The following is a 535,604-nucleotide window of genomic DNA, read 5'->3' as shown; positions in this document are numbered from 1 at the left end:
TGGCCAACAAATGCATGAAAAGATGCTCAACATCACTAATCATTAGAGAAATGCAAATCAAAACCACAATGAGGTATCACCTCACACTGGTCAGAATGGCCATCATCAAAAAATATAGAAACAATAAATGCTGGAGAGGGTGTGGAGAAAAGGGGACCCTCCTGTAATGTTGGTGGGAATGTAAATTGATACAGCCGCTATGGAGAACAGTATGGAGATTCCTTAAAAAACTAAAAATAGAACTACCACATGGCCCAGCAATCCCACTACTGGGCATATACCCTGAGAAAACAATAATTCATAAAGATGCATGTACCACAATGTTCATTGCAGCACTATTTACAATAGCCAGGACATGGAAGCAACCTAAGTGTCCATCGAAAGATGATTGGATAAAGAGGATGTAGCACATATATACAGTGGAATATTACTCAGCCATAAAAAGGAATGAAATTGAGTTATTTGTAGTGAGGTGGATGGACCTAGAGTCTGTCATACAGAGTGAAGTAAGTCATAAAGAGAAAAACAAATACCATATGCTAATGCATGTATATGGAATTTTAAAAAGTGGTACTGATGAACCCAGTGGCTGGGCAGGAATAAAGATGCAGACGTAGAGAATGGACTTGAGGGCACAGGGGGGATGGGGAAGCTGGGATGAAGTGAGAGAGTAGCATTGACTTATATACACTACCAAATGTAAAATAGATGGCTAGTGGGAAGCAGCATCATAGCACAGGGAGATCAGCTTGGTGCTTTGTGACGACCTAGAGGGATGGGATAGGGAGGGTGGGAGGGAGGCTTAAGAGGGTGGGGATATGGGGATATATGTATACATGTAGCTGATTCACTTTGTTGTACAGCAGAAACTAACACAACAACAACAGTGTAAAGCATTTATACTCCAATAAAGATGTGAAAAAAAAAGATTCACAGATTACAGATTCTGTAAGAGCCACACAGTTTATCTAAGCCAGTGCATGTAAATCTATTTTTAAAGCAGCAGAACCTTTCATCAAACAAAATTTTATGCTCTAATAAGCATAACAAAGAACTTAGGGTTAGGAAAATGTAAATTAAACCACCTTGACATACCACTACACACTCACCAACAGCTTAACCTGACTGACAGTACCAAATGTTGGCAAGAATGTGAAGCAACTGGAACTCTCGTGCACTCCTGAAGGGAAGGAAAAATGGCGCAGCCACTTTGGAAAACAGTCTGATGGTTTCTTATAAAGTTAAACATACACTTACCATATGTAGTAGGCAGAATTTTAAGATGGTCCCATGACCTTTGCTCCCAGATGTTACTCCTGTGATTAGGTTACATTACATGGCAAAAGGGAGATTGTTTGGATGGGTCCAATCTAATTACACCAGTCCTTTAAAAGCAGAGTTTTCTCTGGCTGGTAGCAGAAGAAGAACCAGAGAGACTGGAAGTGTGAAAAGGACTCAACATGCATTGCTGGTTTGAAGATGCAAGGGGTGTGTGAGAAAGAATGTGGGCAACCTTAAAGATCTGAAAGAGCCCCACCCCGCCCCCCTGCAACGGGAGGAAGAAGTGGATCTTTCCCAGCTCTCCCAAATAAGCACCCAGCCTGACCAATACCTTGACTTCAGCCTTGTGAAACCCTAAGCAAAGAATCTGGTCGAGCCCACCCAGACTTCTGACATAGAGAATTATCAGGTAATAAATGGGTGTTGTGTTAAGGCATCACATTTGTGATATGTAGTTACACAGCAGTAGAAAAGTAATGTCATTTGACCCAGAAATCCCACTCCTAGGTATTTACCCAAGAGAAATAAAAATGAATATTCACACAAAGACTTGTACTTCAGTCTTTATTCATGATAGCCAAAAATCTGGAAGTCCCAAATATCCATCAGTAGGTGAATGGATCAACAAATTGTGGTACAGCCGCATAATGGGCTACTACTCACCAGTAAAAAGAAATGAAGTACTGATGACACACAGCAATATAAATGAATCTCAAAAGCATTAAGCTAAGTGAAAGAAAATAGACACATAAGACCACATACTGTATGATTTCATTTATATGGAATTCTAGAAATGGTAAAACTATAGTGCCAGAAAGTAGATCAGTGTTTGCCAAGGGTCAGGGGTGGAGAGAGGGGACTGACTACACAGGGGCACAAGGGAACTCTTTGTGGTGATGGAAATCTATACCGTGATTGTAGTGGTATTTACAAAACTGTATACGTTTGTCAAAACTCATCTAGCTGTACAGTTAAAATCAGTGAATTTTATTGCATGTAAGTTATATCTCAATAAAACTGATTTTTAAAATGTAAAAAAAAAAAAAGGTCTGTATTAATTCAACAGGTACAATAATCACAGCTGCCATTTATCGTGTGCCTTCATTATCCCATGTTCTCTTCACAACAGCCCTATAAGAGAGGGGGTCCATCTGCTTTTTACAGATGAGGGAACTGAGGTCTAGAGAAGTTCAAATTTGGTCCAGGATATTTATGTTTCCAAAGTCCTTGTCCTTTTTAGTTCCAACTCGTTCATTCAACACATATTGGCTGGGGATCTGTGTGCATAATGTAAGAATAAGACCCTGAGAAATTTAAAAGGTAGGAAGGACAGGTCCCCTTGAAGTTCTGCTTGAGGAGACAGAACACCTATCAAGAATAGCCAGTAAGAACAGGGCTACTACTGGAAAATAACAGAGCCACAAGTCACCGGAATTCCCTTGTTTAAGATCCAGAGACTCCTAGGTCTCTTACTTCTCAACCTAAGTTCAGTTCCTCTAAAACAAAAGGACATATTAAACAATTTGTCCCTACTCTACAATAGTTGACATGGAGTTTTATTTACTTTGAGTGACCCCTGGGATCTTACCTATTGAATCTTAATGAAGAATGATGAAGGAAACAGTATCGTTAGGAATATTCTGTGAGCATCCAAGTGAACCTGGGGATATGCTGAATTCACCTGTCTTTAAAAGAGACAGCAAAGCCCGTCTCCTAGGAGCTGTCCCCACAAGGACAAGTTAGGATGGCTGGGGACACGGCCTCTGTGTGTACTCTAGTCTACACCCTAATGTGTGGTAGATACTTTCCCTCAAGTATTTTTATGCATTTTGTTAACTTCCCCTGCCTTTTGCCATTTTGTCTGTTTTGAGTGAGGGGCTTTGAGAAAACTGAGTGAAAATAAGGGAAGGACCCGCGAGGAACCGGGGCGGAGGAATGGGAAGCCTTTCGCTGAGCCTCAAAGGGCTCTGGGCCCTGTCACCCTACCTGAAGCTAACTTTTCTGATCTCCAAAACAGTGAGTTGAACCAAATGCTTACTCAAATCCTGTCAAACATCAACATTTGGATTCTCTGGAGGCTGAAGGACTAGCTGATGACCAAGGACTACTGACACTCATTTTTAGAGGCACAATTTCTGGAAGTGGCTCAGAGATACCGCTTCTCCTTTTCTGCCCAGGAAACTGAGGCAGTGAGTTAGGGCCAGTCTCTCCTCCTGTATCAACTGCTGCCACGTTCCAATCCATGGTAAGTCAACCACCGTCTGTTCAAAACAACCAGAAAAGCAGTTCTGGCAGCAGGGTAGGAAAACAAGTGTCAGGATGACTAACCACAGCCTCAGAGAAGCAGAAGATGGCTTTTGACAGATAAAACTGAATTATAATTTTGAGATATTAGATGTCTTTTTGTTCATGCCCTGATCCAGAAAGAGATTGCAACCTTTCTCCCCAGCTGTAGAGACATCAGTCAACTTGCACTTAAAAGGAATTTTATTAGCAATTGATATTAGAGGTCAGGAACACATTATGTCCTTATCTAGCAATCAGTCCCAGTTCTGGTACGATATTCTGCCATTAGAGCAAGAAGCCAGCGTTCTCCCATGAAGCGCACCCAGAAGAGCACCGGGGGTGTTACTTAGAATTATTAACTTCCTCTACCTTTTATTGTTTTGTTGCTCTGAAATGGGGGGTTTCAAGAAAATTGGGCAAAAGCATTCTTAGACCATTTTAGCTCTGCTTCCATCCTGAACATTCCTCTGAGACAAGTCTCTGGTTATCTCCCAACGGTGGAGCCCACTTCCTCAAAATGCAATGTCAGGGACTCCCATTTAAGTTACCAGGGTAGGGTTGCCAGATTAAATACAGGACAGTGTTAGTAAGTCTCAAGTGTTGGGATATAAATACAGTATAAGTATATCCTAAGTATTGCAGGGCATACTTATACTAAGAAAGTATTTGTCTGAAATTCAAATTAAACTGTACATCCTGTATTTTATTTGCTAAATCAGTCAACCGCATACATGACGGGTAAGGCAAGTTACACATGAGTGACATGGGACTAAAAGCGAGTGCTGCAGGCTGTGGCACTGGGATACATGTCCCACAGGGCATTTACATACAATTTTTAAAAAACACTTTTGTGCTTTTTGTGAGGCAACAAAACATGCCTGCAGCTTGATTTGACGTGTGGACCACCAATTTCCAATCTTGGCTTGTTGGAGAGCTCTGAATATCAGGAAATGTTCCTTACACCCAGTCAAAATCTGCTCCCTGTAACTAACTGTCAGCCCTCAATCCTAGTTCTGCCTTCCATCTAGTTCTGCCTTCCCAAGATAACCCTTCAGATATTTGAAGATCCCTCCCTGTTTGCCTCCATGCTCTCATTTCTAGGCTGGACAATTCCTAGTCCTTCCATTGTTTCTCTCTGGACATGGTTGGCTCCCAGTCTCCTCACCACACTGGTGCCTCTCCTCTGTGCTGATCGCAGATTGGCTTTTCCCCGCTGTCCTGGCTACAGTCTGATCAGTGCAGACTACAACTGGAGGGTCGTGTTAGTGCTTTCACCCTCCTTTCTCAGATCTATACTGTTCTTGACCAAGCTCAGCTCTCCTTGTGCCCTCCTACCAGCCCTGATATGAGCCTGATCACACTTCCCTAAGAACTGGCATTTCAGCTCAAGGGCTAGAGAGTTCCTTTCCCCACTGAAGAGTTAGAAATGGGTTCAAATCCTGCCACTTTCACATGTTAGAGAAGTCACATAATCTAATATATATAATGTCAATTTCCTTATTTGTAAAATATAACACTTTGTGGGCATTAAATGAGATAATATATGAAAAATACAGAGCATATATTATTTGTAGTAGTTATATTCTATGACTATAGAATCCTATGGGAACCCTGAACAGCAGATACAATACTGAAGTACTTTTTCCTAAAGGAAATATAGGGCTGGGTTCCTGTGAGCCTCTGGTCACAACATTCTTGTCAACTAATCAATACATAACCTTTTGTTGACGTGTATTTCTGTTTAGAGACACCTTATTTAATATACATTGTTGATTCATTAACCTTGAACTCATAGCTAACTCATACCTGAAGGAAGACTATATAACACACATTTTCTCTGTAAGGCACATCGCAGCCTTCTTGTGCTTGGGAACACTGGACAGCACTTTAGCACTGCCTTTGTGGGTTATTTTATACAGTGAAATCATGAACCAAAGGAAAATAATGCAGAAAACATAGCACTAAACACTGCAAAAAGGACACTTGTTTACAGTATGAGAGCTGAAACAAGAAGGCAGAGCGTTTATTCTACCTCAACTGGGAACGTGCACACTGGGCGACAAATTTTTTGCTGCTGTGCTCATGTCCAGGAATGACCTCAAAAGCGCCATGAGCAGTGATGTGGGAATTACAAATAAATTTTAGTGAGTGGGTGAATTCACAAATACAGAATCTGTGAATGACGAAGATCGACTGCACTTCCCACCGTGGCCAACATGCTGGTACCACCTCCTAGACCTTAAGTACCTCTGTTACCAAGTTGCTCTGTTTTCTGGTTTTTGTTATTTTACTTGTTTAGCTTTTTCATACCTCTTTCTAATGCCCCAGTTGTTTTCAGAAAAGCATCGCGGCATTTTTGGCAGATGCTTCATAGTCGGGCAGAAATACATCAGGATCACCCAACCCATCCTGCTGCCTTGAAAAAGAGCCGCTTTCCACGGGAGGCTGGTTTCCCTTAGTTCTCCCATCTGCCTCCCTCCTGGTTCTGGCTCCCACCAGTCCCAGGGCCAGCAGGGTCGCCCCGAGACCTCACGCACACACACACCCTGTTTTCTCACTTCCTCTCAGCCTCTCTTATTTGGGGTCGCTTAGGCAACAGAGGGCAGTGAATCACCAAGCTTTCTTTTCAGCCCTTTGCCTGATTAGCCTTTGGTACATCTGGAGAGAAGGATCCCTTCTATGCAGGGGAAACCACTCTGCCCGCAGGCACCTCCCACCTCTGCCTCTTCACTCAAGCCTCAAACTTCAAAATCAGGGAACTCTATACCTGGAGGGGCTGGGGGCCTTCCCTTACACTGTAACAATGGGGTGAGATGGGCTTACTAACCCCAGTTTACAGACAAGGAACTCGGGCTCAGAGAGGCTGAACAACTTGTCCAAGGTCGCTGGTTCCAAAGTTCTGGTTCTTTCCACTGTACCATGCAGCTTCTGCTTCTCAACCTTCACGACACAGAGTCAGGATACCTTGTCAGTCATAACATGAGCTATTTCTTTTTAAATAGCTTTATTGAGATATAATCCACATACCATACAATTCACCGGTTTAAAATGTACAGCTCAATGGTTTTTAGTATATTCACAGATATGTGCAACCACCTCCACAGTCAGCTTCAGAGCATTTTTGTCACCTCAGAAGGAAACCCTGCATCCTTTAGGGATCACTGCTATTGTCCCTCAGCCCTGAGTGATCCCCAGTCTACTTTCTGTATCTATGTTTTTGCCTATTCTGGACATTTTACGTAAAAGATATCATATAATATGAGGTCTTTTGTGACTGGCTTCTTTCACTTAGCCAAATGTTCTCAAGATTCAGCCATGTTGTAGCACGTACCCATGCTTCATTCCTTTTCATGGCCGAATAATATTCCATCGTGTGAATATTCCACATTTTGTTTATCCATTCACCAGTTGATGAACATTTGAACAGTATTGCTATAAACGTTGGTGTGCAAGTTATTATGTGGACACATAGCTTCATTTCTCTTGAGTACATACCTAGCAGTGCAATTGCTGGGAGCATGAGCTATCTCTTCTCAAATGCTGGAAGCCTGTGGGGACTTGAAGCCACACAGACCTTGGTTCAATTCTAACTCTGTTACTTTGTAGCTGTAGGATTTCAGGCAAACACACCTCTCTCTTAGTCTTAGCCTCCTCATATGTAAGATAGAGATAATTACACCCACTTCCCAGTAGTTTTGCTGGCACTAGATGAGATAGTAAGGGGGAAATTCTTTGTCCAGGGAACGACCCAAAGGAGCAGGTACTCAATGAAGGCAGCTATTCTAAAATCTCTCCAAATATGGAATCCCTGCAGGAGGAGGCTTAAGAGGAGCCACTGATGCTGAAAAGGTTGGGAACAGTGGGCTGGTGGTCTCTTCAGCCCCTCCCCACTTTCATGACCAGTGACTTACGAGTCTGTGAGTGGCTATGAGATGGTGTCTGGGGAGCAGGTGGAGGGGAGGAGGGCGCGGTGGAGCGAGGTGGGGACGGGGCCGCAGGAGAGCAGAGAGCTCCGTGCCTCGGAGGGGGAGAGGAGCAGCTATTTGCACAGAAAGGGGAACGTGATCTCTCTCCCTTCATTTCTGCCAGGCCTTGTGCTGCCCCCTCGGTCTTCTCTTATCTCCGCTAAAGGATCGCATTTCCTTTCACTTGCGCGAAATGGGTTCCTGTTTCCCCGGCGCCCACGTGGCCCTTTGTGAGTCAGCAGCCGCCGGGGCTCAGCACCCTGGTTGAGTGGTTCCGGAATTGATGAGCTCCGAGGGAAAGGCTGCCAGCACTTTGTCCCCTGGGAGCGCTGTGGGCACAGATTTGTTCCCATTGTTCCCGCCCCACCTTCCAGAATAGGCCGCATTAGCCGGCGCGCTGACTGGGGCCGGACAAGGGGGTCCCGGCTGGGGTGCTGACCTCGGCGCTTCTCAGCACACCCGCACGCTATGCCGAGCTCACGGGAAGCCGATGACCCTGGCTTGGCGGGTCCTGCAGGATCCAGCGCTCAGGACAGCGAGAGAAATCTTTAGATTGTGTTCCGGTGAGCGGGGGAGGCGAAGGGGGCTTCCCGCAGGTCGGTTATAAACTAGAAACGAAAGTATCTCGACCACTAACAAGCTCCGGGGGCCTCCTCTAAAGGCCAGGGGTCCTTGCAGCGGGGAGGGAGTCGCTTTTCACACCACGCTGGCTGTGTCACACAGCGGTTCAGCAGCAGCTGCTATAGGCGCTGTGTAGGCAGGTGCTAGTCCAGAGTTTACAGGGCTGTTTCACGTGCAATTCCACACGTGCCCCTAACCACGGGTTATGTGAGAAAAAGAAGACAGTTATTGTTATTCCCATTTTACATGTGAATAAACTGAGTCCCTGAAGGACTGTGGGGATCATTTACAGACTTCTTGGGCTCCCATAGTCAACAGCAGCCCTTTGGTATGACAGGTTCATGCCAAAAGCCTCTCCCATGATATGACAATTTTGAAAAAGTCCTTTCTCTCATTTTTATCACACGTAGAACGCATACTTTCAGAGTAGGTGGCTCCTGTGATTTCATGGAATGTTAGTGAAATCCAAGTGAGCATGGGAGTGCTGGGCTGGGGGGGAATGTGCGAGTGCCTGTGAGTGTGCATCAGAAAGACAAATAGAAGCGCTTTCTGTTTATCCATTGTTTCGTGTTATCTTCTTCCTTTCTGCCCTCCATCTTTCTGGTTTCTAGCTGGGCCCTGCCACAAAAGAACGACACATCTGGCAGGTCTGTCGAGCAAAACGGAGGTGTGATGGCTTCTCCTTCAGGTATACTCCCTTTTAAGCAAATCCAATTCATGAAAAGTTTCAAATGTGCAAAACAAATAAATCAGGAAGAATATCAACTTTAAAGTGACTACCTATGGGAGTCTTTAAAAAATTCACATTTAAAATTTCAGCAAAAATTCAATGCTCACAGAACGCTTACTATCAAAGAATTTGTGAAAGTGAGAATCTATTGGGTGGTAGAAGTTGAGGTACCCAAAGTTATCAAAGGAGATGCTCTCAGCCATGACAGTCTCGTGCTATTCTTACACCCTGGAAAGAGGACCCTTTCCCTGCCTCGGGGCCCGTGCTTAGGAGGACTCTACATATCACAAACTCCAAAATATAGAATGTTTTCTGTCTTTCTGTCTAAATCTGTCTCCCGCTGTCTCTGTCTCTGTCCATCTGTCTTCCTCTGGTTTGATAACCAATTGAATGAAGAGGAATTACAGGAGAGGGTCACTTGGGCTGAAATGGACCCCCTAGACCAAGGAAGAGGGAGAAAACCACAGCCTCTGTCCTGGGAAACCAGAGAAAGCGGGTCGGATTAATTTACTTATTTGGGGGTTAGCTTCATTAAATTCACCCTTTTTAAAAGTATTTGGTTTGATGAGTTTTGACAGATGTATGCAGCTGTGAAACCACCAACACAATCAAGATGTAGAATACTTTCATCACCCAGTCAAATCCCCTTAGGTCCCACTGCAGCTAATCCCCTCTGCCCTTCCTGCTCCGGCAACCCCTGATCTGTCTTCTCTCCCCATAGCTCCTCTTTTCTAGAATGTCATAAAGGTGGAACCGTGCAGTATGCACCCTTCTGTGCCTGGCTTATTCTACTTAACATAAAATGCTTTTGAGATACATCTAAGTTATTGCATATAGTAGTTTTCTTCTTTTAATTACTGAGTGGTGTTCTGTTGTATGGATGTACCACATTTTGTTTTACCGTTTACCAGTTGAAGGAAATTGGGTTGCTTCCAGAAGCCCTGCTTTGTTGACAGTCACTTCAAATCACCCAGAGTAGGTACATAGCCAGAGTCGTTTCCACAAGATAACTATGCGCTTTCCCTTCTCTCTACGCGGGTGATGTAGTTTGGGGAGGTGCTTAGAATTGCCTGGAAATCCTGAGTCGGCAAAATGACACGCAGGGAGGGGAATCTGCTTGCCTCAGCTTCCTGGGAGACCTTGATTGTGTCCATCCGTTTCAGTCCCGAGGGTCTAGTCACCAGTTGGGAGTCCTGGGCCCAGGTCCAGCTTCTACCCCATCCTGGCTCACAGGCTCACAGGTGGCCGGGCTGACCCAGGGAAGAGCTCACCTCCTTTAGCCTCTGGGATGCAAGAGTGGTGCTTGGGAATAGGCTGCGAGGCCCAGCTAGGAAAGCAGGCCCGTTGAGGGGACAGCTTCGCTGAGTTTCTACATGTTTAGCCATCTGGTGTAGGGGGTATATGGGCCTCCGTTTGCACTCTCACTCCAGGCCTGCTCCTGCTGGTAGCTGGGGAGGCCGGCTGGGAGCCTCTTCCCACACTCCCGCAAGCAAATGGCACCGGTGGCCCTCTAGCGGTTCAGACGAATAAATTCTGTGTCTAAAAGCACCTGCTCTGCCCCCAGAGTGTAGCTTGTGTGCTGGGAGGATCTTACCTCATTGTTCCATCTGGTCCCCTGACTGACGGCAGCTGTCGGGCCAGGAGAAAACAACCCGTGCTTGGCAGTCCTCCCCGGCGTCCCCCATCCGCTGCCTCTCCAACCCCCTCACAGTAGCTGTTTCCTCCTTGCCATCCTGAGCCCTACCACACGCCCCAGCCTCTGCAGATACCTCCACCTCCTACTCAGTGGGGAAAAGAAACACCACAGGGCCGGGTTTGCTCGGCCTCCTCCCCGCTCCCTGCACGTTTCTTCCTGTCTCTCCCTCAGGGGCCCCTGACATTTTGTTCTGGATCCTCTTCCCTCTTGACTCTCCGACGGCTTCACCTTCCCCTCTCTCTCCACATAAATGACTCCCACATCTATGTCTGCAGATCCACAGGCCCCAGCCACCGTCGTGTCCTCACCTCCTCCCATCTCCACGCGGTCACAAAATCCTGTCCAGTTTACCTTCTGTGGATTCCTTGAAGCCTCCCTTTCTGCCAGCACCCCCCGCCCCCCGTGCCTCTGCTTGTGTCCTCAGGGTATCCTCCCCCAGGCCTCCAGCCTTCTCTCTCTCCTCAGCAATCCAGAAGCCTTCCTGTGTTCAGAGTGTTCTTTCTAAACCACAGCTGTGATTGTGTCACTTCCTTGATTTAAACCCTTCTAGTTCATTTCTCAGGTTCGGAGTGTTCTGAACAAAATCCAGATTTCCCAGACCATGACACACGTCCCTGCTGAGGCAGCGCGCTGTGCCTCGGGCCTCGGGGTGCAGTTGTGCAGCATGTGCATGGAGCCATGCAGCCAAGGGGGGTGCCCACACGCAGGTAGAGAAGGGGGCATGGGGAGGCCCCAGGCTCACAGAGGGGCTCACAGGCCTCAGCTCCTTCTGCTTCCCCAACTCCCTCACCCTCAACTCTAATCCCCTGCAAATCGCTGATAATTCTTCAAAGGCAGCAGGCTGTTTCCTGCCAGGAGTAATCCTCCTACCTTCTTCCCCCCTGTGAGTCTCCTCCTCATCTTTGCTATCAGCTCAGATGTCCCCTGGGGGGAAGTTGGGGGGAGGAGAGGGTCTCCTCTGACCACATCGCCTCTTCCCATAAGGCTAGACACTCTCTTCCGAGCTCCCGCAACTCTCCATCCTTGCCACTACCCCAGTCCTCAGTATCCTCAGTCGTCATTGCCTCTCCACGTTTCTCTTGCTCTTTAGACCGTGAACTCCTTGAGGTCAAAGGCTGTGTCTTGTCCAGCGCAGATGTTTGTGGTTACATGGACGTTTATTGTGCACCTACTAAGCCCGTTCCATCACTGCAGCACTCCTGAGCCAGAAATGCTAAATGAGAAGTTATAGGTCAGGAAGCTAAAGCTCAGAGGGATGAAGTAACTGGCCCAGTATCACAGAGACACGAGCGACAGAGCGCAGATTCAAACCTGGGCTGCCCACTCTCTTTCTGCTCCACCCACTTTCTTACCAGGCAAGATACCATAACTTCCAGTTTTGAGCCACAGACAGGGGTCATGAACCTCCACCTGTGCTGATGCCAGCTGCTACTTTAACTCAGCACTAACCTGTCACTGCTGCTGGCAATGCCCTCTCGCAAAGGGAAGCCCCAGTCAGGCAGAGCTGGGTTCTTCAAATGTTTTCATCAGCTCTGTGGAGTTGTGGGCTGGCTTTTTCTGGTGGACAGAGTTTTTTTTTTCCTGCCGTTGTATAAACACTGGCGTAGACTTTCGTGTTTCTAAACGAAAAATGGTTGATATTTTAATAAACTTAAATATGATTTTAAATATCATATAAAGCGATGATAGTATGAGAAGAAAAGCCCCCGGGGTGTGATTAGCAATTTGACATTTCCATTTCTGATGGGAATATTAATGGCATTCTAGAAACAGTGTCATTATGATTAAGACATTGCAACTGTAGAAACTTAGAAGTGTGAACTGCAGCATAGGAATAAATGCCAATATCCCACCAGGGCCAGTTGTGTATGTCAGTTTCATTGGCTCCCCCTTCACAACTAAAGTTCTAACCTCATTGCAAGGAGCACCAAGAGGTTTCCTAAGATCAAAGACTATCTGAGCTGCTGGGGATGCTAGAGCATCTAGTCCATTACACTGCCTTGCAGAAGAGGAAACTGTGGTCCAGAGAGCAGGCATGCCTTGCCCAAGGTCACCAAGTTCATCAGGGGCACAGCCAGGAGTAGGATCCAGGTCTTTCTCCCCAGACCAGCACTCTCTGTCTTATACCATGCTGCCCCTATGTGCCCCTCTCTGAGCTGCAGTTTTCCCCTCTGTAAAATGATGCCTTAGTCAGTTTGGGCTGCTGTAACAAATTGCCTTAGACTGGGTAGCCTAAACAGCAAATATTTATTTCTTACAGTTCTGGAGGCTGGGAAGTCCAAGGTCAAGGCATGGGCAGATTTGGTTTCTGGTGAGAGCCTGCTTCCTGGGATACAGACGGCCATCTTTTTGTGTCCTCACAGGCAGAGAGCAGAAAGGAAGTCTCTGTTCCTGTTCCTGAGGGCTCTGCCCTCACAACCTAATTTTCTGTTTTATAGTTTATCCTGACAGATAATTTTATTTTATATTTATTTATTTATCTATGTATTTATTTATATTTATTTTGGCTGCACTGGATCTTAGTTGCGGCACACGGGATCTTCATTGCGGCACGCGGGCTTCTTAGCTGCCGCATGTAAACTCTTAGTTGCGGCGTGCGGGATCTAGTTCCCTGACCAGGGATTGAACCTGGGCCCTCTGCATTGGGAGCACAGAGTCTTACCCACTGGACCACTAGGGAAGTCCCCTGACAGATAATTTTAATAATATCTTAAGCCTTGACCCAATTGAAATCTGAGTAATTTGTATATGCCATAGGTAATTAAACGTTTCTAGGTTTTAACAAGACTTTGTATAACTCTTGGAAAAAGAGCGTGGTGTCTTTGGAGACACACTGATGTGAAACTTTTTCTTTTTTTCAGTTATATATATATTTTCAGATTATTTTCCATTATAGGTTATTACAAGATATTGAATATAGTTCCCTGTGCTATACAGTAAATCCTTATTGCTTCTCTACATTATGGATAGTAGTTTGTATCTGTTAATCCCATACTCCTAATTTATCTCTCCCCGCTTTCTTTTCCCTTTGGTAACCATAAGTTTGTTTTCTATGTCTGTCAGTCTGTTCCTGTTTTGTGTATAGATTCATTTGTATTACTTTTTAGACTCCACATATAAGTGATATCATATAATATATCAACTTACTTCACTAAGTATAGTATTCTCTAGGTTCATCCATGTTGCTGCAAATGGCAATATTTCATTCCTTTTTATGCCAGAGTAATATTCCATTGTATATATGTACCACATCTTCTTTATCCATTCTGTTGATGGACATCTAAGTTGCTTCCGTGTCTTGGCTATTGTAAATAGTGCTACTATGAACATTGGGGTGCATGTATCTTTTCAAATTAGAGTTTCTGTCTTTTCCAGATATAAACCCAAGAGTGGGATTGCTGGATCATATGGTAGTTCTATTTTTAGTTTTTTAAGGAACCTCCATATTATTTTCTATAGTGGCTGCACCAGTTTACATTCCCACCAACAGTGTAAGAGGGTTCCCTTTTCTCCTCACCCTCTCTAGCATCTGTTATTTGTAGGTTTTTTGATGACGGCCATTCTGACCGGTGTGAGGTGATACCTCATTGTCATTTTGATTTGCATTTCTCTAATAATTAGTGATGTTGAGTATCTTTTCATGTTGGCCATCTGTATGCCTTCTTTGGAGAAATGTCTATTTAGGTCTTCTGCCCATTTTTTGATTGGGTTGTTTGTTTTTTTGATATTGAATCTTCATAACCTAATTATGTCCTAAAGGCCCCACCTCCGAATGCCACCACACTGGGGATTAAGCATCAATATATGAATTTGCAGGGGGCACACAAATGTTCAGTCCATAGCAAATGGAAATTTAAAATAATTCTTAGATTTCAGGGTTGTGAGGATTAAATGGGATAGTGTATGTGAGTTGCTTTGTAAATTGCAGGTAACACACAAATGCTGGGAGGCAGTGGAGAGGAAAAGCATGCGTTTTAGAGACCAGCCTGGTTGGAATCCTTGCTTCCCACCTGCTTCTTTAAGCCCCAGTTCCTATAAAATAGGATGATCCCATCTCCTGCATAAAGCTGTTATGAGATTTAAATGAGATATTTCATGTAAATTTATACTTCTCTGTCAAAATATTAACTAGTAAATTCTCTGTCAAAGATAAAGAATATTAATTCTCTGTGTTTCATGTGCTGCCCACCTTTTGAAGGGAGCACTGAAATCAGGCATTTGGGAATATTGCTAGAAATAGAAGAATGTTGGTTTTAACAGGAATTGGCCCAAATTAAACACATAGAGACTTTCCTTATCCAAGAGTGCCTACCATTTCCAAGGTGTCAGTGAAACCAGCTTAGTGGAGAACAGGCAGAAATGACTTCTCATGAGGTTGACAAGATGTCAAGGGCTGGCTGTCAGAAGGAAGGCCTGTTGCTTCAGTGTTCAAAGGACTAGGCTGTGCTATTTACGGGAGTCTTATTTGCTTATGTAAGGAAACCCTCAAGGCTGCCATATTTACAGCCAGAGCAGATTAGCCCCTCAGGGCTGCCCTGTGAAGGGGAAGGGCCTGCTAACTCTCTAGTTAGCTTTTCTCCTCTGCTATAATGGAGGATGGTATCAGTAAGAGATGCTCGACCAGATTTCACATTTTTTCCAACTTGTTTTTAGGCCCTCGGTGTCCTGCTTTCCTTTTCTTACCCCTCCCCCCTTTTTTTTTAACTTTTTAAGGTGGTGCACGTGTACAAAAGCTGCACACAGTACAGAATGGGGTTCCGTCTCCTCTCAGCCCTCCTCTACCCTGACACCCCACCCTCCCCACCAGCGGGCAGCCACCAATGCCCTATTCTCATCTCTCTCTTCAGGGATATGCTTTTCATTCTGTTCTATTTATTCAATTAAGAAATACCCATTGAGGCCTTTTCCCCGGGAGCGTGGCCCACGGCGGCCGCGGGGCGCCACCTTCGGCTGGGCGGCTTCCGGTGGGACCAGCGCTCCGCAGGGTCTGCCTGGCCCCCGACCGAGCGCGCGACCTGCGGCCCGGAGGGGCGGGCGGAGGGGACCGCCGGCGAGGGGCGCCCGAGTCAGGCACCGGAGATCGTACTGGTCCCAAGTTTGACATCAATATGCTGGTTTCACTTCTGAGGCAAGAGACATTTGTGTCCTTGAGGTGCCTCCAGAAATGAAATATACAGATAACTTTGTAATTGGTAGTGGAACTTCCACTGGACACATACATGCCATGGCCTACTACATTGTGAAAATGTACAAACACCTGAAATGTAAAAGTGAGCCTCATGTTAACACCGAAGGGAAGGACGCTGCTGGCTGGCTCTGTGTGGACTTTGGCAGCATGGTGATTCATTCGATGCTTCCGGAAACCAGGGAAACCTATGAATTAGAGAAATTATGGACCCTACATTCTTATGATGACCAGTTAGCTCAGATAGCACCTGAGACCTTACCTGAAGACTTCATCCTTGGAATAGAAGATGACACTTCACCTCTGGCTCCTGTGGAGTTTAAATGGGAATAAAATGACATGAACTGCTCTGGTCAAAAAAAAAGAAAAGAAAAGAAATCCTCATTGAGTGCCTGTTCTAGGTATTGCGGATAGAGCAGTGACTAAAAAAGAAGTCGAAAATTCTGTCCTTAAAGAGCTTACGTTCAGATGGTACTTCCATTTACCTTTGTACGTGCACTCTCTGCTTTTTTTTTTTTTTAATGCGGTACGCGGGCCTCTCACTGTTGTGGCTTCTCCCGTTGCAGAGCACAGGCTCCGGACGCGCAGGCTCAGCGGCCATGGCTCACGGGCCCGGCCGCTCCACGGCATGTGGGATCTTCCCGGACCGGGGCACGAACCCGCGTCCCCTGCATCGGCAGGCGGACTCTCAACCACTGCGCCACCAGGGAAGCCCCGACTCTATGCTTTTATACCATGTCCAGCCCCGCTTCAGTACATCAATCATTGGCTGTTTTACACTTTTCTGTACCTTGCTTTTTTCACTTAATCCTGCTTCTAGGAGGTTAATGATAAAGGCCACGTTTACATCTAGCCCAGAGGCCTTTTTGTTTGGATCAGCCTTGGCCAGAAGAAAGGTAAAGCCCGCAAATGACTCCTGTCCAGACAGGTAGGAAGGAAGGGCTGGCATTGCAGTCTTCTGGGGGACAGCCTTGATAACCAGGTCCAGATTCCCACAGGAGAGTTAATGTTGGATTAATCAGGGCTTTTTATGTTCTCAGTGTCAAAAATCCAACTCAAACTGGCTTAAACAAAAAAGGGGATCTATTGGCTCTCAAAGGTGGTAAGGCCTCAGGGGCAGCTCCCAGAGAAGGAAGAGGACAAAAGAACCAGCTCAAGAGTCCAAGGTTATGTCCAACTTTCCATCTGTCCCCCTTTGCTGCCTGTCTGGTTCAATGCTCATTTTGGTCTCCATCTGTCCTCAGGAAGCAGCCACTTTGCATCTTGGGGGGGGAACAAAAGTGCTACAGGTCAGGCAAGAACACCCATTGGCCAGGACAGGGTCACATGCTTACCTTTTTTCCGGGGGGATGGTGTATGTTACCAGGAGAAGGGGCATGGGAACATTCTCAAAACAGATAGCAACAGTTCCTAAGCCCTGTTTGATGGGCTTTTGCAGTCACTCTTCCTGGCAGCATCCTTGCCAGTCTAATGTTTCTTGGGCCAAATGGCATGCCTAAAACTTAAGTTAGAATGGAAATTTCCAGAGCTATTTTAGAGGGCTTTATACAACTTTTGTTTTGCTGCACTGACAAATCATTCTTTTACTGATTCATTCATTCATCCAACATTAATAAGCACTTAACCATATACCAGGTGCTGTTCTGGGCTTCTGAAGATACCTTGACGCGTGAAAGATACCTGGTCCCTGGTCTGGAAAAAGACTCAGTCCCTGCCCTGAACGCGTGAGGAAAGGAAGTGGGCAAAGGGCTTCTGAGACGGTTGCCCGACACAGGCTGTGTACAGCAGGCTGTGTACAGATGCTGCGGGAAGGGGGGCGCAGCTTACTCTACCCGCGGGGAGACTTCAGAGAAGAGGGGCGCACACAAGCAGAGCCTTTGCGGGGTGAGGGGGTGACTTAAGATATTTATTAGGACACTTTGGGAGACAATAAATAGAAAGCAAATTTAGCTAACTCAACTCCAGTTTAAAAAAAAAAAAGCATCATATGATTATAGCGGTATTCTGGAAGTCCCGGAATCAAGACCTGGAGAACCAAAGGCAACCCAGGCAGCAGTTCTCTCTCTGCATCTCTTGTCTTTACTTCTCTCTGTCTTTATTTGTCTGTCTGCTTGTCTGTCTGTCTCCCAACCACCCCTCCCCACAGGCCCACTTTCCCTCCCCTTAGTCCACATGTGGGAGCGTGGCAGGTGGAGGGAAAGGGTGAAGGCTGTCTGAGTGGGAGAATAGAATGGGGAGGTAGATGAAGGCTAATGGAAAAGCCTAGAGTTCCACGTCGGGACCGGAACCTCATGGAGGCCAGGCACGTGAGCCTTCCCAGGAAGCAGAGGGAGGTCAGCCATGGCAAAGGGAGGGCCAGTTATCCCAAAGGAGCAAGAAGGGAAAATGCCTGACTTCCAAGAGGGATGATTCCTGCCAGAGGGGCCACCTGGCAGAAGAAATGTCCCAGAGAGCTAAGGGAGGAGGACGACCTTACACCAGAAGGATAAAAAAGAGCAGAAGGCCTGCATCCGTCTCCAGAGCATGTACTAGTCACAAGCCAGTGAGTCTTGCCCAGAATGAAGTGCAACAGAAAAAAAGAAGAAAGTCCTTTCAATGTGAGTTTTACACCCACACAGTCTTGCTCTCGCAGAAGCCCCAGGTCCCGTGGGCACTGGAGCCAAAGGTTAACGGGAAGAGTTTCTTCAGTGGTCCCTCAGTGCTGCCATGTGGGAGTGAGCTCACCATCATCACAGTCCCAGCTCCCAGGTGGCTGCAAACCGTGTGCACAGCAATGGTTAGTGACAAAGAAAGAAACTTGCCTCTTCTCTGGATGCAATAAGCCAGTGGCCTGCAGAAGGACATGATGGGAGGGTACACCTCTGAGGCCCCTTCCACAGGGATGTCACCAATCCCTCAATTTGTTTACTTGTGGCCTGGACTCTGAAATCACTAACATCACACACACACTTCAGCCCTTACTAGATGATTTTCTGTATGGGCAGAGCAAACCCACAAGTTCACGAAGTCCAGAATACTCCCAGCAGCCACTGCTGCTATCCATTCCTACTTGAATGTTGGGGCAGGAAAAATGCTTCTCCACCCTCCAGATTATTCCAACCTTAAAGGTCAACTGGGTGTTCATACTATATTTTATTTATATATTAAGTGGTTTTGTTTTTGCTTTGCAAGTGTTCCTCCCATCTCTATTTGACTGGAGCATGGATTGGGTAGCATGGGGCAGAGGGGGTGGGATGTAAGACCACCCATTTCAACAGGCTCTGAAACTATCCCACTCCCCCTTGTGGTGTGTCTCCGGATGGGTGGTCTTATTTTATTTCTTCTAAATGTTCCACTCACTTCCCCCCATCCTACCTCAACACTTTGGCCCAGGGCAACCAAGTTTCTGATAATATAAGAAAGATGGTGCAACTAGAAATAGAAGGCTGTGGGATTGGGGGTCTTTAAAATAAGATACGTTCAGTACACATGTTCAGTTATTCCTTTTTTCAAGGCTGGGCTTTGAAGGGCAACGCTGACACCTGGAGTCCAGCTCTCCAGACTCTGTGGGCAGGGGCAAATCGGACAAATCAGACAAACTCAACACTTACGGAAGGTCATTTCTGAGCACGTGGAAGAGGGATCTGGGTTCAGATCCAGCTAAAAATGATAGTTTGTATTTCCTGAGCCCAGACTATGAGCTAAGCACTTTTCATTGATCATGTCACCTAATCTTTGCACATTGAACCTGATAAATGGGGGTTATTACCCCATGTAATAGAAGAGCAAGCTGATGTTCAGAGCAATTTACAATTCACCCAAAGTCACACACCTTGTAAGTGACAAAGCCAGAATTCAAATCCAAGCAGTGTGAATTCAGAACCAATACTTCACATGGTCTTACCACTTAGCTGTGTGTTTGGGGAAAATAACTTGACCAAGCTTCAATTTCCTTACCTAAAACTATAATAACAGTACCTACATTCAGTGTTATTGAGAACATTCCATGGGATAAGGAGTTTAGAGCAGCCAGCACACAGGGACCAACGAGTGGCAGCAGTCATGTGATGATTTGTAAGGGACAAGCCTCCCAGAGCCACACTGGATAGTTTCCTTGAACCCTGTGCTGGCATCCAGGGCTGTGTTGTCCTCAGCCCTCAGATCTCTCCAGGGGAGGGTGGCTCGGGATGGACCTTGACTCGCAAATCCTCCAACAGTGAGAAGGAGGTCCTCATTGGGTGCAGCATAAAGCCCCTCGTTCAGCCGGGTGACGGGATGTGCCTGCCTCTGGCTCTTCCCAGCCAAGCCCCACTGGGCTCAGAGGGGAACCCCTTCCCAGCACTCAAGAGGACCCTCTTGGGCTGGCCTGTGAGTTGCTGGCAGTGGGTGGTGGGTGGTCTCTCTAGCTAGAATGCTCCTGAGAACAGATGGGGCTCTCCGAGCTGTTTGAAGGTGGCAGCTTGATGTATATTAACTGGCAAACTGCTCATCGTGTAGAGGCGGCCCGGAAGGAGGTCTGCAGTTGTGAGTGGGCGAAGGGGACCACAGAGGGAAGCTGGCAAGCGCAAGGCACAGTGTAGGCGGAGGCAAGGGCAGAACCGTGGGCGTGCGTGCTCAGAAGGTGAGGAGGTGAAACAGCTCGGCTCAGAGCCCGCTTGGCCCTGACTCCTCACCACGAGAAGCATATTGGTTAACATTTGCTTAACTAGTCTCATAGAAACAGCATTGTGGGAGCCTGGAATCAGAGTGTGGTGCTGCAAGAGGCCTTGCAGCTCTCCTGGTGCAATTTGCAGATGGGAGAACGAGGTGGGGGAGACTTGTCTGACTTGCATGCACAGTAACCTGTCTTCACCCTGATCGTTGGCAAAAGGCAGTCTCTTCATAAATAAATCCAAGTATTTAGACTTTATTTTGCTTCTTTTTTTAAATTTTAAAAGTGTGATGATCAATGCAAAAGAAGTTTTGAAAGAAAAAAAATCATCCAATACCCTAATTATGATCATTTTGTGCATTCATTTTGAGGCCTTTAAAACATATTTTTATGCAATTGCAATCATAGAGGAGAGAAAATTCCATCTTCTCATTCAATAGCATAATATTTTCTCATGCTACAGTCTTCAGAATTGTCACCCAAAAAAATACCCCATAGTTGAACAGTAAATTAATGTTCAACGACAGAGTTGAACACATGAAACGTGATTGGTCCGAATTTAGTTATGACTTCTCGATAACAACTTCATGTCTGTCTGGTAACCCTTCTGTTCTATCAGGACAGATCATATTTTACAAAAAGATCGTTTGTACGAAAAAAGTACTTCTGCCTGGATTCCATCCCAGGACAACGAAATCAGAATCTCTGGGCACAGGGTCTAGTCATTAATGTTTTTAAAAATTTCCCCAAGTGATTCTAATGGGTCTCAATCTTGGCTACTCATTACAATGTGTTGCATTGTAATGTTGCATATATTGTTGTGTTGCATATATAAAAAGCTCTCTTCCTAGGCTGCACCCCAGACCTTTTAAATCATGAGTGGTGGGGCTGGACCTCGGGCATCAGTACTTGTTAAAGCTCCCCAGGTGATTCCAGTGTGTGCCATCTGCTACTGTTTCATCTCATCAGGAGGCCCATTTGTTGGTTTTCCCATCCTTAGTGGTCTCACTAAGACCAAACAGTGGGCTCAGGTGGTGATATCCATACTGCTCCGGGGCAGTTCCTGTTGACATACCAATCTGATTGGTTCATCCACTGATGAAAAGATGCTTTTTCTAATTCTGCATTCTGGTCACATTTTCAAGTGCGAATTCTTCTATAAAAAAGAACTTTCTCGGGCTTCCCTGGTGGCGCAGTGGTTGAGAGTCCGCCTGCCGATGCAGGGGACACGGGTTCATGCCCCGGTCTGGGAGGATCCCACATGCCACGGAGCGGTTGGGCCCGTGAGCCATGGCCGCTGAGCCTGCGCGTCCAGAGCCTGTGCTCCGCAACAGGAGAGGCCACACAAAAACAAAACAAACAAAAGAAAAGAGCTTACTCTTATTCATCTGGACTATTTGGTTAACCCTGAAATACAGTCCACCCAGGCAAGGCAAGATAAGTGGTTCATCTTAACCAGGAAAAATCAGCACATCTTTTTCTGAGACCACTTGAGGGAGATGAGGGTTGAAAATGCAAACATTCTAGGAGGTGAAGATCAGAAGAGAGGAAGGGGAGTTCACATTATAACCTGAGGTCAGATCAGCCTCAGCAAGTGAGGGAAGCAGAAAAAGAATGTCTGGCGTCCGTGCAGTTGGGAGTGTGGCAGCAGTTAATTATCGAGGAAAGAAGTGCTGAGAGGCCGAGGGTCCAGCTGGGATTAGAGTGTGAATTTGTGTTGGAACCGGTGCTGGCGAATTTCTCCAGCAACATTCAGCAGCAGGCGAGCCCTGACCCGGTCTGGCCGGGTCTGGTATTGGGCGGGCAGGGTAGGAACTAAAGGAGGTGAGGGCAGGTGAGGGAATCGGGGTGCAGGCAAGCCCATCACTACAGGAGCCTCTCTGCTTATATGTGTGGTTCCCCTGCCTGCACCCCTCATTTCCTGGCCACCTCCTGCTTATCCCTCGGGCCTCACGTATACGCCGCCCCCTGCAGAAGCCATGTGACCTTCCAGCTGAGAAAGCCGGGTCTGACTGAGTTGACCCTTTTCTGGGCCCCCAGAGACCCCGACCACAGCCCTTATCAGCAGCACTGCCATCGTTTGTTTAGTTGTGGTCCTCGATAGACTGTATATTCTGGCTGTGGCCCGTGGAGACACACGGGGGCTGTGTAGGGAGGAAGCTGTGGAGAGAAGGCGGTGGTAACAGAAAGGACTACGTGTAAACACCCAAACGTCATTACTGATCTCGGTAACTGAGGGGACATCACACACAGAAACCCAGGCTCCCACATTGTAAAACATGGGTCGGATTGTGCCAGCCACTGCAGAACTTTCCAAAGCGCTTGGAACGAAACCCGCCTATGGTCTGAGTGTTTGTGTCCCCGCCGCAGAATTCGTAGGTTGAAATCCGAACGCCCAATGGGAGGGATTAGGAGGCGGGGCCTTTGAGAGGTGCTTAGGTGGAGCCCTCATGGTGGGATTACGCTTCTTATAAAAGAGACCCCACAGAGCTCCCTGGCCCCTTCCGCCATGTGAGGAGACAATGAGGAGTCTGCGACCCAGGAGAGGGCTCTCACCCGACCACGCTGGCACCCTGATCCGGACTTCCAGCCTCGGGAACTGTATGCAATAGATTTCTGTTGTTTATAAGCCCCGCAGGCTGTGGTGTTTTGTTACAGCAGCCCTAATCGACTGAGACAAAGCCTCAGTCCTCAGCACAGGGCCGCGGGAATCTGTAGGACATGCCGCCGCTCCCGCCTCACTGGCTCTGCTCCAGCAGCAGTGGCGCTCGGCTGTGTCTCCATCCCTCCACGCACGAGCCCACCGCAGAGCTTGGCACTCGCTCTTCCCTCTGCCTGGAGCCTTCTTCCCGCAGATCTCAGCCTGTCTCCCTCACTCTGTCCATCAGGTCCCTGCTCCGACGTATTCTGAGGGAAGCCTGCCTCACCATCCCAGCTCTCCACCCTCTGCTGCTTCCTTCCTCCTCACAGACTTACTATCACTTGGCACCGCTTTACAGGCTCAGTTGCTATTTGTTTACTGTTTCCCCTGCTAGGAACATAATTGCCATGGGTGTGGGGATGGGTTCTTGTTCACCGCTATGTTCCCACACCTAGAACTGCCCCTGATTTAAGGTAGATGTCCAAAATGTATCCGTTGGATGTATGTGTATACACCTAGTGCCTTGGTAAGGCAAAGAAACATTGAACTAGGAATGGACTGCATGCTCGTCTGTGTCCCCTGCACGCCTAGGCCCCCACGGAATGAAACCCTCAGCCCCAAACAGAGAGGCAAGGCCAGGGCTAGAAGCAGCACCGACCATCCTCAGCACAGAGAACAGGGCCAGGGGCACGTCGTGGATGAACTGGAAAAACAAGAGGCGTGAAGCTGAGTGGCAGCCACGTGAAGTGGCTATTGCCCCAGGAACGTCAACTCGATGCACCCCTTCAGCGAGCGCGCGTGGAGCCCTGCTGTGGTCTAGGCACTGAGCGGAACACAGAGACACCCAGAGGAAGAAGAAGAAGAAGCCCTCACCTCAAGTAGCCCACAGAATGCATGCGCCCAGAGAAATCAGCAAGTACAACAAGAGGTGACTTGTGCTGAAGGCCATAGGTGCAGTGGTTAGGATGAGGGGTTTCGAGCCTGACGGAAGAGACTCAGGTTCTGGCTCCGCCACTAACTAGCACAGCGATCGCACGCGATCACTATGCCTTGGTTTCCCTATCTGTACGATGGAGATAATGCTTATCGTATAGGATTGTGGCGATTGAATGAATGTGCCTATGTGTGTGTATGCGTTTGTATAGGCGCACACACACACACACACACACATATAAAATGTGTGTATATATATTTTTTTCCTAGAACTGTGTCTGGTGCATCACAAATACCCTGTAAGTAGTGTCTGGTTATTATTATTATGAGATGTGTACATGGAGTTGGGGGTGGGCGGGGGCAGAGAGGGCGTGCAGAGCGGGGCCTGGAGGTGAAACATTAGAGGTGAGTAACCTGGCCACCCAGGGGAGAGGGGCCGTGTGAGGGCAGCGGTCACGGGACTTCCAGAGCACTTGCTCGTATGTAGAACGAGAGTTCGGAGGAGACAGGGCTGTGACAAAATGTTACTGGCGGGAGCAGAAGGTCTGGCCAGAAACAGAGGGCAGGACTCAGGGACGGCCTCAGGGAGGCATCCCATTCCTGGGGTCCTGACCACAGCTTCCAGCCTGTCCAGGGAAGTGACCACAGGATGGCTCCATGTCCCCAGAATAAGCCAGGGCCATTTACAAGCTGATCGTGAGTTGTTTAAAGAAAGCGAAGCAGTTTGCCAGAGCTGGAGGAGACATTAATTTTGTTGTGTGGGCCGCTGCATGAGTCATCCAGGAACAAAGCAAGAGATGTAAATGCACTTCACACAGCCCTTGGTGTGTCATTTTGTGCCTGCCCAGGGCTGGTCATTACTTCAGGCAGATCTGAGGATGTCCATTTGTAGGAAGGTCCAGTGCTGGAGAAACTGAAGCTTAGACCTCCTGGATCCCTGCCAAACCTCAGCCTGCTTTGCAAGCCCAAAAGGGGTGGGGAAAAAACACCTGGCTCCTCCCACTCTGTGGTGGGATGTTGTAAACAGCCAATGTCCCTACCTTGGCTGTGCTCCTTCTCATATGACCTTGGGCACGTCCCATGGCTCCTCAGCTTATCAGATTTCTCATCTGAAAATGGGGTGCAGGCTCTCTAATCAGGGATGTGGTGAGGATGAAATGCGACACGCCCAGGACAAATATCTACCGAAGATGTGCTCAGTACATCTTTACATCTTCGTTCTGCCCCTCGATGGGTATGGAATGCGGAGAAACAGCGTCTCTTCTGCGGTCCTTTCTTGGAGCCCTTGGGCCAGACACTTCCCCTCTCTGAACCTCAGTATGGGATCTGTAAGAAGAGGCACTTGAACTCAGTCATTATCTTGCAGCTCTGATAGTGTACGATTCCATGACTGAGGCAGGAACAAACTTGCCTTGAGATAGCGTAAAGGATGTGCTTGCGCTCAGCTAGTTAGAGTCGAATGGCTTATTAATGGTGCATAACTGAGTAATAGCTCCCAGCAGGTGCTAAATCAATCTGGGTTGTTGTTTGCTCCAGCGGGCGGGCAGTACTATTTGGATCGGCAGTGTGGTTATTTATTTAGGATTGAGTCACAGGTGGAGGCTGGAGGAGAGCCTTTCCCCGAGCCTGCCGTGAAGTTCATCAGCCCCTTGTGAGAAGAAGAAGGGAGAACATTAGCTGTGTCTCAGAGCAGGAAGTTTGTACCCATCTAGAAGCAGGGGAGTGGAAGGAATGTCCTACCCCCTACCTCCAGAGCTGCCTAAAATGTCAGCCTGCTTTCAGGCCCAGGTCAAATTCAGCCTTCTCTAGGAGGTAGGCAGCCTGGCCTTCTGGAAGAACACATGCTTTAGACTAGGAATCTTGTCCTGGTTCTACCTTTTACTGGCTACGTAATTTGGGGCATATTATTTCACCTTTTAGAACCTCAGTTTCTTCATCCGTAAAATGGGGGTGGTAATAATCCCATGCCTCACCGATTGTGTAGGTTAAATGAGATAAAGGAAGTACCCGCACATAGTAGGTGCTCAACAAATGGCAACTGTAGTAAGCCTTTCTAGGGCCCCTCTGGTTGGAAAGTCTCTTTCTTCTCTATACTTCACAGCAGTTGCTCTGTGCCGTCATAGAGGCTCAGAGCTGTGCATGGATCTGCCTTCATCTCCTGATGAATTCTAAGTTTCTAGGGAGTGAGGACTGCTTCAAATCCATGTTGGATCTCCAACATGTGCCTGCGCAGAGTAGGTGTTCAATTAAAACATCCCACATTAAGTGGAAGACAAACTCCAAGAGAAGAAATAGCATTTCTCTCCAGCCAGCTAGCCAGGTGCAGGTGAGCATGCATGAGTGAGTAGGCCTGGTCCTTGGGACTGAATATACTGGGGACACAGGTCAGGGGACAAAGCTGGGCAGGGGGAGAGAGGCAGGCCAGCCATAGCATGCCCAGGGGCCCATCTTCTGTCTCTTTAGCAATAAACCTCAATGTGAAACAATCCTGCCCATCAAACCCTATTTAGACCAACGTGGTCATTTTCTTCTCATCTTTCGTAATGGAAGCCTCCAGCAGAACATTCACTGCAAAGAAGAGTGAGTCACACAAAGCAGCCTGAGAGGAGAGAATACCCTTCGTAAAAGGACAAGAAGACCAGCCAGAAGGTGGCTGAAGACCAGCTCTGGTATCGGGAGCCGCCGGGCATTTGTGGGGGAGGGAAGGGAGTCATAATCATACCAACTCTGCCCCCATTGTTTGTCAGGGACCATCTATAGATGATCATTCTCTAAATACCTTTCATTATCACTAATTTTAAAGACACACAAAATGTACACATGATAAGACAGAATCTATACATGTGACTATTTAATCTTTGTGACCATACTGTGGAGTGAGAGATCGTCTCATTGACAGACATGAAAACTGAGACTTGGAGGTTTTGTGGTTTGTCCGAAGTCACAGCATTCGCTGCATGCCATCTGTCACCAAAGCCCATGCTCTGCTCTCAGTACCGTGGTCTAGTCCAGTCTCCCACCCAGGGCAGGGATGGCGTCCAGCATCCCTGACACTCATCTTCCAGCCCAGGTTCCACTGCTTCCAGCAGTGAGGTCTCACAGCCTCGCAATAATACTCCTAATGAATTTCTAGCATGTTATGTGTCAGACACTGTTCAACGTCTATTACAAACTTTGCCTCCTAACCTTCATGATAGCCCCAGGAGGTAGTTACCATTATTTCCTTCACTTTACAGAACAGAGAGGTTAGGGAATTTGCCATGGTCACACAACCGTTCTGTGATAGAGCTGGGACCTGACCAGGTGGCCGCCTCCCCGCACTCTTGTATACTTTCCCGAGAGCCTCCCTCAGGCAGCCCTCTTCGTTGCTGTGCTGCTCTGCTTAAAAGATTTTCCTTATTCTGATCCGAGTCTGCTGCCCCGGAACTTTGACCCACTGGTTTTAGTTTGGAAAAACTCCAGCTCTTCTTAAAATGACAGTGCTTAGCTAGCCACCCACGTCACTCTCCCATCCACCTTCTGTTGCTCTGGTTCTTACTTCCTTCCATCTTCTGATGTTGATGTGCCTCAGTGGAGGGCACGGAGCTGCCCCCAACATCCCAGGCATCATTGAATGAATCTCCAGATTGGATGAGCTCATTGGGGTCCCATGGCTCTGTTGCCTCTTGAGTCACTTAAAGGTGATTTTCTGTTAAACACAGTGAGTCACGTGGTCCCCACCCTGTGCTTATGCATTCAGCTATGAGTCTGGGGCTCCGCATCCCACTGGCCCAGCAACTGCTTCTCCAGAGGGCTCAGTTCAGCTCCTGAGCCTGCGTGCAAGAACTTCTAGACCACCCTTGGAGTCCTTGCCCTTTTTTGAGCTTCCAGTTGGGGCTTCCCAACTGGAAGCTTCCATTACAGGGCATCCTTATAAATGAGGCCAAATGAGGGCAGAACAGTGGTCCACAGCAGGCACCAGGTGCCACCCTAAGGTGGTAGTTGGGCAGCACCAAAAGGGGAGCTCCCCCTACCACAAGGCTGCACAGAGACCACCTTGGGCCCCTTGCAGGAGACGTGACGGTGCCACTCATAGGAAGGGTGAGGCTGGATGGCAAGCTGTTGATCTAGCTCCTCAGCACTTACTTGACTGTGTCCATCGAAGCCGTTCTTCTCTCAGCCCATTCACTAAGCAACATCTCAGAGGGTGAGGGAAGGGGACAGCAGAAAGTACCTTGACTTTTTAATCTCTTGATGACTTGATTCTTCCATCCTATTGTTTACTGTAAAGAAACAAAATAATTCCAGGGAAGGGAGTCATCCTTGGTCTTGGCCAAGTCCTAAAGCATGATCCAAGCCAAAAAGAAAATGTATTGGGAAGTTGTCAGGGAGCTCGCGGAAGTGATGGGATTCTGAAGGCAGCCTGGAAGCAGGATAGGAGCCAGGACAGGATGTACTTGACGGTTGCGGTGTCTCGTCTTTGCGTTACTCTGCTCAATAGCCAAAGCCCCTGGAGAGAGTCTGATTGGTTGGTCTTAGATCACAGACCCACCTCCTCGGCTGTACTGAGGCGACAGAGGAGGAATCTGATGAAGGGAATCTCCTGGAACTCCTTGGCTTCTGTATTTGGAGGCAAAACACACCAATACACCACACACCAATCTGCCCACGATGGGGGAGAGGTGACTCCCCAAAAGGAAACCAGGGCGTTTTCAAGAAAAGAATACTGGATAGCCAAAGTGAACATACAAAACCCCCACAAATGTCTACCCCATCCGTAAAACCAAAGCTCAAATCATTAGTAATTCAAAATAGAAGGAAAGACCAGGATCCCCCTTCTTTGAAGGCACAGAGGGTTGGCATAGAGAACACAGCCATCTTGTCTCCCCTGCCTGGAGGGGTTGGAAGATGTTGCATCCCATCCTGGGGAAATCTAGATGACAACTTCCCGATGCAGCAAAGAAGTCCAAACAAATTGAGCTGCCTTATCAAAACAAATTGGAGAACCATTCTCCGCTATAGTTACTTGATCCAAAGGCCCATGGAATGTATCCCATCTGAAGGCATTCTTGTGAGAGGTAAATTAGATAATGCACAGCTCTGAATGCAGTTAATGTTTGGTTCTCCCTATTAGTTGTGTTTCTAAGGTAGAAACTGCTTTTCTCCCTATGTCTGGTCTGAAACATCATGATACGAGACATCCTTGTTTGGGATTATAGAAAGAGCTGTCTCCAGCCAAGAGACAAGGAAAAGCAATGATATGCAGGGAATGGACAGGAGTAGCCATTTGGACCGTCCCTTTGTGGGATTCCCTCTGTTTATAGCTGATTAGGCCTCCTAGCTGGGGCACTATAAACAGCAGGTATTCAGACAGGCTGGGGGTGGGGTTGGATGAGCAGCTGGACCCACTGGACTGGGGCCGGATGCAAAGAGAAGGCCCCATCAGGAAAGTTTGCCATGGCGGATGACACACCATCCCTACCTTGTGGCAGAGTCTGCCTGTGCCCCCAACGGCGGGAACGTGGTCGCACTCCTGTGATCCAGTAGCTTGTTCCCCAGGCTCGGGGAAGGCCCAGGCAGAGCAGAGCTTCAGATTACCAGGTATTGGCTGCAAACAGACACCTTTGAGCTGAGAGCTGGACCCATTCAGGAGCAGCTCTGAGAGTCCGGAGTTGGTAATGTTCAAGGGGAGGGGTCTGGACTGTACTCCCAGAGATGCTCGTTTGTATATTCTGACCGGGAAGATCACACGCACGTGTTCAGCCATGCTTGTGCACCACTAGCCTGCTCAAAATATCACAGAGGGCTCTCTCTGGGCCTATTGTTGGCTTCATAACTGGTATAATGCCCATCAACATCTCTCACTTGGGGCATCTCTCTTCGAACTTCAAAACAGACCAGGCCTCTAAGGCCTCAGCGCTCCATCGTTAACGGCTCATCGTTAACGGCTCTCTCTGCCCCTCCTACCTTTTGGTGCTGCCCTGAGGTGTCCCTAATTATGGCAAATTCCTCTTCCACAGGTGGACCCCCACTAATGTAAGCCCATGTGCCCCAGGCTTCTTTTCTCCCTGCCAAGCATCCTCAGCTCCCTAAATCTCTCATTGGCCAGTTTTCCAGATCCCCGAGTAGATCCAGGCCACGTTTTCAGGCCTGGGCCCCGGAGGCCTTACTTAACTCTCACTGTGCCAGCAAAGGCAGCCTTTGGGGTGGTGTTACTCCTGCCTCTCTGCCTGGAAGCATTTGGTGGTTGAGGGTCTCCTCCTTCAGTCTTAGTGAGCTGGGGGTTTGGTGTCCTCTCCAGTTGTCCCAAGCTCGTCAGGGCCGTGGTTCAACCAGCCCTGCCCTTGAGGTGCCTGCTGCCCAGAGCCAGCCCTCTAAGCCCTGCAACCCCGCCAGGCTGAGCTCAGGTGGCAAAGCCATGCCTGCCTTCCAGCATTGGGTCCTGCTGCCCTGGTTCTCGGTCCTTCCATACGCCGGCAGCTGCGCCGCAGGGCCTGGTCCAGATGCAGAAAAGGCAGTGCTGTCAGCCTCTGCTCCCACTGTTCGTCCTACGCCTACCACTCAGGAGCCGGTCTCCCTGAGCCCAGAGTCGTGACAGGCTTTGTGCAGCTCTGCGCGGGCGGGCTGTAGTCCTCATCCTCTTAGGGGCCACCAGAGGAATGGGGGAGTGGGGATGTGGGAGAGGGTTGTGTGTGTTGGGCCTGGAGCCACAGAGGAGTCAAGTGCATTCTGGGCCCCCAACTCAGGCACCTCCCACCCTCCTGAGCTGAGAAAGCAGCCCGGAGGCAGAGGAGGCCCCACGGGAGGGACAGGGCTTCAATTTTCAGCTGGGGATGGGTTGCAGCTCCAACGGGCTCCATTGTCCCTGGGAACTGTGGCGGGTTTATCAAAGGCTCTTGTAGGAGCTGTAATTTGCATTTCATTTTATGGATTTATATTTGCTTTGTTCATTTCCCTTTGTTTCCCCAGAGTTTGCTGCTTTGGTGTAAACGTTTCTTTTTAATATTTTTCAATAACACTAAAGAGAGAAGGCGTCCTCCCCCCACTCCTGTTCTATTCCCGGTGACTCCTAAACCGGGGTGGGGGGGCGCGATGAGGCAGAAACAGCTTCCCCCAGCAGAGGCTGGGGGCGAGAGAGAGAGCTGCAGGCGGAGGGGGGGCAGGATTACTGAGCCCCTTTTAAGTGTCAGGCGCTCCATGTGTGTAATCAGATTTCATTCTCACCACAACCCTGCAGGTAAACTTGATTATTCCCACTTGTTTTTCTCAGACGAGGCTCAGAGAAGTTGAGTCATCTGGGTTACCCTCAGCTGGTAAGTGGCAGAGTCGGGACTGGAACTCGGGTCTGACCCTCTCTTGCCTCCACGGTGCCTCTGGGCTCTCTGGTCCATAGATGACTCCCCCAGGACCCCACTTTCCTTTCCCCTTGGAGGATCGTGTCTATGGGCTCATCCCCTCCTACGTGTGTGAGCATTTCAGAAGCAAAGACACATCAGTGGGAGAAAGAGGAGGAAACAAGATGTCTGAGTCTAGAGGACCCGACCCACTTGGACAGATAGGCCCCCTTGGCCTAGCTCTGTTCTCAGGAAGGACACACACATTGGGAAATTGTCAGCAGGCCTGGGATCTTTCGACTGGGCCAGGGACTCATCTTCAGGTCCTTCTGCAGGAGAGAGTACTGTCCAAGGAGTCCCGTGCAGGTGGACTTCAGTGTGGCCGACGCCCCCAAGTCACTCTGCATGTGTCTGCCCCGCCGAGCCAAGGGGTCCGAGCGTGAGGGACTCAGCACATGACCCACCCTAGGATGTCAGAACTGGAGGGTCTACTGGGGTTATCCCACCCAGCCTCCTCATCTCACAACACTCGGGGGAGTGAAGTCACACAGCTGGTTCACCAGCCAGCTCCAGATTCCCAGCTTCCCTGAGACCCACCCAGTCCACTGTCCCCTCCTCAGTGGCTTTCCCCAGCCAGGGTCACCAACCCAGGTTCGATTTGCCCACACATAGCAAGCCAAATGCTGAGACGATGGGGTTTGCAGCAAAGAAAGGGGTTATTCGCAAGATAGCCAAGCAATGAGACAGGAGAACAAGTCGCAAACCCACCTCCCCGAAGGCAAGGGGCGGCGGTATTTATAGGCTTAAATTTATAGGCTTATTTATAGGAATAAAGCATCAGGGTGGACTGAGGCGTGGGGAGCACAGGAAAAGGTGATTGCAAAAAGATGTGGGAATCGAGGTTCGGCGCAGGCGTAACTAGGCTACAGGCCTCTGCACATCCTGAGGGTGGAGTTTTCAACCCTTTGATGTCAAAAGGTCACCAAGCGGACACTCACGCATGCCCAGTTGGAGGGTCGGTGGTCCTATCCCGCTGGTGGTCTTAACCAGCTCAGCTAGAGCTAGACACACATAGCTGACTCTCAGCTCAGCTGAACTAGACATAGCTGACTCCAAGTTCCTGGAAAATAACTCAGGCAAACATCCTATTGTTTAGATTCCATGCCACTTGGAGGACATGCAAGTGTTAAAACGACATGGATTACTGAAAGCAGGTGAGATCTGACTAATTATTACCCATGGTTTCACCCGGGTATCAGCCACATCAGAGGCATCAGTTCTTGTTCAGCATCACAAGGGAGGGTCCAGGAATCCACATTTTAAAACACCCGCCAAGATGATTCTTTTGCACGTTAAAGTGAGCCCTTTGGCTAGATCACACAAGTGAGGTTAAAGAAACTTCAATGATTAGGGTTTTAAACCAGCAGAGCTAAGGGATGGACCTAGCTTGACTTTATCCACTCTCTTCTGGCCCTACCTGCAGAGTTTGTATCTTGGAGGGAGGCTCCTGTCTGGTGGATAAGCAGGCTGGATGAGGTAGGAAAGGCTGAGAAGAAGAGGTTGCCTTTAGAGGGGTTCCCACTCAGTCCACTTCTCTCCTTTATGTCACCTGCCTGGAAACCTCAAGTTTGCCCCTTCGTGGTGGAATGGCAAAGACCTGGCCAAAGAGTTCAAAGAACTGGGCTCTAGGCCCGGCTCTGACAATAACTGTGGAACCCTGGAGAAGTAAGTCATGTCCTCACACTGGGCCTTATTTTCCTCCCCAGCATAAGGAGTGGTTGCACCCGAGGATCTTGGGCCCTTTCTCACTCACATTCTGGAGTCTTGTGACTTATTGATGGTAAACACGTCTTAATCGGCCGGTTTTCACCACACCCATGTAGGACCTGGAACATGGTAGGGGCTTAGTCGAGGTTTATTGTCAGATGAAATTAATTTGGAGGTTTAAGCAGGACTTGTGGGAGTATGTTTTGGTTAGAGATTGACTCAAGGGCTGCTGACATGTAGGAAAGAAAAGATGTTCTCCTGGGAGATCTGTTACATGAGCAACTTATTTAAAGTAGTGTCTCAGAACTTGCTTTATCACGTGTCACAGGGCCCTGTAGGAACATGTGCCGAATTGGCTGACCTAAAACAAGCTGTTGGAGCCGGACCAGGGAGTGTAGGGACACACGCCATGCAGAGGTGTGAGCCGGAAGGGAGGCAACGGTCTTCCCAACACAGACCTGGGTGTAGTGGGCTGGCTTGGAGACACGCACTGGGGCCATTCGGATTTAAAAAGAGCCATTGGCTTTGGGGGTGTATTGTGTGCCACAATATGGAAGGGATTAATTACAGCTGCTTGTGGGTAGGTAGAGGCTGCTTCCTGGAAGGTTATGCTTGACTTAAGGCAATGTTGGAAGGAATTTAGGGATTTATCTGGCTGCTGAGCCAGTTCTGGAGTTTCCTAAGAGAAGGTAATTATTGCCTTCAGGAATGGAGGTTATTGTTGTTCCAGAGCTTAGAGCAGACCCTGGCACATGACGGATGCTACTGGGTGTTCCCAGGCTAACCTAAGTCCAAGGAGTCTGCAGCTGGCTCCACAGGGGAAAGAACTCACGGTGGGTTTCACCTAAGACTGAACCACATCCCAGCACTACTTCCCAGCTCTGAGACTGCCCTGAGATGGATCAGTAAACGGCTCATTGCTGCAACATCCTTTACACCATGCAACATTAATATTTACATTCTTCTTTATTCTTTTGTGTCTTCTCCAAATTCTCTACCTTTTTTTTTTTTTTTTTTTTTTGCGGTACACGGGCCTCTCACTGTTGTGGCCTCTCCCGTTGAGGAGCACAGGCTCCGGACGCGCAGGCTCAGCGGCCATGGCTCACGGGCCCAGCCGCTCCGCGGTATGTGGGATCCTCCCGTACTGGGGCACGAACCCGCCTCCCCTGCATCGGCAAGCGGACTCTCAACCACTGCGCCACCAGGGAAGCCCCAAATTCTCTACCTTGAAAGGTATTTTAGATTCAGAAAATAATCTGAATTTTAAAAACCTGTTTTCAAATGAGAGAGACCCAACTCAGGTACAGTGGTTTACCACTCATCCGATCATGGACAATGTCAAGAATACTACCCTGTTTTCCTCCTTTCACAGATAACCATGCTCCTTACTCCCGCTACTGACTGAAAACTTGACATTGTGGCCGCGATCTCAGTATAGGGGTCCTGTTCTCACTCTGGGTCCAGGCTGGGGGTCAGGCCTCCATGACTGTCAGCAGCACCGTCTGTCTCTAGAAGGCAGGATAAAAACCTCACTGCGTCTAGAAGGCAGGATAAAAACCTCACTGCGCACTGAGGTTGGTGGCTCATGTCCGGAGCACCTGGGACTCAGTGATAGCAAAGTGCAGTCCCCTGGAGCCCATGTGTCTCTGGACCGAAACCCTTGCCAAAGCAGAGCTGCTGGAGATGGCTGTGCAGAGACAGCACAGGCAGACTCTCGGGGCGGTGCCAGCAGTGCCCCACGAAGGAGCCAGTGCTACAGTCTCAGCAAACTAGTAATGACAAGGCCCCAGTGTCCACGATGACTCTTTAATGAATGGTTATTCTGTGAGTTAAAGCCCTTACAGTCACGGGGTCAGCCATGCCAGTGGTCAGCATGCCTCCTTACTGCCAGCACCCGTCAGATGCCCCACGGCCCACTGCCCCAGCTTCCTCGGGACCCCTTCCACAGTCTAGCTGGGGTCCTCCACACCCCAGCTCCTGCGCCAGGGCTAAGGTTCATTCTTGTTGCTGGCATGGATCAGCTTTCCCCAAGTCCTGCTGGGCACCACCTTTGGCTTCCCCCAGTATCTGGAGGACCAATCTGTGCCTCGCTTACACCTGGTCTCAGGGAACCCCGGGTGGGCACCTCATGGGACTTCCTTTGGTAGTCACCAAACTGTTGACCCATGAGCCAGCCTGCTGCAGTTCTTACCCCTGTATCTCTTCTGGCAAAAGTGGACCCAACCAGTTCCTAGTGCCCAGCTGATCCCTGAGGCTGCAGCTCCCCATCACCAGCCAATGTTCCCTGGAGTCCTCCTTAGAGAGCAGCCCATTGTGCAAACTGCAGCCTCCGAGAGACCTGGGCAGAGAAAGGGAGAGTTTTCATTATTACCCTTGTGTGCGTGGGACTTTTGCTAGTACAAGGAATGGAGACCCAGTCACACTAGTTCAAGTAAAGAGGAGTTATTATAAGGCTCCATGTTGAAGATTAAGGGGAGTCTCAAGGAAATCTGACTGGGGTTTTGCCTCCATAATTCTGGAGGTTCTGGATTCAAAGCAACTCTGGTTCCTGAGAAGCAATGGTCTAAGGACCTGCCCTCTAATTTAGGGGTTGCAAGCAGCAATACCCACATGTGCCAGGCAGGTAACATAAGTGTGAGGCTGGCCAGACAGAGCAAAACAGGGTGTGGAGAAGCAGATGGGGAAACACATGGCCTGTGTAAAGAGGCAGCACCTCAGCTCCAGTGGATTGCCACCATGCAGACCCTGTGTTACAGAGCTTCTGACTGGATGTTTTTGTTTTGTTTTGTTTTGTTTTGTGGTACGCGGGCTTCTCACTGTTGTGGCCTCTCCCGTTGCAGTGCACAGGCTTCAGACGTGCAGCCTCAGCAGCCATGGCTCACGGACCCAGCCGCTCCGCATCATGTGGGATCTTCCCGGACCGGGGCACGAACCCGCGTCCCCTGCATCGGCAGGCGGACTCTCAACCACTGCGCCACCAGGGAAGCCGCTGGATGTTTTTTAAATTTTTTTCTGACTGGTTGGATTTTAATGTGATATCTCCCAAATTTTAAAGATTGGTAACAGACTCACAAAAATGCAGACCATTATGTGGTCATATCCCATGAGAGTCTTATTCCACGACTTCCAGTTATGCTCCTTTGCAATTGCTCTACCATCGACCTGACTTGTCCTCTACCAGCTGGCGAATTCTTTCTTTAGTTCCTATTCACGTTCCTAAGACAAGAAAACAAATTGGCCTGGATCTTTCCTTTGGGTCAGATCAGGCAAGGCCGTGACTGGTTGCCTTTAGACCAGGTACCTACTCCTGTCTAGTGCAATCAGCTGTGGCCAGCAGGTGTGAAGGGATGGGGGGCAAAGTGAGCTCTCTCGATCAGCAGGACTGCCATTGGGTGGGCCTTGCAAACATGTCTAGTACCTGTATGCTATCTCAATCCCGAAAACAGCCTGTGTCTGTCAGCGTTCTCCAGAAAAACAGAACATATATAAACAGAATATATACATGCATATGCACACATAACTCGGAGATAATGGGGGTTTCATTCCAAACCACCTCAATGAAGTGAATATGGCAATAAAGAGAGTCACGAGAACTTTTTTGGTTTCCCAGCACATATAAAAGTTATCTTTACTGCTTACCCTATACTGTAGTCTATCAAGTGTGTAATAGCATTATGTACAAAAAAAGTGCCTGTTTTAATTTTAAAACACTTTATTGCTAAGAAATGCTAACCATCATCTGAGCCCCCAGCAAATCGTAATCTTTTTGCAGTAGTAACAGGAAAGGTCACTGACCACAGATCACCATAACAAATAAAACAATAATGAAAAAATTTGAAATATCGCAAGCATTACCAGAACGTGACACAGAGCTATGAAGTGAACAAATGCTGTTGGAAGAATGGCACTCATAGACTTGCCTGACAGGAGGTTGCCACAAACCTTCCATTTGTAAAAAATGCAATATCTGTGAGGTACAATAAAGCCACGTGCCATAAAACAAGGTATGTCTGTATATTCATATTCTATAAGTATATGCATATTCATATTGTATAAATATGTATTCATATTAGACAAGTATATATATGAGTGTACGCACACACACACACACACACACACACACACACACACACAGATTTATTTTAAGGAACTGGCTCATGCAATTGTGGGGACTGGCAAATCCAAAGTCCTAGGGTAGGTCAGCAGATTGAAAGCTGAGGCAGGATGTAATGTTGCCATCGAGTCTGAAATCCATCGAGCAGGCTGACACATCAGGCAGGAGCCAGTGTTCAGCTTGGAGGCAGAATTTCTTCTGCGGGAAACCTCAGGTTTTGCTATTAAGGCTTTCAGCTGATTGGATGAGGCCCACGCACATTACTGAGAATAACCTCTTTGACTTAATGTCAACTGATTATAGACGCTCACTACACCTATGAATTACCTTCACAGAGACCCCAAGGCTGGTGTTTGATTAGATAAATGGGTCCTAGAATCTAGCCAAGTTGGCACAAAAAACTAATCATCACACAGCCCTGTGAGGTAGATATTGCTTCTCTCATTTTACAGATGAAAAAACCAAGACTTAGAGAGATTAAGGTTGGAAGGGTGGTTTACTTAGCTTGAATAACTCCAAAGCCCACGCCTAACTCCTGCATCTCCTGCCTCTCAGTTAGGTCTGAAGTCTGAAAATGTCTGAGCTGGCTTTATGGACTTTCTGCTTTCCAAGAAGGGCTTTGTGAAAAGGGTATCTCAGCTTCCTTCGTGGAAGTGTTTGCTTCTCCTTTTTTTTCTTCTTTTTTTCTTTTTCCTTGATTCCTTGCATTTCTCCTAGCCTCCATACCAGACTGGTAGAGTGGAGTCCTTGCCTGCTAGTAAAGTGATAAAGATGATTTAAACTGCTTTCTTCCTCTCTTGAAAAAGCTTTCTCCCCATCAGTTAGAAGCAGCAGGAAGAACAAAACAAAACAAGTCAGCATTTCTAGCTTCTCAAGCTGCTTTTCAATAAGGAAGGCAGCAACGAAAGCCCCAGAGATAGGCATGAACTGTGCTGAAGAGGTTTCCTCCAGGACAGGGGGCTCATTTAACTATTTGCTCAGCTTGCTGGAGCACCTTCTGCAGGAAGAGCTTTTGAGGTAGAGTGGCCCTGAAGATGGGGGTCTATAGTTTAGTGCTTTCTGTGCTAATAATGAGGTTGGTAACGATGAAGATGCTTCCATATGTGTGCACATTGTGTTTTCTGGTTGAAAAGGCACTGACGCATGCGGTGTGGGCATGCTGCTTCCCCTCTAGTGCTTCTCCTGTCCCAAGGTCCCGTCTGAATCCCCAGCAGGCTTTCCAAGAGGAATCTCAGGTGCCTTTGGGAGCTGGAGGTTGGTACATTCTTGATTCATAAAAATTCCTAGAATGTAGAGCCAGAGGATGCTCCATGCAACACCCTTATTTTACAGACAAGACCCAGAGAGGTGACTTGCCAACGTGTGATGACCGGAAGCGGGACCTCAGGGAAGACTGGTCTGCCTTTTCCTGTAAAACTCGCTCGTCAGAGCTGCTTTGGGCTGACAGAGAGGAACGTGCCCCCAGTCTCCAGGGGACAGGAAGCAAGCTCTATAAAAAGGATGACCTGTGTGTCGATTCTGCCTCCTGTTATCTTTGGCGTGGCTTTGCGGGCCAGTCCTTAGCCCTTTGTGGAGCTCTGGGCAGTGTCTCCACAGAGGATCAGGAAAAGGGCAACACCAGCCCTGGAAGAGCAGGAAATAGGGAAAGTTTCCGAGAGAGTGTACAGAAGGAGGTGAGCTAGAGACCGAGGAGAAGGCCTCAGAGGGAGAACTTGGGGGGGTGAGAAAGCTGTCCTTCAGGGCCCCTCCTGAACCAGCCGAACAGCACTTTTGACAGACTTTCCTTATTTGTCTATGAAGGGGATTTCAGATAATTCAAGATGGACTCATGTGGTTACCAGGGCAACAGTGTTCCAGTCATCACTGCCATGGAAACTCTCTCTGTGGCATAATATAAATATTTTCCTTTAAGAATGAGACGGGGAGTCGAGTGGGTGACAAGCTAGTTTCTAATGCTCACGGGCTGTGGCCAGAGCCTGCGATGCAAGGGAGGAAGGAGAGGACCAAATTAGCTCAGATTCTATATTGTTCACAGAACAGGCTGTTTTTAGTTGTTTGTTTTTAGATATAAGAGCTAAAAAAAAAAAAAAAAAATGGGGGGAAGGGCAAAAATGTCAACGAAAATAGTCCATAGTTCTGAAGTGGAGAGAGGTAAGAATTTACCGTTTTCTCTTGCTTTTCTCAGGGATGGTCTGTAAGACTAGCTCCTCGGACGAAGTGCTAAAAGGCATATTACAGAGGTTCCAAAGCCTCCTCAAACTTTTTCCAGTGGTTCAAGAGAGTACAAGAGTGCCAGAGACTTCTGGGGCAGGGTAGTTCAGGTAGCAACCAAGAAGGAGGGACGTTTTTTGGCCTCACGTACTATTTCCTTCTCACGTTTGCTACCTTGGGCACGTCCCCACAGTCATGAGGTATGGTGGCCACACCTTTGCTGCCCTCAGCTTCCCCAGAATAAACACCTGTCACCTAGGAGGAGAGACAGCACCAGGTGACCTCCGGGTACCTTCCAGTGAGAGATTCTAGATTCCCTGGTTCCTGCTCTCAGGAGTCTGAATCTAAGAATCAACGGTTCTACATCCCAAGATGCCCTGATTTTATTATTCTAAGAGCCTGTTATCTTGAGTGCAAAGTAAGCCTGAGGGCAGCAGCTGTGGGCAGCTGGAGGAACTGGTCACTGCTGCTCTGGTGTCAGTATCATCCTTCCCAGGGCCCAGAGCACTGATGTCAAGGCCTCTGCCTGGCACTCCTCCAGCTGGTCTCTGTTGTGGGAGTTTTGCTGGCTTAAATAACTCGTTTTCAGCAGCTTATGATGAAACAGCCTCATGGAAAGCACAGCCAGGCTGCAGTGGTGATGGGGGTCTGAAATTAGCCAACATCATCACTCTCCAAGTCTTGCTGACTGGCCTAAGTTGAATTTCCATGGCTGGTGGAAGGAGACTAATAGTGGTTCTGTAATCAGAGAGCATCCGTGGAGGGGCCTGGGCCTGCAGCCCGCCCTTGCAGCTCCACTGCAGAGAAGGGCGGAGGGGACAGGGGGCTTTGCGTAGATGCTTATACTGCATCAGGATAAAGTTGGCCTGGGAGACTGAGAAGGTTCAGAATTGTCATTCCAGCTTATCTCTGGCTCCCGAGGGCTGTGTCTGGAGCTCTATCAATTGTGTGATCCTGGGCAGGGGCTTTAATCCTCTCAGGGCTGGTGTCCTGTTCTGCAGTGGGGGAATAGCACAATTGATGGAGCAGACTATAATGAAATCAGAGAAATGATCCCAGGGTTAGAAATGGGGAAAATATACTCATTTAACAATTCTCAAAATGCCAAGGAACCCTCCTCATAGCAAGACAGAGGGAGCGTTCAAATATATAAAAGAAACACCACCTCCTTCATCACATAGTAAAATAAAGCAACGTGTCTGCCCCAGGGCAGGGCTGGTTACGATTTTGTTTTCAAGAAATCATCAGGTAGCTTCATGGATGGTGGATACTTGGCAAATTGTTTTGTTTTGTTTTGTTTTTTCCTCACTGTGAAAACAGCTTCATTGCTGTTTTGGTTTATATAATTAACGCATGCTCTTTGGAATAATTTGAACAATGTGTAAAGTGGAAGAAAGAACTTAAAAAAAAAAATCACTGAAAATCCCACCACCCTGAGATGATCCCATTAACCATTTGTTGACAGTAGTTTGCATACGCATAAATGTTGTATATATGTATGTATCATTTGACATAAATGAGACTTTCGTGCATGCTATTTTTATTGGGGGAGATATTTTTTTAACTGCAGACTTTTGCTCTCTGACCTCCCGGCTCCCCTTCTGTATGTCTCCCCCGGCCCTCCACCACATCAGCCCCCCGCTTCTCATTCCATGCAGCCCACGATAACCACCTTGTGGACCAGGCCCTGGGCCAGACACCAGGGAGGCAGGGGAAAAATATGAAAAAATGCTCTTCTTGTACAGATCTAACTCCTCCTTTTGTTGGTTTAGTCCCTGGTGTCTTGTTTTTTTAATTTGATTTCCTTATGTTTGGATTTTAATTGTGGTTTTGGTTGGCCACTTGGAAAAATTCGTTAAATATATGGTCATTATATCCCCATGGATTCTTGCTTCTATCTCTATCAGATAAATTCCAAGGAGAAAGGACTATTGGACGGAAGAACATGTGGATTTTTTATTTTAAAAGATAAAGCGGAGTTGATCTCCAAAAGGACTACTATTATAGTTCTACTTATAATGAAAGACAGCATTTGGGAGGAGCTCCTCCCAGAACATTCTCATAAGTAGTAGCTGTTTTTCTTTTCTTCAACTTTTTGCCATTCTGGTGGAGCTCCTGAGATACCTTTTTTTTTTTTTTTTTTTGGTGAGGCGGGGATGCAGGGGCCTTTCACTGTTGTGGCCTCTCCCGTTGCGGAGCACAGGCTCCGGACACGCAGGTCCAGCGGCCATGGCTCACGGGCCCAGCCACTCCGCGGCACGTGGGATCTTCCCGGACCGGGGCACAAACCCGTGTCCCCTGCATCGGCAGGCGGACTCTCAACCACTGTGCCACCAGGAAAGCCCCCTCATAATCTTTATTGCATTTCTCTGATTTTTAGGGGTGCTAGGCTTATTTCCCTATGTTTATTGACCATTTTTTATTTCTGTAAATTGTCTATTCCCAGCTTTTGCTTTTTCTTCTCTATAAGGTTGTTTTTTTTTTAACTTTTAATTTGAAATAATTTTACACTTACAGAAGATAGTCACCTGATATCACTGGGAACGTCAGCTTTGATTACTTGGCTAAGGTGGTGTCTACCAGGTTTCTCCACTGCAAGATAAACTATCTTCCCCCAAGTTAAGGGTTTCTCTTGACTTCGGCTGAGCTACAGTGCCCAGTTCTCAAGTCAAATCTAAGTATTGCAGTTGACACGTGAAAAATCCCTGCAAGTTGTAGGCAAAGGCCAGTCATGGACAGGAATGATCTTGCAAAATCTGCTGACTTCTCTACTCACTATTGTAATAATTGCTGACACTTTTTGAGTGCTTACCACATGCCCTAGGGAGCCTATGGTGTCTTGCTGTTGCTGTTGTTCATTGATTTCCAGTAAGTCTGTCTCAATCCTTAGCAGTGGTCTTTTTATCAATATTAATTTTTTAAATCAAAGTAACACATGTTCATGACTTGAAAGTCAAAAGATACTAAAAGGCCCATAGTGAAAATACCAGTCCCTTAACCATTCTTTGCACCCCTCCTATCCTCCAATCCTGCTCTCTAGAGGCAACTACCCACACCTCTTTTGCTAGTTCTTCTACAGTTGACTTCCAATTCTTCTCTAATTCTTAATCTATCAATTTTATTAGCCATTTCCTATCAACTTCCTACCATTGTAGGTAAAGACTTAGCTCTCATATACCAACACTCCTTCCCATTTTTCCTCCCCTTCCTCCCAAACATAGTTACATCACAATATATGGTTAAATTGCTACTCATATTTCGTGATTTTGACTATGCAAATATTTTTCACTGTTGAGCCAAGTAATGAGTTAGATTATGCTTCCAACCTTGCATGGCCCTTGGATTTTCCTGAGGTTTATAATTACTTTGTTTTACATTTACCTATTTTTCTACAATCCATTATTATTTCCCCAAATGTTCCATCATCCCTAACTTATTCCAATCAATTAAATTTTCCATGTGCTTAATCACATCAATTCTATTTATTTATTCTTTGCTAGAGGCTCCCCTGTTCTGTGATTGGTCCTTTCTCATAGCACCATGTTCTTATTTTATGGTGCAATATCATTTCTTATTCTCCCAAGTATTGTCTCTTTTCCTCAATCACCTTTTCTTCTCTGAAGATTTTGTCTCTCTCAGTTGGAAGCATTCCTCAACATGTCATATCTTTGGCTATCTATTCATTTTAAGAGGGAGGCACTGAAAACTACTAGACAGCTCCAGGGTATGTGGATAAAGCCTATCAATGGATTGGCTTTTCTTTAGGATTTTCAAACACTGAGCCACAATTTTCAGAGGCATGGATGCAAATATCAATTTTCTGGCTATGTGGAATGAGGAAGGGATCTGGAATCCCAACACACCATATGCGGACTTTCACACAATGACTCTTGTTTCCAACCAGTCTCATCCTTGTTTCTCAGCAGAGCCTCCAAATCCTTAGCCTCTCAGAAGTCTGTGGTTCTACTTAATGCCAGAGTTTTCTATGACAGACCCTGAAGTTATAATTTGCTCCTCTCTGCTTAAGTCAGTGACCACTATTTCATCTGCTTTCCGTCCTCCAAAAATTCACTTAAATGTCATGTCTGCTGTTGCTCTCCTGTTCTCTACGTTCTTGTGTCCATTTTTACTCCTTTGTTATCATTTTGGCCAAATTTTGGTAAGGCAGAGAAATGAACACCTGTGGCCAATTGGTGTTTGAAGACTGAAAGTCATCACATGAGTTCTGAAAACATTGGGCCTCAAAAACAAAAGCAATTAGGGACTTGATTTCTTTCTCCCAGAAAGCTCCTTGCCACCTACACCAATTTGTCTACTTACTTCTCAGGGAAATAATTTTTCTAGACCAAAAGCTATGAGTGGGTAGACTTTAGCAACTAAAAGACATATCCTGCTATATTGACAAGTGGAGGGGATTGGAAGGGGAGTGGGCGGGGGGAGAAAATGAAATGTTGCAAGGCATTGTAAGGAAGGGAGCCACGGAAGCAATGAGAGACTATATAGACAGGAGGAGATGAGAGGAACAAAGAGTTCAGTGCCACTTTATTCCTGAAATCTCTCCTACTTTCCGTTCTTAACATCACTGTCTTAACTTACACTTATATTGTCTTATACCTGGACCGTTACAGTGGTCTCGCAACAGGTACTCCTCCTTTCACTCTTGGCTCCCATTAGTGCATCGTCCACATGGTTATGTCACTATCTTGTTTAAAATCCTTTATTGGCTCTCATTGTCCTCAGGATGAGGGCCAAGTCACTCCCATGACATACAAGGCCTTCTGTTACTTGGCACCTGTTTGCCTTTCCAGCCTCATCTTTCTCTGCTTCCTGACATGAACTCCCTGTAGTCTTTCCTTATGCAATTCTGCTCATGTTTTCCCTTCAACCTGGGATTCTTCTTGCCTGGTTAATGCCTGGTCTTTCTCTAAGATGCTCAGACATCGTTCACTCCCCACAGGAAGTCCCACCACCACTTCTACAGATGCGTTAGGTGCTCCTCATTGGGCTCTTGTCAAAACCAGTGCCTCTATATCCACACTTGTTGTGTGCATGCATTTAAATTGCTATCTGTTTACTATGTGCTCCCTAATCTGGGGTTCTCAAGGGAAGAAAACTGCATCTTGGTCTCTGAATCTCTATCACTTAACAAAGTATCTTGCCCATAATAGGCACGGTATTGAAAAAATGAATCAATGAATGACTGAGCAAGTGAAAGAATGAATTTAGGGAGGAATTATCTGGATGGGGTATCAAAAAACCTTTCAACTAAGGGGCTGGTCTAGAGGTGGAGTTCAGCCCCAACCTGGGTCAGTGCTTATAGAGTCAGCTCTGAAGGACCTTGCTGAATAAATAAAATAAGATATGATGTCATATCTTAATCCAAAATAAATTTCTGATGGGTCAAAGACTTTAATTTAAAAAGAGAGAAAGAGCCATAAAAGTACTAGAAGAAAGCACGTGAGAATTTTGTATGTTAGAGTGGAGAATGTTTTTTCTAACGATGAAATAATATCTAGAAAACGTAAAGTTCCGAGGTTTCAACTATATATTTTTTGCAACTCCATGAAAAAAATGCCATGAACCAAGTCAAATGACTAGCTGCAAAAACTATTTCTAACATGTATAAGAAAGGGCTATTTTCCTTATTACATGAAAAGAGTCACTACAATGAGAAGACTTAGAATCCAACAGAAAAATGAGCAAAGGCCACAGAGAGTTCACATAAAAGGAAATACAAAGGACATTTAGATGATTTGAAAAGTGCTCAACTTTATTTACAATAAGAAAAATATAGACTAAATATTTGGAGATTCCATCGTCACTTAGATTGTCAAAGATCAAACTGGTTTGGCAAGGGTGGGGTGAAACAGGCATTCTTTTACATTGTTGGTAGGGAAATAAATTAATACATCTTTTTAAAAGGACAATTTGCAGTATCTGTTGAAAGTGAAATCGTGCATGCTTTTGATCTGGCATTTTCACCTCTAGGTGCACCTTATATCTAGGAGTATAAATTTAGATGTACCAGGATACCTATTGCATTGATTAACAAATACTGAGTGCATGTTATGGGACAAGCACTGTCTAAGTGCTAGAGATTATAATGGTGAGCAAAACAGGCAAGGCTTCTGCTCTCAGGAAACTTTCAATCCACTGGGACACAGAGACACCAGATAAATAGTTGTGTTACCTAGGTGAGGGCTATGAGAGTCTCTGAGAATATACCTAAAAGGAAACTGACAGGAATCCTGGGAGGCTTCCTTATATGAGATATTGTGAGCTGCATTCAGAGGGTTCAAGTTTGGGAGAGACAAAGCAAACAACCACAACCAAACTGTCAGTTGTATTGGTTTGACATAACACAAGGGCTTTAAGGAACGCACATTCTTATTGTCTACGCTTTTTGACCTTTTGTACATTGTCAAAAATTAATGTAATTTAAAGAAGGAAGGAGGCACTTAACATTTTTGATCTTTAATTTCATTGTCTGTAAAATGGGAATAATAACACCCTGCAGTGTTATTGTGAGGGTTAAATAAAGTAATGAGTGGGTCCCTACCAAGAAGGAGCAGTGCAAAAAATTGACTTGCTTATGCAAACCATTTGAGGCAAGATAACTAACGAAGAATTAAGAACTCATCCTGCTCGTAGACAAAACCACATTTAAACCATTCCCTACAGGGGAAGACTTTTCATTCTTTTGAGATCTCAAGAAGAAAACACATAACATTTTAAAATAAATCCATCCAGGTTTAAATAGTAAACTAATTCTCAGTGTGTTCAAATAATAGGATTTTAGAGCTAAAAGCCTAGAGCCCAGGGAGCAAATCCAGGGATGTGCTTGGGGTGCACCCATTGGTGAAGGGTGGCCTTCTTTCTCTAGAATCGTCCATCCTCAGAGTTAACTGAGATCCTCTGTGTGAGATTTTTTCCTTTGTTAAGAATATCTAGTCACTGTTCCTGTGACCCTCATACCTAGGCTTTAGTTGGGGCTGGAGGCTAGAAGAAGGTCAATATCATACATGCACCCTGCCATCAAAGGCTTTAAAATTACACACACACACACACACAAACCTATAATGCAAAAGAACCTGAAAAAGAATATCTACATATATAAGTATAACAGAATCACTTTGCTGTATGCCTGAAACTAACACAACATTGTAAACCAGCTATACTTCAATAAAAAATAAAAGTAAAACAGCAAACTTATGGGTACAAGATGCAGACAAGGGGACAATTAGGAGTCAGTTCAGCACAGTGGGTATTAAAGTGCTTTCTTATGTGGCATGGAATATCTTTGAATAAAAGTCACACTTTGGCCTTCTCTACACAGAAAGGCAATGCTTCACTGTAATTTCAGGTGTTACTTGGCTTCTGACATCAAGGTCAGACTATTTCTCTGAAATATCCTGAGATAAATTTCTCAAATATCAGGCCACATCACAGAGGACCTCAGAGCAAGCTCTGGGCTTTTCTTAGGGCAAGATACAGTGTCTAGAACACAGCAAGTTCTTAATCAGTGTTACATGGTTTGTGATTGGATGGATTTGATGCCTTTTAGAATTTGCCTTCCTCAGTAGTAACTGATGTCTATTTTCTATTTATAATAGAAATGTTTCCCAGTCGAAATTACACTGCCTAGCCATGAGGGTCACAGGAACCGTGACCAGATATTCTCAACAAAGGAAAAAATCTCGGGCAGAGGATCTCAGTTAACTCTGAGGATGGCCGATACTGGAGAAAGAAGCCTGCCCTTCACCAATGGGTGCACCCCAAGCACATCCCACAAAGCTTCCAATTCACAACTCTTCCTTGGATGACAGGAGAGGAGGATGGGAAGAAAGTGGGGAGAGCTGCTCTGGGGCTGTAGGTGAGAGTGCCAGGTCCTTGGTGGTCATTTGTCTCCTTGGTTCATGCCTATGGTAGAAAATCCTGCTTCATGTGCACATTGGAATCACCTGGCAAACCTTTGAAAAATATTGATTCCTAGGTCTCCAGGATCAGTTAAACCAAAAAATCTCCTGGTGTAAGGCCCAAGCAACAACATTTTTTAAAGCTCCCAAGTAATTGTAATGCTCAGCCTGGGTTGAGAAACACTGGCCTTGACCTTCACTTTCCATTCACTCATTACAGCAAATATTAATTGAGTGTCTACTACATACCAGGCATTCTTTTGGGGGTGCTGGGGACTGAGCCCTGAACTAAGCAGACAAAAACATCAGCCTTCACGAAACTTCTTTTCATGCTGCACCCACAGGTGCTTGGGGTACATCACAGGCTTTAGAAACAAGTGGATCCCCTTCTAATCCAGGTCCCACCCTAGTATGTGAGGGGAACCCTGGGTGTGTGCCGGCCACTCTGAGTCTCTGGCAGGGTTTCCATATGCAACGTTGGGCTCCCCATACTTGCTTTGCAAGGTAGTGAGAGTGAAGTGAGATGAGGGGACCAGCTGGAGGAGGGAGAGGGGAGAGGGGAGGGGGGCCAGGCACACAGTAGATGTGGAGTATGTTGTGCTTCTTATTACACAAGAGAGGGAAGAAACCCGGGCATAGGGAACCATTCCAGTGGGAAGCTAGTCCATCAAATTTTAAAGAAAATCTCTGAAAAACTGTTCAGGAAGGGAAAAAACTTAAACGAGGCTTTTTGAGCACAGTGCAGGGGAAGGAGGAAAAAACAAATGTAACAACTGCTTCCTTCTTGCCAAAGTTTTGGAAACTTTGCACCTCGAAGTAGGTGGTTTCACACTCTGTGGGGACCCAGCTGGAGCAGCAGGTGAGAACCATGGGGGGAGTAGGTAGAGGAAACAGACACATGGTGCAGATCTTTGATGAGGCTGGAGGAGGCTGGGGGTGGTAAAAAAAAAAAAACCCAGGAGAACTCCTCAGGGATGCTTGAAAAGACATCTGTCTCTTGAAGATCAAAAAACCATGAAACTTGGGAGGGATCTTAGAGCTCATGTCTCCCAAACCTCTGTGACAAGGACACATCGGCCTGGAGGGGCCAGGGGACTTCTCAGGTCTCACAGCCAGCTAGAATGAGGTCCAGGAACAAGGAGTCCCAGGGCTCACTCTTCCTCCTCAGATGGGAAGCAGCAGACCTGGGGAAAATATTCCGGTCACAAAGCAGGCACAGCCCCTGACGTGCCTTCACCTGATCGTATCCGCCTGATTTATTCTGGCCGCTCCTGCTGGGGCTGGAACCTCGAGGGAGGGCCAGGTCTCATTCCAACCACCTGCTGCCCTGGGATCTCCAGATGGGCTGGGTCCCTCCAGCCCAACATGGAAAAATGGAAACGTTTCCCAGATTGTTCAGAGGCGGCCCTTAGCCTGCTGTTAGGAAGCTGCCTCACTTGGGCCCTCTTCTCAGCAAAAAGTCTTCCTCTTTTCCACCTCAAACATGAAGACAACAGCATCTGGGTCCTTCCCATACCTCCAGGAGGTGGTGAGACTGAGAATGCCGCTCCGTAAAGGGGTCTGCGTCACACCTGTCTGCCCGCAGAGCGCCTGTCAGCAAAGTGGGATCCCTCCCTCTGCTCCATTCACTCCATTTCATCCCAGGAGCCTTTGCTGTGACAGGTGCTGGTGGAAGAGAGAAATTAGAGATGGTCCCTGTTCTTGAGAATCATAATTTAACCAGGGGGACATACACACAAGCTTCACAGAGAGTAGTTTTCTCTTCCGTCCTCCAGTCCATCGTCTAGTTCTCCACCTCTCGAACAACAGCCCCTCCCAGTCCTGGGATTCTGTAGGGACCCCAATAATGACATCCTGGTGTACTGCCCTGGGGTCCACGTGGAGGCTGAAGAGGGGTGGGCTTGAGGGTGACCACCAGACCTGCTGTGTTTTGTCCATGTGGGGTTTTATTAGTTTATTTTTAATCCAAGCCAACTTTTGAAAATTCAGAAGTTTCATATAAAAATACTGATCTCAAGTTTCTCTTTAAAAAATAGGGAACTCTGGCAACATTGGGCCTGTACTGAACTGGAGCTGAAAGCAGCTGCCCCTCTTGATGAGTAAATCAGTTCATCCACAAAACCACAGCATTGCCTGTCAGGAGGGCAAGAAAGGAAGTCAGGTTCATCCAGCTGATAGGTCCTTAACATCCGATGGGATGAACTTCGTGGCCCTTTTCAAATCTATTTTGTGATTAGCTGTTTCATGCCCTTGTTAAAGTTTGCTAGCTTTTGATTCTAATGCTCTGCTTGGCTTTTCCAACCTGAGTGTCAGGAGGCCCTCCCTCCCCTGATAATCACCTCCCCGTTGATTCTTGGTGGGGGTCATGATTTGTATTAGTTTATAAAATAAAACCTGTAATTTTGTTATATTAGGGAAATGGGCTATAGTGGCTGTCCAGCTACTGGCTGGTGAATACATCCTCCATCATTTCTGAAATCACATTCTTGATACACAAAAAGGACTCATTTTGAATCTTAAATTCTATGCTACTCTTTTTTGCGGTGCACGGACCTCTCACTGTTGTGGCCTCTCCCGTTGCGGAGCATAGGCTCCGGACGCACAGGCTCAGTGGCCATGGCTCATGGGCCCAGCCGCTCCTCGGCTTGTGGGATCTTCTAGGACCGGGGCATGAACCCGTGTCCCCTGCATCGGCAGGCGGACTCTCAACCACTGCGCCACCAGGGAAGCCCCTATGCTACTCTTTAGACAAGAACTTTTTAGTTTGACACGATCCCTACCAGTATTTATTGCCTTCTCAACACTGGGGTTGACTATTGGTTGCCTTTTATTATCAACCTCCTATTGTCAAAAAATTGTAAATGGTATTTTTTTATGATAGTGAAATATTTTTCTGTACTCATATTCTCATGTCTCCCTAAAGGTGGTAAAAATGAAAGCTAGCCAGAGAAGCCATGTACTTAAAAAGCTAGAAAGTATTTCTTTGTGAAATAAAAACTGTTTTTATATACTTAATATGCTAAGTGGATCTGTTATTTTGTAAATCTTGATTAATTCATTCATTTACATAGTCTGCCTGACCCTTATAGAAGTTTACATTTGCACCGGTAGCTAATAGCATCTTACTGACAAGGCACAGGACGATCTGCAATTTCGTTCTTTCTCTCTGTGAGACAGGGAGGGAGCGGGTAGGACATAACTACTGTTTCACAAAGCTCTGCTGAAGCCAGAGGGTGGGGGGCCGGCGTTCCTGCAGGGAGCCCCGGGAATAGCCCAGGATCGGAGCCCATCTTGCTCAGGATTCAAGGATTTGAATCCTTCCTCCACAAGATTCAAGTGGAGCCTTGAATCCTGGCTCTGTGCCCCTCGAAAGGTCAAGAGCCAATACGGTTGGGTTGGAATCATTACTGGACTCTGTACCAACTACTGCCACTGGTGTCTGCAGGGAAGAGCTGCTCCTGGTGGCTCCCAGGGCAGAGCAGCTGTGTCTTCCTGAGGAACTTGGTGGTCCAGCAACTGGCTGATTTCCCTTCGGAGCTGTGAGGGGCTCTGTGCCCTGCAGTCACCTGAACCCCTGAGTAGCCCAGAGGGGTTCTCCACATCTCACGGGGTCCCTGAGAAAAATGGCTCCTTCAGCTCTGCCTGCAGCGTCCCCCTGCAAAGGGCTCAGTTGGGTGCCTGTCCGCAGGCTGGGCCAGGGTCCAGGAACTGATCCATCTTGTTCTCCCAGCCCCCTCCCTTCTGAGACACAAGCTTCCTTGTGCATTTTACACAAGAAAAAACAAGCAAATCAGCGTGCAGGGCCCACACTACTACTCAGTCATGCATGCCCAGACATGTTTAAGTCCAGCACGAGACCCCCAATCACATGCCTAACCCTCTCCCACAAGCAGTGTGGGCCACCTGTGCAGTCACACAGGGCTCATCCTCACAAGGGACTCTGCACTTGGTTTCATCCTCTGCTGTTGCTGTCATAAATTCTTAATCATTTTATTTTAGAACTCATGCTTTGTAAATGAAGTCTGACGGGACAGTGGAGCAAGTGAGTGTGAACAGAGGAGACGCCCCAGGGTGCAGCAGGATATGGATGGTCCCAAGTCCGCTGCCACAGTGGGCAGCAGGCAGCACATGTGCCCAAAAGTTGGCTGGGCAGCCGGGGCAGGAGCTGGTAGCGATGACAGTGCCTGTAGCAGCAGAAGCATCAGTGGTGGCCGCAGCAGCCAGGCCCTGGGAGAAAGGAGGGACTTTGCATGAGAGCAGCAGCAAGACTGCTGGTGGGAGGCCAGCTTGCCTGTCTGTCCTCGGAACCCATCCCTGAAGCATCTGCACAAATAATAACTCTGAGGCCTGAACGCCAAGATAGGAGCGGCCAAAGCTCAGACAGTAAACAAAATAAAAGCATGCACATGGCCAGAAAGCGTATCAGCGTATCAGGGAGTTACAGCATCCTTCAGAGTTTGGACTCTGGTTTTGAAAACCGATGCAAAATTGCAAGGCAGATATGCACAGCCTTAGAGTAGAAATTAGATTTAGAGATTATTGCATTCCAAGGAAAAAACACTATTTTCATATGAAGCTTTAGATAAACCAAGTTTAAATAAGGAAGACAATTATAAAATTAATTTTCCTTGTAACTGATGGTACAGTGATAGAATGCATAAACAGATGTTCTGAATTATATAAAATCACGAGGCCACTTTCGGTCTCATGAATGAATTTCACAAGTCATAGGAAATGCAGGAGGAAACTTTAAAATGTCATTGTATAAAAGTCCTTTAAAATTAAACTCAGACTACACGAAACTGGTTTGTATTAAGAGTTAAATGTTTTTAGAAAAATTGTTTCACAAGAATCATCAGCGCTAGATGTACTACAATATATATTTCAAAATAATTCATCAGAAGTGTACCCCAGTGTTGCCACAGCCTGTAAAATACTCTTAATAGCCCAGTAATACCTGCATCAGCAGAAAGATTCTTCTCAAAATGAAAAAGATCAGTTGTCAGCTTGCAGTCCTGCATTTGCCAAGAGCCACTCATACTGCCTTTAACTATATTGAAAATTAAATCGCTAAAAGTAAAAGTGAATTTGCAGAAAAATCTTATGATCCGTCAACATATCACATCAATAAAGTATTATTATTTACTGTATTCTATAGAATTATGACACCAAGATGCTGTTCTTCTGCAACTTGTAAATTTATGTTGCTACTCATATATTGCTATTTACCACCCTTATTATGTTTTTGTTTTTTAAAAAATATTTATTTATTTTTGGCTGTGTTGGGTCTTCATTTCTGCGCGTGGGCTTTTCTCTAGTTGCGGAGAGCGGGGACTACTCTTCGTTCGGTGCGCGAGCTTCTCATCGTGGTGGCTTCTCTTATTGTGGAGCCTGGGCTCGAGAGCACAGGCTCAGTAGTTGTGGCGCACGGGTTCAGTTACTCCGTGGCATGTGGGATCTTCCCAGACCAGGGCTCGAACCCGTGTCCCCTGCATTGGCAGGCGGATTCTTAACCACTGCGCCACCAGGGAAGTCCCATCACCCTTATGTTATAAGTAAAAAAAATTTAAGGAAAAAGCTTTATAGTTTAGTACCTTTAATAGCCCCCTTTTCTTGCTTTTTGAACAAATAGTGCTGCAGTTTGGTTTCGCATTGGGCCATGCAAACTATGTAGACCACTCTGCTCCCAGCGTTCTTCCCCCCAGGTCCTTCGGTTTTCTCTTATGAGGTATAGTTTTTAATCCTCCTACCACTTTCATGCTTGCTGTCTTCCTTTTGTGGAAGTCCTTCCAAAAAACTGCTTGCAGACCCCTGGGGTGCTCTAGCCGGCATGGAGAAGATGCAGACTACTAACTCACAACCACAGGGGCAGCACTTCCCTCGAGGCAGCAGAAGCCTGCGGGAAGGTGTTGGCAGCTTTCTCTCCCTGATGGCCCTGGCTAATTTTGCAACCAACCAAAAAAGTCTAGATTTCCACCCTCCGTGCTTGCTGTCAAGCTATGCCTCACCCATTCTATATGTGTCGGGGTGCTTTTTGGACCCTAGTGAAGATCTTTCCATTTATCTGGTCAAATTCCAAATTTTCCCATCTTGCTGAGATGATTTTAGACCCAAATTCCACTCTCTAATGCTTTAGCTTTTCGTTATAGCTCCATGATCACTATGTCTCCTCTGTTCTTATCTTGGCCACTGATAAAACTTGACTTGCTAGAGGGTGCTACCTAATACAGGAGAAGGCAGTACCTACAAGGCTTTAACTTGGCTGGGGCCCTTTGCCTCTCCCTGCTCCTTTCTCTCCCTCTCGCTCCTGCCCCCATTAACCCAAATGTGCATGATGCCTCTCGAAAGCCTTATCTTTCATCATCTTCCCCCTATTAGGCATTCCACTCAGGATGCCTGCACTCACGAATAACTCTGGGTAAAATGGCGAAGTGTGCAGAGCTCTCTCTCTTCCTGCTTCCCGTGTCTTCAACCCTCAAAGTCATAGGGCAGGCAGACGAGGCCACTGCTGTCTGCGGTTCTCATTGTTGGAAGCAGCCTGGGTCTTCTTCAAGCTGACGTATCACTTACCAAATATGCAGCTTTGCAGCAGCAGGAAGAAGAAGGCAAATCAAATGCTGAGGTCCTCGGGATTTAATTTCCCTTCTGGGAGAACTTCCTTCAGTCCAATAATGTTGTGCAGAAGGCCTGGCTTTGAGAAGAGCATCCTATCTGTCTTACCAATCTCTGACAAGTTGGCTATGTACCTCACTCAGGTAACAAGAGTTGCAAAAAGATGAGAGCTTGGGACTATAGATAGACGGGAGGCAGCAGAGAGTAAGATTTAATTTCCTGTTTCTTTGGACACTATTAGCACCCCCTCTTCTAACTATAAACCATTACATGTGAGTCATTGTTTCCAGCCTGGCCTTGGGCTCTACCTTCCAGACAAGTGCTCTCACACCTCTGAGCTCAAGTTCACCTATCCCGCACCTACAGGGTCTGGGGTTCCTTGGCTGGAGCTGAGAACCCCTTCAATGTTCACATTACTTGTAACTCTGGTCTCTGAACCTATGCCTGGCTGAAGCCTCAGAACCCACGAATCCCCTAGTTCTTCGCCGATCTCAGCACCACAGCTTTGTTTTATTCTTTGGTATCCATGGATTCCCCTGGTTCTTAATTGCCTGATTCCTGACCCGTAACCTCTCTCCAGGCTTAAGCCTCATCTCCATTGCAACACAAGCGTTACTTCATTGTCCTGGTTCATTTCCAAATATCCTCCAACATCTTTGATGCTGGTGTGACAAAATAGTTCCTGTTCCTTCCTCATCATTTTACATCCAAGCTACACAACCTCCTCATCTGTACTGGCCATAGTCTTGAATTACTGGGACAACCTGTTAGAAAACAGACTCTCTTGAAAATTCTAGGAAATGTGCTCCTTTGAGTCAACTGGGTGTTGCCCTTGCCGCTGTCATGTGAGCAGTAGATCCTCCTTTCTTTTGTAGCCATACCCAACCATTTTGCTTTTACAAACATTGAGTGTTGTGAACAGATGGGCTTTTTGTAAATCAGACTATATTGTAAGTGATCCAGAAAAACTCTTTATCAAAAGGAATCCTGAGAAAAATCTCGCATAATGAAAAACTTACCTGCACTAATGTAACTGCTTCCCAGAGCTGAATTTTCATGTAGGGGGGTCCTTTAAGTGGCACTTGGGTTCTCTGTCATCTGTCTTCTCCATTGGCTGCTCAGCTAGACTCTTAGCGGTATGTCCATGATTTATGGATCTCATCCAAGCTGCATGCTCTACCTACCTCATCTATGTATTTATGGAAAACCAGTGTTTTCAGATGCTGTGTTTAAAGATTCAAGGCCCTTTCTGAAATATAGTTTTTAAAATGTTCAAATTAACTGTGATTCCTGGTGACGATTTCGCTGTTGCTGCTTAGCACCAGGAAAATGCAAGTTATGAGTTACAGTGAAATCTTCATGGAGAAAATGCAGTGGCTGTTCTACTTTCAGGAACAGCCCTCTTGGGATTGGTACCATGTACTTTTCGAAGAACAAATCTGAGTCTCGAGCAGTCTGGAGGCTGCCCATTTAACAAGTCACCTCTGTGCCCAGGACCATGCTTTGCTGTCTGCGCCCGCAGGACGGTGGCACACACGGAGGAGTGGCCTGGCTCTCACCAAGCTGACCCCATCTGTACAGCCACTGAGCAGCTCTGACAGTCTCAGGCCCTGCCCTGTCTTGGGGCCTCAGACTTAGAAGGGCCCTGGAGGCTGCCCTAAGGTCAAGTTTAGACACCAATGCAGAGTTATACCCTGTGCCTCTGGCTGAAAATGCCGATTTCCCCAGCAACTTTCTACCCGACTCAAATAACACCACCTCTCAGAGGCCAGCCCTTGCCCTTCATTCTCCCTCAACTCAGAGGCTCCCAGGGGAGAATTAATTTGCCCAAGAGACACAGCTTTCAACACACAGATTCCAGTGCTGGTCTTCCTCCTGTGGGTTCATATTTGACATTCAGGGCAAGCAGGGAATTTTGGAACCAGCCTGGGGGTGAAGGGAGCCAGGGAGGCCCCTCATCTGCATAGAATCTCACTGCAGGTGTGCTTATTTAAAGAATCGCAGAGAAGGAGCAGAGGGAGAGCTGAACCTCTAGCTCCTCTTCTTCACCTGCCTGGCTCTGCATTTCCCTCCTATCTGAGGGGCCATCAGTGCCATGGGGGTCAGACTTCCAAAATGAAAACTGAGAGCTTCCATTCCTATAAGATTTTTCAAGAAATCATACCTGTGTCCTCCCATATATCATAATTTTCCAGATGGGATAGCAGACCTCTTTTCTTCCCTTGCCCCCAGCACACACACACAAACACACAGACACACAGACACACACACACACACACACACACACCTCTTTTTTTCCTTCCAGCACAGTGTGACCAGTTGAAGGAGGGGAGGAGGACTGGTCTACACTGGTGTTGGTGCTGTTCTTCCTCTAAGGGGGAAAAGTGAGGTTCTGGAGAAATCTAAGCCAGCAGCTGTTTCCCAATGGGGCAGAGCTGGGCTACACATTCACTAGCTGTGTGATCATGGGCAAGTCACTAACATAAAAGGGGGGAATAATAACAAGAGCTGCCAGGTATTGATGTCTTACTATGAGTTAATACTCTGACTAAACAGCTTTCTGGAATTACCCCTTTAATCCTCACAGTAACCCAGTGAAGAAGATACTGTTTTTATCTCTTACTTTTTAATAGTGGAAAAGCCAAGAAATAAAAATATATTATCAGGGGCAAAATGTATATTGATTGGTGTTTCCAAATATTATCCCATGACACATAAGAGAGAAACACAAATTCTATTCATGGTCGGCCTAGCAGGCCCCCATCCATCCATCCATCCATCCGTCCACCTATCCATTCATCCAACCATCCATTGAGCAACCCATCCATCTAGGACCCCACAAGCCTTGTGCTACTGTTCTGCAACATTCCCTCCACCAGTTAACGCTGTTAAACTCTAGCATTTCAGGTTAATGGACAATATTGAATGATCTAGAGATAAACTTGATGTTTGCCCAATGACCAGGACAATTTATGGCACAGTAGTTCTAGGAGAGGGCCAAGGAGAGGGCCAGAGTAGCCATCACCCCCAGAAATCTCACCTAGTGTCCTGGGGCCATAGGAATTTTCCACAGTTGGGAAAAGTCACCCCTCCTGCCCTCACACACTAGAAGGGCTGCCTGCCAAAGTCCTGGACTCTGAATGTGTGATGAACTGATTTAAAAATTCTTCTCTTCTTCATCTTCATCTTTCCCTAAATCCCTGGTGTGAATAGAATTGTGGTAGGTTTTAGGTAACAGCCTCACAGCCTTAATTTTATTTATCTGACAAGTCTGGCCCTGGAGACAGCAGCTGTAAGCTTATGCAAACCAGCATGGAAATCACTAACTTTCCAGCCAAGGGTTCTGCTACCCTCCTAACAGGACTGCAGGGCTGATTGTAACAAAGCTGTCCTCAGGACTCTCAGAAAAAAAACAAAAAAACTTTGCGCAAGCTCTGCACAAGAGACAGCAAGGGAAAACTGAACTTGAAATCAAACTTCCTGGAGGAGTTTTCTCCCCTGGTTTTGCAGCCCTGTCCGCACTCCCTGAAGCCATCAAGGGTAGTGAGTCAGCTCGGGAGCAAACACCTCTTGCGAGTGTTGGAGGGGCATTTGCTCCGCTGTTTATCAGACTTTCTATTCTCTCCTCTGGGGGTGGGAAGCCTGGAGCAGGAAAAGCAGCAGGAGGCTAAAGAAAGAAAGTAAAATGAAAACTGTAAATAAGAAGAGAGGCACAAAAACAAGCAGAGGTTCCTCTTTCCTGAGCAGGTTGAAGTACCTGGACACAAAGATTAATGAGCCTGTGACCGGATGTTAAAGGAGCTTGGGCTTGAGGTACTCTGATATGGATTGGGAAGGGAAGGTTTAACCACCAAGGGAGGGAAGGTGGGTCAGGCGCTGGGGGGAGGTGGGAGGGGATGAGGGGAAAGCAGTGAGGCTGGTGGCACCAGGGATCCCGAGGATAAGGGGCCTGGCAAGGGAGGGGAGCAGCGAGTTTGAATCCTCAGGAGGACTTGGTAAGAGGTGGTAGGCATCCCAGCAGGTGGAAGAAAGGGTCGAGTCCTGCAATAGGTACTCACAGAGGAGGCAAGGGGACAGGACAGTAGGGGGACAGGAAAGGGAACAGACAAAATCTAGGCAGGTCCAGGGCTAGAGACACCAGGCAGATTCTCAGGACAAGAGAGACTTAGACACAGTATAGAATCCAACAGTGAAGGTGGAATCAGAGCCAGGGCCACAACGGCAGAGTGGGAGCGGCAGCCTAGGTGTGGATGCTGGGCCGCTACAGCTGCCCTAGAGCTCCTCAACCCAGCTTTCCGGACTGAGGTCATTGGCCCCGAGCCTGGGGTCAGGGCTGGATTTGCAGGAGAGGTGGGGCTGGGGCAAGATATCAGGCTGGATTGGGTAGAGGAGCTTCCAGCCTGACATCCTGCATAATCTGAAGAATTTGGGTGCAAAACTAGCACTGTTTAGGGCAGTGCTTCTCAGCCCTCACCACACATTAGAATCACCTGGGAGTTTTAAAATACACTAGTACCAGGGCAAGCCCTCTCCCACATCCCAACCTACCCCACACCAATGAAATGAGACTCTGTGATTCTCCAGGTGCATTCCAGGTCAGCCAAGGTTGAAAACTCAGGACGTACAGGCGAGAGCGGCACTCTAGGTATCCACTAAAGATGTGCTCTGCACCACAGTCCCCACGGTCAACCCGTGGCTAATGAGCATTTGAAATGAGACTAGTTTGAATCGAGATGTGCTATAAACCTAAAACACACACTGGATTTTGAAGACAGCCTGAAAAAAAAAGAATGTAAAATATCTCGTTAATAGTGAGATACTTGTCGAAGAGCTATTTTGGATATCTTAGCTTAAATAACATACAGTATTATTAAAATCAGATTCACCTGTTTGTTCTCACGTGCCCGAATGTGGCTGCTAGGAAATTTATACTCACGTGTGTGGTTTGCATTATATTTCTTTGGAGCAGTGCCTTCGCTCAGTTCCGATTCACAAACCATGAAACCGAAATTGCTTTTCCAATACTGCGGCTGCAGATGGTAATGCGCTGGAAAAAAAAGCACTTATCGCAGTTTGTAACTATATATTTATTTGTGTGTTTACTTATTTAGTGTCTTATTTCCTCAGTGGACCATCCATCTTGTTTACCTCTCTATTTCAGCACCTAGCTGAGTATCTGGGACAAAGTAACAGCTCAATAAATATTTGTTAAGTGAATGGGTGGAGGAATGAATGAAAGAATGAACCAACTGATGAATAAAATAGATCTCTTTCCTATTGCTGCATTCCCTAGACACACAGGTTCATCAGTAAGTCTTCTGCTAAGGCTTGTACTGCAAAAAAGGGACCGTTTTACACAGAAGGGAAGGGCTGTAGCCAAGGTGAAGTGCAAGGGCTTAGGCGGCAGATGGACCTGGGTTCAAATCCAGGCTCAGCCAAGGCAACTCAGCCTCTTGAACTCTGTGATTTCTCTCATCTACAAAACGGAGATAAGATTACCTCACAGGGTTATTGTGTTAGGAGGGCTTAGCAATGCCTAGCACAATGTAAGGCAGTCATCAGTTTAAGAAACAGAATGAACAGAACAGGATTAGTCTCTAGGATGCAATCTGTTCTCCACAGGACATTGCAGCCCTGCTTTACCTCCTGGGGGGCAAACCTGCTGCCCTCACTTGGGCCTTGGGCCCACGAATAAAGTACACTTTATTCTTTAAAGTCTGACTTTCTGTGCCTTTGGGCAGTTTATGACAATGGAAGAACTTGTGGAGGAATTAAAATGTCTAATGTCTTGGTGCTACATAAAAAGATGTTTGCTTTGGCTAATAGCACAGCCTTAGCCATTGACTACTCTCGAACTGCACCTTTTTTCCCACCTTCTCAGCTGAGCACACCTTAGACTGCACTTTGGAATGAGTCTCAGATTCAGATCAGGACCTTTGCAGAGGGGCAGGGGTTTTTACATCCATATCTTGTTTGGCACAATAGGAATTGCTTCCTCCTTATCTTGCTTACAAAGCCCATGACATGACCATGGGAACAAACAGGGGCTGGTAGGAGACATGGGGCTTGACCAGGATGTCCAAAATGTTCTAGTCTGGCCAGACAGTATACTAAGAGCTGTCCTATTTATCAGACTCACAACTGAAGAGGGAAAGTGGGGCAACTGTCAGAAAAAAAAAGAAGGAAAGAAAGCAGCTTATTTTCTCCTTTGGGGGTTATTTGTAATTAATATTCAAGTGAATTTATCCAGATAAAGAAAAAGCTATCCATATGGACATGTTTTAGTAATTTATGGGTCTCTTCAAGATGGGCAGAAGCATATCTGTGTGCCCAGGCTGATGCTGTGATGATCAGCAAAAGATTTTACATATCCTCATCCGTAGGTTTGGAACACTCTACAACCATAGGGACATATGTTTGACAGGTCAGGTCTTACAGTTGTAAAGCCTACAGAATCATTAATGCTGTCAAAGCCCACATTGTCTGCAGTCAACAGAGGGAATGAAATGTCAAAATTAGATTGAAAATAATAAGCTGGCCAAGATTTGTGCAGAAACTGGATGGAAGAGTCCAGATGCACTGCCTATGGCTCTTAGGTTGATTAGGTCTACAACACACAAATTACCAAGAATTTACCCTCATGAAATATTAATGAGTGAAACTCTGGTTTCTTCCTCAGCAGCTAGACCAACAGAACATTCCTGAGCCAGATAACATTGCGTTATATTCCAGGACATTAACAAGGGTGTCAAGGGACCATTCACAGGCTCAAGAAACCCTACCACTCACCTGGATAGACATGGCCATGACATAAAGCCTCGTGCCTGGTCAAGTTTCATCAGCAGAAACCATTGCCTAAGGCTCCTTGGAAAGGGCTTTAACAAGTTCTATAGTGTGTGAATGTACTGTCTAGTGCCAAGGCCTTTGTCTTGGATTCATGCCTCCCACTGAACAAAAACATGGAACACAGCCCTGAATTATTAGTCTTCATTTTTCTCATAGATAACAGGCATCAACTCACTTCCAACTTGAGTCCAGACTCCTCTGAATTACCCACAGAAGCACTTGGCAATGACCTGAAACCACACGGACAGCTGGCCAACCGACTCTAACCATGACCTGCTGACTAGTAATTCATCCCCGTGTTCCAGACTCGTCCAGCAGCTGCTGCAAGCAACTCTAAGTGCATTCCATCCTGCAGCTCTCAGCCAGACTCAGGAAAGGCTCCAGTGAGATGGCACCTAGCCTTTTTGATTCCATTTCTCTCTTTCTAGCTTGATTCTAGTTTGGCACCGATAAGCTCAGACCTGCACCTGCCTCCTAAAGTGAGGTTTGGCCTTGACCACCTCTAATCACCTCTGGGACCAAAATCTATAAAATTTTAAAGGCAGAATTATTGTATTGGTTCTGTATCAACTAGGATGGGTTAGATTGTACTGTGGTAACAAGCAACTGTCAAATCTCAGTGACTTAAAACCACAAATTTGACCTCTTGTTCGCTTGTATGTTCCTATAGGGATAGTGGGAGCTCTGCTTCACGTCATCCTCCCACGTCTACAGTAGCTGGGACCATTTGGTGCAGAGGCAACACTCCTACTCATGTCAAGAGCATGCAGAAAAGTCTGGAGTCTGGAGTCAGGTTCCCTGAGAAACAGACTGTGGTAGACATTTGTGTGCAGGATGACTGTTCCTGGGAACAACCCCCATAAGGGAGTGAGGAAGCAGGAATGAGCTCGAGGAGGAGCTGAATTGTAACATAGTTACGACAGAGGCCTCAGCCAATTCTATGGGGAGTTCTGGTGCTGGGTTAGTCCTTCTGAATTGTTTCAAACTGAGGCAAGAGAGCCCCAGCTTGTTCTTCCTACAGGTCCCTTTAGTGGAGGGCAATTCTTAAAGAGGAGCTCAGATGTGAACAGTCAGTAGCCAACACTCATGGGAACTCAGGGAATGGGAGCCTCGGCCCAAAATGGAAGGATCTGGGCATTCACTACAGTCCACTACAGTCAAACCCACTGGCTTTATTTAGTAAGTTCAATCCATCTGGGAACAACTCTTCTGGGATTCTGGTTGGTCCCCTTTGCCACTTTCCAGAGGAAGATTAGAGGGATGATCTGTAACCCAAGAGGCTGCAGTTGGGTTCCAGGCCACAATGACTCGTTTCATATTCCTCTCTCTGCTGACTTTGCTTGTCAAGGTGTTTAATCTGATGGGATGACCCAAACCATCACCCCTGAGCTGATGGTCAGTATGCCATTCTCTGTTCATGGCTGCTGCACTTGTCAATTTACCATCATTGATTGGTACCATCAATTTACCATCATTCTTTCCTACTTTGACCCCTTGGTTCCTAGACCCCTGTTTTCTACCTACTGGGGATACCAAATCGAACAATAGTCTTTGATTTAGGGTGTTAACTGCATTGTAGAGGATAGCACCCCTCCTTCATAGAGTTTAGCACCTCCTCTACGGTAGATGTTATCTGGTGGACATTAACATGTCATACAAAGGTTTTCACTCAACTTACCCACTCCCATAGGTCCATCTACATGCTCTTCCCCAGGCTCCAGGCCTATAATCTTTCTCCTTTCCGGCGCCCCCCGCTAACCAGCCTAGTCATTTTCCATAGCCATGAGTTGTATATTCCTACCTCAATTCCTACTCCATACAAAGTGAATAACCATGTGTTCTGCCCAATGAGGGGGTTTCCCCTTAACACTGTTTTTCAGGATGGCCCTGAGTGCCACAGCAGTCTATTTTTGGCTAGCATCTCCAAATCAAGCCAACCTATCCTTGAACCAATCTCAGCCTTTTTCTTCCTCTGTCTGCTTGGCCATAATGCATCCTCCATGTGGTCATAAATTTTATGAGGGTGAGACACTGGTACAACAATGGTGGATGACATGGGGATCTGGGCCATCTACTAGTGCAGCTTACATTTGTCTTCTTGCCTTGCTCATGCCCAATCCCAGATGTACCGCTTCCATTATATACAGAGGGCTATTGGGCCTGCCGACTTGATGCCTTGGCAGGCTGGACCCCACCCAGATCACGATGGGCAGCTTTGGCCACATGGTCACTTGGCAGATGCTCCATCTCTATCAGGCCCAGTGACATGCCAGGAGCTATTTTTCAAATGGTGTATAGCTCTCCTCTGCAGATGGCATGGCCTTGCTGCAGGACCCCAGGGGTCTGCATTGTGATTCTCCAATTGGAGCATGCCATTAATTCCACATGATGCTTTATTTCCATCACAGATAACTCTAATATCAGTAGGGTCTGCTCAGTCATTTGACTCAAGCAATATGGTTTTTGCATTGCATCCGAGACTTGCTGTGACTCAAAGCTGACAGCCTTCCATGATACCTGGTAAATGGATCAGAGAAATATCACTAAGTGGCCTCCAGATCCTGAAGAGGTCTACCAGGCATTGGCTTCTACCTTAGTGGCAGGAGGTGTGAGATGCAACAATTTGTCCCTTATTTTCAAGAGATGTCACTGTAAGCCCCAAACCACTGGACCCCTAAAGAGTTCACTGATGTGATAGTGATGTTCTGTTCCTCTCAGACATTGTATCAGGTGATACATGATGTTGATGTGTCTCATGACTGGTGACGTTTACTTTGTATTTTTTTTAACATCTTTATTGGAGTATAATTGCTTTACAATGGTATGTTAGTTTCTGCTTTATAACAAAGTGAATCAGTTATACATATACATATGTTCCCATATCTCTTGCATCTCCCTCCCTCCCACCTTCCCTATCCCACCCCTCTAGGTGGTCACAAAGCACCCAGCTGATCTCCCTGTGCTATGTGGCTGCTTCCCACCAGCTATCTATTTTACGTTGGGTAGTGTACATATGTCCATGCCCCTCTCTCATTTTGTCACAGCTTACCCTTCCCCCTCCCCAAATCCTCAAGTCCATTCTCTAGTAGGTCTGTGTCTTTATTCCCGTCTTACCCCTAGGTTCTTCATGACCTCTTTTTCCCTTAGATTCCATATATATGTGTTAGCATCCAGTATTCCTATTCCTTTTTCTCTTTCTGACTTATTTCACTCTGTATGACAGACTCTAGGTCCATCCACCTCACTACAAAGAACTCAACTTCGTTTCTTTTTATGGCTCAGTAATATTCCATTGTATATATGTGCCACATCTTCTTTATCCATTCATCTATTGATGGACACTTAGGTTCCTTCCATGTCCTGGCTATTGTAAATAGTGCTGCAATGAACATTTTGGTACATGACTCTTTTTGAATTATGGTTTTCTCAGGGTATATGCCCAGTAGTGGGATTGCTAGGTCGTATGGTAGTTCTATTTGTAGTTTTTTAAGGAACCTCCATACTGTTCTCCATAGTGGCCGTATCAATTTACTTCCCACCAACAGTGCAAGAGGGTTCCCTTTTCTCCACACACTCTTCAGCATTTACTGTTTCTAGATTTTTTGATAATGGCCATTCTGACCAGTGTGAGATGATATCTCATGGTAGTTTTGATTTGCATTTCTCTAATGATTTATGATGTTGAGCATTCTTTCATGTGTTTGTTGGCAATCTGTGTATCTTCTTTTGAGAAATGTCTATTTAGGTCTTCTGCCCGTTTTTAGATTGGGTTGTTTGTTTTTTTGATATTGAGCTGCATGAGCTGCTTGTAAATTGTGGAGATTAATCCTTTGTCAGTTGCTTCATTTGCAAATACTTTCTCCCATTCTGAGGGTTGTCTTTTGGTCTTGTTTATGGTTTCCTTTGCTGTGCAAAAGCTTTGAAGTTTCATTAGGTCCCATTTGTTTATTTTTGTTTCCATTTCTCTAGGAGGTGGGTCAGAAAGGATCTTGCTGTGATTTATGTCATAGAGTGTTCTGCCTATGTTTTCCTCTAAGAGTTTGATAGTGTCTGGTCTTACATTTAGGTCTGTAATCCATTTTGAGTTTATTTGTGTGTATGGTGTAAGGGAGTATTCTAATTTCATACTTTTACATGTACTTGTCCAGTTTTCCCAGCACCACTTATTGAAGAGGCTGTCTTTTCTCCACTGTATATTCTTGCCTCCTTTATCAGAGATAAGGTGACCATATGTGCATGGGTTTATCTCTGGGCTTTCTATCCTGTTCCATTGATCTATATTTCTGTTTTTGTGCCAGTACCATACTGTCTTGATTACTGTAGCTTTGTAGTATAGTCTGAAGTCAGGAAGCCTGATTCCTCCAGCTCCATTTTTCATTCTCAAGATTGCTTTGGCTACTCGGGGTCTTTTGTGTTTCCATACAAGTTGTGAAATTTTTTGTTCTAGTTCTGTGAAATATGCCATTGGTAGTTTGATGGGGATTGCATTGAATCTGTAGATTGCTTTGGGTAGTAGAGTCATTTTCACAATGTTGATTCTTCCAATCAAAGAACATGGAATATCTCTCCATCTATTTGTATCATCTTTAATTTCTTTCATCAGTGTCTTATAATTTTCTGCATTCAGGCTTTTTGTCTCCTTAGGTAGGTTTATTTCTAGATATTTTATTCTTTTTGTCGCAATGGCAAATGGGAGTGTCTTCTTAATTTCACTTTCAGATTTTTCATCATTAGTGTATAGGAATGTCAGAGATTTCTGTGCATTAATTTTGTATCTTGCTACTCTAACAAATTCATTGATTAGCTCTAGTAGTTTTCTAGTAGCATCTTTAGGAGTCTCTATGTATAGTATCATGTCATCTGTAAACAGTGACAGCTTTACTTCTTCTTTTCTGATTTGGATTCCCTTTAATTCTTTTTCTTCTCTGATTGCTGTGGCTAAAACTTCCAAAACTATGTTGAATAATAGTGGTGAGAGTGGGCAACCTTGTCTTGTTCCTGATCTTAGAGGAAATGGTTTCAGTTTTTCACCATTGAGGATGATGTTGGCTGTGGGTTTGTCATATATGGCCTTTATTATGTTGAGGAAAGTTCCCTCTGTGTCTACATTCTGCAGGGTTTTTATCATAAATGGGTGTTGAATTTTGTCAAAAGCTTTCTCTGCATCTATTGAGATGATCATATGGTTTTTCTCCTTCAATTTGTTAATATGCTATATCACATTGATTGATTTGCATATATTGAAGAATCCTTGCATTCCTGGAATAAACCCAACTTGATCATGGTGTATGATCCTTTTAATGTGCTGCTGGATTCTGGTTGCTAGTATTTTGTTGAGGATTTTTGCATCTATGTTCATCAGTGATGTTGGCCTGCAGTTTTCTTTTTTTGTGACATCTTTGTCTGATTTTGGTATCAGGGTGATGGTGGCCTCGTAGAATGAGTTTGGGAGTATTCCTCCCTCTGCTATATTTTGGAAGAGTTTGAGAAGGATAGGTGTCAGCTCTTCTCTAAATGTTTGATAGAATTCACCTGTGAAGCCATCTGGTCCTGGGCTTTTGTTTGTTGGAAGATTTTTAATCACAGTCTCAATTTCAGTGCTTGTGATTTGTCTGTTCATATTTTCTATTTCTTCCCGTTCAGTCTCAGCAGGTTGTGCATTTCTAAGAATTTGTCCATTTCTTCCAGGTTGTCCATTTTATTGGCATAGAGTTGCTTGTAGTAATCTCTCATGATCCTTTGTATTTCTGCAGTGTCAGTTGTTACTTCTCCTTTTTCATTTCTAATTCTATTGATTTGAGTCTTCTCCCTTTTTCTCTGTATGAGTCTGGCTAATGGTTTATCAATTTTGTTTATCTTCTCAAAGAACCAGCTTTTAGTTTTATTGATCTTTGCTATCATTTCCTTCATTTCTTTTTTCATTTATTTCTGATCTGATCTTTATGATCTTTCCTTCTGCTAACTTTGGGTTTTTTTTGGTTCTTCTTTCTCTAACTGCTTTCGGTGCAAGGTTAGGTTGTTTATTCGAGATGTTTCCTGTTTCTTAAGGTAGGATTGTATTGCTATAAACTTCCCTCTTAGAACTGCTTTTGCTGCATCCCATAGGTTTTGGGTCATCGTGTCTCCATTGTCATTTGTTTCTAGGTATTTTTTTATTTCCTCTTTGATTTCTTCAGTGATCACTTCGTTATTAAGTAGTGTATTGTTTAGCCTCCTTGTGTTTTTTTTTTTTACAGATCTTTTCCTGTAATTGATATCTAATCTCATAGCATTGTGGTCAGAAAAGATACTTGATATGATTTCAATTTTCTTAAATTTACCGAGGCTTGATTTGTAACCCAAGATATGATCTATCCTGGAGAATGTTCCATGAGCACTTGAGAAGAATGTGTATTCTGTTGTTTTGGGATGGAATGTCCTATAAATATTAATTAAGTCCATCTTGTTTATTGTATCATTTAAAGCTTGTGTTTCCTTATTTATTTTCATTTTGGATGATCTGTCCATTGGTGAAAGTGGGGTATTAAAGTCCCCTACTATGATTGTGTTACTGTCGATTTACCCTTTTATGGCTGTTAGTATTTGCCTTATGTATTGAGGTGCTCCTATGTGGGGCGTATAAATATTTACAATTGTTATATCTTCTTCTTTGATCGATCCCTTGATCCTTATGTAGTGTCCTTCTTTGTCTCTTGTAACAGCCTTTATTTTAAAGTCTATTTTGTCTGATATGAGATTTGCTACTCCAGCTTTCTTTTGATTTCCATTTGCATGGGTATCTTTTTCCATCCCCTCACTTTCAGTCTGTATGTGTCCTTAGGTCTGAAGTGGGTCTCTTGTAGACAGCATATATACGGGTCTTGTTTTTGTATCCATTCAGCGAGTCTGTGTCTTTTGGTGGGAGCATTTAATCCATTTACATTTAAGGTAATTATCAATATGTATGTTCCTATTCCCATTTTCTTAATTGTTTTGGGTTTGTTATTGTAGGTCTTTTCCTTCTCTTGTGTTTCCTGCCTAAAGAAGTTCCTTTAGCATTTGTTGTAAAGCTGGCTTGGTGGTGCTGAGCTCTCAGATTTGGTTGTCTGTAAAGGTTTTAATTTCTCCATCAAATCTGAATGAGATCCTTCCTGGGTAGAGTAATCTTGGTTGTAGGTTTTTCTCCTTCATCACTTTAAATATTTCCTGCCACTCCCTTCTGGCTTGCAGAGTTTCTGCTGAAAGATCAGCTGTTAACCTTATGGGGATTCCCTTGTGTGTTATGTGTTGTTTTTCCTTGCTGCTTTTAATATGTTTTCTTTGTATTTAATTTTTGATAGTTGGATTAATATGTGTCTTCGCGTGTTTCTCCTTGGATTTATCCTGTATGGGACTCTCTGCACTTCCTGGACTTGGTTAACTATTTCCTTTCCCATATTAGGGAAGTTTTCAACTATAATCTCTTCAAATATTTTCTCAGTCCCTTTCTTTTTCTCTTCTTCTGGGATCCCTATAATTCGAATATTGGTGTGTTTAATGTTGTCCCAGAGGTCTCTGAGACTATCCTCAGTTCTTTTCATTCTTTTTTCTTTATTCTGCTCTGCAGTAGTTATTTCCACTATTTTATCTTCCAGGTCACTTCTCTGTTCTTCTGCCTCAGTTATTCTGCTATTGATCCCTTCTAGAGTATTTTTAATTTCATTTATTGTGTTGTTCATCGTTGCTTGTTTCCTCTTTAGTTCTTCTAGGTCCTTGTTAAATGTTTCTTGCATTTTCTCTATTCTATTTCCACGATTTTGGGTCATCTTTACTATCATTATTCTGAATTCTTTTTCAGGTAGACTGCCTATTTCCTCTTCATTTGTTAGGTCTGGTGGGTTTTTACTTTGCTCCTTCATCTTCTGTGTGTTTTTCTGTTGTCTCATTTTGCTTATTTTACTGTGTTTGGGGTCTCCTTTTTGCAGGCTGCAGGTTCGTAGTTTCTGTTGTTTTTGGTGTCTGTCCCCAGTGGCTAAGGTTGGTTCAGTGGGTTGTGTAGGTTTCCTGGTGGAGTGGACTAGTGCCTGTGTTCTGGTGGATGACGCTGGACATTGTCTTTCTGGTGGACAGGTCCACGTATTGTGGTGTGTTTTGGGGTGTTTGTGGCCTTATTATGATTTTAGGCAGCCTCTCTTCTAATGGATGGGTCTGTGTTCCTATCTTGCTAGTTGTTTGGCATAGGGTGTCCAGCAATGTAGCTTGCTGATCGTTGAGTGAAGTTGGGTCTTGGCGTTGAGATGGAGATCTCTGGGAGATTTTCGCCATTTGATATTACGTGGAGCTGGGAGGTCTCTTGTGGACCAGTATCCTAAAGTTGGCTCTCCCACCTCAGAGGCACAGCACTGACTCCTGGCTGCAGCACCAAGAGCCTTTCATCCACATGGCTCAGAATAAAAGGAGAAAAAATAGAAAGAAAGGAAGGAAGGAAGGAAGGAAGGAAGAGGATAAAATAAAATAAAGTTATTAAATTAAAAAATAATGATTAAGAAAAAATTTTAAAAAGTAAAAAAAAAAAAAAAAAAGGACGGACAGAACCTTAGGATAAATGGTGAAAGCAAAGCTATACAGACAAAATCACACAGAGAAGCGTACATATACACACTCACAAAAAGAGAAAAAGGGGAAAAAATAATATATCTTTGCTCCCAAAGTCCACCTCCTCAATTTGGGATGATTTGTTGTGTATTCAGGTATTCCACAGATGCAGGGTACCTCAAGTTGATTGTGGAGATTTAATCCGCTTCTCCTGAGGCTGCTGGGAGAGATTTCCCTTTCTCTTCTTTGTTCGCACAGCTCCCGGGGCTCAGCTTTGGATTTGGCCCCGCCTCTGCGTGTAGGTCGCCTGAGGGCGTCTGTTCTTCGCTCAGACAGGACGGGGTTAAAAGAGCCGCTGATTTGCGAGCCCTGGCTCACTCAGGCGGGGCGGAGGGAGGGGCACGGAGGGCGGGGCGAGCATGCGGCGGCAGAGGCCGGCATGACGTTCCACCAGCCTGAGGCGCGCCGTGCATTCTCGCGGGGCAGTTGTCCCTGGATCCTGGGACCCTGGCAGTGGCGGGCTGCACAGGCTCCCCGGAAGCGGAGGTGTGTGTGGATAGTGACCTGTGCTCGCACACAGGCTTCTTGGTGGCGGCAGCAGCAGTCTTGGCGCCTCATGCCCGTCTCTGGGGTCCGCGCTGTTACCCGCGGCTCGCGCCCGTCTCTGGAGCTCCTTTAAGCAGCACGCTGAATCCCCTGTCCTCGCGCACCAGGAAATAAAGAGGTAAGAAAAAGTCTCTTGCCTCTTCAGCAGGTCCAGACCTTTTCCCGGACTCCCTCCCGTCTAGCCGTGGCGCACTAGCTCCCTTCAGGCCGCGTTCACGCCGCCAACCCCAGTCCTCTCCGTGCGCTCTGACGGAAGCCCGAGCCTCAGCTCGCAGCCCCGCCCGCCCCGGCGGGTGAGCAGACAAGCCTCTCGGGCTGGTGAGTGCCGGTCGGCACCGATCCTCTGTGTGGGAATCTCCCCGCTTTGCCCTCCGCACGCCTGTTGTTGTGCTATTCTCCTCGGCTCCGAAGCTTCCCCCCTCCGCCACCCGCAGTCTCCGCCCGCGAAGGGGCTTCCTAGTGTGTGGAAACTTTTCCTCCTTCATGGCTCCCTCCTACTGGTGCAGGTCCCATCCCTATTCTTTTGTCTCTGTTTTTTCTTTTTCCCTACCCAGGTACGTGGGGAGTTTCTTGCCTTTTGGGAGGTCTGAGGTCTTCTGCCAGCGTTCAGTAGGTGTTCTGTAGGAGTTGTTCCACGTGTAGTTGTATTTCTGATGTATCTGTGGGGAGGAAGGTGATCTCCGCATCTTACTCTTCCGCCATCTTGAAGCTGCCCACTGGTGACGTTAACTTTGACTATTTGGTTAAGGTGCTGCTGCCAGGTTTCTCCTCTGTAAAGTTTGATTTTTTTCCCCCCAAGTAATTAATAAGTATGTGATGAGACACTTTGATACTATGTAAATATCCTATTTATCATCACACTTTCACCCCCTGATTTTACCATCCATTAATGTTTCTTGCCTGCAACAATTAGTACTGTGGTATTTGTCAAATGGTGATTTTGTATTTCTATATTCCCTTCTACTTTTATTAATTGAAAATCTTCTATAAGTAAGAGCTATCTCTTGTCCCTCATTTCCTTATTTAATCAATTATTTTATTTATACCACTATAAACTCATGGATATGAGCTTTTCCTATAGGTTACAATCCATTACTATCATTATTTATTTTGTTGCCCAAGTTATCCCAGATTTAGCCATTGGGATTCTTTCAAATCAAGCACTTCCTTAAAAGTAAACACTTTAAAAAAAAAAAAAGTAAACACTTTTTATTGAAATTGGTGGAGACCATTGTCTTTTTGTACTGCAACTTCTTTTCCATCACGTTCTCCCTCATCCCAGGTAATGCTGTGGTACTGATGGGCATTTTGGATATTTGGCTAAGGGGAAGTTGAGTTGGGGACATATTTAATTTATTCCATTTAATGGGATATAATTATGCGGTTTGAAATCACTATCACTTTCATGTATAGTTGAGTTATTGTTGGCTATCTGGTGTAGGAATGGCTTCCAGGAATATTTCTACTGTGCAAAATGTGCAGGACCAGAGGTTTTATTTCAGTGTGAATGTGTCCTACAGCACACAACACTGGAATTATGTTCATAATGACTGGTCTGCCATTATAAATCTGTTCTAGTCTCGCTACATGGATACAACAACCTTTAAGACTCTGCAATATATTTTTGAAGACTCAGAAGAGAAACTCAAATACAAATAAGTAGCAGGGTGTTTACTTAAAAGTTCATAAAGCTCAATATGTCATTTTAATTCAATTTGGAAAGATTTTGGAACATTTCAATAAAGGAAATATGGTAGAATAGACTCCCAATGTTGGCATATGTGAAGGTGACATTCATTTATCATCTTTTCTTTTGTATTTATTTATTTATTTTGGCTGCACCAGGTCTTAGTTGTGGCACGTGGGATCTTCGTTGTGGCATGCGGACTCTTAGTTGCGGCATGCAGACTTCTTAGTTTTGGCATGCGTGCGGGATCTAGTTCCCCGACCAGGGATGGAACCTGGGCCCCTGCATTGGGACAGCAGAGTCTTACCCGCTGGACCACAGGGAAGTCCCTCATTTATCATCTTTAAATACATTTATTCAAGAACTGAGAGAAATTTCAGGAAAAAAGTCAATGAAAAAAGAAAAGCAATGAAATAAATGGAAATTATTCTGACATCAAGGATAGAACTATAACCAAAAAATGTTTAATCATATCTATAGCAGTAATTCAGTAAGTGGAAGAGATAACTTTTCAATAGAATAATAATGAATAGATTCTTGGATTGTTTAATAATCCAGTTAGTGAAGAGGAGTGACTCATATGAACACGTTGGGGAAAGATTTACATTCCTTGCTGATAAACTGACACCTATGAGGATAACATACAACTCATGATATGCCTCTGTAACGAGGACATGGATGACCAACTGATTAATGAATCAATGAGTAATTCTCAATTCAAGGAGTGTTTAAGATTAGTCACTGCTGAAGAAAACTTGATATGCTCTGAAGTCTAGCAATCATATGGAAAGAAATTTTGTTGGAAGTTTTTCCCAAATTAACAACAATCCTAAACATTTACATGGCATTTCCAATAATGAGTTGTGAAGCTAGAAAAAATTTTTTGAAACAATCGATAAGAATGTTGAACAAATATGCTGGATATAAGACTAACTTGTCTCCTCTCTGCAGATCTGTTATTAAATTGGTGCTATTTGAAGAAGTGATCTAAAGAGTATGTGGTTCAAAAAAGGAAAAAATATTTTAGTCGTATGTCAGGCAGTTAACAAAGTATCATTTTTCTAGATTTTGTGATGTTTATGGTATTGGTCAGCATTTTTAAGCTTTGGATTTTGTTATGATTTCTTTTCTCATTCTAAATAAATCGTGACTTTCAAATCTCACTTTGTATCCATAATTGGGTATTCTTTTTCTTAAAGAGGGCTCCACATGGCAGAAGCTTCAGGCCGCATAAAATCTAAATCTGCCTCTTCTCTCAGATCTCAAAAAGGATGGGTTTAAAAGCATGCCCCATCCCTTGGAGGGGGCTTTCCCTGACCTGGGTACTTGAGTCCTGACTTTGCCCCAGTGCATTTAGGCACTTCACATGCAGAAAGTCGGGAAGGGTCACATGTTGCCCATTGCTGTCAGGTCCAGGGGAGAGAGAATCCAAGCAAAAGCAGCTCTCAGATCTCCTGCCATGCAGTCCGACACCTTCACCTCCCATTCATTAGGTGTGAAATGGTTGCTGTGAGTGTTTGCGTGTGTTTATCCAACAGGTCTGCAAGAAGTGTGAAGCTCTGTTTGCTGCCAGTTTTATTCTCCAAATAGAAACTGGTAGTGGGGGGTGATGACAAGAGATTGTACCAGGTGGAAGGGCTTATTAATATCAACATTTCTCACCATGATAAACGAGTGTCCTGGGGGCTCTGAGGATCTGACAGTTTTCATTTGCTTGCAGATGAAGCCCTCATAGAACCTTAGCTTTTATAGCCTGGCATGGATTTGCTGCAATCACAAATGAAGGTATCCGCAAGACCATAAGTCCTTATCAAATCACCTGGTAGACATGGGATTAGGCTAAAAATACCCCCAGTATATCTCCATCTTTCCATCCCTCATTTTGTCTGCAGGTAGAGCATAGCCTCATTTTCCTCATCTTAGTTCTTGTGCTGCTTCTCCTCCTAGAAGGTTCTTCTCCCATCTCTATTTTCCACAATGGTATCATCCTTCAAAAACTAGCTCAAGGGCTTCCCTGGTGGCGCAGTGGTTGAGAGTCCACCTGCCGATGCAGGGGACACGGGTTCGTGCCCCGGTCCGGGAAGATCCCACATGCCGCGGAGCGGCTGGGCCCGTGAGCCGTGACCTCTGAGCCTGCGCGTCCGGAGCCTGTGCTCTGCAGCGGGAGAGACCACAACAGTGAGAGGCTCGTGTACCGCAAAAAAAAAAAAAAAAAAAAAAACTAGCTCAAATGCTTCCTGCAAAAGAAGTCAACTCGGGTCTCTTCCATACCCCATCTCCCTGTCTGTGTGTCATTGCTCTATCTAGAGCACCTCTTAACTGCCACCTGAAAGTATAGTTATTTATTCATCCAGAAATGAAAAACTCTTGAGAGCAGGACCCAAGCCTGAATTACTGCTATGATCCCATATGGGCCAGGAAAGTGGCAGTGCACAATAAATAAATGTTTAACAAATCATTGACCGTGAGCATTCACTTTTCTTGTGCATGCAGTGCACTCAGCCCAGGTCCTGACACACAGCAGGTGCTTAATAAATGGTAGCTATTATTTTTGTTTCCATACAGATTTCAAAGCAGCTCTGAGATGCGCTAGACCCAGCAGGGAAGGCAGTACTGAGTTGTGATGAGGATACAATGGCTATAAATCCTGTTCTGCCATTTACTAGCTGTGGGACTTGGGCAAGTTATAACCACCATAGTTTCCTCATCTGTGAAAAGGAGCAATAATAATAAGCTGTCATGAGTATTAAATGAATTAGCACATGTAACACACATAGAAGAGAGCCTGCCACACAGTGAGTGCTATGTTAGTACTAATAATTATTATTAGTGTTACTGCTATAGTTATTATCTGGTGGTTTAGGATGGGTGCCACCCACTTCCCAAGGCCTCTCGGAATCCAGTCCCTCTTGGGTTAGTGCATGAAAGGCCGTGGGCTAATTCCAGACAATGGCTCCTCTCCCAGGGCCCTCAAAATGTACTGCTTCCCCTCCTGACTCCTTTGGCCAGTGGAAGAGGACCCAGGGGCAGGCGTAATCACTGCCTTCACATATCTGAAGGGCAGTCACATGGAAAAGGAGAGGATTCACCTTGGCTTCAAAGGGCACACCTTGAACCAGGGATGGAAGTTATAGAGAAGCCAAAACCAGCCCAGTGAGAGCAGCGTTTGGTAGTGCTCAGAGTGGCCACCTGTGCACCGGGCTGCCTGGGAGGAAGCAAGCTCTCTGTCAGTGGGAGTGTTCAAGCCGAGCCCAGATCACCTGTTGTCATGGTTGCTATGGAAAAGATTAAGGACCCTGTATTAGTTATATATTGCTATGTAACAAATACCATACAACTTAGCAGCTTAAACAACACATTTTTATTACCTCGCCATGTTTGTGGTTAAGGGATTTGGAGGCAGCTTAGCTAGGTGGCTCTGAAGGGCAGTTGCCTGGAAGAGGAGAAGATTCAGGGTCTCCCATGGGGCTGCATCCTCCAGGTCAGCTGTGGTTGCAGTCATCTGTTGGCTGGACTGGGACCTGAGGATCTGCTCACTCACACGGCTGTGGGATAGAAGGCTCAGTTCCTCGCTCTGTGACCTTCTCCACAGGGCTGCTTGAGTGTCCTTCTGACATGGCGTCTGGCTTCCTGCAGAGTACATGATCCCAAAGAAACAGCAAAACAGAAGTGCAGTGTCTTTTATGATCTAATCTTGGATGTCATATTCTATCATTTCTGCTACATTCTACTGTTTAAAAGTATGTAGGCCATACTCAAGAGAGGAATTAGGCTGCTCTGAAGGGGGAGATTTAAAGTTTGTGGGCTTACTTTATTTTATTTCTTTATTTTCCTATTTTATTTTTAATTTTTGTAATTTTTATTGGAGTATAGTTGATTTACAATGTTGTGTTACTTTCAGATGCATAGCAAAGTGAATCAGTTATACATATACATATACCCACTCTTTTTTAGATTCCTTTCCCACATAGGCCATTACAGAGCACTGAGTAGAATTCCCTGTGCTATACAGCAGGTCCTTATTAGTTATCTGTTTTATACATAGTAGTGTGTATATGTGTGGACTTATTTTAGAGCCACCACAGCCCCTTAAATGCTGAAGCAGTGTGACTGCTTATGTTATTACTAGGCCAGAGGTTTTTGATTAGCAGTGATGCTAAGCTCCTTTGCTAAAGTTACTCAGAAAACACAGGAAGAGTCACTGCTTTGCTCCATCCCCACTGAGTAACTTAAGCAGGTGTATGTCGTCCAGGACAACACAGCCTCATCAGTCACTCTGTCTCTAGGGGCTGGATATCCCCACTCCAAACCACTTCTTAACTTCATGTTCTCTTATAACATCAGGAGAGTGCATCCTCTTTTGGAGGCCAAGGTAGGTGACGGTGGAAGGATGGAGAAATGGAAACTTACTAGGTGCTCAGAGCCTCTAGCCCCCTGGTACTGGCCTGCCCTACAGTTTCCCTTAAAGAAAAGAACAGATGGAAGGTACTGGGAGGGAGCTGAAGCTTAATGAATGGCATACCTAATGAAAAAATAAACTGTGGACCATCTGAGGTCTTGAGCACACTGACACGATGTCATAGTTATCCATATTCATGAGCATGTTTGTAACATGTTCTCCCTCCTTCGCTGTAGTCCACAAAGCCTTTGAAATATTAGATGGTTTCTAGATTTGTAATGTCAGTGATTAAGCTGTTATTGGATGGAGACCCTGGATTATCGGGGTTGTTTAAAGGTTAATTTTGTTTAATAGTCAAATTCCTGTGGCCCACAGTTCAGAATGGTCCCGGGGAGGACATGTGTGTGCAAGGCAACGGAACCCATTTACCTTACAGTTGTCTTTCTCTATTCAGTGAAAGGGCATATTGCTCTTCTCAGTAGGAGATCAGTAAGTAAAGAAGGAAGAAGTAGTACAGAAAGAGCTTTCTTAAATGACATCAGGGCAGTTTATGTGTGTGTGCACATGTGCGAGTGTTTTGGGGCAGGGGGAATGGTTAATGCATTCTCCAGCAAAAGTGTTAGCAAAAGGTAGTAAAAATGCCGGGTCTTTCTATAGAGTACCTCTAAGATTAACGTTCATAACAACTGTATGAAGTGGCTATTATTATTTTCAATTTACAATGATAAAACTCTGGGGATCAGTTTAAATGAACCTATACTGCAGGCAATTATCAAGTAAATAAGCAGAGGCTGCACCCTGTTTACAAACACCTAACTTATACATCGCCCATCCTGCAGGTAAATTCCTCATTCTTACTGCAATGAGGGTTGTAAACCTCAGAGCTTTCAAAGACCTGGAAGGCGGCAGAGCAATGCAGGCAAAAAAGCAGATCTTGACCAGCCAAGAAGCCTGGAGTTTCCTCCTAGTTCTGTCACTAATGGTGTGATCTAGAGCACGATGATATCCCTCTCTGAGTCCCTGGTTCCTCACCTGTAAAAGGAGGAAGTGTGTGTAAGGTGGGGTGGTGATGCTGGGCAAAGGAGTCACGTGGGGAACTCTACAAACAGGCAAAATGCCCACCCATCTGGGCCTTGCCCTTTGAGTCAGAATCTCTGGCAGGAGGAGCGCCTGTTTTGTTGAGCCAACGCGCCGGGAGTTGTAGTCACACAGCCCTTGGCACAAGCCAGTGTTTGGGAACCACAGACCTGATGATCTCTAAGGTCCCTCTAAGCTCCAGCGTTTAATGCCATTTTAGGAGAGGGAAGAAGGAAGAAGCTCTGAGAAGCTGGAACGGTTTGGGATGCACTGATCCAGTAAAGGCTAGTCTGCTCACCATCACCCTCTGGCACGCTACCTAAACTTTCCACTTCATTTGCTCTTAAGAACTTACTTGTACTATTTGGAGACATATTTGAATGGAAAGTTGACCTCATTTAAAAGTCAAATAATCCAGCCAGCTTGACGCAGTTCTCTTTGGTCAAATCTGAGACAATTTGGGCATCAAAATAAATAACCTATTGAATAAGACAGGCATTCACCAGGCCATAAATAAACATAAATGGAAGAGAAGGAAAAGCTCTCCTTTAGAGTAGAAACCAACTAATAAATATAGAAGATATGATAAAATTAGAATAAATCATCATAGTAATGGTGAATTGAGGCAAGGATCATCAATGGACGCCAGTTTGCATCCAATGGGTGAAAGTTTGCTGAGGAACAGGATAATTATATGGTCTCACAGTATATTCCCACAAAATTGTTACTAATTACTAACAAAACACTTATTAACTTTATGGAGAAACCTGGTAGAACCCATCCTAACTGAATGGTAGAAGTTAACAGCACGATTACTGGGACAAGAGAACACTGTGTGGCCCCTGATAGGATGCACGGAGAACACAGCATCACTTCAGGGGTGTTCCTGACAAAGACGCGGAGAATGAGTCTAATTGTGAGGAAGGAACAGACAAACCCCAGGTGAGGGACAGCCTGCAAAATTTTTTGTGCTCTTCAGAAATATCAAGATTGTGGAAAGCAAGGGAAGATGGGGGAAATGTCCCAGGTTGGAAGAGACCTAAGAGGCATAATGACTGAATGCAGTGCATAATCATGTGTGTTTTCTTGGACCAGAAATGAAAGGGGGGAAAGATATTCTTGTTGTTATTGCTGTTGCTGTGTTTCTAAAAAGGATATTATTGAGGTAATCAGTAAAGCTGAGTCTGTAGATTAGAGGATAGATTGTAACAACGTTAATGTGCTAATTTTGGCCAGTGTATTGTGGCTGTGTTAGGAGAATGTCTGTTCTTAGGAGATGTAAATGGAAGCATTTGGCGATAAGCTTGAACTTTACTCCAGAATGGTTCAGAAAAACAAAACAAATGTGTGTGTGTGTGTGGAGACAGAGAGAATAAAACAGATGTATTTCTAAAGACAGTATATAGAAAATCCTTTATTTTTTCTTGTAACCTGTCTATAAGTGTGAAATTATTGTTTTTTAGGGTTAGAAAAAAATTAAAAATCAAATACCCTTAGGTGGATTATGGGGGTCATCAGTAATTCACATCTTAGTGTGAATTAGTCTAATTGGCTGCTCTCCTCTTAATACCCAGTTGATATCGGCTGCCCTGAGGAAATGGAAGTTTACTGAGTCATGGGAGAAGATAGGCAGTTTGAGAACTTGAAACACTTTGGGGAATAGAATAGTCAGATAAAATAGGGGTACATCCAAGAGGAACTCAAAAGAAATAAAAACACAAAGAACTGAGGGATGAGGACCCAAGGAGGTAGAAGAAAAATTCAGAAAGTAAAGCAAGAAGGGGAAATAGTCCAATTTTGCCTGGAGCTGAGACTTCCCTTCTCACCCTCTCTCCCCTTTCTCTGCGTCATGGTGTTCTCAGCCTGGGTGCACATCAGGGTCACCTGAAGCGCCTAAACCCACCTCTGAATAATTAAATCAGAACCTCTGGGGGGTGAAGCCTGGGCACCAGGTCTCAGAAGCCACCCAGGTGCCTCCAGTGTGCAGCCAGTATGGAGAATCTCTGAGCTGCACTGTCGGGTAAGCAGGGTGCTTGTTGACTTCAGCAGCCTGCCGTGTGGCCATTCCACCTCTAGCCTTGTCTCCCCCGCGTTCTCATTTATGCAGAATCCCACGCCACTCTCTTCTTTAAAGTTAAACATTCGTTATTTTCTTTGGATTGTTTTTAGTGACATGGTGGTGTTCACGGCTCCCCAGAGCCAACGTGTAATGCCTCCTGCCTCTGTACCGCCATTCGCCTTGCTCCCTTCACTGGCCATTCCCTCCTTCTGGCTTCGAATCTTAGACCATTAACATCCTCTCATTCTTCAAGACTCACGTCAAAGACCACTTCCTTCATGAGGTCCCCTGATTGTCCCAGTTGGATTTAGTGTCCTTTCCTGGCACTTTTTGTGCCTCTATCATAGCACATGATTTCAGCCTGCTTTGTTTTATTGCTACTTGTTTACAAGACTGTTTTATCCACTAACTTGTACAGTTACCCAAGGGTGAGGAGAGAGTCTAGAATGATAAAGGCCAGGGCTTTGGAAGACAACAAACCTCAGGATGGGTTTCAAATGTGTCCCTAAATTCTTTGATACTCATTCCTTCAAGAGCTGAAGCTTTATTCTCCTGCCTTTGAGTGTGGGCCGGACTTGGTGACTCGCTTTTTTTTTTTTTTTTTTTTGCGGTACGCGGGCCTCTTACTTTTGTGGCCTCTCTGGTTGCAGAGCACAGGCTCCGGACGCGCAGGCTCAGCGGCCATGGCTCACGGGCCCAGCCGCTCAGCGGCATGTGGGATCTTCCCGGACCGGGTCACGAACCCGTGTCCCCTGCATCGGCAGGCGGACTCTCAACCACTGTGCCACCAGGGAAGCACGTGACTCACTTTTAACAAATAGAATAAGGCAAGAGTAACAGTGTGACTCTGAGACTAGGTCATAAAAAGCATTGGAACTTCCTCCTTGTTCGTCCTCTCTCTCTCTCTCTCTCTCTCTCTCTCCCCCCCCTCCCCCCCCACCTCGGGTGACTGGGACTAGGTGAATCAGCTGCCATGCCATGAGGAGACTCCGGTTGCTTATAGAAAGGCCCCGGGTGGTATGGTCTCTGGCCAACAGCCAGGGAGGAGCTGCCAGCACACTTGAGTGAACTACCTTGCAGTGATCCTTTGGCCTCAGGTTGAGACCCTGTGAACCAGGTGCCAGGCCAGTTTTCCTGAGAAGACTTTATAAGCACTGGCCCCCTAAGTTCCATTAAACGAGCACCATTCTTAAATTTGACATTCCAGGTAAAGCTTTGGTTACATGATTGACCTTCCCAGTTACATTCTGGTTTTTTAAAAAAGGCAGATTTTTACAGAGCCTATATAAAATAACTATATTGCCATGAAAAGTAGACTTAAGAAGAGTTTCTGATTTCAGGGGGGATAAGTGAGAATCAGATATAATTTTTAAATGTTATATTCCAGTATATAACAGCAGATTCTACTAAATTGTCATAGATTACAGAGAATTTAAAAAGGAAAAAAAAAGGTTTGATTTTATATCTGGAAAGTAGAAGTTGAAATATCAACAATATTCTAAACAAATAATCACAATAAAATTTTTCTCATCAGTTCATTCAGTCCTACGTAATTAATTCCTGTTCTACTAGATCTTGAGTTAGCAACCTTATGAGCCTGTATGCTTTTAAATGGAAAGAATTCTGGAAATCTTGACTCAATCCACTGGTATGGCCTGAAAGTTGTCCAAGTGATGCATCAGAAGGCTGTACCCAAGAGTCTACTCTTTGAAGTGTCAGTAGTTTGTAGCACCTGATATAGTCCTTTTCCATGGGGCTCTGAGATTGTCCATTTTTGTTGAAAACTCAGGTCTATAGCTGATAGCAGAGCCTTCAGGCAAGCACCAGAGAAGATAAAAGTTGTCTTAGGGACTTCCCTGGACGTCCAGTGGTTAAGACTTCACCTTCCAATGCAGGGGTTGCATGTTTGATCCCTGGTTGGGGAGCTAAGATCCCACATGTCCTGCAGCCCAAAGACCAAAACATAAAACAGAAGCAATATTATAACAAATTCTATAAAGACTTTAACATTGGTCCACATCAAAAAAAAATCTTAAAAAAAAAACTATCTTAAATTACAGAGAAAATGGCTGTGGTTAATTAACTACTGATAATTTTCAAATGTAAAAGTCTAATGAGGATTCATAATAAGAATAATGTAACTGACAAGGAAATGTGATTGCTTCTGTGGCATGCATAACAAGATGATAAAGCAATTCCAAGACAAGTTTTAGACAATATGTCTCTAAGAATAATGATGAAGCCTATTTTCAGAGAAGTCAGAGAAGATTTGATTTCTAAAAATGAATGAACATAATTTTATAGAGGAAAAGCCTTGAGATACAGCATAATAATCCTGAGACATAATACACAAAATATACCAAGAATATACCAAGCATATTGTAAGAATATACCAGAAATATGAAAAGAATCAGTAAATCTGGCATAGGTCCTAGATGGCTGTATTTTTATAAAACTCTATAGGTAGGGCTTCCCTGGTGACGCAGTGGTTAAGAATCCGTCTGCCAATGCAGGGGACACGGGTTCAAGCCCTGGTCCGGGAAGTTCCCTCATGCCGTGGAGCAACGAAGCCCATGCACCACAACTACCGCAGCCCACGTGCCTAGAGCCCATGCTCCGCAACAAGAAAAGCCACCGCAATGAGAAGCCCGCGCACCGCAACGAAGAGCAGCCCCTGCTCACCACAACTAGAGAAAGCCCGCGCGCAGCAACAAAGACCCAACGCAGCCAAAAATAAATAAATAAATTTTTGAAAAAAGAAAACCTCTATAGGTAAGTCTGACGTGCATCTCCAGTTGAAAACCAGTGTCACAGAAGATACTAGATTCAAATTTAAAGATTGTGACACTACCGGGCTTCCCTGTGGTTGAGAGTCCGCCTGCTGATGCAGGGGACACGGGTTCGTGCCCCGGTCCGGGAGGATCCCACATGCCGCGGAGTGGCTGGGCCCGTGAGCCATGGCCGCTGAGCCTGCACATCCGGAGCCTGTGCTACGCAACGGGAGAGGCCACAACAGTGAGAGGCCCGCGTATAGCAAAAAAAAAAAAAAAAAAAAAAGATTGTGACACTACCAAATGTAAAATAGGTAGCTAGTGGGAAGCAGCCTCATAGCACAGGGAGGTCAGCTCGGTGCTTTGTGACCACCTAGGGGGGGGGGTAGGGAGGGTGGGAGGGAGACACAAGAGGGAGGGTATATGGAGATATATGTATACGTATAGCTGATTCATTTTGTTATACAGCAGAAACTAACATAACATTGTAAAGCAATTATACTCCAAAAACGATGTTAAAAAAAAAAGACTGTGACAAAGTTAGCACTTTAAACAGTAACTGAAATGATGGAAAACACTATACTATTGTTGCTGTGTAACTTTAGGCAAAGCACTACAAGGATTCTGACAAATATAGGAAAACTAGACAGAGTCTACTCAATGTTTCCTCTGAAGTTAAAATATATTATGGAAAGTGAGGACACTAGCAAACATCCAGGGACTTCCCATGAATCATATACTTTCTGAAATCTTTATATTAATAAGGATTTACCTACCCAAATTTAGGGAAGGCTGTGTGTCTCTTCTGATTTGACAATTTTTTCCATGAAACTTTACAAAATAGTAACATATCAAAAAACCCCGAATTATTTCTAGCATCTCTCTTTTTATAAGGTGACAGAACACAAATCTTTGTGATTTTTGGGGGGGCCCTCTGGGAAATCTCAAAATAGATTTCAGTGTAAAAGATACCCTGAAACATTCTCTTTTTTTCTTTCTTTATTTCGGTATTTCTATATTTGGAGGTGATTTGGGGAATGCAAAAATCAAAAAAGTTGTTAGAGGAGATTTGGACATTTGATTAGGATGGGATCACGGGTGCCTGAAAAACGATAGTTAGCTATTTAATCAAAATAGCAATAAAAAAAATTTTATTGAAAAAAATAGAAAGTAAAATGATTATAAAGTACATGTAACTTCTTTTATAACTGAGATTCTTTTTTCCTAAATAATCAAGGATATAACAAAGCTAACATAAAGTATTTTTGCTATGTACGTAGATTATACAGAAAGTGAAGAATAACCCTTCATATTGTTGGCAAAGACATTCATCAGTTAATCAAGGCGGCAAAGCCCATTGAAGTGGATCAAACTTAACCAACATTTTAACACATTCCATAGCTTCTTTTAAGATTCAAGTGTTATAAGCCAAAGCAAGTAAAATTCACTTACCAAATTTGGTCGCTTATCATTCTCCTTCATATTCTGGAACAATCTGACATTTTAGGATGGATCTCAGAGTTCCACCAGGTCAAAAGTAATTTCGTAATAATTATGCTAAGATGTTATTTCTGTTAACCTGCTGTGTGTTCCTCATTGTTATCTTCAAATGAAAAGGAGCATTTCAAAATGTTCTCAGTTTTAAATTCTAATACAATATTAAGAGTTATCACCCCCATAAACAAAAGCTCTGTGGGGGTCCTCAATAATTTTTAAGAGTATAAAGGGGTCCTGAGACTAAAAATTTGAAAGCTGTAAACCAACTGCCATAACATGGTGCTGTGTCCTCAGTAGGTAGAATACACAGGTCCAGAAACCAAGGGGCAGAATTAGGAATCGCCCGCTCACCATCACTCCTAGCCACCCACATGTGAAATTTGGGTTTCCCATCCCCATAACTCTGAGCTTTATGGATTTAAGGGTTCTGTTTTTCAGAGATAAGGGCTTCCAATAGAGGACCCAGCAAGGTTCCCATTAAATTTTTAACTATGGCTGGCAGGGGGTTACTTTTGACTCCTTGTGTCAAGAGAATAGTAAGCAAGGCAAGGAATCACTGGCAGGTAACTGTTAGTTATAAGGAGGCGGTAGGGCTGCTCTTAGCTAACAGGAGCAAGAAGAAAATGTTCAGCATCCAATTCTGATAATAAATAGAAGTGCAGCAGTCATGGCCATAAGGCTCAGACCCTTTAAGGGGAAAAAAAAAAAACTCTGGTCACCACATCAGGTAAGCCACCTAGACCAACAGAGTTGCCAGCTGTGGATGAGGGGTGTCTGGTGTGGTAGTGGAGGAAGGAAACAATGCCTATCACCTGCAACCTCTATATGAGCTGCATTGTTCTTCCATTTCCTTCCTCTTGTAAGTTTCCCCAGGAAAAACGATCAACCAGAATTCTGGAGGAGCTGTTTCCAGAACTTACTGTACAAAGCACATGGATCCAAGTGGCACACAGTGGGCTGTAATGGACACTGCAGTGCTCCCCAGATGCCTTCTTTAGGACGGAGGCACTCAATCTCCCAGCTGTGATGGCCTCTCTAGGAATCAGAGATTCCAGCTGCATCCTTCCCCCATAGTTACTCTCAGTGGAAGAGCGCCACCTAACCCAAGAGCACACCCCCACCACGGACGCAACCTGGTGATGAGGGATATGAATGCCGGCCCCTTCCCTCAAGACAGGACAACTCTGAGGGGCCATCCCAGCTTCAGAGATCCCCTATAATAGTGTGGTGACTACAACCCAGTTCAAGCTCTCCCACTGTCCAGGGCTAGGTCTTAACTCCCCACAAGTGTTGATCCTAGGGACACCACTCTGTAACCTTCCTACACACCAGGGCTCATCTCAAAGTTTGCTTCCTGAGGACCTGATTTAAGGCAAGGCTTACACTCTATCCTATTCCATTTCAGCCTTACACATTTTTCAGAATTATGCAATTGACCTAAAATTTATATAAATCAGTATATCCAAAAATTGGGATCTGGGGAAGCATAACGCAAAATCGAAAGCTTTTATGTGTTCAAGCAAATTTGGGAAATGCTTAGTTAACTAAAATTAAAACAGATTTCTTTACAATGAAACTACTTGGGGTTTTAAATATTGGAGAGTGAATCTCCAAGAGGGGGTCCCTGTAGTAAACAAATTCTTCCCAAAGTTTTTTGACCATGAATTAAAATTTTTTCATTCCCTCCCTTCTTCCTCTTTCCTTCCTTCCTTCCTTCCCTTCCTTTCTTTCCTTCCTCCCTTCCTCTCTCTTTCTTTCTTTCTTCCTTCCTTCCTTCCTTTCTTTCTTTCCTTCCTTCTTTCTGTCTTTCTTCCTTATTTTGCTGTGTACCTATGAATATTTCCTAGAAGCAGTTCCCTACAGGGCACAGTTTGGGAACACAGCAGTCCACATTTCTAGACACTTAATTAGCAATCATTCTGTTGGGCATCTTTAAAAGTTATCATGGCTTTGGGGATGCTTTTCATAAGTCATGTGCAAAAGCTGTCAAGGAAGTTAGAGCTGGAGCCTATGTGTGCTCTCAGTAAACTTCTCAGTGACAGACAGAGAAATGGAAAAATCAACTCACTGAACTACAGACTGCCTCAAAGTTGGAGTCATTATTTTAAAGAGTTAGACTCACCAGGACTTTAGCCGTAAGGGTTTAAAAAAATACCCCCTGAAAATGGTTATACTGAACAGGTTGAGGGGGTTCATTCATGAAGTCTCCACACATGGCTGGCTGATAGGTGCCCTTCAGTAAAAGGAACTTGAACAGGCTCCGTCTGCATCTGTTGTTGTGCTCTTGCCAAGTGAAATGAGTGGCATGATCCTGATGACCTCATCTGAAACAATGGGCCCAGGGACCGACCGGCTATCAGGAAGGCTAAACTATCAGGAAGGCTATGGGGAGGGTTGGCATGAATCACTTCCCAGTAGAGGCACTTCATTTGGATGGTGGCCACCTGGCTCAGTCAAATTCTCTATTTCAGGAAGTATAAATGCCAGGGCAGATCTGTCAAACTAAGGTTGTAACCCAGACAACCCTGAACTTTTGTTCTGGGTCCCCATTAGGTTTGTTGCACTTCTCACTCTTCATAGCACCTGGACCCAGAGTGACTGGGAAGCTAGGAAGATAGCTTCTTGTTGCTCCATTAATCCTACGCATCCTTGTGTAAATTCCTCATACCAAAGAGAATCTTTGTAATCACATAAAAACCTGACTGATACAGAAATTAGTATTAAGAGCAGAGTTGCAGGAGTCCCCTGGCAGAGGGATTAAACAAGACTAAACTGGATTAAAATGCCACTGGGTGGAGGAAAATGAGAATATCCACATCTTTTGGCTCAGAGTAACTTCAGTTGGGAAAGGGGTTGACTCTGGTCCCAGCAGATAAAGAAACTGACCCCATTCAGAAAGTACTGTTTCCTTGTGATTTGTCTTCTTGTAGACAGCTGCAGCATGAGATCAGAATGATTAGATTCAGAACTTAAGTGGAAAATGAATTCCTAGACACAAGTGTCTGTGGTTACTGTTATGGCTCCAACTGGCAAACACAGGAATTGTGAAAACAGAATTGTTTCACATCTGGGAAGTCTTAGATGACCCAAGGATTAGAAGATTCCCAACATAGCTAGAGTTACTTCAGATAACTCCTCACCATGCTTCCCATTGTCATGGGATATAACAGTCCACCACAATATGAGGTGTAACTTGTGACTACGAAGTAAGTATCGATTTGTCCTGGATGCTATGTAAACTCCAGACCAAAAAAGAGAAAAATTAATTAAGAATTCATTGCAGGACTGTCAAGAGAGAAAGCGATCACTAGTTTACAGGGGGGAATATGTGGACCTGAGCATTAAGATCACATGATCAACGTAGAGTGACTGCATAGTAGGAATGAGTTGATTTTAAAGCTCTAATGCTGACAGGTAATCTTGATATTAATGCTTGTTTGGCCAGAGTTTTTGTTTATGTGGATTATATCTATTGATATTTCCCAGAGGAGAAAGTATTGTGAACATAGTTTCAGCTTTGTGGATCCCCATAGGGACACCGAGGGATCCGCAGATCACACTTGGAGAATCATTTATCTAAGTACACTTTGGGGTTTCCTGAGGTACTCCTGAGGATTTATAAATTTTGTTTATTCATACTTATGATAAACTAAAGCATGTGTATCCAAACACACTTTGGGTCTTTAGGAGGACCACCTCACAGTTGGAAAAGAACCACATACTTCAGGGCCCACATTTGCATTGTGTCTGGCTATGTTAGCATCACATTCTGAAGTAGTTCAAATATGTAAGTGTGACTGGAGATTGCATGGAGTACAGGGAGACTGAACTAACAGAAAGCTGGACCATGGCAGTCAGGACCACATTCATGGCAGAGAGGGAATTTACTGCATGGCTTCCAATTTATTAGCACTAAGGATATTTGAAAATAGTCGATGAAAAAAATTTCCATTTCCAAGTGCAGATATGTAATGGAATTAGATGCCCATTTCAGATACCAGCAAGGCTGTAATGTAGCCCTTACCTTCATATTGCCAGATAGCTAATGGAGTTAGCAAGAAGCATCTCATTAAAACTGGTTCTCAGGGGACTTTCCTGGCGGTCCAGTGGTTAAGACTCCGTGCTTCCAATTCAGGGTGCATGGGTTTGATCCCTGGTCAGGGAACTAAGATCCCAGTCACTGCTTGGTGCGGCCAAAAGATAAAAAAAAGAAAAACTAAATAAAATAAAATAGAGGATGGGTGGAATCAGGGAAACCATTAAAAAAAAAAAAACAAACTGGTGCTCAAAGAAGTAAAACTGTCACTATTTGCAGATAACATGATATTATATATAGAAAACCCTAAGAAGTCCATCAAAAAACTGTTAGAACTAATAAACAAATTCAGTTAAGTTGCAGGATACAAAATCAATACACAAAAATCTGTTGTGTTTCTTTACACTAAGAAAATATTAATAGAATAATCCCACTTACCATTGCATCAAAAAGAATAAAATACTTAGGAATAAATTTAACCAAGGAGGGATTTCCCTGGTGGTCCAGTGGGTAAGACTCAACGCTCCCAATGCAGGGGGCCCAGGTGGGATCCCTGGTCAGGGAACTGGATCCTGCATGCATGCCACAACTAAGAGTTTGCGTGCTGCAACTAAGAGTCCGCATGCAGTGATGAAGATCCCACATGCCGCAACTAAGACCTGGCACAGCCAAAATAAATAAATAAATAAATTAATTAATTAAATTTAAAAAAATTAACCAAGGAGGTGAAAGACCTGTATGTTGAAAACTACTAGACATTAATGTAGAAATTGAAGAAGACATAAAAAATGGAAATAAATGGAAAGCTATTTCATGCTTATGGACTGGAAGAATTAATATTGTTAAAATGTCCATACTACCAAAAGCATATACAGATTCAACGCAATCCATATCAAAATACCAATTGCATTCTTCACAGAAACAGAACAAACAACCCTAAAACATGTATGAAACCACAAAAGACCTTGAATAGCTGAAACAATCTTAAGAAAGAACAAAACTGGAGGCATCATGCTCTTGGATTTCAAACTACAAAACTATAGTAAATAAAGCAGTATGGTATTGGCATAAAACAGACATATAGATCAATGGAACAGAATAGAGAGCCCAGAAATAAACCCATGTGTATATGGTAAATTAATTTAGGACAAAGGAGGCAAGAATACACAATGGGGAAAGGACATTCTATTCGATAAATGTTGCTGGGAAAATTGGACAGCCACATGCAAAAGAATGAAATTGGACCACTATTTTACACCATTCACAAAAATTAACTCAAAATGGATTAAAGACTTGAACGTAAAACCTGAAACCATAAAACTCCTAGAATAAAACATAGGCAATAAGCTCTTTGATGAAGGTCTCAGTGATGATTGTTTGTATCTGACACCAAAAGCAAAAGCAACCAAAACAAAAATAAACAAGTGGGACTACATCAAACTAAAAAGCTTTTGCACAGCAGGGGAACTCTCAGCAAAATGAATAGGCAACCTATTAAATGGCAGAAAATAATTATAAATCATATATCTGATAAGGGGCTTATATCCAAAATATATAAAGAACTCACAACTCAATAGCAAAACAACGACAACAATCTGATTAAGAAACAGGCAGAAAATCTGAATAGACATTTTCTCAAAGACATACAGATGACCAACAAGTACATAAAAAGATGCTCAACATCACTAATTATTAGAGAAATGCAAATCAAAACCACAATGAGGTATCACCTCATACTGGTCAGAATGGCCATCACCAAAAAAAATCTACAAACAATAAATGCTGGCGAGGGTGTGGAGAAAAGGAAACTCTCCTATACTGTTGGTGGGAACGTAACTTGGTATAGCTACTATGGAGAACAGTATGGAGGTTCCTTAAAAAACTAAAAATAGAGCTACCATATGATCCAGCAGTCCCACTCCTGGGCATATATCAGGAGAAAACCATAATCCAAAAAGATACATGAACCTCAGTGTTCATTGCAGCACTATTTACAATAGCCAGGACATCAAGCAACCTAAATGTCCATTGACAGAGGAATGGGTAAAGAAGATGTGGTATATATACAATGGAACACTTCTCAGCCATAAAAAAGAATGAAATAATGCCATTTGCAAGCAACATGGATGGACCTAGAGATTGTCATACTGAGTGAACTAAGTCAGACAGAGAAAGACAAATATCATATGATATCACTTATAAGTGAAATCTAAAAAAGGGGCACAAATGAATTTATCTACAAAACAGAAATAGAGTTACAAATGTAGAGAACAAACTTACGGTTACCAGGGGGTAAGGGCAGGGGGAGGGATAAATTGGGAGATTGGGATTGACATATACACACTACTATATATAAAATAGATAACTAATAAGGACCTACTATACAGCACAGGGAACTCTACTCAATACTCTGTAATGGCCTATATGGGAAAAAAATTTTAAAAAGAGTGGATATATGTATAACTACATATACACCTGAAACTAACACAACATTGTAAATCAACTATACTCCAATAAGAATTAAAAAAAAACAACACAATGAGATAACACCTCACACCTGTCAGAATGGCTATTATCAAAAAGCAAATTATGAGTGTTGATGAGGATGTGGAGAAAAGGAAACCAATATGCACTGTTGGGGAAAATGTAAACTGGTGCAGCCACTATGGAAAACAGTATGGAAGTTCCTCAAAAAATTTAAAATAGAACTACCATATGATCCAGCAATTTTACTTTGGGGTATTTATCTGAAGAAAACAGAAACATCAATTTGAAAATATATATGCACCGCTGTATTCATTGCATTATTATTTACAATAGCCAAGATACAGAAACAACCTAAGGGTCCATTGATGGATGAATAAAGAAATTACATACATATGTGTGTATACATATGAATATTATTCAGCCATAAAAAGAGTGAAATCTTGCCTTTTGCAACATGGACAGACCTCAAGGGCATTATGCTTAGTCAGACAGAGAAAGACAAATGCTATAGGATCTCTCTTACATGTGGAATCAACCACTCCCCATCCCCCCCAAAAAAACCCCCCAAAAATCAAGCTCAGAGATATGTACAGAAGAACAGACTGGTGGTTGGGGAACAGGTGGGGTTGAGGAGATAGAAGAAATGGGTAAACTGTTTTTGTTTTTTTCAGTTTAAATAAATTGAATTTTTAAAAAAACCTGGTGCTCTAGGGCAGAGCTTTGACTAAATATGAGTCCTGATTCTCCAAAACTAAGAAATAAAGATTGTTTTAATATGATTTTGCATAGGACATTCTCTGTAATTTGAAATACAGAAACAATAAGGAAAAGAAACTGACACTAAGATATAACTTTTTACTGTTAAACTCAACATTGGCGACTTACTTTCCATAAATTATTATCACATTAAGTTAGTGTTGTTAGTTTTATTTTGATTGATTCTGCAGTTTTGTTTGTATTTAATCCAAACAGCTTATTTGAGCTTTGTAGTGGAATAAGTAATACAGGCATAAGGAGTTTATACTTTTTAACTTGTATATTTATGTGAAATTATAATAAAATAATTTAACTCAACTCTAGGAGTCCATGAAAATTTTTCACCCTCTGATATGAGTGCACACATTACCCAAGTGACGTAGAGGAGAAAATTAAAAGGCTGCTGTTGAAAGGCCTAGTGGCTTGTAGCTATTTTGTGAGTCAGGCTGCTCCCTGACAGCATCCCGAGAGTTATTCTCTGTCACTGAAGGCAAATATTAGGTAGATGGGAAGGGCCCCTGCAGGATCTGAAGTGCAGCTCACAGTCAACAATGGGCTTAGGCGGAGTTGGAGATGGGCAGGTGGGGACTGTGACTAGGAGAAGCCAAGTGGGGTGGTATTCCAGGGGCTGGAGAGCAGTGACCAGTGTGTGGTGCTGCTGCTGTTACAGGTGGACAACGCAAGTCTGGGCAGGCCCCGCCCTAATATTTGTGAGAGCGAGGGCACGAGGTCAAATGGAGGCCTACGTACCATATGCCTACATTGAGAATTTATAAATCACAAATGGTTGACATACTTTCTATCCTCCTTCCTTCATAAATATATCTTCGGGATGATTAAAAAGAAAAACTATGTGGAAGGCTGAAGGTTTCTCATTGACTGAATTTGACAACCTATCAAAGATGACTGGATGTAATTCTTACTGCATGTGCTGGGTCTTCTTTTGGTGGGCCTGTGGTGTTTGGGTGAGTACTAAATAAGACATTCATAATTCATAAATTGTTATTTTTTAATAGAATTTATTTTTTGTCTTTATTCTAGCAAAGTCACTAATTATATAGTTATACTCATGTAATTTGTGTTCTAGGAAAATATGATCTAAGTCCAGTATGTTGGCCACCAGCTAAATGTGGCTATTTAAATTTAAACTGATTGAAATTATATAAAATTAAAAACTAAATTCCTTGTTGCACCAGTCACATTTCAGTTGCTCAGTAGTCAAATGAGATTAGTGGTTACCATATTAAATAGCACAAATATAGAACATTCACATCACTGCATAAAGTTCAATTAGACTGCACTGATTTAAAAGATTAAAACTTAAAATGTAATCATATTGAAATTATTCAAAATTGAGTATATTTAATAAAAATATAACTAAATGTAAAAGATGAAAAACGAAAATTACTCTCCACATATATATTCAATGCTGCTTTTCTTAAAATATTCAAAATTATTTAAAAAGACAAAATACAAATTATAATGAATAGGATATGTGTTTTAAATATTTAAAAATATAGTTTAAATATTTAACAAAACATTTAAATAAACCTGAAACAACTTTAATTTTTAAATTTTAATTAAATATATTAATTATTAGTTTATACAAATAAAACTATTTACAATTCCAATCTTCAATGTCCATTTAATTGTCAATGTAAAGAATCATTATAAAGCTTCATACATGTTATGTGTAGACACACACACACATATTTAATAGTGATATGAAAGGTATAATATTGCAAAATGTTCCTCAGGCATCTTGTGCAATTGTTTTGAATACAGCACTAATTTATGAGAATCTTTGCAACTATGAATTGGAACTCAAAAAGAAAACAGATGCTTAGCACTACGAGAAATAGATCATTCTATTGTATCTATTGAGTTGGCCAAAAAGTTCTTTTGGTTAATGAATACCTTGTTCAGTAAGGTTCTTGGTGAAAATGAAAAGTGTGTCTTCTATGTTTATTCAAAACAGAACAAACTTTTTGGCCAACCCTACAATTTAAGATGCTCCAGAGGAGGATTTCACAAGCTAATCAATGTGCCTTTTCTCTCATTTGAGCATTTCTACCTGTGCAAATGTTTCCCACATCTCAAAGCGATGTCCATCTCAGGAGTAGCAGTGGCACAACCCACGCACACATCCTCCCAGCATTTGAACACTGTGGCCTTTTGTTTCAAGAACATAAGGCAAAAGAAGTAAAGACATGCCTCAGTATGTCAGTCATTGGAGTGGATGTTAGGGTTATGGGTTATGCTGTGCCGGTAACAGAGACAGCCATGTGTTTCTTTATAAGTGTATTTTGTTTGTGTGCTTGTGATATGTGGGGCCCAGTAAAGCGCAAGACCAGGGTAGAAGCCCTCTTGCCCAAGGCCAGTGGCAGTTCTGTGCCAGGGAATTGGGATGGAGGGTTGAGGGCTTTCCTTTCACAGTAGGCTATGACCCACTTTCAATATGTTTTCTTCTGGTCACAGGCCCTGCTTGTCTGGAAAGCTTAGTGCCTAAGGAATGGACACTGGTTGGAATATTTGGAGTTTCAAAATTTATTCATTCAAAATTATTTTTAAAATACTCATATAGGGCTTACTAACAGCCAGGCACTGTACTTTATATGTTTTCATTCACCAAATTCTCATAATAATTCCATGAAGTAGGTACTATTATTTATCCTAATTTTATATGTGAGGAAACTGAGGCATAGAATGATTAAGAAACATGCCCAGCATCAATCAGCTTGTATGTGGAAAAACCAGGATTCAGACACAAGCAGTCCTGCTTCTGAGTTCATAATCTTAACCAGATTATCAATGTGCTTCTCTTTCTACGGGGATTATTTATTTCCTATTTAAAATATTATTTTTAAGTTTTGATAGATAATCTATTCCTATAGTTTTTTTTTAAGCAAACTGATATTAAAAGATATGTATTCAGTGCTGGGACAACTGGATATCCACATGGAAGAGAATGAAGATGGACCCCTTACCTCATGCTATATATAAAAATTAACTCAAAATGGATCAATGAACTAAATATAAGAGCTAAAACTCTTAGAAGAAAATAGGGGGAAATCTTCATGACTTTGGATTTGGCAATGGATTCTTAGATATGACACAAAAAGCATGAGCAAAAAAAGAGAAAAATAGATAAAATGAACTTCATCAAAATTAAAAACTTTTGTACATCAAAAGACATTATCAAGAAAGTGAAAAGAGTTCCAGTTTCTGGTCTAGCATGTAAGAAGCTTGGAAGTGATCACTCCATCCTAACAACAAGTAAAAAGCTGAACAAACTGAAAAATGAACAACTCTTCTTATACTAATAAGAGAAGTGAGGTCACAGGGCAAACTGCTAGCCCCCAAATTGGAGAGACTGACAGCCAAATCCAGAGAATCACAGCTTAGCAGAGCAGAAATCCATGAACAAAAACTTCCATGGGAACCCGTTCAGGGCAAGGAAAACCAGAACTGTACTTGACAAATTGTTGGAGGCTCAATGTGGACAACCCTGAGAGTTAAAAACTTCAGGGGGACCCAGTCATAGTGAGGGTCCCCACACTTCTGTGCATTTTACCTCCAAGAGCTGAACCAAGTCCTCAACAGTGAATATTGGAGGAAAAATCCTCTCTGCTTTCAGCTTGAGTAAGAAAAAAGGAACCATTTTGAAATATATAAGAGCATTCTGTTCTTCACAAGGCCTGCCCTCAGGAGAAACTATTTCACTATCTAACTACGACCAGAGTGTAACCTGCTGGAATTCTATCAGAGCCTAACTGACCTGGAGGAAAGGAAATACCCAACTCCAGCCCACTCTGGCCATCCTGTCCCACCTAAGGGGGAAGGAGGAAACTGAGAAATAGGTGTTAAGTTCCCATCCATTGGTATAGGCTCAGTAAAAGACTGAGACCCAATCATTGCCCTGAAGAATGCTTCCCCTCCACCCACACCTTACCACCACATTACTAAAGGCTTATTTACAGCAGTTCCTTTAACTCTGTACCTTGTATCCAGGTATCTAGAAAAAAATACAAGGCATACTAAGGCAAAAAACACAGTTTGAACAGACAGAGCAGGCATCAAAACCAGACTCAAATATGGCAAGGGTACTGGAATTATCAGACCAGGAATTTAATACATTAGCATGCAAGAACAGATGGGCAATATAAGCAAAGAGATGGAAATTCTAAGAAAGAACCAAAGAGAAATGTTACAGATCAAAACCACTATAATAGAAATGAAGAATGCCTTTGATGGGCTTATAATAAACAGCATGGGGAATTCCCTGACGGTCCAGTGGTTAAGACTCGGTGCTTTCACTGCTGGTAGCTTGGGTTCTATCCCTGGTGGGGGAACTAAAATCCCACAAGCTGCAAGCGGTACTCGGCCAAAGAGTAAATAAATAAAAAGCTTAAAAAAAAACAAAAGAAAACGGCATGTAGCTGAGGAAAGAATTTCTGAACTTGAGGAATTCCCAGTAGAAACTGCCAAAACTGAAAAGAAAGTGAAAAGATGACCTACAGAATGGGAGAACATATTCGCAAGTTACATATCTCATACAGTTCCAGTAGCCAGAATATCTAAAGAGCTCTTACAAGTCAATAACAAAAAGATAAATAACCCAGTTAAAAAATGGACAAAGGACTTAACTAGATATTTTTCCAAATATTATATACAAATGGCCAACAAGCACGTAAAAAGATACTCAGCATCATAAGTCATTAGGGAAATGCAATTCAAAATCACAATGAGACGTCACTTTATACCCACTAGGCTAGCCATTATAAAGAAGATGGAAAATTACAAGTGTTGGTAAGGATATGAAGAAATCAAAACCCTGATACATTGCTGATAAGAATGTAAAATGGTGCAGTGGCTGGGGGAAACAGCTTGGCCGTTTCTCAAAAAAGTTAAACAGAATCATCATACGACCCAGCACTATACTCCTAAATATATATCCGAAATAACAGAAAACAAGTACTCAAACAAATACTTATACATGAATGTTCATAGCAGCACTATTCATAATAGACAAAAAGTAAAAACAGCCCAAATGTTCAATAACTGATGAATGAATAATCAAAATGTGGTATATACATATGATGGAATATTACTCAGCCATAGAAAAGAATGAAGTACTGGTACATACTACACTGTGGGTGGACCTTGAAAATATTATGATAAGTAAAAAAAGCCAGACACAAAAGATCACATGTTATATGACTCCACTCATAAATATCCAGAATAGGTAACTCCAGAGAGACAGAAAGCAGACTGGTGGTTGACAGGGGCCACGGAGAGGGGACACTAGCGAGTGACTGCTTAATAGATACGAGATTTTCCTTTGGGGAGATGAAAATCTTTGGAGCTAGATCGAAATGGTGATTGCACAACACTATGAATAGAATAAATGGCACTGAATTATATCTTAAAAGGTTAATTTTATGTTATGTGAATTTCACTTACATTTTTTAAAAGTGTATAATGAGATGTCATACTCTCACTCCTATCTTTCATCTTTCACCTCCTCCACATTACCTTTTCCCTTTCAAAGGATGGAAACAGCATTCTGTCTTCAGGAAGAAGGGAAGGCCAAACCCCAGAAGGGTGTCCCTCAAAGCTTGGCCAAGCAGGCTGAGATTCAGGACAAGGCTAGGCAGAAGAGGTCTGCTCCTTCAAGTTTCAAAATTCATAGATTATAGAATAGTACTCAAGATGACACTCTGCTAAATATGTAAAATAGAAATAATACCAATTCTACACAGATTCTTTCACAACATTTGAGACAAGTTAGAACCTGGAACCTGGGACCCTTTGCTGCAATGCTTGCATCTGAACAAACATTTCTTTGAGCAACAGAATACAAAGAAACTATAAGGGACTAAAAATAACTGCATGCATGAGCAGATGGGACAGTTATTCACAATAAGATACAAAAAGGCCAGAAACCAACTGCCACTTCTAGGGTGCTGGGAGCAAAATCAGGGTATTGTGCGTGATCCCTGCACATAGCACCACCAAGGGCGTGGGCAGACCACCTAAGCAACCCCTCCAGCCTGACCCGTCTATCTGCCCCTACCCATACCCCATTTAAGGATCCAGCCCACGCTCCTTCCAGATGGAGCAAGGGCACTTGTTACTTGTTTTTGCTCCCTTGTGCTGCAGCATGAGTTCCAATTAAGCCTTGCCTGAATTCCTCCTCTGGCCTCTTATCAATTTCTATTGATTAAAGAGTCCAGGGAAGCTAGTTGGTAACATATTGAAGAAGGGGAAATCCCAAGTCTTTCTAGGAGGCCAGCATTTTCCTGATACCAAAATCAGACAAACACATTTGAAGAAAAGAAAACTACAGACCAATAGCCTTCATGAAAATTGAAGCAAAATTTCAAAACTAAATGTTATCAAAAGGCCAAGAAATAATTGCAACATCCATTCCTGATTTTAAAAAGTAAACTCTTAGAAAACTAGGAATAGAGGGAAAAAAACCTATAACTAAAATCATACTGCATGCTTTTCCCCTAACACTAGAAGCAAGACAATGACACTGGCTCTCCCCACTCCTACTCAACATTGTATTGGGGGTTCTAGCCAGGGCAATCAGGCAGGAAAGAAAAATAAAGATCTCCAGACTGAAAAGGGAAAAGTAAAACTTTTTATTTGTAGACATGATCATCCATGTACAAATGATGGAATCTACAAAAAAAAATACTATAACAAATGAGTTTAGCAATATTGCAGGATACAAGCTTAATATACAAAAACCAAGTTTATTTCTATATTCTAGCAATGAAAATCAGACACTGAAATTTAAAAATACCACTTACAACAGCATCTCAATCTATGAGACACTTAGGAATAAATGTCTGATAAAAGATGTGCAAGACCTTTACACTGAAAACCACAAAATATTGTTGGGAGAAATTAAAGAAAACCTACATAAATAAGAGCACCTCCACAGGGAGGAGAAGCCTGACTCTACCAGTAGTTAGTGTGTCCTGGCCTCCATGAGGCTTACATAAATGGCCAAATATAAACTGAAGTCAGCCTGTCATAAACCAAGGAAAGTAGGCAGACGAAGGCTTGGGAAATGATCTCAGGCTTAGGAAATGATCTTGATATGTCTCTCCCTTTTATATTGCTGATTATGGGGAAAGCTTATGAGCTGATTGTATAGGTTGAGCTACAATGGAAAGAACATGGGCTTTGGAGTTAGGCACACCTAAGTTAAACCCCAATTGCTGCTACCTTAGATGCTTGATCCTTTGTAAGTTATTAACCTCTCTGAGCCTCCATTTGTTGGTAAAGGGGTGACTACAGCAATGTTGACAGAGGCTAGCCAGATGCTCACCAATCTCTTCCTGGCATCAAGGAAGACTCCATTTCCCAGTTTCCCTTGCAGTTAGGTCAGGGCTATATGACTAGTCTGGCCATTATAATTGGGTGGATGTGATGAATACCAATTTCAGACCTGGCCATAAGGGCCCAGTGTGATCATCCATATTCCTTTTCCCCTTGATCACGAGGCTGGAAGAGAAGGCGTCAGAGATGGTAGAGCCACATGCTGGAAGGAGCCTGAATCTGAGTCACCATCTGGTAGACAGCTGCTCAGGAGAGCGTCTTGACTCATAGTGATGTGTGACTTGAGCAAGAGTCATTGAGACTTTCAGTTTATTTGCTCCAGCAGTTAGCATAATGATGAACTTACCACACAGGGCTGCAGTTAGGATGGTTTATGGTGTATCTATCTTGTGCATCATTTTCCCTGCCTTTGAATGTGGTCTAGCACATAATAGGTTCTCTTGTGGTAAGCAATTATTACTTCTACCAGTATCCATGAGAGCTTCCCCTTTCTCCCCAGCCTGCTGCTACCTTCCTGAGATACTGCTAAGTACCAGCATTATAGGTACTTTGACTACTTCAACCTGTTTGACATTTAGGGACATAAAGGCCAAAATAACAGAGTAGAGGTGAGAGGTAAGAGAGAGATGATTTTTACACAGCCTCAAGTGAACAGATAAATGTACAATAATAAGAAGTGGGGGACTGCCTGTAGCCACTTAGAAATTTCTTCTGATAGCCTGTAACCTCTTTCTCCCTATTACAGCAGGTTTTGCTGTAAGTAGCTCAAATACTTTTTCTGTGAAGCATCCAGCCTCGCCACGAATGAAAGCCATTGTCCGAGGCTGTTTTCATGGATATGTCTGATTTTTAAACAGGATGACCATAAAAACCAGTTTTCCTGGGACAGTTCCAATTTATGCCTGTAGTCCCAGAGTCCTGTCCAGTTAGCACCCCTTCTCACTCTCCAAAGTGTCCTGGTTTGAATGATAAGTTATATGGTTATCCTATCTTTTTTTTTTTTCATTGAGGTATAGTTGATGTACATTATTATATAAGTTCCATGTTTACAACCACATACTGATTCACAATTTTTAAAGGTTATATTCTATTTATAGTTATTATAAAATATTGGCTATGTTCCTTGTGTTGTACTAGGTATCCCTGTAGCTTATTTATTTTATATATAATTATAATCCCCTCCCCTACTGTGCCCTTCCCCCCTCCCCCCTCCCCACTGGTAACCACTAGTTTGTTCTCTATGTCTGTGTATTTCTAAATAAGTATGTGTAGTTTCTTATTTTCCTCAAGTTATTTACTTTGCTAATTGACTGTTCTTGACTTACTCTGTGAACAACCTGTCTTACTCTACAGAATGTTTTCTCTTTGACCAAAGAAAGAATCATCCGAGAAGTAGAACTATTAAAGGAGAAGAGACTCAGGGATAAACAGGTCCTGCTGAGAGTAGAGATAAGGAGTATATGACTTCTTATACTTCTAACCACCACCACCCCCAACCACGTATCTTTAGAAACTGCCATCTCTGTATTTATTGGCAGCTCATCCAAACCCAGTGTAAATAAACAGGATGAGGATTCTGTCTTTGTTTTTTTTTTTTTTTTTTTTTTTTGGATTCTGTCTTTGGATGGCTGGCACATGAAAAATATGCTCTTGTGTTCTAAACTGACTGTCAAAAGTGATTTGTGAGGGGAGCCCGGAATCCTTTTTCTGTCTCCATGGAGATACCTGCCAAGTCCTCTCCTAAGTGAGAAGTTGGACTAAGATAAACCTCCTCAGACACGGTCCGAGGAAATATCAGCACTAGGAATAAGGCTGCACAAGAGGAGGGCTAGTGGTAGCCAGGGGTGCACTTCTAGGAGCAAATTCTTTTGCCTTCGTGGGGAAGGAGAGAGGTTCACGAAGGAACAGAGTAAACCCGCAACACAGGGGCTGATGATTTGTCTACCAAACCTTTCATTTTAGGGAAACAATATAATAACTGTTCAACAAGCATTTACTGAGGACCTCCACGTGTTCTTACTAAGTTTTGCGGAAGATAACAAGGTGCTCTCTACCCCTAGGGGGCTTTTGTTATATCAGAAATTGCAAACTCAGAGGCTTACAAGGGCCAGACAGGTAGCATGACTGAATGAAGAAGACCCACTTAAGAAAAATGAGGATGGAAATTGCCATTCAGACTCAGAGTTCCGAGTTGGTAGGGACTGATGGGGACCGTGGGCGCTTGGAAAGATCACATCTCCTTCAAAAGGGGCAGCCACCACCCAGATCCAGCAGGTTACTGCCACAAGGACCCAGTGCTGCCAGATTTTCCGATTTTCCAAGAGAATCCAGAAATACAGATTTTTATGTGCCTATTTTGATATTGGTAAGTAAATTAATTTTAAAAAATTCTATGCCCTTATAACATTGTGAGCCAAACAAACTATCTCTTCAGGCTGGATACAATCCTGGGCCTCCAGCATGTGCCTGGATCCTAAACTTGTAATGCATACTATCTCAAAGATTTCAGCGGCAGAGGGGGTGTGGGCACATCCAAACCATTCAGAAGCAATTATTTACCTCCACACAACTCTTGTCATATCCTAGAGCCAGAAGGAGCCTTAGAGTTCATTGAGTTTAACTCCTCATTTTACAGAGAAGGAGCTGAAGTCTAGGAGCAGAGTCAGCACTAAGACCCTGCCCAAGGTGAGATTTTGTCAGGCTGCTCAGAATCACCATATGTAGTCAGAAAATAGAAGGCAACAAAGGCCACCCTCCTTCCTGTTGCACCTTAGCGAGGCTGTGCCCTGGAATGCAGCGTCTGTGCCTGGGCTGGGCCCTTGCTCATCCCTGAGCCCACTAGGAATGTTTTGCAGGCCACTGTAGAGGCGCTTGGGTTAAATGTGAGGAAGAACATTTTGATTGATGACAATGCCAGACGTTGGGGAGAATTCTGAATAGCTCCCTCTGGAAAGTTTTTGGGCAAGTTAGCATTCAGTAGTGATTTGAACGTAGGATGGAGGAAGGTCATCTAATCTATCCCTCTGCCTCCAAGGAGCCTTGCCTTTGCTTTACATTCTCTGAGAGTTTGTAAGGCAAGAAAAGACCATTTCTGCCACCAGGCTACTGTTCTGCCTTTGTATGGAATTGTCTAAGGGAAGAACACAAAACTTTCTCCTTGATAACATGCATTTTTAGAACTCACGTTAGGATTTATTTTAATGTCCCTTGTAGAAAATACAAAATATTTAAAAAAAGGATACAAAAGAAAAAAATTACTATAATTGAACTATCCAGAAATAATCTGATATCATAATTGTATTTTATATACACATATAATTATGTATGTATATTTAATTACATGTATAATGCGATATATTTATATACATATATCATAATTTTTAAAATTGAGATTTACTTACACTTTAGTAATCTGTTTTTTTACTTTACTGTGAACATTTTTACATGTTTTTAATTATTCTTCTATGAGTTTTTCATGGCTTTACAAGATTCCATGAAATGGAATACCATAATTCATTTTGGTGGCTTCTTTGAGCTTAACAGTGAAGTTTCTCACACAGTTTAATGCAAGGATCTTGAAACTTTTTCTGAAAAAAGAAGTGCTTTTGATTTCTCCCAAAGCCTGGTAATGGTGAAGCAGAGTGTCTTCAGTAGAGAAAGGAGAAATGGAGAAAATTTTAACCGTAGCAGCCTCCTGGGACAGCCACCAAGTAATTTTTCCAAACCAGCCAATCAGTTTATTGGGACACTTGGCCTCGAACCCATTGAATGGGGAAAATGTCCTAATGTTAGGGTGGGGTCTGCCTGGGGGGTCTGGCTGGCATTACCCCACATGGGACACCAGCCCATTTATGTTGACACCAAAAATGGGAATTTCTGGTTCGAAAAGTTGATGAGTGTGTCACTGGCCCTGAGCCCAGCAGAGTCCCAGGTCTCTGCCCCTGCACAGATAGGCCTGCTGTGTCCAAAAGACCCGATTTGCAAAGCCCTCTTTCCTTGCACAGGCAGAAGAGTCATTCTGAACCTGAGCACGGAGTGTTTCTCCTTCCTCTGCAGAGCCTGCCAGTGTCCTCCTGGCTGCTGGTCCAAGGAGTAAACAGGGCCTTCTCCAGAGGCAGCTGGGTCCTTCCCAGAAATAGCACACAGCAGACCCTGGACAGAAAGGCTGTTCTTAAGGCAAGAAGTACAGTAAACACAAGAGACCCTCTACTCCAGATTAAGCCTGGGCAGGATTCATTGCCTGTAGTTTTCCTGCAAAAGGCCACTTATCTTCATTCTTTCCCTGCTCCCCTCTTCCCGGGCTGCACATGCTATTTTTAAATCGCCCTGGCAACGGGAGGACACAGGCTGGGCCTCCTCTGATGCTGCAGTCACCAGAGACTGAACGGGAGGGCGGTGGAGGAGCCTGTTCCTCTCCCCTCCTTCTGGGAGTGATGCCCTTAGAGTACATCAAGACCCAAGTTCCCTGCCCTCCCCCATCTCTGTTCCTGACTCAGCCATCATCAATTTATTCTGAGAAAACTTCTCAGACTTTCGTTCTCAGGACAAATGTGATAGGTGTTCAGAAACTTGAAACAGAACTGCACCCTCTGGTGCAGGGATCTGCTGGGCAGTGGGGTGGCGGTACTAGCTGTGGGAGTGGCCCATCCCAGTACAGTAAATAAAGATATATGTTGTATGCAGAGAATGTAAAATCAATCATGAAAATGACTTAAAGCTAATTTGCTTTTTACTATCATCACAGGCCTGCAATTCTATTGTCAGTGATAAATACTCCTCGATGGTCCCCCTCTCATACTTCCCTTCTGCTGGTGACCCCTTTGCTCATGCCCATGATGACCTAGCTTGCAGTGCCAATGCCTGGGAAACCAAGATATTCCTCTGCTCAAATTCTATCAAGTCCTGCTGTGAACTGAATGTGTCCCCCCCAAACTTCATGTGCTGAAGGCCTAATCCTCAATATGTTAGTACTTGGAAGTGGACACCTTTGGGAGGTAATTATGTTTAGATGAGGTCATGACGATGGGGCCCTCATAATGAGATTAGCGCCCTGATAAGAAGAGGCCAGAGAACTTGATCTCTCTCTCTCCACCATGTGGGGACATAGCAAGAAGGCAGCTATCTGTTCACCAGAAAGAAGGCCATCACCAAGAACCCAACTATGCAGGTGCCCTGATTTTGGACTTCCAGCCTCCAGAACTGTGAGAAGTAAATGTTTGTCATTTAAGCCACCTATCTATGGTATTTTTGTTATAGCAGCCCAAACTGATGAAGGCAAATCTCTTGTGCTGGTACTTGGCTATGAGAAAGAGAGACCTCCTGGCTGTGTGAACAATCATAACCACACTCCTAAAAAATGCCCACTGGCTCAGGGACCCTTCTTGCCAAGTCCAGGAAAAATGAACCACAGTGAGCCAAACACTCAAAAAGCCATCTCCCACCCCTCATGATGGGGCCCAAAAGCCTGCAGGTGGAGATTCACTCCTCTGGTCCTGAGTGGAGTGTGAACTTCCTCATTCCTCTGTGAAAGGGATTACTGCTTATACAAAAAGCACTTGTCCTCAGAAGGTCTGAGGTTGATCACAAGAGAGTACCCAGTGTTGGAGATAGGGATGGATGAAGTGATCACAATGAATAAATCATTTGCTTGAAAGTTTTGCAGGGGCAAAACTACTCCTGCATTTTCCAGTCCTAACTGAGACCAAATTTGTAAACACAATAAATATATGTTGAATAGTGAAATCTTATTGCATGGCCAAATTTTATATCATATTTCAGAGGGCGTACTGTAAGCGCAGTCAGCTATGAGGGCACACATACATGTGCTAAATTGGGGCCTTTGGTGGCATTTACTCTTTAAAGGACTTATATGCTCTTTTTGCATTTTTATACCACCCATCTAAAACTGTTCCCTTAACCTCCCTTATATGTCCCTCGGTTGAGCTAAATTCCCTCTTACTTTGGTAAGAGCACCATTCACATCGAGGTGCATAAGAAGCAGGAGTTCAGGACCTTGGCAGTCTGAAAATACACTTGTGGTTTGGATTAATTTTCTTTTTCTATTTTTAATCCTTTTGCATATTTTACATAGGACTTTCCTCCTCTGGGGTTCCTGTTGCTTGTCAGCTGTGATCTGTTTTTCTTTCCAGCATCTCTTAGAGGCAGTCAATGAGGACTGCTGTACCACTCAGGACTGAGGAGAATCTGTCTTCATGTAGTCTGCCCGAGATCCCTCCGAACTAAGAACCCCTCACTCACCATCCCCAGGCAACCTTGGGGTAGTTTCTCCTTCCATCTCTATCCATCTCACTTGTCATCCTGCACTGGGTTACTTTTTAGCGACTTCCTGGTTGGATAACCAGTGTCACTTAACGACCATTGTCTGAGAATAGACAGGAGAATCGAAATATTCAATAATCAGTAGAGAATGGACACGGCAGTGCTGGAGCAAGCTCCTTCAGAGCCATTCACCCTATAGTTGCTGGAGTGGGCAGGGGTCTGTGGGTCCCAGTGGTGGAGCCAGCACAAATAGGGGAGGTGATGGTGCTCAAGATGGCTCAGGCCACAGTCCGTTTCCAAAGGGTACAGAAATATTTTCAGTGTTTTTAACAGCTGGAACTGCTTTGCCTGCGTGTGTCGGCTGAATATCAGCCCTGCCAAAGAATAAAGCTTGGAATTCTTAGTAGATATCCCCCGAGTGAGAACAAAGGTAATTCGCTCAGTTGGTTTGCTGGATTTATGCAGATTGTGAGCAAATTAAAAGGAATCTTACGTGTTTTCCCTTCCAAGAGAATAACAGCCATTCTATTCTCTGCAGTTGACCCCTAAAGTTATATCCCCTCTCCTTGTGTTTCCTTGAGCCGAGCTCAGGCTGTATCTTCTCCCTGTCTTCCTTCTCTTTTCTGGGAACATAAGTAGCCACCTGAGGCTTGGAGTTAGAATATAACGGTAAGGGCAGACCTGGGTCTGTTGCTTTGTATGTGCTCCCTGCCCTTAGCACAGGCCAGGGATGAAGACAAACTGGAGAAACACGCTTTGCTTTCAGAAACTCCATTTTTAGAGTTATAAATTATCCAGAGACAGTTCTCAGGACAGCTATGTGTTTAGGTGTAGCTTAGCCGAGCCACAGAGATGCGACCCACCTGAGACTGTGTTCTACTTCCTTCTTCGCAGCCACTTCCACCACTGACCAAACACTGCCCACACACCAATCCCTTAGGCCCTTCCAGAACCACCAGGACTTTCTCAAAAGGACTCCAAAGAAAGCTTATTTTGAAAACTTAACTACACCAATCACGATTACCTTGCCTGTGTTCTAAATATGCAATGGGTTATCTTTGTTGTAAGTTTCAAGTTAAACCAAAATGTTTGCATCAGGGTCTTCTGTTGTTCATGTAGCCTTGCCATTCCCTCACAGTGTTTTTTAAAGTGAAATTGCAAATTTTACTGTTATTGTTAGTTGTCTGAAGAATAATATTCTTTTAGATTCTGAGTGAGACTGTAATAAAAATATTACATAAATTACATTTATGTAATAATAAAATGAGCACTTGGGTGCTCATTTTAACTATCTAAATATTTCAGTGGGGTGAAGAGGGTTATTAACACAGAATGTCCAGCTAATGAATAGAACAGTTAGGATTTCCTTTCTCTGCATAGAAAGCCAGAACACCTCTGCAAGGGGAAGGTATCACCTTGGGAGCTGATTGCTCATTTTGTTAGGACCAGCACTGAAGGATTGGCATGGGAAAACTAAATATGCAGAAAGCTGTTTCCACTGAGTATAAATTTTAGACTTGACAAACTAGCTGCTCTGACAGTATGAGATTCCTCAGGACTCAACATAAAAGTTACTACTTTTGGGGGCTTCCCTCGTGGCGCAGTGGTTGAGAGTCCGCCTGCCGATGCAGGAGACACGGGTTCATGCCCCAGTTCGGGAAGATCCCACACGCCACGCAGCGGCTGGGCCCGTGAGCCATGGCCGCTGAGCCTGCGCGTCCGGAGCCTGTGCTCTGCAATGGGAGAGGCCACAACAGTGGGAGGCCCGTGTAACGCAAAAAAAAAAAAAAAAAAAAATTACTACTTTTTACGATCTGGTAGAATGTGAAAGAAAATTTGTTTGGCTAATGGCTTCCTGAGATCAAGATGGCAAACAGCTTTTCCATGACATTATCCTGAAAGCATCTGATTCCTTTAAATCAATGGATGATTGAGCCCAAAAGCTTATTAGCTAATTCTTACATGAAATTGTTATTCTTGATCTCTTCTTGGGTTAATGAGATTCATAGCTTTAGGATTTATTGTGTATGCTCTTTTTTTTTTTTTTTTTTTGTGGTACGCGGGCCTCTCACTGTCGCGGTCCCTCCCGTTGAGGAGCACAGGCTCCACATGAGACATAAAAATGTTAACTAAGGCCAGTCCCTTACTTGGATCCCTGTTCTTTCTAGTTTATCACTCAGAAAAATGTCCTTTTTTTCATACCTTTTACTTCCTGTCTCTTAGGTATGTCCCTGGACATAATGGGGGGAAAACTGAGTTATCACTGATATGGGGAAAATACTGTAATAAACTTTGCACAGAATTGGTTATCAGTAATGTCTAATTCATGAATGCCCTTTACCCCATAAAAATATGGTGTATAAAAATATGGTGTATAAGTGTACCTTAATATTAATTTATGAGAAATATCCTTTTATTCCTTAGCCATGAACACATTTTATATATATATATATATATTTATTTATTTATTTATTTATTTTTGGCGGCGTTGTGTCTTCATTGCTGCGTGCGGGCTTTCTCTAGTTGCTCAGTAGTTGTGACGCACGGGCCCAGTTGCTCCGCGGCATGTGGGATCCTCCCAGACCAGGGCTCGAACCCATGTCCCCTGCATCGGCAGGCAGATTCTTAACCACTGCGCCACCAGGGAAGTCCCGCCATGAACACATTATATTGCAGGGTTCAATAATTACATCTTTCAGTCTAGCATCTATCAACTCACCTGATGTGACTGTAACCTTCAGGTTTAGTACTGTAGCACCAAACTTGCAAATTTTTTGCATTTTCTTTCCCCTGAAAGGAACACATAGAGCACCTGGTTCAAGTTTCTTACTTAATTGACATGAAAACTGAGGCCCAGAATGCTAAAGTGACTTGATTAAAGCTGCAATTTTTTATTTTTATTTTTTTTAGTAAATTTATTTATTTTTGGCTGCATCGGGTCTTCATTGCTGCGCACGGGCTTTCTCTAGTTGTGGCGAGCAGGGGCTACTCTTCCTTGCGGTGCACAGGCTTCTCATTGCAGTGGTTTCTCTTTGTTGCAGAGCACGGGCTCTAGGCGTGCGGGCTTCAGTAGTTGTGGCACATGGGCTTAGTTGCTCCACAGCATGTGGGATCTTCCTGGACCAGGGCTCAAAACTGTGTCCCCTGCATTGGCAGGCGGATTCTTAACCACTGCGCCTCCAGGGAAGTCCCTAAAACTTCAGTTTGTGTTGTCCCCAAGATCAAGGTTCTCACTAGCTCGCCAGCATTTCAGCATGCTCATTTAGACTTTCAGCTCCCTGTGATTTATAAGGAAGCATTCAAACATTCTGACTTGGCATTTCTGCCATGTCCCTCATGGGCCAGCTGTCCCAAGAGATGGGTCAGTTACTAGGGCATCTCCATTCTTAGCCTATCGTAGAGCTTCTTCCTGAATACTCTAGTAGGCACTTGGCATGAATGATAAAACGATTCAGATTTTATGCTTGGGTGGATGATGCGCAACTTGTTTTTCTCTGCATTATGTTATATAGTTCTTATCAACACATGTTTCTCTTATACTAGATGATGAACACCTTAAAGGCAGTGGTCATTCATGGTTAGTGATTAGTATCTTGGATTATAGCAGATACTTGGGAATCACTTGAATAACTAATTAAAGGACTTACCAAGGACACATAGGTAAACACATTGTAATTAACTGTGTACTTAACTGTCCGGTAAGCCTATGTTACAGGTCACTCAAAAGTGGTTTTGGCAATAAGCCAAATGTAAAAAGAACCTTGGTCCATGCCTGGTATCACATATAAAAAAAATAAACACTCAAAATGGATCATAGACCTAAATGTAAAACCTTAAACTATAAAACATCTAGAAGAAAACATAAAGAAAATCTTTGTAGCCTTAGGTTAGATGAAGATTTCTTAGATATAACACCAAAAGCAGAATTCATAAAAGAAAACAATGGTTAAATTGGACCTTATCAAAATCAAAGCATCTGCTCTTCAAAAGATACTATTAAGAGAACAAAAAGACAAGCCATGGAACGGGAGAAAATATTTGTAAAGCACGTATCTGATAAAGTCCTTGATTGTGGAATATATAAAGAACTCTCCAAACAATAGTAAGAAAGCAAACAGCCCAGTTTTTTTTTAATTGGCAAAAGATGTTAGCAGACTGTTCTGCAAAGATATGTAGATAGGAGATAAGTATATGAAAGCATGCTCAACACCCTCAAGTATGAGAGAAATACAAATGAAATGCATTCAAATAACCATGAGCCTGGTGTTATAAGCCTATTAGAAAGGCTAAAAATCTCACCACCAACAAATGGTGGCAAAGATGTTGAGCTATCTGTCATATATTCATGGTGGGAATGCAAAATGGTACAGCCACATTTGAAAACTATCAGACAGCTTTTTAAGTAAAGTTAAACATACTAAACACATGATCCAGCAATCCACTCCTGAGTATCACACACACACACAAAGAAAATGAAAAGAAAGAAAACTTATGTTCACAAAATAACCTGTACTGGAATGTTTATACTAGCTTTATTCATAATTGCCCAAAGCCAGAAGCAATGTTTTTCAAATGTTCTTCAACCAGTGAACGAATAACAAAACCGGGGTACACCCACACAATGCAGTGCCAATCAGCAGTAAAAAAAAGTATTGACACACACAACACAGTGGATGAATCTCAAATAGATGCTGGCCAGTGAAAGCATCCAGACTCAAAAGGCTACGTAGAACTAATATGTGACATTAAGGAAAAGGTAAAACTTAATAGAGAGAACATTGATCAGTGGTTGACAAGGACTGGGGATGGAGGGAGGGGTAGACTACAAAGAGGTACAAAGGTATTTTTTGGGTGATGTAAATGGTCTGCATCTTGACTGTGACAGTAGTTACACAATTGTGTGTGTTTGTTAAAATTCACAGAACTGTACACTAAAAAGGTGAATGTTACTCTCTATATATTGTATTTCAGTAAACTTGACTTTTTAAAAAAATTTATTTTATTTATTTATTTTTGGCTGCGTCAGGTCTTCGATGCTGCGTGCGGGCTTTCTCTAGTTGCGGCAAGCAGAGGTTACTCTTTGTTGTGGTGCGCAGGCTTCTCATTGCGGTGGCTTCTCTTATTGCGGAGCAAGGGCTCTAGGCACGTGGGCTTCAGTAGTTGTGGCACGCAGGCTCAGTAGTTGTAGCTCACAGGCTTTAGAGCACAGGATCAGTAGTTATGGTTCACGGGCTTAGTTGCTCTGTGGCATGTGGGATCTTCCCCGTCCAGGGCTCGAACCCGTGTCCCCTGCATTGGCAGGTGGATTCTTAACCACTGTGCCACCAGGGAAATTCTAAACTTGACTTTCAAGATAGCATTTTTGTTTTTTCCCTTTGTTTCCAGGTTCCTGAATTTTGAGAAGCTCATTTAGGTGTTATTAACATAGGAACACCAGAACTGGCTGGATGCCACTCCACACCCCAGCTGACTATCTTCAGACTTCGGCAAGACTTCATCAGGTTCGTGATTTTTCAAATATCTGTTAAATAATTAATACAGAAATTGTTTATAGTTTGGATAAGGCCAGGTAGCCTAGTCTTTACCAGAAATACATATTTTTTGAAAACATATGTATTTTGGGGGGAAAGACCCTGAAATAATTCACACCACACATCATGCTTAGCTTACAAAGACAAACCTGTTAAAATGGTTATCTGATACTGACTGTGAACAAAAAAACAGCAAAGATACAGAATCCCATATTTGTCTAATAAGATTTTTGAATATAATATGAACTTACATTAGTATGGGGTAGGAAAAATAATATAAGCAATATTAAAAATGTTAATAATATTTATGTCAAAGTGATAGAATTATGAATGATGTTTTTAATTCATAAAAATTTTAAACATGCATAAATGAAGAGAAAATTGTAGAGCGAACTTCCCAACCACAGCAGTTTTTGTTTGGTGCATTTGATTACTTTTAATTTCTAAAAGCATAAATGTTTTTATCTATTTCCAAAAATAATACACATTGGTTGTACAAAATATTTGAAAATACTGAAAAGTACATGTGGGCACACATACACAAATAAATATCACCACTTTCAACATTTGTTGCAAGGTCTGTCCTTTTTCTAAATGCAGAGTATACAAATATTTTCCACATTCTTTTACAAACATGGACTCATCCTACTTTACAACAAGCCCTTTTCCACTTACCGATATTTCATTATCTCAGAGACCCCACTGAAATGGACTGGCTGCAGGAGGCTAATATTACTGATGCAGCCTGATTTGATAAGGGGCCTGCACACTAAGCAGGCTGTCTTCTCCCAGTGAAAGTTTTCTAGGCTAATTCAGGAATGATGTGTAATTGAGATAAATGCCACCCCCCTCCGTGTCTCCCCAGAGTGTCCTTAAACTTCCCTAGAGGCATGCTTGTGTACCTGTGGTGGGGGAAGGACAAAGCTCTTTCCTCCACACAGCCCCTGCATGCACAGGGCTTTGTTTCATGCAGAAACCCAGCCGCTGTAAGGCTTAGGGCATTTGGGAGCCACCTGAATGAAGACGCTCCCTTCATTAAGTGCTCTGAGGGTTGTTCTTGGCTAGACGCAGAGCTCACTTCTGGAGCCCTTAGGCAATGTGTTTGGCTCCAGTGACTGTAGGGCCAAAGGGAATAATTCATAAAGCTGCCACACCCCAAGGCTAACCCAGGCCCTGGGGCGCCTTAGTCCTCAGAGCTGGATTAAGCAGTGACTATGGAAACACCCAGCATCACACACCTGCCTCTCGGGGGTCCTGACCTCTCCCACCTGAGACGTCTGCCCAGCACTGTGGCCCAGGAGAGTAACTGCTTGTGTAGGGGCTAGCTTGAGCAGATACATGATCTGAGCTATGCTTTAAGCTAGCAGCTGCTACCAGGACTCACTGGAGCCAAGAGGGCTTCCAGGAAGGGGCCCCTTTGGCAGCCGCGGGAACGGTCCAGTTATAGGTTTACCCAGTGGAGGACTGAGCGGAAAGGAAGGGGCCTATGGGAGAGACTTCTTTTCCTTTATTGTGTCTGTATTAGTCAAAATGTAATACATGTTCATTGAAGAAAATCTAGAAAATATATAAAAACAAAAATGGAAAAGAAAAATCACTCGTAACTTCACTGCTTAGACATAAGCTTGTTAATAGATGTGGGGTCTTCCGACCTTCTTATGTATGTGGGAAAGCAGATCATGCTGTTCATGCTGGATATATAACCAGGTTATAACCTGCGTTTACTTACTTAATCACAGGGAGAACATCCTTCTCCGTCATTAAATGTTCCAACTCGCTGAGGTTGGACAAAATGGGCAAGTGATGCCTTCGGCTCTTCAAATCTCTCTTCTTCTCTACTCTGTCTGTCTGGCTCCTACTCTCCAGGACTCCCCACTCAGGCAGCTCTCAAAGCATGTCTGATAAAGTGCTACCCTGCCCGGGGCTATTTGCCTTTTACAAGAAACTTAAAAGCAGAATGGTTTCCACATACCCCGAATTAGTCACTAATGACAGAATACCTGGGCAGGGAGCTATTTGCCGTTTCTCAGAACTGTCTACGGTGCCAACTCTCTGGTTGAAAGGAAATCTGAACATAATGGGAACATCTCATGTCTTTTTGAGACGGATGTAGAGATGTCTACATTTCTCCTAGAGCCGAAAGGATGGTGTAAACTAATCCATTGATGTATTAAGATATGCTGGTAACGGAGGAAAAACTCACCCACAGCTTGACATAACAGTAAAAACATGGGTCACACAAGCTAGGGGATAAAATTCTGGCTCTGTAAATTTCTAGCTGTGTGACCCAGTGCAAGTTGTTAGCAACTGGGTGCCCATTTCCTCATCTGTAAAGGGAGATAGCAACACCTCCCTCAAGGGATTGTTATAAGAATTAAAATGGGATAATGTATGTAATGTATTTAGCTGGTACGGAGGACTCAGTGATCGATATTAATTATAAAACAAGAAAAATAACACATAATTTTGGAAAGGATTTAACTAGCAGACAAGTATATAGAAACTCAAGAAAATTTGATATATGAATATCTGAATTTGCATAACAAAGTAAGGCCTGCTTGTTTATACTGTAAAGAATAATTTGCTTTGCAAAGACTCAGTAAGTCAACAAGTATTTATTGGTATGTGCCAGGCACAGTACCAAGTCTTGGGTACATACAGGTGAATAAGTCAGTCCTTGCCCTCAAGCTCCTTTCATGTTGATGGGGAAGACACGATTAACTCATACTTTCATACTTACAACTATATAGATATGGACATAGGCATGGATGTGGTGATAGGTACCATGAAGAAGATGAAATAGGATAATCTGGTAGGGGATAACTGGTGTAGGGATGCTATAGCTAGAATAGTGACCTCTGCAGAAGTGACATTTGAGCTGAGCCAGAAGAGTGGAGGAAGAAGCCATGTGAAGATCTGGCAGGAGGACAAACCAGGCAAGAACTACAAGTGCAAAGATACTACGGCAGGGTCAAGCACGGGCAAGGAAGAGAACATGGGCGAGTGTTACTAGCACGTTGTGAATAAGGCAGGAAATAAAGAGAAACGTGATGGGAGAGGGGGGCAAGAGCCAGGTCATTTAGAGCAGGGAAGACAAATGTTTTTTTAAAAAGGGCCACACAGTGACTATTTTAAGCTTTATGGGCCACACAATCTCTGTGGCAACTCCCCAACTCTGCCCTTGTAGTGGCAAAGCGGCCACAGATAATTCAGAGATGAATGGGTATGGGTGTGTTCCAATAAAATTCTATTGACAAAAACAGGCGGGAGGCAGGGGTGCTTATTTGGCCCAAGGGCAATAGTAAGTCGACTCTTGATTTAGACTCTTGAAGGCCTATATGAGGAACCTGAGCTTATTCTCAGTGTGTTTCAAGCAGAGGACTGATAGGATGTGACTGACACTTTTCACTGGAGGATGGGCGGGGGAGGCAAAGGTGGAAGCAGGGACCTGGGAAAGAGGCTCTTGGGATAGTCCCGGGAGAGATGAGGGTAGCGTAAAGTCAGAGCAGCAGAGGTGTTGAGAAGTGTTCAGATTCTGAGTACATACTGGATTAGAACCAGAACGATTTTGAATTGACTGAATTGGCAAATGAAGGAAAGAGAGGAATCAAGGATGATTTCTGGGTTTTTGGCTTTAGCAACCGGGTCGATGAGGCTACATCTACTGAAATGGGGAACCCTAGGAGAGAAGTGTATTTCCAAGGGAAAAAAGCGGTAGTTCGGTGGAAGCCATTTTGGCCTAAGCCATTTGTGGTCTAAGCCTGGCCACAATGCTTGCCCTTGAACAGGTCTCAATAATCAATGATCTTAAGGGAACAAAGGAATGCAGGAACAGGGAAAAGCCAGCCAAGCAACAGTACAGTGATAAAGCAGAGTCCTAGTTCCTCTTCAAGGGCTATACATAATATCTTTGAGTTCTGCAGGAATTAAGGCCCCCACCCAGGTGGAAGACGGTGTGATGATGTCGACCCCCCTGACTTCAATCAACTAAAACTTGGACTCTGTCAACCTTTGCCCAAATTCTATGCTCATTTCTCTTCTGCTCAAGCCCCTTCATGAATATGCATATACCAAGGCTTAACAATTCCCCAATTTTGTTGTTGGGGGGAAAGCCTGCTTTGGGAAAGATCCCCTGTGTTCTCTTTACTTGCTGCAAGTAATAATAAATCCTTCCTCTTCTCACCCTTTGGCTTGATTGTGTCTTTTGGTTTGACAGCCACAAGAGGCAAACCCAGTTTTGGGGTAACATTTCAAGAAGGAGGCCGTGGACGACTGCATCCAATTCTACCTAGTGATTCAATTAAAAGTTTCTCTAGAGGGTTCACCAGAGGCATCCCATAATTGTTGAACTGTCCAGAATGTTTAAATGTGATTCAACCTACAAAAATTCAATTTACCCACAATTTCTTGGTAACAAATCAACTCAACACGTATTGAGTTACTCCCATGACTCACTTATTTGCTTATAACTGGAACAAAGGCAAATTGGCAAAGTGTCTTAAATTAAGCAGCCCACACTTAGGGAGGGGAAAAGTCAGAAAATAATTTTTCCTTATTGCCAGAAAGGCAGAGGTGAGGTGAGGGGGTGAGGGGAGAAGGCCAGTTTTTGATTATCTATGCCAATCAGAAACAGGGTAGAGATAATAAAACCCATCAGTAAAATCCACAGGTGATTGCTTTTTAGGCAATGGTTTTCATCTCTCCCACCATTTAGATTTTAAATTAGAGATGAGAAGAAAGCCGCCTTAATTTCACTTCTCCTTTTTCCCTTACTGTTTTTTGTTTGTTTGCTTTGTTTGCTTTTGTTTTTTTTTAGGAAGGAGTGATAATAGGAAATAAAATGACCTCAGGGCACAGGGAAAGGAAGAAAAAGCAGGAGGCTTCTAGATGGTCATCAGTCTGGTTCTCAAGAACAGCAGGAGGTGCAGTCTCCCACCATTCCCTGCCAGGCTGGGCAGGTACCTACCAACAGCCACCTGGCCATGCTGAGGCTTTGATTCACATTTCCTGATTTGCATTCAAAAGACTGCTCTTTCTGGCCCAATTTGGCCATAGGCACGGGCTTCACTGCCTGTTGCTTCACTGCCTCTTGCTATGTCTCAACTTCCCTTTCTCATTTTACTCCCCTCCCCTCCCAGACTCTAATGCTCTCCTTCCTGTCCTGCGAAAAGCAATTAGGCCTCCGGAGGCCAGTAGATGTATGGAGAAGGGAGTACCTGCTCTATGAAAAGAATTATAAAGCTTTTTCTAGCTTGTGTCTTAAACCATGAGCCCTGCAAGGCCCCCAGATATCAATGAGCTAAAAATAGCCCAAGGCTTGTAAAAGAACTGGAACTGTTTCTGCTGCTCTCCTAGTCCTTCACAGGCGTGGGGACACGGGGAGCACTGTTTATTTTTCCTGCCATGCCTGGTGGAGGCCAGAGCCCGCGTCCCCTGCTGCTTATGGATTAATGATGGCATTTCCACCCTCTAGTTTCTCAGTCTCCTGTGAAGGTACAGCTTGTCCTGTTCTGGGACGCCACTTGGCATTCCTCCTAGAGGAAGTGGGTTTTGAGTTGCATTTCAAAAGAAATGTAATGCCACACTGATGTGCTCTAAATTAGCCATCTTGCCTGCTGTCAGGATAAGTCCCATTGCCCACAGCTCCAGCTCTTTGCCCTGAGGGCCCTCCTGGCCTGGCATGTGCAGCTAGGAGACAGGGTATCCCTCCTTCTATCTTCTAAAATTTGGGGGATGGCTGCTAGGTGCTATATACTATGCAAAATGCTGCTGGGTACTATGCCAGATGCTCAGAATTCACAAAGGAATAAATGCAATTTATTTGTAATTCCTCATTTGCTCTGGGAGATAATGGAGCAGGGGAAGGGTGTTCTCCCGGTCTTTGTGGACAGCCCAAGGGCAGGCAAGGTCAAGAACACAGTGAGAGGGAGGCAGCCTAGGCCATCTCCAGGGGCTGGGGGTGGGGAGGGTATTTTCCTTGGGGTCCAAAGACCCTAAGGATGGCCTTGGCTGCTTTAGTCTTACGCTCTATTTCCCTAAGGATGGCCTTGGATGCTTTAGTCTTATGCTCTGTTTTGGCACCCAGTATGCACTCAACAAATGGCAAGAGAGTACAGTAAGTCCCCTACATACAAACATTCAAGTTGCGAACTTTCAAAGATGCGAAAGTGCGTTTGCACATCCAGTCACATAAGTTAGTTCATGTGTCTGGTGTACACTGTCACATGCATGCAGCCTCTACAAGTGGTTGTGCTTTTGTGTACTTTACTGTACAGTACTTTATAGAGTACAGCAGTACAGTATCTTTATTTCAAGCCCAGGATGTCATCTATGACAAGAAAAAAAGAACTACTATGCAGACATCACTGGATCATTTTTTTCAAGAGGGTAGATAGAATTGAATCCAGCAAGGAACCAGAACCTGTGCCATCAACCTGCGTGACTGAAAGTGTAGCTTGCCCTCCATCTCCTATTGCTGACGATCCTTCAGCTCTACCATCTCCCACCTCCTCTCCCCCCTCCAGTCAGTAACTCTTCTTGCCTGCTCACTCGATGCCAGCCCCTGTATACCAGCTGTTGTGCTGTACTACTGTACTTTTCAAGTGTACTGTGAGGTTAAAAGTGTTTTTCTTTATTTTTTGTGTTTGTTTTTTATGTATTATTTGTGTGAAAAGTATTATAAACCTATTACTGTACAGTACTATATAGCCAATTGTGTTAGTTGGGTACCTAGGCTAACTTTGTTGGACTTACGAACACGTTCTCAGAACAGAACTCGTTTGTATGTAGGGGACTTACCGTAGCTTCCTTTGAGGCTTTCTTTTACTCAAATGCTTCATAATGGTTGATTTACATAGGATTTCAAAGAAGTTAACTGAGTTAAGTTACCTTGAATACCAAGGGCAGTTCTGAAAGGAAGAAAATTTACAAAAGGCATCCTGCAGGATATATGTGCAAAGAAGAGAAGAGAGTAGAATTTATAGGCGGATCAAATTTGTACACTACAGACACTTGGCTTGTTGATGGCCTAGTGGTCTTTGCCATCTATGGCCTGGCCACACTCCCATACCCACCTCCTGGCTGCTCTGGAGGCTGTCAAGCCACTGAGGCAATGGTCTTCAAATTCTAGGATACATAAAAATTACTCAGGGACTTTGTTATAAAGCAGATTCCTGAGACTCCTCCAATGCGCAGATTCTATCAGGTTGCACATGGAATCTAGACATGATCTTGAGGCAAGGGGCTCACACACAGACCAGACACTTGAATGCTTCTCTGATGCCACCTCTGAGCCCTAGTTCTCAGTCTCCTGCCAACAAACCTGGGGTGGCAATCAGGGCCCACAGACAAGACTCGTGGAGGCAAGGGCCTTAGACTACCATTCAGATTCTGGGCAAGTACTTCGTGGGTGATAAGGCATTCTGCATATTAGTCTGGAATTTAACTACCTTATACTTAAGTGTTTCTATGAGAAAATGAGCTTCAGTTTACTTACAAGCTAACTTTGGAAATAAAACCCACTCTTAAGGAGACACTGCCTATGCTGATGGGCAAGGTGTAGTTGTTGGGACCTGGGAACTAGTGTGAGGCTTTCCTCAAGAACCTGAAATAAAAGGGTCCTCTAAGTGGTCATTCTCAAATCAGCACAGATGATCTGATGGGTGACAGCAAAATCCAAGCTTAAGAGATAGTCCAACACTTGGGTCTGGAAGATGTAATTGGTACCCAACTGAGTGTATTCATTAACTCTTCCCCAAGCTTCCATCCGTGTCTCATCTGCACAGTTCTTGAAATATCTGTCTACTGTCTAATCCATTATTACATAATATTTCCCTTTAAAATGACAATACCCCACACAATTTTTTAAAAATTTAAAATATTGAAGAGGAAACTCCTGTATAAAGGGGAAAATATGAAAACTAGGACAGATCCTGGACCCAGAAAGAAAACGATCCCCCAGAGTGAGGGGGCAGGGGTCATAAGACCAAGAACAGGGAGGACCAGCAGCTGGTGGAGGAGAGAGAGAACAGGGCAGGGAGTGGTAAGGCCTGGAGAGAAAGAAAGGACCCCAGCAGTGGGGGAACACCGCTCGCTGGAAGGTCAGGGAGGAAGACAGGGTAGGGAAGAGACAGGCCAACAAGAATGCAACTGTGGAAAGAACCTGGGGACTGGGAGAAGCATGGGGCTCAGGAGGGGTATTGTGGGACAGCCAAGGCCTCCCAGAGGAGGTACAGAGTGGGAGGCTGAGATTTGGGCAGGCTTGGGGCTTGCAGGGAGAGGAGAAGACGGAGTACTGGGGGCAGTCACGGCCCAGAATGGCACATCAGGGGTATTAAGAAAGGGGATGCAGGGCTTCCCTGGTGGCGCAGTGGTTGAGAGTCCGCCTGCCGATGCAGGGGACACGGGTTCGTGCCCTGGTCCGGGAATATCCCACATGCCGCGGAGCGGCTGGGCCCGTGAGCCATGGCCACTGAGCCTGCGCATCCGGAGCCAGTGCTCCGCAACAGGAGAAGCCACAACAGTGAGAGGTCTGCGTACCGCAAAAAAAAAAAAAAAAAAAAAAAAAAAAAAGGGATGCAGAGATGAGAGAGCTGAGGAGGGGCCAGATCTGGCTGATATGGGAGGTGAAGTGCTGGGGAGCTGGTAGAAGGTGTGCATCCCGCAGCACGGGGCTACAAGTTTTATCTTCCTGGGATTGGACTGGAGCAAGGCGGCACTGCCAGCAGCCAGCAGGACAGATGATGTACTGGCACCTGAATTTCACCCTCAGGGAAATACGGCATTAACATCCCCAAAGGAAATATCTGTGTCTCCAGAAGGAGGGCTGCAGGCACAGCGTCAGCAAGCGTGAGAGGAGCAGGTGCCAGCCCAGTCCATTCCCAGCACCGCTGATGCTGGCAGGGGAGGGCTCGCCTTGCTGAGTCCTAGAAAGTAAGGTCCATGAGGGCAGGAGCCTGTCTTATTTCCTGCCATATCCTCTGTGTCAGAGCAGTGCCAGCACATAATAGGAGCTCAGAAAGCATCTGGGAGTGGACGAGTGTGCGAGCATGTGGGTGACAGGCGGCAGTTATCCATACTGTGAAGACAGCTGAGTCAGACCCGGCCTGATGTCATCAACCTTGGGATTCTGACAAGGAGCACCTGGTCAGCTCACAAGCCCCTTTGAACACACCTAGGGGAGAGAATGCATAGTTGTGCAGAGCAACCCTCCAGTCTACAGGGATGGACAGACATCACCTTGGAAAGTACACACCTGTCTTCTGACTTTAAATAATCAACCTTGGAGATGAATTCATCCTCAGTATTTTGGCAGAACCAGGCTTCTGAGTCTGCCAGCTTTATACTAGGCTCTGGACCATGGACGTTATGAAAATAATAGTAATAAAGTAGCTAAAATTATTAGTGCTTATTCTATACCAGGCTTAACATATATCACCTGAATTAGTCCTGACTGCCCGGTGAGTCAGGTCCATTGATTAGCCCAGCAGAGGGCAAGGTTCTGGCCTAAGTGACAACACTTGAATGCTGACAGTAGGATACAGACTCGCACTTGCAGACTTCAGCCCCCTATCTTCTCACCGTCTGCACTGAATCCCACCCAGTGACACCCCGTCTGCAGCCAGCCTCTCGCTTAAAACTTCTGCAAGTTAGTGAAGGAGCGTGGCCTGGGAGACAGGGACCTGGATTTGACCTTTCTGTCAAAAATTTGCTGACTCTCTAGCTTTAAGCAAAGAATAAACTCAGCTTCTTTGAGCCTGGGTTTATTCAATTGTAAAATTCTCATACTCACGCGGTATTATAATTATACAGCCTCAAGTCTTTGTTGGGATTGTTTTGGTTCCCAGCGAAGAGGACTGCCTCCCTTTTCTGTGCTCTGAGTCCTGACTCAAGGTTGGTTTTCAAAAGAGTGCCCAGGGTAGCGGCCGGGTCTCAGTGAGGACTCTACAAGGGATCCGAGCTAGGCTGCCCCGCAGAGGTCAGGACCGTGGGAGGCCAGGGACAGAGAAGCAAGGAGGATGGTCATCCTCCTTCTGAGGCAGGGGAGGAGGAACGAAAAACCCTCTGAGAGGAGAGAATTCTCTGAGTAGTTGACTGCTCATGGGGGCCTCTCCCTCACCTGACCTTATCTCCAGGTAAACCCACTTCCCTGTGTCAGGACCTCTTTTTTTTTGGCCACACCACACAGCTGTGGGATCCTAGGTCCCTGACCAGGGGATTGAACCCTGGCCCTTGGCAGTGAAAGCATGGAGTCCTAACCACTGGACCACCAGGGAATTCCCAGGACTTTTTCTGCTAGTGTCACGGGCCTTCCTGACTCTGACCTGCTGTAGTTAGTGGCTCAGTCAGAGACCTGGGCTGCTGCTTCCCAGATACTTCAAACTGTCCTTCTGTTTTCTGGAACTCCAGGCTCAGGGCTGGATCTCAGAGCCTGGTACCTTCTCCTGAGCTGGAGGCCTGTGCGGCCTCTGGTCAGCTCCCTTACAGTCCCACAGGGCCAGAGGAGTCTGCGCTGCTCCCTGACAATCCCCAGGCTTTAGCCCTCGTCTTCAGGGATGTAGCCTTCACCCTGGAGTGGACATGGCCGTCACCCCAGGGAGACACCTCGTGTGTTTGGGCAGAAACTTCAGGATTCTTAGAAGCTTAACTTCAGTTCTTGACCTCTCTGTTTTTCTTTTTCCACTTAAAGGGCAAAAAAATCTATTGCCAGGCTATTTTAGGTGAACTCATCGAAGCGGGGGCAGGGGGAAGGAAAGAAGAAAATCAACACTGGGACGTCATAGCTATTTTTAGCTGATTCTTCTCTCCCTTCAGGACTCAGGCTCTATTTGGGAACCTTGTGTCTTGGTGGGCAGCCAACCTTGTGCTTTTTCAGAGTAATCCCCTGGCGTATGGCAAAGGCTCCTGGTCCTTCTCACTGTTTTTATGGAGAGGGGTTGATTGGCGACAGCCTAACCTCTGCTCTGGTTCCTTGCTCACTGGCCCCCGCCTCCACAGCTGCTCAGCATCTTTTATATTTTGCAAAGCACTTTGCAGTCGGGACCACTGTCCTGCCTCTCCGGGCTTCAGACACGTGAGAACAGAACAACTTTTAGCTAATTAATGAATCTATATTTAGGTCCCATTTGTTATGAAGGATCATTCATTATTTGTTAGCCTAAGAATTCATATTAACCTAAGAACCAAAGCCATGTGGAAATGTCATCTCACCCGGGATCCTGGCTCCCAGATACAAATCCAGAAAGTCACATGTACTTTTAATTCAAGTAGAAGAAGCTACTCTGGTTTTGAGATGGGTCACCATGAAAACGGGGGAAAAGACCAAACATAAACTAATGGGAATGAAACCCGGGCCAGGCACCAGACTTAGGAGCGCTGAGACCTGGGTCAGGGAGGTCCCAGCAAATGAGGTTTGGTGTTGGAGGCAACCGGACACAACACGGGGTCCCAACAAAACGGACCATGGAGAGACCCGGTACCTGGTTTCTTATTGCCTAGTCTCACTCCTAGAAAGAGCCATCAAGAATGATGAAGTCCTGGTTCCCAGTTTCTAATTAGGAGTTGATGCAATTTGATATTTCTGAGAATCAGATCTCCCTCATCAAGTATGGGGGGCAACAGATAGAGTACTCAGAAATGCTTAGTGTTTGGCCAGAGGGGACAATATTTCTTGGGATACATAGTTTATTTTTCTTTCCCAAAATGGAAATGGCTTTACGCTCCAAGTATAAAAATAATTTACATGCATTATGAAGAGAGTGAAAGGCATCCCAAACCCCGTCACCCAGAAATAATCACGGTTACCGACCGTTTCAGGGAATAACACCCAGGCCTTCACTTAAATACACATGTATTCAATTGCATCTAAACAGGTGCATGCAGTTCTTGAGGGATGGCCTTATTTTGACAATAGGAGATGCAGTTATCTGCTTTTTTGTTTTTTTAACACCTTTATTGGAGTATAATTGCTTTACAGTGTTATGTTAGTTTCTGCTGTATAACAAAGTGAATCAGCTATATGTATACATATATCCCCATATCCCCTCCTTCTTGGGTCTCCCTCCCACCCTTCCTATCCCACCCCTCTAGGTAGTCACAAAGCACCGAGCTGATCTCCCTGTGCTATGAGGCTGCTTCCCACTAGCTATTTTACATTTGGTAGTGTATATATTGACTGAATAAGATAGGTAGAGGGACCTGTCTTACCAGCAAGCGGCAGAGGAACACATTTTTTTTTTCTGACACTGTCAACCACAGTGTAGTCATGGGGAAACCAACCCATTTATCTGCAAAGGGCCACTTTCCTTTGGAAACGCACTAATTCCAATCAATCCTTCCCTTGGACCTGCTCTTCAGCTGGGTGGGAGGTGGGACTTCTAGCTAACTTTTTCCAGTAGTGGCTAAGAATCCCTCCCTTCCTCAGATGCTACAGCACAAGGTGGATATTTTGCCCCAGGCTGGCCTGAAAGGGGCCAAGTGCTTTAGAGCTGATGAACCTGGGGACGACCACCATCTAAAGGGGCTATTTACTGCTTACTCTACTGGCCCTCATGATGGAGTGGAGCCCTCAGGCTGGCTGCCCTACCAGTGACAGAAATTACGGTTTACACAAGCAAATGCCTCTGGTTGACAAAAGTTTTATTACTGAATATGCTACTGTTCTCCCTCACATTGCCCTGTTTGAACTGTTGGCTACTGGGATGGGAGTCCTGGGGACTGATTTTAGTTCTAGGCTGCTCTTACACATGGACTCCTTCCTCCCATTTACTGACATTTGTAGTAAATAAATGATTTTCTTCTTTGCCTTTAAAATGAGGGTAGCAACTGATTGTAACTTTACATTTTGTTTGAACCAGGATCCAAATGAAGTTCATATACGGCAATTAGTTGATATCACTTCTTAAGTGTCTTTTAATTTATAGATTTTTTTTCTCCCTTACCCTCTTCTTATCTTCTTTCTGTCAACTTATTTGTGGAAGAATCTGGTAGAGTTTCTACAGTCCAGAATTTGCTTGGTCTGCCTGTGGTGTCATGATGCTACATTTTAATCTATTGCAGTCAGTATCCTTACTGATGCCCAAACTGATTTCATCTTTTGTTTGTTTCTTCACTTTCACTCCTGATCCATTTGGTACGACCTCAGTAGTCTTTAACAGCTTATTTTTTTTTCTGTATGATAGGATGTTCTAGGCTTATCCTATATAGTTCCCTCCACAGACCTGTAATCAGTCATTTCTCCAAGGAGTCCTGGTTCCTTTTGTGGGAAACACAATTTAGAGACCACAAAGTAGGCATTAGGGATGCTCATCACTGCTGGTTGGTCATTGTTTCTGGTCCTTTTGAGTGGACTAGGAAACGTGCACCCTTATTGTGATAAAATACATCATGAATTTCTAGCAATACCTCAAATTCAGGACAACAGGGTTTTTATCCGCTATTATCACTCTTATCTCCGTACTTTCTTCCATGTCAAAATTCCCCATTCTCAACAATATCAACATAATTACTTTATCGCACATACAACAATCTCAAGATAACAAAACCATTACTACCACCAACAATATGATTACTGAAAACAGTTTAAGGTGTGTGTGCATGTGTAGTGTGTGTAGGTTTCTTTTTATTGTTACCTGTCTCCCAGTAGGAATGTACCATTAAATAATTGTGTTTTAGTTCTGTGTGGTTATGCCACCAACTTAAAATACATTTATTTCATTTAGCTTTTGATTTGGGGGATAGCTTTTTAAATTTTTATTTTGTTATATAGTTGTATAAAGCATTTTCATAGTTACAAAGTCAAATCTACAAAACAAGCTATGTTCAGAGAAATGTAGATTCTCCCTTCCCTCATACCATAGATAACCTTTATTATTATTGTTATTATTATTTTAATGGCTTATATCATCCATATTTTTAATATGACCAATTATGTATTATATATATTGGGCTGAGTCATATGATATTGCTATTTTTGTTAAGTCAAAAATAGTCCAATATTGGCAATTTCATTTGGTTTTACCTAATACATTCACATCCCTCTTCTCAAATAAACAGTAGTACATGATACATTCTTTTCTCCAACTTGCTTTTGCCCCTTAATATATTCTAGAGATATAATATCAATACCATTTCTTGAGTTAAAACACTCAGTAAATTATGAGTAACTGTATATTTCCCTAATGTGATGAAATACATCTCTTTCAGCCCAAGAGCCAGCTGCATGCAAAACAACAAACATTAGACATTTCCCCTAAAGTTAGGAGGAAGACAAATCCACATTTACTACTAATTTTTAAAATATTGTACTAAACTAAGTAATGAGAAAATAGAAAGAAGTTAAAGCTATAAAGATTGGAAAGGACAAAAAAAATATTACCACTTGGAGATAATAATGAATTTATCCCCAGAAAATCAAGAGAATCAACAGAAAACAAAGAATTCTGTTAAGTAGCAGAGCATAAAAATAACAACCGGTTGGAAAATGTAATGAAAGGGAAAACTTCACATATTAAAAAAACCAAAAAGATAAAACATTTAGGAATAATCTTCATGAGAAATATGCAAGATCTTTATTTTTAAAAAGAAAGCTCCTGAAAGTCATGAAAGAAGATTTGAAAAAATGATAAGATATTTCAAGTTTGGGATAGGAGGTCTCAACAACTTTAAGATGATCACAGTACAAATACCAGTAGCTGGTTTTTGTTTGCTTGTTTTGTTTTTACATAGACAAACTGATTGTAAAGTTAAAATGGAAAAAAAAATTAAATACAGGAAGAATGGCCAGGAGGTAAAAAGCAATGAAAAGGATAGGAATATCCCTATCAAATATCAAAACAAATGATAAGATGTCAATAATTAAAATATTATGAAATTATCCCATAAACCAACAGCAAGGATGTCAAGAAATAGATCCAAATACATATGGAAATTTAGAATATGATAAAAGTAGCCTTTAAATTAGTTGGGAAGGTAGGAACTAGTGAGTTAATGATATTGGGACTACTGATTCTCAGCCTTCTAGAAAATATTAAGTTGGATTCAGGCTATACAGTGTATACCAGAATAAATTCTAAATGGATCATGGATTTCAATCTAAAAATTGAAATCATTCAAATACTAGAGGAAATCTGGAAAAAAATCCTTTAAGAATTTGGAGTGGTGAAGGTCTTTAAAATGATTTAAAACCTAGAAGCTACAAAAGAACAGAATGATACATTAACTGCCGTAAAAAAGTAAAAAATAGGGCTTCCCTGGTGGCGCAGTGGTTGAGAATCTGCCTGCTAATGCAGGGGACACTGGTTTGAGCCCTGGTCTGGGAGGATCCCACATGCCGCGGAGCAACTAGGCCCGTGAGCCACAACTACTGAGCCTGCGCGTCTGGAGCCTGTGCTCCGCAACAAGAGAGGCCACGATAGTGAGAGGCCCGCACACCGCGATGAAGAGTGGCCCCCGCTTGCCACAACTAGAGAAAGCCCTTGCACAGAAACGAAGACCCAACACAGCAAAAATAAATTAATTAATTAATAAACTCCTACCCCCAACATCTAAAAAAAAAAGTAAAAAATAAACCTCTGCATGGTAAATAAAACACCAAAGACTAAAAATGGTAAATTAGAAAAAGTAAATGCAACTAATATCACAGAAAAAGATCTAGTCATCCTAGACAAAGGTCTAATTCTCCTAAAAATCAGTAAAAGGACCAAAAATTCAGTAGAAAAACAAGCACAGTTATCGATGAATAGTTTACATACAAGGAACAAATGAAAATATTTGTTTAGCTTTACTCAAACTAAGAGAAATGCAAATTTAAACTACCCTGAGTCACTTCCATTTTCCCCATAATCAGTTTGATATTACTTTCTGTCAGGAAGGCTGTGGGGAGAGGGATACTCTCATTCATTAATGATAGGAATGGAAGTTGGTATGACCACTATGGAGGACAATTTGGCAGTAATCCCCTAAAATAAAATATTGAAGCCAGCAATTCCACACCTACAAACGCATCTTATAAAGATACTGACACAAGTGTAAAATAACACGTGTACAAGGTTATTCATGACATTGGTGTTTATAACAGCAAATATATGGAAATAACCCATATGTCCATCAGTAGGAGACTAGCTAAGTAAATTATGGTTTAAAGAGAATAATGAACCTTTCTATGATACGGAAAAATATTCAAGACATATTAGGTGTAAACAGCAAAGTCAGAACTGTAAGTATCATTTAACACCTTTTGTGTAAAAATGGCAGGGAGTAGGGGGGAGATAGAATATATATTTGTATTTGCTCATGTATGCTAAGGAAACTCTGGAAAGCCATAAACGAAATTGATGACTGTGGTTACCTGGATGGATGGGAATTGTATGCATAAGGGATAGGGGTGGGTGAGACACTTTTTGCTGTATATATTTATATATTCATATATATTTATTTTATTTATAAATCATGTGAATGTATTACATATTCAAAAATAAGATTAAAAAAAGATAAATTAGAAGTTAAAAAATAGAAGCCCCAGCGCAGCTCAGTTCCTGCAGCCCTGTCATCATTGCCAGTCTCCAGTGGCAACCTAGTGAACGAAACAATGACCCCTACAAACCGTGGGCAATGAGCCATGCCATACACAACTAACAGAAATTCAGTTTGTAGAAAATAACAATGTAATTAAGAATTTGGAGAACCCGAGGCAGGTTTTTGCAAGGGAAAAATCATAAGCTCCTTTATTTTCACAAGTTATTAGAGTGTTAATTAAATATCCTGTTAGTGAAATAAAGTTTATTTTTTGAAAGAAAATTGCCAAGAGGAGAATGGAAATAGTGTTAGGCCACCATTCTTCTTACCGAACATACTCTCTGTGAGAGTTCGTTTCACTCTCTTGGTACCATTCTATATTCTGATGAGCTCTAGGTAAGACTCCAGCCCTTTCTGCATAGCTCCAGACCCACAACAAATAGTCTACTGGACTCCTTCCCTCAGACATCCCACGGGCACCTCAGATCAACCTGTCCAAGGGGAAACCCAACACTCCAAAGCCTGTTCTACATTAGTGTGGGTGGTACTGTCATCTACCCAGTTTCCTAATCAGGAACCCAAGGAGAGAAGTTTATTCCTTTCTCTTCCTTCTCTTCACCAATCATAAAACCCTGAAGATCTTACCTCCTCAGTACTCCTTCATTCCTTGAAAAAAATCCTTCTTCTTTTTACCTTTTGCCACACCATCACCTCCAACCCATCCCCACTCTCTCTTTTGCAATTGCCAGAGCATCCTAAGTGGTCCTCCTCTTCAGCCTGGCATCCCTTCAATCCATCCTCCACTTTGATGCCTGAATAACCCTTAACAATTAAGTCTGGTTTTCCCACCTCCCTCTTAAAACCGTCAATGTCTCCCCACTGTGCATAGACTGAGATTCAAATTCCTCAGGGTAGACTCTAGGTGAGAGTGACTATACATTGCGGTGTCCCCAGGATAGTTCCAGGTTATTCCTGTTGTCTTGAGGTCCCAGCTTGCTAGCGCCCACTCTAACTCTCAAAGTATCCTTTAGGAAATTATTTGGTCTCCCTAACCATAGGACTGTCCCCAGTCCAACTATGGCCTACCTCCTAGCTGCATCTCTTACCATTTTATGTTTCAGCAACACTAAACCGCAGATCACCCACATCATATACGCCACTGTTTCTCATCTTTGGGCTTTTCCTCCCATTGTCTTCTCTGCCAGGAATGTGTCACAACCTTCCCTCTCCTACACACGCCATCTTGTTCACACCTGCTTGTTCTGTAAGACTCGGCTAAGCATCACTCTTCGATAAAGTCTTTCCTGGCAGCTGTCCTCTTACACACACACACACACACACACACACACACACACACACACACACACACACACGGTCAGTTTTACTTCCCTGTATTTCTGTTATGTCTTAGAGATCTCCATTAACGAATTTAGTAGACTGCATTATAATGATCTATCTACGGGTCAGCCTCCCATCACCAGATTGTAGATTTCCCAAGGGCAGGTGCTGTGTCTTACATATCTTTACATTTCCAGAAGTTGCAGAGTTTCTACATTCCAGGCACAGCAGGCCACAAAAGCAAAAGCACATTGGCAGAAACAATCTGGAGGCATTTGAGGAACAGAAAGAAGATGTGTGTGGCTGGAGCACAGTGAGGGGGCGAGTGAAATACAGAATGAGGTCACAGTAGAAGGCAGCAGCCAGACCCTGTATTGGCCTTAGAGCACAGTTAGATGCCTTGACCACCCAGACTATTAAGCAGGGAACATGAGATCCGAGGTCCAACAGACTTGAGCTTGACAACTGGTTTTCCTACTTACCAGCTGGGTTAACATGAATAGTATTTTTAAATGTCTCCAAGCCTCAGTTTCCTTGCCTATAAAATGGACATAGTACAATTGTGGTGAGGAGTGAAGGAGATAAAGTCTGTTAACCACCTAGCACAGTGTGTGGCATGTCAGAGTTGTTCATTAAATGGGAGCTATTATGATTATTTTCCAGCAGAAATTGAAGGAAGGGAGCCAATTTCCACAAGTTCTGAGTGTGGAGTCAATATCTTCAGGGATTAGAGGATTTCTTATATTCTGAGAAGGGTTGAGAGGTGGCAGCAGACGGGAGACCCCAAGGTCAGTAAAGTGTGGCAAGTTCTCCAAGTTCTACAGAAGCAATCCTGTAAACCAACAGCTAGCAGGCTTCAGGCACAGGACTCTTCTCAAGCTCTGCCTGGTCAGAAACGGGTACTTGTCCATCAGCAATGAGCTAACCATTCAAGTGTAATTCTGATTTTTATCATGAGAATCAAAAAGATGATAGGGCTCATTTGAAGAATCTCACGCTGTCCCACTTTTGCAGGCACGCATCTTTTCTTTTCTTTTTTAGACTTTTTTTAAAATTGAAGTATAGTTGATTTACAATGTTGTGTTAATTTCTGCTGTATAGCAAAGTGATTCAGTTATACATATATTGATTATATACATTTTAAAATATTCTTTTCCATTATGGTTCATCATAGGATACTGAATGTAGCTCTCTGTGCTATACAGTAGGGCACATCTTTTCTGAATCGTGGGGAATCCTTGAGCCAATCTTCACCAGCACCCATGGCCCCTCACTCTGGAACACACCTCATCACCTACAAGTTATCTCTGAAAGCAGGATGGTTCTTAAGCCAAAATCCAACTAAGCATCTCAGATATTGGTCAGCATCCAAGAGCCTCCATTCCATGTCATTTATTAGGTCAGGCAGAAGTGATGCCAAAATATATAACAGGTATAGCACAGGCACAGCCAGCCAGTCAGAGTGAACAGTGATCAAAGCACTGGGGTGACCATGGTCCTGAGGCCCCTGAGGCCCTGGCGATAGCCTTTTCGTTGCTGACTTGTAAAGTCCTGGGAGGACTGACCAGCATGGCTGGGATGCTGCAAAGTCACTCAGGTGGCGATTTACCAACCGGTCAGTATTTAAACAGCCAGCTCAGGCTTCCCAGTGTGTATCTGCCACATACCAGTTGGGAACAGGTGAGTTTGTTCATCGGCAGGAACCCTATCCAGCGGTTATCATTGCTTCATTTCCCACACATCCATGCCTTCTCCTTCCAGAGCAGGAAAAATGAGCCCCCAAACAACATGGTGTGGTTGAAAGCTGTCCAGAGGGGCTAGCAGGACATCTGGTGCTAATCTGAGCTTTGCTTCTTACCACCTGTATGACACTGGGAACGTTAACTTCCTCACCTGTAATATGAGATGGTCGTGCTCCCTTAGTTCAGACAGAGTGAAAATCAAATAAATGCATATAAAAGGCCAAACACAAGGCCTGACCCAAAGCAGGTGTTCAGTGCATGGAATCAGCCTCCAAAGAAAAGTGGACACATGGAAGCTGCTCTCAGGGACTTTCATGGGGAAGGTCCATTGCCGTCTACCCTAAAGTCGATGGCTGGGTGGGTGATTCCAAGGAGGGATGATGGGTGAGGACAGCTACTAGGATTTGTCTGCAGCAGCCTCCTGAGTCCAGGGCTCCCAGCCCTGTGGGGAGATGCCCACAAAATCTGGCTTTGCAGTCCATTTTGAAGAGGGATTGGAGAGTAGGGGTGTCAAATGGGTGTGGAAGGAGGGAGAGTGCCGCTGGATGACTCACTGTTCTGGACCACAAGGCACTGGGGAGACAGGGGAGGGCTGGGGGAGCTGGCGCCCACCCTTGCCATCCTGGTTTTCTTTCCCTCCTGCGCACCACTGTTTGGGCAGTTTAATAGGGTTGCCATGGGAACCATCTGCACAGCAGAAAGAACAGAAACCAGCAGTGTGAGGACTTGGGTTTGAATCCTGACTCTGCTGTTTTCCAGCCATATTATCTTGGCCATGGCATTTCATGCCCACCACCTTCCCTCTACAACCTTTGCTTCCTGAAAAATAGGGATCCTGTGCCATCCCTGCCCACCTCCTAGAGTTGCTGTGAGCTTTAGCGAAATACGTACTTGAAAGCAGTTTGTGTGATGTACTCTCCAGACACGATGTTCTGTAATGTGACTGTGCTTGCTTAATGGAACCTGAATTTCACCAGACCTACTAGCTGGTGAGGTGCCATTAGCAGTGACTGTCCATGCTTCACTGGCTGCTACCCTTGTGGTGCAAGCTGGGCCCTGGTGCCAGTAAAGTTCCCCTTAAGGACTTGTCACATTTCCAGGGGACCTCTACCGGGCACCCCACACAATCTGATACCAGAGGCACAGCTCCTGCACCTCACTTTCTCCTGCTCTAGAGCTGGCCTGGAGGCATGATGCCAATGGCCGAGAACCTCCTCTGCCACTCCCACCCCGTGTCACATACTGTCTCTTGGGTGCAACAGAGCCCTGCATAGGAAGAGCTCCAGGAGCCCCTCTCTCCCTGGGGCTTGGACACCAACCGCCCGGGCCAGGCAGGGAACAGATGCCCATTTGCCCTCTTCAGCATTTCTCTCCACGAATCAGGTTTTTCAGCACAAACCTTCCTTCTCATTCAGACAAAACCAAAGGCCTTGGACAAGTTAATGTCACAAAAATTAATTCTTTCAGGGACCCACACGAAATTAACTGGTATGGGCTAATCAGATCACATGTCAACCAGACACGTTTAGAGAAATTTGGATTTCATTTTGGGCTAATGGTGGTATGCTTGCTACAATAATATTTATTATGAATCACCATTTTCATTATTGCAAGTAGCTACAACCCCATTTGTGGTTCTTGAATTTATTATTTTTCAAATTTTAATTAATTAATTAATATTGAAGTATAGTTGATTTACAATGTTGTTTTAGTTTCAGGTATACAGCAAAGTGATTGCTACACACACATATATATCTTTTTTTCAGATTCTTTTCCCTTATAGGTTATTACAAAATATTGAGTATAGTTCCCTGTGCTATACAGTAGGTCCTTGTTGGTTATCTATTTTAAATATAGTAGTGTATATATGTTAATCCTAAACTCCTAATTTAACCCTCCTCCCCATCCCCTTTGGTAACCATAAGTTTGTTTTCTATGTCTGTGGGTCTGTTTCTGTTTTGTATATCAGTTCATTTGTATTTTTTTTTTAATTCCACATATAAGTGGTATCACATGATATTTGTCTCTCTCTGTCTGGTTTACCTCACTTCATATGACAATTTCTAGGTTGTGGTTCTTGAATTTAGTTGGAGTGATCCTCATGGTGGGCTCACCATATCCCATACCCCAGGTGTGACTTAGCAGGCAGCCCTTCTAGATACTTCTGAAGAGAATCCAGGCAGATGAGCTCTGGCTGAAACGATGATGAAGAAGGACATTTGTGTCTGAAAGTTTACACAAGAGATTTAAAGTGATATTTAAAGGGAGTGGGATTAACATTTCAGAGAAGCATCGTTACCAGAATGGTTTCGTGTAGGTCATATTTTCTCAAACTGCATGTCACAACTCATTAGGGTGTCATAAAATCAGTTTAGTGGGTTGTGACCAGCATTTTAAAAGATAAAGTAGGATAGGAAGGGATAAAATAGGAGTTTGGGATTAACAGACACACACTACTGTATATAAGATAGACAGACAACAAGGACCTACTGTATAGCACAAGGAACTATATTCAATGTCTTATAATAACCTATTAAGAAAAAGAATCTATATGTATAACTGAATCACTTTTTTGTACACCTGAAATTAATACAATATCGTACATCAACTATAACTTCAATTTAAAAAAAGATGAAGTAGGATAAAATATAAGTATTACAATGTATTATACATAACAGAGGTAAGTATTATTTCATAATCTTTTTGTTTCTGTTATACCATACATAGAGATTGAACTATATGAAATTACCCTTTTAAGGTCAAAAAGGTCCAATATCTGCAGTTTCATATGGTTCACCTTAACAATATGTGCATATTTAGCATACTAAAATTTTTTTCTGTGCGTCACAGTAAAAAAATTTGAAAAAGACTTGGAGTCAAAATCTGCATTGAGATTCCAGCAGAGCTCTTTACTAGCTGCGCATTCTTGAAGTCTCCTTTATGTTTACAATGGGGATGATCAGCCTAGTCGATGGGACTGATGTTGAGAATTGTGGGAGAGAATGAATGTGCTGGCATTTAGCGTCAGTTAAGTCCAGGGAGAACGGCAGATGCCAAGTGTGTGTTCTTCAGGACTCTTTAGCTGCAAATGTTAAACCCAATGCAAAGCAGGTGAAGCACAAAATGGAAGTCCAGGAGTGGGGTAGCCACAGGCATAGCTGGATGAAGGGACTTGAATGACGTCACCAGATCTGTCCCTCCCTCCACCACTCAGCTCTACTTGCCTTTAAGGATGGGGTTATTTTAGCAGGAGGAGAGGGGATCATTGTTACCCACCATTCAGGTCTAAATCACCCCACTAATGACCTCATAGGTGCTCTCAGGGGAAGATTGATCCAAATTCATACATGTGCTGTCTCGTGAGCTTGTCTCTGTAATAGAAAGATGGGATGAAACTGCCTGGGCGGATTCACCCAGGGGTTGATGAAACTTCCCCTGTGGCCAGAGGATGGGGTGTTGCAACTGATGGTTCCAGCAGAGACATAAGGGGGTTGCAGGAGGGCAGTTTCCAAGGGAAGGGAAGTTCTTATCACTAGAAGCAGGAGGAGGAAAGGAACCCTGGGCAGACCACCACCACAAGATGAGTAAGAGAATCCGAGGTGCCTCCCTGGGATGCCTGAGACAATATTTTCTCATTGCAGATGTCCAAAACGTCTGCGTCTTGAGCAAAGTGAAACAGGTGATCCACGGGGCATCCCATGTGCTCTGGCATGGCTCTCCGGGTCACAGCAATATGGGCCTCAAGGCTGAAATAGGACAACTGAAGGATAGGTGCCATTCATAAAGCACATACCCACCACCAACAGACCAAAGCAGAGACAGAAGTCAAGAAGGTTTAGGCTATCTGGAAATGGACAATGCTCCCGAGAGGAGCACCAGGCAAAGGAGCGAGTGGGCAAGCTCAAGTGGGGGAAAGACACGACAGACCTGGTCAGAGAGAGGCAATGGAGGGTGCGTTTCTGATACAGGTCATAAAACTGGCCCCAGGGAGAATATAGTAAGCTGGGAACTTGTACTATTCAGATCTGTGGAACATCATTTGGCTAAAAGCAGAGCATCTGATACATTCATAATTTGCCTTTCTGACTATTTTATCTCCCAGGGAGTAAAGGCAGTAGCAGATAACTTTTCTAGACCAAATTCCAACCAGTAAGGAAGTTGTGATGGTGATGTGGTCGTGGTGCGGGTGGAAAGGAACTTTGGGAAACAAAACTTCCAAGTAGTCTCACAGTTACTTCACGATGACATGGGAGAAGATAGCTGGACCTCCTTAAAGATCCACCCTGCACCTGGGGCAGGCAGATGTCAGAGCCTCTGCGAAGAATAGGTGCGATCTCATGGCTAAGAGGGTACCTGGAGAGCATCGGCAAGCTCTCAAATCACAGTTCTGATGGTGTAAGTACAAAAGGTCCTTATGAGGAGAAAAAATGTGGGATCTTAAAAAAAAAAAACAGAAATGGTGGAAAATCCACATAAATGACTTGTTTTCTGTTTACAGTGGAACCTAGGTTTTTAAAAAGCATTTTTATCTTCTTGTGAGTTCCCTAAGCATCTGTTGACAGTTTAATCTCTCTCTCTCTCTCTCTCTCTCTCTCTCACACACACACACACACACACACACACACACACACACACAGACTGCTTCCCCAATAACTCAGTTCCCTATTTCTCTAACTTCCTCTTTTCTTTACTACTAATGGGAAACTTGGACAGTCATTAGTTTTGTCATCATCTTAGCGTTGCCGTGCAATATTTGGAACATATTACACTAAAAAAAATATTTATCTGAAATTCAAATTTACCTGGAGATCCTGGATTTTTTGGTTGTTTTGCGGGTGAAGATTGTGCTAAACCTGCAACCCACCGTCATCCCCAGACCCTCACTCTGGGAGACTCGGGTAACAGACAGGACACTTGATGGGTAGAGCAAGGGGCAGGGAACCACCTCCAGCTTCTGCAGAGTCCCCAGGCTCCAAGAGAGGGGGTGGTCCTCAGGGCGGCTCTTCAGCTACACCACTCCCAGTAGAGCGTGCTATTTTCTTGCTCACAAACAAAAGCTTTGAGGAGGCAATGCTTTGGGTCAGCTCACGGCGGGTGGTTGTTGCTTCCGTCTCCACCTTGGCGCTTTCTTCTTGGGGACCTCCTGCATCTTCTGTTGCTTACAGTCTCTCAGGATTTGCAGGTCAGACCCGTCTTTGCCTGGTTGTAAGTGGGAATCACCCCCACCCCGTTTACTTCCTCCAGATGCTTAACACGGAGCCACTGGTCTCTGCTTTCAGGCTTTCCTTATAGCCCTTCGAATGGTTATCGTAATTCCCTTTGAACAAGCTCCAACTGGCTGTGGTTTTCAGAAATGAGCTGTGCACTCCTGGATCCAGCGTTCTAGGCAGGACCCGCCTTATGCGGACAGGTCTTCTGTTGACAGCGACAGGGACCTTCCCAGAAGATAAAAATACCACATCCTGACCCTCCGTTTTAGGCTTCCTCACTCGTCCAATGCCTTCTTTCTACCGAATGGATTTTGTTTAAACTGTCACCGTTCCCTTCTTCCCCCAATAAAACATCCCTTGATTAGATTTTCTGGGAATCTATGGAATTCACATATACACGTTTCATATTTGTATGCACGGTTTTCCTTTTTTTTTTTCCCTTAAAACAAGTTTTTCTTATTCAGACCCAAGTAAGAAAGAGTTGATCCCATGAAAAACAAATTAAGGAGATTTTATTATACACCAGTTTAATGAAATTGAGAAAGTCATTTACTCTTAGGGAAGGCATTTTATGTGTCTGGAAGAAATACACGATGATGATAAATGAGGTCAGTGGGGATGGGGGGATGGATTGGTTATTTTTAAGACCTATTCAATTATCAAATGATTGTCATTAAATTACTTTCTAAATTACTTTTTTAAGACCTATTCAATTATCAAATGATTGTCATTAAATTACTTTCCAGGTGTTCAAAGACCCTTTGTTTTCCTGAGTGCCAGGATGAGTGTAAGTCTGTGAAGCTAGGAGCTCTTAGTAGTTAAAAATATATATAATGGGGGGGGGGGTAGTATGTAGGAAGAAGGAAAGAAGAATTGGGAAACAAAAACAAAAATGAAAAAACTCCTGCTGGTGCTCCGGCCACATAGGGGCTTAATATAAATCAGAAGTGGTTAAGAGATGCATTTAGTAAAGTTGTTTGTTTCAGGATAATGCATTGCAGTATCTTTCTTCTATCTACCCTGTCAAATCTTCAGTACCAGTCTACATTCTTCATTGCTTATTGTTGCTTTGGAATGAACGAATTCTTCTTAGAGAGCTCAAAGTGATGCTGAGTTCTGCAAATGGATTGTACAGGGAACAAAGAATATAGGGCAGGGCTTCCCTGGTGGTGCAGTGGTTGAGAATCTGCCTGCTAATGCAGGGGACACGGGTTCGAGCCCTGGTCTGGGAAGATCCCACATGCCGCGGAGCAACTAGGCCCGTGAGCCACAACTACTGAGCCTGCGCATCTGGAGCCTATGCTCCGCAACAAGAGATGCCGCGATAGTGAGAGGCCTGCGCACCATGATGAAGAGTGGCCCCCGCTTGCCACAACTTGAGAAAGCCCTCGCACAGAAACGAAGACCCAACACAGCCAAAAGTAAACTAAAATAAATAAGTAAATAAAAGAAATGCATTTCCATTTTTAAAAAAAGAATATAGGACAGAGTTGGAGCACTAAGGGAGAGCTGACTGAGGATTACATCTATAAATCATGTTAATATTAGATTGGAAAACATTATGCAGCAACTAATATATATAATACATAATAATTATAGAGCATTTTTATGATATAAATGCTTTATGCTAATTGTTACATTTAGAAAGAAAAATTTAAATTATGTATACTCTATGATCTCAATTATGTAAAAATTATAGAAAAATGACTGGAAGGAAATATACCAGAATGTTAATAGTGATTGACCATAGATGGTAAAATTATGATGACCTTTTTTCTCTTTCTTTTTTTGTTGAAGTATAGTTGACATAAAATATTACATTTGTTTCAGGTGTACAACATAGTGATTCGATATTTCTATATATCACAAAATGATCACCATGATAAGTCTAGTTACTATCTGTCACCATACAAATTTATTATGATATTACTGACTATATCACCCATGCTGTACATTTCATCCCTGTGACTCATTTATTTTGTAACTGGAAGTGTGTACCTCTTAATCTCGCTCACCTGTTTCACTCCTCCCTCACTCCCCTCCCCTCTGGCAACCACCTGTTTGTTCTCTGTATCGGTGAGTCTGTTTTGTTATATTTGTTCATTTGTTTTGTTTTTCAGGTTCCACATATAAGTGAATTCATATAGTACTTGTCTTTCTCTGTCTGGCTTATTTCACTTAGCATAATACCCTCTAGGTCCATGCATGTTGTTGCAAATGGCAACATTTCATTCTCTTTTATGGCTGAGTAATATTCCATTGTATATATTTAATATATACTATATCTTCTTTATCCATTCATCTATCAATAAACACTTGGGTGGCTTTCATATCTTGACAATTGTAAATAATGCTGTAATGAACATAGGTGTACATATATTTCATCAAATTAGTGTTTTTATTTTCTATAGGTGGGTACCCAGAAGTGAAATTGCTGGATTGTATGGTAGTTCTATTTTTAAATTTTTGAGGAACCTCCATACCGTTTTCCAAAGTGGCTGCACCAATTTACATTCCCACCAACAGTGCAAAAAGGTTCCCTTTTCTCTACATCCTCACCAACACTTGTTATATCTTGGCTTTTTGGTAATAGCCATTCTGACAGGTGTGAGGTAATATCTCATTGCGGTTTTGATTTGCATTTCCCTGATGATTAACGATGTTGAGCATCTTTTCATGTGCCTATTGGCCATCTGTGTGTCTTCTTTGGAAAAAATGTCTATTCAGGTCCTCTGTCCATTTTTAACTTGAATTATTTCTTTTTTGGATATTGAAATGTGTGGGTTCTTTTTATATTTTGGATATTAACCCCTTATGAAATATATCATTTGCAAATATTTTTTCCCATTCAGTAGGTTGCCTTTTAATTTTGTTGATAGTTTCCTTCACTGGGCAAATGCCTTTTAGTTTGATGTAGTCCCATTTGTTTATTTTTGCTTTTGTTGCCCTTGCCTGAGGAGACAGATCCAAAAATATATTGCTAAGACTGATGTCAAACAGCACAGTACCTATGTTTTCTTCTAGAAGTTTTATGGTTTCAGGTCTTACACTTAAGTCTTTAAATCCATTTTGAGTTTATTTTTTATGTGGTGTAAGAAAGTGGTCCAGTATTCCCAACACCATTTATTGAAGAGACCGTCTTTTCCCCACTGTATATTCTTGTCTCCTTTGTCATGAATTAACTGACCATATAAGCGTGGGCTTTTGGGGGGGCTCTCTTTTCTGTTCCACTGATCTATGTGTCTGTTTTTGTGCCAGTACCACACAATTTTCATTACTATAGCTTTGTAGTATAGTTTGAAATCAGGGAGCGTAATACTTCCAGCTTTGTTCTTCCCTCAGATTGTTTTGGCTATTCAGGGTCTTTCATGGTTCCATACAAATTATTTCCATACAAATTTAAAATTTCCATACAAATTTTATTTGTTCCATTTCTGTGAAAAATGCCATTGGTATTTTGATAAGGATTACACTGAATCTCTAGATTGCTTTGGGCAGTATGGACATTTTAACAATATTAATTCTTCCAATCCATGAGCACAGAAAATCTTTCCATTTGTTTGTGCCATCTAATGACTCTATCTAATACTTTATGCTTTTATGTACTTTCTGAGCTCTGTACAATGAACATACACTACCGTAACAAGCAATACCAAAAAAAGAAAACCAAGCTTCTCAAAAATTCCATTTGATCTATAGAAATTTTTGGTCCTCATTCTTCTCCTAAGTATGTCTCTAATAGAATCTGGGGAAACCATGCTTGGACCTTAGCAGCCTAGGTAAAAGAGGTAAGATGTGGTGGGATGGAAGTTGGGGGACTCTAATTCTGCTGCTGCTGGTCCTGAGGTGCAGCTGGATGTTCTAACAGAATATGGGACAGAGAGGGTTCTGTCCTCAGACAACAAGGCTGGCTGCTGCTGTACCCCTAGAGTCCAGTGCAGTGGTGGAAACCCAAATGGATGGTGATTACAGGTAACCAGTAAATTCAGGACAGTACCATGGACAGTACTTAATGGTATTGGAAGTGATTCTTTAATGGAGACTTGAAAGAATTTGTTCCAACCAAGCTCAGAACAGAGATCCAGGGAGATAGTGTGAGACAGGAGAACTTAGGTTAAAACCCATAAACATTATGAAGAACCTAGGAGCAGGACAGGAATAAAGATGCAGACATAGAGAATGGACTTGAGGACACGGGGAGGGGGAAGGGTAAGCTGGGACGAAGTGAGAGAGTGGCATGGACTTATATATACTACCAAATGTAAAATAGATAGCTAGTGGGAAGCAGCCGCATAGCACAGGGAGATCAGCTCAGTGCTTTGTGACCACCTAGATGGGTGGGATAGGGAAGGTAGGAGGGAGACACAAGAGAGAGGAGATATGGGGATATATGTATAGCTAATTCACTTTGTTGTAAAGCAGAAACTAACACACCATTGTAAAGCAATTATACTCCAATAAAGATGTTAAAAAAAAAACAAAAACCCATAAACAGGGACTATATTGGAGGATATAAGAAGGTTGTGATATGGAGGTTTTGTGGATATTCAAGGCTCATTTCTTTTCATTCATTCATTCATTCATATATCCATTAATTCCTTCATTCATCCAATAAACATTTATTGGGGCTTCCATGCTAGGTACCGGAGACATAAAGCACATAACACATTGTCAGGAAATTATCAGACTCATGCCAGGTCCTTTCACCTTGGTGATGCTAAGGTCATGAACACATCTAGGATTTTTATGGTCTTGACCAGTCTGTGGACAAAGTACACAGTGACCCCAGTTTAGGCGGGACTGGAAAAGGGTTTACATCCATAAACCCTCCCTAGGATCATTCATACCTTGTGCCACTGCTCCCTGTTCACAGAATCAGAGAAATGCCAGAGCTACCAAGAGCCACAGAAGACTCTCCCAACCTGACTCTTGCATATCACTAGGGATCTGCCCCGGATTGTGCACAGGAAGCAGGATTTCATGAAAAATAATAAGGTACACGGAGCTTTAAAGGTGACAAACCACCTTTAAGTCCATTATATCATGTAGTCCTAACATGACAGCAGTAAGATAGTCAGGGATTACCACTCCCATCTTATGATGATAAAACAGGCTTGGAAAAGCTAAGTCTTCTGCCCACCACAAAAATCAATGAACTGGATCTCCAATTCAGGTCCTCTCCATACCTCCAAGTCCATGGCTTTCTCATTACAGCTTGCCCAGAGAGTCCAGATGCCCCATCATTCCAAGGGACACAGAAAGCCCATGATACACTCAGACTGCAGGGCATGTGTGCAGAATGTGTAGGCATGAGTCAGGGGGCAGGATGACACTGGGTGTATTCATTTTCTACAGCTGCTGTAACAAATTACTGCAAACTTAGTGCCTTAAAAACAACAGAAATATATTCTCTCACAGTGTTGGAGGCCAGAAGTCCAAAATCAGTCTGACTGGACAGAAATCAATGTGTCACAGGGCTGCACACTGTCTGGAGGCTCTAGGGCAGAATCTATTCCTTGCCTCTTCCAGCTTCTGGCATTCCTTGGCTTGCGGCCGTATCACTCGCTCGAATCTTAAAGGCTAGTGTCGTTCAGATGGTCTTCTCCTCTGTCTGCGTCAAACCTCCCCCGCTTCCCATTTAGAAGGATACATGAGATTGCATTTAGGGCGCACCTGGATAACCCAGAATATTACCTCATCTCAAAATTTTAACTTAATCACACCTGCAGAGCCCCTTTTTACAAATGTGGTAACCTCCACCGCTTCCAGGGATTTGGGCCTAATATCCAAGGGACATGATTCTGCCTACTACCCTGTGCTAGGGTCTTGCACCTCGTGACCTCTTCAGTCTGTAAGTAACCGCTCAGTTAAAGCTGAGTCTACGTGGGGAAAGGGAAATATGGTATGACCACAAAAGGATTTTGGGAAAACTACCTGAAGGAGGGTAGGCCTAAGATTGCCTTCCTTAAGTAGCAGCTTATTTATTGATTCTGTTTTAAACCTGCCACTTCTTCACATGGTCCTACAGAGCTGGCTCAAGTCCCCAGACTCTTAGTATCCTCTCTATCCAACCAAAGCCAGGGAAATGGGCTGGCCCTGATGTCCTGGAGTGTCAGAGCTGGAAAGATCACCTGGGCTAATCCTCGCTCCCCTCCTTTACTGACGGAGAGCCTGAGGTCTAGCCTCTTCCTTCAGAAACCAGTACTTCCAATACTTGAGTCTATACTTTTAAGGAGCCAGCACAGTATCCCTCCAAAGAGGCTTCAGGTCTGGGACACAAGGATCAAGGCAGGAGTAGCCAGAATTGACTGAATATGTGAAAACCATCCTTTTTTTGCCCTCTTTGAGCCCTGCTTCTCTCTCTGGATCAGTGGGCCATCTCCTTTTCACCCTCTGTATCTTCTCCCCATATGATTAGGTCTCTGCCTCCACACTCACCCCTCTCTTCCTGTCCCTTAGCCCTAGGTCCTCACAGCCCTGGCAGGACTCCCTCCTCTCCCCTCTCCCTCCCTCCTCCCCTCCCCACTCGCCACTGTTATCCTTCTCTTCTCAGCCTACCACCCACCCTACTCTGGTGTCCTCAGCAGTAGGCTGTTTGTCAATTTCAAGGCAAACATGATGAAACAGAGAAGCATAGTGGCTTCTGGAGGCAAAGAATTCTTTTTTTTTTTTTTGGTCAAGTTTAAGGCCTCTAAAACTGAGAGAGATAATGAGGAAGGAAGTGGGGATATGAGGGAGGGGGGGTCACCTTAGCTTCTCTGTTTGTGGGTTTCACTTGCATGAATTTTCCTGTCACCAGAATGATGAGTAGACATCTGGGCGTCTACTTATGTAAGTGCTAGGCTGAAGCTTACGTGCATGGGCAAAAGAGACCCCCAAAGTTAGGACATCCATTGTTTGGGTGGTCAGACTGAGGGCTCTAATTCTATCAAAGCTCCATGTGACCTTTGGACTTACGTTTCCCCATCTTTGAAAATCACAGGGATAATAGTATCTACTTCACAGGGTTTTTGTGAAGCATAAAAGAGATAATGCCTGTGAAATCCTCTAGCACAGAAACTGGTGCCAGTTAACAGTCAATAAATATTTATTGACCTGATATGTGGGTCACTTCCCCTGTGAAGACGTTCCTGACCCTCCTAATCCCAGGAGAACTGACCCCTCTTTCTTCAGTGTACCCCCTACACCCTATTTATGTCCCTGTGTTAGAACCTATAATTCTTTTTTACCCTCTTGGCCCTCATCTGCCCCACTCCTCACCTCTCTCCAGCTCTAAGCATCTCCAGGACAGTGGCAATCTCACTCATTTTTGTAATCCCATTGCCTAGCATAGTGACTGGTTCATGGGAGATGCCCTGTAAATACTGGGTGAATTGATTGGAAATGGTGAGGGTTTCTGAGCACAAGCCTCCCAGGTCAGGACTGTTTTGAATTTATCGTGCCAGTTGCTGCCTCCTTGTATTTATTAAGATTGATGGCAAAACCCGTTGAAAGGCATCTGGCTCTAGGAGCCCCAGGAGATTCTGTCGGCTCTGGCCCACCACAGGCAGACGGGCCTTATTAAGAGAGATCAAACTGTTTATTATGCTGGCAGTGCCCAGACTTACTTCCCACCAAAGCTGGGGCAGTTCGCCATTCAATGCCATCATATCGTTGAAATGTTGAAGGCTCAACTGAGAGCCATGCACCTCTCCAACACTTCCAAGGAGGCTGCTTCATGGGCTCATTTTCCCTGGGAACAGTCTCCTCTACTTACAATCAGAGTCTTTCAAAGGCTTTGGGGTTGGTCCTGTCTGGATATGATGGGTGGGAGTGCAGCCCAGGGAGTCACCTCTGGACAGGCAGAGTCCTGGGGCCTGGAAATGCCAGAGGCTGTTCTCCAAGAATGTCTGCTGGACATTGCAGGTTGGAGTACCACCAATGCTGTAACTTGGGAAAGAGTAAGTTGTGTGTCCAATGTGAGGGTCATGTGGAAACCCAACAGAAGAATGAGCCGCTAAGACATAGTTGGGAGTTGCTGAAACAGGTCAGGAGGAATTGGGAAACTGGCTGAATGGTTATTAATAACTAAAAATAGGGCTTCCCTGGTGGCGCAGTGGTTGAGAGTCCGCCTGCCGATGCAGGGGACACGGGTTCGTGCCCCGGTCCAGGAAGATCCCACATGCCGCGGAGCGGCTGGGCCTGTGAGCCATGGCCGCTGGGCCTGCGTGTCCGGAGGCTGTGCTCCGCAACGGGAGAGGCCACAACAGTGAGAGGCCCGCGTACCGCAAAAAAAAAAAAAAAAAAAAACTAAAAATAATTACCATGTATTAGGAAACTACTGATGTGCCAGGTACAGTTATATACTTTATCTTCTTAATCATCATGACAACCTGTGTAATAGGCTTGCACACAAAGAAACTGAGGCTCAAAGGACTAAGTGACTTGCTTAAGTTCCCACAACAACAAGCAAGTGACGAAAATGGGGGCAAACCCAGGCAGTGGGCCACAGTCTACTGGTCTACCACGCTCCATTGCCAATATAGTAATGGAGGGTATGTACTATGACATCTCTTTTATATGGTGTTCAGCATGGGCTGTAGAGGCCTGGGCCCGGCTGATTCGGGGGTCCACACTGGTAGAGACCCATGACCCATTCCATAGCTTGTAAAGAAATAATGCTCTTGTCCCCCTTATGACCTATTTCTGGCTCTTGTATCGATGCTCGTGTCATTGCATTATACCGGGATGGAGTTTCCTTCTCATGTATTATTCAACAACATTATTCATTGTATCTGTTGTGGCCTTAAGAAGGACTTCTTAAAGTTGAGACATGTGGCCTTTCTCAAGTCAATCACCACAAGAAAAGGCATGAAATCGAGAAGGTGGGAGAAAGGATTCCCTGTTCCTCTAGGGCTCTTTCCTTTACTCGCATACTAGGCGTCAACGAGCATGGATTTCTAAGGCATGACTTTCGGATGCTGGATGGTGCCCAGCATATAAAGACTGAAACCCAAAGCCATAATCTAAAGACCAAGGAGTATCTTGAGAACCAGATTATCTAGTTGCAAGTTACTCTCTGTGTTTTTTCCTGCTACTATCTCTGAACACGGCATGAAGAATTGTGTAACTATCCCAGCCTACCCTCTGCTCTACAGAGGAGCTGTTAAGAGAAGGATTGTAGTTACGGCATTAAAGAGGAGTAGCGCCCTCTGAGGTCCTCATGAAAGGTGAATCTTTGGAAATGAGAGTTGGGCCGTATTGTTTTTTCTGCCTCTCTCCATGTGGAGAATCTTCCTCCCAACTCAGCCTTGCAGCGAATATCACTTAGGATCATTTTGACTGCAAGGAACAGAATGTGTTGAACCAAACAATAGGGAGATGCATTATCAGACGTAACAGGAGGCTTGGGGTAGAGTAGGCCCCAGGCATGCTGCAATCCACATTTCAATGATGGCATCGAATACGCAGGTTCTTTCTGCGTTCCACTCAGCTGCCCTCAGTGTCAGCTGCTACCCAAAACTGGTTTCCCTTGTGGTTTTAAGATGGCTGCTAATGGTAATCAGGACTACGTCTTGTGCATATCAAGAAGTATGATGCTACCTCAAGCATGGACTATAATTTCTTACACTTCCCACTCCTGGACCAGTAACAGGCGTCAGTGGAATGCCACGCTGGTAATGGGTGGATGTCTGAATAGAATCAGGATTCAGTTGGGAAGTTCAGTTAGCAACCAACAGAATCTGCTGCAGAGAGTCTGGATATTATTTTATTTTACCGTGGAAAGTGGCAATTTCCTTAAAACTGGCCTTTGCTTCTGTGGTTTGCTAGAATTTAGGGGCCCCTCCTTATATGGAGACTGAGAGCCAGGTGGGGTTGCAGGGACACTACTGCCAGCTACACACAGTGCCAAAGCCTCATGCCACGGGTGACTTTTTGTTTATGGCTAATCTCTGAGTCACCGTCCAGAGTTTCAAGGGGCTGTAGCTACCAAGGGCTGACCCTATCCTCATGGAGACAACTGGCATACAAAGGAAACCCTTAAAATTGTGGGTCTGGAGAATTTCTAGGTACCAACATGTACCACTGTCTTATGCAAACCTGTTCAGACAAAGGCTTCATAGCCTGTGGTCCTAGGAAACTGTATTCATGGTCTGGCAGTGCTGAGTTGGGCCCTTTGCTTCCAGGAGGCAGTCGAAGATTTCAGTTGACCTTTTCCCTGCACTGCAGTTAATGTGGCCTTAAAAAAAAACTAGAGATTCCACACCTGGAACCCCAGCCCTCATTCCCTTCACTGAATGTTCATTTTCTAAGTGTCTCCCAAGAACCAGGCACCAAGAAGGAATGACTATTTACATGCTCTTCTACCTTCTTCTATTACTCACCCATGCGAGGAAGTAAGGGATCATATCAAAGGCAGACACTTTAGTGCATTTCTGATTTGGGAGGTACTGCCAGGAGCATGGAGGTGATGGATGGAGGAGTGCTTGGAATATGAGCTGCACATGCTTTTGTGGGTAAGGGGTTCTGTGGAGCATAATAAATGATAGGAGTCATTACGGGTCAAGGCTACCCTAAAACAGCCTTGAAAATAGCTACTCGCCAAGGGAAGCCCATATGTCATACTAGTTAACGTAGATCATGCAGAGTAGAGGTTTCGTCTATCAAGTATCCCATATGTCACTCTTGACAGGTAAGAAGGCTGCTGAAACTCAACAGAAGGCAAGCCTGGTGTTGACTGGGGGACCGTGGAGAGCTGCTGTCAAGGCCACTCTTTGTGACTCTTCATCTGGCATGCTCTCGCTTCAGAGAGGCAAACAACATATTGATTTTCTTCACTAGTGGTGTCTCAGTGACTAAGTCAGCGGCAAAGCTGCCAGCACCATGTAAGCAGCCCGGATCAGGATGGCGGAGGTGGGCATGTGGCACGTTAAGCACATACTCTATTCTGTGTATACTGGTTTTTAAAAACAAATAGCACAAACTTCTGCAGAAACTGTGTGAGTGTAAGTGTGTGTGTGGGGCGGGGGCGTATGTACCTATCAGAGGAAATGTGTTACATTTTGTGGACCTGAGAGTCTTTCTATAAAAATCATTTCTATTGAAGCTTCAAAAATTTTGCGAGGTCTCAGAGTCCTGTGACCTGGGAATGGTGGACACTGGCTGTATCTGGCGGGATTCTGGCCTGGGGGACTTCCAGAGCCAAGCAGCACCCTGGACTGGGCAGGCCGGGAGGGAGCTATGGACTTTTGCTTCTCCTCATGGCAGTGGGCTACCCTGAGACAATCCGGATAGGTGTTTGGTGTTCTAGGAAGGAACTTACCCTCTGCCAACGCTGGCCCTGGAGCCTTCCCCATGTGCACTGGCTCCTCATACTTTGAGAAGTTCAACTTAAGCCTAAATGTTAGAGGGTAAACCACCATTCCCTCTAAGGCCACCACCACACCCTTCCACCTTCATCCCTGCCTCCTCCTCTGGAATCACCTCCCCTCCATCTTTAACCACCATCACTACCATTCCTGCCACCCTGTCACCTCTACTCCTCCCCCACCACCTTCATCTCCAACCACCATCACCACCACTTCCACCATCATTGGCCACCGCCACCACCTCTGCCACCATCAGCACCACTTGCACCTCTTCCACCACCACCAACACCATCACCACCACCTTCATTGTTACCAACAAGCCACCACCTCCATCATCATCCCTACCTCCTCCATCAGGACCACCAGCACTGCCACTGCTATTACCGAAACCAAACCGTCTCCTGACCGCAACCACCACACAATCTGGGTGCTTACCCCGTAAGCCTGTGCATTGTGGGGTCACACCCCACTTGTTACTATTTCTTACAATTCTCCCTTTGTAAAAATTCTTACATTCTATAAATCTCCAAGCACAGACCAGAAAACTGTCTAGTTTAGCTACTAGAAATTTAATGAATCAGGGATTTGGATTAAATGACCGACCAATTCTTTGCCAGCTCCAAGATCCTTTGGTAGGAGTGTGTGTCTGTCTGATTACGTGTGCGTACTCATCCATATCCACATGCACGGAGGCGGCCAGTTCAGTCTGGTAATTGTCTTTCCAGGAGAATTTCTGATAGAGCCTAGATTTAGTGTGTAGAAGGAGACAAGGCACAATGACCGCTGCGCACGTGTAAGCCCTGCCAAGCTCACGCCATTCAGCACTACCTTAAAAACCAGTGACGTGTCCCAGGAACTCTGGTTCACGGCAAAGCTTGGGGGTTGCATGGCATAATGGAAGAGTCATCACGGAGAATTAGAAAAGACTGGTGTTAAAGAGCGTTTAGGACTCCTACTCACTGAATGACCTTAGGTGAATCACTTTTCTCCCTCTTAGCTTCAACTTCCTCTCCCTGTAATGGGAACAATTTTACCCACTTCCTGATATTACTGAGGGGACTAAAAGAAAAAACAACATGTGACAGTACCTGATGCCAGCCCGGAACACAAGGGGTATTGGCTCCTGCCTTTGCTCCCCCACTGCTCCGACTCCCTGAAGCCCTCCGTTGTTTGGGGAGCACCATCCTTGGTCCAGTTCTCTGAGACAGTGGGCTTCCTGTTCTCAGTTCTATCTCAAATGGCTCTGAAGAAAGAACACAGTGATCCTGTAAAATGTCACTGAATCAGAAGTTCTGCAGCTTTGCCAACAATCTGGGGGAGAGGACTTTAGAGCAGCTACAGGGAGAAAGTGAGAGGACACAGTCCTGGGCTTGAGCTCCTGCTGGGGACGGACGCTGGGCCTTCCATCTTTTCTGCCTCTTTAATGTGGGAACACACCACACACACACACACACACACACACACACACACACAGAGGCCCATCCCACTGCTGGGGCAGAGGATAGGGCAAGCAGGGAATGGGATCTGAGTCCCCAGAAGCCCCGAACTGGTGCCCATGGGGTTTGGTTGAGTCACTGCCCACGTCCAAATGACTCTGCCCAGGCAGTGTCTTCCACTGCAGGCCTCACCCCGGAGCATACAGATGAGCAGGCTGACAGCCTCCCTGCCAGGCCCCCTCAGCAGGTTTTTTTGCTCCACTTTTCTCCCTTCTGACTATGTCTCTTGCCAGCCTTTAGCCCAGGTCTCTCTCTCCTTCCCCTTGGCCTCAGCAATGGGGGCTGGCAGGCCAGGAGGCCACAGAAGCGCAGGCTGGGGCTGGGGAGCCATTGAGAGATGACGGCTTGGTGACAATGCCCTCACCTCTGTCCCAGCTGCTAGCACTGTCCTCGAAAGCCCAGGGTCGGCTCCCAGAAGCAGAGCCAGCGAGCCAGTTGGGTCTGCCTCTTCAGCAGTCATGGTGCTTCCTGGAAAGTGCCTTTTTATTTCCTTTTTAGCTCATAAGACTCTTCATGGGAATAAATTCTGACCAAACCTTGGGGTTCACGTGTTGGCGTCTACTGGAGGTGGAGACTTCACTAATACCCCGAGCCCTGGATTTGACCCCTGTTTTATCGCATAAGGCTAGATGACTTTGGACCAGTGACTTATCCTCTTTCTTTATGCCTTTCTATCTTAATCTGTAAAAATAGGAATAATGACATCTGTTAAGAGAGCTGTTGTGAATTTAAATGAGATTATTTAAATGAGAGTTATTTTCTGGCACTTGAAGATTTCCCAGTGTTCTACAAATGTTAGCTAATGCTGCTCCTACTACAACCGCCTCCATCACTATAATTACTGTCACTATCAGCAGAGCTTGTTAGAAGAGTTAACACCAATCTCAAAGTTGAAATCAGCTTTAGTTACCATTTAATTTGCACTTACCATGTGAATACTCTGTTGGGTACCTTCGCTGACATTAACTAGTCTAACCCTCACAATTAGCCTATGCAGTAGGTCATACAATTTTCTACCCGTTTAATGAGAAACTTCAGCGATAACGGTGGAGTCGGGGGGTGGGGGGTAATTTCTTAAGGTCCCAAGGACAATGAGGGTAGGGAAGGGAACTTTGCATATTCTTGATCCAGGCATTTATCGAGTTATTTATGCCTTGCTTCAGTCCAAAGAAGAGTTGAGGTCATGTGTCAGGCAGCAGAGCGCCCTAGAAAGTACAAAAACATCAAAACTGATGAGCTCTGGGTTGGAATCCCAGCTCTGTCACATACTAGTCAAATGACATGGGAATGTTATATAAAACCTCTGTGAGCTTCAGTTTCTACCACCCATTGAATTAGCTATGCAAATTGAAAGATATTCATTATCATCCCCATTTTCCTGATGAGTAACTCAAGAGTCAGAGATGTTGAAACTTTACAAAGTTTGCAAAACTATTAGGTGAGTAAATAACAGAGCCAGATATTGGCCCCAATTTGAAATCTGATCTGATTTCAAATTCCAAATTATTCTGAGCTATCTAAATGGTGCCCTTCCCAAGTGCAAAGCTGGGATTCAAACATAGTACCGTGCTTCCTATCACTGTCGTTTTTCTAGCAGCATTGGACTTAAGGGGAAAACATACCAGACATTCTGACTCCCCCATTTGCACCTGCGGCTCCCGAATGATTAAATGTCTCAAGCCCTTCTTTCAAGAATAATTAAAAACTATACTGCCTTCAAAGTGAAGAGGGAGAAGATGGACTAGTGGAAAGTGAGGCAGCCCAGATTATAGCTTGAGTTACTGGTTTCTTTCTCCTTCATCCGCCATTCCATGTACCATTGCAGTCTGGCATCTGCCCCAACACACCTTGGGAAAATGCTCTCCTAAGGTTATCAGTGATCTCCTGGTGGTCAATCTCACAGGCCTTTAAAATTTTTCCATCATTTAGTGCCAAATATATACAAACAACCTGCTACACAAAGGCACTGTGGGAGATGATTCAACCTTTAAAAGGTGCCAGGCCTCAAACCCAGTACAGTCTGTGGTGGGGAATGACAAGAAGAAGAATAAGCAGAATGCAAGGCAAAGCATGAGACGCAGATGCACAGACAGCACTGGGTGTTATCCTCACCTGTCCTCCCTCCCGCCTCCGGCTCTTCACCCTACCCATCTTCTCTGTGTGATCTTTCCACTCCCACGAATGAAGCTACCCGCCCCCGCTCCACCCCCAACAACCACTCCCCATTCAGCATCTCCCTAATTACACCCTGATCACTCAGTCGCCACTTTGATGGCCTTCAAAACCAACACGTTCAAAGCCGCACTCACCATTCCTGCCGCCAGCAGGCTTTTCCTGCAGAAATGCATCATTGTTCACCCTTAACACCTTTCTCTCCCTCCTCCCCCAAATCTAATCAGTCTCCAAAATCTTTTCAAATCTTCCTCCTGGATAGCCCTTGAACACATCTGCTTTTCTCATCTCTACAAGTCACTTGGTATATTTCAGACCACCCTGTCTTGCCTGGAGTGTTCAGCCTCCCAGCTGATCGCCTTCAGCTCTTTAGCCTGTCTCTCATCAGCTGTCCACACTTTATCAGAATGATCTTTGTAAAGGCAGACATTGATCTTGTACTTTCCATGTTAAAAATCCCCATAGTCTTCACCATAGAAGTCAAAACTCTTATGCCTGGCCCACAAGGCTTTTCCAGGCCTGACCCCACCTTCTCTCTCATCCCTTCCCATCTCCCACTCTACACCCTATTATGGTCCATAATTAAAGTGATTGAATAGTTTTTCATCCAAATCCGAATACTCATGAGAGTGAAATGACGCCCTAGTCATAATTAACCTGAGACCAACTGGGATTCCCCAGGGCAAATTGAGACGTTTGACTGGACAGTTCACAATGGCCATCTCAGACCCCAAATCTAAGTAAATTTTTCTCTCTTCCCCAGAGCTAACCGGCAACTTCTCTGTGTCTCTTGGCTCACGTTTTCAGAGACAGAGAATTCATTTGTCACAGCTCTTATTTTTAATGCAAACCTAAGCTATAGCCCCTGGCCAGCCTCCAGGCTGGTTGGCTGCCCTTAAGTCAGGTGACCAGGATGGGCCATTCAGGGGTGTCTGTGTGGGCTGCCTCAGAGCGTAGTACATGGCCAGGCTCACATATTCATAGTCACTCACTGCAGCAAGGCCTGTGGGTAGGGACTCCCTTAGAAGTGCATGGGGAGGAGGGGAGTGAGGGGCGGGGGAAGGGAGAAAAGGGACCAAGATGTGGTAGCATCTTATCCCTGGTTCCAGCTGCTCATGAAGGCCATCCATTTCCCTATTCTTTCTTCAGTTTGGTGATTTAGACGTTTGGGTTGGTTTTCTATTTCGTAATAGAGTCTTGACTCCATGGGACCACCATGGATAGGTCAGACCCCTCTTCCCCAGGACCCCCCATCAAATGTTGGAAGATAGCTCTTGGGTCCCCTGCCCCTGGGTCATTCCTGCTCAGCAGCTCAGCACAATCCACTGCACTCTGTGCATCCCTAGAGTTCACAAGAGCCTCATCAGAGGCCACCTAGAGCTTTGCCCTTCTTTAATTGTTGGGCTTATCTGTAAGGTTTCCTTTGAACAAAGGATTCTGTAGTTTTAAAATGTTTAAAGACAATTGCCCTGAGTTTTAGAACCAGAGCCCATGTTGGGTTCACTGTTGTATCTTCAGTGTTGACAATAGGCTATGCATACAGTGACATCAGTAAATGTTAGACAAATGAGTGCATTATTGGGATCAAGTTCCTTTACCACCTGCTCTCCTCTGAAGGCACTGGCCTCTGAGTTCCCTGGACTTATCTTCTACACTTTAAAAACCGCTCCCCTTCCTTGGGAACATTTTCCTGGAGGTGACAGGCCTAGAATGGACACCACCAAGCTCCCACCCACCCTGTTCCTCCTCCATACCCCAGCCACCCTGCCCCACCTCTCCCAGTACTGCCAACCCATCAGCTGGGTAACTTGGAGGATGTTTCTCCCCAGCTGAATTTTCTTCTTTCTCCCTTTCAGATCCTGGTGTGTTGTTATTCACTACTGGAAACAGCAGAAATCACTTTAGAGAGGAAGCCATCTGGTTCATTAGTCTGATTAAAGTCAAGCAATGGGATCTGAGCACAGTTCACATGATGAATCGTGTGCCTTCTCTTTGGCCACAGTGAATTTCACAGTGATTATTAATCTTGGGGCTCAGTCACCCCTCACATCTGCAAAATCATGTGGGTCAGAAAGAGAGGACAGGGCTATAGCCATATGATGTCGGGATTTTCTGAGTAGAAGGGGTTCAGTCTCCCCTCTCTCTCTCATTGCAGGCCTGGGAAAATCCACAAAGTATGCCAGGCTCCCCAAGTCTGTCAGAAAGACCTGGTCTTCAGTGACAGTGAGACTTGTCTTTAAAACCAGATTTTGCTGCTTATTAGCTGTGTGATTCCAGGCTCAGATTCTTCACCTGAAAGGAGGTATAAAATGTATTTTTAGAGGAGTCGCAAGGACCAGCAACTACTTAAAGCTCCAAATGGAGTGCTTCAGAATGTCTGGAGTGTAGATGGGAGTGGGCAGAGATGAGACATGAGTCAGAACAAGGTAAGCAGGGACCAAGTCACAAAAGGTCTTATTGGATGGGGAAAGGAATTTACGATTTTACGTTGAAAGTATTGGGGAAATTGTAAAAAGAGAAAATCACGGGACAGTGATATGATCAGATCTGCATTTTGGGACGCATGAGGAATCTGCTCTCTTGCAGCCCATGTGGAAATCAGCAAGGAAGCAAAACAAATCATCACTGCTGAGGGGCTGAAGATGGAAGGGGGCACTGGAGAGGGAAAGTCCAACTGATCCTGAGGCTTCTGGCTTGGGTGGCTTTGCAGAGAGTGGGAGCCAATCTCTACGGAAAGGAGCACAAGTGGAGAAGCAAATTTATGGGACACAAGGAGACAAGTTGATTCTGGGACAGGCTGAGTTGGAGTTAATAGTTCAAATGTTCCATTTAATGCCATAAAATCCGATATGTTGGGGATATAGAGTTAGACCCTGTCTAAAGGGGTCACCTCCCCAGGCCCCATTTCTAGGAAGATGAACAGGCAAGTGAGCCAAGACCAACCTGTTTATCCCTCCAGTCTGAAAGGTTTCCTGGGAGGTCCTTTTGGAGGCTCTAGCAGCCATGGCTGTGTCTAGAAATACTTCTAAGTTTTCTACCAAGAAATCTGACTTGCTGTGTAGAACAGCAAAACCTACCATTTCTTCCTTTGCCCTCATCCTCCAAGTATGCTCCTGTGAATATACCTTTTCTCTGCTGGTTCCAGGGGTGGGAGGGGGAGGGTAGCAGCTTCAATAGGAGGGAAGAACAACTGGTTTGTGCTCCTGCGGAAAGAGGTCAAAGATGACCCCAGAGGATTGCTGCTCTTAGGGGGAAAAGTCACAAGGGTGGGGAGAACGACAGGGATAAGCATAAGGAATAATGATAATCAGGGACAATAAAAACGAACAAAAGATGTCAAACAACCTACATACAAGGGAATCCCCAAACCTGTCTACAATAGGAGAGAAAAAGAAAATGGACCTAGTAGGTGCCTTCAGAAGGTGGGTCCTGTGATGGAAAGAGCACAGGTTTTAGAGCTCCACAGTCTCAGGTTCAAACCCCAGGTGTAAGCATGGCTGTGTGACATTGGCTAAGTCATGGAGGCTCTCTGACACTCAGTTTCTTCACCTGTGAAATGTACTGTAGAATAGTAATACTTTCCTTGCAGGGTTGGGGTAAGAGTTGGCCCAGCAAGGTGAGCAGTGCAGGGAAGCTGATGGATTTGTTTCTGCAGTTGTTACCGCTGTGATCGCCTCCATTGCCCTCCTTCCAGCTGTCCTTGGGCTGGTTCTCTGTGCTTCACAACCACAGGAACAACCCTGCATCCCCGTGGGGACCCAGACCTGAGGGACCCTCTCTGGCCACAGCCCGGGAGGACACTGAATGCAGGACATCTTCACCCAAGGAGCTCCAGAGGCCCCTTTTGGTTTGTGGAAAAATGAGGTTTGGCCTCAGCTTCCCTGGAGTTTGAAGACATCTGGTGATTATGAGGAGAGGCAATGAGGTGGAATGAGGCTGGGCCTCGGTGTCTGACAGAACTGCACTTGCCTCCTGCCCACTGCCACCCCAGCTCTGTGACCTTGGGTGCCTCACCTAACTCTCCTGAGCATCAGGGTCCTTGCCTCCCCCTTGAAGGGCTGCTGTGAGGATGAAATGACACAACCCACAAGAGAGTGCTGGCACATGACACGTATTTTCCTTCTCCCTCTTCCTTTCTTCTCGATATCTTTGAGATTCTTGACAAGAACAGAAATTAAATATAAAACTGCATAGGGCTCAATGATATAAATCAATCTCTTAAATGACTATTAAATGTAATTGTCAGCAGAAGAGAGCAGAAAACCCAGCAACCAGAATGCAACAAAATAAGCTGACTCTGACTTCGTGGATGGATGGAAAACTGGCCAAGTTCCTATTCTTCCCCTTTTCTTTCTTTCTTTCTTTTTTTTTTTTTTTTTGATGCTGCAGAGATGAAGTAACACCAATACCCAGGCTGAGGAAGAAAATCTCCAAATGTGTTTATGTTTTGGGTTTCATACAAGAAGCAGACAGTCACCTAGAACAAAGCAGCCCAATGATGCTTATGCAGTAACTCGGGTTTTGGAGCTCAAATTGGGAACTTTTCTCCATCTCCATTCACCACCCAAAAGCAAAAGGGTAAAGAGCACATTTCTGCTGTTTATTTCTATACTAAACAATCAGGAAAAGATCATGGAGTTGAGGTCCAAATTTCTATCAATTTTAATGACCAAGCATGAGGCAGTAAAGAAATCCAAAGCTCGCAGTATGTGCTTCAAGCTTTGCCTCAAGACCCAAGGAGGAAGACACAAGCTTACCCTGCAGTGACAGTGATATTTCTGGGGGAAACATCTGAGAAGAACTGTGTGGGCAGCAGTCTCTACCTTCTTAGCCTCATCACCCTTAGGAGACCCACCGTCAGAAACCAGCTCCCCGGTTCTCAACACAGTGGCACACCCCATCACTCCTAGAGACTTGGTGGGGCCTCTGTTGAGGGACCCAATGGAGGGCAGCGGTCACTGTGAGGGTCTGAGTGGAGTGTTTACCCAGGAGGCTGGAGAGGTAAGGGTAGGAAGGTGGGCAGACCGTTCACATGGTAGAACTAGAAGCTAAGCTGAGGCCCTTCCTCTTCCCTGTGTTAGTTTCTACCATGCATCAGCTATGAGGTGTTATGGTGGGTACCTGCTACTAAATATTTGACAAACAGCTCTGGTGAGAGTGGGGCAAGGGTGCTGATTTACAGCAGCATTTGCTATAAATCACAGTGGTATAAATACTCTCACTGTGGCTGATTTCAAACTACCAACATGATGTAACTGAGCACAGAATTGGGAAGAGATGCACACCATTGTCTCCAGCACACCACTGGGTAGGGCCCTGGGACCACCCCTGGCAGCAGGTGTCAACGGATCCCATGTGTCACAGGAGGACAGACAGAAGACCCTGGCTAGCTTTGAAGACACAGATAAGGCATCATCACCTACCTCTGAGAAGTCTCATTCCAGCCCCCTCCAGCCACCTACCCCAGCTGGATGCCCTGTGCCTCTCTCTCCCAGATCAATTGTGAGGCCATGGTGTCATCATTTGTCCACACGCCAGTCCTCCCATTAAACACAGGCCCATTCTTCATTTCCATACCTCCAGCACCTAGCAGAGTGCCTGGAAAAAGTAGGCTCGTAAAGAGCGTTTGGTCACTAAATGTGTATCGGATGGACACCAGAATGAATGACGAGTGAATGTTCTGGGGCAAAGAGGAGGAGGAATGCGGAAGCTGCCATCAAGCATCTGCAGAGATGTCCTATAAAAAAGGGATGCATTTTATTCTTACGGATACCAAGGCAAGATCAGGACCAACAAGAGGAAGTGGCAAGAAAACAGGTTTAGAGTCTCTTTGAAAAAATACATAGAGCTCCTAGCCCCTACAAAGCCAAAGAATGCAGGGTCCTCCCTGCCTTCCACCTCTCAATTAGCATCTCCTGCCCCTCACCCACTTGAAAAATGGCCGTGGTCTATTCCCCCTGCCTCCAGCCCTGCCCCCATACCTCAGCACAGGGAGAGGAGTTTTGCTGTTGTCACAAACACCGAGGGAACATCTGCTGGTGTGCATGCCTAGGCCAGCAGAGGTGGGGATCGCTCAAAGCAATGGAATATCTATAAATAAAGAAAAAGAACTCCCGGTGGGTGCTTCGGATCTCTCTCATCCTCCCTCCACCAACTGCTTGATTCTCTTCCCTTTAGACCTTAATCCCACAGCACCCTTCTCACCACCAATTCCTTCCCTGGGTGGTCGGTAATTTTTGCTCCACCTACTAGACTCAGCCTCTCAAGGACAGAGAGCAAGACGCCTGTCTGAATCCCCAGTGCCTACCATAGCATCTGGTACACTGGAGGTGCCCAAGAAGCATCTTTAAACGGAAAAAATTCACAAATGAGAAAAAAAGTCCACTTCCTACACCTGTAGTTCATATATGCCAAACTGGCAAAACTCCCAGAACACCTAGAAACAATTTGCAGGTCAAGAAAGCCACGACGCTAGCTAGAGTTCTGTGAGAAGGAGATTTGGGAAAACTCAGAGTCCCCCAAAGCACATCCTTCTAGGGCTAACTGTAAAAATCTTTTTCTCAGAGATAAATAATGACAAAAACTGTAAAATACAGACAGTTCCTTACTTAGGAACATGTTGTGTTCTGAAAGTCTATTTATGAAATTGTTGTTTGAAATTCTGAATAGACTTTTTCATGGACCCACGTTAAGAAAAGTAACTGACAATGTAGCTCTAACTGGAGATATTTGCAAAGGAAAATAATAAGAAGCAATAAAGCTATACTGTGAAGGGAACTTTTTCTTTTAAACATCATAAAATAGACATATGGAATGTGCCAAACTGTACAATAGCCTTTGGACCAGGGGCAACACTGGGAAGCAATAAAATGAAAATTTAAATGGTTTCTCTTTATTTATTATGGATGCTGATAACTTGAGAAAAAGCCAGTTTCATCTGGAACAGCTGCAGTTGAAAGGGATCCCTGACAGGAGCTTAGCACCGGCTGTGGTACTCAGATTTCAGGGTCCAGGTGAGTCACCTGCGGGATTTGTTTAAAGATGCAAATTTCCAGCCTCTGCCCCCAGGGAGGCAGATTCAATGGGTCTGAGATAGAACCCAGGAATATGCATTTTAACAAGCACTCAGGAGAGTCTGACCCAGGTGATTTGAAGACCACACCCGGAGGACTGCCAGCTGGAGAGGAAGGCACATCACCTCAGCTGAGCTTAAGTCTATCTCCTGAGACTGTGTCTCTTTGGTATAGCGCCCTGCCCCTTTTTCTCCTCCCATTTCCTTCCAGTGGTGGAAGAAGGTGGCCAGTGACTACCTGTCACTTCACGAGATATGTATGGGTTTAGGGTTAAGAGCATATGTCAGAGAGATGAAAGAAACTATTAATCATTCAGTAAAAATTGAGGGCTGAGATTCAGCTGGTATGCTGGTGATTAAAATAACAAAAACATTATACCTGTTGGAAAATAGCTTCCACCCTGAGTATCACATCCCCCCCTCGTACTTCCCTGCCAATAGCAGGCCCCAATTAAACTCTGTAGAATGGGATTAATAACATCTCCTTTGTAGAATTAATGTGTGTGTGTGTGTGTGTGTGTGTGTGTGTAAAGTGCTAGATACGTAAGTATTGAACAAATGGTTATTTATTTCTATTATCATATTGCTCAAAACTACTTGGAGAAGACGTCAAAAAATACAGCCAGGCAGCAATAATCCAGTTTTATATCATACAGTTTGACTTGTTCACGAGTGCTGTAGAATGAAAATGCAAGCGCGCTCAGCGTGGGAGACACTCACTCAGAGGAAGTGGGGAGTGTACTCACCGAGGGTTCTGGTTTCTCTTACCAGCTCCACTGCTTAATGCCTGGGTGATCTTGAGCGATCAGATCTCCAGGGTAAAGTGAGGATGAAGGTGCTCTCAGGAGGGTGAACATAGGAACCCGCCACAGGGCCTGGCACACGGTATGTGCTCAGCGACTGGTAGCTCTTTAGAAGATTTGAAAGTGGGGATCAACCTTCCCTCAGTGGTAGAACCTCAGGGACAACAAGGAGGTCTTCTTTAAATTCAATCCAATATTATTGATCCCCTACGATGCACAATACTCTCTGACAGACAGGAAGATGATTAAGGTGTAGTGTGAGGAACAACTGCTGTCCCAGGGATGGGGCAGGGCAATAGGTGTGAAGCACATGCAAGGGACCATAATAGGAGGCAGCCTGCTGTAAATACTAGGATAAGTGTTAAATAAATCTCAATGGGAGGAGAGGAGAGGGGATAATTAACTTCAGCAGAGAGGTAGCACTATAGAAAGAGTAAGAGAGAGGAAAAAGGCAGCTCTCCCTGCCGTGGGAGGAGCCTGAGTAGGATACAGAGATGGGTGGGTCCAAGGTGTGTGGGGATGATGAAGCCAGTCAACGTGTGGACCGAGTCCTTGAAGGGCTTACAGGAAGTGTAAGTGGATGAGTTACCCGGGCCCACTTCACGGAGGACCTCACATGCCATTTTAGGGAATATCAAGGTTATTCTAAAGCAGTAACAACAATAATTCCATTCACTGAGAACTTACTATGTGACTAACACTGTGCTAACTTTTGTTTGCAGCTACTTTAATTTTTTTAATAGATCTTTATTGGAGTATAACTGCTTCACAATACTGTGTTAGTTTCTGTTGCACAACAAAGTGAATCAGCCATATGCATACACATGTCCCCATATCCCCTCCCTCTTAAGCCTCCCTCCCAACCTCCCTATCCCACCCCTCTAGGTCATCGCAAAGCACCGAGCTGATCTCCCTGTGCTATGCTGTGTGAATTTTTTAATAGATAATTTCTTCTAAACCCCGTAAAAACTTATGCATAGTAAGTATTATCATGTCCATCTTATAGATGAGGAATCTGAGGCCTTGAAGGCTTTTAAGCAGAGGGAGGGCTCTGGGGTGTCTGCCTTCAGAAAGTAATTCTGGCAGCAGGTTGGGAGAAGGGATGAGAGAAGGGCCAGCACTTAGGGGCCCCCTTAATTTCTAACATATTGTGACATTTTGTGCCTCTAAACTGGTTAACAAGAGATAAAGAAGTGACCAGTATTTTTAAAAATGGACTGATTCTCTCAAAAGTTTTGTGAGTTGGACAGGCTTTGAAGCACATGGTCATTTATGGAACTGGAAGCTTTTCCTCCCTGTGGCTCTTCCCAGGGGTCCCCAGAAAAGCTTCCCCTTTAGGGACAGCAGTGAAGAATTCCACAGCAGTGTAGAATTCCACAGCACTGTCTCCTGACCAGACATAGCAGAAAACAGATCCAGAGTGATGTGAGTGAACCAAAATTAGCCTCTTTACAAGCTCATTAAAGCATGAAGTTAGCATCCATTGCCCAAAATACAACAGGAAGGCAACAGGCTTTTCTCTCTCTCTCTGTCCCTACTTCCTCACACTTCCCTTCCCTTCCTCCCACCGGGCCTCTCTCAACAGGCAACAGTCAAAGCAGGATCTTGGATGGGTGGGTGTCTCCTTCCTTTTCAAATAAACCCAATCAAAGTTCCTGAGAAATCCACTGTAACATTGCATAATTCTAGGCAGGGGGCAGATTTGCAGCCTGTTAGTCTAAAGTCCGCCAGCTCCTTTATTAAGTTTTCATGTTAAAATATTGCTATCCTTAGGGGCATGGAGACAGTTACTGACCCAAATTGTTGCTTCCTAGGAAGCAGACCAGTGAGTAAGTAATATAATTGGGCTTTTTTTTTTTTTTTAAAGACAGACTGTCTTGGGGGAACAGACCATCTTTAATAACTATACAGTTTTTGCATAGCAATTCTAAATATACAAAGCATTTTCACATATGCTTCTTCATTTAATCATTACCCTATCCAGTGGTACAGGTATTGCTAGTTCCATTTTACAGAAGAGGAAACTGAGGCTTAGAGACACAGACCCAGGTCTTCCAATTCCATCTAAATGGTGTGTTTATTACTCTTAACCTCATGGCTTCTCTCTTGTGCTTTCCCCCCAAGTTTATCAGTTGTTATTGTGGTTATTTTTCAAGCTAGCTTTGTGGAGGTGGTCCACCCCGGTTATGAGCCAGTACTTAAAAGTTGTTCAGTTGGCAGTACTTAACATAGTAGCAGAGCCAGAAAGGGTTGTAGAGACCGTTTCCAACCTCCTTATTTTACTAATAAGAAACCCGAGGCCCATAGAGGGGGTTGCCCTGCCTACATTCCCAGGGCTGGATTCACTTACCCTGTTCTTGGCAAAACTGTGACCAGTAGCCGAGCCTCCTACTTCTTCCGTCCCCATCCACAGCCTCACAATTTCTTTCAAGCACAACCTTTACAACCAAAGCAAAGAGGAAAGCTAAAGTTAGGACTTTAATATCCGTTCCCATCTTCTACCTATCTGATAAAATGGAAAGACCCTACTAATTATGAAATCATGAAATACTGGGTGGAAGGCAACTTGGAGATAATCTAGTGTAAGTTTTTGGTTTTGCAGGTGAGAAAAGTGAGGCCCAGAAAAATGAAGCAAACTGATCCCCCCAAGCAGGGTCTTGACTGAAGTCAGGTCGCCTGACCCCACCTCTGTGACCTCAGCTATGGGCAGCATCACGCACAGTTCCCCCAGCTTGTCAGAGACGGTCCAACTTAAAGCTTTCCAGACACAGGTACCTGACGCAGCCCCAGCTTTGCCTTGGCAATAGAGATCAGGCATCAGCTGCTGGCTTGGATGATGTGTTCCCAGAGCCACATGGCAAGTGTGAGCTGCCAACACTGAAGTCTCAGGGAATGAAAAGTGTTGAGCCAGTGAACCATCCAAAAATGCCCTGTCTCTCAGAAGCAAGGGCGCCTCATCAGAGTGCTTGGCCACCAGTGGGAACAGCATTAGAGTGGCCACGGAGGCTAAAGCCCACGCTCAGAAGCCTCCAGCCCTTTCCTCGCGTTCTCCTCTCCAACCTGGACCCAACACTGGGAAGCCCAGAACTTCCCCCTCCCTGAAACCCTCCGGGACTCTTCAAGCTCGGAGGAGGTCTCCCTTCTCACACCCTGAGAATCTGCTCTATACAACTCGACACTTAATTTTATACTGTCTTTCATTGCTTCTTAATCGTTTTGAGTGTTTGTTTTATAGCCGCCATGGGTTGCAAATGCTCCGGGGGGAGGAAGTAAGCTTCCTCCTCTGTACCCTGCAATGCATCTCCCAGTGTCACCCAAGAGCAGAGGTGTGCTCAGGTTCACAGCTACTCCTGCTTCAGACTCTTTCCACTTTACCTGTATTTGCACTTACAGCAAATGCTCAGTAAATCCTCACTCGTTTCACTGGGGCTCCAGCCTTTTCAAAGACAGAGTTCAGCAGCCAGGGCTTCTGTCAGTGCATGCCAAGCCTCTGTGCAAACTAGAGAAAAGGCAGGACACTGGCTCTGCCACGCTGCACGGCTGGGCTGGTGGGGCCTGGGCTTCAGCCCCTCACTGGGCACCCTGTTGCAGTGAGCCACCTGCACCCCTGGGCTCTCACGGAGGCAGCAACACGACATCTCTGCCGCCTGACCCTCCTCGGCTCTCCATTCTGACAGGAAGCCCTTACCCGGGAAAGCTGGCATCAGAGGCTTCCCAGCCCCTTCCCTGTCAAAACCAAACAAGAACAACAAAAAGCGCATATCTTCCATAGTTCCTCGATACTCATAGCCTGAAGTCTACACCGCTGGCAGGGCACTTAGGGACCCTCTACAACAGGGTCCCAACTTCCTTTCTTCTACTGTAAGGCCCAGAACTCTCCCTGAGTTGTCCTCCTTCTGTGCTTTCGCTTTCCCTCAGCCTAGGTTTTCCTGTCTTGCTGATCTGTGTGTCAGATCCCTACTCTCCTCTCACATCCCATCCCAAACCTCACCTCCCCCATGAAGTCTCAATCAACATAAATGTTCTCCATGCCTCTCCCTACCTCCAGCCCCCTGCCTTCCGCATTGCTTCAACCTCTTGCACAACCCTTTTCCCACATGTTATTTGCATGTAACCCAGTGGCCAGCTGTCTTTAAGTCCTCTGCCCACACAGGCTTCTCGGTACTCACCCTACATCAACCCAGATGCTGAACTCAACACCACCCTGAGTTCCCCAAAGGAATCCGCTCACAAATTGGGGAACAGATGCCTTTACAAATGCCTTATCTCACAGGAAGGGTAGAGAGCAGGAACCTCGTAGCGAGCCCCCTCTCCCCTAGCAAACTGCTTACTGATCTTTGCAAGCATCCCTGTTCTCCAAATCCTTGCTTGGCAGCCCTGTTCTGGACGTTTCTCTCTCGTTACTCTTCCTCAGCGCACTCCCAGCCAAGTGTCTGCATTCTGTCTCTGCATGTCTTTCCCATTCCTCCCACCCAACTTATTTCCTTCTAGTTCAAATAGGCAGAATAACTCCATGTTGCCCCAACCCCTACCTGCAAGCATGCATCCCCATATCCACCATAATGCCTGGCCAAATACAAGCTCTCTCTCAGTTTCCCCTTCTTTGGAAGGAGGCAGGATTAGACAGAACAAAACTGTTTTCTTGTGACGTGTGGATAAGCGTGTTTCCCTCCACAGAGAATGTGGTTCTGAAGGCGAGGATTTTGTCTTCTACAACCACCCAACCTAGCACAGTGAAAATGCATACAGTAAGCTTGAGACCAGCCTTCTCTTCTATCAGGGACAGGGACAGCTCTAAGCCCATTCTGTCTCTTGCTTCCTCTTTCTTCCCAAGGAAGGCCCAGGACTAGAGTCAGGGGAAAGTGCTGGAAGACACAGGAGGAGCTTAACAGATAGTCAAGAAATGAATGAGTCAGTGAGTGAAAGGAAAACAAGAAAAGATAAAAGAACTTTGAGAGCACCCTCACCAGGATTATTTCAGTCCAGCTGAAGGGAACTTTAAGAACCAAGCCAGGATGATAGATAGATAGATGACAGGTGAATGGTGGGATGAAGTGTGAACGTGAGGTCCTTGGTATTGGCACTGCCTTCACTATGCTCTGGGACCTTTGGGAAATCTCTGAGCCTCAATTTCTCATGGGTCCCTTCATCCTGCCTGCAGATGGCCCAATATGGACACTGACCATCAGGGTCCTCGGGGCTGTTTGACATTCCTGTTTGAGGCTTCTTCCCCAAATGCCCAGACACCCAGGGCCCCCGGCGCCTCTGCATCCGCCGAAAGCTTTTCTTGGCTGCAGTCCTGAGCCGGGGACCTTTACTGCCTGCTGGCGGAAAAGAATTCTCAGTTGTGGAAACTGGTAAACTTTACGTATTTTACAGATGAGAGACCAAACTCCGGATGACTCTAAATGTGGTGTGAAATGGACAGAAGTCACCCTGCTGGTGTGACATGCCTGAGATAGTGTCATCACCACCACTGTCACCCCATACAGACCTGCACGTCATGGAAAGAAAGAATGGTGCCTTGGCCAATGTTGGCCCTCATCACTTACCCCTCACTCCCAGCCCCTTTTCTGTGCTTTTCTACATTTTAAAAGTAAGAAGAGGTCTATTTGCTGTGCAGGAAAACAGCCCATGGTCCCCTAAAAGCAAAGGAGAAAGGGAATTAACCCTCAGTCCTGAGACCTGATCCAGCGATCAGAGCCCAGCTCCGGGGAGCTGCGGCGGTTGCCACTATACCTGCGGAGGGAGAAAGCTTTTCAGATTGAACAGCCACCAATCCCCAGCCTCCAAAAAAGGTCCCTGGGCAGGGGCAGTGATTTGAATGCTAGAGACAGTGCCTAGGGAACGGAGCGAATTTGTTGACTTTTAATTTTTTGATTTTTCTTTGACTTGGTCGAGATAGTGAGGCAGCCTAGGCCCTGGCTGAGATGTGGGTATTTGTCAAACCATTGTCCCTGTCCCCTGAGTCAGCGGGCCTTTGGCCTCTCCCTGCGGAGCCCACCACTGCTGCATCCTCTCCAAACCACTCAGCCTCTAACTCTTCCTCCCAAACCGAAGCCCTACCCGTGAGAAGTGCCCGAACTACCAAAGGGGCGCGGGCTCTCACGGAGCCCACCCGCATTCACGCGTGTGTGTGTGCGCGCGCGCGCGCGCGCGGGGGTGTGGCGCGTGTGCGCGCGCACGCGGTTGTGTGGCGGGGGGCGGGCTCTGCGCCCGCAAGCTGGGTTCAGCTCTGAGCGTGGCATCCTGACTTGCCCGCTGCGAGGGGCAGGGCGCCGCAGTGCCGTAGTAGCGGGCAGCCGAGACGCACCGCTCAGGAGCCGCGGGTACCGGAGCGGGCAGAGACCCCGGCGCTGCCTAACCCCCTCCGGGCCGCCCGAGCTCCAACCCCCTCCCCGGGAGGGCTGCGCGGGCCGCAAGACGCCCAGACGCCAGCCTCGGTCCCCTTTCAGTCTCTCGGTTCATCTTTCCTCCCAAGTAAGGGAATAAGCCCCAAGGAAGGAGCGCTCCGGAGAACCGCGCAACAAAGTGTTGCATGCTGAGGTAAGACCGTGGCCGGCGCGGTGGAGGGGGGCTCGGGCTGGGGGCGCGGATTGCAGCAACTTGGAAAAGGGGAGCAAAGCGGGAGCCGGTCCCGTGGCCAGGGGACGGAGCTGCAGACAAGGCCTCGGCGCGCCCCCCCGCCCCCGACGATGCCACCTGCCACACAGCCCCTGCCGGAGGAGATGCCCCGCTGGCAGGGTGAGGGCACGGGGAGTCGCCCGGGGTGGCGCACCGGCTTCCTCTTCGACTGGGAGGACCTTCCGAACCTTAAAGGTGTGCGGGCGGGAGGCGTCCTGGCTCCACGCAGTTTGCTGAAGCAACTGGTCAGATTTCGCCCCTTCTAGTATTCAGTTCGCGCTCCAGGGTGCACAAGGGCGGCAAAGAGCGGGGACACTTTTTCTAACGTCTGGCCGCCAAAGCGTCTGACCGTCCCGCGGGGTTCCAGGACTTTGGGGGACTCCACAAAGCCCCCGAGCTAGGGGTCGTAAAGGGAAGCTGAAGCGAACGCGGAGACCTTGACAAATAGTAGCTACGGAAGGAGAGGAGGGTCAGGGAGAGAACGTCGGGTTGACCTGTTTAGTCTCGGACTCACAAGATGTGTGTTCCTGTGTGTGCGTGCATCTAGTATCACCTGTGGGGCTTTCGAAAACTCCACCAGTGCACTCATCCTGCACATTCAGTGATTTTCTTCCTCTAGACGAGTAGGCTAGAATTTGGGGAGGGGGCTGTGGAGTTCGAAAAAGCCCTACAGGTGATTCTGATGAGCTGTCCCCATCCGTGCCATCACTGCAGCGGGAAGCACGAGACCGGAGCCAGGAGGCAGCTCCCAGGTGTGAGCGATACAGGTGCGGGACTCAGACCTTCCCGCATCCTCCCTCTTTCCCCGCGGTGAGGCAGGAGGGTCTGCAGCAGCGCGCCGTGATTTGTGGCTGCGCCGCAGTGGCGCGCAGTAGAGCTGCTAACCCGCGGGCACGCTCGCAGGCGGGCGCTGGGCGGCTGTCTCCTCCGGCTTCATTAGCATACGATGACCTCGCTGTCCGGAAGAGGGCCTGGGAGGGCCGTTTGTTCTTCTTTCATTTCGGGACTTGGGGGAACGCACCTTGGTTTGGGAGGTGTGGACCAGGGGGAGTCGCTGATGAGGGGCAGCGGTCAGGACACAGGGCTGGGAACTGCCCCTCGGGTTCGAAAGGGGGAGACGACGTCGCTATTTCGGTGCCTGGGATTTTTTGTTTAAAAAACAGCTCTCAGAGTCGCTTACTGGAGCACAGGGCATCCCTCGTTGTCAGCGAAGGGTATTAGATCATAGGGGGCAAGTGTCATCACTATTTGGACACACACACACACACACACACACACACACACACACATACAATTTACCTTTGTGCTTTATGCCCCTCTCATTCCAGGGCTGTGTCCTAACGTGGGAAGGGACTTAGTCTTCTTAAAAAGGGCTGTAATTGCCTCCTTTCTGAAGGTAAATGATACTCATGAAATACAGCGTCTGCCACTAAGCTAACTTCCCTGCTGTACCTCCCATCCAAGTCTTTTCTTTACGGATCACCCTTAACGTTTGTGAATAGCACTGTAGGCGTTATTACAAGCATTTTTCTGGGAGGGGTGTGGGAGTAGGGAGCAAGTGGATGAGTCTTTGCCACCTTACAATCTCATGTTAGTGTTTGGTTCAGATCAACCCAGACATGGGGAGAAAATGATAAACAATCAGAGCGTCTTGGAACCTAGACTTTCAGAGGTAGGAGAAACTACTGAGGACATCTGTTCCAGCTCCCCCTCAAATCTCGCAGAGCACCTACAGCAGGTAGGGGAGGATCCCGCCAACCTTGCACTCCCAGAGGTCCCAGCTGTGCTCGAGAGGCTCTGCTCAGGAAAGTACCCATAAAGCAGCAGCTCTTCCCTCTACTGCTGATCCCTAGAGGGGAGGCTGCCCCTACCGTTTTTGTTGTGGTAAAACTCTTTTCTTAAAAACAATATCTTATTGTATTGCAACACTATGATATACATTTTCAGTGTAAAGGTAATTCATGTTGAAGGTAGAAAATGTGGGACGTTGAAAAGTGTGCAAAGAATCAAACTACCCACAATTGCACACAAATCAGATTAGTGTGTAAAATATGTAAATGGCATAACATCCCACTTCTCCACACAAATAATTAGAACAGCCCTCCCTCCTAGGAGGGTACATCATTATCAGAGCCAAATTCAGCCAGCCCAGCCAATCAGTAACAGCTTCTTCACATACTGGCCATTTTTGAAGAAGTGTTTGTTTACACCAAGTATTAGAATTCCACTACCAAACCGCAGAGGGAGTTGATACCTTTTCATATGTAACAGAGTTCACCTGCCTCACTTCCCTTCCCCACCCCAGCCGCTCAAGGCTAGTGACTGTGGATCACGCAGTAAAAAATAAAGTGATACGTACCATCCAAAAAAATGTCCTCAGGTGAAAAGAATGTGGCCACAGAAGAGAAACTGAATTAGGCAATACGAAAGGGGACATTCTGTGGTAGAGAATTCTCCAGGTAATGGACTGGGTGCTCTATGTGCGTTTCTCTTTGGATGAACCTTTGTTCTGCTCAGATCGGTTGGTCTCAGAAATGCACCTGAAAGCTGTCTAGAGTTGTGCAATGTATTTCCACATGTGACTGTTAGCATTTTCACTTAATTCATTAAAATTAAATAAAATTAAGATTTCAGTTTCTCAGTCACACTAGTCACATGTCTAGCACTTAAATGCCACATATGGCTTCCGGCTGCCATATTGGAGAAGGCATGTATAGAACATTTCTATCATTGCAGAAAGTTCTACTGGACAGTGCTGGTTAGATTGTAAGCTTGGTGCAGGCAGAGGTGTGAATTTTGTCTTCCACAGTATCCCCTGCAGCCAACACATTGCCTGGCCAGAGGAGGACGAAGGGGAGGAGGAGGGACGGTGGTAGTAAATGTAGGGTAACATTAGCTATACCATTTATTGGGCACCTACTTTGTGCCCCTCACTGTGCTGTATTTTGTGCATGCATTGTCTTACTTCAGACTCAAATCACTACAAGCCTGGTGGTAACCTTATTTCACAGACAAGGAAACAGAGTCTCAGGAAGTTTAAGTAAGTGGTTGTAAAGCTAGTAGTAGAGAGGCTGAGTTTTAACTCAGGCCCTTATGGTTTCAAAGCCTATTTTCCCAGGGCTTTTGCTTTGCCACCTCAGTAAATATCACGTGTAATAATGTGAATTGTCATCATCTTAGCTTCCCAGGAAGTCAGAGAAGGGGTTCTCTTGAAGGCTTCCCAAGGGAAATATTGGTATTATTTGCAATGTTAATAGCATTTCAAGAGTGTAAAATTTTGCTTGGGGGCTCAAGAGGTTTTGTCCTTGGATGGGTGTGACGTCAGGAGAAAGGAACCCACCCATAGTGTGGTCTGACCAGAGGGCCAAAACCTAGGAGAGCGGGCCAGCCAACCACCCCCCCACCCCCACCCCCGTGCTTCTCCACAGGGAGGCTGATCGTCAGCCCGGGAGAGAAGTACTGGCTTGGTTAGGATCTCACCACCAACTATGGACATAACCTGGCTCCTGACTCCCTGGCAAGTGCCCTTCCCACTGCACCATCCTGCCCCATAGGCCACTGGCTCCAGTGTTGTCCTATCATTATCACTGTTGCCCCGTTTTCCCCTAATTTCTTTATTCTTAATGAATAAAACACAGCATTTCAAGGGATGCTTAATCAGCACCAAGTACAGTGAGTTTGTCACTTCCTTTTTTCTACATCTCATGTTTCTCTTAAAACCCTGTCAGGTTGAAGTAGCTGTCTATACAAGTAACATCTGTTGAGTTTAGTATCGGCTGAAAAAACCCAGCTGTCTTTTAAACTTACTCTTGAACTGTATCCCCTGCCTGCCACCCCCTTCCCCTCCCATGCTTGTACAGATGCTACCTGGGACTCAAATACAGAGCCCTTGCATTTATTCCCAGTTTTATCTTGTTTAATTCAGTCTGTCTTGCCAGCTTGCCCAGATATTTCTGGCTTTGATTCTGCTATCCAGCATATATACTGTCCCTTCCAGCTGGCTTCCTGTTGTCCCCAAACCTGATGACCTCTTCAACTAAGTCATCAATAAAAAATGATGAATATTACAGCATTCTGAGACATTGCACTATATGCTCCTGAAAGACAATGTTAATTCAATAAGTAAATAGCACTTTTTAAGAAAATTTATTTAACTTCTTGTACTATCACTAAATCCATAATTCTTCATCTTTTTCAAAAGATTATCAGAGGAATCATATCAAAAGTTTTGATAAAGTCCAGATACTCTTTATCCCTGGTATTTCCCTGATCTCCCTGCCTAATAATGTTGTCAAAGAAGCAATTTTGTTACTTTGACATAAACTACTAGCAGTTAACCCACTTTGATTTCTCAGGATCACAACTTCACTCCTAAAAGCTCATTCCACATCCTGTTCTGCAGTGTTTCCTGGGATTAACATCAACACCTCAAGTTAAGACATTTTTATAAGTTATTTTTCCCATTTTAAAAAAGTAAAATTGTCTTTGCCATGAGGGTGATGGTGATAGTGATGATCGTGATGATGATGATGATGGTGGTGGTAGTGGTGACAGTAGTGGTGGTGGGTGGTGATGGTAGTTCATGATAATGATGATGGTGGTGGTGGTGGTGGTAACAATGGTGATGGTAGTAGTGGCTTTCTTATTCTATGATTCTGAACAGATTAAGGAGAGTGGTTCAGTGATCTCAATTGCATGATGTCTTGGCATCCTGGAATATATTCAGTAAGGCCAAAAGATTGTATGAATTTGAGGCAGATCTAAGAGTCTCTAGCGTCACGGAAAAATGAGATCAGAGAAGGAGCCAAGGAAGCAATGGGTCCCAGGCCTTCCTATTCAAAATGAGGAATCCTGCATCTAAAGGGGAAGGGCCCTGCATGGGCTCACACCTCCAGGACAGACCAAGGTCTCACCATTCTTCCCCAGTGCTTTGTCCAGGGCATACTCCTTCTTTCCATCTCTGATTCTGAAGAAGCCTAATGCTTTGTTTCCTGCAGAAATGTTCTTTTATTCTCTTGGAATTAACCTCTTAATCATTGATGGTTTTCATTGATGTCTCAGTGAAAATTAAAGATTCTTTCCTGGTATCATGATTTAAAAGGAGAAAGGAGAAGCAAGCTTATTTTCCAACTGGGAAATGGGTGGAACTGGGTAGAACAGAGACAGAAACAGATAATCATGCAGCATTACCTTTAGATGAGAGTCAGAGGAGGGTCACCTCCCCAGGCTGGGAAGGTATTGGACCAAGAAAGTCAGGTAATACTCTCTGGAGTAGATGGGCTTCAGCTGAAATCCAAAGGCTGGCTAAAGGTTAAGTGAAGATACGAGTATAGGTAATACATTCTAGTTAGAGGGAACAGTGTAAAGCAAGGCTCAGAGGCAGCTCTTGTCTCCAGTGTTGCTGGAGCAAAAACTGTGCATTGACAGATGATGGGAGATGAGTCTAGAGATGTGGACAGGAGAGTCTTGTCTCCCAAGTTAAAGAGTGTGGATCGTTTCTCATAGACAGTGAGGGGCCACCAAGAAATGTTAGGTGGGAACTGACATCAGATTTTAACATTAGAGCAGCCCCTCTAGCTGCAGTGTTGGGTGGGTAGAAGACAGGAAGCAGGGCTGCCCATTGGGAGGCTTTTTTTGGAAGTTAGGAACTATGAGGCCTGGACAGGCTAGTACGGATGGAGGAAGGGACAGAATCAGGAAAGAACTGGTAATTAGGTGAATATGAAGGTAGTGAGGAGGGCAGAGGAACCTAGCAATTCCCAGGCTTCTACCTTGTGTATCTGGGAGGATAGTGGTTCCATCCACCAAGAGGATCAAGGAGCAGGAGTGAGGTTATTGATGAGTTCAGTTTGGGGCCTGCTAAATTTGCAATGTTGGTGAGAGATGCAGATGGAGAGGTAGTTGATAGATGAGCTATGTGGCTAGAGACCCAACACTGGGGAGGCATGAGTCTAAGTGGTAGGTGAAACCACAGAGCCAACGAGATCATAGGAGAGTCAATTTTCATTTATCTTGATACATGTACTGCCAGTATGTGAAAGATCCGTATCAAGGAGATTCATGCCTTTTTAACAAAGGGAGGAGACTTTTCACAGCATTTAGAGTCTGGGCTTGACAGGCAAGCTGTGCCAATAGCCATCTGCTGACCCAGCTAGACCAGTGCCCACTTCTGTCAGGTGAGTGGTCAAGCATGGGGGTCTTTACAGAAACTCTTGTATTCCTCTTCCATATTAGAGCCTCACAGATTTGTCAACATGGTCCTTTTCTCTAGACCAGTGGTTCTCAATGCTGGTTAAACATTAAAATCATCTGGGGAGCTTTGCAAAAATACCAGTTGTGGGTCCCAATCCAGGAGATGCTAATTTAATTGTTCTGGGGTTAGGGCCTGGGCCTGAATATTTTTTTTTAAAGGGCCCCAAGTGACACCAGTGTTCAGCAGAGTTAAGAACCATTGCTGAACAAGAAGTTCCCTCAGTGATTTATCAAATTACAGGGTTTTTAATTCTTAACCTCCTCTGGAAAATCTCCTATGACTCCGTTACAATTTCTCTAAAAATCACTTTAACATGTCAGAACCTACACTGGACGCTGCACTCCATCCATGGTCTTGGGCATACTGTCCCTGTCTTTGCATTCAACACGTATTTCTCCCTCGTGCCTGCAAGGCTCATGGGAAACTTTGTCAAATATCCTGTGCTTAAAACCTCTGTCTACCACATTCTCTGAGTTACATAACTAATAGACTTGTCAAAAAGACTTAGGAATCACCTGCTATGACTTCTGAGTGAAACTTGGTTAGTTCCGAAGTATCCTTGCTTTCTCTTCTAAGTGCTCACAAGGCAGCACTCAACCCAGCAGTTCTTGAATGAATTTTCATTTACATTCCAATTACCTGGAGACTTTCCCCTCAGAGATTCTGATTTTGAAGTGTGGGGTAGGAGCCCAGAATTTCACTGGGCATTTCTAAGTTAAGGTGGCAGGGACTGCAAAGAGTGGGAGAAGATATTTGCAAATCACATATCTGAAAGGGGATTGATAGTCAGAATATATAGAGAATTCCCCAAACTCAACAACAATAAAACAAACAATCCAATTCAAAAATGGGCAAAGGATTTAAAAAACATTTCTCCAAAGAAGATGTACAAATGGCCGGTAAGCACATGAAAAGATAATCAGTATCACTAATCATTAAGAAAAGGCAAATCAAAGTCATAATGAGATAACACTTCATATCCATTAGCATATCTATTATCAAAAAACCCCACAAAAAACAGAAAATAACAAATGTTACTGAGGCTATAGAGAAATTGAAACCCTTGTGTATTGTTGGTGTGATTGTAAAATGGTGCAACCACTATGGAAAACAGTATCTCAGTTCCTCAAAAAATTAAAAATAGAATATCATATGATCTAGCAATTCCACTTCTGGTTATATACTCAAAAGAATTGAAAGCAAGTATATGAAAAGATACTTGCGTACCCATGATCACAGCAGCATCATTCACAATAGACAAAAGGTGGAAGTAACCCGGGTGTCCATTGATGAATAGACAGATAAACAAAATGTGACATATGCATAAAACGAAATATTATTCAGCCTTAAAACAGAAGGAAGTTCTGACACATGCTACAACATGGATGAACCTTGAAGACATTACGCTAAGTGAAATCAGCCAAGCACAAAAGGACAAATACCGTGATTCCATTCATATGAGGTATTTAGAACAGTCACATTCATAAAGACAGAAAGTAGAATGTTAGTTGCTAGGGGCTGGGGGTGGGAAGGGAAGAATGGGGTGTTATCATTTCGTCGTACAGAGTTTCAGTTTTGCAACATGAAAAACGTTCTGTGGATAGATGGTGGTGATGGTAGCACAACAACGTGAATATACTTAATGCCACTGAACTGTAAACTTAAAAATGGTTAATTTTATGTTATGTATGTTTTACCACCATTTATAAAAGTAAATATATATATATTTTTTAAGTGGCAGGGACTGTAGGAGTGCTAGACAGGTAGGTGATGGAAAACAAATCTCAATCACGTAACTGCCGCCTCGGACAGGTCTTGGCCAGCACACATGGTGATGGGCCGTGGGACTCACTTTCAATCAACACATGGTGGAAGTTTATGAAAACAGTATTTAGTAGTTCAAAAGAAAGGAGATATATAAGAATGCAAAACTAATGTCTCCCTATAAAATAGGCACTAAAATAAAAGAGAGAAACCTTTAAACAAAATCTCCAAGCTGTATATACAGAGATTTAAGAGGATATAGCAGGAACTATCAAAAGGGAGCAATGTGAGATTAGGGAAATTGACCTCTTTTAAAATGAAAAATATTGTGCAGAATTCAAATCATACAATGGGAGCATGAACATTAGAACAATGCAGAAAACCAACGATGAATGTAAATTCTCATAGTACTGATAGAAAATACATAAAGAAATGAAATAATGAGTGAAAAAATGGAGGCTAGAATTCAACACATTAAATATAAAAATGCAGAATTTTTCAGGAGAAAGGGAAATGGAAGATAAGTTATAATAAAAAATATAGAAAAATATTTTCCTGATTTCATTTCAAAATAGTTCATTGTTTACCAGAGAAAATTAAAGCTATATTCTGATGAAAGTTAATTGTTTATATGAATAAAATCTATTGTTATACTATCAGAAAAAAATATTATATTAAAAAAAAACAAGCATGTGCCAGACATTCTGTAACACTAAATGTCAGAAGAAAGTTGATGTATGGCTGTCAGATTTTGTGGTAATAAAATTACGACCCGGAATTCTGTATTCAGTAATTTGTGAAGAAAAAGAAAAGATAATTTCAGACAAAAAAAAAGTACCCAGACAGTAGACCACTAAAATCCTTAACCGAAAAAAAGTATTTACTCCAAATACTCTGATCAACAAGAAAATTAATGAACATTAAAGTTTGAGAATGGAGAAGATGAGATATAGAAGGTATGAGGTGAAAAATGAAACCAGTCAAACACTGACTTAATGTTTAATTGTTGTTAATATGGTTACGAAACAATGCAACTCTCAAAAATCATTCTTAATAAAAAAAATACATAAGAAATTTAATAATAATATCTGGGTCTAAAAACTCAGATTACTGCAGAAAAAAAAAAACCAACCAAAAACCCTTAGAGGGCTAACTTCCTCATTTAGTATCATGGGCAACATGAATATTGTTTCATTGTTGACATAGATGGAAAAATATAAGTTAAAAAAATTTTTTAAATAAGAGAGTAGATGAATATAAACTAGAAGTGCCGTGTTTAACTTCAAAATTAGGAGGAAGATTTGGCACATTAGCACCAAGGTTAAAAATTAATACAGCATATAGCAAGGAAATATTAAAAAAAAGTATAAAATAAGATGATAGAAGTGAGGTCAAATATATTATTACATTAAGTACGAATGGTTTAATCATTTTTATTAAAAGATGAAGAAACATGGATTGGGCAAAAACTGATTCTAAATATATGCTCTTTTAAACAAAATGGGACAGAAAAGAGGAAGAAAAAGAGTATAGATATACCAGGAAAATGTAAACCAAAGAAAGAAGGGAGAGCAGTATTAGACACAGTAGAATTTAATGAAGGAAACATTGAGCAATGCATTAAATGTGGCTAAAAGATATAATCCATTAGAAGACATACCATCTGTGAATATTTTTATCCTGAATAACATAAAAATATCAAAATATATAAAATAAACTGGTCAAAAACACAATCACAGAGGGAGACAACATATTTCTATCCATCTTCAACATGCTGAGTGACAAAAACAAATGAATATGTAAAGAATTTTAAGGATATAAGAAACTTGATGTAATGGACATATACTTCACATTCAAGAATGAACATTATCTATTTAAATGTTTATGCAATATTGGGAAATTTTGGTGACATTGTAAAGAAAATTGTGATACATTCCAAAAAGTAGAACTTGTTCTATCAATAAGAGGAAAATAAAACTAGAGTTACTGTAGGATAATATATTCTGGGAACTTGATGTTGCCTGGGATCTGTGCACATCCACCTGCCACTATTAATTCAACATTCAGGGAGAACAAGACCCAAGACCTGTTATTTGACAAGCACCAAGTCTGTAGAATGCTTCCTTTTTTAAGAAAGAATAAATGTTTTAACAGAGAGGAACTAAGGAAAGTGCAAGACAAGAGAATAGCATACAGAATTAAAATGAATGAGCTCCTCCAGCTGGACCTAAAAGAACATTTTAGGAGACTGGAATCATCTTAAGAGGGCAAGAAGCCATGGCCTTTACAAATCAGAAGAGAACAAGAAAAAGCTGAGGTGATAATGAAGTATGGTATGCAAAGACATGAATGAGGTATGGAAGGATGGCAAGGAAACTAAAACCCAGCTACAGAATTAAAGTCTATTAGGTGGAACTAATGAGCAGAGTTTAATCTATAGAAAATCAAATCAAGTATGCAGAGGAAGTAATGTTATAAACAATAGGCAATCAGTACTGAAGCCAATTTAAAAAGAGATGTCTAAATAATTATTGTAAATCCAGTTTTTAAATTGTATGCAAAAGTAAAATATATTCAAAGAGAAGATATGTATTGCTACACAAAATTTTGAAACAACAAATTTAGATTTAAAACCCCAGATAACATTTTTAAAATCCTGAAAAAGCTGGTGTTTCTCTGGAGAATATAGGACAGGATGGGACAATGTAAATAAAAGGTTCTGAATTCCTTGGTTCAACTGTGAGAGATTCATTTTATTCTTGACATTTAAAATTTAGAAAATAATAGTTATCAGGACTTCCCTGGCAGTCCAGTGACTAAGACTCCACGCTTCCACTGCAAAGGGCGTGGGTTCAATTCCCGGTCGGGGAACTAAGATCCCACATGCTGCGCTGCGTGACACGGACAAAAAAAAAGAAAAAAAAAGAAAGTTATAGAATTCTTTTCCCCACTATTCTATCTTCCAAACCAAGGGGTCTAAGAAAACATACTTCATATGACAAAGGACGAAAAATAAAGGAGATGGCAAGGAAACATTAAAAAGAATTAAAAGGAGCATGAAAATGATGAGATCAAATACTTCATTGATAACAACTAACATAATTTTTAAGAGGTCTTCATATTGGGTCCAAAACTAAAATTCAACCATATATTGTTTACCATAGTCATCCCTAAAACAGAACAGTGTACAAAGATTAAAAGAAAATGCTGACTACCAAATGTAAAATAGCTAGTGAGAAGCAGCTGCATCGCACAGGGAGATCAGTTCTGTGCTTTGTGGCCACCTCGAGGGGTGGGATAAGGAGGATGGGAGGGAGACGCAAGAGGGAGAGGATATGGGGATATATGTATACATATAGCTGATTCACTTTCTTATACAGCAGAAACTAACACAACATTGTAAAGCCATTATACTCCAATAAAGATGTTAAAAAAAAAATGCTGAGAAAAGGTATAGCAAGCAGATGCAACAAACACTAAAGCAAAAGTCATGATATTAATGTAAGACTAAATGCAACTCAAGACAAATACTTTATGTTTTTCAGGATATTTATTTATTTTTAATTGAAGTACAGTTGAATTACAGTGTTGTGTTAATTATTGCCTTACAGCAAAGTAACTTAGTTGTACATATGTGTACATTCTTTTTCATATTCTTTTCCATTATGGTTTATCACAGGATATTGAATATAGTTCCCTGTGTTATACAGTAGGACCTTGTTGTTTATCCATTCTATATATACCAGTTTGTATCTACTAACCCCAAACTCCCAATCCTTCCCTCTCCCATCCCCCTTCCCCCTCGGCAACCACCAGTCTATTCTCTATGTCTGTGATTCTGTTTCTGTTTCATGGATAGGTTCATATTTTCGATTCCACATATAAGTGATATCGTATGGTATTTGTCTTTCTTTTTCTGACTTACTTCACTTAGTATGATAATCTCTAGTTGCATCCATGTTGCTGCAAATGGCATTATTTCATTATTTTTTATGGCTGTGCAGTATTCCATTGTATATATGTACCACAACTTCTTTATCCATTCATCTGTTGATGGACATTTAGGTTGTTTCCGTGTCTTGGCTATTGTGAATAGTGCTGCTATAAACGTAGGGGTGCGTGTATCTTTTTGAATTATAGTTTTGTCTGGATATATGCCCAGGAGTGGGATTGCTGGCTCATATGGTAATTCTATTTTTATTTTTCTGAGGAACCTCCATACTGTTTTCCACAGTGGCTGTGCCAACTTACATTCCCACCAACAGTGTAGGAGGGTTCCCTTTTCTCCACACCCTCTCTAGCAAGGACAAATTCTTTAAGACAATTAGGGTGGTTTTATATAACTGAATAGTCCAATTCACAGTGAAGATACACTGATACATAGAAATATATGCATCAATAAATGTTGATAGATGCAAAATTAATGTTGCATTCAAAGCACAACCATGGTAAAATATTTCAAAATGCCACTCTAGGGCTTTCCTATATCAAGTAAAGAAAAAAAATAGAGGAATTATGTAATATTATGAATATGATTTTTTAAAAATACATGCTGTGTAGTACCCACAATACAGAGAATGAAATTTCTTTTCCAGGGCTCATAGAACATTTACAAAAATAAACTCTGTATTAGGTTACAAATAAAATCTCTGCAAGTTCCTTAAAACAGAAATAATAAAGGTCACAGTCTCTAACCATTAGAAATGAATAATAATAAATAACAACATGGGGGACAAGCAATAAATTATGGTCCGTTTGTATAATAAAGTACTATGTAGCCATGGAAAACAATATGTAGAAGGATGTTTAGTAACACCAAATAATGGTCACCATAAACAAATAAGTGAAAAAAGTCAGAAAGAGGTTAAAAGAGTTTAAAAAAAAAGTGTATGCATACATACATAGGGAAATTCCAGAAATAATTTATGGCAACATGTTAATTGTGGTTATAATTAGTAGTGAGGTTACATGTGATTTTTATTCTAAAATCATTAAAATATGATTTGGACTCTTGGCCAAGATTAATATTATGCTCACACTGTTTATGGTTTGTAGAATCCATATTCTACAATATTGTTTTGATAATGAAGATTAGTTTGCTTGTTTCTAGTCCTTTGGCTTTTTGTTGTTGCTGTTGTTGTTCTCCAAAATTCTTCAAAGATCAAATAACAGTGGTTAAAGAGCCTGGTCATCCTGGTCCCAAGCGGTAGACCAAGCTATCCTTTGCTCTACTTGCTCTAGAATGGAGCAGCCCACTCCTCAAACTTCCCTCAAACATTGTTTGGTCAGTAGTGTTTTGGGTTAGTTAGTTTGTTTCTTTGGTCACTTAATGTTTTCAGATCATTCTGAGCTATTTTTTTCATGATGTACTTCATGTAAGTTTGTACCATCTTCCTGTATATTGCTTGATTGTGTGCCTTCCCTCTTATCTCTAAACGTCCTTTTCAGTTATGAACCTGTGGGTTAGTCCTGCAGGCACTTGTTTTTTTTTTAAAGAACCATTCCTTTTCCCTCTTGTGTCTGCCTAAGTTTAAAGGTCCTGGCTGTTTATTACAGCCTGGCTTCTCCCTGACAATAATGACCTCTGAGCTGGAGTAGCTTCTTTCTCCTAAGATGTCTCTTATGCTGGCTTCACCCTTCTGCAAGCAGGGTCTTTCTGTTGGTCAGAGTAAGGTCCAGAGGAGTTCATCCAGTTAGACTTCTTTACTCCATTTCAACAAGGGAAATAGAAACACTTGTCTGATGCTCTTTTAGCCAAATGAGGCTTTCAGCAAACGTTTAGCCAGCATGAGTTCCCTTTCACTGTTCCAACTTCCTTCATGCCAGAAGAGTAGGGGCTAGGAATGCACCCTTCATTTCCTCCTTGTGGTCAAGAGGCTGGTAGAACATGCTCACGATGATATCATACCGTTCCTCACCCTTTTCTGCTCACTCATAAGATATTTTAGGTGCTCTATCTTTAGGGTCATGAATATCCATCATAAACCAATTTTTGGTCCAAAGCCATGTTGCCATATAGACATGCCAGTCCTTAAATACAGTTTTTAGTACTCTTTGTAATAATGTGTACATGTGTGTATATTTGTGCGTGTCACCAGGCACCTCCCCTCTCCTGTTTGTTTTACCAGCAGTTCTGCACTTTAGACTGATTTGTAGTGTTATTACAGCTCTTTGATCATTTGCTCATCAGTCTCTAGGCTAATACATGCCCCCCCACCCCATGCTCATGAGATGCAAGCATTTCATTACTAGATATGAACTCCCCCTTTCGGCATACGGTGAATCATGACCCAGAAAACTACATCCAGTATTGACACTGTTTGCTTCCGTTTAATCTCAGAATCCCAACTGTCAGCAGGAAGAATGGATGACAACATCATCCCTATTCCCAAGTTTTTCACTGTCTTGCCGAAAACTAGTGGGGCATCAGGTCAGACTAGATGATAAAGGACCTTGAATGCTTGGAAAAGGAATTGGACACAAAGTGATAGTCAGAAGTAATTCTTAGTTCTTGAGAAGGGAAATAATTGAAACTAGTGGTTTTCCTAGAGTAAAGTATTCATATGCAGAGCAGACTGAAATGGAATGAGACAATTCTGAAGACTAGAGGCAGATGCTGGGGCCAGTGAGCAGGCTGTTACTCAGAAATTGGAGGTGCTGTCACAAGGAATGAAATGAAGGGACAGAGCTGATAGATAATACAAAACAAACTTGGTAAGTTGGTTTCTGGTTTGGTATTGAAATTTTGGGAGGAGGAAGGAGGCTGAAAGTAAATAACACCAATTATCAACCCGCTGAATGTGGAGAATGACATTTACATTGAAAAAGATAGGCAAATCTGTGTTATTCAGTTTTTGAGGTGGAGCTGGGAGGAAGATAAGTTTGAGAGTAGATCTATTTATATATTTAAAAGTCACACCTTATAAATGGTTGGAGGACTGTGTAAATGCATGTGATTCCATCAGCAACAGGATGCCTTTCTGACCAAACTAAATTCATTATATGATTTCACACTCCAATCAAAATAGAGTTAGTCAATCAAATCAAATTACTTTTCTCTTTCTACTGTTTCTTCTTTAGTTGGGGCTGCTTTCTGTTGGCCATTTTTGTCTAGTTCAAAGTGATTCACCCAGGGAGGCCCGTCCCTCCAATTGGACTGTAATTTATTAAATACGTTCATCCAAATGACTAACTCTGTGCTCATCTCCCAAACCCTCCAGTGTCCTAATCTAGCTCATGCACCCAGCCACTCCTAACCACTGCAGGCAGATGTTGCCACAGAGTTCCCATGTCATAGTTTTTTTCGATTTATTCGTTAATTTCTTCTGCGGGGGAAAGTGAAAATTTATACCATTTCATCTTTTATAGCTGGTTCTGAAAAGCATCATCGTTCCCTTCCATCCTCTTCCTTAAATTGAGATCTAAGATTTTTCATCCTGAAATTCATATCTTTTCTCATCAAACTCATTTCTCCATTATATGAGGCCATGCAAGGTATCAGGGGATCTTGGCACATTTACTTGTATCTGATAAAAAAGAAGGGAAGGCAGTGGGCATCCATGGAGTCCTATGGCACTGTGCTAAGAAATCTGTATTCATTATGTTCAATGCTGTTCTGCAAGGTGACACCACTATTCCCATTTTCCAGCTGAGGAAACTTGGACTCAGAGAGATGAAGTAAGCATAAGTAATGTGCTCAAGGCCACAAATTTAGGAAATGCAGACCCAGGTTTGTTGAACTCCTGGGTTATACTCTTTTCTATTTTCTGACAGATCTATATTTCTAGGTATAGAATACTGTTGGTATGTTGTTCTCCACATCAGAAACCAGTGGTGCAGAGGAACAGTCCAGAAGTGCTTTACGCCTCACAGGCCCTGGCGTATAGGTCTCCTGACACTCCCAACCCATACACACTCTTGAGTGAACAAGGCTCATGGGTTTGGAAGAGATTTGGGGGAAATGAAATGGCATACTCCTAATTATTTTGAACTAAGGAATCCATTAGCTATAATTTTTACTGAAATTGAAAATACAAGAAATAATCTTATAGCATGAAGAAACTCCTTTAAATTAGACCCAATTGAGGAGTTTTGAGGTTTTGATTTCAGCGGTTCCTCCCTGCAGTGCCAACATGTCAGGTACACTTAGTAAACCCGAGTCTTTTCTCTTCTCTGCCTTTTCACATTAGCCGTGTGAGCACCATTGCGAGCTGAGCTCTCCTGTCTCTGAGCTGCACAGTGCCAGTGCTTTCTCAAAAGTCTTCCCATTTCATCTAGGCTTTCAAAAGGAGTGCTGTAAAGTTGATTATCTTATTCTCCTATCATTTAATAAAACCTCTTGCGTTTATAGTGATGCCCCCATTTTTATTCCTAATATTGGTGGTTCCTCCTCTTCTTCCCCCTCTTCCTCTCTCTCTCTCTCCCAAAGAATTGTCTATTTTATTGATTTTTGTCAACAACAGCAAAAAGAGCTTTTGATTTTACTTACTGTCCAGTTGTTTTGTTTTGTTGTGGGTTCTAGCCTTCATCTTTAGTGCTGCCCTTTTTAGCTTTATTTAGCTTTCTTTTGCTCCTTTTCCAGCTTCCTGAGTTGGAGGCTTGATTTACTTATTTTCATCTCCCTTGTTTTCTAAGAAATTTATTTAAGGCTACAAGCATCCTATAATCAAACTGCACATTTACTAGATTGATAGGTAACTCTTCCATATTTTCACTTTCTTCTTAAACAAGAAGTTACTTAAGACTATATGGGGTTTCTTTAAATTACCATATTGGTGCAGATTGACTTCCCTGGGAAGCAGATTCTGAGATGGAGATTGCAGTGCAGGAGTGTTATTAATTTTAAAGGGAATGCTTTTGGGATCATTACTTGTGGAAGGGATGGGACAGAGCAGGATTGGCAAAGAATTTGGACTGGGATAGCCCTGCTGAGTTGTTTCCCATTGAGTTGAGGGGACCAGACCTTTATGCCCCTTCCCATTTGTATCATTCAGTAATTGTATGTGGGTTGCCCAGGAAGGGGGCATGACCTTGGGCAAGGCAGATCTCTCCAACTAAGACAGTTCCTGAAAAGGGCTGACAGCTGAGAGCTGTCTTCCAGCAGCACTCCCAAGTAGCTGGGGAAGTAAATCCTTTCCAAAAGGGGATCTGGTTGGCACAGTTCAGCACATACTACAAATATTTACAGTTTAATATTTTAACTAACTTTTGGCTGTTGACATTTAATCTGTATAAGACATTTCCCCATAGTATTTAATTAGATACATGTACCAAAATGTATTTAGCAGTCCCATATTGTGAGACATTTAAATTGTTTGGAATTTTTTGCTATTATAAACATACTGCCAAAAATATCCTCAGAGCTGCAATCTTGTAGAAGTACTAACAGTAGTCTTAGAGGTAGTGCTGTTATTTTTGTCCATAGTTACTTTCTTTTTTTAAGATATATATCTATATTTTATTCCTCTTCACCTTTTTGTACTGTATACACTATTCTACAACTTTAACTTCTCTCTTTGTAATAAATTCTGATAAGTTGTCCATAATGGCTCATGAGAAACATCCTCACTTTTTAGTTTTGTTTTTCTTTAAGTTTGAGATATAATTGACATACAACAATGTATAAGTTTAAGGTGGATAGCATAATGAGTTGACTTACATACATCATGAAATGATTATCATTTCATTTCATGATGTATGTAAGCTTATTACAATAAGCTTCATGAATACCCATCATCTCATAGAGATACAAAATTAAAGAAATAGAAAAATTTTTTTTCTTGTGATGAGAACTCTTAGGATTTACTCTCTTAACAGTTTTCATACATAACATAAGCAGTGTTCATTATATTTATCAAGTTGTACATTACAACCCTAGTACTTACTTATCTTATAACTGGAAGTTTCTACCTTTTGACCACCTTCATCCAGTTCCCCTTCCCCCCACCCCCATCTCTGATAGCCACAAATCTGATCTCTTCTTCTGTGAGTTAGTTTGTTTGTTTTTGAAGTATAACGGACCTGCAACACTATGTTATTTCCTGTTATGCAACATAGTGATTTGGTATTTCTATACATTTCAAAATGATCACCACAGTAAGTCTAGTTATGATATGTCACTATATAAAGATATTACAGGGACTTCCCTGGTGGCGCAGTGGTTAAGAATCCGCCTGCCAATACAGGGGATGTGGGTTCGAGCCCTGGTGCAGGAAGATCCCACATGCTGTGGAGCAACTAAGCATCACAACTACTGAGCCTGTGCTCTAGAGCCCAAGAGCCGCAACTACTGAGCCCGTGTGCCACAACTACTAAAGCCCGTGCGCCTAGAGCCCGTGCACCTAAAGCCTGTGGCCTGCAATGAGAAGCCTGCGCACCGCAACAAAGAGTAGGCCCTGCTCACTGCAACCAGAGAAAGCCCGTGCGCAGCAACAAAGACCCAACACAACCAAAAATAAATAAATAAAATAAATTTCTAAAAAAAAAGAAAGATATCACATAGTTATTGACTGTATTCCCCACACTGTACATAGCAATATATATATGATTATTTTGTGTAGCTGATCTCTTAAGTTCAAATGCATTTTAACAAACCTATGTTTTTACTCACTACCGCTGTGTTTACTGTTTTTGACATCATATTTTACGTATTTTTGTTTTGTGTATCACTTAACTACTTATTGCAGATATAGATGACGTTACTACTTTTGTCTTTTAACATTTCTGCTAGCTCTCTACATGGTTGATTTACTGCCTTTACTGTATATTTGCCTTTACTGATGAGTTTTTCTTTTCATAATCTTCATGTTTCTAGTTGTGGCCTTTTCCTTTTCACTTAGAGAAGTCTCTTTAACATTTCTTGTAAAGTTGGTTTAGTGGTGCTGAACTCTTTTAGCTTTTGCTTGTCTGTAAAACTTTAGATCTCCCCATCAATTCTGAATGAGAGCCTTGCCGGGTAGAGTATTCTTGGTTTTAGGTTTTTACCTTTCACCACTTTAAATATATCATACCACTCCCTTCTGCCTGCAGAGTTTCTGCTAAGAAGTCACCTGATAGCCTTATGGAAGTTCTTTTGTATGTAACTCATTGCTTTCTCCTTGTTGCTTTTAATAGTCTGTCTTTAATTTTTGCCATTTTAATTGCCGTGTGTCTTAGCGTGGTCCTCTTTGGGTTGATCCTTTTTGGGACTCTCTGTGCTGCCTGGACTTGGATGTCTGTTTCCCTTCCCAAGTTAAGGAAATTTTCAGCTATTATGCCTTCAGTTATGTTCTCTTCCCCTTTCTGTCTCTCTTCTCCTTCTGGGACCCTTATAATGTGAATGTTAGTACATCTGATATTGTCCAAAATCTCTTAAACTGTCCTCATTTCTTTTTATTCTTCTTTCTATTGAGCTTCAGTGATTTCCACTAACCTGTCTCATCTCATCTAATCTACTGTTGATTACTTCTGTGTATTTTTCATTTCAGTTATTGTGTTCTTCACCTCTGTTTGGTTCTTCTTTATATTTTCTAACTCTTTTTATTAAAAACTTCCCACTCTGTTCATCCATTCTCCCCCCAAATTCTTTGAACATCTTTACGCTCATTACCTTGAACTCTCTATTGGGTAGATTGCCTTTCTCCACTTCACTTAGTTCTTCTTCTGGGGTTTTAACTTGTTCCTTTGTTTTGAACATACTCCTCTGTTGCCTCATTTTGCCTAATTTGCTGTTTCTATTTCTATGAATCTGGTATTTGTTATGTTTCCCGACCTTGGAGAAGTGGCCTTTTGTAGGCGACATCCTGTGTGTCCTAGCAGCTCACTCCCCTCTGGTCACCAGAACTATATGCTCTAGGGGTGCCCCCTATGTGGGCTGCGTGGGTCCTTCCGTTGTGGCAGGCTGACTAATGGGTGGTCTGGTTGGCATGGCCGGCTCCCCATCCAGCTGCTTGCCAGGCCCTACCTTGTGCAGAGGCTGCTGTTCACTGGTGGGTGGGGCCGGGTCATGAGGCTGTTGGCTGGGAGCCCTGGGATTTCCCAGGGCTAGTGCTGGCCTACTGTTGGGTGGAGCTGAGTTCTGGAATAGGTAATTGTGGGTCCCAGATCTAGTGTTGGCCTGCTGGTGGGCAGGGCCAGTTCTTGACATGGCTGACCGTGAGGTCCGAGGTGTCCCAAATCTGGTGTCAACCCACTGGTGGATGGGGCCAGTTCCCCAGGTGGCTGGCTGAGAGACCCAAGGTGTTCCAGAGCTAGTGGTGGCTTACTTTGCCCACTGGTGGGCAGGGCTGGGGCCCAGTGGGCCCAGTGCTGGCCTGCTGATGGGTGGGCTGTGTCCTGGTATGGCAGGCTGCAGGGCTGCAGTGCTCCTGGGGCTGGTGCCTGCCCACTGGTGGGTGAGGCAAGGTCCTTGGGCTAGTGCTGGCCCACTGGTGTTCAGGGCCAGGTCCTGGGCCCTCTAGTGGACAGAGGCAGTCCTGGGACAGCTGTGGGCTCAGGGGATCTTAAGGCAGCACGCCTGCTCATGATTGGGGCTGTATCTCTCCCCAGCTGGTTGCATCTCAGTACTGGGACTGAAAAGCTGATGGGTGGGACTGGGTCCTGGCACTAATAAGATAGAGGGAGGATTCCAAAATGGCCCTTGCCAGCGCCAGTGTCCATGTGGTAGAACAAGCCCCCCAGAATGGCTCCCACCAGTGTCTATGTCCCTAGGGTGAGCTCCAGTTGCCTCCTGCCTCTCCGGGAGGCTCTCCAAGATCAGTAAGTGGGTTTTACCCCAACTTCTTTCAAATTACTGCTTCTGCCCTGGGTTCCAGGGCAGGTGAGATTTTGTGTGCACCCTTTAAGAGTGGAGTCTCTATTTCCCACAGTCCTCTGGATCTCCCAAAAGTAAGCCCCGACACCTTCAAAGCCAAACGTTCTGGGAGCTCATCTTCTCAGTGCAGGACCCCCCAGGCTGGGGACCCTGATATGGGGCTCAGACTACTCGCTCCCTGGGGAGAACCTCTGCGATTGTAATTATCCTCTCGTTTGTGGGTCACACACTGAGGGGTATGAGTCTTGACCATACCGCATCTCTGTCCCTCCTACCTGTCTCATTGTGGTTCCCTCTCCATATATTTATTTGTAGAAGATGTTTTCTGCTAGTCTTCTGGTTTTTCTCATCAATAGTTGCTCTGTAAATAGTTGTAATTTTGGTGTGCCCATGGGAGGAGATGAGTTCAGGGTCTTCCTACTCCACCGTCTTGACCACTACCTCAAAAATCCATAGTTAGTTTCTTAAGATAAACTTACAGAAGTAAACTTACACAGAAATGTACATGTCGAGGCTACTGATATATAGTGTTACTTTGGCTAATTTACTTCAATACCAGCAGTGTAGGAGAGTTTCTATTTCATTGCTTTCTTAGCAACAAGGATGTTCCCTATTTTTAAAGTGTTAACAATTTGATAAGGTGGCAATAATGCCTTATTATTGTTTCTATCCAATGAAGTATGATTTAAATGAGTATAAAAACAAATGACATTTCCCAGCCTAAAATAATGGTACCAGATACTATGTGGCAAGAGCAAAGATTTAGATTTTCTGCTTTTACTCAAATCAGAATATTTTTAAATTATTACAAATATGTTTGTATTTTCTTGACGATTATCTAATGCCAAGTGCTGTCATATGATTTCATTGCCCCTTTTTATCTTTGTGTCACATGGCATAATGGTGAAGAACCACCCCAGAGTCACATTATCTGGATTTGAATCCTGTATTTATCAGTTCATAGCTGCATGACCTAGGACAAGTTACTTAACTCTCTGTTCTTTAGTTTCCTCATCTTTAAAATGGGCATATTTGTATCTACCTCTTAGGGTTGTTAGGAGTAGTTAACCAGATAAGTCATGTACATTGCTTAGGGCAGTCTGGCATGTTGTAAAGGTTAACCATTATTAATAAGGTGTTTTTCAAATTGGGGGCTAGACACCTCTGAGGTGGAGGGGGCCATCCAGGGACATATTGTCAGGGGTCAGAATAAGGTATAGCCATGTCTGAGTGCTGTTGTCCATGGTGCTGAACCATAGTTATGTAATTCCCCAAAGGACATTGCTGCTCTATAGAGTTGGTGGAAGAAGAGGCACATGACTGCCCAGAGTCTTCTATAAACTAAATCCTGAGTTCCTGAAATGAGCCAGAAAATTGATCCTCAGGCAGTCTGTAATCTAGAGATAGTATTAATAATTTTCCCAGGTCTGAAAGCCAGCACAGATGCCGGGGAAAGTATGGGCTTTGCAACAGGCAGACATGGGTTTGAATAATGGCTTAGCTGCCTGCAAGGAGTCTGATCCTAGATACAGTGGCATGATAATTCCTTGAAAAATTATTTTGCGGATTATATTAATGTGGAGAAGGCAGTAGATTCTCAATAAATAGCAGCTATTCTTCAGATTGTTATGGGAATCAGGAAGTGGGGAGAAGGAAAAGGAAAGGAGAATTAGAGAATGGAGATGGAGGGGTAGAAGAGGAGGGAGGGGAGGGAGAACACAAGAGCTTCATCAAGTGGAGAATGCCCAGAGGCCAGCTCACCACAAGCTCCTCCTGGCCCACAGGAACTTTCCAAGCTTAATGCGGCTTCACACACTTCTAAACTTGAGTGTTGTTTCTGTGGTGTGGTTTTGTTGTGGTTATTGTTAACACACACACAAGCACACACCACACCACTGCCACCACAATACCTGATTTTTTTTTTTTTTTTTTTTTTTTTTTTTGCTTTTTTGCAGTACGCGGGCCTCTCACTGTCGTGGCCTCTCCCGTTGCGGAGCACAGGCTCCGGACGCGCAGGCTCAGCAGCCATGGCTCACGGGCCTAGCTGCTCCGCGGCATGAGGGATCTTCCCAGACTGGGGCACGAACCCGTGTCCCCTGCATCGGCAGGCGGACTCTGAACCACCGCGCCACCAGGGAAGCCCAATACCTGATATTTTTATAGTGCTGTCTTTTTCTAGTTGTGCCTGAGCCCCATACTCATATCTTGAGGTGTCTCTTCTGTGACTATTCCATTCCTGACACAGGGATGCTCTGTGGCATGAACAGGGCTGTCATTTTCTCGCCCTCTCAGGCTTTTCTGTTTGTTGGGTTTTGCCTTTCACTTTTTGGTAGGAAACTCCTATTATCTGCTCTGTGCCCTCCTCAAGATTATATATTTGGCACAAAATGTGATAGGAGGAGTATGAAACATAGATCCAGATTGTAAAGAAAGGAAAATTCCCCAGGGAATATAAATCATATCATGAGAATTTTAGGTCTGACAGTCATGGGGCTCTGGCTTCCCAATGATGTTTTCCTGCCTTGGGAAAGTGGAACTGACTTGAGAGATCCAGAATCTGTCTGCTTTAGGGCCCCCTAAGGAGAAGGAATAGCTGCAGGTAGTCCAAGCTTCTCTTCTTCTTTCTGTCCCTTGCATTAATGTAAAGCAGTGCTTATAAACACTGGCATGCATCCGAATCCCCAGGGCTCTATAAAACACAAATTGCTGGACCACCCTGAATTTCTGGAGATCTGGGGTGGGTTCTGAGAATTTGCTTTTCTTACATGGTCCCAGTTGATGCCAATACTGCTGGTGTGAGGACCACACTTTAAGAACCACTGATAGGAAATTTTACTTGCTATGATACTCATAAAACATTAGACAAATAATTCCCATGACAACCCTGTGAAACATGTACTACTACTATTATTATACCCATTTAGAGATGAAGAACGCTGGTTTAATGTCACATACTAGTAAGTGGTAGAGCCAAGATTTGAATTCTGTTCTAATTCCAATGCCAGACCTGTGCTTGGTGCTTTGGGAAGAAGGCTCCCTGACACTGGATGTGAGTCATTTTCCCCAGGCGTTAGTTTTGTGGAGGAGGCCTCCTCTCGTGCTCTTATCCCTACATCAGCCCCTCAGCTCTGGAGTCCAGAATCGGACCTTGGTCCTGATGCTTATAGCCCCATTTCTTTAGCATTTCCACTGTAGCGTGCCCCTAATGGCAGGGCCAAGTGAATACTCTCCCACATTTTTTGAGAGCAAAGGTGGCCCCAGGGCAAGAACTTAATTTTTTTCCAAAGTCTCATGTTTTACCTCAAACTTCCTGAATATTTTGCATTCCATGCCATTCTCTGTTCATGTTTAATATAATGTAGATGTTTTTCCCCTCAAATAATATTGGCTTTCCAGGTGCATGCCATGGTTTTTCCTCTGGCTTCTAATTTACCTTCCAGTTTGAGGATGAGGATTTAGGCTCTCCATAGCTGGTTTATTGATGGTATCAGCACTTAGCACAGGACCTGGCACTTCGGTACTCAATAGGTATTCATCCAGAGGTGTGATGGTAAAAGAAAGACCATGGGCTTTGGAACTAAACAGACTTGAGTTCAAATACCAGTTCTGTCACTTACTGATGGATGAACTTAAGAGAATCACTCTGGGGCTGTTTTTACAGCTGTAAAATGGGCATCAAAATACCTTGCTCTCAGGGGTTGTTGACTATTACAGATGCAGTGTGCAAAGCACCAGATGTGTGATAGTCTATAAATGAAGTTTGCTGCTATGGCTTCTATTTTAATGACTTGTATAACAGATAAACAAATAATGAATGAGCCCACTTGAGCTGTGATGGCCCTGGGATTTAAACACTCCCCAGTCTGACACTGCCTGCCTGTACCAAAGGCAGCCCCTCAAGTAGCAGGTCGCAGCTTCTCCCGGGAGACTGCATGCGTCTCCTGGCTACCAGTCCCCTGCACCTGGGCAGCTCTGTTCAGCCTGACATTTTCACACCTCCGCCAGAGCAGGGCTTCTCATGTTCACTCTGAGACCACTAATGAGATGCAGAACCCTCAAATGCAAGTCCTCTCTGAATTCTTATGGGTAGCACACAAATCCAAGGCTTTTGTTTTTATGTTTGTGTAAGGACTTATATGCTGGTAATTTACTAAATGAGTTATTAGGGATTACTCATAGTTGCTACTCATGAAATCAAATTAGGTCATTACCAAGTTCTCCAGGGGCTGTAATTGGGTTATCTGTGAAGTCAAGCTGCTTCTAAATGTTCAGCAACTACTGGCTCCTCACTCAGCCGGATGGTTCGAGAATCCTGTGACCTGGGGGAAAGTCATGCCGTTATCATTGCAATGTCAGACTTGTTTTGAGTTAGTTGTGGTGTTCAGCTACTGCTATTCTTGCTTTTTAATTAGAAATGGTAGTTCATTTAACTTCATCATTATCCCATTAGTTTGTGGAGGATATTTGGTTAACCCGACAGCATGCAGTGATACACATTTGCCTCAAAGGTATTTTAGGCCTATAATTTTCCAGTTACTAGATTTTAAGACATGAGCAAGCTGCAGTTCAAGCATGAATCATGCATACTGTCTTGCTAAACAGATACATATGTAATCTGAACCCAAACATGCTTCTTTAGTTGTTTCAGTTATTTATGACTGCATAACTAACTATCCTAAAGCGTAGTGGCTCAACCGCTATTTTATTATTCTGCGTGATTCTGTGCATCCAGAACTCGGGCAGGGCTCAGCGGGGACAGCTTATCTCCAACTCCACGTCATGTCTACTAGAGCTGTAAAATGCAAAGTGGCTTCACGTCTGGCATCACAGCCAGGGTGGCGTACGTGACTGCGTGCTGGCTGGCTGGCTTGACTGGGATCTCACCACAGGGGCTTCAGGTGTCATCATCAGTTGGGTTGCTTGGTTCTCCTCCCTTTGTCCACATGGTTTCTCTGTGATCTCTCCAGCAAGGTGGCTGAACTCCTGACATGGCAGTCCAGTGCTTCCAAGAGCGCAAAAGTGGAAGCTGTCAGGCCTTCAGGCTTAGGCCTGACACTGCCACAACATCACTTCTACTGCAAGTTAAAGCAAGTCACAGGCACAGCCCAGACTCAAGGGGTAGAAAATAAAAAGGACGTGAATGTCAGGAGGCATGAACCATCAATGCAATAGACTGTGACAAAAGTGACAGTCCATTGATGAATTCAAGCAAGTTAACCCCTAGCATACTGTAAGTTAAGCCTAATAAAGTGACTATTATAAGTTTATAGATTATAGTTTATAGTTATAAATTTATGGGTAATTACTTTAATATTAAAATATATACACCAATTCATGTTTTTTATAAGTGACACAGAACTAATATTATCAATTTTACGTCAACTAGTGTCTTTTGTTCCTCTCCAGTTCTTTGTTAGCACCCAGTCTTTTTTCTATTGGGAAGTGCAAACAGGTGTGGTAGGACTTCTGCTCCATGCAAATAGTCTCAGTCAAAGAAAGTTGAGAACCACTTTTCTAGTGGTCAAGAAATGAACACTTAGAAGTCCTCTAATAACTAGAGCTACAAAGTGGGCAGAACACTGTTTCCACCCTGAAGGAGCTCGGTCTCGCAGGAAAGGGTGGGCAAGTACACTGCAGTGTGGTGGGTGCCGCAATGGAGAAGAGCCCAAGGAGCTATTGGATAGCAGAGAAGATATGTCCAGCCCTGTCCAGGCAATTAAAGGGAGCTTCTTAGAGTAGGTGATACTTGAACTGAACTCCAGAGGCTGAACAGGAGTTGCAGAGTTGAAGAAGGATCAGCAAGAGCAAAAGCCCAGAGATGGTACAGTTATCAAGATGTGACTTGTCACAAGTCTGGGAAGAGAGAGGGATTTGTATCTTTCTAGTTTTTAGTGATTCTTCCCTTTAAAAAATACGGTCTGTTATAAATCATCAGATGCATATAAACAAGCTCCCCCAATCTGATGCTATATTCATAAATTAATGTCTTTATGAGAGCAAAGAGGAGATGAAGAGGTGTTTGTTCCTGGATAATTGGCAATGGCTGATTCATTGGAATGAATAGAGAGACCTGAGGTGCAATTCAATACCTATTGAATTTGCCATCTTCCTTCTGACTTGTGATTTCCATGCCAGCATCTGTACAGAACAAATAGGATTTGATCCAGTATATGAAATTGCAGAGCTAGGAAATGTGTTCAAAACCATGACTCCCACCCCCTCATTTTTAGACAAGGAAACTGAGGCCAGGGGAGCTGAAGCAAGTGCTAAGAGTGGCATAGCTGTAGGGACGTAAAACACTCTTCTCCCACCCAAGCCTGACAATATCCAATCTGAGTGTTATTTAGAAGATCCTATTACATTTTTTTCTGTCAGCAAAGATGTTCAGGGTGGTAATAAGATTTTGGCACTGCAAAGAGCCTCCAAGAGGGAAGTGATAAGATAGGCTGATGAAAGATAAATGCCAAGAGATGTCAGCTGGAGCAAGCCCTCTTGTGCAGTAGCCATCATCTCTATCAGAGGATGGAAAACCAGAGGGGACTGTCATGTGGGAGCATGGTCAGCAGTTACCATCTGGAGAGTCAGGCAGTGTTTCCTGATGGAAATTAAGTATGGTGCAGTTTCACTAAGCTATTTACAAAAACAAGTGGCAGATCCGATTTGGCCTACAGGCAATAGGCCCCTGGTTTAAATAATAGCCTGGGGGGGATTATAGTATATACTCCAGAACAGCAAAGCAATTTTTTTAAGCCCAAGTTTTCTATATGATGTCAGCCTATAGTTAACAAATAAGAAGACATGCAAAATAATTATCCTTTGGCCTAAGAAGAGGCTTTCTCAACGTACCCATAGGATCTGGTGTCATAGTAATTTGTAGCACTATTTGAAAATCTGCCAGTTTCCTTAAATAACAGAAGTAGGTTTATATAAGTCTTACCTGCATTTAAGTTGCTATAATAGAAAACAAAATACCTGTTATGTGCCTTCCATAAATGCATCCAGTAAATGGAGAAATAAACTGGGATAAAAGCTGTGTTGAGTTATATTTGAAAAGGAAAAAAATTTATATTAATACACTTGTTATTCAATCTTGAATGTGTAAATTTTAAAAAAACAAACCTTATGCCACACCTTCAAGTTATATAAAGGTTTATTAATATATTTCAGACAAACTTCAAAAATATGAATAAAAACACTGAATTATGTTTATTCTAAAAAAAAAAAGAATGGTGCAGTTTCACTAAAAATAGAACTACCATATGATCCAGCAATCCCACTCCTGGGCATATATGTGAAGAAAACCATAATTTGAAAAGACACAGGCACCCCAATGTTCATTGCAGTACTATTTACAATAGCCAGGACATGGAAGCAACCTAGATGGCCATCAACAGAGGAATGGATAAAGAAGATGTGGTACATACAATGGAATATTTCTGAGCCATAAAAAAGAATGCAATAATGCCATTTGCAGCAACATGGATGGACCTAGAGATCATCATACTAACTGAAGTAAGTCAGACAAATAAAGACAAATATCATATGATATCACTTATATGTGGAATCTAAAAAAAAAATGATGCAAATGAACTTATTTACAAAACAGAAACAGACTCACAGACTTAGAAAACAAACTTATGGTTACCAAAGGGGAAACATGGAGGGAGGGATAAATTATAAGTTTGGGATTAACAAATACACACTACTATGAAATAAAAATCAACAATGACCTACTATATAGCACAGGGAACTTTACTCAATAGTCTGTAATAACCTATATGGGAAAAGAATCTGAAGAAGAATGGATATATGTATATGTATAAATGAATCACTTTGCTGTACACCTGAAACTAATACAACATTGTAAATCAATATACTCTAATATAAAATAAAATTCTAAAAAAAGAATGGTGCAGTTTCTTCCACTATGAAGCCAAGCACTAAGCTGCAGTGCAGCCAGCAATGATAATAATTTGTTTAGTTATTGCAACATATACCTCTTTACCTTGGTACTCCTTCTTAACTTCAGGAATCTTTCCACCTGCCCTGTGCCTACTACAGACACAGTAGCTAGGCCCATAGTTCCCTGTATATATCTGTACCACTCCTCTTACCAGCTGTGTGTTAATTATCTGTTCAGGTGTCTGTCTCCCACATGGGACTGTCAGCTCCTACAACAGGAAAATATAGACAATGTATGTGTTCTATGGGAATGCAGCTGGGAGAACAGCTTGGTTTGCTCAAAGAGTTCAAAAAAACTATAGTGACCTTTGTATCTGCAGCCAGACATATGAGTAGTGGTTTGTTTTGGGAAGGAAGGAGCGAAGGGAATTCCAGATAGATTAAAGGCATGGTGTGTTTGTCAGTCCCTTAACTAACATTTATGAGGTCCTACCATGTGCCAAATACTTTGCTAGGTGCTAGGAGTACACAGTAGGTTGACTTGGCTGTAACGTGGGGCATGTGGAGCCGGAGGTCATTCGAGTAAGGACGGGGAGGTGAGCTGTGCCACAGATGAAGGATCTTCTGCAACTGGCCAAAGAATCTGCCTTTAATCCTGGAAGCCAATGGAGGCCTCTGAAAGGTTTTAAGCAGGTAAATGCTGCAGTCAAATTTGGTTCTAAATGAGGAGGATATCTATGAAGATATGGAATGATTCACGGGACATTTTGTTAAGTGAAAAAAACAACGTGCAAAAGACAATCTACAGTGTGCTACCTTTTGTAGGTAAAGAAGGGGAAATAAGAAAATATCCATATATCTGCTCAATGATGTGAAAATAAGCGGGAAGAATAAACTAGAAAACATAAGTATGGGGTGGGGAAAAGATGATGAGGGGGATGGGAACAGAGTAAAGGGAACGGGGGAAAGCAAGGCTTCTCTGAAGAAACCTTTTTATATAGTTCTGACTTTTGAAACCATACTAAAAAAGAATCAGTGGGAATGGAGGAAAACCCTACAGTGAAATACAAACAGGAATGAATGGGAGTGGGAAAGAACTAACCTAAGTAACTTTTGAAAATAGTCCTTTGAGGATATGCAGTTGGATGAAGACAGAGGAACTATAAATAAATCTTGAACTCTATTTTTCACAGAGATGTGGCTAGCACTTCTGAAACTACTTTCTGTATATTTTAGGGTTGAGAAAATAAGCACATTGTAGATAATGGAAACAGAGTTTGTTGGAGAAGGGAGTTTAACAATATGGAACGACAGAGTGTATGAGAATGAACTTGGGGTTTTTAACATGAATGCATGGATGGATGGATGGATGGACAGACAGACGGGAAGATAGATAAATAGCCAGAGATGAGATATGTGTGTACATGTGAATATATTTCCTAGCTCTGTCCCTGACAGGGCCTAGAAGTAGTGACACCCCAGTAGCAATGAGCATACCTAGTACCCAAACCTTGGTTTCAAAAACCATTCCCCACTAGAAAGAATCAGGGATCTTTGGGAAAATGACTGATTTCAGGACAGAACTGAGGAAGAAAAAGATGATCCTGAAATATTTTGTAGTACCAGAAAATAAAGATGTGATCAGAGAATGATAGGAATATGTCTAAAGAACAAGGAATCACCTTGAATGAGCTTGCTGTGGCCAAATCTGGGACAATTTGAAAATCAAAACAAATAACGATGGTAATGGATTATAAGCCATTGAATAAAGTAAGAGTCCATGAATATAAGTAAATATATATTATATGTAAAAGTAATACACATTTATACTTATGTATTATGTATACTTATATAAACATTTTATATATTTATAGTATATATAGTATTTATAGTATAAGGTATAGTATAGTATAAAGAAAGAAGGGAAAACTCTCCCTCACAGTAGAATCCCAACTAATATAGAAGGGAGGATGGAATTAGAAATTCACTATCATAGTAATAATTAATCCAGGAAAGAATCATCAGTGGGTGCTAAAACTAGTGGATAAAAGTTTGATGAGTAATTACAAAATTACAGCAACCTGAAGCAGGATGAAATCAAGTTCATAAATCTATGTTACAGCACAAAGCACCCAAATGCTGTCAGCTGATTGTCATATTGCTAAGTGGTTGTATTTGCAATAGGATGATAACAATAATTATTTATTGAGTGTCCATTGTGTGATAGGCATTATGCTAGGTGGGGTTTGGGGGGTTTTTTGTTTGTTTTTTGCATATATTAACTCACTCAATCCTAATACTAACTCAGATTTTTTTATTAGTTATTCCCATCTTTAAGATGAGGAAACCAAGATTCAAGAAATGAAAAAAATTGTTTAAAGTCAAATAGTTATAAGAGGCAGAGTCAGGACTCAAATCCCCTGCCTTCTGACTTCAAGTTCTGTGGTGTTCTATCACGTTGTGTGTCTCTGGGTCCTCTTAGAGTTCTGAGCTTCTGAAATGTGCAGAATGATAAGATCAGAGAGGCATTTTTTAAACAAAAGCATTGGGGGGTTCCTTCTTTATCCTCACCATATTTACTAAGCATCTTGCCTCATATTTCCTGTCTAAAAATAGGAAAGGCAATGCTTAATTTACATGGTTGTTATGAGGACTAAATTAGATAATATATGTAAAGCATAGAGCACAGTATAAAATGTGTCTGGCAGCAGTGTTAATACCAGTTGCAACGCTGAATTCCCTTGTATGGTGGAAAATGTTCCTAAGGGTCCTGCTTTGGGACTGAATTGATAATCAAAGGCCAGATCATAAAGAGCTTTGTGTATCATGAAAAGATTCCCTTTTATTGTATAGGCAATAGAAACCACTGAAGAATTTTATTACTGGGAAAGATGTGATTTGGTTGGCAATTTAGAGCAGACCAAGGGGAAGAACACAAAACCGAAGGCAGGCAGACCAGCAGGAGGCTGTTGTCAGAGACCAGGCAGATGAGGGTCTGAGTTAACAAGCCACCTGACATCGTGGAGAGAAGGGAACACACAATGGACAGTCACACTCCCAGACTGGTGCCTGGGTTTGGCAGGAGAGAAAGGGTGAGGAGCTTAGGTTCAGCCTCAGGCCTCTGGCCTGAGTATTGGCTCTTCTTGGGCATGACCAGAATACAGAGGAAGGGCAGGTTGGGGGCATGGAAAGGTGCTGATTCAGGGTAGTTTGGGACAGAGTAGGGAGTCACAGTAGACAGTTGGATCTGCAGATCTGGATTGAAGGGAGAGTGCAGGGTTGGAGCAGCATGCCTGGGAGTCATTGAAGCTGTGGAAGTGGATGAGATCCCTGAGGGAAAGGGTGCAATGTTGAGGAGAGGGCTGAGGATAGGATTGTGGAAACACCCAGTATTTAACAATGGCAAAAGAAAAAGTGGAATGAGACTGAGGAGGAACACTTACAAAGATAAAAGAGTTTGGGAGGGGGGGGTTGTTTTCTGCAAAGGCCAAGGCTGCATAGAGAGCAAATAAAGCAAAGAAGGCCTGAAAGGTGCCTGTTGGATTTGACAACTGGGTTACTGGTTTTGACCTTAAAAATAAAACAGCCAGTTATTTTACAGCAAAAATGGGTTTATTTGGGAATAGCAGAGGAATTGCAATTCAGAACAAGCAAGCTATAGCAAATGCCATAGGCAAGTCCAAAAAACAAAGAGGAATGTTATTTTATAGAAAAAAAAGGAGGAAGTTGGGAGGGGATGTTTTGAATAAAAGTCCATTGGACAAAAGTGAGAGCTCAGGGTGATGACAGTTACTCATTGGTTGAATTGCTAGGGTAGTAGATTTCTTCTAGGCATGCAATGTACACCTTTTCCCGTTGGGGCCTGTAATTGATGATTCTTTCCTGTTGATGAGTCTTCTGTTGGGGTCTATAATTGACAGTTCTTCCTGCAATTGACATCAGTATTACTGTGTGAGAGCTTCCCCTTTTGGCCTCCTGCCTCCGTGTTAGGTTTTCCTTTATTAAGTTTCACACTGGAAACCTTGGCAAGAGCAGGTGCTAAGAAGCAGAATCCAGTTGGCCAGTGGATTAAGAAGAGAATGACATTTTTTTCTTTTTTTTTTTTTTCCTGTGGCATGTGGGATCCTATTTCTCCGACCAGAGATTGAACCCTCACCCCCTGCAGTGGAAGCACCAAGTCTTAACTACTGGACTGCCAGGGAAGCCCCGAGAATTAGACCTTTCAAGGAGAGAAACTAGAATTTGGATGTTCCCAAAGATGCAGGCATCTCACTCCCTTGCCATGCATTTCCTCCTACCGTTGGAGAGTGCTGACTGATGGAAGGTCTTCCTTACAGAGGATCTCCTTACAGAAGATCTCCCTCCAGCATTTTCTCTCAGCTCTAGTTCAGCCCTCCAGGTCCACACCAACCAAGTCTATTTGCCACTGCAGCGAACTGTCCAGACCTGCCACCCCTCCACCATTCCTCATATGCTCCAGACTCCCAGACTTGCCTTCAAGTCTGACTCTCTACGATGGATTCTCTTTTATTAAAACTGGGCTTGTTTTTTGGTAACATTGGTCTTTATTCCTTGTCCTATGAGGTTGATGACTTTTCAACATTTTTTTAAGCTCAACCTAGAATAAGAAATACACTTTATATTATGATAGGTGTATACATGTATGTATAACTGAAAGGAGATGCACTCTTATTTTCAATTCCATCTCATTCCGTTGCATTCTATGCTATTGTATTATGTGTTTTTAGAATAGCACACCCCATTAATTTCACAACTCATTAAACTGATTTAATGACTGATGGTAGGACTGATACAGCCACCATGCTAGGAGGGGCTCAAAGGAAAAGATGCTAAGTTTTTGTCTGAATCCACCCCCTCCCTCCCTCAGGCTCTCCACAATGGAGCCAGCAGGCCTTCCCTTTAATCATGTTTTTATGGTTCTAAGAGGAAAGAAAACTGCTTCAGTCACTAGGATGTTAGCCAGCCTTGAGGGGAGTGGTATTTGAATTTCCAGAGTGACTCAATGACTCATAAAAGGAAGGTAAGCAGCTCTAATAGTGGAATTTAGAAATCAGTGGAGGAGAGACTGGCTTACCTTTCAAATCACACCACATGAGCTACTGTCCTGTACTTACTCATGAGACGGACACCTACAGCCTGAGGCATTTTCATGACTAGAGGATGCCCTTAGGTGGCCCTACTACCACCTCTCACTAGACGCATTTTAAGTTTTCCAGAGTTTGGGAGTATGGCTACCTCTTCGTATAGATCACCTAACCCCCACTCCAGCCAGACAGCTGTCTGGACTTGTGCTGCTCTGGTCTGTATGTCCTCTTCCGAATTCCCTCAGGTGGTTCTCCCCAACCTTGAGAACCATTGCCTCCTATAGAGCTTTCAGCAAAGAACATTGGGGTTTTTTTTTTTCCTTTACAAGAAAAGATGACTTATGTATTCTAACATTCTCATTCCCAATGTCTTTTCTACTCCTGCCCAGGAAAAGCAAGGATTTCTGAATTTACCGTGACTACAGATAGAAGGATGTTGCCTTAGGAATAGCAGAGGTCTTCTCTCAGCTACTAAACAGTGCCCGCTGCTGCCATAGACACTTGGGTCCTCGAGAAATCTCCTGAAGGACTTGTCCATTGTGTACTTGCAATGAGCCAGGCCCTAGGCTGGGCCTTGGCTACAGCCTGGTGAGCAAAACTCTCTCCCTAGCCTCAAACGTGCACACCCAGGAAAGATGAGTGAAGAACGGTGGGTCTCCCTCACTCCAGAAGAATTTGGCCAACTCCAGAAATATGCAGAATGTGAGTAAATGGATTGACGCATGTGGGGTGGGATTTCCTCTTGGTTGGGGAGAGCATTATTGGAGAGCAGAGTAGTATAATCATTGCAAAGCACAGAGAATGAGATCAGCTTATACCTCCTTATAAAAATAGAATTTGTGTCTTTAAACATAAAACACAATTATCTTTATACCCTATAAAGGATACGTGCTCACCCTAGAAATTTGGAATATACAGGGAAGGAAAGTAAAAAGTAGGTTAAAAATCACAGCTAAACTCTATGAACATTTTGGATGCATCCTGTGCGTATTGCTGTACGTGGTTGAGCTCCTGAATATACCTTTTTTCTTTTCAGTCTGCATTTTTCACCTAGTGTAATATTGTAAGAATTTTCCCAGGTCATCAAAACCTCTTTATAGCAGAACTTTGGAAGGGCTGCCGGCTGCTTGGTTACAATGTTACTCAGTCATTTGCTTTAATATACTCTTGTGTTTGGACCCAATGCCTTCTTTCAGCAAGATACAGAATTCTGATGGGTGTCTCTTTCTCGACTTTGCTGTGGGAAAACCTGGGCTTTTGCATAGAGCTCTTGGTTTCACTAGTTGCACCCAGGAACAGTTTCAGTGCATCAAGCCACAGCGGTGGCAAGGCCCGCGGCCATGCCCCCCGCAGGCCACTCCTAATCCTGACTGGTGACAGGAGTCTGCCCGGGCTGACCGCTGCACTCTGCACACACACAGTGCCCGTCATGGCTGTGCAATGGCACCGATTTTTGCAGAGCCCTTTGTCTGGCAGAGCCCTCAGCTGCACTGCCAACCCCATCTCATTGTTCTAATCCTCTCCCTTCACGTTGATCGTGCTGGTGCTTTTGTAAGTCACTAGGCCTGTAGCGCATTTGACCTGCCCTACAGAGCGTGCCCAGGTGGTCCTCCGAATGCCCTGTAGGCAGCCTGCCCCCTCCCACAGGGCAGGCAGCCCCTCCACTGGCCTGGGAGCTGGGGGCCGGGCTCATGCCAGCTCTGGCTCTTGCTCTCTGTGATGTGACAGCCCTAATACCCACCCCACCCTTTAGTCCCCCATCCCCACGGCCGCACGCCCAGCCTCTGTGTCCTCTGAAAGGGTTGCACTAGATGATCTCTCCCCGTGATCCCTCCAGGCCTAACACCCCATGACTACACGTGCTCCCCCTGTAGGGCTACTGGTCCGTCTCTCCTTGGTGACCTGGAGCCCGTGGCCTCTTGTCTGACCGCAGTAGGTTTAGGGAAACTGTGCAGTGTATGACAGGGAGCAAGGAATCATCCTCCAAGGTAAACTCCATCTAATTCAGCCTACTCCCTAGGTCAGCAAAGTACCAGGCCCTGTCAGGGATGAAAAAGAAGCAGAGAGATAAGCCTTCACCTGAGGAATCTGAATCTTGTTAGGGAGTCAGATATGCACTTGTGATACAAGCAGAGAACAGGCTTAAGACAGCGGGGAAACACCTCTGGCAGAGATGGCTACACGGAGTGCACAAATGAGAAGGGAATTTAGAGCTGGGGGAAACTGATGTGAGTGGCTTAGAACAACAGAAAGTCTCTCACAGTTCTGGAAGCCAGAAGTCCAAAATCAAGGTATTGGTAAGGTTGGTTCTTTCTGAGGGCTGTGAGGGAAGGATCTGTGCCAGGCCTTTCTCCTTGGCTTACAGATGACTGTCTTCTGTATCTTCCACACGGTACTCTCCCTGTACACGTGTCTCAGTGTCCAAATTTCCGTTTTTATCAATACATGGACACAGTCTTCTTTTTTCTTTTTTTGTCCTTACTTTTTAAATTTATTTTTTTATTGAAGTATAGTTAATTTACAATGTTGTGTTAATTTCTGCTGTACAGAAAAATGACTCAGTTATACACATATATTCATTCTTTTTTGCATTCTTTTCCATTATGGTTTATCCCAGGATGTTGAATGTAGTTCCCTGTGCTATACAGTAGGACCTTGTTATTTATCATTCTATATATAACAGTTTGTATCTACTAACCCCAAACTCCCAGTCCATCCCTCCCCCAACCCCCCTTCTCCTTGGCAACCAGAAGTCTGTTCTTAATGTCTGGACACAGTCATTTTGGATTGGACCCACCCTACTCCAGTAAGACCTCATCTTACCAATAATTAATTACCTCTGAAATGACCCTGTTTCCAAATAAGGTCACACTCTGCGGCGCCGGGGAATTAGGACTTCAACGTATCAATTTGCAGGGGATACAACTTAACTCATAACAGAGGATTTAGCTGGATGAACTCTGTGGAGAAAAGAAGTTTAAAATATGAGTAGTAGATGGTGGGGGTAGGGGTAGTAACTGTGGAAGCAAAGGTAAAGGGGCACAAAGGGCGAAGGTGTCTAGGGGGTGGTAAGGAGAGCTTCTGAGCTAGATGGAGAGAAGTGGCAGGATGGTGGAGAGGAGGACATGGGAGGGATATGGGTAGCCACAGGCCTTGGGCCCCGCATGTCAAGGCATGGCATTGGGACTGAGGTGGCAAGATGTAGAGCCATGAACCTGGTGGCTACGTGCAAGGTGGCCTGGATGAGGAAGCCGCCAGGGCAGGGAGGGCAGGCAGGTCCTTTGAATGGAATCTCGTTTGAACTGAGGCACAGAGCTAAGGTGGGGAATGTGGCAATGAACAAATGCTAACGTGTGGGAAATTGCTGTGGAAGTTCCTCACAACTTGTGGAACGAAAGGAAGCCAGCAAAGGTACTTCAACGCCTGAGAGTCTGTGGAAAGTGAGGACAGAGGGGTCCAAATGTGGCAAAGCAGTCAAGGAGGGAGGGGTGGAAAGAAACCCGAGTATTTGGTAGGAAATGGCTCCTCTGTGGTCTTTTTTTCCAACCGTAAGCTTTGTCCTTCTCGGACCCATCCTCATTTTGTCCGTGTCCCAGGACTGGATGAGGTGCTCCGGCACCATTTCTAACAGGAGAGGAAAAGAAGATACAATTCTTGGAAAATGATTAATCCTCAGAGGAAACCCTGAAAAAGGCACTTCTACCAGCTTTAGACGCATTCTGGCATTCAGTCAGATCGCACTGCCATAGCAACCACTCTTCCATAACCACAAAAACAGTAGCTTTACAGTAGCGAAATAACTGAAGTGTACAGCCTGAGAATTGAGAACTTTCTCCAGTGCAGTTACGGGTGGGAGAGGCCAAGAATTTCAGGACAAGAGGCTTTTTGTATGTCCTGTTTAAATGTCATAAACCCTGCCACTTCTCTGGGGAGAAGCCATGTTCAAATACTCTCAGAGATAAAATATATATTTATTATATATATATAATCAACAGTAAACTTAATGTGAATTAAGACTGTAAAGGGCTTGTCAAAAGGATAATGTGATAATTTAAGAATTTTCTGTTACAAAATAAAAACAAGTGTAAAGTTTTTGAAAAGCGAAAAGATGAAATTAAAGACACTCATGATCCTATCTTCCAGTGAAAACCACAACTAGTATGTTTGTGTATAAATATAAATATCAAACTACACATACACCTACACATATATACATATATATATATTTAAAAAACAAACATGCTAGGCTATTTTGCGTGCTGTTTTCTTCACCCTAACAATATGTTTCAGTTATCTATTGCTATGTCCAAACAACTTCAAAACTTGATAGGTTGAAACAACCATTTTGGGGGCTTCCCTGGTGGTGCAGTGGTTGAGAGTCCACCTGCCGATGCAGGGGACATGGGTTCGTGCCCCGGTCCGGGAAGATCCCACATACCGCGGAGCGGCTGGGCCTGTGAGCCATGGCCGCTGAGCCTGCGCGTCCAGAGCCTGTGCTCCGCAACGGGAGAGGCCACAACAGTGAGAGGCCCGCGTACCACAAAAAAAAAAACAACCATTTTGGTTTTGTTCCCATGGTTCTGTGGCTCGGGCACCCTGGACAGGGCCCAGCAGGATGACTAGTTCCTGCTCCACAGTGTTTGGGGCTGCAGGTGGGATGCCTCACATGACCCAGCATGGCCTATTCACTCACTCGCTGGTACCTCGGCGCTCCTCTCTGCAGCCTGTTCCTCCAAGTGCTTTCTCATCTCCCAGGGTCTCTCTGTGTGGCCTTTCTTGCCAGTAGGGCAACCTGGACTTTGTACACATGGCTCAGGGCTCCAAGAGCATAAAAGCAGCAGCAGGCCTTTTTAACACCTGCTCTTAGAGGTGCTAGAACATAACTCTCTCCACATTCCATTGGTCAAAGCAGTCACAGGCCTGGCCCAGATTTGATGGGGTGGAGGAATGGACTCCACATCTCATGGGACAGTGACTCACACAGCAGGGAGGAAGGTTGGCAGCAGCCATCTCTGGAGACTAGCTAGCACGCAATATGTCACGAGGTGTTCCCAAATCATCCAGTACTTTTCAGAAGCATGGTTTTTAGTGGTTACAGAGATTTCTTTGGAGTACATGTACATTATTTTATTTAACCAAATCATCAATTGTGATCTTAGGATGTATTAATAGACTCATAGTTTCTAGTAAGGCAAACTGATATCCACCTTCTATCCTACCCTGATCAGACCTTTCTAGAGAACTGAATTTATTTCTGGGCACCACAGTTTCCAGTGGATATGGACAAACCAGAACTTGTTTGAGAAGTTCCAGCAGCATGGTGAGGGGCCTCACAGCCTGGATATGAAAAGATGGATGAAAATACTATGCATATTTTCTGCAAAGGGGAAGACTCAGGGAAGGGTGAGAGAGAGCTAGCTGTATTAAAATAGCTACAGTGCTCTTTGGGGGAGAAGGTGTAAAGTTAATTTCTAATGGCTTCAAGAAGTAGCCCTAGGACTAATGGGAGGAAAGCATCAGAAGAAAGACTTTAAAGTAAGGAATACTAATGGTATTAGTATTAGTAATGATTCCTAATGGTCAAACCTGTCCAAGATGGAACAGAATGGACACCAAAGTGACTGAGTTTCCTTTCCTTAGAACTGTCTGGGCAGAGTTGGCTGAGACACTAGAGGGGAGGTTAGACATCAGATGTCTGGTTGATTAAATGACCTTCATTAGCCCTATCAATACTTAGTTTCTATGTTTAAACAGGTTTCTTTTCAACCTCACAGGGTGTGAGCATGTGGGGATGCCTCCTACTGACCGTCCCCTAACAGCTTCAGAGAGATGACTGGCTTATTGTCCTAATCCTGTTATTTGCGGGGAGGGGATTTTTCCAGTTTTTTCCATGATTTATCAAGGACAGAAACTATCATCTTATTCATAAAGGGAAAAAGGGGGGAAAAAACCCCAATAAAACATCCATGTTTACTTTTAATTCTCTAAGAAGTGAAACTAAACATTTCCTACATCAGCTAGTTGTTGCTTGATTTTGTAGACTTTTTAAAGCTAGGAGAGATCTTAGCCATGATCAAGTGCAACTACTATCCATTTTACAGATGAGAACACTAAATTCAGAGGAGCTCAGTGACTTGCCCAAGGTCACACAGAAAGTCAGTGGCAGAATAAGAATTAGAACCAATGTTTTCAACTCCAGGTAAATTCAGTTTGCTTCAATTCAGTTTCAATAAATTAAACAGAAAGTACTCATTGGAGCTCAACCTTCAACCATACATTGGTAAAGAAAAAAATATATATGTTAATTAAATTATAATAGAACAAAAAAATTTTTAATAAACGTGTGCCAAAGATTTTATTTAACTCATTAATTAGTGGAGGAGCCAGTAAGACGTTAAATTTGAGAAGCAAGGTATGGACAGACCCTGGATGGATACAGATCAAGTCCATAAATTCCTAGTTAGGCAATTTTGTAAACAAATGTAAGGATAAGATTGCTTGGTTAGATATAAAACTGGTTACTGTCTTACAGGACAACAAACCCTAATCTTTTGGGTTATCTGTTCCACCAGACAGTTCTATGCATATCTGCTGCAAAAAAATCTGTAAGTTAACATGTAACTTCACTAAATCTGGTACATTTAATACATTTAATCAATAGTAAACAGTGAGTAGAACTAAGTACATGCACCTAGATAGTCCTTGGGTAGCCTTTATTCCATATGACATTGAAAAGACGTGCTGCCCACTTTTTTTCTTATTTCTAAGTTTTAGGTAATTTTAAAAATAATAGCAACATACAAAGAAATAGAGAAAAAACTGGGGTTTGCTTCAGTGCCCTTCTAAGGCTCTGAGATTGGACCCCCTCCCCCTTTATGCTTCTGTTCTCTATTTAGTTCTTCACAGAGGATTCTAAAGTTTGTTTGGCCCAGAGTCCCATCTTCTTCCTTCCATAATCTTTTCATCTTAGTTACCACCAACAATCATTCTCCCCTTGAGGTAGTGGGAAAGGTGTAGATAAGAAGAAAGAGGGCCCAAGGCAGGGTTCCTGGGCAGGAAGGTCTCATTTAACCCCCATGCTGGTTCCCAGGTGTTGAATTCCAGCAGGTAAGCAGGGTCCTCAGTGCGGGGCAGCCCTGATGCTTTTTTCCCTTGCTGACTTTTCGTATCTGGACAAAAATTTTAAATACATTTTAAAGAGAATGAATCAGCAAATTCTGCTATTCAGAAATATATTTCAGTAGAATCAGATCAAGGCAAAGTTTTTGACTTTAAGATGGAGATAATTTATAGCTCGAAATTCAAACTGGTCAGAGAAAATGTTTAGGGCTGATTTGTAGAACAATGTAAGGCTGTAAGTAAGCTTTGTTGAAACTTTGCTATTTATATTGGCCAGTAGAGTGAGATTTAATCACATGCTCATGGATTCCTGGGCCCGTAAAGGGTCATGTCTAGTTGGTTCCATCGTGAAAGGGATAATCACAGCTGTTTCTCACCCACATCTCTTTTGGTGCGACTGGCCTTCTTTTCATTAGTGACGACTGGGACTCCGCGCACAAGCAGCCACAGAATCTACGGATAGGGAGAGACTTCTTTGGAAATGATGGCTCTCAAATTTGAACGTGCACATGAATCTCCTGGATTCTGTTAAAATGCAGATTCTGAATCAGTAGGTCTGTGCTTGTTCTGAGATTCTGTGTTTCTGACAAGCTCCCAGGTGATGCTGACACTGCTGGTCCAGGGACCACATTTTTAGGTGCAAGAAGGTAACTATTCCTCCATTCCTCCACCTATGACTGATGAGGCCAAATTATTTGGAGAAAAAGTAGGAAATCTTGCTGGCGATGCAAATTTTACTTATACAAATAAGCCACACCAGCCATTCAGGTCATCTATAATGAATCAGAAAAACTTAGTATACCAAAGAAGGTTTTCTTTATCAGCCAAAATTCCCTCTGCTTCATCGTAAAGTATTTTTCTCTTATTCTATTTGTAAAGCTGTGGCAGAGCCGTCACTTCCACGGGTTTCCCCGAGAAGTTAGCTTGGCGGGCCCCAGTGGTCCTCAGCCTTGGCTACACACTGGAGATACCTGGAGACTTTGAACAATTGCAGTGTCCTGCCCTCATACTCCCCCACCCCTGGACCATTTAATCATCATCTGTAGGCGTGAGACCCAGGCATCAGGAGTGTTTAAAGCTCCCCAGGTGATTCCAGCAGGCAGCCAATATTGAGAACCATTGGTCTACCTTTTCTCCCTATGCCCCTGGGAATATAGGACATATGGGACAAGCATGACAAGCCCAATCCCTGTTCTAGGCCTCATTTATTCCGTAAATTTTTATTGAACAGCAGTTTTATGACAGACAATGGACTACATGCTGAGGATAAGCAGGGAACAGGAAAAGAAAGCTAACTGAGAGACTGTTTTGGTGCTTATAATGCTGGACTTCTTATACCTGCTTCCCACATTCCACCCCAGGGCCCGACTCCTCCTGGCTGCAAAGGTGGGCCTTCTGAAGCAGTGCTGCAGGCCTGGCAGCTCCGTTCTGACATCATCCTCCATCTTTCTAGGACCCTTGGAAAACCTCATTCTTGCTTTTGTGCATCTCACTGTGTTCTTGACTCCCTGAGTACTTAGAAAACTTATTCATACATCCCAGCCTTCACTGGAAAAAGGAAAGTCTAGGGGTTTTTTCCCTTCATGTGCCAACTTTCCCTTCTCCCTCTCTCTGTGTCTTTCCCTCCCTGGGTTGAGAGTCATTTATGATCTTCCCAATCCGTGGAATATGTTCCTCTAGGCTCAGCATCATGTTCTTTTTCTGTGTCGTGACAGGCAATCCTTACTAGTCAGCCACAGTTACACAGGAACGTTGCTTAAGATCTGCTCATGAAAAGTGAGGTCCATGGACCTACATAATTGGTGTCACCTAAGCTCTTCCTTGAAATGCGGAATCTCAGGTCATGATCCAGACTTACTGAGTTAGAATCTGCGTTTAAACCTTATCCCCAAGCAATCCACATGCATGTTACAGTTTGAGATAATCTTAGGGAAGTTTTTTTTTTTTTACATCATTATTGGAGTACAATTGCTTTACAATGGTGTGTTAGTTTCTGCTTTATAACAAGGTGAATCAGTAATACATATACATATGTTCCCATATCTCTTCCCTCTTGCATCTCCCTCCCTCCCATCCTCCCTATCCCACCCCTCTAGGTGGTCACAAAGCACCAAGCTGATCTCCCTGTGCTACGTGGCTGCTTCCCACTAGCTATCTATTTTATGTTTGGTAGTGTATATATGTCCATGCCACGCTCTCACTTTGTCACAGCTTACCCTTCCCCCTCCCCATATCCTCAAGTCCATTCTCTAGTAAGTCTGTGTCTTTATTCCCGTCTTACCCCAAGGTTCTTCATGACATTTTTTTTTTCTTAGATTCCATATACATGTGTTAGCATACGGTATTTGTCTTTCTCTTTCTGACTTACTTCACTCTGTATGACAGACTCTACGTCCATCCACCTCACTACACATAACTCAATTTCGTTTCTTTTTATGGCATGGGCAGAAGACCTAAATAGACATTTCTCCAAAGAAGATATACAGATTGCCAACAAACACATGAAAGAATGCTCAACATCATTAATCATTAGAGAAATGCAAATCAAAACTACAATGAGATATCATCTCACACCAGTCAGAATGGCCATCATCAAAAAATCTAGAAACAATAAATGCTGGAGAGGGTGTGGAGAAAAGGGAACACTTTTGCATTGCTGGTGGGAATGTGAATTGGTACAGCCACTATGGAGAACAGTATGGAGGTTCCTTAAAAACTACAAACAGAACTACCATACGACCCAGCAATCCCACTACTGGGCATATACCCTGAGAAAACCATAATTCAAATAGAGTCATGTACCAAAATGTTCATTGCAGCTCTATTTACAATAGCCAGGACATGGAAGCAACCTAAGTGTCCATCATCGGATGAATGGATAAAGAAAATGTGGCACATATATACAATGGAATATTACTCAGTCTTAGGGAAGTTTGAGATGATATTAGGGAACTTGGAGGTATAGAAAGTTATCATGCACCTTAGAATTTCACTCTCATCTATGGGTTTTCAGATTCACTTTTTAAACTGTTGATTTTTAGTTATTTCCAAGTTTAATGGTCTGACTAGTGCCAAATACTCAGGGCTCCTAACTAGAAGGCAGTCCATAAACTTTGGGTCCTGGGTCAGGCAGCACAGCTGACATTCTGCTGTAAACACTGAAGCTCCTGATGTGTCTGTTTGTTCCGAGGACATCCCTGTCCCACACAAACGTGGAAGCAAAGATGCCTGTGAGGGAGATCAACTCAATGCTTTGTGACCACTTAGAGGGGTGGGATAAGAAGGGTGGGAGGGAGGGAGTCTCAAGAGGGAGGGGATATGGGGATATATGTATACATATAGCTGATTCACTTTGTTGTACAGCAGAAACTAACAATATTGTAAAGCAATTATGCACCAATAAAGATATATATATATATATATATATATATATATATATATATATATATATATATATATAAGATGCCTGTGAGTAGGGCCAACTTTTCTCCTTCAAAAGGCTTTGGATTTGCTCAAACACTAGGAAGAAGTGATTGGCTAAGGTCCCAGAATTCTTGGCATCAAGAAACTTTAGACCAAAACTTCTTAAGGCAGTTGTTATCACTAGCAACCTTGATCACAGAAAAGAGCCTTCTAAACCTCTAATTTAGGGTAAAACTGTGTGCTGATGGTCCCATCATGGTGGGTTAATGCAAAATGTGTCCCTGCGTTGCCAAGCAGCTGAATAAGTTGACCTGTTGGGGGGAGTCCTTTAGTGCTGTCCACTTAAACTGTGGGGAATGTTAGCCAAGGACAGCAATTTTAGATTTAGCACAGTTATAACCTTTTTTTCCCTTTTGCAATGATTATCCAACAAGGTCAGCAGTATCCTAATTTATTATTATTTCTAATAATAAAATCACATTATAGAACAGCAGTTCTCAACCTTGACTATACAGTTTGAACCCCCAGAAAGTTTTAAAATATACTGATTCCTGAGTTCCCCAAGAGATGCTGACTTAATTGGTCTGGGGTGAGGCCTAGGTTTCAATGTGTTTAGGGGTCCTCAGGTGATATTAACATGCAGTCAGATTTGACAGCCATTGTCATAGAAGGAGGGCCTTATCTTCTGATTTACTAGTATTCGTGTATCCAATGACTCTAATTAGATATGTTAAAAGTAAGAGTGACCCACTCACTAGTTCTTTGCCGTTGAAAGAATCACTTAATTTCCATAAGCTTCAGTTTCTCCTTCTCTAAATTAGGGGTAACTATTATATTAGGGGTTAGCTGTGGAGGTTTAAATAAAATACATAAAGTGACTAGGACGGAGCTTAGCACCTAGCAGGTATTCAAAATAGGAGTTGCTGCAAAAAACTGTGGTCATGTCTCTGCTTTGCACGCTTAGAAATGGAACTCCATCTCCTGTGAGTCTGGAGGTGGTGTTACAGCACAGACTTGGACAGGGTGGTCTCCACCGAGGCTGTGTGCTCTTGGGCCCACACGTGGTGCCTGAAGTAAGATCAGGGAATGCTCTGAAGAAGCCCCTCATTGTTCTTAACTAGCATCAGACAAACAGGATGGAGCAGTGCCCACTTATTCCTCAGGGAAAGAGCAACCCAGCCCAGAAATCTGTTGAGAAGAAAGCTGTGGTAAAGTTTCAAAGGACCTCCAAGGAGAAAGTAATGGGTCTCAAATTTGAGAATTAGATTGTTTCTCTTTTTTGAAAGGGAAAGGTGTTGATGCTATGAGCTCATAAAAGCCCATAAAACAGATTGATGTAAATGTATGGTGAGGAATACCCCTCATGGAAATCTAGGAGCCAGCAATCTCTTAGGTTGCTTTTTTCCTATTTAATTTTAGGCCAGTGGTCAAAGATTTTCAAATGAATGCCTCTGCTGTTTTTTCTTTTTAAAACCTGTTTACTTGAATGTGTACCTATGATGAATATATGAGTGTATGTGTTTATATGTAAAACAAATATATATACCTATATGTATATAAATATACATATCATATATTTAAATGTAAAGCAAGATTAGCTCAATAGCACTTGAGAACCAAAGGATTTCTGCTAGGATGAACGGTGGAATCTCTAAAATGTGACAATAACATCAAAAATTCAAGTGACAAACAACCCAATCCAAAAATGGGCAGAAGACCTAAATAGACATTTCTCCAAAGACGATATATAGATGGCCAACAAACACATGAAAGAATGCTCAACATCACTAATCATTAGAGAAATGCAAATTAAAACTACAATGAGGTATCACCTCACACTGGTCAGAATGGCCATCATCAAAAAATCTAGAAACAATAAATGCTGGAGAGGGTGTGGAGAAAAGGGAACCCTCTTGCACTGTTGGTGGGAATGTAAATTGATACAGCCACTATGGAGAACAGTATGGAGGTTCCTTAAAAAACTAAAAATAGAACTACCATACAACCTAGCAATCCCACTACTGGGCATATACCCTGAGAAAACCATAATTCAAAAAGAGTCACGTACCACAATGTTCATTGCAGCACTGTTTACAATAGTCAGGACATGGAAGCAACCTAAGTGTCCATTGACAGCTGAATGGATAAAGAAGATGTGGCACATATATACAATGGAATATTACTCAGTCATAAAAAGAAACGAAATTGACTTATTTGTAGTGACATGGATGGACCTAGAGTCTGTCATACAGAGGGGAGTAAGTCAGAAAGAGAAAAACAAATACCATATGCTAACACATATATATGGAATCTAAAAAAAAAATGGTTCTGGATAACCTAGGGGCAGGACAGGAATAAAGATGCAGAGGTAGAGAATGGACGTGAGGACACGGGGAGGGGGAAGGGTAAGCTGGGATGAAATGAGAGACTGGCATGGACATATATATACTACCAAATGTAAAATAGATAGCTAGTGGGAAGCAGCCACATAGCACAGGGAGATCAGCTCAGTGCTTTGTGACCACCTAGAGGGGTAGGATAGGGAGGGTGGGAGGGAGATGCAAGAGGGAGGAGGTATGGGAATATATGAATAGCTGATTCATTTTGTTATAAAGCAGAAACTAACACACCATTGTAAAGCAATTATACTCCAATAAAGATGTTAAAAGATAATAATAAGTTTAAAAAAATAAAGCTAAGGAAGTAAAATATATAGAGTATTAAATGGTGGTAAGAGCTATGGAGAAAAATTAAGCAGGAACGAAAGATGGGGAAAACAGAACAAAACAAAATTCAAGTGAAATCACTTTCTTGGTTCTCAGTCAGAATGCTGGCTCTGTACTACTTTTGCAGAAGCCGCACCAGGAAGACCCATGCTCCAAATTTTTCATTTTTTAAAAAATTTGGCCATTCTGGCTGAGCTGAAAATCTCCCATTGAAATAGATTCTAAAATATAGTGTTTTTTCCTAAATATTTAAGCTACTCATAGAATAATTTGAATATAATTTATGTGTGACCTTAACTGAAATCTGACCTACTTCTAACCTCTCTTCCATTCTGTTGCCTGAGTGACTTTTAAAAAATAGACCTGGTTATGTTACTGTACTACTCAAAAAGTCTTCAACAATTTGAAATCAATGTCCTTAACTCGGCATTCAGTACTCCCACAAATCTGGCCCCAGACTACTCTCTGGTTCTAACCTTGCCTAAAGGTTCCGTGGTGCCCATCTTCATATCTTTGTTCACCCTGTCTCTTCTGAGAATGCCCTGTCCACTTCATGTCTGCCTTTCGAAACCTAACTTCATTTTTACACCCCAGCTCAAATGCTACCTCCTTCATGGGGCATCCCCAGTCCCCACCTTAACCCCTCTCTCATCCTAGTTTTACTTATTCCCTGTTATTTTACTTCTTCCCCACTCTGTGCTTCCAAGAACTTCATATCATTGCCACAGCATTAATTACGCCTTTCCTTGTGTTAGCAAATGTTTGGGAAGTAATAGTGAATAATGCCTAAGGAAAAGGAATACAGACTTTTGAGCCAGACTAGACCTGAGTCAAAACCCTGACTCTTAGGCAAGTCATTTAACTTTTCTGACTTTCAGTTTCCTCATCTGTGAACAGAAGAAAATATTACCAAATCTGCATGGACTGGTAGGGGAGAGCATATGAGAATATGCAGTAAAGGTCTTTAATAAGAGGTAGCTATTATTACCACAGTTATTCATATCCTGTCCCCAACTAGTTCATCAGCAGTACCTAGCAACATCTTACTCTCCATAGTGTTTTCTGAATTGACTGGAAGCAACCCAAATTGATGGCATCTGCTGCCTGGATCTCACTGAGCTATTAGTTTTCCAACATCTGTTTTGAATTTCAGAAAGAAATGTCCATTTTTAGGCAACAGCAGTGTTTTCCTGTGGCATTTCAATATGTCTTAATCCTGAAATGATTATAACTTGTGCTTGATTGAATCCAAGTCAGCAAAGTCATGGAGAACAGCCCAGCCCACAAGCACATCCACTTTACGTAGGCCTAAGAAAGCACAGCCCTCTGTACAAAGAGCCCAAACACCAAGGAACACTATATCAGCTTTTAGTGACATTGCCCTTTGTTCAGATGTTTAAAGTATGACAATAATAGAGCTTGAGAAGCTCTTATTTATCCACAATACTGTGAGACAGAGAGAGTGTAGAAATCCTGGTTTTCTTTGATGTCTAGAGTACTGGTAACTACTCAAGATGTTATAATGACAATTATTGACTCCCTTCTCTTGACTCCCAATTCCCTTATAAACTAAAAAAAGAAAAGAAAAGAAAAGAAAATAAACGCCGCAATTTTCTCCAGTAGTTTCTAAATTATTTCCTCTGGAAAGCAGAATTTTCTAAACTACCATGCTTTATGAATCCTGTCTCTGTTTCAGCACCAAGGACAGAACCCCGCCAGGCTTGATGCCCACCCATCCCATTTAATTAACAAAATTTTAAATGTTTTAAAATTTCTGCTCAGATGTTTATTCGATCATCTAATATATTGGTTTTCTGAACACTGGTTATATGTCAGGCCTTGATATGGTATACAAAGGCTTACGACTCTCAAGGTTGAACTGAGGCAGGAGATGAGCAAGAAAGGCAAGTTAATAAATATAACACCATATGACAGGTGCTGTTATGTAGTTACGTACAAGCCATGTGGGAGCCAGGGAGGGAGTGATTAACTCTGACTAGTAAAGGAAGGCTTTTCAAAGGAGTTGACATTTGAGCTGGGTACTGAGAATTGAGTGAAGTTTGTAATGCAGAGAAGAGACTCCATGAAAAAGTACAGAGCATATTAAGAAATTTCTAGAAATGTGGTTTGATGTGGCTGAAAAATTGAGTGAGTGAAAGTTTAAGGGAAGAGATAAGGAATAGGCTAGGTCAGATCACCAAGTACTTGTATACCAAGCTAAGGGTTTAGACTTTATCCTGGGAAAGTTAAGAGCTGTGTAAGGGTTTTGAGCGGAGGCATGATCTAATCAGATTTGTGGGTTAGAAAGATACTTCATACAGAAAGAGAGAAAATATACTAAAAAATAAATAAATGAGAGGGCAGAAGGGCAGATGACGGTGACATTCCTCCACGTGGTTCTGGAATGAGGGCTCACTCCATCATAATCAGGATTAGACACGGAGATATTACTTGGCCCAGCTCCCATTCACTGTTCACCATGTTTCACATATGGATTATGTCTCTCCAGATTCTTCCAAGAAGATAAATGATGTCTTGGCTGAATTTAATGAGGGTGGGAGCCTCAAACAATATGACCCACATGAGGTAAGAACATTTTCATTTCAAGCCTTTAAAAACCCCACGTTCTAACCTTCCCATAATTTGTTCCTCTCTTAGAAGTTTAGCTCACTTTGAAGAACATGCTTCTCAACATATTTTCTCCCAAGTTTCAAGTGAGCCACTGGTGCTACCTGGAATCATAAGTTCCTCAAGTCCATTCACCTTCTCACTATCCTAGAAGGCCACATCATACCTTCTCTTCTCTCCTCAAATCTCTCACTCCTCCTCCCTTTCTCAATTCCCAGTTATCAACTGTGTTTTCTACATCACTGAGAAAATAGAAACAGTCAGAAGCAATCTTCCCCCAAATCCTCACCTTATGTGCCCACCTAGCTGTACCTTTTCTCCTGTAATTAGGGACAAGCTTTCTATGCTCTGATCTCAGTCTAACCCCTCCACTTGTGTACTCAGTCCCGTCCTCTTTGGTCTATTGACAGGCATTGCTTCAACAACGTATTCCTCTCTCACTCTCACTCCATCTCCTTCCCATCAGCTTTCTCTATGTATTAGATCTTCCTCATCAACAAATAAACATACTGCTCTTTCTCCTACATTAAAAAACCTTTTTCTGGCTCCACTTCTCCCTCCAGCTACCACCTCATTTCTCTCCTGTCCTTTATAACAAGTAAGCTGTGCAAAAGATGTGTCTATACTCATTGCCTCCAATTTCTCCTCTTCCCGCTTTTCTGAAAGCTCTTCAAGCAGCATGTAACCCCCACGCCTACACTAAAATCACTAGTCAAAATAGCCAAGGACCTGCATGTGGCTAAAACTCAAGTCATTTTACTCAACAGCATTGCACCTGATTGGTCAAATCTTCCTTCACTTGGTTTTCAGGACACTATACGCTTCTGATTTTCCTCTTACCCCTTTACTTGACATTTCCACTTAAAAATCAAATAGGTATCTCAAACTTAACATAAGCTAAACTGAGCTCCTTGATCTTTCTCTATAAAACCTGTTTTTCCAGCAGTCTTTCCCATTTCAGTAAATGACAAGTCCAGTCTTCAAGTTATTCAGCCTAAAACTATGGAGTCATCATTGACTTTTCTCTTTTTCTCACATCCCACATCTAATTCATCAGCCGCCTCCATCATTTTTACCTTCAAAATACATCCAAAATCCAGACACATCTCACTACCTGCTCTGCTATCACCCTGACCTGAGGCACCACCATATTTCGCCCAGATTATTGCAATAGTCTCCTCTTAGGCTCCCTGTTTTTGCTCTTGACCTTGAAAGTCTATTCTTTACACACGTCCTGAGCAGTCTGTTAAAACTGAAGTCAGATCATGTCACTGCTGTGTTCCACAATCTTTTATGGTCTGCCCACCTGGTACTCAGAGTCAAAATCAAGGTCATTACAATCTGCATCTCCCCTACTATCGGACCTCGTATCTTGCTATTCTTCTTCCCATTTTTTCCCAGCCATATTAGCCTCCTTGATGCCTTCATACAAGCCAGGGCTGCTCTAACGTTAGCACCTGTGCCCATGCTCTGGCCTCTTCCTGCAATGTTCCTCCCCGAGATATCCATATCATTCATTCCTTCACCTCCTGCAAGTGTTTGCTCAAATCACCTTCTCAGTGAATGTCACATTCTCTATCTAAAATGTTAAACCCTCTTTCCGGACGCTTTCTATCTTCCTGCTCTGCCTTATTTTCCTCCTTAGTGCTTCTCACCATCTGTCACACTGTATAACTTACTTATTTAATTGTCTGTCTCCCCGACTAGAATAGTTTTGTTCACTGCTATGTCCCCAGTGCCCAGAAGAGTATCTGGCTTATAGCAGGCACTCCACAAACATTTGCTGAATGAATAAGTGCATGCAAGACCTCCCCTACTTTCAGATTCAGCTCATCTAATGTTTCTTGAACATCCAGGCACTGTGCTGGATGCCGTAGAAGATATGAAGATGAGGAAGCATAGTTCCTCCCCTCCAGAACTTACTTCCTACTGGCAGGGCCAAGTTTAAGAGCCATGACCCTGGAGGTTATGCTGTTAGGTTAGACTCGTAGCTTTGCTGCGAACCAGCAATGTGGCCTTGAATATTTCATCTCTCTGGGCCTCAGTCTCCTCTTCTGTGAACTGAATATATAAAACAACCAAAAAGAAAGACCTTGAAGCTTGCAGATGAGTGAATTAAATAAGATGCTTTTTGCAAAATGTCTAACACTTTAAGGACACTTAAAAATAGTGCCCATTATTATTACCCTTCTGTTACCTTTCGCCAAAATGTTTTAAACTCAACTCCCTTTTCCCCGGTCCTGGGTCCTTTTATGAGGGCTAATAGCAGAAAAGCAACTGATCAGCAGGACAGACTTGGAAGGAGGCTGGCCGCTTATTTATTCATATTGTCATCCTTTCAACAAACCTTGAGTCAACTCCTTCCCTTCTGGGCCCTGGAAGTGAATCAACAGAGCCCACACCCTCGAGGTACACCTGAGAGGTGCTTTGAATAAAATGCACTGATCACCTGAGAATGAAGCAGGAGGAAGGGTGCCAGAACAGGAGCCAGATTGAGAATGCACCCTTTCAAAGAACATTCCTGAGGAGGAGCCATGTGGAAATGATGCCAAAGCCAGCAAAGAATGTGCAGCCCCCCAGTCCCCACCCCCACCTCCAAAAACACAGGAACAAAGACTGGCGGGGGCTGCTCCTCCGCTTGTCCGCCCTGAAGCTGACGAGAGTGGGAGGGGAACAGTTTGGTCAGGGCTGCCGAGGGTGTGAAGGCCGTAGGAGCTTTCGGAAGCAGGCCCCTGCCTCCATCAGGCTGGCCCCCGCTCTGCCATGTCCTAGGGGAGCTCCGTCACTCTGATTTCATTCTCTCTCACAGTGTGGCTGGCTTCAAGTAGGTATAATGTCCCAGCACGGGGTTCAGAAACAGCAAGGGTTTAAATTCTCTTGAGTTTGATGGCTTACTGCTGCTAAAATGTCTCAACAAGAAATGAGTTAGCTGTGGGAAGGGGCAGGTTGCTAGGAAAGGGTGCCTGGGAATAAAAGTTTACAGAGTGGCAGGGCTCCATCTGGCCATGACAAGCGTGCCCTTGCCCATCGGCACCGAGTGATTCTCTGGAGAAGAGAGCACAGCTGAAGATGGCCAGAAAGCAGACGGAAACAGTGCAACCAAAAAGGTAGGGGGGCCTGGTATCACCATGATCTTAGACTCAGACACACCTTAGCACAAAGCACAGCTCTGCCACTTGCTTTACGACTTGAGCAAGTCATTTATGTTCTCAAAATTTTTTTCATCCACAAAAGGGCAGTAATAGTACCACGTCACACTGTTGTTTTGAGACTTAAGTAAGATCACGTATGTACAATGCTCAATAAACTCTCCATCTAGTTCTCCTTCCTTCTTTGACCTGTGGAAGAATTAACAATTGCTTAGCTAGTTTCCACATGAAAGTTGCAGTTTCTGGGGAAAAAGAAAAAATGTCTGAACAATGGCAGTGTCTAAGATGTTACTCAGGGCTCTGAGAGTTGTCAGCGTGCTACATAGTGGTTGTTTATCTGGTTTGGGCAGAGTATGGGCCACTCCCTACCCATCACACATGTACCAAGCACCTACCCTGAGCCTGGGCTGTGCTCATAAAGAACTTACTCTTTTGCAATCCAGATATCACTTTGAGAGTGGCCCTCAGTCACATTTCCTTGCCTACTGAGCTTGGGGTGCTTAGAGGGAATGGCAGGGAACACGATGTCAGCACCAGAGCCTGGGACAGATCAGATACTAGAGCAGGAGCATTGGACTAGGTGTCAGACGATCAGGCTTCTGGTTTCGCTTTGATGCTAGCTGGCTGGGGCAAATCAGTAAAATTCCAGAGTCTCAGTGATGTAAGGAGATCTAGTCTCCTCTGAGCTCTTCTGACATGAATGCTCTGTGTTTCTGGGCTTATTTTATGCCATTTTGTTCCCCAGGATAGGGCCATAAATGGTTGGACATGTGTTCAATCATCATTGTTTTCTAAGTTCTCATAATAATTTGTCAGTTCTTCTGCTGTGACACTCACCACTGTTGACCCTGTGTTAGAATTATTTCAATACCTTTCCCACTGAGTCTCTTAAAGGTATGGACTCACGCCTAATTCACTGGTGTGTTCTCCAGTGGTGCCCAGCACTGTGTCTTGTACTTGGGAGACTCAGTACATATATGTTGACTGAACAGAACCCACAATGATTGATGACAGCCAAGTGTACCAACTAGAAACCCAACGTCCATTAAAATACCTATTAGGAAATACCGTGGTGTGGAGGATACAAAGAAGAAATAAGACATTTCCCTACCTTCCAGGAGCTCTAGATCTAGTCGAGGAACTAAGGTGTGTATGTCATGAACAACTATATATTGCGAGGGCAGCAGATATGGGTGTCCCAAGTCAGGAACCAACGTGGAAATGTATAGCAATTCAGGCACAAGAGATCATACCAGGCTTCCTGGAAGGGGTGGCATCTGAGTTGGACCATAAAGGATAGCTGGAATTTTAACAGGTAGAGAAGAAAACAGTTCATTTAAGTACATGGAAGCTTGGCCAGGAAAGAACACAGAGATCAGTGTGGGCAGAATGTGAAGGTACACACAGAGAATTATAGGAGAAAAGACCAGAATGGTCTCCGAACTTGAAGTAGCTACAAATCTAGGTTGGAGTGGGATTGTGGTAGGGCTGTGAACCCCAGAGGATTCAGGGAGTGCACAGGATGATCCACTGGACTGTAGGAATCCTGCATATTAGACTTTCTATTTACATTGATTTTTATCTCATCTAATTTCTATTTTCTAATTTCTTTGTGTGTCTTTTATAATGTATAGTAGCGGAGCACAGTAGTACATATATGTAATGTATAAGTAAAGATAAATGACAATGTGTGCTTGAAAATCTTACAGAAGGGCGCATGATTTTAAAAGTTTGGAGACAAGTGATGTCAACTCTCCCATGGGCAATTAGAAGCCATGGAAAGTTTTTTAGTTGGGAAGCAGTCTGATCAGAGCTGTGCTTTGGGAAGATCACCTTGGCAAGGATGGAAAAGATGAGAGGACTAACAGATGGAGGTGGAGGCAAGGAAGCCTTTGAGGGGTGTTGCAGTTGTCCAGATAGGACACATAGAACAGGAGTAGAAAACCAGGAGCATGGGGGACTTCAACAGCCGCCTTGTCAGGGTGGGGCCGACGGGCAATGGATACAGAAAAGACCTGGATATGACAGACGTTGCAAAAGAACAGTGGAAAGAAGGAAGGGACAAGAATTGATCTCAGACAACTGGGAGTTCAAGCTGAGGCTGGAATATTTGGAGGATAATGCTGCCATTGACATGAATAGAAACTGTAGGGTCAGGAAGAGGAACTGGTTTAAGGAAGAACCCAAGAGAAGTTTAGAGCTTGAGATCTTCTGGTCCAGCATTCACAGTTTGCTAAAGAAAAACCTGAGGTTCAAAAAAGGAGGAAAATGTGGTGGACCTCAGACCAGCCACGAGGTCTCCTGAATCTCACACTGATCTTGTTTGAAGATCTTTCAGCTTTGGTTTTTTAAGAGCATCATGTAAGACTTTGTTTAACTGAATTTCCTTTTTTATTAAATCATTTAGTATACGCTGTTTTCCAGAAATATGCTGATAGTTTTCAATTTGAGGCCAACCAGAAAAAAAATTAACAACATTTTGGAACTCAAAACTATATTGTAAAACAGTACTTGTCGATTAAAATAGTGCAAAGGAAAGGACGATGCAAAAAGAGCCTTTTAAAATAAATTAATAATAAAGATGAGAAGATCTAAAACAAAGACCATTGAATTTGTGACCTTCAAGAGAGCAGATTCAGAGGTGATGAGCTAGAATCCAAATCGAATGGATTAAGGAGGTGAGGAGAAGTGTGAAGGGGAAGGGAAGAAGCACAGGCTAGTAGCTCGAGCAGACAGCAGTTTCTTTGGAAGAGTGACCCGAACGTGCTTGCAGGTAGACAAGCAGGTGCTGGGAGATGCCATCAGAGGCAGGGAGGGTGGAATTGCAGGTCATTATGGGTTCCGCTGGGAAAGTGGGAGGAAAAGACTTTGCTGATGTGTACTGGGAAAAAGAGGATGTGTGTGGAAGGGACATTCTGAGGTGTTGAGGCAGTGGAGGCAGAGAGGGACAGAAAGAGTACAAGAGAGAGCCACAGAGATTCTGGGGCAGGAAAGGCAGAGAAATAGAGATTGATGCCTGTCACAAGAAATGTAAGTCCACCATTTGCTTAGAGATGCCTTCATCTGGTAATGAGCCTTCATTATCCTCTGTCCAACTGAATCAGGCTTCCTTCACTCTGCTAAAGAGATGTTTAAATAGCCCAGCCTGGGGCTAAGGAGAAACTGCCTCGCAAGCTCCCTCCCAGTGGGGTCCAGAGGGCATTGCTTGTTTTAAGGACCAGGACTTTGTATCCAAAACCTGATCGTGCACGTGCCAGCCAACTCTGGTTCTGCGAAGGCTCCCAGATCTCCCAGAAGAGACAAGGGGTTAAATGCTACCAACATTTTCAGAGAGAGCCAAGTAGGCTCCCAAAAAGGGATTTTATCGCTATTATTCACAAAAGCCTGCACAGCAGATCTTGGAGGAGTGCTTCCTCAGATGATTTCCAGGAGCATCTGCTGATTTGATGAAGAATCTGATGCCATCAAAGCACAAGCCAGTGATGACTCACTGCGCACTGTTGTTGCCGAGTGTTTGCTGAGTGCAGCAGCCCTTTCTGGCACAGTTCTCCCAACCTGGGACCAGAAGCCAGGCAGCACTGGGCGACATACAGCAGGGAGAGGTTTTGGCATGTTTCTTGGTTTTACCTTCCGTCCTTGGCTTCCTGCTCTTCTCTCCTGGTGCCTGAAACCTTCACAAGGACATGTTTTGAGAGCAGTCGAGCCAGACACATTCCCTCCCCTGGTATCTTGAGGGTTGTCCAAAGAGGGTCAATTATGAAAGTAATGAAAGACGGAGCCTGTTCTTTTTTATTTTCTGAGACCTGAATCCTCAGGAATCACATCCCTCACGGCATAAGCAGAAAATTGACATACCGCAGAAGAGCGATTTCTTCTCCTTGTGTTTTCAACTACATCCTTCTTCATCCTTTTTTTTTTTTTTTTGCGATACAGTTCATTTATGATATTATATTGGTTTGAGGTATACAGCATAGTGATTCAATATTTTTATAGATTACACTCCATTTAAAGTTATGACAGAGTGATGGCTATATTTCCCTGTGCCGTACAATATATCCTTGTTGCTTTTTATTTTATACATAGTAGTTTGTATCTCTTAATCCCATACCCCTGTCTTGTCCTCCCTGCCTCCCTCTCCCTACCATTCTTCTTCATCTTACCTAGGATTCCAGGGCACTGACCTAGTCCTGCCCATTAGAGACAAGACCCCCATGTGGTCCCCGACTCAGGCAGAGCCCTCACTCCCAGTGCTCAGTCTTCAGCACCCGCTTTTCTTCCTAAACTTAGACATGCCTTGTCACGAAAGCCTCCCATGGTTCCATGGCCCACCAAGCCCCAACACACAACCAACAGCGTCTTCTCTTCCTCACGTCCTACCCCCACTGCCTATGCTTTTCACCCTCTATCGACTCCCAGGCCTTTTCATTCCTGCCCCCACCAATCACTCCACTCCCTTCTGCTTCCCTTTCCATTGCCAGCTCCCCCATTCCTTCTTCTCCTCTCCCACCCTCTGTCTCTTCACTTCTGTCCACTGACTCTTCCCTCTTTATCCCTTCTCAGCCTATTAGCTATGACATCTTCAAGCTGTTCATGAGGGCGTACCTGGAGGTGGACCTTCCACAGCCACTGAGCACACACCTCTTCCTGGCCTTCAGCCAGAAGCCCAGACAGGAGACCCCGTCCCACCCAAAGGAGGGGGCCAGCAACAGCGAAGCCAGTGGCCCAGGTACATGGACCAGCATTCCCCAGGATGGAAGGGAGATTTTGCAGCGCTAACCCACTTGCCACAGGTTCAGCCTGCACTCCTAGATGGTCCTCTGTGCCTGGTAACTTCCCTATGGGGAAGAGGGGGAAACAGAGACCAGGGGACCAAGACTCCTACCCTTTCAGGAAGCCCTGTCTGATGGATCTCTCAGTAAGAGAAATAAAAAGGGCATAATTCCTGCCACTCAGGATCAGAGGAGAGGATGGGGAGAAGAGGAGGCACAAACTAATGTATGGCAGGGGCGGGTGGGCCTTCCACAAAAGCTGCCAGTCCCTGGAGAGCACATTCAGCTCTTGTGCCCAGGCTGGGACTAGCCTGGGAGAGTCACAGGAGGGGAAGGGTGTGGTTACTGTCTTTCTGGAGTTTGGGCTATAATGGGGGAGATACTACCAACCCCAATAAGTGAGCATGAACCCAGCTGACACCAGAGACATGGGCATAACCCAAGAGATCCAGACTTTGTGGGAAAGTCTCCTACCTGCCTCTCTCAAAACCTAGAGGGCATGGGCTGGTCACTACATCTTCTTTTTATTCCCCAGATTCCAACATACAGAATGCAGATAATGCTGCCAAAGCAGACGAGGCTTGTGCCCCTGACGTGGGTAAGTCTTCGGGGGAGGAGTGGGCAGTACCCCATCCTTGGGGAAGGGGGAGAATCTAACCAGCAGTTTTGTCTCCATGTAATTGTATGCCTTTGAGCAGATCTTGTCTGCCTCCACCTCTGGGGCCCCTGACGCTCAAATGTGTTGGGATTCTGGGGCTGGATGAAGGTTCTTGCTTCATTTGTCCCAAAACAGGGCAGGCCAGGACTTCGGTCAGCTCATTAGATGTTTACCTCTGACGGGTCTGCCTAGCCAAAGAGGGGAAAAGGAGAAAGTGTACGGTGAGGGGAGGGGTGGGCAGAGGAAAAGAGAGCGACAGAGTGTATGGGAAGAAGTGGCCATAGGGCTGAGGTGGAGATGACGCTACCAGTGAATGGCTGAAGGGGGTTACGGAAAGAGGGTAAGAGTGTGCTCTGGTTGATTTCCCACAATATTTACATGCACTTGTTTGAACAAGTTGAGAGGAGCAAGAGGAAGCCAGCTAATGTTGTTTTGAAGATCTATTTGCCAGGCACCTGCTTTATTGCATGTTTCACCTTAGCCTTTGTAATCATGCCACGCCACACACTGAGGAGCTGAGGCTGTAAGAGATTACATACCACTGTGCGAGCTGAGGAGCTAGGGATTCAATCCAGAATTGTCCATCCTCCAAGCTGCTGCTCTTTCCTGCACCAAGATAGGAAGCAATGGTCTCTCTTGAGGTGCCTGGACTAAGGTTTGTCTCCACGTAAAGGCACCAATTTGGTTAGGTCCTAGTGGAATGATCAAGGCTGCATTCCCAGTGGAGCCACCATCATGATGCCTGGCTGTCCATGCACCGTCTCTTGGGTCGTGACTGATGTGGAACCTTCCCTGGCACATTGATCAATGGGAGGCCATTCCTCTGTTGAGAGGCTGTTGACAGGCACAGTCCCAAGTGCAGAAGCTCCTAGTAAAACTGGAAAGAGCAAAGATTATCCTCCTTGACCTCTGTTCTAAGATGTAGCACAAATTTCCTGGACACTATCAGCCTAAGCTGGGTCAGGTAATAAGCATATTGGTTAAGAATCTGGACTTCAGAGACTTCCTGGGTTTGACACCCAGCTCTGACACACCTAGCTCTGAAACCTTCGGTATGTTTGAACAATGTCTCTGTGCCTCAGTTTCCCCATCTGTAACATGAGATGACAGTAAGTGTTGATATGAAGGTTAAGTGAGTTATGTGTGTAAAATGCTTAGTATAGTGCCTGGAACAGAGTAAATGTTCAGTAAATATTAGCAGTTATTATTCAGGCCACCCTCCAGAAGTATACTCTATTCTCAACTCATCATGTCTGCCAAGATCTCCTTCAGTCTGCACCCTCAGTCTCCAATTGTGTCAGATGGGCATCCTCTTCTCATGGAAGGACTCTCAGGGACTGTCTCCCTCCCAGGTTGCTCTTGGAGCTTCACATACAAAGACTCAGAGAGACAGACCTTATTTCCTTTGCATTATTGTTTGGAAAAGATTGATGCACATTGGTGAATTCCAGCTCTTGGGATGTGCCCAGGGGATAAAGATGCAGTTTTCTTGTATCTTTCAATATATATTATATACATACATACACACATGGCAGAATAGGTAAGAGATAATACAACTGAATGAGAACTAATTGTAACAGAGACTTAGGATGAGAGAATTTCTTCGAGTGGGTGCTAGATGTAGTTCTCATCTTTTTTCCAGTCATTGCCGAAAGGGCAACTAGAGGATTATAGAGTTTTCAGTGTGTAACTGAAAGACTGATGAGATCAAAAATTCACTCTGAATGGAAAGCAGAACATGGTTGGGAAAGGAGAATTGCCTCAGGACCATAAGCTCAGCAAAATTTAGACTTCTCATAGAGCTCCAGGAAGCAAGGATTAAGAGTATTGGTGCCTTCCTGAGGCCTTCAGGGACAGCAGCAGGGCAAGGCTGTGCAAAGTATAGGTTCACCCACCCCTCTGCCCAGCATCTCACCCACGCATGCTAGGTCTAGGGCCCTTTGGTCAAATGGATTAAAGTCATAAATAAGTCTTAAATCTTATTGGGAATAGAGAGGGCATTTTATGACATAAATCATTCTCATGGTAGAAAGAAAAGTTTCAAACTGGAAGCTTTGAGATTATTCTAAACTCTCAGCAAAAAAATCAAAGAAAAGCATCTTTTTCTTTACCCAGATTCTTTACCAGAGATGTTCTTAGTCCAAGTATCTGGAACTTCAAGAGGAACCTGAGAGAAGTTACACTTCATTCCCTGAGGTTCCAAATTGCCTGGGCAGAGTTTGTTTCAGTGGCTGAAGTTTCCAAGGTACCAGACAAGGACTTAGTGGGGATCCCGTCATTATGTGATATTTGAGAAAAGATAATGAATGATGATAATAGACCTTGGCTGGCTTATTTGACCACCATGTTTATTTGCAATATCTGTATCATTTGGGGTCTCAGAACAACTTCCAGAGACTTGCTCCTGGAGAAGTGATTTGTCATGCACTGTTTTCCCTTGCATGCAGCATATCAGTCTCCTGTGGTCCAGTCATGAAAGGGCAGTTATCTGACTGCTGGCCCAGGGAGATGTACAGCATTTTTTCACCCTCTTTTGTAACTTGTGATGTTAAGTAGCAAATCCTTTTCCTGTTGGGCCACCTTCCATGAATGTCTTAATTAGATGCCCCTATTCACCAAAAACAAGAATGTAGGGACAGGTGGACACCACAGAGCAGGGCCTCTGCCAACAAGGAAGAGCCAAGTTCTGGAATCACCTTAGATCAGGCCATCTGTTGAAAATTCCACGCTTTTCCTGTTGCCCAAGAAGAAGAAACTCTATTCTCATTTGATATGGCTGTTTGTGCCTATCAGATCAAGCTCCAAGCTCAGATCTAGAACAACCCACTTTAAGTTATTCATTCCCAGAGCCAGGTGGGGGCATGGTTGGGTCCATAAGCACAGCAGACAGGGGTTTCACTGAGTCCAGAGGTCAGCTCAGAGCCTTGAGCAACATGTCATTGTCAGGATGTCAGCTCAGGAAGGGCTGAAATCACTCTTCCCTGAATGCCCATGAACTTCATTCAATGTGAACTTCATTCTCCTGGTTTTTATTTAGTTCCTCAGGCTATTGAGATGGTTCAGCAGCTTGGACTGTTGGAGTCTCAAGGAAAGTCCCTCCATTTTTTTTTAATATATTTTTCCAGTTTTAAAAGTAACACATTGTATCAATAAAAAATTTTCTGAAGAGTACAGAAAAACTAAAGAAACAACAAAATCACCTAAATCTACCAATGTGATCACACACACACACACACACACACACACATATACACATGCACACACACACACACCCCTATACGTATGTATCCTTGTAGGGTTTTTTCCATAAATTTTTTACAGAACTGGAATCAGACTATATATATAATTTTGGATCCAGCTTTGTTTTTCACTTAGCATTATATTCACAAACATTATTCATGTCATTCAAAACTTTTGGTAAACATCAATTTTAATGCAAGTCTGTCTTTTAACAGATGAAAAAACTGAGGTTGGGTGTGGGGAATAAGCCTTCTTGTGCAAGATCACACACCATTTAGCACAAACCCAGTTTTCTGCCTCTAGCTTGGCGCTCTTTCCACACAGCCCAACTGAAAGGTAAGAAGTAATACAGAGACTAAGAGAGAAGGTGGAACAAGTCATCTCTGCCCAAGAACCCTCATTTAGAAGGGTATGTAATGTGGCACCTGGGCAAAACCTCTGTGCTCTGGAAGAGGGTAGTCCCAGAGGGATGTGCTTGGATGGGTGTGGGTTAGGGTTATTTCATGTAAGGCAGCATGAGCAGGTAGGACACCAGTGGGACTGTGTGTCACTCAGTCCCTCTGGGCCCCAGCATTTCCACTGCTGGACTGAACAGTAGACCTCAGTGAGGACTAGAACAATGGCTCAAGATCCAGTCAAAGCTCTGGTAACCAAAGGATCTTTGGGAAAGGCTGTAATAATGTTTTTTTAATTGAAGTATAGTGGATTTATAATATTGTATTAGGGACTTCCCTGGTGGTGCAGTGGTTAAGACTCTGCACTCCCAATTCAGGGGGCCCAGGTTCGATCCCTGGTCAGGGATCTAGATCCCACATGCATGCTGCCACTAAGAGTTCGCATGCCACAACTAAGACCCGTGCAACCAAATAAATAAATGTTAAATATATATATATATATATAATATTGTGTCAGTTTCAGGTATACAGCAAAGTCATTCAGGTATATATTTTTTCAGATTATTTTCCATCATAGGTTATTACAAGATACTGGATATAGTTTCCTGTGCTATACAGTAAATCATTGTTGCTTATCTATTTTATATATGGTAGTATGTATGTGTTCATCCCATACTCCTAATTTACTCCTCCCCCCACTCCCTTTCCCCTTTGGTAACCATCAGTTTGTTTTCTATGTCTGTGAGTCTGGTTCTGTTTTATAAATAAATTCATTTGTATTATATTTTAGATTCCACAAATGAGTGATATCATGTAATATTTGTCTTTCTCTGTTGACTTACTTCACTTAGTATGATACTCTCTAGGTCCACCCACGTTGCTGCAAATAGTATTATTTCATTCTTTTTAATGGCTGAATAATAGTCCCTTGTATATATATACACCACATCTTCTTTATCCATTCATCTGTCAATGGACACATAGGTTGCTTCCACGTCTTGGCTATTGTACATAGTGTTGCTATGAACATTGAGGTGCATGTATCTTTTCAAATTAGAGTTTTCTTCTCTGCCCAGAAGTGGGATTGCTGTATCATATGGTAGCTCTAGTTTTAGTTTTTTAAGGAACCTCCATACTGTTTTCCATAGTGGCTGCACCAATTTCCATTCCCACCAGCAGTGTAGGAGGGTTCCCTTTTCTCCCCACACTCTCTAGCATTTATTATTTGTAGACTTTTCAATGATGACTATTCTGACTGGTGTGAGGTGATACCTCATTGTGATTTTGATTTGCATTTCTCTAATAATTAGTGATGTTGAGCTTCTTTTCATGTGCCTGTTGGCCATCTATATGTCTTCTTTGGAGAAATGTCTATTTAAGTCTTCTGTCCATTTTTTGATTGGGTTTTTTTACATTCAGTTTTATGAGCTATTTGTATATTTTGGATATTAACCCCTTGTCAATTGCATCATCTGCAAATATTTTCTCCCATTCTGTAGGTCATCTTTTCATTTTGTTGATGGTTTCCTTTGCTGTGCAGAAGCTTTTAAGTTTGATTAAGTACCATTTGTTTATTTTTGCTTTTATTTCTTTTGCCTTGGAAAAATGATCTAAGAAAATATTGCTATGATTTATGTCAGATAATGTTTTGCCTATGTTCTCTTCTAGGAGTTTTATGGTGTCATATCTTATATTTAGATCTTTAAACCATTTTGAGTTTACTTTTGTGTATGGCGTGAGGGTGTGTTCTACCTTTATTGATTTACATGTGGCTGTCAGCTTTCCCAACACCACTTGCTGAAGAGACTATCGTATCTCCACTGTATATTCTCCATTGTCAAAGATTAATTAACCTCAAGTGTATGGGTTTATTTCTGGGCTCTCTATTCTGTTCCATTGATCTATATGTCTGTTTTTGTGCAAATACCATGCTGTTTTGATTACTGTAGCTTTGTAGTATTATCTGAGGTCCGGGAGGGTTATGCCTCCAGCTTTGCTCTTTTTCGTCAGGATTGCTTTGGCAATTCTGGATCTTTTGTGGTTCTGTATAAATTTTAGGATTATTTGTTCTAGTTCTGTGAAAAATGTCATGGGTAATTGGATAAGGATCACATTAAATCTATAGATTGCTTTGGGTAGTATGACCATTTTAACAATATTAATTCTTCCAATCCAAGAGCATAGGGTATCATTCCATTTCTTTGAATCATTTTCAACTTCCTTTATCAATGTTTTATAGTTCTCACCTCCTTGGTTAGGTTTAATTCCTAGGATTTTTGTGGGGGTTTTTTGATGCAATTTTAAACAGGATTTTTAAATTTTTTCTGATATTTCATTGCTAGTATAAAGAAATGCAACAGATTTCTGTATATTAATTTTGTATCCTGCTACCTTGCTGAATTCATTTATTCTAACAGTTTTTGCATGAAGTCTTTAGGGTACTCTATGTAGAGTATTATGTTATCTGCACATAACGACAATTTTGTTTTTTGGTTTTTTTGACAATTTTGTTTTAAAACAAAATACAATTTGGCATAAAATAAATTGTACATGTTTAAAATGTACAATTAATAAGTTTTTATGTCTGTATACACCAATAAAATCAGCACCATATCAATATAATGAAGATATTCATCAGCCTCAAAAGTTTCCTTTATCACCCCTTCCTCCCACCCTCCCTACCCACCCATCTCCATCTCCATACAGCCACTGATCTGCTTGTTGTCACTATAAGCCAGATTGCATTTTCTAGATTTTATATGAATAGATTGATACAGTATGTACTCTTTTCCATGTGGCTTCTTTCACTCAGCATAATAATTTAAAAATTCATCCATGTTGTTGTGTGTATCAGTAATTAACATATTTTTATTGCTGATTAGTATTTCAGTATACAGGTAGATATTCCACAATTTGTTTATCCATTCATGTGCTGATGGACATTTGGGTTGTTTCCAGTTTTTGGCTATTAAAAATAAAATATGAACATTCGTATACAAATTTTGGACAGACACCTTTCATTCCTTTTGGGTAAAGAACTAGAGGTAGAAATGTTTAGGACTATTATGTTTTCTTAATGACTTGCCGTCTTTACCATTATGAAATGACTCTCTTTATCCCTAGTAATATTCTTTGCTTTGAAATTTATGTTATTATAATTATATTCATAACTAATATAGCCACTCTGGTTAACTAGTGTTGCCATGGTATATCTTTTTTCATTGTTTTACTTTTAATGTATTTGTGTCTGTATATTTAAATTGACTTTCTTATAAGAAGCGTGTTGTTGGGTTTTATTTTTTAATCCAATCTGACAATATCTGCCTTTTAGTTAGAGTTTTACAACATTTACATTTACTGTGATAATTGTTATAGTTAGGTTTAAAACCACCATCTTGCTATTTGTTTTCTTTTTTCTATCTGTTCTTCTTTTCCCTTTTTCTCTTTTTCTGCCTTCTTTTAAGTTAATTGAATTTTTTTATGATTTCACTTTATCTCCTTTCTTACCTTAGTTGTTTTAACTATCACAGTCTACCTTCAAGTAGCAGAACTTCATTTTGCATATACTATAAGAAATTTACAACAACATACCTCCATTTCTCTTATCCAGGTCTTTGTACTTTGTACTTCTACATTTTACTTCTACATGTTATAAACCACACAATATGTTATTATTGTCATAGTTAACTATCTTTTTAAAAGATTTAATTAATAAAAAAATATTCTTTATATTTATCTATTTGTATTTATCAGTGCTTATCATTCTTGTGTATAAATCCAGGTTTCCATATAGTGTAATTCTAGTGAAAGGATTTCCTTTACCATTTCTTGTAACGCAGCTCTATATGGTTTGTACATTTGAAAAATTCTTTATTTAGCCTTTTAATTCTAAAGATATTTCACTGAGTAAAGAATTCTAGAGTCTGTCATACAGAGTGAAGTAAGTCAGAAAGAGAAAAACAAATACCGTATGCTAACACATATATATGGAATCTAAGAGAAAAAAAAAAGATCATGAAGAACCTAGGGGTAAGATGGGAATAAAGCCACAGACCTACTAGAGAATGGACTTGAGGATATGGGGAGGGGGAAAGGTAAGCTGTGACAAAGTGAGAGAGTGGCATGGACATATATACACTACCAAACGTAAAATAGATAGCTAGTGGGAAGCAGTCACATAGCACAGGGAGATCAGCTTGGTGCTTTGTGACCACCTAGAGGGGTGGGATAGGGAGGGTGGGAGGGAGGGAGATGCAAGAGGGAAGAGATGTGGGAACATATGTATATGTATAACTGGTTCACTTTGTTATAAAGCAGAAGCTAACACACCATTGTAAAGCAATTATACTTCAATGAAGATGTTAAAAAAAAATTCTAATTTGACAGGTTTTTTTTTCTTTTAGTTCTTTAAAGATGTTGTTCCACTGGCTACTAGCATACTTTGTTTCCAGTAAGAAAACTGTAGTCATTCTTATCTGTGTTTCTCTCTATATCAGGTGTCTTTTTTTCTCTGGCCTCTTTTATGATTTTTATCACTGGTTGTAATCAATTTGATTTTGGTGTTCCTTGGTATAGTTTTATATATATTTCTTATGCTTGGGGTTCATTGAGCATCTTGTAGCTGAGGTTCCATAGTTTTTATCAAATATCAACAAATTTGGGAAAATGTCAGCCATTATTTCTTTAATTTTTTTTCTGCTCCTGACTCTCCTCTTCTTCAGGTATTCCAATTACATGTTTATTTGACTACTTGAAGTTGTCCAACAGCTCACCGGTATGATACTCTTTTTTTTTCTTTTTTTGTAGTCTTTTTGGATAGTTTCTGTAGTGATGCTTCAAATTCACTAATCTTTTCTTCTGCAATATCTAATCTGCTATTAATTCCACTCAGTATATTTGTAGTTTTCATTTAGCATATCATATCTAGACACTTGATGTGGGCATTTTTAAATATCTTTCATGTCTCTACTTAACATGTTCAGTCTTTCTTCCAGCTTCTTAGATATATGGAATACAGTTATAATAACTATTTTAAATGTTTTGTCTATTATATCATCTCTGTCATTTCTGGATCCATTTCAGTTGATTTTTCTCATTATTGTTCACATTTTCTTCTTTGCATACCTAGCAATAATTTATTGAATGCCAAACTTTGAAAATTTTACATTGTTTGTACTAGATATTTTTGTATTCCTATATATATTCCTGAGCTTTGTTTTGGGATACACTTAGGTTTCCTTGGAAACAGTTTGACCTTTTTTTTTTTTTAACATCTTTACTGGAGTATAATTGCTTTACATTGTTGTGTTTGTTGCTGCTGTATAACAGAATGAATCAGCTATACGTATACATATATCCCCATATCCCCTCCCTATTGCGTCTCCCTCCCACCAGCCCTGTCCCACCCCTCTAGGTGTTCACAAAGCACCGAGCTGATCTCCCTGTGCTATGCGGCTGCTTCCCACCAGCTATCTATTTTACATTTGGTAGTGTATATATGTCCATGCGAGTCTCTCACTTCATCCCAGATTACCCTTCCCCCATCCTGTGTCCTCAAGTCCATTCTCTACTTCTTCGTCTTTATTCCAGTTCTGCCCCTAGGTTCTTCAGAACCTTTTTTTTTTTTTAACTTCAAACGTGGGTCATTTTATTTTTCTTTACTTTTTTATTTTTTAATTTTTAATATCTTTATTGGAGTATAATTGCTTTACAATGGTGTGTTAGCTTCTGCTTTATAACAAAGTGAATCAGTTATACATATGTCCCCATATCTCTTCCCTCTTGCGTCTCCCTCCCTCCCACCCTCCCTATCCCACCCCTCTAGGTGGTCACAAAGCACCGAGCTGATCTCTCTGTGCTGTGCAGCTGCTTCCACTAGCTATCTATTTTACATTTGGTAGTGTATATATGTCCATGCCACTCTCTCACTTTGTCACAGCTTACCCTTCCCCCTCCCCATATCCTCAAGTCCATTCTCTAGTAGGTCTGCATCTTTATTCCTGTCTTGCCCCTAGGTTCTTCATGACCTTTTTTTTTTAGATTCCATATATATGTGTTAACATATGTTATTTGTTTTTCTCTTTCTGACTTACTCCACTCTGTATGACAGACTCTAGGTCCATCCACCTCACTACAAATAACTCAATTTCATTTCTTTTTATGGCTGAGTAATATTCCATTGTATATATGCACTGCATCTTCTTTATCCATTCATCTGTCAATGGACACTTAGGTTGCTTCCATGTCCTGACTATTGTAAACAGTGCTGCAATGAACATTGTGGTACGTGACTCTTTTTGAATTATGGTTTTCTCAGGATATATGCCCAGTAGTGAGATCGTTGGGTCATATGGTAGTTCTATTTTTAGTTTTTTAAGGAACCTCCATACTGTTCTCCATAGTGGCTGTATCAATTTACATTCCCACCAACAGTGCAAGAGGGTCCCCTCTCCTCCACACCCTCCCCAGCATTTATTGTTTGTAGATTTTTTTGATGATGGCTCTTCTGACCAGTGTGAGGTGCTACCCCATTGTAGTTTTGATTTGCATTTCTCTAATGATTAATGATGTTGAGCATCCTTTCATGTGTTTGTTGGCAATCTGTATATCTTCTTTGAAGAAATGTCTATTTAGATCTTCTGCCCATTTTTGGATTGGGTTGTTTGTTTTTTTCATATTGAGCTACATGAGCTGCTTGTATATTTTGGAGATTAATCCTTTGTCAATTGCTTCATTTGCAAATATTTTCTCCCATTCTAAGGGTTGTCTTTTCATCTTGTTTATGTTTTCCTTTGCTGTGCAAAACCTTTAAGTTTCATTAGGTCCCATTTCTTTATTTTTGTTTTTATTTCCATTTCTCTAGAAGGTGGGTCAAAAAGGATCTTGCTGTGATTTATGTCATAGAGTGTTCTTCCTGTGTTTTCCTCTAAGAGTTTTATAGTGTCTGGCCTTACATTTAGGTCTTTAATCCATTTTGAGTTTATTTTTGTGTATGGTGTTAGGGAGTGTTCTGATTTCATTCTTTTAAATGTAGTTGTCCAGTTTTCCTGTCACCACTTATTGAAGAGGCTGTCTTTTCTCCATTGTATATTCTTGTCTCCTTTATCAACGATAAGGTGACCATATGTGTGTGAGTTTATCTCTGGGCTTTCTATCCTGTTCCATTGATCTATATTTCTGTTTTTGTGCCAGTACCATACTGTCTTGATTACTGCAGCTCTGTAGTATAGTCTGAAGTCAGGGAGCCTGATTCCTCCAGCTCCATTTTTCTTTCTCAAGATTGCTTTGGCTATTCGGGGTCTTTTGTGTTTCCGTACAAATTGTGAAACTTTTTGTTCTAGTTCTGTGAAAAATGCCATTGGTACTTTGATAGGGATTACATTGAATCTGTAGATTGCTTTGGGTAATATAGTCATTTTCACAATGTTGGTTCTTCCAATCCAACAACATGGTATATGTCTCTCCATCTGTTTGTATCATTTTTAATTTCTTTCTTCAGTGTCTTATAGTTTTCTGCATACAGGTCTTTTGTCTCCTCAGGTAGGTTTATTCCTAGGTATTTTATTCTTTTTGTTGCAGTGGTAAATGGGAGTGTTTCCTTAATTTCTTTTTCAGATTTTTCATCATTAGTGTCTAGGAATGCAAGAGATTTCTGTGCATTAATTTTGTATCCTGCTACTTTACCAAATTCATTGATTAGCTCTAGTAGTTTTCTGGTAGCGTCTTTAGGATTCTCTATGTATAGTATCATGTCATCTGCAAACAGTGACAGCTTTACTTCTTCTTTTCTGATTTGGATTCCTTTTATTTCCTTTCTTCTCTGATTGCCATGGCTAGGACTTCCAAAACAATGTTGAATAATAGTGGTGGGAGTGGGCAGCCTTATCTTGTTCCTGATCTTAGTGGAAATGGTTTCAGTTTTTCACCATTGAGGATGATGTTGGCTGTGGGTTTGTCATATATGGCCTTTATTTTGTTGAGGGAAGATCCCTCTATGCCTGCTTTCTAGAGAGTTTTTATCATAAATTGGTGTTGAATTTTGTCGAAAGATTTTTCTGCATCTATTGAGATGATCGTATGGTTTTTATTCTTTAATTTGTTAATATGGTGTATCACATTGATTGATTTGTGTATACTGAAGAATCCTTGCATTCCTGGGATCAACCCCACTTGATCATGGTGTATGATCCTTTTAATGTGCTGTTGGATTCTGTTTGCTAGTATTTTGTTGAGGATTTTTGCATCTATGTTCATCAGTGATATTGGCCTGTAGAGTTCTTTCTTTGTGACATCCTTGTCTGGTTTTGGTATCAGGGTGATGGTGGCCTCGTAGAATGAGTTTGGGAGTGTTCCTCCCTCTGCTATATTTTGGAAGAGTTTGAGAAGGATAGGTGTTAGCTCTTCTTTCTAAATGTTTGATAGAATTTGCCTGTGAAGCCATCTGGTCCTGGGCTTTTGTTTGTTGGAAGGTTTTTAATCACAGTTTCAATTTCAGTGCTTGTCATTGGTCTGTTTATATTTTCTATTTCTTCCTGGTTCAGTTTCTGAAGGTTGTGCTTTTCTAAGAATTTGTCTATTTCTTCCAGGTTGTCCATTTTATTGGCATAGAGTTGCTTGTAGTAATCTCTCATGATCCTTTGTATTTCTGCAGTGTCAGTTGTTACTTCTCCTTTTTCATTTCAAATTCTGTTGATTTGAGTCTTCTCCCTTTTATTCTTGATAAGTCTGGCTAATGGTTTATCAATTTGTTTATCTTCTCAAAGAACCTCCTTTTAGTTTTATTGATCTTTGCTATTGTTTCCTTCATTTCTTTTTCATTTATTTCTGATCTGATCTTTATGATTTATTTCCTTCTGCTAACTTTGGGGTTTTTCTGTTCTTCTTTCTCTGATTGCTTTAGGTGTAAGGTTAGGTTGTTTACTTGAGATTTTTCTTGTTTCTTGAGGTAGGGTTGTATTGCTATGAACTTCCCTCTTAGAACTGCTTTTGCTGCACCCCATACGTTTTGGGCCATCGTGTTTTCATTGTCATTTGTTTCGAGGTATTTTTTGATTTCCTCTTTGATTTCTTCAGTGATCTCTTGGTTACTTAGTAGCATATTGTTTAACCTCCATGTGTTTGTAATTTTTACAGTTTTTTTTTACTGTAATTGATATCTAGTCTCATAGCGTTGTGGTCGGAAAAGATACTTGATACAATTTCAATTTTCTTAAATTTACCAAGGCTTGATTTGTGACCCAAGATATGATCTATCCTGGAGAATGTTCCATAAGCACTTGAGAAGAAAGTGTGTTCTGTTGTTTTTGGTTGGAATGTCCTATAAATATCAATTAAGTCCATCTTGTTTAATGTATCATTTAAAGCTGTGTTTCCTTATTTATTTTCATCTTGGTTGATCTGTCCATTGGTAAAAGTGGTTTGTTAAAGTCCCCTAATATGATTGTGTTACTGTCGATTTCCCCTTTTATGGCTGTTAGCATTTGCCTTATATATTGAGGTGCTCCTATGTTGGGTTCATAAATATTTACAATTGTTATATCTTCTTCTTGGATTGATCCCTTGATCGTTATGTAGTGTCCTTTTTGTCTCTTGTAATAGGCTTTATTTTAAAGTCTATTCTCTCTGATATGAGAATTGCTACTCCAGCTTTCTTTTGATTTCCATTTGCATGGAATATCTTTTTCCATCCCCTCACTTTCAGTCTATATGTGTCCCTAGGTCTGAAGTGGGTCTCTTGTAGACAGCATATATACGGGTCTTGCTTTTGTATCCATTCAGCCAGTCTATGTCTTTTGGTTGGAGCATTTAATCCATTTTCATTTAAGGTAATTATCAATATGTATGTTCCTATTACCATTTTCTTAATTGTTTTGGGTTTGTTATTGTAGGTCTTTTCCTTCTCTTCTGTTTCCTGCCTAGAGGAGTTCCTTTAGCATTTGTTGTAAAGCTGGTTTGGTGGTAAGTTGACATTTTTGGGTCAAGCTTTTGTTAGCATCAGGAAGGCATTTTTTTCTAGAGATAATTTTGCCCAGTTAGCAAGGCAAAACTCTCTAAGTACTCTACTCAGTGATTCATGAATTATGGGAGTTTTCTACTCTGATTGCTGGAAATAGACACTATGCTTAGTTCTCTATGCCTTTCAGGGATTGTTCCCTCTCATCCTGATTCCTTCCCCAGCCTCAGGTAGTTTCCTCACACATCTGTGCTAATCACTACTCAGATGAATAATTGAGGCAACTCTCTGCTGATTACTCAAAGGGACCTTCTGCAGAGACAGCAGGAGTTCCCTCTGTGCAACTCCCTCCTCTTCAGTGCTCTGCTCTGTGAACTCCAGTCACTTTGGACTCCCAGGATTCCCAGCTCCATCTCTGCAACTCAGAGAGACTTCCAGGATCTGCCTGGGTTTCCCCTCCCTGTGCCACAGCCTAGAAACTCTTTCCAGTCAGTAAGATGTGGCATTTGTAGGGATCACCTCATTTATTTCCCATCTCTTGGGATTGCCCTTTGGTGTTGGCCATATGCAATATCCTATGGACCATTGTTTCATATCTTTTGTCCAGTTTTTTTAGTTGCATCAGTAGGAGCGTAAATCTGGTCCCTCTCATTCCAGTTTAGTTGGCATAGAAGTCATTCTAATAGTGTTTTAATGGATGAATAATTTGAGGATATAACATAACTTGGGGCATAATGGGCTACCCTATACAAAGAATTTTTCACCTTTGTCTTATACATTATTAAGTTACGTTTTTCCATAACTTTTCCTCCAGTGATGATTTTAATACTTCTGTTGCCTACGTAATTTCATGGCAGTTTTCCCCTACCTCACTATCCTTGTTATCTCATCCTATTGTGTTTTCATCTCAACTTGCTCACCCCTGAGGCTTTCTGCTCCTGTTTAATAGAAGTTACACCTTCTTGCAACCTACTGAGGGTCTTGTCCGGTAGGAAATTATTTCCAGAGATCTTGTCCTCTGAGACTTCATGATGAAGCTTCCTTTCCTTGTTTTGCAACTCTGTTTTGTGGGTCCCATGTTGGTCTCTTCACAGGACCCTTTGTAACATACAGAGTATGTCAGTGGCCTCTGGTCTCACCCACTGTCCATCTGGGTGATGGCTAACTCCCTTCTCAAACAACAACCTAACCCCTAGGACCTGGTAGGCTTTCATCTAGCGCAGCTGTGTTGGCCTGAGCTGAACTGTTTGCCATTGCTTGGGACCTTGGTTCTCTGAATAAAGAGTGTACTGGTGGCATTGCTTTCCCCAGCAGGCAGTAATATCAAGGCTATCTCTCCCTCTACCTGTGCCTTCAACACTCTGTTATTTGGTGGTACAACACTTGGGTTAGATTTTCCACTGACAGTCTTCCTTTTACTGTTTCCTGTGTTTTCTCTGAGTTGCATCCTCTTATTTGATATTGAGATCATGGATATAAAGAGGCTGGGGAAAAAGAGATAGCCCTTAAAATGCCTCAAAAGAGTATGATTCACACGTAAAATATCGGTGCCTGGTTTTCTGGTTAGTAATAACATCATATTTCTTAACCAGAGGACAAAGAGACAGTCTTCCTACCTGTGAGAAGGAAAATTTCAGAGGGAAAACTCACTCTATTCCTGTGGTATGATAAGCCACTTTCTATACTTTCCTTATGCAACTGATTAGGCTTTCAGTAAGTCATAATTCTTCCTGGTTTCTGGAAATTAGTTGTCAATCCCAGTTTTCTCTTTCGAACTTTCATCTTTTTATTTATCTTTCAAGGCATTTGAGAAGAAAATTGTAAAACAGTATGTTGGTAAAAATAACCAATAGTCTGGATTTTTGGAATCCCAGACAAAATTATCTCTACAAATTGGGTGTGTTCCCCCCCAAAATTAGGCTAAATGACATTTACCTGTTGGCTATTGATATTACTAAAAATCATCTTTTCTTAAAATTCACAGAGCATAGGTGAATTTCTTATAAGGCTATAGACTCTTAAAGGGGTCAGTATGGGGTTCATTCAGAAAGTATGAACTCTACAATCTGGATTTCTAGGGCCACTGATTTGATCATATCTATGTAATCCATGCTTTTGAAGACACTCATAAAATTCTTGTCTCTACCGTGAAAAGAATGGAGCAACAAAGGGTTTCATGTTTACTAAACATTGTGTCCTTGGATGATTTCCTCTTGCCTGTCACAGAATCTAAGATCACCAAGAAGCAAGTGCCAACTAAAGACCAAGTGTCTGCGACCCCCGTGGGAAACCATGATGCTCAGTCTCCAGGCTCAGAATCCCCCACAGTGTACCTGAAGGATGTCATGTGTTACCTGTCCTTGCTGGAAACGGGGAGACCTCAGGATAAGCTAGAGTGTAAGTATGCACCCTGTCAAGGGGCTTCGACTTTTCCCTAGAGGAAGAGCTAGTGTCCTGTTTATGGTTCTAAACAGGCTGGAGGTTGATCTGGGATCCTGGGGATGGGTCCTGCCTCCTTGGGGGAGCTTTTCTGCCCTGTCACCAGCAGTGACATGAATATTTCCTAGAATCTTCCCTGGAACACAGTACCAGTTGTATAGCGTGGAAGGTGCATTGGAGACCTTGGTATTGAGAACCAAGATCTGGAAAGGTAAGGGGTCTCTGCAAAGGGTGAAGACTCCCTTCCTTTGCTGGCAGGATTTCCTGAAAGCCTCCAATCAGAAAGCGGCTGCCTCCTCTTAGAAGATTTTTCAAGGGAAGATTTTCAACATCTGTCTTCCTTCCCCTATTCCATGCCCAAGCAACTCTTTAACTATGAAGAACTCTTGTTTTTCTTGAAATCTAATCAACCTCTATCTTGTTAAAGCCTATTTCCATGTCTTCACCCACCCCCACCCCAAGTGTTTTGGCCTCTTGAGAAAGAGGGCTAGTTAATTAAGGGAGTTGAGCTTGGTTTCAAAAACATGTCTTCAGAAGGAGAATAATAGCTGGGGACAGAAAGGAAAGCCCACAGTGGCTGAAGCAGCCTGCAGTCTTGCAGATGACTCACTCTGGGGACGGTCTCGCTGACTTTTGCGAGCCTACAGGCAAACTTTGAAACAGATGACAGGTAGGACCTTGTTAAAAATATATATTGTTTTGGCATCTCTTGGGATCTTAGTAGACACTGAGGGAAAAGCATACACATTATAGCAAAAGTCAAAATTCCAGCTAATAATCGGACTAGTCAGTGAAACTTAAGCATTAGGAAAAGTCTGGCAAAGGTTAACCCTTGCCCAAAACAAAATGAAACAGTTTGCTCTCTTAGCCAGCTTAAAACCTCCCCCCTAGGTTTGCAGTGTTAACAATTACAAGTCTTAAATGCTAATTTGGAAGCAAATGTACCAGATTTCTGTTTCTTCTGACTAATGTTAAAAGGGAAATGTCAAATTATTTCCCACATTCAGTTGGATTTTGAGTTTCAGGCATTATATTTGTTCATAACTACCAGAGAGGAGCAAATGTGGCAAATTCCTCGTATTAGTGCCTCTCAGACTGAGTCCTGTAATGGTAATGAAAAGAAACTGTATTTCTAAAAGCTTTTTATTACAGAAAATTTCAAACACAGATAAAAGTAGAGAATACAAAGAACTTCCGTGTGCCCATCAGCCACCTTCAACAATTACCAGCTTGTGGTCACTCGTGTTTTATTTATACCTCCCACTCATTTCTTCTGCCCCAGATTATTTTGAAGCAAATTCCAGACATCATATAATTTCATCTGTAAATATCTCAGTATGTACCTCTAAAATAATATAACTTTTTCTTAAATATAACCACAACACCACAATCACATCTAAAGAAAACGATTCCTTACTATTATCAAATATTCAGTCAGTATTCATTATTTTCCCTTACTTGGGGAACAATTCAAGCACTGTTTGTTTGAATCGGGATCCAAGTAAGGTCCATACATTGCCATTTGTTACTACGTCTCTTTAGTCTCTCTTCATCTTTTGCTTATTTTTTTCCCTACAGTTTTTTGTTGCAGAAACTTGGTCATTTGTCCTATAAAGTTTTCTTTTTTTAATCAAATTAAATTAATTCAAATCATCTCTGATTTTAGTGATTGAAACCAAGTTGTTTTTTTTCTAGATAACCAAGCATTTATTTTTTTTTTTGGAAATGATAGCCTGAAATCCCACCCATCATCAATATAATAACAATAATAGTTCATCACTGAACACCTTATTTTTGCTAAGCACTTTAAATGCATTTTCTCATTTTAACCTGACAGTAACCCTAGATAGTTGACATGATTGTTCTCATTTTATATGTAAGAAAGCATGGAAAAGTTAAATGACTTGCCCAAGGCCATGCTGCTAAAAAGTAGGATGCTTGCTCACACTTCCTCATTCTACTCCTCATGCACAGTGGGACCAAAGAGGGCTCCATGTTAGAGCCACCTGGGCCCAGAGTGTCTCTGACCAGGACATTTGGAGGAGTCACAAAGAATCGGAAGCCCATGACTTTTAAATAACTTAAAGTCCAACCAGAGACACCACTGAATAAATACAAGGTCCAGAGACATAAAACATGTAGAAGGAAGTGACAACACAAGGGCAAATTAACAGGAGTGCTGTGACCCTGTGGGTACATCCCAAGTGGTCCAGAGCAGTTACACAAGGGAAGGGTCAGCCACAGAGAACACAGGCATGATGAAGGGTTTTAAAGGATGAGAGGGAAATGAAGATGTATTCAGCTCTGCTCCCCACCCTGCTTACTTCTGAGACCACAGACAGGATCTCTACCTTTTAGATGAATGAAATGGCAAGTTTCCAAATCCCATAAATGAACATTTAGTCCTTTGCCCAAAATTCACTCCTAAATCTTTCTTATCTTCCATCACCTCTCTACAGCTAGAACATGGTAGAGGATGTTTCTGAATTGCATGTAGACATTTTTAGAAAAAGAAATATAATAGCTTCTATAATAATAACTACTTCGTACCATTATTGAGGATTAAATAAGTAATCATGATAAGGTGCATAGGATGGTACGTTGTACATATTAAATGCCATATATAAATATTTATTAATGAAAGAAAATAAAAATAAATAACATCTGTTGGGTACTCTCTACATTCCAAGATTTAGCATATCACTGACATATTAATCTTCATTTGAAAAAAACTTAGGATAAAGAAACTATTATAATCTCCATCACACAGATGAAGAAATTGAGCCTAAAGAAGATAAGTGACTTATGTGATGCCCTAGAGGTGGTAGGACAGGGCCAAGATCTGAACCTGCCTAACTCCACACCCTTTCTGTGTGCAGTAGAAGCAGTGTCCCGTCTGTAACTGTGGTGCCTCTGCCCCACCACCAGCGGGGCATCTGCTTTGAGTTGTGTTCCTGTGATGCTGAGAGGTGTGAGTGCTCCACAGGGAATCACGCTCGTGACCCAGATCTCATCAGCGGCAGAGTTATTGCTTAGACAGTCCCAGAAGCCAGGTGGCTTGGTTCTCCTCCCTCTTCCCACTGTAAGGAAGGTCAGACTCTGTGCCTTGGAGGGTGGGTGAACTGGCTGCAACGGACTTCATCTAAAAACTGGCAGCAGCAAAGTCTCAGCCCATCCCTGGTACCCGGAGGACATCTCAAGCCTCACCTCTGTGTTTCTTGCAGTCATGTTTCGTCTCTATGATTCGGATGAGAATGGTCTCCTGGACCAAGCGGTAAGCTCTCCAAATATCCCTCCAAGATCCAATAAAGGCTGGGGGAGAGGGGAACAGGTGAAGGGAGAGTCCAAACACTCTCAGCTCCATCTTCATAGGAATAGCAGTGTCTCAATATGAGCTGCAGAGATGACTAGAACCCCCCGCCTTCTACTTCCAAAGAGCCTGCCCAGAGGAGCGTGAACTCCAACTTGCTTTTTCATTCCAGAAGCTCAGATCGCAAAATCTCAGGTTGAGGAGATGCTTTAGTATCTCATCTAGTTTAACTTCCCAGCTGGTTCAGAAATTCCCCCTGTAATTTCCTGCTGAAGCCCAGGGGTGGAGGAGAGGAGGTGGGAGAGGCAGAGAGACCAGGGCAAGAAGACAGGAGAAGGCAGGTAGCTGCTGGCGTGCTTTGCCGTTACCCTTGCCTTCCTCTCATACCCCAGGGCACCAGCTCTAGGAGTCTGGCTCTGTCTGCTCCGAGCACGTGATCCCGTCCCACCACACCTGGGGAAGCCTGAGTCTCATCCCCACCTCCCCTCAGAAAGAGGCTGGGACAGGTCAGGGGTCATGGAATGAGAAGAAGGATGGAAAAGGAAGAAGGTAGAGAAGAGAAAAGGCAAAGAGAATCAGACAGGTCCTGTCCTCATGACTGGCAGTGTCAGAGATGGGACTCATTAACAGAAAGGCTCTGAGGTTGAAGTGCACGGGGCTGAGTCAGACCAAAGGGAGGAAGACAGGGAACCAGTCCCTAGACCAACTGCATCGTCCCGGTTCCCACTCAACCCCAGAGTGTCTTCATGGGATCCCTGCAGCCACATTGCACTTCCGTGAGCTGGGTCATGCGAGGGAACCACCAAGAGAATCTCAAGCATTTGATCAACACATATTGATTATCTCATATATGTCGGCTACTGTTCTAAGCACTGGGGGCGTGTATCAGTGAGCCAACAGACAAAGATCCAGGCCCTCATGATGCTTTCATTCTAGTGCAAACACACACACTGCAAAGCATAGTCAAGTATGTGTTAGATAGAGCTTGTGTGCTAGAGGGAAAATAAAGGAGGGAAAGGAAGTAGTGGAGGGAGCTGCAGTTTTAGCTGGAGGAACCAAAGAAGGTCTCCCTGAGAAGGGGACATCTGAACAGACACTTGAAGGAGGTGAAGGGAGTGAGTCATGGGGAAGCACCTTCCAGGCAGAGGGAACAGCAAGTGCAAAGGTCCTGAGGGATGCCCGGAATGTTAGCAGATTAACTAGGAGGCCAGAGTGAGTGGAACAGGATGACTGAACAGATGAGGTTGGAGTGAGTAATAGGAGATGAGATCAGAGAAGTAATGAGAAGGGACGGGGCGTTTGCAAAGCATTATCAAGCCTTACAGGTGATTGAAAGGGTTTTCTCTTTTACTCTGGAGAGGTAGAGAACCATTGGAGATTCTGAGCAGAGGAGTGACATGATTGACTTAGGTCCTAACAGGATCGCTCTAGCTGCTGCGTTGTCTAGACTGTGGGGATGCAAGCAGGAATACCAGTTAGGAGGCTATTAAAATAAGCAAGACAAGAAATGATGGTAACTTGCACCAGGGTAGCAGCATTGCAGGTGGTAAGAAGTGGTTAAATTTTGGATCTATTTGGAAGGTAACACTGGTGGACTGAAGTGAGTCTCAAAATAGTTCTCTCTCTTTCAACTTCCCACCAAGACCCCCTGGCAGTTGGATGCCCAGCCTCTTTGTGAACACTCCCAGTAATGGAGAGTTCACCCAGTACCTTAAAACAGCCGCTCCACCACTGGGGATGACTGTTAGAGAAGGCATCCCTCCCGCACACAAGGCATCTCTAGTCTGCCAGGGAAATTTTCAATACAAAACCTGATTCTGCTCTTCTCTCCCCTCCCCCAACCCAGTGGTGAGGTCAAAATAGGCCAACCCTCAACTCTTCCCTCCCTCCATCCCTCAGCTTACTTCTGCCCTCTATAGCTGACCGGGGCAGCTGACCAGTGGAGTACCAGTTGTACACAGTAGGCCTTCAGGTATTTGAAGGTACTATCACATCTTCCCAAAAATCTTCCCCAAGCTCATATTTCCTAATTTCTACACTGTTGCTCATAAGGAAGTTTTAAATCTCCATTCTGGTCAAGCTCTAGTTTGTCAATGCCGTTCTTACAATATGGCATAGAACTGAACCCACCCCTCCAGGACTCTTTAAGTATTCACATCAGGGAACTAGTTCCTCCTGAAATCTGCCCGCTCTGCTCCCTGAAAATGCCCACCTATTTACACAGCCCAAGATTGAGTCTAATTCTCCATTCCTGAATCACATCGTTTGCTCACATTGAATCTTGGACCCAACTAGTTTCACGAGCTCTTTTCCATTGGAACTTCTGCTGAGCCCTGTTCCCACCATTCTGCCCACTTCCTTATCCTCATCTACCACTTCATCTGCAGTTTTGCAATGGGTTATTTTCTACTTTAAACGAAATACAATTTTTAAAATCCCTGTTGGGTTTTAGCTTGCTTATTTTGACCCAACATTCTACCTGGTGAAAGTAACACCTTTAAACCTTGCTTCAGTTCTCCAGCCTGTGTCCCCAAATCAACCTTACTATGAACATCTTAGATGGTGCCCAAGACATGCAAATGCTTTCTCAGTCCAGTGTGTTTCAGTGGGACTCTCAGGGCACTGATTCATTAGCATCCAACAATTCTGTGAGGTTTTAGATGGAGCCTGGCCTTGGTACCAAACAAAAGGCTCACTCATTAGGCAAACATACCCTTCATGAATTTCCTGTTCCAAGAGTCCTGGACCCAGGACTTGATACAAAGGAAACAAAGGAGATGCCAAAAGGAATCTGAATCATAGTGCCTGAGAAAGGACCAACACAGTGGCTCTATATCCAACTGAAACTGACCCCCAAGGGGTATAGATGAATCCCAAGTTGCTAAAGCTGTGGGAATGAGGTGTGGGAAAAGAGGGAAGAAGTAAGTGCCTTGGTTTGTAAGTATTTGTAGGATCACAAAGAAGGAGGAAACAGGAGTGCTTTCTATGCTAAGTCAAAGCACAGAATAGGGGAAGGAAGGTGGGTCTAGGAGGAGGTCAGTGTTCAGTGAGCTTTCTGCATACCTCTGGCTTATCCACGGTCTGTGTTTCTTGTGAGCTTTGTGGTCAAGGCAGAAATAAAGAGCAAAAACAAATAGTGAGTGCTTGATGAAATGCCAGTATATTGTACCAGCTGCTTCTCACACTCTGCCCTGCCCATCTTCCCACGGGGTTGGATTTTGAGTCTTGCTTGTAAAAGCACATCTTCAGTTGGCTTCTCTCCTTGATGTTTTCTAGGAGATGGATCGTATTGTCAACCAGATGCTACACATTGCCCAGTATCTCGAGTGGGATCCCATGGAGCTAAGGCCTGTGAGTTTCCAAAAGCAAGGGGTGACTTTCCAGTGAGCTTCCAAGATGAGAGTGGGACTTGGAAACACATGTTTACGGTGCAGGCTGTCCCAGATCATCTTCTTAGAGGTGACTTCTCTGGGTCCTACACCTTGATCTCCCACTTCCCTGATAGGAAAGATTAGAGGCGGCAAGGGAAAGTATAGACTAATTCAAATAATAATACCTAATAATACCCCCTAACGCTTTCACCAAAGCTAAATTTTTATAACAGGAGCTCAGAGATCAGAGAATTTAGAGCTAGAAAGACTTTTAAAGATTTTTCTCAATCATTAGATAATATTAATAATAATAATTACATTGGGGGCTCCTCTGAGTCCGATGTAATATTTAGCGTTTTATATACATTTTCTCTAATCTTCACTACCATGCTGCAAACATAGCAATACTAGTTCCAGTTTACAGACGAGAAAAGCAGAATCCAGAGAGTTGGGGTGGCTTGTTGAAGGCCACACAGGTCAGGGCAGAGCCAGGCCTGGACCCCTGTTCTCCTCACCCCCATTTGCTCCCTCAATGCTCTTACTCACTCCGAATCAGAGGGGAAAGGGGTAAAACACAAGCCAGAAAACATAGAGCAGAAGAGAAAGAAAAGGGCAGGGTGGGCGGGGCAGGGGTGGGGCAGAGAAGTCGAAGAGGAAAGTGGACAGTGGTTGCTCTATGGATTCCACAGATATTGAAGGAGATGTTACAAGGGATGGACTACGACCGGGATGGCTTTGTGTCTCTCCAGGAGTGGGTCCACGGAGGGATGACCACCATCCCATTGCTCGTCCTCCTGGGCATGGACGACTCTGTAAGTTGCAAGCTTGAGGTCAAAGACCTCTCACCTTTCAGAAACATCAGGTTCCATGTGGAAGTTAATATCCTTGGCTTCTGCCGCAGACTTCCCAATGGACAGCCCGTATGCTCTAGGCCAGCCCAAAAGTCCTCTCTTTTTACCTATTAGTGCCTGAAATATTATTCATTCATTTGACAGACGTTTACTAAATTATTACTAAATAAAGATACTGTTCTAAGGGCTACACAGATACAATATTCACCCACCGGAAACTTATGCTCAACCAGGCAAAGGCAAAAAATATTCAGGGAAGAATTCCATCTTTTTCACAAATCAGGTTTAAAAATACTAAGAGAGTTGGGGAAGGAAGGAAGGAAAGGAAGAAAGAAAGGAAAAAATACTGATTTGTTGTGAGGCAGAGGGCGTTCAATAATAATATCTTTTTTTTTTTTTTTTTTTTGGTACGCGGGCCTCTCACTGTTGTGGCCTCTCCTGTTGCGGAGCACAGGCTCCGGACGCACAGGCTCAGCGGCCATGGCTCACGGGCCTAGCCGCTCCGCAGCATGTGGGATCTTCCCGGACCGGGGCACAAACCCGTGTCCCCTGCATCGGCAGGCAGACTCGCAACCACTGTGCCACCAGGGAAGCCCATAATAATATCTTATTTAACAATCAGAACAACCAGATAAGGTAGATTTTTTTTTACCCATTTAAACAGATGGAAAACTGAGATTCTGAGTCCGAAGAGGAAAAAGAATAGCCAGCATTTATTTGTACTTGACTCCAAAGAACCTGCACTTTCGAACATCTCACACTTAGGAGTGAGACCCGTGGAAGAAACTTTGGAGGGTGTTTGCCCTGGCTCTGAAGGATGTGTGGGATTTTGATATCCCATTCTTGAGATAAAGATAAAGACCTAGGATATTTGATCTGGCTCTCGAGGATGGGTATGATTTGGCTGGTAGAAGAGAGAGTTCATAGCTTGAGCAAAGACCCACATGAAAGAAAATTCAGGGTGTTTTAGAGAAACCTCCCAGTTTTGATCAGAGTAGGGAATACATGTAGAGGCTTAATGTGAAATCACTGGCATCTGACCTGGTCTGCTTGTTTACCATGAAAGTAGCTTCCATACATGAGGTAGGGAAGATTAGAACTAAAAGTACAAATGGTGACATTAGCGTTTACCGGTACAGTCACACGGGTTGTAAGACAATACCTCTTCAAGATTACTGAAATGTCAAAGATAGGGACAGAACAGCAGGTTCATTTGCGTTAGCCTCTAGCTGATGTTGTTGCCTGTGCTGTGTCCATCTGACAGTTCTGCAATTCAGGACTAAAGCTGAGCCCTCATCTCCAACCCTCAAGGACTAAGAATCCTGCAATTATCTCATAGCGTGTCCAGCTCTTTCCAAGTGCTAAATAGAAATCAATGAACCAGGATCTCCTTTTTCCTTATAACCCTAGAAGGTCAGAGCTGGAAGAGAACTTGGTGCTCCCTGGTCTGTCCCCTTCCTTTTTCATACCAAGGACCAGAGAGGTAAAGGCACTTGCCCATGGACACACACCTAGTTAGTACCAGAAGCCGTCTTCCATATTCAGTGACAGCAGACTTCTCATGCAGTGATTTCTTACCAAGAACCTACTGTGTGCACGAACCCACGTGCGCTAGGACCTGGGGGTGCTCAGATAGGTTAGGTATACTTTCTGCTATCAAGGCTCAAGATTATAGCTGAATCAAAGTGAAAGTTCTGCTTGAGTGCTGTTCTAATGCACCTGTTTTTTCTCTGAAACATGGAAATAGAGATGGGACATTTTAATCACAAGGAACCAATTTCTAGTTCTGTTTCCTATTTTGGACTTGTTGAGTCCAAAGTGCCACCAACTCTTTGCTTGGAGGGGATCCACTGTTTTATGGCTGAAAGAGGGAGAGACATTATTTCTTCAGCATTCTCCCCAGTGTCTCCCCCTGATGCCAAATCAGCCTTGTATTAAAACCATACTTTACCTCAGGAATAATGCAAACAAAAAACAAATGTGCATTTGGTTTTTATTAATTGAAATTTTATGCATTTATTTGAAAATAGGCACTAAATTGTATGTTTTCACATTAATAGTTGGGGTTCTAGGGAAAGCGTTCCTCAATGTCTTAAAAGCCACCTTGCTTGTTTGGCTTTTTTCAAAACCCACATGTGGCCACTGAAAAGTCTGGGGATCTCTGAATGGCATGTATGAGAAACAGTCTGCCTCCCAAGGGAACTGCAGTCTCAACCCAAAACCTGGCGTGCGTAAGGAACGTTACTCCTACACCCTGCAGCCGCCAACGTGCAGAAATGAAGGAGCCACATGATGGTGCTATAACCCAAGCAGAAATGTTACTTTATCCCAAGTCAGGGTCCCTTTGCTTCTTACCCTGTATCTATGAAAATAGCTGACTCTCCCTTGCTCAGATACTAATTGATTTTGCCAATAAAGGTACTTCAGGCCAAATGACCATCCCTTGGGCTGGATGAAGAAGGAGCTGGGTCTGCTAAGAGTGCTGTAATTTCCCTTCTGTCCATGAAGGAAAACCCTGGTCTGTGGAGGTACAGGAGAGGCATGGAAGGAGCATGGGCTCTGAGGCCAGCAAGAGCCCCCAGTGTGACTACGGGCTCAGCTTGGTCACTTATTATTTGTGTGGTCTTGGGCTATTTATATAACTTCTATGAGTCTTTGCTTCTTCATTTCTAGAACGGGTCTAAATCTACCTCCTTACACGCAGGAAAGCACTCTACTTATTTTTGTGTCCCCTACTGCCTGGCACGGAGTAGGAACTTAATAAATGTTTTCATTTTCAATGTGTCGGCCACTGGATTAGGATCCTCACTTATAGTATTTCACTTAATTTTTACAAAAATCCCTTGAGGTCAGTGTTTGTCAAAGGAATGAATGAATAGATATTTAAGTGGATCATTTAATCAGTTAGTGAACCCATTTACTAAAGTAGAAGCCGTTAGATAAAAAGGCTTTAATTCTGTAAGACTCAGGTTTTGGAAGAAGCAGGGTTTTGAGGTGGTAAGAAGAAAATAACGTATCCTGGCCCCAGGAGGAGACCAGCATTTGAAAAAGCATGTGGCCTCCTCTAGAGACCGTTAGCAGAAGAGTTGAGCACAGGAATGGGTCTGGCCACTATGACCAACCCAAACCAGAGGGACACAGAAGTAAGAAGTGGGTTTCAATCCAGCACTTTGGACTCCATGTACCTGACTCTCAATCCTTACCACCTTACAGTACTTTTTACTACCCTTAACAACAGCCCAAGAGTGTTACTCTTTTTTTTTTTTTTGAGTGTTACTCTTTTGATGGAGCCTATGACAAAAGGTCAAGGACACCATACCTGGAGGGATGCTCCTGAAGCCACAGTCTCCAGCAAGCCTATGCTCCCAGGGGCTAGAAGGTGGGAGCTTTGGTGTCCAAGGAAGGTGTGTGATTATGTGAGGCTTGGCTTATCTGGTAGATAGAATGAATTTGCTCCCAAGCCCAGTCAGGGGGAAATGGCTTAACCCTCTTTCTGTCTCTGTCCCTTTGCTGTTTTATCTGTGCACAGAAAGGTAATGAGAGGAGTACATTGTTTTTACTAAGCTAATTTTTTCTGATTGTAAAACTAGTACCTCCTCACTGTAGAAAACTTGGAAAATACGGAAGAAAGTAGAAATTAGAGAATAAAATAAATCCATAGTGCTGCTAGCTATAGCTAACCTCTGTTAACAGTTTGGTGACGTTTTTTCCCGTACAACATATCATTGTATAAAACTGAGATCATAATATATCATCAAATTTGCATTGTTTTTTTCCCTTAGAACTTAGTATCATGAGCACATTCCCAAACCATTCAATGTTCTTATAAATATGTTTTTGATGGCCACTTAACATTAAATCATACAGATGTACCACAAACCTTTTGGTCATTTTGAGGCCTGTAGGATATTTTCAGTTATTTTAAATAATGCTGGGTTAAACATCGGACAGAGCACAAAAATGCTCATCTATCTTTCAAAAATGATTTCTTTAGGATAGAATCCAAGAAAGGAAGTTTATAAGTTGAAGGTTGTAAACATTTAAAGGATAGATAGATGGGTGATAGATAGATGATAGATCGTTATAGATAATAGATGATTGATAGGTAATAGATGATTAATAGATGATTGAAAGAAAGAAAGAAAGAAAGATTGTTCTGATTTCCACTCCCCCACCACATACTCTACTCAGATGGCCCTAATTTTTAATATTTGCTTATTTTAGAAAATACACACAAAGAATTTTGTTTTGATTTGCATTTCTATTAAAATAATCTTTACAACAGTAAAATAAGTGAATAACAAAATAAATTTGTAAATACGTGAATAACAAAATAAATTTGTTTTCCAAATATGAGAAGAGACTCTTTTTAGAAAGAGTGGGGCTGCCTGCATCTCATTCCCTTGCTGTCCCCGCAGGGCTCCAAAGGGGACGGGAGGCACGCCTGGACCATGAAGCATTTCAAGAAACCAACCTACTGCAACTTCTGCCATGTCATGCTGATGGGTGCTCGGAAGCAAGGCCTGTGCTGCATTTGTGAGTAAACTTCCTTCAAACCCCTTTTCCCAGGAACTGTCTTGCTCTATACATGATTGAGCCATTCCCAGAAAAGTTTAGGCATCTCTGCTTCCTAGCTTGAGGGATTTGCCATATTATTCCAACAGCAGAAAATAAAGCAAAACTTCCATGTCCTATTTTTGTTCTACCCAAGTCAAAGGGACAAATATTATCCTATTAGAGTCTCATCATAGGCCACTGACTGCCTAGAAAAAGTTATTAAGGTTCAAATGTAGTTAAAAAGCATCTCATGATAATTTCAATTGAGTTTTGCTAGTGAATGTTTTGGTTGGTCAGAAGAACCTGTTTTTTTTTTTTTTTAATTAATAAGCAACTATATTCATATATACAATGGAATTAAAATTATCCATTTGTTTGACTTTATAATCTATTTAGTAAAGTCAGATTGGAGAGGAGAAAAAACACACATGGAAAAGGAAGGAGGGAGACTGGAAAGGAGGACAGAAGAAAGAGATGGAGGAGAAGGAAGAAAGAAGGGGTCATGTAGGAAAAGGGGTGGGTTTGCAGAGCAGGAAGAGAAGGGAGGGGCTGCAGCAAGAAGGCTTTGTAGGGCCCAGGCTGCGTGGGTGCAGAATCCTGCCCCCCACCTCAGGATGCAGACAGCAAGCACTCAGCCTGAACCCTCCAGGGACTGGGGAGCTGCTGCGGCAGCGAGGGCCGTCGGGTACGGGGCGGGTCACCAAAATGTTTTATCTGCCATGCACACAGGAGCCAGGCAGCAGGCAACCTCAGCCACAAAAGTCATCGTAGCAGAGCTGGGCCCAGTATCTACCAAGAGCAAGCATCAGCAGGCAAAAGTAGGGGCCCACCTGTCTTTCCAGCACCTATATCAAATCCAGCTCTCACCCACTTTTCATAGGCCCAGCCTCATTCCTAGTACGTTCTAGGCCTGTTGGCACAGTAGTAAACAGTAACAACAGCAGTCATTTGTGGAATAGCTGTTCTGACCCGCACACGTGGTGCTTTATACAAATTATGTAATGCTGCAAAGAGAAAGCAATCTTCTTCCCATTTTGTAGAAAACCCTGAATTTCAGAGCGGTGAAGGAACTTACCCTAGATTGTGTGGGTAGTTACAAAGGGCAGAGCCAGAGTTCAGGCTCAGGCCTTCCTGTCTCCAGAGTTAGGAAGACCCCGGCCTTGCTCTCCATGCCCCAACATCCTGACATTCAGTACTGTGGCATTGGCATAGCCAGGATGACTCCTCACTCCCCTTAAGCGGAAAGCACCTTTCTGGGGATGTCTTCCTGCTGTGTTCACCACCCGTGGTGGAAGGCAGTGTGGCAGGGGGGAGGGTGCAGGAGCATGTCTGGGAGATAGTCATGGACTCTTCTCAGTGAACAACGGGAGACTTGAATTGCCATTAGGCAAGGCCAGCTCCATATGTCCCCTGCCCCTGACTGGCCACGCAGAGGGAGGCACGGGCCTCAGCTGGGGTGGGGGGCAGGGGGATGGCTGACCTTCCCTACGTGGTCACTCACAGTCACTTTTCTTATTTTTATTTTCAGACTGTAAATACACCGTCCATGAACGCTGTGTATCCAAAAACATTCCTGGGTGTATCAAAACGAACTCAAAAACCAAAAGGGGAGGAGAGGTTGGTGATACCTATTGCCTTCTTCTCCTGCATGCTGTGTCCCAGGCAACATGTCCATCTCCACAGATTCCTGGGCAGGAAGGGGCTTTGGGAGCTTTATACAGTCCCTTCTCTGCCTTGAGGACCACCCTTAAACCATCTTGTCCATCCATCAATCCATTTAGCATCTCCCTGGTGCCCACCGTGTGCCCGATCCTGTGCCGGGGGGTATGCAGGTTAAAAGGTGGTCCTCAGCCTGGAGGACTGTGCAGTCTAGTGGGAGGAGACAGGCATGTAAGCGAAACGCAAAGTAGCGAGCTGTGCAGTAGCGATAGGGCTGTGTGGGACATACAGTTGAGGCACCAAGGGTGGCGGACAGGGAAGGTTTCACCAGAAAGATGGCATTTGAGTTGTGTCTTGAACCCAAATCAGCGGGATTTCATAAGGAATCAAGGAGGACAAGGCACCCCAGGCTGGAGAAGCCTCAAGTGTGAAGGCGTGGAGACGCGGCTTATTATTGGATCTGTACTTGGTTCCGTGTGACTGGGATAGAGGACGCTTAGAAGGAAGCGGCGGGAGATGTGCTGCAGAACTGATGAGATCCAGGTCTTGTGAGGCCAGCTGAGGACTTGGGAAGGGGTTTCATTTGTAGCTAAGGGGCCATTGAAGAGCTTTGAGTACATGAGGAGGTGTTTGGGTTTGCAGATTAGGTTAATTGCTCTGACCATGGTGCCAGAGAGAGATCAGATCAGAGGGGATGAAAAAAACTTTTCCAACAGTTCAGGCAAGAGTTAATGCTGCCCTAGGGCCTGACTGGGGTGGGGTCTGCACTCACCCACTATGCTCTGCTATGTCTGCAGTAGCACAGTGATGGCTGTGTCTGTGCTGAGTGAGTGTCCCCCAGCCGTGCCGGTTGTTGTTTTGGCTGTCCCACTGGCTAAGGTGGAAGACATAAAGGGAGAGTCTGAGAGATAATTTGGAAGGTCCTACCACAAGGACCTGGTGACAATCGTGTAGGGGATGAGAGAGGGAGAGAGGCTGGAAATGGCTACCAGGTTTCTAAGGTGGCCATTGGCTGGTACCATTCACTGAGTCTGGAAATAGACTCTTCTTCAAATTAGCAGCGGGGGAAAGGCACTCCGAGTTCCTGCAGAGGGAAAACCCCATTGAGGAATCTGAGTCAGGATATGGTTAGCAGGTGGGAGTGGTATCCAGCCCTCCCCCAGTAGGACTCCGAGAGAGAAGGGCACCTCCAGGGACACGCGTGCATGCCTGTGAGACACCACGTGGCCTCTTGTCTACTCCTTCCGTACCACGCCCATACACACACCGTTCCATGTCCATGCCTTTCACCAGGACATACGGTGCACCTCCTGGGCTCAGGCCCTAAGCCTGCACTCCTGCCATTGCCACACTTGGAACAGAGGGAGACCTCTGAGGGACCAGCAGGGCACATTCATGACCTTCTGAGTCTCCAGAGGCAACCTAAGTCTTTAACCGTCTCTTCTGACCCTGGAAGAGGATGGAGAAGGTAACGTGGTGTTGGGAGACTACCGTGGACTTGGAGTCAGAAGACCTGGCCATGAGTCCCTGCTTGGCCACTTACCAGCCGTGGAACCTAGGACCAGTTACTTAACCTCTCTGCAGCCTCATATTTTTTCTCTGTAAAGTAAAAATAATAATAATCTCAGAACAAATTCATTGTGACCATGTAGATGACAAATTGATTAGCAAACTGAGTTCTTTATACCCTCAGGGGTGAATGGCAGAAGGAGAAACTACAAAGTACATGTGACACATCTTCTAGAGCAACAGTTTTACCAAAAATCTTTTGGAAGGAGGACACAGTAACTTAACTGATAAGTAATTTAAAACTTTTACCTAATACAGACATGGATGGTGTCATGCAGATATTCCATGTGTTTTTAATATTGTGCTTGCAGTTGGCACTTCAGGCTATGTCCCCACGTTCCCCCAGAGTCCATATCCACCCCTTCCGCTATTCAGGATACCCTGGTGAAAAATTTTTTGAGGAGTTCTATAGAATTCCCGGGGGACTTAACTGAGGGCTCAGACCCCCAGAATTTGGTGTCATGGGTCGCTTTGCATTTATAGTCACACACGTACACATGCATTCACACCTGCTTCCCAAGTTCCTGGGCTGCTTCAGGGGCATGTCCTGGCCGAGAGGCAGGTACAACACGCTCTCCAGGAAACAGATGTGAAAGCTGCTGGCTGGTGACCCACACTAATCCCTTTGGGCTTTCTCTCTAACTTCCTTCCTGAGAGCTTCTCAACCTTGGCTGCATGTGATAATCACTCAGTGTGCTCTGAAACATACTAATGATGGGTCTCATCCCCAGAGACTCTAATTTATTTTGTCTGGAGTGAGGGCTGGGCATTAGGACTTCTAGATGCCGGCCAGGTGGTCCTGAGGGGCTGCTAAGGCTGAGAGGCACCGGCCCATAGAAGACAGAGGGGGAAGGGATTCCCCATCAGGGGCACCCCCCAAGGGCCAGGACTGTGCCAGGAAGGCCCTTCCAAATGTGCTGTCTCGTTGAATCCTCCCAGAAAACCCAGAGGTGGGGCATTTGATGCCAATTTCTGCAGATGAAGGACCTGAGACTCAGAGAGGTCCAGGAACTGGCCAAAGGTCACCCCGCTGCAAAGTGGAAGATCAATGACTCCAACCAGTTTTGTCTGTAGCCCAAGCCCTGCTGCGTTTCCCTGCACCCCGCTGCCTTCCAGAAAAGGGCACACACAAATACATCCCTTTGCAAAGAGTTCCGGTGACACACAGATGAACTACAAGACGAGATGCTCAGAGGCTTGACTGCCAGAGGGGGTGAACTGTTCAAAGAGCAGGCAAAGTGGCTTTCCATCCACCTCGATTAGCATGATGGAGGTTAGGTAGGGAGTGACCACACTGGTGCAATTCAGCAAAGCAGCCTGGCATCCAGAAGTGCACCCACTAAACAGGAACCAACCCTCTCTGGCCTCCCCGCTCCCTGCGCTCCTCCCAGACCCTTCTCTGCAGGCCCAGCGCCCAGGGCCCTGGGATGTGGTTCTGCAGCCTTCCCTGGTATCCTTCGCTTCCCTCCTGCAGGGGATGCAGCACACCTGGGTGGAAGGGAATTCCTCCGTCAAGTGTGACTGGTGCCACAAAAGTATCAACTGCTACCAGAGTGTCACCGCGCGGCACTGCCTGTGGTGCTGGATGACGGTGGGTTGGCGCCCAGGGCAGTCCTGCTGCTTTTCAGCGTGGTTTTTTGCTCAAGCATCCTGCCAGAGGGCATGAGCAGAGCTACGTGGGCAAGACTAGAGAGGGAGCCTAGAGCCCCTGTTCAGTGCCCTAAGTCTAGCTGCCTCCAGTAAATCACCAAGATGCCCAGAGGGAGGGCACCCCCCAGGGCTGCTTAAGAAGAAGCTGACCAGTCTGCTCTCTTTGTGGCCAGGCAGCTGTGAACAGCAGGCCGGACCATTAACTTCCTTCGCCTGGGTGTTGTCTGGGCCGAGGGCACTGACAGAGTGGGAGAGGAATTAGATACTCAGTCACCTGCATCAGAGGAAGGCATACTCCTGACAGCAACCCCACTGCCTGGACAAGAGGCCTGTGCCCACTGCCATCATCCATGACAAATGTCCACTTCCTCCTTGGACACCTGGAGCTGCCTGACCTGCCTTCCAAAGCAGACTCAGTGCCGTGTCTTGTCCCCTTGACTGGGTATCAGCCTCAGAAAGGACGTGTCAGACTGCAGAACTCTTAAAATGCAGAGGTCGAGTCATGGGGTTCACCTCCAGCCTCTCATGAGTTTGTTCAACAAGATCTCCTTCCTTCCAGTGTCTCAGAGCCTAGGGAGCAAATATCCCATGGGGGCTCTGGAATCCACGTGGGGGTGCTATACGGACAGGCCACAGGCCTGCTCGGGACCGTTTTGCTCCAGCTGCCATGGGCAGCACTTGGTCTCCTTTCTCTGCCCACAGCAGACTTGGCACCCATAACCAAGCACAGACACCGGTACACACTACACACCACAGACACCGGTACACACTACACACCACACACACACACTCTCTCTCTCTCTCTCTCTCTCTCTGCTATACTGTGAAAGCCAGCAGTGCATCAGGATTTAGAGGAGCACTAGGCAACCTGCCTCCCTAGTAAATTTCTGAACCCTCATACTTGACATTTCCTTGATCACTTTCACTTAACTCTCATCTTCATTTTTTCCCCCAGTTTCACCGCAAATGTGAATTGTCAACTTTGTGTGACGGTGGGGAGCTCAGAGACCATATTTTGCTGCCCACGTCAATATGCCCCATCACCCGGGTAAGTGCTGTCACCCCGATGGGGCTCTGGCTCCCCTGCAACCCCAGCTCATGTTTCAGATGCAGGCAGCATTCAGACAGTCACACCCCTCCGAGGGCTCCCTCAGCAACTCTTAGGATTTGTGTTTTCAGCCCAAGTTTAAAAGAGGTCAGTGCTGCACAGTCAGATTGTCCGGGAAAACTTCCCTGACTAAAATGATTCCAACCGCTGGCCACCCAGAATGCTCTGAAATGGCCCAGCAAGGAAAGCGCATTCATTCTAAGCACCTCGCAGGCAGATCACATATATGGAACCTCAGTGAACACCTGTGCACAGCTAGGCTTCCCAGGCCTCCCTTGTCCCTGTCACCCTGTCTCCTGTGTCCAAACATGGACCTCCCTCTGCCTTGAAGATTTCCACTTGGGTGTCACAGCCCTTCTTGGAAATGAAAGATGCAAACTTAAACTCTGTTTATCCCCATCTGAAACTTTCTCTGTCTCCTGTGTTGAAGACCCCTCTTTCAAGCCAAGCACCAAACACGTTACCTGTCCTCTTTCCATGTTAAAGATGCTGCTGAGTTCCACTGATTCCTCACATCTCACCCTGGACTTGACCATCTTCTTTCTTATTAAAAACTAAAGAAAAAAACCCACCACTTTAAAAACTATTTGGCAGTATCTACTAAGTTGGAAATACACAAACTCTATGACTCAATAATTGCCCTCCCGTGAGAAATACGAGCCTTTATTCCACCAGAAGACATGTCCGGGAATGTTCCTATCAACTTCATTCATAACAATCAGGCACTGGAAGCAAGCTAAATGACCATTGACAAGAGAATAGGTAAATAAGTTGAGGCAGATTAGTATAATGGAATACTGCATTGCAATGGAAAACAACCATGCTTAGATGCAAAAATATGGATAATCCCAAAAATATAATGCTGAACAAAAGAACCTAGACTCAGAAAAGATATGGTCTCTGATTCCATTGATATGAAATTCAAAAGCCAGGCAAAACCAATAAGGTGTCAGGAGTCACAACAGAATTATGCCGGAAGAGGCAGTAGTTACAAGGGCATATACGTATGCAGAAATTCACAGAACTGTAGATTTAAATTTGAGCATTTTACTATATGTGGCATTAAACCTCAATGAAATGAATAATAAACATTGAAAAAACAAATAAACAAAATAGGACATATGACTTAGGATTACATCATTTAGGTAGTGCTTAACAGAGAAACCAGATCTGAGACCTTGCTTCTCAAAGCTCAGGCTTCTAAATCAACAAAGTAGATTTCTGCCCATTTCAGTGTTTCCTCTGAAACACTGTGTCCCTTCCAGTGTCTCGAAGTTAAAGTCAGGGCAAGTGATGACAACTGCCTGGAGAGTCCTTGAGAAACCCAAAGGGAACATTTCTTTTTTTACGTCCGAAGTCCCACTTTGAAAAACTCCTCCCTACACTATATTGGTTTTCTATTCTCTTCCTTTATATTAACCATTTGTTTTTCTTCTGATTTCCTTTTTTGTAGTAGGCTTTTTTTTTTTCAAAAGATGCTTGTCTTTCCTCTCTTTTATAGGACAGGCAAGATGGGAAGTCTGATGGTAGCGTGTCAGCCAAGGACGAACTTGTAACGCAGGTACCTCGGCGAGCCCCAAATCTACTCACTCGTTCTAAGCTGGTCCAAGGCTGTGGAGGGGAGAACAGGATTTGGCTTCTAGAGAAACACATCTCAACATCTGCTTTCTTATCTGATTGATTATATCACACAGGACACTGTATTTCCAGCCTCTGGGGTTACCTTTGACAACCACACTGTAGGCAGGTGGTGCGAAGGGAGGTTGGTTGATCCCGTGGCTGGCCGAACTGGCTTTATCACCTTTTTAGGAACACAATGCATAGAACTTCATTATGCATACTCCCTGAATAATAACAAGAACGTGGCTTAAAGATAGACAATTAGGTTTTCCAGGACTGCCAAGCTGTCTGCAGAACGTGATCTGCCAGAACAGAGTTAACTAGATCCAAAAGTTCTTCTTCATCCTTAAACGTATATTTCAGAACTCATTTTTTTAGCTGGATCCACCAAAGAACTTCTCTTTGTGCCTTTCACAAAGTTCCAGGGAATGCAGGAAAGGCAGCCTGGTGAGGTAGAACAAGTACCAGAAAAGGAAATAGCACACTGGGGCCTTCTCCTCTGCCTCTGAACCTTAAGTTTCCTTGTTTGAAAGGGGGCATAGCAATCCCTGCACTGCCCACCTCCCATAGATGCCCCAAGATTCAATGAGAACATGTAGATGAGTGTGAAACATAAGCAATGGTGCTTAATGTGGGAAAGCTCTAGACACCTTGAAAGGGAGAAAGTCAGATGGAGCACGCACACACACACACACACACACACACACACACACACACACGGCGCAGGTATGTCAGTTGTTTACAGCTGGCATCTATCTGGTTATCCTGCATCTGTTCTGATTGGGCAGTGCCCATGCTGTACAGGTTGTTAAACATTTTGGATATCACCCCCAGAGATAAAGAATTACTCCTTAAGCTCCAAGATGCTTCTGGGTTTCACACAAATAATCACCCTTGGCAGATGAGAAAATTCCTAAAATTTATAAAGGATGCTGCTGTCCGTTTCAAACAATATGGCCCTGTGTTTGGTGAATTTTTAGCGTGCAATCTGGAAAAGTAGGCATTAGATAGTGAATATGGAGCAAAGCTGCATCTCTACCGGTGTGTCCTTCTGCTGAAGATACAGGTATTTATTGAGTACCCACTCTTGTATCTGGGGCAGTGGGGCCCTTGGTAGAAAGGTTATACACACACACGTCCTGCTCCTGAGGCATTAAAATCCATTTGATGTTTGTGATATTTACCTGAGAAAATAAAAAATAAAGACATGTACAAATAAATGATAACAAAAGAAACCCAGAAGATATTATTGGGTTGGCCAAAAAGTTGGTTCTGGTTTTTCATAAGACCTTATGGAAAATCCCGAACGAACTTTTTGGCCAAACCAATATATGCTTCAAGTGCAATAGCTTTCGTTGCAATGATCAAGGAAAACTTCATAGAGGAAGTAGCTCTTGAATCGGGCCCTGAGAATGAGGAGTTCTTTTTTAAGAGGTTGCAAAGAAGGAAGTGGGCATTTCAGGAGGAGAAGAAACCAGTTTGAGCAGCCCCAAAGGGTGGGAATTAACTCCCTAGAAGGTACGAGCCAGGCTTGGCTGGAACTGCAGTGAAGGTTAGAGTAATTAAGAGAGAACAGTAGATTGGGGCTGCACTTAAATGCCTTGCATGCCAGCTTAGGAGATCTGGATTTTATCCTCTGGGTAACGAGACGTCTTTAAAGGTTTCTGAGCAGGAGTGGTATGACTAGTGATGTCCTGGGAAGGAACTGCATGGGGGCAGCATACGGGACTTCCCCTGAGGTGGGCAAGGCCCGAGCAGTGTGGGCACTGTGGCAGCTGCTGGAGATAAAGAGACATTCCAGGGAACGAATTGGCAGGACAGGGTCTTCCCTGTATGCCTGGATGAATAATAACCGTAGCCAGGAGAGAGGGCCAGTTTTGTGGGGAAAGAAGATAGGTCAGGTTTGGAGCGTGTTCTGGTGAGACATCTGGCTGAACGTACCCCCTGGACAGTGAGAAATGTGGAACCAGAGCTCAGGAGGAAAATGGGGGCTGGGAATGTGGATATGGAAGGTACTGGGGTGGACGTATAGTTAACTCCATGGCTGTTACTTTATTTAGGTGTAGGCCGGATGGCCCTGACTTTTAAGATCGTAATCAGTTGTATCCCTCACAAAATCTAATCTTGTGCTGTGGGCACAATGCCACACCATTGTGAATAATTTGAAGTTGTAATGCCATTGCCCCATCTCTGATCCCAACTTCAAACGCTTGTCACCATTAACACTACTTAAAGGCCATTAGGCTGGAGACACTTAGCTGTTTCATCCCTCAGAAAACTCAGCCAGTGGACCAGCACCTTAGTGCCTCCTGACCTCCTCTCCTCCGTGCCTGGAACTGCTTCTCTCCCAGGAGCTGCCTTAGCATCCACTCTCATCGCATTCTTCCTATTGGCTGAAACAGAGCTAATTTCTTTTTCTTTTGCCTTTTAAGTATAAGATCATCCCCACCCCGGGTACCCACCCTCTGCTGGTTTTGGTGAACCCCAAGAGTGGAGGGAGACAAGGAGAAAGGTATGTTCTCTTCTTTTTCGAGATGGAGAGGCTAGGCCAACTGTAACCAAGGGGGCTGTGGACATGGCAGACCTGTGGTCCAATCCCAACCCTACCACAGACCGCTTGATGACCTGGTCCAAGGGACTTAATGTCCTTATGCCTTGGTTTCCTCCTCTGTAAAACGGAGGTAATAATCGTTTCTCCTCCCACAGGGGTTTCGTGAACATTAAAATAGACACAGTGCTAGCCTAGGGCCTGTCACGTGGGCCATTATTATGGCTCCCAGAATCAGACCAAGTTCTGAGACGTCCGTTAACTTCTCAGCCTTGCAAGTCTTTTCTTGATTTAAGAGACGTGGCAGAGGCACCTGGTTGAGACCTCCTGGCCTATCCCACCCTTGAGAAAGCAGGGCACCGTCTCATCAGTGAAGGAAACGCCCAGTCAGTGGGAAGCCCCAAGAGAAGGGGAGGGGAGGGGTGGCAAGGGGCAGAGCAGCTCTGCCTCCCAGTGTTCAGCTCTGGGGCAGGGTGATCTGGAATCCAGGTTTTAAAAAATAATAAGCAGGGTTTAAGCAAGAATTATGAGAGTCCCCACCCCAGTCCTAGGGGCGGAGCACCCCTCCTGAACTGACCTGATTAGCCTCAAGCTGGAGCCTTGAAACCAAGCCTAGATGTGGTCACTGCCCCCAGCCCTCCTCTGCCCCAACCCCACGTCCTGCGTGTCCTCCTGATCCCAGGATTTGGGGGACCTTTCCATAGAGGGTCCCTTGGTGCCTTTGTCTAGCCCACAAAGAGCAGAATCATCCTACCTAGAACATACGGAACATTTGGGAGAAGGTCTCCATGAAGGAGAAGGCTTTAGGAGAATGGAAATTCTGTTCTCCGGGTTGCTCTGTCCTGTCCTCTGTGCAAGGGGTGCTACTCCTGGGGTTGGAGACTGGAGTGCTGGATGGTGGGGAAGACCTTGAAATGCGGTGAGGGCATGGGTGAGGCCAGCCAGACCTGGGACTTCAGGGTCTGCAGGGCCTGCATGCACTCTTCTCCCCTCTTGGGTATAAATGCACCCACGTTCCCACCATCAATGGGCTGCAGAGGTACTTGCCCTCCTGTGACTTCTCACAATGACATTCCCCTTCTCTGTCTTGGTCTCTCTCTCTCTCTCTTTCTTTTTTTTCCCATAGAATTCTTCGGAAATTCCACTATCTGCTCAACCCCAAACAAGTTTTCAACCTGGACAATGGGGGGCCTACTCCAGGGTATGGAGATATGATCTTTACTTCTTATTTCTCCCCCGCACCCTTAGATCTCTAAAGAAGATAGCTTTTGGGGTCACGTTTTTTTTTTGTCTCTTTCATCGGTGGACTTGTCCTTCCTGCCATTTCACTCCTTTTCTCTTCTTTTCCTCATATCTACTCTTACTTCCTCCTGGAGATACTCAGGACCACCCGTTATGGCTAACTCTGGGAAGTAGCCTCCTGTACTTTATCCCAGAAAAAGTTGTTGATTTTGTAAGAGGGAGAAATTGCATATGTCATTTGTTGGCTTGACAAGAAGGGCGGGCTGGTAGATTACTTTAACTTATTTGCAAGGCCATATTAGCTGGTATCTTCATACTGAATTATCAGGGAGAAGGAAAGAGTTTTCTTACCACTGTCTGTGTGTGTTTCAGAAATCTGTACAGCTGACTTAGAGTTCCACTGCATGTTCTGTTGTGGGGGCCTTTAAGGATCAAGACGATTGGTTGTTCAATGAAATCACTTTTTTCCTGAATCATCCAAGTTAGACGTTGTTAAGCTCCCCCTGGCCCTTCTCCTCCTGTCATTTGCCTATTGGCCATTTCCCTGCTCATCAGCAAAGTGTCAAGGAGACGGGGAACAATGAGAGGAGACAAGGCAGCCCCTCTGCAGCGCAACGCAAGGTCTACGGGAGGAGCCGGTCCTTGTGCTGGTGGCGGACATGATGAGCCCTAATCAGAGGCCCCTCCAGCATTAGGGCTGGAAGGTACCCAAAGACTGGTACCTTCTTACCAGCCAGAGACAGTGCACTAGAGACATCTGCCAGCCAGCCCAAAGCTATCTCAGTGCCAGGTCCTCAGACTTGCACCTGCTAGGCTGGGCTTTCCAACACACAGCTGCTTTGCCCAACATCTGAACCTGCATTTCTACTCTGGGCTCAGCAAGACCTTAATAGGGGCTGGAGTAAGGACTCTAAAAAGGAACTCTGTCCCTGTCTTTGGTTTGACACAAAGCTATTATTAAGGCAGCGTTGGTGCAAGACCCACTAAAGGGGAAAGAAACACGAATGTAGATTCAGCACCTCTGCCGTGACTTACCTGTAAAACTAACTTCAAAATAGAGCCCACCCGTACGGCTGCGCGTACCATCACGGTCACCATGGTTGCCAGTTACTGCTCCATTGTGACTTGTGACTGAGCAGCAGCCCACAAATACCTTTACCAGCCGGCTCTCTTTTAGGGCATTTTAATACTTGAATACAGACAGTACTCACTTAACTGCATCTATTCTCAATTGGTTTTGCCCAGGATGACAAGCCTGGTGGCTACTTCTAGAGCCACTGTGCCCTGAGTATCTCTCCGTGCTGTACATGTCAGCCTGTAATCAGACAGGCTGTCTAGCTGAAGGGAGCCTCCATTCAGAACCCACTTCATACAGGAGAGCAGAATTCTGCAAGAGAAAGAGAGGGAAGGGGATGTTCATTTGCCCACGCATACACTGGTGACTCAGAAGGGATCTTCTCAGATCACCGTGCAGGGCAAAGAGGAAATACTGAGCTTCAGCTTCTCAAGCCCACCTCAAGGCCTCCACAGGTCATGTCTGTGCTAAAGCAGAGGTTCTTCACCCTTTTTGCACCAGGAACCTATCTGGCAGTCTGATGAAGTCTACGGACCACTTCTTAATATTAAGATAATATTTTTTAATGTATAAAATGAAATATGTAGGAGTAACAGGGAAACTCATTATATGGAAAAGAACAGTTATCAAAAGGTTTAAAAACAAATTTGTGATAGGAGAATATATGTGATTTACTAAGACATTATATACCAAGTTCCAGAGACAGGTCTAATAGCTATTGTAAATTAAAAGCAGCGATGAGCAAAAGTGATATAAAATGTCTGCTACAGCTGTAGTAAAACATCGAAATACCTGTGATTTTGGCCGCTTAACAGAGTCACAGGTATTGTTAATACCTCTGTGATTTGTGGCCTACGTACATAATTGAAGGAAATGCTAAATTTCACTTAGAGCTTTAGGGAAGTTAAGAGTGTAACATTTTCTCCCAGTTCGTGGCCCTCTGGCTTCTACTCCCAGACCCCTTAGATACGCATTTCAGGTTAAGGGCCCTGCTCTAAAGGGGTAAGACCCCCAAGGGGAGATGGTGCTCCCTCCACTTAGGTCTAGGTGGGATGAGGATGCAGCCAGCTCAGTGCATCTGACTTAAAGGGGAGGTCGTGAGGACAGAGCAGGTGAGAGAGCCGGAGAGGAGTCAGAATGCTGGGGGTTAGTTGTATCAGTGTCAAAATAAGCAAACTATGGACTCCTCTGCCTAAATCGTAGAGAATTTCTAGAAAACCATTTTCTGTGTTGAATGTCGAGTCAGCATCTCCTTATACAAAGACGGCTCCATGGGATTCATACTCAATGGCATTGCTTAGTTAAGTTCTGGTTTCATAACATTAAGTGACCCTTTCAACCCCCAAAGGAATCAAGGTCATAACATACTCCCAGGGAAGGGAGCGGGCGGGGGACTGTGACTCAAGGAATGTCAAAGGTCAGCCTGTAAACAAAACCGTTTTGGCCTTTCTACTTCCAGACTCAACTTTTTCCGTGATACTCCAGACTTCCGTGTCTTGGCCTGCGGAGGAGATGGGACAGTTGGCTGGATTTTGGATTGCATTGGTAAGAATGGGCTGGAAGGGCCTTTGCAGTTGACTTATCCTAAATACATTTAAAGTCAGAGGAAGGCAATCAACAAGAAAGAGAAACGGAGCCATGTTTTGTTCATCCTTGTTTCTACTCTTGGACCAGTGCTTGCCTAAATATCTACTTTGGGTGGAAAAAAGAATAAAAGAAGATAATGGAAGGATTCCCACTGGTACAGATGTAACAGCTTAGTTTCAGGCCTTGCTTCATAAATAGCTGTCATGGCCGGGGTTTAGGCAGTTGCAGGACAGGCCAGATGGGGGGTTGCGGGGAAAAGGAGCAGGGCTGGGACTCCAGGCAGGTCCAGGGTGCTGGATAAAGGCCAAGGAACTAAGCATTGATGCATAGCCCGGGGCAAGACACATTGAGATGAACACCTGCAGCTGGAGCCCAGAAAGCACACCTAGAAAGCACAGATGAATGCAAGCAAAGAAGCGCCACGGTGGGCTGCGTCCAATAGGCCGAGATCCAAAAGGCTGTAGGGAGGGTAGGGAGGGCACAGGCTGGGTATCAGGAGGCCTGGGTCTAGTCCAGCTCTGCCTGGATCTGTGGGTCCTTGGACACAGCACCACCGGTAAATGATGGAGAATGATTCTGAAATTCTCGGACAAGGGGTATATTCAAGATCTAACCCTGGAGCACCCAGATGCACACTGGGACATGGGACATAAGCCTAGGAAAGCAGCCAGGGGTATTGCTGGGGAGGGCGGTCATCAAAGTCCGAGATGACCCAGAGCGACAAGCCCTGCGCCGCTTTGGTCTTTTCGTCCTTCATTCCCCAAATCCTAGCTGTGCACCTCCAGATGCCCAGCGCCCCTCAAGGCACTGGTGAGGCAGCAGTGAACAGAGGACAAATACCCTACCCTCACGGAGTTTCCTTTCTAGAGGGAAGAGGCGGGCAATAAACAAAGAAATAAGTGAAACATACAGTGTGTTGGAAGGTGATTAAAAAAACAGCAGAAAAGGGGGAAAGGGAGCTCGGCAGAGGGAGTGGGGTTGCAATCTAAGACCAGGTGGTTCCGAAGGCCTTGAGGAGCAGTTGACATTTGCATGGAGACCTGGAGGAGGGTGAGCCTTGCGGATACCTGAGGGTGGAAGGAACAGCAAATACAAAGGCCCTGAGGTAGGAGCAGGCCAGGCTGCCAAAGGCAGTGGGAAGGCTGCAGAGCGTGCCTGGGGTGTAGTGCGTGAGGGTAGAGTGGCAGGGGATAAAGCAGAGATAATGCAGGGCCAAGTCACTAGGACATGTAGGACATTATACGGAATGTGGCTTTCGTACTGGGAAGGTCCCAAGATGCTGGATGGTTTTAAGCAAAGCAGGGACACAACGGATTACAGAAACAGAAAAGGGTGGAAGCTGGCAGACCAGTTAGGAGGCTCCTGCAGTTATCCAAGGAGGGGGACTGTGCCATGGACCACAGTAGTGACAGAGGAGGTGGTGAGAAGGAGTCAGATATCTTTTAAAGGTGGAGCCTGCAAGATTTGCTGACAGACTTCATGTGGGAGATGAGGGAAAGGAAGGAGTCAAGGATGGGCCAGGATAGACCCTGAACAGGGTGGAGAAGCCTGGGCCCCCAGGGGTCGTAAGCAGACCACCTGGAGGAGGGGGACCGGCACCCCGCACACCTGCCACATCTACTCCCCCACAGGCACTTTGGTTTCCATGGACACAGCCCTGCCAAGCAGCCACCCACGCTCTCCTGTCACCTCGGGCTCTGGAGTTGTTTGTGGGAGGAGGGAGGCGTCCTCTGGGAGCCGAGGAAGGAGAAGCTGATCAGCAGGGGGTGGATGGCTGCAGTACCTGGAGCTGCTCGCACGGGTCCCTCTCCATCCGGAAGGAGAAAGTAGGCTTTGCTGATAAGTTTTATAAAATTCAGCTGCAGAGGACACAGGTGATATACGCTGCCCAGAACAGAAAGGTCATGTGAGGTGATTTGCTTTTTCACGGGTTAGTGGCCCAAAGATTAAAAAACAAGGGTAAAAGGAGTAACTGCACAGTTTTCATTCATTCAAGAGAGAGAGGCTGAAGTCCTTGTTCTGTGCTCTCCGCCGCCCCATTTCGGTCCCCTCTCTGATGTGCTGTCCTGCCAGAGTGGTCATTCCTGAATGTCAGTGGGGTTGTGATGTGTGCAGAGCACATCAGTGGCTTCCCAGGATTCTTAGATAAAGATAAAAGCTCCTCAGATGCTCCACAGGCCCTATGTGGTCTAGCAGCTGCCCACCCAGCCTCATTTCCTACCGTCATCCTCTCCCTCTAGACCCAGACACCCAGTCCCTCTCTCAGACCCTTGAAGGCACCAGTGTCCCTTCTACCACAGGGCCTGTGTGTTCTGCTCCCCTGGCCTTTGCTTGGTCCGCTTCTACTTCAGATTTCAGCCAAAGTGTGGCTTCCTCAGGGAAGCCTTCCCTGATAACTCATTGCAGGACCACACTCCTTTCCTTCCCAGTATGAATCTGAAATTATGCATCATTTCTATGAAGACCTTGTTAATAGCTGTCTCTCCCTCTCAACTGTAGGTACCATGAGAGCCGGAGCCATGGCTTTTTTGCCTGCTATTAGAGCCAGAACACCTAACACGGCACCTTGGCCTTCAGTAAATATGTGTGGAGATACTATGATGAATGAGATATAGTTCCCCCAGGGAGGTTACAGGACATTTGGGGAACACCCCCCAGGGAGGTTACAGGGCATTTGGGGAACAAACAAGTAGTCAGTTACAAGACAGTGTGATGAGATCGCCCCTGGTACTAAAGAAACACTCTGGAGAGGCACCAGGTCCAGACTAGGGCAACCAGGGAGGGCTCTGTGCTGAGCAGCAGAGAGCTTGTGGTTTAAGGCCCTGAAAGCACTTCAGCAAGGTTGACGTGTCGAGTGGGAGGCAGGACATGAGAAGGATGAGGCTAGAGAGAAATGCAGAGCCAGGAAGGGCTTCGCTGCGTGCTAAGGGGTGGTGGGAGCCATGGCAGAAGGGAAAGCAGTGGACTAGTGTGATCAGGCTCATGGTTCAAGGATTTCCTGCCGGGGTAGAAGTGTGGAGAACACACTGGAGGCTGAGAAGGCAGAGAGGAAGCTGCTGCAGCAATAGCAGTGGGAAGGAATCATACCGTACGAGAACTCAGCCGTCACCACGGGATGGAGAGGAGAGATTGCTTGGAGAGCTATTAAGGGGATAGCATATAGAAATTGATGTGTAAATGGATGTGGGACAGCGTATAGAAATAGGTGTGTGAAGGGAAAATCTAGAATGACATCCATGTTTCTAGCCTCAGCACCGTGAGGATGGTTGATCTGCTGGGATGGGAACCACAGAAGAAGGGGCAGACCTAAGCAAACAAGGGCCTTCCAGGCAAAGGGAAGAGCACATGCAAAGGCAGGGAGGCATGAATGTGGACTGTGTGTTCTGAGAAAATGAGAGAGTCCAGTGATTTACTCCATCTCAACCCTCTTGGTGGTAGTCTCAACCCTGAGTCTTGCCTAAGCTCAGCCACTTCCGGCCTGAGTCCGATTACCTGGGGCATCTATGAACACCTGTTCTGCTGGGGCAGCCCTAGCATGAGCTTCACGCAGGATGCTGATTCTTGCATCACTCCCCACTCAACCCCCAGCCATGCTTCCCAGTCACATCCCTCACATCCTCCCCCGGCACCTGGTGCACTGAGGTTTATGTAAGTGGTGTCCTCCGGAGCCCAGTGGGTGTCTGGCTTCCTTCAGCTTTTCCAGCTCAGCCAACATGCTGCTGTAGACCTACAGCCAGATTAAAACATACATGTTCTGATGTGCTTTCTCTAACCGTTCAGTCTGATGCTCCTTTACAACCATCATAGGAGACAGGATTAGGAATCGGTGTGTTTGCAGGTCTGGGAGGTGGTGGAAGTGGCAAACTGGTACCCGGGTGCCAAATAACACCTGGGGGTTTTGCTTCTTAGACACAGTGTTATTTTTAAGCTTCTGAGCCTGAATGACTTGAGGCGAGGCATCTTCAGTTTTCCAAGTGCCCCACCATTTTCTGATATCTCAGACCCACCTGTTTTACTATTTATGCACCTGCCTGGCCTCTGAAGAAAGGAGGAGCATGGACTTGGAGTCACAGAGATCTGGGTTTGGATCCTGGCTGTGGAATGACTTTCCCTCTGTGAACCTCCATTCCTTCATCCATGAGAATGATAATACCTTGCAGGGTCTGTCTGAGGGATAAATGGGGTAAATGCTACTTATCATTAAAGATTAAAACTGTGCAAACTAATGTTTTTGAGCTATATGCTTTCACCCCAAAGGAAAGAATTAGGATGAAATGAGGATAAACAGGTGAAAGTTACAGGGAGACAGATTTAACTCAATTTGAAAGATTCCTTTGCAGTGGTTAACACACTGCAGATGGAAAAGATGGCTTTAGGAAGTAGTGAGTTCCCCATCAGGAGAAGAATTCAAACAATGCTATGGAGGGCTTCAAGCATTAGATCAGGGATAACTAGACAACTTGAGCCTTCTATAATCACATGGCATATGGTTCTCTCTTCCTCTTCATGGGTTGCAGATAAGGCCAACTTCGCAAAGCATCCACCCGTGGCTGTCCTGCCTCTTGGAACGGGAAATGACCTGGCCCGCTGTCTCCGCTGGGGAGGGGGTGAGTCTGCATGGGAGAGGCCTTACCCTGGAGACGAGTGCTCCAATCTACAGGGAGGCTCTGCAGAGCTAGGCTGAACTTCCCTCTTAGGGATCACATTCCACGGAGTAATACTCAACTCTGGGATCATCCCTACTCCACACTTTTTCTTTAACCTCCATTCCATGCCAACGCCTGTGTCTACCCCTCACTAGATTTACTGTCAGCCTGAAACTCAGCTTCGAGTCTGCCTCCCCCAGTAGAACAAGTCAACTTCAGGGTAGAATCTCCTTTGTCTCCCCTCCAGGGTTCATCCCAGTAGGGCTCACTTAGGGATTTTTCTGCATGAAATTCCCCCTCTCCAAATTATTGATCTTCTGAATTAGGATTCAGAATGCAGACCGAAAAGCCACTTCGCCAGCTACTAGGGGCGTCCAGATCATCTTAGGGCCCCATGGCCAGGGGCCCTCATTTTGAAATTCACCGAAGGGGGGAACTCAGAATGGTAGCCAGCTTACAGTGCAATGGGCAGGAGCTAAGGAGAACCTTGCAAACTGCAACAGCCCCTGTGGAGCTGGGCGTGCTCCAGAGAGTGGAGAGGTTCCGGTCAGCACATGGAACAGACAGATCAGCCTGGCAGGCAGAATTGGGGTGAGACTCCACGTGGCGGATCAATTCCGAGCGTGATCCAAGACCAGGCCGGCAGCGGTCAGTGTGCGTGCGTGGAGGGCAGGGGCAGAGCAAGCAGGAGCCAGCCCTAGAAGGAAGCTGGCAGGCGTAGGCAGAGCTCCCAGGGTCCTCAACCACACACTGGGCTAGGGAAGGACCCTCTTTTCAAGAGGGGACAGGCAAACTTGTAGCCCCACGCTCTGGGCATCTAGGCAGCATAGTGAGGCACACATTTCACACAGCCTTGTGCTCCCAGATAGCATCAAGGCCCTCAGCTACCTTGGTACTGCTGTCTTGTGAGGCATCCCCTAAGGAGCGGACAAGAGCCCTGACAACTTGAAAATACTCTTCAGGGTTGTCCCAAAGGTAAGCAGGAACATGGAAGTGTTATTTGAAAGAAAAGATTGTCTCTCCCACTAACTTCTCACTTACAGTTCACTTGCTACATTAATTTTCTATTGCTACTATGTAATAGTAACAAATGATTATAAACATAGAGGCTTAAAACATCCATTTATCAGCTCACAGTCCTGTAGGTCAGAAGTCCTGGAACAGCGTGACTGGGTCTTCTGCTCAGGGCCTCACAGGGTAGAATCAGGGCACTGAACAGGCTGCGCTCCTCTCTGAAGACTCGGGGGGAAGAATTTGTTTCTAAATTCATTCAGGTTGTTGGCCAAATTCAGTTCTTTGTGGTTGTAGAACTGAGGTCCCTGTCTCCGTGCTGGTTGTCAGCGGGGACCACTCTTAGGTCCTAGAGGCCTCCCGTGTTCCTTGCCCGATGGATCCCTCCATCTTCAAAGCTGGCAGAAGAGAATCCCCCTTAATTCCAATCCCTCTCAAGTTTCAAATCTATTTCTTAAGGGAAAGCCCAGTCTTTCTGAGGACGCACCCGATTAGGTCAGATCCACTCAGGGTAATTTCACTTTCTTGAAGTCAGCTGTGCCATGTAATATACCAAATCATGACCGTGACTACCCCATCTTATCCACAGGTCCTGGGGGTTTGCTGGGTATATATACCCCGGGGGCAGGAAATGTGGGGACCGTCTTAAAATTCTGCCTACGGTGCTGTCCATCTCCATCATGACACAGTCCTGGAACAGATCCTTAGTTCTCCCATGTGCAGCTTCCCAACCATCCAGCCCACCAATTCCCCAGGGCTCACTTCAGCTACACAGGCCTGCCCATCTCTGGCCAGCACCCAGCCCTACCCCTGTTACTCTGGCTTCCAGATCACCCCAGCTTCTTTCTAATACTCCATATTGTCCTCTCCTTCTCTGTGGCCCAGGGAACCCGAGTGGCTCTGGCCCACAGACACACTGGGGAGTCTCCTGGCCCCAGATGCCCAAGGGGTTCCTTGCCCTGACTGTTGCATCAGCAACAACTTAGCCTTTCTGCTCTGGGGGTAAATGCAGTGCTGTGCTCCACAGGTTATGAAGGGGGCAGCCTGACAAAAATCCTGAAGGACATTGAGCAGAGCCCCTTGGTGATGCTGGACCGCTGGCATCTGGAAGTCATCCCCAGAGAGGAGGTGGAGAATGGGGACCAGGTCCCGTACAACATCATGAACAACTACTTCTCCATCGGCGTGGTGAGTTGGCCAGGGATGGCTTTTCTGAACGGGAGACAAGTGCCCGGGTGGGCAGGAAGGGTTCTAGTCTTCCACTGTCCCCTCTGGGCCCCTATTCTTTACCTATCCCGGCTGCCCCCAGCCTCGACTCAGGTCCAGGCATCCTTGCATCTGGCCTGGGCATGGACATCCTTATCGTACCAAGCCCCGCCCATGATTATGGAGGAAGCTCCTGCCCCTGTCATTCAAAGGACAGCACATTTTTCAAAAGACCTATTTACCCTTTGGATAATTTGAAGTAGTTAAAGAAAAGCGACACCAAGAAATAACCAAGGGCTGAGGTCAGAAGGAGACTCTCAGGTGAGCTTCCGGAGTTGGAAATTCTGATCCTCCAGGGAAGACGTTGTCTCAAGCTGGCTCTACTGGCTTAGCTCTCAGAATTCCATCTCTCCTGTTCTCTCCCCTCATCCCAGCCCCACTCCCCACAGTCCAAGTGCTCATAAGCCTCTGGGGCATCTCCTCCTGGCTGACCCCTCAGGCTGAGCTCTGTGTTCCCCCTGGTGCTCCCACAGCCCTCTGTGCTCACCTCTGCCTTAGATTGAAGGGGTTGTTTTATTGTGCCTGTCTCAGCCCTCCTGAAACACACACACATGCACGTACACACGCACGCACCCATACACATACACACGCAGACACACAGACGGTAGAAGGACAGCACCACGTTCCTCTTTCTCCCCCTAGCTCCCATCACATGTAGCACAGCTCAGTTGGTTTGTTTTGTTGAACTCAGCTTCTGGTCCAAAGTGCATGGGGTGGACACTGCTGCCCAAACTGTTGGGGACAGCACTGGGGAGAAAAGTTATCGATCATTTCCATAAATAGAACTGGGGTTTGGGAGGAAGGTGAAACAAAGATACTAGCATTTATTGAGCACCTACTGTGTGCTCTCCATGGTGCTAGACTTTAGTCCTCACAGCAATCCTGCAGGTATTATTGTCCCCACCATCCGCATGTTACAGACGAAGCCTCAGGACACCGGGCGAGGAAGTGCACACACACTGTACCTTGCTCCGAAGCCAGGTTCCTTCCTCTCTGCTTCCCTGTCTTGGGAATTATGCTGCCCAGTTTCATATGCACATAAACCCCTCCAGACCAAGACTGTGTGATCATCTCAATCATAACCTGTGACTCTTTTGCAAATGTTGGTGGTTTAAAAAAAGGAAAGAAAAAGAGAAATGATAGGTAGCTTGAGGGAAGAGCAGGGTTAAGGAAAGGGTTTTGTTTTTTAATAAGAAAACTAAAAGGAGAACCGTTAAAGAGAAAAGGAATAATAATAATACCTTATATTTATGGGATTTAAAATTTACCATATTCACAGATATTTTGATTCTTATGATTACACTGGAGGGCAGTACTACCTCCGCTCTGTAAGTGAGGAAATAGAGGATTAGACTAAGGGATTTGCCTTCATTTTCTGACTCCGAATGCCGCCCTCTTTTTCTATTACTAAAACAGAAGAGAGAGGCATTGCTGGACCCGTGATCAGGCTCTGAGAGGATGGGGGCGCTGCACGAGAAACATATTCAGGAGTCTCTGCTGTTCTGATATGGTTTATCTCCCCAGCTCCCCTGCCCTCATGGGGGAAGACGTCTTTCCCTAGCACCCTCCAGCTCCTCCCCCAGTGACCTAGGCAGACCTCTCCCTCCTTTTCTTGGCTCAAAAGCCCCTCTCCTTTGGGACCACCTGCTCAGGGTCCACTTCACGCAGTCTTCAGCTTCTGCAAATCAGACTTGACTGACAGGTCTGGTGTTCGGGGGGTCAGAGGACTTCTGGAGCACGGGCTTCCCATCTTTACAGTGTGACAGAAACTCGTGTCCTTTTTCCTAAACCAGAGGATAACTTGCTGACGTGTACTGAGTACCTAATGCACACCAGGCACAGTGTCCCTATTGGTGGGTACAGCCCTTGCCCTTTTACATTTTGTAAGAAGGATCTGTAGCTTAGAAAGATAGAGACCAGTCCAAGCTGGTGAGTGATAGAGCCGGGAATCACTAGAGTCGAGTTCCAGTGCCCACCTAGCTATGGACCCTGAGCCATGCAGCCTCTGCACAGCCCTCCATCTCCATGCTGCCGAGTGCAGCAGCATTGGGTGGGGAGGCGGGCCTTAAAATCTAGTGCGTCATGGCTCGCCTATACCCCACCTGTACCCTTTGTCAGAAATGCAGATTCCAGCCCCGTGACAGATCCTGATTCATATTGATTCAGTTGGTCCGGGCAAGGTCTGGGAATTTGCATTTTTAACAAGCCCCTGAGATAATTCTGATGCAGACAGTCCCAATCAGGTCCTCAGTGAGTGAAGACAACCCGTTAGAACAGAGAAGGATGGTCAAAGGAAGTGGTTCTTCACAGGAGCAGAACCCAGATCTGAAGTAGGTGACAGAGAGAAAAGATAGAAAGGAGGGGAAAGCAGCACCTGTAAGCCACGGGCCAGAAGTGAAAGCTGAGCCGCAAGACTGGGTGATCTGCCTGGGAGCTTCCAGATGGCAGGTTACACCCACGGCTGCCTTCAGAGTCCTCAGCTGCAAGTCTTTCTTAACATGCCCAGCTCTGGCTGCCAGAAAAAACAGGATTCCTAAGGCCTTCCCGTCCATCTGTGCCAAGCGCCATATGCAAAAAATGACATTCACTTGGTATTGCTGACCAAATGGATGACCATGCCGAAAAGGAAGATACAGCTTCCCCTCAACTAGATAACCAAGCCCTAACCCCAAAAGCCAAAACTGAGCGTGGTTTTAATTCATTCTTACAAATAAGACGGAAGTGGGTGGGGGGATGGGAGGGAGGGAGGGAGGAAAAAAAGGAAAGAATGCAGACTAATTGTCCCCCAAGGAAATGCATAGAGGGACTTCCCTGGCAGTCCAGTGATTAAGACTCCACGCTTCCACTTCAGGGGTCTCGGGTTCTATCCCTGGTCGGGGAACTAAGATATCCCGCATGCTGCGTGGTTCGGCAAAAAGAAAAAAAAAAAGGAAATGCATAGGAACAGATTCTCCATTTCTTTCAGCGGTCAAGATATTTATTTGCCCTGGGCTGACCTATAATAATCCAATCGGTTCATCTTTCAAATTATGAAGAACTTCACACAATCTTTCTGTTTTTTTTCATATACCTTTAGCTTGTGCGTGTTTAATATTTTATTGCAAAGCAGTGAAGAACCAGGATTGTTTTTATCTCACTGGTGTACCCTTAGCCTTGTCTCAATAAAATGCTTGCAGGGTTTGTGTGCTCACTCTTTCAAAGCTGGAAAGGGAAATTCTTGAGAAAACAAGTAGCCAACATGTAACCCTAAGAGAATCTGGGGCTGACATTTGCAGAAGCTCTTGCTCCCTATTTGACTTCCCAAACTTTGTAAGAGGAGAAGTAGTATGTAAACCAACCCCCAGTTTTACTTCCTTAAGATGATTAGAGTCGGACTCCTTTGGCAAAGAGAGCTGCAGTCTTCGCCTCTTTTGGAGGACCTGGAATATCTTACTGATATCAAATGTCTGCTGCCCTGCACTTGTAAAGGTGGTGACAATGACCGCTGCCGTGGTGTCCCTAGGTGGTAAAGAATTCACCCTGATGAGTTCACTCACTCCTCTTGGTGCCAATAGAACCCATTTAATAGATGGAGGGATAAGCAGGGCAGACTCCTACCCTAATGAGAGAGTGACAGGGGCCTCACTGTCACCACATTCCCATCACCCACAAGACACGCCAGCTCCCCACCAACGAAGAGCTGAGATTGTTGGCCTTCTCAGCCGTGAGACCTGATAACACCCACTGGCAGGAGATTTTAAACACAGTCATTCAGGACGCTACTTCCTCTGACTTCTCTGGCCTCCTCATCCCTGCTCTTTATTTTTGGATTTGCAGAAATGTCAGGATGGCCAGGTATCAGTGACAGGAAGTTTGGGACTGCAGAATAATTCCTGTGTTATGTGTAATTCTGAACACCTCAAAGGCTCTGCTTTCACTGAGCCTTAACGGGAGGAGTAAACAGCTAATCCCTTGAGTCAATGAAATCTATTTCTGATGCTAGGGGAACCCAGGGGCCAAGGAGAGGCCAGAGTCATTACACTAACCCACACATCATCTTCTACCTGACATTCTGTACTTATTAGACTTTAAGTTTCCACAATGGTAGACCATTAGGGAATTTGTCAGAAAGTCATCATTTCCCTGCAGCTTTTAAATTCCTTCAGCCTCAGGTTCTTGTCTGTCACCTATGAGAGCCAGGAAGGTACTTGAACAATGGGCCGGGCCCCACTGAGAGGTGTGTTGGACAAGGGGTCTACACTCTTTTTCATTCCCCAATCTGCTGTCATTTTTCAGAACAAGCCAAATTCCAAATAATGTGTCTTATTGTCTCCTTTCTGTTTTTTTTTTTTATCTCCATAGATTGCCAAAGTGACTTAGACCTACATTGTCCAATATGGTAGCCATTAGCCACATGTGGCTATTGTGTACCTGACATGGGGTTACTCTAAGTTGAGAGATGCTATAAGTATAAAGTACACATCAAATTTCAAAAATGTAGTCTGAATGAATATTAAATATCTCAGTGATTTTTAGATTAACTACATGTTGTAGTGATAATATTTGTGAATTGAAATGTATTATTAAAATTAATTCCATCTGTTTCTTTTCACTTTTTTTTTTTTTTTTTTGCGGTACGTGGGCCTCTCACTGCTGTGGCCTCTCCCGTTGCGGAGCACAGGCTCCGGATGCGCAGGCTCAGCGGCCATGGCTCACGGGCCCAGCCGCTCCGCGGCATGTGGGATCCTCCCAGACTGGGGCACGAACCCGTGTCCCCTGCATCGGCAGGTGCACTCCCAACCATTGCGCCACCAGGGAAGCCCTCTTTTCACTTTTTTAATGTGGCTACTAAAATTTTTTAAATTTATTTCTATTGGACAGGACTGGCCTAGACATCCAAATAGCTCAGAGTCCAAATGACTACTGCTTATATTTGGAAGGGGCACAGGAATCTTTTGTCCAACTCTACACTTGGGAATTTTAGTTCAGGAAAGAGTAGCCATGTGTCCATACTGCTTTTATCTCCTTTTCACCCCACACCTCATAGAAAGGACCCTGGAGAATGAGGCCATCAGAAATGGGGGTGCAATTCCCACCTCCACCCCCACCATCCGAACAGAAGTCTCATTTTGCTGGAATTATTACAAGAAAGGGTTGGAACCATGGTAGCACTGGTTTCTAAAATTTAAATGAAGTCACTACTGAATGTACGTACAGCCAGCTCAGGGCCTGGCACAGAGAAGCCCAGAAGAGAAGGGAGGTGAATCTTGCCTCTCTTTTTCAGCCCCAGGTAGAGAACCGTGGTCAGAGTCTTTACCAGCATTGCCTTTTCAAAACCGAACAGCAAAGGACCTGCTCAACTCCCTCTGACCACTTTGTGTGTTTGCCACGGGATTACATTGTCAAATTAGGAACCACATGCTTAACTAGTAATATTGTAAAGGCTGGTCTTTGTGAAAAGAAGCTTTGTAAAACCTAGTTATGAAAAAGAAAAAAAAAACAAGGATAATCGGAACTACACAGAGGACAGGGGCCTGTGCACATATCCCAGGGAATTAAAAAACCAGGAGCCAGTCATAACAGCGTTGGGGGCCGGGGATAGTGAAGTACAGATCGTGCCAGGCAACATGTGATTGCTTTCTTCTTTTCTTTCTTCTTTCTTTTTTCCTGACAGAAGAAAATTAGTGCTTCAAAAGAACACAAGTAGATGGAATGTTTTCTTGAATTCTAAAGAAGCATTTGACAGATGTCAGATGAATCTTATTCAGAGTGTTCACGAAACTTGCTCAGAGGAGGGAACTGGGGGCATGAAGTGCTCCTGCCTGGAGAAGCTGTGCAGGCTGGATAGGCCCAGAGGACAGAGGCCCCCCCCAGGGTGTTGCATCTCTCCCACCGTTGTCCACAGGGGTGCCTAAACTTCAACTCTTGATGTGTCTTAAAAAACTAACAAAGAAATCAATAACTAGAGTTTAAATGTTAAATTCCCAATACATTGTTTCAGCAAAGAGTGTTTGCCAACCATAAAATAAGCCCACATCCTTGACTTGCCCTGTCCGCCTTTCAACAGGGCCTGCTAGCTGGGTTTACTTCTCTGCCAAGTGCAAATATTACAAAAGCTCCTCTTTGCCCCCAACTTGCTTCTGGATTTTCTGTCCCCACCCTTAGCCTGTATTTTACTCCCCACACACAGCACATGCTCAAAATAAGCTTCTGCACTGAGCTACACCTCCTGATGTTAAAAAAAAATTATTTTTTCAGAAATTTTCTTTTGTCGGATTTCCATATCAAGAAAAGAAATTAATATGCACTAGCTGAAAATTCACTGTGTGGAATTTGAGTTTTCTTTTAGCTACACAGTCCAGTAAATGAGTTCCTGTATCTTTTTTTCCCTGCACGAATCTGAATCAGCTCCCTTGTTCTGTCGCCACTCCCCCCACCCCCTCCCCTCCCACCCTCCCCCACACCCTCCCATCCCCTCACCCCCTCTCCTCCCACCCTCCCCCACCACCCCCCACCATTCCTAGTTCAATTAGCCTGTTTATTTCTAAAACCCACCACCTGCGCCCCCCCAGATGTGCTGGGGGGAGGCCTGAGCAGCGAAGGCGGGGCGTAGCACATTCTTTTGCTGGAAAAGGAGACCATTAACAAGGGCAGAGAACCAAATTTGAGGAAGAAAGATGAGTTCAGTTTTAGGACTGAAATTCAGGTTTGGTTCTAGAGTGATACACTGTGGAGACATCAGCAGCTACATGCTAGTAACAACTATGAGAACTCAAGATGGCCCGTGGCATGGAGTGTAGGCTGCAGAACGGGCTCAGGGCTGTGAAGTTCTGCTCCGAGCATGGAGAGCCCGGAAGCATGGTGACATGAGAACTATCCTGAGTTCTGAGGAGCAGGTGGCCAAAGTGCAGCAAAGGAATGTGCTAATAGGAGGACAGCAAAGTGTCCGTAGAATGTGATAATGAGACTCTTAACTGACCTTGGGGAGAGTTGTTTCCATGGAGTGATCAAGAGGCAGAAGTCAGAAGTTTAAATATATTTTTAATTATCTGCTAAGCCTGTTATCCAATGCTACCAATTCTGTCTACTGATAGGGATGATTAAGAGTTAATATATAACAGCATCTACCAACATCAGTTTTCTGGTTTAGAGAGTTATGTAAGATGTTATCCCTGGGGGGAGCTGGGTGAAAGGGACACAGGGACTCTCGGTACTATTTTTGCAGCTTCTTATGAATATTCCAGAATACAAAGTGTTTTTTTAAAGAGTGAATAGGGTGAGGTATTTCCAAACACTCACACTTAGCCCCACGTGGGCTTCTGCGTTCTCACTGCTCACAGACCCAGACACGCTCCCTGCCCCCAAAGGGCAGCTGCGTCCCCTTTCGCTCTCCCTGAACTCGGGCGGGTAGAGGGTGAACATTGCAGACTATAACAGGATGGGGGTCACTGGCCCCTAACCTTGGACCTGGTGTCCAGCCTCTGTGGGGGTCTCCCTGGTCTCCCCTGTGAGATCTGGGGGATTTCGGTGAGAGAGTGTGCTCGCTTCCCTTCCTTCCACATTATGCAGGGTCAGGACCACTAACCAGGGATCTGCTTTCTGTCCCTTTGCCTTTCAGGATGCTTCCATCGCACACAGATTCCACGTGATGAGAGAGAAACACCCTGAAAAGTTCAACAGCAGGTAAGAGGGCCCAGCGGGTGTAGCCGGGGCTGCACTGCCCACCTGCCCTGCCTGCGCGGCCACCGGTCCCAGGCCTCCACCTGCTGTCACCGAAATGTTCTCGGCCCGGCTGCCCAGCGCTTTTCCTGCCACGTTGCCGGAAGGAGGGCTTCCATTTCCAAGAAGAAAGCAATGTCAGAAACCTGTCGCAGTCTGGTGGCCTTTTCTCTCGCAGAGGGTGGTGTGCAGAGGGAGGGCCTGGGGCCAGGAGGGAGGGCGTGGTGCGCCCGCTTTGGGGAGTGGGGGTCTGCGCTTGACTAACTGGATCCCCCTCGTGGGGCGCGCCGCTTTCTCAAAACCAACTGCTCCCAGCCCCAGTCCCTTGACTCCTCGGGTGAGGGGCTGGCAGGGGTCAGAGGCCTCAGCTTCCCCTCGTTGCAAAGAGGAGGGGGTGGCGGCTCGCGTCCCGGGCCGAGAGGGCCGAGAGGGCCGAGAGGGCCGGGAGGGCGGCGCCTCCGCCTCCGCCTTCCCTGCCGGCAGAGGGCAGCAGAGGGAGGCCCTGCAGAGGCGGGGAGCCCACCCGAGCCCAGCCTCAGCCCGCGCACCTGGGAAGGCAGGCTGTGAGGTCCAAAAACCAAGCAGAAGAGAAAACCAGATCATTTGCAAAGTCAAACCATTCTGCCGGCGGGTAGCATATGGCCACCCTGGGATTGCCCAGTTACCTTTCTCCCTTCCTCCTTGTCCTCTTCTCGGTGGTTAATTTGCGTTCTTTCTCTTTCCTTTTTGTTGGACCTTATCTAAGTGACCACTTGATCCCACCCCACCCTCAGGCAGGTGGGGAGGAGAGGGGGTATTAATTTGGGCTCAGTTTGAGTCTAAGAGACTTGACTTTATTTAGCCCACCAAGCAGCAGTCCAGTGTTACCCGCACACGTTCATTTAAAGCCAGGCACTCCCACAGACCTCCATCATTTTCATCCCTCCTCGTCTCCCCGGACCCCATGGCTGGGAGGTTAACCAAGAATCAGAAAGTCTTTTTCGGGATCAGAAACTGAACATAATGAAGCTACTTTGACTTCAGGAAAAGTGATCTGTGGAGTCTAATAGCTGAGCTAACCTTATTCGAATGTACTTTCTCTCACACACACCAAGTCAGTTCACAGAACACTATTAACATGTATATTTTCAGCCCCTACTCCTATTATAATCACAGACTTACAGATCAACTGATACTCTTCTCACAGTCTTTTTCACTCTAATATATACACCAAAAAAATCACTTTAAAAAAATACTTCTCTTCCATCCATTCCAGACGTTTAAGGTCCTCTTTTTACACAGGTACCATTATGCATACTCATGCATACATGCTTGATAAGATGCCAAATGTTTGTGAAATCCATGGGGGGTTCTGTTCATTCATTCGATGAATGTATCTTTTGAAAACAGTACCAGGCACTGTTGTATGGGTGTTTTGGATAGACATGTGTAGGGGGCTCACTGTGCAGGTGTGGAGACAGACTGGAAAGCAGCATTGCAGAGTGATCTGTGTTAAACGATATGAATCAAGGTGACATAAAGCAATGGCATGGAATTTGATGTGGAGGGTCTTCCAACTAGAGAGATGCCTGAACCAAGACACAGAAAACAAGTAACTACTTTCCAGGTTGACAGAAAGAGAAGGTCAACCCAGCGAGAAGGAACCAAATGTACCAAAAGATCCAAAGGAGTGATGGAAAACAGCCTGCTTGGGCAAGAGCAAGCTATTCAGTGTGGTCTGTTGTGTGGTCTCCTTTAGTGGAAAGAAGCAAAACCTCCGCAGTTTGTAGAGAGCAAGGAAGCAGAAGGAGGGAAGAATTTCTCCATACTGCAAAAATCAATAGACAGGTCAACATATGACATAAATAGAGCAATCATCAATTATCCACATGATTAAGTACAGTTAGAAAGATACCTCTGTCAGAAAAAAAGTTGTAACTTCATTTCAACCCAAGTATGAACAGTTTCACTGTGATCTGAATGAGTGCTTTTCCTCCCCACTTCCCAGTTTCCATCAACAAGACTACTCTTTGCAGTTAGGTGTGTATCTTACTCTTCACCTGGTTGAGGTCAAGGTCATGTGGTCACCTAAGGATGCCAGACACAGGGATTTGCATGTAAATCCATGTGCCTACTAACAAGTGAAGATGTAGTGGCATAGAGGTAGGCCCTGTTTCACAAGGTCCCAGAACACTTCCTGTTAAGAACTTTTGAGTCCATGCTGCTTCTACCCTGCCTGCTTGCTCATGTTGAAAATACCCAGGAATGCACAGTTTGTCCACTGAGAGGCAGGCGAGCAGCCATGTTTTTCCAGGATTCCTTATTTAGCTTTGGAGATGGTTTTAAATAGGCAGGTGGTTGTTGCCATGGTTACCCCATTACACCAGCAGCTAAATTTAGGAAGGGCCACAAGGGATAGGAAGAAAGCTTGATACGGGGATTTGGAAATGTAAATGATATTATCAAACAAGGTTTCAGTTTTACTCAGCTAAACTTAGGTTTTCCAAAGAGTAGTCACTGCTTGGCTGGATGCCCTTACTGTTAATGCCTGGGACTAGGCCCTCAGGGATAACCCTGAGGTTAAATCTAGGGAGTTGTAACTGTTTTGTTTTGCTTTGTTTTGAACAAGCAAATGTGACTAGTCAGGGCTAGAATTTATCAGGAAACTTGAATCTTTTGCGTTGCTCATTCGGTTTTCTGGGCTATTGTAACAAGAATTCTTAACCTAGGTACAAGGGCTGCAGGAGGCCTGAAGACACCTTGGAATTGTATGTAAGATATTGAGTACATTTTTCTGGAGAGAATGTCCGTAACTATCAGAAGGTTCTTGAAGGGACCCATGACCGCTCAAACTGTTAAAAGTAACAGTTCTGAGCCCTCTTTGAGTCCTAAGAGGCATCAAATTATGACTCAACTGTTGGGGTTTCAGGAAATTCTTCCCCCAGTGGCCTCTCGACATAGGTTGTTTGTTGGCAAGGAAGGTGGTTGGTTGCACACAACTGGTGTTCCCTGTGGAATCGTTTTGTTCATGGAGTAAGAACCAGGCCCAAGGATGCTGGATGATGAGCCGGGTGTGATGTCAAGTATTAGAAGACCTTTAATGGCAGGGATAGGGCTATATTGAGTTCCTTCTGCTTCCTAATCATTAACAGGCTAATTACTAATTGCTAACTTAGGAATGTTATGAAATTTATCATCTCATTGTTGGCATAAACAAAAGAGAGATTTAATTCACCTGAGATTATATAATGTGTTATTAAGGGTAATTAAGACATGGTTCCTGCCTTCAAGGAATTCATAGTCTAGCAAAGAAAAAATAAGCCTCAAATATTTTTTACAAAATGATTTTCACATACAAAGAGGCTACATGTTGTAGGTCATAGAGTATACAGGAAGCTGTATAGTATAAGACACTTATTAATGGTCGTATCCTAACATCACTTGTAAATGAATCGTTTAGAGTGTAGAAATTGTGTTGTAAGGGAACCAAACTAAGAACTGTTATTTTTTGAGCTCCTACTACATGCCAGGTGATAAACTAGTTATTTTAAATACATTAGAATATTTGAATCCCCAAACTGCCCTACAAGGTAAATACTAACATTCCCATTTTACAGATAACGGAACTGAGGCTGGGAGAAGCCAAGTCACCCGGCCGAGGTCATACATCTTTTTAAGCAGTGGGGCTGATCTGATTTAAGCTAGCTTCTAATTCTAGAGTTCAAACCCTGTTCTCTGCACTTGCTATCTTCCGTGGATTGCATCAAGCAAACACCAATTGTATATTAAACATTCTGGTGGGTACTTGATACATGATCCCACCCAGTGCTTGCAATGACATGCAAGGGTAAATGCTACTGTCCCCATTTTAGAGATGAAGAAATTGAGGCTGAGGAAGGTGGAGCTATTATCAGTTGGATCCACTTTTACGGATGGTCTCCATGTGGAAGTGCCTGCTGAGTTCCAGAGAGGGACCGCAGCTATCCCACCACTCTTACCTTGTGCGGTGGGACTCTTCTCCCTATCTCAGTGTCCACAGCAAGGAGCACGACTGACTACATGACTTGCGTGGCCCAGTGCAAAGTGAAGTGTGGGGCACCTTGCTCAAAAATCATTAAGAATTTCAAGTCAGTGACAGCAGAGCATTAAACCAACCACAGGGCCCTTCTCAGTGTGGGTTCCCATACGGCTATACAGATCTCACAGCTATGAACTGGTCTGATCAAGGAGAGAGGAGATCAAAAAATGAAGACACATTTGCCAGGGCTCACAGAGTGGGGAGTTGGCAATAAAGGTAAAAGAATGGAGGAAAGAGGGTTTCAGTTAGGGGAGGAGGGGGACGGATTATCAGTCCCTCAAACAGGCGGTAGTCAGAATTAGCAGAGGAGCCAGCAGTGTCTTCCAGGTATCCAAGAACCAGTCCCCTACAAAGTTTCTGGACTCACCCTCTGTGAAGCGTTTTGTATGTATGGGACAGATACATATAAGCTACCTAATTCCGATGTCACTGTCAGTGAGTATCCAGAAAGAGAAGTCTAACTATGGAATTTTTTCACTGTTGCTCAGAAACTCAGAGCACTTGAGGAATGTGGTATTCCAAACCTGCTGAGTGCCATCCACTTGAATATGTCCCTCAGCAGTTTAGGCTGAAGCAAGATATTTCCTGTTAGGTCCTTGAAAGGGACCGAAAACAGAGCTTCATTCCTACCAGAAGCTGACCACCTTTCCCAAAAGCCCTTGAGTAATGAGCGGGCTGTGGAGTGTTCACTTTCTTGGAGCCAGGCCCGTGGAGTAGCTGATGAGGGGTTCCCCAGAAGCCCTAATGAAGCCTGAGTCCTGAAGAGGCTGGCAATACATCTTGCAAATAACTAAGCCCTTAATAGGTATTTATAGAATGAGGCAGCAGGGTATAGTCTAAGTTGGCATCAGAACTTGGCCCTGCCACTTACTAGCTATGTGACCTTGGGCAAGTTACTTAATCTCTTTAATCCTTTGCTTCCTCCCCTGAATCTTACACGGTTGCTATAAGTATTTAATGAGATAATGTGTAAGTGCATGGCACATAGTAGGTTCTTAGTAAATATTTGTTGTTGCATATTATTGAATGACAGGCATGAGGAAAGCATTGCCTTAAATTTGCCAGTAAGGCATTGACAATAAAAGGCTTTTCTGGTGGAGTGGCAAGTGGGATTCAGTTATAGAGTCTTGGCTTCATTGACATGGCCCTTGACCTGAAAAGTTGGAGGAGACTCCAGCTGTGATACACTGAATCTGTCCAGATCCTCTTAGGGGGCGGGAAGATAGCACCAATTAGCCAGGATTGGATTGGATTCTACAGACTGGAGCTGTAGAAAAAATTCCCTTCATTGGCTCCATGGGTGTCCAAGAGGCAGAGATTCGGGGTCTGAAGACCAGGGAGTTTAAGTCCAAATGCCAGTTTCAGGCTAGAGGCAGGATCGAGGTAGGGGTCGCAGACCCCTGTTGACATTATAACTGGAGGAACAGGGTGGGAGTGAGTAAGAGGGAGTTGCAGGACAGGTGCCATGCGCTCCATGGAAAATCTGGGCTTACCAGCTGGGGCCATGGAGTGCACAGTTGGTGGGTAGGCGGGTGGCCCAGGGCAGTCAGACACTGGAGGTGTGATTCCCCTTCCTTCGCTGATGCTCGCTCTCCCCTCACCCTCCGAGCATCTCTTCTCCCACTTTAGATGGACACAGAGATGTTCTGTGGGAGGCAAAGTAGAAGCCAGCAGAGCTCAAGCCATACAATTCTGGAAGCAAAAAGGCCTCCTCTCTTGAATAGCTGTAGCACGCTCTGCAATCACAAGCACAAACCGTATCACCATTTACTTAAGATGTTCTTTTTGTATCTAAAAACGAGACCATTCTAAGCTATTCTTTCCAGGAGCCCTGTGAGGGAGCCCAGTGTTATGGCCCAGATTTTTGACTTTCCCAGAGCATACATGTACAGCAGCAGCAGATACGTCAGGGTTAAAATCTTCATTCTGTGCCTGAATTGGGTTTGCTTCTTCTTAGCTAATACTCAGCAGCCCAAGAAAGACCTGCCCTAGGTAGGACTCAGAAGTCCAGACTGTCTGCACCTGCTTGCTTCAATATATCAAACTAGGTTTTTTCAAACATGTAGGATTCAGAAAAGCCCCAAGTGAAGTTGATTATGGCATTTTCTGTTTTTATTCTTACTCCCGTATGTATTTATAAAGGAAATGCAAACCTTATGCTTTGTGTTCAAGTACCTTCAAGTCTTCAAGTCAGGTCTGACAGAACCACTTACTTAATTAGTCGAATGTTTCTATACGAGCCCACAAAAATGTTTTATCCCCCATCCCTCCTAGAGAGAGAGGCAGCTAGTGAAATGAATGAAGTACGGGTTCGTGTTTTTTTCACCAGGCGTTCATCATTACGCAACTGCTGAAGACCAGGGTTTTTTTTGGCTGTCTTATTTGTTTACAGTCAGCCCTTGATTATTTGCAGGAACGAGGGAACAGCAACATAGATCATTTAAAGCTGTGGATGGTCAGAGATTTGGGGAGGCTGTTGTTAATCTGTGTGTGCAGGTCTCTGCTCTGAAGATTCACAGTATTTTAAATGATATGAAGTCACATGAACTCTGAACATTTCCTTCGTTTTCCCCCTGGTTCCCCGGTCCATGTTGGAACAGACAGCACAACTTCTCAGACTGGTACACACGAGCAGCCTATGATATCTCAAGGCTCCTTACAAAGTTGCTTGTTTGCCAGAACAGTTCCTTACTGTAGCTTAACAGGCCTTTTCTTCTAGCCCCCGCCAGGCTGGAACATATCCTGCCAGGTATGATTCATGTCAACGAAGAGTGGCATCAGTTTGTGATGATATCAGAAGGAACTTGAAAGCCAGCTTTGTTTTCAAGTCTTTAGGCCAGATATTCCAAAAGTTATCAGTATTTATTTATTGATTGCTCTCTAGAAATATTTCCATCAAAGAGCTCAAGATATAGCATAGGATGAAGTTCAGAAGTGTTAAGGTCAGCATGATAACCTCACGGAAGAAAATCAAAGTATACAAATTGACGGTAAGGTAGGAACTGGCTAGGTCCTCAAATGGGTGTTGACAGTCTGAATGCTTTCCAGAAGGGAGAGGTCAGGAAAGTGCTGGAATCTGAAACCATGTCTTATAAGGAAGGGCTAAATTGGGGATTGTTTCACCCAAAGAAGAGAGGACTTGGGAAGAAGTGATTATTGGCCTCAAATATTTTAAACGTGCTTCTCATAAAGGAGGAATTAGGTTATTTTGAGTGAAAAATCAATGGGAAAAGTGACTGGGTAGACCAATTTGAGCCCCATATAAGGGACATCAATTCTACCAGTTAAGGCCATCCTCAAGTGCAGGGGGCTAATGGGTAGGGGAACAGGTGTGGTGAGTTTTCACATGTTATGCCCAAGCAGGCACTGGACAATCATTTTGGAGCTCCAGTGGAGCCAAGTGCCCAGGAGGATAGGTTATGTCATCAGACAACCTGGATTCAAATTCTGGAGTTGCACTAACCACTTGTATGTGATCTTGACCAAGTTACTCTTCTAAACTTCAGTCTGCTCACCTGTAAAATTGGAATATAATACTATATTAGTTTCCTATGACTGCTGTAACGTTACCGCAAACTAGCGGTTTAAAACAACACACATTTATTACATCACAGTTTTGGAGGGCAGAAGTCTGAAATAGGTGTCACTGGGCTAAAATCAAGGTCACATCAGGGTAGCATTCCTTTCTGGAGGCTCTAGGGGAGAATAAATTGCCTTGCCTTCTCCTGCATCTAGAGACTGACCACGTTCCTTGGCTTGTAGCCACCTTCCATCTTTAAAGCCAGCAACGGCCAGTTAAGTCTTTCTCACATTGCGTCCCTCTTCCCCTTAAAGGATTCTTGTGATTACATTGGATTCACTCGGATAACCCAGGATAATCTCACCCCTCAAGGTCAGCTGACTGCCAGTTTAAATTCCAACTGCAACCTCAATTGCCCTTTGCCACGTAACGTAACATATTCATAGTCACAGGTTCCAGGGGTTAGAACATGGACATCTTCAGGATATCATTCCGCCTACCACAAGTGCCTTACCTCGTAGAATTATTTTGAAGATCCAATGAAACAGTGCATTTAAAATGCTTGTTACAGAGGTTCGGCACATCAATGCCAGCTATTATTATTATTAACATTCTTATTATTACAAAGACAGAACCCACATAGATAATAGTCATGTTAAATGACTCAGAAAAGCCCTTAAAACTATGAGATTTGGAAATTCTCTAAGAGGGACAGGTAAATATCTATTGGTCATAGGGTAGGAGTCATGAAAAAAACATGGCACTTTTTTCATTTATCTTGACAGAGTATCTTCACTAAAATAACAGTACAGGTATCATTATATAATTTAATAATATATCATATAGTATGATATCATAGTATATTTCAAAATCATTATAAATAATTTGTAAAGTTCAGAAAAGTTAAAGGAAAAACCAATCACTCATATTCCCATCACTCAAAAACATAATATTGCCATTTTTGTGCATTCCAGCAGTTTACTTGATATACGTATTTTAAAATAATTATGATAATATGTCCTTATAAAGTTTTATGTACTATTTTTTAAACAAATTTTCCTTATTCAAATAAAGGCTTGTTGTAGAAAAATAAATCCTATTGTACCCCCCCCAAAAATAAACGTTATTAGCATTCTAATGTATTTTCCTTCAGCACTTTGCTGCACAATTTTATTTACTTAAGATCACATGGTATACACTGGGTTAAAACATTATTAACCCAGTAGCACTTACAGGTTATAAAAGACAAATGATATAAAGGAGCTGATTGGAGTGAGTTTATCTGCAGTGGGAGTTTTATTGTCTTTTCCAATTAAAAAAATTCCAGTGATTTTGTTCAGTTAATATGAGAGTTTTAAAGATGCTCTTACTCAAGTCCCTTTGCAAATGAAATAACTACTTGATATGTTATGCAGTTCTACTTCTGTGGAGAGCAAATAAAAAAATATAATTCTCTTAGCACAGTTCCTGGTCCTGTACATAGTTTTGCTATATCTGAAAAAGAACAGTTTGTGTTTTATGTGACCATCAGAGGTAGCAAGAATTACCATCTGGGCTGTGCAGTGGTGTAGTTTTTTAAGCATGCATGACTATCAGGCTGTATTGAAGTGCTCACGAAGGCGATAAGCCCAGTATAATCAGCATTGCTCCAACTCATACTAACAATAGGAGCCATCATTTATTGAATGCTTTCAAGAGTTTTATGTGTATTATTTTTAACTGGTACAACTCTCCAAGGAGCACATAAATATTATTGCTCCATTTTACAGATGAGAATATTGAGGCTCAGAGAGATTATACAACTTGCTCAAGAACGTACAACTAATTAGGGGAGTGGCTATTCAAACCTAGTCTGTCTGACTCCACAGCTTCCACTCGTCCCACTACACTTCCTGCCTCCGTGAATGCCCAGTTTGGTGCCCCATGACCAAAGACGCACTCAGGAAAGAGACAGGAGAAGAGCCGCAGAGACAATTAACAAGGCCCATGAGAAAAATTTTTTAAAAAATCATTTTTCCTGGAGAGGAGAAGCAGAGAATGTGTTGGGAATGGGCCTCAAGGGTGTGAAGGATTGACAACAGGAAATAGTGACCACACCTCCTTACTCTTCCTCTCAGCTCAGGAAAGAATGCGAGGGGAAGAATGTACTTCTAAAGTGAGGAATTGCCGTTTGGAATGGGAGGAAGAATCTCCTGGCTTGGAGACATATTAAAGGCTAAAATGAGTTATTGAGAGAAGTATTGTGGAATGTCTTGCAAAGATTTCTAAAAACAGAAGACAGCCTCATTCATCTGGGCTGACAAACACATCATCTCCTCTGAGCCCAGGAGTGAGTCATTGTGCTACCAAATGGGAGCCCCTGCTTCCCACCCCACCAATGACCAGGGGTCCCCGAGAGACCTCTCACCCGCTTTATTCCTCAGTTCCCACTGGGCCCCAAGATGACTGCGCCTCAGCAAGTCCTCAGCAGCCCCCTGGCCCATCCTGATGCGCTTCCCTCTCAGGCCCACCCTACCTGGAGCTGCTCGTGGCTTTTGTCCCGTTTCTGCCCCACGAGAATCTGCTGCCACAACCCACGTCCCATTTTATAGAATTTAAATGCACCTGCTTTGCCTTCAGGGCCCTTTATAAAGTTCTCCTTCCCAAACACGGGGCCAGTCTTACTGTTTGCTTGCTCCATTATTCCCACCTTCCCCCCAAGTGCCCTTAATTTCTCAGTCTAGGATGACATCTCTGGGACCTCATCATCACCTAGCACTTGTTTCAAAATGCACTCTAAAATATTCTGAAGAGTCCCTCCCTGCCCACCCCCAGCCCTGGCCTCTGCTTTTTCTTAGAATCCATCTACAAGGTTTTTTGTTTTTGTTTTTTTGTTTTTTTTGCAGTATGCGGGCCTCTCACTGTTGTGGCCTCTCCCGTTGCGGAGCACAGGCTCCAGATGCGCAGGCCCAGCGGCCATGGCTCACAGGCCCAGCCGCTCTGCGGCATGTGGGATCTTCCCGGACTGGGGCACGAACCCGTGTCTCCTGCATCGGCAGGTGGACTCTCAATCACTGCGCCACCAGGGAAGCCCATCTACAAGGTTTTTGACACATTGTTTCCTACTTTGATTTTTCCTCTTCTATAAGTCATCATTTTGGCACCAAACTCTCTCTACCTCGTTCACAAGCTTGCTCACTCAGAGCTGGGTCTGAACCCTTTGGGGATCCACTGACTTAAAACCAGAAGGATGGTGCTGGCACATGCCCTCATTCAGCCAGAACGTATTGAGCATCTATTCTGTTAGCATGATGCTGGGGCCAAGAGGAAAGATGGATGACCACAGGCCCTACTTGCCGAAGTCCTTGGGCCTACTTGGGAAGATGAGCATATATAGCGGCTCTTAGCAACTGTATTAGTTTCCTAAGGTTGCCGTGACAAATTACCACTAACTGGGTAGCTTAAAACAACAGAAATTTCTCTCTCACAGTTCTGGAGGCTAGAAGTCTGAAATCAAGATGTCGGCAGGGTTGGTTCCTTCCCAGGCTCTGAGGGAGAATCTGTTCCATGCCTCTTCGCTTGCTTCTGGTGGTTGCCAGGAATTCTTGGCATTCCTGGACTTGTAGCTGCATCACTCCAATCTCTGCCTCTGTCTTCACATGGCTTTCTCCCTCTGTGTTTCTGTGTCTCTCTGTCCAAATTTCCCTCCTCTTATAAGGGCATCAGTCATTGGATTTGGCCCACTCTAATCCAGTATGGCCTCCTCTTAACTTGATGACATCCGCAAAGACCCTATTTCCAAATAAGGTCACATGCTGAGGCACTGGGGGTTAGGACTTCAACAGATCTTCTTGGGGAACACAACTTAATTCCCAATACCAACCCTCCCTCAAACCCTCACAAAGGATGGAAAAACCATATAATATGGTGAGCTTTGTGTTAACAAGGGGACATGAATAATGAATGGGAGCACCTAACTGAGAAAGTGGGATGAGACTACAGAAAGAAGGTTACGTTTGAGCATGAGCTTGAGAGAGAATGGGGACTCACGAGGACAGGAACTGGGTGTGTACTAGGAGGAGGGAAGCAGGCTGGGCCAAGGGCAGAAGTGTGAGAAGACGGGAACACAAGAGGAAAGGAGAGTGGCTCTGAGGTGAGGTGGAAGGCAGCTACAGCAGGGTCTCGGTGCTCTGCACAGGAGTTTGCACTTTATCCTGTAGGTGAGCAGGTAGATGGTGAGGTAGGGAGTCAGCAAATGCTTTTTGAAAATATCAACGTTGAAAGTATCAATGAAGGAATAAATTATTCTTCCAAGTATTTCCAGAGCCAAAATGTCAGGGTTCCTGAAACACGGGGACCTTTATATACTGAGCCTTGCTGAAGGGTTAGGATAGTGCGGGCTGTTAAATCAGACAGAGACCCAGGGAGAGAGGAGGAGAGGTAACCCCAGGGGGAAACGGAAAGAAGAGGATAGAAATAAGGGGAACCAGCTCTGCTAACCTGGGGGAGTTAGTACATATCAGGGCCAGAAAATCTATGGAAACCAACCAACTTTCGTACAAACTCTGAACCGTGATGCACGCTGTTTGCTTGTGGAAGTAGAAATCCATTTTGAAAAAAAAGTCCGTAAGTCATTCTCTCTTTTCTCTCCCCACAATTTCAGATTCTCTCATGCAGAAGTTGACTTAGGTGGCTTTTAAACTTAGCAGAAGGTGTTTTTCTGTTTGTTTGTTTTTAGCTCCAGAGAAAAGAATATCAGATCTTATTCACCCTCTATTGTGCTTTACTAATTAAAACGTTGGAGAATTACTGTCCTTTTGTATAGGGGCATTTCTGTGATACAGAGTCCATCTTTGTATTTAGAGCTGATGTGATCAGCATATTCATTCCAATATATTTTCCTTAAACTCTTCATACTTGCGCATGTTTTATTAAAAGGAGTTTGGAAGAGTAATAGATACTCTCAAGAAAGATTCAAGTGATTAATTCCTCATTTAAATCAACATCTGCTAAAGAAAATTTTACTGCATTCATTATTTGGCCAAAGGAAATTCTGAATTCATCTTCTTGCTATACTTATTAGGAAACTCAGTAACTCTCTTTAGTGAAATAAGTGAATTATCTCTCAGGAAACCCTGAGCAAATGGCTTTCCAACTCCATATCTCAGGCTATGTCACCCTTATGTGAAATGTAGATGCTAATCCCTCACGAGTTAGTCACTGCTCTGATTCTTAATTTTCTGGCGCGTAAATGGAAATTACAATGATCTCACAAGATGCTTATGAGAATTAGAGGAGATAAATAAATGGATTTGAAATGTTCCAGGTGCTGGTATGATGCTATTCGTTATACAGGAATTTGTCAGGAGAACATGCAGCAGTATATATATGAGTACACGGCAGAATCTCTCACTTAAATGCATAGTGCTGTGATTCTTACCTATAATAACAACATATAGAATCTTAGCTTTGGACTGGATTTTAGGTTTTAACCCCCTTCCCAGTATAAGCATCCCTTCTACAAACATCACTCTGAGAGAGGTCTTCAGAGCTCTGCTTTGAAGATTACAGATCTCTACTTTGAAGATTGTAGGAGTGGTGGGGGTCTTTTTTATTTGTTTTTTGTTTTTTTTGCCTTACCACTTCACATTTTACTAAGAAAGCCTTTTCCCGATCTTCTAATGCTCTTCAATGAACGAGGGGCTCTCCTCGTTCCAAGAGTGTTCTTATAGCCTCAAGTTGCCAAAGTATCAGGGACTTAACATAATTGCTGAATATTCATGTTTATTGAACCTACACTTAGGTTGAAATTCCTCACTGTCTAGTAACAAGATGTTTTCTATTCTGTTGAACGAAGAGTCCCTTTAATCTTGAAAGTGGACCGTTTTGGAGAGCATTCCAAAGTGCCAATCAAGCCAAGTACCCTACCTTGCCTTTGAACTCAATGAGCTGAAAGTGTGTCTGTAATCTCCAGCTTTGGGTTACCGTAGGGCAAGAGGTGGTAGGAATGTCATGGATAAATTAAAACCCCAAACTGTTAGTTTCAGTGAAACTTTTATTGGAACCGTCAACACGGAGCATTCTAGTTAATCAGGTTCTCCCTTTTGTCTTCTGTCCCACCTCGTCCCTGAACTTGGGTAGGGAGAGGGATGGAGGCTGCTTATAATCAGGGTTTCTGCAAACACGTGCAGGGTTGGGGGTGAGGATAATACAACAGGATGCCCTCCAGCTTGAGCTGATGGCCTGGTTCATGATTTGTACTTATAATCGTGTTCCCCACCCAGCTGGAGATGAGTGTACTACAGAAAAATTAAATGACCAACAGTAAGTCAATGGGTTAGAAAAGAAGAAGAGATCTGGGGGCTGGATAAGTTGTCCCTTAATTATCAAGACTTAATAGTATAATGTTAACATTCATAATAACCATCCATGTGTGCAAAGTGGGAAATTCAGGGGCAAGGTAAACATGAACTTAAGCTACTTCTGCAGTAGTTAAAGGGCAAGTTCGTTACTTGGTGTTCCATGATTGCTGAATAGTTGATAACTTACCAGGTTATACCTGATTTATAAACATAGAACAACTGAAAAAAAATTTCCCCCGAAAAGGTGGGCTTGGGTTGATATTTCATTTCTGTGCACATGATCTTTACAAATACCAACAGCTTCAACTCTTACTGTCCTGCAGCTGGTCAGACCTTCAAACCAGACACATATTAGGACTCATAACCAAAGGTACCAGAGCACAGATGGAAAGGATCAGATTGGGAAGGAAGTGGGAGAGACACTTTTGAGGCAGCTTTTAGGGAGATTCCCAGGAGGAAACTACAGAGGTCTGTATGAGGGGTCACAAATCCAAATGTCAGCAGAGACAGGCAGTTAATGTAAATGAGGGAAGTGGGAGGAAATAAAGCTTTAAGGAGTGGTGGTAACTCTGGCAAAGTGGAGAGCATATACCCTGTGTAGTGGGAGCAGCCAGTACTCAGCTCTGGTCAATTGTTGCCAGGTTGGAAAGCAACCCAGTGTTAACAGATCTGATTTCTCAAGAGAAGCTGGGCTCCAGGTGTTTATGTAAAATATCTTCCAATTTTAAAAACCACTGTGCAAGTCAAACACCTTTCCAAGCCTCAGAAGATCTGTGGGCCTCCAAGTTGTCACACTCATGCCCAGGAAATATAAACTCAGGGATATGATGGGGGCCAATTACTTTTTTTCTCTTTTTTGCTCCACCATGGTCACAAATTATTGGTGTTGCAAATGTAAACTGGTCTCCTACCGAAGGAGAGAATGAATAGGCTTGAGGAAACCTAAGAGGTCAGTGTCTTTGCATTGATGAAGGGTTCTTAGACATCCTAAAAGAAATGATCCAGAAAGAAAAGGCACTCAGAAGGTCAAAGAGAACATACAGCAGAATCAGAGTCTGATTAATAAGTAGATATAACATAGAAATAAAGAGAGAAGGCCCAGTCCCTTTTGGGGAGAAAAAAAATTAAAGTATGAGATTGTACCCAAAGGAGATAGATTTGGACCTTCTAGAAGGGAAAGTAGAACAGCTAACAGGATCATCATGAGGTTTGATGAGCGCCTATGGGAGTCACTGTCAGGTTGTCTTCTTCAAGCAGTTAGCGTTGGTTAAAGTGCATTCCACGGGATGTTAAAAGGAGAGGCACAGGAAGACAGGGGAGCTCAGTCATGGGAAAATTCAAAGTTAAATCTATTTCTTTTCTGTATGATAATGAGAGCCTTTAGTATATGTAGATTCTAACCTATTGAGACCATGCAAAAGCAGGATAAATTATTTAGTCTCCCAAATTTAGTTGACCACAGAATCCCCATACCCCAGAGCATCTTGTGAGACCAATATTTTGCTGAATTCACGTTAGTGAAAACCCCTGCATTAAAGACAAAAAGGAGTAAACATGCTCAAATAACCCATAGACTATTTCTCCCTTCTGGCCATGGGTGTGGGAACAAGTCACTCATCCAGAGGAATCCTGGTTAGTATCTCAGGTGACTCTGGTATCTTGGGTAGGAAACTAAGGGACATGGTGCCGAGGTGATGCTCTCGTCTCTTCCTCAGCCGTTAGTCAAGATTTTTGAGGAAACAGGCATGCCTGTGTGGGGAACACGGGCTGCTCTGGAACTGAGCTGAGGACGCCTGTTCCTCTGGACCGTGGATTTGGATGCTGGGCCCCTTGGCAAGGAATTGGGAGCTTGTCACATAAACCAAGAAAAATATTTTTGGCCGGAGACTTGAAGACTAAACAGGAGAGCTTTAAAATGAGATTTAAAGGGGATAAAGTAGAATGCTCAGATGAAACTCTAAAATCACAACCCACAGAAGGGCAGCAGGTGTGAGCTAGAAATAAGAGGCCTGGCAAAGGGGGTGCTAAGCAGTTCTCCGAGGGACTGGCAGTGGGGTCACATCCACAGTGGGGACACGTTTGCCAACTGCACAGCGAGGGGGCAAAGTGAACAGGGGAGACAAGCATGACCTCCGAGACAGCAGAGATGTGGTGGGTAGAACACACAGAAAGGCCTGGGTTCAGAACGCCATGCTAGGTCAGGGTGACAAGTTCACATGATCACAGTCACTGAAACAGGTGTTAGGAGTGTGTACATAAGTAGAAGAAGTCACAAACGTCAGAGTGGAAGCAAAGCCGAGAGCATACGGATGAGATTTTCAAAAGGGCGAAAAAGAAAGGATTTTGCTGGCGGTGTATACTGCAGTCTTCTCAGGCAGAGGGAGGCTCTGGCTGATGCTTTCCTATTTAAGATTTTTTCTAAGCAGCACAGGAAGAAGATGGAATAAAGATGGGAAGAGGGTATTTGTTCAGGTATCTGCCCCATCAAATGAATTGTTGACTTGCCTTGCTAACTATTTCATGATTTAAAAGGTAGAGGGAGCAAGGAGGGAACTGCCTTACTCTGTATTTAATTCTGACCAGGAAGCATCCAACTGGCTCATGGTGTGGAAGGCACAGGAAACTTCGGAGAAAGTAACCAGATCATCGTGCAGTTTTATGAAAGCCAAAGGAAGAAATACGATGCATACTTAAGTCGTGCCCTTTCCTCCCCTTCCTACCTCTTCTGCTTCTTACTTCCCTCTGGCACCTCCAGTCCCAGTCTAATCAGAACTCCAGCCCAGACTTCAGGGTGGCCACCAGGGATTTTAGGGTGGAAGAGTCCCCATGTTTCTTTTCCAGGAAGTTGAGGAAAGCAAATATTCTCCAATCCAAATTCAGCAGGAAAGACGTGCCGTTTGTGTTTCAAGTTGGGACTCAGAATCCATGAGGCCACAAAGCCAGTTTTATACGTGGCAGCGGAGTTCTGTTGCTTCATTATTTGAGTGTATGTCAGAGGACCCACGTATACATTCTCAACTAATATTCCCAACAACCCCTGCAAGGTAGGGAATATCATACCAATTCAAAGATGAAGAAACTAAGGAAAAGAGACTAAATGAGTTGCCCCAGGCCATAGCACGTAAGTGACTGACCTGGGGCTGGAACCCAGGCCTTTCTGGCTTCTAACCAGGGCTTTTTCAGCTCTACCAAGCTGTCTCCAAAACTAGACATCGGATACCTAACAGGCTTATTGCCTTTGGTAGTTACTCTGAGAACCCAATCTCAACATAACATTGTTTCTATGGGAAAATGTGCTCCGAGCGACAAACAACTGGCTTAAGCATGGAACTTTTGTAACCTGACCTGTCACAAGTGGGGCAGCGCCTCAAGCTCAGAAAGGCCGGTCGTGGGAGGGAGAGACATTCAGCCAGCACCCCTCAGACACCACGATACCACTCGAGGCCAGTTGCGCATTCGCCAAGAAGCAGCAGCCTCAGACGCATCTGCAAACTAACCACATAGCACCCACCACAGAAGACAGGTGTGAGGACCACGTGAGGGGACCCTTTGGTTCCTAAAGCAGCCAGTGCAGGTCCAGCACAAAATAGACACTGGATAAGTGGGGACTGAGGGATTCCCAACAGCTGGGGGTGAGCTGGATTGGAGGGCATGGAGAGGGAGGGGAAGCTCTGCCGTCTGTCTCGGAGCCTCCCTGGGAAGGCTGGTAGGTGAATTACGGTAGGGTGAGGGTGTGGACCTGCTTTGGGCGCTTGCCTCCTACTCCCCCAGACAGTTCTTCCGTTTCTAACCTTGGTTGGTCAGGACCCAGGAAGTGGCCTTCCTCAGCAAGAGCTTCTGAGGGCTTCCTCAGCCTAGACCTTCTCCAGGTGTTCAGGGCTATGTTCTAATCAGCCGTCCTCCCCAACCGTCCCCTCCTGCCTTCGGATAGCAGCTTCCTGGGCCGATGGATGTGTGAGTGCTGGCAAAGCGTAGCTGGGAATCAAAAACTGTACAACAGCTAAGCAGTCGTTACAGAACCTTAGAGACCCCACACGCATCTGCCTCTGCCCCTTTCCCTTCGGGAGCAGGATTGCTTTTGGTCCCCGTATTCGATTTTGCTGTCTGCAAACTGTGCGAGCTTATTCAGAGCCCCGTAGCCTCAGCCAAATGGGCCTGAAGGGGATTTTCATTCCACAAATAAATCTTCAAAGGGAGAAAGGATTGCTAAAAACAGCCAAACTCGGTGAGATTTTTATTTTATTTTTATTTTTACGTTTTTGGATGGGGGAAGGTAGCTGTTTTCTCTTGGCAAGGACGGATACTGACTGCAAGACACTCTAGACACTCAGGCCCTCAGGAGAGGAAAACCCTAGCTGCCTCACCAGCTGTCTCTCCTGAGGGTCGCCCCCAAAGTGGCAGGACCACGTGGTGGCATTCCCATCACTGTGGCGGTTCTCAAGTCGGGCTTCGGAGAGACCCCGGGGCCTCAGAGCATCAGAGGCCGTGAGTGTGCTCGGTACCCGTGGATGGAGAGCCTGAGAGAAGCCTCCCTGTTTGGGCCTGGGTGTGTGCCTGCACACACGTGTGTCCCCGGGTGCTGCCCTGGGGGAGGATCCGGTTTCAGACTTTGGCTGGCTTCGTGCTGGAGTCCTGCCCTTAGCAGGAGATACTGTCGGGTGCCGGGCAGAATTCGGGAGCACCGACCAAAGGAGACTCTGTCCCTAGTCCACGGAAACAAACTGTCTTGTGTGCAGGTGAAGGGTCACTGCTCAGAGGGAGCAGATTCTCTGCAGCTTAGAATTACCCTTGAAGGGGGTAGAGAGACTGCTCTGGATGAGGCCAGTGGGTTTGGCCCTTTGTTACTCTGGGGCAAGAGTGGAGACTGGAGACCAATAGGGAGACCCAGACTGCACGCTCTGTGGGGAAAAGCACCGTGGGGTCCTGAGCAACAAGCCGGCCAACCTCGAGCTGGAGCTCGTGGCCTTCCCGTGGCCTGAGCAGTAGATGTGATCAAAGCCAGCCCACAGGCAGGCATGAGAATGGCCCTCAGCTTTGCAGTCACCAGCTCTTGTGGCTTTGGCTGACCTTTCCACTTCTCTCAGATGCCTTTGGGGCATAGCCGGAGGAGGGGCGGGGGGAGTGGAAACGTAAGGGATAAGGATGGGAAGCTGGGAGCTGGGGTTCGAATTCCAGCCGCTGCATCCTCGAGGACTGGCCTCAGTTTCCTCATCTGTACCCTGAGAAGGCTGCTACGGTTCAGAAAGGAAGTACCATCCGGAGCTGGTATGGAGTGACGGTTCCGCATGCGCCCAGATACTATCCAATAGTGCACTATTTTTATTTATTCTTCACCACCAGCCCCCACCATGGGTGCCATACTGAATAAGATTTCTGTCAGCCGTAAGGCTGTTCTAAGTAATCATTCATTTTCCATATTTATGAATCAACAATATCCATTTGCCATTCAATCAGTTCCTCTGGTTGCCAAGAGTAACCGATGTAATTGATTTTATTCCATTTCACATCACTTTAACCCACTAGTTAGTCTGTGCAGTCTTTGTTATGAGTAAATGCCCAAGTACTATTACATATTATGAAATGCTGACAGCAACTCATGGACTCCTTCCATACTTTGGAATATTCCTTGCAACCTGTGATCTCCTGGCTGGGAATCCCTGGACCCCAAAGTTCCCTTAAGTGCAAACACTCTGTCATCTGTGATTTTGCAGGTAACTTTTCACACGTGAAAATGACTTCAGAAGTGTCTTCATAGGTTATTAAGAGGATTTGATCTATATACTATAAAATACACGCTAGGCGGGTTTCTCCCTCCTTTCTTGGTCTTTTCATTTTCTTTAGACCCTTCTTGAGCTCTCCCCTCTTTCTTGTTCCCCATACCTCTGCCCACCCCCTCCTGGACTCTGGTCTCCAGTCCTCCCATCCATTCACCACCCTAGATTTTTCTGAGCGCCATGAACACCAGTCTTGTCCCTAGTATGGAAAAAAGCCAGGGAATACCTCGCCCCTTGAGCTGAGCCAAGACAAATCTGTTGGCAAGAACAGCGGGCACAGGAGTCACCCTCAGAGAACAGAAACAGCTATTTATAAAGCCTGCTTCCTGACTGCTGGGGGCTCACGCTCCCTTGTACCAGAGGGGTCACCACCTCCTCTTGGAAGAGCCCCTGCCATCCACAGCTCTGTGCCTGCCGGTCACCGAGTGCCATTCCAGTGAACAGTGAGAGCAGGGGACAGCATACAGGGTGGATTCGATGTGGTGACAAGCTCTCTGATGGGCCAGGGCAGCTGGGTGTGCAGGTAACACAGATGGCCTCTGCAGCACCTGTGAGGTGACAGTCACTGGTCCCTTACAGGACTGGACATCCTGGCCTTAGAACTAAGCCTACCTACCTTGGCTTTTATTTTTCTTTTTGAAACCTTTGTTTTGTTTTTTTGTTGTTGTTGTTGTTGTTTTGCGGTACGCGGGCCTCTCACTGTTGTGGCCTGTCCTGTTGCGGAGCACAGGCTCCGGACGCGCCGGCTCAGCAGCCACGGCTCACGGGCCCAGCTGCTCCGCGGCATGTGGGATCTTCCCGGACCAGGGCACAAACCCGTGTCCCCTGCATCGGCCCGCGGACTCTCAACCACTGCGCCACCAGGGAAGCCCGAAACCTTTGATCTAAACTTTAGTTAACACAATTACTAAACATCCAAAAGCACTTGGGATTCAAATAATGTAAAATGTTAACAGATAAAGTAGTCTCGGTATTATTACTAACAGTCGTCATTCAGCTCAAGTTGCATTTGCCCTTCCTGTGTTGCTATCATACCTGTCTGGTTGTGCTAGATTACTATTTCCCTTAATAACCTGGCACCAGTCTACTATCTTTAGTAGTCATAGCAATACCACCACCAGTAACCCAGCAAACCCATGGTATTAAGTGAGATCATTTGTTTTTGGTTTTTAGTTGAGATGAACCTTATGAAAATGTACACCTAGTGTACTGAAGTAGCCTGTTGGCTAGGCATAGTTCTCCCTGGAGAACTATGTGTGGTTTTTGGCCTGTACAGTGTTCTTTTAAAGAGTTGAACTGGTTGCCAACTCTAATAATCAGGAGATTTTATGTAAAAACACATTTCTGGCATCTCTGTAAAAAATGGCAGCCCTGGCAATACTTGGGCCCACACTTCTACACGGCACTGGTTGTGGTGCACGTGGGCCCTCCAACCCTGCCCTGTATCCCGTTATCTCAAGTTGTTCACGGAGCTTGGAGAAACCGCAGAAATCCATCGTTCCGAGCCCTTCATTGTAGGATGAGGAAACTGAGTCTGGGAGTCCCCAAGTAACTCTTGTGGTATCACATTCTAGTGTGTATGAGAACTGGGGCTGGAGGGGAGTCTCCTGCCCACTGGCCCAGCATGGCCCCCATATCATTTGACTCCCTCAACACAACACAGAGCACGATCACGTGGGCAGCGTCTGCTTCACTGGGCTGAGAGAGGCCTAACTGACTGTTCGAGTCATGACCCACTCAGGGAACCTGATTATCAAAGTCCAAACCACAAAGAGGAATACCTTCACTTCAAGGGCTCCTATTTCTAGAAATAGCTCTAGTGTCTTCTTTGTAGCCTTCTACGTCCAAAGAAATGTTTTCATGTTTCGATGACTTCAAAAGTCTCCTGCCCTTAAAACTTCCTAGATTATCAGAAAAGGGCCGCCAGAAGCTCATTGCCTTTGCTGGTGAAAATGCCCAGCAGCTAGCTTCGTTTTTCTTGTGGACATCCTTGAAGACAGGCTATTCATAGGCTGTCAGGATGGTGACTGAATCCAGCCCTAAATTGCTGACAAATATAAAAGAACATTTTTAATTTGTCTCATTTTCCCCTCATCTGTCAAATGAAAAGATTCAACTACTAATCAATATTATTTTCTTAGAAAGCAGAGGGAAATTAAGAAAGCCCAGAAATAGAATCAACCCATGGTGTCACTACTGCTGTTTGCCGCTCCTCCATGTGACTGAGAGTCCCTTGGAGCCCAGACAAGGGGCTTCTGCCTCAAGAACAGGTTCACCGGGGTAGTTTAGAGCCTGACAGTGAACCTAGGAGTTTCGTGGACCTGGAAACCAGCCTCAGGACAACTGGTTAAGGATTAGTCATCTCCAGCTGAAAGGTGATTATGAGAAGGAAAGAAATGGTGGGCCAAAAAAAACTCAGGAAGAGGGATGCAGAAAAAGCAGTCCAGAAGTCATTAAAACATTGTTAGTTTTATTTTCTTCAAAAAATATTGGCTGCCTGGGATAGACCCGCACACTGCTCCTGTCCCTACCCCTGCAGCCTTTGGGGAACGAGTCTCCCAGTGAGTGTGTCTCCTAGCAACAAGATAGAACAGTGAGGGAGCACTTCCCATGTGTTAAACACCTGCTTGGTGCTTCGCATTTGCCACGTGAGCTTCACAACTCTGCTGGGTAGAAAATAATATGCCCGTTTTGTAGAAGAAGAAATGAAGGGTCAAAGAACTGAAATAACTTGTCTAACCAGGAAGTGGCAGAGCCAGGCAGGAACACTAGCCTCACGGATTCCAAATGCCATGTTCCTGTACAACTGAAAATGAAACAGACAGAAACCAGTGCCCCATGCAGCAGCAGCAAACCTCCAGCAAGGGCTAAGGGGAAAGTGGCGGGGGAGACATCTTCAAAAGACAAGAGGGACGCTGGCAGTCAGGCCGTCTACTTAGCAGGAAGAGTGGGGGCTTTGTCAAATTATAGGGTATCACATGCCTGTTGGCTTTTGCCAAAGGCTTTGGAAAGGTGCTGGTGCTGGTAGAGGGAAAAGGGGAAAGGGAAAAGAGAACATGAGGCAGAGGTGAATTTGCTTCAACCTGTGAATTTCTTATTTGTATCAAGCGTACCTACTCATAGGATTCTTCCAAGAATGGAAAGAGATAATATATGTAAAATATTTATCAGAGTGCAAAACCAAAAGCCCAAAGCCTCCCTGATGAGAGGCTTTCTCTACTTCCAGATCAACAAATAACCTGTTGATTATATGCTATACCAATCTGCTCTGCCAGTGTAGACAGAACCAAAGAATCCAGATTACTGCTCTCTGGTGTCTCGGTACGCAATGACAGTAGGCTGGGAGCTTGCCTTCCTTCCTGTTTTCAGAGCAGCTGAGAAACCTTGAGGGAACCCGGCCTCAGATAGGCCTGCCAGTGAAGTCCTTGGCGACAACCTCCCAACATATACAAAGAGAGGGTCTGTCTTGTCTTCTCGGTGTCACTTGGCCTGAAGGCAACCTCCACCTGAGGGCCCACCATTAGTGGGCCTCAATCATGCAGGGTTCTGGGGGCCATCTCCACCTGATCAACCTTTATCCCAAGAGGAGTCTCCTCCTTCTTCTGCCCCTACCCCCATGGCCCCAGTCTTTGCACTTTCAACCATTTTAGTGGCCAGGACAGAGGCAACCAAAGTAATCCCCCTCTATATTATCTAATATAAGGCTAGCGGCAATTTTTCTGAGAAACAAGATATGTGACCTTCTTTAGGAAGATAGTACTTTGATTATTGACAGGCCATCGGTGACATTCAATCAACAAACTTTTAATGTGTATAGGGGATGAGGGCCTATAGACCAAGAGCTGTTCTAGATGATTTTACATGTCTCATTCAGTATTTATAACATTCTGTGAATCAGGTATTTACCCATTTTATGAGTAAGGAGGCTCAGAAAAGTAAAAAAAAATGCTCAAAGTTATACAACCCATAAAGGGCAGAGTCAGAATTTGAAGGCAGGGCTCCTTGATTCCATCGTGGGATCTTTGCATTAGGCCACACTACCCTCTCTTGTTATGAGCGGCCAAAATTGGCCGGCGTGGAAGCTGAAGTTGGAGGTACCCAAGGAACAATTTACATTTGTCTCCCAGCTTTCCCTGTTTCACTCCGTGTAGGAGATGGTGCAAGGGCACTGCCTCTGCCTCATTGTTGGGTGAGCAGAGAGAATGAAAGGTGCAGGGTGTCCTGGGAGCATCTGGCTTTTCTAGGGATCCATTCTGGTCTCCCTGACTTTGTGAGACTGTGTAGATTCAAGACCAGGACGTTCCTGTGACAAATCCAATCGAAACTCCTCTAGAACCTCCCTGGCCACTGGGACCTGGGGGTGGGGGGTGGGGGGCGACACACACTCTTCATCAGACAGCATTTCCTAGTGCACGGTGCAGCCACTAACGCCCCAGGCCCACACCTGCATCCATTTCACAGCCTCGTGAAGGACAACCAGGGCAGCCTAGGCAGTGTAGTAGGAGCACACACCACCACACCACACAACATGCAAAAGCATGAGAAGATACCGTGGCAGGGGAGCAAAGCACAGGCTCTGGGGTCCGACAGTCAGGGTTGGGTGGCCCCTCCGCACTTATCTGCTCTGCAACCTTAGGCAACTTACTTCTCCCCCAGGTCTTCCCTGACTTGTAGTGATAGTACCTACATCATAGGGCTCTTCAGGGAATTGAAAGTGATAGTATTCGTGAAATGTTTAGCAGAGTGCAAAACCAAAGAACCATAGCAATAGAATGTATTTACTTCTAACTAAAATGTGCCCGAATTAAAAGAGGAGAAATAAAAGCTGTCAGATTTTGTCTTTGTTTTTTTTTTTTTTTGGCCGTGCCGTGCGGCATGCGGGAATCTTAGTTCCCCGACCAGGGATCGGACCCATGCCCCCAGCATTGGGAGCGTGGAGTCTTAACCACTGGACCGCCAGGGAAGTCCCAAAAGCTGTCAGATTTTGAACACATAGGTCCCTGTGGGGCAGAGGTTAGCATCTTGGGGAAGCTATTAAAAGTATGTAAACTCTGTGAGGCAGAGATCTTGCCTGTCTTACTCACCACTTATCTCCAGGCCTTTATGCAGTGCCTGTTCCATAGTATGGCTCAATAGATGATGTATGGACGGGTGAATGGATGGATGAATGAATGTGTGGGTGGGTGGATGGATGGATAGATGGACAGATGAACCACAACACAAAAGTGCCGTCCTTCAATTACAAAGAGGACTGCCACTGGAGAATTGATCTCCTGTGCCACTCTCTCAGGGAAGAGCACCTGCCAGCAATCATGCCACCTAAGACAAAAACTTGGGTGTCACTTTGACTATTCTTTCTTACTCACTCCTTACAACAAACCAGCCCTGTCAGTTCCACCTCGTATATTTTAGCTTGTGAATCCCTTCTCTTCTCCTGAGCCCTACTGTCACTACCTTTGTTCAGGTCCTTCCCAATTCTCTCCTGGGTTTCTCCTGAGTTTCTACACCACCTAAAAACCATTCTCCAGGCCTCCAGTCTGTACCCACCCCTTGCAGTCCACTCTCCAGACTTGGGACAGAGTGATCTTTAAAAAGCACAAGTCTGTTCAGTCACTACTGCCACCCCCTATCACCACCCCCACTTAAGGATGGTCCATGACACACTACAGACTTTAAGATCAAGCTCAAACACCTACACATGGCATCCCAGCCTTTATAATCTTGCTCCTATCTGCCCTTCCAGCCTTATCTGGCCAATCCACCCCTCCTTGAGTTCCAGATCCCCTCTAGCAGGTCTATGCTCTCTCTTACCCTGTGCCATTGCTTGGGCTTTTTCCTCTGCCTAGAATGTTCTTCCTCCACCTTCCCTATTCCTTTCCACATCCTTCGGAACTCATCATCCACCTAGGATGAATGGTGGTCCCACTAAGAATTGGATGTCCCTCCTCCTAGGTGGTCCCAGTGCTTAGCACACGACCCTATGATCTGTTTCCTTGGCTGCCCTTCCCAGGTGTCTGGCCCGTGGAGTGCTGTGTTTTGTTCTCCATTGCACCTAGTACACCCTATCTAGTCCTGGCGCAACGAATATTTCTTGAATCGATAACTACTTTGTCTCACACCAAACGTGCACTTTCTCAAAAGCGTATTTGCAATCAGCATCACGTCTTGGACAGTTATGTGACCAGTCAAGATAATTAACCAGGGATTAGGGTGTGGTCTGTGACTCTGGAAAAAATCTATTAGATTAGACATGTTGGGAACATGTATTTTTAACCAGAAGTCAAGACACATGATCTGACAAATATCACATATTTTTCTGTCCCAGAAAAATTTGAATGTATAATGTCTACGGCTACCCAACCTGATCTGTCATTTAACCTTATTATGTTATCCAAACATGCCAACTCAAAAGACATTGAAATTATAACTGATAAGTAAGTAGCTGACAGTTTTGGTGAGTTTATCATGCAGCAGGCATTATGGGAAGTGCTCTGCAGTCATCCCATGTAATCTTCTCAACTACCCCTTGAAGCGGATCTTTTTATTATCTCCACTTTACAGATCAGGAAACTGAGGCTTAGGTTACACAGCCAGCAATGGACACTTAACCAGCAATGGAATAGCAGTCTGTTTGATCCTCTCAGTCATTCTGTGATACTGACCTAACCATGACCTCTTAACCTTATTAGATCATCAGAAGAGCCACTTCTGGGCAAAAATAGCTTGTGGCTTCTGGAAATTTTTATTAAAACTCTAAATCTCCTGGCAATAACTTTCAAAAGTCATGATTCAGACCAGCAGTGATATTTCAAGTGGAATCATGATGCGGGTCTCCTGGCTGCAGAGATGCCTTCACTGCTGCAGAGGCATCCTCAACCTTGACAATCTGTGTTTTTCCTGTTACTGGGTCTTTTGCCATCACTGTCTATTGAAAGGCACTGACCCTCATTCTGTCCTCCCCGAGGAATCCTCTCTTTCAGGGTTAATCGGTCTGTCCTCTTCCTTGGGTGTCATTTCACTGGGATCTAGAGCAATGTTTCTCAAAGTCCTGACAGCTGACCACCTGCATAATGATCACCTGGGCACTCATAAAAATGCGTATTCCTGGGCCCCGCCCCACAGCTCTCACACAGAATCTCTACAAACTGGACCCCAGGAACTAGCATTTTAATCACATTCGCCAAGTGATTCTTACGAATACTAATGTCTCAGAACCACAAATGTAGTCTCCAGATCCTCCCAGCTCCAAGTGTGATCCCTGGACCAGCGTTAGCAGCTTATTAGAAAACAAGGAATTCTTATGCCCAAATCCTGAATGACTGAATCAGAATTTGCATTTCAATGAAATCCCCAGGTAGTTTGTATTCACATTACTGTGCATACAGAGAACTAGTGATCGGAGCAGTGTTCCCTATGCATATCGTGGCAGACATAGAAAACAAAAGCATTTGTTTGGCATTTCTGTCACACAGAAGAGAATGCCAGCTGTGGCATGGGGAGGGTGGTGCTCAGCCTGCCCCAGACCCCAACCTGGCCACCCTGAAGGCTGAGGAGATTGGTATCTCAGGCGTACCTGTGCCGCAGCACGCTGGTTGAGAAGCAGTGGTCTACTTAAAGCACACCCAGTCCTTCTAACTTTCTTCATGAGCATAACTCCATAAATCTTGCTTATTCTTTTTTTTTTTTTTTTTTTTTTTTTTGCGGTACGCGGGCCTCTCACTGTTGTGGCGTCTCCCGTTGTGGAGCACAGGCTCCGGTTGCGCAAGCTCAGCGGCCATGGCTCACGGGCCCAGCCACCCCGCGGCATGTGGGATCTTCCCGGACCGGGGCACAAACCCGTGTCCCCTGCATCAGCAGGCGGACTCTCAACCACTGTGCCACCAGGGAAGCCCTGCTTATTCTTATTTCCTTCATCATTTATCATTTCTTCTCCTGCATACCAAGAGTCAGAAATCTTCCCAACTAGGTCTTAGAACTAGGTCTTAGAAATCTTCACGCAATGGGAGGGCACAGTCTCATCTTCAAGTTCTAGGTGGACTCTTTGAGAAATGTAGAGAGAAAAGTTTTGTCTGTTATTCTAAACAGTATGACCTAAGGAATACTAGGAAGAAATAAGAGCCTTCTTCCCTTTGAAGAATGCTCCTTTCCTCTTAGTCCACAGATCTGAGGATGGAGGATCCGCAACACGCAGAGCGGCATCCTCTCTCCTGAAGAGTGTGCCAAGAAGAATGTGATTCTTTTAACTCCTTCCTCAGCAGAATCTGCCAGCTTATGAACTGGACAGTGTCCCTTCTCTTAGCCAGCCCCTGATAAGGGGATGACAGTTGGCATGGAAGGAATGGAATACCTTCAGAAACACTTCCTGGTGAGACCATCTGATCAGAACGACCAAGTGTCAGGACACACCATCTGACTTCGCAAAGCTCCCGGCTGCGTGGGAACCCCATTGTGTTTCTTTTTTTCCCCCAATAAGGAAAATGTTGAAAATTTTTAAAGTTCAAAATAGTGAGCTCTTACTTTGAAGCAAATAGAACAAGGATTGTCATAGCCTAAGCAAACACAGTTGAGAAAGAAGTGGGGGGAACTATTGCTAGCAAACAACTCGCGTTTTTTCTTCTCTTTCCACCTTGCCTGCAAATCTGTGTCCAATTCTCTCCACTCTGCTTCTCCCATTCAAAGCACAGGCAAAGAAGCACACATTTTAGCTGGTTTAATGTTGGGCTGTTCCCCCTCTGTCCTGAGAGTGTACATCCCTCAAGTCTCAAAGGGCTGTCTGATCGTCCCTTTGTACCCCAGCTATTGAAGTTCCTCTGCGTTAGTAGTAGAAAGGACAGTGACCAGAGCATGCTGTCCCTTGCCACCTCTGGTTGACTTTCATGGAACTCCTCCCTTGATCCAGATACGGAGGCAAAGCAGGCCTTTCTCCTTCTCTGACCAGGAAGTTCACAGATCTGTTGGCAGTTCACCCAGAGTAGCCATGATGTCTAAGAAATAAATGGGTTTTTCTCTAAGTTCATAGCAAGAACGGTTGGTTAAAAATGTTCCATCCCTGATCCAATTAACAAGTACTGAAAACATAAGACTGGGGACACCGACAGCAGAGCTGTTGTACACGACCATTTCAAACACAGAACACTGAGTCATCTTTCTGCTTCGTGGTCCAGGATGAAGAACAAGCTGTGGTACTTTGAATTCGGCACCTCAGAGACCTTCGCAGCCACCTGCAAGAAACTCCACGACCACATAGAGTTGGAGGTGAGTTCCCAAGGCTTGCTGGACCTTGGTTCTGCTCCTGGACTGTTACGCACCCTCAGGACATGTCCTGGAGCGTCCTCAAGAGGTGATCCCAAGTGTAGTCCATTATACATCCATCCTGTTCCCAACACATCCACGGCCTCACTCCCAGGAGGCTCCAGTCACGGGGCCTGCCTTTCTCGGCCTGTCCAGACCTAGAGGCCCAGTGGACTCAGGGCCGCAGTCCCTTCCGGCCCTCAGCCCTCTCCCCACTGTGGCCTTGAAATTTCCCCTTTTCCGAGAGGTGAAGGCAGGTGCTGCCCACGCAGGGAGAGGAGCTGCTGTGAGGGTAGAGGCAATGTCCCAAGCCTGGTAAAAGTCTGGGAGCTGATGGCCACAGGGCTGAGGGGTCTGGGGGTTGAGGCCGGAGGTAGCCAGACATCCCCCAGCTCGCCCGCCGCTGCTTTCAAGGAGCTGACTCACAGGCACCCAGGGCTGGCTTCATGGGTGTGCAACCTGCACAGTCGCTCAGAAGGACCCTTGGTTTAATGCTCTTCTGACACTGTCTTGAAATTCTTGATGATTTTTTAGCAAAGGGCCCTGTATTTGCATTTTGAACCAGGCCCCTCAAATTACACAGCTGACCCCACTGGTGCACTCGTGTTTTCCTCACTGGGCTGGCACTTGGAGCAGCCTGACTCAGACACTTAGCTTGTCAGCTTCCCTTCCTGGCGGAAGCTGCCCACTTCCCACCTCTCACACCGCATCTGCTGGACTGCTCTCGTGAGGTCTTGTCACTTCTATGAAAAGGTCTGCTTGGTCTCTGGCCACCTGAAAGCCCAAACTTCTCTGCAAACTTGCTGCGGGACCTCAGGCCCATCGGGTCCCTTGCCCATAGTTCTCAGTTTACCAACCCGCACCCCCGCCACCAACCGCTTCCCATGGGATTCAGGCCTGTAGTCTTGTTTTCACTTGAGAAGAACAAGTGAAAGGCCGTCAGAGAATTCAGCCAGGATGGGCTCCTCCCGGCCCATGGGCTTTGTCCCTAAGCCTGCAGTAGCAGTCAAGGGGGTCCCAGGCATCCCTTGGGGGAGGAGCCCTTTGCCTGAAGCAGTGTGGGAAAGCCCTGCCACTCCCTGCAGAAGGGAGCCTGCATTCACAGGGAGTTTTCACAAACAAAACACAAAGCCAGAGATTCTGTGCTTCTCTTTGACTCATCTGCCTGTCTCTCCCCAGCGGTTGCCGGGTTACCAACCCCAGGGTGGGAGGCGCCGCCCCAGCTAATCCCCTGAACTTTTAGCCAGCTCAGTCAGAGGGCAGAGAGGCCCAGGAGCCGGGGGCACATGTCCCCAGGTGGTAGCACCTCCACCGGGGAAAGGCTGAGGAGCCCGCTGTGCCCGCTGTACTCTATGGATACGTAAATCCACGGCCAGGTTGCTGCAGGGAAGGAGGAGAGGGCTGGGCTGGAGGCTGAACGTGGCTGGAGCTACGTGTGCATTTTTGCTGTTGGCATGATCATCTGCTGGGGTGTCTTTAAATACACCCCAAGTGAGGGACAGCCCTGGCCTAACCACTGCCAGCTGCAGACACACAGCGACTGCTTGTTCTCCCTGCAGCTGGCCTTGAAACTGTGCCCAGAATAGAGCAGCTCAGCTCCCCTGCCTCTGTGGGCCCCGCCCTCCCAGCTCCCAGCCGGCAGCACCCTGGCCCCCTCTGAGTCCAACACTGAGTGGCTCTTCTTCAACCACAGAGGGGGCTGGTGGCCTCTGCAGAGGGTGAGGGTGTTCACACTGTGGGTCGTTGGGGGCTTTGGGAGCACGTCTTATTTTCCTTAGCTCCCCATAATGAGTCTTTAGTATTTATTCAGGACGCTAAGGATGGGGGGCTCATATGACAGGCAGCTTCTCACAGCCCGGAGGATTTGGGGCAGGCATCATTCTGTATCCAGGGAGCGGTGGGTGGACAGTCCTGGGTCTTGTGATCCAGAGGAGGCGAAAGAGACAGAAGGGGGAGGCGTGTGAGTGACAGGTGTTAGGAGGCTACAGGGCACCACAGGTAGATGTGAGAGCATCAGGGGCCTCAGGAAGAGCAGTAAGAGAAGGTATGTTAAGTGACCTTCTACATGTGGTCACTGCACACAACAGCCCAGGCCTGGGAGGACCAGCACACTCATCAGTTCAAGGTCAGAGATCCCGGGAATAACCGCACGCAGGTATTTATACTACATACCATCGTTTCCAAAGCCCTACCACAGCCTTTATTCCAGAGTCACACAACAAGCAGTGAGCTAAGTAGGCCAGGTATTCTTATCCCCTCGTCACAGAAAGCAAGCTGAGGCACGGAGGTTTAGAAAGATAAACAGAAGAGAGAGAAAAGCAACAAGGGAAGAGGGGAAAAAAATCACAGGCTCTGACTGCCTACTGTAATGTGTCCTCATTTGATACAATAACCCAGTGAGGCAAGTATTATCATATTTTGTTAAATGAGGAAACTGAGGCTCAGATACATTAAGTAACTTGACCAAGATTTCATTGCTGGAAACTTGTGAGACAGGAGATTTTAGGCATCCTGGAAGGAGTTTAGCTTAGAACACAATAAATAGAGATGGACCTAACAAGCGCTAGAAATTCGGCAAGTTTTTCAGCATGGACGCACTGTTTCTTCCTCCTTTACTGAATGTGAGACCACTTGGTCCCCTCTCAGCTGAGGCAGCTGGGCAGGTCTGCTGAGAAATGCTTTAAGAGAACAGAGGGCACAGTCCTACTGCTCGTTTGAGGAAGAAGGGGGCTCAGGCTGGACAGGAGGAGAGTCAGAGAGGGAAACTGCCTTAAAGTTTACTAAACGTTTTCCCACACAGCATCTCATTTTATTTTGATCCACAGAACATGCAAGGAAGATATTAATGTCCTCACTTTATGGGTGAGGAACCTGAGGCTGAGAGGTTCAGTGACTTGAGAAAGGGCACAAAGGTAAGGGGTTCAGGGGAACAGATAGGAAAGTCTATTTCTAGTTTCATGTCTGTGTCACCTTGGTAAAACTTGGATGGTGAAACTTAAAGCTAAAATGAGCTTATGCAGGGAAGGTCTCCATTGAAGGTCTCTCACAAGGAATACAGCCTGTTTTTCAGAGGCTTGTGGCCTACGGAGGCCTAGGACACTTGGTCCCTTCTCTGAAATAAAGCTTACAGCCCAGTTGACAGAACATACAAGAGCTGGTTAATATAATACTTACTTAACTAGTGCTAAGGAAACTGGATCCGGGGGCCTTGAGGAGCCACGTGAGCAATCACCCTGGACACTATTTTGGGGTCAAAGACTAAGGCTGGGGAGAAGGTGACTCCAGATCTACTGTTCACCCGCAGACACTTGGTCGGGGTGGGGGTGGGGGGCGGTACTCAGTGAAAGGGGCTTGGCCTGGACGAGCGTTAGCCCTCCTCAGTGGAAGTGTGTTGTCTGGGCCTCAGTATTCTCATCTATAAAATGGGAAGAAAGGGGTTAGCCTACTTCCCAGGGTTATTATTCAGATTAACATTTTCAGGTTTGTTATTTTTTTAAGTTAATTGGCAGTGGTGCTAAGTGCCTCACGGAATCTACAAAGCAGCCCCAAGTGGCAGGTATCATATCACCTTTCCAGAGATGGGGATAGAAGCTAAGAGAAAGCGAGAAGCTCGCCTGAGGTCCACAGCCTCTGAGTGGTCAGGTCAGGCTTCAAATCCAGATTTGCCCAAAACTCGGGAGTTTCAGGGCAGTACTGGCACCTTATTCTAGAGCAGAGATTCTCACAGGTACGAGGTATGCTTGATCTGCTCGTAGTCACATACTTTTATTTATTTTAACATTTCAGATAACATTAAAAGCAGGCATGAGACTTTTACATTTATGAAAAAGAGAGCAAAAAATTATATATTGCGAATGCATGCTCTAAATGTTTCTTCCACGGGCACACAAAGGAAGCTGTGACAGTTAGTGCCGTTCCTGGGAAATGGGTGCTCATAAATTGCGGTTGCCTCTAATTAAGAAGCCAGCATGTCACCCACATGGTTGTCCTCAGCCCTGGTCTCAATGTCTCTGACTTCCCTTCCCTTCCAAAGCCGCCTTTGATGTTTATTCTAATCTGATTTTACCTGAATAAACGGGTGGGGGAAGGGTGAGGGAGGGACACAGTGAGTCACCTCCTGCACCCCAGGCCCAGAATAGCCTTGCACAGGTTTTGAGCTGTAGTTACATGGAGCAAAAGAGGCAGGCTTCTGCTTGAGCACTTATTTTATTACAAGCTGTGGAAAATTTTCATTTTACTGGTTAAAAATAAGAACTTCCAAAATTCCTTGATATTGTATCTACTTTTAAACAATGTTCACAAGGGAAGCCTAGCCAGCTCCACTAATATGAACCTCTGCATGGGGAAAAGTGAGTCCAAATGTGGAAGCTGCTTCAAAAGAATCTGTTCCCCAGTATATTTTGGGAATCTCTGCACATCAGTTCCCCCCTTTTAATTGAGGATTTTTTTTTAATATAACAAGGTTTTGAGAACTTTTTAGATCAAACCCTCCCATTTCCCCCTCACTTAGAATTGGTGTTTGTCAATATTTTGTTGTATTCCCTTCAAGTATCTTTGTAACCAAAGAAATAAAATTTTCTGGATGGAGTCGAGTTCCCACAAGCCTTTGGTGCTCTGCAGCTTGCCTTTTGCACTCACCATTAAGTTCTCGAGACCCCTCCGTGGTGACGTTGCCGGAGCTGGTTCATTTCTTTTACCTGCTCTGTGCTGTGGGGCTCCCACACCACGATGGGGAATATCGCACCCCGCGATGGGAGGAGAAGCAGAAATGGGAACTCTCAGACACTGCCGGGGCACAGACAGCAGTGGTAAACCACTCTGGAGAGCAGTTTGACAGCAAACGCTGAACTGAAAACGCACCTGTAGGCCCAATGACCTAGCAGGTTCTTCACGTCCTAGACCTGGAGAGCTTCCTGTATGTGAGTTCGCAAGGGGATGAGCATGGAGGTGCAGTGCAGCACTGTTTTATTAAAACAAAACGGAACCAACCCCAAAGGCTGTGTTAGTCTAACACTTCAAAAAGATGGCGTGAGTGAAAGTACTAAAGGCCACTGAATCATATATTTTAAAATGGTTAATTTGGTGTCAGGTGAATTTCATCTCAGTTTTTTAAATGTGATTTTTACAAAAGGGAATGTGCTGGGCACAGTATTAGGGATCTTGAAGCCATAGCATGAGATGGGCCCTGTCTATGAGAATCCTCAATTCTAAAACTAATATTTAGCACAGCCATGTGCATGTAAAGAAGCTGAGTAAATAATGAATCAGATTACTTTAAGATTGAGCAGATATCTTTAGCTACTCCAATCCAGTCAAGTGTCATTACTTTCCAGAAGAGCGAAATCAAGGACTTTACAGGTTCAGTAGCTTGGCCAAGTTCACCCAGCCAGTAAGTGGCAGGAAAGAACCCATGGCTGCCTTGGTATCCACTGGCAATTTTGCACACGCCTCAATTAGAGGGAAGAGAACTTCAAGCACCTTGGCCTCTTCTGGCATCATCTACACCTTCTCAGCTTGGGCAGGTAGAGCCTTTCAGAGCTTGGAGTAATGAAGGTGGGAACTAGCTAAATGCTCAGCCCATCAACACAGCCACAGTGATTCCAGAGGAGATGAAACAAAAACGTATTCATGGGGAAGGGAAAGTTGAGAAGAGCATTGCAGGGGATTTTGAGTTCTTAGAAAACAAAAGGTGGCAACCTGATCATGCATCAAACCCTGGAGTCAAAGACTGGAATGGGCCTTAGAGGACATCCTCTCCCATCTCTGGAGTCCATTCACTTCCTCCATCGAGTCCAGGGTCTCCATCTTTGCAGCAGCATCCTCACTGTGAGGCCACCCAAGGCAGCTGGTGCTCTTCAGATTTCTCCTTCTTGCCCATCCTACAGTTCTCACTGCTCCAAATACCCCAGCCTCAGTTTCTTCCCGCTCCCTCCTACTACGTGTGCTAAATTCTCTTCTTATTATAAAAGTAATCCAGATCCATGGTAGAACATGTTAAACCATAGAGAGGCGAAAAGGAAAAGTAACGCACAGTCTCAGCAATCAGGGATCAGTACTGTTCTAATGTTGACCTTATTTCAATCCTGTAATAATATTAGCCTTTGTGTCTTTAAAAGCAGCCCTCTGGAGGACCTCTGTGATTCTTTGATTTCCTAAATCTTTATCCATTTTTAAACACAGCTCCATCCTTTCCGTCTCTCTCCCTCTTTCAGCCACGCACTGACTACAAGTTTCCTTCGCTGATCCTTAAAATCTTTCAGCCTACTACGAAGAAATTGTTTCTGTCAGTTTCTCTTTAAAAGTCCCATTGTTTGCTTACAGTTTCTGACACGTAACTTTTTCTCTCTTAAATGACCCTCTTTTTTATTCCCTACACATGCATACCCTGTATTTCACTTCAAGCCTCCATTCATCCTTATGCTTTTATTTTCTTGTTCTTTTCCATTTCCTTTGTTCTTTGTGAATTGCTTTGATTTTCTTTGTCTTCAGACTCCTGGCTACATATGCTTTGTGTCTCCCAAGGACTTTGGAATAATTTTTAGGGATGAATTCTCATGCCTACATTTTCACAAAGCAGGCGGGGGTATATGCAACAGAGTGGATAGATGAGGCCCGAGGAGGTCTCAGGAGACTGAGGCTGGGGTCACATGACTCAGCATGTTGGGCTAGAAGGCACCTCCACACAGATTCCTGGGCGATCTCTCGGCCTAACCTCTGCCCCAACGAGCTTATTAACTTTTCTAGCCACCAAGGTCCCTTAGTGAAAGAAAGACTTTCCCCAAGCTATGTCTACCAAACAAATGCATCTTTTAAATAATAATGACCTGTGAGGCCCTGTAAGTGGGAAATGTATTATTTCTCTTAGACTTTTTAGAATATTGAAAAGAATTCATGATCTTCATCTCTACACTCAGGAGATTCAGGGACCTTGGATGAGAGCTATTCCCATCCTTTTCTGCTTCTACAACTGGGTTATGAAACAGGCAGAGAATATTACATACAAATATGTTCATTGGCTATGGTGGATAGGTCTTTGGTTATCTATCTTAGTGAGGTCATAAACTTGCTGATCCTAGTATTCTATAGAAGAGGAATTAAGAAAGGAGAAGAATTGACTCTTTCAGGAAGGGCATATAATCTAACAAAGGAGCGGTTAAATAATGTGTGCACATACACGCGATATCTCAAGTCCATTGGGATCCACAAGTTAGTAACAACAGCAGCCACTTCCTGAGTACTCACCTTGCAACAAGCTCTGTCCCAGCACTTTGGTACACGGTCTTGTTTAATCCTCATAACAGCTCTGCATGGTGTGTATTATTTACTCAAGGAAATTGAGTCTCCTAAAGATAAGTACTGCAAGATCAGATCAGATGAAAGCCCACATGCCCCCACAATGCCACAGCCCTCCCGGTAGGAGCTGGCCTCTGCATTACACCTCTGCTTTCCCCCTAATGTATGTGTCAGCTGAGTTGGTGGTGGGGCTCCCATTCAGGACTTGGCATATCTCTTAGGCAGTCGGCTGTCTGAAGCAAGGCCTCTATCTTATTCATCCTGTCTCCCCGGTACCTGAAATGAAGTAATTGCTCTCTAGTTATTGATTGTACAATTTGAACCCAAGTGTAAAAAAAATCCCATAATTAGTGTGAACACTAACAGAAATTACTACTTGACCAGACTCAAGTGATACCTTTTTGTTGGAAGCCGCCAAAGTAAAAGGGACCCACCTTGCTCCAACTGCAACACAGAGTGGGAGACGGCTGAACTTGCAGTCCGGTACTCAGGCCTTCTCCTAACTGTGAGGTGAGTGGGAAGACCTCCCACGCCCATCTCTGAGCTGTTGCTGAGAACTTTGAAAGTAGCCGAGGGTCTGGGACAACTGTGAACCTAGGACAGGAAATGCCAGAGTTCTCCCACCTCTTTCCCACCCAGGAGAATGAAGACAGTGAGTGGGCAGAGCCCATATGGCAGCAAGGGTGCAGGGCTGCTAGGGGGTCGGAAGAAGTGACTCTGAAAGGCAGAAGGAAGGGTCTCCATCCTGAGCCCTCTCTGGTGGCCAAGAAGCCTACCTGCCCCTATGGCCATCAGCCCCGCTCTATCTGCAGGCAAGTCTGACCCTTCAGAAAGCCCCATCCACCCCAAGTTGGTCTGAGCTCCCCAGACAGACATGAATCTGCATCCAGAGCAAGAATCTGCATCCAGAGCAAGAATGCCTCAACACACCAGGACTTTTTTTAACTTGGGGAGGATGGAGCAGCGGATAGGAAACGGCGTTGCCCTCTGTCCAACTCTGAGGCAACCCACCACCGTGAGCTCTGAGAAACAGCAGTTTTGTTTTGGAAACTGGCATCCAGGGCAGGCTTGCTCCTGGAAATGAATTTGGTTCCCCCTCAGCTGCAATGTTCTACTTCCAGCCTCCCTGCCAACACCCCCTTCCAGCTGCCCCTCTCAAAGGCACCATTGTGCCCGCCTGGCACAGCAACAGAGGAGGGATGAAGAGGAAGAAAACATTTTCTGCCCATGGGATGTTCTTAAGCAGGTTGTGTGTACATGGCTTCAGTGCTGCATTCCTGGAGCCCACACAAACCCGCCAAAATGCCATCATCCCTGTCACAGATGGCAGCCACTTTCCAGCCTAACTGGCCCGCCACCACTCACTGTCAGAGAACGCGGAGCATGCAGCTAGATGGACACGGGCAGTAGGAGGGGGACCATGATGACACTTTTTCAGCACAGCACTTTAGCCTGCCAAAGCAAGGCTGAATGAAGACTCCGAATCTCTGAACTGGAAGGGGATCTGGTCCCATGTACCGCTCAACTGAAAGATTCATTCCGGCATATTCTGATAAGTACACATCCAGCCTTTTCCTGAATACTCCAAGGGTAGGAAGCTCACTACTTTTCCAGAAGCCTGTTCCATTGTTAGAAGGCTCTGACTTTCAGAAAGTTCTTCACGATGTTGAGCAAGGATGTATGTCCCTTTCATCGCCATATCCTTCCCTTGTCAGCCCTTAGCACAATGCTTAGAAGAAAATAGAGGCCCAATAAGTGTTTGTGGGATGCATGACTGAATTCCCCATCTTTGGGCCTATTTCCACCATCTGGGGGCACACAGAACAGGCCTTTCTGCTCCTCCACACGACTGCCCTTCATAGGGCTGAAATCTCTCTTCCGTGTCATCTCCTATTGATCTTTGCCGACGTCCCCAGTTCCTATACAACTTGATGTACAGACTCCTGGCTATCCTGACCACTCTTCTCTTGATAGACTCCATTTTTTCCAGTGTCCTCCTTGAAATGAAGAATCAAATCCCTTACGTCTAGAATACTCCAAAAGTGGTCTCATAGATAACAAAGCACAAAATTCACAGGCCTCAGGTACAGGCTCTATAAGCTGGACTGTCTTCTTGATCTCGTCATTTGCATCTTCTGCAGGAAACCTGTAAGTTCATGAAGCCCACCACAAACCTGGATAAACTGGGAAAACAAGGACCTTCCTCAGTTTCACTGACTCAGTGTTTCCTCATCTGTAAAAAAGAGGATACAGGGCTTCCCTGGTGGCGCAGTGGTTGAGAGTCCGCCTGCTGATGCAGGCGACACGGGTTCGTGCCCCGGTCCGGGAAGATCCCACATGCTGCGGAGCGGCTGGGCCCGTGAGCCATGGCCGCTGAGCCTGCGCATCTGGAGCCTGTGCTCCGCAACGGGAGAGGCCACAACAGTGAGAGGCCCGTGTACCGCAAAAAAAAAAAAAAAAAAAGAGGATACAAATACCAACCTTGAAGGGCTGTAAGGATTAGACATAAAATATATGAAGTGCCTGGTTCATAATAGTTACTCAATAAATTATATCTATTAATATTATCATATAACACATGTGTATTAGTATCTAACTGCCCAAAGCAAGACATTAGCTCCTAAAATGCTATAAAGCAGCTCCTCTGAATGCAGGGGAAGCCACTGCTCTGGAAGATTTAGCTACATGCCAGGCCAAAACAAAATTTTTTAATGTAGATAATACCAGACTGTCTTTCTAGAAATGTTATCAACACCACTCAATTTCTTCCCTTTTCTCCCCTCAGGATACACATCAGATTATTGACACTAAAAACATTCTCTCTAGTTCTTCTCTAGGGAAAATAGACATCACTATTTGCCCTGACTGCTTTTCTTTCACTCCCAATAAATTTCTCTGTTCTGGCCATAGGCCCTGCAGATATGCAGATATCTACGGCCTTCTCAGTGGTATGCTGGGGCCAGCTTGCCTGCTGGCACGTCTCTTCCTAACTCTGCTTTCGGTGATGTCACATTTGTAGCTTGAAGTTGGCCATAGTGGGAATATTTACACTGTGGAACACCACAATCAGAGCTTCTTTTTTTCCTGGAGATCCCGCTGTTAAGCATTTAGCAGGATATCACTGCCTCTAGCGTTGACCTGCAGGAGGTCCCTTAAGGAAAGGGACTGTGTCGCATTTCCACTCCATCCCCAGGGTCTAGCACAAAATAGGTTCCCAACATTCTTGATGGATGAATGAGTGCTTTTTGTCTTCTGTCTCTTCATGTTTGTCTCATATACATCATGTCCCATGTGTCCTATTCTTATTACCAGCTGTTCAGGTATAGAGTTCCCTTAGCTGTGATCAGAGGACCATTTCTTGCAGACTTGGATTAACCTTCCGTATTTCTCCCTAACCTGGGCATTCAGTCCACTTTATTCGGTCAATATACTCATCCTGGGAAGTTGTGGGAACTCGTCTGGAAGGAAAAAAACCTTGTCAGGTTTCTTTAAGGAACACCTTGGTTTTTGTTTGGGGATCTCTGTACACATTCTTCCAATTAAAAAATAGTTATATTGGACTTCTGAAATGGGTAAGACATACCAGAACTATGGAAATCACAGAGCCATGGAACATATGGTCCCTCCCTTCTGGGAGCTTAAAATCTCCTAGGGACAGGCAAATATGCATGATCTATGGCAGAATATACATTCCATATACGACAGAAAGACAATGCAATGAAAATTCAGAGAAGGGGAAGATCAGTTTCTAGCTAGAGCAATTTTCTCTACAGAAAAAGCCCCAGAGAGGAGTTAGCTTTTGAGCTGGAATAGGATTTTAATACGCATAAAAGAGCTGCATGGCAGTTTAGGCAGTGAGTACAGCAGAAACAGAAGCAAGTAGGCCCAACTCTGTGGCCTATATATGTGGCCCTAATTAAGCCCTAACTCTTCCAAGAGACAGCCATGTGATCTAGAAAGGTAACTTACCACCTCTAGGCCTCATTGTTCTCATTTTGGTAATCAGACATTACCAAACCTAATGTTCCATCTGGCTTTACCATTCTAAGATTCTGCGCTTTGGCCCTCATCCAGCTGCCAAAATTCCTCTTCACAAAATCACTCATGTCCTCTTGGTTGCCAATCTAAATGACCAAAGGTCTAATTCCAGATCTGATGACTCTGATTAGCTATGTGACAATGGACCATTCCTTTCACCTCCTTAACCTCCATTTTTCTCATCTATAAAATGAGGTAATTAGACTGAATGATCTTTCAAGACTCTTCAGGTCTTTGATTCCATGAGAACACAGATGCAGAGATGAGAGATAGAGAGAGATCCTTTTTGGAGAATGGAAAGGAAGAATGCACAGAGAAAATGGCATTTGTAGAAATTTGGAAGAAGAGCACAGAAAGGGTGCTAGGGTGTCCTCAAGTGTATCCTACCACTAAAGGACTGTAATAATGGGTCCAGACAAGGATCATTGTCCACTGATTAAGAACTCTATAATGGAAGAGTCAGGCTGACGACACCTGAACCCACTAACCAACCTGAACATCACCAAAAAGTGAGACAACTAAACTATGTGCCTCCTGATGAGATGCAATAGGAAATACACTGATAGAGTATTCTTGCCAAAATGTCAACCCTGAATTTGATCAAGTCTCCAGATAGGCTGAGAATATGTTTTAAAAACACCTCAGAGATGCAAAGTGTGGTCCGTCATACATGCAACCTCAGTATCACCAGGGAGGATGTAGAAATGCGGTCTCAGCCCACCTCAGACCTCCCAAATCAGAATCTGCATTTTAATCATCCTGAAGTGATTCGTATGCACGTTAAAGTTTGCTCTGCTGTACAGGACAAATGACCCATTACCCATTTCCTTCAATAAAATATTATACGGCAAGAAAAAAAAAAAAGAACAGGGAATTTATAGATCAGAAGAAACCTAAAAGACGTAGCAACCAAATTCACTCTGTAGACCTTTCAGACAAAACAATTTTTTTTCCAAATGAGACTGTTGAGGAAATTTGAACAATTACTGGCTATTTATCAATGTTAAAGAATTATTGTTACTTTTTAAGAGTGATAAGTGAATTGAGATAATTCTTTTTTTAAGAGTCTTATCATTTAGAGATACATACAGAAGTATTTATAGATGAAATGATAGAACATCAGAGATTTGCTATAAAATAGTTCAAATGAACTGGGGTAGAGTTGAAATAAGATTAGCTGTGAATTGCTAATTGCTGAAGCTGAGATTTGGGGTACATGGGATTTATTATTTTATCTTCCTACATATTTGAAAATATCCATAACAGAAAGATTTTTAAAAAGAAAGTCCAGGAAGGAGTCATCAAAGATGGGAGAGACATCAAGATAATGCAGAGGCAGGGAACCCAAGAAAGAAAATTTCAAGCTGAAAGGGGACAAATGCCCCCAGAGGCATCGAGGCCTGGGTTACACTTTATAATCTGGCCTGGAAGAGGTCATTCCAGAGAGCAGACACTGCCCGATGGCAGGAGTATGAAACAAAACAATCTGCGTTCTAAGCTGGAGAAAATCAGCGTAATCCGTGGCACCGTGAATCGAGGTCAGAAGACGGGAGAATTTCCTAGTTGCTAAAAACTGAAACAGGTCATCAAATAAATTATGGGCTCTCCTTCTCTGAGGACCTTCCTAAATAGGATCGTCCAGGCTGAAATGCAGGCGGCCTCACTCAGATCCGCCGCCTTTTTCAGGTCACCGAGGCCGGCAGGTACGCACCCGGGGCTCGGAAAAGCCCGAGGCCCGGGCAGGGAAGCACCACTGCCCTCTCTCACCTCCTCGGCTCTCTGCCCCTCAGAGTGCACGGAGAATTTGGCGGGTCCTAGTTCTGCCCCAAATTATGGGGATTTTAAGGATCTGAGAGGTGGGGGAGGGGGTTGGGGGAATGGGATGAATACGACTACCCACCGGCCCTCCACCAAACCAACCATCCCTTGGCTTAGAAACTAGAACTATGGGTACTGTCGTCGCAAGTGGGGACGACTGTTGAACTTGCCGACAGCTGCGGCCGGCGCAGCAAGGCCTGGAGCAGGCGGGCGCGGGCGGCTCCCGGCCTGGGCTCCGGCAGATTCCTGAACGGCTTCCAGGCGGGCAGGAACCGGGCTGGCCTGGATGCACCCCACCCCACCCCGCGCCTGCAGCGCTGCTGCCTCGGACCCGGGCGGCCCGCGTCCGGCACCTCGCAGCCCGCGCCCACTCTGAGCACAACTTGGGGCTTGTGCGAGCTTGCTGCCGGGCAGCCGGGACAACAGCTCTCTGTTTCGACCCATACCCGGCTGTAAATACCTGGGTTTCGCTGCAGCGCAGCCTCGGCTCAGGGGCGAGCCTGCCAGCCCGGTCCTAGGTTAGCGATGGCCAACGGTGAGCACAGGGACCGCCGTCCTCCTTGCGCTCTCCCCAGGAGGCGCCCCCGACCTGGGTCCCAGCAGGGGGAGGGGGGGCCCTATGACGTCATGGAACTATTGGAGGATTTAGCTCAGGAACCCGCCGGGAGCGGCCCTGGGGCCGGTGTTCCATTTAAGCCTACAGTGTACTTCTCTGGGCTCCACGTTCCCAGATCTAGCATGGCAACTTTCTACCTTTCCCGAGCCTTAAGCAGCCCTGGGGTTCTGAAAGAAATCAGTGTGTGGTGTCCAGGCCAAGAAGCGTGGAGAATAGGCATGCAGGTATGGTCAGGCAAGGCTCCCACTAGCATGAGCTGGGCCAAGGGGCCATTAAAATGCTTCCAGCAAGATCTCAGGTAGTGGGAGGATGATTTCAGGCTGAAAAATGCCTCATGGCACAGGTAATATTATTATTAACTGTAATAACAATGCAGACAGTTTTGGAATGCTGCTGTCTTCCAGAGACCAGTCAAACCCTCGAAGTAAATGTTATTTCCCCATCCCCACCCCATCTTACGGATGACAGATTAAAGCTCAAAGAGGTTAAGGAACCAACACAGGATCGCACAGCTGGCAAGTGACAGAGCCAGGATTTAAACCCATATCTCTTTGTCTCCAAGCCCAGGCATGCTCCTTCCAAGACAAGGCACTGCCTCTCAATTTCCAAATAGGTGCATTCCAAAGGTGGGGAGCAGCTACATCCAACAGTCCCCAGGCTCCCCCCACCTCTTCTACTCACCCCAGTCCACCTATGACTCAGTGAGATAGTGGGGGAAGGGGACCTTCTATCATAAAGCAGAGTGAGGACTGTTTGCTCTTCCAGAGAGAGGTTAACGGCTTACCAAGTTAATAACTAACACTCCTAGCTTGTTATGACTAGAGATGGAGGGGACAGAGTACACTTAAAACAGCAGTAGGGAAGAAAGGTGACTTTATGGAATACCGTGTGCCAAGGACTGTGCTATGCTAATGGTTTACTTTTTTTTTTTAACACAAATCTGGCACAGAAGCAAGATATAATACTGATACCAACATTGACGTGCCAGGCAGTGCTCTAAGTACTCTACAATACAGAGTAGTAGTGGGAGATTTCAATTATTCAAACAACAGCTGGAAGTTTAATTTTGCGACAAGTCTAGCATCAGCAAAAGTCCCAGTTTGCTGCACTGACTCTTTCGTCTCCAGAGTAGAATCTGGCCTCTGACTTGCCTGGGTTTGCAACCGAGCTCTGCCAGCCTGTAGAGGGGAAGTTGTGTAGCCTTAAGCCAGCACCCTAACCCCTCTGAGACCCTGTCCCTTGGGGGTAGCAATGGTGCCTCCCTCACGGTGTTCATGTGAGCATCCCAAGAGAGAATGTAAGGGAAGGACCAGCACAAGGAAGCTCTTGTCAAATAACTGCTAGTATTATTATTATTACTTCTAGAAGGGAGGGGGCCTTTTGGCCAACAATGAATAAATTGAGGTCATGCGGAAGTCACTACAACCAACAGAGAAAGTGACTGAGTGGTCTAGGAGGTGAAAAGCGTTCAAGAACTCAATGCTGGGCACAGGGTTGAGCAAAGCTAATTTCAGAGTTTGGAGAAAAGTCTGACCCAGTGAATAAGTCAGAGAATAAGTCTGACATTTATAAATCCCTAAATAAGAATATGTGTGGGGCTTCCCTGGTGGCGCAGTGGTTGAGAGTCCGCCTGCCGAATCAGGGGACGCGGGTTCATGCCCCAGTCCGGGAAGATCCCACATGCCGCGGAGCGGCTGGGTCCGTGAGCCATGGCCACTGAGCCTGCGCGTCCGGAGCCTGTGCTCCGCAGCGGGAGAGACCACAACAGTGAGAGGCCCGCATACCGCAAAAAAAAAAAAAGAGAACATGGAAAGCATACCTCTTTAGGACTTTGACATTCCAAAAGAGTTTTTTTTTATTTTTTCCAGAGAGAGAGTAGCCTTAACCAAAAATGGAAGAACAAATGATAAAGGTAGATATCAGAGCCCAAAGCTGATCAGTAGAGAACTAACTGGCCTTGGAAAACATACACACTTGAATCCAAGTTGCTGGACAAACCTATAGATGGCATTCGGGGACCACTCTGACAAATCCAGAAAACACAGTGGGTTCCATCCAATGAGAGGCAAACACACAAATGCCCCAGTTTTTAAAAATTAGTAAAGGATACATTCTGGAAACCACAGACTGATATACTTCATCCCAACCCCTGGCAAAATTCTGGAATAAAGTATTAACCAAGTACTTGCCCTTTACAGATATTAGTGGCTTAATATGAGTTCTCTTATTCCTTTTCTGATAGAGGTTGTAGGGTGGTTATTTAGGAAATGCTATTTGATCTCAGCACAATGTCTTATGTTTTAGTGGAAAGAGCACAGAATTGAGGTCTGAACACCTGGATACTAGTCTAACTCCACCATTAGTAAGTTGGATGACCACAGGCAAGATCTTTAACCTCACTGGGCCTCACTGATGAAAGATAGGACATGTTCTCTTGGGTCCCTCTCATCTCTGAGTTCCATGATTCCATACTGTAATGAAAAGTGGGCTGGGTGACAGTCCTGTTCAGAGGGTGCAGCCCTGAGAAGGCAGCCACACCCCAAGGGCCATTTAATGCACAATATCTGGTGTGTTAAACTGACCAAGGAGAGGGCTTATTCCCTGTTTTGCCCTTTATATATGTGTATTAATGGACCTAATCTGCAAATAATAGAAGAGCTATTGCATAGGGTCACAGAATGGAGATTTAATATAAACTAGATGGACTGGTGGGGGCTTGGGCTGAAAGTCAGATGAAATTAAATAAGTGCAAAACCCTCTGTCTAAGTTATTTAAAAATACCTACACAAGTTCAGGATGGGGAAGACTGGGCTGAGAAGTAGATGATGGGATGAGGGCCTGAGTGCCTGAGATGACCACCCACTCAAGCTGAAGTGATTCAGTCGTCATGTAGCTGCTCATAAAAGAGCTAGTGCAAACTTGATCATATTTAACACTAAGGATAATGATCATGGGGGACATGTTGAGCCTCTACCTGGGCTCCCCACATTATTTCATCTCTGGGGCGTGATAATATTAGGGGATCTCAGCCCCAGGAAGTGCTGGTGACATTGCCGCCTGTGCCATCAGATTCTGCCATTGGTGTTCTTTTCAGTGCCAGGACCTTATGGAGTAGGACAGCAACAAACCGTAGTGTGTACAGAACGGGGCAAGTCCCACAGGAGGAGCCAGAGACTTGACAGTGCTCAACCCTGAGGCACAACTAAATGGTGGTGTGAGAGGGAAGAGAGAGAAAGGAGTGGGTAAGACTGAGACTCCGACAGCCTGCCGTCAACCTGTGTACTTCCGTTTGTAAGTTGTGTGACTTTGGGCAAGTTACTTAACTGCCTCTGTGCCTCAGTTTCCCCAAAAGTACAGTGAGGGTAATCCTAGTAACTAACTTATAAGATTATTATGAAGGTAATAAATGAGATGTGTCTAAAAGCCTGCCTGGCCAATGGCAACGTTTAATGCATATGCATGATGCTGCTGCTGCTGATGGTTGCACATCATCGTGAACCCAGTGGGCACTTCCGTGGAGGAGAAGGAGGTTCATTCTGTCTGACTTCAGAAGGGAGAATAAGACCAACGGGTGGAAGCAGGAAGGAAGAGAATCAGGTTCAACATTAAAAGACCTCTGAAATAATCAGAACTTCCTAATAAAGAAAGGAATTCCCAGTCACCAAAGAAGCTCACTCTCTACCATTTTGTAGCTGGGGAGACAAGTCATGGGGATGATAAGATACGATAAATTGAGAGCTGCAAAGAAATCAGGAAGTATGCCAAAATGAATGGCAACAAGCCCTACCTTTCTATGACTCATCTGTTAAGAAATCTCTGGAAGTTTGGATTTGTTGGTAACCTCAAAGATAGTGGATTTTTGTTGCATGCTTTTGATTTTTTTTCCTGCCTCACATTAAGCAAGACAAAGAGCTTGGGCTTTGTAGTCAGATTCCCCAACTTTGAACCCCTGCTCTGTTATTTATCAACTGTGCAATCTTGGATAGCTTAGCTTACCTCTCTGGGTAATGTTTTCTTCTGTAAATGAAGTAAACTACCTCCAATCCTGAGGAACGAGGATCAGAGCTAATCTATTTTTTGCTGCGTTGGTAAGCATTATGCCAAAGTAGGCTGACTTTATAGATATGTGAGACAGGCAGATTGGAGCCTACTGGCCTTTTGTACCTGGCGGTGATGTGGGTGGTAGAGACTGGATAAAGAAACTCTGCTACATCAGCAAGCACATATGCCAAAATTGCACTTACGATAGAGATACAGGAGACAGGAAAATTCTGAAAGCCATCCAAATCTTAAAGTCTTATACTTCTCACAGGAGGGGTAAAATAAGAAGAGGTAAAATGAAACTTTTCTGTCCTTTGTTGAGAATATGCAGTGTTAGGTTCTGGACTCAATGCTCCACCAGATCACAGTGGTTACGGAGGGGCAGGATTGATGAGAATGAGGTTGGACTGGTGAACAGTTTGCAGTTGTCTTCTGAACCATCCCTAAAGCCCTTCTAGATCTATAGACGGTTCCTGGAGCTTCGTGCTGTCTCCCCAGAGCTGACCAGGACTGGACCTCCCTCACCCCACTGCAGTAGCCAAAGCATTAGGCCTGAGCAGTGTTGCCCAAGATTCAGCTTCTGACAGAGGCTGGCTGGTGGCTGACGGCCTTTCACATTCTCCATGAGAGCCCACAGCCCACGTGCACACACACACACGCACACGCACACACATACACACATACACATACATACATGCCACCTTGGGTTGGGATATACTGAGGACACTAACGGATGAAATTCTCTCTCTGCCCCTCAGTGTGACGGAGTTGGGGTGGACCTGAGCGGCATCTTCCTTGAAGGCATTGCTATTCTCAACATTCCCAGCATGTACGGTGGCACCAATCTCTGGGGAGAAACCAAGAAGAACCGGGCTGTGATCCGGGAAAGCAGGAAGGTCGTCACTGACCCCAAGGAACTGAAATTCTGCATTCAAGGTAAGCCAGGCATGAGGAGAATTGCTCCAGGTCAGTGGGAGGGGTGTTCAGGCGGGCCTGGCAGCAAACTGTGTTAGGGTCTACAGCAGGCTCTAGAAGCTTCCACAGCTTTACAGGGACTCGGAGATACACTGACTCATCATCCCTGATGCTGCAATGTTTAATAACCTCACTGAGAAAAGTTACAATAAGGGAGCCCGAAATGACAGTCAGTAGTCAAACTGGGGGACTCCATGAGGTTAGGGTCAAAGGCTGTTTGTGTCAAGGTTACCAGTGTCCTTCAGTAACTAAATCCAATAGTCAGTTCTCAATCTTGATCTTGCTTCATCTGTCAGCAGCATCTGACCCAACTGATCACCCCTTCTTCCTGGAAACACTGTCCACTCAGCTTCCAGGACTCCACACCTTCCTGGTTTCCCACTGGTCACTCCTTCTTAGTCTCTTTTGCTGAGTCCTCATCTTCTCTCTAACCTCTTTATACGGGAGGGTCCCCAGCCCTCTTCTCTTTTCTGTCTGTACTCACTTCTTTGATGATCTCATCGAGTAGTGAGACTTTATTTAAATACCACGTGAGTGCCAGTGACTCAGCAAGTCCAAAACTGATCTCTGACGTCCCTCCCCCAAACCTTCTCCACCCACAGCCTTCTCCATCTCAGTTGACGATAACTCAAACCTGCCCGCTGCTTAAGCCAAAACACTTGGCACCATCCTCGATTCCCTTTTATCTCATATCTCATACCCAACCCATCCAAAAATCTGTTAGCTCTACTCTTTAAAAACATCTAAGATTCCTACCACCATGGTCTGAGCCACCATCCCTTATCCCCTGGATTACTGCAAACCCTCCCAACTGGATTCCCTGCTTCTTCCCCCACCCTCTACAGTCACTTCTCACCACTGCATCAGAATGCCCCTGGGAAAATATGTCTGTCCATGCCACTCTCCTGCTCAGAATCCTGCAGTGGCTCAGACTGAAAGCTAAAGCTCTTCATGTGGCCTAGAGGGTCCTAGAGGGTTTGGCCTCTCGTCACCTCCGGACTGCATCTTCTGTTACTGCCCCCTCACTCCCTCTGCCTCTGCCACCCTGCCATAAGCCGACTCTTCTTCCTGCCTGGAACAACTGGATAGTGTGCCTTAGAGGCCATCAACTACCCACCAGGATACAGGACACAGCTTTCTGAGAGTGCCCTTAAAACTACCTTCAGCCCTACCCCTTACCAGCCACTGCCACCAGCAAACCAGACGGGCCGCAATCAAAGTTCCTGGCAGCTCTGCCTCTTCTGTGGATCGGATGAGCCGGCCCCGCTGATCCGCAGGGATTCTCAGTGGCCTGGTGAGCCCGAGTAGGGGTGTGGGGAGAAGCCGTATGTGAGGGCTTTGGCAAAGACCCCACCTGAGGAGGCAGGAGAGTGGATTCAAATCCAAGTGCTGGCACTAACCTACTTTTTGGGACGTTGGTTTTCTTTGCCATAAAACCAGCATCTGGTATAAAAGTTTTGATGACTGAATGGATGGGATTGACCAGACCATTGATTTTTAAACCAGACCTGCCTATCGAAAATGAAGTCCTGGGCCCCAGCCCAGATCTCCATAATCAATCTCTGGGTTGGTTCCTGGGAACCTAAATTTGTAATGAGCTCCCCAGACGATCGGATGGGCTGCCGGGTTTGAGAACCACCGACATAGACAAGTGTCCAGGAATCTGGGTCTGGGTTCTTTGATGTCCCAGGTGGTTAGTCCTAAGGCTGGATGTGATCCCACCAGTAGAAGGAGACAAAACTTGGCCAACCATTGAGGGAATGGTTACTGCCTTATTTCAGACCTACCTATTAAACAATCAGATTGTCGTATTCTGAAGCAAGGTCATCAAGAGGGGTCATCTGCACACCTGTGTCCTTTAAGAGAAGACTTGGGAATTTTTTTTTTCTCTGCTTCCCTCTTAAGTCCCCTTTATTTCAGAGTAAACTTTTCAATTTGTATAAATTATTAAACTCAATAATGTGTTCCTCCTTCCTCCCTTGGCAGGGGAAGTTGTGGGTGCTAGCAGAGGGTGGGGGAAGCATTGGAAGTTGTAGAAAGTTTCTGCAAACTTTCCCACCCCAGTGTTCCCACCCCAGCTGCCACTCTGGCATCCAGGCAGAGCAGAATCAGGGCAGAATCCCCCTCCCCTCAGGCAGGGGCTGGGGGCTGCTCTTGCTGAGGATGTTTTCTGGTTGGGGCTCAAGGACAATCGTCATCTTCCCTTGTATGTCTTACCGTATATCTTCCCCTTCTTCAAGCAAGAGTAATGTGTCTGCTGATCGCTCATGACCTTCATGTACAGGAACTCTCTTCCCAAAATCCCCCTTTCCCACCCCAAGAATATGCTTTCAGAGCTAAAAATGCAGCTACTTCCTGTTCTTTAGATGAGGACAGGAGCTGATCAGAGCAGAGACTGAGGAGGGAGTCTTGGCTTCTGGGCTTTGCAGAGAACGAACCTACAGTGAAAGCTTTTTCTTAAAGGGCCATGATCTCCCTTAAGATGAGATGTTAATGAGGAAACGCTAAAGAGGCAACCCATTTTAAAAAGTGGCAAAGCATTGGCCTGGGAGTCAAGAGTCCTGGGTTCCAGTCCAGACTTTGCCTCTCACTAGTGTATGATGTTGGGCAAGTCCTTTCAACTTCTTGGGTTTCAGTTTTCATTATCTGTAAAATAGGCAAATCTGACAATCCTACAGGTTCCTGTAGAGCGTAGGTTGCTTATAGCTCCACAGAATTAAGGCACGGCCAGGTTTTGGTCTAGTGGACTCCTTGAACAGAATTATATGGCAGGTTTCTTCCTTCTTTCGGTGTGTTTTGTCTCGGTTTATAGGTCAGTGGCTGAGAAGGTAGGGATCTTCCTCTGCAGGCTCTTTATTTGTTGGGATTTGTTATTCCTTGGCAGATTCACTAGGGTTGGAGGTGAGGGAGAGGTCAGAGGAGAATAGTGGGAGGGAGGGGGTTTATCATAGGAAGTGTTAAAGGAAATGACAACAGAAAATGTTACTGTCAAATCTCATCACAGGTCAGTCTTTCTCCTTGGAAAAGCAAGCCAAGAAAGAAGGTCAATCAAGATTAGCATGGAATGAGTTCTATAAAACCATCGGCTGATTAGAAAGCAAGAAGTGGTCTTGGGGAAAGTACCAAGCTTGCAGTTGAATGACCTGGGTTTAAATTTAGGCTTTACACTTTCTAGTCTTATAAACCTTGGAAAGTTACCCAACCTCTCTGAGTCTCAGCTTCCTCACCTGTAAAATTGGCATAATAATACCTAGCTTGTCATGATGATGGATGTCAGAGTGCCTGGAACATAGTATAAGCTTAAATTTTCTCCTCACCTTTAAGGCTATGTTATGTTGGGGCATACCAGCTGAATGACTGATTTTGAAGTTCTCAGGTTTAGCATTGCCACCTATCTGTACTATCACTAAGAAAGAGCAGAGATCCTGCCAAACTCCAGCCCAGCCTTTGCCGTAGCACATTAAACCTATACCATCAATTGTACCTTCTGCCTCCTTTCCTAGACCTTTCAAATTCCAAGGATGGAAGCTGGATAGTATTCATCTTTTCCCCAGTGCCTGACCCCGTGTAGTTAGTCCAAAAAAGGTTATTGGATAAATGAGAGGTACCTGGGCAATGGTTCTTTTTAGTTTTTATAATACCAGTAAGAATAGTGACAGGTATTTATATTTCATTTTGGCTTGCAGATAGTTTTACATATATTAACTTAACCTAACCCTAACCAGAAACCCATGAGCAAGGTTATACCCACTCCCCTCCATGTCCCTATTTCATAGTTGGGAAAAACAGAGGCCCAGAGAAGCAATAGGACTTATACAATTTATGTCCAGTGGTCGCATCAGAACCAAGTCCCTGATTCCTAGCCTAGCCCCAAGTGGCTAGTGTCCAACTAGAAAATTTATTTGAGGTCCTACTATGTGTTCTGCACAAGCCAGACACTCAGAAAACAGGAAGCATTTATGTTCCAGTCCAAGGAAAGGCTCCATATACACTTGGTTGAAACTCTGCTCCTCCTACAAGACCTACCTCAAGGGCCATCTCCTTCCTAGAGCCTATGGTGGCACCTCTGGAAGTGAGTCTGGCCTCCGAATTCCTAGAGCATTTAATTTGGGCTTCTGTCTTGACAGTACACTGATTATGGGTTGCCTTGTCTCGTAGGCACATGTATCCTCATCATATTTTTCTCCTGCCAGTACCTGGAAAATGGGGAGCATGTGTTCTTCATCTCTGTGTCTCCTTCAAAGCCTAACATCCTACCTGGCTCAGGTTGTTCTACAGAAATGTTTGTCGGAGGGCGGTGGGGGAAGGAATCTTGCCTTTGGCCTGTGAGCACAGTGGGCAGTAGATTCTGGAGCTGGACAGGAGCAGACCCTCAGGGAAAAATCTTTTTAAAAAAATAGTCTTACAAAGAATTCGATGCAAATATTTGTGAGACTGAGAATTTACTTTTCATGGAACCATTAGAAACTCATTTGATAAGTAAGATGTGCTGGCTGTCTTCAAATAAGTAATTCAAATATAGCCTGGAGGACTTATAGCTGAGAGTCACTGTAGAGTAAGGGACTGACCATTGAACTAGAAGCTAGAAGACCCAGACCTCCCCACCACCAGCCATGTGATGTTAGTTGAATCACTGAATTTTTCCAAGCCTCCATTTCAACCCTTGCAAAATGGAAACAATTATAATCTCTCTCCATCAGCATAGTCACCTTGTTTTGAGAGTTAAATGAGATCATCCATGTAGAACACTTAGCAGAATGCCTGGAACGTGGTGAGCGCTTGATCAATAGTAATCAGAAAAATTGTTAAGTGATCAGTGGAAGGTGATGAGTATTTAGTACGTGAGAAAAGGGCCAAATTTAGAATTTCATTCTCTCTACTTCTGCTTCAGTAATTTGGTCTGGATTATCTTTAAATTACCTATGGTTCTAACAGCCCACAACTCTAGGGTTACTTGTTGGCACTGTGCTTAAGCGTGTTTGGCTGTTGCTGCCTATGTGGAGGTTCCACCTGAGGGGCTATCCGGCGAAGCCAGGTGAGGGTAAGGGTGCCAAGCCTTGAATTACCAAGGGCATGCATGGCACAAGCTAGATCAGTCCCCCCGAGGCTAGGGAGCGAAGCCCTGGAAGCTCTGCCGTTGTTTCTCTCCGGCCCCACCCTGGATGTGAATGCGGAGACTTCCTACACATGTTCTCAGACTCTTCTCTGAGGCTCGTGTATGCCCCCATCCAGCCTTCAGCCTTGAGCCAGCAGCAGCCTTGAGGCTGTGTCACCCAGAGCTGGCTACCTTACCCTCAGTGAGGTTTCTTAGTCAACCCCGTGTGAACTGCATCCAGGGTGTCCTAGACAAGATTCTAAACAGAGAGGGCAAGATCTCCCCAGACTTTCACTAGGGAATAATTTTTGCAATTCCTGGTAAACAAAAACAGGGAGACCTTTGGTAGGATATACATTTTGAGTCAGTTTCCCAGCAGCAGTGACAGGCTTTCTGTCATTTATTCAACACACACCTTCGAAACACAGACCAAATGCCAGGCACCAGGGCACATTGATGAGCAAAACCAGATCTAGTGCCTGCAGCCATTAGGGAGTGCGGGAACCAGGCCTCAGTAAAACAATCCCACAGATAGGCATGTAGTTAGGATCTGTGATAAGTGCTAAGAGGGAGAGTCGCATGGCTACTCAGCACCCCAGCAAGGCCAGCCGGCCACTGCGTGGCTCACAGATAGGCTCGCTAGCCTGGAACTCAAACCAACTAGCAGGCACTCACACAGGCACCCTCCTGGCAAAAGCATACAGTCATCAAATCTGCCACCCAGATGCCAGGGTCTTACCTGGGAAGAGGAAAACCCTCCCACTTCAGAGTCAGTTGACACCACTACTTTGTGGGCACAGGTGGTTCAACCTGCCTGTGCACTGTGCCCATGTGGATCTTCACTAATTGCATGGGTCTTACCCTGAATCCCAAAGCCAGATAAAGGGACGCCATCCAGCTGTCAGAGATCCACCCTCCCGGGTGGTGAGCCAGAGCTCAGATGAGACAATAGGATAATCATGGGTACATGAGTTCATTGCTTCTCAGGGCTCTCTCCTCACTTGTAGGAAACCATAACAGAAAGTGGCCGGTTGGGTTCAGGAGCTGTCCAGGGTTGTATGTTCCCAATTTTCCCATTTGGTGGAGATCTGACCAGCAAGACAGTCGTAGTGAGCAATTGCTAGCCACTCACGGCTCATTCGGGTTGAAAAATAGAAATGTTCCTAAAAAGTGTGCATTTCACAGAGGTCTCTCTGGCCAAGGTCTCACCTAGGGGCTGAGATGGAGCAAGGTTAGCAACCCCTAAAGAGCCTGGCGGGCACTTGGGGGGTGTGCGCTGGGACGCCCCTCAGCACTGGGAAGTAACCATGGCAACACACCAGTCATTCCTCTGCATCAGTGGCAGGCCTACAGAGAGACTCTGCTCTGCTTTTCACAGGAAATCACAGCTTTGTCACTCAGTCCCTCAAGCACCCACGTTGGAATCAACATGCCCCAAACCCAGATGAGGCATTCTCTTCTCCCTCTTTACACACCCTCCCCCTTCTCCTAAAGCCCATTGCCCATCCCCACGTTCCCTGCCTTGTTGATGGCATCACCTGTTGCCCAAGCTAGAGACCCAGAGTGATGCATTTCCTGTCACAGCGGCTCATGGAACTCTCCTGTAATTATTTGCTCACATGGTGTCTCTCCCACCCAATGTGAGCTCCTCGGCTCCAGATATCATAGTTCCTTCTACATCCCTGTGCCTGGCACGGCCTCTGAGACCTTGAAGGAGCTTATTAATATTGGTTGACCAAAAGCACCCAGCGTCAGGGGCACCTGGAGCAGTAAGATAGGGAACCGTGTTTGATGGGATGAAATTTGTGTGTGTGGTGCTCGTGAGCAATGTTGCAGAGCTGCTGTGCCAGCATCGGCCTGTACAGGAGGCCAGGAGGTCTGCCTTCCATCCTCACTGGTCCCTTCTCCAAGCCCCTATGTGTTCCCAGCTGCCTCTACATCACGCAGTCTCTCCGTACCTGTCAGGGTTGCCTGCTGGACTCTGCGGGTTAGGCTAGGTGTGTTTTTGCAGCTTCCAGATCAAGGCCACACAACCTGATTCTCAGGTCTATGTAGTATTGAAATCCCAGACTCACTGGTCTCTTAGAAATTTAGAGATCCTTTCGTCCTCAAGATAAGGAGAGGGGGAACCAGCAAGGTGAAGTGGCTGGCCCTTGGCCAAACCCCGACTGAAATGCAGGTCTTTTAGTTCACACAGGCCAGCCCTCTGTCCACTAGAGCAGAGGTTGGCAAGCTTTTCCTGTAAAGGACCACATAGTAACTCTTAAAATAGTTAGGCTTTGTGGGCTATGCAGTCTCGGCTACAACTGCTTACCTCCAACCCCTCAGCGTGAAAGCGGCCATAGACCACATGCAACGAATGGCATGGCTGCGTCCTAGTCCCCCTTTATTTACACAAACAAGCAGCAGGCTGGGTTTGGCCCTCGAGCCGTGGTTTGCCCATCCCTGCAGTAGAACCTCACGTGGTCCACAGCCAGCAGCAAGGGCATCACCTGAGAGTGTCAGAATGTAGGCCAAACCTCCTGAAGCCCAATCTGCCTGTCAGCAAGATCCCCTGGTGATGAATGCTTACTCAAGTTTGAAAAGCACTGCACTGGTGGGCCTGGCTGCTCCCCCGAGGATGCCAAGAAGATACTTTATAGATCAGAAAAATGAGGCCTAGGGAGATTAATTGACCCGTCCAAGGTCACACAAACTGGAGGACCTGGGACTAGAGCCCAAGTCCTAGTATTTCACACATGGAATTCTTTCTATACACACCAGACCACCCACCCCAGCCTCCCCATTTCTGCCTGTCCCTGACCCAACCCGCATTTACTAGAAGTTCAAGTGAAGCGATCCTTCATTCTTCCCCAGCTGACTTGTGAATCAGGAGGACTCTGCCTCCAGCTGAGTGCCCCCCCCCACACCCCGCCAAGATGGGGAGGGGTGGGCGAGGCAGAATAGGGCCTCCGGAGGCTGTTCCACGTCCGCAGAGGGAAACTTGCTCATACAGGTTCAAGCTGGAGTTAAACTCCAACTGAATTCCTGCCTTAGGAGGTTTGTTGCTCAAAATAGAACCAAAGAACCAAGGAAACTTTCGTTTTTCACATGCAGAAGAAACTTCTAGACTGGCTGTCTGGCAGGCCTAGACATCTTAGATTTTTCCCTCTTCTGCTTGCCCCATCTTGACCCACCACCAACTCCTGTTCCCCTGTAGCAACTTTAATATCTGGCACCTCCTAAGACCCAGCCCACAGCAAAACTCCATCCTGGCCACACGCTCTGCACAGCCTGTGCTTCTTGATCTGTTTTTAAGTCGTGCAAGAAGTGCTTCATCTTCTTAATTAATCAATAAATATGTATTGGGCTGTTGTTTACTGAGCCCTTATTTATGGGCCAAGCTGTTGCCTATTTAATTATTTAATCTATTTTATGGCTGACGCTAATGGGGTTAAGTGACTGGCCGAAGAATACAGATGATACCCAGTAGAGCTGATTCAAACCTGCCTTCAAGTACCGAGTGCTCCAGGTGCTATAGAGGGTGCAAGCACCAGTGTGACATGGTTCCAACCTCCAGCAGATCTCAGTCGAATGTAAGAAATATATGTAGAACGATCATGTTACCACTGGCATGATAGGCAAGCACCACGGAGTGGCAGAAACAGAGTACGGTTAGAGTGTGGGGAGTAAGAAAAGGAGGGGCTTTCCTTAGGGACTCAATCCCCTGCTGCCCAGCACTGTGCCAGGCACCTAGGAGGTGATCAATAAATATTTGATGTATGACTGAATGAATGAATGAATGAACGAACGAACAAGATAGAATGTGTGTGTGCCAGTACTTGAAGCCGGAAAGGATTGGAAAGGACAGAATGAGAGAAGAGGCACATGGACTAGAGCATTAGCACACAGAAATAGCAAAGGGGAAGACTGGAAACGTAGAGACCCTTGAGTAATGTGCCATGGGGTTTGTATATGATCCTTTGAATAATGGGAAGGTTAATAATGAAGGGTTTTAAGCCAAGAGCAATAGGATGAGAGAGCAGCACGCAGTTTGGATTCAAGGAAATGGAAAGGAACTGGCAGCAAGGAGGCCAGTTAGGAGGCTGGTGCAGAACACAGGCTTACAACTCTGAGGCCTTGAATAGCAGTCAGTGGCACAAGAGGAAAAATGGACAAAAGCCAACAGGAAGTGGGGGACAGACAAAGGGGACACTGCCGTGTGGATGATGCCTCCTTCCCCGCAAACCACCCAACAGGGTCCCGACTTCTTCTGCCCACAAGCTCAGCCGTGTCCTGTCTACCTCCACCCCAAAGCCCTCCCCATTACCAGTGGCTGCTGTTGGCAGAATGGATGCCTGAAGCAGGGCCCTGTGTCTTTTCCACCTCCAGCCTGCAGCCAGCACCCATCTCTTCCCATTTTCCGGACAATTCGTCCAACACTTGTTAAGCACCTACTTGAATTTAGCACCATATGCTAGAACTATTTTGCATTCATCATCTCGTTTCAGTCCCCTACAGCACCCCTGAGAGACACTTTATAATTAGAAAAATAAGCCCAGGGAGGTTAATTGACCTGTCCAAGGCCACACTAATTGGTGGATCTGGGACTAGAGCCAAGTCCAAGTATACCAAACCTGGCATTCTTTCCATTCACACAATACCCTCCCCCACCTCCCCATTTCTGGTTGATCTTGACTCAACAACCAGAAAGTCACAGCTATCCTTTCGCTTTGCCTTTCTGGATATGTGCATCCCTCTAGCTGTGATTCATTTGGTGGGCGTAGCTCTCTGTAATGTACCTTATGTGTGTCATGCCTGAGACTCAGGCTTGAGTTGAACTGGAAGATCTCACCACTAACTGACTGATTCTATTATATACACTGTATGTGGAATTGAAGCTTCTTGAGCTCAGTGGGCAAAGTCATGCCAGATAATAAACCAACTAGTATTTCACCTTCAGGCCAAGAGAGTCAGCATTCCATTTAACAAGAAGTCTCCCCTGCGAGGAGCTGAGGATAGGCTCACCCCACTCCACGCCCCCTTCCCTGCACTGAGAGGTCCCACCATGCCAAGATGTTTGGTCTCTGCTTTGAGTCCTTTATTCAGAGCTTATTTGGGGGGTCAGACCGGCCTTGCTTTGAATTCCAGCTTTACCATATGCCAGCTTTGTGACATTGGGCAAGTTCCTCAACCTCTCTGAGCCTCAAGATTTTTTTTTTTTTTATGTTGGGATAATAGTGTCTATCCAACAGAGTTGCCACAAAGATTAAAAACAATAAAGCTGACAGAACTCTAGGCCTGGCCTGGAGTCTGTGTCCAGTAATAGTCATTCTCTTCATGTCCTCATTGGGACCACCAGGTCAAGATTCCTGTAGCTCCGCTGCCTCCCAAGCCTTATGCGATATTCTCACTCTTGATCTTTCTTAGAGGCATGGTGATGATGTCAGACCCTCCCTTCAGAGCCATTTCAGGAGACCATTTCTTCCGGGGAAATTCCCCACCACACACCTCCACCAGCACGCTGCCCCTCCCCTTCTGAAGCCCCTGGCCCTTAGGCATGGAGGGGACAATGTACCGAGCCTTCATCAGAGCCCTGCCAAACCCGGGAAGAGAAAGCCACACAGAATGGAGGCCCCACCGCACAAGCAGGCTTTCAGGAACCAGCCACAATGGCCATTGTGAGCACAAACTCACCCTTCCTCTTGCCTCAGTGTAGGGCTGCACAGAACGTTCTGTCTTCTGCACAGTGTGAGAAGCGGCAAGGCCTGCTGCCAACCTATTCTTGACCCAGCCGGCCAGGAAACCCAGCCTCCACCTTTGTTGGAAGAGCTCAAACCAAACTCAAGGATAGAATGCCCTCACCCCCGATCAAGGAAACATAGGCCCAGCGGAGGAAAGTGACTGGCCCAAGGTCATACAACTAGACAGCTAGAGCAGAGGCAGAAACCCCGGACCCTGCCCGCTGGGCCAACACATTTCCTCTCCCTTCCACCCTGCAGCCCCTCTCCTCCTCAGAAAGCAGTGGCTCTGGGCTGCTTTTCCTTTCCGTTTCCATCTGGATCGCCCAGAGTCCAAGACCACTCAGTACCCTCTGACCACTTTTATGCCCTGATGGGGCTTTACAGACCCCTGGGAGTGGAAGATACCTGCAAACCAGTGTGACGAGGACACAAAGGAACCGCCCGTCAGAAGGGGTGCCCAGCCGGACCAGGGGTGTCAAAGCCATGCCTGTCTCCAGATCCTTCTCTGCATCCTCATTGCTCAGCCCAGGAACAAGGGAAAGCCACCAGGCAAAAGCTCCCCGTTTTAAAGGAAAAAAGTTGAAACAGGGATTCTTCTCTTGCCAGGAGGGACCGTCACCCTAAAATCTCAAGGTCGTGGAATCTCTGCTCCTCTTTTCCTCAGTGTCCTTCTCCTCTTTCTTTTCCTACTCTCCCCGCCCCCCATCTTCTCCTCTCCCTCCTCTCCTTCCTCCTGGACTACCTTCTCTGGTTTACACTGATTACCATCTGCAGAAGGCCACGCACTTACTATGTAGCAAAGACAATTTCCTGAGGACCACCCTTTCTAAAGAAACCTAAAATCACAGTGACAGCCACTGTTTCTTGAGGGCCTTCTGTGTGCTCTCTGCAGGCTCTGGATGGCATCACTTCTAAACCTCATCAGCAACCCTGCCAGTGAGGTTACTAGACCTACATTTTCCTGATAAAAGACTCGGAGAGGCTAAGCGACTTCTCCCACAGTAATAGAAGTAGTGAGCGCCAAACAGTAGGCATTCCGACCTAAGTCTGTCCAAAGCCCGTGCTCTGTGCTTCACAGCTTGGCTCGCAGTAGCACGCTCTTTACGCTGGGTTTACAGAACGCCAGGAAGTGAGCCGCCTGCCTGCTCCGGTTACCGGCAAGGAGCCCTCTGACTTTGTGCTGTGTCTGAGTTAGGATGTCTAGGGAAAGCACTGGTCATAAATTACCCTTCCCATAAGCCATGATTGGGATACCTGAGGGCCTGGTGCTTTGAAAGGCCAGGTGGGAACATGGCAGGTAAGTTACAGCCTTCCTTCCTTATTCACCTTTTTGTGCCCAAGGAAGCCCCAAAGCCCCCTCCATCTCCATCTCCCCACCCCCCAGCCTGTTTTCAGGCCGCCATGCTTCTAAGCGGGCTTTGAAGCTCTCTAGCTGGGAGCAGCCTTTCATCTGCCCAGACCAGACCCAGTGGGAAGCTTAGGTGGGCTGATCAGTGCCCGGCTTTGTTGGGCTCTGGGTTCCTGAGCCGCCAAGGGCACGTGGGCTATCTCCATGGAAATCTGGAGGCAGGAGAGTAGCCCAAGGTGACGCCTACCACTGGCTTGGCAGGCCGAGTCTGCCAGCTACCACTCACCCGTCCAGAACATGGGGGCCGAACCTGGCCCGCAGCAGGGCAGAGCGGGTTGCATCCTTGCTTTCTGAGGCGAGTAAGAAGGTCCCACAGCCCCTCCCCGTGCATGCCGGCTTCTCAGTAGCCCAGTGATAAGGGACGTTCCTACCTGCTGTTTACTGAGCACCTTCACATTCTTTGTTTCTTTTGTCCTCAAAATAACCCATGATGTAGGTTTTCATATTGTCCCTCTTATGGGCAGGGATGTTTGGTGGGGGGGGGGGGAATTTTGTTCATATTTTGAAGCCCTCATCCCCAGTACCCCAGAATGTGGTTGTAATTGGAGACAGACTGTAAAGAGGTGATTAAGTTTAAATGAGGCAGTTAGGGTGGGCCCTACTCCCATCTGATTGGTGTCCTTACAGGAAGAGGACATTTGGGCACAGAGAGAGGCACTGGAGATGCGCGTGCACAGAGGAAGGGCTGTGTGAAGGTGGCCATCTGCAAACCCAGGAGAAGGGCTTCAGAAGAAGCCAACCCTGAAAGGTGCAAGATGTACCTTGACCTTGGCCTTGCAGCCTCCAGAACTGTGAAGGAATAGATTTGTGTTGGTTAAGCCACCCAGCCTGTGGGATTTGTTATGGCAGCCCTAGCGAACTGACAGACTCAGAGAAAACAAATGCCCTGCCCTGTATGGACACAGCCATTGAGCTGTTAGCCCCAAACTCAAGAACTTGCGCAGAGTTTCTGAGCTTTTTCCTTTATCCCTGTGAGGCCATATTTGTCTGTCAGAGGCCACGTATGAAGTAGTGACAAATTTTTGCATTTCGAATTAATCAGACACATACCCCTGTCAGTCAAAGCTTCAGAGCAGCATTAGCTGACTGGTGTTACCTGCTGAACTGGTAGGATTCTAGCCCAAAGTAAGCACAGACACCTAACACCTCAGTCCACCTGTGCTGCTGTAACCCAGGTAAAGGGGCAGAGCCCACAGGGTTTATTACGTCACACAGCTGCTCTAGGGTATGCGGCGGCCTTCCTCACGGCTGGGATGGGATGGCTCAGATGCCTTCTGGTGCCGTCACATAGGGTTTCAGCACCTCCGCTGAGGGTTGCTTGATTCCGGGGGTAGCCCATTGCAGCCCTCATACCTGAACCCTGGAGTGCAGATGGAAGGGGAAGCAGGGTGGGAGTGAGATTGAGGGTAGCAAAGCACGCAGCTAGGCTAAGGATCTCCCACGCTTCTCCAGGGCACCGCAAGTGAGGAGCCCAAATCATGACACCCACATCATATCCCTTACATCTTAAAGGACTGAATGTTCATTAATGTGAACCAGCAGCCAAGATGAGTATGAACATAAAAATTATGCATTAAAGAAGAGAGGTGAAAACCAGACTGGGTCATCATTATCTGTTATATGCAGATTAAATGAGTTAATTCATGGAAAACCTGTTACCCAGTTTAATCTAGGCAAGTTGTTATCATTATTATTAATCATTATATTTTTCCTCTTTCAGGCTAAACCTGTCAAGGTCTTTGACACTAAAGTATGTATCTTATTCAATTTACTCAACAAACATTTATTGGGAGCCTTCTATATGCCAAGGGCTGGACTAGTTGCTAAGGATTCAAAGATAAACAAAACAAGAACACATCCCTGCCTTCAACTCTCAGTGGGGTTGGGAGAGTGATGCGTCCAGAAACAGTTGTCGTTGGGTGAGATCCACTGAGCAGAGGAGAAGGAAAAAGCACACTGCCTGGAGTGTCCCGGGAGGGTAAACAGGAGTTCCCCAGGCAGAGGGATACCTGTGCTGGGAACAGGGCCAGATAGCGAATGACCTTGGATGCCTCACTAAGAACTGAGATGTTGTCCTCGGGCTTCCAGAGGGTTTAAACAGGGAAGATGTGCCCCTTAAATAGGAGCGCCCTGCCAGCCTTTACCTATTGGCGCTGAGCTCCACCCCCTCCTCCAGACTGTGGGAAGGTCTAAAGAAATAAAAGCAAAATGGGGCTGAGATCAAAGAAGTGGGAAAAGGAACAGAGTCAGGGAAGAGTTTAAAGGAAGAAAAACAGCTGGGGCAGGATGCCCACTTCATCTAAAGCTCACCTGGATTTACGGCCTTTGTGTGAAACCACGAGGAACACTGAAGATTGTTAAAGATGTTTTAACCTGAATATTATGGGCTGGACTCTTGTACACAGCTCTAAGAAGGTAGACAGACAGACAGACTGTTGGGAGTTGCCAGGGTGAATGTGGCAGAAAAGGAAAGCAAACCTAATATGTTTTTGGAGCCCACTCTGTGCCAGACACTTTCACATACACCTCTGCCATTTAATCGCATAACCACACTTTGAGGTCAGTATTATTATTCCTAACGTCTCCTTTTCAAGTGAAGAAGCTCTGGATCAAAGCAGTCAGGAAGTAACTTGTTTATATTCTTCTTCACTCCAACTCCTGCATATGTTTTGGGCAGTTTTATTGCCTAAGGCTCAAGTTCTCCAACTTGATTCTGAGTGTGCCTCAGAATCTTCCAGAGGGCTTGTTAGAACACAGACTGCCAGGCCCAACCACCTGTGTTTCTGATTCAGTCGATCTGGGTGAGGCCTGAGGATTTCCGTTTCTAACAAGTTTCCAGGTGATGCTGATACCACGCTCTGAGAACCACTGGCCTATGGGGATGATCTACCCAATAACCTAGCCCAGCGGTTCCCAAACTGTCTGCATTTTGGAATCACCTGGGGAATCTTTAAATCAGCTAGGCGAATACTGATTGATGCCTAGCTCCCAGGCCTATGCATTCTTTTTTCTTTTTTCTTTAATTGAAGTGTTGTTGGTTTACAGCGTTTCAGGTGTACAGCAAAATGATTCTGTTATACATAATATATACATATATATATTCTTTATCAGATTCTTTTCCATTATAGATTATTACAAGATATTGAATACAGTTCCCTGTGCTATACCGTAGGAGGCCCACACATTCTGATTTAACTGGTATGGGGGCAACCTGGGTATTATTATTTGTACCCCCCCCCACCCCAGGTAATTCTAACATGCAGCAAAGTTGAGGAACCGCTGACCTAGCCGCACTTCTCCTTGACTCTGATCCCTATCACCACCCTCTCCTTCAGCTGCCCACCACTGGGGCCGCAGGTAGAACTTGTCATCCTAGCGCCACTCACAGCACATCCTCCCAAACCTTTCTCCCACCGTCTCAGAACACCTGCTCCTGGAACTCATCAAGTCTCTCACTTGGCTTCTCCCTTTTCACCTAGTCCGTCAACTCCTTCCCTGTTCAACCTAGATCCTGTGGTACAGTAATTACTGTAACCATCTCTTGCCCACAGCAACACATCAACCAGCCTGTTCTTTCTTTGACCATATATGTCTACCTGGGAAAGTTTGAGGAGGAATATCTAAATCAAACTGCAGGCATGGAAGTCCAGGGAGGCTTCTTGAAGTTGACAGTGCTTGAGCTGGGTTTTGATGAGCAAGTAAAAGTGGAAGAGAGCATTTCAAGCAGGGGTACGGCATGGGTAGAGGCATGAAAGAGAAACAGTAGGGTTTATTGGGGAGCTAAGTTGTTGTATATGTCTGGAGCAGGAACTTAGCCCTACGATGTCAGGAGATAACGGTACAGAGGCAGCCTCTTGTCAGATGGGGGCGGGTCTTGGGCATCATCAAGCCAGGGAACTTACATCTTTCCAAGTATGAACAGCAGTTGATAGGTTTTTAAAATGACTTTTAAATTATAACAGTGATATACACTTATAGAACATGCAAAACACTTAGAAAAACATAAAGTAGAAAATAATAATCACTTTTAATCTAATTACCCAGAACTCACAACTCTTTAAGATTTTAGGGGAATTTGTTCTTTTCTTCCATGCATGTTCTTATATAGTTGAGAACATGCTATGCAAGTAAGTTTGTATCCTGCCTTCGCACTTGAAGTTATAACATATACATATTTAATGTTTTTGAAATCTGTAAACATTTTAATAGCAGTGTAAAATTCTATAGTTTGATACCATATAATTTAACTATTCTCATATAGGTAGAAATGGGGGAGGGGGAAGTTTCACTGTAATAAATGACGCCACAATATTCATATTTGTATGAACTTAGATTTTTTCAGTGGTTTCTTGTGATCAATATCAAGAAATAAATGAATCAACCGTGTGAAAGTTTTAGACATTTATTACCAAACTTCTAAAAACTTTTCTGCCAGTTTACAGTCTGATCATAGGTATGAAAGCGTGCACATTTCATCTTCCCTTCCCAGTGCCTGGTGTCATGGTTGGTGCCACTGAAGGGTTTTTGCTGTGGAGGTGACATGAGCAGATGTGCATTTATAAAATCCCATACTGGAGGCTGAATCAAGTGTACCAGATTGGAACTGCTATCGCTGTCCTTGCTGTTCCGCCTCTGCTTCCACATTCTCCTGTTCCCATGTTCCCATTCTTCCTCTTTTTTCTTTCTTGGAGGAAGTGTTTGCTGCACACAGAGCACTGCCCAAGACTTTGTTGCCAGGAGCAGTGCTGAAAGACCTAGCTCTCTGGTTGCAACAAGTTGGTGCCCAGCCCAGAGACCCTCTTTTTATAGTTCTATGAAAAAAAAAATCTGTAGATAGTAATTCTCATTAGGGAGAGATACTTTTTATATTTTCCAATGACATTGCCAAGTGAGTTTATTGATAAATTAATTTCCTTGTGTATCCAGTGACTATCCAGTCCTACACACAATCACCCCTGTCCCTGGAATGTCCTTCCTCTTTCTCCTTCTTAACCCAGCAAATTACCTTGGCATTCATCCTTCAAGACCTTCCTTAAATGTCTGTGACACTTCCTTCCATACCTTGCCCAGTCATAATCAGTTACTCAGGCCTCCTTGTTCCTATAGTTCACTGACAACATCTTCTACACCTAACGCTTTTCCTCCCTCTTGGCCAAGAGTCCTTCAAGAGTTGAATATTTTGCATTCCCACTTCTTAACACACTGCCTGGCACTTGGTTGCCATCAGTAACTGTTGAATGATTGAGTGAATGGATTAATGAGTTCCTGTTTTGCTAAGATACATGGACATTCCATCTTAAACAGAAACAAATTGAAGAATGTAGAGACAATATGGAGATGATATGAATTGCCAAACCACACTCTGAGTCATTGGTACCTAAGGTAAAGCAGACACGTGGTATATCAGGTGTCCTGATGCTGGATTCTAAGTTCTGAACGTTAAATGTTCTGTGTGCCTGCACATCAACCTGTGCTCTGTTCTGTTTCATTTTAACTCCAGATTTAGTTTCTGCATAAGGATCTGTGTGCTAGAGGAAGTACAGGGAATTGAGTGATGCCAGAATTTCCCAAAATGTGTTCCAAAGAAAACTGCCAGGGTTACCTATAAAACTGTTTTCTAGGTATCACACAAAAGAAGAGTCTCATGGTCCAATAAGTTTGGGAAACAAAGTTGAATATATTTCTTTACTGCAGAACTTCCTGGTAGGCATTTTAGGAAGTTGAAAGATCAGTTAGGCAATGGTAGAGAAACAGAACAGCCAGCAAGTCTTCCTTCAGTGGTAAGCAGGAGCCATCCTAGCCTCTTCACACCGGGGAAGATTCAGAGTACAAATTCAAAGGCCGAACGGTGAGACATAGAAGATCCTGGCCCCTCCCCTTGCACTTCTGCACTTATCGCCCAAGTCCCACATTTGTGTAAACCCCTGCCTCTACCCACCCCCCATACTGATGAGATCAGCCTGCATTATGTCTCTTCTAGAGCCAGGAAGCAAGGTAATGTGTGGGAAGTAATAGCTGCAAGGTAATGTGTGGGAAGTGATAACAACTTTTCGCTGTTAAAGCCATTCAACAGGAAAATTTGTTAAAAGACCAAGACATTGTAAAAGCTGAAACACTTGAGTCTATTAAGGCCCCTGCTTCTTAGAACATTTTGTTACCAGGGAATGTTTCAAGGAGGGAAAACACTGAACTATCACAGCACTGTCAGATACCAAAGACTGGTACAGAGAGCAACATTTTACAAGACATCTGTCTCTCTGCCAACAGAGAAACTTCTAAAAAGTTCGACCTCTCTTTTCTCCTACTTTCTCCTACCCCAGTATGACTCCCCCACTCTCCTCACCCCTAAACACACCCTACACGTCTTTCCTCCCTCCCTTTTGCTCCCTCCCTCCTCCCCTCCCTCCTCCCTCCCTTTCCCTCCCCTCCCTCCTCCCTCCCTTTCCCTCCCCTCCCTCCTCCCTCCCTTTCCCTCCCCTCCCTCCTCCCTCCCTTTCCCTCCCTCCCTCCTCCTTCCCTTTCCCTCCCCTCCCTCCTCCCTCCCTTTCCCTCCCCTCCCTCCTCCCTCCCTTTCCCTCCCCTCCCTCCTCCCTCCCTTTCCCTCCCCTCCCTCCTCCCTCCCTTTCCCTCCCTCCCTCCTCCTTCCCTTTCCCTCCCCTCCCTCCTCCCTCCCTTTCCCTCCCCTCCCTCCTCCCTCCTCCCTCCTCCTCATTTTTCTCCTCCTCCTCCTCCTCCTTCTTCTTCTCTCTCTCATTCACAACCCATACTGATTTCACAGACACTGTAAAATGACACATTAAGCTAAAACTATCCAATGGTTATTCAACACACTTTAGTAAGAAGGGAACTAATTAAGTGACTAGAGGTTTAGACATTTGTTGTTTACTGGATCTAAGCTCCTTAAGAGAGCCTGGAGCGTTCTCCTAAACAAACTTTGCCTATTCATGGCTTCTTGTTCCAAATCCAAATGAGATGGAGGGTTTAAGGAGACAGTAATCTTTTCACAGTTATGAAAACAGGAGTACCAGAGATAGGAGAATGGGAGTGTCGATGGGTGTGGAGGGGAAAACCATGGGTGTAGAGAGACTAATGCAGTGTTTGTATCTGCTGGCAGCTGATGTCCATTAGTGATCGTTAGGTTAGACTTCGGCGACGTTTACACATTTGTGGTCAGCCCAGTAGTTTAACTGTCTTCATTAGAAGTATATCCGTCAAGAGGGAGGAGATGTGGGAATCTATGTTTATGTACAGCTGATTCACTTTGTTATACAGCAGAAACTAACACACCATTGTAAAGCAATTCTACTCCAATAAAGGTGTTAAAAAAAAAAGAAGTATATCTGTCAAGAGACTGTTTTTTAAACAACAGTCTAACAAAAAAGTAAAGACACAATGCTTGGTGTCAGTTTATTTATCTCTTGTAAAAATAAAATACAGTGTGTGTATGTGAAAAAAAAGTAAAGACAAACCCAAATATCTCCTTGCCAATCTTAATAAACACTATCGTACTTTATCAGGAGGCACCTTAGAAGACCGAAGCCATCTGTCAAATAAGCAGAGACATTAACAATTTTCTAGAACAATTTTCTAGTTCATGAATATTAATAGGATGTTAGTGATTAGCCACAACCTGTGAGAGAATTTCCCCTGCCTTAGTAGGCAAAGAAGGAATGGAAGCTTTTAAAGAAGCTGCCTTTTTATTTGCTTCTGTTTTAAATAAATTTGCTTCTGTGTTGTCAAAATGAGTCTTTGGGCCCACCATCAAACCTTAACGCTGCCGTTGCTTTCCCCAGAAATTGGACAGGCACAATCCAAGCCCCAGGAACTTTGAAAAAAAGGACCTCTTCTAGGTGCTGAATCAGAAGCGACTGCCACTGTGGGGAGCCATCGATCCTGTGCGACTCTGAGCCTGAGACTCGTATTTTCTATCCCTCTTTTTGTACTGTGGACCCAGTATAATCTGGTGTAGGTGAAATATTCTTTTCCTTGGCTCAGATGAGGCACCTGGTGTCCTGAAAGAGGTCACTGACTTCCCCAAGGATGTCCAAGGAGGTTGGCTCACCACTGGCTTACCGCAGGCCAAATTTGAAGTTAATTAAGCATCAGTCATCGTCAGTAGGGCCAAAATGTTATTCAGACATTCAGGGAAGAGAAACCTGATCCAGCTCTGGATAATGACCTTCATCAGCATTCCTTCCTATCCTAATCCCAAGCCAATGTGTCTTTAGCTGCACTGGGGGATTGTATTTCAGAAATAGCTGGTTCATCCTTTATGTTACGCTCCATTTGAAGAGGCTTCTGGATATGTCAGCCTATTCATTGGATGCACGTTAACCTTCTGAATCAAAACCTTTTTTTTTTACTAGAACTGGGTTTCTGTTTATGAAAAGTACATTTGTTGACTTCTGGGGAAATTCCCTATTTAGAATGAGGATGAAAATGCTGTTTGGTAGGAGATGAAGGGATATTGAGAGTTCTGGGTTGGCCATCTAGGGACCAGACCTTCTGGCCCAAACCAGACTGGGAAACAGAGAGATGTGTGTGCACTGCTTTTGCTTGTCTCACTCTACAGACCTCAGTGACCAGCTTCTTGAAGTGGTGGGGCTAGAGGGAGCCATGGAAATGGGGCAGATCTACACTGGCCTGAAGAGTGCAGGCAGGAGGCTGGCCCAGTGCTCCTCTGTCTCCATCAGGTATGCTCCTCATCACCCAGCAGCCCCCCAGTCTCCCCACCTCCCTGAATATTCTTACAGATAACAACTAGGAAGCCATCTTTAGATTTCAGTGCAGAGAGAGTGGGGTGGGGCAGAAGCTTGATAACATTGATGAAGAATGTCTTTGGAGACTACTTCCCCAACCGGGTATAACGCAAACATCCAGGACATCAACTAAAGGGTCCCACCACAACCAGTTTGCTGTTCTCTTAGAATGAATTGGTGAGATTCTCTAAATAGGATTGTCATACTATGAGGTCCAGAGAACCAGAGATCCAACTCCTTGCCTTCTTTATCTTTACAAATTGAACTGTTCAATGCATGCCAGAGGGCACACTTTGACAAAAACCAGGCTCTGTGCTCCACTCTGCTCTTTCTTGGATAATGGTCTTAGAAATACTTTTATTAGAGTTAGCAATCCCATATACCTTTGTAGAGTTAAACCATCAACCTCAGCAAACCCGTCATAACTGACTAAGAGGATGACAGTTCTCTAGAGTGTGGATCACACAGGTCAGCCGCTGCAGGTTCCTGAATAGATGGGGTCTGATGGAGGGGATCTTCTGATTTGGGCTGCTTCTGTTTAATAAATGCAACTCGTCACAGATTTTCGTCCACCTGATTATGTCAGGAGTCCTCATTCCCTTCCATTTCCCATTTAATTTCTATAGATCAAATCTATTCGTGTGTCTTGGGGATCTCCTGGAGGGGACCACCACATGCAGGTTTCCCAAAGTTATTTAAACACAGAACCCTTTTATCCCTTAACCTCTTGGGTGAAGGTCCTCAGAGCACATTCAGAGAAACGCTGTTCTTGGTGCCCCCCTGCATCCTTCAGAAAGGTCCTCAGAGCTGGTTCCCTGATCTAGCCCACTAACCCCCTTTCTTCATTCCCTCTCTGTGTCTCCTCTGTCTTTTCAATTATTCCCCAAATCTTTGCTTCTCTTCTTCGTTGGGCTGTTGTGCTGGGGCCCCTGTTTTCCAGGTTAACCTCTGTAGTTCCTTCTCTGTCCTTCCCCCATGACTCTAACACTGAGTAGGTCCAGTCCATTAGCACATCTAAGCCATAACATATGTAGACCAGAGAATTTGGTCTCTGAAGAATTTTTAAAAAACATGTATAAGAGATAGGATATTTCTGTTTCCAGATAGAAATAGAGGGGGTGAGTCAGAAGCCCTAGCCTCCTGGGCATTCCCCAGATACTCTCCTCACTCCCCAAAACCAAAATGCCACTCTCTCTCTCCTCTTATTTGTTTTATTATTAGGTTTATTGGTTCTTATTATTAAATATCCTCAGAGTCAGTCGGAGAATCATCTACATCAAAACACAGCCTGAAAAAAAAAAAAAAAGAAACGCAGCCTGCCTCCCTCATTTTATAATTTCAGAAGCAGAGCAGATGCCAAACCCAGGTGAGGGCTTTCTGGCCAGTGGGTGGCAACTGTTCCCTGCTCGCCCAGACCAGAGGCCTCCGAAAGGACCTGCCTTTTCTCCTTCATCTCTCTCCTTTAATAATCCATATGCCAAAGAAGCCTTGACCCAAGCAAGAAAGCAACACTTTCTCCTCTCTCCTCCGCCTACCCATGGGGATCCCATTCCCAATGACCCCCTTTCCCAGCTAAGCCAGGTCCACGGTCCATGCAACCGCAGCGTCTGTTGTTGTTCAGGAGATAAAAGAGGGGATGCTTTAGGACTGGGGGCAAGGCAAGACACACTCAGACCTGAGCTGTACCTCGTTTAAGTGGGAGACGTTACCTCACTGACACGATGCAACTACTCACTCAACATTGAAACCAGGCCTTTCCCCATTTCATAACCTTTCCCATTTCATAGTGGCGTTTTGGCACCATGGACAGGCCCTCTGGCTGATCGTTTGACTAAGGGTCCACTCAGCTGTGGTGCTGCCATACTTGTTGGCTGCTGTTTCCCAGACTCCTCTGGACTTCACTGCTCACCCAGGGCCATGTTTCTCAAAGTAGAGTCTGGGGGTCAAAGCAACAGAATCATCCATGGTGCTTATTAAAACACAGACCTCTGGGCCTGGCCCACACCTGTCAAGTCGGGACCCCTGACGTGGGCTCAGAAATCTGTTTTCAGCAAGCCCCACCCCCCCAGGAGAGTCTTCAGAACCACTCCTAGGTGGGCAGGTCAGGTCTTCCCACTTCTATTTCCCTGGTGGGGGCAACCCTCATCCTCAGACTCCAAGAAGCTCACTGTGCTCTCTGTTCTCGGGGCTCCAGGACGAACAAGCTGCTGCCAATGCAAGTGGACGGAGAGCCCTGGATGCAGCCACCTTGCACGGTAAGTTCTGCCAATCTTTGAGATGAGGGTGAGAAGCTTTATTTTGGGCCCCTTTGGGGCACTGACTTAATATGAAACTCTGAATCTCTGAGTTACAGGAGCTTTGGGAGATCATCTAGTGCAGCTTCTCTTCCACTTTATTCATCCATCCATTCATTTACCTGCCAAGCTTTTATTGAATATGTGCTATGTGTCAGACACTGGGAGACACCAGTTCCAAAACCAAAGGAGACATAGACCTGTCTTCAAAGAGCTTATGGTTCTAGATGGTGAATTCTGAGGCTTCATCTACAGTGTCCTTGAGAGCCTCAGCTTGAATCACTCAGTGGCAAGGAACTTACCACCCCAAAAGGAAGACTGTTCCACTGATGAACAAGCCTAATCACTAGAAGGTGCTTCTTTATATGGCAGCCAAATGTGCACACTTACGCCAAACTTCCAGCTAGTTGCTGTGACCACCGGGGCTCCTGGGGGAGAATTCCCACAGTGCATAGACACGCTGCACCCCAGGTGCACCCGCAGCCCCGAGGACCCACCTGAAAACTCCCCTGAAAGGGTAACCACACGGGTTATCTATTTTGTTTATGGCATTTCTGTGACCCATATTTCCCAGCACCTAGCACTGTGCCTGGTTTGTTTGTAATAGTTGCACAATAATATTAATATTTGTTTAGCAATGGATAAAGGATTGAACAAACAAAAATCAAGGGAACAACCCCAGTCCCTGATTTACCATACCTTTGTTAGCAGTTTGTTCTCAGAAACCCAGCTAGAAACTCCATGGCAAAGAGAAACCACTGTCCTGGTGTTCAGGGCCCAGGGTGTTCACTGGGATACTACATTAGTAACATCCTCAATGCTATCGTGAGGGTGCAAATCTCAAGACAGAAGTTGTGTTTCTGAGCTTCCTCACTCTAGTGGAGTATTCAGATACCTCGATAACCTGCTATTTGGAGCCCTTCAGAACATCAAGTTGTCTTCTAGAAAAAAGGTTTTCATAAGACAGTTACTAGGTCTGAATTGTAGGTTTATTTCTATAATTCTTTGTTCCATATAACTTCTACAAATTGTAAAACTAGTCCCTAGAGACAGAGACTTTAGAAATGTCATCTTTTATAAAGGTTATAAAAAGTAGGAGTTTTTCTGCAAAATCTTACCTCAATCTTTTGGTTTCTATGAAGTCTAAGAAAAGGATGAGAACATACTACAGCAAAACCTAATATCTTACCACCTTGTTAGAGTTGGGAAGGATGGAGGGAATTTGTACTACTTATAATTTTGATGGAGCTGAATTAAGAAACATCTATCCAATGGGCTTCCCTGGTGGCGCAGTGGTTGAGAGTCCGCCTGCCAATGCAGGGGACACGGGTTCGTGCCCCGGTCCGGGAAGATCCCACATGCCACGGAGCGGCTAGGCCCGTGAGCCATGGCTGCTGAGCCTGCGTGTCCGGAGCCTGTGCTCCGCAACGGGAGAGGCCACAACAGTGAGAGGCCCGCGTACCGCAAAAAAAAAAGAAACATCTATCCAAGCTCCTCCTGTCTCCTAAAAGAAAGAAACAAAAAGCTGGAAGAAAGCAAACCTCGGCCACCTAGCTCAGTAGTATCTGGAAACTGGACTGCTTTCCTCCAGATCCAAGCACTGATTTTAAAATAGCCAGATACTCCTCCTATCCCCACTCTCTCTCCATGCCACCTTTTAGAGATTACAACTCACGATGAAAAAAAAAACTGTGACCCAATGATTTTTATGGTGTTCAGTCTGTGGAAGGTATGTTAGTCAGCTCAGGCTGCCCTAACAAAATACCACAGACTGAGTGGCTTAAACAACATAGTCTTTCATAGTTCTGGAGGCTGGAAGTCCAAGATGAAGGTGTCGGCAGGGTTGCTTTCTGGTGAGGCCTTTCTTCCTGACTTGCAGACAATGGCCTTCTCACCTTGTCTTCACATGGCCTTTTCACTGTGTGCATTCACTCCTGATGTCTCTTCCTATTATATGGACACTGGTCCTATTGGATTCAGGCCCCCACCCTTATGACTCCATTTAACCTTAATTACCTCCTTAAAGGCCATATTTCCAAATGCCCTCACATTGGAGGTTAGGGCTTCAACCTATGAATTTTGGGGTGTGGAGGTGGGAACACAATTTGGTCTGCAGCAGAAGGTAACAGAAAATCATTCTTAAACTTGAAAGAGTTAAAACAAAAGCACCCTTTTTGAATCATTTTCCTGAAGGCACATACTATGAAGTGATTCCGAATTGAAGGCTTAATGATGGGACAGCACAGCAACAAAAGAACTTTTGGTAAAAATTAAAATCAGTTAAATTAGAATAAAGTAAAAAAAAAAAAACTGTTAAATATGGTTATGCAACTGAATGCAAATGGCAAAAATCATTCTTTGAAAGAGAAGATATGTAATGTAAACATTCATAACTGGGATCCCAAACCTAAAGTTATGTTCACCAAGGCTGAAAGCACGTGGGAGACATTGTTGAAAGAATAGTAAAAATGTTAAATTTTTCATTGTCTCTCTTCACTTTAATAATTACAGGATGTAAATCTGAAGAAAATTTTAATAACTAGATAATTACTAGTGACACTAAAAACAGGGTGCACACCTTTCAAATCTGGGAGGATTTAAAGTTAATGAACCCTGTCAGTGTAGCACAAGACAGAAAGTGAATAACAAGCAAACATTTAAAATTTTTTTGATTAAGATAAAAGAGGTTAAGACTAAATATATCAATAATGACAAAAAAATATAAATGTGCTAAAGTCCCCTATTAAAAGTATAAGACTCTCATATTGGGTTAAAAAATAAAATCCAATGATATACTTCTTATAAAGAGATACATCTAAAACAGAAAGACATATATATATCTTTTTATCTTATCCTTAACAAGCATAGAGAAATTAAAAGTAAGAAGTGATAGTTTGGGGCAAACTAACCTTCCAACATGCCAAAAGCATAAAGTGGAATAAAGAATGTCACTTTTTATTTAATATAAAGTACTCTCAATTTTGAGATATAATGGTCATAAAATTTTAGTTGTTTAATAACAGAATCAAAATATATACTGTGAAACTCAGTATAGATGTATATTCTGAGAAAAATACATATATAAAAAATTGACAGGGCTTCCCTGGTGGCACAGTGGTTGAGAGTCTGCCTGCCGATGCAGGGGACACGGGTTCATGCCCTAGTCCGGGAGGATCCCACATGCCGTGGAGCAGCTGGGCCCGTGAGCCATGGCCGCTAGGCCTGCGCGTCCGGAGCCTGTGCTCCGCAGCAGGAGAGGCCACAGCAGTGAGAGGCCCACATACTGCAAAAAAAAAAAAAAAAAAAAAAAAAAAATTGACAGAAAGACAGGTATTGAGAAGCTTTAAAATATTTGTTTCTGGGCTTCCCTGGTGGCGCAGTGGTTGAGAGTCTGCCTGACAGTGCAGGGGACATGGGTTCGTGCCCCGGTCCGGGAAGATCCCACATGCCGTGGAGCCGCGGAGCAGCTAGGCCCGTGAGCGATGGGCACTGAGCCTGCGCATCCGGAGCCTGTGCTTCGCAACGGGAGAGGCCACAACGGGAGAGGCCACAACAGTACCGCAAAAAAAAAAAAAAAAAAAAGTTTGTCTTTGAGGTCAAGCTGTAAAAAAAGTAAATGACATAAAACTTGGATTTTAAAAAAACAAGCTCATAGGTATGGAGAACAGATTGGTGGTTGTCAGAGGTGGGGGTAGGGGGAGCAGGGTGGGTGAGACGGGTGAAGGGGGTAAAAAGGTACAAACTTCCGGTTATAAAATAAGTTAAATCCTGGGATGTGATATACAGCAGAGTGACTATAGTTAATAACACTGTATTGTATATTTGAAAGCTGCTAAGTGAGTAACTCTTAAAAGTTCCCATCACAAGAAAACATTTTGTAACTATGGTGACAGATGTTAACTAGACTTACTGTGGTGATCATTTCACAATATATACAAATATCAAATCATTAAGTCGTACACCTGAAACTAAAATAATGTCATATGTCAATTATACCTCAATTTAAAAATTAAACTTGGATGAAATAACTGTGCCTTAAATAATTAAATATCTCATTTCTTCAAGGATTCATAGGATATTTACTAAAATAGATCATAAACTAGTTCACAAAGAAAACATATGTATAAAATCCAGAAGCAGAAATTATAACGGTTGTTTTATGTGACCACAAAGCAATAAAACTAGAAATTAATAATAGAAGATTAAATGAATAAATAAAATCCAATCACTCAGAGATTTTTAAATTCTCCTAAAGAATAATAGATTTAAGAGGTGATCAAAGCTAACATTATTGACTATTTAAAAAATAATAAAAATGAGAAGGCTCGCATTCAAATCTTACAGAATATAGCCTAAACTGTATTTGGAAGTAAATTCAGAGTCTCATATACTTCCATTATTTGAAAAGGAAAAAAAATGTAATGAATAATCCCCAAATTAAAAGAATAATAAAACAAACTTAGGAGAAGCAGAAGGAAGAAAATAAAGATAAAATTAGAAATTAAACAATTAAAAAAAAGGAAAATCTAGAACTAGTTCTTTAAACATGTCAAATGTTTGAAAACCTAATTTTAAAAAGAGAAAAAGAAAAACAGAGATTAGAGATATTAAAATATTTAATACATATGTAATATAAATATGGTAATGGTTTTATTTAATAAGACATTATATGACATATATATAGTTTTATCTTGATTCTAATAAACTTGAACATCTTATAAAAATCCTAGGTAACCTTAATGAAATGAAAAATATTTTCAAAGAATTACATCCACAATGATCTTAAAACAGATGATCTTACTGGTGAGTTCTTCCATATTATTAGGGAATAAATATTTATGTAAACTGTTCCATAGAACAAAGATTGAAAGCTACCCAATCCATTTGATAAAATTAAGACAGATACAAAAACCTAACAAAAACTATGCTTAAAATTGGAAAACTACAGACCAATCTCAAATATGAACATGATACAAAAATTATAGGTAGGGCTTCCCTGGTGGCGCAGTGGTTGAGGGTCCGCCTGCCGATGCAGGGGACACGGGTTCGTGCCCTGGTCTGGGAAGATCCCACATGCCGCGGAGCGGCCGCGGAGCCTGCGCGTCCGGAGCCTGTGCTCCGCAACGGGAGAGGCCACAGCAGTGAGAGGCCCGTGTACAGCAAAAAAAAAAAAAAAAAAAATTAAAGTATTGGCAGATACAATTGAACAATATATTAAAAGAATCATTCACTCAAGAAGAATATATCAAAGGAATGCAAGGATGTCTTCTTATATAAGTTTGGATAGAAAAATCACATGATAATATGAATAGATGACCCCAAAATACTCAATTACATTCAACATTTCTGATTTTTAAAGATGAAAACTCAGACCAGAAAGGCACTTCCTTAAAAGAAAAAAAAAGAAAAAAAACCTCCTTTTTCTTTTGGCCGTGCTACACAGCATGCAGGATCTTAGTTCCCTGAGGATTGAACCCGTGCCCCTTGCAGTGGAAGCATGGAGTCCTAACCACCAGACCACGAGGGAGGTCCCGAAAAATATCTATCTTAAACCAATGAGTAATATTTTACGTAACACGCTAGCAGAATTCTCATTAAAATCATGGATAAGACGTGTGCTAATGTAATTTGGAAGTTCTAACCAATGCAAAACACATGAAGCAGAAAAGAAATATAACTATTTGGAAAAGAATCAAAACTGTCATTATTTGCAGATAATATAATTATGTATATAGAAAGCTAATAAAATCAACTGAAAACCTCATAGGTTAAATTATTTCAATGAAGCTGTACAGAAAGATAGACAAAAGTTAATAGCTTTTGTACATACCAGCAATAACCAATCAGAGGAATATAACAGAAAAAAGTTTAAGTATTATAATGGCAACAGACAAAAACAAAATACCAAACTGAATTGTGAAAAATAGATGAAGAAAACTTCAAGACTTAAGTAATATTTTTTAAAAGATTTGAATTTAGAAACATCCTATGTTTCTAAATAGGGACCCCCCCCAGACAAAATTCTAATGCAGTTTTTTAAACTTGACAAGACAATGCAATAGCTAAGGCATTTTATAAAAGAGCTGTGAAGAAGGACTTCCCACAAGATATTAAAATAGTTATAAAGCCACAGCAATTGACGCAATAGTGGATAGATAAATCAATAGTACAGAAGAGAGCCCTAAGAAACCCTAGTATACATAAAAACTAATGAAGGAGAGAAGAAAGATCATAAACGAATTTGAAAGTAATGGACTGTTTAACATATGGTATCCAAGACATTGCGTGTTTGGGAAAGTGCCATCATATAGCTGGCCATCCACATCCATGGGCTTCGCATCCTTGGGTTCAACCAACCTTGAATAGAAAATATTCAGGAAAAAAACTTCCAGAAAGTTCCAAAAAGCAAAACTAGAATTTGCTGTGTGCTGGCAACTATTTACATAGCATTTACATTATATTTACAACTATTTACATAGCGTTTACGCTGCATTAGGTATTACAAGCAATCTAGAAATGATTAAAGTGTACAGGATGTGCATAGGTTATATGCAAATACTATACCACCTTACACAAGAGACTTGAATAAAACCAGCATCCGTGGATTTTGATATTGCCAGGGGTCCTGGAACCAATTCCCTATGGATACCAAAGGATAACTGTATAGTAACCTCTCACCTCAAAGTATACTCCAAAAACAAAACCAAAAAATCTCCAATTCCATTAAAGAATTAAATGTTACTTACCTAGGGAAGGGGAAAATGGGTGACTGTTATTACACTATGAACAAGGACTTCCTAAGGAAAATGTGACATGTTTAACTGTTAACAAATTTTCTCTGTAATAAAACAGAAAACTAAGGGCATGGGGCTGCTGTCCCTAGTGCTTGCCAGATGTTATAAATGTGATGAAGGGTTTTTAAGACAGTCATACAGACTTTAGTTAATTGCCTGACCAGAGAGGTTTGGGTTCTAACTACAGAAATGTGGGATGCTCTCTTTCCATCAGGGGTTGAAAAGGCAGATTTAACCACATCCAACTACCTCCTAAAATGGGATCTTACCTATTTAGCCCACTAGCTCCTCCTAATCTGGGAATGAGGGGGTAAGATACTGACATTTCTTTGACTCGAGTTGAGGACATGATCTCATACTTCTTGCCCCCAGTGTATGTACATACAGTGAACTCCCAGTTATCTGTAGAACTAGAATCCACAAACCACATCAAAACCTCACGTTACCCAGCATCTCCAAACTCCTGCCCCATCAAGACCTTTGTCAAAACTGCTGAAAACCCAAATGAAAGGGATTTGAGTTTCACCTCCTCCCCTTTGCCCTGGAGGTGCTAACAAGCAAATAAACTGGTCAGCTAGCGGGAGAAAAAGGAGAAGCAAGGATCTTCCACGGTCTAAAATAATGGGCTCCATCAATGGGAAATGTAAGCGGTGCCACAGCTGCCACTCTCTGTCCCAAGCACGGCCAGCTCCACTGCCAGAACATTCCCCCGTTCTTCTTGGCTGTGCTAACCAGTCAGTACTTCCATAGCAGGTACAGGCTCTGCGCTGGCTCAGGGGATACCAAGGTGAATAAGATGAATGTCTTCTTCCCCTCGGGGCTCCTGTGCTCCGGAGCGGGACAAGGCTTACCACAGGAAATGTGCCACAAATCACTACCATCAGATGGGGCTAAATTGCACACCACAGATAAGTGCCTCACTTCCCTGAATTCTGAGATAAAGACAATGCCCATAATAAGGCACATAACACAAAACGGTACTTGACGTGTCGTCGGTGTGCTCCCCTGGTGACTACCACAAAACAGAGGGACTCTCTCCCTTCCTAGATTTTCAGGCTGATGGAAACCAACCTAACAGTCGTTTTCAGCTTCCTTCCCCCAGGTTATGTTCATTCCCTACAATGACTTTTGGCCCCATCTTTTTCCTTCTATATCCTGGGGCCTTATAAATTTAAACCTGGCTTGCAGTAGAACCCTCTTAGCCAGACTCTTCCCAGCTCCAGCTCATCTTGACAACAGCTATTGAATAATTCCCTTCAAACTCTTCTCTTCATGTTATCCTCCAGCTTAAAAAGTTATCATGGTTCCCCACTACCTCATATTAAACCCAATCTCTGCTGCCTCCTTCCCTTTAAACCCTATACCAACTGTCCCACCTGTATTCCTGACCTCATTTCTCATCCTTTGGTCCACACTCAACCAGCTGGTATGTAGCCCCTCAACCTAGTGCCTTCCCTTTCTCTTTCACCAACACATTTTCTTCCCTTCCTTTCAGATCTTAAAATGCTTCCTCAATTGCTCCATTCAGGTTCTTCTCATTCCTTACCTAACTTCTTTTTGAAACACTTGGCTTATCCTACATTTAAACTTGTTGATGGGTCTCTCTCTTCAAGAGTTCTTCTGTCGTTCTCTAGGGTCACACTGTCATTTCAATAGGTGGTAAAACTCAAGAGAACGGGCTCATAGATTGTGTTTCTTTTGACAAGCATCTTTCTCCTCCTCCAGTGTAAGATAAGTTATTTAACTGGTGCATTCCATTTTACAGTTTACATTGGGCTTTCACTGACAGATTGTCATTTGATCTTCACAACAACTTTGTGAGAAAAACAGAATAAATGCTACTATCCTCATTTTACGGTTCTGCAAGCACTGCTTCTGAAGGCTAAATGATTTGTCCAAAGGTTCACAGCAAAGAAGGGGGAGTCCTAGGACCCAAACCCAGGTCTTTGAATCCTAAGTGCCTCTTGTTCCCACACCATCTTCCTACTTGATAAATGTTGCTGGACTGACAATGCAGATTATCAACGCATCAGTGTCACCAGGCCACATTCAAATAGGGAGTAAGCATTTTGAAGCCATACCCTGAGGGTAAGGTTGGGAAGAAGGACAAAAAAATGAGAATTCACCAGTGTCTTTCACTTCCAATTGACTTAAAGTTTGCAGAAGGCACTCATTAAACCTAAAATTCAAACAAAAATAAAAGCTTTTAAAAGAAACTTGGGTCTCCCCTAGAAGACTAAGAAAAGAGGAAACACCTAAGAGACTCCCTTGGAAACTTTCCACATGAGTAGCGCTTGGGTCGGAGGTCAGACTGAAGCCTCTAGGTCAGTTTGGAGTTACTGGTTGACATCTCTGCACTGCCCAGGCAGGAATGGCCAGGAGCAGTGGAGGCGGGGAATCCAAAGAACTAGGCTCTAGCTGTTCCGGCCTTCTCTGTGCGACCTTAGGCTAATCCAAGGCTCAAGAGAGCATTGAGATCTCCATTCCTTTATCTATCCTGCAGAGGGATTGAATGAGATGGTCCCTGAGGTCTCCTCTGGCTGTGACATTCTGAGAGACTATGAATAGCAAGGACATGAGACAGGTGATCAGCTCAGCTGATCGCCACGTGGGAAGCTCACACCTGTCTCTCCCCAGCGTTTCCGCCCCTTGCTTCCAGCAGTGCCAAACGCCAGGCCCAGTCAGGGTCCAGTTGCCAATTCTGAAGCTGTTCAAGGACAGTCGTCCTTCTGCATGGGGCTCCTTCCAGCCCGAAGCTGGCCTCCCTTCCTCTCTCTGCAGATCACTCTCCCATAGGCTTCTGGGATTTGCAGGCCACTAATTCATTTCTGCCTCTTTGCTTTTAGATTAAAATTACTCACAAGAACCAAGCGCCTATGATGATGGGGCCCCCCCAGAAGAGCAGCTTCTTTTCTCTGAGGAGGAAGAGCCGTTCAAAAGACTAGACACTATGCCCAATGCTAGTTCAACCAAGAGAGAAGACAAGAAACTGAAGCACACACATACACACGTACACACCACACACATGCGCACGCACACACACACACACACACACACACACACACTCTCTTCTCCAACCAGTGGAAGCCAAGCCACCCTTCAGCAAGAAGGCTTCACCCTGACATCCATTCTATTTCAACTATGGACACACTCCAACAGAGCCAGTGCCGGCAGGACATTGTGAATGGACTTAGAGCCCTCCAGGGCGCAGCTGGCTCATGCAGCAACTCCCACTTTCCCAGAAGACCTTGAGCGGGACTTTCTGAGACTGAAGGAGAAACCCCCCCTTTCTTTCCACCACCCCTGCAAGTTTCCTCGCCGCTCTCAAGGAGCAGGCTGCAGGTTTCCTGTCTAAGGGGAGATCGGATGTGGCCAAGGGAAAGAGCCTGCGTTCCAGGGGACGCTCACAAAGGTCCCTCTGTGAGGAGACAAAAACACCTCCAACTCTCAGATCGCAGCCCTTGGCAGGACTCAGCATACGCACGCTGGTTTCTTGGTTGTCCTTCGAGTGACAGCTTCTCCCGGAACTTGCTGAGGAGGCAGAAAGGCTGTGGAAAGCTGTGTTTCCCTTCTTGGTTCTGCGCACCCTCAGTGGGCAGTGGTGATTTTCCTGAAGCCTTCTGCTGGCTGTGTGTTTGTTTAGAGCCGGCTCCAAGAGCCCCCAGAGCTGCCTACATAGCACACCTTAGATGTGGTATTTATTTTCTTAGTTCTGTGAACACCTGGGAGGGAAAGCAGAGAAACTGAGATTTATTTTTCAAATTGGTGTCATAATATTGTGTAAAAAGGGAAGAAAAAAAAAAAAAAAACCACCCCCAGCTTCTTTCTTTTTCAAGCCACAGCGTGTTTCCTGTTTGAGTTCCAAGCCCTGGTGGCAGACTATTCCTGAAGGCAAAGAAGATGGGAGGGAAGGGCCTTTTGCTGAGGAGACCAGGAGACAAGGCGTCAGGCAGTTCCCTCCTGCCTCTGCAACGACCACTCCCCGAGCACGACCTGAAGGCCCTACTGAAGGTCTTAAGTGTGTGTACTTATATGTAGCATATATATATTTATATATACAAATATTTATTTACTGGTGGATTTTTCTGGATTGAAAAAAATATGCAGTACAAGAACAGAAAGTGGGAAAGAAAAAGAAGGCTCTGACTCCCCGTTTCTGCCATTTCATTGTCAAGGCACATTGCCCTGTGGTGATCATGAGATTTAAGGGAAATTAAAGTATCTCCTTATCATAAAGAGACTGAGAATTTCCATTCTGGATCCTCAAAACAACATGAAAGCTATGCTGGGCAGGATTTACTCTCCCATTTGTCAGATAAGGAAACTGAGTCTCGGAAAAGTTAAGAGACTTGTCCATGGTATCTTGGCTAATGTGGTTTGGGACTAGGTACCACTAAGAAGATATGTAACAGGGAAAAGAACCTACACATCTTGGAAAAGGGTCATTTCTGGTAACTGAGAAGCGATTCCATTTGGGTCCAGGTTGCCAGAGAGGAATGAACGTGTGGCACATGTGTGGACGGGACAAGCCCACATGAGAGAATGAGGCCTCCCAGTACTTCCCAGAGGCTCTCTCTGGCCTGACCTGGTGAGAAGCTGGTCCAGGGTTGAAGGCAATGGACAGATCTTCAAATTAAACTCTCCACATGTCATCTCATCATGGTCACCATAGTCTCTTAATCTAGAAACCCCTCTGGCTGCCCGGATGACCTCAGTGGAGAGGCACAAGGAGGACAGAGGCACCTCAGCAGGGAGCTGCCAGCCAGTGCCCAGAGGGGCCTCAGCAGAGTTCAGTGGGCTTCATTCAGCTGGCAACAGCATCACCGCCCTCCCCGAGGGCAAGTCTGTGGAGAGCTTTGTTGGTAAAAAGAAACATTCACCTCGGCACCTTTGCTCCTTCAGCCTCCATCCCCTCTGAGATTTCCGAACAGGAAACCTGGACCCACTCGACGTCACTCCACTGAGCTCCCTCTGATCTCCTAACACTGGGTCAGGAACTTTGCGCAAGGAAGGGAAAATTAGGATTGTGTGTACAAACTGATCCTAACTCTGAAAGAAGCAGTCATCTAGGACCGTCTAAGACAGAGATCTAGAACCATCCTGTTCAACCTAACAGTGCAGACCGCTGGGCAAGGGGAAAGCAGGCCACCTGAAGAATGTCCTGAATGATGGGCTCCTTGGGGATGGGACTAACAAGCTCAGAATGACAACAGGTACTATCTTTGAAGCCACTTGATTCTGAAATGAAGGCAGGTTCAATTTGGGGTCGCTGATTCTAAGACATTTGCAGAAATTCTTGAATGTGTTTCAGCCTCAGCCCCCCAAGATTGAGGCTGTTGAGACATGGCACTATCAACAGGTGAAAGTGATTCTTAGAGACTCACAAGTCAGAGACTGGCCCCTGCCTGCCCACTGTGGTGCACAGGACTGGCAATGTTGCTTGAGAGACATGGCCCATGTCCTCCTTAAAGCCACAAAGTATAGCAAACATCGGTGGAATTGTACTTTCAATTTTGTAACCTCAGTAAGTCTGGTGGTGGTGTTTAATCTGACTTTGCAACTCATCCCTTAACTACTGGGACTGTGGTTTCTCACTGTGGAGTACCTCATCATAGTGCTCCTCACAGCAACCCCTGAGGTTGACAGAGAGGATATTATTAGCCCCATCTAAATAATGAGGAAAGCAAGGCTTACTATAATTTAGTGACTTCTCAAAGTTAGGCAGTCAGGGGAGAATCCTCCCTCATTCCTCATCGCATTCTGATTCTGGCCGTGCCCCAGACATGTTCTCACCTGCCCCCACAGTTCTACCCCTCTAGCAGTAAAAAGAATGAAACAGGAAGTCTTCAATACATTATGTTGTCCCTGGACTAATGGGCTAGGCGTTGCATCTCATTATGACTTGGTCTTTGTAGGTTTCCTCCAGTGAGTTGAGAATGGAGACAGACTTAGTAGAATGATTATATTTCAGGTCAGAGACCAGCTCCTCTCAAGAGAGTTCTTTCCACAGATGGAAAAGATATGTTAAAATTGCCAAATAAATTAGGAAATACTTGGCAGAATCTGGAAGAACCTCCAGACTGGCGTTACATAACATGCATATACATTATACATATGGACATTATATAAGGTGACATAGTACTTAATGTGCTGTATATATTATGTAAATTACATATTTGTGAGTAATCATGATAAATATAGAGACCCACTAATCACTTTTTTACACATACCCAGTGACAGATTAGGAAGTTACTTTGCCAGAGAGTCTTAAAACTTACTCTCTCCTGCTGCTTTGGTTCCAACTCCTGCCAAAAATAATTGCATCAACTTTTCCCATCTCTAGCCCCCTCTCCTCTTAGCCAAAACCCTCAGTCCTAGCTAGGCTGTACCTTCCGTGGAACACTACCATGATTGAGATCCATAAAAATAGATTCTGGGGATGGGGAGGATCTAGACTCCCAGATTCCCTGTGTCACCGACCTACACCCCAAGGCTCCCAGGTAGATGGATGTCTAATGCTGATATTAAAGGGAGAGGGAAGGGGAGAGAGGAAGTCTACCAACCCTCCAAGGAAGGAAACTTCAGTGTTCCTTGGCCACCAGTCCCAGGATCTGACCATAATCAATCAGGAAGTTATTTAAAAAGTCTAGTTTAAGTTTCTGCAGCATATCTGAAACCATAATTTCCTAAAATGTGTTTCACACAATACCAGTATCCATAAAATGCTCCATGAACAAAAGAGTTCTGTGGTGAAGTACTAGATCCCCTTCTAGAAGAAATGGTGGGCTTTGATTTGTCTGTTGACGTCCATAGATTAGAAACATTGCCTTAAGCCCACCATTTCTTCTTTTTGTTCTCCGTGGAGATGGGAACATGGAAGTAACCATCCTCTGCAATAATATTCCATAAAGTTCTTTTCTAGGACAAGGAACTTCTCTTCTTAAGACACTCTTTCTAGTTTCTTCTGTGATTGTTTAACTACTTTTATGGTTCCCCCCTACGTGTCTTCAAGCAAGAATCAAGGATCTGGCCTCTTTGCTTCCTGAGTGGAGAAGGGTTTGGGGAAAAATTAAGGGGAAAACAGGATAGCTGCCAGGGGCCAGATTTCATCTGTGCAGCTCTAGAGAACAGAACCAGGTCTAAAGAACACAGTTGTGGAAAGGATCGGTGTTTATTCAGTTTAATAACCACTCTTGGAGCTAGCTGGCCGAATATGGACAGAGCTCACTTGTGAGGGAGTGAACAGCCACCTGCTCTTATAGGAAGAGCCTTGACCTAGTTGAGGAGGAACAAGCGGTGATTGATCTACCTTGTTTAAACGCTGTTGAAACTATTTTAGTAGGCATCAGTGTTAAACCAATAGGTCTAGTACTTCCTTTTGAGCAGCAAACCTCAGTGTCCATTGTTTTCTGGAAGAGTGAAAGATGACTCCCAGAGAGATTTCTGGATCAGAAAATAATATTCATAAAGTCGTTTTCTAAAGTCCTTTGCTCCTTGTTCTAGAAAAGTACTTTCTGGTCTAACTGGTACTGACCAGTTAGACCACACTTGTACATGGCGGGATTGACCAGAATCATTGGCGCCCTCAAGGGCGGCTAGTGGTGGTGGTGACCTTTCCTTGGCAGCTCTGAAAGTTAAAGGAATGAGTTACAGTGTTAAGCCCAAAAGAGATTTTGCATTTCTGTTGGTGTTCATATTAGCAGTTTGGAACTGTTCTCCTAGTCACGAGTACCAGACCTGCATCCGACTTGCAATAAATAGCAAGGAAAAAGAAACTATCCTACATCTCAAATACCAGTCAAGTTTTGCATAAAACAGGTGAACAGAATTGTGTAGGATTTCACATGGGGCCGTCATTTTTAGCTCACCTTAATGTTCCACCATACTCAAGTACATATTTTAAATTTCTACTATAGAAAGAAAATAGGAAAGGGAATTCTCATGTATGGCTTGCTGAGAGCAGGGCGCTGTGTCAAGGCCTTTTCGTGTGCTATCCCATTTAATCCTCATGATCTGGGCATTTTGCTTATTTCACGGAAAAAGGAGTTAGTGTATAGAAAGGTGAAGTACCTTGTCCAAGGTCAAACAGATAGCAACTAGTAGAGCAAAGACTTGACATGGGTCTGTCTTACATCAACATTTACGCTTTTTCTACTATATTCTAATGCCTTTAACCTTCTTATCTCACTATTTCCAACCCTACCATCATCCTGGGTGAGATTACACAGCAGTGAAAAATTGATGTCCTACCTGGTCAACCTCTGTATTGGGGATGGGACTAACAAGCTCAGAATGACAACAGGTACTACTCATGTTCCTACTGAAGAACTTCCAGTGCTTGCTCATAAGGAAACTCAACAGCCTCCACGGGCAGCTAGAACCCAAAACTTCACCCTTGCAATCAAACTGGCAGCCATCCCTTAATCCTCAATGTTTCAAATTCTAGCTGAATGAGAATCGTTTCCCAAGGCCCACCTAATAGATTTTTCTATTCAACTCTGTGAGTGGGAGAGCAGCAAGCAGGCTTCTCAGACCTAAATGCCATGGTCAGCAGTGACTGGCCTGCACGGGGAAGGAGAGCTAGGGTTGTGGAAGGGAGCCTCCAGCAAGAAGGCTCTGCATGTGATCCTCATTAGTGATAGACGTGGGCTGGGCCATCTGTGTTCCACGGGAGAACAGAATGGCAGGCTGCCTTTCAGATGCCAAGAGATGCTATCTAATGGCAAGATCCAGAGAGCTCAAAAAGCAGAGAGGCATCCTTCCTCCTGAGCATCTCTGTGGGAAACCAGGGACACAGAAGACCATGGGGTTTTTGGAAACTAGCTGCTTCACTTGCAGGACATTTCACCCTTGGTACCACTTCATTCTTCACGTTCATGGTGGAAGCCAACCAGCAGAGCCCTGCAGCCTTACCTGCTAACTAAACTCCCTGAGATGGATCCCAAGCTGAACCTATGTCATCTTGGAATCTGTAGATGCAATGGCAGGTGCATTATAGCAAGGCACCAGGGTTTGCAATTAAGCCTCCGAGTCTCCCAGGGGTCAGGAAACACTACAGGTAGAAGAGAGCATTTAATTGGATGCTCAATGAAGATTCTAGAGGAATAATCAAAAAACTTGGAGTACTCATCTAAATGGGTCAAATTAGAAAATGCAATTTGGAAGCAAAGAGGATAACATCTAACCCAGTATCAAGCATGTAGCAGGTAATGAGTAAATACTTGTTGAATGAATGGATAGCTAAAATGGGTATCTGTCCTTCTACCCTGGAATGGGTAGGGGAAAGCGGGTAGAAGGGATTAAAGCTTTTTAACTAACAACTCAGAAACTTGAAACCACAGGATGTAGAGGGAGCTCATGAGGGCCTTTAACTACTCAGACATCTGTTGAGTGATGGATACAGCTAAATATGGATCATCAAAGGGCTTTCTAGGTCACATGGAGGGCAGCTTCATGATTCAGAAAATATGAAATTCAGCTTGGACAAAAAGACAGAAATATTTGCAGTCTACTTCTGAGAGGTCAGGTCAGAACTGACAAAACAAAAAAAGACAGCACAGAAGTGGAATTACAACACAGTAAGAGATCAGCATAATAAGATACAGACTTATGAGATGAAAAGAGATCGAGAACTGGGTTTTCTAGCAGGTTTATTTGGGCAAGGGAGATGAGCCTGAACACTCAGTCCAAAAACGGAAGAAAGGACTGAAATCCTTTTTTCTTAAAAACGCTTAACGTTGAGTTCATGGTAAAATGGAAATGTCCAGACATTGATGAAATGGTTATTAAATAACAGCTATCATTTATTGTCCAGTCCAAAGCCTATTGCTTTTATGACCACTTTCAAACTTCACCAGAACCTTATGAAGTCAGAGTTATACGGTTCCCCATTGGACAAGTGAGGAAACGGAGCAAATCTCATGGGGCAGATCTGGGATTCAGATCTGTCAGGATCTGCCTTTCAGAGCCCACGTTCGTGCCAGCAGTACCCTGGCTGAGGCCACTGAGCTTCAAGCACAGTGACAGGGATTTACTACACCCACCCACCCCCACCCCACCCCTGTGCATGATTACTTCCTTCTCAAAACGAAATCCAAGTCCCTTCCCTCCCCCTTCCACAGAGCTGGAGTGGGAAACGGCATTAGCTTGGGCGCAGTGGCACAGTGGCCAGAGCAGGTCTGGGCGGCAGCAAGTCCATATACGCCTTGCCCACCTCCCTTCTTAGGCCCTCTCTCCCAGGCACAGTGGGGCCGCCTCCTAAGATACCGATCAGAGAACAGAGCACCAACGTGAACACCTTGGTGTTCAGCCAAATCAGAGTATTCACAGAATATTAAAGATCGTATTAAAGGACACACAGAGACCACATCAAAGGTCCAGTGAAGTGAGGTCGGGCAGTCAAACATCAGAATTTAGTACCTCATATCTAAAGGTGGGATGGAGACTTGAAGTGTCCTTTTAAAAATGTGTTGAGTGAATCATAATTTGGAGTAAAAAGACTGCTTCTAGAATAATGCAAAAAAACTTTTTCCCTTCCAAAAAAAAATTATTTTTAAAATGGAATCTTCGCAAGAATTACAAGTGAGGGGCAATAAAAATGGTAATTTCTTTTTATGTTAGATAATACCAAAAAAAAGAATTTATAAATGTCACAATATAAGTGGCAATCCAGAGAAAGATTCCAGAAAGTCTACTGTGGAGGGACTAAACAACAGTACTTTCAAAGTAATTAATGAACTTTATTTTTCTTGTCCTTTTCTTTAAAAAAAAAAACAAAAAACAAAAACAAAAACTGGTACCAAGTGGTTACCAGAAAATGGCATGATCTTCAAGAAAAGATACATTTTCCTGGTGGATATTTCCTCTCTCCCCAACATCCTTGAGGTGAAAAGATTGAGAACTTTTGGTTGGTTGGTTGGCTTTTAACTTAGAGAACCATCCGTGCATGGAAGGTGTTAATGATAGAGGATGTCATTGAATTGCTGTGTGGGGTTTGCTGTCATCACACTGTGCTACCACCAGGCATTAAGGTAATGATCATAAACTTAAGAGGACTCAGCAATTCCCACTCCCATCCACCCCATCAGCCTCCTGGAGCTCCCACCCCCAGTTACATATACTTCCTGGAATTAGACCATCTGGGAATAATTTCATTATGACAGTTTTCAAACATACAGAAAAGTAGAGCCATAAGTATAATGAGAACCCATAGACCCATCACTTAAATTCAACAGTTGTTATCGTTTTGCCATATTTGCTTCATCTTTTTTTCTACTGGAATACTTTAAATTATAGATGTCATGACACCTCACACCAAAATATTACATGTACATCATTACGGGGGATCCCATCTTAAGTGTTAAACGTTGTGTGTGTCATCCATGTTGCTGAAGGAAGATTTCAGGGTGTTGTGCATCTGAGCTCAGTCATTTCTCAGCTGACTGAATGCAGTTGTCACAAGTAGATGTTAACCAGGACATTGCTGTGTCACTGATAGGAGAAAGTTTTAGGTGGAACCCAAGGAAGATCTTAGCTGTATTCAAAACATTCCTGATTGATCTGGAAAGAGGAAGGTAAACAGCACGTTAACTACATTCTCAAAAGACACTAAATCGGGGAGTGTTTTAAGCACTGATGATGCCAGAGAGAAAACGCAAAGCACTTGGAGGAGTTAGAAATGTACCTGAAGGATGCGTGTTCTTATTTTTGAAATAAATATTGTTTAAAACAGTAGGAGTGGGCTTCCCTGGTGGCGCAGTTGTTGAGAGTCCGCCTGCCGATGCAGGGGACGCGGGTTCGTGCCCCGGTCCGGGAAGATCCCACATGCCGCGGAGCGGCTGGGCCCGTGAGCCATGGCCGCTGAGCCTGCGCGTCCGGAGCCTGTGCTCCGCAACGGGAGAGGCCACAGCAGTGAGAGGCCCGCGTACCAAAAAAAAAAAAAAAAAAAAAAACAGTAGGAGTTACAGGAAGACTAGGCACAGTACTAGTTGGGACAAATAAAACAGTAACATCATATCTGCAGGTTCGTTTAAAAACCATATAAAAACCGGTTCTGGTTATTGCCCCCACCACGTGAGGACGAGGAAGCTAGACTGGGGGAGGGGACAGCTGCTGAGGTGTACAGACAGGCCCTCCCCCTCCGCTGGGGCAACTGAACTGGAGCTGTGTCAAGCCCCGAGAGACCATCTGTGAGGCCCACTTCGCAGGGCGAGCTATCCTTTTCAATGGGCAAAGTGTAAGGGGAGCAGGTAATGTTCCACGTGCTCTGTGCTCGGCTTCTGGGGTCAGGGCAGGCTGACTGCAGACGTTCTGGACAAGATAGTGGGCAAGGTGGTTGGTTGGCTTGCTTTCAAAAGTGACTCTGCCCAACCAAAGGGAAGACGGTAAAATGAATGACAGCAGGTTTCAGAATAGTCAGCCCATCTCAGTCAATGAATGAAATGAGTTATTATTTAAGAACAGCCTAGGTGGCAGCAACAACTGGGAAGCAAGGCCTGGTATTCACCCAAGGCCTGATTCCCAGCCTGTGGCCGGTGGACCTAACTGAGCACCCATCTGACTTCCTGAACGTCAGGAAGAAATGCTCTCTCATCTCTACCCCCAGTGCACTGCTGCAGACCTCTGACTCATTAAACACCCCAGCCCACCACGCCATCTCCCAACACCATGGGGCTCGTAAGACCAAGTACCACCTTCTCCTTTCCTGACAATGCTGCCATGAGGAGTGAGAGTCGGTGTTGACTAAGACGGGAATGAAGATTGTTTTCATCCTCCTGCCAGTGGGAACATGTTTTCTTCCCAGAGCACCCACTCTTTGGAAGAACATAGTCTCTTCTGAGCTCCTTCTTCCAGCCTAACCCCCGGCACCCTGAAGCCCAGGACCCACTGATGGGCGTGAAAACACATGAGCTCCCTGGGGCTTGGAGAAGAGCTCTTGACAGGCCTTTCCGGAGATGACAGCGGGCCGGGTCTGCACACCCCTGCTGCCTCCTCTGGGTAACATGACTTGCCTTTTCTCTGTCTGCTCGGAGCCAGAGGCCTGTCTGTACTGCTGTTCGTGAGTCATTTGGTAGCAGGGAAGAGGAAGCACAGGGTCCCCTCCTGTATCCCAGTGCTCAAAATGGACACGGTCTCCTGAGGGAGAGTAACAGAGACAAAGTTCACTTGCATATGTTGAGTCCTCTTCCCGGTGGTGCTGCCCTTTCCTCAGCTCTTTTCCGTGATAAGCCCATCCTGCTTGGGATCTCAACAGAGGAGCAAAGAGAGAAATAAAATGGGATCGGAGGACAAAAGCCTTTTTTTTTTTTTTTAACATTATTGGAGTATAACTGCTTTAAACTGTATAACAGTTTCTGCTGTATAACGAAGTGAATCAGTTATACATATATCCCCATATGTCTTCCCTCTTGCGTCTCCCTCCGTCCCACCCTCCCTGTCCCACCCCTCTAGGTGGGCACAAAGCACCGAGCTGATCTCCCTGGACAGAAGCCTTTTTGATGACTTGAAGGACGCCAGCTCAAGTGTTCCTTCTGAGATGTTTGTGAGCGGGGTCTGGGGCAGAGGGAGAGAAAATAGATGGGAATTCCTGTCTTCCCCCAAAGGGATGAAAAGAAGGGGATTTATGGAAATCTGTCAGATGTCCCCAGAGGCAGGCCGTCTGCGGGAAATTGCTCGTGCCTCCACGTGACTTGGGAAGAACTCCCATCCTTGCCCAGCCTCCATTTTCTTGAGGGAGGAGAGAAACTTTAGGGAACTGCACTCTGGAGACTCAGAGACACGAGAGGAGACAGAGAAAGCAAGGGAGGGCCAGGAGCCCAACCTCCAAATCCAGTGGATGTTTCACATGGCTCCCACGAGGAGGAGGGAAGATTTTAGGTCAGGGTTTGGTTCTTCTGTGGCCATCAAGGAAAAGAAAGGGACGGGGAGGGCCTCCGGCAGTAACGCGCTCCACGCCGCTGCCTCAGTTACTCCAGGCCCTCCAGGCCCGGTTAGCCAGAGGCAAAGCCAGAGAAGGCTGGGGCCTCTGCCTGTCTCCTTCAGAGCTTCACAGGCCACGACCCGAGGGCAACTCCTCCCCACGCAGCCTCAGGCAGGGAAGAGCGCTCTCCTACCTCTGCTCAGCTCTGCACTGCTCCTCTCGTGGGCCGGCTCTCTTTCCTACCCCGACACCAGTTAGCAGCAGGGACTTGGGCAAGTCAAATTATATCTCAGGTTTTCCACCTGTAAAATGGGGCTAGAGGGCTTCCCTGGTGGCGCAGTGGTTGGGAGTCCGCCTGCCGATGCAGGGGACACGGGTTCGTGCCCCAGTCCAGGAAGATCCCACATGCCGCAGAGCGGCTGGGCCCGTGAGCCATGGCCGCTGAGCCTGCGCGTCCGGAATCTGTGCTCCGCAACAGGAGAGGCCACAACAGTCAGAGGCCGCGTATCACAAAAAAAATTACAAATGGGGCTAGAGAGGATGGTTAATGCATCTATTCATGTATTCATCAATAAGAAGTTTGTGATTAAACAATATCTATTTGCTAAGCAGGTACCTTAACCTCTTAACATGCTTCAGTGCAGTTCTCTTATTTTTCTCCACTTTTTCCCATCACATTCTGCTTTTCTCAACCTCCACCCACCCCCAGGGTCCGCTGCTTCTACTTTTCCTTCTTCCTTTTATCCTCATGATGTTTCTCTTCATTTTTCCCCCCGTGATTCTATTTTTAGAGTGTTTCTACAAGAAATCGGAGGGTCAGAGGGATCATAAGCGATATCTACCCACTTTGTTATCTCCAGGCAAGTCTGTGCTTAAAAGATCAGAGGACATAGTCCAGAGCCCAGTCTCAGGATGCATTTCAGCGTCTCACAGCTTCTCTCGTCCTCAATGTCTCACTTACCCCCTGTTCAATACTACACTCCTTTTCCTCTTTACCTTTTGAGTCACATCTCAGCTGTAAAGCACCTTTGTGGGGACAGAACTGTTGGGACGTTTAACCCAAAATGACATAGTTCAACATCCTAGACCATAAGTATATTAGTTTCAGTGTAAAAACAACAGAATCAGGAACAAGAAAGGACAAGAGGCCACGGCAGTTAAGAGGGTTTGAATTCTATAAAAATCAACAAAAAGAGAACAAATAAGCAAAATCCCACAAGCATAACCCTTCTGGAGTCACAATTTGATAGACTATCTCAATTGATCTGAAAAGTCCATTGAACAGGGAGTTGTGGAATCATAGGCCCCTCTTGCTGGAAAAGCCCTTCCTTAGATGGCATTGAGTCCAACCTTTCACACCAAGTTGGTAGTCCGCGTGGCATAATGTCTGTGCTCTGCTGATGGTCGTTGAATAATAGGTGGTGGTCATTCAGCCCTGGTTCCTATGTCACCATATACAGAATTCCTCTCCAAAGCCATTTTCCCAGGCCCTTAGGTAGGGAGCAGGCCAGGTCAATGCTTGGACAGGGCCTGGTGCCCCAGAATGTGCCCCTTTTGGTCTATTTGAACCTGCCAAGGTAGCTTATGGTCTTGATAGAGGCCATGTGCTCTAATGGGCAGGTCACCTGACAAGGAAGCAGATTTCAAAACCTGCAGCATCTTTTTTTTTCCTTCTCCAGATGGCAAGAGGCAGGAGATCCAACTAAAGAGAAGAGGATCCGACAGCAGGTTGCTGACCCAGCGTACAGCACAGCTGCCCTCTCCTGTAGAATGGGAAGAAGTCACCTTGTGTGCCTCTCTGTACCGTCATCCTCAGTGCTCGGTAGAGACCTCAGAGGAAGGATTATTGTTAGCAAGTAGCCATAATTCCAAGAAGCCACCACCTGTTAAGGAGGTTCTGATGGATGCTTTTCTCTCTCTGCAGAAAACAAGACCCTTCTATCTTGGAAAAATCTGGCAAATGTTCCATTGAGGCTGCTGAGGAAGGAAGCTATGGTGGTTTGAAGGAAGAAACCCTGCCTGGAAAGCAAGAGCAACACGGGGAGGGGGCTGCAGTCCTGTCTCAGCCATGTGGGCTTGGACATGTCCTGTAGCATTCTGGGACCTCTCTTTCTCCATCTATCACACAAGGGGGGCTCTGAAGACCTTCCCACTTCACCAATCTTGCCTTCACCTGGAGTAAACGCTGCCATCCTTGTTCTCGTGGGTCTTCCACCAGCCCCAAGGCTCCCTTCAGCCCTGCTGATCCCAGAGGGCTACTCCTAGCCCCTCAGCCGAGAATCTACTTTCCTTCCCTTTTGAGGATTGATAGTGCTCAGAAATCAGCTGATTTGGGGGACCAACATGGAAAAAAAACACTACAAGGAAACTCTTTGATAAGTCCTCCACCTATACACACATCTACACACACACACACACAAATACAGACACACATACCCAATCGGTGAAGTGTAAACATTTTCCCTTCTGTGTATCAGACCTCTTTTACCCTTTCTAATTGCCAGTGTATTCGGAGAAAATTCAGTTCCACCAACAGAAAAGCACTGCTTCCTCTTAGGGAACTTAGCCAAACCTCCGTGTTCGGGGGTGACTCTGGGCTCAGGTTGAATGAAGCTAAAGGTTCTAACACCCCTCAACTGCAGCCCCTAAATGCAGACTCTACCAGCTGAGACTGAGGCAGCAACTAGCTAGACAGTGCCAGGGCCCAGATCCCTCCCTCCAGGCTCGTCCACTTCCACTGCCCACACGCCCACCCATAGATATGTTGTTCTGTAATGGTGGGTGCCTGCTCCAGCCTGCCTGTCTGCCTGCCTAGAGTGCCGTGGACTTGTTCTGTAACGTACGGTGTGTGTGTATGTCTGACTCTGTGGTTTACTGCAAATAAAAATGGTAGCAGATGGCTGGCCTCTGACCTCCTGGTGGGTTGTTTTTCATGCCATGGCTTGAGAAATGAGGATTGTCTGGTCAGCCAAGAGCACTGGAGCTGTGCATGTTTCTCTAGACTATTCTCTATTTCTCTAGCCTCTCCACAGTTGCCCACTGCTGGGGGAGCCGGGTACCACTGATATGCCAAGACAGGGAAGAAGGGAAACTCTATTGCCACTTTCCTGAGATTGAAGGAGGGGGAGAGGAAGCCAGAAATTCTATTAAAGAAGCACCTGCTAAACATTTTATGTACACAATGTCACTGACATCTGAAGAGTCCCTTACGAAGTGGTTAGCATTTTATAGATTAGGAAACAATGCAGAAAAAGGGATGCGCTTGCTCAACAAGTAGCACAATAAGTATCCTAGTTCTGTCTCTCTCATACCCCCAGATTCAGGTTCTTGCCTCTAAACTAGTGTTTCTCCAAGTGTGGCCCATGGACTGCTTACCATCAGAAACATTTGGGAGTCCAGATTCCTGCACCCCACTCAGATCTCCTGAATCACGATCTCTGAGAGTAGGACCCTGAGACCTGACATTTATAACCTGACATTTATAATGTTATAAATATAACATTTATAACTGTTGATAGATCCCTGTGCCTCCGAAAGCTGGAGAACCATTGTACCACACCTGCTAGAGGGCAGGACCACTCTGGGAGGAGCCTGCAGAAGAGCACACTTAGACAGAAGAGACCGGGAGAGGAAGCTGGTCTGCAATGAAAGGGCGAAGGGGAAGCGAGGCCGTGGACTCCACATCAGAGTTGGCTGCCTCTCGCCCCAGAACTCAGACCCCAAGAACAAGTCCCTCAGCTGGTCTCCAGGTGGAGGCTGTCCTGAGCCAAGGGTCCAAGGTCACACCTGGATGCGGCTGGGCAAGGAGGTGCGGGTCCAACACAGCAGCCTCGGGGACTGGGCGCTGCCGTGGGGCAGCAGCCCCCGAGGATGGAGCCGAGGACGCTTGTCAGCTGCTCACTGCAGGCTCCTGCTGCCTTCTCAGCCCCCATCTCCCCGCCCAGCCTGGCCTGACTGGCCACTCCCCAGTGTTTGAAGAGCCATTGCTGTCTGCTCTCCAGGCTCTTCCTGCCACGAAAGCCCTGGAACTCACACCTGGAACCCTCAGTCTTCTCCATGTCCCTGCTGTCATCCTCGGGGCTGGGCATGGACTCCAACCTCAGGGAACCTACGCAAAATGTTACTCACTCCTACCCATTCCCTCCCCCTTCCACCTGGATCTACCGAGTTCTATTTTGTGCCTCTGAGTCTAGATGGAGGTTTCTGAAATGCTGGTTAGGATGTTTGAGGCAGGGCCACTGTGAGACAGATGCATAATTGCTACTTGGGGGCAGAAGGAAATGCTGGAAATAGCTTAGCTGCCCACTCAGCTGGGGAGATTCAGCTATCACCCTCCCAGCTGAAACACTAACTATGCATGAAAAATATTTTCCTCAAGAAAACGGCTTTTCTAGAGGCAAGAATTCAAGAAAACCCCTCTTGGACAGAATTTCATGTTACCAAATCAGCAAAACACTGAAATTATGAATCTGGAAAGTTGTTTATGATACTGAATTCTTATAGTGAGAGTTTTCTTGAATCTCTGTAGCTAACAAAAGAATTGGGTAAACGAGGAAAATGCTGGCGCATTCAAGAACAAAGGCCTTAAGCAGTTGTGTTTGTGTTTTAAACAATTGCAAATGAAGCAACTGACAAAGGATTAATCTCCAAAATTTATAAGCAGCTCATGCAGCTTAATAACAAAAGAACAAACAACCCAATCCAAAAATGGGCAGAAGACCTAAATAGACATTTCTCCAAAGAAGATATACAGAGTGCCAACAAACACATGAAAGAATGCTCAACATCACTAATCATTAGAGAAATGCAAATCAAAACTACAATGAGATATCATCTCACACCAGTCAGAATGGCCATCATCAAAAAATCTAGAAACAATAAATGCTGGAGAGGGTGTGGAGAAAAGGGAACCCTCTTACACTGTTGGTGGGAATGTAAATTGATACAGCCACTGTGGAGAACAGTATGGAGGTTCCTTAAAAAGCTACAAATAGAACTACCATATGACCCAGCAATCCCACTACTGGGCATATACCCTGAGAAAACCATAATTCAAAAAGAGTCATGTACCAAAATGTTCATTGCAGCTCTATTTACAATAGCCCAGAGATGGAAACAACCTAAGTGTCCATCATCGGATGAATGGATAAAGAAGATGTGGCACATATATACAATGGAATATTACTCAGCCATAAAAAGAGATGAAATTGAGCTATTTGTAATGAGGTGGATAGACCTAGAGTCTGTCATACAGAGTGAAGTAAGTCAGAAAGAGAGAGACAAATACCGTATGCTAACACATATATATGGAATTTAAGAAAAAAAAAATGTCATGGAATACACAGTCTACCTGGCTTTATTATGATGGCATTTTATTTTCACATCTACTGAAATAGGCTTTAATCATTCCTCCACATCCAACTGTAATGAATCCACTGTTTCAAATCTAATTGTGCTTAGATATTATTGTGCTACTTATTCACATCTCTTAAATTGCTTCATAATTGCAATCAGCCTTGGTGTTGTGTGAGTGAAATATTTTTATTATTAAATTCTGCTCCTTGGCATGTGCACTCTAAAAAAAAAAAAAAAAAAAAAAAAAAAACAATCGTGAAGAATGAGCCATTTGCTGTTAACATTTACAAGATTTTCTAACACAGGGGACCATGTTCCTGCTCCTTCCCCCACGTAACAGGTTACTGTGTGCCCTTAAAAGTAACAAAACTGACTTTGTTTTTAGATGTTCTTCCCTCCCACTTTCCATTAAACCAGACTATCCCATATTATTCAGAAATATTTCTGGATCTAAAACTCTAAAGCCATTCACGGGGCGGAGGGGGACAAAAAGTCAAAAGGCAGCAAAAAGTGGTGATGGAAGCAGCAAAGAAAAATCTGCGAGATCAGAAGGACATGGTCATGGTTTCAGAACGGGAGGGCTCCCAGAGAGCACTTAGCCCTTCCTCCAGACAGAGCCAGATTCCCCAGCACCGCATCTGTCTGTGCACACCCACATCTGCTTGAAGATTTCCGCTGATGGGCAGCCCACCACCTTCCCAGGAAGCCCATTCGGGAGTGGTTTTCTGAGCCTTAGATAGGCTCCTCTTGCACCCAAATCCGCCGGCCATTCACTTCCATCGTTGGGCCCTGACTTGGCCACTAGCGACACAAAACAAATCTCTCCTCTCTTCTCCAGGACAGCTTTCAGATATTTGGAAACAGCTCCCTTGTCCTAACTCTTTATTTTTTTTCCCTCCAGACTAAACATCCTCTAAATCCTTGAATCATCCCTTATATGTCATGACTCCCAGACCCTAAGCTATTCTTGCAACTTTCTGTGGAGCGACTGACAACAGTTTGCCAAGGTCCCTCTTAAACTGTGATTCCCAGAACTGAACACAGCACAGAAACAGGTGGACAAGTGCAGAGCCGCATCCTCGCTCTGGATGCCACGGTAGCTTTCTTTGGCACCTGTATCACCCTGCTAATTCATCCTGCTCTCACAGCAGACATCTCCTATCCTCTAATGAGTGCTAATAACGACCATGGGTGTGGTGCTTCACAGATCACAAAGTCCTTTCAGAAACATGGTCTCTTTTACTCCTCACTACAGCCCAGTGAAGTTGATTAAAGATGAGGAAACTAAGGTTTTTTCAAAGCCATATGGCCAGGCTCAAGCCAAATCCAGGCTCCTCTAAACACACCCATGTTGTCTTCTCACTTGAACCTCTGTGAAGGCCAAGAAAGTCTCCCTGGCTTCATTTGTTAATGTCTATTCAAAATCTCTCTTTTTTTTTTTTTTTCTGTTCCACTTTGTCCTGTTAATTTCTTCCCATCCTTTATCCTATCTCCATCTTTTGACTTCCATTTCTGCCACCCCTGACATTAAAGGGAAGACACCAAGTCAGAGAGAGAAGGCAGCAGAAGAGGACGAAGTGCCAAACAGGGAGAGCCTTTGGAAGGGAGGAGCTGGAAGGGAGCATCTCAGAGAAGAATGGGTAATGTGGGGTGGCAGATGCATGTTGAACAGCGATATTGGGAGAGTGGCTTCCCGGTCCCATCCAGCTTGGCTGGCTCTGTTACCCAAGGCCAGCCACCTAGCCTCTCAAAGCCTCACTTTCTGAGAAGGAAGCATCTCCGTGAGACTAGTCAATTCCCAAGACCTTTCCCAGTTTTATGAATCTAATAGGTAAAAAAGACCTTATCATGAATCCAACAGTTCCTCTTTTCTTTCAGCTCAGTGAAGATATTGAACATCAGACTCAAAATATTGCACATGACTTTCCTCTGCTAAAATAAAGAAAAGCAAAGATGGCTTGGGGTCATGGCAATAAGCAACATTTATTTCATCTGATTGCCAGCCCTGGTTTTTATTGGGGGGAGGGGAGAGAAGGATTACAACAGCTACCTCTTAAGAAGTAGGACCCAAAGACTAAGGGGGGGCTGAACTAGAGGCTCTGGAGCTGTCGCCTGACACCCTCTTCACATCAGAGGACTGAGGGTCCCACAATGAACAGCCCTTTCCACAGTGGCCACTTAGATGATGTGGAAAAGGAAAGAAACTCCTACTTGTTAAGCAACTCTTGTGTGCCTTCCTGGGGCAGTCACGTGATAAGTGTTCTTAGATCGTTGCACTAAGGAAATATCATCCCATGTCTTTATTCTTCCAGAGTGGAGCCGTTCAATCGAAATATAATGTGAGCCACATCTGTAAGTTTAAATTTCCTAATAGGCATGTAAAAGGAGTAAAGAGGAACAGGTGAAATTCACTTTAATCAAATATTTTACTTAGCTCAGCATATCCCAAATATTGGGTTGGCCAAAAAGTTTGTTCGGGTTTTTCATGTTATAGAAAAACCCAAACGGACTTTTTGGCCAGCCCAATATTATCATTTCAACCTGTACTCAATATAAAAATTATTCATGAGTTACTTAACATTATTTTTTTCATACTAAGTCTTCAAACTCCAGTATTTAATTTACATTGGCAGCACTAGCCTGGGGTCAGTGGCTACCAGGTTGGACAGAGAAGCTCCCATAGCATCTGGTGCCTCCCCATCACAGCACTTCTCAAACTACATCGCAATTGCCTGTTTCATGGTCTGCACTATCCATCAGACTGGAGCTCTGAGAGGCCAGGGATTGTGAAGTTAACTGATATGTTCCCAGCTCAGTGCTTAACATGAATATAACAGGCCCTTGAATATTTGCCAAGGAAGGAAGGAATACAAGCTCACATACCCAATCAGTACAGGGAAGAGCTTGGGTCTGAAACCATGTCCATCTGATGACAAAATGCACCATCACCTCACTATATCATGCTGCCACCTAAACTGCAGGAAGTGTTATAAAAAGAGTGTGGTCTTTTATGCCAAACAGACAGGTTCAAGCTTCAGCTAGGAGACCAGTGATGGGGAACTCACTACAGAAGTTATCAGAGTGATTTTGCGCTAGTTACCTTAGTTCTCTTAGCCCTAATTTTCTCATCTCTAAAATGAGGATGATGGTATTTACCTCTCAGAGAACTATGAAGAGGACATGTATCTTGCAAATATTAGACTTTCTATAAATGTTAGTTTCTTTTCCTTGTCTAATTAAATGGAAATAAAACATTCTTCTCTGGCCAAGGTTTAATCATGCAGCAGCTTTGACCCTATCTAGAAAGGGGAAAGTAATGAAAAGCAAACCAAACTTTGAGAAAGGGAGCCAGCTCCTACCATCTGCCTCCTTGTTTGTTCTTTAAAAAGCTCCACAAAATGCAGATCCTAGCCCAGGCAGCCCGTGAATTGTGAGGGTGCTAGAGATCCCCTTGCTCTGCTGGCAGGTAGCTACACACTGCCTGATTTCTAACCTTTGCCTCCGGGATCCTAGCATTTAACCCTCCTCTGCCCCGAGCCCAGCAGAATCCACCTTCGCTGTCCTGAGGTCTCGCGAGACTGGAAACCGTAGAAGCACCCGCGGTGCAGCAGTGCAGGTTGAGAAGGGGCCCGGTGAAGGCTCGGAGATTCAGTCAGGAGGCCTGACTTCTAGCTGGGGTCTGACCTTCAGGGAAGGAAAAGACTCCTTTAACCCAAGATCCTAGCAGGAACTTAGGACGAGGGACAGTTGGTGTGTGCCAACTGGTCATTGTCTTGATCAGAAAACATTTATCAAAACTAAACCCTCCCTCCTAGCGTAGTTCCTACCACCCACCCTCCCCTGGCACATGCTCCCCAGAGCTGTCCCATCTCCGTGGCTCCGTCCTCTGCCTGCCGGGCCCTCCTCCTTCTCCCCGTCTGCACTTGCCAGTAGACCTTCCCTCTCTCAGCCCTACCACGACCGAGGACAACGCACGCACATGCGCGCGCGCGCGCACACACACACACACACACACACACACACACACACACACACCTCACCATACACATATACCCCACCCATCTTTTTTCTACCCACCCCACTTTGCCTAAAAGTCTTTCCTACCTCATTTCTACCACCAGCATGATCAACACACACACGCACACATGCACACACGCATACATAGCACCTCCACTACCACACACTCACACCCACATTCACTACCACCACTTACTACGGACACATAGGCTTACTCCCGTTAACATGCGCACACACACACACACACACACAGGCACATACACATCACAACCTTCCGCTTGTCCTCCCACCCTTACACATATACACACAGAATAATCACCCACCTCAGAGCATTTGATCTCCTGAGTTCTGAAGACTTTTATCTTTCTCACCTAGATTAGAGTCATTCATATACAAACACCTCTTATCTCCTCTACTTGACCATGAGCCCTCGAGGACAGAATCTGTTTCTCTTTTTATTTCTGTAACCAGCACAGTGCTTGGTTCATGGGTGGGACTCACTGATTATTTCTGAATGAATCGAGGAATCAATATGGGTCTCTATGGCCTAAGTGAGCCAATAGGGGAGAACCAACTGTGTAGGCCCTGGGGGCTGGGGGGACTGTCTGATGTGGCCGGTCCTGCCTGATCCTGTTCCGCTGCTTCAATTTCATTCCAAGGGAAATATTTGCTCTGGGAACAAATAAAATGTGAATATGTTCTAATCTGTTGCAAAGATACACAGAGCCTTCAGCCTGACGCTTAGCTCTCTGAGGGCACTTCAGAGAACTGTGAAAATAAAATGTCCAGGGTGGGAGTAGGAAAAGCGTAACTCTTTCCTCCTGAGAGAGAAGAGCAGATGAAGCCAGGATGGTAAGTTCCCCCTGGAATATCTCTAAATAAAGCCTCCTGGGGCCTGTCAGCATCCCATACATGACAGGTGATCAAGATTTTCTTTCCTATCATTCTACAGATTCAGAAGTGCCTGGGATCTGAAAACACACCAACACACTCCCATCAGAAATCTTTACTTGATGTCCATGGTGAGCTAATGGAGAAATCTACCTCCCAGGAATGCGTGGGAGTTGAACCAAACTTTCTCCAGCTCCCTGGCCCACTGAAGCTAGCCTTCCGCCCACCCAAGCATCACATGCCCTGTATCTGTGTGCCTACGTTTTAGCAAACATGCAGCACGGTTGGAGAAGTCAGAAATATAAAAATTCCTAGTGGCAGAAAATTCGGAAGAGATCTTTGTATTTTGTTTGTTTCCTACTAAGGAATTCTTAGAAGTTCAGAACCTTCCATAATAAGCTGTCATCGGATACAGTTGTTTCCGAATAAGGCCTCAGCTTTGATTGCAGGGTTTTAAAGTGTCTGAGGGAGGAATGCAATGTTTCAGCGTTCTCTTAGCCCAGCCCTGTCCCCCACCAGGCTGGGGGGTGCGGGCGTGGGAAGCACAGCGTTGAACTATCAGTTATGGAAACCCAGTGTGTGCAAATTAAACCATTTATTAAACGCCTGAAGAGAGATCGCTTAAGATCCCTGCAGTGGATTCTGAAAATATAACCCAGGACTCCCCCTTCATTTCCATATCCTGTTAAGCGTGAGTCTTTTGGGTTGGGCTGTCCTGAGGACAGGCACATCTATTTAGAATTCTGGGTCAAGAACATGCCTTAGCAACTCCTCAGGGCTCAGCCTCAGCTACCACTTCCTTCCCCTTACTTGGTGTTCAGTTCCTCTCAACAAACTGCAGGTGAGCCATGACGGTGTCCTCATCCACCTCAGTTTGTAAGTGAGGAATCTGAGGCTCAGAGAGGCCAATCAACTTGCCCTGAGATAGCTCAGCTCGAGTCAGAATTCTGATTTGCTGACCCCAAAGCTCCTTCCCCGGGGACCGCTTCACCAAGGGAACCGCCCTGCACAGAAGACAATGTCTGCCTATCCCTACCAGTTTTTATTCAAAGCAACTGCTACTCTCTACTCATTAGATCCTCTATCTTTTAACACATGTAATTTAAAAGCCAAGCAATACTAACCCAATCAATTCAAATGACTTTTTGAAAACCTCTATGTTTCCTTTGAAAACTGTCTTTTAGATTCCCCCATTACCAAGTGGAACTGCAAGACCTCCCTGATGTTGATAACACCCCTGTGCTCTGAGTTTTATTGCCTCTCCCAGGAGCCAGATGGATGCCTCTGGCCCAGCCCTTCCTTTGCCTGACAGCTGTCATTCACAATGGGAGGGAGCCTTTGACCCTCATCTGAGATAGGCAACAAAGTATGGCCAGATTTCCAAGAGTCACACCTATACTCACACACACACACACACACACACACACACACACACACACAATGTTCATGGTAGTGTTGTTTCTAACCTCAAAAAATTGGAAACAGCCTAATATCCAACAGCAGGGAAACAAGTAAATGATGTTATAGCCATAAGAAGGTATATTAGGCAAAACTTAAAAATGGAATTTATGAAGAATGTTTAATGCCCTGGGGGACATGTCTATGATATCATGCTAGGTAAAATGCAAAGTTATGTTAAAAAAAGATCTCCATTATAAAAAACAGTGCCCCTCCCCCACCAAAAAAAGACAGGGAAAAAATATGTTTAAATGTCAACAGTATTCATTTCTAGAATTATGAGTATCTGTTCATTTATTTTTAATTGTTTTTTGTATTTTCCTAATTGTACACAATGGGTATATAATGATTTTATAATCTGTAATGTTTTAAAAACTTTTCAAAGATGAAATTCCCAGTTTGGGTAAATTAAGAAAACTCATTTAAAAAATTAAAAACAATTTGAGGGAAACTAAGAAAGCGAGTATTAAGTATCCAAAATTTCTCTGATTGGAATTAGGCCATAAATTAAAAAAAATTTTAAGTATCATGATAGATACGCATGACTGCCTGTTGAAAAGAACAAATTCTACTTCTGATCCCCACTCCCTTAACAAGTAATAATGTACCAAGTCTTTAAAAATAACAAATGTAACAGTGTGCAGGATTCTGTTACTTGTCAACGGTGGACTTGGGTGGAAAACAGCTTGAATTGACCTCTACCATTCATGGTCAGGCTTGATGAAGGGCCCCTGGAAGAAATCCCTGGTGTGCGGGGGGCAGGGAGGCAGGGGGAGGAGCAAACACAAGCCTCCTCCCCAACCTGGCGTGTGCTTAATCACTTACTCACTGAAGGGATTTAGACCTCCTTTCTTCCTCCTCTCTGCCAGCCAGCAGAGGCAGAAAGCAGTAGCAGAAGGGTGTGCTGGGTTGATGCCAGTCATTCTGAGGCACTCAGAGCACCAGCAGCCCATAGACAGCCTTCCCCATCCTTCCTGTGGACTCCGTCCTGTTTATTTGCACTTTGGAGTGATCTGGCCCTGGACAAGAAGGCATCTAACAGATGCTTTTCCGATCCCCCTATCTCTTCATCTGAAAGCTGCATGATTTTCCTCTCACCTCTCTGCTCTGATGCGCTTCAAGCCACCCTTCACCCATTTGATTTGTCTTCTGCAGATTTCCCCTCTCCACTTGCCCCTCCCCTACTCCAGAACTACTTACCTTGGCTCCCTCTTGCTCAAGGAATCAGATCCAGATTCCTCAGATCACCAACACACAGTCCCTACCCAACTCCCTCCAAACTCACCCTCCTCTGCCCTCCATCTCCCCCACCCTCCCTACCACCCACCCCTGCATCCAGCCCAGCCCTCCAGTATGGCAGGCTGCATTTCAGTGGCCCTCAGAAGTCCCATCCAATGGAAAGAAATGTTCCTTTACTAAAATGGAATAATGGAGTCTTGTCCAAATTGTGCTCAAAGATACAATTTTCCCCAACGTTAAGTTTTCTCCCATCAACTTTTGTTAAACCTTTGGCACCAGCAGCTCTGCCTAGCGCTAGTGAGAGCCTACAGATGGCAAAGCAAAAAAACAAGTCCCTGGTGAAAATTCATGGAAAAGCCTCAGGAAGAGCCCATCACGTGTCTTCAACAGCTTGTTTATTTCACAGACATGTGCTCATGCTTGTGGTTTTATATGTATATGTAAAATAAATTACCATTTTCTACTAATAAAATTGTTACTGGTTCATGTGATAGAATTATATACCACATGCTTTTGTGGTAGTCTTTTTAATGATTTTTTATTTTTTTTATTTTTTGAATTTTATTTATTTTTTTATACAGCAGGTTCTTCTTAGTTACCCATTTCATACACATCAGTGTATACATGTCAATCCCAATCACCCAATTCATCACACCACCACCACCCCTGCCCCCACCGTTTTCCCCCTTTGGTGTCCGTACGTTTGTTCTCTACATCTGTGTCTCAGTTTCTGCCCTGCAAACCGGTTCATCTGTACCATTTTTCTAGGTGTGGTAGTCTTTAAAAAAAAAAAAAAAAAATCTTCATGGTCTGCTAAGAAAATTATGATTGCTATGAGCCAGGACACCTGGGTGACTTTACAAACCATTGCTTCAGACACATGACACCCGTTTTCCGCCAACATATCACACACTCAGGCACATTTGTGCCTTTATCACCCTGTTCTGCCTATGATCTCTAAACCCCTCTGCATTCCGCAAGGTCCCATTCAAACAGCACAGCCTTCATGAAGGCTTTCTGCCCTCTGTCCCGCGATACAACCCGGCTCCTTTAGTTCCTCCAGAAATCAATGAAGAAGAAACACTAGACATCAGAGAAAAGTAGTTAAGAAGAAAGCACTAAGTGAAATCTACAAAGGAGGAAATAATACATTGAGAAGTAAAATGTTGGGAACTCTTTAATTTACCAGGGTTGGTGGGGGCGGATACTGAAAGAATCAGTAGGGGTCATGAAAGGTTAGCACCTAGTGGCTGCAGTCATACAGAGAAGAGGGGAGGGAGAAGATGTATTATGTTTTTACTCTATGCCAGACATTCCGTTATGTGCTTTTTGAATATTGTATTTATTCCTCCTCGGAAACCTTAACGTTTGCATTATCATCTCTATTCTACAAATAATAAGACTGAGTCTCAGAGAGACTGAATATGCCCAAATTCACCCACTGAGCAAGTGGCAGCGCCATAAGGGAAATCCAGGTTCACTGCCCACACCTACTAGGCACTGGATATCGTCACTCAGGCTGTCACTGAACAATCCAACAGCTCTGTGAGGCAGGAGTTGTGATTCCCGTTTTTCGAGTAGGAGACTGATGTGCAGAGAAGTGAAATGGTCTGCCAACAGTCATGTAGTTATGATACCGGCCAGGGTTCTTGGCCTTCCACAAGCAAGAGAAATCGACTAGAGTCCGGACAAGAAATTCCGGCAAGGCTCTATTGGGGTCCCTGCTGCAGCAGAGGGGAAGCAAAAACAAGTAATCTGTTCCCTTGCTCACTCCCCAAGGGGGTTGGTGAGCTGGTCCCTTATATGGGGCGAGGGTAGGGGTGGGTCCAGGGGTCGGGCCAGAGGGGGGGCTTAGGTGATCTGCCCACCCCTTTGGTGGTGTTGAGTGCAGGGGGCATGCACAGTATGCTGCTTTTGCTCCTGACACCCTGTTTTTACTTCCAGATCTACAGAAGTGGCAGTTGGGGTCTTTTTGGTCTTTTTGTATCTTGTGTCAAGAATTTGCCCCAACTGCGCGTGCACGCTGTTATCTTTAGTCCCTTATGGTTTCTTTGTATTTTGTTCCTCGAGGAGACATTTGTCCAGGTGCAAGCACTGCAGCAGAGGGTCCCAGATCCCAGCCTGTGTCGGTTAGTAGTGATGGAGGTGAGCTAAGAAGTGGGCGTTTGGCTTCATGTTCAACCTTGATTCACCACACAAGGAGTGCAGATGTAACTTAGTAACTGCAAGAGAAGGCTGTGAATCTGGGAAGCAGGGGGAGGTAGTTTAACCCACTGAAGATCTTTGAATAAATCAAGAACTGGTTCCAGAAGGGAGGCTATAGAGCTATTACCATATTACCATATGGATTACCTCGTTACCATTTACATTTGCAAGGTGTACACATAGTTGTAAATGAATGCTGCCTGCATTCCAGTCAGGATGCGTGGGTTGGAAAGGATAAAACATGGATCCCTTAATGAGAAAGTACATCTTGTCATTGAAGGCAGTTTAACATATAGGGAGGAAGAGGAAGACCATATTTAGCTTTTATATTCTATTGTGGCTGAGACAACCTTGTCAGGACAAACCCTGAGGTCAGTTTCTTGGTTCAAGATGAACATTCCTAGGTGGGAAGGTCCAGCTGAAACCCAGATAAATATCCGAAGCAATTAGGTTATGGAGAAAGGAGCAAGAAGAGTGAGGAAAGGGGCTACCCTGGTGGCGCAGTGGTTGAGAGTCCGCCTGCCGATGCAGGGGACACAGGTTCATGCCCCGGTGCGGGAAGATACCACATACCGCGGAGCGGCTGGGCCCGTGAGCCATGGCCGCTGAGCCTGCGCGTCCGGAGCCTGTGCTCCGCAATGGGAGAGGCCGCAACAGTGAGAGGCCCGCATAGCGCAAAAAAAAAAAAAAGAGTGAGGAAAGATTTCAAAGGTAGTTCAAGTCAAAGGGCACATGAAATCCTCCCAACCAGGATGCTACCTGATGAAGAAAATTCCTCAGTGGTCAGACTGAAATGTTGATCTTTCTTGCCTGCCTGAAGGATATGGTCTAGGTGCCCTGGAGTCTATCCCAGAAAGCTGGCCACACTTAGGAGGAGCAGGCAGGCCCAAGGAGAAACAGAAAGCTGTTCAAGATTGCCAGCCCAATGGGCAAGGGGGCACCTGTCAGGGAGGATGTGGGTCGAACAAGTCAATGCGGAGGCTGATCCCCTCCTTCTGAACAAGGCCTGGATTTCCAAAATGCAAATGGGAGATTGGGGTGTTCTGGTGCAGTATGAATTGCTCTGGGTTGTGAAGGGCCGTGATGAGGCTGTAGGGTCTCACCAAGTTCCATGCCACCCCAGATCTGGCTGAAATGAAAGGCAGTGTCCCAGGGCCCAGGTGTTGCTGCTAAGAAAATGCAACACCTCTCTCAGCCCACAACCTGAGCTAGGCAGAGCCCAGGTCACATGCTTCTCAGTCCTCGCCTAGCAGGTGGGCAGGCCGAAGCAGGCCATGCATAAAAACAAATCCACCAAGAGAGGGTAACCCAGCCACCCCCTTTCTCGAGCAGAGGGTTTGCTGTTCAGTAGAAATCATTTGCATACTCACATGTTCATTCATCCTTTGGTGACCTCTTGCTAAGTGCCAGGTGCTATGTTTGGGGCTGGGTAATTCAGACAGGCGTCCAAAGGGTCCCTATTAGAGGAATTTGTCCCATGGGTGACTCGACACATGAACAATGTGATATATGCTGTAATGGAGGGCAGCACAGAGGTATGATGTTGGAAGCAGTCTTCGTGTGCCTCTTGGTTGATATCTGTAAGCACCTATGAGGTGTATCCCATGATTCTAAAGTGTGAATGATCGCCCCTCGAATGACTATATAAGGCGCCTGACACCCTGTCCCCAAGTATCCATTCTAGCCCCCTCTCAGTCACATCTCCTTCCGGCCGGACCTTCCAGGGACCGCAAGGCCTCGGTGTGTGTGAACACTGTTCTCTCTGCCTGGAAGGCCCTTCCCTCCTCACTCTGCCCAGCAAAGTCCTAGTAATTAATCACTCAAGGGTTGGCCCAAATGTCAAGCCTCTTTGGTGCCTTCCTTGACCCGAACAGGATGTACTCACTGCTCCTTCGTTTGTACTCCCAGAACCCATTTACAGGCCTCGGTTACGACACCTGTAAACATTGTATAATAGCTATTTGTTCCTGTGCCTTTCACCCACCTCCCACCAGACTGGGAGCTCTTCTCGGACAAGCCTCACGCCGAGGACACCGGCCACTCAACAAATGTTTTTGGACGTGGAGATGAAATTTACGGCTGTGTAAACTCCCGTGCGTCTTACCTTAATGAGGTAAGGGCCAATTAAAAGTTATAGCCCAGCCTAGTCTAACAGGTGGGAAGGGCCGTTTGCCTTTCATGGCCAAACACTCTCATCCACTTACTACCTGGCCTCTACAGTGCTATGGGTGGCGGGAGCAAGGGCAGGGGGCAGAAAAACAGTGTGGTAAAGTCCAATTTGTGTTTTTTTAAAGGCTATAATGCATATACTTAGATATGATTGTCTAGGCAGTAGAACATATTGAGAAACTGTTAATAGTGCATGATTCTGAAGAATGGGTAGGGATAGGAGGTGATGTGGGGTGTTTATTTTCCATTCTGTACCTTTCTGTGATCTTGAGATTTTTGTCATGAGTCTCTGCCACTTTTCAAAGAAATAAGACAAGAAAATGAATTCTGTGACTATATCTTAAATGAACAATGAAAATCAGGTTGCAATTTACCAAAGAACACTCACTAGAGTGTTCAAAGCAACGTGATTAATAATAGCAAAAAACTGGAAACTGCCCAAATGTCCATTAACAATTAAATGGAAAAATCAGTTGTAATATATTCATACAGTGGGACACTGTACAGCGAAGAGAATAAATAAAACACAAGTACGCACTACAAAATGGATGAATCTTCCAAACATAATGTTGAAGAAGCCAGTTACAAAAGAGTATGTACTGTAGGCTTCCATCTGTGTAATATACAAAACCAGGCAAAATTGATCTGCGATGCTGGAAGCCCAGATGGTGACTGCCCTTGTAGAGCAGGGGGAGGGGCAGTCACTAGACTAGAGGAGGGGATGAGGGGTCCTTTGAGGGCGTGAGCTGAACATGTTCTGTAATCTGGATGCTAGATGCACAGAGGGGCTTGCTTTGTGAGAATTCATCAAGCTCCACACTTAGGATTTGTTTACTTTCCTGTATGTATGTTATACTTCAGTAAAAAGTAAACAAACACTGGAAATAAGCCACAAATGAGATGCCTGAGCATTCGCTTACATCAAGCGGATAATCCCTCTTAAGAGTCAGATGCCGAACTTCTAGCCTCCTAGATACCCAGCGGTGGCCCAGCAGCGGGAGATGGCCTCTAAACCGTGGTCCCTGATGGTTTTACGAGCACCTGCGTCCCGCCAGAGGCAGAGCCTGACTGCAGAGCACCCGGCACCTCTGTGCCGAGCAGCCAGAGCTTTCCTGGGACGAGACGCTGTGCTCAAAGTCTACCTTTCCGGCCAAGTAGTTTGGCTTTTTCATGGGCGAGAAGGCAAAAAAGGGAGAGGAACAGGGGTGCGGAGAGGTTTTCAGGTGGGCTCTGGTTTAAACGGAAGCTGCTCTACGTCCCAGAGGTTGGGGGCCAGAGACAGACGATTCGCAAGAATCTAGGTGGGGAAAGGTCGGCAGAAGCCACCTCCTTGTTTTAAACACGCTGATTGTTTGGCTTCAGGTGGCAATAGGCGGGAAGACTGCCGCAGGGTGAGCGGGCGGGCTGGACGCCCCATCTGAAGCCTTGTGATAGAATCCACACGGGTGGAGCATTTCACCTGAGGGCTCTATTACCAGTTGGTCAGAGTTGATCTTCCCTTTGTCCAACTCCAAATAAATACAGACCCCTTCACAGGCCTGACAGAGCCCGAGCCGGGGTGGGCACTCACAAACCAAGCCAATAGCCGAAAGAGCCACCACCCGCTCTCCAGCTGCCGCCGTGAAGCGGGCCCGTGAGAGAATGCACCTCCCAGCCCCAACATCCCCTCAGCCTGCTCGCCCAGTAGGATGGTGGGGCAACGCCACAAGCCTTTCACAGCTGGAGGAGGGCAAGTTCTAGGTTACCCTGCTACTCAGATTTCAGGGGCTCAAATCTGAGCACATCCAAGCAAGGGTTAACCCCTGGCCATAGGACACTGTCCACTAACGGCACAGAAGGAAGCAAAAAAGAGGACTCCGAAAGGTCAAAATAGATTTTGTCAAGTCTACACATTCAAGTTCATCCACTTCCTCATCGGAGGGGGCCCTTTAGCTCCCACTCAGAACCCGTGGACGCCCGTTTCAAACTCCCTTGGTTCGTTGATTTCCAAGCACGTGGTACATCGGAGGCAGAAAATCCCAGCGAACATGAGGGGCTGCTGGAAAAGCGTGTTCTTAATGTATTGAGAAGCTCCGCTTGACAACCTACTATAGAAAAGGAGCAGGAAAACTCTAAAGATCAGACATGAGATCCCCCAGAAGTCCAGCAACCTGAGGCTCTTTCATGCAGGGACCTTTCACGGGCCTCAGAGGTAGAGCAGGATGCTGATGGGTGATGTGCTCAAGGAACAGGCAGCTCTGTTCTGCATGGCCGGACCCAAGGTCTAGAAGGCTCAGGAGAGGCTGCAGAGTCACCAGGGAGCAGTAAAGATCCTGTTTTGGAGCTGGACTCCTTTCTGAAGGCAATAAGAAGCCATGGGAAGTTTCCAAAGATTTTCACCCTACGGTTCTGGTAAGGGTTGGGGCTTAAGGAAGAAATTGCTCAGCAGTCAGGAATCTAAATATAACACGTGCCCCCAAGTTTTCTTGATAGTGGATGTTTTATAAAATCTAAGAATTGAGAATTAGGAGAAAGAGGTAGGAGAGAGGGTGTCCTCAAGCTCAGGAAATGAGCCGGGAAAGAATGAGGCCCCACTAGGCCAGTGGGTCACAGGGTCAACCTATTGGATCAGAGGCTTGGCTTGTTCCTTCCTGACTGTGAAGCCTCAGACATGGTTTTTAAAATCTCACTTTGACCCTCTGTTTTCACATCTGCAAACTGGGTATTATCACCACCTCCAAGAAGGAATGGGAGCACTAAATGACAATGTGTGTGCAGTGTCTTAGCACAGAGCCTGGCATCTAGGGGATGCTCAGTACAGGTAATTTCTAGTCTCTTTCTGACATGGCTCTAATGAAGATAAATTCGAGCTGGCCCAAGATAATTCAGAAATCTGCCTGGATTTGCTGGAGCACGTTCCCAAGGAAGCACAGTGACTCTCAGGGGAATGGCAAGGAAGCAGCCAGAGCCCCAAAGGCAAGATGAGGGAAACCGACAGAGTTGGAAGATGGCTGGAGCTGAGACCTCATAGTAAAGTGTTTCGGAGCAAGGACTCTGTACAAGATCTGCGATGGGCTCCTGACTCCAACTCTTACTGGCTATGCGATCTTCAGCAAGTTACTTAACTTCTCTGTGCCTCAGTTTCATCATGCATGAAATAGGGATAATAATGGTATCTACATCACAGGGTTGTTAGGAGAATCAAGGGGGTTAGTATAGGCAAAGCCCCTAAATGGCCTGGTGCAGTAACATGATTTTTTGGTGTCAGCTACTGTCACTAAGCACACACACCTTCTCTGGAGCTGAGACAGCCCAGCAGAGTGGTTACTGGCAGGACTCTGGAGGGGGTCCCGGGGGTACAGTCTCCCTCTGACTGTGTGCTAGCCATGTAGCGATTTATGTAACCTCCCTGCACCTAACCTTCCTCATCTGTGAAAAGTGTAGGTGATAATAATAGTACCTCCCTCAGAGGGCTGTTGTTGGGACTAAACGTGCTAATACATGTGAAGTGTTTGGAAAAGCGTCTGGCTCATATTAAGCACTCAGTAAATGTCAGCTATTATTATTCCCTGACTACAAAGAACCCTGAAGACAATATGGCACTATTCATTTAAAGAGACGTTGAATCGAAAAGATTTCCTTTTCTTGCCTCAGTTTTTCGGGTATTTATATCTGAATTTTACAAAGGAAGGTGTGCCAACCAGATAGAATCCTTTATCCCTTGAAGACAAGAAAAACGCTGCTGCACCTTTTTGACGCAGTCCTCGAGTCCCTTCCCCTGTATTATACAAGAATGGGAAAGGACCACCCCCGCCAGGGTCATGTAGCCCACACCCTCACCTCCAGACAGGGCCACACTCCCTGCAGCATTTCGATCAGAGGAAGGGGAGGCACCGTCCCACTGTGAGAGAGACCAAGATCACCATGCTGCCACATTTCCCACTGCCATCTTGGTGATAGCTCAAGGCAGGGTTACCTGTGTTATACTTTAACTCGCTTTTGGGGTTTTAGGGGACGACTTTAAAAGCAGTCCTCTAAAGGGAAACAGAAGCTTTCAGGTTGTTTTTCTATCCTTCTGTGTTATTCCTCTGAAAACACATTGCAAATCGGAGAACAAGGGGCTAGTTATCCTACTGTGATTGAGTTTTGCTGTTGCCAGAGAACAAAGGCTAGATTGACACGAGATGAATGTTCCAGAGGGCTGGTCTCTCTTTTTGTTATCTTTTCCAGTCCCGTTTCTCTCCTGAAGGAGAGGGAATGGTACATCAGAACAGAGGCTGGACAAATCCTCCAACGTAAGTAATGTTCTTAGGAGGAAAGACTCGGTGTACTAAACAAAGAACTTCTAAATACCGACCCTTAACTCTTTTTAAAGGCAAAGATAATTCAAGAAGATGGGGAGTGGGATGGGGACGGGAGCGGGGGAGGTAAGTCACTAAGAAGGAGAAGCAGAAGAAAAGAAGGAAGAGGTGTAGAAAAAAAAAAACATCATAAACACTTAACAGTAACGAACAAACTCTGGGCCTAGGCATCAGTCTGGCAAGGTAGTTCATCATGAGTTACACCCTCACATTTCACAGCAGAGGTAAGGTGCCTGGGCCCAGGGCCTGAACCCCTGTCCAACACGAGTCATATTCTCAGAGCTGGAGCAATCCTCTGAGTTCATCTACGCCACCCAGTGCAGTAGTAGCTCTGCACTAAATCTTTCTGCATAAATGCCTCTTGTGACAGGAGGCTCATTACCAGCAGCAGTATTCCTTTTGGGGCCACTCCAAACATTCCAAAGTTCTTCCGAACCCGATACTGAGCTAAAAATCTGCCTCCCTGTGACTTCAACCAGTTCTGCCCTCTACCATTTGGGGTTCAAATGATATTTCCTGGTGGTTTCCTGAGCAACAAAGGCACTTGCTAAGTCGGCCACTTACGGGCTCTGGAGCCTGCCTGCCTTAGTGCTTATCCAGGTTCAGAAACCTACAAGCTGTGCAACTATTGGCAAGTTACTTAATCTCTCTGTGCCTCTGTTTCTTGTCTATAAAGTGCAGATATTAACAGTAGAGACCACTTCAGTTCTATTCTTATGAGGACTAGATGAGATAATCTGTAGAGAATTGTACCTGGCATGAACAGGTTATACATTAAGTAAACTTCAGCCGTTGAAATGGTACAATAGATGGTGGGCTCCTCCAGGACAAAGACTGGATCTTACTCATCTCTGTAACTTTTTTGCTGAGCACAGGGTTTGGCCGAGTATTGAGCACAAAATAAATGTTTACCGAATGGCTAAATAATTAATTGGCAAGAGCTTTACTCTGATGTAAATCCCTCTATGATCTGGTGTCTGTGACAATCTTCTCATAAAAACCCCTCCCTCAACTCCTCCCCTCCCCCCAACTAAGCTGCTATTTATTACTACTTAATCCAGAAATATCAGCTTTTCTTCCCAAGGTGGGATGGAGAGACTTGGCTCAAGGCAAAGGTCATCCAAGTCACACTCCAGGCCTCAAGTTCAACCCCATGGAGGAAGTCGCTGTGAAGCGTCCTGCACTGTTTCCCTATAGCCAGTGTGATGATGCACCAGGGTTTATGTGGCCCCATGGGCTGCAGGCCTACCAGGCTGAGGCCTGAAGACAGATTGAAGCGAAGAGGAATTCAAAACCTCTTCTGGAGAAACTAGATCAGAGAGCAGGATGAGATGGGATGAGGTGGGGCAGGATGGGGGCAGACAAGCTGGGGAGGAGGAGGACTGGGGAGCTAATCTGGGCCGGAGTCTAGCCAGGGAGACAGCCCTCAGCAACACACTGGAAGCACAACTGGGCTAGGGCTGTACTCTAGCCGCCAAACAGAAATGGCACTACCTGGAGAGGCACTAAGGGAAAACTCCACTGGAGCTGGGGTAGGTAGCAAATTGCTCTCCTAGGAAATTAAATATCATGGAACTGCTTGTTAAAAGTTCAGAGCGCTTTCCCACCCACCCGCTCATGCCCACCCCACTCTCTTGCAAAGTCTCATGCGTGGTCAGCACTGGGCCTCCAAACTCCCGGTTTCCTTTGGTGAATTCCAACATTTCTTGGCTATAAACGACAGACCAAGAACCCATAAGTGGAAGCAGAAAAGAAAGTGGGCAAATTTTTACTTAAATTTTTTTTCCCAGAAAGCCACACTGCATTCCCCATGGTGGCGGTGTGAGGCAGCCCCAGAGTTGCCTGGGGCTCCCTTTTCTAGGCGCACTCCCCTGATACTTGGCGTCTTTCTTCCCCACCGCCGGCACACGGGGGTGAACGGCAGGGCACACGAACAGAACGAGAACATAAGAGCTCCCTCACAAGCCCCAGCATCCCGGGGGAGAGCACAGAGCTGCCCCAAGGCCTTGCAGGAGGGGGCAGAGGGGGCGGAGAGGGGAGAGGACTGCTTATTTGTTTCCTGGAACACCCTGTTAAGAATCTCAGCAATTGCAGTTAGTGCCCGGTCGTTTGGCAAGCGGAGTAGCTTCTCGTCGTTCCCAGCTGCACGGGATATAATTCGCAAACACACCATCTTGCATTCAACACTTAAATGGAAAACAGCAGCCCCGGGAGGGAGGCAGGCGATCTAACTCTGCAAGCCCGTTTCGGAGGGCTTTATGTTTCTATTTCTAGGTCTGCGGACTGGTTGGTGCAGTCCTCGGAGAGGATTTCTTTGAGCGCCGACCCTCCCTCATCTCGGATCCAAAACCCACTCTGGTGGTTATAAACCGCAATTAGACGTGGGGAGAAAACGGGATTTGGTTGGGCCTTGGCCGGCCAGTATAAAATAGTAACTAAAATCTGTTTGAGAGCTCAGATTTTAAAGGGAGATGCTGCTAATTCTTCCCCCACTGGAAACCTAGTTAAAGGAAATTAAGGCCTCTCTTAAAGGTAACTAAGATTAGAGCTCTTGGTTTCCGTTTTCTGTGTTTCTATGGGCCGAACGCCCAGGTCGGTCAGCGAGTTTCTCTCCGGGTGGAATGACGGATTCCTGTCGCCCGAATTCTAAAATGATAAATTCGCTTGGTGCTGCAGCTGCAAACGACTGGCGCCCAGCGGCCCAGTCCTGGCAGTGGTGTTGCTGGGGCGGGGGGGCGGGGAGAGAAGTAGGGGTGAATGGGGAAGGGAAAAGAGCCAAGCCTCGGTAAAAAGTTGGGAGAGCTGCAGGGAAGGAAGGAACTGCGGCTCCTCGAGGCCCTCGGCCCCTTTAAGTTCTTCACTGACTCAGCTAAGCTTCCCCCTCAGGTCGCGTTTTTTATGAATGAAAAACGTCCTTACATTCATTATATAAACAAGCCTGTGCTGATTGGCCAATGGCCCCCGGTGCATAAATTATGTAAAACAGACCCCTGAGAGGTGGGGAAGGACGCGCTGTTGGCCAATGGGGACCGGAGTTGATGGGGCGGCTTGGCTGGATTTGCCCGCAGACAGGGTAAACAAGAGGTGATGGACAGCCGCTGGAGCGGCCTCGGGCCAATGGGAATGCTACTGGGCTATAGCCGCGGGCCAATAGCAGAGGGCGGAGCGGCAGGCCGCTGGGGGCCGGGCCAGCGCTCCAGCCTGGTTGGCAGCTGCGGCGCAGAGTCCAGCGGCTGGTGCGCGGAGCGGTTCAACGTCCCCGTAGCGGTTCGGCCCAGCCATTAGCCTAGGCGCCCAGGCCCGGTGCGCGCGTGCGTGAGCGCGCCTGCGCCCCGGGGCCGCTGCAAGGGGAGGAGAGCCGCTGCCTCAGGTGAGGGGGCGTCGAGGAGACAAGGGGGCTTAGGAGGGGGTGTCCAGGAAGGGCCCAGCCGGCGAGAGTTCACTGGCTGATTCAGAATCCTCAGAGTCTGGGTGCACTTTCCATTGGGGTTGGGTCCCCTTCCCTCCCGAGGCTGACCACCCCCTCCTCCCGCGGCCAGGTCCGGTTCGGTTCCTGGGAGGCGTCGGGCGGGGGCGGCTAACGGTTCCGGAGCTAGCGGAGAGCGGGTTTCCGCACGTCGCGGGGGAGGCGAGCGGGAGCGCGAGGTGCGGAGGCTCCCGGGTGGAGATGGAGGGGCGGGGAGTTGCGGGCTTTAGTCTCTGGAGACCTGAGAGCCCCGAGGGGACTTGGAGGCTCGCGAGAAGAGGCACTCGGCAGATCTTTGCAGGGGGGAGGAGGGGGCTGAAGCAGCGTAGGGGGAATGTTTGAGAGTGATGCACCCCCACCCCAGCACCTGGAGGGGTTAAGTGACATAGGCATGTGCAGCCTCCGGGGTTGGGGGTCGGCCAGGAACTTATGAAGGCCTTGCAAGTTTCAGGATGTGGAAAGCGGACACCCAATCCCCCCACTCCCACCCCCAGCAGACTGAGGGCGTCAGGCTGCATGGCGATTCTCGAGAAATAGGAGAGCATCAGAACCGCGGCCTGGGGATGGTGGAAAAGAAAAAAATGGGTGCGGAGGGCGGGGGATGGAGAGATGCTGGAGCCTCGCGCTGGATTTGGGATCTGACCGCATTTTCAGAGGGGAGGGGACCTCTGGGGGAGCCGAAATCCTGATTGTGGAGGGGTGCCAAAGAGAGATGTTTGGAAGGGTGTTTTTTTTGGGGGGGGACCGATTGGAGGCGGTTGGTAGCGCCTGGCGCCGCAGCTCGTTTTTATGAATGTGGGTGACTTTATGAATGAAGTGGGTTTCTTTCGTTGGCTCGCCGCTCCCTGCGGCTTTTTTTTCTTTCCCTATTTGTGAATGAAGCATTGAGCTTTCTTCCTAGGACGCTGGGGTGAGGGGCCTGCGTCGGAGGCTGGGCGAGCTTTGGGAGTGGGGGCGGGGGCGCATCTGAAGGAGTTTTCTTGAATGGAGAAGGCTGGGAATTGGGTGGAAGTGTGTCTTGTTTTGTGAATGGGGCCCAGTGAGAGGGATCCAGTTACAGCCTTTACCTGATGTGGCGGCCGCGGCTCTCTCTCATTCATAAAACCGGGCCCGCTGCGCGCCGCGGGGGAGGGGCCTCGATCGCGCCGCTGCGCTGTGTTAAAGTTTTTCCTGGGGGCCCCGGGAAGGGGGGGGGCACAAAGGAAGTGGTTTAAACTCCTGGATGAACTCGAGCCTTCCCTTCAGGCTTTAAAAAAAATTACACTTTGAACACGATTTTTCTAGCCCTTGAACTGTGATAGCTGCGTTAAAGATCCTTGATCCCCCTTTTGGGTTCGCTCTTTTCTTTCATTTAATTTTTTTAAAGGTATTTTTGCTCTTCATGGTGAAGTATTTTTGCAACGTATTTCATCGTGAGACTCTGAAAATATCTCCCTCTCCGATCTCCTACCCGTTGTCCCCGTCTCCCAATAGACATTTACAGAATTTCTAAGGCCACGATTTATTTTATCTGACAGATTTTTGAAGGCTGCAGAGAACTCATTTTCTTGCCCCTCGGCTCACTGCTGATGCGCCTCAGATTTTGTTTACCGTTTGGTGACATTTGGGAAAGAAGCTTTATTCTGAACGTTTTAGCGCTGTTTGGAAGGCACGCAGGCAGGCTAGCCGAAGTGTTTTTCTAGGAAGTTATGAAGTGTGCAGTTTTGTCCCTCTCCCTCTTTCTCTTTGACTTGGAAAATATCTTATTACTTGGACCAAAGTGATGAGAGGAGGCTGGCCGTGAAGGGTTTCCTCGTATCCTGCTAACTTATAAAAATTGGATATGTTTCACACAGTGTGCAAAACAAATTGGATGGAATTGCCCACTGAGAAAAAGTTCCCTATCTAAAATTTGTATACAAGTTAAAGAAAAGATTTATCCTGAAGTGTTTCGCATTGCTTAGAGCTGGGATGAGTGAAATGAATGTTTCCCCCATTTTGTTGACTTAACTGCGTTTTTGTTTGAAGAATAAAACAGTGTTCGGGAAAATGGCACTTTCCTAAAATTGTTAGTTTATGTCTCTCAAATTAGAAAAAGTTCCTCCTCTCCATTCTGACCCCCAGCCTCCCTTCCCAGACCCAACACTTGACAGTGCTGAAACAAGTTTAATTTTATTTTTTGGTCATATTTGAGAAAAAATGATTTCATTATAATAAACTCATTTTTCTTTCCATGGATCTTTTGTTTTTAATGCTTTTTAAAGATCTGTGGTAGAGATGCATTTAAAATATGTGCAGTGGAATTTAGTTAACTTTATGCGTTACTTTTCATAGCTACTTTATTCTTTAAGAAGTTGGAGATATCACAGACATCTCTGTAAGTTGCCACGGAGTCGGTGACATTTACAGACACTCCAGCTGTTTGGACAGAAGGTTTAAGTTTTAATAAAAAGCTGTGTGTGAAGTTAGGTATACCACTGATGGTTGTATTCCTGGAACTATTTTTAGTGTTTTACCACTGACCTACAAAATACTTTTAGAAACAGTATGTATGTCAGATTCTTAATTGCAAATAATTTGGAATGCTTAAACCCAGTTTTTCTCCTTCCTGTCACTGTACTGTCAAAAATTAAATTATGTCTAAAAAAAAAAAAACCCTAACACTACAAACGCCCTGGGGAATATTCTTATGGAAAGACTCTTGAAATCGCCCTTTTTAATGAAAATACGGTCTTTTTTTTTTTTTGGTAGGGGACAGGTAGTAGTAAACCTATAATTTTAATGATTAAATAAAAAGAGAGAAAAAGATTAAAAGACTGACTAGGTGAATGGATTTGGCACTAAGTACACCATGAATCTTTGATGCCCTTAATCAAGCCCAGTGTTAGTCTGTAAAGCTTACACCTTGAAGTGGGCTTTAATTACCTCAGAGAAAGGTAGTGATTTTGCACAGGCCCTAAAAGGACAAGCAATATAAAATTACTTCATTTCTCTTTCTTCCCCCCTCTCGGTTAAAATCTCCCAAATTCGTATTACAGGAGGACCCCTTTCCCCCCAGAAATTACTCAATGCTGAGACCTTCCAAAGTGACATTAGAGACATTGGAAGCACCATGGATGGTTTTTATGATCAACAAGTCCCTTTTATGGTCCCAGGGGTAAGTTTATGTGGCTTTTGGTTTGTTTTGTCTTCCCTCTTCGAACATGAGTCTTCTCCTTATTGGTTTATGGCACAACCCCCTTTGGACCCCTTTATTACACTTGAGTCTTCACTGTCTGTTGGCCTCTTTCAGAAATCTCGGTCAGAGGAGAGTAGAGGGCGGCCTGTGATTGACAGAAAGAGGAAGTTTTTGGACACAGATCTGGCTCATGATTCTGAAGGTAGTGAAGCTTTCCCCTCTGTTGTGGCTTGTTCACATGGCTCCCTGCAAAAGCTGCATGCAGCCAGCTCTTCCCTCTTCTCCCTAGCAGAAGAATTCTCCTCATTCTGGTGTCTTCTGTTTTCAATTCCAGAGTTGTTTCAGGATCTCAGTCAACTTCAAGAGGCTTGGTTAGCTGAAGGCAAGTTTCTTGGCTGTCCTATTTTCCACATAAAACATTTTATTGTGCTTTTTAATAAAACTTAAAGGTCTAAAATAAAAATCTCTTTTCCAGCACAAGTTCCTGATGACGAACAGTTTGTCCCAGATTTTCAGTCTGATAACTGTAAGTACCTTTCTGGTGGTGGCACATGTGTTCTGAAATTGTTTGGTCTTGGATCATCCAAGTCTAGAATACTCTTTCCAGTTGTAGCCAGCATATTTGGACAGTGGAATGTGTTTGGTTTCTTTTAATAATTCAAAGTTAATCCCCCTCCGAATTTGTTTCATTCCTTATGGAAATTATTTCTAAAGTGCTTTTACTGTATTGCAGGTGAGATTTACTGAACATGATTTTATCTTAAAGTGTCTTTTTGCCTAAGAATTTTGCAAGGCTTCAAGATCCAAATGATAAATTAATTGAAATATATAAGTTGTTGGACCGAACATCCATAAATCAGTCATCCTTTTACAGTGGTTTTTTGGGGTTTGTTTTATAAATTAAATCCTTGATGCAAATCATGAGCCTGACTTTTTTTTTCTTTTAAAGGTGCAGAAAATAGTTAATGGAAGATTCCAGTTAATTGTTGCTTCACCAAACATGTTGTCAATTTTGTTTCTAGTTCAAAGTTGACAAAAGGTGGTCACAGAGTGACCTGATTTGCACTTATTTTTCATGTAGTTGTCAGGACTTTATCATTCAGAGAAGAGTAAAAACTTTCTTAAAATGGTCTTTAAGTGCTCATATCACTGAGATAACAAATGCAGTGGGAGCTCAAAAGGCGGCTCTCGGTGCTGGCACAGGCACAGTTCGCATTACACTGATCTTTTGGGGCTGTCCTCAACAGGTCTGGGAGATTTTATGGTCCAGGAAGAGCTATCAAGGACAAAGCTGGCTGATGAAATTTGAGCAGCATAGGGCAGCTCTAGAGAGCATTAGTTACTGGCGAATGAGCAGGTTTAAGAGAGGCCTGGAGAAAAATGCTGCCTCTCTTGAGAGTTGCATCATAGAGAAATTCATGTCTTAGTCATAGTTTATAATAGCAAGCACCTGAGCCAGGCAAGGATTCGATTTCTCATTTTGCACCAACACATTCTTCCCAGCTTTGTTTTATCTCGTGTGTGTGTGTGTGTGTGTGTGTGTGTGTGTGTGTGTGTGTGTGTGTAAAATGCCACTGGGAGAGAGCATATCTTTTGGTGTAAGTACAAGTTGGGTGTTCTAAATCAATAAATGAAAGACCAGAGGTACCAGCTAATCTTTAATGATAGGCCTCAGTATTCAAGGTACAGTGCCGGGAAACTTTGAAAGGGAACAAACTGTAACCCACAGATGCATGGTTACCTTAGCTTTGTCACAGCTTGCTGTGAATGTTTTCTATAGGAGAGTAAATGCGTGTTAATTATTGCCCTCTGATTGCTTTCAAGTGATTGGGAAGCTTGCCGCTAAAAAGCTAAATAAAGATAACCTAAATTTTGTGTGTGTGTGTGTGTGTTTGCAAGATAAAAGACAGGATTTGTAATCCTGCTTTGCTCCTTGCTGACAATTTGGCCCAGCCTTTCCGGTTCTTGCTCAGAGCAGCATAAACTGCAGTCTGGGAGGTGGCTTTCTTGGCAGAGGTAATGCTTTTATGACACTTGTTTCTCTGTAATCCAAAAGAGTTAAAAAAGGAAGGTGAGATGACTGCATTCAGGTTGATTTCATGTGCTGAATCAAAGGTATATTCTTTAGAGAAAGATGTCAGCAAACAGGATTTATATTTGGAGAGATATTTATCTGCAGGAAGAAGCTAAAGTGAAGGAATCAATCAATGTGTTTTGGCTCCTTAGAAATAATTCCTGCTCAGCAAATAGAATGTGCTACCTTCTTTAATTAAAGTGCCATACCTAAAATGGAGCTGCTTTGGGAGATGTTTCTGCTTTACCAAGTGTGATGTGTTTCTTACTTTGTTTGCTTTTTGCTTTAACTTCTTAAGGTTGAGCTTTTCTGTCTTTTAAGGATAAAGCAGATGGTTGAGTAGCCTCAAAAAGTCTCTTAATAATTCTTTCCCCCTCTCTGACTCTTATTTCTGGAGGTGGAGCTTCAAGAAGGATAGATTCAAATAGAGGTTAGGCAGGAACACAAATGCGGGGAGGTGTATCCTTGAGCCATTTATCCTTGCTGTTACATGTGTAACTGCTTTGACTGCAGTTGAGACAGGCAGTGTGGACTCATGGGAGCTGGCAGAGCCCAGGGCTGGGCAGACTCTGAGTGCATCTCACAACCTCCTGCTGAGGATCAGCTTCCACTCCAGTCACCTTCTGGAAGAGCCCATGATTGTTCCAGGGGAGGGGGGGAAGCTCATTTAAATTTAATGAAATCTTATGAACTGGTTTGAATCACCTGATCAATGAACTATAAACCAAACTCACACTTGCTAGGTAAAACAAACCTCTTCCCTAGGGTAGCAGAAACGTTTGTGTCTTCAAATATTCTTCTGTGGCCTGCCACAAGTAGTCTACCTTTCCTGTTGCTGATGATTTAATTTTCCATCTTGTATGTGTGAGAGTTTTTGTGTGTGAGAGAGAGAGAAAAAGAAATACCAAGTAATGTGGGCAACGTTTTATTTTAGAACGTCAGGTTTGAAGATTATGGCTTACCTTTTTTTGATAAACACCACTGTAAGCTCAACTTCTAAAGAGATTATATTTTGTAAATTTTCTAGATTTGGGTTCCTATCCATAGGCATCCATCTATAAGTGTGATTTAAATAAATGAAACCACTGTTCTTATAAGTCTTATAGAAATGCCCAGCCTACTTCTGGTTGTATAGATTTCCCCTTATGTCACAAATTCAGACATTAGTAAAGTATCCCCCACCTGGAAACTCCTAAAGGTCACATTCAAGGGAATAGAAGGTTTAACCTATAGACTTAGGGGTTCTGCCAATGCCATCCATTGTCCCTTGATCCTGATGAATAATCCTGAAGATCCCAGATTGTTTGAGCTAGAGGTCCCTTGTAGAGATGGTCTTGCCTAACCCTTTCATTTTACTTATGACAAGGTCCAGAGAGCTGGGGAGACTGACTAGTGATTGGGGGCAAGTGGGAGGGGTTAAGTGAAATGAGGGGGGAAAATGTATAAAATCATATCCTTGAAGAAGCTCTTACAAAGCTGCAGAGCCAGGGAGCACTGTCAACGCCCAGGGCTGCTCAGGGCTCTCCCTCATTATTTCAGATACCTGGAGCTGGCCCTCAAGAAGGCCTGGGAGAGTGCTGGCTGCCCAGTCTAACCCACAGTTCTCTTCATTCTACAATCCCAAGAAACCAATTCAATATCTTGGTGCTTTGAGTTTTTTCATGTAGGATTTGGAAGAAAGAGAAATTATAAAACAGAAAAATTATGAAACAGACATGTTTCCTAGAAGACATTAGTGTGTATACAGATAAAACTATGAATATATATCCTGTATATTATAAATGTGTGTGTAGCTGCATGTGCCTTAACACACAGAACTACCAAACCACAGAATCTGGGTCAGTAGATAGATGTGTACTACACATTTTTACTACACATTTTCACAGAATTAGCTGCAAATCAAAACCATGGATAAGAATGGAACTCAAAGTGCTTAGATATGGGGTAGGGGTGGGTAGTCGACATTCATTTTTCTGAGCTGACTGTTTGGGCACCTTAGGGTAATTACTAGATTTTAGCATATATAAATGGGTTTTTTTTTAATGCAGATTTCAGTTCTGATTTTTAAAAATCTCATTTGTTTGAATTGTGACTGTTTTATCTGTCGGCATTTTGAATAACTAAAATATTTTATGCTGGGGAGAAGGTGTGGTAAAATCTTATTTTAAAAGATGGTCTCTGTACCAAATATAATTTGAAGAATTGTTTTAAAATCTGAATGACCTTATTTTCCCCTGGAAGTGTTCTTTTTAGATCTGTGCTTCAAAAAGAATGGACCGACTGGAGGAAGTAAGGGTAATTTCCTAAGGACTGGCTAATTAACTGATAAAAATCGACATTTCATAAATACATTGCAATAGATGACTGGGGAAATAGGATTAACTGTTATGGCAGCCCTTGAGCCTAAAATACATTGATCTTAATCCTGTTTCTATATGATATTATTCATGTTTTTTTTGTTTGTTTGTTTACTGCATAGGAGGTTGATATGGTAGAGGGAGTGCCTTCCTTTGGGAGAGGGCACATGATTTTGGCCCCAGACATGATGTAGCAAAACTGTACATTTACTTGCTCTGTGTCCTTGGGCCATTTCTACATGAAAGGAGCATCCTAAAGTCTTTTTGTTATAAAAGGTAGGAGAGAAAACAGTAGGCACTTTAAAAATAAGAGGCTTGAGGGAATCAAGACTATCATTTTATCCTTATCCAGAGCCGGTAGCTCTGAAGGTAGGGAGAAGAAACAAGCATGCTAAAGCAAGAGGATGAAAACTGGAGGTTATTTGACTCCAAGTTTTACAAACTTTTCAAAGTCTTTGTTAGCTATCCCACTCACCACCTTACCACTGAGAAGGGACTAAATGATTTGAAATCCTTCCTGTTTTGATAGCCTCCAAGATCCCTAAGATGCTGGACTCGTAAGGACCCGAGACCTAGTGTTCCCACTTATCAAACAGAGCCATATGTTTACACGAAATCTCTTTTCATCTGACTTTAATTCAGTTAGGCTTATTAAAAACAATAGATTTTTTTTCTCTTCCTCTTCTATGTCTCTCTGCTCTCAGTCCTCTAATAAAACCCAGTTTCCTTTCCAATCATTTGTGTTTGGCGCAAAAGACTTGGAATGGGGAATTACATCTGCGTCTGCTGGGCAGATCACTTTTGTAGATTCCAGAGGTAACAAAATCCCGGCATCAGTCAAGAAATTAGTCTATCCCCTGTTTTTCAGCGTTCTTCGGCTTTATAAGATGAAGACATGGGTAGACTGGTGAAGCTGAGGATTTGTACTGTCTGCCATTTCAACCATCTAGTAGTATCATTGTTTTAATTTCAATCCTAGAAAAAAATATTACCTGGTGGGGTGTGTAATTCTCTACCCAGAGACTCTTCCCTCCACGTGTTTCTGCAGTTTTCATGGTGGTAAAGCACATCCGGGCCCAGAGGCTGACAGCCCCCTCTCGGGCACATGGCTGCCCTTGAGGCAGCTTGGGCCCCATCTGTGCCCTGGCACACAGTGCTTCTCCGCTTGGAATCCAGGGAGCTCAGAGTCTTGTCATGTTGCAGCTCCCAGCTCTTGGACAAGTGCCAGGCATGTTGATGCCAGTACCGGATTAGGTTTCTTTTTTAAAAATTCATTTTGTGAACTCATCAAGCTCATTTAACAGAGGCTTTGGTCGTCAGTTTCTATCATTGTCCCATCCCTCTAAGAGGCTCAGCTTAAAATAAAGGAGAGACAAGACACTAAGCCCCGAGTGTGTCAGTGGGTGGATGCCCGCACAGGGGTGTGTGTGTGTGTGTGTGTGTGTGTAAAATCACAAGGTAAGTACACCTTTGGGCTTGGCAGGTAAATGACAGATGTTAGCAACTCAGATGTTAGAGCCGCCTCATGAAGGAGGCTCCCCTGCCTAACAGAAAGAAACATCTAGAGGAAAGTTGCAGCCAAGGGTGAAGATTCCAGGGAGCAGGATAAGGTCTAGCTGTTAAAAGGCCAGGAGTTTGAATCCGATCTGCAGAGCACTCCAGGCATTGAATGGAGAGTCTGTAGTTAGAAAGATGCAGAGAAGTGCTTCTGGTGTCACTATCTGAGTTCACTGGCTGTGGGAATGGGGGCAGGCAGTAAGAAGTCCACATAAGACATTTGAAAATAGTCCAACATGTTTCGAAAAAGAAGGAAAACCCATGTGCTAAAATTTATCTTTCCTAAAGTAGTATATTCTTCCTTGAAATAAAGTCTAGTTGTCACACTGGCTTCATAAGATCTCCCTTAGGGTGATATTGAAGGCCTGAGAAGAATAGAAACCCAACCAGTTTTTAGCCTTGTACTTTGCGTTGTCCTTGGAGTAGATTTCACTCCCACCCCCGCCCCCAGATCTCCTGCCCTTCTCTTGATGTCTCCTGAGCATGCCCGGTGGGTATTATAAACTTTTTAGGCCGGATGCAAAGCCAGGAAAAGGAACTGTGAAACTGTTCATAATAGGTAGCTCGACCCCTCCCCCTCTGCAGCCAGAATCTAGTAGTGAGTGTCTCCAGAGACCCACTCCCTTGGGGAGGAAGCCAGGTGGCTCCCGATACAAATATTGGCAATGAATGGAAAAGCAAGGAGTCTGGAAAGGCTGGCTTCCATAGGGAGCTGTCCTCTAATGCAAACCAGTTCGTCCCTGAGGGCAGGAGAAATACCGCTGAAGTCTGTTTCTCTCAGCTGGTAGCTACAGTCAGAGTCTGAAGTGGGCCGCACAAGACAGATTTCTTTTGCCAGAGGGCACTTGCCGACCTCACTTGGAGCCGACTTGCACACCCTTGCGGATTTCAGCCAGCGTCTTGGCCATCTGAATCTTAGGGAGTGCAGAGCACGCCTGCAGGGTCTGAATTTCTTACATAAACACAGCGCGCTGGGAGAGCAAGCGTCCCTGCGGCGACAGCTGGTCTCTGCTCTGTCGGCCCCAGCGAGCTGAGCGGCTGAGTCCCCCCCACCCCCACCCCGGCCTGAATGGAGCATTCCAAATTGGTTGTGAATGGAGGGCTGGGCTCCCTTGCAGACTTTTTCAATGAATAACCAGACCCCATTGTGCAGGCTGTGGAAAAACAACCAACTCAAACAACACTGGGACTGTTAGAAATATGCTGGTGATTGGCAGTTTGGAGAACCTCCAAAATTAGTTTCCTTTGGCTTCCCTGTTGCTCCCTGTTCTCCAAGCCTGGGCTTAATGGGGTTTGAGTTTTCTTTTAAGTGCTGACTTTAACCCTCCAACTGCCAGACTGGGGGCCTGGGCTTAGGCAAAGGGCTGCTACTGACCCATGGGCCCGCCCCCCCCTCCTTTCTTTGTCTCCCATTTTAGACTGTAGCTGTCTAAAGGGAGTGATAATAGGAGAGGGTGGTTTAGCTTCCCTGGAGAGAGAGGTGTTGAGACTTGATCTGAGGATATTACCCTTTTATCTCTTGGTTCCCGTGGGGCTGTGGCCTTATCTCCCCACTGAAGAGTCCTGCCTGCTCTTCTACTCCAGTCTTTACTCCAGGCCTGAAGAATGGGTGTTTTTCTGCTATAGCACTTCTACTTAACATTTTAACATGGGAAGGACCTAGCTGTAATTTCTCGACTCCTTGGCCTTCTCTCTCCCGTTTAATTTCCCACTGTGGTCAGATACCTGTCATTTTAAAATGACCCTTCCCAGACTGGTCCTCAGCTATGGGGGAGCCTCACTATGGCAGCAACCCTCCCATGGGGTACTCATCAAATGCCTTTTCTCCTCAACATCCCAGGAAGTACCAGAAAGAACCCAGCCTCTGAGGAACCCCAACACCAGAGTGGCCTCCTCACCCCCAAACTTGGCCAGGTTCTAGGGGTACACTTGCCTCAGTATCGCCCAACCTAAACATCTTCCAGCCTCTTGGCTAACAGCTCACAGACATACCCCCCCCCTCCCCTACCTCAAAGGGCTGTGTGGGCTAGACCAGGGCTGTATGATAAGCATAAAAAGGACAATCCGTTAAAAAAACAAAAGTTAATAGTAGTGATCCGGTGCCATTTCCTCAGGGTTTTAAATTAAGAGTTCTCCTCACCACCTAACAAGGCTGTTTGCATTTGTGCTTTTGCTGTAAAGATTTTTTTTTTTCCTGTAATGTTTCCCTTGCTGTAAATTGGTCTTGCAAGAGTGTCTTCTCTTCCCTATTAAAAAAAGAACAGGCCTGGGCAGATTGTCCTTTTGTGAGAGAGTTTGAAACCTCTCAGGAGGTAACCCTAGATATGGGCTGTGTAAGAGGATGCTGGTACTTGTGCTTCTCCAGAGGGGCTGAGGAGGACTTAGCTTACATAAACACTTCTCAGCTGAGTGCCTGGAAATGCTTTGTAATTGCCTGAAAGGGCACTTAACGAGGGTCTTTTATACTTTTCCCATAGAAAAGGTAGAATAGAAGAGGGGGGATGTCTCTTTTACTTGGCTGCCCACAGTAAAGATCAGATCCTGGAAGTCCTACCCCAAGTTTCCTAATCTGAATTTTAATAGAGAATAATTCAGTAGGGATAATGTCACTGTGCTGAGGGTACCTCAGCAGAGTCAGAACATTTCTGCTTCTCCTCAGCTTCGTTCTCTTTCCTTTCCTTCCCCACCAGCCTGGGATCTTATTTCTTGGGGAATAAAGAGAAAACAGCAGCGTAGGGCTTTAATGTATTCTGTATTTTGACATATTAAACAAGGTCCCTGCTTTCCAATTTCCATTCCTGTCGAAACAAGAAGCAAACAGTTTCTCTTAGGCTCTAAGTGTGTCCAAAAGCAGAGAACCCCTGTCATGTGTTTCTTCACGTCTGCCTGAGCAGTAGCATGGTGCTCTGTGCGCAGCCGACACTTGGGGAGTGTGTTTTGCACACCACGGCTCTCTGTTCTGTTCCCTCCCCGCCCTGTTGCTCAGCAGGCCCCAACGCCAGCCTCCAGCCTGCAGGGAAGTAAGTTTGTAACATGAGTTCTGAAAGCCCCTGGGATGACCTTAGTGATAGATAGAAAAATACTAGCTAGGGCTATTTCTCATTTTCTGATTCCTCTCTTAAACACACACACTAGCCAGGTCTTCCCAGGCTGCATCTAGACTTTGTGTGGCTAATGCTGTTCCCCAGTAAAACTGTATGTGTGAGGGGACAAGTCACAGTTTAGGTACCCTTGACACACTTGGTGCGTTTCTGCTCTTAGGAGTGTTGGGGTTATAAATAGAAGGGAATGGTTCTCTCCTACGAGAAGCCTATTTCTCTAGGGTTTGAGTTTTCTCCCGTCAGACTTTTAAGATGAACTTTAAACTTGAAGGTAAAATTTTCCACCGTGATTAAATCCCACTTCAAATATTGTTGATGCTTTAATGCCAGTTTAGATGAAAATCAAATAAACTGGGAATAAATTATAGAAGGGGTATAAGGTTCGGTGTTGCATTTTTTTCCATTCAGGAGGAATGCGCTGTTTCCCCCTTTCCTGATGGTGTGTTCCGCTGTGAGCAGCCCTTCGTGGTAGAATTTGCTGTGGCTGACGGAAAGCCCACAGTGGGGGGAGCCAGCCTTTCACCTCTAACCGAACCCGAGTTGGGAGAACAGGGCTCTATTTAGGCCTCTCTCTCAATGGTAAAAGTTAAGCAAATAAGTTGTCTATCATATTAGTTTCTCTGTGGCCTAGAGTTTTGGGATGTGACACTGATGCAATTAGAAATATTCGTTCTGTATAAAATATTTTCATGGCAGAGCCCCGTATTATAATACACAAGCCCTACCTCAGTCAGAGTTGGGCCAGATCTTTTCTAAGCTCCTTTTTCTCCCTTTCATTTCTAACTCTTATATTCAAGGCCTCTGGGTTTCCATTTTTGGAATTCTAAAATAACAATCCTAAATTGTTAGGATGAATGAGTCCCTGAAAGAAAATGAACTGCACAAATCCAAGCTGTTTCAAGAATAATACTAAAGTGTGGAGAGAGTGTGAACTTGAAGTAAATCTGAAACTAGTTCATCTGGGTCAAAAAAAAAACAACCCCAAAACCTCTCTACTACCATTGGCCTTAAATTATCTTCCTTATTTGAGAAACCAGTTTTCTATTTAGAAATGACTGTTTGAAAGATGCAGTTTCAATGAGAGGCAGCTGTTCCGTGATAGGCCCTCTTTCTGACCTGCAGTTCCCCTCTGAGTCAGGACATTCCCAATTTAGTACATTCAGCCAAGGTGGGTTCCTCTTACTAACATGACCACCACTTTCGGGAGGAGAAAGAAAGCATTAATACAAAGAATCTTTTTCCTTCTATTTTAGCCAGACTTAGAATAGAGGCCCTTAAAAAAATCGCCTGTCATTATTGTTAGTACTGGTAGAGGTGAAGAAAGGATAAGGCCAATGTCCTATAAATTCCATTTAGCAACTGCTCTTCCTAGTTGATGACCAAGGACATGACCAGCCAACCTCTTTACCCTGGCAAACTTGCCACTGGGCCATAGGTCCCCCTTGAGGACTCTTTGGCCCCTAAGCCCTCCCTGTGTGTAGGCCCATTACCCTGACCTCTTCCCAGCACCTGCCCAGCCTTTCCAGCCCCTTGTTGCAGAAGAGGCAAATAGATGGCCTTGAGGACCACTTCTCTTCCTAGCCAAAGCTATCCTCGCTCTGTCTGCGCTTTAGGACCTGGGCATCACACTTGTCTCGGGTCACGTTTTCTCCTCTCCGGAGGCAGAGTAAAGAGGTAGGGGAAGCCTGGAGCACCCCCTGGAGGCTAGAGTGCTGCCCACATTTTGAGTGGTCAGCCTGGGTGGTACTGTTCTACCTTTTGGGTTGCAAGTGTACATTATACAGTGACCTGCCAAACTGACTTCCATGGCAAAATTTAGTTTTTCATCTTCTGCCCAATAGTATTTCAGCTGGTGATTTGATTTTGAGATACCGTGTCCTGGTTGTGCCACCAGTGGCTGCCATTGCTGGAAGAGGCAGTGGAAGAGGGGGCAGGGGAGGGAGGAAACTTTTTGTGGGATGAGACCATGGAGCTGGGCCTAGCAGAAGCAAACCTCCAAATCACCCACCTCCCCTCCCCATTCTATGAAGTTACTAGATAATATGAACATTCTAGTTCATATAAGACCCCAGCAGTGTAAGAATGCCCCCAATAAAGCCCTTTCCTATAAAGTATAACTCCCTTGTCCAGTCAGTTCCTCTTTTCCACAGAGAAATTTAAATCCCTTTTTAAGTGTAAAACCCCCATTTTCATCTCTTCCTGCTTCTACCCGAGCCAGAAGGGCTTTGTTGGGGGGTCTAAAGGAAGCTACAACCTCGGGGCCCCTTAAGCTGGAGCTTTGGCTTCTTCGGAGCTGGATTTCTCCATTGTTGAATCTATCTTGTGTCATATATTCCACATTCCAGGGAGCAGTAAGAGCATAAAATACCATAACACCAGGCCCATCCAAACAAAATTTAGCAACATTTCACTTTCCAGAGCCAGTGTGAACACTGCAGCTTCTTGTCATCGAAGCACCAATCTCACATACAGCCAGCCTATCCCCCCTGAGAAAGCAGCATTCTACAAGCCCAATACTTGATCTGGGGCACAACCTAGACCCATGTTGCTCTTGTCAGCTCGAGTCCATAACAGAGATTTAGGGTCATCCTAGGTACACAAAATGGAAGAGAGGCCTACAGAGCATGGCCTCATGGTTTTAACTTCTTCATGGTATCAATTCTGTTGTCTAATTTACAACCCAGGTGGGAGACATTCTATCAATAACTCTAATTCCTGTCTCCTGGGAGAAATTCCACTGCCTTTGCAGGTGACCTCTCAGAAGTTTCAGATACCACTCTCTACTAATGCTATTTATACCTTTTCAAAGTTGGGCCAGTTTTTTTTTAAGCTCCTTTTCCTCCCTTTAATTTCTAAACTCTTGTATTCAAGACCTCTTGGTTTCCATTTTCAGAATCCTGAAGTGATCTTCTCATGTCCCTGCTAACCCTGTTTGTCTGCCACTCCATTTGTGCATTGAGAGGGGTCTCTCTGGAGACAGTCTCCATACCACCTTTTTAAAAATTTTTTATTTTATATTGGAGCATAGTTGATTAACAGTGTTGTATTAGTTTCAGGTATACAGCAGAGTGATTCAGTTGTACATATACATGCATCTATTCTTTTTCAAATTCTTTTCCCATTTAGGCTGTTACAGAGTATTGAGCAGAGTTCCCTGTGCTATATAGTAGGTCCTTACTGGTTATCCATTTTAAATATAGCAGTGTGTACATGTCACTCCCAGTCTCCCAATCCACACCATCTTTCAAGTAAGTGCCTATCATTTTTTATAGGAACTCGCCAAAAAATATTCCTGGGCTTGCATCCCCCAAAGTTTCTAGCTGTAGAATTCCAAATACTTGATATAACCTCATTTACTCTTATGAGTAAGAAAGGTGTTTTCTTCCCTCGCCTCTTTTCCCACTGTAGCAAGACCTGGCTCTAGTTTTGTAGGTTATTATTTCACTCTGGTATTACCCAGCCATCTTCATGCAGGGTCATCAAGATTTGAATCTCGCTCTTGGGCTGGTCCTGTTCCAATACCAATGTAATTATAACCCTATTTGTTGGATCTGACGGTCTTTTCCCATAGTCCATGTCATGATGAGTTCAAAGGCTTTTTTCTTGAGCTGATTATGTTACCCCAAGTTTCTAGCTCTAAATCATGAAAAACAGAGTGGGTTTTTTTGTCCACACACCAATTCCTGAAGCCTTTCTTCTGCTGACTGTAGGTTTTTCCCACTGCTTGGGAGAAATCTGATTCCTGGAGCCAGATGTTCCAGGAACTAGTTTTATCAGTTCCTAATTTGGCTCCTACGTTATTTATTGTACGGAAGATGATATTGGCCATCCATATAGGGAAGACTTCTTTAATTGTTAATTGATGAATTCTGCTACTTCCTGGTTGATCTTACGTCCTGGGGCCCTGAAATATATCACCAGGGTGATAGTCAGTCCTTTGGTCCTTACTGAGAAACAGGACAAGTAAGGAAAGAATAAGCTGGAAAAATCAACATATCCCCCCACCACCATGATTAATCTCCAATCTAAAACCCTGAATACTATCCCTGTTACTCATCATCATAAACCTTGTAGTTCTATTTGATTTCTTAAACTATGTGAATTTATTAGTGTGATGAAAACAGAAGTTACTTTAAATAAATAAAATCTTGAATACTGCCACTGTGACAATTGTGAAGAGATCTTTCCCTATACCTACTGATACCAGATTCTATCCCAGAACAGAAGCCTTGCTTTCTCCACGTAGGACTTTGCCCAGGACAAATGCAGCTATTCTTGCCATTTGAGATTCAGAATGAACCTGCCCTGAAATCTCAGCCCCTGTATGTGGTATGCTCACCCAGATGTTGGCTGTACCAGATGTTTATCATATTTCCCATGAGTTATGTGGAAAGCCTGTTTCCGTACCAGAGTCCTGCTGTCATTCTTGATTCCCAAAACATAAATGCACAGGGGATTCTCCAAGCCAACAGACTTGAACACAATTTAGGTCTCCAGCTCCACACTCCTTTCTGATCTCTTAGCCTAATAAGCTAGGTTGGACCAGTTGTAGCTCCCAGAAACTCTTGTGCCTTTTTCCCCAAGGCTCAGGGCACCAAAAGTCCAGGCAACCCATTTCAAGCTTCCTCTCCTGGCCCTGGCCCTGCTCAGGCTTTATGGGCAGAAGGAGCCAAACCAGCTACTTGGAGGGAAGAATGAAGGAGAACCTCGAGGAAGAGAACTTTAATTCCTTTTAATTCTGCCAGCCTTCACAGCTTGATGATGGCTGCATTGTGCCCTTCTGAGGACTCGGGATGAAATCTAATGAGTTGTTCGTCTGTTCCAGTAGCGTTCTAAATGTGTTGTGCATATACATTCACAAGGAATGGACATTCTCCATTTTTTTTTTCCAAAAATGCTTTGTGATCTTGAGTTGAGCTTACGTTTTAGTTCCTGTTATATGTGTATTAATATGTATATGGAACTACTGATCAATTTTACTTTTGTTAATATTTTGTACTTGTGTAATTGCTGTCTTTTTACCCAGGCCATAGTAGAGGTGGCACTGGGCAGTAGTCATGGTGATAGCAGTGGCAGTTTTCATTTTGCCCTCTCTTGGGTGTTCCCTTCTCCTTTCTAAGTGGGCCAGGGCCAAAAACATATTTGAGAATCACTGGCTTAGATGTTAAGAGTATGACAACATTTGTCCTTGTGTAATTTTAGATTCCCAGGGCTGTATTATCCAAACATGGTAAAGGTACGGTATAAACAGGGCAGTCTCCTTCCAGTTTGGTAATAGACCAGGGGTGACTTCCGTCGACTTCCGTCGTGTGTAAATGCATGGTTTTGAAGTTCTTAGCACGTCTACTGACCTGTTAGTCAACCATAAGATAATTTTTTTCTCCAAGTATCTTGGAGGAGATGAGATATATAATAGATGTTTTATCGATTTATTTTTAAAACATATTGCTACATTTACTTCATTTCTCTGTGTATAGATTTCTTTTTTCCAAGTTATTGGAAAATAAGTTGCAGGCATTATGACATTTCACCCCCAGATACTTTAGCGTGCATCTCCGAAGGACGTTCTTCTACATAGTCAAGAAAATTAACTTATTCAGTAATATTCCCCAGCTGTCTTTTATAACTGATATTGACATTGTTATTGATATAGGATTTGATTAAGAATCATACATTATGTTTATTGTTATGCCTCTTTTATCTTCAATCTATAACAATCTGCCTACCTTGCCGCCTCCCCCCAATAACACTGACCTTTTTTAAGAAATGAAATTGAGTTATTTGTAATGAGGTGGATGGACCTAGAGACTGTTATACAGAGTGAAGTAAGTCAGAAAGAGAAAAACAAATACCGTATGCTAACGCATATATATGGAATCTAAGGAAAAAAAAAAACGGTACTGGGCTTCCCTGGTGGCGCAGTGGTTGAGAGTCCGCCTGCCGATGCAGGGGACATGGGTTCGTGCCCCGGTCCGGGAAGAGCCCACATTGCCACGGAGCGGCTAGGCCCGTGAGCCATGGCCACTGAGGCTGCGCCTCCGAAGCCTGTGCTCCGCTATGGGAGAGGCCACAACAGTGAGAGGCCCGCGTACCGAAAAAAAAAAAAAAAAAACGGTACTGATGAACCTAGTTGCAGGGCAGGAATAAAGAGGTAGACATAGAAAGTGGACTTGAGGACATGGGGTGGGAGGGCAAAGCTGGGGCGAAGTGAGAGTAGCATCGACATATATACACTACTGAATGTAAAATAGTTGGTTGGTGGGAAGCAGCAGCATAGCACAGGGAGATCTGCTCCGTGCTTTGCGATGACCTAGAGGCGGGTAGGATAGGGAGGATGGGAGGGGAGGCTCAAGAGGAAGGGGATATGGGGACGTGTATGCCTATGCCTGATTCGCTTTGTTGTGCAACAGAAACTAACACAGTACTGTGAAGCAATTATACTCCAATACAGATTAAAAAAATAAAAACTGACTCTTTTTGAAGGGTCCTGGCTAGTTGTTTTGTAGTTGTTGACTTTTTTTAGGGTACATTTTTAAAGGATATGTAGAAATGCAAACAACATACAGAAATGCTGACCTTAGGCCTGGAAATTCCCTATGTTTTGGGTTTACTCACCTCCCATATCCATGTTATAATGTTGACCTCTAAACACTGGTAGAAGAACAGAGTGAGTCAGATGGAGAGAGACTGTGCATGTTTACTTAGTTACATGCATGTTTAGTTCCTGGAGAGAACTAAACATGCATATAACTAAGTAAATGAATCCCTCAAAAGGAGAGGGCTTTTGAGGGATTCATTACAATTTTTTAGCAAAGCTTACTAAATAGTTGATTTTACTATTTATGGATGATTTTTTGCTGTATTCAATTTCTGAATTTATGTTTACAAAGGTTAGCTGTATCAGATATTAAAGAAAATGGCACAGTCCCCCATATCTCCACCAATTCTGCTTTTAGTACTTGTGCCCCTTAACTAAATTTGATAACATTTCAAATTTTTGTTTTTGGAAACTGTCTCCAGACAGAATCAATGTTAACCATCCATTCAAACGGGTTTGAGCATGTCTCTTATTTGGTTTAGAAATCTAAAAGGCATCTCCTTTTCCAGATACTTTTTTTATGTGCCAGAACCCATCCACTTATCTCATCTCCCTTAAACCTCTTTGGTTCCCAGAACAGGGTATTATCTCCTGTCCTTGTCATTTGCTATAGCAATTGCAAAAAATATTGAGATTAGGATATATTTTATGCTTGAAATGAATTTCTAATCTACTCAGGCCTAAAATAAAGACATATTTCTGACCCCTTTTAGTAGTATGGTAGAACTTAAAGTAAGCCTCAGCCTGCCTACCCCTTTTTTCTTACTAGCTATCTATGCTTTGTCTCAGAATTTGTCCAAACCAGGCCAGCGCTAAGGAAAGGTAGCAGTATGTTGGAAAGTAAGCCTTTTGGTTTTGTTGTGCACAGAACTCAAGGGACACTGCACCTGGTGACTTAAAGCCCTCTGGTCTTTGCCAACTGGGTACCCTGACAAGTTAAGAGTCATCAGGGGAGAAGAGGCCACACCTGCTCCTTCCAGACGGCTTTTGCATTTCTGTTTTGCCAGTGTCAGTTTTAAGTTCATATGTCCCTCTGCCCTCTTTCCTTGAGTTCTACTGACAGCCACAGTCAAAGAGCAGTACAGGCAGGTGTCTCGGGCTTCCCCCCACCATCATTCTTTTTTTTTTTTTTGCGGTACGCGGGCCTCTCACTGCCGTGGCCTCTCCCGTTGCGGAGCACAGGCTCCAGACGCGCAGGCTCAGTGGCCATGGCTCACGGGCCCAGCCACTCCGCGGCATGTGGGATCTTCCCAGACCGGGGCACGAACCCGCGTCCCCTGCATCGGCAGGCGGACTCTCAACCACTGCGCCACCAGGGAAACCCCACCACCATCATTCTTGAACTAAACAGTATGTATTCCATACTATGGAGGGAAATGAAGCAGGATGGTAGTGGCCTAAGACAGGAACAGTGACCCAAAGCTGGTGGCACAGGGAGTAGTAAGCTTAGGAATGGACCTTCCCTTTAGGATTATGGCTCTGGAATCCTGAGAAGTCTCTCAGCCATGACTGTGTACATCCACACCACATTTGTTCACGAGTGCTGTGAGAGGCTCTGGAGACACGGGCTGGCACGTGGGACATAGCCTCATGGACATGCCATTTGGAGGCAGGTGTTGGTGTTCTGGTCAACCTTCCATGTATGGTAAGAAGATCGTGCCTGTCAATCGTGACCAAATAAGGTCCTATCCTGAGGTCATGCCTGCACAGCTGATTTGGGAAAGATGAGTCTGTTCCAGATGCAAGTAATGAAACTGAAGAAGGTGGAGAGGAAAACCCCAAAACAAAATCAGAACGGCGGCACCCAACAGAAAGCAGGCAGAGCCTGTGTGTGATGCAGGAGAAGTAGGATGGTCTTAGTCTCTCTCCCGCGCAGACCGCAGTATAACTGATTGGCAATTTCTTTAACACTCAGCGACTACATAAATGCTGTATGTATTAACAACAAAGGCTGTGGCGAATTGAAATTTTGATGATCACGAAACACCAGAGGAAAGGCTTATTATTAAACAAGGTGGTTTTTGTCTTTCTGAAAAAAATTCCTTTTGACTCAAACTGTCGTGCATCATAACATTCAACAAAAGTGTTTTCCTTTGTTTTGATCCTCTGTGCTGTAATAGTGAAGTTCACTGCCAGCACTGGCATGGGGTAGCTGCCTTGGACAGAATCCACAGGCCTGTACTTGTGGGCAGGAAACAGATTTTGTCAGCAGAGGGAATTATTATTTCTCTTGAATGGACTAGTTTGTCTATATTTTTTTTCTATTTTGAAACAGTTGGGTTATATCTTTGAAAGACTGCTTCTACACCATCACAGAAGGAAGATTTTCTAAAGTTTGAGAAATCTTAGTATTAACTCAGTGATGCTATTTGACCAGGACAGGGCTGTGTTTTTTTTTTAAATAGGAACAATTGAAATAACACATAGCAATCATAAGAGTACAGCTTGATAAATTTTCATACTGTATAAGCCTTTAGATCAAGACCTAGAACTTATCAAAATACAAGGAGACTCCATGTGCTCCCTGAACAGGCACCACCCCCAGACTCAGGAGTAACCTCCATCCTGACTTTAAACACTGTAGAGTAATTTTGTTTCCTTTTGAATGTTATTGTAAATGGGCTCATGCAGTGTCTGGCTTTTTTTGTAGTGTCTGGCTTTTATTTATGAGCCCGTGTTGTTAAGTGTGATTGTAATTTCTTCATTCTTATTTCTGTGTAGTATTGAAATTTTGTTTGAGATTACATTGAGCCTATACATAAATTTGGGAAGAACTGATATCTTTACAGTATCAACCTTCCAACCTATGAACATAATATATTGTTCATTTATTGAGAGTGCTTTGATTTTCCTCAGGGTTTTATAGTTTTCAGTTTAGATATCTTGCATGTCTTTTGTTAGGTGTGTTCCTAGGTATTTGATGTTATCTGTTGCTGTTGTAAATGTATTTTTTGAATGTCACATTGTTTTAGTTACTGTGTATATAAATCGTTCTTTTTATGTGTTGGTCTTATAGCCAATGATCTTGGTAAATTAGCTTGTTGATTATTATACTTTGTGGATTCCTTAACATTTTCTATGTACCCGACCAGGCCATCTGTGAATAATGAGAGTTATATTTTTCTTTCTAATCTTTTTGCCTTTTATTCATTTTTCTTAACTTGCTGCACTGGCTAGGATCAGGCTTGATTTTTGATCACTGTGTCAGATAGAAAAATATTCCAAGGAGTTCCCTATTAAGAAAAGCAACTGTGAAGTTAAGTTGGTTGATCTGTGAACATCGTATCTAAATTTTAGATGGTATTATGATGGTCTACAAAGCAGCACATTGTACTTTGTAATGCATGCCCACAGATATGGACTTAGATCTTGTCAGCCAGCCACCTTGTCTTTCCTACCCCTGACAAGCAGAGACTCTCATATATTTGTGCATGGATCCTTAACAAAGTTCTTATAGTCAAATAGGGGTCCAGACAGCTCACTCAAAGTGTTCTTGCCTCAGAGGTGGCATTAAGAGGGAATGTCAAGAAGCAGTTTCAGGAGGGGTGGGGCATTTGGGGTGCGAGATGGTATCCATGGCAACAGTGTGGCATCTGGCTGATCCGTGACTGGCTGTAGGAGATGCCAGGCTTTCCAAAGTGCCTGCAGCTATCTGAATGAGAAGATTTTGATCAGCAGGATATAGAAGGGAGAATGAGATCTTCTAGATGGAATACTAGGTTGGGAGGCAAGGACTGTAAGAAGTAGAGGCCACTGGAGTCAAGAGATGTCAGTTGCCAGTAGGAGTGAGGCAGGGATCCTGGGTATTTTGGTGGCCTAGAGATGGGGAAGGTGTAAGCCCTTGAGTGGATTCAGGTGTATCAGGTGTGCCTCCAGCTGGCGAGTGCAGAGTAAGCATGAGGACACAGACCCTGATAATTGGCGAATAGTATTCCTTCATCTTCTTCTCTGGTGTTGCCTTCTTTCTCGACCTCTTTCTGTATTTCTTTTAATCCCTTTTTGATGTAATCTTTTTCTCTCAGATTCCCTCTGGGAAGCAATGTGATGGAATGACTAACAACTGTTTGGGACAGTATCCTGATCACTTACAGCTATGAGACTGTGGCGGATTACTTACCTTTTGATTCTTGATCTTCTCATCTCTAAAATGGAGACAGTGAAAGTAGCTTTCTCACTGGGTTGGGAAGATTGAATAAAATAATGTATATAAACAAACTGGCCAAAGCCAATGATAAGGGATCTGTCTGGCTGCCTCTCTCTTGGTCTACCTGGTTCTTTTCCAGAGGTGTTAGTTCTTATCCATTGTTCCTTTGTTCTAGAGCACTTTCTCTCAACCAGATGTAATGTGGTATCTTTGTTGTTTTCATTGAAAACAAAGTCTATGTCCTCTATTTTTGATGTACAAAGTGGGTGAGTGCAGTATCTCCCATTGCTGTCAATGTGGTAGATCACTGAAATGACAGTGGGGGGCTCTTGCCTCCTTTCCCCTCCAATATCAGAAGCTCCAAGACCTTGAGCAATTCCTTTAACTCCTCTGGGCCTCAGGGTCCTTATCTATAAATGTAAGGGCCTGAATTAAGTGGATTGTGAGGCCCCAGTCCAACTCTAATTACACCTGTGGGAAGATGCTGAAAGTCAGACCTCTCACTAAATTATGCATGCCCTGAAGAAAGGACTGCCATGTCTGTTTTGTTTACTGTCATATCCCCAACACCTTCAGGATGCCTGACCCATGGAAGATGTTCAATGAATGAATGATTGGATGAATGAATGAAAGAAATTTTTACAACAAGGAAGGCGGCCCACGTTTGCCAGGAATTGTTCTCAGGGCAGTGTTGGCTTTATGGGCCCATCTTCTATAACTGAGCTTAAACTCAAATTTTCTAACTAGAAAATGTTTATCAACTCAAATAGTCAAGGAGCATCTCTTTTCAAACTTCCTAAGGAGTTCATGCTCCTCTTTGTTTTTGTGTGTGTGTGTGTGTTTTTGTGTTTTTTTTGCGGTATGCGGGCCTCTCACTGTTGTGGCCTCTCCCGTTGCGGAGCACAGGCTCCGGACGCACAGGCTCAGCGGCCATGGCTCATGGGCCCAGCCGCTCTACGGCATGTGGGATCCTCCCTGACCGGGGCACGAACCCATGTCCCCTGCATTGGCAGGCAGACTCTCAACCACTGCGCCATCAGGGAAGCCCTCTTTTCTTTTTTTTTTGGTTTTTTTTTTCGGTAGGCGGGCCTCTCACTGCTGTGGCTTCTCCCGTTGCGGAGCACAGGCTCCGGACGCGCAGGCTCAGTCGGCCATGGCCCACGGGCCCAGCCGCTCCACGGCATGTGGGTTCTTCCCGGACCGGGGCACGAACCCGTGTCCCCTGCATCGGCAGGCGGACTCTCAACCACTGCGCCACCAGGGAAGGTCTATGCTCCTCTTTTAATTGCAATTCATTGCCGTGCTTTATAGTCCTCAGTCTCTGTCATCCTTTAGTAAGTTGCCCGTGCGAAGGTAAATACTCTGTTTTTGAAAGCACAGTGTATAATTACACAACATCATAGCACCATCTGCAAGGTGTGCTATGCCATTTTCTTTATTTCTGAAGGCAGCATCACATATCTCATTTTACAAAGAGGGAACAGGCTGAAAGCAAGGAGCATTCCTTGGACTTCTAAGTTCCTGCTTAAAATACACGACTAGCTCTGACTAGTGCATACCACCGTCAGGCACCTTCATACATCCTCTGGCCCAGCAGTCCCTTTGGAGACCAAGCCTTCGTCGTAACCCCTCACAGGGCCCCTACTGGCTTTCCTGTCAGTGATCTGTGAAACTTCCAATCTCGCTCCTGCTCTGTACCACTCTCCTCTCCCTCCTTCGAATGGTTGATTCCTGAGGGAAAGAATATTTATGACTAACATCGTGTCTAGCCTTGAAGGGTAAGTGTAGTCCCTGCCTTCAAGGTTAAGAATTAATTGGAAATATAACCCATTCGATCACTTATTATTGTAGTTGATTCAGGCTGCTATAGTACCACAGACTGGGGAGCTAACAAACAACAGAAATTTATTTCTCACTGTTCTGGAGGCTGGAAGTTTGAGATCATGATGCCAGCATGGTTGGGTGAGGGCTCCCCTCCAGGTCACAGACTTGTGTCCTCAGATAGCTGTGCCCTTGTGACCTAATCACCTCCCCAAAGCCCCTCCCCCTAATATCACATAGGGCGTTAGGATTTCAACATATGAATCTTGGGGGTCACAAACATTCAGACCGTAGCACTCATCAGCTATTTCTTGAGCTCCTCCTTTGGTTAGAGAACATAAAATTCCAGGTATAGGACAGTTTGGTGTGGTGGAAGATACCATACAATCAAAAGCCAAAACGGTGTAGTACACACTAAGATACCGTGTAGGTTTGCGGGAATCAGGACATCCAGTTAGCCAAAAGCTTAGATTCTCTTTCCAAATGGGTATATACTATTCCTGAAGACATTATGAAAGTTTGCTTTCTGGGAAGCTTTGGTTTTCCTCTGGTGTTAGTCCTGTCAGCAGAGCTGGTAACTTTTATAACAATATTGTGAAAATGTCAAAACATTTCTAAAACCTGAAGTGAGAAAATTGAATCATGCCATAACTTGTTTACTCTCCAGACTTCGGTAAAACAGTGATTATAAATGATTTTCTTTAGATAAAGTCAGAAAAGTACTTTCCAGGACATGTAACTTCTGTTTACGCTGGGGCATCATCACCTTCCCTCATTACCTTGCCAAAACTTTTATGGCAGAAGACTGGTAAGAGGAGAAGCAGTGACACAGGGGCAGTGCCATGAACCACCAGAGCATCCACTGCGTTGGAGAAATGGTTTTCTGTGTCAAGTCGTCGATCTTCCCTTCTCGTTTACTAACAACATTCTAACAACAACAAGCTTAGCCATTTTCTGTGTCTGAATGTCTGAAAACATTTGATAGCAATTGAGGGTTGGCTGCCATGATGTCACCATCAAAAAATCACAAGAGAGACTCTAATGACTTCTAAATATAATCTGCCAGTTCTGAGCTTACTTTGCATGTTCGGGAAAAGCAGTTGGCATTATGTAGGAAAGGAATAATGAAAACCTGCCCTTGCCAGTCAGTCCCTGGCAGGACTTTGCTTTATAAACTTGTCATCTGTGATCTAGTCCTCAGTCTCATTTGTTCACTTCTGAGTCCAGAATTCAGGGGTTGGAGGAGGCACCTGAGAAACCAGTTGGTGGGAAGATTGTTCAGTCTTACCAGACAGGAAAGGGATGATCCTTTAGCTAATTCTCCCTAATAGAATCACTAAGAAAACCAATCTCCTGGAAGATGGCTTAGAAGTAAAGATTGAATGGAACGGAAAACTTTAGTGGGTCACCAGAGCACTAAGCTCTGTTAGCTATTTAATGAGAATTTGGATCCAGTGGAGAACAGCTGGCAGGAAAGCTTAACTCGTTCCCCTCCCTCTCCTTCCCAGATGCTGGACAGAGAGTAGCAATGCTAGCCCGTAGCTAGAAGACAACCCTTACGATGCAGCATCTTTAGAGTTTGCCCTTCTACTTTGGGTAAAACGCCCTGTCTAAAATGAGTTAGCTTGTAGATACGGCAGAAAAGACAAAACTGGTTGGGTTTTGCCACTGCATGTAAGTCACCTTGGTTTGAAAAACTCTTACTCCTCTGCCCTCTCAGAATCACGTATGGAATGTGCAGTCGACTTCTAAACATAAAGCAACAGCTCTGTATGCTATCAATTTAGGAAAAGTAATTGGCACCATCTGTGAAAGGATTGGTTATGAGAGCCTGCCCTTCGTGGCCGGGTACTAGGAGACGCATGGAGCCGACACGAGCACAGAGGTTTCCAGGCCTCCTCCTGGAGAAGAATGCAGTTAACCTCTCCTCGGTTGTGGTTTGGTCCATCGTTGTATTCCTTTGCTTTTAAAAATTTTGAAATGCCCCTAAAGTTGCGTATTTCTTACTCAGAGCTAATATTTAGTTGCTTGAGGAAGGACTTTGAAAAATCATGTGTTTTTTTTTTTAAGTCATATATTTAATTTGTATATATGCCTCTGTATTTTGCCACAGGAATTTTAAGCCTTTGATAAGCTAACGTGTAATGTCTACCAGTATCTTTTTGGTGTTGTTTTGTCCTTTTCAGAAACAAAATTGTTCTTATCTGCAATCCTTGGTGTTCTATCACACCTGCATTTTTCTTGAAGAACCATCACCTACAGGTTCTTTAAGGGCCTCAGAGCTGCTAGGAAGCAGACCCAACACCAAAGAAGTTTGGTGAAAACAGACTTGGCTAATGTAAAGTGTCAGATGATGATTTCTGACTTTAAAGAACGTTTCATTGGTTTTAGATGGTAGGCTCTGTGTTAAGGGTTGGGCTTTCTCTGGCATGTGATTTGACACGAGTTCCAAGAACAATCAGCTAGTATAGGGTTTGCAGAAGGAAGCATTGTGCTCCCTGTTAATCAGCTGTCCTCTGTTCCTCCCTCATCCCTCTTCTGATTTTAGTGGTGCTTCATGCCCCACCTCCAACCAAGATCAAACGGGAGCTGCACAGCCCCTCCTCTGAGCTGTCGTCCTGTAGCCATGAACAGGCTCTCGGTGCTAATTATGGAGAAAAGTGCCTCTACAACTATTGGTAAGTGGAGCCAGAGGAAGGCTGGCCAGGAAGTGGCCGGCACGCTGATTGCTTACAGTATTACTCAGCAGATGCTCAGTGTAGCGCACCCCATCTTTCGTGGCAATGTAATGATCCTCTAGGTGTAGCCAGTCCAAATGCGGCTTTGTCTGCACGTAAAATGCAAAACTGTTAAATCGGCTCTCCGGGGGGGACTGAGTTCATGGGGTACTGAGCCCTCCTAAGGGAAAGAACCTTGAATGCTGGGATATTTGATCTGTGGCTTCGAGGGAGGGAATATATGCTTCTTCATGTCTATCATATGTTAATGTGAACTTTAAGCACCAAAGAAGTAATCTTCAAATCAGAATATATGAAAAAGTCCCCATGCTTGTGCCCTTTACTTAAGAATATCCAGGCCCCAGGAATGAAGCTTTAATTTTAAATCATTCTTTGCTCTGGAAGATAAACACAGGCCTGCCTGAAAGGGGGAGGAGAAGAGTTGTTAAGTGATGTTACAGCAGAAATTTATCTTCAATAAAGATTCTAATTCCTGGGAACCCTGGAATTCTTGGAGAGGGGGCCAGAAAACTCCTCCCAAGGCATACTTTCTCCCCTCATCTATCCACCCCTGCCCACGCATACATGGAGAGTTCTTTTAGAAAAGGGGAAAAAGGAAACCGGAAGCAGAGGCTAAAATTATCTTTGAGAAGAATCACTAGAAGTGTTAAACAAGTCCCTGTGACGCAGTGTGTTTGTCACTTTGCAGAGGTACAAATATTCCCTCGGGCTGCCAGCAATTTAACTATGTTAATGCTGTCATTTCCTGGCAACCGTGGGCTGCAAGCTGGACCTGGTGACCATGCTAATGGCTTCATTGCAGCTAAATGGTTCCTTCTCTTTTTCTGTTTACAGTGCCTATGATAGGAAGCCTCCCTCTGGGTTCAAGCCATTAACCCCTCCTACCACCCCCCTGTCGCCTACCCATCAGAATTCCCTATTTCCCCCACCTCAGGCAACTCTGCCCACCTCGGCACATGCCCCTGCAGCTGGCCCAGTACCAGGTGTGGGCCCCACCCCCAGCCCTCATTCACTTCCAGAACCTGGACCACAGCAGCAAACCTTTGCGGTCCCCCGGCCGCCACATCAGCCCCTGCAGATGCCAAAGATGATGCCTGAAAACCAGTATCCATCAGAACAGAGGTGGGTGCATATCTGGGCTTCCTTTACTGCCTCCTTCCCCCTCCCCTTTACCTCCCAGGGAGCGGGGAAGCAGTCATATTTACCAGGTACCTATGAAGATCTCATTCCATTGAGGCATCTTGTGATGTTAGACTACTAATAATATGAATAGGACCTGTTTGTATATCACCCTGTACCTGAGGTACTGCACATGGGTTATAGACATTACAACATCCTGTGAAGTAGGTAGGGGAGAGGTAGCTGGTACTCTCCCCGTTGCAGAGGCAGAGGAAGAGGGGCCTGCTCAGGATGCACAGTCCGTTGACCATGGCTCCTCGTTGGATGCTGCCTGCTAGAACTGCACTTTGGTTTATGCTACCCATAAATATTTTATTACCATTTTACTTACATATTAGGGAAGATTGCTGAGTTATAGGAGGTATTATTACTCATTTGATTTTTAACACATTTTTACAGTAGGGGATTACCCAAGGACCTTATTTAGAGTTTTTCACTTTTGAGATAGAGATCTTGACTTCACTCCAGGTAGTTCTACATTCTGAATAAGGAAATAGAGGCATCAGGAATAACTTGTCCGAAGTCATTCATTCTCAGAAAAACTAAGATGTAAAAGGAATCTACTCTGCAAACACCAAACTTAACCTCTTAGGTCCCAGCCTTCAAAGTCCATTACCTGCAGTATTCTAGAACTTTGGATGCTTGTCACCTTCCTTTATACAGGATATACTGCGGACCTGTCTTTTTTTTATTTCAAGTCCCTCTGGGATGAGGAGATAACATAACGGGTAGTTGTCTGTGGTTACCAAGGGCTGCCAGGTGGTGACCATTGTTTGTCCTTTCTGTCTTTCTTGCTCTGCATAGGTGGGTGTGGGGGAGGAGGACAGGAGAGGAAGGACGTATGAGTGTTTCTTCCCCCGGCCTGGTCCAACCCAGATGCCTGCCGGTATTTAATTGGAGGTCACTTTCTTTATTTCTAGGTGAAATGCAGAAAAGTAAGCACTCTTGTCTGGTTCCAATTCCCTTCCCCCTTTGCTGTGAAAGTCACCATAAAGAGCTATATAACTTGTCTGGTTAGTGTTTATTCACCTGCTGAAGCCAGGGGGCCACAAACGCCAGTGATATACGGGGCCTGAGGGGAGAGTGTTGACTGGGGGCTGGCTCAGTGGTGGGCCTTGGTTTCCACAGGGAGCTCATCTGAAGGAGGCAGCTACCACGAAGCTTTTGCTAGTTCTTGCCTTGTATTAATAGTCCTATAGTTTTTCAAAATTTGGATCTTTATGTAGAAATTCTAGGTTTGTTTGAGGTTTTTTTGTTTTGTTTTGTTTAGTTTTAAGCTGGCAACTAACTCAAATTTAAAACAGCAGTAACACTTTGCAGACTAAACAAAACCTCTCTGTGGGCAGAATCACCCTTAGGCCTGCAAGCTTGTGAACTTGAGCCTGGATGCCATTTTTATTTCAATAATTTTTCTGGTTTTATGTTTTTAAACAGTATCTTTCTGATTTTCTGCAGGGATTATTAATTGAAGAGGAGGGCTGGGGTGGGGTATATGTTTGGTATTTGAAATAATTAGCAAACTTTATCTTTATTACACCAGATAGAAAGGAAAATTACTTCGTGTTGAGTCTGTTTTATTCCTGTTTGCTCCCAATCTCTGTTTCTTATCCAGGGGTCTGTGTAAATAGATGGTGTCAATAGCTAACTAAACTGGGGGAGAAATCCCCTAGTTCTGCTGTGGTTATTCATCCCCTTGCAGCCCTGGCAGGCAGGGAGCCTTAGTCTCAGTGATGAAGTAGGTTTGCCTCCTCCCAAAAGGAGGACATTTGATCCCTGAGATTTGAGTGTCTGTCCTCAGGTGTCCGAAGGCAGGAGCCAGAAAGTAGGTATTTCTTTTGGGGGGTGATTCCTCCCTGAAATCTGCTTGTCCACCTTGCACTCACTTCACCTTACCCTCTGCCTTTAGGAATGGTGGGTCTGAAATAAAAAGACCTCACACATACGGGAGTGATAGAGATCCTTGAGAGAATTGGGGTGAAGGGCAGGTGCCTGGAGAGGTGAAATACAAGCAAGACTGGGTGCTTAGGCTTCTACCCCAGACCACTATAGTCTCCAAGCTGAGGGTACAGGAGTCCCCATGGGGGGCTATTAATAATGCAGATTTCTTGCTCTACCCCAGAGATGGAGTTGTGGTTCTAGGGCAGGACCTGGAAATATTATTGTCACACTTGGGGACATCATGGTGCCACCCTCTCTTCTACCCTGACACCTACTCCAACCCATCTTTTTTTCTTTTTAAGCAGCAAGTACCCAATACTGTGAATTTTGTTCTTATTGCCCTTGTCTGTTATTAATGAGATTTGATATCTGTGTGATGCAGAATACATCAAAAACATGACAATTGATTTTGCTTGTAGATACTGGATACCGTGCAGAAAATGAGACAAACTAAAATCCCTAGTCTGATTTTGTAAAAGTAATAGGAGTTGTAGTCATGTATGATTACAAGCTTAATAATTACATATTCAATAACATGCCTGCCTGAAAGTGGGGCAGATTAGTTTGTAACTGTAGCTTGTTCTTTGCTGACTTTTAATTTAAATTAGAGGGAATATTGCTTCAAAACTGACCCCATAACAAAAATGTGATATTTTGCAGGATAGAAGGAAATATAGTCTTATTTGAGCTTTTTTTTTTTTTAACAGCTCTGTAACCAAGGCAGAGTTAAAAAAAAACCCGTTTTACAGATAAGGAAAAAAAATCAGACCTCAGAGCATCTAAAGGACTTCCTAAAGGTCACATAGCCAAATACAGGGTCCTACATTTGGAAGCCAAAACATTAACATATAAGTACCCCATTTTGGTTATGCTTGCAGGAGGGAGGTTGCTAACAATCTACTGAAAGCTGAGTAAGGGACCTTGAGAAATCCATTTCGACCTTGAATTTTATCCATCACTTTATCTCCTAAACTACCAGAACTTTATCCATCTCTTAAACTACAAAATCCTACTTAATTCCCACATCACTTATCTAAGCCCACATTGTAACACCTATATTTTTCTGTTTTGCTCACAGAGTGCCTTATTTCTTCAGTTGAATAGAGCAAACTCTTTCAGGTTTAAAAATCATAACTTAGACCCCTTTCTTTAGCCCACATTTAGCTCAGTATCTTGTCTTCAATGTTTATTGATAGCGATTGTTTGCTAAGATTATACTTTAAACAAGTAAAATATAATCCAATCAAGAGTACATTCTTAATGTTTTGTATAATCTTAGTATATAATTCTTTACAACTCAAAATTCGTTTTTAGAAGATAAATACTGTGTTGGAAAGCCGTGATTTATGTTCGTTATTTCCTCCCCTCAAGGAGGAGAAAAAAAAACAAACATGTAATTTGGCATGTTCAGACATGTTCCATTTATCCTAAAAGAGCAGCTGCTCCTTGAAGAGGAGAAGTGCTTCTCATGCAGCTTTTCCACTCTCACAGGAGTTTTCACTGTGCTGTTTACGAGGTTCACATGTGCTGGGTGGAGGAACTTAGAAAATATTCCTATGTTATGCCCATAGTCCTGGCCAGATATGTTTTCATCTTTACTGTTCCATTTGTCATTCCATCTCAAGTTGAGTCCCCACAATTCAACTGAAGAGGCTCCACTAAGAAAAGCATCATCTAAGAATTTTGGAATACGCTGCTGTCGCACTTACGTGGCATCAAGGAGCAAAAACTCAAGAAAAGACAAAATTTAAGGAGATACCCCTGATGGTGGAAAAATCCTTTGCTTCTTGATGCTTCCTAAGGGCATCAGTATCGCAACAGGCTATCACACTGAAATCGATAGTCAGAACCGAGTCCCCAGAGTCATCAAGAAAGGGTCTGTTGTGTGCCACACAATCTAAAGGAGTGAGTGGCCTGGTTGAGAAGGTTCCCTCAGTGGTTATGATCGGAACTTCAGAGCTTAAAGGATGAGCCTACATTTTCTAGAATTGTGATTTAATAGAAAACTATTCCCTAAAGATGCTAGATTAAGAGATGTAATATATGCAAGTTTTTCTCTTGCTTCCACTTCCTCTCTTAAAGTCCATCCCTAATAAATTGCTGTTCATTTTTGTCCTTCATATTTCGTAGTTTTTAGAGAGGGAAGAACTTGACAGTGAGTCACACTTGTAGCCTGGCTGACGCATGCCTCTCCACGCACTCCTGTTAACAGCGTGTTATGTGTGGCAGCGCAAATTCACTTTAGGATCCAAAACTGAGTTTCATAGATGCTTAATGGAACCTTCTTTGACGGACTGAATAATGTACTTCTAATGGTTCCAGTATGGGGTGATTTTTTTGGTTCTGAATCTTAAAAGGGCTTGTTTTCTACATTTCCCCATGTTTACTATAGGATTTTTTTGGGGGTGGGGGGTTGCTCTTGGTTTTGTTTTTTCTTTTTTACCTTTTATCAAGCTAAAGGAAATTTCCTTCTTTCCCTAGTGTACTGACTTGGCCTCTCACCGTTGTGGCCTCTCCCGTTGCGGAGCACAGGCTCCGGACGCGCAGGCTCTGCGGCCATGGCTCACGGGCCCAGCCGCTCCGTGGCATGTGGGACCTTCCCGGACCGGGGCACGAACCCGTGTCCCCTGCATTGGCAGGTGGACTCTCAAACACTGCACCACCAGGGAAGCCCTTTTTTTTTAATGCTAGGGAAACATCTTTCAAATCCTGTTTTCTTGAGTGGTTTTTTTTTTTTTTTTTTTTTTTTTTGCTGTACGCGGGCATCTCACTGTTGTGGCCTCTCCTGTTGCGGAGCACAGGCTCCGGACGCGCAGGCTCAGCGGCCGTGGCTCACGGGCCCAGCCACTCCGTGGCATGTGGGATCTTCCCGGACCGGGGCACGAACCCGTGTCCCCTGCATCAGCAGGCGGACTCTCAACCACTGCGCCACCAGGGAAGCCCCTGTACTGACATTTTTTAATATGACTACATACTGAGTCTTATCAAACACTTTTTCTGCCTCTATTGAGAGGATCAAACAAATTTTCTCCTTTAATTTTTCAATGTTATGAATTACATTGAGTTATGTGAAGCCAACCTCATATACTTGTGATAAGGCAAAATTATTTGTTATGTATTATCATTTATACATTGCTGGGCTAGGTTTTCCAGTATATATTTAGGACTTCTGCATTTGTATTTATGATTGAGAATAATGTATACTTTCTCTTTCTTACATTGTCCTTGTTGGGTTTTAGCATTGAGGTTATACTCACCAAATGAGTAGAGGGTATTCTCCTTTCTACATATTCCAGAATAGCTCGTGTGAATTTGGGGGTTTTCATTCCTTGAATTTTTGGAAGAATTTACCAGTAAAATCATTTGGGCCTGATGTTTTCTTTGTGGGAAGATTTTTTAATTACTGGTTGCTTCAGTGTCTTCACCTTTTATGGTCTTGCTCTGGGGATTCCTATTTAATTGAGTGAATTTAATAAATTATTTTTCTAGGAATTTTTCCGTTTTACGAGTTTTAAAATTAATTGGCATAAAGCTGTTCGTAATGTTCTTTTAACAATCTCTATAGCATCTGTTTATCCATTTTTCATTTTTGATGCTATTTATCTAGACCTTCTTAGTCTTAGCAGATTATATCACTCATCTTTTCAACAAATCAACTCTGGCTTTGCTCATTCTTTCTATTGGATGTTTTCTATTTCATTGATTTGTGCTCCTACTAAAATGTTTTACTCTATTTTCTTTGCTTATTCTGTTTTTTCCAACTTCTTTGGTTGGATGATTTGCTCATTAATTTTTTTAGCTTTCTTTATACTATAACCATATAACCAAATAAAGGTTCTCCTAAGGCTGGGGTGACCATACATTCAGTTTTTCCTGGGTCACTTATGGTTTATGAAAGTAATTGCTAATAGCTTCCCTTTTCACTCCTCAAAATATCATGGTTGGGACAATCAATTATTTGATCTCCCTTCCCAAGTCCTGCTTTAGCTGTATCCCACAGGGTCTGATTTGTGGCATTTAAAAAATTCAGTTCCAAGTGTTTTCTATTATTTCTTCAATCCTGGAGTTCTTAAAATATATATTTCTTGATTTCCAAACATATGGGAGTTTTCTAGCTGCCTGGACTACATGACTGTTATTTAAATGTCAGAAAGAGGGTATTTTAAAACAATTATAGAAACAATTGTACAAATAGTATAGGCCAATGGCTCTGGAGTTGAACAGACTAACAGCCTAAGATTGAATCCCAGCTCTGCTACTTCCTATCTAAGAATTTTGGAATACACTGCTCTCTCACTTAATGTCTCTCCTATCTGTGTGACCTCAGGCAGGCATTTAACTTTTCTAAGCTTTGGTTTCTTCATCTGAAAATGGGAGAATACTAGATCATTGGGTGAATTAGATGAAGTCACATTGGCACAGGGAAAGTACTCAATAAATGTTTCCATGACAATTTTATTTCAAAAATCACTTTTATGGGGCTTCCCTGGTGGCGTAGTGGTTGAGAGTCCGCCTGCCGCTGCAGGGGACATGGGTTCGTGCCCCAGTCCGGGAAGATCCCACATGCCGCGGAGTGGCTGGGCCCGTGAGCCACGGCCGCTGAGCCTGCGCGTCCAGAGCCTGTGCTCCGCAACAGGAGAGGCCACAACGGTGAGAGGCCCACGTATCGCAAAAGAAAAAAATCACTTTTATTGTTCCATAAAGAAAACTATCCTAAAGGAATCTTCCTTAAATGATGTAGATACTACAACGTAAACTTTAGTTGGTTCACTGTTTAATATTAAGTTTTAAAAATGTAAACCTCCCTGTATCCCTAAATCTTTTCATCATTAGACTTACTAATGTTGTACACGTAAAACTAATACTTTCACCATCTAATCTCCTGGTAACATCTTGTATTTACATCACCTTTTTTCTTCCATGTTAGATCTTGAGAAATCAGACAAATATCTAGGCCTTTAAAGGACATATTTTGTTCGTCATCTCTTTATGTTTTACCATAGTTTAGATAGGCCAATTTGAGTTTAGGCCAATTTGAGTTTAAGCAGTGCCAACAGGCCTCACAGAGTCCTGAGAGCTGTGTCAGAGTTCTTTGGTGGGCTTTTTAGGGACAATGTGTGGGTTTTGTTTTGCAGCAGTACCTGGCTCTTGGTATATGTCAGGAAAATCAATATTATGTGAAGTTAGGTGGTACGTTACCACCCGGAATAAAAGTCAGCATTCTCTTTCTGAGACAGGAGAGTGAGTAGGCAGCTAGGAGACTCTTATTTTGTGTGGAGGAAAGTCTTCTCCCAGTTCCTTAAGATCTTCCCTTACATTTGCATACCTTCTGAATTTAGCTTACTGTGGGGGTCAAGGTGGCATGGGGAGTTGATGGTGACGTTTGAAGGTAACATAAGATCAAGAACTCGGCAGCGTGCTGGGCCCTGTCTCACACAGTATCTTATGTAATCTTTATGACAGATCTTTGGGACAAGTAACCCGACTGTCCTTATTTTCCTGATGAGCAAACTGAGGCTCAGAGCATTTACATAACTAACCCAAGGTCACACAGCTAGTAAGGGGTAGAGATTGGATTTCAACCCAATGTGTTCTGACTTCGCAGTCAGAGCCTCTTACCCAGCTATGCTGCTTCTCTATTTTCTATCTTCTCTTAGCTTTAACGGAAATATTAAGTACGTGCTGGTGGTTTCTTAGCCAATTTTCTGTATCATCTCTCGGCTAGCCTCTGAACTGTCACTCTACTTCACCTGGCACCCATAGCCAGCCACTGTGTAGCCTTCGTTGAATCCACACTTTTCTCCTTTTTTCTCTAAGGATTGTGTTTACTCTATGTGTTGGCAGCAGAAACCGAAAAGGAAATGCAGAAAAAGCATCTAACGGTTTTCATAATGTAAACCAAATGTTGGTAGCGTGGGTGAGCTCTTGGGAGGAAAGGCGCTATATAAATCTGACAAATAAATAAATAACTGATTCTTTAAATAAACTGGCACTGAAAAAAGCCTTAATCTGTAACCTATTGAATTTAGGCTTGCTCAGTAGTCAGAAGTCTCCTTTTGCTCACCAACTGTGAGCTCACTATGGTCTGAAATCTGTTGGGATCACGGGGTGAGGGGGTGGTGGAAGGGGGGAGTGGTTATCAGGAGGAAGAAAGAGGTCTGTTAGGAGCCAAGCCACCCCTCCCTTGAAAATGATTGCCTGCCTCAGTAAACAAGAGGCATCTCTGTCATAGCTGTGCTATGTATACAACACATTCTTAGATACTTCAGAAGGATTGCAGAAAGGGGAAGGGGGTTCAAATGAAGGTCAGTGAGTAAAGTTCACAGAATGTATTTGAGGACAAGAACTGAATTACTTTGCTAATCTCTGCAAATAAAAGCCATTATCGGCAGCAAGCTCTGAGAGAACCTTTCTTCCAAATATGTTGGTTTTGTGACCTACCCTTAAGCTCCCCTTTGCCACTCCCGCTCCCTCAAAACAAACTAGGACAAAACAATCCCAGTTATAGAATCTGTTCTGCAGATCCCAGGCCTGTAAGCTTCATGCATCCTTAAAGTTATGCTGGGGGGAGGGGATGAGGGTTGCTGGCTGGTGCCCACCTGGAAGTACCTTTTCCTGAGGGGACCATAGCAGGCCAACTCTAGAGTTTCATTCTGGAAAGTGAGAAGATGAGCGCTGAGCGGAAGTGCAGTGATTGGGCCTGCCAGCTGCACAGGCTCCGGTTACAGAACTGAGCAGTTTGGTGCCGTCTCAGAGCCATCAAGGAAGTGATTTGTGGACGTTACTTTGGAAGGTGCTAGGAAGGTTGCAAAGCGGGGAAGGGAGAGAACATGGAAAGTGGGTGCCCTCGTTACTGTTCCTGCTAGCATAAACTTTGGGTACTTTATTTTAAAAAGCCCTAAAGAGTATCTTCACTTTCTTTTCTGCCCACTTCTTCAGAATTTGCGTTAAAAAAAAAATCAGGTGCAGCATGCTTCTGGTGCCTGTATTCTAAATGTCAAGCCTAAACCCAAGTTTCAAATTTACACTTCAAAGACCACAGAAGGGTTTCCTTAAATAACAGCAACCTTGAAAATTGCGCTCCTGGTGACAATCCACTGTAATGCATTCAGTGCCCACTGAACCTTACAGAGTTCATAAAACTCGTTTAAATAATTGGCCAGGCAGATTCTGATGCTTTTGGTGTCTGGGAGAAAAGGATAGATATATATAAAATAGTTTGGTGATCTTCATGTTATAAAATGGTCTTGTGGTGCTGCTTTTAGTAAGATAGTAAAGACTCACAGAGTGAGCCATGCTATACCCTGATCTAAACAGTGTTTTATCTGCACACAAATCTCTTCAGTTTAAGATTTTAAGTCTTGATGTTCTAGAAATCTATTGGCCACCTGTTGTCACAGATTGATTCTGATCAAATTCAAATTATTTGATTAAAACTATTAATAGGATCAAACTAAAAGTAGAGAGTAAGACCTTAATATTAAGGGTTACATTGTTGACTTTTAAAACTTACTTTTTTGATTACTAATGAAGTGAAACTTTTGGTCTATGACCATTTACATCCCTTCTTTAGTGATTTCCCCGTTTATGTTCTTTACCCATTTTTTCTGTTGGTGTGTCCATCTTTTATTGACTTTTTAAAAGCCCTTTATATCAACAGTATTAACATTACTGTATCTGTTAGAGATTTTTCCTCAGTTTGTTTAATTTGGGGCCTTGTTTCTGGTATTTTCTGACTATTATAGATTTTTCCCCCCAGTTTATCATTTTTCTTTAGGTTTCTTGTGTTTATTGACTTACAGAAATTTATACAAGGAGATATATCCATATTTATCTTCATGATATCTGCTGTTGGTATGATGTATTGACAGATTTTTCCTCACTCCAAGATATGTTTTCACATATATTTACTATCGTGGTTTCACATTGAAATCTTTATATAAAAATTTGGGCATGTGGTATAAAACAGGGATCTTTTTCCCCTCTTATTTGAAATGCTAACCTTAACAAGTAGCATATTCTGGAATATGCTTGACAGTTTGTGACTTCTCGTTGGATTCCTTTGACATGCCTATCTTTCATTCTTTGTATTCCTGTTATTGTGGCTTTATAATATTTGTCAGTCTAATAGATCATTCTTTCTTAATCTTTTAAAGTTTAGAATCATTTTGTCAAGTTGGTTAGGAAGGAATTGCTTTTACAGAATAATTTTCAGTGAGTGAACACCTTCCAGGTTCTAAATATTTTCTTTCATTAGATCGTTGCTTAGAAAATAGTTTTAAGATTTTATTCTTGTATAGCCTACACATTTCCTGATTTTTCCTAGGGATTTTATGGCTTTGATTGCTATTACATATAGGCTTTTTTTTTTAACTATGTTTTCTAACTGTTTAACTTCTGGTTAAATACTCCTCTGTCTTTAAAAATTAATTCTGTCTACAGGTTAGAAAATGAATGAACCAGTGAACAAACATAACATGTTAGTGATATTTGCAAATAATTGGTTTTATATATTCAGATACGTAATCTGGCCCAACTATACACATAGACTGTGCATGAAATAAAAATTCATGGAAAATAAGGTGCTCCCATGTCATTCATTGTTTTATTTATTTATTTTTTTGGCCAGTCCCTGACTCAGGAGGTTTGAAATGTGTGATATAATTTTGGGAAGAGGGTAAGATGTCCAGAAATAAGCATTAATAAGTACTTTGCAAATAATTCCATTAATCTGGACTTCTAATCCTCAGTGCTATAACACGGTATTCATCTTGTTCTTACTTAACAATGTAACTACTACTTTCTTTTTGCAGATTTCAGAGACAACTGTCTGAACCCTGCCACCCCTTCCCTCCTCAGTCAGGAGTTCCTGGAGATAATCGCCCCAATTACCACCGGCAAATGTCAGAACCTATCGTCCCTGCACCCCCCCCACCCCCTCAGGGATTCAAACAAGAATACCATGACCCACTCTATGAACATGGGGTCCCAGGCATGCCGGGCCCCCCAGCACATGGATTCCAGTCACCAATGGGAATCAAGCAGGAGCCCCGGGATTACTGCGTTGATTCAGGTAAGCATAAAATCATGCCGTTCCTTTCTTCAGTCTCTCATTCATCTGTCAGGTTGTTACTGTCTCTTCTATGTGCAGGGCTTTGGGGAGTAGTTTTTTAAAATTTGCCCTCAAAGAACTTAGGAGCTAGTAAAGCAAACATGTCTATGCATAACTGAATACAAAACAAAACAGAAAAGCCATGCAAATGGTAGGAAGAGCAGTAGGCATTCAGAAGTGGTGCACAGTACATCTGAGTCCAAGCCTGAAGATTGCCGCCATCCAGTCTTGGTGATGTCCTTTCTTAAGACCGGTCATCTTTCGAGTCACTGGACACGGGGGATATTATTTCTGCATTTTAGGCCTGCCTCTAGTTTTGTGGCTTTCTTTTTGAATACAGTGACCCATTAAACTCCCAATACAAATATAAGAGAGTCCACATGTAGGATGGGATTCTTTCTATTCTTGAAATGAGTGGTGTTCTGAGAAATCGCCTGGTCTGTCATGGCTGTGTAGGGTGCTGGGTACGCCATGGAAAAGTTTGTCCTGTTAGTTGCTTCATAGGGGTCGCTGCTCTGTTGCAGTACTTTCATCTGGGAAAATTCCTGTGTCCTTCAGCTGTTGCCAGTGTACACAGGGAGAGGTATAACATGTTAGCACACGTATGGTTTGCTTTTGGGTTACCTCTTATCTAGAAACTTAAACGTAAAGAAGTTTAAGCTGGCCTTGGGAGTCCTCTCCACCCTCACCCGAACACTCATTCACTGACTACATATCTCATAGGCCAGGCTTATTAAATGAGATCATTATGGGAAAGGAGAGTGGGAATTTTGCAGCTTGCACATTTAGAAACTCTTTCCTCTTCTTCATTTACCCGTATTTTAAAAATGACACTTTTTTGCTCCTTTTCTTTTTGCAGTTGGTGCTAAAGGAATTTGAGGGTGGTGGGTCAGTTATCAACCTTTCCTGTGCGTGCTTTCCTTGAAGATCCTGGGGAGGGGGTGGGGCAGTATGTACTCAGTGGCTTTTGCAAATGGAATAGGATATAGGATTTTCTCTCGGCCTTCTGAGATAATACATAGATTGCTCAATTCAGGCAGAAATTGGTTATGGGAAAGGCTGGGGAGGTAGGCAGAAGGGAGACATCTGTTGCTTTATGATGGAAAAATTACCAAGTATAGGTATCGATAGCTTATAAAATGTCCACTCGCATTCCTCCTGAAGGCTCTGATGTATTTTTCTCAGGAGCAGGCATGACCAGCAGCATTTTCCCTTTGGGACTGACATTTTAATCGGTCCTATGAGTCTTTCACCCCATCCCACTCCCTTAAAGCAAGACACCCAGCAGATGTTACCGTATCTACAATGCTTTGATCTGAGAGGTGTTCCCAGGGTGAAGCCTCATCCCACATGGGCACAGCTCAGCTCATTGTCTTTTGTCTCGATGGACACCTTGATAACATGGTGTCTGAAGAAGAGATCGCTTCAGCATGGGTTCCATTCTAACAGTAATAACGTGGGAGAAATGTGCTTGCCAAGCTGCAGTTCCTCACTCCTGCCCATTCTTGTCCTAGCTTCATCACTTCCCATCCCCTCATCTCTTTGACCTAAAAATACCCTCACTTCTTGGAGCAGAAATGGATATGACCATCAGCAGTAAAGGAGAGCAAACTGGGAAAGCTCTAAAGTGACCTTCCTGCCCCTCCAAACCCCAAAGCCCCTGAGTCAGGACAGGCAGAAGGCCACGTTGGCCTTTTGAAAGCCATTTTCTTCTTCTGTCATTAACTCTCTCACGAGGTTTGACGTTAACTAGTTTCTAAAATGAGCAAGTTATGAGAGTATTTTTTCCTCCCAGTTCTCTTGATTGTGAGTTGAGTCCTCCATTCAGATGGTGGGACATAGTGTTTCCCACGCTGCTTACTAGAGTGGTACCCCTTTTCCAAGACAAGGCCAAAAAGACATGACCTTGGAGCAGGAGAAAGTTTAGGGGCTTTCCTGCAGTGCTGCAGTTGGACCGATGTGCTGATTCAGCTGCAGAGACTGACAGGAGTGTGTGTGTCTGTTTCTCTTTCAGAAGTGCCTAACTGCCAGTCGTCCTACATGAGAGGGGGCTACTTCTCCAGTAGCCATGAAGGTAAGTAGCTCTTTCAAAAATAATAATATTCAAGGAAGCTTAAAGTTGCACAGTTTCGGGCTAAGATGTGAGATCGTAGTTTAAACCTTCCTTAGCTTGTGAACACGAGAGTTCACTTATCGTGATCCCCAGCTATCTCACACACAGGGTTTGAGGCATGCTCTTGACCTTTGAGGGCTGCCATCCTTTTCCATAGTAATGACCGTAACTTTTAAGAGGAAAACACGAACCGTCTGGTTTCCACCCTTCCATACAAGGAGGTTATGTATACATAGCTGTAGATAACACTATCACCTAAACTGGCACTTAGGAACTATGTCACGACTTGAGATGGTACCTTCAAGAGTTCTCTTCTGAATGCTGAAACAGGGAAGGATTTCTTTCTTAGAACACGTTCCCCAGAAGTATGTTCTGTTTTCTGTCCTATACAGCTCTCCATAAATACCTAGAGCAGTGTGATTCCCCAAACCTACAGCATCAGTCAGCTTCACCTGGGACTTGTTAGAAAAGCAGATTCTCAGGGCCCACCTGCTGAATCAGAGTCTCCAGGGGAGGGGCCCAGCACTGTGTTCCAACAAGCCCTCCCGGCAATTGTGACGCACACTGACCTGAGAACTAGGACTGCAGAGTCATGAGGCTCAGCTTTGGCTGCACATTAGAATCCCCTGGGGAACTGTTAAAACTTCTGGTGTCCAGGCTTCACCCAGAGCAATTAAATCAGAAATTCTCAGGTAGGACTCAGGCGTTAGTAGTTTGTAAAGCTTCCTGGGTGATTCTCATGTGTCCCAGGGTGACAACCACTGTTCTAGAGTTTTAGAGAAAGGTTGATAGAGCCGGTAAGATAGCACTGTGAAGCATTGGCTGGTTATTGTGAGTGATTGGTTCACAAGAGTGGTCTCTATGGGTGGCTGCCTCCCACTGACTTGGTTAGAGGGGAGACCCAGTGTGGCTGCCACGGGCACCCGGGGATATTCCGAGTGTCCAGCCCTGGGAAGGAAGGGCAGTCTACTGGACCTCTGGCCGTGATCGGCACAGCTGTGTGGGGCTCTCTTCCAGGTTCCCGAATGTTTCTATAGCAGCAGTTGATGTCTGCAGCAGGCGAACTAGAAGGGAGTGAGGGAAGAGAGGGAGGAAAACACTTTGCATGATTACAACATTTAGAAAGGAGCATGCTCTTAAAGGAAATATTTTTAGTAAGGCATCGGGCTGCTTACTACACACAGAATATCTGCGAGCTTGTGTTTTTCCCCCACTTCTTCCCTGACCCCATATACATTGAAGAAATTAGTTTCAAAGAGATCTGCATTCTTAATTGCTCTCAATTACCCTGACATGGTTTTTCTCTCCTCCTTACGGGCTTGACCACAGATGCCCGTGAAATAGTGAGACAAGTGTTTCTGATTGGCATCTGTGATTACTAAGACAGCCGTCCTGCCTTAGCGTTCACCTGGAATCTTTGCATACTGTTTTGAATCTTTCATTTCCACTTTGTCCCTCAAACAGGTTCTTCCTTCCTGCCACCTTTATTTGAGTGATTAGATGGTTGTGGCCACAACTGATGTAACTGCTGTGCAAATTCAACTGACTTAAATTTCACTTAAACCAACAGCATCTTCCAGATGTTTTAGAGAACCACATGTGGCAATGACTAGAAACCACAAAGTACACCAAAACGATACTCATGGGCAGGGCTTCATCTGATTAGTTTGAAAAACCAAACCTAGAATTTAATCTGGATTTACATTTTTTCCCTATATACTGTGAACTGTGAATGTATTTTCTTTACCTTAGAGGAAGAAAAGCTCTAAAAATAAAATGGCAATTTTGACAGGTGTGTAAACTTTGTAGTTTATTTATAATGACTTTATAATAAGGCTGTTAAAACATCACTGGAATAGCAAAATCCATGTGGAAAGTCAGGAAATACATAGCTTCCTGGTAGCCAAGGCAAAAAGCATGAAGCATGATGGATTATGTAATTCTTGTTAATATAAAGTATAATAGTTTGTCATAAGTCAGTTTCCTAGTACCAACTTGGAAAATAAATTATAGGAGTCCCTGAATCCCTAACTTAAAAGTTAGTATTGCATTCTTAAAGCTTTTAATGGAAACTATAGATTCCCTCATATTTATTCAAATATTTATTGAGCACTTACGTACCAGGTGCTATAAGGAGGCTAAGATATTCAGGATATGTCCTTTTACTAAAGGAATTTAGAATCCATGACAGAATATAAGAAAAAGCTCTCACATTATCCAGTTAATCTTTTAATAGCACTTATCACAATGTACAAGTACTTACTGTCTTAATTTCTTATAATTATCATGTATTGCACATTTATGTACCAGGAGCTATTCTTAGCTCTCTATTGTAAAGATAAATCGGTCAATGGAACAGAATATGTATCAACTCATTAAATTCTCACAAGCCTATAAGGTGGGAATTATTATCTTCCCCAGTCTTCAGATGAGGAAATTAACTTGAGAGCAATTAATTAACTTGTTCAAGGTCACACAGTTAACCTAGGTCTATCAGTCTGGCTCCAGGGCCCACACTTTCCACAGTACACCATGTCTCTTTTTTCCCTACTTTGTTGTCTGTCCCCACCAGTTGGGACGCAAGCTCCACGAGAGCAAGCACGGAGTCTGTATTCTTCTATCTACCCCCTTCTAGCACGGTGCCTGGCATAAATATTTATTGGATTAAATACTAAATAAAATATACTTCCTTTGTAGTTAAGCAGAGAAATAATGCTTGGGGCTGAGGAAACAAAAATGAATAATACAGAACCTTAAAACAGTCTGTTTCCTCCAGGTTGGGCAGTGTTTTCCCAACCCCAGGCCTCTTTAAAACTGTGCTGATCCTGCCAAGGAGAACTTCACCCGGGCTGATTGTGAAGAAAAAGAACAGATTCTTTCTTGGCACCTTTACCCAGGGATTTTAAGTCAGAGCAAATCCCTCTCAAAATCTAATGCTAGCCCTTCACTGCAGAGCAACCTCCTCTGCCCTCCCCCTACCACGTACCTGATACTCATACGCCTGGACCGCACACCAGACGAACTGATCAGAGAACCAAGCACAGGGAGTACCACTGAGCAGACAGGAGCTCCTGCTGCTTCCTCTTGAGAAGTGTGCGGGTAGAGGAGAGTACGCTGGAGCACTCGCCCCCTGGAACAGGCTGGACCGCAGCCAAGGGTGTGGTCCCATCACGCCTGTCTACTAACTGGCTTTGGCTTGAGCCGCTGGCCTTGTCAGGGTGCCTGGCGACCTGGTGGTCAGCGTTGAATGCATATGAAGGGTTGGTGGGTTTAGGATGCCAGGCCATCCTTCTTCTTGACACCTTCCACTTTTTGCCCTGCCTTCCTTTCATTTCCACTTACATGTGTTGTTGGACCAGTCAGTTCCCCTTTGTTTTCTTGTCTATACAGTGAATAAGTTTTATTGACAGAAAGTCTCTTCAGATTCCTTCCACAGTGTCTGGAGGTGATAATACCTCCAACTTTTTGAAATTATTGCTTGTCACAGTCCTCCACAGGCCCAAGCCTTTACTCATTTGGCATTGTTCTCTACCCTCCAAGCTTTTTCATGACTGAGTGAGGTGTGTGGGCAGCCTAGACAAGCAGTAAGAAAGGTTGAAATTAATATTTGCTAAAAGGAAAACGGCTAGACCACGTATAGATCAACCAAATCCACCCGGTAAGGCCAACTGAAATAGATGAGATGTCTTTTCAGATACAAAGGCTTAGTCACGGACACACTGATCCATGCAGACCTTGTAAGCAAGATGCAAAGGAACGTACAGGTGACTCAGTGCCTCCCTGCAGTCTCAGCTCTGATAGCAGGAACTGATGCTCCTCTGACTGAAGCGCAGGTGATTGCATCAGAACAGAACGCCTAAGTCCTGGTGAAGTTGAAGTTCCCTCCAAAATTCAGTCTGGCATAGATAGAGCAGTTCATCAGGCTGAGGACCTGAAATGGTAGAATCCTATTTTAGTCCTTAAATCCAGAGTTTTCAGAGAACACTATTTGTTAAGCAACATGTTCTTTCTAAATTCTTCTTCAGGTTTTTCATATGAGAAGGATCCCCGGTTGTACTTTGACGACACCTGTGTTGTTCCTGAGAGACTGGAAGGTAAGTAGCCACATCCAGTTTGTTGGGAAGCTGGAAGGTTCAAGATGTCAGAGTATGTTCATCAGTCTTGATGCTAAATTAGTGTTTGCCCAAATCAGCTGAGAAACTTGAGACTAAAGTACCACATATGTGTCTTTGTCTCAAACAGGCAAAGTCAAACAAGAGCCCACCATGTATCGGGAGGGGCCTCCTTACCAGAGGCGAGGTTCCCTTCAGCTGTGGCAGTTCCTGGTTACCCTTCTTGACGACCCAGCCAATGCCCACTTCATCGCCTGGACAGGCCGAGGCATGGAGTTCAAGCTGATAGAACCGGAGGAGGTAAGCGCTGGAAGCTGGGATCAGGTGATTTGATTTGTTGATGTTTGTTCCTGTTCTCCATTGAGCCTTTTTACGGTGTTAAATATGCTCTTCCTTCTCGTTCAGATTCTAGCCTGGCCAATGGGCTTGGCAGTGCCTTTTCTGTTAATAGGACAACTTACAATTCACAGACAGGCAGAGTTCTCCACTGCAGAATATATAAAATGTATTAGTAACACTTCTGCAAACTCTGGGGAGGGAGGCCATGAAGACTTACATTCTAACAGGGTCTGCTCTCTCTGTTGGAAAGTCTTTTTCAAGTGTTCTTTCAGTGATACCAACTTGTTTTGGTGTCAACCCTCATATGTCATAGCCTATACCAGAGGTTACATGAACAGGTTTTAAGACATTTTGGTAATATATTATAGGTTGCAACTACCCCACTGTGTATTTCAAATGGCTCTAACCTAGAGAAATAAAATTATCAGAGATGGGTCAATCTTAGGAAGTTAGATTTTTTTTTAAAAATGTAATATCACAGTGGTTGAGAGAGGACACAAACTTTCATTATTTTGTTAATAGAAAGAAGAAACATTGTTACTGTTTGCCCAGACTCTTGACAGAAAGGCCAATGGACAGAACCAATGCCGTTTCTTCAAAAGGGGAGAACATCATGGAACTCCTCCTTTCCTGAATATTGCAAAGTAAATTAAATCAGGCTCTGAGTTTGGCATATTTCAAAAGGGGTTGTTTTATGTTTGTTTGTTTTGGTTTTATGGCCACGCCACACGGCTTACGGGATCGTAGTTCCCTCAGCAGTGAGAGCTCGGAATCCTAACCCCTGGACCGCCAGGGAATTCCCAGAGGGGTTGATTTGATTTCTATTTGATTTAGAATCTAGAGAGATTATAAATAGAAAAGAAATAACTTCCCTGAAAATACGACATATGCTTCTTTTGGTAGCATATACTTAGGTGTTACATATTAAACCAGCAGAGCAAAATGTATCTTTGGGTTGGGTGTGATTGGAATGGGACCAATGCTCTCGGAAGGAGTTTGAACAGGGACTGCAGTTGTAGATGTTTTTCCATCAATTCCAGGGCTCACTTTAGCACACCAGGGGGACAGGTGGGTATGGGGGTTAACAGCAGGAGATTTGGAAGAAGAAAGGAGCCTGAAAGTTAAGATGAGCAAAGGAGAATGTGTGGATTGGAGACTTAAGGAGAATCCTGACTGAGAGGAGAGGAAGGCAGGCTTCATTAAAGGCAGTTAGAGAAGATACATGTATGGTGTTCCCGATCTTGCATCATTCACAAAAAAATAGAAATATGTCAACACCTCATATTGTAAACGGTTTCTGTTAAGAGTCAGTCTACCTTCAAAGCCAGAGTTTGGTACTGCCGTGTTTTCCTAAGGGTGTCTTTTTGGCTAAGTCGTGTTTAGAAGTGGAGCTGTGTTTGTGGCTTCCAGCCACACTGGAGAGCATCCGCCCTGCATTCTTTTCCTCATAACGTGGCCTGGTTTATGTGAGGCTTGAGGAAAGCATGTCGCCCAGACTCACTAAGGCTTTTCGAAAGTCAGTCTGTCATGTGGGCAGCCCTTATTGATTTATCTCATTGCAGACAGGAGCTTTTATTACTTTATTGCCACTGCCTCTGGCCTAAGCACAGGCTGTATAGCTGCAGGTAAACCTGGTTATGACCCTTTGTAAAGCTGTTATTGAATCTGCTGCTCTCCTACCAGTGGTAAAGAAAATGATGAACAGATGGCCAAGGGCCCCGGCTTTCTTAATAACGAAGCTAATACTAAGCCAGAATGCTCACAGAAATGCCAAGCAGCCAAGTCGCAGGGGAGGCCTGTGGTGGCCTGGAGCCTCCCTCAGCTGGTTGGACAGCTTTGTTTCTTCAGGAAGTACTTCTTTCCGCCGCACCTTGAAATCCCCGAGCATTCCATGAACTCCGAATATTCCATTCTCTTAACCCAGGATCAGCTCTGTTCCACGTGTGCACTCTGGCCTCGGGACATGCAGCATTTGAATTTTTTCGCTCTCTAATCCTTGTATAACTCGGAGGGCCCTACTCTTGTTACTGTCAGGAAGATACCAACTCCTCGAAAAAGCTGTAAGAAGTTGTCATGGGGGAAGCTTGAAGGGTGAAGCGGAGGAGGAAGCTGTTTGGGCCGTAATTGTAGGCAGCTGTGTGGCTGAGTAGTGCACTCTGGGTAATTATCCATAATATCCATTACACTGTGCATGGAAATTGTGGTTTTGGAACTGCTTTTGGCAGGCCTCCTAATCAAATGTCTTTTGATTGTCATCCAGCTTAGCACCCTCTCAATTATGACTGACTCGGCTTTAATCTGGAGCCATTTTAACTGTGAATCTGCATTAATGAATATTTTGGGGGGTAGGGTTGTTTGTTGAACATGTGGCGGATAACTGATGCCGTGGGGAGGTTTAAAAGGACGGGCTGCTAGAAAGAGCCGCTCCCTGCGCTGCGGCTGCTCTCTCTTAAAAAGGGAGGAAGAGACGTGAGGTTTTCTTGTTTGTTTGTTTTTAAAACTCCTTCGGCCTCCGTCCTCAAGATGCATGCTATCAAAGTAACGAATGTGAAAGACGAAAGAAAGGAGGAGCTGGTAGCAAGCTATTGCCTGCTCCCCTCCCCCCAGAAATGGGACAGCCCTAATTCCCAGCTGCTCTGCAGTTGTGCTGCATCATGATTACTGCAGAAGGAGCAGCCCTGGTGAGGGCTACTGAATCAGAGGGCCCTGGCCCAAGAGGATGAGTCAGTAACTATGGCTACCAGAGCTGCTTTGAAGTCTGTGCATATATAAAACCTCTCTCCAGCAAGCTACTGCATATGCACGCGACAGCAAAGAGAGGTCACGGCTGAAGTTGAAAAATATTCACGAATTGTTTTCCACCACTGACTATAGTAAAATGATGAGGCTGGGCTTCTTTTAAGGGTCCCTGCATCACTTGTGTCTGACAGCAGTTCAAGTACAGTTTCATGGTGTCATTTCTTCTGAACAGGTAAAAGGACACGTATTGACTTAGGTTCTTTCTTACCCCTATTTCTGTTGGTTTAAAAATAGAAATTGGTTAAAAAAAGAAGTTGGTTAAAAATTGAAATTGGTTAAAAACTGGTTAAAAATAGAAATTGATTAAAAATTGGTTTTATCTTCTTGGGACTTCCCTGGCGGTCCAGTAGTTAAGACTCCACGCTTCCACTGCAGGGGACACCATTTGATCCCTGGTCGGGGAACTAAGATCCTGCATGCTGCTTGGTGCAGCCAAAAATAATAATAGTAAAATAAAGTGTTTGTCTTCTTTAACCAGGGGATGTATTTTTGTTTCATTTTGTCTTTTGGGCCATGTCAAAGAGTTGAACGGGTGCAATGTGGAGAAAGGGGGAGAGCCAGGGATAATCGTGTGTGCCGTGGGGCGCAAAGCAAACGAATGGAAATTTAACTTTCACACAGTGTCTTGCAAGGCAGAGTGGAATCGTGGCTATTGAATTACTGCAATATAATTAGGACAGATGCATTCTTCCCTACTTACCAGATTATTTTTGGTATTTATTAAAGGTCATCTTAGAATCCTGAATTCAGAAGATGTTGTTTCCATTCTGCCCCAAATACTTTTAAAGAATACTTCAAGTGAAATGTGGTTTTATGATCCACCTTTTCCACTTGCAGTCTCCCTACTTCTCATTCCATGTTTGTCATCTTTTTTTTTTAATAAAAAGGAATGTAGTTATTTTGGTTTTTTAAGTTTCTAAAACTGACCCAAAATGTTCAAAACATGATCCCTGGTTTGCATACATTTAAAGACCTCATGTTTCCAAGGTTATTCTTCTCTTACCTCGACAGTCATCCTTATAAGTAGGATTTGGGATGTTGAGATACTTGAGAACAGAAATTGCTTGGCTGTCCTGCTGAACTCCACTAGGAAGTTTTCTTGCTATAAGGTCTCTTTGCCCAAACCTCCAATTATACCCCCCCATCACTGCACCTCAGAGGTGGACCAAGTTGGATATAATGCACTTCAGAACTGTTTGGGAAGCCCTGTTAATTTTTCATTAAGTGGATAATGGTGCTACATGTTTTAATGTCCATTCTGCAAGTCTGCTGGGAGCAGGGGATTGGATGGCAGCAGGCTGAAATGATCCGATTCCCCTTTACTCCATGAGCTGCTATAAGTAAACATCTACCAGCCCCTCTCCAATCTTATTAGAATTGAACTTTTGCTCTGCTGGCCCATTAGCAACTCACCAGTGTGTTTCTAATGTTTCAGGAATGACCATTCTAATTATTCCTTATTGACTGCTACAGAAACCATAGCACTTAATGGCAACATGCTAATGGTCTATGGGTATTGGTCGATAATTCATATGTGGAGAAACAGTAGAGAGCCTGCTTCCTCTGGGACGCTAGCCGAGCCCTCTGCAATCTTAAAGTGCTAGGATTTTTCCACCTCTAGGTCTCACCTCTTAGCATTTGACTGAATCATCACCTTTGCTAAATGTTTGGTCTTGAGGGAATTCAGTGCTTTTCCTTCCAGGTCAGAGAAATGGGTCACTGACCAAAGCAGTCAGATTCTAGAACTGGCTCTCCTGGGATTGGGAGAAAACCACTAAGCCCAGGGAATGAGTTTCCATTGCTTTCCTGTCTCTTCAGGTCGCTCGGCGTTGGGGCATTCAGAAGAACCGGCCAGCCATGAACTACGACAAGCTCAGCCGATCTCTACGCTATTACTATGAAAAGGGCATCATGCAGAAGGTGAGCGATTACTAGAGACGCTTAGACCACTCTGACCACTCTCAAAGAAAATGTCAAGGGCTTCTGAAATAAAACTGTATGTGATGACTGGGAGGACATGTTAGCCTCGTAAGTAATTCTGTGATAGGAAAAACATCTTGGAAAAACTTAAGTTAAATGAGATAATAAGGAGCACCTTTAATGCTGTTGGGTACGTGAAAGCCAAAGGTTGTGTATGGAAGACACTGTAGGAAAATTAGGCTCCTCTGCTTTAAACTGTCTCTACTTACGAAAACATCCAGACATTTAGGCCAACTATTATATCCATAAAGGAGCAAGTGAGGGAATCGACTTGAAGGTCTCCCCTCCCATGAGAGCTTAGGCGAAGTCTTTAGTTGAAACACCGAGACCTCCAACTATGTTGGTTTAATACTCCCAAAAGTGTTAGGGCAGTAAAAAAAAATCTTATTTCTCTTTTAGAACCTTAGAAACTGGAACTCAAGTTAAAAACCCAAGGTTTGCAAAATGGCAGAATCACCAGGTAGCAGGTAGCAGAAAAAAGGATGAAGTGTAATTTTGAGAAAGCCAATACAAAATCCTTATTGCGATAGGTGGTGAAGAGCCACAATCTTAAAATCCTGTGGACAGGCAGAAGATGAGAATGGAAAATCTTTGATTGGTTTTTCTTAGCCATCAGATTTTATACTGTACTCTTGCCCAGATTCTAGCATTTACACATTTAAGCCGTCTACATGATAGATGCCAAGATGCACTCAGAAGTATGTGGTCGTTGCTGCTGAGAACTTGTCTACGCTGAAGCCAGGCTTATCTTTCTCAGAGGCAGGTGGTAATATGACCCCATATTCCTCTCCTCTCCTTAAAAATTATTAAAACAGCTTTTCATGGATGGTCTTCTGGATAAGATCCAGACTTTTTAATGCTTCATACAGGCTCAAGGCACCATTAAACCCTCATTTCCTCACTTGTACTTGGCTGCTTTCACTAGCATAGCCATCTTTCTCTTAATATATTTGTTTACCGAACAATACATATCACATTCATGTAAGTTATCAAGCATACTATAAAATGAAAAAATACCTATTTAACTACCGTCCTACTTAAGAACACTCCTAACGCCTTCATTGCCTGGCCAGCCCCTACTTGTTTTCTCAGTAAATCACCTCTTTACTCCAAGAATCTGAAGTTCTCAGGCTGAGTTACATGGTCCCTCTTCTGCTTCTGAGAACACCTGGGCTCATCTCCATCACTTCCCCTACTGTCTGTATTGTAAGTTACTCCCTGGCTTGTCAGTATCTGCTACAGGAGTATCAGCTCCTTTGGGGCAGGAATGAGGGTTTGACTTCAGTGCTTGTCACAGAGTGAATAGATACTCTAGGATGGGTGGTCACCCCACCCAACTTCCCCCCTTTTTAAAAAGGGTTAAATTCAGTGGGGTTTTAATATGTGCACAGAGTAGTGCAGCCGTCACCACAATCAGTTTTAGAACATTTTATCACCTTAAAAAGAAACTCTGAACCCATTATCAGTCACTGCCTTTTCCCCCTCAAACTTCACACACACACTCTCCCCTTTTAGTTTTAACATTATCGGGTAGAATCCTAAACTCAGGAAGGAGGGCCATTACTCCTTTGCTGTTCCCAACTCCAGATCCAGTCTGAGGGAATGTAATCAAGACACAGTTAACTTGAACTCATGGCAACGAGTTGTCCCTATGAACTTGTTCCTAGGTTTTCTAAGGAAGTAGGAGAGAATTTTCTGAGAATAAAACAGGCAAAAAGTACAGGAAGGCACAGGAATGAGACTTGGGGGGCTCAGATCCAGCACTGCATTTATGCTTTAAGGAAAGTCAACCTTCCAAAGCCTGTTTCCAGTAAAAATGTAGATAATAGACCCTAATCTAATCTCAAAGGGTAATATATGTGAAAACATTCTAGAAATAGTAATGTGCTATCCAGTGTAAGAGATCATTGTTATATTTATTACATGACCCGTGAGTAAATGAGAACTAAATAAAAGAGGAGTGGTAGCATGCCCGTCTGGGGAGGGACTTAGAAAAGCAGTCGTCCCATACCCTCGGTTTTTGAAAGGGAAGATTGAGGTTGAGAGGTTGAGACTTGTTAGCGACTGAGCCAAGGCTGGGAGCCATCCACTCCTGGCTTATGAGCCGGTATCATTGCCACTGTGTCCTCCTACTTCCCTCTTCCACATACATGAGCTGACTCTTGGGCCGGGGAAGGAGAGATTTAACAACCCAAAGAGGGATGATTGATTGTATACATCTGCCACCCTTAATCAAGACCATTTGGTTCTTGTAATATTATAATGCATAAAATTCATATAAAGGTAGTCATCAGTTCCTTCAGTGTAGCAGAACCATGGAATGAGTAATGTAAAACTGCAGGTAAGCCAAAACACAGTTCTGTTTGGTTTTGGAACAAACTTAAAATTCCCACACAGCTCTCTGAATTCCTAGCCCTTCAGAGCAAAGCTGTCCTGGGAAGACTGTAAACTTTGGAGGGAACTGAACACATGGTCTGACTCCTGCATCTTTCAATCCTTATATCTTCTTGTAATATCAGGCACCAGCCTCAGCATAACCATTGTTTCTAGGCTGTGAGTATAACACAGTGAGGATTTTCTTTTAAAAGAACCTAATATGAGTTTGAAATTCAGATATTCTTTTCAATTGCTAAGCTGTGGTGTCAACAAAACCCTTGGCAGGTAACAGGTTCCCACAGTTTATCAAAATAAATCTGAATGATTTGGATAATCAGCTACCAATGAGCCTCTTGGTCCCTGGCTCCCTGAGAGCTTGGTGACGTACAAATATCTCATTCTTCCCTTGGTGCCCTGGCCCCGGCCCACGCCCTGTTCCAGCTGGGCCTCATAAGGTGTGTTTTCTCTCTTCAGGTGGCTGGGGAACGATACGTCTACAAGTTTGTCTGCGACCCCGATGCCCTTTTCTCCATGGCCTTCCCCGACAACCAACGTCCGTTCCTGAAAGCGGAGTCTGAGTGCCATCTGAGCGAGGAGGACACCCTGCCACTGACCCACTTTGAAGACAACCCTGCTTACCTCCTGGATGTGGACCGCTGCAGCAGCCTCCCCTATGCCGAAGGCTTTGCTTACTAAGTTTCCGAGCGGCTGAGCGGCCAAACCCTAGAGCTAGCAGTTCCCATTCAGGCAAACGAGGGCAGTGGTTTTGTTTGTGTTTCTGGCTGTTCCCAAAGCTTGCCCTTTGAGTATTATCTGGAGAACCCAAGCTGTCTCTGGATCGGCACCCTTAAAGACAGATACCTTGGCGGGGGAGTGGGAACAGGGAGGGGCAGAAAACCACCAAAAGGCTGGTGCCTCAGCTCTGAACCTGACAAGGTTTCTGGGAAAGCAATTGAAATGGAGCCTCCTTCCCATGGACAATATATGCAAAGCAATACCTTGTTCAGGTTAGTACCCACAAACCAGGACAGAGTGTGTGACAATCTGCATTGATCATGGACTACTAAATGCCTTTACGTAGAAGGGCTCTGATTTGCACAATTTATTGAAAAAGATGTCACAAACCCATAGAAGAGGAGGTAGGCAAAGTTGGGGAGGCTCAAACCATGAAGGGTTACAAATATATCTTAAAACTCAGAGAGCTCTTCCAGCTTAATCTGAAATGTTTCCTCTTGGTCTGGAAAGAAGGGGAAAAAGGATGAACAGCTGTTACCCACTCCATGGTTCTCAAATAATAAACCATTGCTACCCTTGGGAACCTTCTGGCCATGTGGTCACCAAGTAGAGCAGGCCCCCTTTCTCTTCCCAGTCACATGGCTGTGTGTGTGGATGGCTTTAATTTTAGGAGAAGGGTGATTAACACTTTTGACAGTATTTTGTTTTGCTTTGATTCGGGGGATTGTTTTGTTTTGGTGGTTGTTTTGGAAAAACAGTTTATAAACTGATTTTTGTAGTTTTGGTATTTAAAGCAAAAAAAAACAAACCTTTTGGTAACTGCACTGCGCCCTTTAAACAGGGCAGTGCCAACTTATGAAGACGCTGCAGCTTGAAAGGGGCTTTGCTGGGGGGCGTCCCCTTAGCCGAATACAAGCCCTCTTTTATTGCCTGCTTTGTGCTTTCTGCACCAGACAGCCTGATGGAACATTTGCACCTGAGTTGTACATTTTTGAGGTGTGCAGGGCAGCCTGGACACACCGTTTAGATTCTATGTGTATAGTCCCCCATGTTCCCTCACATGCCCTCTCTGGAAAGCATATGTACATAATACATGTCATGTCCATTTGAAACCTGGTCACCTGGTGAAAACCCTAGGTAGGGATTCTTCCCTGGGCATGACTGATGACAATTTCCATTTCAGTTTGTTTTGTTTTCCTTTTTCTTTAATTTTTGGACTTTAAACCCTGCATATGATTCAATAGGGTTTGAGACTTCTGTGCGACACTGACAGGTAAAGCAGTACTAGCATCTTAGTTTCCTGCCACTTTAAAAAAGGTTTTCTCCGATTGCTGTATTATATTGGGAAAGTTTTAAATAACCCAGCTAAAGCTATATGAAAGTTAAGCTCAAAGTAGTGGAAAAAGAATTAGAAAGTGGTAGCACCTTGCTGCCTGCTGATAGGATTCTGTGCTTCCCCTGACACCTAGCACACAAAGAATGACTATGCTACTCTTCATATGCGAAGGACAGTGCTTTGAGTTGTTTTTCTATTGATGGACCCGCTCTGTAGTCTCAAACAGTCCCCCTGGTGACCAGGAGCACATTTGTGAAGAGGGTCACAGAGATAAGGGGTGCATTTTACAGCTATGGAAAGACAAGATTTTCCTCTCTTGGAAGCTAATTAGCCCACAAAGGTATTGAACCTGTAGCTTGGGCCTTAATTAGCATTGTATTCTAATCAAAGGACTTTCCAAACCGGTATTTATAGCTTTCTAACCTACACATAGTCTATACATAGATGCATATTTTACCCCCAGCTGGCTAGAGGTTAATTTGTTGTAAATGCTGTATAGGATTTGTTTTTTCCTTTCTTTACTTATCCGGGTTTGGGTTTTGTTGGGTTTTTTTTTTTTTTTTTTTGATGGATTTATGCTGTCTTAGCAAGTACTGAAAAGAATCCTCTGTAGCCTGAGCTCCTCTCCCCTGCTGTAGCCACGTGGCCTGTGCTGTCTCGGGACACAGGATGGCAGCATCACCGTCGCTTTCCCATCGGATTCATGCACCTCCCTGATGGTTTTGTTTCTTTGTTCTTGTTTTTGCTTCTTTCCAGAGTGTGGAAAGTCTACAGTGCAGAAAGGCTTTAACCTGCCAGTTGATTTGAAATACTTTCCCCTGCGCAGGGCCGTTTGCATCCTGCCAAGCTGCGTTATATTCTGTACTGTGTACAATAAAGAAGTTTGCTTTCAGTTTACCAAGTGCCTGAAACCCGTCTCTTTCTTGCCCTCAGTGGTCTAATCTTGAAGCAAGCAGAAGCCACCTGGCATCTTTCTTTCCCCCTCTCAGCTGTTTAGCCTTAGGACTGTGGAAGTTGATAGTTTGTGTACAACTGCCCCATCGCCTCATCTCTTAAGCTCTGACCAAACATTTGACCCAAGAGAGTAGGAGAGTAGAAAGCAGAGCGGGTTTCGCAGCCAATGGTGAGCAGACACCACCCCCCCTCCTTGAACCCACCTACTTGCCAACTTTCAGTCAACTTTTTTTTTTTGGGGGGGTACACGGGCCTCTCACTGTTGTGGCCTCTCCCGTTGCGGAGCACAGGCTCCGGACGCGCAGGCTCAGCGGCCACGGCTCACGGGCCCAGCCGCTCCGAGGCAAGTAGTATCTTCCCGGACCGGGGCACGAACCCGTGTCCCCTGCATCGGCAGGCGGACTCTCAACCACTGCACCACCAGGGAAGCCCTTAGTCTACTTTTTTTAAAGCATAGCTGATGCTTGGGCCCTGGGTTGCATGAAAAGATCACTAACTGGGCTATGACTTTGAGTTCCAAGATACATCCAGCTCAGCCCCTTAGATGGATTCCTGGAAAACCAGACAGAAGTTAAGACCACCCATTCCCTAGTTTCCCCCCCAAAAGGTTTGACCTTAAGGAGTAGAAATTTTACTAATAGTTCCCTCAAAAACAACTTAGGAAGGCTTATGGCTATTTGTTTATTCCAGCCATAGAGCAGTAAAAACTTTTCTTCCGAGTTTGAACCATGTTATCGAACCAGGTTCATTCTATCGATCAGCAAGCCAAAATGCTGAGACACCGAGGTTTGCAGCAGAAAGAGGGCTTAATGGGAAAGCAGCGAAGAGAGGAAACAAGAAATCAAGTCTGAAAACTGCCTCCTACAAGGCAAGGGGCGGGGGTATTTATAGGTTTAGGAATCAAGCGTCAGGGCCGACTGAGGCGTGGGGAACACGGGGAAAGGTGATTGGAAAAAGGTGCGGGAATCCAGGTTCTGCAATAGTAAAGTATAGGCCTCTGCACATCCTGAGGGTGGAGTTTTCAGCCCTCTGTGTCGAAAGGTCACCCAGCGGACACCGCGCATGCCCAGTTGGAGGGTCCGTGCTCCTGTCCAGTCTTAACCAGCCCGGCTCCAACTAGATACACACAGCTGACTCCAAGTTCCCGAGAATATCTCAGGCAAACCTTGTTTAGGCCACGTGCTCCTTGGAGGACATGGCAGGTCTTAAAACAACGTTGATTAGAGAATGCAGGTGAAATGAATATAACTCATGATTTCGGGAATATATATATCACTCGGGAAAAGTTTGCGGGGCTCTCTGCAGTATTAGGCCTTTTAGTGTTCTCATTTCACCCTTTTTCTGCACCTTAATTTGGGCTTTTCAAGACTCCTGTTACAGTAGAGAAATGAGTAGATCTTTTTTTCAAGCCTATAACAGAAGGCTTTCTGTGAATTTATCTGCTATATTTCTTTCACTGTTTTACAAGCCCTAAGTGTAGAAACATCTGAGCCTGAATTGGTGCACAGCCGCTTGAATCGAAGCTTGTGAGGAATGAATGTCTGCCACATAAACCCATTGGCTTCGACAGATTAAGAGATGCTTGGGGAGAAGGCAAGGGAGCCAGGACAAAGCAAGCTCTGCCACTCAGCTTCACCATGATAAGACTTGGACAATCAGCTCCCTATTATTCATGGGCTCATTATCCCCCTGGGCCTGTATCCAGATCGTTAACCTAATGCAGGAGGTCACCAAACACTGGGCCTCCCTTCTCCTGTTGGGCACTAGGATAAGAAAGCCCAGAAAATGTGAAGTTTACTCTTCATCGAGGTCCCCTTTCTCGAGCCAAGTCAAGGAAACAATGCTTTTTCAGTTGTTAGATGACAAAGAAGTAGTGTGAGGGCAAAAGAATGCGGTTTTGAGAGCCAGAGTATGTGCAGAATCTAAATTGTAGTGCAGCTGGGACAAATGTAAACTAATGTGGGAGAAAAACACTCACGTACCCAGACAGTTGGAAACCTTGGAGAGACAGTCCGTTGCCCGGTGGTACAGGTGGCTGGGGCTTAGTGTGTGGCTTCTAAAACACAAGCAAAAGGAAAAGAAGCTGGAAAATCATCAGTTTTATCGCATATACAATGTAAGCATTGATCTTATTCAGCACAAGTGTATTGTACTTAGCGGGATGGGGGTGAAAGAGACACACAGACAAGCCACTGTGTCCTTCTGATCCCAGCAAAGACACCAGTGTCCCATTCGGAAGGGGCCCCTTGAATGACCAGCCTTTACTTAGCTCCTCCAATTTAAGAGCTGGCTCTACACCCAGGCCTTGTTGACCTTGGCAGTGGACCTCAGATAGCTAACATTTGGATAGCACTTCACAGTTTACACAGTACATTTTCATCTGCATTATCTTTTTGGCAGACTTTCTTAAATGGTAACACTTTGCTGAAATTGAATCTGAAAATATTCACGGCTGTTAGCCTCCAAAATTACTTTTTTGGAATGTTCTCAGTGGCTACTGTGGAAAGAGGACTGGACACTGGGAGGTGGAACATTGGGGCTCTTGGCCCCAGTTCAGGGATTGATTGGATTTGACTAGATGATCTCAGAGGGCCATCCTGGCCTAACCTCCTACATCAGTGAGGGCACTGATGAATTGTTACTTCCCAAATCTCTTAGGAAGTAAAGGAGAAAGGAGTTCCTTGGAAATTCAAAGGGTGTGTGTGTGTGTGTGTGTGAGTGTGTAGGCAGATTTAACAGTTAACATCATTCTCACCTTTGAGCAAGCTCTGAAGATTGCTCAGTCCCACCATTAAAGGCATGTTTGTTGATTCCCTAAGCATCCACAGAGCACCTACTAGATGCCAGACACAGCTGGATACTGAAAATAGAGGTTTAGGATGGCATTTTCAAATAAATCCCTGTTCTTGACCTTGTAAATGTTTAAATGCTCTACTCTCCAGCTCCTACTTCAACACTACTGGCATTGTCTTAGTCTGACCACATTGACCAGAGGCCAAGGAGGCTGGGGCATTTATCTACCAATTCATTCCCCTACTGGTTGAGGATCAACCCCAGGAAGGCTAACACTCCAATGTACTTCCTACCAGGAAGAAAAGAAGAGCAGGTATCAGTGTGCTGGGCACTGCTGGCAGGAGACCTGGAGTAGACATCATGGTGTTCGCTACGCCCACCTTTAACCCTAGCAGGGCTCTCCTGCGTGACCTGGCTTCTTTGTCTCCATACTTAAGGTGGGTGATTCTTTGCTTCCATCATTCCATTAACAAACATATATCAAACATCTGTTGTTTGTGAGATAGACGTTTCCGCAGGGGGTGGGGAGAGGGACCTCGCAGTGAAACCCACCCTCCCCTTAGCTCACAGGCTAGTGGGAGAAACATTTGTCTGCATGAAACTAGAATACAAGTTATAGCATACTGAGTATTACTCACCCAATGAATAGTGCCTTTTCTATGCCAGGTACTGCTCTAGGATCAGTGGAGGGGAAAAAATAGATATAAATCTTTGCTGAGGATCTTACATCTGGGGAAGGGAGCAAAAAAACAAATGAAACAAATAAATGATAGTATTCATTAGATGATGTTAAGTACCATGGAGAAAAATTAAGCAGGGAAGGGATATGCTGAGTGATGGGGATGGGGGTTGCAATTTTAAATAGGAAGGTCAGGGAAGACCTCACAGTTGAGCAAAGACTTGACAATAAATACAGAAGTAGCCAGATGGTTATCTGAAGGAAAAACATGTAGCCAGAGGGAAGAGCAAGGCCATGAGACTTTGAACATGCTTGGACTATTTATGGAATAGCAAGGCCTGTGACAATGGGTCAGAGGGAGTGAGACAGGGCACAGTAAGAGAGAAAGTCAGAAAAGTAACTGGGGACGTATCATCTAGGGCCCTGTAGGTTTTTTAAGGACTCTGGCATTTACTCTGTCAGTGTTTAGCTGTTAGAGGTCTTGAGCAGAGAAGTGACATAATCTGATTTATATTTTAAAGGATCACTGGCTGCTGAGTTGAAATCAATTGCAGGGGAGTAAGGAAGGAAGCAAGACCAAGGAGTAGGCTATTGCAGTAATCCAGGTGGGGCGAGATGGTAGTCTGGACCAGGGCATGAGGAGGTCATATTGTGGATATATTTTTAGGTAGAGCCAATAGGTTTTGGATTGTAGAGTGAGAGGAAGAAAGGAGTCAGTTCCGACGCCAAGGTTTTTGGCCTGAGTACAGGGAAGCGAGGTTGCCATTTACTGAGATAGAAAAGCCTGAGGAAGACAAATGGAGGGTGGGAGTAGGGGAAGAAGAGGCACTGTGTTTTAGACAAAATAACTTTGAGATGCCTGTTAGAAATCCAAATGGTAATGTCGACTTGGATATACAAGTCTGGAGTTTAGGGGAGAGATCCAGGCTGGAGAGAGAAATTAGGAGTCATCAGTATGTAAGAGAGTATTTAAAGCTGAGACTGGATGAGATCACTAAGGGAATAGGTCTAGGGAGAAAAAAGAAAGCCCTGAGACGCTCCAAGATTAAGAGGTTGGGGAGAAGAAGAACAGAGGAGACTGCAAAAGAGTGTCTGGTGAAGTAGGGGTAACCAGGAGGATATTTCCAGGAGACAGATCAACAGGTGCTTCTGATGTGTCAAGTAGGGTGAGGATGGGCACTGAGTTGGCAACAGTGGAGGTCACGGGTAACTCGCACAAGCCATTTCCATGGAGTGAGAGAGATAATAGATAGAACTGATTGATACTACTGGAATCCAAAGGAGGTTTGCGTTTACTCTCAGCTGGGGACAGGGATCAGAGAAAGCTCCATGGATTCCAAAATCCTGGGTTTGAGGACTCACTAAGCCCTTCCATTCTCAGATTCTCAAAATCTGAGAGAGGCTTAGGAATCCCGGCCAGGTATCCCGCCCGGAAGGTATAGGGTGAGCCATTTGAGGATAAAGAAGAGGTGAGGATGCTGTTACCAACACCTTTCCCATCCCTATGAGATTCTCTTCTTGTTTTGTGCTCTTAAATTTCTTTTTTTGAAATGTTAAGTGTTTTTTAAATAACTTTTTTTCATATTACACAATTAGCATATGTTCTTTGTAGAAAAACAGAAAAAGACATAGCCCAAATTTAAAACTACTCTGAAAACTCAACATGGAGATCACAGTTAACACTTTACTTCATTTCAGATGTCTTTTCTCTGTACTGTTATTCAAATGGAAAATGTGGTTATACTATATATTGTACGTAGTTTTGAAATTTATTTTTTAACAATATATTTTGAACATCTTTCCACATCATGAAATATTCTCCTACAATACCTGCCTGCATGCTATCCCAAAGTACGTATGTAATATGACATATTTAAGCAGTCCCCTTTACTGGAGATTAAGGCACCACAAATATATATCCAAAACCAAACCAAGTGATCTTCGTCCCCCAAAATCAAATAAACAAAAGATAACAATTTGGGCTTTTCCTAGTGCTTCTAATTAGCAGCCAACTCCTATTAATTTTACCATCTAAATATTTCTCAGACCCATCTCCGTCATCACTGCCATAACCAATTCGCCATCATCTCTCACCTGGGCTGTTGCAATCACCACCTAACAGGTCTCACCACGTCCACTCTTATCCCACTCCCACCCCTTCTCCACATTGTAGTCAGAGTGATTCTTTTTTAAGCCGAAGTCATTCCCCTTCTTGAGACTTTAATGATACCCACTGGAACACCTAAAATTTAAAAAGACTAACAACACCAAATGTTGGCAAGGATGCAATGCTTGTGGGACTATAAAACAGTACAACCACTCTGGAAAACTGTTTGACAATTTCTCTTTCTTCTAGAAATAAGTAATATTTTGAGTTTTTAAAATGCTTTTCTGAACACACATTTCCGGTATCTGGTACAGTGAACCAAATGTCCATTTTTGTGTAACTCATGAAGTAGTGGTTTCATCTATGCCGTCTCCCTCTCCAAAGTATTAAAACCATTTGACATTGTTCTTCTAAGTCTTCACAACAGCCCTGTGAGGTAGGTGGTATTGACCCCATTCTACAGATGGGGAGGTCTAGGTACAGAAAGTTTTAGTGGCTCCTCGAAAGCCACATGGCGTGACACAGTGTGGCAGTGCTCCAGTGTCTGGCAATTTCTTATCAAAGTAAATACATATACTCTATGATCCAGCAATTTCAATTTTAAGTATTTATGCATGAGAGAGATAAACATGTGTTCACAAAAAGACCTCTGCAAGAACATTTATATAAGCTTTATTCACACTAGCCACCAAAACAACCCAAATGTCCCTCAACAGGAGATCAGATAAACAAGGTGTGGTAACCATAGAACAGAATACTACTCAGCAATAAAAAAAAGAATGAACTATGGTGATAAAGATCAGAAAGTGGTAGCAAGGGTTGGGTAGGCATTTTATTTTACATTAGTTATTCCTCCAAAAAATACATATAGTCATTTCTTGGGATAAAACCAAAATCCTTAACTTGGCCTTACAAGGCAAGTCCTTGCCTATCTCTTCAGTTTCACCCTGCACAATTCTCTCCCTTATTTGTTCCAGTGCCCCTAGCCTTCTTCTGGTGTCTCAACTGTACGTTGCTCCCACCCTGAGACAAACTGTTCCCTGGACCTGAAATGTTACACTGCCTCCAAGTCCATCCCTAACCTCCAACCAGCTCAACCTCCACACATACTTTAATCCCAATTCCGAGGTCTCCGCAGGTGAAGACAATCTACTAATCCAGCAAATAAGTGAATAATTTTTTTAAATTAATTCACTATTTTTTATTTTTGGTTGCATTGGGTCTTCCTTGCTGCACGCAGGCTTTCTCTAGTTGTGGCAAGCCTGCACACTCTTCCTTGCGGTGCACGGGCTTCAGTAGTTGTGGCAGGTGGGCTCAGTAGTTGTGGTTTGTGGCCTCTAAAGTGCAGGCTCAGTAGTCATGGTGCACATGGGCTTAGTTGCTCTGCGGCAGGTGGGATCTTCCTGGACCAGGGCTCGAACCCGTGTCCCCTTCATTGGCAGGCAGATTCTTAACCACTGTGCCACCAGGGAAGTCCTAAGTGAATAATTTTAATTGCCTGACCTTCCTAGATATGTTCTTTTCTACCATTGTATACTTTTTCAGCACTCACTATCTTTTTTTCATAGCACGTCTCATAATTCTGAATTATTCAGTTATTTGAAAGATTAGTTGATTGTTTTCCCCAATAGACTATAAATTCCATGAAGGCAGGACCATATCTATTTTGCTACTGCTTTCTCTCCAATACAGAGTAGATGATTGTAAAATATCTATTGAACAAGTAAATACAGTAATATGCATCTTTATTCATATATGACTTTCAGGATAAATTCCTAGAAGATAGATTGTTTGGGCAAAGTGTCGGCACATTTTAAGGTTATTTATGTGAACTGCAAAAGACCTACCAAGAAGATTGTATTAATTTGTACCTGTATCAGTAGGGGACTACCTGGTTCTTACAACCTCTGTCTACACTGGGCATTATTTACATTTACACATCTATTTACCATTCCCGTCTTGTCTTTCTTTATTCAAATGTTATTTATTGAGCACCTGTTACATACCATGTACCAAGGTGGATGAATTAGATCAGTAGTTTTCACATTTTTTGCTTACATACCCTCTAAAAGAATTTTGAAAAACAAGGCACCCTTTAGCACTATTTTAAGTTAACATTTAATATTTTCCATCACATTGTTAAAAGTTGAAAAGTATATAATTTCCAATATATTGCAAATTATGACATTTTAAACTATAATTATTCCAATTTAACAACGGATTCTATATACACCAGTAATGAAATTACCACCATCACTAAATTATCACCATTAACTATCACCAAAATACAGAATCTCTCCCTTAACAGAATTTTGTCATTCCTTTTTATTCTTGAATCCATATTTCCATGTGTTCCCACCCCCCAAATTTTATCCCAATATATTTTTATGCTTGGAAGTCTTTATCCTGCTTTTATATCTTACTTATCATACTTGTATAAAACAAATTATTTTAAATAATTTCCTTTGATGATAAGGCTTTACAAGTTAAATATTATTCTGTATTGAGTGATTATTATAACTATTAGTTCATAATTGATCAAGACAACATAAATATATAGCCAAATCTGATGTATAATTATGAAACAGAAAAAGTAAAAATTTATCAGAAATAAATCTCTCAATCATCTCATCAGAATGGGAGTGTTGTTTTTTCCATTTGTTCATTGCAAGAATGAGATAGGGTTTAGCATCAATTCTATTCCTGATTTTCAATTTTAAGTAAGTGCTAAGAAATATCATGTGACAGAGTGCTAGCTGTCCACCAAAGTCATTTTTCTTCTTCTCTCTTGGTAATAAGATTGCAGCCAGATATCTGGCTGGACTACATTCCCCAGCATCCCTTGTAGTTGGCGGTGCCAGTTGTCAATTTATTGCCTCTCAGCTCAAATTCATCCTTTTTGTTTGCTCTGTGACATGGATCTGGGCCCTTTAAACATCTTTCCTTTGCTAGATGGCACTGAAGCTTTGTCAGTAGAGGGCACTGGTGTCACATTAAAGAAGAGGGTTTACTTCCTAGATCCTGTGTGCAGACTGCTGATGTGACCACAGCTTCTCCAGTGTCCAGCTACTGCAGCGCACAGCAGTCAGCTTCCAGCAGTTTTCTCTGGCACCACTTATCTTGGGTGATTTGGTAGCAGAGTGCCTCTGCCCCCTGCCATGCTCATAGCTTCTCCAGTGCCTGTGAGGGCTCCTTCAGTGCACAGTAGCCAGCAGCACCCAGCAATGAACAGCTCCCCTGGCATCATACCCTCCCAGGCAGTTTTGTAGCAAAGTGCCTTGAGCACCTTTCTCTGGCATCCAAAAGGGTGGATTTCCATCAAGTTCCACCAGCCAGACATTCCTCTGCCTTTCAATGAGCCATAGCCATGACGTCTACTGCAGTTTTACATTGTCCAAACCCCGCACATTCCAAAAAAAGCTTGGCCTTTGCCTGGCTCCTGGGAATTAACCTCTAAGTCCTTGGAATATTCTGCTTGAGAAGGGTAACTTCGTTTAACTAGGACCTTGGGCCAGGCTGGCAGTCTATGCTAACGATGTGATTTATGTGGAGAGTGAGGGGAGGCCTTGGACCTCACAGTATCAACTGACCTCTGGAAGGGTTGGAGACTGAGTAAATAAGGTCACACATGTGGGCAGTAAGCCTTGGACAGCAAGGCTCAGGTGAGGTTCCCTCATTGGCGGTACTTTATAAATGTTTTCACACATCGTTGCTGGGAGAATTAAATGCTGTCCATATGACTCCACTGGGAGAGGACAAGTGGAAGCTTGTATCTGGTCTCCCCTGGACTCTGCCCTAGTGCCTTTTTCCTTGCTGATTTTAATCTATATACTTTCACTCTCATAAACCATAACCCTGAGTACAACAGGTTTTCTGAGTTCTTTGAGTCCTTCTCACAAATCATTGAACCTGAGTGTGATTTTGAGGGCCCTCAAATACAACTCTCCAACAAGGGTGACTCAGCCCTGAGGGTGGAGAAGGAGGGACGCTTCCATGGGCACCCTATCTCAGCTCTGTGAGTAGTATCTGTTCTTTATCTGCTATTTCTTTACTTCTGAACTGCCAATCTCTTGTTATTCCGATCTTCCTATTCAGATTACTTCATGGTTTCTCTCCTGACTGGACCCAGATAGTTACAGTGGTCATGTCACTTTGTTCTCACTGAGGGACAATAACGTGTGCTATTTCTGGGCTAGGGCTATTAAGAAAGCATGTGTACTTCCTCCATGCTCTCCTCCAGTTGGAGAAGCCAGGGTCTCTGATTCACCACATGCAGAACGCCTGCCAATTAAGAAATAACATGGGTGATGTTTGAACCATGTTTGAGTCCATTTGTAACAGCAGTTTAACCTACCCCAACCAATATACCTTGTTCACTTAAACAAGTACTTAGGAATGGAAGGAGTTGGAAGGAGTTGTGTGTATATGTTTTTTAATAGAAATGCCATTCCATTCTTGGAAGTCTTTCCAAGTTATATGCCAAAATTCGCATACTGATCACATACTGATCTTTCATCAGAAATTATTTTAAATGATCTATCAACTAACAGCTCCTTAGGTCTATTGACAACAATTTAACTTACAAAAGTAAAAGTTACCAGTTACTAGAATCTAATCATTTTCTCAGTTTCTGATGAGTATACCAAAAAAGTCTTACCAAGACTTAGCTACCAAATGCGTCTACATCAGTGGTTTTCAAAGTGTGGATTTCAGACAAGCCGCATTAGCATCATCTGGCAACTTGTTAGAAATGCAAAGTTTCAGGCCCCACCCCAGGCCTGCTGAAACAGAAACTCCCGGGGTGGGACCAGTGGTCTGTGTTTTACCAGCAAGACCTCCAGGTGTTTCTGATGCATGCTCAAGTTTGAGAATCACTGCTGCCCATTATGTCTGTAATTCTTTCACCTGGACTTGTACTTATAGTACTTATAGGAAACTGATAGTTTCCAAAAGTTTAAATATTGAAATGTGGATTTCAACATATCTTTGCCATTTGTTTTAGGTATCTGTTAGTGCACAACACTGTTACCACAAACACAGTGGCTTAAAACAGCACACATTTATTTTCTCCCAATTTCTGCGGGTCAGGAGTCCAGGCATGACTTAACTGGCTCTTCTACTTCAGGGTCTCCCACGGCTGCAGTCAAGGTGTCAGCTGGGACAGCAGTCTCATCTGAGGCACAACGGGGACAGGATCCACTTCTAAATTCACGTGGTTGTTGGCAGCATTTAGTTCTTTGCTGTCTGCCAGCTAGGGGCCACCCTCAGCTCCTTGCCACACGGGTCTTCCCAGCATGGCCACTTGCTTCTTCAACACAAGGAAAAGAGTCTCTCCTAACAAAACTGGTGCTACAACCTCATCTAACAAAATCACATTAACACAATCCCTCAGTCCCATCATCTTTGCTGTATTCTCTTGGTCAGAAGCAATCCCAAGGTCCCACACCCACTCAAGGGAGGGCGGGGGGAGGATGACACACAGGCAGGAATCCTAGGAAACAGGGTTCATGGGTGCCACTTCATACTCTGCCATATTACTCAATATTTTTAGTTTAAATGCTTTTGTTTTATCGCATGCTTTACCTCTATTTTATCAAAACTTCAGAGGTTCCATTTAGATCATTCAGTACTAAACATTCTGAAAAATGTTTACTAGGGCACCTCTGGCAAAGCTGGGCCTCATGTTCAAACCTATCAGCCAAACCTGACTATGTACTACTTTTTGTCAGAGTCTGATGTCATTTTTCAAATCAAATAAATGTGTTAGGAAAAATTTTAAGAAACAATATGAAAGCTTGGAATAATATATTTTGTAGCACATAATGTAAGAAAGATTACTAAAAGCAGTCAGGTCAAAATCAAACTGATGCAGAGCGAATATAATTAATCATATTGGAGTTATCAAAACAAGATGATAATGGTAGTGTTCATTATCTTCTAATTACCCAGTGTGATATGTGGTTAAAGTTATCAATTATTATTAACGGGATGACTATTACTGAAGGCAAGTAATGTGTACTTCACACTTCAGTAAATGTGTGTTCGTGTGAATATTGTGGAATATTCTAGTGGAAAGCTTTTGGGGATAATGCAATAAAATAATGCATTAAAAAGCCAAAAAATATTCCACTCTAGTGGAAAGCTTTTGGGGATAATGCAATAAAATAATGCATTAAAAAGCCAAAATAGCTCCATTTATTTCATTAGACATTATGATTAAATTTCCCATGTATTTAATTAAAAAGAAAGGTATATATGTTGCAAAACTAACTAGTCTGGCAGCTAGCATATAATTTTACTTTTTGTTAATAGGAGCTGGAAAATCTTATTATAAGCTGAAATAAAATGAGTATTGACTATAATCGTAATGCACATTTCGCAATATGATTTGACAAAATGGGTTTTAACTATTTAATCGAATGATGCACACCAAATCTGCAAGCACGTGAGATTTTTATATAGAATACATTTTTGTGTGCTTATATGAAAGGTACTTTATTTCCTTTGCAAATTTGTTTTTTTATTTCAAGTGTATGAAAAGCTGTAAGAATCATATAATGAACACATGTGAATATTTAAGTTCATCTATCCTCCTACCTATGCATGTACTTTTCAATGAAAAGTGAAAAGTGCAAGCTCTTGAGTGAAAGGACATTCTCGGAGCCTATTGTCTAGCAGAAAGTCTCACAAGCTGAATTTGATGATTTCTCATGATTGCCTTCAGGTTAAACATTTTTGACAGGACTGCTACTTAATGTGTTATTGTGTGCTTCCTAGCACATCACCTCAAGAGGCACGTGATGTCAATTTGCCCTGATGTAACTGATGCTGAGTTCAGTCCCTTGGTTAACTCAGAGATGCCAAAAAGTACTTTTTCCCTACTCATAATTAATAAGCAGCCCATTCCTCAACTAAATTTCACCTAATTGTTTTATCATCCTCTGAAAATCTTGCCTGAATAAATAAATATACCCATTGGCCATTGTCCAATGTTGATTTTCTGGTATGCCTTGAAAGATGAGTAGATCCAGAAAACTTTGCAGATATATTTTTAAAAATTAGCATCCTTAATCTGCATTGCTTCAGTTGTTACAGAGGCTACTCCTTCCAGTTAGTGAGTGTTGAGAATAGGAACGAGTGTTGACGATAGCTGAAAAGAATTCCCTCTTTCTTAGGTCAGGTCCCCCAGAAGTAGAGCCTGAGATTGGGATTCTGCACAAGTGACTTATTGGGAAGTATTCTCAGGAGAGGAGGAGTAAAGGCAGTAGGAAAGGGCAAGGGAGAAAGCTAAGCAAGAATGCTCTAGAACACAGTCTCACTTTGAGAAAAGAGAATTGGCCTTTTATTATGCCACGCCCACCAGTCAGTCATTAGCAGCATCTGGGGTGGCCAGGGGGCATAGCCTCCATGGTGGGAGGCCTCCTATTTGGTCAAGAATGATTCTCTGAAGAAGGGGGTAGCCAAAAACAGTTACCAGCCAACACTCACAGCAACATTCAAAATGTTTTTAAACATTGAGCTAACTAAACAAAAGTTATCTGAAAACAAATTTCCTCTAATTTATGAACCTTAGAACAGATAAATAGGTCAATGGAACAGATTAGAGGGATATGCTCATATCAGAATTTTATATATGATAAAAAACATTATTTCAAGTTAGCGGATTTTTTTTTCATTTAGAGGGTCTTCTGTTAGCAAGTGAAAACTCCAGCTGTATATGTGTAAATTGGCTCAGATCACTGACAAGTCCAGGGGTAAGACACAGTAGGATCCAGAGGCTCAGATAATTTCATCAGTACCTAGTCTCCATCACACACACTCTGCTTTTCATTGGGTTAGTTTCATTCTTGGGCTACACATGGTGGTAGTCCCTGAAAGCCCAGGCTTACACTTTTACAGCTTCAAGTCCAACAGTAAAAGACTATCTCTTCTGAAATAATACCAATAAGAGTCTTAGTGCTGAGTCATCTTGACCCTGATCATCTTAGCTTGGGTCATGCCCCAGCCCGGAACCAATAACCATGGCCAGGGAAATGATACCAAGGTTGATTTATATACCCAACCCTGGAGCAGGAGCTAGCGTCAGTTCCAAACAAATCGTATGGACTGAAAGGTGGTTCCCCGAGGAAAATCGAGGGCCTGTTATTAAAAGAAGAGTCAAAGGACTCTGGGCAGGAGGCAGGTAAAACAGATGTTTCCTATAAACTGATTATTCAGTAAAGATGCTTAGACACCTGATAAGCCATCCGAAAAGACTAAGGTTGGGGAGTGAAGGGAGGCACCTACTTACTCTTTACATCAAAATAAATTCCAGATGATTTTAAAAAATGTTTATGTAAAAAACAAAACCACAAAACTACTGGAAGAAAGCATGACTAAATAATTTTAAAAGCTGAGAGTAAAGATAGCCTATTTAAGCATGACCCAAAACACAGAAACCATAGTGGATAATATTGATAAAATTTGACCACGTAAAACCTTAAAAGCTTTTGTACATCAAAAATATCATAATGAGATAAGAAAGATCCACAATGAAGATATAATAGTTATGAAAATCTATACACCAAGTAATATAACAACCATTACATACCATAAATTATAAAAGATACAAGAAGAAATAGACACAAACACATTAGTAGGAAAATTTACCTCTCTCAGTGATGACAGGTCAAGTGGATAAACAATGATAGATAAGATTATATATATACATAATTATTAGTAAGGAAGTCTGATAGATAAAATTTCAACTCTGTACCCTGAAAGAAAAGAATACTTTCTCCAGCCCCCACAAGGGCCCATGAAACATTCACAGAACTCAACTAAGTGTTAGGCTGTAAGAAAGCACTCTCAGATCAATGGATAATAAAACCAGTAACAATAAGAAAGTCAGAAAATAAAAAGACACTTCCACCTTCAGAAAATAAAAAGAATGTTAAAATTCTGTCTTAAACATTTCTTAGGCTTAAGGGAGAATAACAACTAAGTGTGTAATCTATCTAGAAACAATAATAATGAAAACAACATATCAGAACCTAGAGTTAAAGCAATGTGCAGAGATTCCATACCTTTATTTGTACTGATAGAGAAGATAGAAGAGAAATTAATTTAAGCATATGACTCCAAAATTATAAAAAGAACAACAAAATAAAGAATAGAAAAGTAGAAAGAAAAAGAATAAACCAATGTGTTAGGAAACTGAAAATAGTAGAAATAAGAATAAATCAAGATGAAATGAATAAAAGAAAAAAATAATAAAGTAGCTTAAAATTTAACCAATCTTATCAAGAAAAAAAAGTGTATGGCACATAGAATGACCTCCCGAAGATGTCCACACTCTAATCCCTAGAACCTGTGAATATGTTACCTTCCATGGCAAAAGGAACTTTGCAGATGTGATTGGGGTGAAGGACATGAGGATGGGGGGAGTTTCCTGCGTTATCCAGGTGGATTCAACCTAACCCATGAGTCCTTAAAATCAGAGAACATTTTCTGGTTGAGGCCAGAGAGAGAGGTAACAATGGGTGATGGGTCAGAGAGACATGTGAGACTTTGTCCTGCCATTACTGGCTTGAAGATGGAAAGAAGAGACCATAAGCCAAGGAATGCAGGCAGCCACTAGAAACTGGAAAAGGCAAAGAATCTGCTTCTCTCCTAGAGCCTCCAGAAAGGAACACAGCCCTGTGGACATCCTGATTTTTAGCCTGATGACACCCAAGTTGGACTTCTGACCTACTGAAATATAAGATAATAAGCCACTATGTTTGTGGTAATTTGTTACAGCAGAAAAACAACAATAACAACAACAAACCTGATACAATGAGAAAGTGAAACTTCACAAAATAAGAAATGGCAAGGGAGAAATCAACCAAGCATTAGAGAAAATTTAAAAATCATGAAACTAATTTGTTAATTCTATGCAGATAACCTTGGAAACCTGAATGAAATGAATACATTTCTAGGAGAATACAATTCTCTAAAATCAACCCCAGAACAGATATAAGATACAAATAGACCAATTTCCAGAAAAGGAGGTGAGAAATTTATCAGAGAGCTACTCCCTCAAAAAGCAGCACACTCACAGAATTTCACAGGGAATTTTTACCAGCCGTTTGAGTTGATAATGCCAATGTTATTTAAACTGTTCCACAGCTTAGGAAAAAAAAAAAGAAACCTTGTAAATGTTTTTCATAATAAGAATATAATATCGATACACATAAATAACAAACTGAATACACAAAAGATATAAATAAATCTAATTTATAAATATGGGTGAAAAAATCATAAAATATTAACAAATAGACCCAGCAGCAGTTTTTTTTAATTTTTTAATTAATTAATTTATTATTTTGGGCTGTATTGGGTCTTCGTTTCTGTGCGAGGGCTTTCTCTAGTTGCGGCCACTCTTCATCACGGTGCGCAGGCCTCTCGCTGTCGCGGACTCTCTTGTTGCGGAGCACAGGCTCCAGACGCACAGGCTCCAGACGTGCAGGCTCAGTAGTTGCGGCTCACGGGTCCAGTTGCTCCGCGGCATGTGGGATCTTCCCAGACAGGGCTTGAACCAGTGTCCCCTGCATTGGCAGGCAGATTCTCAACCACTGTGCCACCAGGGAAGCCCCCAGCAGCAGTTTTAAAAAATAATAATAGAGCATGGGACTTCCCTGGTGGCACAGTGGTTAAGAATCTGCCTGCCAATGCAGGGGACACGGGTTCGAGCCCTGGTCCGGGAAGATCCCACATGCCGCCACAGAGCAGCTAAGCCTGTGCACCACAACTACTGAGCCTGTGCTCTAGAGCCTGTGTGCCACAACTGCTGAGCTCATATACCGCAACTACTGAAGCCCATGTGTCTAGAGCCCATGCTCCACAACAAGAGAAGCCACCACAATGAGAAGCCTGCGCACCACAATGAAGAGTAGCCCCCGCTCGCCACAGCTAGAGAGAGCCCACGTGCAGCAACAAAGACCCAATGCAGCCAAAAATTAATTAATTAATTGATTTAAAAAATAATAATAAAGCCTATGTGAGTTTTACTCTGTGAATGCATGGATGGTTCAATACTAGCAAATCTATCAGTATAATTTATATTAATAGACCTAAGAGGAAAAATAATATGATAGACACTGAAAAGTTATTTGACAAAAGTAAAAGAGCATGCATTTAAATCACTAATAAATGTAGAAAGAATGAAGGAATTAGAAAATCATTTGGCAACCATTATGGTAATATAATTAATTCAAGCTAAGAATCATCAGTGGGTGCTAAAATTAGTATGTGAAAAGTTTGAGGGCTAACAGGATATTTGCAAAGTCTCAGGGTATCTCCCCAAAGATACTGACTAATTACAATGGAAAAAGTAGAAACTTTATAGTGGAAAAACCTGTTAACACCACCAAGTGATGAACATTGATATCACCGATAATAGGACAAATCAACATCCTGTGCCTCTTGGTCTGATGCACTGAGAAAACACAGCATCACTTTTGTGGTATTCCTCCCAAAGAAGTATAACCTTATTCAAATCATAAGGAAACGTCAGACAAACTTAAACTGAGGGATTTTCTACAAAAACAAACAAACCAAAAACAAACAAACAAACAAAAACCCCTGGCCACTACAGTTTTTAAAATGTCAGTGTCATGAAACACAAAGAAAAAACTGAGGAACTGTTCGATTTAAACAAAAAAACAAAAAAACTTCTAAAGAAGCATGACAGATGAATGCAAAGCATGATCCAGAATTTTCCTTTGCTATAAAGGACATTATTGGGACAGTGGGTAAATCTGAATAAGGTCTGCAAATTAAATAATATGTTAATATTAATTTTCTTATTTTGATAATTGTACTTATATTTATAGAAAATTAAGTATTTAAGGGTAAATGAGCATCCTATGTGCAACAGTTCAAGAAAATGTATATAAGAATAAATCCATGTGTTAAAAAAACACATTGGCAAAATAGTGGAAATAAGAAGAAATCAAAGACATAATGAAAGAAAGGGAAAAATAAAATATAAACATGTGTATGCATTTATATTAAATTAGAGCGAGGAAGCAAATATAAAATGCAAACATTTGGGAAATCTGGGTGAAGAGTATGTGGGAATCCTTTGTACTATTTTTGTAATTCTTAAACAGCTTTGATTGTGATGAGGAAAGAGAGAGAAGTTGGTCAAAGGTTGGGGTTTTTTGGGGTTTTTTTTTTTTTTGGTTTTTTGAATGACAGAAACTTGAGCATACTTAAATACCAATGGGAAGATGTCGGTGGAGGGGACAGCATGAAGAATGGGGGAAAGAGAGCAAGAGGGTGAGAAAGAAAAAATGAAAGAGAATAGAGAGAATGAGGAAATGACTGTGACTGTGAAAATAATACACATTCCATACGTGTAGAATACATGTAGAATGCAGAACGGTTTATACAAATACAAACACAAATCACTCATGCTGTTAAGACCTAACCACCAAGGCTCACTGATGGAGGCATTTCAGGTGCAGGCAGGCTAAGGGGAGGCCGGGAGCACAGAGGCATGCAGGAGACTCCAGAGGGCCTCTAGGCCTACTCCCTCATTTCTTAGATGAGGAAACTAAGGCTTGGAGACATGAAGTTCTTTAGATTACAGAGTTAGTTAATGTCAAACATCATTTTCTAACCCCCAATTCAATGTTTTATAGGACCTATCACTGAAGTTGTCAACCAGGGGAGGTACTGTCCCCTTGAAGCCATAGCAGATGTGTAGGAGCCTTTTTGATTGTCAGAAGACAAGGGGATGCTACTGCCATTTAATGGATGGGGAACAGATGTTAAACTTGCTACAGTGGCCAGGAAGACCTGAACAATGAAAAGATCGCTGTCCAAAACACCAAATGCCCTTCTGTCAGGAAAACTTCCAGGAGCTGTGCCTAGAAATCTGACTTCTGGGATCAAGGTCCAGCCCACAGTTACTGAGCTATGTGACTGGGCAAGTCACCAATCCTTCTCATTCATCTTGAAAATGAGCATTTTATACCTGATGGAAATTCACATCCTTCAGTCTTTGACTTGCCCAAATTCTGTCATCACATGTGCTTGGCCCCTCAGAGAAGGCCAACAGTGGCCATGAGCTGATTCTGCCAATGACACACAGGTATAGGCAGAGTAAATCCCAAAACTCTCCACTTTGTAACCTCCTTGGGCTGGGCTGGTTCACAGATTCACTAAGCTAGGCATCTAGCATCTTAGATGGTAACTGTGCTCTTGTTTGTAAAACTCTTTTTAGGTACAAAGCATTTTCACCGGCATGATTTCATTCAATCCTCCCATTAACCTCTTGACATCATTATTTCTAAAACTCCACTTTTATAAATGAGAGAAACTAGATTCAGAATACAAATGATTTGCCTGAGATAACTAGGTCAGTAATTGAAAGATGGAGCTGGGACAAAGCCTTGTCTCCTGAGGCCAAATTCAGAGCTCTTTTCAGGTCTACTCCCCACTGCTCCCCATTGCCTTGTGGACAAGTGCCAGTCTTGGACCCGCTCCCTTTGGTCAGGCTGGGCAACAACCTCTCTTCTCCATCCTCCTTCTCTCAGACCAGATCAGAAATCAACTAAAGAACAAACAAGAGGACCACAGGCTTGCTCTCAGCTTCCTTACAAAACAGCTTTCTGACACCAGCGAAGGGATGCACAGCTGATTTGAAAGGTAGTCAGCTCTGTCACTAGGGGTGTTTAAGGAGACATTGGAGGACTCTCCAGCAAAGATGTGGTAGAGGAAATTCCTGATTTGCAAACTAAAAAGGTCTCTGAGGTCCCTCCAAATTTGAAGCAGAGGCCTCTGTGCTTAGGAAGACAGCATGGTTCGGAAGCTGGCTGGGCAAAGACCCAGGCTGTGGAATAGAGACAAGTCTGGAGAAAGAGAGAAAGAAAAAAATCTGAGAGAGACTGTGAAGACGAAAGCAGATTCTTATCTTCCAGGAAAGAGCCTGGAGCCCCAACAGGGATGCGGAGACAAACTGGGTTGATGCCTAAGGAGAAAGCTAGGGGAAATGTCAGTATTTCTCAAATAGTCTTGCCCAGAAAATGTGTCCACAAACACCCAGCCAGACATCACTGCCTACAACTCAGGCAACACAGACCAGAAACAGAGGAGCAATCTCCTGAAAGAAAAGCACTTGAATTGAGTTAAAAATATATTAAATTCACAATCAATCAAAATGCTAACAGCTCAGGGAATATCTTTGGATTAGACTTCTTGCATTTCCCTGAGAATAAGTGGTAAGGGATTTTTTTTTAAAGCATTACCTGAATCAACATGCAGGGGTGGAGGGTGGGGAGGACAGGCCTTCAGTGGGAAATCTGCATTTCATCTTTCAGCTGGAGCCATGTTTTGAATGCAATTCTAGGAGGAGTTCTGGGGACTACTGCTTTTCTTACAATGGAAACCAGGTCCAGAATGTATCTTGGCCGACTAAAGTAATAAAGAGTTCCAGGTGAAAAAAGAATTCACATTTACAGTATACTACAGAATGCCCTTTTCCCAAAAAGATTTCCTTTAGAAATCTCGTTCAAGTCCTCTTTTCAACCAAGGGTACAAAGACTTTAATAAGTTTAGAAGAAATGGTTTTAAAATAACTCCTTTTCTTACACTTGTAAAACAGTGAGAAAATACAGATGTACCAAGAGAAGAAAATAAACATTACATGTTTCTCCACCACCCAAAAATATGCATTTTGGTATGTTTACTAGATTTTTAAAATTTTAGGTTTTTGAATAGTTCAAAATCAAAGTGGTATTAAAAAGATATTCCTTAAGAAGTGTTGTCTCCACCCCTCCTCCCTCTATCATGTTTCTCTCCCACTCCCACCCTCTTAGGTGAACACCTTTGGTCGTTTGTGTATCCTTCTGTTGTTCCTTAATGAAGATACAAATACAAGCATAAATTCTTATTTTACACCTTTCTTACTGTAAAAGGCAGCATATTACATGCACTGCGTCTAGCATTTTGCACTTGACAATATATCCTAGTTCAAGTTTTTTCATGTGTTTATGCAAACATTTTAGTTTTTTACTAAAATGGAATCATACTTTTGTAATTTGCTTTTTTCACTTAAGAATTTTTATGGAAATGTTTGCATATCATCAAATATTCTACAGCATGATTTTTAAGGGCTATGACGTCAGGGAAAAGCCCTGGTTTACTAATATGGCTATTTTTTGCCTCTCCCAGGATAATCTCTAGAATAATAAAGAAAAATGCTCTGGCCCCTGGAGTCAAGAGGCTTATGGATGTGTTCCAGCTCAACCAGTTACCAGCTGTGTGCACAGAGGTAAGACTGAGGCTGTGAACATCGGTTACCAACACTTACTCCTTCTCACCCACAATAATGCCATCCTGGCCTCTAACCCAGGCATGTAGTGAAAATTAAATGAGACGATGCGTAGGAAAAGACTATTCAATGTGAGGCAACAAGGTTTTAAAATATTAATATAGCTATACTGTATACACATGCATACACCCGTGCCTGCACAAGTATCAGCATTTTTTTTTTTTTTTTTTTTTGCTGTACGTGGGCCTCTCACTGTTGTGGCCTCTCCCGTTGCGGAGCACAGGCTCCAGACGCGCAGGCTCAGCGGCCATGGCTCACGGGCCCAGCCGCTCCACGGCATGTGGGATCTTCCCGGACCGGGGCACAAACCCGTATCCCCTGCATCAGCAGGCGGACTCTCAACCACTGTGCCACCAGAGAAGCCCAGTATCAGCATTTTAATAAGGAACTCTTTCAGTTACTATTTTATGTTTTTTCAATAAACATGTTTTGCCAAAATGTGAGTCTTCGAAAAACATTTTTCTTTTTACATGTTTAATGTATATGCATTATAGAGAAATTAGGGGGGAAAAGGAGAAAATTGAAATAATCTGTAATTTATTTATAAAAATCCTTCCAAATTTTTCATATATAGACATTCATGAATGCATGTGTACACACACACAGACACACACACACACACATAATTTACAAAACTGGGCTCATGTTGTTTATTTTGTTTTGTAATCTCCTCTTCCCCCTCAATAATATACTATAACTACTGTTTCATATTACCAAATATAACTTTATTGTTATTATTAGCTACTTTGAATTCTATTGTATTAATGAATATACCACACTTTGTCTAACCAATCCACTTTGCCTGGAAATTTAGATTCTTTTGAGATTTTTATTATTATATATGATGCTATACTGGACAACTTTATAGCCAAATATTCACATTCATTGAAGAAGTCAATTTAGAACAAGTGTTGCATGTTTTCTTTTATTCATTGAACAACTGTTCTTGAGCACCTACTATTCACTGTAAACTGTCAAGGTGCTAGAGTTACAAAGATGAATCTGGCACAGGAACTGTTACTCTAGGAAAGGATACTGAAAGAATCACAATTACATTTTTGGCCTCATTGAATCCCCTAGATGTCCTGATGTCCCTGGCAGGCCCTTTCACAATCCTGTCTTACTAATACAGCCACCCTACTCCCTTACCAGAAATGACCCTTTCTCTGCCTGGCATACTTCTACTCATATTTCAAGACCCAATCCAAATATCCCTTTCTCTATGAAGCCTTCCCTGACCCCTCCAGAAAGAATAAGTCTCTCCTGAAGAATTTTATGGCCCCAGAGCTCCTGTTGCATTCCATTGGTAATCATCCGTGTACCTCCCTATCTCATTACTTTCTCTGCAGTGTAGGTTCCTTGGAGTTGAAGACTTTGTCTTACTTATCATTTCCAGCTATGCCCAGCAAGATGCCTAACACATAGGCAGTGTTGTCACTGAATGTTTATTGAATGAATCACTAGTACCATGTGCTTAGTAAAATACAACAACTGAAGTTACATTATTGGCAAAGCAGGGATCTTATCTTAACAAAGGCCTGTGGTCAGCAACCTGTTTAAGGGAAGGCTCAGCTGTCCTGGCCCATGGGATGGCCAGCTTTTCCCATGTACATATTTCGGCATTCTTTTTCTTGACCCTGACTGTTGAAGACCTAGACTTCATTCCTAAGTGTCTTGGCTTGCTTATGCAGCCAAGGGGCACCATGGGCTCACCAGGGTCTAAAATTTTTATAATTAGGGGAATGTTTAAAAAGAAAAATATGCAAAATTATGAATATCAAATTAGGTATAAAAATTATATTTATATCAACCAAGGAAAGAAATCACAAGTTACAAATTTTAAAATCTGACCAACATCACAAAATCTGTAACTGCCTCACACACCTCTGTAATACTTTTTTTAAACTTTGAATTTTGTTATTTATTTTTTATACAGCGGGTTCTTATTATTTATCTATTTTATACATATTAGTGTATATATGTCAATCCCAATCTCCCAATTCCTCCCACCACCAGCCCTGCTGCTTTCGCCCCTTGCTGTTCATACGTTTGTTCTCTGCGTCTGTGTCTCTATTTCTGCCTTGCAAAGCAGTTCATTTGTACCATTTTTCTAGGTTCCACATATATGAGTTAATATACGATATTTGTTTTTCTCTTTCTGACTTACTTCACTCTATATGACAGTCTCTAGATCCATCCACATCTCTACAAATGACCCAATTTCGTTCCTTCTTATGGCTGAGAAATATTCCATTGTGTGTATGTACCACATGTTCTTTATCCATTCTGTTGATGGGCATTTAGGTTGCTTCCATGACCTGGCTATTGTAAATAGTGCTGCAATGAACATTGGGGTGCATGTGTCTTTTTGAATTATGGTTTTCTCTGGGTATATGCCCTGTAGTGGGATTGCTGGATCACATGGTAATTCTATTTTTAGTTTTTTAAGGAACCTCCATACTGTTCTCCATAGTGGCTGTATCAATTTATATTCCCACCAACAGTGCAAGAGGGTTCCCTTTTCTCCACATCCTCTCCAGCATTTGTTGTTTGTAGATTTTCTGATGATGCCCATTCTAAATGGTGTGAGGTGATACCTCGTAGTTTTGATTTGCATTTCTCTAATAATTAGTGATGGTGAGCAGCTTTTCATGTGCTTTTTGGCCATCTGTATGTCTTCTTTGGAGAAATGTCTATTTAGGTTTTCTGCCCATTTTTGGATTGGGTTGTTTGTTTCTTTGATATTGAGCTGCATGAGCTGTTTATATATTTTGGAGATTAATCCTTTGTCCACTGATTCGTTTGCAAATATTTTCTCCCATTCCGAGGGTTGTCTTTTCGTCTTGTTTGTAGTTTCCTGCTGTGCAAAAGCTTTTACGTTTCATTAGGTCCCATTTGTTTATTTTCGTTTTTATTTCCATTACTGTAGGAGGTGGACCAAAAAAGATCTTGCTGTGATTTAGGTCAAAGAGCGTTCTTCCTTTGTTTTCCTCTAAGAGTTTTATAGTGTCCAGTCTTACATGTAGGTCTTTAATCCATTTTGAGTTTATCTCTGTGTATGGTGTTAGGGAGTGTTCTAATTTCATTCTTTTCCATGTAGCTGTCCAGTTTTCCCAGCACCACTTATTGAAGAGGCTGTCTTTTCTCCATTGTATATCCTTGCCTCCTTTGTCATAGATTAGTTGACCATAGGTGTGTGGGTTTATCTCTGGGCTTTCTATCCTGTTCCATTGATATATATTTCTGTTTTTGTGCCAGTACCATATTGTCTTGATTACTGTAGCTTTGTAGTATAGTCTGAAGTCAGGGAGGCTGATTCCTCCAGCTCTGTTTTTTTCCCTCAAGACTGTTTTGGCTATTCGGGGTCTTTTGTGTCTCCATACAAATTTCATGATTTTTTGTTCTAGTTCTGTAAAAAAAAAAAGCCACTGGTAATTTGATAAGGATTGCATTGAATCTGTAGATTGCTTTGGGTAGTATGGTCATTTTCACAATATTGAGTCTTCCAATCCAAGAACGTGGTATATCTCTCCATCTGTTTGTGTCATCTTTGATTTCTTTCATCAGTGTCTTATAGTTTTCTGAGTACAGGTCTTTTACCTCCTTAGGTAGGTTTATTCTTAGGTATTTTATTCTTTCTGTTGCAGTGGTAAATGGGACTGTTTCCTTAATTTCTCTTGCTGATCTTTTGTTTTTAGTGTATAGGAATGCAAGAGATTTCGGTGCATTAATTTTGTATCCTGCACTTTACCAGATTCATTGATTAGCTCTAGTAGTTTTCTGGTGGCATCTTTAGGATTGTCTATGTATAGTATGTCATCTGCAAAGAGTGACAGCTTTACTTCTTCTTTTTTTATTTGTATTCCTTTTATTTCTTTTTCTTCTCTGATTGCTGTGGCTAGGACTTCCAAAACTGTGTTGAATAATAGTGGTGAGAGTGGACATCCTTATCTTGTTCCTGATCTTAGAGGAAATGCTTTCAGTTTTTCACCATTGAGAAGGATGTTTGCTGTGGGTTTGTCATATATGGCCTTTATTATGTTGAGGTAGGTTCCCTCTATGCCCACTTTCTGGAGAGTTTTTACCATAAATGGGCATTGAATTTTGTCAAAAGCTTTTTCTGCACCTATTAAGATGATCATATGGTTTTTATCTTTCAATTTGTTACTATGGTGTATCACATTGATTGATTTGCGTATATTGAAGAATCATTGCATCACTGGGATAAATCCCATTTGATCATGGTGTATGATCCTTTTAATGTGTTGTTGGATTCTGTTTGCTAGTATTTTGTTGAGGATTTTTGCATCTATATTCATCAATGATATTGGTCTGTAATTTTCTTTTTCTGTAGTACCTTTGTCTGGTTTTGGTATCAGGGTGATGGTGGCCTCATAGAATGAGTTTGGGAGTGTTCCTTCCTCTGAGATTTTTTTGGAAGAGTTTGAGAAGGATGGGTGTTAGCTCTTCTCTAAATGTTTGATAGAATTCACCTGTGAAGCCATCTGGTCCTGGGCTTTTGTTTGTTGGAAGATTTTTAATCACAGTTTCAATTTCATTACTTGTGATTGGTCTGTTCATATTTTCTATTTCTTCCTGGTTCAGTCTTGGAAGGCTATACCTTTCTAGGAATTTGTCCATTTCTTCCAGGTTGTCCATTTTATTGGCATAGAGTTGCTTCTAGTAGTCTCTTAAGATGCTTTGTATTTCTGCAGTGTCTGTTGTAACTTCTCCTTTTTCATTTCTAACTTTATTGATTTGAGTCCTCTCCCTCTTTTTCTTGATGAGTCTGGCTAAAGGTTGATCAATTTTGTTTACCTTCTCAGAGAACCAGCTTTTAGCTTTATTCATCTTTGCTATTGTTTTCTTTGTTTCTATTTCATTTATTTCTGCTCTGATCTTATGATTTCTTTCCTTCTACTAACTTTGGGTTTTGTTTGTTCTTCTTTCTCTAGTTCCTTTAGGTGTAAGATTAGATTGTTTATTTGAGATTTTTCTTGTTTCTTGCGGTAGGATTGTATTGCTATAAACTTCCCTCTTAGAACAGTTTTTGCTGCCTCCCATAGATTTTGGGTCGTTGTGTTTTCATTGTCATTTGTCCCAAGGTTTTTTTTTGATTTCTTCAGTGATATCTTGGTTATTTAGTAGCATATTGTTTAGCCTCCATGTGTTTGTGTTTTTTACTTTTTTTCCCCTGTAATTCATTTCTAATCTCATAACATTGTGGTCAGAAAAGATGCTTGATATGATTTCAATTTTCTTAAATTTACTGAGGCTTCATTTGTGACCCAAGATGTGATCTATTCTGGAGAATGTTCCATGCGCACTTGAGAAGAAAGTGTTTTTGGATGGAATGTCCTATAAATATCAATAAAATCTATCTGGTCTACTGTGTCATTTAAAGCTTGTGTTTCCTTATTAATTTTCTGTCTGGATGATCTGTCCATTGGTGTAAGTGAGGTGTTAAAGTACCCCATTATTATTGTGTTACCATCAATTTCCTCTTTTATAGATGTTAGCAGTTGCCTTATGTATTGAGGTGCTCCTAAGTTGGGTGCATATATATTTATAATTGTTATATCTTCTTCTTGGATTGATCCTTTGATCATTATATAGTATCCTTCCTTGTCTCTTGTAACATTCTTTATTTTAAAGTCTATTTTATCTCATATGAGTATTGCTACTCCAGCTTTCTTTTGCTTTCCATTTGCATGTAATATCTTTTTCCATCCCTTCACTTTCAGTCTGTATGTGTCCCTAGGTCTGAAGTGGGTCTCTTGTAGACAGCATATATATGGGTCTTGTTTTTGTATCCATTCAGTGAGCCTGTGTCTTTTGGGTGGAGCATTTAATCCATTCACGTTTAAGGTAATTATCGATATATATGTTCCTATTACCATTTTCTTAATTGTTATGGATTTGTTTTTTGTAGGTCCTTTTCTTCTCTTGTGTCTCCCACTTAAAGAAGTTCCTTTAGCATTTGTTGTAGGGCTGGTTTGGTAGTGCTGAATTCTCTTAGCTTTTGCTTGTCTGTAAAGCTTTTGATTTCTCCATTGAATCTGAATGAGATCCTTGCTGGGTAGAGTCATCTTGGTTGTAGGTTCTTCCCTTTCATCACTTTAAATATATCATGCCACTCCCTTCTGACTTGTAGAGTTTCTGCTGAGAAATCAGCTGTTAACCTTATGGGGGTTGCCTTGTATGTTTTTTGTCATTTTTCCCTTGCTGCTTTCAATAATTTTTCTTTGTCTTTAATTTTTGTCAATTTGATTACTATGTGTCTTGGCATGTTTCTCCTTGGGTTTATCCTGCCTGGGACTCTCTGTGCTTCCTGGACTTGGGTGGCTATTTCCTTTCCCATGTTAGGGAAGTTTTCGACTATAATCTCTTCAAATATTTTCTTGGGTCCTTTCTCTCTCTCTTTTCCTTCTGGGACCCCTATAATGCGAATATTGTTGCATTTAATGTTGTCCCAGAGGTCTCTTAGGCTGTCTTCATTTCTTTTCATTCTTTTTTCTTTATTCTGTTCTGTGGCAGTGATTTCCACCATTCTGTCTTCCAGATCACTTATCCATTCTTCTCCCTCAGTTATTCTGCTATTGATTCCTTCTAGTGTATTTTTCATTTCATTTATTGTATTGTTCATCTCTGTTTGTTTGTTCTTTAATTCTTCCAGGTGTTTGTTCCTTAATTCTTCTAGGCCTCTGTTAAACATTTCTTGCATCTTCTCCATCTTTGCCTCCATTCTTTTTCTGAGGTCCTGAATCATCTTCACTGTTATTATTCTGAATTATTTTTCTGGAAGGTTGCCTATCTCCACTTCCTTTAGTTGTTTTTCTGGGGTTTAATCTTGTTCCTTCATCTGGTACAAAGTCCTCTGCCTTTTCATTTTGTCTATCGTTCTGTGAATGTGGTTTTCCTTCCACAGGCTACAGAACTGTAGTTCTTCTTGCTTCTGCTGTCTGCCCTCTGGTGGATGAGGCTATCTAAGAGGCTTGTGCAAGCTTCCTGATGGGAGGGACTGGTGGTGGGTAGAGCTGGGTGTTGCTCTGGTGGGCAGAGCTCAGTAAAAACTTTAATCTGCTTGTCTCCTAATGGGTGGGGCTGGGTTCCCTCCCTGTTGGTTGTTTGGCCTGAGGCAACCCAACACTGGAGCCTACCCAGCTCTTTGGTGAGGCTAATGGCAGACTCTGGGAGGGCTCACGCCAAGCAGTACTTCCCAGAATCTCTGCTGCCAGTGTCCTTGTCCCCATGGTGAGCCAAAGCCACCCCCCCCCCCCCGCCTCTGCAGGAGATCCTTCAACACTAGCAGTTAGGTCTGGCTCAGTCTCCTATGGGGTCACTGCTCCTTCCCCTGGGTCCCGATATGCACACTACTTTGCGTGTGCCCTCCAATAGTGGAGTCTCTGTTTCCCCCAGTCCTGTCGAAGTCCTGCAATCAAATCTCACTAGCCTTCAAAGTCTGATTCTCTAGGAATTCTTCCTCCCATTGCCAGACCCCCCAGGTTGGGAAGTCTGACGTGGGGCTCAGAACCTTCACTCCAGTGGGTGGGCTTCTGTGGTATAATTTTCTCTAGTTTGTGAGTCACCCACCCAGCAGTTATGAGATTTGATTTTATTGTGATTGTGCCCCTCCTACTGTCTCTTTGCAGCTTCTCCTTTGTCTTTGGATGTGGGGTATCTTTTTTGGTGAGTTCCAGTGTCTTCCTGTCAATGATTGTTCAGCACTTAGTTGTGATTTCGGTGCTCTCACAAGAGGGAGTGAACACACATCCTTCTACTCCGCAATCTTGAACCAATCTCCCTGTAATACTTTTTTTTTCCCTGTAATACTTTTTAAAGTTTTTAATTATTCTGAGAAAAATATACATTAACCCGAAATTAAGGAGTACACAAGAACAATTCAAATACACTTTAAATGGCTACAATCTGGCAGGAAATATGCATGATGAGCCTGTAGCATGTTGTTATGCCAGAGAGTAAAGAAGTACTAAAAAAAAAGATGGTCATCTATCAGAGCCGACAGGAAAAGCTCCCAATGGCCAAAGCTGGAACAATTTGAGTAAAAAAAATAAAGAAGTGTTGGATTATAACCTAAGGTATAAAATATATATCCAGAGTCCATATTGATATAAATAAATGATTGAATAAGTAGAAAGGAAGGAAGGGAGGGAGGGAGGGAGGGAGAGAGGCAGAAAGAAAGGGAGGAAGGGAGGAAGGAAAGAAAGAACAAAGAAAAGAGAGAGAAATCTTCCAAGTAAAAGAATTCCAAATAATTTATGTAGATAACACTCCCTCAAGCAAAGTTACCTAACTACCCATCCCTTAAGGGTGGGCTGCACATAGCAATTCCTTTCCAAAGAATACAGTAGGAAAAGGGCAGGGATGGAAAGAGTAACCATACAGTGGAGGAATGTAACAAACACTACTTCAGCCAGTTGATCTCGGTCAACATTAACAGTGATAAGTCATGTTGATAGTACATACCCTTGATATGATGTGATGAGAATGACACTTTACCTCTGTGGCTTTCCTCCCCCAGACTCATAACCCCAACCTAACCATGAGAAAAACAGACAAATACCAATAGAGGGGAATCCTATAAAAATCTGACCTGTACTCCTCAAAAGTGGTCAAAGCCTTCAAAAGAAGGAAAATTTGAGAAAATATCACAACATTGAAGAGTGTTAAGGCTACATGACAACTAATGTAGTGTGTCATGGATGGGATCCTGAAACAGAAAAAGGACATTAGGTAAAAACTAAGGAAATCTGAATAAAATATGAACTTTAGTTAATGATAATGTATCAATACTGGTTCATTAATTATAATAAATATACCTTACTCATGTAAAAAATTAATAGTAGGGGAAAACTGGGTACAAGGTATGTGGGAACTCTGTACTCTCTTAACAACTTTCATGTAAATCTAAAACTGTTCTAAAAAATAAAGTCTAGTAGGAAAAATGGCTATAGTGTTGTATTGAACTCCATAAATGTGTAACTAAATTATTCTTAAACTTAAATTATACTTATTAATCAACATGTGTTGGAGTTCTATCATGAGAACGCTTGTTCTTAGGCCATCTTGCTGCATCAGGAGAAATTTTCCAGTTTTTTTTGTCTACAACAACCAGACTTAATAGTAAATGACAAGTTTCCATATCCTACCTGGAAGTATATATTTAAAAATTAACAGATAAAAATGAGGGCCTGGAGCCCAGTAAGTTGGCCCTCATCTCCCCAACCGGCCACAGCATCCAAGGGACTGCCCACGGCTCCAAGGAGTAAGTTTGATCATTCGTTCAACAAATATTTGTGTTGCTAGGGGATACAGTGGTAAACAAGAGAGACAAGACCTCTGCCTTCAGCAAGAGGTGGCCTGAAACCCTGGGCTGGTCCTCAATCCTGGCTGGACTTTAGAATCACCTGGGGAGTTTTTTTTTTTTAATGCCAATGCCTTGGCTTCTCCCCAGCATCTCCGACGGTGGGACCCAGGAGTGTGTATGCTTTAAAAGCTCCACCAAGAGACTCCAAAGTATAACCAGGATTGAGAAACGTTGACTAAACGATCTAAGAACAACCTGCTCTAAAATGAGTGTTCTGTGATCTTAGTCGTCATGGAAAAAGGAGGAGAAAAGGGCTGAAGTCCAGACCCTGGGAGTGTCCCCTCCCCCTGAGGGAGTCCGGGGGGGAAAAGGAGCGGGGGTGGCAGAGGTTCCTCAGCTGAAAGCAAGACTGGCGCTGGCAGAAGTGGGGGCGGGGCGGAGCCGAGGAGCAGTGGTGCGTACCAGCCCACGCATTTGCTCGTTTTAGAACAAATCAGCTCTTCTCAGACATATATACTGAAGAAGCCTCCTCCTGGAATTTTCCAGACAGAGCTGAGGACTACTCCCAGCATAAAAGCATCAAGCCTGGATTTGGCTTATCTTGGTAGGTACGAAGAATATCAAGACTGGAAGGTCCTTAAGCGGGCGCCATTCTCCCTCTCCCACCCCCGCCCCCGCCCCGACATGCACACATGTCAATACTGTTAGTGCCACAAGCTGTATGTCTCACAGCAAGTTTTCCTGGTGCATCCTAACATACCATGTAGATATTTGATCTGCCTTTTGGCATTTTTGCCACCGCAACCAAGTACTCTGTTTAAGGAAAAGCCTAGAAAACATGTCTGAGGGATAAAGAACGGGAAGACCCGGTGGCCTAGAGTTAAACAACTTCGCACGCCCTTAAAAACTTATAGGGAAGGTGTGACTCTCCCCACTTTACAGAGGAGGAAACAGTGCCTTAAAGAGTCAGATGTCTTCTCCAGGGTCGTTTAGCACCGGATAAGCTAGGATTTACTTCATCTGCACAACGACTCTATGAGGGAGGTATTATCATCCCTGTTTTCAGATGAGGAAACAGAGGTAGGAAGATGGTGGGCAGCTGCGTTAGACATTCACGTTGGTCTCCTACTCCAAGGTCAGTGCTCGGGGGTGTCAAGCTGCCTGTTGACCTGGGAGGCACTGTGCTCTCCCACCCACCCGGTCCACACCAGGAGGGGCTCTGGAGAGCTCGCTGTACTATCTTTGCAATTTTTCTGAAAATGTAAACATATTCCAAAACAAGTTAATTTTAAAACAGCAAATATTCAGTCTTATTGCTCTCAAACGTTTTGCATGCAGGAAACAAGATAAAATTGTTTTCAAATATTAGTTTTTTTCATTTTTACCCATTTTCAATATCTATTTCTATATATGTTTTATAATGTGCATAATATACCAATACAGTAGCACATATCCAAGTTGTATTCGTTTATTGGAGCTGCTGTAACAAAGTACCACAAATTGCATAGCTTAAAACAACAGAAATTTATTGACTCACAGTTCTGAATGCTGGAAGTGTGAAGTCAAGGCATGGGCAGGGCCATGCTGTCTTTAAAGGCTGGAGGGGAGAACCCATTCCATGCCTTTTCTCTTTGCCTCTGGTGTCTCCTCTTTGGTGGTTTTCGGCTTCTAGACGCATACCTCCAATCTCTGCCTCCTTTGTCACATGACCTTTTCCTTGTGTGTGTCTCTCTCTGTATCTTCTCTTATAAGGACACCAGTCATATTGGATTATGGGCCCACTCTACTCCTACATGAGCTTAGCTTAACTTACATCTTTTTTTTTTTTTAAATAAATGTATTTATTTATTTATTTGGCTGCGTTGGGTCTTTCGTTGCTGCACGCAGGCTTTCTCTAGTTGCAGCGAGCGGGGGCTACTCTTTGTTGTGGAGCGCGGGCTTCTCATTGCAGTGGCTTCTATTTGTTGTGGAGTGTGAACTCTAGGCTTCAGTAGTTGTGGCACTCGGGCTCTAGAGCGCAGGCTCAGTAGTTGTGGCTCACGGGCTTAGTTGCTCTGTGGCATGTGGGATCTTTCCGGACCAGGGCTCAAACCCGTGTCGCCTGCATTGGCAGGCGGATTCTTTTTTTTTTTTTTTTAACATCTTTATTGGAGTATAATTGCTTTACAATGGTGTGTTATTTTCTGCTTTATAACAAAATGAATCAGCTATATGCATACATATATCCCCATATCCCCTCTCTCTTGCATCTCCCTCCCACCCTCCCTATCCCAGCCCTCTAGGTGGGATCACCTAGCTGATCTCCCTGTGCTATGCGGCTGCTTCCCACTAGCTATCTATTTTACGTTTGGTAGTGTATATATGTCCATGCCACTCTCTCACTTTGTCACAGCTTACCCTTCCCCCTCCCCATATCCTCAAGTCCATTCTCTAGTAGGTCTGTGTCTTTATTCCTGTCTTACCCCTATGTTCTTCATGACATTTTTTTCCCTTAGATTCCATATATATGTGTTAGCATACGGTATTTGTTTTTCTCCTTCTGACTTACTTCACTCTGTATGACAGACTCTAGGTCCATCCACCTCACTACAAATAACTCGATTTCATTTCTTTTTATGGCTGAGTAATATTCCATTGCATATATGTGCCACATCTTCTTTATCCATTCATCTGTTGATGGACACTTAGGTTGCTTCCATGTCCTGGCTATTGTAAATAGAGCTGCAATGAACATTCTGGTACATGACTCTTTTTGAATTATGGTTTTCTCAGGGTATATGCCCAGTAGTGGGATTGCTGGGTCGTATGGTAGTTCTATTTGTAGTTTTTTAAGGAACCTCCATACTGTTCTCCATAGTGGCTGTATCAATTTACATTCTCACCAACAGTGCAAGAGTGTTCCCTTGGCAGGAGGATTCTTAACCACTGCGCCACCAGGGAAGTCCCTTAACTTATATCTTAACTACATCTGCAACAACCCTATTTCCAAATAAGGTCAAATTCTGAGGTTCTAGGAAAGACATGAATTTCGGCAGACGTTAGCCAATCCAATATAGTCTGCCCTCTGGCCTCTCCAAATTCACATCTGTCCCATGTACAAAATATATTCACCTGATCCCAACATCCCCAAAAGTTATAAGTCATTCCAGCATCTAAGTCCAATATCTCATCTAAATATCATCAATTCAAAAAGTCAAAAATTTCATCATCTAAATCACTTATGGGTGAGACTTGGAATATGGTACCTCCTGGAACAAAATTCCTCTCTATCTGTGGACTTGTGAAACCAGAAAACAAGTTATGTCCTTCCAAAATACAACGGTGGGTCAGGCATGGGATGGATATTCCCAGTCTAAAAGGAGAAAGAGGAAGGGAAAAAGGGGCTCACGGGTCCCAAGCAAGCCTGAAACCCAGTGCACAAGTCTAGGTGATGGCCTAGGTATACTAATCTAGTCTTGCTATTTTTATATTTGTTTAAAATTTTCCAAAATTAAAAAAATAATAAAGGGAAAAGAAGCTCCTTTTTTCCTGCTATTAAAAAGTGCAGGCTTATTGCAGCAAAAAAAAATACAACCAAGCAAACAATAAATAAATCACTCCTAATTCTATGACCCAGAAGTAACCCACTGTTAACATTTGGTATGTTTCCACATATACATCAAATTTATTTTTCATATTTTATCACTTTTCTACATTGTATCTGTGCTACGCTTGTGAGAAAAGGAAAACGATATTTGTTACATATAGGATCTAACTACTTTGGCCAAGCAGTCTGTGACCCATGCCACGTATTTCCTAGCCGTTGTTACAAATAGCCTTGTTGGAAGAGGTGGTTGCAATTTCAGGTGATATCCAGCCACCAGCCACCAGCCACCAGCCACCGATCACCGCTAATGAGATCTGTTGGGATGGGGAAGACTTCTTGGAATGAAAAGTTAGCTTTTTCAGATCAAAGTCCTGGGTTTTTTAAGCTTTCAGTACAGTGACTTGCATTCTTTCTTTTCTTCTCTGGCTGACTATGATGGAGGCTCTAAAGAAATTAAACTCTGAAATATATCATCACAAAATATTGTGGAGGGAGAGGATCACAGAAATAATTCTTTGAGCTAAGGTATCTACAGCTGTCAGAATCTGTAGAGCTGTTTATTTTTGTTTTCAAGTATCGACTAAACTTCTAGGACTGTGCCTGAATTCTGGGAGGGATATTACTCCGACAAATAAATGTAAATTAAAAAGAAATATCCCTACCCTGACTAGACACAAACTAGGATTGGATTAAACTGGTTGATAATACAATGTGGAAAATTATTCAAGACACCTCATAAAATTCCATCTGCATATTTGTATCTCCAAACACTCAATAAATTCCCTGTTTTGAGTTAGGGTTTGGTAATAACACTGAAGTTCAACTATTTAATAAAATGTTTTATTTTTCTTTAAAAATAAATAAAATCACAGTTAAATCCCAGCAACCTAGCATCAATCACCTCCCCTTCCGTCAGACCATGCACCCTTCACCCACAACTGTTTTTATTAACTGGGATACCATCCACCTCTGGGTAACTTTATGAAACATGTTTTGGCTTGGAGCACAGAAAATCCATTTAGACATTAATAGTGGAGCTGCAAGTTATGTGATTCATTCACAAGAGTAACAACAGTGCGCTGTGATTTTTTTTTCCCAGCATTTTTCCTTTAATTTTATTGGCTAATAAAATCCAAACACTGGAACTTTTTGCCCAGAAAGTGGCGCCAAAGGAAATCATCTCCCCAACCCATCTCCCCAACCAGACCCCCAGGGACTCTCCACATAGGACCTGAGTCTTGGGTGAGGCCCCAGGGGAGAGAGGGAGACCCACGCTCCCACAGATAGGCCTCCCCAAGGGTCAGCCAGAGGTTTGCCTTCTGCCTTCCTGACTGAAGGAGGAAAAGTCGGGACTCCCTCTGGTTCTAGAAATTCAAAAGGGCTATGGAGCATTCCCTCAATTCTTTCACTCAAACATTCTTTTTCTTCCAAACCTCAACAAGCAATTTTGAGCAAATATTATGTAACAGATTCTATCTAAGGTGTTGGGCATATAGAAAGGAGCTCGCAGTTTAATAGGAGAGAGAGACATGTAAACCAGTAATTGCAGCGCAACCTGGTAGGTACCAGAATGAGATAGAAAGAAAGTACACAGAAGCTCAGGGTGAATTTTGCACACACTCAGTTAAACTAAGATTTAAAAAGGAAAACACCTGGCCAGTATAGCTGTTTGTAAAAGTGATTATCAAAGGGCTATTTTTTATACTATATAAAAGTGGGTAAAATATATATAAGAACATCACCTCAACCACATTAGACAAATGGGAACGGACAAAAATAGGCAATTAACACAACAATAACAACAAAAGTAATGAACAAGCAGTTTGAAAAGATCCTCTATTTTATTAGTCTTCAGAGACACAAAAACTAAAACAAAAATGTATAAAGTCCAATTCTTAGAAGTCTACAGAAAGATTGAGACTTCATTTAATCCAGTAGCAATGCAAATGTATACAAACCTCTTGGAAGACAGTTGGGCAATATGACACAAGTCAAAATAATAACTATATTTTTAAAACCAAGGCTCTCAATTCCACAGAATTTATCCTAAGAAAATAATTGTAATGAAGGAAAAAACTATATGTATAAAGATGTTTGTCACTGTTACTTGTAGCGTTATTACATATTATTGTCACTGTTATTTACCTTAGGGATAAACTGGTTATAACATACATACCTAATGTAAGGGGACTGTTTTAGTAGAGTACACAAAATAATGATAAAGGCTCTGTAGTAACATGAGAAATGGTTTACTTCTTGATATAAAATTTAATAAAAGGAAAACACAACACTGTATATAATAATAAATATAACTCCAGCCTCCAGATCCAGCTAGACTCCAGCATCAAAAACCCTCAGCTAAAACAGGTTTCAAAATGGTTGAGGAAACTTTCAGATAGATTACCCCATAGTCAGAGTTAATGAGCCCTTCTCTTTTATGCTTCTTTCTTCCTTAGCCACCTCCCACTCTTGTCATCCCCTGCTTGCTTTATTCCATTTTAAGATTCTTTTTTACCTCTCTGTCTCCCTCCCTTTGAGGGTAAAAACAATATCCTAGTCGTTTTTGTAACCACCTACCCCTTCACCAGCCACCAACAAATTCAATAAAGTCATGATTGTCTAATCTACTTAACAATGTACACACGTGTATGAGAGAGAAGGCAGAGAAACGACAATCATTTTGTTAGGCTGGTGGAACTGAGCATTTAAATTTTTTTTCTTTTATATTTTGTTTTACAACTTTTTTTTTAAATGACAGAACCCCAATTTCCTGGGCGGGGTTTCACGGTGCTATCTGAAATCAGGCTCTAGACATTTACGTCCCATATGAGCAAGCAAGCTTGTCTGGAAAGATAAGTTGATAAACAAGCCAAGACACTTCTATTTCTGTAGAGATGATAACTTCTTTAAAGCTACAGTAATCATGCGACTGAGAAAGACGTCAGCGATCTGGGCACCTATCTGAGTGTGACTGTAGTTGTATCATCACTGGAATAGGCCTGACTTTAAGACGCACACAGAGCACGTACATCTAAGTGTGCAGTAGTGCTGGACGCCAACACACTTCACTGTGAGCCTTGATGAGGCTGAAGGGCCAAGCTTGGCAGAGTACTGTAGGACAGACCTTGGACATGACTCAAGTTCATAGAGAGGCATCATTTATTTCCTTTTTCCTCTTGTCAGTAATTCTCCAAAATGCTCCAGTTTTATGATATGGCTTTTAAAGGAATTAAACTTGAATAGCACAAAATTGTATAATTATGTTAGAATTCAATTGCAATTACTAACAGATCCAAGTCTGCCACATCATTATTAAGTAATAATGATGATGTTGATAATAATGATAGCTAACATCTGTAGTCTGGTTACCATGTGCCAAATACGGTGCCAAGCAATTGGGAAGATGATTAGGCCTACCAGACTGATAGTTCATGTGTGCCACTCTTTAGCATAAAAAAAAGTCTAGGAAATTCAGGTGAGCCACAGTTTGGAGGCAGATGAGTCACATTCGGGTCCCAGAATACATATTGGGTGCATAGGCCCTAGAGAAGTGCCCACATCCCCACAGGCAACAATGGGAAGGAGCTGAATTTCTGAGGTTCCCTTCAGACAAGGCACTTTCTAGTGCACCATAGTCCCCACAGCTCCCTATTGGGCTGACACCCAGCCTCCTTCTTTCATTTACATAGCTTACCCGTCTCCTGTGCATTTCATTTTTCAATCCCTCCATTTAGATATTATGACTGCAAGTCAGGCATCGGCCACAAAATGGTACAATGCTTTTAGGTAGACATAAAGCTGAAAGGGACACTAACAATCGTATAGCCCGATTGTTTTTCCAAACTTTTTATAGTAGTGAAGTATTTTTTCTAACAAAGTCTTACACAAAGACCTGATCTCTAAAACAGGGGCTGTTCTGGCTGAGGGTGGGGAAAACCCCAAGAAAGAGCAAACCTGCTTGGTTACTTTTATTCCCTACCCTTCTCCCCTGTACCCTTGGGGGGCCGCTTAACACTTTAGGGGTGCTGGCAACAGTCCAGTCTCCTCGTTACAAAGCAGAGGGCACAAATAAGTGACGCCACCTGTCCTCAGTCACACAGCTAGTTAGTGGTAGAGAACCCAGGTCTCTGTTAAATGATTCATGGTTTGGCAGTTTCTTCCATTAAAAAGTTGTTGAGGGCTTCCCTGGTGGCGCAGTGGTTGAGAGTCTGCCTGCCGATGCAGGGGACACGGGTTCGTGCCCCGGTCCGGGAAGATCCCACATGCCGCGGAGCGGCTGGGCCTGTGAGCCATGGCCGCTGAGCCTGCGCGTCCGGAGCCTGTGCTCCGCAACGGGAGAGGCCACAACAGTGAGAGGCCCGCGTACCGCAAAAATAAAAAAATAAAATTTTAAAAAAAGTTGTTGAATTTGAACAAAGTACAATGATGATTGAATAATAATTACCCATCTGCTTCTTTTTTCAAGCCTTCTTGTCACATACCAGCAGTTACCTTTATTAGCAAAGTTTTAAACTCAATAGTCAAGCATAGAATTGTGAAAGCACATGGTCTTAGAGCTGAAAGAAATATTAGAAGTTTTTTTCATCCCACCCCCTCATCTTACAGACCAGGAAAATGAGGAATTGCTTGAAACCAATTCCCCCTCTTAAGTGTTCCAAGTTACCATCCTGTTCAGTATATCCAGGACTGTTATATCTTGACTTGATGGTAGAAGCCAGAACTTTCTATTTTAACCAGTTTCTCTACAAAAATAATGAAGTTAAGATATAAAGTTGTGATTTCTTTCTCTTTGTAATTTTCTTCAATCTTTGAAACACACTCTTCCCAGCTGGGCATTCAAGTATCTCTTTACTCCAGAAAACGCATTTACAAACTCATGGGAAGATTGTTTCAGACTGAACTTTTCCAAGAGAATTCGAGTCACACTACCTGTGGTCAAAGGGCTTTTATTTTTAAATTTCCAATTCAGCACATTGTAGACCAGTAATTTTAAAATACAATAAAATTCAATTAATAGACAAGAGAAATTTTTGACTCACAAAATACAAACTTTTTTATTATTAGATGCTAAACATAAAATCAGTCTATCAAATTTCTATAACAGTTTCTAAATGCCTACTTTCTATTCCTGTACTCACCCCATCATGAGCCAGTAACAAATATTTCATGGACACGTCTTGGAGCTACTTTGAGGAGCTCCAGAGTAAATCACCATCCAAGTGTTGCCGGATACAGGGCATGTCAGTAAGGCTGCTCATGTGAACCAGGTACTGCTCCCCATCTTTTAATCCCAGCCCCAGTCAGCCACTTTGAGAATGTGGTTATGGTCCTCAAAGGTCTGAGTCATGGTCTCTGTACACCTCAGGGGGAAAGACAAGTACACAACCTTCTGATTGCACCACCTGGGACAGAGTAGGGCAGGGTTCAGGTCATGGCAGGCTTCCAAAATGGACTAAGGAATCTGGGGATTTCATCACAAAAGTAATGGGAAGCTAACACACTCGAGTCATATTTGGGTATAAGAAAGATAGTTTTGCCTGCAATGTGGAGCATGGTTTAGAGGGAAACGAAACCGATTAGAAGGCTTCTGCAGTCGTTTCGGGAAGAGTTGATATGACCTGAACTCAGGTAATAGCAGTAGGGTTTCAAGAGCAATTTAGGGACTTATTATTGATTGACTGGTTATTGATTGAACGTAGGTGATGAAGGGCAGGTGTAACTGAGCAGGACGCCATGGGGCCTTCCCAGGGCAGACCCCTCCCCAGATTGTCTTCTTTAGCTCTTCTCTGAAGTACCTAAATAATAGTATCTGATACACATTTCCTGAGTTGTTTTACAGCTGCGAAAACTCCCACCAAAAGGAAGACGTAAACTACTTGATGACCATGAACACTTAGCTCCCAGGCCTATGGGAACCTGAGGATTGATAATGTTAACCCCTGTGACACCACCCTGTTACCAATCAGAGAATTGTGCACAAGCTGATCACATACCCTGGGACTTCCCTCCCTCATCTTGCCTTTAAACATGCTTTGCTAAAACCCATCAGAGAGTTTGAGCGTTTTGAGCACTAGCTGCCCTGGACTCCTTGCTTGGTGCCCTGCAATAAACGCTGCACTTTCCTTTACCACAACCCGGGGTCAGTAGATGGGCTTTACTGCGCACAGGCGAGCAGACCCAAGTTTGGTTCCGTAACACAGAGAGAAGTCAAAAATGACACTCAGGCTTTGGCTTGAATGACCTGATGGCTGGTGGTGCTATTCACTAAGATGGGAAGCCCAGAAGGAGGAGGGTGTTGAAAACAATGAGTTCAGCTCCTGACAGCCTGTGTGGGAGATTTCCTGACCCTCTGCTATGGCTCCTGGTGGTCACTAAACTGAAATGCCCTACACTTATATTCAGTAATCAAATCTCAACCATGAAAAGGCTTTGCGACCATAAAAGAGCTTATTAAGAACGTTGAAGCAACATGGGAAACATTTATTAAGTAATGTTAGGTAAAGTTTGAAAAAATGCAAATTAAAACAATGTAAAGTTCTTCCCCTATTAAACTGGCAAAAAAAATTTTTTTTAATTAAAATGCCCAAAGCTGCCAAGGATGTGGGGAAACTGGCACTCTTCCACATTACTGGTGGCCGTATAAATTGGTACAAACCTTTTAAAAGAAATTTGGCAAAATGCATCAAGGACCATAAAAGAGTTTGTATCCTGTGATCCTGTAAGTCCACTTCTGGAAATCTATTCCAAGGAAATAACTCAAAATGTGGGAGAAAGCGCTTCATACGCAGAGATGTTTACCACAGCAGAAACTGGAAAGAACCAAAATGTCTAATAACAGGAGATTAGTTAAATAAGTTATGATAAATTTCTTTGTTGACCTCTTGTACATAATGAAACTGTTCAGTAATGAAGATGAATGCTTGTGCTATAATGTAAAGTATATATGTATAAAATATATCTGCTCTTATCCCAATTATGTAAATAATTTCCACAGGAAAAAATACTAGAAGAAAATGATCATAATGATTGGGTTAGGGTGGTGAATCCAAGGATGACTTCTAAAGTTTTTTTAAATGCATTTCCTCAAAGCTATTGTAAATGGTCAAAATGTTTATATAATAGAAACCATAGTGTACTAGGAATAAAACTGCTAAGTGAGAAAAGCAAAATAGAAAATTTTTGTGTTAGTACAAAAAAAAGAATATGTATGCTTTCTCATGAACCAAGAATGAAAAAGACCATAGGTAAAAGCAAACAGTTGATTTGTTTGGGTGAAGGATTTTTTAAATTCTTTATTGTAATTACAGTACGATTTGTGAACTTATATTCATTTCAACCAATCTAACCAATCTTCAATATTCATCTCAAAGACCTCCTATTTTCTTAAGGCTTTCCTCATCTTCTGATCAAACATTATTGTTTCTTCTTTGAACCACCATGGTGTTTGGTTTTAGTCGTTGTATGATTGTGACCCAGTAGTTCTCAAACTTGTATGTGTATCAAAACACCTGCTGGTCATTGCTGGGCCTCACCCCCAGAGTTTCTGATTCAGGAGATCTGTGTGAAGTCTAAGACTTTGCATTTCTGACAATTTCCCTGGGATGTGCATACTGCTAGTCTGGGGACCACACTTTGAGAAACCTTGTAGGAGTAGATGCAGATGTAATAGCATCCCCACCTCCAGGAGCATTGCCTATTCTATTCCTAACTCAACCCCTGCCCCAGACTGATTAATCCAAGACTAGAGACAATTCACACAAGCTGTGCCCTTCAGACTATATCATGCCCCTGGGAACAGAATTGGTCCCAAGGGCAAACCAGCTGCTCATGCCAGACCAGTCAGAACCCTCCACCATGATTTTTCAAACATAGAACCATTTAGATGTATGTGTGGAGCCTTCCTACAGTGGAGTATAGCCAGCATTGGAAAGAAACCCAGATGAAATACAGAGTCCCAAAGGTGTTTGTCTGAGCCTATACTAATTTGGACACTTTTAGCTGAAAGTGGTAGACATTGAACTCAAACCATGAACAAAATAAATATCAAAATTAAGAAAATTAATTGTCTCATATAACCTAATATAAGGTGGGCTCTAGGACTGGCTGATCCAGGCACAGAACAATTTCACCAAAACCTGGGTTTTTTCCATCACTCTGCTCTTACTACCTGGATATTATCATTGGCATAGATTAATCATGGGGGTAGAAGATTAAAGAATGTTATGTAAAGTTAGACAGGCAAAAGCAGTGAGTACAGCCAGCACAGCCTCAAGCTATGTCAAGGAGTCATTCACAAAGATCTCCACAGAACCCAGGAGCTCTCCTTCTAGAAAATTTATTGTTCAACTCTTCCTTTGATCCTGTGACCCCTACCCCAGTACACTTCCACTTATTATTAGGTTTGTTTTTGTTTTTTGCTTTATTTGCCTTGGGTTGCTGTTCATTCCAATCAGATCACTATTATCTAAGTCTACCTTGGAGTATCTCATTTTTTGTCACCAGTTTCCATCCACCCTCTAGGTAACCATAGCCCTATTCCCCTCTCCAACTTGCAAGCCTATGGCTTTAGCTGGGGTCCTACCTTTGGCTCAAAGATGGAGCATGTAACCTAGACAGAAGCTCATCAGCACGCCATCTCTTCTCCCTGACCTTCAATGGGTAGAGAAATGGGCATGTTTCCTGTTTATAGCCAGTGATGCATTATGAGGCTTTTGCTAGGAATCCTGGTAAGGAAATTTTCCCCTATTTTCCATTAGACATGAGCCAGATAGGTAGCCCCAGTAGCTGCTAGGAACCATCTTGCGACCATAAGGGTAAAGCCTGTCTGAGAAGGGAGTCAACCCAGAAAGAGAAAAACTGGACCCTGAGCCCCTCACCCCTGTTGTGCCTACTCTTTCTCTTTGCTTAAATCAGATGGAAGCAGCATTTTCATCACTTACAAACAAAAGTGTCCTAACTGATAAATCCTCTTCCCCACTCCTCCAGCTGCAATTAGATCGTGTGAGAGCAGAGACTGGATCTTATCTGCAGTTGTGTTCCTGGCAGCCGTGTTAGTGCGAGACACACAGCAGGTACTGAAGGAGAGTTTCTTGGATGGGCTTGAGGCTGCCTTCACAAGACATTTCTAATAGAATCCCAGGGCTCGGAGTAACTAGAAGAGCCTTTTTCCCTTCCCTGGGCAGGTACTAATGCAAGGCTAGGACCCTTCCTGAGTCATCAACAGAGATGCACAGGTTTTAGTCACAAGGGAAGCTACAGTGTGGGTTATGACTGCGTGGTCAACTTGGAGGCTCCAGTTGGAACAGTAGAGGCCAGTTTCACCCATCTCATCACTCCACTCCCACCCAAAGTAGACCCTGAAATGCAGAGCTTTACACAAGAGCTGTTTATTTTGCAGCTAAGCAAGAGGCACTGCTTATATATTTTGCATGAGGGCCGAATGTTGAACCTGAGCTCAAGGACCCCAGGACTGCCATGCACCCAAAAAAAAGGTAGTTTCTTCCATTTAAGCCAGACTCCTGTTGTTTCCCAGAACCTGTCAGGATTCCCACTTTCCAACAGACCTGCATTCTGGCAGAGCCTGGAGCTAAGAGCAGAGAGAATTATTGGAACAAGCTTGATCTCTCTTGGATGTCAATGAACAATCTCACAGCCCTCTCCTTTGGGCTCTGACCTAAGACTCTCCCAGCCTGTTTGCAAGAGGCTAAGGGCCTCTCAACTTCCAACATCTCCATGACCCATCTGAAATGCACAACACCCGAAGAACTTAACTTTCTAAAAACACACTAGCCTGGAAGGAAGAGCTCAGCCTCTTCTTTCGGGGAGGGACGTTTAGGTGACTATTCTTGAGAGAGCAGAACAGCAAGCTTTGTCCTCAGCATCTTAGCACTGTGGGGCCCTGGGTTGCTTTAATTCCTGCCTTTGCTGCTAGGAGATGGGTCACCTTGATCATACCAATATGGTAATTGAGAAGATGAGAACAGAAGTGATGAACCTGCGGCACTTTTGCTGGTTGGTATTACAGCTGATTGAACCCCAGGGCCCCCGTGTCCCACTTCTGCAGATCCCACTGTTAGCAGGAGATGATCAGAATATACAAGTCTCACCATTTAGACCCTCTGTGACCTGGACCCTTTTCTCTCTTCAGCCCCATCTCTCCCTATGACCCCATGGTCCATACTCTAGTGACACTTTTCTTTTTTTCATTAAAGTATAATTGATTTACAGTATTGTGTTAGTTTCAGGTACACAGCAAAGTGATTTGTTTATACACATATATTTTTTTTTTCAATTCTTTTCTTATAATTAGTTCATTGTAAGGTATTGAATATAGTTCCCTGTGCTATAACAGTAAATCCTTGTTGATTATTTTACATATGGTAGCGTGCATCTGTTAATCTCATACTCCTAAGTTATCCCCTCCCCCCCGCTTTGGTAAGCATAAATTTGTTCTCTATGTCTGTGAGACTGTTTCTGTTTTGTAAATCAGTTCATTTGTACTATTTTTTAGATTCCACATATAAGTGATATCATGTAATATTTGTCTTTGTCTGACTTACTTCATTTAGTATGATAATCTCTAGGTCCATCCATGTTGGCATTATTTCATTCTTTTTATGGCTGAGTAATATTCCATTGTGTATGTACATATATATATACCACATCTTCTTTATCCACTCATCTGTCAATGGACACTTAGGTTGCTTCCATGTTTTGGCTATTACAATAGTGTTCATAGTGCTGCTATGAACATTGGGGTGCATGTATCTTTTCGAATTAGAGCTTTCATCTTTTCCAGTGATAACCTTCTTGGAGTTGACCACTTAAAGCAAGTTGCATCACTGTTCCATGCCTTTCCTCATGCTGTTCCTCTGCCCAGATTGTCCTCCAACCTCTATCCTATTCAGATCTCTATGCATCCAAAACTCTCATCTTTCAAAGTCCAGCTCAGATGCCTTCATCTTCTCTGTCAATATCTCTCTCTATCTTCATCTGACCCCTTTCCCCACCCTACCAGTAATCTGTAGTCCTGAATGCTCATGGTAGCTTGAGGCTGTGTTATTTAGACTCACAGTCTTTGCCTAACTCCTATACATTCTTTAATGTTCAGTCCAGGTATCACCTCCTTTAAGAAGCCTATCCTGATGCTCTAAGGCTTGACTGAGCGCCCCATCAAGCTTCTGCCTGGTCTTGAAATTATGTGTGTGTCTCTCCCCCACTATCCCTGAGGACCCCCATGGCAGGGACAGAGTCACAGTCATGTGCGTGTGCCCTGAGTCCAACACAGGGTTTGCAACATAATGGGGATCAGTTCCAGGAGCTTAACTGGGCTGGAGTACCTGCCAGCTGGGACACTGTCTTGGAGACAGACACATTCTCAGTGAGCAGTAACCCAGGGTAAACGAGAAGGCATTTACCCAGTAAACGGCACTGCTCTGGCGATGTGAGACTGACACAGCCAAAAACTCAGTCTACTGCTCTGGCTCCTCCCTGGCATCATGGGAGTTTGTCCCATCAGCTTTCAAAAATTCAAATAAAGTAGCATACGCTGAACAAGGCACTAGGTGGGGGTGCGGGAGACATAAACAAGGCTTAGTCCAGTCCCAAGGTCACCTAGTGGCACACACGAACAAGAGCAGTACACAGGTCTGCAGTACACAGCAGAGATGAGGTGGCGTCAGCTCTGCCTGGAGGAACTGAGAAAGGCTTTGCAGAAGGAGGCGTCTTTGAACTGGGTCCTGGAGGCTGAGGGGGGAATCCAGGCAAAGGTGGGAACTAGGGTAGAGCCATCCAGGCAGAGGCGCCAGCCCAGGCAAAAGGCTGGAAGACTGGAAGGCTGGAAGGTACGGTACTGGCAAGTCGGTGGGATAGCACATATGTACCTGGCTGGTGTAGGTAGAGGCTCCGTGGAGGATGAGGGATGAGATGAGGACAGGGGGTGGTTTGGGGCCTGCTTGGGGGAAGGAGGGGGGCCTTGAGCACTCACCTAAAGGTGAGGCTTTTGTTTGATAAGCACTGGGGGGTCTTGACTGTTTTTAAGCAGAGGACTAGAAACTGGCAGCTGTGTTTAGAGTGAACAAGAGGGACAAGGAGGCGTATTAGAAAGTATCGCTGTTGTTGGTAAGGATGACGAGGACGAGGACAGGGGCTGTGCTAGAGAAGGAGAGGAAGGGATGGTTTAAGAGATGTCATGGGGGTGGAATCACAAGGAGCCAGGCCCGTTCAGCATCCTGAATCCTTCCAAATCCTTTCTACACACCTACCCCCTCAGACCCCCACTCCCAGCTTCCCAGCATCCTTCTTCCCTCCTTGGCTGTTAGATTCTAAGGCAAGGAGATTCCAAATGCTGACTACATCTTCCTTGGCCCATCTCAGCTTTTGGCAAATAAACTGGTGTCGTTCCCCAGAAAGCTTTTCTCGAACTTCGTAAAGTTAGCAAAGAGGAGAAGTGTTAACAGTATATCTGTTGAGTCTCAAATTCTAAACCCAGCCCTAACACTAACCCAGCTTTTTCGCTCCCTGAAGTTCTGCCAAAATCAAAAGAGAAGGTCTGTGCCAGGCACAAGTAATTTCAGCTGAACAAGCACTCGGAGGGTCACAGAGCGCTGCTGTGCTCGCAAAACGCTCTGCTGCTTCAGAACGGGCTTTGGGCAGCTGGTGGCGGTGCATGTGGGCAACATGGTCAAAAGGAGCATGAAAAGTATTTTTCTTTGGTAAATAAATATTCCACTGTTGATGCTGATTAAATCCGAAGCTCCAAGAAGACAGCTGCCTTTCATTTATTAAAAAGTAGAGGGAGAGAGAAGGCACGATTTTGGACGGCCTTCTTCTAGTGAGAGACAAAAACCATTTAGCCCCAGCAGCTGGAGAAAAGTCAAGGTTTGGGAGACAGGCAATGCACATTCTTGTGTGTCTAATCCTTTTAAAGCACTATTGCATTTAATCCCCACAGTCGTCCAATAAGGCTGATGGTATTGTGCCCATTCACAGATGAGAGAGCTGAGGTTTAGAAAGATGAAGTCATGTGCCCAAGGGAATATAAAAGCAAATGTTGTTATAATGAAGTGCAGGCTGTATAGAAATATTCTTACTTTGGGAAACACGAGGAAAAATGATGTCAGTTCCTTTACATTTGCATAGGATTCTAGAGTTTGCAAAGCACACTCACATACAGTGTTCTCACGTCATATTCAGAAAGACCCTGGGAGAAGGACAGTAATATTCCCATTGTAGAGAAGAGGGAACCAAGTGTCAGGGAGAAGAAGGGGGTTCACAGCTGGGAGCTGGGACTTGAACACAGAACTGAGTAGAGGCTCAGCTTTTTTTCCATAGAGGGAGGCTCTGTAAAAGATAAGGGGTTTGGGGCTTCCCTGGTGGCGCAGTGGTTGGGAGTCCGCCTGCCGATGCAGGGGACACGGGTTTGTGCCCCGGTCCGGGAGGATCCCACATGCCGCGGAGCGGCTGGGCCCGTGAGCCATGGCCGCTGAGCCTGCGCGTCCGGAGCCTGTGCTCCGCAACGGGAGAGGCCACAACAGTGAGAGCCCCGCGTACCACAAAAAAAAAAAAAAAAAAAAAAAAAAAGATAAGGGGTTTGATAAGAAAGAGAAGGGCATTCCCAGGAGAGAGAGGACCGGGGGAAAGCCCCAAGGGAGAATTTAGGGCGTGAGGTAGAAAGTCCAAGACCCACAGAGTTACACTGACACGCAGTGGTGTTGTGGTCATGTGTCAGGCCTGGAGCCACACCACTGGGATTTGAACCCAGATTCTGCCATTTAGGCCACCCATGCCTCAGTTTCCTTATCTGTAAGTGGTGATAGTAATAGCGCCTCCCTCATGGAAAACGCTGTGAAAGTGGACACGGGAGAAGCACTCAGAAGAGGGCCTGAGGCATACAGAATCATAATGAAGTTTTGCTATTGTGCTATTGTTATGACTGCTGCCGTTACTACTTCTGCCATCAGAGAGTTCTGGGGATAAGGCTGGGCTGAAGAGGGAGGGCTTAGGATCTCAAGGTGCAGAGTTTGAACCTTGTTTTTTCAGGCTGCTACAACAAAGTACTGTAGCCTGGATGGCTTATAAACAACAGAAATTTATTTCTCACAGTTCCGGAGGCTAGAAGTCTGAGATCAGGGTGCCAGCAGGGTCAGGCTTTGGTGAGAGCCCTCTTCTGGGTTGCAGACTGCTGTCTTCTCGTTGCGTCCTCACATAACAGAAATAGGGCAAGAGAGCTTTCTGGGGTCTCTTTTACAAAGGCAATAATCCCATTCCTGAGGGCTCCACCCTCATGACCTAATCACCTCCCAAAGGCCCCACCTCCTAATAATATCACATTGAGGGTTAGGGTTTCCACATATGAATTTGGGGGGGACATATTCAGCCCAATGCAAAATGCTCCTGAAGGAGCAAAAGTAATAGGAGGCCAGTTGTAGTTAAAACAGGGTAAAAAGTGTTGTTTTAGGAGGATGAGTCTGGCAGGAGTGCGCAGGCCTCCCTGACACCTTTCCCCATCTGGACTAGGAACCCCTCTGAGGACTTCTCTAGCAACCTGTCCATCACCACACTCACCCCAAGGCACTGTAATTGCCTGACAATTACTTGCCTCCTCAAAGGGACCACACCTGTCTTACTCACTGGTAGATCTTGTGTCCAATACATTGTCTGGCACTTAGTGGGTGCTCAATAAATACTTTTCTGATGAGTGAATAATAAATGAATGTGGGATGATAGTTTGAAGAGGAAAGAGTCTAGGGGAGACCAGCCAATGGCAGATGCAAGAGTCAGATGCAAGATGCTGTCTTAGGATAGAGGCAGAGGGAGTAAGAAATGCAAGAGGCAAGTGGGAAAAAGGACAGATAGGACTTTGTGAATGACAGACTATGGGAGTTTATGGGAAAGGAAGGGTCAATATTGACCCCAATCCTGGACTCCCGGACACTGGCAACGGCCCTTTAGAAAAGGGAAGAAAGAAAGGAGAAACTGGCTTGTAAGAGAAGATTTGGCAGTGACTTTGCCCTTGCTGAACTTCATAAAAGTTGCTGGTGAGGATTTCCCTGGTGGTGCAGTGGTTAAGAATCCACCTGCCAATGCAGGAGACGCCGGTTCGATCCCTGGTCCGGGAAGATCCCACATGCCACGGAGCAGCTAAGCCCCTGCGCCACAACTACTGAAGCCCGCGTGCCTAGAGCCCATGCTCTGCAACAAGAGAAGCCACCGCAATGAGAAGCCCGCACACCACAATGAAGAGTAGCCCCCGCTCGCCGCAACTAGAGAAAGCCCGCACGCAGCAACAAAAACCCGAGGCAGCCAAAAAAAAAAAAAAAAGAAAAAGTTGTTGGTGAGGAAAATGGAGTAATACAGTACTATTGTGAGAGGGACTGGCTGGAGATGGGAATTTGGGAAGAACCCGTTTGGTAACCCTCAATGAGTGCCTCTTCCCTGGGAAAGGAGAGAGCACCAGGAGGCAGGCGGGATGGACAGTCAGAGGAGGCTTAGAGCAGAGAGGAAACAGGTAGATGGCAATAAGGCGCTTGGATGTAATGTCATTCCCAGCCTGTCAGTTTCGCCTCAGGCACCCCATCCACCTGATGGAGCTGGCTTTCCAGCCAACCCGTGGCCCTGCTCCGACACTGACCTCCACCCTACCTCCTCACACTGCCCATCCTTGCTCTTCCCTTCCCTTGGGTGGTCATTCCACCTTTTCCCTGCTTCACAAAGGAAAACATAAACAAAATACAAGCAAGAAGACGGCACATTCGCCAAGTGTCCTAAGAACAGAAAGGCAGCTCTTAGCTCTTGGGGAGCACTTACTCCCCTCTTCCTTTCTTCCTCAATCCGTACTTTGCCCAAGACCTGCCAATGGAAGAATGACATCAGAAAGGAAGGCCATTTCATATCAGAAAGCCAACTTAGCTTAAAGTGAAGCACAAAAAGAACAACCATTTCATTTTTGTTTTGTTTTCTTGAAACATTTTATTACAGTCATGGCTACTGCGAACCCACAACTTCTCATTTCTTCACTTCTGCAGGAAAACTGCAGCTGCTGGGGCTCAAGAGAGTGAAAGCACAGAGCCATTTCTGCATGTTTCTGCCTCCCCCTGGTAGGTAGATAATCAGGGAAAAGAAAACTAATGCTCGTCTCACTATGGGACAATGGGGAAAATCTACTTTGGAGTCAAATAATCTTTTTTATATTGAAGTGTAGTTGTTTTACAATATTGTGTTAGTTTCAGGTGTACAGCAAAGAGATTCAGTTATAATAATATTTTCAGATTACTTTCCATTATAGGTTATTATAATATATTGATTATAGTTCCCTGTGCTATACAATAAATTCTTGTCGCTTACCTATTTTATGCATAGTAGTTTGTACATGTTAATCCCATACTCCTAATTTATCCCTCCACTCCCTCCGTTTCCCCTTTGGTAACCATAAGTTTTTTTCCTATGGCTGTGAGTCTGTTTCTGTTTTGTGTATAGATTCATTTGTATTATTTTTTAGATTCCACATGAGTGATATCAAATAATATTTGTCTTTCTCTGTCTGACTTACTTCACTTAGTGTGATATCCTCTAAGTCTATCCATGTTGCTGCAAATGGAAATATTTCATTCTTTTTTTAATGGCTGAGTGATATTCCATTGTATACATATGCCATATCTTCTTAAGCCCATCAGCTGTTGATGTGCACTTGGGTTGTTTTCATGTCTTGGCTATGGTAAATAGTGCTGTTATGAACATGGGGATGCATGTATCTTTTTGAATTAGTGTTTTCATTTTTCCTGGCTATATACCCAGGAGTGGGATTACTGGATCATATGCTAATTCTTTTTTTATTTTTTTAAGGAAGCTCCACACTGTTCTCCACAGTGGCTGCACCAATTTACATTCCCACCAGTAGTGTAGGAGGGTTCCCTTTCCTCCACACCCTCTCCAGCATTTATTATTTGTACACTTTTTGATGATAGCCATTCTGATTGGTGTGAGGTGATAGCTCATTGTAGTTTTGATTTGCATTTCTCTAATAATTAGTGATGTTGAGCAGCTTTTCATGTGCCTCTTGGCCATCTGTATGTCTTCTTTGGAGAAATGTCTATTTAGGTCTTCTGCCCATTTTTTGATTGGGTTGTTTGGTTTTTTTTTTTTTTTTTTTTGATATTAAGGTGTATGAGCTATTTGTATATTTTGGATATTAACCCCTTGTTGGTTGCATCATTTGCAAATATTTTCTCCCATTCTGTACATTGTCTTTTCGTTTTATTAATGATTTCCTTTGCCATGCAAAAGCTTTTAAGTTTGAGGAGGTCCCATTTGTTTATTTTTACTTTTATTTCTTTTGCCTTGGGAGACCCATCTAAGAAAATATTGCTAAGATTTATGTCAGAGAATGTTTTACCTATATTCTCTCCTAGGAGTTTTATGGTGTCATGTCTTGTATTTCGGTCTTTAAACCATCTTGAGTGTATTTCTGTAGATCGTATGAGGGTGTGTTCTAATTTCATTGATTTACACATAGCTGTCCAGCTTTCCCAACACCACTTGCTGAAGAGACTGTCTTTTCAGTCATTGTATGTTCTTGCCTCCTTCCTTGTAGATTAATTGACCAAAGGTGAGTGAGTCTGGAGTCAAATAATCTTGGGTGTGCTCTGTAACTACTGGCCGACTCATTACCTCACAGAGCTGGTCCCCTCATTGATCAAATACAGCTAATAGGGCTTCCCTGGTGTCACAGTGGTTGAGAGTCCGCCTGCCAATGCAGGGGACACAGGTTCGTGCCCCGGTCTGGGAAGATCCCACATGCCGTGGAGCGGCTGGGCCCGCGAGCCATGGCCGCTGAGCCTGCGCGTCCGGAGCCTGTGCTCCACAACGGGAGAGGCCACAACAGCGAAAGGCCTGCGTACCGCAAAAAAAAAAACAAAAAAAAACCCCACAGCTGATAATGACTCTAACCTCCCAAGATGATATGATGAGGAGGTAACATAGTCAAGTACTTTGCTCCATGTAGGTGCTCCCTGAAGACCTACTCCTGGTGGTCCTCGATGTTTCTCACAGGAACCTCCCAGCCTCTGCTATCTGCAGGCCTCTAGGGGATCCACAGAGGAGGGATGAACTAGGGGCCCACTCCCAAGGGAGCTTTTCTTTTTTTTTTTTTGAGCAAAGACCTGGAGAAGCTCTGGCAATAAAATCCCCCCTTTCCTTGCTACTGCTCCTCATTCTTGAGGGGCACTGAAGGGCAAAGGTCTGACTTTTTTTTTCAATATATTTATTTATTTATAGCTGCATTGGGTCTCTGTTGCTGCACGTGGGCTTTCTCTAGTTGCGGCGAGTGGGGGCTACTCTTCATTGTGGTGCGCGGGCTTCTCATTGCGGTGGCTTCTCTTGTTGCGGAGCACAGGCTCTAGGAGTGCAGGCTTCAGTAGTTGTGGCTCGCGGGCTCAGTAGTTGTGGCTCACGGGCTTCAGTAGTTGTGGCTCGTGAGCTCTAGAGCACAGGCTCAGTAGTTGTGGTGCACGGACTTAGTTGCTCCGCGGCACGTGGGACCAGGACCAGGGCTCGAACCCGTGTCCCCTGCATTGGCAGGCGGATTCTTAACCACTGCGCCACCAGGGAAGTCCCCAAGGGAGCTTTACACCTAGGGATTTCCAATAATTTTCACTTTATTACACATTTTTTCAGGCTTCAGCCTGACTTGACTAAAATGTAAAGAAACCTCACATATTTGGGTGGCCAGAGCGGCATGCCTTCCTTCCTAGGCTTATCACATTCTGTCAGCCCAAGTTGAACACCATCTCCAAACAAATGTCTATTTCTGGCCAAACGAAGGCCCCAGAAAAGACTGAACTGTCTACCTCATCAATGGTGCACTTGCTTGGAAAATATCCAAGCATGTTGGAGTCCCGGCCAGCCAAAAGCACCCAAGCCACTTTGGGAGAGAGCTGGCGGAAGTGAGGGCTCTGATTTTCATGTTAAATCCCCATTTGGCCTCGGAAATGTTAAAAATAAACTTTCACCTGCATCTGATTTTCCTCTTTGTCACTGCAACCATTGTCTGTTTGAACAAAGAGGTAGCAAGAGCCTCTTTGAGCAGTTCACAGAGTTCAAGCCAGGGCCCAAATTGGAGGGACACAGATGTTAATGAACAAGGGGACCAAGCAAGAGTGCTACTGGGAATGGAAAAACTTCCCCAGAATTGTCAGGCCCCACGCTGCTCTGCCAGCAGCCCCACCTGGCTCTCGGGAGAAAGACCTGGGAGCTGCCTGTGCCTTTCCCCTGCCTGCAACTTGATGTTAGAACAAGATTCTGGTGAGTCATTCATTACTCTCTTTCATCCCACTTGCTTTCATTTTGGAGGCACCCATCAGATTTGGGGGTGGGCGGCCTGGTTAAAATAAGATATGAAATCACAAATTAGGACTACGCTGTTTATTGGTTCCCTTGGAAGCAATATGTTGTTATAAAAAGAGCCTGGGCTTGGGAACTGGATAAATCTGGGTTCAATTTCTTTCATTTTCAGTTGTGTGACCTTGGGCAAATTACTTCTCTGAGCTTAGGTTTGCTTCTCTATAAAACAGGCATTAAAAATGCCATATTGGTTAAAGCAATGCTAGCAGCTGTGATAAACACACACACAGAGTTAATTGGCTCTAACGTTATGGAAGTTTATTTCTGATGCGCCTAGAACAGATGTTCCTTGATCTGTGGGCTGCTCTCCTCCAAGAGGGGAGATAGGTGACTGGGTCCTTTCTTTGTCCGACTTCACCATTTTCTAAACATGGCTTTCAAGGTCACCAGGCTTGTAGATGTCAATCCAAAGGTAGGAGGGAGATGATGTAGGACAGTGGCAAGTGGAAGAGTTTTCTGCTGGGCCTAGAAATGTCCCACATCACTTCCACTCACGGGCTAGTGTCTATATCACAGTCTATATCACATGGCTGCAATGAATTACAAAGAACACTTGTGCCCAGGAAGATGAGGAGACAGGTTTGATAAACATCTAGCAAGTCTTTGCCACGTACACCAACTTTTCAGGGAGATAATAAGGCTTAAATGAGATGATGATTATGAAACAGTGTGGCTCTCAACAAACGTTGATTCCTTTCTTCTTTCTCTTCCCCCACGGCCAAACTTTTGCTGGAAGCAATAAGGGAATGATTCATTTGTAATGACACACAAATAGGACCAGCTGCTGCCAAGAAGCTCCCTGACCCCCGCAGCCCTCGCCTGACATTTTCCCCATTGCCAAAGCAGGGGACCCCGGAGTCTTGTTCTTGCCCCTTCCTCTCATGATCAAGCCCTCTACCTGCTGTCCTTACAGCCTCACCTGGTACCTCTCCTTCCACAAAATGGGAAGATTCAACTGTTAAACCCTAAAGTCAGAAAACCATCATGTTAGGAACAGCTGAGGCAACTGATGTTCGGTGGCACTGTGTTTCTGCTGAATTCTATTCTTAATGCCTGTAGTTGAGTCATGCAGGCTCTCACTGCCATGGTTTCCACCATCCCGTATTGTGGTACATCCGGCTGCTTCATAAATTTACCTGCCTGACTCTTGGAAACATTTGGATTTGATGCCCACAAGACCTCCTGGGGGCTCCCTAGGTTTCCATGCTGGGCTTCCATACTCAAGCCCACCAAACCTATCCTGGATGCCTTCACACAGTCAGCCATTCAGACCTCATGGCTTTTACCTGTACCCCAGGTCATACCTTGACTCTGCTTTGTCTTTCTCCACACATACACTTTTTTTTTTTTTGGACATGCCGTGTTTTTTTTTTGGACACACCGTGTGCCATGCAGGATCATATAGTTCCCTGACTGGGGATCAAATCTGTGCCCCTGCAGTGGAAGCACAGAGTCCTAACCACTGGACTGCCAGGGAATCCCCTGCACACATACACTTTTTTTTTTTTTTTTTTTTTTGCGGTACGCGGGCCTCTCACTGTTGTGGCCTCTCCCGTTGCGGAGCACAGGCTCCAGACGCGCAGGCTCAGCGGCCATGGCTCACAGGCCCAGCCGCTCCGCGGCACGTGGGATCTTCCCGGACCGGGGCACGAACCCGTGTCCCCTGCATCGGCAGGCGGACTCTCAAACACTGCGCCACCAGGGAAGCCCACTTTTGAGATACCCTTTTCATGACTTCCCCAAGTACTGCCTTGTCCTCACTCTGATATTAGTTTCGATATTCTCTCGGGTGTACACCTGGGAGAAAGGGTTAGCAAGAAACACCTTATTGGAAGTTGTGGCTTCACAGCATATGAGTAGATGTAGTTTCACCAGTGTTGGAGGATTGATCTTTACACAGTGTTGCAGGTTAGCATTTCTACAGAGTTTCTAAGAGAAAAATATGTCCCAAATTCCAAACAACTGAACTCGGAATGAATTTGATGACCCAGTCCTTTCATAAGTTGAGAATTGCATTGATCAAAGTTCTGATATGGTGGAAAGCTCACAGACTTTGCAGACACACAGACTTGAATTTAAATCCTGGCTCTGCCACCTAGTAATAGTGTGACTTTGGGCAAATTACCTAAACCCTCTGAAGTATGTTCCTTTATCTGTCAAATAAGAAGATAATCTTGTTTAGAGTGTTGGTACAAAGATTTAGTGAAAGTATGTACATAGAGCTCCTATCATAGTGGCTGGCACGTAGTAAATAACAATTATTATAGTTGCCAAAACATGAGGAAGAGTTAAGATCATCTATGGTATTCGTTAAACTTTAAAAGTAATTTCTTTACATAAAATTTCAATATCTAATTAACATTTTTATTATGGAAACCTGGAGGAAAGGGGAAACATAAAAGGAGAAAGTAGAAGCCAACCAAAATCTCACCATTCAATGAAAACCACTTTTAACATCTTGGTGGTTTTCCTCTCAATATTTTCCTATGTACTTGTGTACTTTACACAATTTTAATTAACCTAGATACAATGTTATTTTACATCCAACATTTTTCACTTGAAACATAATAAGCTTTTTTCAGTAAAATTACTTACAAATTCTAGTTTTAAAGAATTTAAAATTTAAGGGAACTTTAAAACGATTCAGTAATTTCGTTATCCATTCCTTTAATGCTGAACATTTAGTTTATTTCCATTTTTTTACTCTCATGAGTAGCAACACTTCCATATAAAATCCTGGAAATTTTATTTTTATCAATATTTGTGTTTATTTACTTAAAATAGCTTCCTAGAAGTACTGCCAAGTTAAAGGGTGTGCACGTTTTTAGTCCTCTTGCAACAGTTAGCTGAGTAGCCCTTCAGAAATACTCTAACTTATATTCTGGGGTGTTTTAAAGTTTATGCTCTTGCCTTCCTGTTCACTTCTGCGACGAGTCCAGGAGTTGGCTCGGTTGCCGCGGAACAGCTGCTTTGGAGAGTGCACAGTGTTTGGCCCAGCAGGCCCCGAATTCCTTTTGGGGAATTGTCTCTGCTCTTTGTGCAGTTTGGTGGGACATCAGAGTCTGAAGTGTCCCCTGGGCGGGAGAAAGGAGGCGGGTGGAGAAGCCGGGGGCGGGAGCGCTGTCCCCAGGCTCCGCCCCCTCGCTACCAGTCCGAAGCGGAGCTCTGTGCTCCTGGGCTGGGGACCTGGGGCCCCCTTTCCATAGAAGACTCACCCTCGGCCTGAGGGGACCCTTTGTGGTCCCAGTGCTGGAGCCTCTGGATAATACGTTGGCTCTTCCTTTCCTTTTGTTAATCCCACATCAGGCGCAGAGAAGGCCCTTAATCCCACAATGCCAGGCTCAGGAAAGGTGCCCAGCACTTGTTTGTTGAAATGACGGTGGAGGGTGACTGAGAGATCCTGAGAAAGGCTGAAGGGCTGTAATATGCACCATATAACTGTCTCCTGGAGACTTGTTCCCAAAGAAGGCCCCTGGAAAGATGGTTTTTTGGAGACTTTAGTCTGCCATCTTCTCGGTCTGCCGGCTTTCTGAATAAAGTTGTTATTCCTTGCCTCAAAAAAAAAAAAAAAAGGCCTCTGGAGAAATCCCGGTGGATGAGGTTGCAGCGACCCTTTCTCATGCTAGATGCTAGGCTCGTCCTGCCATCTAGTGGTGGGCAAAGGGAGATGGCAGGGACCAGACCCCTGGCAGAGGGCGAGATGAACCTGCCGTCCAGGAAGCCACGGGTGGGTGGCAGGTCAGGGGGAGACCCAGAGCATCTTGTGAGCACCTCAGAACTCAGGGTGATATACGAAGGAGGCGAAGGCAGGAGTTATTCTCAATAATAATTAGAGCTACTGTTTATTGAGTACTTTTTATCTGCTAAAGACTGTCCAAAGTGCTTTTTACACTTTTACTCTTGTAGCCCTCCCAGCACACCTTGCGAGGATGGGGAAACTGAAATCCAGAGAAGTCAAGACACTTGCCCAAATTCACACAACTAGTCAGTGGCACAGACAGGAATCAAATTCAGCATCCTCTGACTTTATAGCTAACGTTTCTAGGAACATTTCTAGAATCAGAGAGAGATACCTCCTTCTGCATCCCTTCTGTTCTGTCACCTCCACCCTCACCCCCACCCAACCCATTCCCTGGACCACAGAGGGTGATTGCATTCCCTGTGGCGCACAGCCCATTTCCACCTGCTGTGCTTCTTGTGGGTCCCCAGGTCTCTACCCTGAGCAACTCGGAAGGGAAGCTTTTCTCTCCCTAGGCCTGGAGATTGTAGGGGGAGAAAAGAGAGGGTAGTGGTGGAGTCCCCCGTCTTTTCTTTAAAAATGTTAAAATGTTTTAGACCAACTTTAACAGCTCTTTTCCCCTTATTGGTTGTGTGAGATGGAGATGCAAACTAGGCCCCTAAAATGCACTCATTTCAGATCGGCTGGTTCTAAAGTTCGCTTCTAAACCCAGAAAGGGTTTCTTGTGCTTTCCAGGAACAATAGTGGGGCTGTCCCAGGGCTACCCCAGCCTTGTCCCAAAGGCTGAAAGAACCAGCCTGCCACCCAGTGAACATACAAGGGGGCCAGGGGATGCGCAGGCCTACAGGCAGGCCCATTTAGGGGATGCTGAGGTTTATTTAGGAAACAGCAGCCATTCTTCCTGCCTGGCCCACCCAGAAGGGTAATAAACCACCTATTTTTAGTTTAGGGTTTTGTTTTTCTTTTCCCGTTTTAGAAATTTATCCAGACCCGTTTCCCAGGGTTGAGAGCTTGAGCCAGATAGAGTCGGGGGATGAGGAGAGTGCCTTTTGGAAAGGAGTGTGGTCCTCAAACTGACAGTAATTTCCCCTCAAGGACCAAATTTGTCTGCAATCACCTCAACATCATTCATTCAACAAATACCACTTGATACCTTAAGAGACAAAAAGGCTGATGTTTGGCATTGCTGAGCCTCCCCTCTGAGCCAGGTCCCAGGCCACTGTGTCCTCTCACACAGGCTCTGCCACCCTGTCGTTGCTCAGCCACGGCCAGCCCCATCCGCTGCCTGCCCCAGAGTAGTAGGGACTCACCCCCTCTCCCGAAAGTGGACAGCCTCTTGCCCTTTCAGTATCAATTGGTGGTTCTCACCACTCTCCAACCCATGCACCTGTTTATTTCCCTCTTCTTGAAACGGTATGATCAATAACTTTATTCACTCATTTAGTCAATCAACATTTATTGATCACCTATCATGTGCCAGGCACTGGGATAAAGAGGGGGGCAAGTCTCTCACAGCCAAGAGGAAAATAAGTAAACAAGGCAATTACAGTACGGGGTAGAAAATGCTAAGCCAGAGATATACAAAGATACTATGGGAGCCCTTCCATCACCTTCTCTTTCCACTTCCCTACTGTTCCCCAGACACTGCCTCAAGCTCCTGGCCTTTACCCACTGCAGAGCCTCTGGGCTTCACTCGTAGCTAAGTAGCGCAATAGCCCCTCTTGCCCTGGCGTGACACAAAGCCGAACAAAAACTGAGAAGGAGCCATGGCAGCCTTTGGAGGGTGGACCACGCCAATAAGAAAACACACAGAAGCAGAGGTGCTAAAAAGAAAGTTTGTGAAATGGATAAATGAGGGGTAGGTGAATGAAAAGATGAGTGATTGAATGATGATTTAATGAATGAATCAGAAATGAGCTTCTAACTTTGAAGCAAAACTGAATGTCAGTTTCCAACACTCGTGCAGTTCATTGAATACCATGTTCCCCAGAAAACTCTGCAAAGATTTTTATGTTAAGAAATTAAAATCACTTAAAACTTCACTGAGCATGTGACAATGCATCTGAACAAGTCCTAGGAGTTGCCTAGGGCAGTTCCAGAGACAGGCCTCAGGATCACTTATGCAGGAGAAAGCTGAGTGCCCCCATCCCCACTGATTCATGTTAGGGAAGAAGCTCCAAGTTCCTCAGGCCAGAGCCTTCTGAGGCAATGGGCTGTTGGGGAGAGAGCTACAAAAGGTGACAGGCTGTGGGCTTCTCATTTAACCTAACAGGTGTACCATGCTTATAAGTAGCTGGAAAGTTATATGTGGGTCAAATTACTATGTCAGATCAGCTCTGCAGTGTTCCGCGCCAGGGAAGCCTTTGGGGGTGTAAACCATTGGATTCTAACCTATCTGTTCTGTAAACATAGATGTTGTGCTATAAAGAGGACCAGGATCTGGGAGGAAGGACATTGTTTGCTCAGGGGCCTGTGTGAACAGCGTAAATGCCCTTCAAGGCTGACTGGTTCTTTGAGATGAACTGGCTGAAGCTTTTGACTTCGGGGTTCAGTCGGTGGGTGAGCTTGCTATCACAGTCTGGCTTCATTTGATAGAAATGACACATGTTGGCCATTTCCTTCGCTGCAGGAAATTCTAGCTTCTCGTAAGCTTCCAGGGTGATCTTTTCAGAACAAGTAAAATAAAAAAGAAGAAACGAAAAAACAGGAAATGTCATTGCCCTCATTTAAAACAGTTTGAGAAGAAATTATTCCCTTTCATGATGATACAGGTCCACAGTTCTTTAGCCTAACGCCAAGTCCCAAGAAACACGGAAGTTTTTTCATAAGCAGTTTGGCAACATACTGACTTTTCTGAACTGATTTGGTGGCAAAACCTGATCTGAACTTATGGGAAGTTATTTTTGGTCTTTAATTATCCCATTTAGTGGAAATAGTCATGTCTTTGTCTGCAGAGATATTGATGTGTTTGATTATAGGGTCCTGCCCCAGCCCCTGATGTTGATGTTATATAATATACATAGATATAACCTATCTAAAAGCTGAAAGATTCTGAAAGTGGAATTGTTTCTGACCCCAAGCACTTGGGATAAGGTATTATGGATCTGTAGCCCCTTCATCTGACCAGCTTTCATATACATTTTCTCCTGGGATTCCCTCAGCAGCCCTCTGAGATCTTCTACCCATCCGGCCCTGCATGCAGCATCAAAGCACCGGGCTCTCCATCCTTCCCTCCTGACCCATGTCCCTTCCATCACCACTCCCTGCCTTGATTGGAAATGAGCATCTCGACTTCAGCCATCCCAGCCTCGGCCAGGGCCGGACACAACAAATGCTGCCCATCACACACCCACCTTCTATCACCCTCCACAAAACCCACCCCTTGAGTCCCTTCTGACACTAAATAGAGCAATAGTTCTGCTGCCTGAATCAATCAGCTAAGACCATTTCTTTTTTTTTTTTTTGGCTGTACCACGTGGCATGCAGGATCTTAGTTCCCCAAAGGGATCGAACCCATGCCCCCCACAGTGGAAGCGCAGAGCCCTAACCACTGGACAGTCAGGGAATTCCTGCTAAGACCATTTCTAACTATTGGATCCAGTATAATCTCTCTTTAGCCCCCAGAGATAAACTCTAATCTCGCTATTCCACCTGGCCTTAGAGAAATGTGGCAGACGCAAACTCATAGAAAACAAGGATCGTCATATGCTATTTATAATAATGAAAAACCAAGACCAACCTGCAGCTCCAAAAACAGAGGAATGGTAAAATAAGTTACGGTACATCTACTCTAAAAATATTATGCAGTTACTAAAATTAATATTTTTGAAGAAGTTTAACAAAATAGAAAAATGCTCATAATATAATGTCAAGTGAAAAAGCTGGTTACAAAGTTGTACATATCGTGTTGTTTTAATTTTATTACATATATACTGGAAAAAGACTAGAAGAAAATGTGTAAATCGTAACAGTTACTATCTCTGATAGATTAAACAATATGATTTTTATATTCTTTTTTATAATTTTGTGTATTTTCTTCAATAAGCATTTGTAATTTTTGAAATCAGAAAAAAAATTTAAGTTTTAGTGAGTCTGGAAATAGAAGGCTATAAGAAAAGCATGGAAGGTGACTTCTAAAATGTCTGTCTCCTTGAGTTACTCTCTCATCCTGTAACTTTGGTAACTAATATCCCTCAGTAAAATAAGGGATTCTTTTCTGCAGATTTTTGAAGGAAACAGATGTGTTCTGTTGTGTCTCACTTTCTGAGAGAACCGTGTTCCTTTTGGGGCTAGACAGGCAGTTTCAGCCAGATCAGAGTTCCTGGTGGGAGTTTGTTCTGGGGGAGAGGGGAGTAGTCACTGAAATAATTAGGCAAACAGCCTTCTTCTGATCAGACTGGGGAAAAGTCAGACTGCCAAGGCTGGGGCGCCACCTTGTGGCCACATGCATCCTCCGCCAGAGTAGCGTAGCCTGTAAGCATTTTCCCACTCCAGACCAGTGGGCAGCGGCTTCAAGTCAAACTAGTTACTAAGAACAGCATTAACCATTCTGTAGAACTTCCAGCCTCCAATCCCCTAAAACTTTGGGTGCCAGAGAAGTTTCTGCTGCATTGTGAAATAGCTTGATGTACCAAAATCAGTCAGAAACCAGGTATGTGACTGAGAGATGCTTGGACAGACCTGAGCCTTCCCAAACAATGTCTACCCGGTCCTCTGAGAATGAACACATACACACCATATGCCCACACTCTTCACCTTCCTCCCCTTCTACTTTACAGAGTTCAGACTCCACAGACAAAAATGAATAGAAGACCCAAATTCAAAGGCACTGGGAGAAGGGTCAATCACTGAAAAGTAAATTTGCACCCGGGTATAAGAGACTTTGCAGACCTTTTCATCAAGTCCATCTTTTGAGTGGGTGGTGCCTTCTTAGGAGCTCCCCAGATGTGGTTTTATGGCTGGATTAACAACTACAATAGTTTTCCCCCCAAAAGATCTCTCAGCCTCCTCACAGCTCCCGTCCCTGAGGTGAACTGAGAATATAGATACCCCCTCAAGACTCAGGGCCCAAGAGTTGCAGAAGAAAACAAAAACCAACCCTCTATCCCTAACCCTAGGAAACATTCTAGAGCAAGGGTCAACAACCTTTTTCTTGAAGAGCTAGATATAAATATTTTAGGCCTTCCGGCCATATGGTCTCTGTCACAACTACTCATCTCTACCACTGTATCCTGAAACCAGCCAGAGACATACATAAACAAAGGTATGGCTGTGTTCCAATAAATCTTAATTTACCAAAGCAGGCTGGACCCCTGTAAGGAAAAAGGGACTGTCTCCACTCTGGAGAGATGTTAGTGCTGGGTAGAGCCTTAGTAGTCATCCAAACCACCCTCCCCCTCCACAGATGGGACAACAGCAGCAGAGAGAGGCAAAGAGCCGTGTTAGTTAATGCCTGCTAGCTTGAGGGAAGGTATGGGTCTTCCTTTCAGCTGCGAAGGTGTCTCTGCCTGGCAGGCACAAACACATACTTCCTTCTCAGAAACGCTGTTCTCTCTCCTTCCTCTTATCAACACCTGCTTGGAGAAATGGCCGGCAGTGCTCAGGATCATCCGTTCCCCTCGCTTCTCTATAAAAGGTCTCTTGTGGCCATTCCAGCCTGATCGGTTATTGCAGGCTTACTAAGTGCCAGACCCAGGGCCAGGTCCCTCCCATGTGGGTCTCGTTGCATCCTCACAACAAGCCTATGGCAGGTGTAATAGCCTTTTTTTTTTTTTAATTTTTGGCCACACCACGTGGCTTGTGGGCCCTTAGTTCCCCGACCAGGGATCGAACCTGTGCCCCCTGCAGTGGAAGCGAGGACCCCTAACCACTGGACTGCCAGGGAAGTCCCATAATAACCTTTTTAACATCTGAATAAAGGGAGGCTGGAGAGGTTAAGTAAATGCCAAGATTCCCCACATAGATAAGGGCAGAGCCAGGATTTGCTTACTTCCCCAGACTGCCTCTGGTTCATTCCTGTTGTTTCTAGAATTTAGCCAGGCCAGCTCTATGGCTCCCTCCACCCATACACAGTCTTGCCCACCCTCAAGGACCACCTCAAGGCTACTTCTTCCATGAAGCCTTCTCCTACCCTCTCTGACCACCTATAGCGCAGAGAGTGTGGGTAACACAATTAAGCACCCACAGTGTTCTGCTTTGGACTGATCACTGTGACTTCATGTGAAAATTACCATTTTCACCCCAACTCTGTTGTAAACGCTTTAAAAGATAGCACCAGGTACATAATAGGTCCTTGAGGTATACGTACTACGTGCCAAACACTAAGCTAACCCCCTTAAATATATCCTCTCTAATTTTCGGAAAACGTCCCAAGGTAGATGCTTTCATCCCACTTTATGAATGAGGAAGCGGCAGCTCAGAGAGGCTAAGTGCCATGCCCCACGCAGACCAGCTCTGGCAGACTGGCCTGATCAGTGATGAGCTCCTGGGAGGAGAGGGTTGGTACAGCATATACAGAAACATTGTACCTCGGTCTTCAGAGTCTAAGTTCTTTCCACCCAAAAGGAATTTTACTTTAATAAACTGATTAACCTGAAGCCAAAGCGATAAAGTCATAAGGGTGGAATTCAGATACACCAACAGATGAAGACAGATTCGTGGAACAGGAATCCTCTTCAATTGTTTCCCACAGCCTAAGCTCAACCCTGCCCAAATCTGTCGGAAGTCTCCCAGAATTTGTAAGTTAGTGGGCTGTGACCATTTGCGATCACGTTTATATCTTTAAGAACTCACCTCTGCATCTCGGACTTCTTTCCCCAAACCCTTGGACAAAGCATCAGCATATTGCTGTACTGTTAGTGCTTCTGCACTGAGACCCACGGTCTTGCCTACAAACTTCTCTGGCAAATTAAAAATGCTGCAGATGACCTCTCCAACATCAGCAACAGAGATACCATCCATTGGTACATCCCCCATGGGCAGTGCTAGTTTTAAAAAAGACAAAGAAAAAGATAAAAATAGCTAATTACTTCACATTCTTTGTAGGTCCCACCACTTAAACAAGAGGGATGGGAACACTGAGTAGCCGCCGTCTATGCACAGTTATAAGGTTTGCTGGAGAAAAATACTGTAATGCCTGGGTGTTGATTTAAAGAAAAAAAGAGAGTGACCATTTACTAAGCATATCCTGTGTGAAAAGTATGACTGCTATCTCTAACCCAGACATCTCTGCTCAACTCCTGACTCATATGTCCAACTTCCTACTCAACATCCTTACTTGACTGTTTAATAGACATTTGAAACTCAAGGTGCTCCAAAATGAGTTCCTGCACAACCCACTCCCCCTACGGACTTCCCCATCTCAGTTAATGGCGACTCTATCATTCCAGTTTCTCAAGTCAAAAATCTTGAAGTCAACCTTGAGGTCCCTCTCCCACCCCATATTCTTTCCTTTTTTTTGAAGTCCTATTTATAGTATGTCCAGAATCTGACCACTTCTCACCATCCTCACTGCTATCACCCTGGTCTAAGCCATCATCATCTCTGACTTGGATTATTGCAAATTTGGGCTCCTTGTTTCCACTCTTGCCCTTCCACAGTCTCTTTTCAACACAAAAGTCAGAGTGATTCTGTAAAAACTAAAGTTGGCTCATGTCATGTCTGCCCAGAGCCCTCCAATGGCTCTCTGTGTCTCTCAGAAGAAAAACCAATGGCTTACAGGACCAGACCTTCTATTGCCTCTGGCCTCACCTCCTACTACCCTCTCCCCAACCCCCTAACTTGCTCTGTTCCAGCCACACTGGCTGTTCTCTCTGCCTGAAAAGCTCTTCCCCTGAATATTCACAAAGCCCATTACTTACCTCCATCAGACGTTGCTCAGATGTCACCTTCTCAAAGAAGCCCACCAATCACCTTATTTAAATTTCACACACAACTCCCTTACTGCTAGCACTCCACAAATACCTTACTCTGCCTTACTTTTTAATGCACTTATCACCTTCTAACATATAATATACTTTACTTATCTATTATGTTGATTTATCTCCTTCTAACATATATTTTACTTATCTATTATGTTTATCTCATTCTAACATATAATATATTTTACTTATCATCTATTATGTTTATTATCTAACTCCTCCACCAGAATATGAGCTTAATGAGGGCTCAGCTTTGTCCGTTTTGAGCTGTTTATTACTGATTCCCCAGTAAGTGACTGGCACATAGTAGGCCCTCAAATATATATTGAATGAATGAATGAGCAAACATATTGGCTTGTTTAATCCTCAAAACAACTTTGAAATATAGGAATATCAGGTACTTGCCTGAGGCTGCTCAGCCAGTAAGCAGCAGAAGGGGGTTCAAACCCTCATCCGTCACTCCAAAGCCTGTGCCCTTCCTGCAGTGTGATATAGCCTCTCATAGATTCCCAGACTCCTGAGGCTGGAACCCAATGTGGACATGATCTAGCTCCAGCACTCTCATTTTTGAACTGAAGAATCTAAGTCTATTGACTCACTCAGTGCCTCCCAGTTAGAAAACAACAACCTAGGACAAGAATCAAGGTCTCTGAATTTCAGTCCAGTATAAAAGTGACTTCAGGCTTAGCAACCAGGGAGTAAATATCATAGCTTGTCTTTTGCAGCAAAATTAACTTCCTGCCTGAATTTCTTGGTAGGCAAAATGTCTGCTCATTCCTCTGCTTAAATTATAATTGTAATTTATATTTATAAAAAAGCAGTCTGAGTTTTTTGAGGCACTCAGAGTCAAGTCTCTTCTGACTTTGAGGTTTGTTTTTATTTGAAGGTTGAGATTCTTGGGCTGAGTTTAAAAGCAGCTAAGGGACAGCAGTAAAGAATGTGGTTCTGGAATTCCTTGGCAGTTCAGTAGTTAGGACTCTGTGCTTCCATTGCAGGGGGGCACAGATTCCATCCCTGGTCGGGGAACTAAGATCCTGCATGCCTTGCAGCACAGCCAAGAAAATTAAAATAAAAAATAAAAAGAATATGGTTCTGGAGCCATACTGCCTGAGTTCAAGTTCTGTTTCTGCCTTATTAGTGACCTTGGCAAAGTGAATCTATCTGTGCCTCAGTTTCCCCATCTGTAAAACAGACACCAAACACCCAGTAAGTGTTTGGTAAATGTTAGTTATTCCTCTGGGGGTGGGGGTGGAGGGGATGAGGCTCCGGGATACCTGAGGCTGGGTTTTACAGATGTGAAGACCCCAAATGGGTCTGGGTACCACCAGAAGTTTGAGGCATCACCTCTTCACCTAGGGCCAATCTAATCCATAGATTACAATGTCCTAGTTCACGACCTGGGAAATGTCAGGTGAGCTGGCTTCTGAAACCTGGTAAGGTCATAGGAAGAAGGGCGGGTGAAGAGATATGTCACCTTTATACATTTATCTTGTCACTTGTTGAACTGTTACCCAAGTCGTCTGTGATGTGTGGCATGTGCTCCTTGTTCTAGCTCAGGTCTACTTTGCCACTAGTTATGCCCCTGATGAGTCTTAATTATGTGCCAAGGAAGAAAGACTGACTTGCTGACACTGATTCTCCCATATTCCTTCCACTCCACAGAGCCACCCTTGGACTATGGGCAAAGAAAATGTCCCCAAAGGGCAGGGGAGTGCCAGCATTGGAATTACCAGGAGTCCTTGTCAAAACTACAGTCTTCCAGGCCCCAGCCCAGGCTTATGGAATCAGACTCTGCAGGCAGGGCTGGAAACCCGTCCCCGGGAGTCAGGGTCCCTCTAGGGATTTCTGACCCTGGGACCCAAGTCAAGAGGAGAATGTTTTCCCTGTTGCCACAGAGGGGCAGAGAGATGAGCTAGTAGGAGAAATCATCTCGTCCAGCTTCCCCATTAGACATGAGGAAACGGAGACTTGAGGCCACATGGCTCACTGCTTATACGAGGGGTGTCAGCACGATAAGACTGCAAGTGTAATCCTTAGTGTTTCCAGCCCAAGATCCAGCTCTCTGGGAAGTCTAGGGCAATGTGGGGTCCCTCTCAGCACTTCACACAGGGCTGAGCACATGGTAGGCACTCAGACGGCATGCATCCGCTGAAGAGAGGAATGAGGGGAGGACAGCAGGTGTCTGGTTAGCTTTCACGGCTACCTTCCACGTACCAGGGTGTAGTACTCTCCATCAGAGGCTTTCACTGGCTTCCAGGGGCCAAGAAAGTTTTCAAAGTAAGCTGCCTCAGGGACACTGGCCATGGGAACGCCAAAGGAACCAAAAATGGTTCCATCCTGCTCTTAACTTTTTGAATGGTACCATTTCTGAAAGAGTCTGAACCCATCCATTACATTTTTAAAATCTAATCTTCATATTTTTCTAGTTTATACGTATGTATAATTTTCAAATAGTACTGTCTTGGGGGAGAAAGTAGATCTCATAATGACAAAGAAGTTCCCTGCACCTTCATGCTGATAGCTGCTCTCCAGAAATACCACTTTCATCTCTTTCAGCTGCTTCTTTATTTCTAAATAATATGTTTATACTGCTAATTCTTGATTTTTCTCAGTTTAAGATATCGTCTACCAAATTTCTACTATGGCAGATGAGTCCTCATCTTCGGCTCTCTCTCTCTCAGTCTCTCTCTCTCTCTCTCTCTCTCTCTCTCTCTCTCTCTCACACACACACACACACACACACACACACACACACAGAGCCCACCATGACCATCACACACATACACAAACATGATTCCCTTTTTTTCATCCTCAGCATATCACAATTTGGGACTACATCATTCATCAGTGCTTACACAGCTGAAGCTGAGCCATGTGATATTCTATGGTTACATTTACTTTTTCTACAAATGTTCATTTTCCCTGGAGTTAATCACCGTGGGCTTATTTGCTTGTTTGCTTACTTCTTTTCCTATGTACCCATTACTAATTCATCCCCAATTCTCTGCCAGAAGTGAACATATTCATTACACTTTTGTTCTTCCCATCTCACTCTCAGAGTAACCTTAATCTGTGGAGTGTTCTTGCTGCCACCCCTCACGTGCCATCTACAAACAAATGGTGAGAATCAGAGGCTCTAATGGCTGGCTCCACCACACGGTCACTGTCAGATCCCCAAGGTCACATTTGGACAGGTGTCACATAACACTGACTTTACAATCACCTAACAATCCACCTCTAACAAGTACCTGAAGTACATATATTTCATAAATGCCAGAGAGATGTTCTGGGATGAGGCTTACATTTTTGCCCAGGCTGAAGGCCTACCGCCTTCCGGGGAGGGCAGAGTAGCCAGGGAGGAGAAAAAGAAAGGGCTCAAAGGTGGTTCCCACTTCTTTCTCTTTGCTGAAATGGTCCCAGAAGTTGGTCACCATGAAGGCTCCTTTCAAGGTCTCCACTGATGCTTTGTCATTCAGGTCGCCTTTTACCACCTCGGCCCCAAGGTCCCGGAGCACCTGCCCATTTGGTTGAGTCACATCCCTGGCCAGTGCTCTCACCTCATACTTTTTGCTCTCCAAAATGGCCCTGGCCACAGAGCCACCCTGCAGGATTGGGGAAGAAGAAATACAGGAAGGGTCAGGAAGAATGTTCACTAAAAGAAGTTGGTCAGGGAGTTCCGTTACTCAGAGTAAAGCTGCTGTTGTAACTACTTTGGGAGGCATCCGCATGGCCTTGCAAGAGTGGTTTTCAAGCTAGGTTTCTCACAGCCTCCTCAGTGGTAGCTTAGCAGAAGCCATGGGGGGGCACAGAGAATGGGGGAAGCTGGAGGCAACAGGGAGGCCAGGTAAGCAGGGCACCAGACTCCCCAACCCAGACTAAGCAATTCTACTTTTATCTGGTTGTAGACTTCATTTTTAGGTTCTTCATACAATTTTACTTTCAAGACAGGTTCCTATTCTATATATTTTTTTAAAGGTTGAAAACTTGCAGAAGTTTCTTTTTATAGAGTTCAAGGGCATTCATGATATGATCATTACTTGCCCAATGTATCCACTCTACAAGTATTTACTGAATGCCCTGTGATGTATGCCAGGTACTGTGCAGGGTTACTGACATTTGGGATCCTCCTTCAAATTGGTTGGATACCCGTCCTGAATTTTTTGTGTGTGTGTGCCTCAAAATCCACCTTCACCATCTCTATCCTACCTAGTGCCCTGGGAGGCCGACCTGTATGGACTCTATCAGTGGGCCCCCTTGCCCTCAGTTGGGGTCTGGCCAGAGGAAGGCATCAGAAGGGGACCCAAGGGTTGAAGGAGCGGTGACCCCTCCACGTGTCTCTCTCTGTGTCAGAATTCCTTCTTCTTATGAGGACACCATTCAAATTAGATTATGGCCCACTCTCATGGCCTTGCTTTAACTTAATCAACTCTTTTGTTTTAAATAAATTTATTTATTTATTTTTGGCTGCATTGGGTCTTCATTGCTGTGCACAGGCTTTCTCTAGCTGCAGTGAGCTGGAGCTACTCTTTGTTGTGGTGTGCGGGCTTCTCATTGCAGTGGCTTCTCTTGTTGCAGAGCACGGGCTGTAGGCACGTGGGCTTCAGTAGTTGTGGCACGCAGACTCTGTAGTTGTGGCTCACAGGCTCACTAGTTGTGGCGCATGGGCTTAGCTGCTCCACGGCATGCGGGATCTTCCCGGACCAGGACTCAAACCCTTGTGCCCTGCATTGGCAGGCGGATTCTTAACCACTGCGCCACCAGGGAAGTCCCTAATTGACTCTTTAAAGGTCCTGTCTATAAATACTGTCAATTCAGAGGTACTGGGGCTTAGGGCTTCAACATATGAATTTGGGAAGGGACACAATTCAACCCACAACATTGACTGTTGTAATTATTTCCTCATAACTGTACTATAACCTAAATAACATTCTCCTTGAAGAGAGAAACTCTTTATCCCTGTTTACCAACCGTGTTCTGAGACTAGTGCCTGGCACATTGCAAGTTTCCAATATCTATTTATTGAATAAATGAATGAAGTAGAAAAAACGAAATCTCTGTGCTCTCCATTCTCAGCTTTGGGGGTGGATAGTCCTGCCTGGACCCGCCAGGAGATGGAGATGGAGGACCAAATGATATAGACCAGTATGAAAAAATAAGAGGAGTTGGACCAAAACCAGGACTGGCTCTCCTAACTACTCCCACGTTAATATTTCATTAAGACCCAAACCAGGAGAGGAATTCATCCATCTTGGCCCTGTTCCTTTAAACTAGCAAGGACACACCAATAAACCTATCAGCTTGAGAAAGCAGCCCCCAAAGCATCCATTTTTGTTGTACTTAACTGTACTAGACCCTCCTTGCTTTTTCTGGATTGTGCCCTTTTGGACCCAGTTCCCCTACAGGTGAGTCCATGTTGAGAGTAGCATTTGAATGGCAGGCACTGGAGATACTGCTCAAGAGTTTGACGTGCAAACACACATACAGGTAAAGGTTAACACGTCCCCTGTCAAATTTAATTAGGCATCTAGTATTTTTTGTTATAAATTTTATTTTATTTATTTATTATTTTTTTTTTTATATAGCAGGTTCTTATTAGTTATCGACTTTATACATATTACTGTAATACCACATTTAGAAAGTAGTAGCACTTCCTTTTATATCTCATCTTCTTTTCTTTTTTTTTGAATTTTATTTAATTTATTTTTTTATACAGCAGGTTCTTATTAGTCAACAATTTTATACACATCAGTGTATACATGTCAATCCCAATCGCCCAATTCATCACACCACCACCACCCCTGTCCCCGCCACTTGTCCCACTTGATGTCCATACGTTTGTTCTCTACAACTGTGTCTCAATTTCTGCCCTGCAAACCAGTTCATCTGTACCATTTTTCTAGGTTCCACATATATGCGTTAATATACGATATTTGTTTTTCTCTTTCTGACTTACTCACTCTATATGACAGTCTCTAGACCCATCCACATCTCAACAAATGACCCAATTTTATTCCTTTTTATGGCTGAGTAATATTCCATTGTATATATGTACCACTTCTTCTTTATCCATTCATCTGTTGATGGGCATTTATGTTGCTTCCATAACCTGGCTATTGTAAATAGCGCTGCAATGAACATTGGGGTGCATGTGCCTTTTTGATTTATGGTTTTCTCTGGGTATATGCCCAGTAGTGGGATGGCTGGATCATATGGTAATTCTATTTTTAGTTTTTTACAGAACCTACATACTGTTCTCCATAGTGGCTGTCTCAATTTACATTCCCACCAACAGGGCAAGAGGGTTCCCTTTTCTCCACACCCTCTCAAGCATTTGCTGTTTGTAGATTTTCTGATGATGCCCATTCTAACTGGTGTGAGGTGATACTTCATTGTAGTTTTTTTTTTTTTGCGGTATGCGGGCCTCTCACCGTTGTGGCCTCTCCCATTGCAGAGCACAGGCTCCGGACGCGCAGGCCCAGCAGCCATGGCTCACGGGCCCAGCTGCTCCGCAGCATGTGGGATCTTCCCTGACTGGGGCATGAACCCGCGTCCCCTGCATCAGCAGGTGGACTCTCAACCACTGTGCCACCAGGGAAGCCCCTCATTGTAGTTTTGATTTGCATTTCTCTAATAATTAGTGATGTTGAGCAGCTTTTCATGTGCTTCTTGGCCATCTGTATGTCTTCTTTGAAGAAATGTCTATTTAGGTCTTCTGCCCATTTTTGGATTGGATTGTTTGTTTTTTTAATATTGAGCTGCATGAGCTGTTTATGTATTTTGGAGGTTAATCCTTTGTCCATTGATTCATTTGCAAATATTTTCTCCCATTCTGAGGGTTGTCTTTTCGTCTTGTTTGTAGTTTCCTTTGCTTTGCAAAAGTTTTAAGTTTCATTAGGTCCCATTTGTTTATTTTTGTTTTTATTTCCATTACTCTAGGAGGTGGATCAAAAAAGATCTTGCTGTGATTTATGTCAAAGAGTGTTCTTCCTATGTTTTCCTCTATGAGTTTTATAGTGTCTGGTCTTACATTTAGGTCTCTAAACCATTTTGAGTTTATTTTTGTGTATGGTGTTAGGGAGTGTTCTAATTTCATTCTTTTACATGTAGCTGTCCAGTTTTCCCAGCACCACTTATTGAAGAGACTGCCTTTTCTCCATTGTATATCCTTGTCTCCTTTGTCATAGATTAGTTGACCATAGGTGTGTGGGTTTATCTCTGGGCTTTCTATCCTGTTCCATTGATCTATATCTCTGTTTTTGTGCCAGTACCATATTGTCTTGATTACTGTAGCTTTGTAGTATAGTCTGAAGTCAGGGAGGCTGATTCCTCCATCTCCGTTTTTGTCCCTCAAGACTGTTTTGGCTATTCGTGGTCTTTTGTGTCCCCATACAAATTTCATGATTTTTTGTTCTAGTTCTGTAAAAAAAAGCCACTGGTAATTTGATAGGGATTGCATTGAATCTGTAGATTGCTTTGGGTAATATAGTCATTTTCACAATATTGAGTCTTCAATCCAAGAACATGGTATATCTCTCCATCTGTTTGTATCATCTTTAATTTCTTTCATCAGTGTCTTATAGTTTTCTGCATACAGGTCTTTTGTCTCCCTAGGTAGGTTTATTCCTAGGTATTTTATTCTTTTTGTTGCAGTGGTAAATGGGAGTGTTTCCTTAATTTCTCTTTCAGATTTTTCATCATTATTGTATAGGAATGCAAGAGATTTCTGTGCATTAATTTTGTATCCTGCAGCTTTACCAAATTCATTGATTAGCTCTAGTAGTTTTCTGGTGGTATCTTTAGGATTCTCTGTGTAGAGTATCTTGTCATCTGCAAACAGTGACAGCTTTACTTCTGCTTTTCCAATTTGTATTCCTTTTATTTCTTTTTCTTCTCTGATTGCCATAGTTAAGACTTCCAAAACTATGTTGAATAAGAGTGGTGAGAGTGGAAAACCTTGTCTTGTTCCTGCTCTTAGAGGAAATGCTTTCAGTTTTTCACCTTTGAGAATGATGTTTGCTGTGGGTTTGTCATATATGGCCTTTATTATGTTGAGGTAGGTTCCCTCTATGCCCACTTTCTGGAGAGTTTTTATTATAAATCGGTGTTGAATTTTGTCAAAAGCTTTTTCTGCATCTATTGAGATGATCATATGGTTTTTTTTTTTTTTTTTTTTTTTTTTTTTTTTTTTTTTTGCGGTACACGGGCCTCTCACTGTTGTGGCCTCTCCCCTTGCGGGGCACAGGCTCCGGACGCGCAGGCTCAGCGGCCATGGCTCACGGGCCCAGCCGCTCCGCGGCATGTGGGATCTTCCCGGACCGGGGCACGAACCCGTGTCCCCTGCATCAGCAAGCGGACGCCCAACCACTGCGCCACCAGGGAAACCCGATCATATGGTTTTTATTCTTCAATTTGTTAATATGGTGTATCACATTGATTGATTTGCATATATTGAAGAATCATTGCATCACTGGGATAAATCCCATTTGATCATGGTGTATGATCCTTTTAATGTGTTGTTGGATTCTGTTTGCTAGTATTTTGTTGAGGATTTTTGCATCTATATTCATCAGTGATATTGGTCTCTAATTTTCTTTTTCTGTAGTATCTTTGTCTGGTTTTGGTATCAGGGTGATGGTGGCCTCATAGAATGAGTTTGGGAGTGTTCCTTCCTCTGCAATTTTTTGAAAGAGTTTGAGAAGGATGGGTGTTAGCTCTTCTCTAAATGTTTGATAGAATTCACCTGTGAAGCCATCTGGTCCTGGACTTTTGTTTGTTGGAAGATTTTTTTTTTTTTTTTTTTTTTTTTTTTGCGGTACGCGGGCCTCTCACTGTTGTGGCCTCTCCCGTTGCGGAGCACAGGCTCCAGATGCGCAGGCTCAGTGACCATGGCTCATGGGCCCAGCCACTCCATGGCATGTGGGATCTTCCCAGACCGGGGCACAAACCCGTGTCCCCTGCATCGGCAGGCAGACTCAACCACTGCGCCACTAGGGAAGCCCTTGTTGGAAGATTTTTAACCACAGTTTCAATTTCATTACTTGTGATTGGTCTGTTCATATTTTCTATTTCTTCCTGGTTCAGTCTTGGAAGGTTATACCTTTCTAGGAATTTGTCCATTTCTTTCAGGTTGTCCATTTTATTGGCATAGGGTTGCTTGTAGTAGTCTCTTAGGATGCTTTGTATTTCTGCAGTGTCTGTTGTAACTTCTCCTTTTTCATTTCTAATTTTATTGATTTGAGTCCTCTCCCTCTTTTTCTTGATGAGTCTGGCTAATGGTTTATCAATTTTGTTAATCTTCTCAAAGAACCAGCTTTCAGTTTTATTGACCTTTGTTATTGTTTTCTTTGTTTCTATTTCATTTATTTCTGTTCTGATTTTTATGATTTCTTTTCTTCTGCTAACTTTGGGTTTTGTTTGTTCTTCTTTCTCTAGTTCCTTTAGGTGTAAGGTTAGATTGTTTATTTGAAATTTCTCTTGTTTCTTGAGGTAGGCTTGTATTGCTATAAAATTCCCTCTTTGAACTGATTTTGCTGCCTCCCATAGGTTTTGGGTCGTCGTGTTTTCATTGTTATTTTTCTCTAGGTATTTTTTGATTTCCTCTTTGATTTACTCAGTGATCTCTTGGTTATTTAGTAACGTATTGTTTAGCCTCCATGTGTCTGTGTTTTTTTTTTTACCTGTAATTCATTTCTAATCTCATAGCGTTGTGGTCAGAAAAGATGCTTGATATGATTTCAATTTTCTGAAATTTACTGAGGCTCGAATTGTGACCCAAGGTGTGATCTATCCTGGAGAATGGTCCATGCGCACTTGAGAAGAAAGTAATCTGCTGTTTTTGGATGGAATGTCCTATAAATATCAATAAAATCTATCTGTTCTATTGTGTCATTTAAAGTTTCTGTTTCCTTATTTATTTTCGTTTTCGATGATCTGTCCATTGGTGTAAGTGAGGTGTTAAAGTACCCCACTATTATTGTGTTACTGTTGATTTCCTCTTTTATAGCTGTTAGCAGTTGCCTTATGTATTGAGGTGCTCCTATGTTGGGTGCATATATGTTTATAATTGTTATATCTTCTTCTTGGATTGATCCCTTGATCATTATGTAGTGTCCTTCCTTGTCTCTTGTAACATTCTTTATTTTAAAATCTATTTTATCTCATATGAGTATTGCTACTCCAGCTTTCTTTTGATTTCCATTTGCATGGAATATCTTTTTCCATCCCTTGACTTTCAGTCTGTATGTGTCCCTAGGTCTGAAGTGGGTCTCTTGTAGATAGCATATATATGGGTCTTGTTTTTGTATCCATTCAGCAAGCCTGTGTCTTTTGGTTGGAGCATTTAATCCATTCACGTTTAAGGTAATTATCGATATGTATGTTCCTATGACCATTTTCTTAATTGTTTTAGGTTTGTTTTTGTAGGTCCTTTTCTTCTCTTGTGTTTCCCACTTAGAGAAGTTCCTTTAGCATTTGTTGTAGAGCTGGTTTGGTGGTGCTAAATTCTCTTAGCTTTTGCTTGTCTGTAAAGCTTTTGATTTCTCCATTGAATCTGAATGAGATCCTTGCCAGATAGTCATCTTTGTTGTAGGTTCTTCCCTTTCATCACTTCAAGTATATCATGGCACTCCCTTCTGGCTTGTAGAGTTTCTGCTGAGAAATCAGCTCTTAACCTTATGGGAGTTCCTTTGTATGTTATTTGTCATTTTTCCCTTGCTGCTTTCAATAATTTTTCTTTGTCTTTAATTTTTGTCAATTTGATTACTATGTGGCTTGGCGTGTTTCTCCTTGGATTTATCCTGCCTGGGATTATCTGTGCTTCCTGGACTTGGGTGGCTATTTCCTTTCCCATGTTAGGGAAGTTTTCGACTATAATCTCTTCAAATATTTTCTTGGATCTTTTCTCTCTCTGGTCTCCTTCTGGGACCCCTATAATGTGAATGTTGTTGCATTTAATGTTGTCCCAGAGGTCTCTTAGGCTGTCTTCATTTCTTTTCATTCTTTTATCTTTATTCTGTTCTGTGGCAGTGAATTCCACCATTCTGTCTTCCAGGTCACTTATCTGTTCTTCTGCCTCAGTTATTCTGCTATTGATTCCTTCTAGTGTATTTTTCATTTCAGTTATTGTATTGTTCATCTCTGTTTGTTTGTTCTTTAATTCTTCTAAGTTGTTAAACATTTCTTGCATCTTCTCGATCTTTGCCTCCATTCTTTTTCTGAGGTCCTGGATCATCTTCACTACCATTATTCTGAATTATTTCTCTGGAAGGTTGCCTATCTCCACTTCATTTAGTTGTTTTTCTGGGGTTTTATCTTGTTCCTTCATCTGGTACATAGCCCTCTGCCTTTTCATCTTTCATCTCTCTGTGAATGTGGTTTTTGTTCCACAGGCTGCAGAATTGTAGTTCTTCTTGCTTCTGCTGTCTGCCCTCTGGTGGATGAGGCTATCTAAGGGGCTTGAGCAAGTTTCCTGATGGGAGGGACTGGTGGTGGGCAGAGCTCAGTAAAACTTTAATCCACTTGTCTTCTGATGGGTGAGGCTGGGTTCCCTCCCTGTTGGTTGTTTGGCCTGCAGCAACCCAACACTGGAGCCTACTCGGGCTCTTTGGTGGGGCTAATGGTGGACTCTGGGATGGCTCACGCCAAGGAGTACTTCCCAGAATCTCTGCCACCAGTGTCCTTGTCCTCCTGGTGAGACACAGCCACCCCCCACCTCTATAGCAGACCCTCCAACACTAGCAGGTAGGTCTGGTTCAGTCTCCTATGGGGTCACTGCTCCTTCCACTGGGTCCTGATGTGCACACTCCTTTCTGTGTGCCCTCTAAGAGTGGAGTCTCTGTTTCCCCCAGTACTGTCAGAGTCCTGCAATCAAATCCCACTAGCCTTCAAAGTCTGATTCTCTAGGAATTCCTCCTCCCATTGCCAGACCCCCAGGTTGGGAAGCCTGACGTGGGACTCAGAACCTTCACTCCAGTGGGTGGACTTCTGTGGTATAAATGTTCTGCAGTTTGTGAGTCACCCACCCAGCAGTTATGGAATTTGATTTTATTGTGATTGTGCCCCTCCTACTGTCTCTTTGCAGCTTCTCCTTTGTCTTTGGATGTGGGGTATCTTTTTTGGTGAATTCCAGTGTCTTCCTTTCGATAATTGTTCAGCAGTTAGTTGTGATTCTGGTGTTCTCACAAGAGCGAGTGAGAACACATCCTTCTACTCCGCCGTCTTGGTTCCTCAATTAGGCATCTTGTATTTTTATCTGCTAAATCTGGCAACCCTTCCTCAAATGCCCAAACACACCCTGAGCTCCAAGGTTACTGAACTAAGGACAAGAACTGGGAAGTAAAGCAATCAGGGCACTTCCTTAGCTAACTGTGACTCAGCCTTCTTCAACTCTGACACATCTGACCTGATTCCTTTAGCAGCCACCCCCCTGCTCTTATCCAGCCTCCTACTCTGGATGCTTAGCAGCAAGTCAGGATTAAGGAGACTAAAACAGAGCTCCTGACCTGCCTTGACCTGCTTCCCCCATGATCTTCCCCATTTCCGTGAATCACAACTTTGTTCTTCTAGTTGCTCAAGCCAAAATGCTTAGCAGTCATTCTCTTCTCCCGCCTGGTAACCTCTGATATCTGGCCTATCAGAGAACCCTGTCAACTCTCTTTAAAACATATTAGGGAACTTCCCTGGTAGTGCAGTGGTTGAGAGTCCGCCTGCCGATGCAGGGGACGTGGGTTCGTGCCCCGGTCCGAGTGGATCCCACCTGCCGCGGAGCGGCTGGGCCCGTGAGCCATGGCCACTGGGCCTGCGCATCCGGAGCCTGTGCTCCGCAACGGGAGAGGCCACAACACTGAGAGGCCTGCGTACCGCAAAAAAAAAAAACCAAAAGAGACCACATATTAGGAATCTGACCACTCCCTGGTCTAAGCCACTATCATCTTGCCTGGTTTAGGGCAACGGCCTCGGCCTCATAAGAGGTCTCCCTGCTTTAGCCCTTGCCCCCTACAGTCACTTCACAAAACAGAAGCTAAAATGAACCTTTTAACACCAGGTCTTATCATGTCACAACTCTGCTCGAAACCTTTCAATGGCTTCTCATCTCTTTCAGGAAAAACCAACAACTTCACTATCACCCTAATGCTGTATACAAGCAACCCTCCTCGCATTACCTTTTTTTTTTCCTTTTAAAGTTAATGTCATACCTGGCTGTTGGTTTTTGAGATTTTACTTCTCTCTTTTCTCTGCTCTAGCCTCCCTTCAGACAAAATCCCTGTCCTCACAGAGCTTCTATCCTAGTGTGGAGAGACAGATGGTAACAGAAGAAATCAAGCAGGGAGGAGAGTCAGACAGTGGCAGGGTGGAACAGAGTTGCAATTTTTTTAATTAATTAATTTATTTATTTTTGGCTGTGTTGGGTCTTTGTTGCTGTGTGCAGGCTTTCTCTAGTTGCAGCGAGCAGGGGCTACTCTTTGTTGTGGTGTGTGGGCTTCTCATTGCGGTGGCTTCTCTTGTAGTGGAGCACAAGCTCTAGGTGCGTGGGTTTCAATACCTGTGGCACGCAGGCTCAGTAGCTGTGGCTCATGGGCTTAGCTGATCTGCGGCATGTGGAATCTTCCCAGATCAGGGCTCAAACTCGTGTCCTCTGCATTGGCAGGCGGATTCTTAACCACTGCGCCACCAGGGAAGTCCCCGGAGTTGCAATTTTAAATAAGTGTGTCTGGAAAGCACTCACGGAGAGGGTGACATCTGGCTTGGAAGACACGAGGGAGAAAGCAGCGTGGGTAACTGGAGGAAGATTATTCTAGGTTGAGGGAGTAGCCAATGCAAAGGCCTTAAAGTGGGAGTGTGTTTGAAGAACGCGCAGAGTGAGCGAGGGAGAATGGTAGAAGACAAGGTCCGAGAAGGGTCTTGCAGGTCATTAGCTGGGCTTTGCATTTCAGTTGGAGTGAGATGTGGGGGAGGATTTTGAGCAGAGGCATGCCATGATCTGACAGTTTCAAACAGATCATCGAGAGGCAGAAATGAGAATAGATTGAAGGAGAGTACCTGATTGGAACAACATTTTGCAAGGATAGGTCTGGCTGTTGGAGAACAGATTGTGAGGGAGGCAGAGGGGAAGTAGAGATGCCAGTTGAAAGGCCGGGGCAGCTCTCTGGTGAGAGAAGTCCCGCCACACGTTCTCCTAATCTCCATCCACTCCACCCTTTCAGAGTCGCTGGAGTACTGGTCAGGCATGTGGATATCTCCTACATACCCACGGGCCTCTCACACTTGCTCCCGTGCTTGTCAGGAAGCGAGTGGAGAAAAGTCTCTAGCATATAACTTATGCTGAAATGAAACTTACACCAACAAATCAGCACATGATCAAGAACACGAGAATGTGTCAGTTGTCCTTGTCCCGCTGAGATCATTTCTGACAGATCAAGTCAAATCACCCTGCCCCTTTACCACATCAGAAATTCAAGCAAATGATACTTTTCTCAGTTTCCTCCAAAGGGCTCTTTGTTCAGTCCATGCTTGCAGGCTCTGAAGTTAAAAACAGGAAGACAAGAAAGTAAGTAAAGTCAGCACGCACTTTAAAAATAAGGAGTTTTTTACCTGTTGCTCCAAACATTGCAATTATTTTCTTACTGGTTATGTTACTGAACAAAGGAAGAGTCAGTGCAGTAGCAGGACTTTTCTCCCAGCAGCGACAGCAGCTGAAATGCAATTTCTGTTCGAGTGTGAGGATTATAAACCACGTCTGATTACCACACCCACCCCTAATTTTGCCTCTCCCTTAAAAAACTTTTGTTCTCACCAGCTAGCTTACTCACTCTGACACTGCAATTTTCTACAGGAGGATTCATTTATTCACGTACTCATGTGTTCAGCAAATGTGTATTGAGTGCCTTTGGTATACTAGGCATTGAATTAGTAAGTAAATAAGTAAAAGTACAGCAGAGAGAAATGCAGAGGGAGCATAGGTCCTGAAGTAAAGACACAAAACCCAGACTGGGGGTGTTAAGGAAGGCTTTTTAGAGGAGATGATGCTGGAGCTGGCCTGAAGACCCCATGAGTTGTTCAGTCAGGGAGAGGAGGAAGAGAGACCATCCCAGGCAAGAGGAACCACACGTAGTCAAGTTCAGAGGCAAGGCAATCATGACAAAGGGCTCAACGATGGCTGCAATAATGCTATACGAATGGTAGGAAGTAAGACTAGGAAGGATGGCAGAAGCCAGAACACAAAGGGCTGGTAGGCATTGGCAAGAAGCTTGAATTTTCCTGACAGCCACAGCAGGTTTTATGTGGTCCTCTGGCAGCAGAGTGGAGGGTGGGTTGAAAGAAGATGATGCTGGAAGCAGTGACTCTCCTAAGGAGACTAAAGAAATGATACAGGTGAGAAATGGCAAAGGCTTGAACAAAGGCAATGTTTTGGGTTGAATTGTGTCCCTCCAAAATTCTTAACTCCCAGTACCTCAGGATGTGACCTTATTTGGAGAGAGAGTGTATACAGAGGTAATCAAGGTGAAGCGAGATCATTAGAGTGTGCCTAATCCAATATGACTGGTGTCCTTATAAAAAGGGGAAATTTGAACACAGAGATAAGTACAGAGGGAAGATGATGTGGAGATACAAGGAGAACACCATGTGAACATGAAGGTGGCCATCTAAAAGCTAAGGAGAGAGGCCTGGAGCAGATCCTTCCCTCACAGCCCTCAGAAGGAATCAACCCTACCAAAATCTGGATTTCCAACCTCCGGATCTATGAGACAATACATTTCTGTAGTTTAATCAACCCACTTTGTGGTACTTTGGTATAGCAGCCCTAGCAAACCAATGGAGGCAGTGACAATGTGGGTGAAGTGAAAGATATTTAGGAGGTAAATTAAGGAGGCCTTCATGATTGATTGGATGTGGAGAAAGGGAAAGTGAGAAAGGACTAAATATAATTCTGCCAACTGGAGGGATTGGCAATAGAGGAGCAGGAATGGGACTCGGGGGCGGGGGGAATGAGCTCAGAACTGGAACTATTGGGTCTGAGGCTGCAGCTGGTTGAGATTGGGAGGTGAGGAAGTGACGAAAGCAAGTGTCAATGTCTCCTTTAAGGAGACTCCCTATAAAGGAAGTGAGAGTGAACTATGGTTACAAGATGCAATAAAGTTTTATTTCATCAGGAAACACTTGAACGCATTTGTGGATTAGAGATGGGTCTCTCCTTCCTTGATACTCTGCTTTATTTTTCTTCATAATGTTTATGACCTGACATGTTACAGGTGTGTTTATTTGCTCATGTGTTTATTTCTGCTCCCCGCCCCCCCACAACTAGACTGTGTACTCAACAAGGGCACTGACTTTGTTTTATTCACTTGTGTATATATACAATGCCTACAGCTATATCTGGCACATGGCAGGTTCACATTAAATATTTGTTGAATGAATGAATGAATAATTGGTGGAGTGAGGTTAATGGGAAAGATGTAGGGCACAGACTCTGCAGCACAGATGAAGAGGAGCTGAAAATAGCAGCTACCACAGGAATACCCGGGGCCCTCTGCCAAAAGGATATGAAGATGGATCCGAAACAGGGGGCAGATCATGGGTCTGCAGCCTGTCTGCCCCTTGCCTGTCCCTCCACCCTCCTACTCATATCACCTGCACCTGCCTGATTATCCTTGCAAGAGGAAGCGATTCTCCCAACTGCCCCACTCTACTGCATAACCCATAAGGAAACTGAGGATAAATTCTGGAGTTGTTAGAGATTGGAAGAGTTGATCATGCACATCTGTCCATTTCATGTCACAGGAAAGATATATGGTACCTCTGCTACCCTAAGCTACATACAGCCATACCCTAGCCATATGGAGAGTTCTCAGTGCCATTCCAAACAGACGTGCAAAATGGATAAAGATTCATATTCAAGGGAGTTTACCCATAGCATTATTCGTATTGAAAACAACTGGAGATGATCTAAATGTCCACCACTAGGGAATTAATTAAATACATTATGGCAAAGCCATAAGACACAATGGTATATCTCCATTAAAAATTACATTTTCTAAGAATTTTCACAATAGGGGAAAATGCTCACAATATAAAGTTATACGAAATCAGCAGAATAGAGAACCACATCTATGTTGTGATTCCATGTTGTAAAGAAAAATATGTATACACACACACACACTCATGCATATACAGCCGAAGAGTAGCTGAGTGATTTTACGCAATATGTTGGTGGTAGAGCCAGAGGACTTGGCATGACAGTGATTGCTCTCACACTTTGATTACAGCATAGTACTATGATATGCACATCCTAAGAGTTGACTGCAAAGAAAATTAAAAATCTATGAGGAGGACTTCCCTTGTGGTCCAGTGGTTAAGAGTCCACCTGCCAATGCAGGGGACACGGGTTTGATCCCTCTTCTGGGAAGATCCCACATGCTGCAGGGCAACTAAGCCCGTGTGCCACAACTACTGAGCCTGCGCACCTAGAGCCCGTGCTCCGTAACAAGAGAAGCCACTGCAATGAGAAGCCCACACACTGCAATGAAGAGTAGCCCCCGCTCGCTGCAACTAGAGAAAGCCTGCACACAGCAACGAAGACCCAAAGCAGCCAAAAATAAAATAAATAAAGTTATTAAAAAATAAATTAAACAATAAATTTTTAAAAAAAATCTATGAGGACATAGAACACAGTTCATGGTACCCAAAATTTGGAAACACCCCAAATGTCTATCAAGAGTGAGTTGGATAAAGTGTGACATATTCATACACTGGCATACCTTACAGGAACAAGAAAGAATGAACTATTGCAACATGCAACAACCTGGAAGTATCTCACAAATAAAATATTGTCAGACTCACAGACTTAGAGAAAGAACTTATGGTTACTGGGGGGGAAGTCTGGGGGGAGGGATAGACTGGGAGTTTGGGATTGACATGTACACACTGCTATATTTTAAATAGATAACCAGCAAGGACCTACTATATAGCACAAGGGGAAAAAAAAAAAGACAAAAGATAACAAACACTGGCGACAAGGATGTGGAGAAAAGGGAACACTTGTGTAC

The 535,604-nt window shown here is 44.1% G+C and overlaps 3 protein-coding genes, 1 long non-coding RNA gene and 1 pseudogene across 11 annotated transcripts; 3 read left to right on the top strand and 2 right to left on the bottom strand.

Annotated features, from left to right (window-relative positions):
- Positions 1 to 7,725: 7,725 nt before the first annotated feature.
- On the top strand, positions 7,726 to 16,097 carry LOC101270650 (mitochondrial assembly of ribosomal large subunit protein 1-like; annotated as a pseudogene).
- A 47,914-nt stretch (positions 16,098 to 64,011) lies between these two features.
- On the bottom strand, positions 64,012 to 232,574 carry LOC125964498 (uncharacterized). Its single transcript, XR_007477565.1, has 2 exons — positions 232,461 to 232,574; positions 64,012 to 64,242 (listed from the first exon to the last, which is right to left on the bottom strand). It is a non-coding gene; the product is annotated as an uncharacterized LOC125964498 (long non-coding RNA).
- DGKG (diacylglycerol kinase gamma) lies at positions 163,725 to 373,904 on the top strand. 6 transcript variants are annotated; one of them, XR_004476058.2, is made up of 25 exons: positions 163,725 to 164,080; positions 198,362 to 198,674; positions 213,750 to 213,826; positions 221,578 to 221,743; positions 222,322 to 222,384; positions 238,258 to 238,428; positions 241,695 to 241,744; positions 245,057 to 245,131; positions 245,841 to 245,963; positions 250,421 to 250,538; positions 252,088 to 252,176; positions 256,393 to 256,485; positions 258,047 to 258,106; positions 260,598 to 260,677; positions 261,840 to 261,914; positions 264,490 to 264,575; positions 269,135 to 269,224; positions 271,302 to 271,462; positions 279,138 to 279,202; positions 308,095 to 308,185; positions 326,786 to 326,963; positions 347,801 to 347,921; positions 350,182 to 350,242; positions 372,673 to 372,815; positions 372,918 to 373,904. XR_004476058.2 is itself a non-coding variant. In XM_004278462.4 (24 exons), exons 2-24 carry the CDS (start codon positions 198,608 to 198,610, stop codon positions 360,018 to 360,020), a joined length of 2,259 nt encoding a protein of 752 aa, XP_004278510.1. In that variant the 5' UTR covers positions 163,725 to 164,080; positions 198,362 to 198,607; the 3' UTR covers positions 360,021 to 360,890. The 6 variants fall into 6 exon arrangements, 5 of the variants coding, with proteins under 5 accessions (XP_004278510.1, XP_033259109.1, XP_049566182.1 ...); XM_004278462.4 differs by lacking the exons at positions 372,673 to 372,815; positions 372,918 to 373,904 and adding an exon at positions 359,922 to 360,890; XM_033403218.2 differs by lacking the exons at positions 261,840 to 261,914; positions 372,673 to 372,815; positions 372,918 to 373,904 and adding an exon at positions 359,922 to 360,890.
- Positions 373,905 to 395,864: 21,960 nt separating this feature from the next.
- Positions 395,865 to 452,596, top strand: ETV5 (ETS variant transcription factor 5). Of its 3 annotated transcripts, XM_049709964.1 has the most exons (14): positions 395,865 to 396,037; positions 396,207 to 396,312; positions 399,151 to 399,269; positions 399,405 to 399,492; positions 399,625 to 399,672; positions 399,766 to 399,816; positions 423,491 to 423,620; positions 424,515 to 424,802; positions 435,611 to 435,870; positions 437,924 to 437,983; positions 442,048 to 442,116; positions 442,265 to 442,434; positions 447,091 to 447,192; positions 450,103 to 452,596. In XM_049709964.1, the coding sequence occupies exons 3-14, from the start codon at positions 399,225 to 399,227 to the stop codon at positions 450,322 to 450,324; spliced, it is 1,533 nt and encodes a 510-aa protein (XP_049565921.1). In that variant the 5' UTR covers positions 395,865 to 396,037; positions 396,207 to 396,312; positions 399,151 to 399,224; the 3' UTR covers positions 450,325 to 452,596. The 3 variants fall into 3 exon arrangements, with proteins under 3 accessions (XP_049565921.1, XP_004278507.1, XP_049565922.1); XM_004278459.2 differs by lacking the exon at positions 396,207 to 396,312; XM_049709965.1 differs by lacking the exons at positions 395,865 to 396,037; positions 396,207 to 396,312 and adding an exon at positions 396,051 to 396,206.
- A 59,510-nt stretch (positions 452,597 to 512,106) lies between these two features.
- LOC101270401 (nmrA-like family domain-containing protein 1) lies at positions 512,107 to 521,291 on the bottom strand. Its single transcript, XM_012536230.1, has 5 exons — positions 521,274 to 521,291; positions 520,956 to 521,165; positions 517,146 to 517,245; positions 516,437 to 516,627; positions 512,107 to 512,307 (listed from the first exon to the last, which is right to left on the bottom strand). Exons 1-5 carry the CDS (start codon positions 521,289 to 521,291, stop codon positions 512,107 to 512,109), a joined length of 720 nt encoding a protein of 239 aa, XP_012391684.1.
- Positions 521,292 to 535,604: the final 14,313 nt, after the last annotated feature.

This window comes from Orcinus orca, chromosome 5 (genome assembly GCF_937001465.1).
Source record: "Orcinus orca chromosome 5, mOrcOrc1.1, whole genome shotgun sequence".
NCBI lineage: Eukaryota > Metazoa > Chordata > Mammalia > Artiodactyla > Delphinidae > Orcinus > Orcinus orca.
The sequence above is the reverse complement of the archived record's forward strand: the minus strand, read 5'-3'. Positions and strand labels throughout refer to the sequence as shown.

Bases quoted from the DNA above. Each gene is read 5' to 3' on its own strand.
- DGKG (XM_004278462.4), top strand. From the start codon at position 198,608: ATGAGTGAAGAACGGTGGGTCTCCCTCACTCCAGAAGAATTTGGCCAA. The intron at 221,744-222,321 runs GTACATGGACCA...TTTATTCCCCAG, and splicing joins CAGCGAAGCCAGTGGCCCAG to ATTCCAACATACAGAATGCA. The intron at 260,678-261,839 runs GTATGTTCTCTT...TTTTTCCCATAG, and splicing joins GGAGGGAGACAAGGAGAAAG to AATTCTTCGGAAATTCCACT.
- ETV5 (XM_004278459.2), top strand. From the start codon at position 399,225: ATGGATGGTTTTTATGATCAACAAGTCCCTTTTATGGTCCCAGGG. The intron at 423,621-424,514 runs GTAAGTGGAGCC...TTCTGTTTACAG, and splicing joins AAGTGCCTCTACAACTATTG to TGCCTATGATAGGAAGCCTC. The intron at 435,871-437,923 runs GTAAGCATAAAA...TTTCTCTTTCAG, and splicing joins GGATTACTGCGTTGATTCAG to AAGTGCCTAACTGCCAGTCG.
- LOC101270401 (XM_012536230.1), bottom strand. The intron at 516,628-517,145 runs GTGAGAAGTGGT...TTTTAAAACTAG, and splicing joins GGGTGATAGCAGTGAGGATG to CACTGCCCATGGGGGATGTA. The intron at 512,308-516,436 runs GTGAGTTCTTAA...TGTTCTGAAAAG, and splicing joins AAGAAGTCCGAGATGCAGAG to ATCACCCTGGAAGCTTACGA.